The sequence below is a fragment of the Lipophrys pholis genome (assembly GCF_963383615.2).
Source record: "Lipophrys pholis genome assembly, chromosome: 2".
Lineage (NCBI taxonomy): Eukaryota > Metazoa > Chordata > Actinopteri > Blenniiformes > Blenniidae > Lipophrys > Lipophrys pholis.
In genome coordinates, this window is record NC_137636.1 from 35,653,640 (window position 1) to 36,230,355 (window position 576,716).

General features: G+C 41.0%; 2 protein-coding genes across 2 annotated transcripts; one reads left to right on the plus strand and one right to left on the minus strand.

Annotated features, from left to right (window-relative positions):
- Positions 1-19,860: 19,860 nt before the first annotated feature.
- On the minus strand, positions 19,861-450,489 carry LOC308125541 (protein kinase C-binding protein NELL1-like). Its single transcript, XM_080489392.1, has 20 exons — positions 450,357-450,489; positions 449,686-449,814; positions 386,309-386,459; positions 358,459-358,629; positions 319,445-319,541; positions 302,465-302,537; positions 301,866-301,948; positions 284,990-285,124; positions 281,374-281,476; positions 278,978-279,051; positions 274,819-274,918; positions 265,750-265,878; positions 160,291-160,416; positions 125,714-125,836; positions 84,819-84,914; positions 60,291-60,431; positions 35,551-35,744; positions 23,198-23,374; positions 22,770-22,994; positions 19,861-21,136 (listed from the first exon to the last, which is right to left on the minus strand). The coding sequence occupies exons 1-20, from the start codon at positions 450,403-450,405 to the stop codon at positions 21,086-21,088; spliced, it is 2,427 nt and encodes an 808-aa protein (XP_080345518.1). The 5' UTR covers positions 450,406-450,489; the 3' UTR covers positions 19,861-21,085.
- LOC308125535 (piggyBac transposable element-derived protein 4-like) lies at positions 231,636-237,979 on the plus strand. Its single transcript, XM_080489380.1, has 2 exons — positions 231,636-231,858; positions 234,024-237,979. The coding sequence occupies exons 1-2, from the start codon at positions 231,731-231,733 to the stop codon at positions 236,050-236,052; spliced, it is 2,157 nt and encodes a 718-aa protein (XP_080345506.1). The 5' UTR covers positions 231,636-231,730; the 3' UTR covers positions 236,053-237,979.
- Positions 450,490-576,716: the final 126,227 nt, after the last annotated feature.

The window sequence follows — 576,716 nt, forward strand, 5'->3', positions numbered from 1 at the left end:
GTTTCTTTTTCTCTTGGCTCAGATTAGGGATTTCACACTGATGCAAAATTAAGAACAAACAACAAAAACAAAAACAGGTTAGAGGTTGGGATGCATCATTAGATGTTTTTATTCTGTGTTATGCAAGCAGATATTTTTTTTTCCAGTTATTTCAAGGAGCTGTGTGTCATACTCGAGTAACATATAAGTTTAATGTTTAAATGAAAGACAGCAGCCATTTAGGTCTGCATTTACATAATGCTGAATATTGTAAATGTATGCTCAAAGTCACTGGCTTCGACCTTCACATATCTTAGTGGTGAATTTTGAGATAAAGTTGGAAACAAACCAATTTTTATTTTTTGTTAACGTCATAATCTTCCTGTGAGTGGATTAATGGAGCCTTGAGCCTCTGATTGTGAATGCATGTATCTTTAACAAAGGCCAACTGCCTTCTCAATTTATAATCTGCCTTCTCAAAGCACAGTGATAAACAGGCGTATTATAGATGAGCACATCTGCTGACACCTCCTGATACACAAGGTCTTTTCAAGAATTCACTTATGTGCAGTTAGGGGTTATTTTTCTCGATGGGCCTTGCGCTTGTGGAAAGCTGTGCTTCTCTATGCTTCTGGAATATGTGCCCTCTCCAATTTAAATTTGCTTGCCTAATTGATGAATGTTATCACTTACTAAATTGTGACAGTAAATTAATGCTGCTGGTCGGAACGGGTGTGTGAAGGTCGAGCTGGAGGCTGTCGGTTGATGGTTTAATTGGTTTTTTTTTTTAACTCAGTTTTCAAGTCATCTGGAGCCAGACGGAGCAACCTGCAAACCACCTTGATGACCAATTCTGGTATGTGTACTGGCACTTTATTATATAGTTCCAGTCCAACTGATTACCCAAAAGACTATTAGGCCACTCTAAGATTTTCTCAGTCAAAAATAAGTCTCTGCTTGACATGAGGGCCACTAAATTGATATGAAGGATACTGAGGTTCCCTCGCGTTTAACAGATTCAGGTATATTGGAGTAGGGAGACATTGGTATTATGCATGGCAGCAGCCTTAGAAGAGCATGTTTTAATATTTGCCTGTCAAATACGGGCTTTCTCATGAGCTTTACGATCAAATCTCCAACAACGAAATGAAGAGTAACCAATTCCTTGCAACAACTGCCACACCGGTCCCTTAAAGTCTTATGCCTACAAAGCAGAGTGGGATTATCTTAAATTGCTGATCAAGAAAAAAAAAAACATGAGCTATGGGACAGTAATACTGCATGTGGCTATTTGCAGTTGTTTATTTACCCCACTGGAAAAATTAAATTGATAGATAATAATAAATTGATGCTGACCTTCTCAACCTTGGGTGTTTGCATAAGAGTCTGTTGATGCTCACTTGGCTTTACACTTCTCTTTATCTTTTATGAGATCTGGCGCGGCCGCGTCTCATCTTTCTCCATCTTATACAACCTTTAACGGATTCCATGAAAAATCCACACTCGGGGATGTCGAACTGCCCACTTTTATTTTAAAGAAATGGTTTGTTTGCACATCTATTGACGTGCTCAGACTACCTATTTAGACGTGAATCTGCTCTTTACAAAGAGCAGAAAAGTGCTGTATTAGTGATGGAATGGAAGGCAATTATGCGTTTGATATGTATGCAGGTGAGGTCTTTTCCTACAGCAGACTGTAAATGTCAAACTGAACTGACTAGACTTTTTCAATGGAAAAATGTAATAGTTTGGTTTTTGTTCTCGTTACCTGTTTTCTAAATTCAACTCTTACATGAACATAAAATTAAAGTAACTTGTATCTAAAACCATAATTATCGATTTTGGTCCATTTTTCTGCCCAACGTCTGCTGCTTCACCAAAATGCTTACTACCAATCAAATGCAATGCAGAGAAACAGAAAGGGTCACAAGGCCAAGAAGAGACATAAACACACACATACAAATGCATGCACACATTCACACTGATGTGGAGACATGACACTGGGTTAAATAAACACTTAACTGCTCCATGGCTTCATCTGAGCCAGGAGTGGCAGTGTGGCTTGACTTGTCACTGGCTCATTTGCCCTCTTTAATCATGCACACATCGATCGGTCGTGTTGTCGATAAGGCATTTAAGCTGCTTAATCCTTCTTCTTGTTGTATTAACATGAGAAACGTGCATAGTGTATGTATTAATTCTCAGCCTGAGGTAGAGTACTTGTGTCTTTCTTGTTGTTTTTGCCTCTTGCATTTCAATTCAAAGGACCCGGGATTTCATGAAACGCCGATAAATTGAGGAGGAACTCATCGATTTGACTCCTGGTGGCAGGCATAGGAGGAGGAGGAGGATGAGGAGGAAGTGATGGCGGCTGCTGGAATTTCTTTCAGTTATGATAAACTGATGCCAAACTGCAGGCTTTGCTTCTCCGTATTTTGAAACCAGCAAAATCTATTACAAAATAACAAAAGATTAGAGGCAAGAAGTTTGACTAGAGCTGATTGAAAAAAGCTGAGACGGGAGTCCATTCATGCATAGATGCTTGCTGTATCACGCAGTCCCTCCCCGCCTCCCGCCCGCCCATGCGTCTATACAGTAGATGAGAGTTGTTGCTGAGGGAATCGCTCCATCACCTCTGTGGTTACATCCAAGGTACCAGCCCATGAATGGTAAGCACCTTTGGGTGGATCTGCCCCCGGCCAACTGGAGCAAGGAGCCGAGGCGGGCAGGGAGCGCGAGGCCACGGCCGCCACCATCCACCACGGCCGCCACCATCCACCACGGTCACATCAGACACAACGTAGAGAACGGAGCTCTCGCTTCGCAGATGACTGACAGTAGGTTAATTGAGTGAACCCTCCCCGGCGCTGCTGCGTACCAGAACACAACAGCAACTCAATTTACCATCTGCGATAAAGACATTCACACTGATCTGTGGCAAGCAGATGCACATAGAAACACAACGGGACTGAAGATATAACGGTTTGTGTATACTGTATAATTCCTTTGAGTTATTATTTCACGATTAACTGGAAGGATTCCATAATTCATCTCAGTGAGACCAAAGTTCCCTGTCTTCTCAAGTATTACTATGACTAAAAGTAAACTATATCTTCAAAAAAAATTTTTACACTATAGAAATGTTGGTCTGTTGGTCGCCTCACCAGTTGCTTCAAATCGAAACAGCACAAAAAACAAATAAAACATTTATGAAGACAAAAGAATAAAGTCAACCACCACATATTTGGGTTTGTCAACTTATAAATAAGTGCCAATCAGATTTCGTATAAGCAGTGGTAACACTAGCAACATTGTGAAAGTCTAATCAACGTTATGATTAGTCTTGTGCCGATACCGATACCAGTGTCGGGATGGGGGGCCGATACCACACTAAAAGCTGGTATCGGTATCGGCAGGTACGAACTATTAACTCGCCGATATGCAGCGCCGTGTGTTTTTCTCTCTCCCGACTCTCACTCACTGCTGCCCTGACTCCTGATCTATGTATGGTAACGTATTCAGTGCATGTCAAGGAAAGCCTCATATCTATATTATTTGTTATTTTAATTTAAATTTAACTGGGGTTGGACGACTGTTTTACATGTATTTACCGGTACATGGATATTGCACTATTTTTTGGCATTTGTGAGCTAAAACTGAGGTTTAAGAAAAGTTTATTCTTTTTTCAGTTTCACCCATACCATAAATAAAAAAAATTGTCCTACATCTACTGTGTTGGTGTTTTTTTCCTGTTTCACAAAGGTTCAAGCAGCCAGATGAAGCCATAATAGCAATGATTTATACAACCAAGTGAGTATGCAGTTCTTAAGAATTGGAAGAAAAACAGGCCATATCTTTTTTAAACACTGCGGTATCGCCAAGTATCGGTGTCGGCTGATACAATGTAACCGGGTATCGGTATCAGGACACAAAATTGGTATCGGAACAACACTAGTTATGATACACAATACTCAGTGTGCGAACTGTACTATGGTTTATGGGTGGGCTCACCTCGGGGTGGTTGGACTCATAATTGTCTTCCCCACTGAAATCAAATCCACATTAACATGCACAAAATAACTTCTGAAATACATTAACACACATCAACAAACCAATTATTGACACCAAACGTGCTTGACCATCAGAATGAATTAAAAAAAAAAAAGGTCCAGACAACCGGAGATCCAGTCCTCAGGACCATCATTGTGTAGCGGCTGCTGTGGAATGAAGGGGGGGGGGCGGCGCAAAGGATCGTGGGAAGTGCGCCTCGTAACTTTATGTATTGCCTTAGTTCCATGTTAGACGTCTGTGTTTGAGTTTTACTGTTATGGTCAGTGTATTTCTGTGTCTTTTCTTACATGGGATTTATGTGTATTGCTTGTAACACCCTGAGCTGAGGTGAGGTGGCAGATGAGCACACCCTTCGGAGCGGGGCATGTTATGTGTGATTCAAATAAAGACACTCCTGAGCATTCCCGAGTCTGTATGCGCACTGTCGGCGCTACATTGGTGCAGAAGTGGGATCAGGATGGACTCCCCTAAAGAGCACAACCATATTTTTCAAGATGCAGCTTGCCAGAGCAAAGACAGAGCAGCCTGGATAGCCAAGGAGTGGAGGATGCCGAGTCGCCTGGACGATTACAGCGACCGTTCCTGCCCCAGGCTGCTGCACCAAGAGCGGCGGTGAAGCTGCCGAAGCATGACGGCACAGGCCCGCCTGAACTGTACCTCAGGAGTGATTGAGCTGACTGACAGACCATGGGCGGCGCCGGCTGTGCTGGTCAATAATGAAAACGGTGACTGGTGGTTCTGTGTGGACTATTGACGCCTCAATAGCGTCACAAAGAAGGACTCGTATCCCCTCCTCCGCATGCCCTGGACTGGATCACTGGGTCCACCTGGTTCAGCTCCCTCGACCTGCGGAGTGGCTACTGGCAGGTGGAGCTGGCCCCGGATACTAAACCCAATACCGTGGCCAGGGCCAGGGACTGTGGCAGTTCCGACTGATCCCTTTTGGACTTTGTAACGCACTGGCGACATTTGTACATCTTAACCCGGCTACGTGCAGCCTCCTGACCAGAGAGACCAAAGATACATCTGAAATGTCCCTCCGAACTCCTTAACTATCAACTTTTCCTTAACCCCGAAAGTGTTTTGTGTGGCGGCCATGATAAGGACTGTCTGAATTCTCAATAAGCAAAGGAAAGGAGGCTCGTTGCTTCCTTTAGAGCCTCCATTAGCTTAGGAACCACTGATGCATCCTTTCGCAAAGGAGGCGAGCTCATACTGCCACACAATTCCTTGGGGCGACAACATTTAAAGGGAAAGTCGATAGTTAAAGAGTTAGGAGGGACAATTTGGACGTACCCGGAGTTTCTGGATCACGTGGTCAGCGAGAACGGGGTGGCCATGGACCCAGCCAAGGTGGCCACGGTTAAAGACCGGCCCTCTCCCACGAACGTCTGACAGCCTGACGGAAAAAGTGCAGCCTAATGGTGGGACGACGTGTATCACCCTGAGCTGAGGTGAGGTGGCGGATGAGCATACCCCTCGGAGCGGAGCATTTTATGTGTAATTCAAATAAAGACACTCCTGAGTCTCCTGGTCCCTGTATGTACACGGTCGGCCCTACAATATACAACACAGTGCTGAATATCAATAATACAGTTTATTGACATTACCTTCAGACAGAAACCTCCACATACCTGGATCAGCTTCAGCTGCTGCTCCTCAGAGTGCTCCAGCTTATTTTTCTTCAGAAATCTGAAAATTACAAAGTTTCCCTGTTTGAAATTGAGCGGCTGTCTGATGAAAGTGACGTTTAAGAGTAGCGCCCCAACACGTCAATGGTGAGGACAAGAACTGCATGCAGGCCGGCAACTTTATTAAAGTGAAAGAGTGATGATTAACTCTGATGCACAAATAGAAATAAATAAAAATAGCTTAATTTTACTCATGATCATGACAAAATTGAAAACAAACCAAAAACAAAAAGGAAATGAGTAGGAAAAAACAGCAAATTACCCATACCATTTTAGAGACCCCCCAAAATTTCACAAATCATGTTTTAAGGGGGGCTCCTGCCCCCCTTATTAATAAAAGACCATATAGAGGATGGGGAGAAATAACTCGTAGGGATGAAGGTGGAGCTGAATATGTAGGTTTGAAGTGATCTCTTGAGTTGGAGACAGCAGGTGGGTCACGGGGCTTTGGGGAGTCCGTTTCAAAAGGTGGGAGCAGCGATGGTGAAGGAGGTCGGCGAGCTCGGTTGTGCCGGTGAAGGAGGTCAGACAGGTTGGATAGGGCCACACAGGTTATTCAAGGCTGTGTAAGTCGTGAAGAGGATTCTGAAGTGGAATCTCTTGAGCCACTGGAGTTTATGTAGGATGAGATGAGTGGGTGAGAAATCGAGCAGTGGAGTTGTGGATGTACTGGCCTTATTCTGCCGTGGTTCAATTAAAGTCAGATTGAAATGTGAACGGGACATGGACCAAAAGCTGTAGAAAGCCAAACACAAGACGTGACGGATTTTAAAAGTGCTGCACCCATCATCCATCTTTGTTATCACTTTATCCAACGGAAGGTTGTATGGTGACGGGGGAAGATCGTAGCTGTTTATGGGCAATTGCAGGTCACAGATACACAGAAAAGGACATTTGCACATGCACATTTCAGGGTGAATTTGTTGTCATTAATTATATTTAATTGCATGTATTTAGACTGTCAGAGGAAATCAGAAAAAAAAAAGGAAAAAACCCTACACATGCACAGGGGGAACTTGCAAACAACAAAGGAAGACCCCGCTCTGAACTGAAACCGGGGACATTCTAGTTATGAACTAGAATGTCTCTGTGTATCTTTGAGCATTTTTCCCCCTTTTCTTTCAGGCAGCTTTTTTCATATTTTGGTGGTTTAAAAGAAAGAAATCTGCCCCCCCCTGCTGAGTTATGGAAGAAATTGAGGGATAGACACAAGAACAGACGTTTTATAATAGCGACTTATCTTAATGTTAAGAGTTAAGTGTATCTTGTTGGAGCTGTCTGTCCAGACAAAGTATCGTTACATAGCAGTGTCTTATATTTGTTATATTTGTTTCAAGAGACCGAGTCAAGACCAAGACCTTGAAAATGTGGTCTTGGAGATCCGTCTTGAGTACTACAACACTACTGAACTCAAACCAACAAGGCAGATGGCCAACACCTCTGAGTTTGGTTCTGTTGATAAGATAAGATAAACTTTATTGTCTGCCCCAAACGGTTTCTTTAACAATGGCTGCAAACAATTAAATACAACACATATTTAAAACACACTTAAAACACAAGTACAGACATAAAAGAAATGTTAAACGGAAACAGGAAACAGTAGTCGATAAAAAAAGAAAAATATAAATATATATGTGCAGTCCACTTTTCTTATTTCATTTTGTTCAGAGTGGCTATTGGGATGAAGGATGTTTTGTAGATGTTTGTGCAGCCAGAGGGATTTTGAAGCGTCTACCTAATAGGAGTAAATGGAAGGAGTGATGGAGGGGGTGAGAGGAGTCCTCTGTGATCAGGGTGGCTTTACCGAACACAGAGAGGTTGTACAGTTCAGGGATCTGAGTTTTTGGTGGTTTGGAGGTTCGTTTCTGTTTAAATGTGATGTTTTTTCCCTCCTCTCTGCTGTTTCCCAAGCAGGATTGTATTTTTCCCCCCTTCTATATCACACTTGAATGCTAAGTGCCATGACATGACTATGTTGCATTTGGCACTACGTAAACAAAAATATATCCCTGCTCCAGTCTACAGTTACAGGCGCTCTGAATAAGATGCTCTATAAATGACTATTAGTGTTTGGCTGCACTCATCCCTCCCTCAGTTCTGAGTAATCATCCCATTCACGCTGCTCCCCAATAACATGATACTCCAGCTGCTTTGTATGACCTCAAGGAGGATTTTTATGTTCACCAGACACAGTTCTTAGATTGTTGCCTGAAGAGTTGAGCTTTATCACACCAGACCACAAAAAACAAATCTTTTTGTCGAACACTCACAGTCCTTTAAATGACGTTTGGCAGAGTCAAAACGGGCTGAATGATATGATTCCGACTGTGTTGTTTCCCTCCAGCTGCTCCACAATAAAGGCCTGACTGATGGAGCCCTGCTGAGATGGTTGTTCTTCCAGCAAGTCTTACAGTGCTCCTCCGTCTCCTCCGTCTCCTCCGTCTCCTCCCTGAACTCGAGCAAGAATCCTGGTTGTTTTCAATTGCATTTGCCAGCGAGAGCTACACTCGGTAGAGTGCAGGCCTTCCCCAACGTCACATTCGCTTGTGGAACCGACTTACAGTAGCACCACTAGCATGATAGCTGTTAGCTTATATCGATGCTAACTAGCCTGTCAGGTAGCAACATCGCCGTGTGAAACACTGATGCAGGGAGCGTCTCCATGGCAACAGACGCTGATCTCTTTTGATCGCCTCCATGAAGTGCCGCTCTCATCCGCTTTTTAAGGAAAGTCTTTTCAGAATTTTGGGGGATTTATTCAGAAACGTTTAGCCATTAACATCCCAACATCGAATCGATGGTCGTTGGGTGATGACAAATCATCCTTGAAAATTTCATGCCATTGGGGAGAGTATTTTCTGCAAAAAGTTGGTAAAATTCATTCATACATACATACATACATACATACATACATACATACATACATACATACATACATACATACATACATACATACATACATACATACATACATACACACATACTAACCAATAAATAAATAAATACACGCAGATGAAAACATAACCTTCTCGCCCCAACTTTTGTTGCTGAAGGTAATTATTCAAAATAAGCAGCCACCAAAACTAATGAGCAAGGCGCAGGAATGAGTTTAACATTGGGGGGGACACATGTTGGAAACCTGACAGATCCGCAAATAGTTTAAGCAGAAATGTTAAAAAATTAACTACATCGCAAACCAGTCGGAAAAACTGCCTCTCCCTTTTTCTCCACAACAAAATGGCTTGAGTCCTAAAGCATAATGATTTTGTCATCACAGGACTGGACACTTACGAGCAAGCTAAATATTTCAGTAGAACAAATACTAATTTAATAGCACACACAGGTGCATGGTTTAATATGTTTATATTGGTGAAAATCCATTTGATTGTGGTAAAAAATGCATTTACTTCGGTTGCCTGGCAATTGAACTGGTTCTTTCAGTAACAACTTTCTGACATGTAAAAACAAGACGAATAATGTGACAAAAGTTATTCACTTTTAAATATCAGATGATTAAAATGCAAAAATCTTAAGTTTTAACATTATACAATTATACTTCTTAATGTTATGCCTAACCCTAACTAAAACCTTAAGTAAAACAATAGGTAGTAAAATAGACCTACTCAGTTTGAAACTCAAAACAGCAAATTTGGACAATGAAAATAAAGTCTAATAAATAAACAACATTTGTTCTTTTCCAATAACATATGGTTCAGTGCAAAAGTCTGGCCATCAAAAATGAATTAGAGTGGTACCTCTCACGTCTAATAGACAAGCTCAGTGCCTCACTGACACTCAAGGTAAGTCCGAATTGTCCCTCCTAACTCCTTAACTATGGACTTTACCTTCACCCCCTGGATGACATCACGAGGTTAAGGAAAGGTGTTAGGAGGCTTCTTAAAGGAGTTAGTGAAAGGCGATCACGTTAGTGTGGCAGTCGGACCGCACTTTCACTTAGTGACGTCATAATAATGCGACAGCGGCGCAAGTTAGTGACGTCCACCGTGGTGGGGAAAGAACTACAAGTTTCCGAGAATGGACTACAAAAAGCACATTTGGGTTTTATATGATTTAAAGTTGTTCTAGGCAGATTATTGCTTTGGTAACTTACATGATTTGCTCCTTTTTCCGACATGGTGAGTTTCCCTGAACGCTCGGATGAGTGGGTTCCTTTAAATGTTGTCGCCGCAAGGAATTGTGGGGGAATATGTGCTCGCCTCCTTTGCGAAAGGATGCATCAGGGGTTCCTAAGCTAAAGGAGGTTCTAAAGGAAACAACAAGCCTCCTTTCCTTTGCTTATTGAGAAAGTCCAATAAGGCTCCAGAATATGTTTGAACTTACTACGAGCAAGCAACTCAAGTTTGTAACTTTTTAATGAACTTTTATAAAATATCTGCTGTTATGTTCTTCTCTCTTACCTGTCGCTCTGCTCTTCTCCCTCCCTCACTATGATTCACTGCCTCCAGCCCCTGATGTCGCTGCATGGTATTCATGTATTTACAACAGACAACAGTACATATAGCAATGTAACAGCATTTGATTTACAAAAACTAAAAAAAACGTCAGTGTTAAGGTTTTGGTCATACAGATTAAAGACTTTTAACAACTGATATACAGATGTAGTATATAGGCTCATACAATGTTAACTGTTTACAGCATAGCTTCACCTTTACAGGGAAAGATTTCTCTACTTTATTTTAAGGCCTCCCCTCCAGCCCTGTGCTGTCCTCTCCTCCTCCTGTCTCCTTCCTGCTACTGAACATACAGAATGTCTTCAGAGATGCAGGTCGAATGTGCAGCAGAAATGTGAATCATTTTATAACTAAACTGGGGGAAAAGATCACTCATTGGTCATGATTGAGCATCTCAGCATATAGATATTCAGAACACTGGTGGGGTATTGCTGCTGATCAGCTGATCAAAACTCAACCTAAACCTTTATAGTACTATGAAATAATGAAATAATTATTGAGAAGGTATCTTTTAATAAAAATCTACTTGACATTAGTCCTCAGCTGTTCTCCTTTCTGTATCTATTATAATCAATAATATGGTTTTCAAACCTGACCTCACACCCTGAAGCTCCACCTCCTCTCCTGTCTCTTAACCAGATGGATTACAGTTCATCTCAACATAAAATAGTTTGTTTCAAAAGTATTAGGAGCTAATCCACATTTCAGTCCTCAATTTAAGAGCTGAACTGAGCTTCCTCAGTCTCTCCACCTTCCATTGTTTCACCTGCCTCACTGCTCTAAGTTCTATCGTTCTCCTGAGGAGACATTTTACACATATCTAATATAAAGTCGTACATGTTGATAAATGTTGGCGTGATTCGGTTGTTATCCTTGTTTATAACATTACTCACAATATTACTCTTATTTCAGTACAACCCCTCAGAAGAAAAGGCTGAAACTGTAGCAGGAGTTGTGTTTTTTTTTGAGATGACAAACTATTTAGTCCAGTGTTGCTGATCCTCAGGAACACTGACAAAGTTATCAGTTAAATAAAAGACCAATGACCGTCCCAGGATTAAGGCGACTTCATTCAACAGATTTTGTTCCTAAATATGAATGTAAACGAACAACATGATGTAATAAATGAGCCATATTCTTTGTAGCGTTTTACCTGGGTCAAACGAAGTCCTGTAATTTAAATCCCCGCTGTCCACTGCTGCTGTCTCCCCCGAAACACTCAGAGCCGCTGAGGGAGGGGGCGGGGCTTTGACAAGTCGCTGTGCTGCACCGTCAAATAAAAGAACGCAAGTTAAAAGTTTCAATGTCAAATATTTTTCTCCTCCGCGGTTTGATTATTGGGGAGGACAAATGCGCAAGTCTCCAATATTGGGGGGGGGGGGGCACGTCCCCCCCGTCCCCTACGCCTATGCTAATGAGAGTGGTCAAGTGGGATGGGCTAGTGTTTGTAAAGGTTCATATGTTTACTAACCTTGACCAAGCTTTTAAGCAATGTTACATGATAATGATAACATCATATGTCGTTCAGAGAAATTTGTGTATTTTGTAAATTATTTGCGTGGGTTTGTTTTCACTCAAAGCGTTGCTGCTGGTCGTGCGTTTTCCCACAAACTGCAGCTTGAAAAGCGCTCCTGTTGGTGGCACAGCCGCATCTCCATTTAAGCATAAAAAGGATGTACTTATCTTTACTGCCACGCCACCTTTTGAACATTTCCTGGAGGCAACAGAACACAGCAGTAACGATAAAAGTGAAAACATGAAAAGACCTTTTCTCAGGACTGAATCCCGATGCCGGGACTGGCTTTAATTTTTTTTTAAGCTTGGAAATGTTTCTTTCATTTAAGTTTGGCAGGAAGCAGAGTGATGGTGAGCCACTTGGCCATCTGTCATCATCGAGCCAAATAGAATTTATTTTTATTTTTTTTTCATTTCTGGAAGCATTTTGCAGTAAACCCGATTTTAACTGCCAGTCCCCGTCACAGTTTAAAAGCCAAGTATTCACAAGTAATAAAATAAACAACTAAAATATTTATTAACTGAAGAAGTTTTTACAGCAGATTCTGAACACAACACACAGTCTTCAAATGACACTTAACCCTTTGAGAGTACAATGTGGTGGGACTCATTTACTGGAGCAGTAATGAACGGACGCGACCCGCTATCAAAAACATGAACAAGCACATTGGGGGGAAGGAGGTCAAAACGTTTTCCTGTTTGTAAAAAAATAATATTAGATAAGACATTAAAGAAGAATCACAATGCCTCGCATTTTCTGTTTTTCTCCACCTTTTTCATTTTTCCCTTTTTTTTTTTTTTTTTTTTAGCAGAAAGTGAATCAAGAACAGTTTCATTTTCAGAAGTTGCTTTTCATTACATGTTTACACAGTTGTCTGATTCCCACGAAGAGAAATTTTGAGTTTACATCATACAAACTTGTTTGGGGGAGAAAAAAAAAGTGTTCTCGTGGATATAATGTCTAAACGCCTGGAACAGATGCTTGTCTATGTTTTTATTCAGATTTCAAAAATCATTTTCTTTACGTGAGGGACATTGATCCACGATATATATATATATATATATATATATATATATATATATATATATATATATATATATATATATATATATATATATATATATAAATAAATGTATTTATTTACAGAGGCACACACACAAAGGCTCGTCAAATCCATAATGTTGTCCTGAAATGGTGAAAAGACATGAAACTATGACAGATACTAAAGGGATTAAGGCCAGAATAGAAAAATAAAGAAATAGTAGAAACAATAGAAATGTTGCTTCTTTCTGGTCTTGAGCTTACGACACTCGGATCCTAAGAAGCTGTGGTAGTGAGAATTATTCAAATAGTCTTACTCTCTTTACAATGTCCTTCCCTTTACACAGTATTTACAGCGAAACAGACTTTGTCCCATGAAAAGAAAAGTAGTTCACTTAAATCAACACGTTATTCATGAACACAATGGCAATTAAAAAACTGTATAATTTCATCATATTGTCAGTATGTAAAAACATTTACACACAGACTTGCAAATAGTGTTTTCTTTTTTTTGTCTGTTTTTTTTTTTACAGTCGTCATATTTCATATCAAATCGGAGTAAAACCTTGAAAACCGTGTTTTCGGCCGTCTCTTTGTACAAATGTCTGCTCTTGATTGCTGTTAAACTTCGATGGATGGATTTCATTTACATCGCATGTTTGTTTTTTTTTCTACGTGTGTGTACGTTGTGCACAGCTGACACTTTCACTTTTTACAAGAGGCATAGTGAGATAAAACCAGAGTCCACTCAGAAATGTGTTGGTGAGACAAAGATGAGGACGAGGACGGCACGGCTGGGGAATCAGAAGGACGAATGAATCAGCACGCCTTGATTCGTGCCGCCGTCGCCTCCAGAGGATACGACAACAAGCATTTCAGAAGGTTGGAGAGGACTGCCATGTTTGAAAAACCCATTGATGTGCTCTGTCAACAAGGATGCCGAGGAATTCATTTCTTTACGGCTGATGACATTAAATAGAGTCTCGTCTGCAAGGAGGACGGTAGCAGTGATATTTACTTCCAGCGCCAATAAACCGGGGGCACACAATGCTGGATTCCTAATCTCATGACAATGTACAAAAGTCTTACCATGTAAGCTTGTGCAGAAAAATTCCAATACTTTTTTTTTTTTTTAAAGTTTGCAATTCGACAAAACGTTAGAGAGTAATGTGTAATGTAACTGTGATGCTGACACAATCACTTACTGTTTGTTTTCACTTCATTGAGGGAGTTTGACAGATGCAGAGCCGTTGTCTTTCTCCATCCTTCAACTAAAGAGGACATCTTAACAGTTGCCATTTCACTGAACTTCAGTTTATACAAGGAAGTGGAGCATCTCATCAATCCTGGACTAATTCAGTGGAGTTATGAGGATCTACTTTGAAATTTTTAACCAATGCATTACCTAAAAAAAACAAAAAAACAAACTCATGACTCCGAATTTATTGGATGAAATGTTGAGAAATGAGTTTGACAATTTTACCAACACACCTCCAGGGTGAACCTACAAATTCAAAACAGGGTCACAAGGCAACATGGTGGCCATATTTGACAATGTCAGGGTCCTGGTTACAAAACTCTCCAGTTTTGCTCCTTGCACGGCTATTGCAAGGATATTTTATACTATCTGGGTTTTAAATATACATGTTCCTTACAAGTAAATACTTATTTACATGCCTTGATTTTGCGATTCAATCCACATTTTCCACATTGCTGTAATCAAAGGGCCCTACATAAGTATCATTAACATTCACCCTTATCCACTGTATCCATAATGCATTAGCAGCTTTAAATAAACACCAGCTCCCCTCAACAAGACCGGTTTGCATGTTGTCAGCTTATCTCAGTTGTTTAGTTTTCACATTTCCATTAACCATAACATTTGAACTAGAGAGCATCTTCCCCCACATTGAGGAATGAAAACAAATATTGACAGACAACTGAACGTGTGCAAAAGTCACTGTTTCTGGTAACTTTAGATTTTTTCAGTCACAAGAAACTAACACCACCACCTCTTAACCCTTTTATAGCACTTATTGGAATATGAATTTAGAAAAGTTATCCACTTTTATATATCTCCCCCATTCTAGACATCCTGCACAAGCCAAACTCTATCTCAGTGTTCAGCACAATTTTAACCGATCATGTTTAGTTTTAGGTTCACAGAAAGAAATGTGGAAGTTGAATATGATCACTCGCCTTAAGGAAGTAATTAGTCATTGTAGACAAGTATTCATTTTCTGTAATATGCTCAACACTGGCTCTCATTGAGATTAATCAATTTTGAGAAACTTTTGAAGAATTGCCAAAGTATCATAAATCCCACTGGGAAATGCTTGAAATGCATATTACAGATTTTCTGTCTACTTAACAGGGAGCCCTACAAACAAATCTTGCCTTGAGTTTAATCTTTCCAGTATTGCTTTGGAGCATGAAGAGATGACGGGGACGTTTTAGGGCAGCAAATGATGAGAAAAAAGAAAACCACAAAAACAAGAACTTTGACAAAATCAAATGAAAGTTTCATTTTCACTGTGGAGGATTATCTCAATCACTGGGAGCTGCTTTTTTCTTTTTCTTTTTTTCATTTTGAGGCAGGAAAGGGATTCTTCTGAGGGCAGTTAGATTTTGTAACACAAAGTTTTCTTAACATCATCTCCGATTTGTTCTACGAAAAGTGAACGTGGCACTTTAGATTCCTGCGTTCATACTTTCTTTTTTTATGGAATCACAGGAGTGCCAAAATTAAAAGGAAATAAATGTGGAAATATAAAGAGAATCAACAATACAATAAAAATCTACAAAGGTAGTCATATTACTATCTTGCCTATTCCATTTGTTTTTTTGTCATTGCATTTATTGGATGAGTCAAGCCGTCTGGAAAAGACCAAAGCACTACAATGTAAATCAGCAAGGGCTGTGGGGGGTCTTTCTGTTCAGGGTGAGGAGTCCATACCTGATCACACCATTCCTGTTTGCAGTGGCTATGTCGTAGCAGGAAGTAGACACATATGCACGTTTATGTGAAGTAAAAGAGGGAAAGTTAAATATGACGGACGTGGATGAATTGAGAAGAGGCTACTACATAGCCACTCTATGCCGGCCTTAGTCAAACAGCAAATATATGTTTCCCCTCAAGTCCCAAATGCCGTCTCTCATTCATCGGTAAACCCGGAAATATAAATACGACGACGAGTAGACACGCCCACATTACACCAAAAACCAACATAACCAGCGGATTCTTAATCAAACAAAATACTTTTGTTACCAAATCAAAGAAATTACATTTGCAATATTTCACAAGAAATCAGAAATCTGTAAGAGGAAAAATAAATTAAATATTTCAAACTTATTATTAATGCAACAGTGCCATCTATTGGCATGAACAGACATTGCTCAACATGACATCCTTCAAGCAGGAATCTTGTGATCAGGTATGGACTCCTCACCCTGAACAGAAAGACCCCCCACAGCCCTTGCTGATTTACATTGTATTGCTTTTGTCTTTTCCAGATGTCTTGACTCATCGAGTAAATACAATGACAAAAAGGAAATGGAAAAGACAAAGACAAAACAGGAGAAGCATTGACAACATGGAATAAGCAAAGACAAGATAGAAAAAGAATATGACTTTGTATATTTTCTGTGTTATTGATTCTCTTTATATTTCCACATTTTGTCCCTTTTAATTTTGGCACTCCTGTGATTCCATACCATTTAAGGCCCGGCTTACACGCAATGTAAATCTGCTGGTTGCATCCTTTACTTTGTTTTGTGTTTGTTTATGTTTGTGACGTTTATGAGTCTGTGTGTGTGTGTGTGTGTGTGTGTGGGGGGGGGGGGGTACCCAGAATACAAAAACACGGTGACTGGAGGGGGGCGTTTTTAATAAGCTTATGCTTCTTCCTACTCCTTTTCGGGCAGGTTATAGTTTCATTGTCAGTGTATTAACTGTACTCATTATCTAGATTTCTTTTATTATGTTCAAAATAAAATGATTGAATGAATGTGTAAACGAACGAAATATTTCCAGGGGAAAAGCAGAAACCTTTTGTTGTGTTTTTAGTGTTTGTTTACACAATGCGCTGACTCTGTTACCATGGAAACAGGAAAATGCAATATTTTGAAAATTTAAAACTGAGCATACAACCCATAGCTGTAGTAATTTTTATCATGCACATGCTCGGTTGATGGACAATAACAACAATGGCGGCCTCCAGAGAGTCATGGCTCCCTGTCCATAGTCTCCTGGGACTTGGTAATTTTGTATCTGAGAGCCAGGCCCCGTTTACACGACGTTTCACCTGACAACACCTGATCCTTTAAAAAAAAGTGTTGCAGTCACACTGCAGCAGCAGACACACTGACAACAATGTAGTTATTATGCCGGGCCACGGGAGGGCACTGTTGTTGTTTTTGTAATGAAATCACACAGACGTGTGCAGAGAATAATATGCTATAAACGTGAACAAAATCGGGAGTACCCACATTCGTATGGGCTGATGACGAATCAGATGCTACCAGGGATGAGTCTCAACTATTAAACTACCGATACGGACTATAAAACTGGAATATGCACCGCGAGTCATACCACTATTGGGGCCGCCATGTTTGTTTACATGGGCATACGCAGAAGAAACTATTTACCACAGTGGAAGATGCGCATGCACAGGGACAGCTCTACGTCACCTCCGGCAGTTGCTGCAGGGGGGAATCGCAACCGTGAAAGAAAAGTTCCACCTTGGCACCTGGGATAAAAAAAGGTCATGGATCCAGTGGATCCGACAACTGTTGTCGTATAAATGGAGCCCCCAAAAATGAAGAAAATCTTGTGGATACACACCGTTGTCGTGTAAATAGGGCCCTTGCTGTAATCGAATTTCAACTTCATCGTCAAGTCCATACGAATGTCTGTGTACTCGCCATTTACAAAAACAAAAAACAGCATCATGAAAACTATATCATTTTCAGTGTTTCTGTTATATTTCCATATACAGTAAGACCTCTGATGTGGGGACACCTTAAAATCCAAGGGCAAGTGTCCCCTGAAGACAGGTGTCCTCTCTTCGGAGGGACAGGTCACGAGGACCAATTGTAGGACCAGTTGATATTGAAGGAACCAAATACTAAATATGTTATGGTTATTTAAAAGCACATAACTGAACCAATACAAAGATGTATACAATATATATATAAACATATGTATACATGTATAGAAGATTGATAGAAAATAATTATTGAATAAGATTTAATTTACTTCAGGGACCACATACAGTCCAGTTTCATCCTGCGTGGACCAGACTAGTAAAATATTGCTATTATAACCTTTAAATTTACACTTGAAAGTTTTTCTTTGTTGTGGTCACAGTGGATGTAATGAAACTGTCCATTTATTTTGCAAGATCAAACAGTTTGTACTGAAAATGATTACAATCTCAACATAAAGTCAATTTTAATGAAACATTCTGGTGGAAAATACAATGAAATGTCAAAAAAGAAACCCTGTATAAATCTTATACAACCACCTTGATTGGTTGGTTTGTTGGACCAGATTGGAGCCTCTTGCGGGTCTGTTTTGGCACACAGGCTTTGTGTTCTCTGTGTGTGCAGAGCACCCGTGACTTAAAAAATCTTCATCCGCCCCTGTGTGCACTAGGGTCCGCTCGGACCCTCTGCGGTCGACCACGCAGCCCAAATCTTGTGACCGCGCGACCTGTGCGCGCAGACTGCGCATGAGCCAGAGCCTACTGGACGCTTGTGTGAGGAGATCCTCAGTCTCCATGTCTGAACAATCACAATTTAAAAGCAAATAAAGAGCAAGAGGCCAGAACTCCTGAAGTGAAACATAAACTACTTTAGGAAAGGTGGAGAACGCCGGGCAGCAGAAGTGCAGATAGTTTCGGGATAGTTACGTTACGCTATGGAACGTTAAGGAAGTGAATCCAGAGTGGAGTATGGATGCAATCATGTGCGCACCCGCGACCTGCGCACAGTCTATGGACACGCAATGCGGAAAGCCTGGAGGGGCTGACGGAGAGGAGCTTCACAGCGCAGCACCGTACTGTGGGGAAGCGGCAATTATTCAGATCTCAAAACTAATCTCCTGACACCACCACAATGTCTGAATATCTGAATAATCAGGTCGAGCCCAAGTATTTTGGCCATTTTAGTGTCCGCTCAGCTTGAAATTTGCTGGAGAAACCTGTCCGTTGTTCACGTTAAGCAGGTTGTCCGCTCATTAAGGTGTGTTAACAGTTAAATATGTTGTCCGTGCACAGTGACGTGTCCGCCCAGTACAGGGTGTCCACTCTTAACGGGTCCACTTGTCAGAGGTTCTACTGTAAATGTAAATTGTTTTCAAAGTCTTGCCGTATGAATGTGAAACTTTTCTGATATGAAAACACAAAAACAATGTGTTTTTACTCGTCGTGTTAACGGGGCCTCGGTCACACATTGAATATTTCATTATTCTCTCATTGTATGTGCTAATTTTACAAACTTTAAGGACAGTGTACAAAATTGGTGTCACACATGGTGAAAGGAATGACTCTCACTGACAAGCCTGTAGTGGAGAGAACAGTGGAGAAGAGGCTGAAGCACCAGAGCGGTGAACGTGTAAACTGTAGGAGGAAAACAACCAGACTCTCTGGCCTTAATAAGCCTGGCTGTCGAGAAACACAGTCAACACTCGGTGACCTCCTGGCATACTCAAATTCAGACTTGCATGCCATCGCTTTAATCATCCCCAATCTCCCCTTCTTTCTTCTGTTTCTCTGCCATTCCTCGGTTGCCATATGGAGCCGGGCCGAGGAGCCCGGGGGAGGCCAGAGAAGGCCGACCCACCAGGAGCTCCACTGATTTAATCATCAGCTCTGGCTGGGCTGGCCTGCAGGGATTTGTGTGCACCGTCACACCACTTTCACAGGGTTTTTGATACCATGACCTTTGTTGTGACGAGTGAGCATCCAGCAGTCATCCTCATCAGAGAGGAAACAGTGAAGCTGAGGGGAAGGTGTTGGAAAATACAAGCGTTGATGTCTCAGAAGGGCGGGCAAAAACAAAGAAACAGCGATGTCCCACTTCAGAGTTTGGCTACGGTGGTTTATTCAAGGTCGTGTTTACACGAGAACAATTATTGGATCGCTCAGTGTCTGGCACATGCTAGAAATGTGTCTTCACATGTGATCCGGATGATGGTGTTGAATTTGTACACTTTGTTGTTATTGTAGTTGATCTACATGCCCATGTGCAGAAAAACTTTGACTGCACTCGTAGTGCACATCTACATCTTCTGAGAAATTGCCTTTTTCTGGTTTCAAAAATATAAAAATCTGGAAGCCCACTAAAGGAATAGCTTTAGTAGCAGGGACATGCAACGATGTTGTCATGTAAATAAACAACCAAAGGTCAATGAAAGTTTGCTATTTCTGCTTGAAAGCGTTTTGTAACCAGGACCTAAAGTTTGGCTTTATGATGAACTGAAGACTGAAAGAAGGGTTATTATTGTGGTGAACTACTTTGTGTAACGCTCCTTCTAACTACAACTGAAACCACTGATCTCAACGCCCCTAAGCTCCACTATTGGAATATTGAAATTTGAAATCAATAATGGATTGAGCATCAGCTATGAATGAAAATATGGATTAAATAATTTAGGATCAATGATTCAACACAATGTATCCAAACTAAGATATGCTCCATTAATCTGTTTGATACCTCTGCATGTGTCGACATTTCTATTCATTTATTTTACATTCATCCCAATCTTTCTCAACAACTTTATTTCTACATCGTCGTCCTCCTCAAGCCTGCGATGAGGCGAAACAGACAGATGGAGCGACTCAACATCGACTGTGCGTCTCTGGTTTTGGGGTTTGAGACACTCGAGAGGGGTTCCTTAAGACGTTTAGTTGGATGGGGTGACGTACAAAGACAGACACACAACACAGTGACAGCGGTGACAGCAAGCATGGCGCATGGCAAGCAGGAGTCCTCCTGAGCCACACACAGACACACACCCACTGGTTGTGGACAGAGTTACAGCGTGAAAACACGGAACACCCGAGTCTGTCCAGTGTGTGGGTCAGTGTGTTCTTCGGTGCACACACCGGCATGCACATATGCGTGTGTGTGTGTGTGTGTGTGTGTGTGTGTGTGTGTGTGTGTGTGTGTGTGTGTGTGTGTGTGTGTGTGAGAGCCTGTCTTATGAATCCAGGGGAAGAATCATCAGCAGGATTGTGGTTGTCCCATAGTGAAAGGACGGGAGGAGGAAGGTGGGAGGAGGAAGAGGAGGAGCAGGAGGAGGATGGAAGAGTTCAGTTGTTCTGAAGGCAGTCGAGATCTACTGAACAGCAAACATTTCCGTTCTGAACAAGGCAGCGTAACGAGACAGGAGAGAAGAGAAAGAAAGCATTAAATATAAAACAGTGAGTTGTAATTATATGAAACAGTAACTCAGATCAGAAATCACACGATTTTATACGGAGAGAGTTCTGGACAGCGACTTCTCAACAGTGTCATAAAAAGTGATAACTGGTCATTCAGTTGCATTATCTGCTATATTTTTGGGGATATCTGTCTTTGTGATTTATGTTGCCACTTTAACACTCTGGAGCTGGACAGCATTTTGGAAGTGTGGCTCTACGCAATGACAAATTCGAGAAACTGAAGAGCAATATCTCTCTCCCAAAACAGGGTCCAAGTTAGTCTGGCTACCGAACAGCTTTCGCTGTCACATTTTTCATTGGGACTATTTACCACTAAAATACAAGGGGTTTCAGAGGCTTATGTCTCAAAATCACAGCCGTAAACTGTCAAGACATGTTTTGTACAACCAACCAGATCTGAAAGAAGCTTTTCCAGCTTGTTGGAGCTGAAAAACTTTGACTAAAACACTAATGTTCCAAGACATGTTCTGATTTTATGAGTAATACATTCAGTGACCTTCTGCTCAAGTTTGTAAAGCAGTTTACAGCTTACCCAGAGGTTTGTATTTGTGATTAGAATCATATTTATCTGACAGACTCAAGTCAGTGCTGAATTTTCAATGCGTTACTTTGACATATGTGTTCCACAGGGTTCTGTATGGGGACCACTTAATTTCCCCCTCATACATAGTTCATGTAGGCTTATTAAGAGGGCTTGTGTTTATTTGTTCGTCTATGGAACTGGAAAAGTAACAGCCAGTTCATCTATCTTGAAACTGGTGTCAGATACATAAAGGCCTTATAGTTACAATGGATGGCATCACTTTCATTTACTGTGCCTCAACCAGGAACGTCAGAGCTATCTTTGACCATTATTACTCCATTGGCACCAGGACTCGCCATGAAAATACATGCACCTATGCATCTGCCACATAAGTTTGTTAATTCTAAACCCACTATCATATATTTTTTTCATTCTCGGGGGTTCCTAATAACTCTTTTCAAAGTCTGCCGAACATCCCTTCTTATTTGACGTCTTCGTAAAATCCAGAATTATCTCTGAAATGATCCTGGTGACGTACAAAAATCTTAACAGCCAAACTTAGTGGAAGTTTCGTGAGTTACGAAAAGTCCAATCCAAGGTTAGGGCTCTGAACATTCAAGCTTCTTTCTAGTTTAGTTTAGAATTTCAGTTCGGGGTGGTAACACTCTTTACAGATTGCCCTGAAGTATTTTCTCTGTTATGTGTCTGTGGGTTTACAATACCAAACCACCTTATTTAATGCTCTACTGTAGTCAGTGCTCTCTCCTTTTTATCCTATCTTTCTGTACTTTCCTGCACTTCTGTTCTGTGGAACCGAACGTTACTTATCTGGGATTTCTGACCTCATTTACCTGCACTATTATTACTGATTACTGTTATTTTCTGTCATGCTGTTTGGTCTCTTCACTATCATCTAAAGGCAACTGGAAAAACACCCAGCTCTTTAAAAGAAGTCATGTGAAAATCTTATTTTGTGAACAATAGTTATTGTTTGTCTGTTTGAAAAAATGGGCTGCAGCGTTGACCTACCTTACACTTGCAGGTGGTGCAGGGTGATTTGGGCATATGCCATGTGTCTCCACTGAGGCGGGCGATGCCTGCGGGGTCCTTACATGTCTGCCGGATGTCATATGACAGGTTTTCAGCCTGGCAGGGGTCTGTGACGCAGCGTGGGCAACACTCGCCCTTCGCCACTGCCGTGTACTCGCACATCAACACGGGGCAACCGAGAGGCCAGCAGTCGATATCCCCCTCCTGCAGGGACACGGTGTGTAACAGTGCATGTGTGTTTCTCTGTAAATGTTTGGTTCGAATGCCCCTACACACCCAGGGACAAACAGTAGTTTTGTCCTTCATACGGTGTCAACAAGGCTGTTTTGCCACAGTCTAAACTGTTATATACTTTCACTCCTTTATGTTTGCCTACATGGTTTTTTGGTATTTTGGTATGTACTGACCATGCAGCGGCACTGCTGGCAGCCGTCCAGCCAAGACGCGCCGCTGGGGTAGAGTTTGCGTCCACTTTTGTCCAGACATTGACTGTTGGGCCTATTGTCACAGCCAGGACAGCAGAATAGATCCTCATCTGGGTCTTGGCATTCGCAGGGTCTCCTCCTGCAATACGTCTGTCCGTCCTGCACGAGACAAGACACAGCGGTCAGAAATCATTGCAAGATTTAAGATTGTGGCAACGCCAGGCTGCAGATTGCAAGCTGCAAAAAAAAGAAAAAGTAAAATGGTTCTGTTTATGCAAAAAGAAAATATGGTGCAATATAAATATAAATAACTACATTTAGTAGAGGTAGTGCTTTTTTTTTCATTCTTTTTGACAAACAAAGTTCAGAATGTGATGACATTTTACCCAATATAATTCAAGAGGGCCATGATAGACCTTTTAAGATTATATCATCTGGAATGGTAAGTTTCGGCAGCTGTAGACCTTGCAACATGATCTAAACTGCACATTTAATATTAAACGTTGCTATTGAAGATACCAAAACCATTGCAGCCAACAGACAGCTGGCCACTGCTGTAAAGAAGACAGAAAATACTTAATAGCCTATTTAAATTCAGCAAAATACTACAGAGTTTGGAAGAAACTAATTCAACAATTTCTTTTGTAAATATAACAGGCATAAGAAGTGTGTTGGCTCGCACTGCAACCTCACAGCAGGTTTGATTTTAAATATTTTGAGGTAGAGTGTGCGTGTTCAGTCTGTTAAGTCCCCTGCCTTCAATTTACAATCCTAAAATGTACTTTTGAGGCTAATTGGTGACTGTAAATTATTCTTAATGTGAGGACATAGTGTGTCTCTTACATACTCCATGGATAAGTCAGTCAGTCAGTCAGTAATTAAGCAAGTAAATAAATAAATAAATAAGTAAGTAAGTAAATATACAGGTACATCATTCTTTTGAATGATGAGGTCTGCGGAGTCTTGGACATGACGAGACGGTCGTACCACTTGTCCAAGTAGGCTTGACGGTCTTCTGTTGTTTCTTCTTCCAGCGTTGTGGGTGAGCTTAATTTCCCTTTTGTTTCTTTGTTTGTTTTGTTTTTCTTCCCGTCAGACGGTAAAGTATGTATTACAAGCTGGATGCCGCCATGTTGGATTGCACTCGATGACGTCCCACTCGAATAACTCACTGTGCATGTCTCACCTCTGGAAGCATAGCCACATTTGTATCCCATGTCTAGGATTGGTCTGTGCCTGGTCGCTCTTGATGCGCTGACTCCAGCCTCAGTCCACCCCCTTGTGAAGCTCCCCCAAATTCTTCAAAGCATTTTGCTTGACAATCCTCTCCAGGCTGCGCTCATCCCTTTTGCTGCTGCACCTTTTCCTCCCACTCAACTTTCTCTGAACATGCTTGGATCCAGCACTCTGTGAACAACCAGCTTCTTGAGCAAGGACCTTTAGTGGAGGGTGTCAATGACTGTCTTCTGGACATCTGTTAAGTCAGCAGTCTTCCCCACAATTGTGTAGCCTACTGACCCACACTTAAGGCCTTGCATACTCCCTTTTTGAAGCCATAAGAACAAGAAGAAAATTTGGCAGTGACGTCAGTCAGCTGCTGAAAAAAAGCTGTTTTGACTGGACTGTTCATACCCGCAGGCCACGCCCCCTCACAGCAGGCCACGCCCCCTCGCAGCAGCCACACGTCTGTGATGCGGTGTTTAAACTTTTCAACTGCACAGTTTATTTCTCGCCTCCAGTGCTTTCAGAAATACATTTCTCTGAACTGTTTCTGTAATAAAAGAGAGTTTTTGTCCAAGCGCGATGTTGGTCCGGTTTTAACTACAGGAGCTGACAGCCGTTCGTGATGCGTTCAGGTGCATCACGTAAGCCTGCACGCCGACATTTTAACGAGCTGCGGCGCTCGTACAGTAGCGATGTTACAAGCTAAATATGATTAAAATATGACTGATAGTCATTAGCGAACTGGAACACGCATGTGCAGCACACGGCAGAGCAGAAGATTCGGCAGTGCGGCTGGTGTTGGTCTAACACTTCCCGAACATCTTTAGTGCCAAACTTGTGGAGATACGGGGTCGTTGATGCAACTTATTCGTGGCTAACAGTGAATGAAGCACGCGTGTGATGAGGCGTGACGTGTAAAAGAACGGGTTTGCACGCTCCCCCCGGTCACGGAGTCCCTGGCTCACCATCTTTACCTGGAGGAAACTTCTACGGTCCATTTTTACTCTGTCGTGGCCCCAGGATGATAATGTAATGGAGATGTAAAAATGTTACATAAAATGGCTGTTAAAAAATGTATGAGGCCTATAAAATCACTCTGCATACCATTAAAAGGGCAATCCACAGCCAATGTTTTATCGGCGCATATTGTCCCGCTACAGTAACTGCTCGGTCCCCGGGTGTCAGCACTGATGGCCTTGGTCTTTACAGTTACCGCCCTGGACTTGCTGGGAAATTACAGCCAATTGAACCACACTGGCAGGATGTGCGACGGCAGACTGTTCAGTTTAATGCCAAGAATAAGATCAGGCCGGCGTGCCAAGACGACGCCTTCGTACAAGTATTGAAACTCTTTTATTAGAGTTTTCTTGACAACAACTTTATGATGGCAGTTTTTAACTAACAGACATTTTGTTTGAGGAGACAAGGAGATAGTCACCGTTAAGTTGAAGTAACTTACTTCTAGAACCTTCAAATACAAGAAAACGTTGACAGGCAAATTATTTCCTTTAAGCTTTTCATTTATTTATTTTTTTAAATCCTAAGTGTGTTTTACATTCTTGTTCATACATTATTACCTATGTCTTTAAGTTATTAAAGTTACCTAAGTTATTTTCTAATCAAATCTTTATTAAATATTAATTACAATACAGCAACAAATTTTTCTCAATATTAGCACCACTATAGAGGGCTGAGAGATAAGCTGACATGTGTTTTGCATCACTTTTTCTTTTTTTTAATTCACTTTTTATTGTCGTTTTTTCAGAAAATGTAACAGAAATACAAACAATAACGGAACAAACAGCAGGGTAAGATCTATCTCTCAAATAATATCTCACAAATACATCAATATATGCTCATGCCATATTAATTCTGTCTTTTACGGTAGAGTTTGAGGTTGCCCTCTCCCCCCCCTCCCATGGAGGCATGTTGTTACTACACAAAATCAGGCCTGACAATTAAAACATAGATGAGCCATTTTGACCAAATTTCAAAAAGCTGTTTTTGAACATGACTTTTATGAGCATTTAAAAAAATAATAATAAAGTTTTTCACATTTTATTCATCTTCATTTTTCTTTTATTTGGCTTCAATTCATCACTTCACCATCTGTGCCGCAGCATCTCGTCCTTGTAAATGTACATATGCAACCGTCACACAGTTGGCAAATGAGTTCACACATTTTCCCATCAACTTTGTTTGTTAAAGCCGATCTTTGCGTAGAAAGTGGCGTACATTTTTCTGTTCACACGCAACATTTAGAATTCACAGACTCGATTCACTGCCTGTTAGTATCCAGCAGACCTCCCATATCTGACTCAACTCCTGGGCCCTGTACTACGGCGCTGGATTTTCTCATATCGAGATATCTTCAAGGATTAACCCTGGGTTTTCCGTACTGCGACGCTCATTCTCACCCCGGTAACTACCCAGTTACATTCTCGATAACCGTGCAGAGCTCCGACTCCCGACCAATCAGATCTCTTGTAAAATGACCTGCCCATTCATAAATGATGGTGATTGATGCACTGTTTCATTTCAATTCAGCTTCATTTATATAGCACCAAATACAACACAGTTTCAGTGCTGAGCTGCAGCGGAGAGATGAGAAAGTATTCAGAGCAATCTTTTTGACATAATAAAATAAATCCCTGTCACTGAGGCTTTGAAGGATGTTTTTGTTCTTGTACGTGACTTGTTCCAAGTCTGTTTAGCTTCAGGAAGGTTGATCTGGAATAATGAGCTTAATAATAATGCTCACATTGACAGAACTGGAGAAACATGAATGTATGCAGTGCAGAACTACTCCTGTCGTCATGGTGATGAATTAATATTCCAATACAAAACACACTGACACGGGGGGAACTGGATGGAAAATATAAACTAAAAAAAGAGCAATGAGGAAGTTTAGCCCAGCACGATTCTGCTTTAATAAAGTGAAACTGAGTGATCACAGTGCCGACAGCTTATATTGTCCGATGAATTAATCTGGTATAACCTCACCAAGTCAGCACTAACAAGTCAGGAATGTTCTGGCTTTGGCTGCAGCAGCAGTGTTGCTTTTAGCTGCTGGATGTGTTTTAATCCTTCATATTCTCAGAGAATAACTGCTCCTTCAGTAATCTGTAAACTGCGCTGCAGAGTTTCTGCGTGTGTGTGATTGGTCAGACGCTGCAGACTCCGCCCCTTTCATGTGAACGCGCACACGGAGGTTTGGATTGAACCAGCGAGTTCATAACCTGCTTGGTAGTAACAGTGATCAGGATCCAAAGTGTCTGGATAAGTCAACCCAGGAAATAGAGATCCTGGTTTGATGGCGAGGATGAAAACAAGTAGGACCACAGAGCCAGGAGTCTTCCTGAACACTGAACTCCAGTTTAAGCCTCTGTTCTCATATCTTTACAGATCAGGTGTATTTTTAACCCAACAACGCTCGCCCTTACCTCCGTTAGTAATTGACAAAATATGTTCCGGAGCTCGTAGCAAAGCTGCCACTTCAACGTCCTCAGTAAAACACGAGAAGCAAACTAAAGATTTAAGGTGTTTTGAATTAAAGTGTCATAACTCACGACAAGCACCGTACCGTTTGCTTTGGTTTACTCGCTGTTCTTAGTGGGCTAAAACCAAAAACGTCCTTGTGGCGGAATTGAAATTTTATGAGCCGATAACACATCATCAAAACCGCCGCTTTCAGCTGTCATTTGAGTCCATAACCCTCCCACGGCCTCCCAAATCTAATCTCAGTCACTCAGCTTTTCTTTCCCAAAGACAAACCTGATCAATATCTGTTTCCTGCCGCCGCTCTGCACGCCAACCGACTCAATTCGACTCCCGAGCACGGAAAAGACTCGTTAGGCTGCCACAAATATTTGTCAGATTGTAATGCGGGCTAATCACAAACAGATGGGAGCACAGAGGGTTTTTTTTCCCCCACTCACCTGAGGTCAATTTCTTTTTTTTACGTTTACCATTTTGTATGTTTGTTTTCCCCCACAGCCTTTCATAGAGATGATTGGAAAATCTGTTCTTGAGAGTCAATTATACAACGACAGATCTGCAGTCTTGATGTTCACTTGGGACTTATATCTTCAGAGAACTGCCGTGTCGCATCATGTAGAGTTCATTACACCCTTATGTGAAATCTCTAATATACTTTTGAAAGTAAACAAAAGTAAAAATGAATTAATAGCCAATTTCTTTCATATTAACATCAAATCCCCCGTGTTCTGCTGCACCGACAGCAAGCCTTACTGCTGTTGTGAGAGTATTTGCATTTGGCTTTACTCGCGCACCTGGAGTTTCATCCCTCAGACCCGCCCACTTTACCTCACGGCCTATTAAAATCATGTAATTATAATTTACAAAATGTGAAGTTCATGGGCTATTCCGTAAAGCCTTGTAATTCAGTGTATTTTTCAAAAATATTTCCATTTCATTGCAACTAAGGGTTGCTTCCTAATGAAAATTTAGTTCAACACAAGTTCACCATTATACAATACATCTTTTTTTGTTTTTTTAATAATTTCAGAATCTATATTTCAAATAAGTGTTAACAGATATCCAAACCTTAAAAATGAAACAAAAACATAAAATATTAGATTCATAATATAGAATTAAAAAATGAACTTTCTTATAACAATATCATATGTTTTTCAAAGAAACATGACCGACTCTGGAACATTAATAAACCCTGAGCAGTGCACTGGTCTCTGCCACTTTGTTTATGACAATATCATTTTCCACAGACATGAGGATTTCTTCCACAAGTTTTTAATGAAATGTACCATTGAGAAACTTCTCATATAATAGAAGTACTGCTTGATTGTTCACACACTGTTCCAACAGCTCAGCTGTTCCTTCCATAGTGACGAGAGAAATCCCCTCATCACCACTGGTTCTGCTTCTCACACTAAATCACTTTTTTAAAAATGTTCTAAATTCTCAGCACAAATCTCCCTTTTTACAAAGTTCAGCTCAGTTTCATTAATGTAGAGCTGAATCATCTAGAATCACAGGGCATTTCTCATATGAAGCAGGTCTCCATCCTACTCTTCATTATATTGAATATAATAATCTGATCTATCCTGAGATCAGTCCGACCTGCTTGGTGCTGCTGGATCTGCTTTCTGAGGAACCAAAAGACAAGGTTTCCCGTTGCATCATACTATTATTCAAATTCTATAATTTCATGTTATGTGACACAGCGCTACAGAATTCATTGACTTGATAATCAAATTGAACAGTGGTTTGGAGGCAAAGTTAAACATCTCACCCGTTCCATCGTCATTTGTTGTTTCTAACCGTGAAGCTGGTTTTAATAAAAAAAGTTGCCCATCTTCGCACATTTTATTGCATCTGTTTCCAGAGTTTCTTCTTTTTTAATTCTAGCCTTCTCTGCTGCACCTTCTTCTTTCTATCTATCATTCAAACCCACTGAACAAGTGCACGGACGTGTTACGTCATCAGGGTGCGTCTGCAAAAAAGAAGCTGAGAGTGGTAAACTTTAAATAAAGTTCAAGAAGCTGCCAGTGGAGGGAGGCGGGGGCGGCCCAGGAACAGCGGAAACAGCATGCGATCAACCCAGTGCTGTGAAAAAAAAAGTGAATGCCGGCCCGAGAGGCCCAAACATCAGACCGGCCCACTGGGAATTGTCCCGGTCCTCCCAATGAGCCACTCCGGGCCTGCCCCCGGTTCAAGTCCAGGTTTGGAAGCCTTTCTGAGTGGACTTTATCCTCTGTGTTTCCCTGGGTACTGCCTCCAGGACTTCTGTCAAAAATCCAAACTCAAATGTTTGGCGTTAACTGACGACTACAAAGACAGAAGTAGGTGTTCCTGATGATGGACTGGCAACCTGTCCAGGATGGATCCTGCCTTCGCCCAGAGAGAGCTGCTATTGGCTCCCTCCCACTGAGACCCCGTTTACGCGACAAGTCCTTTATTCAGTGAAAAGAGAAAATGTTTGTTGCATTTTCGGGGTTTGTTTACATGACAACAGGGTTCGCCACTGAAAACGTAACATTTTGAAAAAGCACTGACTCCATCTCCGTGGAAAGTATTACTGAAATGCTTCGCATGCGCATCACAACCTTCATAAATATTTCTTCTGCACATCCATGAGTAGATGGACAATAACAACAACATTAGAGTGTCATGACTCCCAGTTCATGTTCTCCTGGGACTTGGTAGTTTTATAGTTGACAGTCACCGTAACAACAATCCAACTTGGTCGTCTGTCCATACGAACGCCTGTCTACTCCCATTGTTAACGATTATAGTGATTTGTTCTCTGCGTGCATATGTGTGTGGTTTCATTCCAAAAACAAACAACAGAGCCCAACATGCCAACTTCATTATGTTCAGCTTCTGCTCTTTCACTGAAAACTGACATTGTTTTCAAAACATTGCTGTGCAAACGTGAAACTTTTCTGAAACAAAAACGCCAAAATGATGCGAATTTCACTTGAATTGTTGTGCAAATGGAACCTAAGATCCCAAGATACAAAACCTGGATAGATAAAATGGCTGCAACATCAGGGTATTTCAGATATGCAGTACTAATGTTGTGTTTCCAGATTTTAGCCATTGCTTTGGTGAGTCAAGTATAACCACAACTAATGTATGAATGAATGAATGAATGAATGAATGGTTTATTTCGGTTACAGTTTCAGTTCAGAAGTTGAATTTTGTGCATTCAGTTTATAGTGCTTGAAATTTCACGCACACTTCTTTTTTTTTTAAACAAAATCTGTAGCTGAAATGGGTCTCGGCTGAAGTCAAGGCTTATTTTTATTATTTCACAACAGAGATTTCCCCAATTTTAAGTTGTCACTCAGTCCATTCCATAAAATGACTCCCAGAAAGGAAACAAATCTATATTTAACATTGGTTCTCACACTACCTCTTTGGAATACACACAGTCCTCTGTAAGTATAATTATTTCCTCATAATAAAAAAAAAAAAAAGAATACCTTAGGGAAGACTTGTATTCTTCCCACCAAATGGAATTTCTAATGTTTTTAAGTCTGCAATATCTACAATATCTATGAACTATGAAACAGTGACACGGCTCTTTGAAAAAGCAGATGAACACAAGTCAAATACAATAAGATGCAGCTTTTGTAACACTAATATCCATCCAGTGTCTCATCATGTAGCTTTAAATAACAAAACAATGTTTTTAGAACTGGCTACAGCCAGTCTCTCTGGATTGTGAATGTTTCTACATGTCTGAGTCTGTGAGATGTGCTGATGAGCCCAGCACGTGTTCATTCAGCAAGTCAAAAGGTTTTTATTGGAATCCATACAAACTACTTAATTATTCCCATATACATTTTAACTGAATTGTGATGCATCGTTTATATTTCTCATTTCATTTTGTTCTATTCATTTTTATGATTAATCGGTCTGATAACTTATGATGCGATCTCAGTATGTATTAGTGATAAATGATTTTGTGCAACAAATTTGTATAGGTTGAACTTGTATATATATATTTATTCTAATAAATCGAATCTATTCTGTACTTTTGTACAATTTTGTAATTTTAATTGTTCACCATAATGTCACTATTTCACATTTTTTATGTTTTTTTTTTTTTTTGTGAAGATCACAACGGAAATATGTCTTATTTATGTTTTTTTGTGTCATCCTCTGGTCTTTTACGTCATCAAAATGATTAATATATATTTGGATGTTTTATTATGTGTGCACATGTAGAAAAATACAAATAAAGTCATTCATTCATTCATTCATTCATCTGTCAACATTAGTGTTACAACTGGAGCTGCTCCATTTAAAAGCCCCGGCGACCTCGGCTTTCCCTGCATGAACAGCCGGGATAAGGAAGCGCTACGAATGATGTGCAGAGAGTCAGAGGAGCAGCATGAGCAGACACACTCATGACTGGATAAAAGCTCGAATTGAAAATGGCTTTCTGTCAACATGGGCTCCAAAGAAGAAGTTTACAGCAACTTGGACAACACTGCCGGACAACTTTGCTTTTTGTACGATAAAAGGTGTGCGAAAGCAGTTTGAGGAGCGAAAAGCACGAAGTAAACCCTCCCGGACGAGCAACTACCATTAAAAGATTCCCTTTTTCTCAGCTTCACAGTCGAGGTGACAACAAGGGCAGCACTGACCAGTTTTGGTGCCCTAAGCTTTCCCTCGAACCACTTTCAGGGTAAATAAGCATTGTGAAAGGCCACAGGAGGCAAAAAAAAGATAAAAAGAAGTATCCATGCTGGACTCACAACTAACATTAAGTTGTCTGGTTCTGTCAACATGAGGATTACATTAAAAGACATTGCGACCTGGGCTACAATGCTGAGCAGGCTGGGAGATCTTAGGTTTCCTCGTAGCCACGGCTGAGGAAGTGGAAGGTTTTTCATGAAGCAGAGGAAAACGCTGCAAGCTAATATTATCTATTTCTGCCAACATGTGCTTCACAGCATGTTACAGCAATTTAGGCCGCAGCACCGAGCAGACCTGCAAAATGAAGTTTCCCGGCACTGAGGATGCTGTAACTAGGCCGGAGGATCAGCAAGCACTGATGGACTCAAGTTAGACCAGGAGCTAAGATAAAAAAATACAAGCAGACCATCTGCTTCCATCAAACAGGACCAAGTTGTGTATACACATGCACTGTAGTTTTGGTTTCGCTGTGGGAGTATCTGATGCACCTGCGATTACATTATGTTTATTATTTCTGCATTTTATTACTGCTTTCTATTCAGTCTCCCTGGTTGCACCTTGAGTTAAGTTTTAACCTGCATTGTGGGGGCGTTTGTAATTAAAATTAACTAAGCATATTGTGGAAGTTGCAATGACAGCTGGGGTGATAACCCTTGTAAATTGGAGCAACTAAAGAGGCTCCTATTAAAATGTTGTTTTGAATAAGATTTCAATGTACTTTCTTTTTTTTTTTTTGTGGAAAGAATGCCATTTTAATATTTCAATCAGTTTTGACTTAATTATGCACAATGATATTTATCTTCTACAGAAGTGTCATCATTCGTTATTTAAAAAGTAGTGAGTTTAGATTTACAAATTTTCTTTCATCCAGACGAGGTAATCAAATTTATGCTGCTTCACATACGGGCAGAGAGGTCCGTCACCGGTTGAACTTATATACAGCAAAATATCAAGTTTCAATCCCCCAGTTATTGCAACGCACATCAACAAGAATGAAAAGTTGAGCTTTTATGAACTCCGACAGCAGAAACGTGCAGCCATGAGATCTTCTCCTCACTGTGGCCGACTTCAGTAGCACAGTTACAATATGAGAAAAACAGAGGCGGCCATTTCAGCTCGCCGCACAGAAACATGTGCACGAAAATACAGCACTGAAACAAAACTGACTGCATCTTTTACAGCAGGACTCCGTTTGCTGAAATTAAAGTGGGAAAAGCAATCAGAAGAGAGAGTTAAAAAAAAAGATTCCTGTGTGATCTCTTTTTGTTTCATTTGCTCCTTTGTGCATTGCACTGTATTGGATCTCATCCTCTCTTCAATATTTGAGCCTTTTTCTATTTTAAATCTAGATACTAGTCCAGTTTCTGCTTCGGTTGTGATTGTCTTTTCCTGTTTGGACGTTATCAATCCTGTCTTTACGCTCCGACACTAAATGGACGGCAAAAGAACAGAAAGTTTTCTGTGACATCAGACATTTTACAAATAGTCTGATTTCCATGAAATTGCTCAATAGATTTGATCAATATCCTACAGAGGAGTTATTGCATGGTGCCATTTGTTTTTCCTTTCCTATTTGTTTTTTCACCCTCTATCATTAGATGATTGACAAACGCTATCCACCCCAAAAAGTAAAACTGATGCGTTGTTGATGGGGAAGTGACAGCTGAGGCCATTACAAGAGTAAGCTTGTCACATTTAAGTTAGTTATTATTGCAAATCAAGGGGTGCGTTCAAATTGTCCCTCCTATCTCCTTTTCTATCTACTTTTCCTTAACCCCAGGAAGTGTTTAAGTGGCGGCCATGATAAGGAGCGTTAGAATTCTCAATAAGCAAAGGAAAGGAGGCTCAATGCTTCAGTTAGAACCTCCTTTAGCCTAGGAAACATTGATGCTTCCTTTAGAACGTCCTTTAGCCTAGGAAACACTGATGCTTCCTTTAGAACCTCCTTTAGCCTAGGAACCACTGATGCTTCCTTTAGAACCTCCTTTAGCCTAGGAAACACTGATGCTTCCTTTAGAACCTCCTTTAGCCTAGGAAACACTGATGCTTCCTTTAGAACTTCCTTTAGCCTAGGAAACACTGATGCTTCCTTTACCAAAGGAGACCAGCTCATGTTCCCCCACAATTCCTTGTGGCGACAACATTTAAAGGAACCCGTTCATCCGAGCGTTCAGGGAAACTCGGGATGACGGAAATAGGGGCAAATCATGTGAGGTAAAGCAATAATCTGCCTTGAACAACTTTAAATCATGTAAAGCTATATCCCAACTAGCCTGTTCTCAGTTTGATTGGTTATTAATTCACCTGGCAGCTGTTTACCTTTAGTTCCTGGTCGCCTCTTTTCCTTTGACTTCCATTCAAACCTTGTGATATTTGAGATTATTTCAGCAGAGACACAGGGGAAAGTGGTAGAAATGCACTTTTTGTAGTCCATTTTGGGAAATATTTTGTTTTTTCACCGTCATTAACCTTCGCTGCAGTCGGATTATTATTACGTCACCGAGTGGAAGAACAGAATAGAAGTTCTTTATTGTCACTCTAAAGATGTTAAAACACAGAGTTGACAGTGAAATGTCGGGACAGCTACCTCAGTGACAGCATTGAAAAACACACACAAGGGTAGAAAATATAATACAGTGCGGTCGATTTGTCTCAACAACGTGATCGCCTTTCCCTAATCTCCTAACTCCTTTCCTTGGTTTCCATGGACGACATCACAGGGTTAAGGAAAGAAGATAGGAGGGATTCAGACGGACCCATTGTGTTTCATTTAGTTTGTACAATAATGTAGGTGCAAGAAATCAGAAGAAAAACATGAGAACTTGTTTTGATTAATGTGTGTGTGTGTGTGTGTGTGTGTGTGTGTGTGTGTGTGTGTGTGTGTGTGTGTGTGTGTGTGTGTGTGTGTGTGTGGCCTTCACCTTGCAGGAGCATATAGCGCAGCGGTCAAAGCCGGGTTTCCAGTCCTCTCCGTTGCGCCTGATTCCTTCCTCCTGCTGACAGTCGCCGCTGCAGCCTGGACCCGTCGTGCACACACAGTCGTAGCCCCCCGGGAGGTTCACACACACACTGTCGTTCCAGCAGGTGTGTGTCTGCAAACTGCATTCATCGATGTCTGGAGGACAGAGTAAACAGCAGTTAAGAAATGCTGACACATCAGGAGGAATATTTTCACGTCTTTTTTTGGGTGTGAAAATCAGGACCAAGCAAACATGGACCTGTATTTATTTATTTATTTATTTTTTCCATGTTAGGAAGTCATTAGGGCTAAAGGCACAATATGGTTGGGGTCAGGATTGAAACAATCAGTTTGGAAGGGAAATGCTGAGGTTTAATCCTTAGTATTTCCCATCAATTGGACGTGAAACATTGACAGTCAATGCCTATTGACCAAATCTCATCTTAAGTTTGAGGACCACAGAAAGGAGTTTGAGCTATTGGTGGGACGAAGGCTGCGTTTACACAATGTTTTCAAGTGAAAACTGAATCTTTTCTTTGCGTTTCGCCTGTCAGCTTACACAACAACGTTGTTCAGAACTTTTCAAACTCTCTGTGGTAATGGGGCCAAAGGCCATACCATAAGGACAGCCATAGTGAATAGTTGTTCTGCACATGCTCAGTCGATGGACAATAACAACAATGTCTGCCTCCAGAGTGCAATGATTCCCAGTCCATATTCTCCTGGAAGTTGGTAGTTTTAGAATTGACAATCACCTGTAACAGCAATTTTTTATAGTGTACTCTTTTCTTTTTGAGTGGTTTCATGACAAAAGAAAACAATAGCACCCACTAGTGGCCCTACATGAAAACAACATCATTTTCGGCATTCCTGTCATTACCTCCGCCAAGGAGGTTATAAAATCACCTGCATTTATTTGTCTGTTTTTGTTTTGAATTACCTTGTCCTTGTACAACATACGCACTTGTTAGTGCGGCATATATTATTTACAGTTATCACATTGATCCAAACACTTTCCAACTGTTGTTAGATTAAACCAGTCTGAGCAGCTCTATCCAGACAGTAACATGATAACATGAGGAACCCCGGGTTTCTCTAACCGCTGGCTTCCAGCCGGGCTCGTACTGGGCCCTGCGGTTCTTAGACTCTGCTGTCCGGCCGTTGGGTGAGGTGGTATTTGTCTGTCTGTTAACGAGATTTGTCAAAAATAAATGTGTGGATCTTCATGAAAATTAGTACACAGATTCATTTTGATCAAAGGTAGAACCCATTCCATTTTGGTGGGAAATAATGGCTAGAATGAACATTTTTCGCAATATATGTTCTTTCAAATTCTGAAATAAAATCACGTGATCACCAACCTAAATAAATGAATGAAGGCAGTTGATCTGGATGTGGAATGTGTATAATTTCCCTGTGTACATGTCTACACAGTCTCTGATTGCTCTTGTTTTAAATGTTTTAGCTTAAATGCTAAACTTTTCTGGAACGAAAAGGCAAAAACAATGCATTTTCACTTGAAACCTCGTGTAAACCGGGATTAAGTAAAGGATGAAGAAAATGTTGATTTAGACAAATACTATGGTAAAGTTTAGCGTAAGTCTGCAGTAAATGTATGTAAAATCCCGTGAAAATAACCGTATCTGTCTGTTGGTGAAGTGAAAATATATTTTTCTCAAAAAAAAAATCAACCACAAACCACATGACTACATATTTTGTTTTTGTTCTTTTGTGCCTGTAGACTCAACAAAGCCTAAAAACACAATCACATAGTGAAATGTGAACCTTTCATAACTCTGTGGCAGATATGAGACACATTCACTTTAAATAATTTTTCCCATTTCCTCACATTACTCAGCGAGCACCATTTCTAATCGCTCATGCTGTGCACAAATTAATATTTCAGGCCTGAAGACCTTGGAGTCATTCCTTTAAAATTAACAGCGCTGACTTATCGTGGTTTAAGATGCAGAATACACAAGTTGTTGTGGTCAGCTGGAGGGGAGAGTCACGTTTACAGCCATGCTTTTGTGTGATTCATTTTCATTTATGAGACTCATTCCCACAAATTGAGTAGCATCCTTTATGGCCACTATACACAGACAATTTGTAAAGGAAAGCAGATGGATTGAATTATTCATCCATCTTCTGAAGCAGTGGTTTCTCAAACCTTTCACAGTGTGTACCACCTGAGAAAATATCAAGCACTCCAAGTACCTCTGTATGTCTGAGCTGAACATGCAGTATTGAAGGCTTACCCTATTGGCTATGGACAGTTCACAATTCATTCAAGGTTCTGTATTATTTCAATAATTATCTTCCCCATCAAAAGTTTGGCTGAGAAGGTTATGTTTTCGTTGAGTGTGTTCATTTATTGTATGTATGTATGTATGTATGTATGTATGTATGTATGTATGTATGTATGTATTTTACCAACTTTTCGCAATAACTCCTAACCCAAATTGCATGACATTTTCTGGGATGATTTGTCATCATCCAAGGATCAATCGATTAGATTTTGGTACGTTAACGACTAACCGTTTCCGAATAAATCCCTTAAAACTGCAAAAAAGATTCCATACAAAGCGGATGAGAGAGGCACCTCATGGAGGAGATCAAAGGAGATAACCGTCTGTTGCCACGGAGACGCTCCCTGCTCAATGTTTCACTCAGTGATGTTGCTTCCTGATCTACCTAGTTAGCATCCATATGAGCCAACGGCTATCAGGCCGGCAACGCAAATAAATGTGGAGTTGGCGAAGGTCTGCCGAGTGTAATTCTAGTTTTATATTTTTTCAAATACATTTTCATTTGAAAAATATCGATGACTGTCTCCCACGTACCACTAGAAGGACCTTGTGTATTGAGAATCACCATTCTATAGTACTTTAACAATATTTATACTCTCATAGACAGTTATGGACTATTTCAGTGTCACTGATTAGCCTAAAATACATTTTGCAATATGTAAAACCTTGATGTGGGAAATGGAGTTTTATTATTTTAGCGAGGCGGTAGTTCGCTGATATCTGGACTTAATCAGCAAGCAGCTTGTATTTAAACATTAAGGAATTTTCAAATGGCCTTTTCTCTTTGTGCACTTTATACTACAGGCCAAGGTGTTTTTTTTAAAAAATCCATCTGCTGGAGTGTTCCAAGGACTTACCCATGGAAAAAGGACAGAACATTAAACCCACGGTTTGCTGCAACAAGTGGATGAATTCCAAGAACTTAGATTAGATCAGATATGCCATAATTCATCTCACAGTGGAGAAATGCAGTGTTGTCAACAGCAACAGTACGCACAGAGACACGTACATCCTAAACAGAGAAATTGCCTGTAAAAGAAAGCTGTGCAAACAGAGTTTTAATATATCCACCTTAAAAGAAACGCTGTGAACTGTCACAAAGACTGATTATTTTGTAAATTAAAAATTGAGAGTGAAGTGACCTGCAGACAAGTATTTTGTATTTCTGTTGCTTTACGTGTTCATTTTTTAATCACAATGTAAAGTAAAAAATAAAACGAGGCATTGATTATTCACTAAATGAGTTCTGAGAAGAAGCTTTGAAACCCAAGATTGTAAATAACAATAATAAATAAATAAAAAAATAAAAAAAACATTTATTGCGACTTTATGGAATCTGTGTTTCAAATAAGCAAATCCAAATAGGACTAAAACATTATACTAAATCTAAAAGAGGGACTTGCTTATCTGGGTGTTGTGTTATAATTTAATTTCTGGTTAAGGAGAACTCTGCACACAATATAATGTGAGTCAAATAAATTGTTACCATTGGTGACTTGGTGCCTATCCACTTTTCAATATATACGTATATATGTTATTTTTTGTTATTGCTTTGTGCTGCTCCTTACAAACCCAGTCACTGGTCCTAAGTAGCTGTATTCATCTAAAGTGATACATATGGGAGGAAAAGAGCGTATCCGGAGAAATCCAGAAAACATGCAAGGTACGTCCGAATTGTCCCTCCGAACTCCTTAACTATCGACTTCTCCTCAACCCCAAGTGTTTTGTGTGGCGGCCATGATAAGGACGGTCCGAATTCTCAATATGCAAAGGAAAGGAGGCTCGTTGTTTCCTTTAGAACCTCCTTTAGCTTAGGAACCACTGATGCGTCCTTTCGTAAAGGAGACCAGCGCATGTTCCCCCACAATTCCTTGCGCCGACAACATTTAAAGGGACCCACTCATCCAAGCGTTCAGGGAAACTCATGATGTCGGAAAAAGGAGGAGATCATGTAAGTTACCAAAGCAATAATCTGCCTTGAACAACTTTAAATCATATAAAACCCAAATGAACTTTTTCTGGTCCATTTTCGGAAACTTGTAGTTCTTTCCCCACCATGGCTGACGTCTAACTTGCGCCGCCGTCACATTATTATGACGCCACTAAAGCCCCGTTTCCACAGTGCCCCTTGGTACCGGTGCCGGTCAGGTGGGGGTTGACTATCCGTAACCAGACCCGTATCAGTGCTGCGTTTCCATTACACGGGGAACGGTTTGAAATGTAGACGGGATTATGAACGGTTGCGTAATCATGCAGGATGTGACGCCATAACAGGAGGACATTTTCAAAAAAGTTTCCTGATTGCTGCAGAAGAACTGATTGGAAATGGCTGCTTGCTGGGAGAACAGCGGTTGTCACGGACCAATGAGCAGACGGAAGTGTTGAAGCTCCTCCCCCTCATATCTGGCACATTGTGCCTGGTACCCCAAGTGGAGGGGTAGCGAGAAATGGTTACCAATGGTACCGGTTGGAAACGGTTCTGAGTCAGTGGAAACGCACAACAACCGGTTCCGACCTGACCTGTACCAGCACCGAGGGGCACTGTGGAAACGAGGCTTAAGTGAAAGTGCGGCCCGAATGATCGCCTTTCACTAACTCCTTTAGGAAGCCTCCTAACACCTTTCCTTAACCCCGTGATGTCATCCATGGGGCTAAGGTAAAGTCCATAGATAAGGAGATAGGAGGGACAATTCGGACGTACCCGCAATCTCCACTCAGACTCAAACCCATGACATGTTGCCATGAAGCAAGACTGCTAACAACTACACCACCATCCCAAGTTTGATAATAGCAGACAAAATATATGCAGCATTTTTTGCCCTATTTTTCACCTCATTCCTCTACATCAGGAGTCTCAAACTCAAGGCCTAGGGGACAATTGCGCAAGATGATATTTTGTGGACCCCACCTTGATATGAAAGTACAATATTAGTGGACCAGCGAGGGGAGTTGACCTTGGCCATCGTCGGAGCTAGGCTAGGCTAGGCTACACCAGCTTCATGCACTCCATGCTTGAAACAACAGCACAGCCACACTGGTGTGAAATGCATCAACCACATCAACTTCAAGCACAGGAGATTCTGTGGTGTTTAAGAGGAAAAGGATTGAATCAAACTATCACCAACTTTCAATTATTAGCAAGCCACATAAAAGAAAAAATAAGCTTAGCTTTCATGCATGCTGTAAGCAGCATAAGCTTTTATTTTGACACTGAAACCAACAGGAACACCATGGCAGGAGGACACTATACACAAAACCCTCTGCACTCCCGGGTTGGCAACTTACAACTAATAAACTAAACTAAACTAGATGAACTAACTAACTACATGAACCAAGCAACAGAAACACAACACAACACAACACAATCATTACCAACATTCCAAGCCTAAAATAAGCCCCAATAATTATATAATAATGCATTACAGCGATCAGCTCCGTGACGCTACATATTATTAAAACGGCGGATATATGTAGGAATTCTAGGTTTTTAGAACCATGAGTGTGAGTGGCGTGGCTTTCAGTGTCATTTAGTTGTTGTGTGATACATAATTATTTTCAGTTAAAAGAGCATTTGTCGCTCTCGGTTGCTGTGAGCATCAGCAGGAAGCATCGTTTCTCCACACGTACTGGAGTGCGCCACTATTGTTGACGTTACATTCCTGCGTCGTCCACAACCCCGCCTATATTTTACAGTGGTGACCACGCAACACAGCTGGTCTGGGTTCACTTTGCCTTACCAGACCAGCAGAGGGACCAACGAGCTCCAGAGCCACCGGTTGCCGACCCCCGTTCAAGACATTCTGAGGGTCTCAACTGCTTCTTCTCTCAAGACAAATGTGGCTCAGATATGTGAGAAGAAGAGCTGCCAAGTCTCTGGCAACAAGGAGGAGGCAAGAGAAACCATGTTCAGAAGAACCATTCATGATCTTCATTCAGTGTTCCATTCATGTTCAGGACACTTCATGTGCCAAAGGAATCATTAAAACTCTTAATAATGACGTTTGAGGATTTTCTTTGTGGAATCGCTGATGCGGCCCAGCCTCACCCAGACTCTGCCTCCAGCGGCCCCCAGGTAAATTGAGTTTGAGAGCCCTGCTCTACATAAAGATGATCATTTGCATACATGCAAGCATAACCGAACTCAGTCATCCCTTATTTACATCCTCACAGATTCAGCTGAATCATCAAAGGATCTGCTCAGTCAGCTTATTTCTCACCCCTGCACCGCCCATTAAAAAAAAAAAAAAAAGCTTGAGGAACATAGAGAGTAAAGGCATTTAAAAATAAAATAAAAATCTAATTCTCTTCATCGGCATCGCCCAGAAATCAGGGTGTCCAGAGTCTGTCCCTACCTCTTTTCAACCCATGAAATTTAAGTCTCTTTATCCTCACTGACTGTTCGGAGGGAAAAAGACCAAAGTGTCTCTCCTGCCAGCACCTGCTACCTACAGACATCGATCACACCCACACCACACTGACAGTGGGCTACTGGTGTCGCATGAGCAAAGGCTCGAAGCAGCAAAACAGAAAACGTATTATTAAACACGGCTGCGTGTCAAACATCAGGGTTTTTTTTCCTTCTCAGAAACAACAGTTAACTAGTATCCGAATTTGTGTGGCTGTGACGGTGTTAAAATATTCCATCTTTAACTTACTGATGGAAGACAACTCTATTAGCAATTGGGAGGTGCAGGACTGATCACTCCGAGCTGTCTGCGACATCTTATTAAGAAATACTTTATCACTTTTGGCTGTACTCAAGCTGATATGCAGGATTTTATTGCTGCCATGTACGTGCAATCAGTGTCAGTGCTGACTCATTGTAGCGTCTACTTTCTCCTCAAAATTCCTCTGAGAGTTTTAGCTGCTTGTTTTTTGTTGTTGTTTTTGTTTATTTCCCTCCATATTGTGCTGCTACGGGATGTCAGGCCAATATATTCAAGCCTATCACTATGGCTATGAGTTGTCAACAAAAGCTGTAGGCCAATGAACTTAAGCCGACGATACTGATTGCCTCTGTCAGATTAACTTAGACGTTTTTTGAAAGATTTAATTCCACATACAAAACCTTGAATATTCATCTTTTGTTCTATATATGTCAGAACCTTTGGCACCCCCTTGAGGCAACAAAGTGACTGAATGGCGTCTGGCTGACGACGTAACTTCATCAAGGTTATTGTTATTCCTCGTTTTGTTTGTTCTTTGACATTGTCCCATCTATTCTTCTTGTTTCCCTCTAGAGCCACATAGAAGTATGGAGAACAAACAAACTCAGGTGTGTGTGTTCTCTTCAACCTAACATCCAGAGTCTTTTAGAGTTTTTCTCTGTTGTGGTGCGGAGTATACATGATTAAATGTCGACATTTTCACAAAACCAAACATCTACCACCAAAATATACGACAATCAAGCTCATTTTAATGATACTTTCTGGTGCAAAATACAGGGAAATGTCCAGAAAACTTCTACAATAACATTATGTGTGTTTTTACAAACGGCATGGGTTTGATGCTGACGCTCCTTTGCTATCTTCCATGGCAGCATCACAGTAGCTCGGCTCGGGTCTCAGTGTTGTGTTGTGTCCGCTACTCTACAGAAATTTGATAATAAAAATAAATTTCAAAAATCTATATTTTTGTTGAAATTTTCACAAATTGCTTGTCAGTTTGTTGGGCTGGACTGGGCCGGTTTTAACAGAGTGTTCTGGGCTGACCTTGGGGCCTTCTTCCCAGATTGACCTCTAATGGAAAAGGTCACCAGGAGGCTTATATGATGCCTCAACTGTGTAAACTCAGATTGAAGGAGTAGAGGCTTGACCGTGAGGGTTTCCAGGTTGGTCGAGGGCTGCTGCCCGGCTGCCTCCCCACACAGAATCAATCACGTCTGGATCATGAACATATTAGAAGTTGAAGATAAACCAACTGGTAAATAGAGAGCTTTGCTTTACAGCTCTTTCTTTGCCAATCTGGTATATGAGTCAAATTATGAATGACTCAAGATACTTGAACTGAGGGAAGTTTTCTATGTGAACGTCATATCATGATGCCCAATTCTCGCTTCATGTATTTTAGCTTCTTCTGTTTGTTCAGCACATCCAGTGTACGTTCCTGCTGGCAGATTGCATGAACTTTCAGACCGAAATGAAGAAATATTCCATCGGGGTGACATTTGTAATAACACATTCATAAAAAAAAAAAAACAAGGATTGACTCAGTCTTCTGTAAACAGTTTTTCAAGTGAATGGCTTCTCATGCTCATATAGCACCTTTAATAATAAATATTATTTCCCACGAGCCGCTCATTCATCTTCTATCCTGGTTTGTCTTGACAACATTGGTCGGGCCGATCTCAACTGACAGGTAATCAGTCCATCACAGGGCTAACACCAGGAGACACACAATCACCCACATGCACATGCACGCACGCACACACCCACCCATGCACGCACACTTACACCAACCATCAATTTGGAATAATCAACTAACCAAACATGCACATGTTAGATTGTAGGAAAAAGCAGGTGTGAGCTGAGAAAATCTACGAGGACACATTGAACAAGATGCACAAGAAGGGTCTGGACCTGGAATTGAACCTGGGTATTCAGTCATCAGATGACAAGGCAAACCACTGCAGCACTGTGCCACCCTGTGCTATAACATGTCTGTGATAATAGCTGTTAAATTGCAGGGATTATGATTAGGACGCTGGCTGCTGTGCAGGTACATTTGTAACTATACACAGTCATTGCTTGCTATTCCACTTTAAAAAAAAAAGAAGAAAAAAAGGGCACCTGTTCCTATTAGGAAGCCAGTCGGCGCCCGTGTTTGCCTCAAATAATGCCTGGTGTTCAGCAAAAACCATGGTAATTTTTATTGGGCCTTGTCATCTGCCAATAAAACAGCAGAAACGGTTGCCTAATCAGTTTTAACAAGGTAATAATTCATGCAAAAAAAACATCAACAAAATACGTGACATCCAGCCCTCTGGGATTACTTTGAAGATTTTTAGCACCTCTGCCACAAGTTGCTGGATTCACAAACACCGTGCAGCATAAATTCAGATTTCCTCCTGTGCTAAATGATGAGTAGACAGACCTTCTCCGGGGGAATGTTGAAGCTTGGCCAATACCGCTGCCACACCAGCCACAGCAATGCGAGATGACAATGCTGAATATACACTCAATTGGTTATAGACACAATTGGTTATAGTATCGAGTCTGCTGGATTCAGAGGAAGGAAAACAGCCCAGCCGAGGATTTATTGTGCCAGCGACAGACTATTTGCATCCGCTAAATGGAATCCCCATCAGCCAGTCAGACATACTGTACCTCTGCTGGTGAAGGATTAATGCTCTTCATGCTACGTTCACCAAATCCTGCTACAAGCTGCTGCAGACAGACCTAGCGTTCCTTGACATGCATGCCGTGAAGGACAACGTTGCAATCACAAACACACAAAAAAAAAGCCCTTCAAGGAAAAGCAGCTGAGCATGGCCAGCCATATGTGAGGACTTCAGACACACCCACATGTGCTGTCACACATGAACGCACTAATCCTGAGTACGTACACGACATAAGACATTCACACTAAAGCGCTAAATCCCGCTGACAGATGTTGGTAATTAGAAAGCATCAGAAAGCTTGGTATTAGAGTATATAAATTATATTTCTTTCTATGTCTCCTAGCAACCCATATGGAAAAGTCATGTGGCGAGAGAAAATATCCACCAACCTTGTCTTGTACGAGAGAGACAGTGGGAGTGATGTATTATCCTCATCTTTATTCACAATCTGTTTATCAAAGCCACCTGTCTCCCCCTAAAGCGTTTGACATAATAAACACATTTAGAGATGCAGCTTTCAGTCAAAGCAATACTGGAAAAAGGGAGCGCTGCTCGCAGCCGCTCGGCTACCGAACACAACAATGTGCAGTGCAGCACAATGCAACATAACAGAAGGTAATGAAATGTATTGCACTGAGGCAGACAGTATGCAGCAGGAAAAGAAAGGCTTCGCACACAATGAAGCTAAACATACTGACAGAATAGTGAGAACCAATATGTCTGAGTTACATTTACTGTACACATGGATACACAGTGTGTACATATACTATGTGTTAAAGAGGAAGATGAATTAATAGTCAATTGGCCACCAATAAGAAAGAATCATTTTACAATATTTACCTTATAATATCCAGCCAGAACAATACGACCAACTGCCTATTGTGAAAATCCTCTATCATAACTTTGGCCTTACACCGGCTGACCACTTTGAGGCCACGTCTACACACACTCGGGTATTTACAAAAACAGACATTTCCCCCTTGACGTTTTCAAAATTAGCATTGTTCACACCAGATCGTCTTTAAAACATTTTCATTTGGACAAACCTGCATTAAAATCCTCGTTAAGAGGTATTATGAGCCAAACCTATCAGTGGCAGCGTAACAAGATGCATCAAGCCACGCCAGCCAATCAGAATCCTGGAAATAAACAACAACAAAAGAAGAACAAGAACAACAAATTGCATGAATTGTTCTTTCTGTGTGAGTGTTATTAGGAGTGGAGCTCCTAATAAATGTGACGTTATTGTACAAAATAAGTAAAATAGAAGGAAATAGTGGCTGGGAATCTTGTCGATCAAAGTACAGGGACATATTGAACTTTTTTCAGAACAGTGTTGATGACACTTCTGTTGAATACTGTGACCCCCCCCCCCCAACAGAGTGTCTACATGCAAACACGTTTTTCCAAACCTCCAAAGTTTTCGGATATATGAGTTTCCGGTGACTTGTAGCTTCATATACATGTAAACCAAAGGCCCAAACGCATTGGAAAATCACCGTTTTCACTTGTTTTCATTGTTGTGTAAACGGGGTCAATCTTGCTTGGAGCAGTTCTGATATAAAGCGACGACTGCAGACGACTTAAAACTGAAGAAAGCAGCAGTTTTCAAAATGCTCTGACCTACCATTTGCACAAATCCTTATGCTTTCCCATTTTTCCAGCTTGTAAAATATCAACTTTTATCCTAATGTTCATTGGCTGCTGAATAAGCCGAATATCACAATAAGTAATATTGTTCAGTTATTTGTTTCACTTGTTAGCGTCTTAGCCGTTTGGAGTATAAATGAAACTAAATCTTTGATTTAGATTAAAATGATCATGAATATTCTAGTTTCATAACCAAAAATAAAATTTAATACTGTTTTAGCACTTTCTTCTAAATTGAGTGTTTCATCCAGTTTGACTATACCCTTAACTGTAAATTGTTTTAAGATTTTAGGGTAAGACATTTAAAGTTAATTAAGTGTAATATCAGTCCCTAAGAGAGCAGACCAAATTCTACAGTAAGTCTCCAATGTCCTTGTGGTATTTCCTATTCTGTATATTTCATATCTTCAAGAAAAGCCTCGGTATGGAATGAGCATTTGACCGACAGGGCTTTGTTCAATATCAACCGTATGCAGAACCGCTCAGCTGTACATCTTTTCTCTGTGCCTCTCCATGACACTTGATGAACAGTCCTCTCATGGCCAAACTCGCAGAGTGCACTTTAGTCGCTTCACAGAAAAAAGACAAGAAAAAAGACTTTTTATAGATTCATGTGTCACGCCGGCAGGATTCACAGCCAGTTGCTCGATGTCTGAAATACACATTAGAACGAGCACTACAACAAACCCGCCACATTCTTTTATTTAAAGTTTCACACGCCAAACTTCATTCAAAATTCATTTCAAAGTGACATCATTCTGTTCAAAATGTTATTTTAGATCAGATTTGTGTCTTTTTACACAGGGAGATATGTGAAACTGTAAACTAACATGCCTGGAAAAGCAATTGTATACACACTTTTTCCTACTTTAGTGTGGCTTTTGCTGGATTTTCTCATAAGGTCTTTAGATATTCTCACTAAAAGGTAGCTGATGGGGAAGTTTACGGAACGCTTCAACTTTAAGCCGGCTTTCTTATTACAAAAAGTGAGTATACAGTATGTTGGGATGACTCATGAGGAGCTGTGTGGTGGGAGGAAAAATCCTGTTAAACTTTCAACTGTGTTAAATTCCCCTGCTAATACTGCGACACGGGGGGAAAGGCGGTGGCAGATAGACTGTCACAGCAACACACACACACACACACACACACACACACACACACACACACACACACACACACACACACACACACACACACACACACACACACACACACACACACACACACACACAACTGTGTTTATAGTTTGAAGTCTGAAATCCCATTGCATGACTCCATCTGGGGAAATTCGTTTGCACAGATGTAAACATTTTATTTTGTCCATTAAAGTATTTGTTTTTTGCCATTATCTACAAGTGAGTTATGTATGAATGGCTTCGCTCAGCATCTTCTCTATAATTACATATAGTACGTATAGTATCAAAGTTGGCGTACAGATCAAAGAATATGTTCAATTCTGCATTCAGATTCAGTTAATAATCAAGGATGTAAATACTAAAAGTGGTGGAAGCAAAAATCTAGTAGCACACTGTAAATGCTAACATACAAATTCATGAAGAAGATAATCTAACCAAACTCAGTTTTTACCAACCTCTTGAGAACACTACTTTTAGATAATTAAGTAGTAATTTGGGGTTGGAAAACATGCTTAACTTGACGTATCCTAGTTACATTAACTCAGGAAAAAAGATTTTTTTCCCCAGTGTCCTTTGCGCATTCTTTCAGACATGCGTAGATACTTTTATCCCACACTGTGGGATTTCTACCGTCATGGCTCGGTTGGTAAAGCGGTCATCCCCCAATCGCAAGGTTGCAGGTTCAATTCCCATCTCTGCCTGCCTACAAGCTGAAGTGTCCTTGGGCAAGACACTGAACCCTGAAGCGTCTGGGTGAGTGAGTGTGGTTGGTGGTGGTTGTCGGAGGGGCTGATGGCGTAGATTGGCAGCCTCGCTTCCGTCAGTCTGCCCCAGAGCAGCTGTGGCTACTTTACCACCATCCAGTATGGAGGGAATGAGTCCCACTTTGAGTGTCAAGAAAAGCGCTAGATAAAGCCAATGCATTACTATTATTATGTTGACTTTAATATGATGAATGACTAAAACTTCAGATAAGCTTTCCATTGATTTGAGTACTGCAAACTAAAAATACACAAGTTACTATAATCTAAATTGTTTAATGTACTTTGAGTAAATTAACTCAAAATACGTTACCATAATCTAAATTCTTAAATTTACTCACAAGTAAAGAAGAAGTAATTTAAGTTAACATTAATTAGTTTTGGCAAAACAATGAGTTAGTATTTATTTTTAAAATTAATGTCAACATGTTATTTTTTACAGTGCAGAATAAAAATCTTTGATGGGAAGAAAAATGAACCAAAATATATACATGCCTTCTTCAAACTAATGAAACGCGATGGTAGTTTTAACATATTGTACCATTATTACATAATGGGGCTCTGCACACCCTCATTTTGTAATAACTGTTGCAATATGTAACAAGTTATTACGAAATGTGAAAAGTTTATTACATAATGCGTTCAAGAATTTTATTACAAAATGCAGCGTTATTACAGATTGAGTTAAAATATATTACATTATTCCATATTGCACCGTTATTACATAATGCTGTGCTACAGGGCCCAACAGTCTACTGCTGCTGATCCACCAGCTCTCTGGATTTCTTCTGGTTTTATTGGACCACTGTCCGTGAACCCTGGAGATGGTCTCCATGCGATTGGCAGATGAGCCATTTACCTCAAACAGTATATCAGGCGCATGTCACAGATGTTAAGAGAGTTACCTTCGAGTGGTTTTATTGGATGATAGGAATCAAGATTAAATCATCTCAATAAACAAATCAACGCAAACTGCTGACGCTGCAGTTTGTGTTAAGCGAAGGCCAAACACATTTCACTCATTCTGACGAACGCAGGCAAACATATAAAAGCCCTTGGATTTAAGCATGATACTCTTGATCTCAGGTGAAATGTCATTGAAGGCGTGAGGCTCGCACATTGTCAGGCCCAGAAGCCTGTAAGCAGCTTTGCTTACAGGCTAAAAGATGGTAAGATTTTACAATTTAAACAGAGGAGCCGAAGCAGAAATGCCCCGTGCTTCCTTCACAGCTTTATAATATCGAGGTTAATTCAGCAGCATGTGCAGCAATGATCCACTATTACAAGAAAGCAGGTCATATGTACACTTTGAAGTACAGTATAGTCATCAGACGTTGTTATTGGCGACATGTAAGAGTAAACGTGCTCAGTTCACAGCTAAATGTCAGGGCAGCCTCTGATATGCAAGTCATTACATACAAGCTGTAATAGTGATTGTACTTTCAAAGTGTTGTGAAAGAGTCCCTTTGTCTTCCGCTCAGTTTCCTCTGCACGCCTCCATAGTATATTTGGCAAACACTTTGAAACAGAGCTGCCTCAGCCTTTCTCACTGTGGTCGACTGCAGCTGAGAAAGAAAAGCACCTTTCCTCTGTGAGATATTCAACAGAGCGTCGCCTGCAACATCAATGACTTCTCACTTCACAGAAACTAAAAGATCAAGATCTTACCGATATTTCATTGCCAGTTGTCTAATAAACAAAATGTCTGCAAGTTTAATAATGGTGACTTTTATTCTTGCTGCACCTCATATGAAAACCCAGAATGTGTACTTTTTGAAAATCAAATCATATTTGATGTTTCTCAAATTGTATTTGCATTAAAAACAAATTGGCGACCGAAAACATGCAAAAAAAAAAAATAAAACTCACCGTTTCTCTGTGACAAATCATTTCCATGTGTGGACTTGCACTGTAAAGTTTATTTTAGCATACTGGGTGTTGATATAGTTGACCACATGTCTTAGTAAACATTATATTATGTAATCTGCTCCCTGACACCCAGAAAGAAGAAACAATGTTCACTCAATGAGCTGAAACACGCATGTGTCTTACATCATTTTAATCAGAATTCTATTGTGAATAAAACACATCAAAACTGTGTAAGCACAGTTAAGACATAAGTAATGTGGGGCAGGAAATTCCTAGCAGTGTTACAAAATAAGCGTTGTTGTAAAAAAAAAAAAAAAAGGAATTTCCACAAAAAAAGCCATGAAAATATTACTTTGATATACCTTTTATTGTTGGCTGCAGCAAAGTAACCTTAATTCAATCATATTTCAGTTTGAAAATGCAGTTGTTTTTGTTTATAGCGAGAGTCACACTCACCGTTTTTTGGCCCCCTTAAAAGAAACGTGGACGTGTTTACATATTTAATTGGAATCAACTTGTGGCCAGTCAAACGTTGGAAGTCAATGGTTTTGTTTTGTCTGGGAGTTTATTGGAAAATGTAAAAATGAACTGAAACAACTGATTCCAGTCAGTTTTTGCTAATCACTGACCTATATGCATTTAAAATATTTACTCTTTGGATGAACTTAAAAAAAATCATGGAAAGAATTTCCACATGATTATATGTCTTTCATTCAACGTGAAACATTTCATTTGATCCAACTTAAGATACTTAAGTTGGTTTAACATATTTTACTTCGGGCCACTGAACTTGTTCACAAGGGTTGGATCCAAGTTCATTTACTCAGGTAAGGTTACTTACAACTAACGGCGTAGTTACGGTGTATGGTAGTTGTTTCATAACGTTCAATCGTGGCTTGTCCCAGCGTGTGACGGTTTGTGGACCCGACGTTGCGTTCTACTCCGGTCTGCCACAGCGCACACGGTCTGGGAGGAAGCCGGGCCTGGAGGGGAGTTTCATTCGAGTCTGAGCAATTAGCGACAGAACACCTTCTCCAAGCTATGCCACCAAAAAAGAAATCAAGAGGTATGTATGCACCCAGCAAAAGTCTCAGGATACAATGATTGTCTTTTGGTGGCCCTTTGGGGCATAAACGTGCTTCAAAATGGTCCAGCGTCCACATTTCATTCGTAGAAAGCCTTGACAGAACGTGAAAAACGTGCCACGCCTTCCTTGGAATTCCCCCAAGTCCCATGGCGCACTATATTTCGAGCAAACGGGGCTGCTATGGCTGCCGGGAACATAGTTTAAATGTACCCTAAGACTTTTTCTCTGTATGCAAAAGTCCTATTTCTCTCAAATATTATTGACAGATGTGTCTAAATCTGTGTTAGTGAGCACTTCTCCTTTGCCAAGAGAATCCATCCCACCTCACAGGTGTGGCATATCAAGATACTGATGAGACAGCATGTATATTGCACAGGTGTGCCTTAAGGTGGTCACAATAAAAGGCCATTTTGAAATGTGCAGTTTTTCTTTATTTGGGGGGGGGGGGGGGGGGGGGGCAATCATAATTAAACTTTCTGGTGCAAAACAAAGTGAAATGTCAAAAAAAAAAATAATAATAATAATTCTCCTATAGCTATTACATTATTCAGGTTTTTTTTTTTACAAACCCACGCTGACAGCACAGCTTTGAGGCTAATGCTAATTTGCATTTTTGTAACAAGGTAGTTAGCTTTCATGGCAGCATCAGGTCTCGGTGTTGTGTTGTGTGCTCTTACGAAAACATTTACTTTGAAATAATTTTTTGGGGCGTTTTGGCAGCCGGGTTGGAGCTTCTTGTGGGCCGATTTTGGCCCATGAGCCTTCTGTTTGACCACCCTGCTCTACCTGATGGTGTGGATCTTGGTTTGAAGCAATATTATTCAAATGATGTTAAATATAAAATGGAAATTGATTTTCCTCAGTGGAGGTTAGAGAAATGAGGCCACATTTAAAGTCTATTAACTCTGAGTGTTTTTTTGAGTGAGAAGGGGAAGATTTGTCAAAGTTGGCACCAATTTGTTTTTGTTCATTTTGCATGACTATTTCCACATATAGTGACATAAACTGGACTATTTCCCCCAAAATACATTGTCTTTTCTTTGGGAAATACATTTTTCATTCCATTAATAAAGAGACTCTTCTTTTTATATAAAAGAATCAGAATCATTCTGGTTTGGAGTGGCTGAAACATTCATGCACCTGCAGATTAGACTTTTATATTTCCTTATAAGCGGCATGTCTTTTTTGGAAGTACTGACAGGAAATAGAAAAAGATAAGACATTTCGCCCAATGAAACTTAAAATGTAATTTACATTTCTATCCCTCAAGTACAACTCTTTTTTTTTTAATCCTAAAGCTATGGTTAGTACTTTATGAAACAAGCAGTTTCTCAAAGTTCTGGTTTATTAAAAGTTCAAAGAGTTCATAAAAGTAATGTAAGAAGCAGACACCCTCTTTGCACTGAGATCAAGGGAGTTTTCACTCCAGGAAACCCCTGGATTCGGTTCGGAGTGCATATGTGGTACCCTATGTTGAAGCTAGTGGCCAAACCTGAAAACTACATTTGCTTTTTCCTGTTTAAGTGTGAAATGACATCGTTTGCAAAACTGCAAACAAGTACCTTTTCTGAAACAAAAAAGCCAAAACGATGCGTTTTCACTTGAATCGAAACACAGTCTAAATGTTCTTGTTTCAAATAGTAATTAGGTTGATCTTCCTATAAACTCTGTTGGTACATTCACAGTTTTACACTGAAATATATTTCATAGCTTTAGTTTGCTTTCACATTCCTAAAGCTCAACAGACTTATATAAATGCAGCTCTGTGGCACCCCCCAGTGGCGGTCTGTCCCACACTGGGGGGGCTTTTCCACCGGAAAGAACCAGGTACTAGTTCGGAGCCAGGGCCAGATTTAGCACCAGTTCTTTGTCTCTGCACTGCCAAAGCTTCGGCCTATCAGGGGTTAAACCGGTGCTACGCTGGCCCCACTTTGTTGCTGGGCCAGAGGGGGGCCAGAGCGGGGCCCGACACGTCATCAGCTGGGGGCGGAGTTATCGCTGGAGGTATCGCTACCAACAAGGCGGAAGCGAAGTTGAACCGGCATTCTGAAAACTACAGCGAACACGGAGCCCCGGCGTGGTTATAGAGAAAAAAAATGTAAATAACGCGTCGGAATGATATAATAAGTCGCTCCCTGAAGTTAATAATATGAGGGAACTAGATCATTTAATCCGTGTTCGCAGAGCCGTGGCACTCGAGAGCGCTGCAGAGCTCCTGCGTTGTCAGTCAGCTGCGTCGGACATATAATTTAGAAGCAGTTTTCCATTGTCGTTTTTTTCCACTCTTGTCATGGTAACATCATTGTGAACTAACTTCCCTTTCATGTCTTGTATCACGTTATGACCGCAGGCTGAGGTCTGCGTGCGGCTGCGTTGTGCTCCGCTACGAGACGCATCATTATTATTTTCTAACCCACATACAATTTATAATGAAGCCAGACTTTTGGTTCATCAGCAACTACAAAACAAACTACATGCTACTGTAGCTTGGATTTTCTTGCCAAAAAATGAGCCTTTTAGTGGCTTCATGTGAAAGAGAACTTTAATCAGTGTGTTTAGGTAGGTTGTCATTTTAAACGGCTGTAGAGCTGCGTTCTATCATTCTACACCTCCATTCTTCATTTGATTCAGACACATCCAGAAATAAAGTGAAAGGAGCAGAAATTCACAATGGAATGCCGAAATGTTGGAAAAAAAAGCCCCAAACTCATTCTCGCTTTTTTGTTTCTCTATGGCCACTCTGGAGCTCCGGACTAAAGCAAGACGGATGTGAAAAAACAAATATAGAGTGACGAGGAGACTCAATGTTTTCTGGCTCTTTAGTCTGCATCCGAAGTTCAGGCCAGACGAGATGGAGCGACCCGGTCCAAACCACTAAATATGGACCGTCTCTCTGTTCCTGGATGAGCGCTGTCAGCGCTAAATTGGTGAAATCAGTGACGTATCACGTTTTGAAGTGACGTATTGACGTGGCTCTCACTTGGCTCCGTTAGCGGTGGAAAAAGAACTGGTTCTTTGGCGGTGCTCATTTAAGAACTGGACCTGAACTAGAAGCTGGTTCTTTTTGATGGAAAAGCCCTCTGGGAGAACCAGTGACCTAATTCCCTGTTAAACTGTTCTATGTTTAGGCTGCTGTCTCCATGTATCTCCCTGCAGATATCTCTATTCTGGCTCAATCACATGTTATGTTGAATGTTTGTTGTTCTCTATAAAGCTTTTGGTTTCTTTGCTCTCTCGAGACCTTAACTAATGGAAGCAGACGGCCACCACCTCTGAGTTGATTTTATCCCCACAATTGACAGACATGTATGTTTGTTTGGGTTAAATATGGACCTCACAGTAGACAGTCACTGTCTTTTATTTGGATGGCTTATCAATTATGAACCTTGCCAATCACCTCAAAGTGCCACTTTTCTACGACCCTACCTTTAAAATATAGTCATTTTGATTCAAATGAATTAAAATAAATTGCATCTTTCAGTCGGCTATATAAATACTTTTTAGACAAGAAGCAGTTAATCTCTTAACTGACTATATTCCATTTGACCAAATATGCGAGGCTAATTGTAAAGCCAACCTGCACACTCTATAACATCATGCGTATTCTCAAGGTTGAAATTTCCAAATTTCAAGTAAATATCAGAAAGATAAAATTCATGTTTGAGTGTTTTGGACACGCTCCCATTTACACTAAGATATTTACCACAAGGTGAGTATGACATGCACATGAAGGCAAAGCCAGCTCGTTGCAGTTTCCACACATTTCTCTCAAAATAAATAATTAAATAAATACCTGAGTGTATTATGTAGTAGTAAAAGTAACTAACCTGTGCTGGACTAAACCCACCTTTTTTTGCATATAACATGTGCTTGCTTGTGAGCTACTTCAGGGCAAGCCATAAAATTGATGGTGTGGAACAAGAGGAACATTAAAGCAGGTGGAGATAGATGGCCTGCAAAAAATACTGTTGCTGCATTAGACAATTAATGGGCAATATTAATGTTAAATGCCTCTTATAAAAAAAAAAAAAGCACATTTTAATGAGGTAATGCACATTAGGAATAGGTACAAAACTACACAGGTGACAGGGTTGGGAAAAAAAAGTAGGACATTACTGTCCGTGATAGACGTATTTTCTCTCCTTAAATTCACCTCTATTGTGTCTATTTGTGCTAATGCAGGGGAAACATCTAAACAGCAGTGCGAAGCTGACATGTGTATCTCATGAATAAATTATTAAAGGTCGTGTGTGGTTACATTTCCAGCGTTGAAGGTGAGAAGATCCATGATTGAGCCTACTTTGTAAGTGTGATGGAGGGCATGTTAAGCACAGATGGCAGTGTAACGTATGGATTCTGTATTTGCTCAATGTCTTTGTGCAAGATATTCAGAGAAAATAAATGAAACAACCAGGCAATCATAAGGTGGACCACACATGAAGAGGGAGACTGTGCAGTAGTGATATATAGTATCTGTTTATGTAATTGTGTAGTTTTTCTATGATCGGGGGCCATGTAGTAGGTCAAACCTACCTAACAAAATATCTAAACCAATCAAATTGTTAACGATGATATACATACACATTCAAAGTAAGATGACTTCTGCCCTGTCACTATGTGGGCCTAGTGGAATGATTATTATTACTTATATAACAACTCATTATTATTACTAAACAATTTGATGACTATTTTGTTTGTGTGTATTTGGAGCATGTGATCACTACAGTGTGCAGCTACTAAAAATTCCTTTTCTCTGAAATGCAGTAGTTTCTGTTGTGGAATTTCAGATCAGCCTCTAGAGTGCTCTCTGCTGCTCTACTCCATTGACGTCTAGTCAGTGGTCAGTTGCTGTAACTGCAATAATTTTTTCTCTGAATGCAAGGTGGTTGAGAAACAGCGCCCCCAACCGACCACTGCTGGCATTTCATTTCAATCCTTCTATGACAGAAGTACGGTGGCCCAGAAGGGCCAATAGCACAACAGACCAGCAAAAGCTACAACACAACAACAAAAGTCCCAACAACAACACGCCACAATGGAAGGGCACAGCGGGTGGAGAGCAGGCACTGTTTCCGGTGGACCATATTTTCTGACGGACGACGCTGGATTTTCCCTTATCGAGATAACTTCAAGGACTAACCCTGGGTTTTCCAAACTATGCCGCTCGCTCACTTCTCACCGGGATAAATCCCCCCGGTAACTTACGCTGAATGTCGAACCTGCTCCTGAGAAGGATATGTTCTTGATAAGAGGTCAAAGCCCCGCCTCCTGACCAATCAGATCTCTTGGAAAATGCCCTGCCCATTCTTAAATGACAGTGATTGATGCGCAGATTCAGCGTTGAGCTGCAGCGGAGGGGAGATGAGGAATTCATATGGAGCGATCTTTTGACATAACAAAATAAATCCTGGTCACTGAGGCTCTGAAGGATGTTTTTGTTCTTGACTTGTTCCAGGTCTGTTTTTCTCCACGAGAATTGATCTGTAATAATGAGGTTAATGATCACACCTGACAGAACTGCAGAAACATGAGTTTATGGAACGCAGAACTACTCGTGCCGTTGCGGTGATGAATTAATATTCCAATACAAAACACTCTCACAAGAGAAACTCAGCCTCAAAACAACTAAATGGAAAATCTAAACTAAAAGAAGATCAGTGAGGAAGTTCAGCCCGACACGTTTCTGCTGTAATAAAGTGAAAGTGAGTGATCACAGTGCTGTCCGTTTCCATCGCTGATAAATTAATCTGGTATAATCTATATCAAAGTCAGCATTAACAAGTCAGGAATGTTCTGGCTTTGGCTGCAGCAGCAGTGTTGCTTTTAGCTGCTGGATGTGTTTTAATTCTTCATAATCTCAGAGAATAACTGCTCCTTCAATAATCTGTAAACTGCTCCGCAGAGTTCCTCCGTGTGTGTGATTGGTCAGAAGTTGAAAACTTCGCCCCTTTCATGTGAACGCGCACACGGAGGTCTGGGATGAACCAGCGAGTTGATAACCTGCTTGGTAGTAACGGTGATCAGGATCCAAAGTGTCTGGATCAGTCAACAGAGAGATGCTGGATATGTTGAACACGGTTCATAGTACAGGCCTCTGGTTTTGTTTCTGGGGACAACATTTTCTGACATTATGGAGAGTTTAATGAAAAGTAAGTAAAGTGCTGCTACATGATGATTTTGATTAATGTTATGTGTTTTCAGATATCAGCAATGTTGATCACTGTGTTGAAATTGTCATATTGTTATATATTTGCTCTGCCGTCCACAGTAATTAGCATTAACTGCTGCATTACTTTGGTAATGTTCGCAAATCAGATGAACATAAGCATATTATAGCAGGCACTCACAATGGTGGACCTTCCTAGATGTCTAATTACCAGATCATAGCCTCTTAGGCAAACATGGATGGTAAGGGGCGGGGAAAAAATACACCTTTGCTGACCCAACATAATTGGAAATGTATATTGATAAAAAGTATAGTATGCTATTTATCTTTTATTACGTTGCGGTCAATGGAAGTAATGTAGTTGAATTAACTTGCTTATAATGTAAAGTGAGAGAGCATTGTATTATTGGGGAATCAAAGATTTTCAATATGAACTGAACTGTTTTTGTAACAGTGACAATTAAATATTTCAATTCAAGTCCATTTACTTATGCTTCATTAAATCTTGCCAATAGTCTGTCGGGAAGAACAGGCCTTGTTTCTGGGAGACAATATTTTCTGACGGAACCAAAGTGGAACCAAATGATAGACGGACGAGCACACACACAACGTTATGTGTTTTCAGATATCAGCAATGTTGATCACCCTGTTGAAATTGTCATAACGACATTAATAACAATCATCATGGAGCAGTACTTTACTTAAGTCTCATTAAACTCTCCGTAATGTCAGAAAACGTTGTCCCACGGAAACAAAAAACCTGTTCTCCAAACCCCAAGTCCATCAGAAAATATGGTCCCCCGGAAACAGCACCTGCTCTCAGACCGCTGTCCCCTTCCATTGTGGCGTTTTGTTGTTGTCATGGCTCTTTGCTGTTGTGTTGTGACTTTTGTTGTTGTGTTGTGACTTTTATTGTTGTGATGTGATTTTTGTTGTGTCATTGTTTTTGTTGTGCTGTGGCTTTTGTTGTTGTGTTGTGGCTTTTGTTGTGTTGTGTTGCTGGTGTGTTGTGCTGTTGGCCCTTCTGGGCCACCGTACAGAAGGAGCCAAGACGTAAAAAAAATAAATAAATAATATTAATAAATGATGATATACACTAACATCTAAGGAAGCACATTATTCATTCGGAGTATGATTTCTTTTTTAGGTCTAAAATATATAAAATTACAATTCATTGTTTGTTTGTTGTTTTTACTGTTTTGGTTATAAGTCAGTATATAACTGTTATTTTTATTCATTTAAAATACATAGTTGGTGCTTTGCACACTTTCACACAGCCTTGGTATGATGAACATAGTAGCAGCAAGTGCATTGCAATGCCAGTGCTTCATCTATGGAGACACACAATGTCTCTTCAGTTGGAGATGGTTTGACCCATTTAGGTGTAAGATTCAAGGAATGAATGTAATTTTTTTGTTGTTTGTTTGCAGGCCTTAACATTGTAGCTCTATCCATGTATAAATTGTTTAAATGTCTAAAAAAATACAATGTTGAAATCTTTTTCAAAGCATAAAAAGAATACGTGTGTTTATTAAAAATAAACACACGTAAAATTCATTTTTACAGTAAGTTTACAATGTTTTATGTTGAGTAAGTCCACAGTTAGTCCTATTTGATTTGATCAAAATTAATGTTCAGGTTAAGTGTTGTTAGGATTTTTTTTTCTCACTCAGAGCACTGCTTGTGTTTTAAAAGCTATTTTTGCACGGAAAGGCAATTTCTGAAATGTATCTTAAAACCACTTAAATGTTGAAAATGAATTGTTGTCAAACACATGGTACATGGGTAATACTTTCACTGGTAATGTGATTGTTCAAACTTCATTTGATCTGTTTAATATTTGATTTGCTAATTGTATTGAACGTTAAGTATGTCAGCAAGATTAAATAAAAATGCAAGTTGGCAAATCTTACTGCAAAAGGGGATTTTAACCACTGACCCCCCCTTAATCTCACTGTTTGACCTTTGTCACCGACGCCGATCCAGGGCAGGTACAAATATTCTGTGTCTGCGCAGTTCTGCGCACCCTCATACAGACAATTCTGTTCTCTGTGTGACTCGTGTCTCGAAGCTTCGAATAAAAATCTTATAAAATTAACAGTTGACAAGAAACCTTTATTCTGTGACAACAATTTCTGACACTACAACTCCCAACCATGAAACTACCAAACTACTGATCGACAGCGCCCCCTTTGTCTCCAGGGTGGGAACCACTGCCTTGAACGCAACAACAAATCCAATTGTTTGTCACAGCTGTGTATATCCGACCATGTGCACCTTTAATGGAACCAGTCTGTGTGTTGCTGTTTGTCAAAAATAAAAGATGTGATGGTGACCATTTCCAGCAGCGTTAAGAGAGTTTTTATTCAATTGTCTACTCACCGATGCAGGAGCTCCCATCCAGCAGGTAGGAGCCATTATCATGGAAACCACTCCTGCACTCACAGTGGTACCAGCCGGGCAGGTTGATGCAGCGGGAGTGGTTGTGGCACTCAATCAGGCCCTCGGTGCACTCATCGATATCTGTGGGCAAATGCAGACAGTAACGTGACAAATCTTTTTTAACATGAGCCCAGAATTCGGATGTTTTGTTTGTGGCATCTTGTGTTCTTCGATAATTTCTAGCTGTAGACACAATAGCAATCCAATGAGGGAGTGTACGGCCGGAGCAGATCGGACAAATACTGTGGGCCGATACCATGAAGACATTTAAAAACAAATAAAAGAATTTTAAAATCAATCCTACAACGAACAGGGAGCCAGTGAACTGATGCTAAAACTGGTATGATGTGCTCATGTTTTTTCGCTCCTGTTAGGAGTCGAGCAGCGGCATTTTGGATCAGCTGAAGACCTGAGAGTGACGACTGGCTGAGCCCAACATAAAGTGCATTGCAATAGTCTAAACGAGTGGTGATAAAAGCAGGGATTAAAATCTCGAAATGATGCAAGGACAGAAAAGGTTTCACTTTGATCACTTTCACCGACAGCCATCCATGTCTCCGTTATGTATAAGAAATCCAAACCCTGGGAGGTAAAGAAATCCTTCAGAATAAAGGTCTTGTTGGCGAGAGATCGAGCATTAACCAGAGCCGTCCGAACTGGGACTGGATCTGGCGCATTAGCCGATGGTGGAGCCCGAGCAAGTTGCCGCAGGTTTTGCAGGTTCGCCCCGTGCTCTCGATGGACGGGATGAAGCCATCTTCATCTTGTCAGTGAAAAACGTTGGCTGTGAAGATTCTGGAGGAGGGATGGTGAGGGACCGCCCGTGGAAGACCTGGTAGGTGAGGAGGAAGGAAGACAGTGACAAGCGTGGGGCGCTGGGGGCGGGGCCAGGAAGGTAATCAGTCACGCCCGAGGAGCCGTCTGGACAGCGTGCTGGATGCTAGTGGCGAGCATCCGGTTGCCAAGCCGATCGAGGTGGACCCCATTTCTCCCAAAAAGAGATGACCGGTTCCAAAACAAATTAAAATTGTTGATAAAAACGAAGTCATGGAGTCTGCAGGCGGACTAAAGCCAGGTGTTGAGGCCGAAGATTCTGCTGAATCCCCGGCACCATGGCGCGGCGCTGAGAATGGACCACTGATAAAAAACAGACTCACATGATTTGAGAATGTTAAAAAGGCTTTTGAGGTCCTCTTTGGTCACTTCGGACTGTTGGCAAGCAGTATCCTTCGATCCAACGTGGATGAAGACCCGGGTGGTAGTGGCTGGGAGGGAGCGCAGCAGTCCGGGTAGTTTTTCTAGGATCACTGGGACAGTGGCACCAGGGAAACAGTGAGTAGTGGCGTTTGCAAAGCGGATTCCACGAGTGTAAGAGTCTCCTACGATTAAGGAGGTGGATGGAAAGAGTGGACGTGGACAGTGGAAGCAGGGGCCGGCGCTCGCTATGGCGGTGAAGCAATTCCTGGTGTGGCGGCGTGGAGCTCCATGAGCTCTGGGTCAGTCCTGCCACTAAGGCCGGTGGCGGTCCTATCTCCGGGACGTGGATCCTGGGTCCGACCAGGGCAACAGAGATTCCCAGAATGCCTCCGCACAGCCTCCCTGAGCAGCCGCGGGCAGTAGATGTCGACGTCGTGGTTGAAGCCTGATGATATGGAACCGCGTCGGGGCGATCCTGGGTCGCGCCGGAACTTAGCGGGAGGGACGCCGCATCAGCAGACTGGGAAGCCGTCAAGGGGTTAACGGGTGGGGAGGGAGCCGTGGAGCCGATTGACACCGGGCCGACCGAGCAAGGAGACATAGACGCACCATCGGTTGCTGAAGAGGAAGGAACCACCACAGCAAGTCGAGGACCTGAGCTCAGGCCGACACCACCAGCCGGATTTTTCGATTAGAGAGCGGGAGTGGAGACGTGACCCCTCTGACTGGGGATCTTTGCCTTCGCTGGATTACGACCTCGGCCCCGGTTTTTAATCATTTCTTGCTTGAAAAAACATGTCTTTTCCACACATTGTCTGACATGATTATAAATTTCAAACAATATGCAAATAAAAAAAAAGATATTTACATGGCAGCGAGACATGAAGAAGTCTGCACAGATGCTACAGACATATATAAAACAAACATTTGTTTGTAGGAAATTGGTACTGTACAGACATATTCTCATTTTCTGGACAAAAGTTTAGCAACCCAAAGAGGACTCGAGTTGAGCTACTTAGCGCTGAGTGTTGTAGTGGAGCTGTTGACCCACCACGCTGAAGGTAATAGGACGAGACAGCCGCCACAAGGGCTGCCCTCTGTCAGCCTCTCAGGTCAAACATCTGGTCTGAGCTACAGCGAAAGATCCCCTCTCTGACATCCCGCTGAAAGATACCCAGATTAAAGGTGACTGGTGGCTGGCAACTAACCCTTCAACAAAAGAGCAATGCAGGGTCAAGTCCACCAGCGAGGGCAGGTGTGTGTGTGTGTGTGTGTGTGTGTGTGTGTGTGTGTGTGTGTGTGTGTGCACGAGGCCGGCACGCGTACAAGATTCTCATGATTCAATGTCGCAGGCATCAGACTCCTACAGTGAGGCAGCACATGAACACCATTAAAGTGCCGACTCTCGCTTGATTTAATAGGATTTTACAGCAGGTCCAAAAAGTGTTGCACAAGGAAACGCACCATTAAACCTGCATTTGGTTAAAGGCATAACAACAACTCAGGTGATATTCACTGGAGGTTCTCATACCAGTGACAAATAGCTCATGATCTAAAAATGACTATAGTGTTAGCTGTGCTCATGGCCACACGTGGCTAAATTAGGCTTTGGTAAAATTCTTGTTGTTTTAGTTTTGGGCCAAATTTCACACTTGTGCCAATGAATGTGTCTGAATTTGCTTTTGATATTTACCTTTGGATATATTCTTCACAAAATCTTGTGATATTTAATGGGGCTGTACTTCCATCTATCAGTCCTTTATATTTGATTTATTCTAACTTAGACAGATGATTTAGGTTTTGACTACATGTCAACGTTTTGACTTATTTTTGTGTTTTCGTTTCAGAGAAGTTTCGCGGTTACACAACAACATTTTTTAAATGATCCTCTTACACAGAAAAGGCAGAAAACATTGTGATTAGCGTCTTTGGTCACTAGTTGTTGCTGTTTGTTTTTTATCATAAAACTACACACTTGTGTGCAGAAAACAATTGGCATTATGCATGGTAGTACACTGACATTCTAGCGGACAGATGACAAAGTTGGACTGTTATTATGGTGACTGTCAAAATAAAACTACCGAGTCCCCGGACAATATGGACTGGGAGTCATGACACTCTGGAAAAAACAATGTTGTTATTGTCCATCAGCACGTGCACAACAACTATGGTTGTGGTGCGCATGATCGGTAGCAGCGTTTCATCAGTAGCAGCGTTTCAGAGAAGTTGCATTTTGCCCCGTTTCCGTGGAAACTGACTCAAAGTGTTTTCTAAAAGTTGGGTCTTCAGTGGCTCTGATCACCGTTGTCGTCTAAGCGGACACCCGAGGCCCAAGGAATGTTTTCGATTTTCATTTGAAAATCTTGTTGTGTAAACGCAGCCGTAATCACCTGAAGGCATGTTTGAGATATTTTTTTAATCAGAAATGAAATAAGTGTCGGCTTTTAGGTAGGCAGGTGCACTTTCATTGTCCACGTGTCATGAGGGCAAGTCCGTAAAGTAGAAGTGAAAAAGACAAATCGAAGCAGCAGCTGCTGTTGTTTTACACATGCACTGAGTGGGAGATAGTTCAACTGCTCCAAATAAAGAAAGAGTGCAAGGTAGATACCGACTGATTCTGTCTGCGTGGCACGGAAGAGCAAAGAAAGGCATCTCTGCTGCTACGTATGTATTTATGTGCTGCCCCATTTTACAGACACACATTGAGATTCTGTTGCAGGCATTTGCTCGAGGAAAAACTGGATAAACAGCCATAGATGTGTAACTCATGCAAGGCAAAATCATCGTCATCCCAAATTGGGGATTACCTGTCTCAGCGTGTAGAACAATATGGACCTATGACAACCAATAACAATGACTTTAACTTGGTTTTAGCTGGTCAATGGATTTGAAACAAACCGGAGAAATTCAGTTTGAAGGGACGTCAGTATAGAAATGAATTCTGTCCTTCTGAAATTTGGTGTGAACCGTCCTTTTTTTTTTTTTTTTATCTATTTTTTATCCTTTTTTTTTTTACTACTTAATCCACCTTATAGTCACATAGAGCTGGAGATGATTCAGGGCAAACACAGAGCGACAAACAATACTAAAATGTCCTCAAACACATGTCGGAATGTGGGAAGAAACCAAAATCCCCAGAGAAAAACGTTTCCACAGGGAACACATGCACACTCTATAAAGAGAGATATATTCTCTCTGTGCTAACCACTTTCCAACAATGCAACCCACCCAATCAAAACCATTGATTCACAAGTTAAAAAGTCTTTTTGATCAAAAGAAAATACTGTGGTTCTATTGTTTCATGCTTTAGAGTTGCAGTGAAAGAGAGGCAGAAAAAAAAGATGTGTAACACTAATTAAAAAATAAATTGGAGTCAACAAGAATAAACAGAACAGGCAGGTGGTGGTGTTTCAGTCAGGGCCAGCAGTAGCAAAATACCCCCCACCACCAAAAATAGTATTGTTGCCTATGCTGATACAGCATACAGGGGGCGATAGTGTCTGACGGGGGGTTCGGACCGTGCGAGTCTTGCGCACTACTGTCATGCATGTCCGCTCGTCTGTCTGTGTGAATAACAATAACGGAGAAAGAGGCTATGCGGAGATGAATGAACGGCGGGATACTGCGTTGGTCGAACCAAAACTTGACGTAATTTAATCGTGGCGGGCGCCACGATTGTATGTGAAACACTACTTTACCGTCAAAAACAGCACCAAATCAAATGCCAACAGCAGCACCAATGTAATCCAGAGAAAGTAAAAAAACAAAACAAAACTAGCACTGACCCATCACTTGCAGATGAAATCCATCCTGCGATTCTTTTTGATGAATCGCTCTATGAGGCTGTTAAAACCACTGCTATTCCATGTTCCGGAGCTGTACTGAAGAGTAAACATGGCCAGCAGAGCAGCTTGTTGTGCTCCCAGCTCGCTATCACCCAGTCGTAGTGTTGGTAGTTTCCCGCTATAAAATGCTGCACAAAGCCTTTGGTCTTCCTCTACTCACAATTTCCAAACAGGCACCTCGAAAAATTCCCCCGAAGCAGGTCCACGATGGTATCACCCGATCTTGCTGTTAAATTAGCCGCCATCACCTCCAGAATAGCAGATAATAACAGTGCGTAATCACGCACCTGCCCCTGGGGCAATCAGTCAAGCTCATTTCAATGACACACCAAGACCAGTACGAGAAACTCTGCTTGCCCGAGGGCGTTCTGTCAATAACACATCAAAATTTGATTGGCTGATGATACTGTCACTCAACATTTGAACCCAATAGCAGCGTCCAGCTTCGATCAGAGGTTAGCAATGCACTTCCTGCTGGCCCCAGCAGAGGAAAGGAGCTGTGATGCGTTTATGGGACATAGGAGATTTGAGCTCCACAAAATATAACCAGCCGTTGTCTGGATAAAGTTGCATCCTAAACAGGTAGCCTAATTGATTCCAGACACAGATTTCAGAATCACTATTTAATTATAAAAAAAAAAAAGAAAACTCATTTTTGACAGGGCCAGCAGTGCGAGCCCTGCTGCCCCTGACTGCACACCACTGAGAACAGGGTATTAATAAAGTTACTTTACATGATATATCTATTTCTGTTCCTAACGATTACAGATTTATTGCACCGTGCACTGGAATAGTTGATTGTCTTAATTAACTCTGGGAAGAAGCAAGGCAATCATTAGTCACGATGACAGCAGTGAGAAAGCTGATAGTAGCTCTGATATACAACGTGTGCAGAGAACATATCACTTCATATAGCAGCAAAGTGAGTGAACCCACACAACATGGCATGGCTTCAGCAAGTCGTGATGCTAAAATGGCAAATAATGTACAATGTTTAGTAAGAATTAGTTTAAATGATTGTGTATTTATACATCCATTGTTTACAATTTGCACACATACCTGCTTACGCGCTTCGAGAGTTCACAATTTTAGGTCGTGGAGGACCTTCGCTTCGCGTAAACAAGAAAAGATGTTCATGTTTACAGATGAAGCAAAGCGGCCACTCTGAAGATCTACGGCACACAAACAGCAGGGAACCGTGGCGCTTGCCTCCATAATAAGAAAAATGCTGCATTTCTTCCCACTGCACTGCGTCACAATTTACGGAAAGTGACAATTTATACAGTGTTCTCCGCAGCTTCAACAAAATGCTGCTATGTAACTTGGAACAAATGTGACATTAAGCAAATCCTCTCCATCTTGTTAGAGAAACGTTCATAACTCCTACATTTTCATTTTACATTTAGATTTAAAATATATGAAAATATATGCCATGTCTTGAAGTGTTTTCAGATGACTGTGTTGCTTTAGGTGCTGTATAAATAAAACAGATTTAAAATGAAATAAATTGATTATCAGTCAACCTGTTGATCTTTATTTATTTGGCACTTTTCACTGCACATTGGTACAATTCAAAGTGCTTTGGGATACTGTGATAACAAGATCAAGCAAAAAAGAAAAGAAAACTGTACATACAAGACAAGAATAGAAAAAAAATATATAAACTAAGTGACAATCAAAATCCAGAGACGACTGAACACAATGCAAGACAAAATGAAAAAAAAGCAAATGACGTTAAACTACACTGAACAAAAATAGAAATTAAACACTTTTGTTTTTGCTCCCAGTTTCTCAGAAAACCAGTCAGTATGACCCCCAGACCCCCCAATAAAGCAAAACTGTACATTTCAGAGTGGCCTTTTATTGTGGCCACCCTAAGGCACACCTGTACAATATTCATGCTTTCTAATCAGCATCTTGATCTGCCACACCTGTGAGGTGGGAGGGATTATCTCGGCAAAGGAGAAGTGCTCACTAACACAGATTTAGACAAATCTGTCAACAATATTTGAGAGAAATAGGCTTTTTACATATATAGAAAAAGTCTTAGATCTTTGAGTTTAGCTCATGTAAAATAGGAGCAAAAACAAAAGTGTTTAGTATAAAAAAATCCCCCAACATTTACAAAACATAAAATAAGGGAAACCATTCATATATTATGACATAACATAATAGCTAAAGTATTAAAAATGGTTCTGTGTATATTTCACCCTTTTATATCACGTTCCTTCTCCTTTCATACAAAATACCCTCCTAAAAACAAAATTAAAACTGGATAATTTAATCTCCAGGTGATAATTTGATAATTCTTGTTAAACCTGTAACTTCCGTACCCACTGCAATCAAAGCACTGGATTTGTTTTAATGTGTTTTGCTTTGCATATTGTCTCATTTCACAATTAGTTCTATAAGGTAAATAATCCTTTCAAAATGTTCTCCTTTAACCTCTTCCCTGTCACCTTTAATTATTCATGCCTTTGTGACTTCAAGATTAGATTATTGTTAGATTATTGTAACTCCCTAATGTCAGGATGTCCAAACTCCTCTGTTAGGACCTTACAGCTAGAGCAGAACGCTGCTGCAGGTTTACTAACCAGAACTGGAAGAAGAGAGCACATCTCCCCAGTCTTAGCATCCTTACACTGGCTTCCAATTAAATCTAGAATAGAATTCAAGATCCTTCTGATCACATATAAAACTCTTCATCAGAAGGCTCCGTCCTATATCGAGAAACTTCTAGAAGTGTCTCACCCTCCACGAGCCCTTCGCTCTGAGGATGCAGGACTGATGGTAATCCCTAAAGTCCATAAAAGTAAAACAGGAGGCAGGAGTTTCAGCCATATGGCTCCTTTACTCTGGAATCAACTACCAGCCTCGGTCCGAAAGGCCGACACCATTAGTTTATTTAAGAGGAGACTAAAAACCTTTCTCTTTGATAAAGCTTATCCTTAGGAATAAAATAGGAATAAAATAGGACCACTAAGTTGAGCTGCTATAGGCCTAGACTGCTGAGGGGATTTTATTCTCTCCCGTTAAAGGGAGGAACTCTACATTTGGAGGTTCTGTTTCTTGTCTTTCTTTCTTTCTCTCTGTGTAACAACATTACTGTAGACACCAGACACTGCCGCCGTCTTTTTTCTCCCTGACAGGAGGAGAGCAGGATCCAGGGGATCAGACCCAAGACTCCCAGAGTGGACTTACCACGGTCCTACTACCCGACCCCCCCACAGCACCGGGACCCCACCGCAACGGCACGGCCCTTAAACTCCAGACTGAGATTGGCTCATCATCAGACCAACGCTCATCATAGACTTTTCTTAGTATTTGTACTTATCTGGCCTGTCTGCCACTCTCTCTCTCCCTCTTCTTTTCCTCTCTCTCCCTGTCCTATCCCATGTACTTCTCCCCCCAACCGGTCAAGGCGGATGGCCGTCCTTCCAGAGTCTAGGGTCCGCCCCACGCTTTCTTCCTGAAGAGGGAGTTCTTGAACTTCTCTCCATGCGAGGGAGTTTTTCCTGGCCACTGTTGCTTGTTACACCTGCTTGCTTTGGAAGGGTTTAGTTGGGTCCTGTTGTACTCTATCATTGTAAGAGCGCTTTGAGATGTTTGTTGATGTGATTTAGCGCTTTACAAATAAAATTGAATTGAATTTAAAGGGCCTAAATTGTTCGCCAGGTCGCCATTGTAACTTTATTCTTAATGACAAACAAAACAAAAACAAGTACAAAATTTGACCCACTTCACGTTGCAGGGCTGTTGGATAGAAATAAAAAACAAAACTGAGTAGTGTAGAAAGCGTGCAGTACAGTACAGCGCAACATTGATATAACCTATAAGTGCGTCGTACCTACAGTAATCAGTCTATATTCTTTGAGAGTGATTTATCACTTTCCTAAGTACAGACAGAAAAAGATTTTATATATAGCATACAAAAACACGCCTCTATAATGTACTTCCGGGTCACATGTCACACAGTGTTGATGGAGCTCGGCCAGTGTTTTTCAGAAATTGTCAATGGATTCATGATGTATTGTTCTAAAGTGTGTGTATGGTAGTATCTGCAGCTTGACGAGGATACTGTAATGTACGAGAAAAATGTAATTAGTACTTATTGTACTGTATCACCTTAAAATTTACCAAAAGTATTTGACCATGCGGACCAAAATGGATTTTAGGAGATGGCCTTCAGTTATTTAGCACATTTCACTGTTTCATCAATCTTAATGGGCTTTACGTGATCGATTTATTCAATCACAATCACCAACACACACACACACACACACACACACACACACACACACACACACACACACACACACACACACACACACACACACACACACACACACACACACACACACACACACACACACGTCAGTGTTAATGACTGCTGTGAGACTCAGGGTTCGGGGGTTTGGACCAAGGACACTTTAACGTTCGATCAGAGTGAGCTGCAGCATTGTGATGCCAACTTTTGGTTTAAAATACATTGTGCTGTAGATGTGTCGACACCATGTACAATGAATGATGTCTGATCGCTGTACGACGTGCGAAAACCAAATACTGCATGTGTTTATTGGAATAGCAATGCAGTCACTAGATACCTATTCACAACAGACACAGTAAAATTATAGCCGAAAAAGATGACACTACAAAAAAAAGCTGGGATCACTTGACAAATGATATTTCTCCTCTCTGGGCCATGACTTCAGTCCCTTTCATAAATATGCAGCTGAAGTTGTCAGAAGCTATAATATCAGCTTTTCTTTTCCCAGCCTTGGGGCTTGTTTATAATTACATCATCCTGTATTACTCCAGGCGTCTTAAGATATTTTTGTAAGTATTTAACTAAAATCCAGCGTGATTCACAGGCAGCAAGTGTAAACACAGAAATACCTCATTCTAGCAGGACTGTGAATCTCTTTTCACAGACAGCATATGCTATTTAATGCCCAATCCATCATCTGCTTTGTACAACAGTTTTGTTGTTGTTTTTCTTTAATGCGACGTAATAAGAACTCATTTAATTTCCACACAACCAATAATTCTTGATGCTTGATAGTTTCACAAAGCTATTTGTTAGCTGTTACGTCTGGTTCGTGAGAGTGAAGAGTTTTCATCGTCTTTGTCTCTGGAAACGGAGTGGACAGATGACCTTGTATGAGCTATAATATGCGAGACTATACACACAAATATACTCCATCAATCTTTGTTACAGCCACGACACAGAGCGGAAGCCAGACAGCATTTTACATTTCCTTCTGTTTCCTTCCATTACCATGCAAACGAGAGCACTTAGTACTTTTTCGGAAGACTTCACTTGAGCCCCGTCTGTGGGTTTTTTTTTTTTTTCCTTTTCCCCGATAGGAAATGAAGACTTTGTGACAGCTCAAATTGTGAAGAGCTGTGAGTTTCAGCTTGCTGAGGGAATTGAGAATTAATCCACACGTAGTTAAAATAATCCTAAAGCTCTACGGAGAATCCTTTCACTTGCTGAGCTTTACATAATTACACTCATCCAAACCAGACTTGCCCACTGAAACAACATCATGGAAAATGTCACATGGGGCATTTTAAAGTGATACGACCGGAATGACAACCACAGCTTGTTTGTAGCCGCCTGACAGCCCGAATACATTTGGCTGAAATATACAGTGTGGTGGATTAAAGGAACAGGTTTTTTTAGTGGCTGGAAATGACAAACAATCACAGATCAAGGAACACAGTGTAGTTCTTCACTGATACTAACAACTCTTGAAAATGACAAAAGATCCTTTCCTTGGGCATGGGCAAGGATCCAAGACAAAAAGGGCCTCATGGAAGAAGAACAAGGGATTTTGGAGAAATCGGTCTGCGTTTCGAAGGCCACGAGTCGGTGCTGTTTGTTACTGTAGTAATGAAATCACACTCACATGCATACAGAGAACAATAAGCTGAAAACATTAACAATATTCATACACAGACATTCTAGTGGACAGACGACCAAGGTGGATTATTATCACGCTGACTGTCAAAAGAAAGTCCCAGGAGAATATGGACTGGGAGTCATGACTCTCTAGAGGCAAGCGTACCTAACGTCTATCTACTGAGCATGTGCAGTTGCAGCTTTTCAGAAAAGTGCCGCGTAAACGAGGCCTAAATCAGGTCAGCTGGACTTGGTCATATGTCTTGGAAGACATTTCGACCTTTATTCAAGTCTGGGTAGTCGAGGGAAGAGCATGAACTGATGAATCCAAAGAAAGAAAAGCAATTCCTTCTCTGTGTTCAACTCCTCGTTTTTATAGTTAACCTTAACTCAATGTGCTCTGAGCAGTGGGATTCAAACCTGCAAATGTCCAATCCCAAGTGTGCTTCTCCAACCTCTAAGGCATTTTCTCGGTCAATTTTTTTGAGATGTGGATGAATCGATGGATGAATGGAAGGAATGATGGCATATTCACCAATTTTCTTGTACTTTCAAGCTTCTCTCTCTCAAAAGCAACATTTACAAATGTCTTTTCAGACTATTATGCAACAGTTTTTCAATAAAAATCAAATTTTTTTATTTATATTTTTACTTTGAAGCAATTTTTAATTTCAGAATCCGATATGAAATATTCATCATTATCATATCCCTTTTTTTAACTCTGCAATTCAAATTATGAGATCGTCAGAGGCCATTTCTGAAGCGAGTGCTGCTGGTGGTGTAGAAGAAAACAACCTGCCAAGATGAATATCAATTTTTACTGGATGAAGAACGAGTAAAGATATTTATTCCGGTTTACATTAAAAAAAAAAAGTGTGTGTGTGTGTGGGGGGGGGGGGGGGCTTTGCACATGAGATAAGTAAAAAAATAAAGTCAAGGACAAAACACAAATTGGTTAACATTTTTCTTTTATTTATTGCATTTTTTGAAATGTGCTGCAGGTTGTGCTTTTATACGAGACTCTTGTGGAATCAGCATTTAAATGACTCTCAATCATGGGCGACAATAGCACACTGCCATAAGAGGAAGAATTCCTATTTAAATTTTTGTGGTTTATGAGTGAACGTTAAAATGCATTTTGATATAAGCCTGTTGAACGCCAAGAGATGTATATCACTATATTGGGAGAAGAGCCATGGACCTGCTGTGGATCAGTGGAGGCAACAGATGTTGTCAAACCTCCCACTGGAGAAGATCGCCTATGTGTTGAAGGGCAGACAAAACGGTTTTGAGACGGTCTGGGGGCCTTTCATGTTGTATGTTAAAGGCCGTTGAGCATGGGAAATAGTGTGATGGTTTGCGTTCACTTTGTTTTTTTCTAAATGGGCAATGTGCTGTTTTGTAATGTATGTTATGTGTGTTATGTTCTTCTGTTTTGGAAAAAATATGTAACTGGATGAAAACTTATGAAACACCCAGTTATTCACCATCATGTTTCCAAAAACAAGCAATTTGACGAGAAAATACCCCCAAAAAGATGTATTTTGTGAGAATTATTTGAAACAAATCACGATATAAATCAACAATAACTTCACAGATATGAAATAATAATTTGTAAAATCTTTTTTTAGTTCTTTTAATTCAATGGTGGTCCTTAAAATGTAGTGCAGAGTGTTATTGATCTTATACCCTCTGCCTGTGAAATCAGCAATTATATTCAATTACATGAGAAACTGTAGATCAGTAGGTAGAGCGGGTCGTTTTCTCGCTCCAATAACAGCAAGTTGATCCCCCATCTCACCATGTTCATGTGTCCTTTGAGAAGAACTTGTACCTCAAGCTGCTCCTAACCTTGGTTAGCCATTACCATTTGTGTGTGAGTGGTGGAATGACTTTATGAGCTGATGGCTGGACATGAGTCCCCCGGCGAGCTCAATTGGTTGAGCATGAGACTCACAACCTCAAGGTAGAGGGTTCATGTCCCACGCCGGGTGCCACCTTCCCGTGGGCTCACTACCCGCAGGAAAATGGATCAAAATGGATTCTATGTTGAGATTGTCAGCCTTTTTAGGAGTAATTGTTTGGTTTTTGCAACAGTATAGACATTTTCATTATGCATACTCTTTGCAACAACAAAGAAACATTTTTAAGTTTAAATTTTACCACTTCCCGTGGGCTCACCACCCACAGGAAAGGTTCCTAATCGGTGCAATGTGATCTGGGTGACGGTGCTCAGAATACCACCCCCGCGACCCGGAAACGGATAAGCGGGAGAAGATGGACGGATGGATGACTGGAGGTGACGGATCATGCACATTGATGCTGCTCATGAGGTAAAAGGCAATCTTAAAAAATGATTGCTGAACAAAGTTATGCTTCTGAGCTTGGATGTCTAACTTAGACCCCCATGCAAATGTCATTTTTAAAATCATCAAAAGGTCATATTTAATTGCTTCATGTTGTCTCATTGCCCTGCAGCTACTGTCCAGACACTGCAAATAAAGCCACGTCATTGATGCACAACAAGAACCCTAATTTGAATGAGCAGCTTGATAAAAAAAAAAAAAAAAAAGCTTTAAAGAAACTTAATGCGAGTACATTCATCCACCTCACTGTGCGTATATATCAGTGCACAGCAGAAAGCTGATAGTTTTTCTTCAACCGACCTTGGAGCACAGCAAAACAATGATTTATGGATGAAAACATGCATTGTCCATAATGAAAATCCAGGCATTCTCCTGACTAATGGTATGTCACAATAGACTGTTTAGGCGTTGAAGGATAGATTAAGAACTGTTGAAAGACGTCCTCATTCAACACATGTACTATACTTACACTGGCAGTCTTTGGAAAGTTCTGTAATGGATGTGCATCCTGTGTATCTGATTTAGATTCAAGTTTAACTGATGCTTCAGGGGCTAAATATAAATGAAAGTGAATATGTTGTAGAGTTACACCGCAGCCTAACAGGAACTAGTGTTAGTCTTGTTGTACATGTCCAATACGAGAAACCCTGCAGCTTCAGCACGAGCACACCCTCAATGCCACATTATCAGTATTTAGAACTGTTATAAAAAACAAAAAACAAAACATATTTCTTGGAAGATTACATTTGCTGTCATGTGTGGCCAATTAAAAGTCAGAAAGTCTGAGTGTGGCAGACTAGGTTGGTTGAATGTGGGAAAATAAATGACCTTCAGGTTGCATAGAGGCGGATGGGCTTGTTTTAAAATAAGTAAAGTGATAGGATAAAACTCGATGATCAGTTAAGGCTATACAATATTAATGAGACAAATAGACGTGAAGCTCCACTAAAGTCATTATTCCAGGGGCGTCAACACAAGCAGCCCAATTTTTTCGTGAATGGGAGGGACCAGTAAAATGGTGCCATTATGACTTAAAATTTCCATCCATCCATCCATCCATCCATTTTCTCCCGCTTATCCGTTTCCGGGTTGCGGGGGTGGCAGTCTGAGCACCGTCACCCAGATCACATTGCACCGATTAGGAACCTTTCCTGTGGGTGGTGAGCCCACGGGAAGTGGTAAAATTTAAACTTTAAAATGTTTCTTTGTTGTTGCAAAAGTATGCAGAATGAAAATGTCTATACTGTTGCAAAAACCAAACAATTACTCCTAAAAAGGCTGACAATCTCAACATAGAATCCATTTTGATGAAACCTTCTAGTGCAAAATACAGTGAAACGCCCAAAAAACTTCTTCTGTAACGGTTGGATTATGCAGAATTTTACAAATTCACCCTGGCAGCATGGCTTTCAGGCTAATGCTAATTCCCTAGGTTTACTGGCAGCGTCATTGATGACAGAAATATTTATGTTTGCTTTGAAATTCTCACAATTTGCTTTGTGGTTTAGTGGGCTGGTTATGGCCCACAAACCTTATGCACCCCTGTTTTCTCCTACCATGAAGATTAAAGGAGATTACATTTTTTTGAAGAAAATTTTTATCATGTTCAGATTTACACTTTTGCTTCAATGCAAATTGGCATTATCTCAAATTTTACATTATATTGAACGCTGCAAAAATGAATGAGTCACACGTCATAATCATTGCTTTTATCCCAATACAATCGTTCAATATGTCAAAATGGAACTGTGCTTCACAAACGTGCGAGTGCAAAAGTGAAAGATTGGAGTAAATCATCAGTAAAACTAGACTTTCGCTAGACCAGGGATGGTTAACCAGTCGGAGACCAAGAGCCACAAAAATTAAAAAAGGGCCGCATCATACACATGTGGGGTTACAAACAAACTCTATCCCTCACACAGACACAAAATGACATAAAGTGAAATACATAGACAATGTATGATACATTTCCATGAGGAATTACAAAAGTTAGATAACAATCGGCAGGGCGTGGATTCACTGCATTAACAGGAACAATTTCATCCCCTCAGCCTACACAAATGGGCAGGGACTGTCTCCAAATTGCAAAACCGCTCCAAAAGACATATACTACAAATCAAATATCAAACCAAATAGCTCTCGTACAGGAATAATATCGGTATCTGCAGATATGCAAATTCCAGTATCGGGATCGAATCGGAAGTGAAAAAACGTGGATTGGTCCATCCCTAATTTGAATCATGTGTAGCATGTAGCCTCGCTACTGTATGACTTCCGCAGATCGTTAACATGTCGGAGGTCTGACTTACGTGATGCCCTTGAACGCATCACTCAGGGCTGTCAGCTCCTGCAGTTAAAACCAGACCAACATGGTGGCTCAGACACAAACTTTCTCTTTATTACTGAAACAGTTCAGTGAAATGAATTTCTGAAAACATTTGAAGCGAGAAATAAGCTGTGTAGTTAAAAAGTCACAGCCAAACTTTTCTTCTTGTACTAATGGATTCTTATGGGAGTATGCAGTATGCAGTATGCAGGGGCCTTTACTCTCAACTTCTTCACATACCGACTCCGTGTGGCGTATCTGAATTGTCTATGTATTTGTTCACCTGCCATTGTACGCTCTAAGAAGCCCAACCTGCCAAAGAATGTGTAGTAATAGTGTAGCACCATCTGTGGAGCGTGTTCACGCAGTCCGAGGGCAGAGGATCATGGATGTTACTTTATTTCTGCGTTTAGCTTAGTTATACCTAATAGTTATGTATTTCTGTTAATTTATCATCTTCTGTTATCGTTCCTTTATTGTTCTCCCGTCGTTACTATCTCGTCAGGCAGGTTTTATGTTAAACTGTGTGACAACAACAGTGAGGGAAATGTTGCAGTCCATGGTGCTGTGCGCTAAGTGATGCGTTTGAGTATGTCTTAAAAGAATCTGAATTATGAGTTTCACACAAGACCTCTTTATGACCGAGAGAGCTGGACTCCGCTGCTGTCAGTAAATGGATCAAAGAGCCACACATTGACAGGCAAAGAGGCTGCAAGCGGCTCATGAGTCACGGGTTTTGCAAGACATCCTGACCAGTCAAACTAAAGAGACCTGTCCGTTCTAACCGATGGAGATACTGTACAGTGCATTATGTTCTTAACAGCAGCTGATCTGACAAACAAGGGCGATCTATTTGATGTGGAGGTTCATTCCTGGGGCAGCTGTGGCTTTTCCTGAGTCCTTTTGAGTAAAGTCTTTTATAAAGTAAATCACAAAAAAAAATCCAATAGTGTATCTCTGGTGGCTATGCAAACTCACTGGAGAGAGAAAAAGCAACCCTGAGGAACGGATCAACATTGGAAAAGATGAAAAGATCAGAGATAAGATCGGCTGCTCAGTTCGACTTTGTATTTCAATGATTTCAACCTCTCACTGAAATACTGTATACACTACAGAGGAGGAAAGTCAAAGGTGCTGAGATTTATATATATATATATATATATATATATATATATATATATATACACACACACACACACACACACACACAGGGAGGGAGAGGAGAAGAGCAACAGAAACGGCGATTGAAGTGAAATCAGAAGATGGAGACAGATGTACATGAGAGACAGACACAGATAGGGAGGGACCTCAACAGAAGGAAATACAGATTGAGGGTGAAATACAGTGACAGACACAGAGAACATGTCACACAGTGCAGAGCAAAAAATAAATGAATTAAATAAAACCTTCTGCACAGCTCATGCGAGTCGCCGATGGCAAATTTCAAGGAAAACTGCACAAACCCTGGCAGTGGTTCAGCAATATGGAATTCTTTAATCTAAAAGTTTAACAGATGTACCGTCTTCTAAACACATAAGCTCAAACTGCACATCGTTGGGATGTGTTTCAAAAGCCAGGAAGATAAACAACTGCAGGTAAGAAAGCAACGGGATTCAAAATAAAACAAAAGAAAGAAAAAAGGCAACTACCAAGAATTGGTTCCTATTTTTTTAAGGATACAGTAAGTACCTTAGTGAGAACGATATCCACAAGGTCAAACAACACAAAGCTGTTAATGATTCATAAAACTGAAAACAACAAAGACAGCAAATCAACAGCTAAAATCCTGTCATTTGACATTTCAACGTGTACTATTGTTAATGAGTACACCCCTTACTGTTGAACTGAACTGTCACAACTAAGAGTTTATATTTAGATTGAACATGAACCATTTCACCCCTAAACACACAATTCAAAAATACCCAGATGTAAATTTCTTATTGGAAATGTTGTGCATATCGTAACATCATTACTTTTGGCAGTAAATAGCTATAAACGGGTTACCTTTAATGAATAAAGAAACAACAACATTAATTCAAGGTCACTTTACAATTAAAAAAAAGATGCACATACAGCAGAACCTCTGGCGAGGGGGCCCTTTAAGAGTGGACACCCTGTACTGAGTGGACGAATCAATCTGCATGGACAGATTTAGAACTGTTCACACACCAAATGGAGCGGACACTGCAGACAGTAGACAGGCTTTCCTGGCAAAATTCAAGCCAAGTGGACACTGAAATACTACAAGGTTCAATGTCGGTCCACCATCTTGGATTTCTCTGCCCGGGCACCAACTGCGTACAGGGAGCGATCGGAAATTGATTTTGCGCCGGATGCATGCAGAAAGCGCAGCAAAATACAGTAACGAGGGTGCTACCGTTGATTATCCGGCTGCAACTCCCAATGTAACTATCAACCCTTATTTAATCACGCAAACTGGGGCTAATATGACTTGATACCATAATCATTTTGTTTGGTTCTGTCCAGGTGCATCATAAATGGGGTGACGGGGTGTTTTACTGCATTCAAGATCACTTAACTTACAATAGCAAATGATTTGCTACATCATTTTCTATGCATGATCAATGCTGTGTCGGCTTGGTAACTTTCCATATGGTAGCTATGTTCAGTTAGGGGTTTAGGCATGCTTTATTAGTTACTGCTGCATTCATGATTTCTGGCCTTTAGCTTTGAAAAGGAAACGATTTGTGATTACCTTCGCCAACACAGGTCGGGGCAAAGGTTATGTTTTTGTCTGTGTGTATTTGAATGGTATGTTTTTAACATTATGTACACGCAACACAGACCTGTTGAGGCCGAGGAAGCAACAAACAAACACCCCTGTGATATTTTATTCCCCTCATATGTAAAGGCGCTATCAACTCTGACAGATCTGAAACGATTTTTCTGTCAACATTTATCTGGAAAAGTGGTATCCAGAGGAAAACCATGGCAACGTGCCGTAAATAGCTGACCTATCAATGTCGTACGCTATAAGAAGTGGTTGTTCACTTCATACAGAACAGAGCGGAAACACACTGAGATGATAGAAGAAGAAAAAAGACGGAGGCAAGAAAGGAACACTGAGCGTGGAATTGATGAAAAGAAACAAAAAACATGAGGGCAACCGGTCAGAGGAGGGAAATTGGGAAGGAAAGAAGAAAAAAAAAGAAAAAAGATGAGCAGCAGGCAGGGGAATGATGTGGAGGAAACAGACAGACAGTGGAAGAGATGAAGGAAAATAAGATCATTGTAAGATAATAATAATATTGGCTTGGATTTATATAGCGCTTTTTTCGAGCTGACTCAAAGCGTGTACAGAGACCATTATTCATTCATACCAGTCCCACCAGTGATGCTAAGCTACGTTGTAGCCACAGCTGCCCTGGGGAGCTGACAGAGGCGTGGCTGCGATTGTAAAGGAGGATTAAGACTAAAGAATCTATTAGGAAAGATTGGACGAGATAAGAAAAAAGGTAAAATGTCAGAGAGGAAGAAAGTCAAATAACAGACCAAGAGAGGACATGAAGGGATTGGGAGCAGAAGAAATGAGTTTTACTGGACTTTTTATGCCAAAAAAATTTATGAAATGATGCTTTATTAAAATAAATCAAACTTAAAGTAACATGAGTAGAGAAGAGGACGATAGAAACTGAGAGGTGAAAGGACAAGGACAGGAGAAGAGTAAAGGGTGACCATACATGAAAATGTGTAGATATTGCGACCTTTTAAATGTATGGATTTTTTTAGTCGCCATGGTGGTCAGAGCTTTAGAACTGCAGCAAGAAGTTTGCATGTTTTCCCTGTGTGTGCCCGGGTTTCCTCCAACACTTGAAAAACAGGCACGTCCGATTATTCAAAGTACCTGTAGCTGTGAATGTGAGTGTTTGATGATCTGTTTTTTTCTATTTTCCCAGTGATGATTCATTGTTCTGACCAGCCGGTGATTAGCTCAAATAACTCGCAAACCTGAACTGAATTAAGCTTTACAGAAAGAAATGGATGGATGTTTGTTTTCTGATAGACAGTGCCAGATGTAGTGCAAAATACCTTGAAAGCAGACTTTACCAAAGACGTTTGGACTCTGCATAAGTACATCTGACCACAGAGGACAGGATGTTTTCTCAGAACCATGTTTAGGGTTAATTGCTCAAGTAAGTCCAATAACACTCCAAAGAGATGTTAAATTTGTAGCGCATGGCAATGATTTTAGTGCGAGAGCGACCTGACACGTCAGTAGCAATAATACTAATCAACACTTATCTCCATATTCAGCATGTGAGTTCATCTACTACGTTGGTCAACGGTTGGTTGGTCCATCTTGAAGTTCGTTTGGGTAAATAAAGTGAGCTGTTTTAAAAATAGGTCTATGGTTCGATTAACTAAAACCCCATTTACACAATGTTTTAAGTAAAATAGTTTTTATGTTTTTGTCAGCGTTTTGAAAATGATGTCTGATTACATGGGAATAGCAAAGATGATGAGGTTTTCATGCTGGGCCACTAGTGGGTGCTGTTTTATGTTTTTGTAATGAAACCATATGCACGCAGAGAACAATACACTATAAACATTAACAAGTGGAGTACACAGACGACCAAAACTAGACTGGGAGACACGACACTGGCAGTAAACCTTGCTGTTATTGTCCATCTACTTGTGCATGTGTAGAAGAACTATTTACTATCATCGTAGTGTGCAGTTTCAAAAAAGCTATGTTTTTTCTCGTTTCTACGGAAATGGGAGCATTTTTTTTTTTTTTTCTTTCTTTTTTTTGCCCTTGTCCTGTTCGGCAGCTTGGGCCAACAATATGATGTGATTGAGAGCCTTCGGAGTCAGAACAGATTTTGGTCTTGCAACAGGGAGAGACCTGGAGTCTCCTCCTGTTGCCTTCTCCGTCAGAAGATGGCATGGCTGCCGTACACGACCGGGGGGGAACGCTCAAAGAGAGAGAGAAGAGAAAAGAGAGAAAAAGGTTGAGGGAGGAGGGAGGAGGGGGAAGGGGGTAGGGGGATAACATACAATATCATATCCTTGTTGTGCTACATATATTATTTGCAGTTATCACACTGATCCAAATATTTTCCAACTGTTTTTGGATTAAACCAGCCTGAGCAGCTCTATCTAGACAGTAAAATGATTTCTTAGATTAACCAGCCTGAGCAGCTCTATCTAGACAGTAACATGAAGCAGGAACATGAATTAACAAAGAGGTGACAACAAAAGAGGAACATGATTTTTAAAGTTTGAGCAAATGATGATAGAGAACAAGCAACTTCAGAAGCACCTTTCGTGAGGAGTGGAAGTGTGTGTGTGTGTGTGTGTGTGTGTGTGTGTGCGCGTGTGTGTGTGTGGTTTGTCCACTGGGTGGGACCGGAACTGCTGTGGGGGGAGGGAGCATTTTCAAAAAGTTCCACCTTGGGAGCCACTAACAAAAATATTTTAACTTTTCTTTTTTTTTTCAAAAAAGTGCCAAATTTATAGAGGAGAAAAAGTGTGACTGAGCCACCGTTTTTAAATTATGGGTTTAAATGATGGACCACCCGCCAATATTACAGTTTGTGTTCCAACAGAATTTAAAACAAAATAAAAATGTGTAATAGCACAGTTACCATCCAAAAAAAAAGATTTAGTGGCATGTTGTAATTGAATTTTTGAAGTTTATGAAACATTTTAAATCAACTTAAAAGTATTCCGAAATAAGGATCTTTGGCGAAATAAAAACTAAACAGAAATTGACTAATAAAAGGGATTTCATGAGTCTTGAGAGAAGACGAAGATGATTCGAGTGGCAACAGACAAGTCATTATAAAGGAAGAGAGAAAAAGCAAATATGGTAAAAAAAAAAATAATTGAGGGATTGAATAGAAGACAAAGAAAGAAGGTACATAAGAAAGCAAAATCAAGGGAGAGAAAGAAATCCGTCTCTGCTATGCTCACTTTAAAACACAACACTTTAGAAACAGGAAGTTAACTTGAGAGAGATAAAGAAAGAAGCATTCACACCAATCTAATGACTATTTAGCTGATGTTTCCTCTGTTCATCTTCTGTCCTCTTTCACTTATGCGGGTGTTTTATCAGAAATGAGTAGCATCAAGTGCAAACAGAAGTATTGAAATGAGAGTTTTGTGTGCTTTAGGTTCTGTTTAGACAAACACAATCTGCCACAAACGGTATTGTTTCTGTTTGTTTCTGCTCTCAAAGCAAACAAAGAGATTGACTGGAGCACTGAGCCCTCACAAGCACAGAAGTGTGGACATGTTGGTGGAGGAATTCTAACATGTTGGAGCATTACAGCGGATTAAACCGGCGGAACAACGAAACAGTCGAGGAGCTGATCATTCACAAAGTCAAACTTTAGGCTACAACACAGGAAATGTGTTCCAGAGACAGTGAATGAAAGTTGTGGCGTGCCAGCTGAGTCTTTCACTGCAATAACAGCAGCTTCACCGTTGAAAACCCAGTCGATCCACACATGCTTCTCAAATACAGTAAAAACACATGCAACAATAAACCACGCAAACATTTCCAGACATAGTAAATTACTTTGTTTTACTTTAATCTACTAGCATCAACCCCTCCCGTTATTTAGCTCCAAACATGCAGGATATTCCATATATATGATGGCAAACATGCTGAATGTAAAGTACGTGTTATTTTGTGTATCCTATTATTAGATTGGCTTCCACATGAGTGTGTGGCCATTTCTTCCTTCACCAGCAAACGTTGAGGCGAAGGTTATGTTTTTGTCTGCGTGTATTTTATTGGTTTGCGTGTATGTATTTCACCCACTTTTTTGCAAAAACTATTGACCCAAATTGCATGAAATCATCAGGGATGATTTGTCATCAGCCAAGGACCAATCAATACGATTTTACAGTGTGAGAGCTCCTGGAGAGGGAAGATAATTCCCCCGTTGCAGACACACTGGAGCTGGTGAGTCGTCAGTCAGGGCTGCAGCAAGGAAGCCGCCGTTAGCCGCCTGCGAGCGCGCTGCTAACTCCGCTCTGGAGCTCATAACCAATATCTCAGTTCGGCAAGTATCCAGAAACACAGATGTGAAGGTATTGACTCGGGTAGTGGTTTATCTGAGTCCCTCTGTTACCCGGCTCTGCTCAGAGAAGGATGTAGATGTAGGAAATAACATTCACCTGGTGAGTTTGGGTGAAGTGAGGGTTTTATTGGTAGTTCTCAGGCTTACAATAATCAAATAGAAACCCAAAGACACATACAACAATACCATGAAGGATGGCCAAACAGGTACTGCTCAACAAAAAGGGAAAACAGGAGGGCATCACTATACAACGACATATTAAATCCATCAAAAAGGCAGCTTCTCCCCCAGAAGGCAGTTAACTAAAGGTTCAAACAACACAAACTGGCTAAACACAAGTGGCAAATGGAAATAAACAAAACCACCTAATTAACTCAAAACAAAACAGCTGGTACCTTCACCAAACTGCAGGGCGACAATTCAAGATGACTAAAGTTTAACTAAAGACTGCTCACTCAAAGATCGGAGTGGAGCAGAGTTTAAAAGATCACAAACTAGTTTAAACACACACCAAGGTTCTGGAGGCAGACTGAGCAGACACCTCCCACATCAACCGCCATGAGGAGTCTGCTGGAGCTGTTTAAATGGCCTCAGCTGGTGGGTGGAGCTGATCCAATCAGCCCTCATCCTCCAATAAGAGTGCTCCACATCAGGACAGGAGGAAGTCTGTGAGGCTGCGTCCTGTCAAACAGCACATGCTAACAGACACACACAGAGGCGGAGGCGAGGCCGTGCAGCCTGTGGGCTGTAACACCCTCGCTCAGTGTGTCACAGTGATGTTGCTGCCTGACAGGCTACTGAGCATCAATATGAGCTAATATGCGAGCAACGCTGACTCAGTTCCGCAAAACACATGTGGCATTGGCGAAGGTATGCGCTCTACCGTAAAAACAATCCATCTATCCATACAAGTGTCCATGTACTTGTCATTGCTAACATTTCAAGCGTATTATTCTCTGTCTGCATGTGTGTGTGGTTTCATTTAAAAAAAAAAAACAACCAACAGCACCAACTCGTGGTCTGAGATGCTAACTACATAATTTTCAGCGATTCTGCTGTTTATTTATTTTTTTTTTTTACTTTTTATTTATCAAAATGTTCTTCCCAAAGGAACATTAACAAATCAAGTAACAGTGTATCATGTATTTCCAAAAGAAAGGGAAATTAAAACTGAAAAAACAAAACAAAGAAAACCCCACAAAACAAAACATTAGCACAATAAAGGATGGGGGTGTATCTCGGACTGAATTTTAAGTCTATGCATCTAAATGTTTCTGTGTAAAATGTTGAATGAATTTCACTTATGTGGCATTTTTCAATTGCTTGAGCAGTCCCAAAGCACTATACACTGTAAATCCCATTCATTCATTCACACACCAATGGAGCCAGGTGCCATGCAGGACATTCAATCATCCATCGGGACCGATTTGAGGTTCAGTGTCTTGCTCAAGGACACTGCGACAGGTGGAGAATCAAACCAGCAACCTTCCAATTAAGAGACGACCGCTCTAACAAGTGAGCCACAGCCATTTATACGGACATCGTTTTCAAGGGTTGACAAGTGAACAACAACCTTTTATGAAGAGAAAATGCTAAAATGCTTGTCAGTGCCAAGTTATTCAAATATTCTTGAATGCATGTTTTCTGTAGAGCGAACTCACACGTTAAGAGAGAACACTCACAAAAGAAGCCCCGACTTGAACTGGACTCTGTGAGATGACTCCTATAACCAATATGTTGCCTTAACCTGACAGGCCAGCGGTGCTCTGGTTCTTACCTGTCTCACAACGGCGTCCCGTGAATCCCGAGGGACAGACGCAGGTGTTGGGCGACACACAGGTCCCTCCACTCCGACATCCCTCCTCACAGAAGGCTGGAAAAGAAGAAGAAAAAAAGAGCAGAAAAAGGGAAGAGGAACGTATTAGTTGGGTTTGTTCTTTATGTCTTGGATATCTCGCCCCGGCAGCAGCAGCAGCTGAAAAGCTTTGAATCTATCTCGTCGATCACGAAGTGATTCCCCCGAGGATTTTTCTTTAAAAAGAATCCCAGTTCTGGAGCAAACACTGGTGTTTTGTTACCATTCACACAGGGTTGTAAATGGCGTTTTTAGGTTGTTACATGTTAGATGATATATGATAAGAGAAGAAAGAGGAGAAGCGAGATGATTGAAGTGACAGCTGAGAAGTCTGCATTATAACAGGCCGGGGCTGATGTGGGTATGCATATGTGTGTGTGTGTGTGTGTGTGTGTGTGTGTGTGTGTGTGTGTGTGTGTGTGTGTGTGTGTGTGTGTATGAGTCTGCTCAAAAATCTCTTTAAAGAATTTTTAGATCACTGTAACGCCGGAGTAAAAATCCTTCTTTCAAGTGGTTATTCTTGAGAATAAAACGTATTCATGGAAGTGGCTTTTAATATCTTTTATTAATTTTTCTTCTAGGAAATAAAAAAGTATGTTTTTAATGCTTTGATGCCAGGAGATATTCACTGTACACTTCAGATTTCACATCAGTGTTGCTTCCAGCAGCCGCTTCCATTTTCCTCAAAGCTGAATGCTCTGAAAAACAAGAATCGCTCTACTCGTCTTTCACATAAAAAACAAACCAGGTCAGTGATTATCTGGTAAAGGGAGGGGAACTACGCACAGCTAAAGAGACGTGTGTTTCCCTTGGGAGCGGCTGGAAACTCAGTGAAGACTAAAGCTAAACTACCAAATGCAAACGCCATTTTTCATGATTAGAGTTATACAACCTTTTCAAAATATAAACCTAAAAAGTAATAATCCGTCAGTGTTGAGTAAATGGCCTGTCAGCTAATGGCTTTGAAACGGTAATATATATAACATAGGAAAAGAAAATCACATCATATAATAAGCCAGTGGCATCAATGAAATATTTCAATACATGTATTAATATGTTAATACAAGTTATAATCTCAGAGCAAGAACATCCCACGTTGATTACTAGATATGAGACTTTCTGAGTGGAGTTTGCATGTTTTTCCAGTGCGTAACTTCTCGACATGCTTGTTAGGCTAATTAGTGACTTGAAAGTCAAACCAGACAACAAGGAACTATTAAGTGTAATTTTTCCAATACAAGTAGCCACAATTCCTAATACATACAGGCACTGTATACACAAAGAAAGTCTGTCCTCTCTCTCACTTGTTTCAGGTTTTAAAAAGTGTGTTGCTCCAATGAGCCAATCAGTAATCAAACCCTATATTGTGTCATCAGGGGTTTAGCCAATCCCAGGCAAGGTAGGCCCTCCCTTTGACCCTCCCACAATTCGGCAGCTCTGGTCTGGCACATGGCACCACGAGAGGAAGTACTTCCTCCTCTTCCCAAGATGGGCATGTGTGGGATCTCACAAGACCACAGAAAAAGTGGTTCATTTCTAAGGTTCATTAGTCCCTGAGCATCTCACCTCAAGGGGGTCCTGTTGCCACTGCAGCCCCATGCATGCAAATCCTCCCCTGACCCATGCTCAGCCAGTCACCCATTGGTTGAGGCTCTCAGGATTTAACGCCTTGGAATGCCCCCACCTTACCAAAAGCTTTTGGAGAGATTCTCTCTTCAAGCTTCTGCTCCTGCTGTTTGAGGAGGTAAGAGCTACTGATAGCAGCTCACCCAGCGTTAGCATCCTGCTAACACCAGAGGCCTGCAACAGAAGGCCTCAACTCCTCTTCTGACCGACCACGAGGGTCAGACCTTTCCCCGGATAGAGAGACCAGCACCCAGCATCTGATCTCCCATCAACCAGGGAAGACCAACCAGTTTCTCCAGGACGAGACCGGGGAAACGACACCTCACAGAACCTCTTTGTGCTTTTTCCTCAACAAGCAGGAGAAGCACCACAGACCTGAGTGACCAGATCCTCTGGTCTGGACAAGGGACCAACCAGGAGGCTGCAAAGAAAGACTCTCCTGAATCATCAACTTCGTCTTCTTCTCCTCCTGCTGAACACAGCCAACCACAGTTAGCAGGAGATGCTAACTGCTACAGGAGCAGCAGCTTCTCTCAGCCTGGACAAGAACCAAACTCCTTCTTCAGAGACCTCAAGGAAGTGGTAACAACCAACTGGGCAAATACCTGAGATTAGTTAAACCTGATGCTCTGCATAGAACTGGTTAACTTTGATGAAGATGTGTTGATTCTATTACAGTGATTGAGTTCTATTGATCATGATATTAGATTCTATTACAGTGACTGAGTTCTATTGATCATGATATTAGTAGTTATCAACCTGTAAACCAACGTTAGCTCTGCCACACACACACACACACACACAGGGTCTGCATGCTAATCTTTGCTTTACTAACTTGTTAACTCACAATCCTCCACATTTCACATCAAAGACAACATCACACAGTAACTGAACACCGTCTGACGACTCCAGATGTTTTACAAAGAAAATCACATTCACAGAAACTCATTCTAGAAATGTTCCTTTAACAGAGACACTCAGGAAGCAACGCTAAAGACGAGCTTCATGTTATATTGTTCTCCAGCACCTGGTGGAGACCGAGGACGGCCTTCCTACTCTCTAATAACCGCCATTCTGGATGTAGTTTATTGTGATCCGCCATCTTGTTTTGTAGTTCTGTCCCAGGTCACAAACACTCCCTCCACTTCTCTCTCTCTCTATATATACTTAGATAGTTAGAATCTGTGTCTTATTAATGAGCACAAAGGTGAATGAAATGTCGACCTCTTCTGTGTCAAGAACTCCAAAATCCTTTAAGCTTTACTTTTAATTCTGGTAATTGTAATTAATTTAACTATTAATTCAAATTCCAGGTTAATTGTTTATCATATCTCATGAGACTGATATAACTGAATTGGCTATCATTTCCTGTTAAACAGGTGGTGCTCCCGAGGTATCTGATACAGATCAGATTACATTTTCAATAACATAATTAATAACCATCTTTGATAATTATCAATCATTATCGATAGCCAAACTGCCAAACTGCACCACATAAATGGTACCCCGTGAGATAAGAAATCCCTACATAAATGATACCCCGTGCATGGATGCAACAGCATGCGTGGGCGGAGCCACTCCAGCTCACACAGACACAGCAGATTCTGAATGCAGCTCATATGATCCAATATTCAAATTGATGAATATCAAGGAAAAGCTGGATTTGGGGCAACTAACTTTAAATATAATATTTTGGGACCCATGTGAAAGTGTTGAAAAGCTGTATAATATGACCCGTTAAAAATACAAAAAAAACAATTGAAAGAATTCAGGTTGTTCAAGTCGTTTGCAATGCATGTCTGTATGCTATTTGCACTAAGGGGCCGTCCACACCAGGAAACCGGTTAACTTAAACGAGCTGTTTTTGGCCTATCATCCACATGAGGTGGTGTTTTAGGAGCCCGAAAAAGAGATTTTTTGAACACGGATCCCAGAGTCCCAAATTCTAAAATCCCGGCTCGTGCCGTCCAACCCCCCGGGGTGTGGACTGCAAAGTCAGAAAAGACGATCATCCGTGGAAATAAGATGACGTAATCGCCGTCCCTCTTCCCCCCACCGCAGTCCGCAACGTCACCTAATAACTACAACAATCACGGACTAGAAGCTCCGGTGAAGCTACTGACGCTGGAAGCAGAAGGAGCGGAGCCATATACCTGTAAAACTAGTGTTATATAGTGGTTTATATGCAGGAGTCTGCTTCTAAATTTCTATGAGGTCTGTCTTCCTCTGCATTTTTGTTGTGTTTGGTGAGTCACAGCGCCCCTAAAGGCCTGGCATGTGTACTACATGCCCTGAAGCCTCGTGTTGAGCCGTGTTCATAGTGAGATGTGGATAGACGTTTTTTGGGAGAAGGCCGGGGAGAAAAAAAAATAGTTTCTTCGTCGTGTGGATATACCCGAAAACTGGGGAAAAACGTTCGAGTTGACATATTAATTTGTCACCATGTGTTAGTGTGCAGGGGATTATCTTTCACTGTGTGTGACCTGTCCATGGTGTCCACTGACTTTCATTCATTTTCAGCTGGGATCTTCCCACTCTACCATATAAATGATTTGTCAATGACCATGTGTTGCTTAAATAATAAATAAAATAAAATAAGATAAACTGCTTTTTAAAGCACTTTTCTAGAATAGCAGTGAGATGATTAAACTATTTCAAAAGAAAAAACTGGAGGTGTCGTGAAAAATGCAGCGGTGTTACGACTGCCTAACAAAAAGTGAAACTTGTGTTTATTATTATGTGCTCAGATGAGGGTCTCCCAGTGCAAACCGGTTTGATGTACATCTATCATGATAATCACGAGCACTCTACAAACGCTCCTGCTCGCCCACTCAGACACTCGGTGATTGTGCAAGAAGCCAACCTGTGTATCAGGAGCAGATTTGAAGTGCCGTGTCAAGGACACCCTGCTGAGCTCCTTTTTGCTCTGTACTTGAAAGAACCAAGATAAAAACCCGAGCATGCATTGGTTTGCTTCACATTTTCGCTTGCTTCATCTTGGCTAGTGTTACAGGTAAGTATGCTGCGTCAATGTGCAGACAGAAAGAAAAAAAAGAATATAAGTTCTTACACTGATATAACAACATGAGTACCTTCCAATCAACCCACATTATGTGAACATTTACTATGAGGAATGTTGAAGACCATTTAACAATTTGTTTGTTTTGGTGGAAAAATATATAGCTTTTTTATTCAATGTATGCACATTTTAATGTTATAGAACAATGCAGTTACAATAATTATAACCACTAACAGTTTAAGTGAAATCTGCTGATCATGTCTTCATTATGGCACCTGCTACTGAAAGGGAAATATACTGTATATATATGTAAAGACACAAATTAAACATTTTGTCCTCAAAGTTGAGGTTTAAGGATTTGAACACGTCAGATGAATAATAATAATAATGCATAGGTTTTATATAGCGCTTTTCTGGAAACTCAAAGATGCTTTACATTCCATTATTCATTCATTCCGTACTTGATGGTGGTAAACTACGTATATAGCCACAGCTGCCCTGGGGCAGACTGACGGAAGCGAGGCTGCCAATCTGCGCCATCGGCCCCTCCAACCACTCGAGCTCTCACACAGGCAGTTTGGGGTTCAGTGTCTTGCCCAAGGAAACTTCGGCATGAAGGTAGGCAGAGATGGGAATCAAACCTGCAACCATGTGATTGGGAGACAACCACTCTACCAACCGAGCCGTGCCGCCCCAATGAGATGAGGGCTGAATTGTGATGGGTGATCTCCTGAGTGAGAGCATTTCCCACAATGCAGCTCGGGTGGGCTGTTCTCAGTCAGCAGCGGTCAGCATGTTATGGCTTATCGGTGTGGTTAACATGCTGATGATAATGCGTCTAAATCAAAATTGTCATAAACGTTTTGTTTATGTTTTTTTTGTAATGGGGGTAACATACAGCAAACACGCTACTTTGTTGATGTTGCCATGGCAACACCAGATGCTAATTGCTAATTTTAGTTTTGCTTTTGTTCCAAACCAGAGTTGTTACACATGTATTTTGTTTTCCCCTGTTCAGACGAGCAGGTTTTTAAACATCTCTTTGATATGTTTTGACGGCGTGCCTCTGCCTTCATCAGAAACGTCATCCGGCGGTGTTGCATGTCGGATGTGACAGGTCACTCACACCTCTGTAACGCCGTTCTGATTAAAAGGTACGCTGCCACCAGACCACGTTTCTGATGGAGATGGAAGCAGGCTGTTGAAACATGTTAAAGAACTAATTGGAAATATTGTAAAAAGCATGACTGTAAATTGAAAACATGCTGGAAGTCACATCCATATATCAAATGTTTACCTACTGTTTATATGAAAATAAAAAGTTTGAAATACTACATTGTGACATGTAGATTTTGCTTCTTAACAGTAATATATTTCCTTTTCTCCTTGACATTTTTGCTGATGCATCCTATATCCTTTCTTGTTTGTAAAAAAGTTGTCTTTTTCCTTAACAGCTTCTTTTCATTGGTGATGGTTTCCACAAGTACCTGACTCACCTCACTCCAAACTTCACTACATGTACAGTACTTGTTTATGCCCCCTGCAGTTGACACATTGCTTCTACCTGCACCCCTAAACTGAGCACCTGTAGATTCTGAACTCTGAAATAGTTTCTATTATCCTCTTGTTCGTTTTTAATTGAATATTAGATCTTATTCGTTCTCTGCAGGCCTCCTATAGCTCAGTCCCAAGGTCTTAGAATGCCACAGTCACACATAAATCGGTGATAGAACAAGCATGATTGTCCATATTTATATCAAAATTTGCATTTTCACATCAAAGAAATGTTTATTCTTCACTGAAGAGCATGAATGATGTGCAGTTATTCAAACGTGTGTCAACATTTGGGAAATGAAAAATTCGTAAAACAAACCAGAAGTCAGTTGCAAGTTGTGTACTCGAGCCAATAATTTGCAAAATTTTGGTGAAAAAATATGAATTTAGGCAAAATTAGATGGTGTCAAGTAGTGATGGCCAACAGCGGTTTGGCTGGTTTTCTGCCCTGGGCGAACTGGAACTGGTTTTAACTGTAGCAGCTGACGGGGGCGGACTCACAAGAGCGTATCTGAGCCGGTGCAGGGTGCGCCCCTGTAGAGTTTGCACCCTGGGCGGCTGCCCACTTTGCCCATAGCAAAATCCGCCACTGGTGATGGCCATGACACAAAAATTTTAGAGGGAATTTCCGAATATTGACTGTCCAAATGACGGCTGGATGGCTCGCTACCTAAAACCATGGCGTAAGACCATTTCACTACCTTTTGGTAAAAGGCGGCGCAAACAAAGAGCTGTGACAAAGCAGGCAAAAAGAGAAAAGGCAGGTTGAGCAGAGCAGGTTACGAAATGTACAGAAGGAAGAGGAACTGCCAGGGCGAGACAGTGAGAGAGAGTCGTTCGTCAGTGCTTAAAGCAAGGGTGGGATTAAACCACAAAAAAAGAGGGCAGACTTAATTGAGCAAGTTCATTAAAGAGAAATTACTTTCGTATTTCTAAGCTTAATTAATGACATGATTTAAAAGATGAGCCTTAATGGGTTGAAAGATCTATTCATAGTCACGTACGCAGGGAGGGCGAGCATAATATCTCTGTGTGAAATCCACACGCAGCAGCTTGTCCCCGTTTAGTTTATGAACCCAAAGAAAGAACATTTGTCCACATAAATTATCACAAAGAAAGAAAGAAAAAAAAAAGGGCAAAATATACAAACAAATGCAGTCTAATAAATATAAGCAGAGTCCTTTGCCAGAAGCTACTAGAGCAATTAATCTGACTGCTTCTACTATTGAAGAAGTTCTATCAGGCCCTCATTAGGAGCCTGATTGCCTCTGTAATAATAAACCTCACACTTAAAAATTAATTACACCTATATTGGCTCAATCCATCTCCAGCTCTAATTATCATTTCACCACTATCAGCATTATTATCGTCTCTCTGTCCAACTGAAGATGGGGGGGGGGGGGGGGGGGGGGGCTGCAGTGTGGTCGAGGGCAGTGGATTTCTTGCATAAACACAAGGCATTAAATGCAAACCTTAGGCAAATATCTAATTTTAAAAATCAGACATTTTTATTAATACAGCTGCTAATTAATAAGCACAAATACACATTCATCGATTTGAATCCAAGCATATTGTTTTAACCTTCTGCTTGAAAAAAATGCATGTTTTTACATTATCATAATTTATTTATTATTATTTTTAATATTATGAAATGTGATTTGAGTGGGTTGACTTAGGTCCACGCTTACACAACATTTTAAGAGAAAACACATAATTTTTGCATTTCAGATTCGGAAATCTTCATGTTTACATGGCAACATTTTGAAAACGATGTACATTTGCAGGGAAACAGCAGAAACACTGAAAACCATGTAGTTAGCACGGCAGGCTTCGAGTTGTGGAGGTGTTGGAGATTTTTGTAATGAAACCACACACACACACACGTGCACAGAGGACAATATGCTCTCACCACGCTTATAAACATTTTCCCAGGTTTCCATGGAGATCGTCTGAGAACTTTCAAAAAGTTGCACTATCAGTGACTCAGTGCACCGTTGTCATGTAAACAAAAACAAAAAAACGCGACAAATATTTTCAGTTTTCACTTGAAAAATCACGATAAATTGCTCGGTTTTGTTATTTGGCTTTTGATTCAGTTGCTGTTGGACTTGTCTTTCGAACATCTAATTTGATGTGTCAATATTTTTATGGAAGTGAATTGTGCCACACCAAAAGGTTTTTTTGTATTTTAAATGCCATAACAACGTAGAAAAATATTGTTTAGTGGCTGAAGTGATACTTGGTGTCTTGGCACATGTTTTGGTCCAAGATTTGGCTGAAAATCCAATTCAAGAAAACTCCTTAAAATACTTGTTTGTCCTCAACACGTCTAAAGTTTGGCTGAAAAAACAACCGCAATGCTCGTCGGGCTGTGGATATATTTGGTTTGCACATTTGTAAAAAAGTTGTACAAATACATAACAACACTACAACTGCAGAAAAAAATACACATTTTACAAAAGTAGAAAAATAAAATCAGTTTTCCTTTAAAAACTTCACCACCTTTCACCCGTTATTGGAACTAACCAGTTATGGTGCAACGCGCAGCAAAATCAGACTTCAAAGTTCAAGTGAGATTCAAGGATATCTGAAAATGTATTTGCTTTTCATTTTCAGGGTCACAGATGTTTGCTGCAGTCGTGTTTAGTTCCACTTAACCAATTATGACCCGTTTTCTACCTTCAAACCCAGAGTGAAGCACCTTCTCACATTTCCCCGCACACATTTCAGCAGATAATGCATTTCATAGGTCACAGATCTTGAAATGGATGGCATCATATAAAATTCATCCATCTTGCATGGGGCTCTACAGAGAGAAGAAGGCATGTGGTACAGACGGACTAATATCAAAAAGGAGATTTGTCCTTGAAATTGCTCCACTTGATCTCCGATGCTGTAATACGAGAGGTTGATAAGTGGATTTTGTTTTCCCTACACAGGCTATAAATTCATGCACGGTACAATTTGTGGAAACATTGAACTATTTTAAGAATAAATCATGATAAAAAGGAGAAAACAGAATAAAAAATAATATCTGTATATTTCTATATATCTATATATGCTTTCAGGACAAAATGTGATGTAAGTGTAATAATGACAAACCATAATTTAAATAGATAATGATGGGTTCAGTGGCTATATACAAAAAGTTACCATACATTTGAAGTAAAAACATCTTGCTAGAACATGCTTGCAGATTCCACTTGATATCTCTGGACACTGATGGGTGTTCTAAATATATTTCACCATAAGAAGATGAGAAAATTTCCCGTGGGCTCACCACCCGCAGGAAAGGTTCTTAATCGGTGCAATGTGATCTGGGTGACGGTGCTCAGACTGCCACCCCCGCGACCCGGAATCGGATAAGCGGGAGAAAATGGATGGATGGAAGATGAGAAAATCAAATCAATTATTTGGTGTGTTTACACAACATTTCCATTGAAAACATTTTTGTTTCAGAAAGAAATGTGCGTTTACAAGGCAACATTCAGAAAATAATGTTTGTTTACACAGATATGGCAGAAACACTTGAGACGGTGTACTAAAGCATGTTGGGCCACAGGTTGGCACTGTGTGTGGATGCACACACAAGCACAGAGAAAAAAAAGGCTGTAAACATTAACAATGGCGACTACACCGACATTTGTCTGGACAGACGGTGAAGCAGCATTTCAGAAAAGTTGCATTTTTCTTTGTTTCCACGGATACGGAGGCGGAGCGTTTTCAAAAACTTCCACCTTAGAAGTCATTCTCAAAACCTTGCAATTTTCAGTGGCTGCGAGCACCATTGCTGTGTAAACAAACACCCAAAAGGCAACAAAAGTTTTCCGTTTTCACTTGAAGTGTGAGCCGTGGGAGTGACTTCATAGTTCATTTTGAGTTTTTCTCTCATTACATCAGGTGGAAGCTTGGGATGGGAATCGTAAACTGGCTCTTGTTGAGAACCAGTGTTTCAATCACTTTGAATTTTTGGCCAATTCTGGAAATGATTCCCTTATCGATTCCAGCGGCTGTGAATGACATCATTCACCAGTGCAGTCAGCAGTAAACGTGGCACCCAAGCGTGGTCAAACGCTCAAAACTTTGGTTTCATTTCTTGAGAAAAGGATGACAACAGGGCAAATTGCAATACTTGCAAGGTGTATATCTCATCAAAGGGACAAAATACTACCATTATGCAGAAACATTTGCACACACAGCGTGCAATAACTTTTTCATTTGACATTTTGGATTCACTCCAGAGTGGATCTCAACCCAGCAGCAGTGGCAAAGTGAGCACGTCCTGTGCTGTTAATACTGCAGGTAACTGCGGATCCTCTTTTCACCATGATAATCGATAAGAGAATCGATAAAGAACTGAATCGTTAAACAGATTAGAAAATGAAATTCCCATCCCTAGTGGTAGCCCTGAGTCGCTTGGAAATATGTTTACTTGACAGGATTTCCTTCGGCCTGCTGGTGAAGTCCTTTTAAACACAATGCAACAGAAGACAAACAAATTCTGCAGAAAGAGGGTGAATACATAGACCAGAAGAGGGGGGTACATCACACCCACCACCTGAGGAAAGATTGCGTGCTGCATATACGGAAGTGAGGTTTTTCATTTCCAGGTAAATGCAAGTGGAAGATAAATGGTGCTGTAGATGTCGAGCAATCACAGCAGGGGAAATCCTATTCTATACAGCAGGAAGAAAAAACCAAACAGAATGGAGTACGATTGGATTCCTACTTTCAGCTTCCTTTCCCTCTATCAATCCCTATTAAAATTGTATTTTTTCACATCTCCCTTTCCTGCTCTCCATTCAGTGCCCCGTCTACATCCCATTACCGGGACCCCCGCCTCAGCAACAAATAGCCTGTGCTGGCCGCTGCGAAGAGACGACCGCCCTCCTCCATTGTAGTCTCCTTGACCTCCAGCTAAACTATCTCACTGCTTAACCGAGCCTGTTGCTGACTCGTGACTTCTCAAGGCATGCTTATACCCACAGATTTGCTATTTGAGTTTCCCATTACAGGTCTAGATTGCTTTCCAGTTGCTGGTGAGAATGAAATCATTCCACTCTGTGCCGTGGCTAACAGCCACATTCACGGTCGTTGGGTGTCCAAGGATCCATCTCAGAATTAAGAGCAGAAATATCACATGGTGAAGGCAGTCAATGTTCCACGAATTCAAGTAGGTATGGAAGGAGGGGGGGGGGGGGTAAAAAAAAAGAAGCTTTATAATTCTGGAGTGGAATAGAAGTGAACCTATAATTACCATCTCATATAGAATTCCACAGCTCACTGATGGGTTGCGTTAAAACACTGTTAGCCACCAGATAATTAGCCCTGAAGTATTAAATACTCAGGAGCTTAAAGTGGAATTTTTAAATACGTTTAGCATATTTCTCATCAATGGCTGAAATCAGAATGTAATGTGAAAGGGGCACTTATACAGAGGCACAAACCATATACTGGCAGCCGGGTTGAAGCTCTATAGCGTGTTACAGCTCATAGCTCTTATAGGAAAGCTCCTGTATGTTTAAACATGGGGGGGGGGAGGAAATGGGAAATCTAATAATGGTTTTCATTTCATTATCTGACATATATGACTTGTGCATCAGTATTTTGGTCCATTTTCTCGGCACATCACCAATCCATCATAAGAAACATAGTGAGACAGACGGGCATACAGGCAGCTTCAGAGGCAAGAATCAAGCTCAAGTGCATGTTTTTGGACTGATGGAGAAAACTGTAGAACCCATGCATGCATAGGAAGAACCTGCGCTTTGCACATACTAAAACCTGGGCTATCAAACCACAACACAAGTGTTCTTGTGTTGTTTACAATAAATGACATGAATCATGAAAATGAGGTTGATTGAGCAGAAATATAATCCGGCCTGAATCTCTGTCTTGTGCGTCTCATAAAGTGTCGCCATGATCCAACTGTTTCTCCAAAAAGCTGATACGTTGTGGCTTCACCGACTTAAACGTTCAATTCACCAGATAAGCAAACCACTGGTTTCAGCGGTATTTCTGATAATAGTGAGCCTGCAGACGGTCTGCTGAGTCACTGCTTCTGCATTCAACAAGACATATGGTGTCCCCAAGAAAGACAACAGCGATAGAGGTCTGTTGGTTTAAAATGATTCACATTTCAGTGCCGTTTAAGGACAGTAATCTGACACCGCAAAGCCCGCAGCGAGAATGAACTCAGAGAAAAGTCGCTCTGCACTCGCAACACACCACCAAACGGCGGGCAAACTTTTATTTTCCTCAATAAATTCAAACATTTCACGGCTCAAGAAAGGAGCCTTTTGGTCTGGAGATATTATCCAGAGAAAAGAGAACTTTGGAGTTGTTGTTTCAGCCTCGCCGGGGTGTATTTTCCAGCAGATGCAAAGGGGAAACGAGAAGGAACAATAAAAGAAATGGCCACTAATTAGTTTTGACAGAAGAATTAGGAGTCTCTTCTTAATGGATTTGAAACTTCCTCTAAACTTTTACTTCTACCAAACTCACATGAGGAGGGAAACCTGGAGCTAAAACCCAAAGGGCAGTAAATCCCTAATGTCTTTTAATGCCACCCGAAATGTCCTGGACATGTAACAGGAGCTAAAAATAGTCAGCGTGAGTCATATTTATAGCTGTGGAGATTTTAATCAACTTGCAGCTTCAAACTGCCGTATACCCCCCCCCCCCCCCCCCCCCACACACACACACAAAAAAAACAAAAACCCCAAACAAACAACAAAACACAGCAAAGAAAGGATTAATGCCAACCTATTGACTCACATGAATGCCTCACTTTGTTACTTATCAGAGTAAAGGTGGCTCACCCTTGGCTGTACTCTCTGCTGGGCATTTCCTGAACATCACAGATAATGACTGCACTTACAAGACAATAAGGACTCGAGCCAGGCGGTTGGCATGGATTAAGGACGCATTAAGGGAGATTTTTTACGGCCATAATGTATCTGCAGAGGGTTGAAAGGGTGGTTGATCAATACTGCTGACATGACGATTAATTCCACCAGGTGCTTCCGGAGATTTCTCGCCGTGGGACGCCGCGCCGCACATTTCAGTCTGCGCCAGGATGGTAAATGCTGCAAGCGAGGGATCCGCTCCGAGACCTTTTTCGGATTTCAAACAAAAAACTGCAAATTACAAAGCGATTTGAGGAGGTGATAACATTTATCTCTTTGACTTTCTCAGATCAAAAAGCAGTCCTTGGACTCCTGCAGACTGTGTGATTTAAGCAGTCTGATAGTTTTAGTAGCTGCTATACCTCGCAACACGAATTCCATAAAATTGAGTCTGATGGTCAATTTGGCTGCATTATGACTGAAATGGAGTTTACAACTGCCTTGACATACTTGAAAGGTCGCCTTCACAACTTGAACTTTTTGGTTAAATGCTTAAATGCCACACCTCTTCATGGAGCACAGCTGCCAGTGCTTGGATGGCCACTTGGGATTCTTGGTTTTAATTTTAATAGCATTCAGAGCTTTGTCTTTTTATTTACGAGTCATTAAACTTTAGGTATAAAAACACAGCTACACATTCTTGTGTACACAGTTATTCGGTACTTTACAGCTGTGCTGAGTGCCACTTTAAAAATGAACGGATCCCTCTCCCAAGAGTTGTTTTTATCTCTTAAAAGCACGTTTTATAATCCTAATCACTAAACTGTATTTTCGTAAACAGAGAAGGAATAGCATAAAAAAAAAAAAACATACATTGCTGCTTGACTTTATACAATGGTAGTGATGACAGATTACATTATCTGACCAATGGAGGGAAGCTGGCATGATGTGTGTGATCTGAATGTTAATCCTAAAATCATTTGGTAATAGAAGAGAAAATGGCAGGGCAGGATGGATAGAGGTCTTTTATAGGGTTTGTCAGGTCAAACAGGGCTCGTAATGAATTTTAAACGTATTATTGATCAAGATCTGCCAATAAGTTATCTTGTATTATTGGATTAAAGTGCCGATTTTTGTGTAAAAACATGAAGGTGTAAGGAAGCTGTAAATACATTGATGTTTTTGACTTATTTCATTTTTATCTGATGTTCTTTGACACCACTCCCAATCTCCTTATAGCAAATCCTGCTGTATTTGAACGGATCTATAGAGAATGTTTGTCAGTGCACATGATACCAATCCATCAGAAAACAAACCTCTGAAGTGGAAGGCGACTAAGAATAGTAGCAGACTGATGGTTGTGATGCATGAAATAGCTTGATGGATGGAAAAACTTCCAGTGCGATGGAAGTGTGTGTAAAAACAGGACTGCACCGCAGCTCTGCACGCGTTTGGAAGGACAGCAGAAATGAAAGTGACGTAGTCACGACGACTGCTGCATGATTTTAAAAACCATCAACTCTTTCTCAGAATAAATCATTGTGTGGCAAACATTAACTGGCAGTTCACGCCGTGTCTGAATGATTTTTTATCTTTTTTCATCTGTGGAGGAGTCGAGGGGGCATGAACCTATTAGAGCAGCGGGTGGGGGTGGGGGGTCAGACATGCCCTTGGCAGCTGGATGTGAGGAGCCTTCATAGCAGTGGGCGACAGCACGAGTGACTCCCTCCAACACACACACACACACACACACACACACACACACACACACACACACCACACACACACACAGGCAGCTGACACCACTGTTTTTCCACACCGATAAGATGAAGTTTGCTGCTGAGAGGCGAAATGTAGTGACAGAATTACCCATGACCCTGGCTGCTGGAGCTCGGAGGAGGGATATTCATCACGGAGAGTCAAATTAGATTTTAAGAGGAAGACAATGTTTAAGCCAGTTGCATACAGTGTGGTTTGATTTTCTATGTTGGTCTCCCACTCCAGTGAAACATGGTGCTTTTAGCTACGAGAGAAGAATCTTTTATTTCTGCTCCTTCGACGATATAACCAAAGCTCGCTCGCCAAAAATCACACCAACAACGGTCTTATCCTTTTGAGACATGTAAAGTCGCCTCCACTGCAATATAATGGAGATAAATGGAAGTTAGATGGTGGAGCATTGAGAGATTAAAGAGCAAACTATCTCTCGAGAGTCAGCAGTGGATTAAAGATTCAATTACTGCAGAAGATGTTGAAACTGTAAGAAGAAAAGCTCACAACCTGAAGAGATCAGAGATTTTCCTTTTCTTTTCTTGATTTAAAAAAATAAATAAATAAAAAATTGTCTGACATGAAAGTGATAGTTACCACAGGTTATCAGCCCCAAACAGCTTTGGATCCGCTTCCAGCTGGTCTTCAGCAATATTCTTAAGCACCACTGTCAGTTGCCCTTTCACACCGTTTCTTTTACCGAGTGCTTCTAGAAAGATTAAAGCAAATGTAGCTGACCAACATTGTCGCACAATCAGCATTAGTATAAATCTCACAACTTCATTTAACACACACTCCAGTTTCAAATATGCTTGATTAATAACCGAGTTTCTACAAATAGCAATGAAAAAAAAAAGCCTTCAATATGATGCTGAGTAGTCAATCTGTCTCCCTGACAGACAGCACATGGAATAGATGGCGGATGGATGAGCAGAGGGAAATAGATGATAAGAGAAGAAAGAGGGGAAGCGAGATGATTGAAGTGACAGCTGAGAAGTCTGCATTAAAACAGGCCGGGTCTGCAGCGTTGGTGTGTGTGTGTGTGTGTGTGTGTGTGTGTGTGTGTGTGTGTGTGTGTGTGTGTGTGTGTGTGCATCTGAGGCCAGTCGATGCGCCTTTCAGGGACAAAGCATAAAGGCCTATGATGAGGATAGTGACCACGGTAATATCCCCCCAGGAGGAGGTTGATGCTCGTCAGTTTGGAAACATTCTAATGTCTTATTTTACTGACCCATGTTGCCAAACAGTATCTGAGAGATAGAAACACAGGCAAGCCATGCTATTGCCAAGGCTCTTGCAATGATATTTGTGATATGGCGACGGTTGTTTTCCAGATTGAAATCCATCTATCTGTCCACACAAGTTTATTTTCTCTCCCACTCAATCCTTGGAGGTTATGGCAGCGCGAGAGCAGAGAGAGCCAGATGTTCACGGTTCAAAACTTCAAGTCAAGTCCTGGGGGAACCTAAATCATTCCCAGCCCAAACGGAGACACAGTTTCTCCAGCGGATCTCGGACCGACCCACCAGAGTACATTTATCTCAACTGGACCTTTAATTTAGAAGAGTATTGTGACTCTGTAGCTCAACTTCTCACCCTATCGTGAGGAATGAAGTTCATGACCACCAGGGAGATTGTTTTAATTAAAAAGACTCTGGTACTTCTAAAACTTTACAAAATGTAATATACAATTAGAGGATGTACAGAAAGGTTTTACCAAAGATGGCAATGTTTTTTTTATCTTCTTTTTAAGATCTCAAAATGCTGCCCAGCTAAATGTGCCTGGCAGTGCATGGTGTCTATTTTATTTTCATTAATAATTTTTTTGTTTTGTATATGCAGTAGGTATTCATTAATGTCTACCTGTGTAAATATGTTTAATATACATTGTTAGATTGGAACTACGGAGTTAAAAGTGTGCTTTAAGGATGTATCATGTGATATAAAGGTATGTGTTCTTCATTGTAATGTTTATTTTTGGACTTAATAAAAAAAAGTAATAAAAAAAAAAGACTGGCACAGCAACCACATGCAGCTAACTGTTGTTCAAGTATGATCCCTTCAACCACCACTACCTTATAACACCTGCGATACATGAACTCATCTTTCTCTCATGCTACCAAGGCATGTCATGACATTTATATTTTGAAAGAAACACAATGTCAGAGTTTTCTGCTTATACAACAACGTTTCATGCAAAGAGGCATCATTTTTGTTTCTGTTGAAAAAAGTATTATGTGATGTTGTTACTTGTTAAAGATTATGTTTCTTCTGCTCTGTTTTGCAAAATGTTCTGACCTTTATCCAAGGACACTCAGCTGAGGCAGAGGTAGAGAGGAAATTAAGGGAGAATGAGGGATTTTTCCCGTTGACAACTGTCCTGCATTGGCACCCGGATGGATTGTGTATTCAGACTGGCCGAAAACCAGACTGCACACAAAACTCTTTGGACAACTCGAGTGCAGCTAAGCTCTAAGATGAGGCTGTGTTTGCGAGCTGTCCCCTTCTTTTCTTATCAAATGATGTTTAATCTTTTTCAATTGCTCTGAATTTCTCTGAACTTTGTCTCCTCCTGAGGCTTCACTAGGAATTCTCCTGACAGTTTCAGAAAACCTTCATGTTTAGATGGAAAGGGCAGCATTTTTTTAAACAATGTAGTTTTCACAAAGGGCCACTAGTTGGCGCTGTTGTTTCTTTTTGTATGAAACCACACTCAGAGAACAATACGCTACAAACATTAATATGGACAGACAATGACGTTAGTTTGCCACTGTGGAGGCGGCCATTGCTGTTACTATACATTTACTTGCACATGTGCAGAAGAACTATTTACTTCAGTCGTGGTGTCTGGAAGCAGTTGGAGCATTTTCAGAAAGTTGCACTTTAAGAAAGACAGAGAATTTTCAAAAAGCTCCACTTTGTGAGCAGTTTTCATAAAGTTGCATCTTCAGTGGCTCGGAGCAATGTTGCCAACCATCAAATCAGAACAAAACGTTTTGTGTTTTCAATGAAAATGTAGCGTAAACAGGGTGTTAGAGGTGCTTCTCCAAACAGCTTAGTTTTATTCATGGCTGCTGAATGTTTCAGTTGGTGTGTAAAGGGCAGTGTCACCCCAACATAGTCCAGCTTTAAGGCACCAGATTAAAAGATCTTCTCTAAAGTTGAATTGCCTTCAATGTAATTAATATTATAAAGCTCCCGGAAAAATCCCCAACACTCATTCTTCTTACATCTTTTTTGGCCAACTAGTAAACTCTTTTCAACATTCACGATGGACTGGCGCAAAATATTTATTGTGGGTTGCTTCTGCTATTAAAACAATCGGTATCAAATCACTTTTTGTTATGCGCTTATTGTTTTCCATCACTTCATGTGACTTATCTCTCCTGTACTTTGTGCATTTTTCTCTATTTTCTCTTCTTCTGCGCCGGTCTGCAGGTATCGCCCAGCTCCAGACTGCAACGTTTTGATCTGCAGTTTTCCCGCCCCACCAACATGTCCAGCGTTTGTGTTTGTTGGGTTTTTGATGCAGGCAGCCCGTCCTTTGGTCTGCTCCTGTCAAAGGTTTGTTCCTGCTAAAAGGGAGTTTTTCTTACTCACATGGGAAAGGCTGAATTATTGAGCTTCCCTCTATAATGCTGTTAGGTCTTGACTTTAAAGTAAAGTGAGATTACTCAGGCTATTATTTAAGCTACGTAAATACAAATTAACTCAACCAAATCTGATTACAGCTGCCAAATAGATGTGGGAGTACAAAAGTACAATATTTCCCTTTGGCATACAACCAAGCAAAAGCACAAAGTGGAATCAAATTAAAACACTTAAGGTAAATCAGAAGTGTGTTCAAGTGCAATAATAGAGATAATGTAATTTCTTTTTCAGAAAAAGTAGCTGTGAGAAGCTGTAACCTTTTGAAAACATAATACATTTTGGTTTTGAGAATCTCAGTCCAAAAGATTTGTGAAAGCAGAATTCAAATGTTTTGATTTCTGATTTTATTTTGTTCGTCAGTTTTTCCCCCCACATTTTCACAATTAATATCAGGTAAATATACATTTTCCTCGCTTGCTTTTCTTTGAAATAGCCAAGTGTGAACCTAAATTCTGAACACAACAATATCGTATCTAAATATTTTAAGTAAAATTATCCACTTTTAGGGCTAAAATCATAACTTGGGAGAAATTCAGGGGTTTGGATAAGACACTTCATTGTAAGTTGAGAGCTTGTGATGGCTTGGGTTCATTAATATGCAACAAGTTTTTTTCTATTAATATATCAGATACAAGGCCCCCGACGAGCTCAGTTGGTAGAGCATAACACTTGCAATCTCAAGGTAGTGGGTTCATGTCCCACGCCGGACGCCACCTTCCCGTGGGTTCACCAACCGCAGGAAAGGTTCTTAATAGGTGCAATGTGATCCTGGGTGACGGTGCTCAGACTGCCACCCCCACCACAAACAAATAAGTGGGAGAAAATGTATGGATGGATGGATATCAGATACACTCACCTAAACACATCAGGTCTGATCATCTCTTCTAAAGGCGAACTGTCTATCCTTCATACTGTTTCTTTCTTTAAATAAAGGGGGTATAAATCAATGACTATCATAAGGCAGTTTCATTGTAATGTCACATGACCCATACCTAAGTCTCCTACCATCAGTTAATTAAGAAAAGGCATACATCTAGGATTAATCAGTAATATTCCTCACAAGTCTTGATTCAGTAATTATGCTTCAGTCTTTGTACGGATGGAAATGGTGCACCGAGAGAGGATTTTATCTTAACAGGATTTCTTAATCTTGAGAACGCTCCAGTACAACATGAAGAGTGTGAGGAATTAACTACTCGAAACCACGCAAACAATCTACAGACGTGCCGGCTGTATTACACTGATAATAAAAAAAACAATTCTTCATTGACTTTACAAAAAAGGTGCATGATTTGTGATTTGAACTATAAAAAGGATTACTTTTTAAAAGTTAAATCATCAACATAGTTTGATGGTATTTTCGCAGTTGCTCAAGGGCACTTTGACATATGGGCAGGGAGACGCCGACGAGATGCACTTAATGCCCCGTTATCATGACATTCTAAATGAAATTTCAGAAAAGTTTTGCGTTTGCACGGCAACGTTTTGAAAATGATGTCCGTTCATACGAAAAGGGAAGAAATGCTGAAAATGGTGTAGTGAGCATGCCAGGCCACTAGTAGGTGCTGTTGGTTGTTTTTGCTCTGAAACCTCACACACATGCGAACAACACGCTGTGAACTTTCAGATCAGTTGTGTTTTCTCCACCCACAGAGTCAGAGCAGTTTTCGAAAAGTTCCATCGTGGGAGCCATTTTCGAGAACTGGCTGCGAATACTGTCACCATGTGAATGGACATACAAATCAAGAAAAAAGCTTAGCATTTTCACTTGAAAACGCTGCACAAACCAGGCATATTTTATGGCGCTGTGGGAGATGGCTGCCTCTCCATTAGCTCTCCAGTCTCGTTAGCTCTCTTAACTTTTTATCGCCTTTTGCTTCTCTCTACTCTTCTTGCGAAGAGGTTGTGAGACTCTTTATATATCCGATGGATAATTTTGCCTCTTACATGAAACTAGGAGCCAGTTTTCTCACTTATTCGAGAGAGGAACTGCTGGCTCTACGAACAATGGGACGAGCCGGGACACGTCACATCATCCCCGCGGAGCTGAGGAGGAAACCCAGGGGCTGCAAGGCTGGGGCTAAGCGAAAGGCTAACCGAGCGGACAACCGGAGGTGCTTCAAACCATCGATTCCCTCCGTCATCATGGGGAACGTGAACTCGCTGCCAAACAAGATCGATGAGCTGTCCGCATTGAACAACCAGCGGACCTTCAGGGAGAGCAGCTTGTTCATCTTTATGGAGACATGGCTAAACAACCTCGTAGCGGATGCTAACATGGACCTGCCGGGCATGACCGCTGTGAGAGCCGACAGAGACACGGAAGCGAGTGGTAAAAGAAAAGGTTGGGGAGATCATCATGTACGTAAACAACCGCTGGTGTAACCCAGGACATATCTCTGTAAAGAATGTGTGGTGTTGCCGGGATCTTGAACTGCTAGCCGTTAGCCTGCGGCCATATTATCTGCCGAGGGAGTTCAGTCACGTTCAGTCCGTCGGTGTTTACATCCCACCGAGAGCGGACGCAGCCAACGCATGTGAGAGGATCCACTCTGTCACAGCGAGACTGCAGACACAACACCCTGAGGCATTCATAATCATCTCAGGGGACTTCAACCATGCAACTCTGGACTCTCCCATGGCTGTTTTTCACCAGGTTGTAGACTGTCCTACAAGGAACAACAGGACAATAGATCTGCTGTATGCTAATGTCAGGGATGCATACAGAGCCACACCTCTCCCCCCACTAGGGAAGTCAGATCACAACCTGGTTCACCTACAGCCACAATACACCCCCCTGGTCCAAAAGCATCCCCTGAGATGGAAAGTGCCCTGAGTGACTGCTACAACACCACGGACTGGGATGTGCTGATCAACCCACACGGCGAGGACATAGAGGGGATGACACACTGTCTGACAGACTACCTGAACTTCCGCGCAGATGTGGTTTCCCCTGTTAAGACGGTCCGCTGTTACCCGAACAACAAGCCATGGGAAACGCGGGAAGTCAAAGCTGTCCTCAACAAGAAGAAGGCGGCCTTCAGGAGCAAAGACAGGGAGGCCATGAAGGCAGCACAAAGGGAGGTGAAACACTGTGTGAGGGAAGTTAAGGACAGCTATAGGAGAAAGGTGGAGCAGAAGCTGAGGGAGATCAACATGAGAGAGGTCTGGGAAGGTGTGAGGACCATCACAGGCCACAACAGCAAGACCAGAGTTGACGGAGGGACAATGGAGAGGGGGAATTAACTGAATGACTTCTTCAACAGGTTCAAGCAGTCCATTCCCCCCACTGACCCCCACAGTCACTGCTGCCACCTCCCCTTCTTCCAGCAACCCCCCCCCCACAGACCAGGTCAGAAAACAGCTGAGGAAGCTCAAGCCCAGGAAAGCAGCAGGCCCAGACAAGGTGTGTCCAAGAATACTGAAGACCTGCGCTACAGAACTGGGGGAACCGCTTCAACGGGTCTTCAACCTTAGCCTGCAGCAAGGGAGAGTGCCCACCCTCTGGAAGACATCCTGCATCGTTCCGGTGCCTAAAAATAAGTGGCCCAGCAAGCTGAACGACGACCGACCGGTGGCACTCACATCACACCTAATGAACACAGCCTCCTCAGACCCCAGGTGCAACATGCCCAGGACTGCCTGCAGTTTGCCTACCAGCCAGATGTTGGTGTGGAGGATGCCATCCTCTACCTTCTACATCGGGCCCACTCCCACCTGGACAAGGGAAATGGCACGGTTAGGATCCTCTTCCTGGACTTCTCTAGTGCCTTCAACACGATCCAGCCCCTCATGCTCCAGGATAAACTAAACACCATGGGAGTGGACCCCTACCCGGTGGCCTGGATCTCCTGCTACCTCACTGACAGGCCACAGTATGTCAGACTGAAAGACACCACGTCTGACACTGTGATCAGCAGCACTGGAGCCCCCCAGGGCACAGTGCTGGTCCCTCTTCTCTTCACCCTGTACACCTCGGACTTCTGTTACAACTCAGAGCTGTGTCACATACAGAGGTACGCTGACGACTCAGCCATCGTTGGATGCATCAGGGAGGACAGAGAGGAGGAGGATCGGAGTCTGGTGGGGGATTTTGCTGTCTGGTGCTGCAGTAATCACCTGGAGTTCAACACCTCCAAGACGAAGGAGCTGGTCATAGACTTTGGGAGGTCCAGACCAAAGCCCAGACCAGTCCTACTGGAGGGAGAGGAGGTGGAGGCTGTTGACTCCCACAAATACCTCGGACTGTGGCTGGACAACAAACTGGACTGGTCAACACACACCAGCCACCTGTACAGGAAGACACAGAGCAGGCTGTGCTTCCTGAGGACACTGCCGTCCTTCAACATCTGCAGCAAACTACTGTGGATGTTTTATCAGTCTGTTGTGACCAGTGTCCTCTTTTACACCGTGGTGTGCTGGGGACACGTCCAGACTGGACAAACTGCTCTGTAGTCGGCATGAAGCTGGACTCTCTGGTGACGGTAGCAGAGGCAAGAACGCTGAAGACACTGCTGGACATTATGGACAATACCAGAGACCCTCTGCACACCGTCATCAACAACCAGAGGAGCATGTTCAGTGAGAGACTGCTTCTTCACAAATGTTGGACTAACAGATGTAAGAAGTCCTTTGTCCCTAAGGCCATCAGGCTGTACAAGTCCTCACTGGGGGGTAGGAGGTGACAGAGGACAGAAGGGAAGTAGCAGTAGCCGCTATCCACATCACCATCCTACATCTCACATACCATAATGCAAAACTGTGCAATACTTACTTGTCTATTCACTGCAAATGATCATACTTGTGCAATAATTCTTTCTGTAACCACAGTGCAATTTAACCTTCGGCCACTTTCACTCCTATATTTTGAAAGGAGTCTTATTCTTTTTGCCATCTCTTTATTTAGTTAAGGTTAGTTAAGAGTTTATATTATTTTCTGTACTAAATTTTGGCCAGAGTTTTATTTACTCTTTTTGCCATTTCTATATCTAGCTAAGTTAAGGTTAGATAAGAGTTTATATTATTCTACATTTTTTTTACAAAATCTCGGTAGGAGTTTTACTTACTCTTTTTGCCATTCTATATCTAGCTAAGTTAAGGTTGGTTAAGAGTTTATTTTATTTTATATTTTTTGTACTATATTTTGGTAGGAGTCTAATTAAGAGTTAAGAGTTTCTATTATCTTATATTTTGTGTACTATATTTTGTACTATATTTTGCTAGGAGTCCAATTTTTTATTTTTTTTGCCACTTCTATATTTAGTTAAATTAAGGTGAATTACCTTTTTCTGTAACTCCTCTAATATTAAGCTGCTGGAACTGAAATTTCCCTGACGGAGTCATCCCAAGGGATTAATAGAGCAAAGTCTAAAGTCTAAAAGCCAAAAAGGCCAAGGCCTTAAGCAATGAGACAGTGAGACAGAAACTGTTTCAGGAGCTAAAAACAAATATTTTAACTTGCAGCATTTACATGTGAACCGATTTTCTCTCGGAACAGACGTTAAAAACAGTCCAAGAGATTTACCCTTGTTTCGATTCGCATCACTGACAAATATCTGTGTGAGACGAAGAGTATTCTTTTCACAAATTTGGTGCTGCAGGGTATCGCTGGCAAAAGACTGGTTGAGATAAAAACAAAAAAAACACCACATAGTTGATAGAATGAGGACATCATGTTAGATTTTCAATTTTTTATTTTTTTTTTGCTTGGTGCATTAAATTACATTACGAGAGTGAATGTGAGCCGAAAGCAATAGAGGATTTTTTTTTTCCCTTTGCTGCACAGCGGCTACCACTAACAGTGGCAGTGTGGACTAAAAATAATTGCCTCAAATGATAATTGCTACAAAGCTTCAAAAACAAGTAGGTTTTTTTTTTTCCTTCCTTTTTTTGATAATTTTTACTCCCCTTCCTCACATTTGCAATTAATCATAGCTTCAGATGCTGTGGTTTTCACCCAATTAAATGCTGTAAAACACTATGCCTGCAAGCACCGAACTACACAGACAAAAGCCCACTAAATGTGTTGTTCCTATCTAAAAGAGATGAAGGGGAGCAATAATTATGTAAACAGAAAATTAAATGCTTCTTGTAGAGGAAATGAAGGCTGATCACCCCCTCTCCCTGTGTCAGTGTTCCTCTCCCTACAGAAAACAGCCCCTCCCCGTATCTTTGTGAATACATTAGTGCCGGTTTCGCTGTCAGCTGGTTGCAACATGGTTCCACTGTGATTAGCTCCGATAGCAAAATGAGAAAAACATGAGTCAATGCCTTTGTCCTCTGTGCCACTGTTTAGAGTCACTACTCAAATCCTCTATTTAAAGCCCCTTTTGTCTATGCAAACCAGTCCTGGGGAATGAAACGAACCATTAACAAGATTAGCTCACTCATTTTGCTACCAACAAAGCCTCGGCAATAGGCTAGTGATCATTAGGCTGGCAGCAGGAACAATGCTGATCTATAATCTAATGCTGCGCTCCGATTGAACTATTGTGGCCATTTATTGTGCTGTGAGGGAGATGACATAATGGTAGCCCTTTTCTTCCCCAAGAGAAGTGCAATACAAAAGAAAGAGAAAGGAGGGGGGGTACGGTAAGGCACAGGGAGTCTTAACCCCCTCATTTCTTCTCACTTCAAGTCAGCCCGATCGATCAAATGCAGTAAAATAGGCTCTTGAGATGGAGGCCGTGCTTTATGTGGCCCCACGATTAACCCAGTTACAGCAGAGAGGAGGGGAGGAAGCTTCAGGCCTGCTCGGAGCTGTGTGCTGCTCAGGCATTGCTGGAAATTTAAATCTTTACTGCATATGTGATTAGCAAGTGCACTGAGATGTGGTTTCCAGTGGAGTCGTATTGTAATTCACCACTGATGAAGAAAAAAAAAAAACTCTAAAGCACAGCCATTCAGGATCATCATCAAAAAACCTCGTTCTTAAATTGTGCCTTTGAGCCACGGCTGAAGTACGATGGTTCCACAATAGCAGCGCTTCTCCATCTATTGTCTGTTTGCATAAAAACCAGCAGTGGGCGAATCCATTGTGTTGTTAACAGTCAATAAAAGGAGGCATAGCGCCGCTGTAGCAACAATATTAACTGTAATTACTCTCCTGTAATAGAAAAGGATGTGAGGTATAATCACCACTCAGTCGATGAGGGAGGAGAAGTAGGTCGGCCGCATTGGACTGAATGATTGTGGCGAATGTGTCTGGCCTCACCGGGCTCCCCTGAGACCGCCGAGGCAGAGATCCAGACGGGGATGATAGAAGTCGGCCCACAGTGAATCATGCTGAAGCAACATCCCACATCTGTTATAGGATACTATCTAGGAAAATCTAATAGTTCTCGCCTGGTTGTAATCTGCTGGTTTCTAACAAATCAAGCATTACAATGGGCAAACATTATGAAAGAGGTAAGACCCCCCCCCCCCCCCAAAAAAAAAAAAAACTGACAACGGTGCTCAATCAATATTATGAACTCAAAAAAAATATGCATCATGCAAAATATGCATTTACCTGCACAGTAAAACCTGGTATTAATATGAGTGTTATGAAGGCTGGTAAGTGCAGTGGGAGGAAGCTGCATTTCTGCAGAAAAGGTCACACACACACACACACACACACACACACACACACACACACACACACACACACACACACACACACACACACACACACACACACACACACACAGGGAAAGAGGCAAACCACACAGGACAAACCAGGACCCCGTTGCTGTGAAGAGGACAGCGCAAACCACTGCATCACCCAGGAATCCTATCATACTGTGTTTATCTTCAGCACGACAAGAAAGATCTGGCGCTCCCTTTGTCCAAACGCCATGCTCAATGCCAGTGGGATGAGGAAGGTCAACATGCTTTTTCCTGTTGCTGTGGTCTTCCATCTTCATCCATGTCATCGATAAGGGACCACTGGGAGAAATAACACTCATAACAGCTATTTAATTGTTCTGGTTTAAAGCAAGAGTCCTCATTCAATAATGGAGGAATTAAACACCGGATGTAAAGTTAAGAGGGTTTTTTTCATGTGAGTGCTTCAGCAGGATTCTGCTGCCCTGGTCCTGGAAATCCCCCTGACCTGCAATGAGAGGCTTTTGATTGGGCGATTTGAGGCCCAGTTTGCACCACAAAGGGAAACAAAACTTCTTGAAAATGTTCGGACTCTGTTTCTGTGCAGTCGAGGGGAACGCTGCTACTGTGCATGCGCACAACGGCCGTAGGAAATAGTTCTTCTGCACATGCTCAGTCAGTGGACAATAACAACAATCAATAAATCCACATTTTATTATAAAGCCCTTTACAACACTCAAGATGACCAAAGTGCTTTCCAATAAAACCAGACAGTAAAAAGAGAAAGAAAGGAATTAAAAGAGAACAAGAGTAAAAACATACACTATAATAACAATGGAGTCAAATAAAATCTGACAAGACAAGACAAGACAAGACAAGACAAGACAAGACAAGACATGAGAAAGGCCAATCTCCCCAGTGTTTCTACCTAGCTCTAGAGACTTCCAGTAGCAGCTGGTTTGTGGACCTTAACACTCTTTCAATGTATCGGATAGTCACAAGTTCTGATAAAAAAGGAGGGGTTTGTTAAGTTACTTTGAAAACGAAGAGTAAAATCTTAAAATCAATCCTAAAAAAAACGGGGAGCCAGTGGAGGGAGAAGAGGACTGGGGTGACATCTGGATGTGTTTGTTAAAAAACTGGCTGCAGCATTTTGCACCTATTGGAGTCGACTGAGGGCCGACAGGGAGACGCCGACATAAAGTGCATTGCAATAGTCAATTCGTGAGTCAATAAAAGCAGGAATTGTCCTTGAGTGTCAAGACTCCCAGTCCATATTCTCCTGGGACTTGGTAGTTTTATAGTTGACAGTCACCTGTAATAACGATCTAACTTGGTCGTCTGTCAAATGTCCGTGTTGTCACCATGGTTAATGTTTAAAAAAAAACAAAAAAACAATTCACCCACTACTAGTCGCCCACCTTGAGAACCCATCATTTATAGCATTTTAGATATTTCCAGGTAAACGGATATCGTTTTCAAAATTTTGCCGCATAAAAATGAAGCCTTTCTGAAACTAAAACGCGATGCGATAACAGTTAATACGTTGGCGTGTAAACAGGGTCTTTACTTGGTGATGACACGATTAACAGATTCAGGTGTTTTGAAGCTGGAAGACTGCCAAAACACGCCGGAGTAGGACACACTGTCATCACTAAACAATATTCATATTCAACACGATTTTCACACAATCTTCAGCACTCAGTCCAGAAAAACATTGAAATCTAGTGGCGGGTCTTTCTCTCTGTCATTGGCAAGGTCAACCTGTGCCAGTGAGGATTTTCACTTTCTCCCATATGCAGTGCAAGCAAATGATTGCATATGCACTGGTATGCATGCTAACCTTACAAGCATGTTGTTGAAAGTGAATGCTCAGAGAATAGATGCAAAATCTACGTAGAAAAACTTCCCTGTGATTGACTCAGTCTCTTATCAGTGTAGTGTGAGAGTGCTATCATTATATACTGAATCATGGTTTTTTTTTTTTTTTGTTTAGGTTGTGTTAATTGTATGCTTTGTTTGATTCAAATGCATCTTACACCTAGCACGGCGGTAGACTTAACATGGATCAATGCAGCAGATCTGCAGGCACTATTTCTCCTCACGTGGCTACAGCACCTATGTACATTGAGTATTCAGGTGATTCAGACTCGTCCTGGCTAATGTTGCCTTGAGCTGGTGTTGCCTGAAGCTGGAATAAAGACTGAACCTCAGTGGTCTGATTAGCTCACTTCTGAGGAGCACCAAATGGATTGCTTTTTCCTTATTTCTTTTTTTTCTTTGCGGTTCGATCGAATTTGTAGTCCTCAGCTCCAGCCATCGCCGACTGGAGTGACATCACCCGAGGCCATTTCTCAGACTTCACCCAGATCCCCATGGAGCAGCAATGTGCATCAGTAGTATCCCAAGCCGTGAACAGACTTTGATAGAAAAAGAATCAAAGCTTCCCTTTAACATTCATGTCAACACCCAAACAGACTAGGTCTTGATGGTGACTGAAGCCGTGTGATGAACTAGTTTGTGCTTGTGCCCGCGCTCTCAAGCTCCAGTCCAAGACACCGACTGCATTCTATGTGCAGATGAGCCCATGCTCGAACAAAACCGTTTCCAATACATGGGTCATTCACAGAGCGGAGTGGTTGAGTAGTGGCTAGCACTGCCGCCTCACAGAGAAGACCGCATTTTGATTCAGGGCTGTGGATAATTTGCAGAGTTTGTTTTATTTTTTATTTGCCCAGGTTCATCCCAAGTCAATGGTGCTCGTATGTGTGTGGGTGGAAAGTCGAGGTCTGTGGATTTCACTGGACATTTGTATATGTGTTTCTTGTGATTAATTAAGATAAAAATGAGTACCTTTATGCCAACATTTATTTTGGTTGCCATGGAAACAAGCTACTATATGGCCATATTTTGGCTCTTGTGCAACTCGGAATAGTCGGAATATTTACCTAACTTCTCAGGAACAGATTTTCAAAGTAAAAACAAACTATACATTTCATCGGAAACTACAACTCTTGTGATCTCTAGACATATGTTAATTTTATATCAGGCTATATAATTTTTTACCCTGAAAAAGTTTGTTTTGTTTCATGAAGTTTTGCTCTATTCTGTAAAAATAAATCAAGGTCATTTTCATTGAGCTGCTGGTGCTACGGTGCTACGGCGCTCACTACTCGGCAAAACCCATATATTGTGCTTAGAGAAGGACACTTGAACTACATATACAATTAATACAATATGACTTCATCCTGCATTAAGAGGAATGCCCAGTCAACAGATCTTAATTACCGTTTGGCTTAAGCTTTCAACTGGTTGGATACAGTGATTATGGTAGATGGGCGGAGGTGGATGAATGAGTTGTTTGCAGGTTTTTGAAGAGTTTGATGACACATTCTCTTCAATCAGGTGGAGTGGTTATCCAGGGCCAGGTTGGGAGACCACTGGTGCACACGGCATGTCTAACAATTTATTGTTGGGCCAGGCATCCATTGTTCACCCCCGCCGGACAAAAGGGGGGGAGTGAGACCATGTTTTTCTTAGTCAAAGAAAAATCTGGTGACCACATGGTGGAAAATGCCATTGGTCACGTGACCCCCACCAGGATAGCCGCAAGGAAAAACAGCACCACCCGGTGCTGAACAACATAGTACAAACAGTAAGACAGTTTTTGTCTGGGCAGCGTTGTTAATTTAGCCTGAAGCTAAAGCGGTGTCGTCACCGTTATCTAATCGAGATTAGATAAACGCTCACACACACAGTCACAAGTAGCAACCAAACTGCTACCTTGTGCCACCGGACATGTCTGTACGGTCGAGTTCTAACTGCATGTTCCCACATCCAGTTAAAACTCCAACGTTCAGAACCAGGCCGACAAAGCCGTCCGGTCGGTATGGTAACAGTTCTGCGTCGGTGAAACCGTGAAGCCATTTTGGCTCTGTGAGAACCTCACCAGAGCTGCTAGCATGGATGAGTATACCAACTCATCCATCACCAAGTGGACACCTTCACGGCCAATACACTGCCCCCCCCCCCCCCCCCCCCCCCGAAGTCTGCCTCCACCTGGTGGACGTTCAAGGTCATTACACCCATTCACACTCACACACACACACACACACACACATACACACACACACACACACACACACACACACACACACACACACACACACACACACACACACACACACACACACACGCACACACTCTTTGTACGTAGTGTTTGCTGTTTAGTAGATTAGATCTCCATGTTAGATGACGTTTGATACTTAGATGCATTGATTTATGAGATGATTTCAGAATTATTTGCGAATTAATACACTTTTGTTAATAAACGCCTGTTAGCTGAATTGAATGATTCCTAGTAATTGTTTTGTATCTATTGTTGACATTCACTGGTTTGTAACAGTCTGTGCTCGAAGCTCACAACTTCCCTTTTACTTAACATTGTTATATTTTACACAGAAATATTAACTAACTTAAATAAACCTTTTTCCAAACGAGACTGATATTTTGGTAATTAGCTATTTCCAGACTCTCTGGTGGTGCCCCATCTATCATTAATAAATAAACAACAAATTAATTCAAATGAATAATTTTTCATTCATAAATTAGTTTAGATAATTTATTAAGTAATTAATCAATTACTTTAGGAGTTGTTAATGAGTAATTGACAGTTTACTTCGATTAATAAGGACAGGACAGTTGACCTATTAAAGAAAAGCTTCATTGCAAGCACACCAAATAGAAGTTAGACTCTCAAAATGAACTCAGCCAGAAAAAGAGTTCATACAATACCAAGAGACAACTAATTTTTCCAACAGACAAAAAACACACAACTTGTACATCAGTGATATTGTTGTTAAGACAGATGACTAGACCTATCATTTTATCATAAAGTCTTGAAATCAATCACTCAAAATCAACATGGGAGTCAAACACTGGGATATTAATCGACTTGAAGTGAAGAAGCAGTTACAACGATGTTATGCAAATAAATCTGAAGTATCCTCAGCAACAATAATTAACCTCTTGAGATGCTATCTTCCTTTATTTAGATGACAAAACAGATAACGTAGTGATTCACAAAGTGAAATTAACATCATAATGAGCAAGGGACCTCAGTCTAGCTTTGTCACATTCCAGAAAAAAAACCACATCAGCTCACAAAGGTCAAGATTGAAAGTCATATAAAGAGAGAAATCACAGGTTTTAAACTAAATCATTCAAAGCACGCACACCAATAGTTGCTTGTATAATTCCTCAACAAACCAAAAGTAAAGGTCACACATTTCAACTTTGCAAATGAAGGATTCTCTTCCTGAAAACTAAAGTGCGCTTGAGCAGCTTGAACATGTTAGGTGTGAAAGGAGGCAAGGCTTTGTCAGTAAAAGGGCACTCACCACCTGCTCAGCTATTACCACATCAGTTAATCATACACTTTTATTTTTTGCCTCAGAAAACCAATCTTGCCTTGTCTGCTATGGACTCATTTCTCAACATAAGCTAAACACACTCCTACTTTTTTTTTTTTTTTACCTTATTAACATTAGGCTGAGAAGCTGCAGTCACACTCACACTAATTCCCTTATTCCTAAGAGGGCAGTGGTGATGTATGAGGGGAATGAGATGGGAGACACAGGTCGATTGGCCAACACTGTCGCCATCACACAGTAATGAGATCTCAAGGGGAGGGAAAAATAGAGACAGATTCCTCCAGCTCCCTGCTCACATAATACTAATTGGCCTGCATAGGATAGGTGGGTTGCACAAAGTTTTAATGACATTATTAAAAACCATTTCCTTTCCTATCTATGACAAATCTCATCAGTGTGTAGTGTAACACTGCCAAGTCGTCTCTGTAAATTGGCTGATCATACAATACCTCTATATGTGGGCCCTGGGTTTAATTTAACAGGATAAGACTCTGTCCGCCTAATATTGTCCAATAGAGCTGCTAATACATGTGGTATTCCTCGACTTGAATCCCCATTTTGGTAAGTAATAAGTAGACTGCCGCGGTTCAGAGCCCTGCTGTTGAAGTCATTCAACAAGCTTAGCATGAGCTACAACATTTCAGTGCTACACCTCAGATTTCTACAGCTTTGGGAAGTAAATTCATACAACCAGGCACTCAAATCTTAAGAAAAATGTCAATTGAAGTTTTGAAAAAATCAAATGGATAAAGGTCAAGTAGATTTATACCATTAGGTTAGCGGGAGAGACTAGAGACAGTAGTTTTACTTCCAAATCCCCAAAACAACTTCATAACACCTGATCCACTGTGAAAATGTTCAACTTGGGTATATTCCACAATCATTTTAGAACAGAGAAATCTCAATGTTGAGGTGCTTCGTAGTTAACTTTCTCAAATGTTGAATACTGATGCTGTTGCTTTCTGTTAGATAAGTTAGTTCATTGTGACATGAGTCTGGGTTATTTGTTAAAAAAAATGTGGGATTAGCTAGCAACTAGCATACCTTCAGTAGCTTTAATGCTTTAACACTCACGTGTCAAAGAACCCGTTCAAAGGAACGTTTTCGAGTGAAAGTGGAAAACTTTTATTATGTTTTTGGTGTCCTTTTACATGACAGTGCTGTTGGGAACCACTGAAAATGGAACTTTCGAAAATGCTCCAACTCTGTCTTTTCTGAAATGCTGCTAGTACGCATGCGCACCACAGTCGCAGTAAGTAGTTGTTCTGCACATGCTCAGTAGATGGACAATAACAACGTTTCCTCCGTGGCATCATGACTCCCCGTCCATATTCTCCTGGAACGTGGTCGTTTTATAGTTGACAGTCACTGTAATAACAATCCAACTTCATCGTCTGTCCATACGAATGTCCATGTACTCCCATTGTTAATGCTTATGGTGTATTGTTCTCTGCTACATGTGTGGTTTTAATACAAAACAAAAACAGCACGCACTGGTGGCCCCACATGAAAAAAAAGAAAAAATCCCCCATGGGAAATTAATACAGTCCAAATAATGAATAAAAATTAAGAAATAAAATAAAATTACATTGTTTTCAGCATTTCTGCTGTTTCCATGTATACGTACATTGATTTCAAAACGCTGTGTAAACACTCAAAAAAGGTTTGTGCACATGCAGGCTTGGTATTACAAAGTACAAAATGTACAGCTTCTTACGAGTTCAGTAGAAAGCAGCTTTTGTCAAGATTTGACAAATTTCTCATTTGAAAATGATTCGGCTGACTTGTGACCTGTGACCATGACTGTGCTGAAGACTGAACCTGGGATTTTCTGACAACAGCTCTGCCATTTAAAACCACACATTGATGCCTGAGAACAAGACAGGAATTTTCCAGTAAAAAGGTCTTAAGTATTGAAAGAATTCTAATAAAATAAACGGTCCCTTGTCTTCCCTACATTTAACTCCAGCATGAGCGAAAAAAGTAAAAGATTATTTTTCACCACATGAAGTGATTCCTATCTATTAACATCCCACAATCTGTATTCTGAGCATTGTTTTACACATCCACCTCGCTGTGCTATCATTTGCACCGTGACAGTCTCTTCTGGAGTGGAAAAAGTGTAGGTTACACTGCAGTTTTCATTTGGATATTTTCAAAAAGTGCCTCTGCATGTGTGTGTGTTGCATGGCGCTGTCAGGCAATCTGGAGGCTGAACGTGTGTGGAAGGCACTTTGCAAATTACATTGATCTCTCCCTAGACCTGCCTCCTACCTACTGCCCATCCTAATGTCTATTTTACACATCGGTGCAGAGAGTTGACACCTACTTCTACCTCTTTTATTCCTCTCAACGTTTTCGTCTCTGTAGATGTATTCACGTTCTATGGTATTTTCACGTTCTACGGTATATTTTATTGCAGTCCTTTTACATCTTGATTTTCATGGGTCTTTGAGTATCTGAGAGATTAAGAGGAAAAATGAATCTCAACAACACACACAGACGTCCACCTACAGCAGCACATGACACATTTGTCCTTCATTAGTATGACGGACATGCTTCCCTCGGTCCTGTTCTACTAATTACAACATTATTAGTTTTCAGGGTGATGAGCAGCAGTGCAGACGTAGAACACGACCTAATGAGGGCAAAAACATTGGTGGAACATGGTGAGGGGGTCAATGTCAAAAGAAGAACAAAATATCTTAACCAGACTACACACTCGACCGCGCAAACAGTGGACATGTATGTGAAGTTTCCGGAACATTCCGAGGAATTGTATTCAAACTACATTTGGTTTATCAAATTGCAACGTGAAGATGGTGAGAGGCAGTGGTGGCTGGTTTCTCTCAAAGCATTCTCAAATGCTTTGAGAGATTGATTTATGTGTTGTTTGAAAATATATCTGATATACATTCAGTTTTTCCTAAATGCAGACAAACAGGCTTTCAAAATTAGATAAAAATCAATATATTCATTCCCCTTAACAATAAGTGGTGATAACGCCTTGTAATATGAGTTTACAACATGATTTCACATTGTGGAAAAAGGCAAAGAAAGCTCATTTATAGATGCTAAATGAGTGTGGAGAAACAGGTGCGATGAAGAATATCACATTTAAATGTCATTATATTAGGGTGTTACAGCCCACATGCTGCACGGCCTCGCCTCCGCCTGTGTGTGTGTGTGTGTGTGTGTGTGCGTGCGTGCATGCGTGTGTGTGTGTGTGTGTGACTTCCTCCTCCTCCTGTCCTGATGTGGAGCACTCTGATTGGAGGATAACTGCTGATTGGCTGAGCTCCGCCCACCAGCTGAGGCCATTTAACCAGCGCCAGCAGACTCCTCAGGATGGCTGCTGCAGGAGGAGTCTGCTCAGTCTGCCCAGTCTGCCCAGAGAACCCTGGTGTGTGTTTGGACGAGTTAAAGTGATCTTTTGAACTCGGCTCCACTCCGATCGATATTTGACTGTGTGAATTCAGTTAAGCTTTAGTCCTGCTGAACCTTTGTCCAGCAGTTTGGCGAACGTACCAGCTGTATGTTTTGTTTTGTGTTAAGTAGTTATTTTGTTTTCCATTTTGCCTCTCTTGTTTAGTGAATGTGTGTTATTTGAAACCTTAGTTCACGGCCTTCTAGTGAAGAAGCTGCCTTTTTGTTAAATTAAGTCAAATATTGTAGTTAATGGGCATTACCTGTTTGGCCCTCCGTTTTTGTATTATTGTGCCTTTGGGGTTCTGTTTGATTATTGTAAACCTGAACACTACCAATAAAACCCTCACTTCACCCAAACTCACCCGGTTATTGTTACTTCTACGCCTACATCCTTCTCTTAGCAGAGCCAGGTCGTCACAGGGACAAAAGCGTGAACACATCAAAAGTAATAGAGTATTCAAATCCACATCTCAGTAGCGATCAATTTTATGTCCCATTTGTGCATGAAGCCATGATTGCATCCGTTAAGTAAAGTTAAGTATTTCTCTCTACATCCCCATTTACAGGAAACGTCATTTTTCACAATTTAGATTTGCTGGATGTTTTAATAGCGAGCAAAACAACAGCTGAGGAGCAATCAGTGTAAAAACCTTTAACTGTCATGTCTCAGTCTTTAGAGATCAGTATATCATTTTAATGCTAATAATGAAAGTAAAAATGTTTTTTAATGCGAAAATTCAAAGACTGGCAAATCTTTCTCAAGCTGCTGTCACGTGGAACCTGCTCCCAGTTTTACTTGGAGAAGCTGACAGTCTCTACTTTGAGGATTACACTTAGGAATTTAATACTTATTAAATATTTCAGTGACAGCTGGTACAGGTTACCATGGCCTGTTTTCTAGTTAAGGTGCAACAAGTTTAGATTGCTGGGAGACCTTGGGTACGTCCGAATCGTCCCTCCTATCTCCTCATCTATCGACTTCTCCACAACCCCGAAGTGTTTTGTGTGGCGGCCATGATAAGAACTGTCTGAATTCTCAATAAGCTAAGGAAACGAGGCTTGTTGCTTCCTTTAGAACCTCCTTTAGCCTAGGAACCACTGATGCTTCCTTTCGTAAAGGAGACCAGCTCATGCTGACCCACAATTCCTTGCGGCGACAACATTTAAATGGACCCGCTCATCTGAGCGTTCAGGGAAACTCACGATGTCGGAAAAAGGAGCAGATCATGTAAGTTACCAAAGCAATAATCTGCCTAGAACAACTTTAAATCATATAAAACCCAAATTCACTTTTTGTAGTCCATTTTCGTAAACTTGTAGTTCTTTCCCCACCATGGCGGACGTCACTAACTTGTGCCACCGTCGCATTATTATGACACCACTAAGTGAAAGTGCTGTCCGACTGCCACACTAACGTGATCGCCTTTCACTAACTCCTTTAGGAAGCCTCCTAACACCTTTCTTTAACCCCGTGACGTCATCCAGGGGGTTAAGGTAAAGTCCATAGATAAGGAGATAGGAGGGACAATTCGGAAGTACCCCTTCTTTCCCAGATTGAGCTTCTCTTCTCTCCTCCTCGCTCTCTGTATGTTCATTTGACACAATTACTTGTCAAGGACACTGTTTTCCTGCTGTATCTTCCTGAATGATCTCTGAACTGGAAGTTCCTGCCCCCATCAGGTCTGCAGCGAGTGGAATTGCTTGCTAGCTGATGTCAGTCTGATTGTTTCTTGCTCTCCGTCTCTGTCCCATCTCTCTTTCTCTCTCCGACCTCTGAGCCTGGTTCTGCAAAGCTTTCTTCCTGGGATGCCTATGCTTGCTCATGTGGAAAACTTGGGTTTTTCTTGGTAAAAGTATCAAAAAGTGCCACGTTATCAAGAGTATTTGGAAGAAAATCAAGCTGAGATTCTCATGATCTTTTTTTAATTTGACCTTTATTTTACCAGAAAAGCCTTGTTGAGATTAAGAATCTCCTTTTCAAGCATGTCCTGGCCAACACAGGCAACAGTACATTAAAGTTTCAGACAAAACAGGCACATAAAATGCATAAAACATTTAAGAAACATGTAAATACATTTTTTTTAAAAACTCCTGCAGATTAAAAAATAAAATTACCTATAAATTGAAATTTAGTCTATTATTCAAAACATGTCCAAGCCACGAAGCAACTTTTTTAAACCACACTAAAAAAACAAAATAGTTGTAAATAGTTTGACCAACTTAATTGAATTCCTTCAATTGGTAACACCTAAATTAATTAAGTTCTTCAAACCCAAGTAAATTAATTATTTTAGGTTCAAGGAACTTGATTCATTCATGTTACCAATTGAAGCAATTCAATTAAGTTGGTCCAACTTTTTCTAACTATTTTCTTTTTTCAGTGCAGGTTTTTGAGTTTCAGGGTTTCTTTTTCTAGTTTGTTGCAGATGGAGCCGCAAACCTGAACAACTTTTTTTCCTAGTTCAGTCCTAACTTTATGAACAGACAGTTAAAAGAAGATCCTGCGAGAGAAGATTAGAAGAGGGCGTGTTTCGTGTTTCTTCTAGATGCACGCAAGCTTACAATGAAATTTCTTAACAAATGGCTGAAGTAGCTGCATGCATTTAAATAATGTGTAAAACACCCTGTAGCGCCGCATTATGTCATAATGGTGCAATATGTAATAATATAATACATTTTCAACTCATTATGTAATAACGCCACATTTTGTGATAAAGTTCTTAAATGCATTTTCTAATGAACTTAATAACTTGTTACATATTACAACAGGTATTACAAAGTGTGGGTGTTCCACCTTTTTTATCTTTAAGAAAATTTTATCATTTAGTGCATTATGTAATACATGTGCCTTTTATCCGTGTAAATGGTTCTATGTTTAATAACGAGAAAAGTTTAAGATTATGCCCATGTCCTGCCAACATAGTTCATGGTATAATCCAGGGCTCGAAATCAGCCTTAACTTTTTAGATCAGCTGCCTTTGTGGCTGGCAGGTTTTTAAAGTTACAGCCATTTCTTTTTTCTTGAACAAATGAAACCAGTTTGTAAATGCCACTGAGTGCATTTAATCATTTAACCAGTGACGGCTGGTGATAAATTTCTTAGGTGGGACTCTTCATTATTATCACCCCAGCCCAAAGCATTTTAGGATGCTTTGAAAGAAACCTCAAAGAAATTCATTGACTGGAGAAAGTTGAACCTGACCTGCAGCTTTTCAGCCACATTTCTTCTTTCAAACCGGTAAATTAGAAGAGATGTGACAGAGTTAATAATTAAACAGTAAATTAGAAGAGATGTAAGAGTTAATAATCAGAGACTCACTGCTTGTTGTCTTCATCTCAACATCTCGCAGAAACAAGCGAGAACAAACCAGAGCTGACTTTAAGCCAATCACCGAGCCAGGGGCGATTTAAAAAGCGCCCCAAGTCTCGGACATGAAATGATGCTGATTAGTTTAATTTCATGTCAGTCACTCTGGTGTTGATCAGTAATTGGTGAGATCGCTACTAAGCCCCGCCTCCTCAGGGCGGCTTTCCTCAGCGCTCCAGGCTGCTCACACACACACAGGCTAGAGAGATAAATCAAAGAATCCTCTCTTTTGTTGAAGATTATCTGTATAAAATTAGGCGAATACAGTTCAGGGTCCATTGTTAGTTTGTTGGCATAAACACATTTCGACAATATTACAGTTTATTCATATATCTTATGTGGAAAAAAACAACAACATTCCTCTTGCTTCCATCAGGGGAGGCGGTGCCCCGGCGCCCTCTATTGGCCAGCCGCCACTACATTTAACCCGCGTTTTGTAATAACTGTTGCAATGTGTGAAACGTTTCTACAAAATGCTGCAAAGTTTATTACAAAATGCGTTCAAGAATTTGATTACAAAATGTGGCGTCATTACATAATGAGTTGAAAATGTATTACATTATTACATAATGTGGCACTACACACCCACCAAATGTAAATGCTTTCCTGTGTGACTTTCACTAAAGACGCTGTATTTCTAAAACCTCCTGACGGGCCATATTTGGAGTTGTTTCTGCTGTTTGGCCTGATGATCCTCAGGTGGATCGGAGAGTCCAGCTCCCTGGATAATTCTTCCGCTGCTGCAGTTCTAATCATGGGCCCTGGTGATGTTTGCAGAGCTCCGGGGACCTTAAGCTGTGATGCCCCTATGACTTGTAGAAACTGCCAACCCTCTAATGAGTCTCCTCAGACCCTACGAGAGCCATATACGGCCTGTTATTGACGGTCCTCTTTTGTTTGTCTTGAACCTGCGGGAACTGTCTCAATGGAGCAGAATCCTGTGCAAATCCGTGGTGAAATATATATACCTTACGGAGCAGGGCTGAGTGCATCTACAAGTGGAGATCACAGGCCCCCTGAGTGCAGACACATACTTAATGTCAGTGTACATGTAAGCAGCTGCGGGCCTCCGTAAATATTCACCCACATTAAAATGACCAAAGGGTCACAAAACTACAGTGGGAAAAGAAATGGTGCTCTTATAAGCAAGCAATTTGCTGTTCATGTACACACATAAAAAAAAAAAATTGAGGTTTGTTTTCCATTTTATCGGTTGATACAGCATCCACTGAATAAAATATGTTTTCTCCTGTAAAAGAGGAGAAATAAGTCCAAACTGTAGTGTAACTGAAGCACAGTTGGGTTATTATTTAAGAACTTGTGCTCCAAGAGATTATTAAAGAATAAATCTATGCATTTACCAGTCGGGGGAAAGTGGATTAAAAAAAACTAAAATGTTTATTGGCAAGGCAGTCAAGGATTTAATGAGTTACCAAGTAACATGTGAATGTTGTTTTTGAATAACATGAACAGGCCTTGTTTTTTTGTTTTTTTAAATAACAGTACATACTGTACACTGGGTTTTGACAGTATTCAGTTGGGCATTTACTTCACAGTTTGCGCTGGATTTGTTCCGGGTGATTTATGTAGCAGCTGAATGAACTGCACATTGGATTCCAATTGCTTTCAGTTAACTTGGATTCAAGAGACATTTCAGTCCTTCTGGATGTTTGCTGTTCAAGAACATGATGACGGGTCTGTGTGTAGGGTTTGGCTCATGGTATTTTTATCAATTTTAATAAGAATCGTCAGGGAATAACATAAGTCAATAAATATCTCCTAAAAATCACATAAACATAACGTGTGTATGTATGGGTGTGTGTTTACATTTATTAATGGGAACCTAAATCTGTTCATGAAGTCAAATCATTGTCTTAGATGATGAAAATAAAGTCTGCATTAGGTCAATCATTAGACGTTAAGGTTTTTTTTTGTTCTTTTCTTTTCTTTTCCATTTGTTTTTATTGTTTTGTTATGTTCTGTGTTTGTTCACTTTGTGGTGTTGTGTTATGAAATAATAAAAAAATGATTGATCTAAAAAATAGGTGAAGATATGCTTTTATGGTCAGACTAATGTCATGTTTAGGTTCGAGCAGACACGAAGGCAGTAGCAATAGCTTATTGTGTGCGTGTGCGTGTGCGTGTGTGTGTGTGTGTGTGTGTGTGTGTGTGTGTGTGTGTGTGTGTGTCATCGCTATCTGGAAGCACGGAGACAAAGCGTCGCTTCTGCCCTCCATCTGTATGATACAATAGAGCCAACAGGACAGTGGCGCCGGTTGGGTTGTACGTCAACAGGGAGCTGGGTGAGGAGTCAGGGAAAAGGTACCACATGTGCAAAAAACCAGGCTGAAGCTGGTTCAGAATCAATTTTCCTCGTCTCTGCGGCAGCTGCTGCCTGGTTAGGTGGTGTGAAGGGAGTGAACCAGATGAACCATGCTGCTATGAAGCCGAGGATGAGCTATCATTGGAGGGATGCGGAGGAAGGATCGGGTCTGTATTTGTGTGTCTGGAGGGCTGTTCCAAGGGCAGCAGCTTACCTCTGCAGATGGTGCCGTTGCCCACGTAGCCTGGCTTGCAGGTACACAGGTGTCCTCTGATGGTGTTGGTGCAGATGGCGTTCTCATCACACAAATTTTGGCCACTGGCGCACTCGTCATGTTCTGCGGAGGGGAGCGAGAGGAAGAATCACGATACAGTGAGACTCGCTGTGCATATTTCTTTTATCCTTGCGGCATGAAAGGTCATTCACATTTTCAACTGTGAGGACACGGAAGCTCCACGACACCAAAAGAAGAACAGAATCTGAGTCTGTGGCTGAAAACGCCAGGGAATTCAAGTGGTTTCATAAGCACTTTTTTCCTCTTTCCAGTTTTTCTTTTCCCGATCGCTGGTGGAAGCAGCAGTAGCAACAGCTGATACATGCCAGGTGTGCAGCCTGATTGCTCAGTATCAGCATCAATTAGCCTAATGATCCTGGCTTACTGGGGACCAGTGGACTGTCAGAAGATATTACCTCATCATGTAATAAAAACATTTAGGAGCTTTCATGTGTTGAAATGATTGGAGTGTGTGTCAAATAATGGGAAATAATTGCTACATATTACATATTATTTTCAAAAATATAGTGCGTGTCACAAAAACCAGTGGATTATTCCATCCGCCCACTCTCAGTGGTATGATCCAGCACAGCTGCATCCCATATAAAGCCTTTCTTTCTCCTCTCTCTTCCAAAAAACTAATTCATTGTTGATTGAGTGGCTTTGTTTTTTGAATGAATTACCACCACTTAAAGGTTCAAAGCTTCATATGTTTTTTGAGCTTTCTTGCTGTAGTTTATTGTAGTATATTCTTATAAGTTCCTTCTTCATATGAGTTGCGTGAACAGCCAAACTCAGAGTCACAGAATATCAAAAACATCCAGTGTGACGTGATCGACCAGCCAACCAACCAACCAACCAACCAGCCAACCAACCAACCAACCAACCAACCAACCAACCAGCCAACCAACCAAACAGTCAACCGACAAACCAGCCAGCCAACCAACCAGCCAACCAGCCAACCAGCCAGCCAACCAACCAACCAAACAGTCAACCGACCAACCAGTCAACCAGCTAATCAACCAACCAACCAATGTGGGTTATATAACAAACAGTCAAAAGGCAAAGGCAAATGTATTTATAGAGCACCATTCAAACACAAGGCAATTCACAGAGCTTTACAAAGAAATTAAAGAAATACAGAACAAGAGAAATACATTAAAGCTTTTGAAGAAATGAAAGAAATACATTATAGCAAATAATGAATAAAAGTATAATCAATAATGTGAGAGATTTATTAAGATAACATTAAAGTAACATTTTCTATGACTCTTAAATCCAAAGTGACATGACGATCAAAACAGTTAATATTTGAGATTTTGCTTGCTCGAAGGTTTACAGCTGCAGACTTCCACCGAGAAGCGAAGCAATGCCATGTCACCAAAAAAAATAAATTACATCAGATTTTTATGGAACCAAATGATGGACACACTACAGTGGCTGTCTTGTCAAAACCTTGTAAGAATATTTTAGTCATCACTCCACTTCTTGGTGAATGGAAGTAATAAAGTTTTTATACAATACAATGCAAGGTCAGCAGTATGAAAACAAGGCTGGTTTTGTTAAATTGGGAAAGGCTGACCTATTAATAATATGGCGGTACTCCACACAATGCTGAATCTGCGCTACAGTCTCAGGGTCAGTGTTTCAGATTCTAAAAATTGCTCCCTTGATTTGATATGTTTGCTGGGAGAAAAAGAGAAGTACCGCAGGCGGTGCATGATTAACCACCACTCAGGGACCTTCCATTTCTATTTCACTGCAATGGATGACAAAAGTCACAAATGTCTCTATTACAAAAGTTAACCTTTGACTTCCAGGTGTTTGCTGCATCTGCTAAAACCTTTGGTGGGCGTTTCAGAAATATTCAAACCGTACGGTTTTACGCATAAAATATTCAACACCTGTAGCTTGAGAAGTGACATGGAAATGTTTAAGATGTAGTTTAATGTTGCTACAAATTATATCCACACCGAATGTTTTTTTAGTGGAGCCAAATGGTCCTTCAGTGGTTGACACACCAAGAATACCAGTTCAATTGGGAGGTTTTCTGTGACAATTTTTTTAAACTTTTTCCCAGTGGATGTGTTTCCCAGTCTTAATGAGACAATGTCCATGTTCGAAGACGCTTCTAAATCTACATCTGCATCAAAATCCACTTCTCCATTGCTCAATATGTTCCAATAGAGCGTTTAGCTCTGTGAAAATCATATTGCCCAATGGTGACTTACTGTCCACAACTAACATATTAAACTTCCATTTTCGTTAATTATTAAAAGATGCTGATTATTTAGCTTTATTGATACAAAACTCATGGTCTCCACCATGTCTCACTGTGCCAGTAAAATTTAATTTAACCAAGTTTACATTTTAGTTGTTCCTCTCCTCAAAATCGGCCATTTGCATGTATGCAGCTTTCAATTTCTCATTTCTTTTAAAATCGAAGTGCGGCTTAATCTTGGCCAGATAATACCCATAACCACAAAAGGGGAAAAAACAACTTTGAACTGAGTGCTGCTACTGTATCGCAAATAAACTGGGTCTGTGGGATACTCACTTCAAGAAGAATACACAATAATGCCTGCGGATAGATTCTGATTTATTTATTTTTGACAGACAGGTATAATTCGTAGGGCAATTATGAAGCTACTTTTGCCGAGGCTGTAAATACACACATACTGAGTGCATAGATATGTCCGAGTGAAACTACTGTTCAAACAGTGTGACCACTGAATGGGTTCAAGACGACTGCATTAGTCTAAAATTGGCTCGGTGCTGCTGCTCACTGAATGTAAGATTGATGTCTAGAGCTTCGTCTTTTCACCTGGCTAATGAAAAGGTGCGTTAGAATAGGAAAGCTCCTGTGATTAGCACCGTCCCTCTTTGAGCGCTTTAGACACACCAGCCAACAAAAATAGCTAGGGATGTCCCGATCACACTCTTTTGCCCCCGATACCGATCTGATTTTTCAGAATTGAGTATCGGCCGATACCGATACTTTCCAGATCCGATACTTACATTGTTATTGCAAATATACTCAATAGTCTATTTTTGGTGCAACTAAGATGTCTGAAGCTAAAAGCACTATTGGCAGAAGCTTTGTTTAGCTAGAAATTATTGTAAAACTCACTTATTGAATCAAAATTCTTCTCTTTCTCTTTAGTTGTTGTTGTAAACTGAGGGAACATCCACACGACAAAAAAACGATCTTTCTTCTCCCTGGCCTGCTTCCAACAAACCGTCCACACCTCACTATGAGCACGGCTCAACACGAGGCTTCAGGGCATGTAGTACACATGCCAGGCCTTTAGGGGCGCTGTGACTCACCAAACACAATAAAAACACAGAAGAAAACAGACCACATAGAAATTTAGAAGTAGACTCCTGCACATAAACACATAAACCACTATATATAGCTCTAGTTTTATAGGTCTATGGCCCCGCTCCGCCTGCTTCTAGCTTCTGCAGCTCGACCGGAGCTTGTAGTCCCTGATTGTTGTGGTTATTAGGTGACGTTGCGGACCGCATTTCTTTTTTTTTTTTTTTTTCGATCGGCGGGGTGATCGGCTGGATTTGCCGATCCCTGATCACTCACAAATCATTAATATCGGCCCCGATCCGATATCTACCGATCGGATCGGGACATCCCCAAAAATAGCAGTACCAAGTGCATGAACCCTCACTGACCAGACACCTGCGACTAGAGGCACAAGTTTCCCTGTGGTACTGCCGTAGTAAGGAAGACAAAAATACATCCCACTGCTTCAGTTCCCACATACAGCAACACTGAGAAATGTTTCATTGGTTTGAGTTTCCAAAAAAGGTATCCAACATTTGTAGGATGGAGGCTACCTTTTTTCCATTGAGATATTATTGTTTCCAAGGCTCCGTCCTCTCACTAAGACATCACTGTAATAGTATGCCAGTGTGCATCATGGAGCATGAATCAGTAATCAGAGGCAGTCAGATTCAATGGGATTCAGGCATCATTCATGCTATTTCCTTTAGACGTGTGCTCCGACCCAGTGCACTTTTTTTTCTTTTCTTTTTTTTTTTACAAAGGAATACCACAGAACCACAAGCAAGGCTTATATACTTTGATTGTTTCCCCTGACTGACCTGTTAAATACATTTCAGCAATATCAAAATCAAGGTGATTCATCAATTTTCCTTTGACAGTTTTACAAATCATCAGCAGCGAGTGTGCCAGCTTGTCTCGGCTCCAGCTCACCTTGTGCAAAACCACCTTTCAGAACAGTATAAGATTTATTTGGCCAGGAACTGATATGAACCATCTTCATACAGAAAGAGTCGATTCAATTCAGTAGTGTGTTTCCCTCCATTCAAAGGTGAAATTCATTATGTCTTTGTATAGATCACCATTGGCCACAAATCTTATAAATCAAGAAATGCTTGAAGTGAGTATGACTTAAATGCTTGTCAAAATCTTTGCAGCCTAAATCCTTTCCTGTTTGGCAGTGATTTGCTGCAACATAGCTGCTCGCACTCTCACTTTACAGCAAGATTAACCTTGGTGCGAGTTGAAGATGCTGGTTTTTCTCAGAGTACAAAATTATACAACTGAGGTTAATTGGTGTCTCTCAATCACCCTGTGTGTGTGTGTGTGTGTGTGTGTGTGTGTGTGTGTGTGTGTGTGTGTGTGTGTGTGTGTGTGTGTGTGTGTGTGTGTGTGTGTGTGTGTGTGTGTGTGTGTGAGAAACCCATTTTAATTCAGGGGGTCACATACAGCCTTGTTAGATCTGAACTTGTAACGTGGCACGGCACTGATTTATAAACAACCTTGTTATTTGCATTTGTTCCAATGCAAAAAAATATCAGTACAATTCTAAAAATGTCCATGCTTATTGAACCCCGCCCCCATAGAGTTCATAAGAGTCTGCAGTAAAACTCTATGAACTTAAAAGAGAAATCAAATTGAGATGTTCTTAAACAATTATGTTGACATTAAAATATTATGTCTCACAGTTGTTTATAATAAATATGCAATGGACAGATTTTGGGGGAAATCATAATCTTCCTGCTGCGCTTTCAAAAGTGATTAAGCTTCAGTAATGCATCTTCAAATGGAATCTAATACAATTTTAGTTCATTATGAAGAATACATTAACGAGCAGCCTTTGATGATGCTGATTTACAACACAACGGCATTGCTGGAGAATCTCCTCACATCAAAACTGTGAACTATGTCTTTAAGAGCCAGGCAGGGCCTCGCCCGAAGGCCATTTCATACTCCATAAGAACAAGAAGAAAGTTCGGCAGTGCGGGGTCCTCCCGAACAAAAGGATGTCATTTCCTTCTTCCAGCTCCTTCTGGCCGAAGAAATTAGTTTGGGCTGTGCCAACCGTCCTGGCCGAACTGTGTGGGAGCCGCACTGCCGAAACATCTGCTCTGCCGTGTGCTGCACGTGCGAGTTCCAGCTCGTTAATAACTATCAGTCATATTTTAATCATATTTAGCTTGTGACATTGCCACTGTATGAGCGCCACAGTTCGTTAAAATGTTGGAGGGCAGGCTTACGTGATGCACCTGAACGCATCACGAACAGCTGTCAGCTCCTGTAGTTATAACGGGACCAACATCGCACTCGGACAAAACTTTCTTTTCTTACTGAAACAGTTCAGAGAAATGTATTTCTGAAAGCACTGGAGGCGAGAAATAAACTGTGTTGTTGAAAAGTTAAAATGCCTCTTCAAAGATGTGTGGCTGCTGTGAGGGGGGCGTGGCCTGCGAGTTGGACAGCTTCTCCTCAGAGTATGAACAGTCCTGCCGAAAAAGCATTTTTTTCGGCAGCTGGCTGACGTCACTGCCGACATTTCTTCTTGTTCTTATGGCTTCAAAATGGGAGTATGCAGGGGCCTCCAGGCTGCCAGCACTCACAAAACACACACTCCCTCCAACACACCCTTCGTTAATATGCAAGATCTTCGTGGGAGTCATGACTAATACATTCCCCTTAATTAATGAGTGGTGCTGTGAAGGCCCGGAGCAAATAGGAGAAATTATTTAGTTTTTCTCATCCCAAGGATTTCCTCCCCACGTCGAACTATAAAGTGGAGGTGAATGTTAACAATGTGTAAGACCCTATGTAAAGGGATATGAAAAGCAGGCTACATTAATGCTACGGTATTAAAAAAAAGTGTTACACGATTCAATATTCAGAGCGCTAACAGCTTTAAGCTGATGGTGGGGAGAGCAACACAATGAAAACACCATTGGACACAGCTGCTTACTAATGATGTTTAATGTCCGCTGGCCAGAGTGAAATTATGGAGTTGTATAAACTGACAGCGGCTGCATTGATTAATAGCCTGGGAGGTGAAAAACTGCCCTGCCAAACAAGCTGAATAAGCAATAAATAAACAGACACATGGCCTAAGCATTGAAAGCACAAAAAGAAAAAGACCCAACTGAAACAATGTGAGCGTGATATTTTATTGCAAACATGAACACATTCCCTGCAAAGTCACTTGAAAGTGGTGGAAGCAGATTCACGGGGTGAACGGACATCTCATCCACAGGACAACTCGTCCACAAAACTGCAACCCCGGACAACTCATCCACGTGATTCCGGACAACTTGTCCACGACTAGAAATGATATGTAAAACTACATTGTACAGGATTTATTTTCTCAAAAAAATTCTGAATTCTCTTCTGTGGACGAATTGTCTGGGGTTGCAGTTTTGTGGATGAGTTGTCTGTGGACGAGTTGTCCGTGGACGAGTTGTCCGTGGACAAGTTGTCCGTGGACGAGTTGTCCGTGGACGAGTTGTCCTACAATCATTTACACTGCGTGGGTTTCTTAGTCACTAACAACCAGAACAAACTCATCAAATCCAGAATTTATCTCCTTCAATCCAATTATCAGGCTTATTTGGAAACTCTTCGTCAGTCAACGCAGTTTGTCTCTGTGGTTCAAATCACTTGAGGTCAATTAATGACCCTAAATTGCCCCTAAATGTGAACGTGAGTGTGTGTGGTTGTCTGCCTCTGTGTGTTTGTCCTGTGATAGACCAGTGACATATCAAGGGTTTATCCTACCGTCGCCCATAGTTAGCTGGAATTTTAGAAGATTGATAAAAAAATGGGCAGAGACATGACAACTTTAAAGGCCCGTTTACAGGACGAGTACGAGTGTATCCACAAAACTTTCTTCACTTTTGGAGGGTCCGTTTACACGACACCGGTGTGCAGATCCACTGTATCTGCAAAGTTTTCATACCGTCTCCCAACTTGGAAAGATTCTTTCACGGTCACGATTCCCTCCTGCAGAGACTGCCGGAGGCTAAGAGCGCTCTTACTCCACCTCTCCCCCCTTCGTGTGGAAAAAGTTCCTTCTGCTCATCCGCCTGTAAACAAACATGGTGGACCCGTAGTGGTTTGGCTTGCGCACCGTATTCTAGTTTTATCATCCATATGAGGAGTTCTATAGTTGAGACTCTCCCCTGATAGCATCCGATTTGTCATCAGTCCATATGGATGTCGGGAGCTCTCGATTTTGTTCATGTTGATAGCGTATTGTTCTCTGCACACAAGTCTGTGTAGTTTCATCAAAACTACAGCACCCTCCTGTGGCCCGGCATACTAACTACATCGTTGTCAGGGTGCCTGCTGCTGTAGTGTAAACACAACACTTTTTTTAAACGGATTAGGTGCTGTCACGTGAAACGGCCTAAGTATCTCGGTCCCGCACAACAAAAGAAAGAAAGAAAGAAAAAAACACACAGCTATTGTCATTCATCCTGACAGTCCTCAGATGCTATCGGTAATTTAATTGTGACATTATTATTTCAGCAGGCACATTTCACATTTATACTCAACAGTACCTTGTGAATATTCCAACTCTGTGTTAACTACCTCATGTGGCGCCAACTGCATTGAAATGAACTCATATGAGAGATGCAGGTCGCAGAGACTTGTCAGAAAGCAGCGTGGGTGTAACGTGAGTGGGATCACATTTCAAAATTGATCTCACGTTCTGCTTTACACTTTTGATCGTCTGGATAAACTTCCAACCCTGCCAGTGTTCCCGTCCGCTTTGTGTGTCTGTGAACTCATCATTGACCAGGTAAACATCCACGAAATGTGAACATGGACTTTGAATGGTCTCCTCAATGTAGAAGGAGTGGAAGGATAATATAGAAGGGAATGAGTTGTGCCTGAGTGCAGAAAGGTGTGTGTATATTTCAAAGTGGGAATTCATAATCAGACTTGTTGGCTCCAGAAATGCTAGTCGGTGAGTGTTTGATTAATGCACAGCGGATATATTGAGGTGCGAATAAAACTCTCGGTAATCATGAATTTATATCATACTTATAAGGGTTGTATATGTATGTCTTCATATGGGCAATGTAGGGACCATGTTTAAAGTGCTAGCTTGCTAGATAGATAGATTGATAGATAGATAGATATAGATAGATAGATATGCAAGAAGCTATAAAACAATTTATAACAAAGGGAATATTTGAAGACAGAAACTACAGACCTTAAAATTCATCTTCCGGAATCCACATGGGATTTAAAAAAATTATAAAAATAAATAGATAAAAAGATAAACAGAAATATTTAGGAGCCAGTTTTAGTTTTTGATGTACATCTCTAATACATTGTCAATACCTTTCTGAAGTAAATTGGTCATTACACTCAGACGAACATGTATCTCCAGCATTTATATTTTGCGAAAGATACATGGTTTGTTGACATTTTAGTGTCACGGAAACGCCTGAAGATTCTCGAAGCAGGATCCAGTTTGTACACTTGATCTCAGGTTGCACTGGAAATATGATCTATAATCCGTTTTACAACATTTAAGACTATTCTCATGGTTTAAATACTCTTTCTTTGAGAAAGTCTGGCTCTTTTTTCAGTCCGAATCGGTCAAATGTTGATATTTTCGCTTGAGCTGACGCAACGCCATCTTAGATATCCCAGAAACCCTTGCAATTTCCAATTTGTTTGTAAACATATCGACTTTGGTGTTGATTCAGGCAACCGCGGGTTGAAAATAAAGGAAATCAGTGGTGGTGGTCTTGTTTTCCTGATTTGGTTTATCCTCTGTGCAGAAGTGATACCTTCCATGTTCCAAGAGCCAGTTTCTATTTCAGGGTCCCACGGTGCCACACCACTGTCTTGCACTGCGTGAACAATGCACCACTTCCCCATGTTGGACTTCACGGGTGGTGAGTCCACGTCGCCTTCCCACATCTGTTGTTCAGGCTGTGCCCGACCGGGACACGTATGCTCCCCGGTCACAAGGCGACACAACACCTCCAGGCCTGGCTCCAGAGGTGTGTCCTGGTGACCCTCGCCAGGGCAGGGTATACGATCTTATGTGTTCCGTTTGCATGGGTGAGTTTTTGACCGAAAGAATGAGACTGCGGACACAAGTGGCCGAAATGAGTTTTCTCCGCAGGGTGACGAGCATCCCTCTTCGTGACAAAGTGACAGAGCTGAGCCATCCGGGAGGAACTCAAAGTCGAACGGCTGCTCCTCCGCATTGAGAAGGGCCAGCTGAGGTGGTTCGGGCATCTGACTAGGATGCCCCCTGTTTGCCTCCCTTTAGAGGTCTACCAGGCACGTCCAACTGGGAGGAGGCCCCGAGGTCGGCCTCGGACCCGCTGGAGAGATTATATCTCTGGCTTGGCCTGGGAGCGCCTCGGGGTCCCCCCAGAAGAGCTGGAAGAAGTTGCGAGGGACAGGGATGCATGGGCTTGTCTGCTCTCTATACTGCCACCGCAACCTGAAAAATGGATCAGGCAGGAAAGATGGATGGATGGAGAATTGATACCTTTTATGGAAAGTATATTTTGAAGATTGTTTCTGCTAAGACTAACTTTATATACATGCATATAAAACCATGGAAAATAAGCCAAAATAGTTTAAATTGCTGAGCTCTCCAACAAATGTACTCCTCTACATTCAGACAACGTTGTAAAAAGGTTCGTCTTTCACAGCCTCATACAACAACACCAAACGTAAAATCAGTGGGGATTACATTTTAAGATATTACTGTGTTTAATTTTGGCCAAATCTTTGCTCCTTTTTCTCATTGAATGACAGTTAAAGGCTGCTTAATCAAAGGATTAAAGGCTGAACATTAAACCAATCAGAGTTGTGACAAAACCTGAGGGCTCCTGTGGGAATGGCCTTTCATTACATTAAATGCATTCAAGTGGACGCTCAAGCACGTAGACGCAAAACCGTGTTGTATTTTATCATCGGTACAAATACTAACATCAATCAGTGAATGTATTCATATACTTGAAGGTTATGTGATTTTATATTCTGAACAAGACTACAAAACGTTTTTTTTCTTTAATTAAATAGTTTTAAAGACTTACATAGTTATTTGAATGGCTTGAATTTGAAGTGAGTCTGTCATGAGGTGAAGGACTGCTATTCTGAATAAATTTAAAAACTACTTTCACTAAAGTCAACACACAATAGCGAGTAGACAATCTACGATTTAAAGCCATTTTAAATTGTGTTCAAAAACAAAGTATAATAACTGCCCCTCAGTTGGTGGAGACATATTAAAACTCCAACGGTGTAATATGAGATGAGTTTACTATTAATAACAATACAAACCTGTTAAATTGGAGATGATTTCATATCTCTGTAAAACAATTACCTGTTCCGATAATAAATCATTGTGTCACTGTAAAGTTATTACACGGCCAGTCGTTATACCTCGGTGATTATCCCGGAGATAATAACAAGTCGATATGAGCCGGCTGCCCGTTTCTGTCAGATTTGGTCTGATTAGTGACAAGAAAATTATAAATAGATGAGGTGTCAGATCTGGACAAGCTGCAGTGACCCTCCCTTCCATAGCGCTAATGATGTATAATGACTGATCATCAGAAGCACAGACAGTGGCCATTATGCTCACTGTGGCTCCTGCACTGTGACACTGTGAAGGGAGGAGACGAGCGATCACACAGGTTTCTTCACATTTCTAACATTATAACATTCCTGCTAATTAGGGCAAATTGAAAGAAATGCCATCCCCCGGCTAGCTCACCGTGTAGAGCATGAGACTCACAATCTCAAGGTAGAGGGTTTGTGTCCCACGCCGGGCGCCACCTTCCCGTGGGCTCACCACCCACAGGAAAGGATCTTAATCGGTGCAAAGTGATCTGGGTGACGGTGCTCAGACTGCCACCCCCACGACCCGGAAACGGATAAGTGGGACAAAATGGATGGATGAAAGAAATGCCACATCTGACATCGCTTCGTAGATAATTAGTCCCTTTTCTCTCTAGGTTGAGGTTGTTGACAACAATCAAATGGAGATTTTTTATATTTACAGGTTGTTGGACTCAAGATTCCATTGAACAGGAGTTTCTCCCCCAGAAGAGAAACATCAGGGACAGTGAACAGGCAATAAAACAGCAGCGAGGAAAGCAACGACCCCAGGAGGAGGTTGGGAACCAATAGAAAATGCGGAGCTCGTAGCTGCCAGCCAGTCACTGGTCCAACCTGACCCGGACACCACAGGGGTCCGAAATTCAAACTTGGTGAAACTCCCTTCCAACAAACTGCTCCTGGCTTCTCATCTCAGCCACCGAAAGGGACACACGTCTCTGCTGCCTCGGGACTGAAAAGAGAGCAACAAGTGGATCCATGGAACCGAACCAACGTCAGCCCACTGGACGAGCAGGACACAGTTTGGACTACTTCTTCTCTTTACCTTTTTCTCGGGGGGATTGTGGAGACGCGAGCCAGCCCCCCCCCCCCCCCCCCCCCCCCCCTCAGCTGCTTCGCTGTCCACTCCTGCAGCTGAAACCAGGCCTCTGAATTCGGGACGCTGAATTCAGACCCGGTAACAAGAAGTTAGCACAGCCATCTGTCTCTCCTTCGCTGTCTCTCCCTCTTTCATTAACCCCGTTCGTTCGCGCGCCCGCTAGCGTTCGTCTTATCTGATCGAGATAAGCTCACACACATAGCCACATTTAGCACCCGAACCGCTAACTTGTGCAGCTAAACCCACATCTGCACAATCACCAGAGTTCTGGCTGCATGTCCTGACATCCAGTTAGAACTCCAGCGCTCAGAACCGGGCCAACGAAACCGCCCGTTCGTTACGAGAGTAGGTGAAAGTGCTTCGCTCCGAGACCCCCTCGCACATGCACGCGTGATGGGCGTCTTGTTTATCTGGTCGCTAAGCAACCGCCGCATCCCCAGAAAGAGTGAGTCAAACACCTCTCGTGGTCAAGTGGGTCATCGCAATCCCTCTCGACTCAAGTCATTGCACTCTCCCTCTGTGCACCACCGCACGTCCCTAGTGGTTGTCACGGTCACCACACTGAAGCCGATGCCTGTCTCCACCTGGTGGACGTTCGAGGTCATTAAACACACCCCCATTAAACATACTCATACTCCTCTTTTTGCTAAAGAGAACATTTTGTTGTGAGAGCTAAAACAAGATCAGTGGCTTCTGTAGCACGAACACAAGACTGTCGTCCACTATTGTTGGTTTCAGGGTAAGCAGGTTGACAACCAAGTGAGGCTGCAGCAGCTCGTCAATGTTTTCCTCAGAGAACGAGACACAGAGCGAGCAGATTTATCAAACCTGGGAACTGATTGAAAAACGACGACTTTGTACGGACGGAATCAAAAATCTGATGAGTATACGCCAAAACCTAAAGGCCCAAATATGCTTCTTTGTTCCCCCGGGGAAATTCTTGCAATAGCAAAAACACCGAACAAATAGCAGAGAAGTTAAAATGTCAATATGACATGGATACCCAGACGGAGCCTTCTGTTGCTTCCTCTTTCTTCTGCAGGTGAAGTGGAGGTGAAGCCTGTAAGTGTTGCTTTGGGCCAAATGCAAATGTTCAACTTCAGTTGTAACCTGTTTCAGTGTGTGAAAAACAAGCTGTACTGTCCTCGAGTCACAGATTTTTATAAAGGTTGTGTCAGGTCGCATATTCCCATCAACTTTGTACGCAGTCACATACCTGCTTAAAATGTCATGGACGATGACTATAACTCTTCCAGATAAGTCCGGCAGCTATTTGCCACAAATACGTGAATATAATAAGAGTGTTGCTCAACTCGCTCTTACGCAGTGGAAAATCATCTGTTTTGAAGCAGCCTGGATATTCCTCTGAATGCCTCTAAATATTCTTAATTATGTGTGTCAAAGAAGCTACCTAAAAACAGAACCAAATGGGGATTGAAATTATTATTAAAAACAACAAAATTCCCAACTATTTACAATTCGAAAGCCATTAGTGAGACCTATTATTAGACACAGCAGGGATTTTGCTCTTTCTTTAGAAAAACCTCACCTACACAAAATATTGCAAGATGACTGGGGGGTTTGCTGCGAGTCAGAATGAGAGACCCCGCTGTCGCTCACTTTACTATGACACACTAAAAAGATTTATTCACAACCGGTCTGTCTTAAAGTGAGCAAACCAGAAGAAAAAAAACAATATTGTAAAGTATGTATCATGAAATATATACCAAAAACCTTCTGCTGCATTACATCAGGTAGACATGTTGTTTGAGTATTGTAATGACAGTATGATTCATGATAAATAAAAATACTTCAGTAGATGATGTTAATGTCTATGTGCTTTTGGGCTTGAGCTAACACATACCAGTGCCCATTGGTCACACCAGCAATGAAGAGACTACATTTCTATGTATCATTTTTGCTATTTTATTCAGAAACCATTTGTTGACTTTGTTCCACATTTAAAATAAAAACGATGGATGTTTTTTTCAAACGCTAAACGAGGGGTGTGAAACGTGAGGCCCACAAGAGGCTTCAATCTGTCCCAACAAACCACCAAGCAGATTGTGAAATATTTGAAAGAAAACAGATTAACAAAATAAAATACTTAGCGATTTGTAGCAGTAGTACCAAACAAAATATTACACTGAGATCCGAGTTGAGATATCAGAAACGCTGCCATGAAAACTATCAAACTAGCTTCAAAGCCATGCTGTCATAGGAAATGTTTTTTCATATTTCTTTATTTTGTACCAAAAGGTTTCATTAAAATTTACCCACGAAAGGTGAAATTGGGCAGCATGTGGCCCCCAAGCTACACCTCTACTCTAAACCTTTAAATTATCTTCAGATTTGATAACTTTACAGTATGCCATGGGTCATCTGACAAGAGCAGAGGACCCCCCCCCCCCCCCCTTCAGGATGTATAAATAGTTTATTTTAGCACAAATAAATGGACGATGACTCTTTCAGAATTTTCCATATCTCTCCTACATACATGAACAAACTGTAGAGATTTCTTTAAAGATCACGTCGTACCATTTATGTAGTGTTTCCATGCATGGGGTACCATTTATGTTGCGTTTTGGTAGTTTGGCTATTGATAATGATTAATGATTATCAAAGATAGTTATTAATTATGTTATTGAAAATGTAATCTGATCTGTGTCAGATACCTGTTTAACAGGAAATTATAGCCAATTCAGTTATATCAGTCTAATAAAATATACTGAACAATTAATTAGGAATTTGAATTAATAGTGAAAATTAGTTACAATTTCTAGAATTAACAGTAAAGCTTAAAGGATTTTGGAGTTCTTGACACAGAAGAGGTCGACATTTCATTCACCTTTGTGCTCATTAATAAGACAGCAAGTATGATTCCAAAAATTATATTCATTTACAAAGAGAACAAATAAAACACAGATTCTAACTACCTATATACAGCTTAGTGTGCTTAGTGTGTGTGGAGAGAGAGAGAGAGAGAGAGAGAGAGAGAGAGAGAGAGAGAGAGAGAGAGAGAGAGAGAGAGAGAGAGAGAGAGAGAGAGAGAGAGAGAGAGTGTGTGTGATGGAACTACAAAACAAGATGGTGGATCACAAGAAACTGCATTCGAAAATGTATTTTTCCCTCCATTTTGTACCATGTAGTTTCACTGATACTCAAGAACAGTAGCCTGTTGATGTGTAAACAAGTAAGTGATTGCAAACTGGAGCCCGCCTCAGAGAACAGAGTCCTTTGTGATTGGCGCAGAGTGTAAAACAGGAAGTGGTCACAGGAGGCGGTTCACAGAGACGGAAGGAGGACCGCCTCTCTGATTCAAAAGTCAATGTGCAGCTGACCATATGGTGAGAATGTCTTTGTTTAGTAAATAACTCTGTTAATTCTTAACTCTCTCGGATCTGTTGTTTCCATAGTCAGCCACAGTTGTGGAACATGCAGAATCTAGAGAAGTTAAATATAAAAATGATACTAACAGAGGTTATTAGAGAGCAGGAAGGCCGTCCTCGGTCTCCACCAGGTGCTGGAGAACAATAGAACATGAAGCTCGTCTTTAGCGTTGCTTCCTGAGTGTCTCTGTTAAAGGAACATTTCTAAAATGAGTTTCTCTGAATGTGATTTTCTTTGTAAAACATCTGGAGTCGTCAGACGGTGTTCAGTTACTGTGTGATGTTGTCTTTGATGTGAAATTTGGAGGATTGTGAGTTAACAAGTTAGTAAAGTAAAGATTAACATGCAGACCCTGTGTGTGTGTGTGTGTGTGGCAGAGCTAACGTTGGTTTACAGGTTGATAACTACTAATATCATGATCAATAGAACTCAGTCAATGTAATAGAATCAACACATCTTCATCAAAGTTAACCAGTTCTGTGCAGAGCAACAGGTTTAACTAATCCTCTCATGTTGATTGTTACCACTTCCTTGATGTCTTGAAGAAGGAAGAAGTTTGGTTGCTATCCAGGCTGGAAAGAAGCTGGTTCCTCCTGTGGCAGTTAGCACCTCCATGTTAACTCGGTTGTAGGGCAACTCGTCCACAAAACTGCCACCCGGACAACTTGTCCACGGACAGCGCCCTCAGCGGACAACTCGTCCATGGATTAGATTTCAGAATTTTTTTGAGAAAACAAAATCCTGTACAATGTGGTTTTACATAGTATTTCTAATTTATATTTTATATATTTTTTATATTTCTAGCTTTGTTTCTCACGAAGAATGGTCTTCTTTGTGCACATGATGCCCCCCCACCCGAAACTTCGGCACTGCCACCTACGTTCCACCTCGCTAATGACTGTATCAATCATATTTTAATAATGTTTATCAAGTAACGTCGCTACTGAATGAGCCCCGCAGCTTCTTAACATGTCGGAAGGCGCACTTACGTGATGCACCTGAACGCATCACTCAAAGCGGTCAGCTACGAAGCGGCATTATCCCGTTCCAACGTCGGGGCACTACAATGTCTTTAGACCGTTATAAAGATACTTTGAAATCCAATCCTTCAAATCAATGATGCTGAAAAAGCATGTAAAGTCATTACTGTATGAGCAACATGTTGGAAGGCGGGCTTCCGACACGTTAAGGAGCACCTGAATGCATCACTCAAAGCCGTCATCTATGAAGCAGCGTTTTAACTTTGGCTTATTTGTTTTCAGAAATACATTTCTGAAAACCATATTTCTGAAGACCGTATCTGAGCCGGTGCACGGTGCGCCCCTGTTGACTTAACGCTCTGGGCAGCTGCCAATGTTTATGTTTTTGTGTCAAATATACTTAATATCCTATGTTAATTGTGTCAAATACAATTAATAATCCTTCCAAATGTGTCAAATACTTTGAAATCAAATCCTTCAAATCAATAATGCTGAAAAAAAATTGTGTACGAGTTGTCTGGAATCACATGGACGAGTTGTCCGGGGTTGCAGTTTTGTGGATGAGTAGTCCATGGATAAGTTGTCTGTTCACCGTTAACTTGGGATAGCTGCGTTCTGCAGGCCAAGGAGAAGAAAACCAAGTTGATGATTCAGGAGAGTCTTTCTTTGCAGCCTCCTGGTTGGTCCCTTGTCCAGACTGGAGGATCTGGTCGCTCAGGTCTGTGGTGCTTTTCCTGCTGGTTGAGGAAAAAGCACAAAGAGGTTCTGTGAGGTGTCGTTTCCCCGGTCTCGTCCTGGAGAAACTGGTTGGTTTTCCCTGGTTGATGGCAGATCAGATGCTGGGTGCTGGTCTCTGGATCCGGGAGAAGATCCGACCCTTGTGGTCGGTCAGAAGAGGAGTTGAGGAATTGAGGTCTTTGGTTGCAGGTGTTGGCTGTTAGCAGGCTGGGCTTCAGCTGAGCTGCTGGGATGCAGCTCCTTTCTCTCCGGTGTTCTCAGAGCAGGAAGACTGGAAGAGAACCTCTCCAAGGGCTTTTGGTAAGGTGGGGGCATTGCAAGGTGTTGAATCCTGGGGGCCCTGACCAATATATGACTGGCTCAGTACGGGGCTTCACGTGACAACACCTAATCCGTTAAAAAAAAGGAGTGCGTTTACACTGCAGCTGCAGACACACTGACAACGATGCAGTTAGTATGCCGGGCCACGGGAGGGTGCTGTTGCTTGATTTTGTAATAAAACCACACATACATGTGTGCAGAGAACAATAGGCTATAAAGGTGAAGAAAATGGAGAGAACCCGACATCCACATGGACTGATGACGCATCGGATGCTATCAGGGGTGAGTCTCAACTATAAAACTACTGATAAGGATGATAAAACTAGAATACGGACCGCGAGTTAAACCACTATGGGTCTGCCATGTTTGTTTACAAGTGGATGAGCAGAAGGAAGGAGAGGGAGGGGGAGAGATATACACATGCGCAGTAACAGGCTCCGGAGCCTCCAGCAGTCTGCAGGAGGGAAGAGCGACCGTGAAAGAATCTTTCTACTTTGGGAGCAGGTATAAAAACTTTGCGGACCCAGTTGATCCGCACACCGGTGTCATGTAAACGGACCTCCCAAAAGTGAAGGAAGTTTTGCGGATACACTCGTATTCGTTGTCGTGTCAACGGGGCCTGAGTCAGACTCCACATTTCATGACCTTATGTCATGACAAACGAAGATTGTCTTTCCTTAGAAATTAACCACTTTTCTGTGGTCTTGTGAGATCCCAACAAAACCATCTCAATGTATACTCTCTAGTTGTTGATAAATGTTTCAGAGAGCTAATAGTCTGCATTCTTTAGGTTTTAAAACTGCAATTCATGGTTAAAAACACATTTTATAACATATTACATGCAACACTTCACATGAAGCAATAACAGCCAATTCTCAAATTTGAGCATCACTGAACCGCTCCACTATCCACACAATCTGAATGTAAATTCGTAGCACTGGCATAAAACTATGACCATTTTTGGATCTTTTGAGATAGTGTAGGGAAATTCCAGAGTATCCGACTATTATTTGTTTTTTTTATAGTGTTTTCAAACCGTGTCACTGTGGCTCAAACAGTATGCAAGATTCAAAATTATGAATGGTGCTATCGAGACATCTTTTATTTCATTCAAGGACTATTTAAATGTGACTTTTAAGATTAATTTCACTTCCTGTGACTACACACATTTTACTCCGGACCATAAGTGTATTTGAGGGTCTAAAATCAACACCTCGTGATTCACTTTTACTTTGCGTAGTAAATTTCTGAAACGTGCCCTCGTCTCCGAAGCTCCTTTCAATGACTTGTTTGATAATGTCAAGTCCAACACTTCAGTAATGTGAAATTTAATGACCTATGACAGGCACATAAAAAAGAACAGAGCATAGCAGAAATTTCAGGGATCTTTTTCCTCTTCTCCTTTTTTTTGCGAGGCAATGCAGAGTCGTCATGCTCACTTTGTGCCTCAGCCTTGTCACTCACCTTGATGTGATGTGAACCGAGCAGAGATCCGTCCGGTGCCACAGGGGGAAAAATATTGAACGCCCATCATAGCATTTAGCCTGAAGGACACGGATTTCCAATGAAATTAGTCAAGGCGGGTGGGGGTGGGGTGGGGTGGGGGGTTTGATTCCCCTGTAGTAATATACCCGGAGTTCAAAAGGTAGTTTTCCTCTGACCTGCTCATTAATTAATCCCACTTTTTACACCTGCTTCTCTACGCTTACACCTGTGTTTGACAAATAAGAATTCATCAGACACGAAAAGGCTTAAATGTGTCCGTTAATAGCACAGAAGCATGGGGTTAATCTATCCGAGTGGCCTTGTTCAGCTGCCCAGATAATATTTCTTCTCACCACTTCAACATATATACACAATAAACTTTTGTCTTTGTTACATTAGAAACTCCATAAGTAACGAAAAAAAGAACAATCTGAACTCAAATAATGCCTTTTTTTATGGGATTTGCCAAAGCGGTTCATCACAACTGGATAGGTAGATTATTGGATTACTGGAGGCCCTTGCTCCTGCTTTTTGGGGTTGGAACTTGGTTCTCCCACACTGAAGGTCAAGACTTTGCTCAGGGAAAAATGTTATCAAGCTGTTGCTTTCCATTACTTGTAACTACAATGATTAAAAACACGTTCTGCATTCACCCAAATCTTCAGTAAGATCAATACAAAAATATAAATATTTCCATATCACATGTCCGTTTTAGATTGATTCCCATGTATATGTACACTGTAGTTAATACTCATATATGTGTTTTTCCATCAATTTTAAAAGTTATTATCATATGTAGGTCATATTTTGTGCTAGTTTGGATAACCACATCGTCTCCCACATGCTGGGATAAAGATTAAGAAAGAATATTATGTGTTTGTGTCTTTTTAATGGCGATAACTTGACAGATTATATCTTGAATTTATTTTGTTACCACATAAACTCAGGCATTAGTACAGAGTATTGGTATTGTACCCGTGATACCCGCAGTGGGTTTACTTGGTATCAGAGGTATTGAAACATTGGTGCACCACAGCACCGTGGTCTTCCCATTGGAATCGTACACCTTAAATTAGTTTGATTCTTCTTAACGATTCATTTCCAGCACGACGTCAAGTCGCGTTGCGGTACGTTGCATTACGTCACACACTCTGCGACGCAGACCTCCTTCAACCACGAGAAAACATGGAGAGGAAGAAGTGGTCTAAAGTAGGAGACGATAAACGATTGAATAATACGATACGTTAATACATGTTCCACCAGTGGCGGGCCGTCAGGGCCTGCAAGGTTTCTCTGCAGGCCTAAGAAAAAATATCAGAATCACAGACAGATGTTGATCATATTTTGTCCATGAATACCTATTAAATAATTCCAAATGGTCTGTCCGCTTTCTCTCATAGCTTCTGCCCCGGCCGGCTGCGCTGCTTCCAGACGTGTACTTCCATATTAAAGCTTTTAACCAATCACATCTCAGCCACCACCTGTTGCCGGGTAAAGAAATCTGCCTGAGGCCTTCAGATTCAATTCTGCAATCGTCTGCAGTGTAAAACAAGCGTCGGTCACGCTGCTGCTTCAACCAATCAGATTTTGATATTGGGTGACGTCAGTGTATTCAAGCCCTCTGATTGGATCGTCACAGAGTTCACTCTCCAGCTAGCCGACTGCATCTGTAGCGAGCTGCATGAACAAAAATATAGTTGTGTTGATTTAATAGTGGTTTTGTCAACCTGTAATGACTAAAGGGGAAGATAAAGACATTTGGTTTGCAGATGTTTCGTCAAAACAATTTTCAAGACAGACTTTTCCAAGAGGTCATTGAACGCACCGCAGCACTCGAGAGCGGAGGTCCGGTGCAATTTATCTGTGGTCACTACAAACTCAATGGCAGGATTCAGGATTATATTATTTGCCATTCTATTATTTTCAAGAACACGAAAAGCTGAGGTTTGTCACCGTCCTCGACCCCCAGAAGTTTTGGTAATAGCAGCCGCTTTTTTATGCAGCTGCAGCAGAAGGAGAGACTGAACTTGGATTTTTTTCATTCATATAGGTATTTATTCTGGCTACACGAGTATTTATCTGGAATGCAAAGGCTTTCTATACTGCATTTCTGCATGGTAACATGGTTTTTGTAGCCAGTAAAAAAGTCATCGACGGGTGGATTGAGTCAGACCAGCACTAGTGTCTACAAGCACTAGGTCTGAAATGCACGGCCCGCCACTGTGTTCCACTCACCACGTCCTGAATCCAGAGTCCACAGCTTCTCTCCTCACAGCCAGAAGGTCCCAGTTAAAAAAACAAAAAAAAGGTCTCGGTGCATGAGCCTTTCTGTGTGGAGTTTTCATGTTCTCTCCGTGTGTGCTGGTTTTCCTCCGGTACTCCGATAGTCAAAACAAGCTGCACCGGGACTGCCTGAGCTACACCCCCGGCCTCCATCACCTCACCAGAGCACCACGCTGTGTGGCTGCTGAAGACGGTCCATTTGGTTAAGAAATGTCCTGTCTGAGGACTAATGAGGGACTTTTAATAAATTAACTCAGCTGTCAATCTCTCCCATGTAGTGAATGTCTGCTCCAACGAGCCGACAGCATAGACATATGCTAGTAGATCCTTCGATATATATAGAGGCTCGAGTTTTCACACCATATAGTAAAGGATCTACTAGAGTATGTCTACTATGTAGACAAACACAATCTAGTAGAGGTCTACTACTGTATGTCTATGTATTAGATCATTCTGTGTTGAAAATCCCCTAAAAAAAAGCACCAACACAATATGAAAACACAGCATTCCCTGCAGACCGAGAGAACGTGTTCCTCCTCCTTGGTCACTTCCACATTCCTCTCCAGTCTCCGACCTCCCAGAGAGGGTTAGCTTGTCAACAGCGCAAAATTTGAAAAAAGTGTAAATTCCAGGGGGCATCCGATGAAGGCACATTACGACACATTTGACTGTTCTTTTTTAAGGGAAAAATTATAATTCAAATTTCATGTTTGGAAAAAAGAAAATTGTTCCTTTTGGTGCAGAAGATTGTGTAAAACTACTTTTTTCCCCTCAAAAAAATACTCTGGAATCGTTAGGAGAATCGATAAGGAATTGGATTGAAAAGCAGAATTGACAATGGCATTGATATTGCTAAAAGCTGATCAATTCCCACCCCTACTCTGGTGTGCTTTGCCTTACCGTACCGCCACGCTCAGGGATGTACTGCAGTGGGACCGAGGCTCAAGGAGCAGCAGCAGAGGGACGAAAGAGCCGCATGCGGCTCCGGAGCCACGGGTTGCCGCCCCCTGCACTAGACAGACAGTGCTCTTGTGCTCATGTCAATCCTGATGATAAATTTGTAAGCATGTCACTTATATATGACAAGATCAAAAAAGTATTGTGACTAAACGTGTGCCCGAGATGACATCGATTCATCATACTTTTTTGAGTCCGCCATATATAAGTGACATGCTTACAAGTTTATTGTCAGGATTGACATTGGTCTGGTGGTTAGGAATCATACCTGCTCAAAAGAGGTTTGGTTTTGAACCCCAGGTGGTGTCCCATTTTTTATTTTTTCATTGCGTGTCATCTTCCACAGGATTTGTTTGGGCATTTATATGACATCCAATGCAATGTCCAGGAAAGACGTACAAGAAACTTCAATTCTGGCCTCCCTAAAGACCAGTAGTCCAGATGACGTTTTAAAGACGTCATCTGGACTACTGTTGCTCAGTGGGTATTTGACCATAACATACATACGTACCTGCAAATATCTAAGGAGTATAGTCTCTTCAATAGAACATTATTAAAGCAAAACAAGGTTTTTTTTCTGTGGTATTAGTGCATTAGTCACGCATTTCAAGATTGTAAATTAACACGTTTTCTGATTAAGAAAATGAGGAAAGCAGACGAAGAGCTGCCACAACCGAGCTATGAAAGTAGCGCGAGTGCCACTGGAGTACGTAATAGTTCACATAAAGCATTAAAGACCCGAAAAGCAGTAATGGTGCTCATTACGTTGCAAATACGTTCTTTTGCATTATAATGTCAAGCCACTTTTTTCAGTGGCGTCAGTGTTGGGTTTGCGGCATGGAATTAATTTAATTCCCACTGTAAGATACGGCTCAAGGCAATAAAAACGTCGCGGCAGCGATTCGCATTAATGAAAGCATGTTCTAATAATGTATCCTGTCAGTAAACATCCAAACAGTGAATAGCCACCCAGATTTATCATTCCGTACGGCTCCTTCTGTGTTCGGCTGAAAGGAGCAGGCAAATGATGTATCAAAGAAGAAAAGACTCAAATTCGATGGGAAAGCAGCGTAATTGTGGATGGCTGCACAGTCTGGATTTATGTAAAGTTTTATAGGGAAAATTAAATAAAAATGCCAGCTTCCCAGATACACACATGCTTGTAGATGAGTCGTTGACACTTCTCAATCCGATGCTGATGAGCTTATTTGACTATTGGGGCCGAGACAGTTTGAACAACATGACCTCGGTTTCGAGCAGATAATATACACAGGGCGGCTCGCCAAGGTTATAACGATCGTCACACCTGAGCTCCACGAATCATTACATGTATAATTGGAATTGGATTAGATTACATTTTCATTAAATATGTAATGCATCTTGCAGGGAAGCAGCTCCTTCTCAAGCTGGAATTCACAAGAAAACAGGCAGTCGAGTGATCCGTGAAATTCATGGCGACTTATTTTAGTCAACTGGTGCTGTGGCACGTGCATATGAACAAACAGGCTCGTAACAATTTTAATAAGAGAATGATTTATTACGAGATTGCAGAAATGGAATAAAATATATACTTATGATTAAACGATCAAAGGAAACAGCATATAACGTGATTGCAACTTGAATTAAGGATTACTCAAACTTAAATTACTTTAATGAGTTCCACTTAAATCAATACAGTTAGAAAACCACCATTTCTTTGTATCAGCTTAAAGAACAATAAAATTGTCACAGGTTAACGATATTGATTAGACCTGCAGCGCTGTGATTTCATAGGTGACTGATGAAGGATTATTGTGGGATAAAACAATCTTTGGTGGATTGAATTGACTTGGAAACTATTTGAATTTCACTAGTTTTCACAGTATATATATATATATATTAGGGATGTCCCGATCACACTTTTTGGCCCACGATACGGATCCGATTTTTCAGAATTGAGTATCGGCCGATACCGATACTTTTCCGATCCGATACTCACATTGCTATTGCAAATATACTCAATAGTCTATTTTTGGAGCAACTAAGATGTCTGAAGCTAAAAGCACTATTGGCAGAAGCTTTGTTTAGCTAGAAATTATTGTAAAACTCACTTATTAAATCAAAATTCTTCTCAGAACGACTTAAACATAAATGCTCTTAGGCAATGTAACTTCTTTGTGTATTAAATTTCAGTTTAACTTACAGCAGTATGAGAGGTTTGACCTGAATTATCACAAAACATTTACATTTCAATGTAAATTCTAAACACTTAATTCCACATCAAAGTGGTAAAACCTGTTTGACAAAAGTAGTCTGAACATAGTTCTCTCAAAAACTTATTCAGAATATCTCAGTCTCCCTTCAAACTAGTGTAACCTTCTGGGTTACTTTTTTCGCCATATCGCTCCCCTGGGGGTACACCCACACGACGAAAAAAACAATCTGTTTCCTCCCTGGCCTTCTCCCAACAAACCGTCCACATCTCACTATGAACACGGCTCAACACGAGGCTTCAGGGCATGTAGTACACATGCCAGACCTTTAGGGGGCGCTGTGACTCACCAAACACAAAAAAACGCAGAAGAAGACAGACCACATAGAAATTTAGAAGTAGACTTCTGCACACAAACACATAAACCACAATATATAACTCTAGTTTTATAGGTCTATGGCCCCACTCCGCCTGCTTCTAGCTTCTGCAGCTCGACCGGAGCTTCTAGTCCCTGATTGTTGTGGTTATTGGGTGATGTTGTAGACCGCGTTTTCTTTTTTTTTTAGATCGGCGGGGTGACCGGCTGGATTTGCCGATTCCCGATCACTCACAAATCACCAATATCGGTCCCAATCCGATATCTACTGATCTGATCGGGACATCCCTAATATATATATATATATAGTGCTGTCAATCAATTACAATTTTTTTCTAATTAATTGCACAATTTTCTGTAATTAATTGCGACATTGTTTTTCTACTGAAGACTGATGCTTTAGACTTCTTTTATTCAGTGAGGTTTCTGTACTTCTTTGAAAACTATCAGATGTGAAATGTTGAGAAATTCTTCGTTGTGGAGCAGTTTTTTGAGCAATCTGGTCTCGTGGACAGAAAATTGAAGTACCAGAACAAGGCCCAGCAGTGAAGTAAATACCTGCGTTCACCCTTCAAACTCTTTAAAGTTGTTTGTGCACTAAACCTGTTGCCCGTCATCCCGTTTCCTAAGAGAACATTGCGTCCGCTGTCAGCGGCGGTGTATCTTGTTAACAAGAGCAAATTCAGCAGCTGCTCGCCCTGCATGGGTCTTCAGTGCCCCCGCCGCCACGGAGCCAGGCTGGAGACGCAGCTGGAGCTCTGCTGGATCAGAGCACACAGGAAATCCAAAAGTCACCTGTCAAATAGGGAAACTGCTCTGTTAGTTCGCAGCCCTGCTATAGATCCGTTTCAACTAGATATATAAGTTTTTCATTTTAAAGTTTCACATTTTGTTGGTAACTATTTGGGTTCTCAATTGTAATTCAACTTCGAGAGTTTCTAAATCAGGTTTTACATAGAAGGGATTTTTTTACTGGTTGAGTTCAATTCCTACCGACTAATCTTTGACTTTATTCAAGAATCCATGTAGGAGCCATTTACACGACAATGTTCTCTAAACGATGTTTTCGTTTACACAGAAATGGAGGAAACGCTGAAAATTATGTCGTTTTCACGTACGGCAACTAGTGGGTGCTGTTTGTTTTTCTAATGAAAGCCCCCGCACGCACACACGCACACACACACACACACACAGAGCTGAATGTTCTTTTTTTTTAATGCAATATGGACAACAAACAGTGAGATGCACTCACGTGATTTTGAGCAGACTCCAAAGTGAGAAGGTCCCCGGTTCGAGTCCAGGTTGGTTGCTTGTGGAGTTTGTGTGATCTCCCTGTGCATAGATATGTATTCTCCAGACATTCCCTCGGTCTAAGAACATGCGTTTGAGGTTGATTATTGCCAGTAGGTGTGAATAGGAGCGTGTTTGTCCATCTCTCTGTTTCACCCGATGCACAACAAAAGTATTTTAGGTTTGTTTGATTGTAATCATCTTTGTTTTGTGAATTTAGATAAAATCACTGTCAGGAAGTCATTTAGAAAATACATTTTAAGGTGACGGATTACTTTTCATTTGGTTTGTTTGAATGAACACTGATAACGGGAGAGAAACATATGACATAAACACATCGACTCACCAGAAGGTGAAGCAGCGGAGTGCTTCTGAGATGAGCTGTTGACAGCTGGCTTTTGTAATTTGAAGTAATTTTAACAAGATGAAGATTTACTTTTAAATAGCTTAATTTTCATTTTTAAAACTGCCCCATCTCTATCACAAACTAGTGTGATCAAAATGGCATGCGGCATCCTGACTGAGCTGATATCAAAACTCTGAAAAATTGAAGTTCTTCATAGGGGTCGAGCATTTTTTATTCATTTTTTGTCAAGTGCCCAGGGTGGTTAATCAAGCCTGAGGAAAGACGTGAGAAAAAAAACTAATATAGTCCTGAACACACACTTTGATTGAAGATTTACTACATTAAAAACACATGTCTCACAGTGGGAACATGATGCCATAAAGGTCCTCACACTGTTCATTACTGAGATTTAAATCTTTGATCTTATATACAAAACTTCTTATCTTACTTTTGACAGCCGACTCAGTTCTTTGTTTGAGGATCGCAGTGTAATAAATAAATGGACTAACTCTATATAGCGCCTTTTCACTGACAACAGCCCCAAAAGCGCTTTACATAGCTCATCACGTTCACCCATTCACACACCATTGGAGGCTGCAGCCATGCAAGGCACTGTCACTCTAACGGGGGCAGTTTGGGGTTCAGTGTCTTGCCCAAGGACACTTTGGCATGTAGGCAGGCAGAGATGGGAATCGAACCTGCATCCTTCAGATTGGGAGACGACCGCTCGACCAGCCGAGTTTAGTTCCCTTCTCCACCTTATATATGTTTGGGGTTTGTCATTTTTCTCTTTCTAATATAGTTCAATATAATATACTGTTTCCTGTGGGCTCACCACCTGCAGGAAAGGTTCTTAATCGGTGCAATGTGATCTGGGTGACAGAGCTCAGACTGCCACCCCCGCCACCCATAAACGGATAAGCGGGAGAAAATGGATGGATGGATGGATGGATAATATACTGTGAGATATCTCTGTTGGCGTTTTCTAATATATACTAAAAGATTGTGCAAAATTGTTTGAAAGTGTTCACATTCATTTTATGTTTCAAGCTGTTTGATTGTAATTTGTAGCTATTTTTGTTTTCGTACTTTCTTGAGAGTCCGAGATTACAAGTGTGTTCACCTTCGATTCACTGTTATCAACATAAGGAATCTGCATTCCGTCCACAAGAGGGATAATTCCAATGTGAGAAATTATTAATAATTGTTTGACATTTGGGGAATGTTGCACAGAGGTGTGCTCACTTCTGTGTAAAACGTCACACTTCCCATCTTCTCTCCTCTTCCCACTGTTTGTCCCTTGTTTCCCCCGAGCTGCTCGCCTGCCTCCATAGAGGTGAAATCAAGTGGAACGACAATTACCGCAGCCTCCTATTGTTTACAGGGCGCTGCCTTCACAAAGGACAGGACACTCCACCGGGCGCGATAGGGAGAGACGGAGAGGGCAGGCGAAGCTGAGATTGTCCAGAGGAGAAAAAAAAAGGAAAAAAGAAGTGATCCATGTTGAGTAAAAAAGCACTCTAGCTATGCCGAGCAGGGTGCTGCTGTGATAACACTGAGAGCACACAACAGCGCTGTGAGCTAAGTTTGTGGGTGGATGAAGTTAAGAGGTACACAGCGTCCACAGAGAGAGACAAATACAGTACACGAACAGATACCCGCCCGAAGCGGAAAGACGGGAACAAACACGTTACTGCCAACAGCGACGAGAGAACACATTTTCCTGCTTCCTCTTTTTGTTTCACTCCAGTTCTGCTTGATCGTCATGATTAACTTTCATAAAGATTACATCAATCTGCACGGATGCCATACTTTTCTCAATGGAAAACAAAAAACAAATAGCGATGCAATGATACCGCTTTTTTGAAGGACGGATACCAGTACAGGGACTAACTTTAAGCTACTTGCCAATACTGAGTACCGATACAAGTACTTATTGAATGCTTTAAAGCCTAATTTATACTCCATATTTAAATGATGAGCGAAGGATGTATTACCACGAACCGCCTCCAGATAGCTTCTGTGTCGACGCGATGCGCACTATGTCACAATTAAATCATGCGTAGCGTCTAACGCTTTAGCATGTAGCATGTAGCATGTAGCACAGCTCGAAGGAAATCCTCCTGCATTTCTGAGAGACATTGGACTAACTCTGCTGGTCCAAATGTCTCTTGATTAAGTTGCCAGTGTTGTACGAACCATCCTTCGCCTCCTCTTGACATTTTAGCAGAACATAATTAACAGTCTGCCTTACTTTTGTCATTGTCGTCAATATTAAAGAATTTCCAAACGGAAATTGCCCGTGCTCTCTTGCTGATGCACGATGAAATGAGCACATGTACAAGTGCTCAGTGTAGTATCTGACCCAATACTGGTATTGGTGCATCCCCAGCAAACTGAAATGAGGTATAGTGAGGGGATTATTATCTGTTTCTCTGAAGAAATGAGGGTCCACACTCTCTATACTCCGTGTTAACCTGACGTCTGATAACACAGAAAGCAAAAACTGGCTCTCTTTCAGTAATTCCATGTTTCCTCTTTAACTGATTGCCTGTAATGCATTAAAAAACAACAACAACAACAACAACAACAACCTTACATGATCCAGACAATAAGGAATAACAACATGGACTTCGGCACAAGCAACCAATTACAGCAGCTAATATGCAATCGGGTTAGCCTTGTGAAATATGAGCAGTCGTTTGCCTGCGCTGTGAACACTAACTCTGTTTTACACTCACACAGAGGATCGGACACCCTCGAGGAAATGCTTATGGAGAAGCAGGAAGGGGGAAAGGGAGACAGCGAGAGGATTTATCTCTCCCAGCAGATGTAGAAAGTGCTCCTTGGGCTCCCAGTCAGCAGCCAGGACAGTTTACAAGCTGCAGAATGGATTGATTGTCTATGGATCCTTGTCCCTGCGTGACTGCCAACTGTGAGCTAATTAAAGAACACTTCTCTGGAGGAACACAGAACAGAAACCCAGCACATTCTATTTACTCTCCAGAAAACATGCTGCGTTAAAGCGCCTCGGAGGAGAAACATGTCACACCCGCCACGGCACAGCAGCAGCAGCACTGTAGATTAAAAAAAAGTCCTCAGTCAAACTTCGGCAGAGCTGTTTTTATTGTGTTGTTTAAAGTTGGACATATTTGGCTAAATCTCCTCTGACATCGAATGCAGAATGAAAGTCTGGAAACGACAGCCTGCCAATGTCTTCAGTCAGAATATTTATGGCGCACCGGCCTTTAAAAGAATGAATGGCTGCAATCACCGGATGTGGTTCGATTGCATGCCGATTCTCTCGAACCTTCAAAAGAAACGTGCAGAGGCATTGATTTTGGAATATAGTGAAATAAAACTGCGTCAAAGCAGATTCACAGAGCTATTTGGCCACTGGCTGAATGAAGCCAGCATTTTCAAACTTCATGAAGAATAACTAGGACAAGTCTCTGATGGGTATTATTAAATAGTGTATACTCTGAATTCAGCTCATCCATCAATCTTCTGGACACACATAGAACACTGATTTCCAGGAATGTGGTTTCTTTGGAGTCTCAGGAAGGCTGTGGACCTTTTCTATCTCTGGTTTTGCTGAGATGCTCACTCCCAGAACTTCAAATGAGAAGTTCCAGGAAGTTTACCTGGATTCTAGAAAGTCTTTTATGATTAGTTTTCTTCAGCATGTGATCCACACAAGCCAAGCGTGACAGTGAGAGTTGGAGATGAACAGATTACATCCCGAGTGATTTATTCATGTGAGGGCGTGTAAATGTATATATGCCACTTCAAACAAATAATCACATGTTTACATCGTGTTTACGTCATTTTAAATGATCATCACAGCTACACAAATATTCTGGTGAATATTCGGGTGAAAGTCGCTTCAGAGTGTTCACCTGACTTCTGACTTTGCTCTTATCACACACGCCAAAGGGCGCCTCAGGCATATTTCAAGAGATGCTGTCTGTCGTTCTCTTTTCTTTGTCTTAAGTTTCAAAGGTTCTGAATCATAGTAAGGCTGCCAAACTTTATGTAAGAACTTTTCAATGGTGTCTTTTTACCAAGATTGATCAGGAAGGTGATATTTAGTTATGCTAATGTAACTAAATATAAACTCAAAATTCACTTTCTAAAGGTTTTCCAACAGTAATAATCCATGTACCTGGCGCCCGAGAAGTGAAGAAAATCTGTCCTCTCTGTCCCTGGCTTGTTTCAGTTTTTAAAAAGTGTGTTGCTCCAACCAGCCAATCAGAAATCAAACCCTATAGAGTGTCATCGGGGGTTTAGCCAATTCCAGTCAAGGCAGGCCCTCCCCTTTGACTCCTCCCACAGTTAGGCAGCTCTACTCTGGCACATGGCACCACAAGAGGACGTACTTCCTCCTCTTCCCAAGATGGGCATGTGTGGGCGGAGCCAGTCCAGCTCACACAGACACAGCAGATTCTGAATGCAGCTCCTATGATCCAATATTCAAATAGAGGAAAATTAAGGAAAAGTCGGATTTCGGGCAATAAACTTTGAGTACAATGTTTTTGGACCAACTAGACACATGTGAACGCTGGATAATATGACCCCTTTAAATGAGTGTCAACAGAGGATTAAAGATTGTAGTACTAGAGAACGTTATTGGTCTCAGGACCACATTATCAATATATTGAAATGGCCCATTAAAATCTTAGGCTCCGTTCAAACCACAGGTCTTGATGCTCAATTCCGATTTTTTGCGTGATCATTTCAAACACGACCTGCCGTGTGAACGTGATTAGACCAGATGTTTTGGGGTCCCAGAGCGCAGAAGACGACGTTGAAGTCATGCCGAGCACGCTATTCATGCATGGCACGCCGGTCAACACCAGGGTTGCCAGATGTGACTCATTGTTTCCAGCCCAAAACAACAGAAAACCCACAAAACGGAAACGAAGAAAAAAGTGAGCACAGCTTCTAACAGCTTTTATTTTGGCAGAGCCGCTTCCTCCAGTGCTTATCTGTGACATCAGTAGCACGTCGTCAATGACGAAGCAGTTTCGTGTAGAATAATATCAGGCCTGGGTCTGGTGTGAAAAAATCGTAATGGAGCTTTCACATGGCCACAAAACAGGTAGGCGATGAGTCACGAGTGAGTAAAATATCGGAATTCGGTCCCATTTCCGTGCAGTGTGAACCAGGCCTTAGTCTTGTCTTGCAATGTTCTGGGGCCTCATTTATAAAACCTTGCATAGGATTCCTACTAGAAATGTACATGTGCCCAAAAGCTGAAAATGGCATGTGCCCCAAATAATCTGAACCGTGCGTACGCACATTTGCACACATTTTCCTTTTATAGATCCCAGTCCACCTGGAAGGTTGCGCACTTCATTTCCCGCCTCGGCCTGTCACGATAACAAATTTTGTTGGACGATAAATTGTCCTAGAAATGATTGTGATCAACGATAATATTGCCGTTTTGATACAATTTTTCCACTAATATATTAATAATGGTATAATAATGCAAGTATACCCTTTTAAAGATAAATACACTTTTATTTGTTAAGAATATTTCAAATTGGAAATGCATTATGAAAAAAGACATTGTAGATATCCAAAGTAAATAATCAAAACAACCTCTCTCTTTCTCTCTCTCTCTCTCTCTCTCTCTCTCTCTCTCTCTCCCCTCATCTCTCTCTCTCCTCCTCGCGGTGTCTCATGCTGCTCTCAGGTGTGTCTCACGTGTTAAGGCCCCTTTGCAGTGTGCATTACCCGGGTTTTCCACTGGAAGGCTCAGAAATCTGGCAAATCTCTAAAACAACATTAAACTGTGAGAGCGCCGCTCACCAACACCAGAATGAGCGCCACTCACAGTGACGTCTTTGGTAAATGAAAAATTATCGAGCCTGGCAAACTTATCAAGCTCATTTTTAATTATCGTGCAACTAATTTATTGATTATCGCGACAGGCCTCAGCCCGTCCTCAACACGCCCACTTTCTACCATAAATGGTCGATGCAAAGTGCCTCGTTAATATTTTTGCATCTCAATCAGCCCATTGATCGCCGGCATTTGACGCTAAATCCCGACAGAAAAGACGAAGAAAAGGAATTTTACGGAGAGAGAAATAGTTTGTGAATCTGTGAAGGTGGAGGCCAGAGGAGAGTGGCATCATGGGGGCAGCAGCAGAGCTCACAGCTGGACGCAAAAATAACCTCATGGTTGTGACGGCCAGCGTGTGTCAGAGTGTCGGAGAGGAAAGGAGACATTTTGGTGGAGACACAGCAGACCGATGAAGTTCAGTTTTACCTGTTTATTTAATGTGTAAATTAAATATTTGAACAGAGACTTGTGAAAAGGCTCAGTGGACTTTGTGTTTTATCTTCAGGCACTGGAGAGTTGGAGGCGGAGGGTGACGAGGAGGTCGTCTGTCTCCAGCAGCAGTGCTTCCCGAGCGCATGACTGTTGTGCCAAAAAGTGATTCCCTTCCACGCGAGCGGCTTTTATCAGGATTTACAGCCATAATGTAAATGTTTTTTTAAGTGTATCACGTATCACATATGTATGATAATAAAATAAGCAATACAGAATCTATAATTTCTTTATTTTACATGTAACCAATCCAATCCAATCCAATCCAATGTATTTATAAAGCACTATTAAAAACAACTCAGTTGACCAAAGTGCTGTACAACAATATAAAAATACAATTATAAATACAACAATACAGTGGCAGCACAGAATACACTTTGAGCAGTAAAAGTCAACTTCAACACTGGTTAAAAGCCAAAGAGAACATGCGTGTTTTAAGATGTGATTTAAAAACATGAAGGGAATTGCAGTTTTTTTTTTTTTTTTGGATGAGCTTTTCCCACAGACTCACTTTAGTTGTTACCGTGTACCTCCAGTTTAGTATATTTGTACGTTTATAGCTGTAAGTCCTGATAAAATCAGCTGGAACAAAACAGACGTCCCCAGCGACGGGTGACAGCCAGCCAGTGTGCGCTCCTGTGGACGGCAATCAGTTTTGAGCACAACACCGGCGCATTCACACTGCAGCTTTACGCACGGCTGTCACCGCGCTATTTATGTGTTTACTCTGAAATTAGACTGATTGTTATACACTTTGTCACAATTGATAATCAATCAGTTCTATCTTCCGCTCTGTAGCATTTGAAGATGAAACTATGACATATGAACATCTTCCTGCTGATTCAGCACTAATGTTCCACTAAAGAAACACTACTATACCACTGCAGCTTGGCTGTTTATGATTACGTGGATCTGTAAGTCTGATATTTGAAGATAATAAATGTATGAGATAAAACTGGCTTTAACTCTCCACCTCACAATCAGCGCTGCCAGCTTCCCCATCTCCGAAACGTGCATGTGCAAGGTTAAAAGTTTGTGTACCAGTACGCACATTCTCCCGCAAAGTTTATTTTTTTAGATCAAACTTTGTATTGGAAGTGGCGTACAGGACCCGTTTTGTGCATAAGCAAGCTTTATAAATGAGGCCCCTGGTCTTTACTCTATTGAACTGACTGAAATGAGTCAATCACCCCTTTTCCATTCTTTACATCATCTTCAGTCTTAAATGAAGCGTTCAGGGGCTTGAGTCTGCTTGAGCAAAGGCAGAATACACTTGGACACGTCTCCAAGTAATCAACGAGGGAGACACAATGACTCACACACAGACAACACACCAAAGGGAAATGTAAAGTCACTAAAATTGCCAAAACATACTTGTATTATAATTGTGGACAAAGTAAGAGTATTCTAAGTAATACACAGGGGGAAAAAAAGCAAAGTCCACACTTGTCGATGTGAGTGGATGCCATCCACCGCTCCACATTGCTGTTCCCAATATTATTATTCACAATGACCACTACGGTCAGTGACTTTAATCATCACTTGTTGAAACATTCTATTTCAAATCAAATAAGTGAAGGTGATGGTGCGGAGTGAAAAATGAAATTGTAAATTTTTTCCCCTCAATCTCACTTCTAAAATTCTGGGCTCAAAATGTGACATTACTACCTGAACTGAAGAGGTGGCACTGCTGCTGTTGTTGTTTTTAAATGGCCCGCAGAACAACACTGTAATCAGCAGAAGAAGTGGAGCCATAACCACCTATAAACACAGTCATTACAGGTCAAGAGACATTTTCCAGCTCACTACCCATTGGGAAAACTACCGCAAAGCTCCAGCGCATCCCACATTACACCTAATTCCTTCTCACATTACATCTAATTCTCTCTAACTCACAATTCAACAGATCCACAGATTACAAAAATCTGCTTGAAGCAATGCTGAATTCCCTAACCACCCAAGGTCAACAAACCTGTTCATGGATACATCTGACAGCTCCTCAAAGAACACTTTGCAGTTTTCCTTGAAGGTCATCTGAGGTTGCATGCAGACTTACCGGTGCAGGAGTATTCATCCACTCTGATGAAGCCTGGCAGACAGTCACAACGATGGCTACCCGGCAGGTTGATGCACACCGTGTTGGACTGGCAGTAATGCATCTGTGTTGCACACTCGTCGATGTCTACATAGGAAACACGAAGAAGAGACAGTGGATTATTAACTCCTGGAGACTTCTTTAAGGACGATGTGACTCCCGAGGCGACTGACGATCCCGGTGGTCGGAGTTGAGTCCATTGGGCTGCTGCATCAGTGTTGCTTTAATTGCTTTACGAAAGCAGAGTCTCTGGGCTTCACCTCAGACAGTCACACAACAAGAGCTGGTTTCAACAAGAGCTGTTGGATTGATCAGTTTAAAAAACAATTGTTTTTTTTTTTAAACAAGGTACATTCAAGTTAAGTAGATAAAGTAGGCAACAGCGTGTTGGTTAATGAGAGCAGCAGAAAATGGTGCCTGGCAAGTTAAGAGAAGAAAAGAAATGGGGAGACAGGACTTTAGTGACACAAAGAAAGAGGAGGCGGACAGGTTGTGAGGAAAAAACAGAACAGAATGAAAGTAAATGAAGGAAAGCTGCTGAGAAGAGAAGGCAAGGAAAAGAAAGAGAGGAAAGGAAAAGAAAGTAAAGAGCAAAAAGGAAAGACGAGTAGAACAGAAAAGGACATGAGAAAAGAGCAGGAACTGAAAGGAAGGAAAGACAGCAAGGGGAGGAAAAGGAAGGGAAAGGAAAGGAAAGCACAGTAAAATGCAATGAAAGGAACTGGGAAGGAAATGAAAAGGAAAAAGAAAAACGGGAAAGAAAAGCAAAAGAAAGAATGTGGTAGGGAAAGAACAGAAAATAACAGGAAAGGAGAGCAAAAGGCAAATAAAGGAAATAATGAGAAAGTCAAAGAAAGAACAGAAAAAGAAGGGGATAGAACAGGAAATGAAAGATAAGATCAGTAAAATGCAATGGAATGAAATGATTGAAAGGATGGGGAAGGAACAGAAAAGGAAAGAAAGCAAAAAGCAGAAGAGGAAATTGAAGGAAGGGAAGAAAATGAAAGAACAATAAAAGACAATGGAGTAATATAAAAAAAGGAAAGAAAGAAGGAAAGGAAAAGGGAAGTAAAGGACAGGGAAAAATAGGAAAGGGAAGAAAGGTAAAGGACAGGAAATTAAAGGACAGAACAGTCAAATGTAATGAAAGGGAAGGATGGAAAGAATGGGGAAGGAAAGAAAGCAAAATAAAGAACTTGAAAAGAAAGTGCAAGAAACCAATGAGAAAGCACAAACAGAAAAGAACATCAATTGAAAGGAAAGAACAGAAAATGAAATGATAAAAACGCAAAAGGCAATCAAAGTAAAGGAAAGAAAGGGAACAAGAAAGAAAGAACAGGAATCAAGAATGGAAAAAAATGGGAACTGAAAGGAATGAAACAAAAGGAAAGTGAAGGAAAAGAGGAAAGAAAAGGAAAGACAAGGAAAGGAAAGGAAGCAAGGTGAAGGAAAGGAAAAGGAAATGAATTGCTTCTGAGTTAAGAACGTCCTGAGTGAGAAGAAAACAATCAGCCTCCCGGCTGAACGTCTTTCCTGACACGTATCATGAAAAGCTAATATCACGATAAATTACATCATCTGTGAAAACATGCGGCGTCTCTATTTTCAATGCAGCTTGAAAGACGATGCATGAGCATTAATACAGCGCGCTCGGGGAAGCATTAGCAAGGCTACACGACTGCTGGTGAAATGGGATAGGAAACCCGGGAAGTGAAACGCAGCAAGGCCTTAAGTTTGTATGTGTGTACGTGTACATCATTGTACAACGTATTTAGGCAGAGGCGAGCGTCGGTTTATTGAGACGAGCAGGCTTTTCCCACCACTTAAGGGACTCGGCATGCAGCGGCAGAGGGAAGGTGAGAAAAGCATTTCCATATCGTCTCCATGGATGAGCACATTCCAGCTTTGAGCTTTTTACCTCAGTATCCGCTCTCACAGGGAAACTAATTTGTACAAAGTCTATAAAACACTTACACAATTTTTTTTCTTTTTTTAACCCAGTCGATTACATCCTTTGGAAGCTATACAGTAGGCGAGCTGAATTATACGATCAAAGAGAAACGGATCGTGTACTCAGGCGCACAAAGCACCGCTGGCCTTCAGTGTGAAAAAAAAGAAAAAGAAAAAGCATTGATCTGCTACATCAGAAACACGGGACTTATTTGAGTGCTTTCAGGCTGCAGAAATCCACCTGAATCCAATTTTCATCTTGTCCTGAAGCTCTGCGCTGCAATGAAAGTCACTCATTTGATTATCCTCGGCATTATTGGCGAAAGGCGCCAGAGTGTTGTTCAAGGGTGATGGCGGCCTGCTTGTGATGTTGCCGACATGCAGCCCTCAATAATTCAGAGTGGAGAGCTCGCCGCCTCCGTACACTTTCATTTAAAGCGAGAAAAGCATCTTGCACCGGGTCTGATGCGCGATGAGGTTTTTCTGATCTCTTGATGTTTCAAGGTCTCCGATCCCCGGTGTTTCCGGGGCCGCATGCGTCTCCACACTCTGCAGCCTCCTCTGGGAGCTCTGCTGCAGGTGAGGCCTGCTGACAGAACTGGAACTGTCAGTTCACACTGGGGGGAATTCATTTCTCTCGATGGCAGTGTGCCTCTCCCTCTCTCCCTCTCTCTCTCTCTCTCTGTCCCTTCGACCCTCTCCTCCTCCATCCCAGACCCCAGACACCCCCCCCCCTTCCTCCCGAGCTCACTTACTTCATCTCTCTGCTCCTTTGTTCATGCTGTGATGTAGGTCAAGGCTGGGTAGGGGAACAGCTAAAAATAAGACAGAATAGAAGTCTCTCTGTGCATGTGTGTGTTTATTTTTGATTGTGTGTGTGTGTGTGTGTGTGTGTGTGTGTGTGTGTGTGTGTGTGTGTGTGTGTGTGTGTGTGTGTGTGTGTGTGTGTGTGTGTGTGTGTGTGTGTGTGTGCAAGCTCATTTCTTTGTGTACCCGTGTGTCTGAGAGAGACAGGGCGTCGGCATGTTGAGTGTTTGGATGCTGTGAGGCACAAAGAAAAAAAAAACCGACTTTAAATTATTCGTTTTATGGGCGCGCCTGTGTATGTGTGTGTGTGTGTGTGTGTGTGTGTGTGTGTGTGCAATATTAGCAACATAACTTATTACAATAAAGGTTAATGGAAACCGCTTTCAATGCAACAATTATAACCACTGACTGCCATGCAAGCCATTTCCTTCCCTTGCCTCGACTGTGCCCATATTGTATTAAATTGTGTCCTTATAGACGTGTTCCAGTTTTCAGCCGATGCAGCTGATCAGTCACTGTGAGCCGCTCATTGTTGGTCTGTTTGACGCCTGCTGGATGAAGCCGGTGCGTCACAAGAAGACAGCGATGGAAAGTAATTAGGAGATAAATCCCAGTTCCACTTCAAAAGTGTGAACCAGGTTTCTTTTCTAAATATGAAACTTTCAGGATACATGGAGACGAAGACACGAGCGCGCGTGTGTGTGTGTGTGTGTGTGTGTGTGTGTGTGTGTGTGTGTGTGTGTGTGTGTGTGTGTGTGTGTGTGTGTGTGTGTGTGTGTGTGTGTGTGTGTGTGTGTGTGTGTGTGTGTGTGTGTGTGTTTTTCACACCTATCAAAACTGAGACTCGTTTATCATATTTCTTATTTTGAGGTTTGCGGCTCAACTGTCACTCAGCAACATGTTTTCAAAAACTTTTCAGTGAAAATTAGCTTGAGAGACTGAACAGTACTCGACAATCCAAACTGCTTTGGTGGCCACTCACATTTGAGATGTTCTTCATTTGAATGAAATCACTGTTTAGAGTGAAAAAGCAAGCCTTCATACTGAAGCTGGATGTCTTCAACTGTTCAGTGTTGCACATAGAGCATTGATAGTCACAAAACGAACAGAGCGGTATCCTGTTGTACTGAATTATTTAAGACGTTATACTATTTGGGGATGTTATGGCTCAGATTCAGTCTTTTCAAAGTTTGGCAGTTGAAGCCCCACCATGTCTTTGGGAAAGACACTGAACCCCAGGTTGCGCAGACACCTTGCATGGCAGCTGTCAGCGCTGGTGTGTGAGCGAAACGCTGAATGTGACAGATGAGAGCGGGTTGAGATTGACGCATATCTTCAGTGTCCAATCTTGTTTCCTGCTCCACTGCAATCTGTGAATCAAGAGTGGCCCCCGAGTTGGCTTTCTATAAGTGTCATTTTGAATTTATTTTAAATTAGCAATCCACATACTGCAGTTATTGAATGTCGGAAAAGTTTGATTTTAAACCCCCCCCAAAGTGTTTTAACACTACACTAACCGAATGCTACAGAGGGACAAACGATGAAGAAACTTTAGTGGAACAGCGAGTGGAAAAACACTACTGTCTGTAAGGATCCTTTTATTCTGCCTAGTTCAACCTGGGATCAATGAACATTTATATCTACATCAGTAAGAAGACAAGACCCCTTTTCTTCAACGATATTTTAAAGTGAAGACGAAGAACTTTCATTGAGCTTTGGGTGTTCGTTTCATGACAACTGTGCTCAGAGCCACTGAAATGTTTAGAAATGTGTGAATGTTCACCATGTCAACACGTAGATGATCTAAAGCCGTGTCTGATACCGATTTAAAACATATGAACGACCAAAATAGACACAGAAATCGGTAATGTTTATAGCATATTGTTCTCGACGTGCATTTTTCTGTGTGGTTGCGTTACAAAAACAAATGACCTTTTCTACCGTTTTTTCATATAAACAGACATTTTCACAATGTTGTGTAAACGCGAGCACTTTCGGAAAAGAAATCACAAAAGGATCCATTTGCACTTGAAGCGTCAGTGTCACCAGTTGACCTCAAATGCAATTTTTGGACTGTGGGAGGAAACGCGAGCATGCACAGGGAGAAAACACAAAGTCCACATGGGAAAAAAACCAATTTCGAACTGAAACGGGAGATTATCTCACTGGAAAGTGAGATCACTAACCACTACACCACCTGGCCCCCTTTCTTTCACTTTATTCCTCTTAAGAGCAACATTTTATCACTTTAACAGCAAACGTGTGGACATCTTCACACCCATGGGAGCATTTATTGGTCTTGCTACCCTCAGGCAAAGACAAATGCTTATAATATTGAACAAACAAAGCTCAGACTTATATCCCAGTTTTATTCTGCTTATTTTAAGACCATTCTAAAAAGAGTTTGGTCCACAAATCTGTGTGCTCTCCACACACAAGTATTCCACAAATACAGAAACTAAATTGTGTTTGTTGTCTGCATTGGGAGTTGTACAGGAACAATCTTGGAGTTTGTTAAAGCAGCAGCAGGATCTCCGTTTGCTTCTTCAAAGCAGGACAGTGTGTATTTATGCATGAAGCAGCAGTGACGTCATTATCTATTTAGTGCTGTCATGAGGACCGGATGGCTCAGGACCCGACATCGGATGATATCGTCTACTTTTCCTTCATTCCAGACACGAGAGCAGTCACACAGGCAGAGTTAGAACTCATCAACTTAGCAATTCTGCTCCCATAATGGCAGTTTCCAGCTCTATTTCTAAAGCGTCAATTACAGTTATAAAAGTAATCTTACATGAGCCAGCGTGATTGAAATTGGAGAGCGAAGGCGTGACTTCCAGTGGTGCAGGAAGTGGTAAGCAGTGCATGCGGTGTTAAAAGACACGTTACGCTTTAAACCAATTTCCTGTACACAAACTAAATGTCGTCAAAAAAAAGAAAAAGTGTATTTGGACAAACTGAAATTCACTAAACCCCAACGTTTGGACGAATAGAAAAGAAATCCCGGCACAACGGTTCTCACTGAGGCGCCGTTTACACGACATGCATTTTCATTTCAGAAAAGTTTTGCGTTTACACAGCAACGTTTTGAAAACAATGTAGTTAGCATGTTGGGCCACCAGTGGGCGCTGTTGGTGGTTTTTGTGATGAAACCACACACACAGAGAACAATACAGTTTCCCTCCGTTTCCACGTAGACCGAGTCGGAGCGCTTTAAAAAACTTGGGAGGAGTTGTTAACGTTTGAACGTTGTTGTGTAAACAGGACCTAACTTTACTCAGTCAAGAACTTTAAAACAAAGAACAAGCCAGTAGTAATTTGTAGGATGAGTACAGCCTGTTTGAACCATCCTCTGGACTTTACACATATTGAGTATTATTAAGCACACTTAAATGTGTGTGTGTGTGTGTGTGTGTGTGTGTTCGCCCAGGTTTAGAGTTTTAACCACACTGTCGATCATCTTTTCATATGATAAAATAATAATATACAACTGGCAGTTGAGATCCATAGGCAGTAAAACATGTGGTCTTGTCACTCTGTACAGAGGTTTTTAATCCAAAATATCTGGTGAGTTTTATAAAATGTGATTTCTTGTACTGTGTGTTTTCAATGAACTTCTGTTTTATTCATTTGGCACCACAACAACAGTCATCTCAATTCACTTCATCATAGAAAAAACAACAATTCAAACCTTTTTTATTATTGTATTTAATCTCCATTACACGTTTAAAAAATTTATGTCATAGAAATGTGTTTTATTAGGATTTCTACTCAGAAAACACTGCTTCAGACGATTAAATCACGGTTATAAATTTCTTGGTTACTTTATATGGATTATATAGATTGTATAATTTTGGAAATCCAGCTTTGGCGAATCAAAAGTGAAAACACAGCAAAACCAATGAAGACCAATAAATAAGGGCCCAAAATTATGGCAGCGAATACAGCTCAAAAATCAATTTGAAATGTATTAACAGAAAAGCCTTTTCATTTTCACATTAAATTGCATTTTTTGACTCATAAATAAAAATGAATAATCAATCATCCAAACTGCATTTTAATTTTCTTTGACAAGGCTGATTATTCTGTGACTTAATGAAATGAAAAAGAAAATGATGATTAAGATTTAATTTTTGAGCTCTATTCGCTTCCATACAAAACTGACCTGGAAACATTTTTTTGACTTTTTTTTTTTAATGGCAAGAACAACCTGTTTGAACGATCCTCTCTCTTCATGTGGATTTGGACACATGCTAATAAACAAGTGTGTTTGACTTTAGGCTTTGTGTTTTGAGCAGTTTAAAAAGAGACTCTTACTCAGAAATAGCTTTTTTCTTTCCTGGTGATTTTTGCCAATTTGAAGGTCAAGCTTTTTTTTTTTTTGGACTGAGAAGAGAGATTCTATAAGTAATGCGACTTCTGCTGCGACTGTTTTTTTGTTGTTGTTTTGGGTTTTTTAAAACACCTTAACCATAACTGATTCTGTCCTTCCACCAAATGTCATCCTCCTTCCTGATACAAATCTTTTCACCATCTCAGTGAATCTCCTTCACACAACACCACCTACACACACAATCAGTATTCCCCTCTCCTTTGACCTCTCCCCCTCCCTCTGTTCCCACTGGAGCTCATCTCACCCAGCAATTACACACCGTCATAATTTTGGTTTGCACATTGTTTCGCAAACAGATCCGATGTTTCAGCAGTCTTCTTTAATGCACTGGGTGTAAACATCTAATCAGCTTTTTCAACATTTTCCAATAATAGGCATTTTCACACAGATTACTGGGCGTCTATGTGGTTCTCAATTACTGCACAGAACTGTTGCAGTAAACTGAATGTATGGAAAATGCAAAATTAAGCAACAGTTTTCCAACCTGAGCTTTCACAGCTGCATAAACCAGGGTTGCAAATTTAAATTCTCAAATTATGCAAGCGATGTGAAGGCCAGTTTTCAAACTGGGAATATATTATTCAAGGTCAAAGTGAAAATATACTAATTGTCCACCGGAGTCTATTTGTCATGGGCTTGCATTTCACTTTGAAGCAGAGTGTGGCTCCAGATGTATTAACTCAGCAGAGGGAGCTCAAAGAAGTACAATTTAAATGACAATGTTATCTTAAGATGTGTTTTTTTTTTTTTCTTTTTCTGACTTATAAAAATATTGTGAGCGAGGTAATGATTGGCTCGCTGCGCTTTCTGCAGATATAAAAAGAGAGAGGAAGAAAATCTTAACTATAACCACAGATGATGTGTATCTGTGGCATCTTTTAGAGTATAACAAGCAGTGATGTGCAGTCAGGGGAGGCAGGGCCTACTAACGGCTAAATTGAAATGAATGAAATATTCATTTTGATCATTTGTTTTAATTATAATATGACTTTAATCTAGTTTTCATTTTCAGCCTACAGTTCCTACAGGTTTGAAAGTGTCAGCATTTTGTACTTTTCATAGCACAAATGACTCCTGGTATGGCAGAGAGGCTGCACAAGTCACTTACTCCTGCACTGTTTTACTGTGAAGGCCACACCCCCTCCCAAAGGCCACACCCTCTCCTGAAGGCACACTGCTGTGGTCTGTACTATGAACTGTGATCAACATATCCAGGATCTCTCTGTTTCCTGGGTTGACTTATCCAGACGTGCGCCGTCCTGATCACCGTTACTACGAAGCAGGTTATCAACTCTCTGGTTCAACCCAGACCTACGTGTGCGCGTTCACATGAAAGGGGCGGAGTTTGTAGCGTCTGACCAATCACACACAGAGAAATCCTGCAGCACAGTTTACAGATTACTGAAGGATCAGTTATTCTCTGAGATTATGAAGAATTAAAATGCATCCACCAGGCTGCAGCCAAAGCCAGAACATTCCTGACTTGTTAATGCTGACTTTGTGAGATTATACCAGATTAATCTATCAGCGATATAAACGGACAGCACCTCCACTGATCAATCAATTTCACTATATTCCAGCAGAAACGTGTCGGACTGAACTTCCTCACTGATCTTCTTTTAGTTTAGATTTTCCATCCCGTTGGTTTGACGCTGAGTTTCTCTTGTGTTTTGTGTTGGAATATTAATTCATCACCGCGACGGCACGAGCAGTTCTGCGCTCTGTAAAGTCATGTTTCTGCAGTTCTGAACAAAAACATCCTTCAAAGTCTCAGTGACCAGGATTTATTTTATTATGTCAAAAATATCACTTTAAATTATTCTCATCTCCACTCAGCTGCACCTCAGCGCTGAACCTGCCCACCGATCACCATCATTTAAGAATGGGCGGGGCATTTTCCAAGAGATCTGATTGGTCAGGAGGCAGAGCTTTGACCGCTTATCGAGAACATAACCTGCTCCGGAGCAGGTTAGACTTTCAGTGTCAGTTACCGAGGTGATTTATCCTGGTGAGAAGTGAGCGAGTGGCGTAGTACATAAAACCCAGGGTTAGTCCTTGAAGTTATCTCGATAAGAGAAAATTCAGCTTCGTAGTACAGGCCACAGCTCTGCCTTTGCCGGTCATATCCAGTGTATGGATGTTTGCGTATGCACAGTCAATCCCCCAATATGAAAATCATTTACGTAAAAAGGCAGATCGCTACACTGCCTTTGGACGTAACCGTGCTATGCTAAATGCTATACGTACGTTCACAGTGCATTAGTGAATTGAGACGGCGCTGCTACGCTCTCTAGCTACTTGGTGGGTTAACAGGCAGGATGACAGTGCCAGAGACAATAAAGACATTTTCACAACTTTGTTTTGATGAAAAACAGCAGCTTTTAAAAGATGTGAGACCAACACCTGAACTACCAGACCTCCAGCAAAGTAAAGGTCAGACAAAAGGAAGAATTGGCTTCGTGGATGAGCTGTTCTGTTTTCCATGTTTGCTGTTTGGCGGCACCACCGACAAGGCCTGGACAAATAATACTAATAATGCATTGGTTTTATATAACACTTTTCTGTACACTCAAAGATGCTTTACATTGCATTATTCATTCACTCCATACTGGATGGTGGTAAACTACGTATGTAACCACAGCTGGCCTGGGGAAGGCTGATGGAAGCGAGGCGGCCATTTTGTGCCATCGGCCGCACCGACCACCACCACTCACTCTCACACTGCATACACACAGGCAGTTTGGGGTTCAGTGTCTTGCCCAAGGACACTTCAGCATGCAGGCAGGCAGAGATGGGAATTGAACCTGCAACCTTCCAATTGGAAGACGACTGCTCTACCAACCGAGCCACGCCGCCCCAAATGCAGGATACTGTTAGTTGAACAACTTGCCCTGTGCCATAGCCAAACGTGAAAAATCAGTGGTCCACATACGGCGCCAGATTGCTCTGAAAACATTTGGCCACAGCAGAATTGACCCGGCTTTGGACGAGCAACGACGGCTGGGTGTTAGCATGCACAATGAGAGAGTGAAAAAAAACTGAGAAATCCTTAATTGTCTCATTGATGTTGTGCGTTTCCTCGGTCAACAAGAGCTTGCTTTCCGTGGAAACAATGAAATTGAAAGTTCCTCAAACCTTGTGAAAATGATATTGAGCTGCTGCACCTGCGAGCTAGCAAGGACGCAGATCGAGCCTCCCACGTGACGGTGTTTCCCTGCACCTCAAACAGAATTCAGAAAGACTTGATTGAGGCCATTGCAGATGTTCTGAGGGATGCCATTAAAGACGAAGTGAGTGCTGCTCGGTTTGTTGCCGTGGAGGTAGATGAAGCTACAGACATCACAAACAGGGCTCAACTATCAGTCATTTAAAGGTTCGTCTCTGGCAGTGAGGTGAAGGAGGCTTTTTTGGGCTTCGATGATGTTAGTGATGACAGGAGAGCGACAGCAATCACTAACTACGTGGTCGGTGTACTGGGCAAGTTTAACTGTGCACACAAGTTGGTAGCGCAAACGTATGATTGCGCGTCAGTTATGGAATCACAGCTCAGTGGAACGCAGGCAAAGGTCAGAGAAAAGGTCCCGGAAGCAATGTTTACTCACTGCTCTGGTCATAAACTGAAGCCTGTCCTTTCACAGTCTGCACAGATGATCTCTGAGTGTAACGTGTTTTTTAAGACTGTGGAGGGCCTTGCTGCTTATTTTAGCAACTCTACAAAACGCAGCGAGCTGCTTGATGAAGTGGTGAAACGGTGCATTCCACGTGCAGCAGCTACCAGATGGAACTCAAACTCCAGGCTTGTTCAGACCATCATGTTCCACCATGCAGAGCTTCGTGAGGTGTTCAACATTATTCATAAAAAACCCTGATGAATGGGATGGACACGCTCTAGCTCTGGCCTCTGGAGTCAGTCTCTGGCTATCTAAGGCTCCCCCCTGCTTTCTTCTCATGGTGTACAGCGCGATGTTCACACAGACAGACGCATTGTTCCGTGTTCTCCTGGCCAAGGTGATGGAAATATGATTCTGCTCTCTTCGTGTCTGCGACACCAAGAACACCTTGAACAACCAGCGAGAGTCGTTTGACTCATTTCATGATGGTTTTCTGGAGCGGTGTGAAGCTACGAACTTGATTGACAGCAACACGCGCAGCAAGCTGCCGGCCCCAGAGGAGAGGCAAAAGTTGTTTTACAGCATCCTGGACAACATCAGCTTGCAAATGGAGGCACAATTCCAGAACCTGGGAGAACTTGATATTCTGGCTTTAGTTGACAGTAAAAAGTTTGATGATCTGTCATCCCACTTTGATGATGCAAAACCCAGAAAAACCTACAGCCGCAACAGGACAGAGTGAGGAAGACTTTCATCACTGGCTCTCATATCCACTGAGAAAGAGAGGCTCATGAAGCTGAAGGCCAAGACAGCCAGATACCTCTGTGATCGACATCTTTGTCAAGAAGGACAGGAGCATGGACTTTGTGTTGTGTGAGTACAGCGGCGGCCATCGTGTAAGCTATATAGTGTGTATATGGTAAAATATGGCGTTTTATGGAGCTGAAATTTCTAGGATAACCGTGTTGAATGGCATGTATTAAGAGGAAGAGCTGCTGCCCAGTTTGAATATGTGTATAAGCCTATTGTTCTAAAGGTCTTGGCTGTCACTTTCAAGTGAGTGGGGGCTGCTCACGAGCAGCAGGAGTGGTTTCAGCACCGCAGACAGCTCCGCCGTCCCAGTTTCTGTGTTTCCAACATAAACAACAGAAGCGCTGACATGGCATGAGATTTACCTTGTTGGGAGAGTATGGAGAATGATATTGAGTAATTGTTTGAGATTGTTTAATGTTATTTTACGATCTTGATTACTTTAAATGAACACATACCAGCCAGCTGCAGTTGACAGAGGCTTTTATTTTGATACACACAAATAGGAACGAGCACAATTATGTACCGATCACAGAGCTGATCGCTGCAATGCAATATGGGAGTTTGGGTTTGTCGTGTTTTAGATCTCTTCATTGGGGGTTATATTAAGTTTGTAATGTTGGTAATGATTGTGTTGTGTTGTGTTTTTGTTTCTTAGTTTGTGTAGATCTAGTTTAGTTTAATATCTGTAGGTCGGCAACCAGGAGTGAAGAGGGTTTTGTGTGTCACCTCATCCTGCCATGGTGTTCCTGTTTGGTGTGTCAAAATTAAAGCCTCTGCTGTTTCATCTACAAATCATCTGCATTGCACACCTCAATATATATTATATGATAATCAACATCAATGCAACGCCCTGCCTACCCAGCTCTGGTGGTCACGGCATGTCACTGATGTATGACAAATAATTCTTCAAAAGTAATGACCATAATATATTAGTGCTCCACATGGGCCGAGGTTGGTTGGGATATTTCTGCATGCATAAACTGCCACTGACGTCATTGTGAGTTGATGCGCACCACAAAATCAGAAATGATGCTTCACATTTCTACATTTCTTTTTCTGTAAAACACCATGCAAGTCATCAGGTGTCACTGACACCTATTTGAAATGACAATGCCTCTTTAGGGATTTTTTCTGAAGTTCAGGAGAAGGTTACAGTGAATCATAGAGCAGATTGCTGAGTGTGAGCACACGTTGTTGAAAAGTGTAAACTGCTGCAAGAAAGAGTGAGAGCTCCTTGACCAGATCTCAACAGTGGTAAATTTCACCCTCTCTCATTCTCATCCAAACGTACACTCGAATGAGTTTTGCAGAGTTGTCATTTTATCTCACATTCGTATTCCTGTGCAGGAATCCTGTCACCTTAGTGCAACTACAGCAAAAACAAAAAAGAAAGAAAAGCATATCACTATTTTGGTAACTATGCATTTTGCTTTTTGTCACAAACAATCTGGAGTATCATTGCTCTAAACATCAGGGGTGGCCAAAACTCAATTATGTTCAATAGTTAATAAAAAGCAGTATTCTATGGTTTTGGTGCTTCTCCTGCTCTTCGTCATCTTGCAATTTTCTGCAAGTCTAAATCTAAAATTGGTCATTAAAATTGGACTACTTGAATAAAGCAATCCTGTCGTTATAAACTAACCCTTTGGCTTGAATAATTAAGCATGTTAATGCCCCCATAAAGTAAAAAAAACAAACAAACTCACCATTCTGTGTCAGTCTTTCTATAATTAACACACATTTTAGCTCAATAAGTATTGTCAACTTTGCTGCACATTAAAGGCATCTAAAGCTGCATCTACAAGCAGTAGGAATTACAGTTTTAAATAATAATAATCCGTTTTCATAATCCACAGTTGTAGTGTTAGATTTATTCCTTTAATTATTCTGAATGCAAAATATGTAAATCACAGTCACAGAAGAAAATGAAGAAAGTACAAACTCATATAGTCCTTACTCTAAACTCACTGATTACTCATATTAACAAATGTATAATATTAGATACTTATATTGTTATATCATACATATGTAATTGAACTTAGACATTTCTACAATGACCATGGCATGAATGAATATAAGCTGAACGCACACACACACACACACACACACACACACACACACACACACACACACACACACACACACACACACACACACACACACACACACACACACACACACACACACACACACACACACACACACACACACACACACACACACACACACACACACACACACACACACACCACAGGGTGCATCCTAATAGTCCCTCCTATCTCCTTTCCTAGCCACTTTTCCTTAACCCTCGGAGGTGTTTAAGTGGCGGCCATGATAAGGAACGTTAGAATTCTCTATCTGCTAAGGAAAGGAGGCTCAATGCTTCCTTTAGAACCTCCTTTAGCCTAGGAAACACTGATGCTTCCTTTACCAACAGAGACCAGATCATCCTGTCCCACAATTCCTTGTGGCGACAACATTTAAAGGGACCCGCTCATCCGAGGGTTCAGGGAAACTCAGGATGACAGAAAAGGGAGCAGATCATGTAAGTTACCAAAGTAATATTCTGCCTTAAACAACATTAAACTCCTTAAGAAAGTCTCCTAACAACCGTGGATGACGTCACGGGTTTAATGATAAGTGGATAGGAAAGGAGATAGGAGGGACTATTCGAAAGCACCCACACACACACACAATAAAGAAAAAACAATATACTACCTACTTTTCTATATGTAAAGAATGACCTCATAGACTTTTATGTACACACGTATAGACACTTTTTAATGACAGGTAAATGCAGGACACTCCACTGCATTGTAGAGAACATTTGCACTAATCTATATTGGATTCATAAATTCTCACTGGTCCCATTTTTTTTGGTTCTTCAGTCAGCTGAGTACAAGTTAATGCAGCTCCAATATTACATTACACAGTGAAATGATGATTCAAAGAAAATTCCTCTCATTCCAGTGACGGACTTTCATCCTTCTGTGCACAGTTTTCTTCATACTGTCTAAGTAATAAAGGCAGGGACATGGCCTCTTCTTAAGGGAAAAAAATAAATAAATAAATAAATAATAATAATGTTATCAGGAAAGTACACACCATGATTATTGAGTCTTATCCACAGTGCCGGGCTTAAGTTGTGAAAGAGGAAAGTGAGACTGGATATCTCCCACTAGGCATAATTCTTTCTGCAGCAGTGGGACTCCACACAGCAAGTGCAAACTTTAAAAGAGCCGTATTATTATCCCGATGCACATGCTGGAACAATTTTCATTACAGGGGTTTTCAGTGCCGTGATGAGGAGACGCAGAGTCCTCCGGTGGCGGGGCTCAGCGACTAAACCTCCTCGTTCCCGCGCGCCAAACAAAGCAAACACAAAGAGAGACAACAATCGTGGCGTGGGGCCGTGTATGTCTGATGCCGCGTGTCGCCCCCCCACGGTGTCGGAGGAGAAAACGGACTAGTGATGCATTTAATTAAAAAGCCTTTAGAGAACAGCGGTCCTTATCGGCATCCTTGTCCTTCTTGAAGGTACAGAGAGTGGAGAGAGCGCTCTGGCTGGGTTTGGCAGATTAGGGCCCCGGTAAGGAAGACGCCGTTTGCATTGTCTGGGCTGTAGCAGGACTGAGCGTGTATCAGAGGATGGAAATGGTGCGAGCAAGGAGGTTTAATCTATCTGTCATTCTTCTACTCCAACGAGGAGCTGCCATTCACCGAGCCGCACACTGACAGACTTTCACAGAGGCACTCCGAAAGGCTGAAATTGTGACAGAGTCCTTCTGTCAGATGCAGCAGAACAGTTTACCAAGATGACAGCTGCTCAGTGCGAGCATGTGTGTGTGTGTGTGTATGTGTGTTTGTGTGTGTGTGTGTGTGTGTGTGCAGGATGTTCTCACAGGTACACTTACTGCAAAGCTTTAGAAAAGTACACCTGGGTGCCCACTAGCAGCAATAAATCCATATATCAGGCAGTGGGAGGTGGCGTAGTGTGTGCCTCTCCTCGCAGTTTAACAGATTATCTCACAGCTGAAGTCTTATTGTTGTGAAGTGAAATTCGAGAAGAAGAAGAAGAAAAAAAAAAACCCACACAATTTGCTTTGTCAAAGCAGACAAACATCATCCATTGTAGGAGACTCGCTGACAAAATGAGTTTGTCCAGCAATCAAACCCACCTCATTCAGACGTTCTCACAAAGCAGCGTGCAGCAACATGATGCCTGTGATGCAATTTATCCAAGGTGTGAGTTCCTCCGTCCCCAAAACAAATGACATGAAAAAAGAAAATGGCTATTTTCACCTCAGCGAGATGCACGCTCTGAAACGACTTTAAAAAAAAAAATTAAAAATAAAGAAATTCTCCTATACTGTGACCTGAATGCTGTTGTTTCTGCAAAGCGGCAAATAAAAACACCGAGTAGTTTTCAACCAACATCAGAGGTTTCTACACTAAACCATTGAAGCCCCGGTTGCATCGACCAGCTCCAGACTTTCTTGGAGCCTTCATGCACAGGCTGTGATGCACATATGGGGATCCTCAATCAGGTGTTCGCCCGTATACACACACACACACACACACACACACACACACACACACACACACACACACACACACACACACACACACACACACACACACACACACACACACACACACACACACACACACACACACACACACACACACACACACACACACACACACACACACACACACACACGACACAGTTGCAGTGGCAGGCTGACAATCAAGAAGTGGTGCAGATGCTGTCATGTATGGAGACAGGTTAGAAAGCTGAGAGGGAAACACAGATGCTGACAAGAGGAAAACAGTCAGAAGCTGCCAGCAGCCGGGTGGATCCGGGAACTCCTGATCTAACTTTGTCTTCAGCAGACACTGCTCGTTTGCAGACAAGTACTCGGACGAATAAAGCATGCCTGATTAACTTGAAGATACAAATACTTTATTGAGCCATGTTCACGTACTGAAAGTGAATCTGCCTGAAATCGGCACATATTTGGCAGTTTTTGGTAACTGTGATTTTCCAAACTAAGAAAGATATCAAATCCTTCTATAATTCTAGAAAAAAAGTATCCCTGACGTGTGAACTTTTTGGACTAAAAGCTTTGCAAATGACCAACAAATTAGAAAACCTCATTCGGCCACACAACAATTTCATCACTACACAAGACTGGATAGTCAAACCTGCATTTATCTAAAGTCTATGACGACACTACAAAACCACTTACAATGCTTGTTTTCAAGTTTCAATTATAAAAAAAAATAAACATAAACCTCATTGTCCATGTAGCGCCGCGTTATGTAATAATGGTGCAATATGTAATACAGTTCCAACTCATTATGTAATAACATTTTGTAATAACATTTTGTAATAGCGTGTTACATATTGCAACAAAATGCGGGTTAAATGATTAAATGCACTCAGTGGCACTTCAATTTGGTTTCATTTCTTCAAGAAATAAGAAATGGCTGGTGGAAATACTGATTGGATTGTGACTTTAAAAATCTACCAGCCACAATGGCAGGTGATCGAAAAAATTAAACCTGATTTAGATCCTTCATTCTACCATTGCTGTGTTGGCAGGACGTGAGCAAAAGCAAAGACTGACATACAACAACTACTACTACTACTACTACTACTATTATTATTATTATTATTATTATTATTATTATTATTATTATTATTATTATTATTATTATTATTATTATCATCATTTAATTCTAGTCCAACCGAATCTTAATTTTTTTTTTCATTATTAAACAAATAACCATGTATATTAACATAAATCGCAACATGTATTACATAATGTACCAAATTATTACATTGAAAAAAGTGTTGTTGTTACATATTGCAACAGTTATTACAAAAATGCAGCAACGTTTATTACAAAATGTGGCATTGTTACATAATGAGTTGAAAATGAATTACATTATTACATATTGTACCATCATTACATAATGCAGCATTACAAGGAATAGAAAAAGATTAATAAGTTGTCCCTGAAACAGATTTTGTCCACAGTATAATCCAACTTTGGAGGAGGATCACATTTTGTCATGATGGTGAATTCCCTGGACCCAGTGTTAGAGAGCAAAGAGATGACAACCTTTTTAAAAACTCTACAAAAGCCCAGAGTGTTCAACAATTACAGACCACCACCGGATGACTCCAAAGTGAACAGAAAAAGAATTGACACACTTCAGGTCAAAGATCTCGCTGCTTTCAAACTGTGGCTGATGCTTCATTCAGGCTCAATGGGCAGCGTTTTGCTTGTTACTGAACAAAGTGGATTTCAGCCGGTGCCTCGATTTAAGAACATGTGGCCGTTAAAAGCTTCAAGGCTGAGAGCGGTGGGGAACCATGTAGACAGATAGAACCAGCAGATGGAACTTTAAGGATGCAAACTAACATTAAACCCAAAAGAAGCTTCAACGTTGGTTTTCTTCTCCTTTGTGTATCCGTTGGGTCCAGTAGTTCAATTTTCCTTTGTCAAGGTTTTAGTTGGTTTATGTGGCGGCTCCCTTTCTTTTGTTCTTGTTGGCTGGCACAACCAGTATTTCACTGATTTGAGAGGGAGGTTAAGTCTAGCTAGGTTCTCTGCATACTTTTTTTCAATAAAAAAAAAATATTTTGTTCTTGCAACTCTTGGCTTGTTTAAATATGTTCGGTCTCACTGGTACGAGCTAATCGTGGGGATTTTGACACTGACAAGGGTCTCGTTCTCACTGCAGGGAAATGTGACCCGATTGAAATTTTTTGCTCACGTGACTCATATGTGACCAGTTTTGTTTCCGTGTGAAAGCTCCAATTCTGATTTTTTTCACACCAGACCCAGGCCTCGATCTAAATATGGTACCAATTTGGATATTTTTAGCAACCGAGGAGAAAGGCAGAGACCTCCAGAGGAGGCCTGGGCCTGGAGGCCAGGACCCTATTGTCTTTGTAATGTTTATTATTATTATTATTATTATTATTATTAGTTTTTGCAAAAAAACTGTATAAAAACCCCCTAAACATGCTCAAAAACTCACCAAATTTGGCATGCTCATTAACACTAGATACCATTATAAGAAAATGTAAAAATTAACCTCCAGAATGCTAAAATGTCTCTCTAGCGCCACCTAGAAAAACCAGCAGCACCTAGAAAAACCAAAACGGCCACCACAGCCCGTAGGAATGTCGTAGAGAGCTCAAACCAAAACTCAATTGTTCGTCTCACCGAGACCTAAAAATCCCTTAAACCTTGGACCTAAATCCAACAGGAAGTCCGCAATTTGCCTTTCAAAGTACAATTTTCTCCCAAAAACGTCCCACAACCTCTGAAGGAGAATACATTTGACCCCCTCAACAGGCTCAAAGGACTCACCAAATTAGGCACGCTCATTAACACTGGATAAGATTATAAGAAAATGTACAAACTAAACCCCTGAGTACCAAAATGTACTCTCTAGCGCCACCTACAAACACTACAACGGTCACCAAAAACACTTAAACGGCGACCACGGCCCGTAGGAATGTCGTAGCGAGATCAAATCAAAACTCAATTATTCATCTCATGGAGCCCTACAAATCACATGCTGGGACCCCTGACCTAAATCAGACAGGAAGACCACAATTTGCCTTTCAAAATAAGATTTGCAAACGCAAGCTACTCTGAGCACAAATTTTATCGACTTCAAAAACCTACTAAATGACAGAGGAGACTCTCCTCCTCAATAATCCCGAATATCATGTTCAGTCGTGGAGCGGTTTTGTTTTTATTCCCCGTCAAAGTTTTGAACACCAAATCCGCCTCCTCGTCCAGTTTAAAGCTCCTCTGAGGGCGAATATCATATCGCCTTCAAAAAAACTATGAAATGATAGAGGAGAATCTCCTGCTCAATAATTCTGTTCAACTTTTCGACTAATCCAGCGTTTATTTTTAAATCAGCCATCAAAGTTTCGAACACCGGAAGCCACCATCTCGTCCACGTGGCTTTCAACAGACATTTCACCAACTGAACACGTTCACAGGTTGATGAAACGACACCAATACGTAGGTAAAGGTCTTGTGCTTTGAATGACGGGATACTTTTGTCTTTATTTTAAACGGTTCTCGATTAACAATCATTTTTTTGAGATTTCCACATCGGCAGGACTCATTCTCTCTCACGGCTGCTGGCTGCAGACGGAACACACACACACACACACACACACACACACACACACACACACACACACACACACACACACACACACACACACACACACACACACACACACACACACACACACACACACACACACACACACACACACACACACACACACACACACACACACACTCTTGTGTCTCTGTCCTCTTGTGACGAGTTGGAAAGCATGCGACTGTGACGAAGGAGAGAGGTGCGTTCATGGAAGAATCTATTCTGTGTAGCTCTATGAAGTTGTCCTGTGTCTATAGCTCTATGTCTAAAGTTCCATCTGTTAGCGACCCGGTTGTTAACTTTGGAAGATACTGCCTTGTACTGCCACCCATAGACATATACACTAGACCAGTGGTTCTCAAACGTTTTACACCAAGTACCACCCAGAAAATACTTGGCTCTCCAAGTACCACCATAATGACCAACACTATACAGTAGCCTAGTAAGCCTAAGCATTCATCATAAAAAAGGCAGAGGTTTTACTCCTAAAGAAGTATATTTAATATTGTCAGCCATTGTAACATTTTACACATTCGTAACACTACGCTTAAATATAGGAAAATAAAAGACTGTACTTAAATAATGATTCAATTAAAATATATTGCACAGAAAAGTTAAATAAACATTGTACTTAAATAAATGAAAAACAAACAAACAAAAAACAGTTCTTAAAGATTAAATAAAACTGTACTGCACTTAAATGTTAAGTAAAGCATGTACTGTACTTGATTTAAAAAAAAAAATCAAAACAGGCTGCCTGAACTTCACACACTGCTGTATGGCTGCTTTCTGAAACACACACACACACACACACACACACACACACACACACACACACACACACACACACACACACACACACACACACACACACACACACACACACACACACACACAGAGGAAGAACAATAAGATTAAGAATAAAACTATGATAAAAAAAGATGGTCAATGGATTCTAGCGAATGCCTCTCTATCGTTCTACTATAGATTTGGGATCCCCCCTCCCTTCTCGTGTCACATGGCCCCGCTTGAGCCAATCGAAAATGAAACATGGCTGTCATTTCAGGAAATTATGTTTTATTCATGTACTGAGTATTTCAGACGATAAACATTATGAAGTAGATAACGGCTTTTGAAGCGATCGAAGTAACTCCTCTTCCACCGTCCAATTCATCCATATTTGTAATCAGCGGGCAGCGTTACGGCAGTTGTGGCACTTCGTGTCACGATCGCCCGTAATGCTACGCTTAGCAAAACGCTAACCTCCGGGACTCGACGTGAAAAGTCATTTTACACACAAAATACTTCACTTTTTTCACAAGAATCAGCTTCGATAGGCCTTTTCTCACAGAGCTGCTAAATCCCGTGTTTTCAGTTGCAGTACAGACTAAGTTACGGGTATAAACGCTCTACCGTGAGTTGCCGTGATGCGAACCCAGAAATGAGGTCCCTTTGTCGGGGACAGTCCACAGAAAGCACTGCTGAATAACCGTTTTCACATAAAAACAATTTTTTATAAGAACTCGATTGTATATATATATATGTTGTTATTCATGGCACAGTGGAGGAACTCTTTGAAATTCATGTTCAGAAACGTTGTCCGGAGCTGTATAGGCGGAGATTCCCACCTGTGCCCACCATCAGTTGGGCATGACAATGCCGACTGGCACAGCTGGTCACCCCGCAACTGATTAGTTCACGCGTCGGTACTAAATTTTCAAGAAAAACACTTTATATAGTGAGATATGAACGTAAAAGCAACAGCAGTGAAAACAGTCAAAATGAGCTTTAGGGCCCAAAGGGTTAAAAACCTCCACCTCTTGCCATCAATTCTTGCCTGCTACCGTGAATAACTGTTGATGTCAGCGTGTTTATATTTATTTCAGTGATCCTTTGGCGTACCACTAGAGAGAGCCCCGAGTACCACTAGTGGTACACGTACCACACTTTGAGAATGACTGCACTAGACGCCTCACCAACTGGCAGGAACATACGTCAGTGTGTCCGCCATCTTGTGAGTGACATTTGTCAGGACTTCAGCAACGATACCACATCACTGTTCTGCTTTTGGTTGTACAAACAGGCAAAATAAGGACAACGGACTGTGTGGGATTACCTTCCACAGGTAGGAACAACATTTTATTGTCGTTGTCATTGTGCTTTGCTCATATAACATTAAAGGAGACATATCATGCTTTTAAATCCTTCCTTTTTACATATAAATCATACAGTTGTGGTCTATATAAAGCGGAACTGCAATGCTTGGGTCTGAATTCCTCATTATTAGAGCTCCACAGGCCCCTTTTCTACCCCTTTTCTGATGTGCTTCTGAGAGCAACTCGTTTTGGGGCGGTCTCTTCAAATGCAAATGAGACACTTCATACCCCGCCTCCTCTCCAGGTTGCAGAGGTCACACTCGGTTCAACTCCACCCTGTTCGGCCATCTTTGTAGTTTGATAGAACAGATACAATTATCTAGCAGAAACTTTATATTCACACATTATTTACAAAATGTCAACAACGGAAGATTTGTCCATCCAGCCATACATGTTGGAGCCAGAGTTGGACCCGGCGGAGCGAGATGAAAATGACGATGATGCACCTGAAGAACAACGTCTTCATATGGATGTAACGCAATGGTGTGTTTCTATATTTACACTAACTTCTCCATCCATGCCCACTACTACAATACTGCCTGTATTACAACGACTATTTAACACAGAAGTTACATTATAATCTAAAACGAGCACACAGCGCTAACATATGAAGACGGTGCAACTGCTAATGCTAACAAAACAATGACAGGGACGTCTTATCATCACACTTTTTAGCGTTATATACAGCTTACCGAAGTGCTCTGTTCGTCGTCTCCATAGATAGAAGGAACTGACCGCTCAATCAGACCAAGTCTTTCGGCAAATCCTTCTTTATACTGGTGGAGGTTGCTGAAGCGGTCGTCCTTAAAGTGCTTCGCGCACACAAAAATGACCTTACCCACAGATGTGGGTACATTTCTGTGAAAAATAAAACTCAACCAGGCACTTCGAAAAGGTTCTGATGCTGGGAGACGGTGTAACGAAGCTTGTGGGTTACTACATCCAACAACCGAACATTTCGACTTATCCTCTCGTCACTTCGGTTGGACTACAAAATCGCAGCGAGAAACAAAAATGGCGGATTGCTCGAAATGTCGATGTCCTAATTTGGCAGTTCCGCTGAGAATACTGTGACGTCATTGTTCAAAAAACGTAATAGAGAATAGAAAAATCGAAACCGATCGCAAAATATGACCAAAACAGAATATAAAGATATCAACGGAGCACCTGAAGAGACTACTTTGAACTTTTCTGTACTTCTAAACACTCTAAATATACAACAAAATGCATTTAAGGGCTAAAAAAGTGGATTTAGCATGATATGTCCCCTTTAACTTGGGACATAGATGAGATGGAACCGTGGGAAATGCTCTCTATTCCCTGGCTTAAGCTCGCCCTCAAACAACAACAACAACAATATCAACGTCTATTCAGTTCATCTAACGGAGACTATTTTAGTTGCAGTGTGTAGAATATTACATTTCAAAAGAAATGAGTTGCTCAGAACCAGTCAGTGTTCTGTTCCCTGCCTGTTACAGCAGGAGAACCTCAGCCTGATCCCAGTAGGAAGTTCTGTCTGGCTGTGCTCAAACAGCTGAGCAACATGTCACACCTCACTCCTTTTAGACATACTGACATGTACACAAACATTATTATTATTATATATATATTGATTAGGATAGCAGATCAATTGATTGCACGTTGCACAAGCAATGAATTAATGTGATAACACAGGACTCTGAACATGTAAATCTGTTTTTCCCACTAGAACCTCTCCTATGCACTGCCCACATGTCCTGATGCTCTGACAGCCAGACTCAGTGAAGCCATGGCCGAGGTGGAGAGTCTGAGGAGAGAGAAGAGGAATGAAAAGATGGAGAACGGAGGGCAAAGAGCACAGTGGGGGGTCTTCTGGAGGAACTGAGAGCGAAAAATCTAATAAATGAATAGCTGAAAGAGAATATGTCATATAATATGTAATAATAGATAAATGTGTAACAATAAATAAATATGTAATAGGTAAATATTTAACAATTATTTTCTATGTAACATTAAAGGTAAATATGTACAAATAAATGAAAGTATAATAGGTAAATATGTTAAAAAAAATCTAAATTTGTTACACAAAAAAGTTATAACTTGTGCCCTAATGTACATGTTCATTGTACATAAATGTCACATTGCATGTAAATAAACACTTTTGCATATTTTTGTCATGGGCGACATCATGTTGCTACTCTAAAAGGAGAGAACAGCGTCCCAATGTCCCATTTGCAAACTTCTTCCATTTCCTCTCAATACTTTCTATAAGTATGCTACATTAAATACAGAAACAATTTTTCACACCTTCAAAAGAATTGTACGCACGGTGAGTACAGGATTCCAGCTGGTGGCGCCACTGATCCTTAAAGCCTGTTTTATTCTTGACGCGTCCGCGAGCTCGGTACGGCTCCGTGCGGCCGAATTCCGTCATTTTAGCCGCCATGCTCCTCCGAGCGGCCCTGTTCACGTGGACGTCACCGCTCCATACGCCTCCAACTTTTTCTGACTCCAGTAGAACCTCTGAGGTGCGGACCGGTAAGAGCGACACCCTGTACTGAGCAGACACATCACTGTGCACGGACACATATTTAACTGTTAACACACCGTGATGAGGGGACAAAGACAACCTACGGAAACACGCTGATTAAAGTTTTCTTTCACATGAAGCCGTTAAAAGGCTCATTTTATGGCAAAAAATCCAAGCTTTCATTTACAGTAGTATGTAGTTTGTTTAGTAGTTACTGATGAACTAAAAGTCTGGCTTCATTAAAAGAACTTCTGTGGGTAGGAAATATTAATGATGCGTCTCGTAGTGGAGCGCCCCCTGCAGCCTCATGCAGACCTCAGCCTGCGGTCATAACGCCATACAAGACCTGGAAGTGAAGTTAGTTACAATCATGTTACATGATTGCCCCCCTAATACACTCTGGCTTCACTTCCATGTCAGTAACATAAAGATCCCGAAAATCGTCAATTGACGTCACGAGTACTTAAGTTTCTCTTTCACATAACAGCAGAGGACATAAGGCCCGTGGACCTAAACCCACCAAGAGGCTCCAATCTGGTCCCACCAAGCAAGGAGGTTCTAAAAGATTTATACTAGTTTGTTTTGACATTTCATTGTATTTTGCACCAGAATGTTTCATTAAAATTGACTTCATTTTCAGGAACTGTTTGATCTTGTAAAAATATAGAGAATTTCATTACAGACACTGAACACAACAAAGAAAAACTTTAAAGTGTCAATTTCAAGGTTATTATAGCAATGGAGGAGGAGAACAGAGCAAGAGGAGGAGTGGGAGGAGGAACAGGAGGAGGGGGTGGGGAAGGAGGAGGGAGGAGCAGGAGCAGGCGGAGGAGGAGGCATGCTTTTTAATGCTAATGCTAATGCTAAGCTAGTTTGCTTAGCAGATTAGCATGTGAGATAAGACCAGATTCCAGGTCAGGGACACCTGGGGAGGAACCTGTGTGATTTTCAGGTGAAGAACATTTAATTGGTCTGGAGGCCGCGATTGGGCCGACCCCGACGGGCTGGGGGGCGAGGTCCCGTCCAACGCTGCTTGCAGCTTTAATGCATTTGTGTGTTTATGGCGTGTTCTTTATTACACATATAATAGTTTTAGGGTTTTAACATGATTCCTACACAGGCTGAGATTTGGGCTGGTTTTTATTGAGGTGTTTGGGTTTCACCTTGTTTGGGCTGGAAATAGTGAGTCACATCTGGCAACCCTGGTCCTGACCGGCATGCCATGTGTAAATAGTGTACTCGGCGTGACTTCAGGTCGTCTTCTGCACTCTGGGGCCCGAAACAGTTGGATCCAAAATGTTTGAAATGCATTATGAATGATCAACCAAAAAAACGGATACCAGCAAAAAATCTGAATTGAGGAACAAGACCTGCCGTGTGAACGGAGCCGAAATGTCTCATCAACAACCAGGAAAGTCTTTGTGAACACATTACTTGTTGTAGAGCTGCTGTCTCATTCTTTCATCCTCACTGAGCCAGCTGTTAGCACTACTGCTCCCGAAAGCTGTCGTCTCGATGATTATCATTTCACTAATTTCTTGTTTACGTCAGGAGGAGGGCCTCATTTAACTGGATTTGGAAAAAAAACCTAAAAAAACCCAACTTGTACGCAGCTTTTTCAGTGCCTTATTTCAATGTCATTAAATCTTTCCCAAATATAGAGCAAATCGCTGAAGCTAATGAGTGAATCAGTCATTAGGCCGACTCAGCAAAACTGCATCGACCCAGCTATGTGCACATTATTTAAACAGGCCCAAACAAGGCAGGTGATTAAGAGCAATGTAAAAGTTACTTTACCAAGCCGCAAGTTGGTTTTTATTTCAAAGAAACTCTTAACGGCGTATGGATTATGAGTAGCTTGCACAGTACAGAGGTCGGCTGGTACAGCAGGAACAGAAAAGGCTGTTTTCGTTTAGTGAGGCTGCATGCATGAAGAGCTGCACTCCCGTAATGAGCTGAGAAAAACTTATTAGGACGGTCATGCGAGTTGAAAAAATATGTATTTTTAGATTAAAGCTGCAGCAAACAATTGACAAGTGCAAGGTAACAGTAATGCCTCATGGCAGGACGATGAGACGTCGGTTTCCATTTAGAAGCATGTAGCAGCAGAAAGCTCAACATAGAGGTCCAACCGGCTGCATTAACCACATTTGTGGTTCCTACGGTAAACGAAAGAAGGTGAATCCCATCACCAAATGTGACTGAAGATGCAGAGATGGACCAGCACATCCAACCAGGCACAGGAAGAGGAATGTGAGAGGGAAGAGAAGTAAAGATAGAATCAGATACCAAGAGTAAAAAAAAAAACCTGAGACAGAAAAAGATGCAGAAACAAAAGAAAGGCTGTGAGACGCAGAAGAAACAACGCTGCACTTCCCTTGACTCCCCCTGTGACAGGCAGTAATCATCTGACAGCAGAGCTGATATTGGGGGTATAAATATTTGACAACATGGTGTGGGAGGGTTTAATTAGCTTCATTCTTCTGCAATCCAGAGACGACGCCAGTGTAAATGAGAATATTAAATTAAGCTTATTTTAAAAATTCTTTTTAAATTATGGTCCATGGTGAAGGTTTCTTATGGAAAACTGGTTGAAGTTCGTCACAAGTCCCAATGTGGCAGGAAAGCAGTTCACGTTTGAAACGTGAATGCAGTGGTAATGCAAAACAAGTGGAGTTGTGAGCCTCCACACTCAGATGTAATCATTTCTGTGTAAAAGACAGAGAATCGGTCCAACGGTGCTGTAATGAGTGCTGAGAAGCACTCTGCAAATTTATTCCTCTGCAGACATAGCAAAAGTAATCTACTTGCAAGGGAATTACAAACACTTGTGAAAAAGAAAGTATGAAATTAAACTAAAAGTACAGATTGAATTTCTTTACTTACTGCATGTTTTGAAATGTACTCAGGTAAATTTGAACTATAAAACCAACAAGTCCTAGGAGAATATGGACTGGGGGTCATGCCATGACGGAGGTCAACGTTGTTATTGTCCGTCTACTGAGCATGTGCAGAACCACTCGCCGTGGTGCACATGTGCAGTAGCAGCGTTTCAGAAAAATTGCGTTTTCCTTCGTCTATATGGAGACGGATTCAAAGCGTTTTCAAAAAGTTTAATTTTTAGTAGCTCCGCCTATTGTAGTTATGTAACGGACCCAAAACACAACAGTTTTTATTTTCCATTTGAACACGTGTAAATGGGGCCTTAAATTCACGAACTTCTGCAGCATTATTGTTGATAATGTGCAAAAATAAAAATGTAAGGCGGATAGAGTACTGACATTTACATTGGACATCATTCACGACGACATTCACTTCTTACAGCAGCGAAAACAGCAGAAAAAGAAGCAGAAAATGCAAAATACTCTTCACAGAAAAGACAAACACTCTACTATAAAACATTTTAATAATATACAACTAACTTATGACTGAGTTTTGTACAAATGTGTGCAAATCAGCAGGTTTGGAGGTAAAGGCACTGGAGGTATTAATATGAAGGGAACAATTCTCAATGAAAATATTCTATACAATTTAAAAACAAACTCACACAAAAATGACACAAAATAAAATGTAAAGAAAGACAGGCAGTGGACACTATAAGTAGCTTTTGGTTGGAGAACCAACTATTTATTTATTTTTTAACCATTATGAAGTTTTGTGCTTCTGTCTGCTGCTACGCTTGTTTGAAGGTCTTTTATATGTCCAAGTGATTCCTCTGCTGTGGCGGGTTTGATCTCTCTCTAAAGGTTTACGGGTCAATTCAGGTCGGGAATCATTACCAGTGGATTTGTAAAAAGAAACCCCCCCAAAAAAAACACATCTTTTCTTTTTTTCTCAACCATTCCTTTGCCGCCACATGTTTGCTTGGTCTCACTGTGCGACCAAAGACCTTGACCTCACATCTCGTTTTCAGATTCTTGGTAATCTTCAGATTTCATCTCGCCTTTGATGGAATCAATGTATTCAGGAAGCAAAACAACCCCCACAATTCTGGGCTTCTGTCAAGTATGGACAGACTGAATCCATCCTCCATAGTTGATTCATTAAACTGAGTATTGATCACAGCTCACACCGGAGAGGAGAGGCCATCCTGGACAGGGCGCCAGCCCGTCACAGGCCGAACACAGAGACAATCTCACTGCATCTACAGGCAATTTAAAGACATGGTTGCTGACCTTTTTTTTCTTTTTTTTCCCTTTCCTTCCCCCTCGACGAACCCACAAATTGCCTATAAGAGGGGCTACACACACACACACACACACACACACACACACACACACACACACACACACACACACACACACACACACACACACACACACACACACACACACACACACACACACACACACACACACACACACCTGGTTCACCAAAACATCACAGTGAAGCCAAATAGACGCTTTCAAAATACAAACATATATTAGAAGACTTTTGGGGGATTTATTCAAATCTGATTTAGACAAATTCAGAGCAGCAGCCTCTATGTGGCCCACGGTTTGGATCCTGTTTTCACGACAACGTTTTCAAGTGGAAGCAGAAAAAAGTTTTGTTGCATTTTGGGTGTCTGACAATGGTGCTCAGAGACACTGAAAACACATTTTTTTGAAAATAGCTCCCTCATTGGGACTTTTCGAAAATGCTTAGACTTCGTGGAAATGGAGGAAAATGCTGCTACTGTGGATGCACACCACGGACGTAGTAAATAGTTGCTGTGCACATGATAACCAGATGGACAATAACAAAAACGTCTGCCTCTAGAGTGTCATGACTTCCAGTTCAAATTCTCCAGGGATTTGGTAGTTTTATTTTGACAGTCACCGTAATAACAATCCATTTTGGTCATCCATACGACTGTCTTTATACTCTCCATTGTTAATGCTTATAGCATATTGTTCCCTGCGCATGCGTGTGCTAAAACAAACAACAGCACCCACTATTGGCCATACATGAATACATCATTGTTTTCAGCGTTTCTGCCATTTTCTTTGTATACAGACAGCGTTTGTTAAACTGTGTCAACATAAGATTTTCATGAAACAAAAACACATAACTGATGTGTTTTCACTTGAAATATTGTCGTGTAAAAGAAGCCTCAGAGAGAACAAATAACTACTATACTTCTGTTTGGACTTTCGGAGGAAACTGCGGAAACAGTGACGTGACAGTAGTGAGGCTGCGGAAGATGCCTGGAAACACACACACACACACACACACACACACACACACACACACACACACACACACACACACACACACACACACACACACACACACACACACGCACACGCACGCACACACAGATTTATTTGTCCCTGTGCCCAGAGCCTTTGTGGGAGGGCAGCGGCAGCAGATGGTTGGCAATAGCTCTCATTGTCTCAGGATGCGGCTACAGGGAGTGAGGCACACCCCATTCGGCCCCGGCCTCCGAGACACCATCACTGCGTCCTGCATCAGTGTCACAGTCAACCTCTTCCCCATAATTAAGGCCAGCCCCTCTGGTTCCACCTGACAGCAGAGAGCAGCTGGAGGACAGAGAAAGAGGAGGAGAGGTCGAACCCTCCAGGTGACCAGCGGCTGAGCAGCTCTCATGTTTCCAGCATGTATAGATCTGTCCACAGGACTAAAAAACAAAGACAAAACACAAAAAAAAAACACATGTTCCCATCACTGTGGGAGACTTCACAACCTTAGCTCTGACACAACACAACATGGAGCACATGTTTTCGGCCAAAACTCCAAACAGGAGCTCCATTTCAAACACTTATAAACAATACTCCATGCTTGGCTTGATTACAGTTTATACTGCAGGGGGGTCTGCTAACAGCAGAGGCCTGCAACCAAAGGCCATGACTCCTCAACTCCTCTTCTGACCGACCACGAAGGTCGGAACTTCCCCGGATCCAGAGATCAGCACCCAGTGTCTGATCTCCCATCAACCAGGGAAAGCACCACAGACCCGAGTGACCAGATCATCCGATCTAGACGGGTCTGGACCAGGACACTGCAAAGAAAGACTCTCTGAATCATCAACTTCGTCTTCTTCTCCTCCTGCTGAACACAGCCAACCACAGTTAGCAGGAGATGCTAACTGCTACAGGAGCAGCAGCTTCTCTCAGCCTGGACAAAAACCAAACTCCTTCTTCAGAGACCTCAAGGAAGTGGTAACAACCAACTGGGCAAATACCTGAGATTAGTTAAACCTGATACTCTGCATAGAACTGGTTAACTTTGATGAAGATGTGTTGATTCTATTACAGTCATTGAGTTCTATTGATCATGATATTAGGAGTATTTTTCAACCTGTAAACCAACGTTAGCTCTGCCACACACACACACACACACACAGGTTCTGCATGATAATCTTTACTTTACTAACTTGTTAACTCACAATCCTCCACATTTCACATCAAAGACAACATCACACAGTAACTGAACACCGTCTGACGACTCCAGATGTTTTATAAAGAAAATCACATTCACAGAAACTCATTCTAGAAATGTTCCTTTAACAGAGACACTCAGGAAGCAACGCTAAAGACGAGCTTCATGTTCTATTGTTCTCCAGCACCTGGTGGAGACCGAGGACGGCCTTCCTGCTCTCTGATAACCTCCATTCTGAATGTAGTTTATTGTGATCCGCCATCTTGTCTTGTAGTTCTCTCTCTCCCCCTCTCTCCCTCTCTCTCTCTCTCTCTCTCTCTCTCTCTCTCTCTCTCTCTCTCTCTCTCTCTCTCTCTCTCTCTCTCTCTCTCTCCACACACACCAAGCTGTATATAAGTACGATAGTTAGAATCTGTTTTATTTGTTTTCATTGTAAATAAATATAATTTTTGGAATCATACTTGCTGTCTTATTAATGAGCACAAAGGTGAATGAAATGTCGACCTCTTCTGTGTCAAGAACTCCAAAATCTTCAAGCTTTACTGTTAATTCTGGTAATTGTAATTAATTTAATTATTAATTCAAATTCCTAATTAACTGTTTTGTATATCTTATGAGACTGATATAACTGAATTGGCTATCATTTCCAGTTAAACAGGTGCTGCTCCCGAGGTATCTGATACAGGTCAGATTAAAGTTTCAATAACATAATTAATAACTATCTTTGATAATTATTAATCATTATCGATAGCCAAACTGCCAAAACGCAATGTAAATGGTACTCCGTTTCCTAACTGCACTACATAAATGGTACCTAGTGATTATTATGAGGAAAGAAATCCCTACAGAATAGGACAGACTATATGCTATAAAGACGTAGCACTGACCACAAGTTATTTAATACATAGTACAGTCATATCCTAGTTTATCATCTTGTGTTGTTAATGTCCGTTGAAAGATGTACATGCATTTGACATATGTGATCAAATACGATTTAGCATATATCAAACCATCCATATATTTTTTGTATTCATCCAACTTAGGGTTATGTGGAAGCTGGCACACTGTAGATGAGCATCATTTAATAATTCAAATATTTAAAAAAAAAAATTCTCCCATGAAAACATATTTCTCCTTGTAATTCTCAATAGTTGTGATTCTGTCAGTTTGCAAACAAATAGATAAAATATGCAAAGTACAATTATGATATAAATATATGTAACATTAACAGACACCGTCCTTCCAATTATTATATCTTGGTATCTAAGTGGGATTTGATGGTATGTGTTGTCGCCTTTGACAGTTTGTATGTTCTGTATTTTAAAATATAATAATATTATAATATAATATAACTATCACTGTCTGTTTAACTCATCCTATTCATAAATAACCTTTACTCAACACTCTTATCTCAGTTCTGTAAAGTCCAGGCCTCAACTGCCTGGATTATCTATATAATTGTGTCTTACTGAGCTGGTCCAACCACCTTTATCCTAATAGTAAATACTCAATGGATCGCGTGAGGAGAATTTCATGTCTGGAAACTTCGACTTATAGCAGATCCCATCATCTGCCAATCATTATTTACTGGGCAGCACATTTACCAATGTAGTGAAGGAATTATCCTGATTATTACCAACTGCATGGTGGATAGTGTGTGTGTGTGTGTGTGTGTGGGGGGGGGGGTTATCTTGCAGCCTTCATTCCAAGTTGCTCGAAAATCTGATCCTAATCCTAATCCTGAAACCTATCCCTTAAGAAAATGATGACAAAATGAGAAGTTTGGGAGATTTTCAGTCATCAGCAAACTTTTCTACACAAATTCTTGCAGAAATCTAAGCTGGCGAGCAACATACTGTTTCTTGTTACTCTATTTTGGGTTTCTGTATTTCATCTTTTATTAATGACTCTACATTCAGGCCTTACTTAAAACACAAATATCTGAATTTTCTCCTTCTGTGACCATTTTCGCTTTCAAATTCCACAAAGTATTAATCAGAATTACTGTGAAAAAAGGTTAAGATGATGAATCATTATTGACATAATTTGATCGATGTTGATTTCGAAACCCAAAAAGTTTTAAACGTAACATTTGGTGTTTTATATCTCTATATGGATGTTGGCAATAAATATACAATTCAAAAGCTTTTTGTTTTCACTTTAAAGGATACTTCATTTGCAGTAGTGGTGCGGTGGTGTTTCAGTCAGGGGCAGCAGTAACAAAATACAACCCCCCACCCAAAAAAAAAAAAGTATTGTTGCCCATGCCGATACAGCCAATGCAACAGCAGCACATTATGTCCGACAGTAAAAACACAATCCGAATCCAATGTAAGGCCAATATTATGCATCAGTACTTAATCCACACCAACATGACATCTGATCAACAAGCACAACACATCAAGACACCACTGTGCAGCGTCGCCATCAGATCATCTTCCGGTGGTTCCCACAGGTTTTTTGAGTTGCTCAATTAAAGGAATTAGACAAATGTTTGTAAATGAAAACCAGATTTTCTTTGCTACTTACACTTGTTTATTGTTGTGCTCGGAACTGAGTGATTGAAGAAAAGATGATGATTTAACTATTTATTAAATCAGTCAGCTAACAGGAGCCTCAGATCTCCACACAACAACCAGGTAAAGGTTTAAGACGGTTTTGACCCGGGGGTGTCAAACATGAGGTATGTGGGTCAAAACTAGACCCGCAAGAGGCTCCAATCTGGCCGTCAAACTGTGACGGAGCAACTCCGTCGGTAACGGGGCAGCGAGACACACACGTCACACACAGTTCCTCACTCCCCTCCGTATTGTGCATCAAGTCATTTATTTACTTCATCTCTCTCATCCCCAACTGTTAGCATCGGCGGCCAGAGGTGCACCCCTGACTGCTCTGTGTTTCACCTGCACATACATCCACACATCCACACATCCACATGTCGCCTCGGAGCAGTAGACAGGCAACACAGGGCGGGGTTAACACAGTGACCATGTAGCACACAAGCGCGGGGATTACAGATCATGTGACCAGGAGTTATTTTGATTAATTATTAATTTACTTTTCTGAGTGGGATTATTTTCAGATTTGCTTTGAAAAATGCTTTTGTTTTAGTAGAAAAATGGAGTATCCTTTTAAAGAGGATGTGACTATTTATTTAAATGTCTTGATGATTGGTTGATGTAAGTTTACCACACCCATGGGAGGAGTCCATCTGTATAAAGCAGGGTGGGAAGCTGCATGACGAGAGACTGTCTCTGGAGTTGCAGGTGAAAGCAACAGGCCTTGAAAAGGAAATTTCAGCTGAACGCTGAGCTGAGATCAGGTTGTGTTTTTCACTCTTTCTGTAAATAGATATTTTTTGCCACTGTAAATATTGAGTACCGGCACTGGTTTTGGACAAATAAAGAAAAAGACGACTTGCCCTATGGATAGTGGTGGTTATTCTTTTGAACTGGAGTAGAACCCCGCCACACAAACCACCAAGGAAATTGTGAAAATGTCATAAAAAAAAAAAAAAAAACATAGATTTTTCTGAAACAAATGTCTTAAAAAACACTGAGTCCTGAGTGGAATTATTGGAGATTATGCCATGAAAGCTTCTATCTAATTTCTCTTTGCAAGTTCTTTGGACATTTTACTGTATTTTGCACTGGAAAGTTTCATTAAAACAGGGTTGAGATAGATAGATAGATAGATAGATAGATAGATAGATAGATAGATAGATAGATAGATAGATAGATAGATACTTTATTTATTTCTATTAAGATTCTAGTATTTTTCAGGAGTAATTATTCGGTTTTGTGAAAATATTGACATTTTTGTGATGTATACCCTGCACCAAAACAAAGGACCACTTATACTTTATTATGGCACCAGTTGTAAGTGCCCTCTGAACTAAAATGTGTTTGACACCCCTGCCTTAGGCATTCATTATTTCTATTCATTATTTTAGTATTTGACAACTTGAATGGAGTGTCGGCTAGCTCAGTTGGTAGAGCATGAGTCTCACAATCTCAGGGTAGAGGGTTCGTGTCCCACGCAGGGCACCACCTTCCCATGGGCTCACCAGCTGCGGCAAGGTTCTTAATCAGGTGCTATGCGGTCTGGGTGACAGTGGTCAGACTGTCACCCCCGCGACCCGGAAACGGATAAGTGGAAGAAAATGGATGGATGGATGGACAACTTGAATGGTTATGTACTTTAACTTTTGGTATTCCTTTTTTTTCCTAAATAAGTATTTGTATTTCTACTTCACACTTTAAAAAATGGCTGCTTCCTGAATGAGAGTAAAATGGAAAGCTGTTGCACAAATAGTAACAATACAGTGTTTCACGTCAATTTATAAAGAAACATCTCTGCTAATATAATCCACAAAGACGTTTTCACAAGTTTCATACCAACAGCAACCAAATACCAAAATCCAAGGTAGCGTCATTTTAACCAGATCACAGCAATTTGACAAATCATACATGTCCTCCTTCTATTTTGAGTTTTTGGGTATATGAGTTTTGAGCTCAAGCCAAAAAAAAACAATTTTTTTTTTCAAAAGAATATGAGAATTTTTGGCAACTTTTTGGGCTTCAACTGAAGCACTTTAAAAAGCCTAAACACTCGACTGAAAAACCAAACTGGGAGACACTTCGGTCCTTCTGAAAGCTAGATCAAACACATCTCTTCTTTACATGGCTGTTTTTCTATTTTTATTTTAGGACAGGATGTTGACAACTGAGTTTGCTGATACTTCATCCAAGGATTTGACAGTGCATCTGTTTCATCTATGCTTGTCATCTGCTCTGCCAGCTGTAAGAAAATACCCCACTTCCACATTTACACAGCGAAAGACGCAGGATAATTAGTCCTGGGAAGTCGGTGCTTCTGAATCTACTGGTGACCATGTTTGGGAGCACGATGTCATTTAGCAGATGTAAGATAGTCAAATCAAAGAACAGCGGCATAGCTGCTAATTAGTTCCGAGCTGTGTACAGTTTCACCATTAAAACACATTGATTTCATTATTTTTACACCAGCTACGTGTGTCCTTCTGTACAGGATGGTAAAGATTTCTTCTTACTCCATGATATTTTCAATACACTTTTTAAATAAAAAGATCTGCGAATCAGAAATGCATCATTTCATTTTCCAATGTGCTCAAACTGTTGCAGCTCAACCGTGTCACCTGCAAAAATTACCTCAACATTTCCCCCCCTCTTGCATTATAGAGGAACCATAATTACTACCTGGATTTCCTGCGGCTATGAAGTTATACACCCGAGTGGAAAGGAAGGAATTAAATTAGCTGGTAGGTTTTAAAATACATAACTTGGATGTTTACACTGGGAGGGATGATGTATTATTTATGTAGGGAAAGCTCAAGGTAAATGTAAAGTTTTATTGAATCCATCTTCAGAGTAAACAAATATGTTAATGTAAACTTTTCACCCAAGTGGGTATTGAGTTCAGTTATATTTTGCATTTAATTCTTGAATTACTCGTTGTTTCCCCCATTATATGTGCCATTTTAAACTTTGACTTTCACTATTAAAAAAAAAATATATATTTATAGTGTCTGTGTTTACCAGATTTTGTTATAAAATTTTGTTCAGTAAGATTTCTCAAAAGGCTTTTAAAGAGCTCATATTATAGTTTTTCAATAATTTCACATCAGTGTCAGAGGTCCAACAACATTGTATGCAAAGTGTATTTCCCCAAATCCAGCCTTGATCCTGAACTTCATTCATTCTAACAGTTCCTCTCGTGGTACTACTGAGAACAGGCTGTTTCTGTGCCTGTACCTTTAAATGCTAATTAGCTGTGTCTGTCCACACCTACTTCATGTTTGTTTTCCGGTAGCATTTGAAGGTAGAAAAAATGGTGCCCACTCCTAAGTTTAGAGGGCAGAGCTTATCGACCCGGCGGAGGGTCAAAGTGAGTATCCGCTACCAGAGGGAAGGGTTATTTCCCCGTGTGATGTCATGAAGGGAAACTCTAATTTGCCTGTATGAGCTCACATTCGCTTAAAAGTGGAGCAAGCAAGTGAGAAAGATGACAGACTTTCTTCACTTCTGGGGCCTTGTACACAACTACAGGGACACATTTTACTGTTAAAAAAAACAAACTTTATTACATGAATTTTGCATAATATGGCACTTTTAAAGATAAATCTTATCAAGGCCAATCACAACACCAACATAACAGAACATCTCAGGCCCCATTTACACGACAACATTTCAAGTGAAAATGCATGGGGCTTTCATTTCAGAAAAGTTTTGTATTTACGCAGCAACATTCCCAAAACGATGTCCATTTACATTGAACTATTGAAAATGATGTTGTTTTCATGTTGGGCTACTAGTGGGTGCTATTGGTTATTTTTGTAATGAAACCACACAGTCTTGACCGAATGACCCATCAGCAGCAGCCATGGAGAGTAGAGCTCAGGGACCCACACTGCATGCTTTTTGGGGGGACTGTGGGAGGAAACCCATGCACACATGGGAGAACATGCAAACTCCACACAGAAAGGCACCTGCCTGGATTTGAACCTTATGTTCCATTTGTCTTCACCAATTTGTTCTTGATGTTACTTTGCCATTGGTGTTTAAAACACGTCTCTTTATTTGTGGGGGACGATCAAATAATATCCTCTGGTATAAATGTAGTAATGAAGGTCAAGTGCTGTAAAAAACAAACAAACTCCCCAACATTTAAAGAATGACACCACTCCTTGAGTAAATTGTAAAAAACGTCCCAACTTCAGAGGTCACAACACACAAGCATTGATTTCCAATCACTTCAGCAGTGTACTTGCTGACATAGATAATCCATCACAGTTTAAGAAAACTCAACCTTCACAGTGTGCAGGCTGACAGGTCTTTCACTCAAAGCAAAGCTTGACATTGCACAGAGCCATTTTGTTTTTTAAAGGACAGAGACTCTGGTGCACATTCTGCATTCATTTCAATATGGCTGTCAACATTAACACCTAATGCACATACCTGAGGTTTATGCTTATAATTGTATTTGTGTGGGAATCTGCTGAAAGTTTTTTTTAACTTGGATCTGAGGCTGAAAAGCCCCACCACAGGCAGAAAATATTTGTCTGGCCGAGGAAATAAAACGAGTGTCAAACATAAAGCCCACGGGCCTGAACCGACTGGCAGCAGGGCTCAAACCTGCCGGCGGGATGACCTTCAAAAGTGTAAAAATGACAAATAATACATTTTAGGTGTAGTATAATTTAAGTAATGCCTTGGGTGTTAAAAGTGAGTCACTTGGTTTGTCTTCAGTGCAGCTTTTTCAAATTCCTGTCAGAGTTTCATCAGTTTGTGGGACTGAACTGAGGACAGGATAGACACTGCATTTAGAATACTGATCATGTTGGGACTAGCTGCTTAAAAGCTGCAGTAACTGAGTTCTTACTTATTGGTAAAGAATGCAAATGTTTATTGCTACTTTAGATCCTGAACTGAAACGACAGCTCAGAAACTAAAATCAGACGGGATAAACATCACCGAACTGGACTGAGATCACCTTGAAATATAGATAAATGGAACATGGAGGTAAGATGATAAGATGACAACGGCAGGTAGTCTTTTCAAATTAAGATATGATCTCAACAGAACTGTTCTTCAATGGCCTTATTGATTTCATGTTTTCATACCATTGCACCTCAATCCTTTATCGCTTCTTTTCCCTCCATAAAGATGAATAATTATACATTCATGACATCATGTAACACAATATTAAACCGTCATGCTGATTGATTAAGTAGCTGCTGTTGTTGAATCTGTTCATGACCTTATTGATGATGTGGGTTTTTTCTTGTATTATATCTAAACTGTAAGAGCTGTGTATTTTACTACGGAAGAGTATTAGGGCCACTGATGAAAAATAATATTTCGAAGGCTAAAAAAAAAAAGTGGAAAATCAAAGTTGAGATTTTTTCTTGTATGGAGAGACATCTATCTATCCATCCCTCAACATTTGCCCGCGGATGTGAAATCACATTAAATCACTATATAGTGTTGCTTACTGCTTATGAACATGGGGTTTTACACAGGATTTCCCTGTTTAATAGGAACACATTTTGTAAGCACCCCGGATCTGTGCCTTTGTCCTTCGTACTCGACGAACGTCCACGACGGAACAACGCTGCAGGCTGCTACTGTCTCTTATGGTCCTCATACTGATGATAACTGACTGTGTTAATTGAGCTAAATTCTGTTCTGAAGCATCTTTTCACCAATTCATTAAACCGCCTGCAATGACTTTTGTAGAAGCATTCACACGCGCTGACATGTGGATGGACGGACTTTGTAAAAAAAAAGTTTTTTTCTCTGTGAAAACAAATTATCTCGACTTTGATTTTTGACTTTTTCTGTAGTGCATGATTCTTTTGTTTTGTTTTGGCCTCCACATTTCTTTTTTCTTCAGTGGCCCTAATACTCTTCCGTAATTTTACACATAAAACTAGTCCATGTTATATATATATTTTTTTTTTAGATTTTTTTTTTTTATTAAGAGCAATTCTGGCAAATCATGCTCAGTAGCATACTGCTAATCATTTGAATAGATCCGGCAAGAAACGTACCTAATTTATGGAAATTTGAGTTGGAAAACATGAGCTAATAAGTATTTGAAATTTTTTATTTTAACATGTATATTTCACCGAGGAGTGTTTTACACCGACTTTAAATTATTGGCGGCTTGGGTCGGGGCCTGGGGCCCTGTGCCCTTTGTCCTTCTCTTGTGGGCCCCTCTTGCCTGGGGGGGATTCCTCTCTGCATTCTCCGTCGGGTGCTTTTTGGCGGGGGCGGGGCTCTCTGGGGTGGTTCGCTGGGGTCTCCCCGGGCCTGGGGGGCTTCTGTCTGCCGGGGTGGCGGTGTCCGGGCGCGGTGGCCTCGGACCCCGGGGTGTCGCCACGGGTCCCCCCACAACAGTTCCGGCCACACCCAGTGGACAAGCCACACACACTCACATACACGCACACACACACACACACACTTTCACTCCTCACGAAAGGTGCTTCTGAAGTTGCTTGTTGTCTGTCATCATTTGCTCAAACTTTAAAAATCATGTTCCTCTTTTGTTGTTGCCTCTTTGTTATTTCATGTTCCTGCTTCACGTTACTGTCTAGATAGAGCTGCTCAGGCTGGTTAAATCTAGGAAATCATCTTACTGTCTAGATAGAGCTGCTCAGGCTGGTTCAATCTAATAACAGTTGGAAAGTATTTGGATGAGTGTGATTATTGCAAATAATATATGTAGCACAACAAGGACATTGTATGTTATCCCCTTCCCCCCACCCCCCTCCCCCCTCGACTTTCTTCTCTCTCTTCTCTTCTCTCTCTCTTTGTGCGTTCCCCCCCGGTCGTGTACGGCAGCCATGCCAGCTTCTGACGGAGAAGGCAACAGGAGGAGACTCCAGGTCTCTCCCTGTTGCAAGACCAAAAACTGTTCTGACTCCGAAGGCTCTCAATCACATCATATTGTTGGCCCAAGCTGCCGAACAGGACAAGGGCAAAAAAAAGAAGAAAAAAAAAGGAAAAAAAAAAAAAAAAAAAAAAAAAAAATTATTAAAATGTCCTCAAGTCAAAAATCAGAGTTTAGCATTTCGATGAGTGTCCATTAAAGGCAGCGTGTCAAACATAAGGCCCGTGGGCCAAAACCGGCCCAGAGGAGGCTCCAATCTGGCCAAACCTCCAAGCAAACTGTAAACATTTTGAAGAAAACCTTGATTTTTTTTTTTTTTTGGGGGGGGGGGGGGGGGGGGGGGGTTCAAACTAATTTCTTAAAAGCGGACACCTTGCTTGGTGGTCTCTGGGGCTGATTGGAGCTTTTTGAGGCCGGGTTTGGTCCACGGGCCTCATGTTTGACTGGAGTAAACCTCACAGCAGCTGCAGGAGGCTGTCCCTCATTAAGGTACGTTAACAGATAAAACCGCTCTGTGCTCCACTATTTATCTGTTCTTACCGGGTTCCTAGTAAGAGGTTCTACTGTACACATAAGTTAGACGGCTTTCAGCAAGGTGTGCGCTGTTTTCTCAGCCGTCTTTTTTCGAAGATTGACCGTCCCAATGACGTCTGGCTGCCTTACACTGTCCAGTGAAATGGAGCTGCTGCGACTTAAACTGGGTTTAGCAGCAAAAATAATAGTGCCTTTCAGTCGGTTCCACCAAGCCAAGGTTTTGTGTGTCATGTGGTCCTGCCAGGGTGTTCCTGTTTGGTGTGTTAAAATAAAAGCGTCCCTTGGTTGCAGGTGTAATGAATGGAACAGCACACTCTCATTTGTTAATATCCATCTGTACTAGCCACAACATACAACTGTCATTGGTGTCGACACCGCACGTCACCATATCTTACCCACTTAAGAAGAAATCGAACTGTGAGTTGCCGCTGAACTGAAATTGGGTTTGACGCCCCTGGAATGAGGACTTTACTTCTTTATGCTAAAGCAATAAATTCAATTAAAGTCCATCGTAGTACCGTCAGCTACACATTGCAGGTTGCTGTTTGGATAAATCCCCCTCAATGCTTTTTGAATGGGTCGCTGAAAATAACTGCCGTGAATCCGTAACAGCCAATCAACTTTTAAGCATATTTTTCTCATCAACATTCCTTTATATAACCCCCGATGCCTTTTAACCTGAGGTGACTGTCTCATCTGCCTGTGTCCTTCCTCTGGCCACAGCTCTGTCCGTCGGCACTGAGGATGCCCTCCTTTCCTTTGCCAGTCCACACCGATCGTATCAGCGCCTGATTCCCTGTAGCCACCTCAAAACTTATAATTGATACAGAATCCCGACGCCCCGAGCAGCTGACATTCAACACAATCTGAAGGACGGCTAGGGAAATGAGGAGCGCATAATGGAATACGCCGCCAGCACAAACAGGAGGAAGAGCCACTTGTAATGTGATCTGCTCCAGTGCTTAAATATCAAGTGCAATTAAATGCCAGTGACAACGGCGGCGCGGAAACGGGGTGCATGTGTGTCTGGAAACAAATTTGCTCTCAATCGGCAGTGACATCCTTTATATAGTCGGCTCTCATCTAGTGTGAGCGGGAGAAACAGCAGGACTGCCACGCAAGCGCCTTGGCAGGGACGCATCTTCATCTCACTGGAGATTCTGAAACGAGGACAAACCGTGCAGATTGAGAGGTGACATTAAAGTACATTAGGTGCAATTCAACGGGGTGACCTTGAGTTGTCTTCAAATATGGCTATAAGATGAACTTTTCTTTCCGTTTAAACTTCCCCAGTCAATCACTGTCACATTAAATCCTTGTCGCCGTCAATTACAAGCTCCCCGTCTACATATGGGATTGACGACTTGCTTTACACCAGCTGAGTTCTCCAGGTCAGGGTTCACTAAATTCTCTCTGCTGGGTGAACCCTTATGGGATTGTAGACCCCGAGTGGTGCGATTTGATTCAAAATAAATCAATTAATGAGCTTTGTGATGAATTAATTACAACAGGATCTAAAGACATGAAGCAACATCTTTCAATTCAAACTGGTTTTGGTCAATTACTGATTCACTAAACTTAAAAAGACACACACACACACACACCCACACACCCACACACCCACACACACACACACACACACACACACCCACACACACACACACACACACACACACACACACACACACACACACGAGACAAAGTTAGCTCTGGAAACTGATGAAATTAAATCATTTCACATATAGAATGCATTTCCATTGATTTATCAGCCCATACGTGCTTCACAATGTAAGTAATATTCACTCATTCACACATGCAAATGTGTACGCCATGCAAAGTGTTCAGTCCGTCCACTGGGGGCAAACTGAGGTTCAGTGTCTTGCTTGAGGACACTGACAGATGGGGAATTGAACCTGCAACTGTTTGATAGCGAGACAAGCAACTCATGCAAATATACATTAACGATGGAAGATTAAGAGCCACTTCTTGTAGAAACACAATTTTTGTAAGAACTATGTTAAATTGTGTGTTCATTTCAGCTGTGTGTAACTTACTCAGTAGGGACTCATTACAACAGTGAATAAACTATCAAGGTTGAGAATGTCCGTGCCATTAAACTGAATTCGATGAAGGATTTTGAGCTTTTACATGCAGCATTAGCCCTGATTTTGATTTGCTTGTGTTTTATCGAGTCTTCCAGCAAACTTCTCCCGACCCCGGAGGGGAGTAGGTTGTCTCTGGGCAGGGCAGGAAGACACGTCGGAGGGCAAAGTCAGCCATTTCACAGTCATCTTTTTTTTTTTTTTTCCATGTTCCACAAGTCGCATACAGTCGGATTTTCCCTGGGAGCGTGGAGAGCGCTCAGGAGTTGCAAACATGTGTGTCTACTAATGCGCAAGACCTTTCCGCAAGGGCATAGAGCTCAGGGGGGGGCAGACAGAGATTAATGATAGGAGGTGACAACTCTCTTTCAATATTAAGCGAAGGAAGTGCTGTCATTGTGTGAGCAGAAGGGGGGGGGGGGGGGGGGGGGGGGGGGGGGGCAGAGAGGAACTGGGCACGCTGCTGAAAACGAGTTCACTCTTTCCACTTTTACTTCCAGAGATGCAATGATTAACTACACTACCATTCCACTGTAATTAAAATCACATTTTTTTACCATTCGGAATTCCTGGACTTTCAGCTTTAAATCTCACGGGGAGGATTAACGCTACCTCGATAACAGAGGGAAATACATCTTAATGTCACCTCTGGTGAAGCCACCTTGAACTCAACCTAATGTGAGGACAAATGAATGCAACGATGAAAACATATTTACTGCAGTAGTTGATATTATAACGCGTTGCGTAATGAAACAATGGGTCATTTGATATTGACGGATTCAGTTCAAATTAATGATGTTCAAACATGATAAAAGTGTAAGAGTGTGTAGAAATTGACATTATGATGACGTGGCATTTCTCCCTTATGACGCTATATTCTCTTTAAAATAATGATTACATATGCAAGTATGGAGACTAATTATCACAGCAAGCAGGTTTTTGGACTGGGAGAGAAAACGAATGAATGCAGAGGTGGAACATGCAAACTCCACAGAAAACACCTCAAGCCTGGAATTAAACCGGCGCAATTCTTATTGTCAGGTCGCATAACTAACCACAACATCACTGATTAGAAACGTCATTGACGTGGATGTGTTTGTATTGTGGTGCCGTTTCCTTATTTAATACAGCATAAATAAACATCTGTTGGTGTCATAGTAATGCTTTCTATTTCATTTATCTGACTTGTATTCACCCAGTTTTGATTCTTTCTTACTTTTGCTGAAAAATATAGTAATAACAAAAATAGCACAAAGCGTTCCTTAAAAAAAAAAAAAAAGAAGAAAGAAAGAAAGTGCACCCCCTGCCTTAATAGACTGAATGTGCTCCGACTTCTGTCACCAAACTGCCTTGTTTCAGTTGAGTGTGAGTTAATGTCTTAAGCCATATTCTTCAGGAAGATGAATGACACTGCGAGTTAAATGTGACGCTCCCGAGCACAGCGGGAGACAGAGGAAATCGCATCACTCATCTGTTTAAAAAAAAGAGCATCAGATAAATGATTACTTTGGGGCAAATAACCTGCAGGTATAACAACAAACTCTTAAATTGAAAACTTCCACATGACTCAAGTGCGTCTTCACCGAGTTTTTGTTTGATCCGAGGAAGAGTGGGACGGCATCTCGACATCCGTCAACACAAACCCGCCAACCGCCTCTCATCATAGTTGTCGCGAAAGAATTTCATACTAAAGTCTGCAACACACCCTTAAGCAGCGCTACATTCGTCATAATATAAATGGTTTCTTTATGATGGTATATGACTATGAACACTCACAAAGTAAAATGACAAATAAAGGCTGAACAGTCATCTTTTTCAACACATAGAGAGACTCCAGACTAATGCTGATTGTAAATGATTTCCAGTTGTAAAGTCTATGCAAATTAGGTGTTTTGTGAATGGCTGCTAAATCCAGTGTAGTCACAGGACAATCAGTGTCACTGCAGGAAGTCCCCATCATTACAGTTACTTTTTCATTATTACCAGGCCATCAGGGGGTCAAATTAGAAACAGTTAATAGAAAGAGGACGTTGTAAGGCCCACTCCTGTTTCAGTTATTTATGGCGGACGTCGGTGGTTCTACTCACTCCAGTTGTAATCACGATGGAGCTTCATTCAAACTCGAACAAACCCACATGGGGTGTAAATATTTTGTGTACAATGTTGACAAAAAATATATATATTAAAGCCCAGTAAATTGCTTCAATGTCTACAATTTGTAGTTTTAAAGTATAGGGCAGAATAAACTTCTCAAAATAAGACTGTCACTGTTAAACTGCATTGTTTTTTTAGTGGTTCAGCACAATCACCCCACGGGGGGAACGTTGCTGGTGCGATTCCTGGCAAATGAATGAGTTTTCTGGAGGGGTAATCCACCTTCTCTCAACAGTCCAAGGTAATTCATGTTCAGGGATTGATGACTTTAAATTGACAATAGATGTGATAGTGTGCCAATTGATTATTCAGTAGCCCGTTCACAGCGTTTCATTGGCCAGCCGCCCTTAGGCAGATTCAGTGGGTCTGGAATATAAATGTGATGGCGAAAGTCCCAAATCATTTCTTGAAAGCACACACTTTTTTCTGACTAACAGAACAACACCCACAGCCGCACAGCTTTCAATCAAACATAAGTGAAAAGGGTAAATCCTAAAACCAAAACCTGCTATCAAACATAGGCAATTATCAAATTGCCTCACACCTTTATTTAACTGTAAGCTATTAAAAGGGCAAGATGTCTTTAAGCGCTACATTTCTTTTTTTGCCATAACCTCAGTTCCAAGTTTTGCTGTCATGCAGCCTCCAGCCACTAGTTGGAGCTACAGAGCAGTCACACAAAAGTTCCACTTAGCACAGCAGCATTTGAGTAGACTGTACGTTTAAAACAGCAAGGTGGGGACTTGAGAAGACGTCCACTTATAAAGCCGACATACTTTCTCAGAACTTTCATGTAGACAATGCTTGCATGTAGGCTCAGTTCGAGCAAACAAATACAAACAAATTCGACTCAAGAACCTGAACCTGATATGGTTCGTTCCAACTAGCTTAGCTGAAGGAAAAGTCTTGAGGAAGTTATGGCGGCATATTGAACCTGAATAAATGGTGCTAGAATGCACAGTACTGTAATTTTGGCATCACAGTCACATGAAAGATGATGTCCCAACTCAAAAAAGCATTTCTCAAAATTGTGCAATCTAGTTTTGTTAGAAAGATTCAAGTCATCCCCCTAAAAAAATTAATCTATAATTCATCCCTAAAAAAAATTATCTATAATTCATTCCTAAAAGAAATACTGCCAACAGCTTTGTGTTTTATTTGGCCCCTTTACTTCAAGATATCGGGTTTGCTTACTTACTGATGGACCATTTAACAGTGAAGTCCTTCATCCTCTCACCCAGGAGGGCAGCACATACTTTTATACAGGTACTGTAAATTTACATTAGTACTTCTTGGCTTTGCCCTTGCGCCTGCCATTGCCCACTAAATAATTCCTTGCTGACTTCTTCCAGACCTCGGGAGCTTGGAGCTCTTATCCATGCACACCGACACTGAGTTTCTGCTCAAACACTCTGGAGTGACGTCCCCCTTCACTTCAAGGTCACCTGCAGGAGGGACACAGTATCAGGCAGATTTCAGACGGGACGTCAACCTGCTTTTCTTTGGATGAATTTAGTCAGATTTTGCCTCAATTCCACACGTGTGTGTGTGTGTATGTGTGTTCTCCATCACTATGATTTCATGATGAATAGGTGGCAGAACGAGCAGAGTAGAGGCAGCGAGAGGGAGAAAGGGAGAAGGGGGGAGGAAAAAGCGATCTCTCCTCTGCCTTTTTATCGCTCTATTTCATCATGGAAATCACCTCATTTACTCTGAGCACTTCTCCATTCATCTCTTATTGTCACTGGCAAAACCCATTTTCTATCTGCACCAGCAGTGTGTGTGTGTGTGTGTGTGTGTGTGTGTGTGTGTGTGTGTGTGCATCTGGGAGGATTAAGGGAAAAGGGGTAAAAAAAAAAGCAGAAAACTTGGTGCATGGCGGCATTTTTGCACAAGAGCAGTTGCAGGAATGAACTCTGAACACTGTACACTCAAGTACTTACGTTCGCCAATTAAACAGATAACGTTGGATCCACTCTTCATAGAGTTTAAGTTCATGTGTCATTTGCAATCTGGAAACACAATAATGATGTACTGAATGTGGGGAGCTTTAAATACCATGGTGCCTGTCAGGTCTCTGTATCTGCCCCTGTGTGTCTCACCTCGTGTTTCCAATCAACTTGATCATGATCTCCCTCTGTCTGCTCCCTTCATTACGAGTTCCACCTGTGTCCACCCCTCTCCCTCCTTTGTCTTTGTCAGTTTGTCTTGTCTACATGTCGCTCTTGTGTCCCCTGCGTTTCCTCGTGTTCCCTGGACTTCTGTGCAATAAAACTGATTTTATGGAACTCGTGAGTCTGCGTTTGGGTCCCTCCTGCAATTCCCCGACAGAACGAGCCGACCATCATGGATCCAGCAGACTCACCCAGATTAACTTCACACCACTGCTTCAGGAGTCCGTGTGACCTGCTCCTGCCCCGCCGACTTCCCGGTGACCTGTTCCAGTTCGGCCGGCTTCCCGGTGACGTGTTCCAGTTCAGCCTGTGCGCCTCTCTGAGGGGTCCAGGCACGACGATGATGGCCCGCCTCTCTCAGGGGGCCCAGGACCACGACGAAGGCGCGCCTCTCTGCTTCTCTGAGGGGGCCCAGGACGACAACGGGCTGTTTCCCCCGTGACATGTTCCCGTCTGGCCTTTCCCCGGTCCTCTTGAGCAGTAGGTTCTCTAGGGTTTCTTGTTCCCCGAGTCTATAGGTTCCTGTGTTCCCCCCAGCCTCCAATCCCTTGGCACGGGTTGCCTTCTGTCCCAAGCTCTCCGTGGCCCCCGTTGCCTTATGTTTCTGTTCCCCGAGTCCCCCCCCACCTGTCTTTGGGCCGTCAGCTGCCGGCCCTTGAAGGGGGGGTTACTGTTAGGTCTCTGTATCTGCTCCTGTGTGTCTCGCCTCATGTTTCCAATCAACCTATGATCTTCTCCCTCTGTGCTCCCTTCGTCACTAGTTCCACCTGTGTCCACCCTTTCCCTGTGTATTTAAACTCCTCTCCCTCTGTTGTCTTTGTGTACATGTCGCTCTTGTGTCCCCTGCATTTCCTCGTGTTCCCTGGACTTCTGTGCAATAGACCTGATTTTATGGAACTCGTGAGTCTGAGTTTGGGTCCCTCCTACAATTCCCCGACAGTGTCCACCTTATCTAGGCTCGAAACATGTCCGATCAGGTGTGGAGGACCCAACAGAGACTTGGCCAGGAGACAGAAACGAGAACGGGGGAGAATCTTCTCATGTTGACAGTCTGTGGGTCTCAGCTCTACACTGGAGAAATAAAAGAAGGCTTGCTGTATTTCAAAAGGACACCACCCACTGTGGTAAACCAGAGAAAATGGTAAAAGTAAAATTTTTGCTTGCCACAGAAATACAACACAACGAGAGAACGCGTGAAACGCGCACATGTAACAAGAGGATGATGGGAATTATGAATGAATGTGAAAGCAAAAAAAGACTATTCCAATGATGAGTAGCACACAACCCTCTAATCCACCATTGTGTTGTTGGTTGGCAGGGTAAGTACAAGTGAGTTAAGAGAGAGGTCCTACTATGTTGTCAGTCTTGTTTTCGACAATGAAGCTGAGCAAGCATTATCAGATTTATCCAGTCTGGGCGCCAGGTTCAAGAATTATTGGCTTCGGTCTTTGAAAACATCAGATTCATGTGGACAGATCGCCGATCCAATTCAAAAGTTATGTGGATACATCTAAGCCTCTGTGTGGACTCTTCAAAATATAATCAAACAACCTACATAACAGCTATGAGCCACAAACAAATGACCCCAGGCTTGAAGAAAGTCATTTGCAAAATCACACACACACACACACACATATATATATATATATGCTGTTAATCTGACATAATGTGTGTAAAAAAGAAAAACCATCAGGTTGATTAAAGCTGTGCTCTAAAGGATCATTTTCTGTTTTTGTGTGTGGATCAAATCTAAATTAATCAGCTTTATTTAGCGGAGGATTTCAGTTACACGTGTGCAAAATCTATTCAGTGCCCTCCTGTTTCTAGTCCATGTCAAACTAGGGGTCCAGGCCCTGGGAACTATCTGGTTAATGACATGAATACAATTAATAATTCAGAACAAAACCTCAGTGGGACTAAACAGAAAAGCACCAGCGAGGCGGAGCCTTCCACGAATAGCAGGAGAGCAACAGCATGGTTTATGGAGTAATCTGACATGACAGCATTCACCTCGGATGATAGAGAGTGGAAGAAAACTATCAAAATGCTTATAAATATCTTATACCGCCACCGAGGAGCAGAGGGGGGGCAGAATGGGTGAGGGAGCTTTAACATGTGCTCCAGCTTCTACTTCAGGGACAGATCGCACACTACCGACATGGAAGACTGTGTGCATGCCTATCGCTGTATATACATGATGAATAAAAACGCACATTTGTGATATTATTGGTTGAAGTGAATAAACAATAACACCATTTGTAGGTCAGTATAAACTAAAAATGTTTGTTTGTGTTTCCAGGCATGTGTGTGAGTGTGTAAATGACTGCCGCAGAGTACAGGCAGTAGATAAAAAGAAAACAATGGAAAACAAAAAAGTAAGGATACAGCTCCTGTGTTAAATTCCTTTACCTCATTGCAAGCAAAAAAAAAATTATCAAATAAAATATTAACTCTGAGTTGTGACGTGGTCTTCCACAAAGAAATTAGGTATCAGATATTATGAGAAGACACAGGACTGCTCAGGTATGAACACTTCACCCTGGAGCGTTGTACAACAAAAACCTGGAGCAAAACAACCACTGCTGATAGGAGGTGTGAAGGATCAGAGGGTAAGAGTAAAAGTCTTTTGAGACCCACTTGGCCTCCCTTTACTTTTTTTTTCTTTTTCTTTCTCTTTCTCGGTTTCAGAGTGTTGTGAAGAGGTAATGTAAATGCTGTATAGACCGTAGCTACAGATTCAGCAAAAGCAAAAAGCTTAGTTTGGTTCCATGTCACAATGCCTTGTTTTGTATGTATGGATGAAAACACAACTTTTCTTATGCAATGCTACTGCGCATGCGCACCAAGGCAGTAGGAAATAACAATGTTGAAATAACTAGTTTCAGTGCAACTTTGAGCACTTGTTCCACATTCTGAGAGGTTACCAGCATCACCAACACAAAAAAGTGAATGTATATGCAAAAGTCAAATGATTGATCTGTGAAGTCCTGTAATTGGCCATTTTCAAGTGAAAACAGAAAACTTCTGTTGCATTTCAGGTGTTTGTTTATATGATAACAGTGGTGGAAAATGGTGGAAAATGGTGGAAAATGCTCTGACTTTGTGGAAACGTGGAAAAATGCAACTTTTTTGAAACACTGCTATTTTGCATGTACACACACAGTAAACAGTTGTTCTGCACATGCTCAGTAGATGGACGATAACAACTAAGTTTGCCTCCGTCCGGTCATGACTCCCAGTACATATTCTCCTGGGACTCGTTAGTTTTATTTTGACAGTCTCCGTAATAACAATTCAACTTGGCCGTCTGTTCACTAGAATGTCAATGTAACGTCTCCTGCTGATCATCTGCACCTCTTAAACGGGTGCCTGACTCCACCCGGAGCTGGATCTTAGCACTCTGAACATGCAGTATCGTTTCGTGTGTTAATCTCAGCGCTCTGTGTCGCAAGCTAACTCCGCTCATTTCTTCCTCCTGTTTGAAGACTCTTCTGTCTCGGCTCTTGCTTCATCCGGGACCGGCGCGTCCGTACTCCACAGATTGAACCCCGATCGGACCCGACTCCACCCCACCAGCGTCTCCCGCTGCCCCTGCAACTCAGTCTCGGCCGTCTGCCACCGGAGCCCGGTGAATACTCGGGTTTGGAAACCCGCTTCTAGGAACTTTCTCGGATAAGAAACCTCGCCCTTGGATGACCAACTCAGATCCCTCGGAACTCAGTTCTAAGTTAAGACTTTCATTTTCAGTTCAGTTCCTGTACCACTCTTACTTTTATAATAAACTCCCTGCAAGAGTTCCTGACTGTCTCCTACTGGTTTAATCTGCACCAGAGCCTAAGAAATCACATCATAACAGCACCTTCTTATGTTTCAGATTTGATTTGATCTTATGAACACTTGAGTTTCCCCAAGAACCACGCCTAGTTATTCCAAAGGTTAAGACAAAATACACTGAAGCAACACGATATGGGTGTCTCTTGCACTGTAAACAGGGTTATATATGGGTGATTGTTGTGATGTTTTTATCTAGGTTTTAGAAGGGGAGCAGTGTCTACATGAACGTACAGTGGGGCAAAAAAGTATTTAGTCAGCCACCGATTGTGCAAGTTCTCCCACTTAAAATGATGACAGAGGTCTGTAATTTTCATCATAGGTACACTTCAACTGTGAGAGACAGAATGTGAAAAAAAAATCCAGGAATTCACATTGTAGGAATTTTAAAGAATTTATTTGTAAATTATGGTGGAAAATAAGTATTTGGTCACTTCAAACAAGAAAGCTCTCTGGCTCTCACAGACCTGTAACTTCTTCTTTAAGAAGCTCTTCTGTCCTCCACTCGTTACCTGTATTAATGGCTCCTGTTTGAACTGGTTATCTGTATAAAAGACACCTGTCCACAACCTCAAACAGTCAGACTCCAAACTCCACTATGGCCAAGACCAAAGAGCTGTCGAAAGACACCAGGAAAAGAATTGTAGACCTGCACCAGACTGGGAAGAGTGAATCTACAATAGGCAAGCAGCTTGGTGTGAAAAAATCAACTGTGGGAGCAATTATCAGAAAATGGAAGACATACAAGACCACTGATAATCTCCCTCGATCTGGGGCTCCACGCAAGATCTCATCCCGTGGGGTCAAAATGATCATGAGAACGGTGAGCAAAAATCCCAGAACCACACGGGGGGACCTGGTGAATGACCTGCAGAGAGCTGGGACCAAAGTAACAAAGGTTACCATCAGTAACACACTACGCCGACAGGGAATCAAATCCTGCAGTGCCAGACGTGTCCCCCTGCTTAAGCCAGTGCATGTCCAGGCCCGTCTGAAGTTTGCCAGAGAGCACATGGATGATACAGCAGAGGATTGGGAGAATGTCATGTGGTCAGATGAAACCAAAATAGAACTTTTTGGTATAAACACAACTCGTCGTGTTTGGAGGAAGAAGAATACTGAGTTGCATCCCAAGAACACCATACCTACTGTGAAGCATGGGGGTGGAAACATCATGCTTTGGGGCTGTTTTTCTGCTAAGGGGACAGGACGACTGATCCGTGTTAAGGAAAGAATGAAAGGGGCCATGTATCGTGAGATTTTGAGCCAAAACCTCCTTCCATCAGTGAGAGCTTTGAAGATGAAACGTGGCTGGGTCTTCCAGCATGACAATGATCCCAAACACACCGCCCGGGCAACGAAGGAGTGGCTCCGTAAGAAGCATCTGGAAGTCCTGGAGTGGCCTAGCCAGTCTCCAGACCTCAACCCCATAGCAAATCTGTGGAGGGAGTTGAAAGTCCGTGTTGCTCGGCGACAGCCCCAAAACATCACTGCTCTCGAGAAGATCTGCCTGGAGGAATGGGCCAAAATACCAGCTACTGTGTGCAAACCTGGTAAAGACCTATAGTAATCGTTTGACCTCTGTTATTGCCAACAAAGGTTATATTACAAAGTATTGAGTTGAATTTTTGTTATTGACCAAATACTTATTTTCCACCATAATTTACGAATAAATTCCTTAAAAATCCTACAATGTGAATTCCTGGATTTTTTTTTCACATTCTGTCTCTCACAGTTGAAGTGTACCTATGATGAAAATTACAGACCTCTGTCATCATTTTAAGTGGGAGAACTTGCACAATCGGTGGCTGACTAAATACTTTTTTGCCCCACTGTATATAAATGCAAACTTGAAATTTTGTGTTTATAATAATGCTGTCAATCGATTAAAAAACAACAACAAATTAATCGCATAATGTTCGGTAATATTATTCCACTCGGTACTATGCTGCTCTGTTGTCTGTTGCTGCGAACCCCGCACATGCTGCTGCTCCAGTAAGGGAGGAAAAAAAAAAGGAAAAAAAGGAAGTAAACAAAACTGTGTTAATTCCGTACATTTTTTTTAACAAGTTAAACGTGTCAAATCAATTAATTAAAATAATGCATTATTTTTGACAGCAGTAGTTTATATATGTGTGCGTATGTATGTGGTAAATAGGTGTGTGTGTGTGTGTGTGTGTGTGTGTGTGTGTGTGTGTGTGTGTGTGTGTGTGTGTGTGTGTGTGTGTGTGTGTGTGTGTGTGTGTGTGTGTGTGTGTGTGTGTGTGTGTGTGTGTGTGTGTGTGTGTGTGTAGGGTTATTAATTAGGTATGTGACTGCACAAAATGTTTGACATCTCACATGCCTGAAATGAATGAATAAAAAAAAATTATAATAAAAAATCCAATTAAAAACACACTAAACATTCAGGCTATGTTTAAGCTGAGGCATGCAGAAAGTATTGACATATCAAAAATAAGAAGCTCAAAACTCACTTTTTTTCTTCTGGATTTTACTTACTGTCTCCTTTATATTCTTAATATAACTAATATTAGTGTCACTATCATTGCCAAGGATAACCTAAACATTATTTATTATGGAGAATCTGCAAGTTCTCCCTGAGCGCCTGAACGTTTTCTCCAGGTACTCTGGGATCCTCCATTAACCAGTCATCAAATTATAATCAGCCATTCTTGACTCCATGTGAGGTAGGCAGTGATACAAGAGAAACAGACCTAGTTTGTAGTAGAGTTCATGAGTATGGGTCATTTAGTTTGATGTGCATGAAAGTTTTTTTGATCAGAAAGTATGTTGAAGAACGCCGGATGGCAAAATGAAAGCAACTTGCAGGAAGATAAGGATATCGGGTCCGATGTGTCTCCCCCTCAGCTCTAATCCTGGGGTCTCTCCGGCCATTTCCTGCACAAGGTCCGGACCCCACCTTCTGTGTGTGTTTTGCAGTTTAATTGAATGTTCTTTCAGACTTTGATGCTTCATCTCAGAGGATTAAACACCTCCCAGTGGACAGGGAGTGTGCCTTTCTCTTTAATTCCCTCCCCCACCAGGCCAAGACCAACCAGACAAATTATTGATCACAGGAGCACCCCCCGCCTAACACACACACACACACACACACAGCTTGCGGCCTCATTGTTTCCAGATGAAACACCTAACAACAATCACCCGCTGAGTGAATTTAATGCATGCCGCTGCCTTCAAAGCCCACTACTCTTGCCTCTATCAATCCTTAGCACTTAAAATTTTTTGTCTCACCACAGAGTCCTGCAAAGAAAGTATTCAGATTTGTTCTTCTCCCCAATGCATGACAAATCCCCCCCCAAAAAAACAAAAAACAAAACTACTGAGGGAATCACATAAAAATAGCCGGCACACATCCAATGCATTTTACACCAATAATTATACTCTCTCCGTCTCTGCACTTCAGACCAAAAAGCCCAAATGACGTAAACATAGCAATTTAAGACCGACCAACAGTATAGCATAGACTCAGACTGTTGAATGACTTGTGTTTGCACAGTTACAATGCAAATAGGGGCTGAACACATTCTGCATTGATTTTTTTATTTTTTTATGGTGAAGATTAACACTTTAGATTAAATACAGTAACTCAATAGCTTTACTCTTTGTGTTTGTTGTGCCCAAAGATAGCGTCAGTATGAATCCTGGAGACAGCCCTGTTGAAAAATAGACCAACATGCTTTATTTACTGTTGTGACGCAGGTTTGGTTGGTGCACCTGCATCATCTTGCTCATCTATCGACAGTTTGTCAATTCTGGTCTCTCCCAGCATACCTGCACTGGGGTACTGTTGGTACGGTGGTACCATTAGTCTTACTGCTTATACCAGCATCTGCTGTGTTTTGTTGCTTGTATGTTGGCTCTTAGGGCTATTATGATTAAGCACATGCTGCATTTCTGGTATAAACCACCAAAAAGCAGCACCAACAGGGTTTATGCAAGTTTATTTTTTCAATAGGTCTACTTACGGGAAGAAAACCCCCCCAAAAAATCAAAATGACTGAACTAAAACACATCAGACAGCTCCAGGAAACAATGTGAGACTGTGCTTAATGTATTTAAATTCCAGAATCTCTCAGATACAAAGTCAAACAAAGCAAACAAAAGGCACTTTACAATACAAGATGTAAAGCAATAAAACATTTTTTCTCCAAGTTGCAGCATATCTGAGTTGATTTCATCTTAAATACCAACATTTCTTATTCAATAATTGCTTCTGTGAACAGAGTAGCTTAATGTTATAGAATGATTGTGAATGAGGGGAATGCATTGTGATCAAATAATAACATATATTGGTCATTTTGCAAAGAAAGATTTTGATTAGAGTGAGAAAATAAAACAGGAACATGTTAATTGCTGGTTTGAAACAGGATGCATCATCCAAGACAAGTTCACTACATAAATACAAATGTAAATAATGTGTTGTCAGCGTTGGAACAAAATCATTAGGTACTAAATCAGAGGTGGGAAATTCATTTGTCTGATGAACTAGGATTACTGTGGAGGGCCAAGCCATTTCACTCAACATAAATACATGTCTTATTAAAAAGTATGTCACATGGTATCGATAAGCTGTTTTAGCTTTGCATCAGTGCAGTTTTGGTGATTGCTCTAGTAGTGTGATTGGCAATAGAGATTCAAATTGTAATTTTTCAGCAAAATGTACAAAGCAATCACGAAGCACATGTGTTATACAGCGTACATTAAGTAAACTAACCTTCAGTTGATTTTTTATTTCTCATTGACCCTTTGTGAGCCAGTCAGATTAAGACAAAGTGCTGCATGTGGCTCACAGACCATTTAATACAGATGTAAAAATAGTATGGTAAGGTAAAATATGTCACGGCAGTCGCCAGCATGGTATCATAAATCCAAGCATCAAATGTCTTTGCATTGCAAAGAGTAATCATTCTTTCAGTTATTTGATGATTTAGCTCCTGATGTTCCTTCATAGAACGGTTGCACATGCAGACTTCATGCAATGATTGACATTTGTCATTTCACAGTTGTAAGTGGGTTACCACCTAAAATAGTGCCATTACTCGTTACCCGACTGCTAAAACGAGACGGCTCCCCTTTTTTTTCGGACCATTCAGATTCTTAGAACATGTCATTACTGGGCCATGAAACTGTCATCTGTCCCCTGTCGACCTCCAAGTGAAGCCCAGCAGCAGAACATCACCAGATCAAAGAGGACCTGGTTTCAAATACTTTCTCATGTTTCCTCTTTTTTTTTTTCCCCCCATCAAGGCCTTAACTTGAAACAATAAACATGTTGACATCTCACGTCCTCATTACTAGGCAATGAACACAACAGAGGTAACTCTGCAGCGGGAGACAACTAAACAACAAAGAAAGAAAGAAAGAAACAGACAAACCCAGCAGTATATGATGTACAAATAACAAGTAGAGTCTGCTCAAATGTGTTTTTTTTCTTTTTCTAAAAGAACACAATGCTAGTGAGCTAATGAGCATTATGACGATGACTGTGTCTCAATATGAATATATGCAAAATGGAAGTTGTCATTTGAAAGGAAAATACAGGAACCATTTCAGTGTCTTGTACGCCCGAGGCAACGTGGATTATACCCCGCAATGTCCCATTCACATTACTCCAATTGTACATCTCACTTTATATTCCTGCACCGGGTGATTGTTAAGGCAACTATTTTCATTTAGCCTTTATTTAGTGAGGAGAACCACATTGAGATTAATAATCTCTTTTACAAGTGTGTCCTACTATAGTGACTCCATTCAGCATCTCTGTATAATTAAGACCAAGTGGAGCGATTATCTCGGTGGTCCAGATGAAAGAGCAGAATATCCGCACCAGCACAGAAAGATTCTAAGGCTGGTGGACTCCATCACTTTAGTCTGTAGCTGTCTTCTTCTTGTGTCGCTTAAAAGTCAAAGGAGGTGCATCAGTTCCTAAAAAAACTGAGAAACTGCCTCTGCCATTCATCGACAATCTGTAAGGATTAATGTGAGTGATGCCACTACAGCCAGTAGAAATACCGCATGAAATGACATGACAACCGAGGGGAAACCAGTGCAGCACCCAATATACCCAGCTATCAGAGTCCCAGAAAGGTCAAACTTTCCCCTTCTAATTCAATTACAAGCTTTTTCTTTGTACATGCATGCTACTAGAACAATGGCTTTATTCTGGGTTTGCTTGAATTATTTCTGACGTACACGACAAGCAAGGCCTGACAGAAGTGCAGCACCCATCCTATTCAATGGAAAGTGAGATCAGAAAGTCAAACCAAGTTTATGAAATCCACGTCACACAGTCACACAGTATGTGTATATATACATATATATATACATATAGACAAATCACTGTATGAGCTGTTGACTTATGGGACTTTGTGTTCTTAATTGATCTAGTGTGTGTGACCTACTTTCAGGTGTGGGCGTGGCTACACACAGGTTGGTGTGCAATTCAATAAATGGCTGCTGCTCCTCACAAGGTGGTTCGCATGCAGGCCAAAGGTAATGAGGGCTGTATTGAGTTTTTCCTTCGTTTACCGGCACCTAAATAGCTCTTAAGCTGAGTAAGCATGGCTGCGCCAACATGAGCTTTTAGAGGTGGAGGAACACGGTGGCCAAAATTGGTCAACTGGGCCCTATTTACACGATGTTTCAAGTGAAAACGCATACTATTTGTGTTTTATTTTCAGAAAAAGTTTTGCTTTTACTCATTGAAATCAATGTTCGTTCACAGAAATGGTAGAAACACTGAAAATGATGTAGTGTATCTTGTTGGGCCACAAAATTGTAATGTTGGTTATTTTTGAAATGAAACAACCCCACACACATGCACTCAGAGAACAATATGCTAGAAACAATTACAATGGGAGTACACGGACATTTGTACGGACAGATGTCTAAGTTGAATTGTTATTACGGCGACTGTTAACTATGAAACTACAAAGTCCCAGGAGAATATGTACTGGGTGTCATGACCGGATGGAGGCAAACTTAGTTGTTATCGTCCATCTACTGAGCATGTGCAGAACAACTGTTTACTGTGTGTGTGCATGCAAAATAGCAGTGTTTCAAAAAAGTTGCATTTTCCCACGTTTCCACAAAGTCAGAGCATTTTCCACCAGTTTTCCACCATTTTCAACCACTCTTGTCATATAAACAAACACCTAAAATGCAACAGAAGTTTTCTGTTTTCACTTAAAAATGAGTTGTGTAAAACTGGCGAATTACAGAACTTCACAGATCAATCATTCGACTTTTGCATATACATTCACTTTTTTGTGTTGGGTGAGCTGGTAACCACTCCGAATGTGGAACAAGTGCTCAAAGTTGCACTGGACATAGTTATTTCAACATTTTAATGCAATGAATGTGTTCTGTCACATGTTAAAGACGAAAACTTCTTGAAAAAGGTGGTAAAACCTTGTATTGTTGTGATTATTATCATTAGTAGTAGTAGACAGTGTGTTAGAATGAATAGTTATGTTCATGTTCTACAACAAACCACAACAAAAAATTTTTTTTTTGAGATTTCATCATTGATAATCTCAGATTACTTACCAGGAACATGGTAATACAAGTCTACTTCATGAATTTGTACAACCAATTGCCACATCTGTAATTTTTTTTAATTTGCGAACTGTCTCACTGGAATAACCGTCTCTTCATCTTGTCCGGGGTACTATGACAACCTTGAGCTAAAAGCCAACCTATGAAAAAACATACATTATATGTTCTTCCCCTTCATATATCTGCACTTTCAGTTGAAGATCCATTAGTCACTATGTGCAGACAATTTGAAGGATAAAGGCTTAGATATTGCACAGAGACGTGTGCATTGATTAGATGTGAAAGAAATGACCAGGGGTACTGCATGTACAGAAACTCAGAAGATTCTGATAACGCTTGATGCGACTGAAAATCTACATACAACATAAAAACGGGCTGGTACCTTACATTTTTGTCAAATATGTCTCGATATTTGGTCACATTAAACAACACGCTGGTATGGTAATACTCAAATATTTAACTAAAGCACTAAGTGGCATCAGCAACAAGCAAAATAAAGTAAATTTTTCATTGTGTAAAAGAAAAACATGGAGACCAGAAATGTCTACTGGAAAAGTATCTCCAGGTCTTTTTTATAAGACATTTGGTTGAAAAGGGTTGTGAGGTTGGCCAAAGACTTACACAGCAGGAAGCAGTGATGTGGTCACTGAAAAAGACTATCATAATGAGGAGGGAGCTAAGCCCCAAGGTAAAGCTCTTTTATTTTCCGGTCAGTTCCGATGCCAACCCTCACATCTCCGGCTGCACCGACGGTCAGGAACTTCGTGTACGGTGGAGTGACTTAGATTGCTGATACAAGCAGTTGAAATGAATTTTGTGGACAGGGTGGTGGGCAGATTTGGCCACAGGGGAGAGACTCTGTACACATTTGCATTGAGTGAAGGCACAAGGCCTCGGCAACATGAAAACAACGTCAGCCCAGGACCGACTGGAAAGATTACACTGGTTACAAAAACAATATTTTTGTAAATTGTCTATGTTTTTTCAACTGATTTAGGACAATTTTGCACCGCTGAATCCAAAAATGATGCCTGTTTCTCTCGATCAGGTCAGGTTTTTACACAAAGATGTTTTGAAGAAAGTCCAATCTTCTGATTGCATCGATTCCATTTTCATGTCATTATCGGATGATTTTTGTTAAAATCTCTCACCAGAAATAGGTGTTTGAGAAAAAATCTTTTTCCAACACAATGTATTAATTATATGTTAAAAACTTTGCAAATTGTGTAAATTGAGTAATAGACATTGATAAAGCTAGATCATTAGGTCTTTTTGGGAGAAAGCGTCATCGTTGAGAATCACTTCTTCTTCCTCAATTACTTGTTCCTCCCTAATGTCAGGAAGTTCTCCAAAGACAGGAACTGGATACTTGAGGCTACTACTCCGGTAGCAGTCAGTGACATGATTTGTCTATCCAAACCAGACAACTCTTGTTGTCTTGGTGCAAACACTCGGTGCATGCTTTGTTTTGATCACCAAGCTTAATACCAAATAGACTAACTTATTTAGTGATTGTTTGCTGACAGCAGACCCAAAGCGCTTTAATTGTTGCTGCCGTGCAAGGTGTTGTCACTATAATGGGGGCAGTTTGGGTAGGCAGAGATCAGAATCGACCACGCTACCAACTGAGCTATGCTGGATACCACAACAAGCATGAAACTTGTGACTGGATTTCTGTTACGAAAAACAGTGTATTCGCCACAGATGCAGCAGAAAATGTCTGGCTTATTTTTGCAAGATCTTCTATTCAAAGCCATTCTATTCACCTGTAACATAAAAAGTATCACTAAATCATCAATTGATGCGCGCAAACTCTTCAGAAATAAGAAAGATTTTTAAAAACATGTAACTGGCTTAGTTAAAAAAGTTGACCTGATACCTTGAAAACCAATGACAGAATGAAAGACAGAATGAAAAGACAATTTTTTTGGCTGTTGACCAGTGTTTATTTGCCTCGGTTGGCCTGTTTGGGGTCTCCTGGGACGACTAGGATGAAGGTATGGGGGATGCCTGGGTTGGTAAGAAGATGTAGGGATAAAACAAGCCAGGAATGGTGAATAATCTTTAACTGTATAATGCATTGTTACTGCCTCAGCAGTTGCCTTTTGTCATTAAAGATGTACAACACAAAAACTCTTATATGGTTTTGTTAAATAAATGTAAAGTAGAGATGCATGAGGCTGGTTGGGTTTGGCTGCAGCAGCCTGCTCCCCTGAACAGGATGGAGATGCATGGCCACATCACTGTGTTGGCACTCGTAGTGAGAATGTGTTCGGTTTGACCTCGGCCGAAGTCCGAGACCCCGTTTGCACGACAACATTTGATGTGAAAACACTTTTTTTTTTTTCCTTTTTTCATTTCATTTTCATTTTGAACACGTCAGTTGACATGGAGATGACAAAAATGCTGAAAACAATGTAGTTCTCATGTTGGGCCACTAGTGGGCGCAGTACTGTGTTTTTGTTATGAAACCACACACGCATGCTGTATAGTCTCTAGATATTAACATTGGGAGTACACGGACATTCGTATGAACAGGCGATGAATTTGGACTGTTACCACGGTGACTGTCAACTCTAAACCCCAGTGACGGACAGGTGATCTCTCCAGGGTTTCCCATGCATTCACCCATTCTTAGGATTGACTCTCGCAACCATGAACATGACTTAAATAAATTAGTGTACTAGATGGTGGAAACTCTGTGGTTAAACATTTCACCACTCTCATGTTTTTCATTGATATTTTCCGCTGCTGGCCTGGTTTCCATCCATCCTGGTGACCCTCGCTTGGTTCTCTTCACCGAAAGCGGCTCTCGTTTTTGTGGGTAATTTGACATTAGCTTCAGGCAGCCTGAAGGAGAGAGCGTTTAAGAGTCTGACTGTACTTCTACAGTATGTGTATGTGGTCAGTTTTTAGCTCCGGCTGGAACTTCATTCGGGGCCTGGGGGTTTTGCTCCGGCCTGAACATTTAATGGGCTTCGTGGCGGTGAGATGTCAGGGGAGGCAGTTACCTGTGGAAATGCCTTCCTCTTCTATCTCTCTCACACACACTTCAATGTGACATTTTCCCTCCAAAAATGCTCCATTCAAAAAGATCCAAATGCTGCTTGATTTTCCCAGTGAGACCGGAGGGGGGGAAAAGATTACCGTAAGAAATTAGGTCAGTCAAGAACCTGAATAGCGTGTGTGCAATTTGTTGGTTTGCTATGAATCTTTATATATCCCCCTGTTGGCTAATTGTCAATGAATTAGTGTTGCCAGATTGTTGTTTCATACACTGTTGATCTAATTTGGGGTGAAGTGACATTATGACATAGAATACACAAATCTGATTCAACATGTTTTTTCTACATATTCCATTAAGGTTTACTGGATTTGCCAGATCAAACTGTCATGAATAAACTATTTCATGTAGTCGGGAATAGATCAGAGGTGATACAAAATCTGTCTGGACGGGAACATTTCAAGAAGAGCATCTTGTAAGATTTAAGGTATGAGCAGAATGTGAGCTGGAAATGCTTTTTGGATGAATTGGATGGAAAAAAAAAGATATCAGCTTTATTCTGTATGTGAATGTAAAACAAAAACAAAAAAAAGTGAAACCAATATTAACAACATGTTTTCATTAACATCAGTGTCAGACATAATGTGAACATGGCGTGCAGAGCGAGTGTGGGTTACTTTAAGGTGACAACTCTGCTTTATTTAGATTTTTTAAATGGATGTATTTAATCTGTTTTCTCCAACTGGCTCATGAAGGTGCTTTAATCGCCGTGCAGTGCAGACGGTTATGTGAATGACGTAGGGGTGTTTAATATACAGCATTTTACCTGCAAATCTAAGTAAAAACTACAATGAACATTCGAAAATAACAGCTTTATATTTTAGCGTTTATGAATGATTATATGTTACTGCTTTGTTGAAATATTTGACGTTTTCCGCACAATACTATAGAGAAAAAAGAGTTCATGACTTTTGTTTTGCAGATCCTTTAAAATTTATAGTTAAAACCTCAATAATTAATTTATTTTTTCTCTTTGGTGGGATGTAATTCCTATTTATAGGCACAAAACACACGGATGGCTGAAAACAAAACCTTATCCAGTTTAATGTTCTGCAAATAGATTGGTAGTGAAAATAAGAAAAACAAATAATTTCTATGGGGCAAACAAATGATCCAAATAAACGTGTCACAGTAGGATTCAGACAATCCAGATCTGTTGGAAAAACTAAATCCTCGTGTGAAAAGCTTATGGGGAGGTTGGTTAGTGAGCGCCAGAAGAGGACAGGGGTGTGCTGCGTAAAAGCAGAATATGCTGAGAGTGGGAGGGATAGGAATTAGCCTGGGTGGAGAGCAAATGGAAAAATAAGAGTTGGATGAAATAAAGATGGAGGTGGAGATGAGCATGACGCGTGGCGGCAGTGGGAGCAGAAATCCTTGGGAGTCCGGAGAGCCATGCACATTGCCGACTTGGCCACAGCGGTCTGAATCATTCATTCTCCTTTAGTTTTTATGGCAATCTCAGTAAACATCGGCCTTGTGCTGCGTCAAAGGACTTGTTTTCTCCAACAGCATGAGTGCTGCTGAGAGACGATGGAGGGTGAAGTATAACACTCTCCACCTCTTCTGTTCTCAATTTTCGGGCTTTCTTTTAACCCTTTCTTTTGTCACGCATGCACCTCCCAACTGCGGTCATGAAAGTTTCAGAGCCTTGGCATGAAGTGCTCACAATGGAAGGGAACTTATCCGAGGTTGAACGTTTCCTGTCTGCATCTAAACACAGCGAGGCAGCGCTTCCAAACTGATGCAATATGCACTATGTCCTAAATATACATTTCATCTGGGGAAAACTGTTATCAAAGCTGTTCATACATTGTAGTTTTGAAGTGGATGGACAAAGCTCACAGTCACAGACCCCCCCCCTACTAATCTTCACCATTGCACAAAGCTACAACGGTGTGATGCGCCACCAAAAAACGGCTTTAAACAAGTCATGAACTACACCCAGTGGCCAGAAAAAAACACAAACCCAGTACAAGAGATGTAAATCATAAAAACCAAACTCCATATAACCATGAAAAGGCTGAAAATATCCAAAAACAGACAATAAAAAAAAACCCCACACAATTGCTCAAAGCAACTACATAATAATTCAAACCAACTAATACACTCACCAAGCATCAAAGTACCATTAAAAAGACACTAAATGATCACAAAAACAGACAATACAACACAAAGCAACCACAAAAAAAAGAAAAAAACTAGAAAATAGGATAGAAAACAGTAAAATACTCATAACGACCACAAAGAAAAACACTATTACCACAAAAAGATGCACAAATGACAGAAAGTAACTAAAAAGAGACACAAAACAATAAACAAAATGCAGAAGCAAACAAATAAAGATCAGACAATCCCCAAAATTAATAAATAACCACACAGACATAGAATGACTGTAAAAAGCATAAAGATACCCCATAAAATGTAAAACCATGAGAACCAATCCCAAAATTAAAGCTCAGAGCTCAAAGTCACAGTAAATCAGATAAATCGTTTTTACTAGTACATTGAGGAAGAACAGGGTGATGTAAAAACGCTGCCATCCAAAGAGCATTTTCAACAACAGAAAATTTACTGAAAACACAAAAACGTAACATAAAAAGACATAAACTAACCCCCCAAAAAACACACTAAACAACAAAACTATGCAAAATAACTAGAAACAAACAAAACTACGCAAAGTGAGGCATAAACGCAGTATAGTGACATACAATGATGAACAAATACAAAACAACTTAAAAAAGTGTGCAATGCACCATAAAAACACACATCACCACAAAGTGGCACAGAACAATCACAGTTATAAAGTAATCAAAAAGACACATCGAGCATATAAACGGAGACACTGTACAAATAAAAAGTCAAAACAATTACAAATAAACAATCATAAATAATCATAAATAATGACAAACATAAAACAACCGCAAAAGGCATGAGGACGCTGACAGAATCACACTGAAAGACACAAATGAACAGAAACATAAATAAAGCACAGACAAAAAACTAACTACAAAATGAGAAATGCAAAAAAATAGAAAATAAAAAGATTTGTCCACAAAGCCATTTTTAGTCTTCCAAGCTTTAGTTTTCCAAGTTTCCTCCTGTACAAATTATTGCTTTCCAATGATCCCAGTGAGTTTTTGCTGATCAGACGTGTTTTCTGAACACCATCATGACTTCAAATGTATTGAAAAGTGACCTTTAAAAAAACCCATAAAAACACTTGTTTATGTTAGGGATGGTCTGATGCTCATTCTGCTCATTATTACTCCAGCTGTGGTTCAGAACCCTCACTCAAAATCAATACATAGATATGTTGTTATTTAACTTTTGTATTTAATTTAATTTTTTTAGCTTGGTGACTGTATTTTACAGACAACAGTAAAAGGTGACTTTTCAGTCAGTCCTCCTCAACTGAGCACGTACAGGATTACACCAGGAGCCTTGCTCCTCCCTCTTTAGTACGCTATTAAACATGAGTGGAGATTCCATCTTCAGCTTGGAGCAGCAGCAGCCCTGCTGACGCCCTCAGAGGACTGCTGACATGTGTCAGCCCTATCATCAACTCCTCCCACACACACACACACACACACACACACACACACACACACACACACACACACACACACACACACACACACACACACACACACACACACACACACACACACACACACACACACACACACACACACACACACACACACAGGCCAACCATGTCAACAGCAGCACACAGAAGAGTCGTTCATAACACGCATCATTCCAATGACTGGCTGCTGACTTTCCATTTTTTCACTCTGCAGATGCGCCCTTTCACATGTTGATTAACCGTATCAGTTTAAGCAAAAATGAATACGACTAAAACACATTTAGATTCAGATATTATCCAATAAAGATTTAGTTTTGGGTTCAACGCATTTGTAATTGTTTGCATTTTCGCAAGTCATATCTCATTGCATCAACTTCAACTAATAATTTCAGTTAGAGCTTTTTACACACTATAATAACATATCTGGAAACACAGAGGTTATAAAAAGAATTCCTCTTGTTTTCCGACGTCAAATAACTACAGATTTTCTCGAAACTCAATTGCCTGTTTTGGTGATTAATCATTTTTACAGAGTCTGGTCTGTTTTTCTGAATACTACGCTCTAATTAAAGCCTAATGAGTAGCGCAAATTGGAAAAGTAATTTTCCTGCCTTACTGAATATATATTTTTTTTTATGAGTGTCTAGTTTGTGTTTTGGTTAATTATTTTAAATTATGATGCAGTGTTTAATAGTCTGATGATGCTAATGACTCATCAGTGATCACTGGTGTGCAAACAAAACAATGCTTGATTTTCAAACTACAGTCAGGGTGTTGGGTTTTTTTCTGTTTTGGGTTGGGTTTGTTTTACAAGTGCTTATGGGAATTACACATCCTGGAATTTCTGTGCACGACAGAATCTGAAGTAAAGTTTTATGAGACATGAGGAAACAGGAAGACAACTTCACCAAAGAAAAACAAATGTGAGTAAAATGTGACTTTTACATGAGCTAGAGTCTAAAAACACAGTTGTAACTGGCTGAATGGTTCGTGGCCTGTGCACGACACTGTCTGTAAACAGACACTCGCTGTTCTTCTAAAGCATCTGGTGGGGAAATGAGAAGAGGAACCAAAGAGGAACATAATCTTTCAGTAAATAATTATTAATTCTCATAAAATAACATTCACTGCAATGATCACATGCAACAAGAAGTCTTATTATTACCCCTTAACAGACATGTAAAAAATAAATAAAATAAATAAATAAATTTAAATAAACTTTGACTTCGTTATTGTTCCTGTGCAGTGTAACCTTTTCAATATGAAATCCCTTAATCCAATTAACCCCCCCCCCCCCCCCCAATGATAAGGTTTATATTGTTCTGTTGACTGAGCTCAAGGTTTTGATCTCATATTGTTCTTTTTATTCCATCCCTCCCTGAGATAAAATTCAATTAACTTCAAAACCACCAGCACAAATCTTAAAAAAAAACTCCTGGTGAATTGAATCATTACCCGCTTTAGCTTTTTTTTGTGCAAACAAATCCCTCTGACTTTGACCTCTTGTACCAAACCTTTCGCGATGAACAAGTCAGACTTGTTTTTCTCTCTCTCCTTCATTCATCCCCTCAGCACTGGTGTTGAGGTTGTAAAAGTGAGTGGGAGTCAATTCAGCCTCTTCACCGACACCAGCACCACTCGCTCTGACTCCTAATGTGGCGGGTGAAGCAAGGTCATGCTGTAGTCGCCTGGTCAGAGAGCCGGTGAATAATGCAGATGATTATGAAATCCCTGCACCTTCAAACACATATTAGTGTAAGACGTCTCGGCCACACAGCTGACAAATACGCTGCCTCAGATAATAACGTGGCTGCTGCGCTCACACATCCAAGACTCACCCGCCGCACTCTGCCCTCCATAAGGTAAGAAAAACAACAAGCGCTCATCAGTACGGGGAAGAAATCAAAGCTGATGGATGATGATGGTATCGCAGCATGATTAGAGCAACGTGGGGGCATCAGAATGCCGATGTGATGCCCACGCTCCACGGTCATCATATCAAGTCACGGAGAAGTGTCCGCGGCGTCTCGGGCGCACTTCACTCTGAATCACAATCGAGTCAGCGGCCACAATTGATGCACTTTCGATTCTCTGTGAAAACGCGACAACCAAAAAGAGAAGACTTGACCTGTTTCTTTCTTACAGTAGAAATGAGCTTCGTTTGTGGTCCAGGAGGGGAAAACAAAATACAGATTTGCGTAAAACCTGTACAACTTGAATGATGACTAAGACGAGAGGCTCCCAACCTGTGGCCGTGGACCCCTTCAGGGGGCGGAGACTCTGCATGCTCCAAGGTTATCATTATTAGATTTGCACAAAGGAAACATTATCAACTCTGAGGCTGACCTGGAACAAGGTGCATTGCTTTCTGCTTCAAGGTTTCTGAGAGTGTTTTTGAAAAACCATCGTTTGGCTTCACTGTAATCCATCCATCCATCCATCCATCCATCCATCCATCCATCCATCCATCCATCCATCCATCCATCCATCCGTCCATCCATCCATTGTCCTCCGCTTATCCGGGGCCGGGTTATGGAGGCAGCAGTCTAAGCAGGGATGCCCAGACTTCCCTCGTCCCAGACTCTTCCTCCAGCTCATCCGGTGGGACCCCAAGGAGTCCCCAGGCCAGTCGAAAGACATCGTCCCTCCAGCGTGTCCTAGGTCTGCCCCGAGGCCTCCTACGGAGGGACATGCCCGGAACACCTCCCTTGAGAGGCGTCCGGGGGGCATCCAAAACAGATGCCCGAGCCTCAGCTGGCTCCTCTGGATGTGGAGGAGCAGCGGCTCTACTCCGAGCTCCTCCCTTTTGGCTTAGCTCCTTCTTCACCACGACAGACCGATACAGCGACCGCATAACTGCAGACGCTGCACCGATCCGCCTGTCGATCTCACGCTCCATCTTCCCCCCATTCATGAACAAGACCCCAAGATACTTGCACTCCTCTACTTGGGACAAGGGCTCTCCACCGACCTGAAGGAGGCAACCCACCTTTTTTAGGTCCTCCTGTGAGCCCACCACCCACAGAGGCCAACGTAGGAGTCGGGTGCCGTGTGGATTGGGTGGCAGTCGACGGCAGGGGCCTCGACGACCCCATCCCTGGACACAGAATCTGGCTTCACTGTAATATTTTGGCCAATCAGAAAAAAGTGGGCACAGATTCTTTCTTAGAATGGTGGATACTGAGGGGGAAAATGTTTCACCATATCACATTTGTGATTTGTTTAATAAGATCAGTCAGAATGCAAATTGTTGTTTACGAGTCCAGGAAGATAGTTGCCACCATTATTTCTGGTTCAGCTGGAGGTTTCCTCCTCATGTGCTCACTCCTGTGGGGTTATTATTTTGAAATATACATATCATTTGAATATTGTGTGCAATGAGTTTTCTATGTTGTTGTTGGAGCTGTGGATATGTCTTCTCCAGAAGGTCAGAGGGCAACGGAGATGATCCCAGATGACTATCAGTGAAGGCAGGGTACATTTTAGACATTGCACACACACACACACACACACACACACACACACACACACACACACACACACACACACACACACACACACACACTAAAGAGCAACATCCAGTGTTGCCAATTAATCTCAAATGCATGTTTTCAGATGATGGGAGGAAGCTGGAGTGCTGTACTAGCCCTACACTTCTTCCGGCACTCAACAAAGGTGGTCGCTTCTTTCCTCTCCTCCCTCGTCTTCCATGCTTGCTGCGCCTTGTCTTGTACTGTCCCGTGTCAGAATCCAGCAAGAGCCTCTTTTTACATCCTTTTCTGAACCGAACCCAAACCATGGAATTGATCAGCTGGTCTCTCAATGCAATCGACCAAATTTTTACAACAAGACGATCGGGCAAGGGACAGCCCACATGTCCAGATGGGACGTTTGCTACGGATACACGCTCGACTCCTGGGACAGCTGGAGGTCCATGTGTCTGTCAATTCTTTCTATTGAGGACGTGGAAGACCTCTACATAATTGGATTCACGATAACATGTATGCTGCTGATTGGAGCTGGCGGCTCTCTGATCTTTTGCAAACTTGGGAAGACGCAGCCAGCTGCATTGGGAAGGCTGCCAATAGTCAATGAGGGATTGGGCAGGGCTTTGAACGCTCAGACTCATGTGATAAACGAACTCAAGAGTGCGCAAGACGCGACTTTTGAATGTTTACTCCGAATGGAAATCATCTTGAAGAAATGCAGGCCTCGGCTGGAAAGCTAAAAAATGACCACCGATTTTAGAGCAGCATGAAGACCAGAGACTGAAGGACGAGAGAAAGCTGAAGTCGTCCTGACCAAAAACAAATCTTATCTACATTTGGATTCCCTCAGACGTCCAGACGGCAAAGGCTGGATTGTTTTTTCTATTTCTCCTGGATGTGACTGTTAAAACAGAGGCTCTGCCCTTCCCCTGATATCTCCTCACACCCGCTCCACTGGGAACTTGTCTCTGATCAGAACTATCAAGGCCGTCTCATGACAACAGATGTCGGACTGACACTGCAGAGATAAGCAACAGTACTTTCACCGCCTCCGTTGGCCTGCCCCCCCCCCTCCACGCAGGGGCACCTGGGGGAGGTTAGCTGCACACCTATGAGTGGCTGTGCGCTCCACCCCCCTCCTCCCAGCGGCGGGCTGCAACACTTCCTCTCCTATGCCCACACGTGCATATGTTGTAGTCTGTGTTGATGCTTTAAATGTGCTTGAGGTGTTTTTTTTTTTTTTTCTAATTACAAACTGTACTCCCTTAGAGCACAGTCTGAAGTCGGCCTTTTTTTTCTCCTCTCTTCACCTCTTGTCGTCTCTCTTTTCCCCAAGCTTAACATGAAATTGTGTTGTACTTGTACAATGACAATAAAGTTTGATTGGTTGATTGATACTGTGACTGACCAATGGCCTGATGTAAATTACATGAAATCAATGTAATCAATGTTATTTAATGTAATGAAAAAATTAGTTGGGAGCAATTTTGTAAAGAGTCATTTAAATCCAGGTTGTATTAATGACACATATGTCGCTGTCCTTTGATTTGATAATTTTCATTTATGGGCTAACTCAAAGTCTGTTCAATGTTATGTGACGTGATTATTGTGATACTAACTGTATGAGCAGCCGGTGTTTTGGATCTACTGGTTTCCATAGGGACTGTGACCACCTTCTGATAGCTTCGGCTGTTTTGTTGTTGCTAGGTAAAGAAGACGTTAATAACAAAGTGAGGTAGAACCCATATATGATTTTGGGGAGTTCAGTTTGAGGGGACGTGCCTGGTGGGAAAAAGCCTAAAATAACTTAGTCTGTTGTAAACAAGCAGCTAAAGAGTAACATCAATTTATTGTCATTGGGACTTTTTTCCCCACTCAGCACTCTATCAGGGATTTAATGTTATATAAAGATATTCTAAGCCTTATATAACATAGTAATAAACCCTTTTCTTACTTTATATTTACATATTTGTGTTATTTGCAGTTAATTGCTCAAATTTAAGATAGATAGATAGATAGATAGATAGATAGATAGATAGATAGACAGATAATCTCTCAATAAACTATATGTTAACAATGTTTATTTTATAGGTTACTTTCCTTGTTGCTTTTATGAGAAATATGTTTTGTGTGGCTGTTTATATATGTTTATATATGTAATAAGCATTTTTTTGCTACTTGATGAAGGTTTTGACATTTCTACAAATTTTAGCAATTTATATAATCTGTTTTACCCCCCCCCCCCCCCCCCCCCCCCAAAGAAAAAATCCTAATGCCATTGGCCAATCAAAATGATCTATAAATCTTGGTGGGAGGGGCTACACTTGATTTCATTTTCTCAGCCAATGAGAGGAGAGGGTTTCTAGCCGAGGAACAGCTGGTTGTTTGTGAGCAGATGGCTCAGTGGAGTGGAAAACCAGCACCCTATTGTACTCAACAGAAAAGGCTCTCTGCCCATATATGGTCAGATGAGATGTGAGAATCCGGTCGGACCGGAGCTCGGCATGAAGGAGGATCGTTTCATTCATCTGCTCCTGAGGGGCTTTATGTGCAGAGTGGGAGGAGGACACACGGAACACATGACCAGGACTGTGTTCCCACTGTGAATTTGACAAACTTCAGACATGTTGCTCTCAGAATCTGGGGATGACCTAGATGAGCTGCCATCAGATTTAGACTCTGAAAGCGAGGAGAGCAACTGTAGTCTGGACGAGGATTACACTCCAAGGGGCGTGGCCAGGGGGACCGACAAGTGAGTACAGGCGCCTGAAGGTCGGCTCAAATCCAACCTCATGAATCCTTCCTTGATTATTCTTTTTCCCCTCACATAAGTTACATCTGGCAATACATATAGAAATAAATCTTTTGTTTGCACTATAAGGGTTTGTAGTCCTGTTTTGCGCGTTTGAACGTGCATGCGCTCTGGAGAGCACCTGCTGAGTGCCTCGCGCTGCCCTCTTGTCCTTGCTGAAGCTGACAAAGGCTGACGAGCACACATAATCTGCAGCAAGTGAATGGAAAGGCCCCGTACACATAACAAAAATAAATAAATATGAGCTTTTCTTTTCGCGCGCTGCCCGCTGCCAATGCATAGTTTTACTGTGCGCACACATACCTGCTCTTTGCAAGCCGGGACCTGTAGTTGAAACCTGTTTTTCATCCATCTGCCATTATTCATTGGCAGTATTCTCACGCAGCAGCCATTTAGGACTCCACTCAGATGAGATATTACACAATATATTCCACTACAAAGTAAGTTACACAAAAACCCACACAAATCGCCTCTGCAAGGGAAAGGCCTCTCTACACCACACAGCACACATTTCTAATTCCCCTAATTGTTAAAAATATGTATAGTTGAAACACTTTATGCATAGAAGTCCTGAATTAATTATATATTATTATATTGGAGCTTAGCTTTATTCTATGTTTTACTACAGTGTCATAATGGGCCTTGCAACGTTTTGATAAAATAAGATAATATGTGTAATATGTGTGATTCTGCCTGCTTTCATAGTAATCCCTAATGACTGAGGGAGGAACAAAAACATGGTCATGTAATTAAGTTTATCCCAGTTTGGGGTTAGGCAATGCACATTTCTATATATTTTGTTTTAATTTTAAGTCATATCATCCTTCACCCTAACCTGGAGATGAATGATGCTGCTATTATCAGGCTGCAAGACCATAAGGGCAGATCATTTTGCACTTTTAAATATTGTTTAATGATTTAAGGAACATATCTAATTATAATTTTTCTGGCAGATATTGGGATTTTAATTTGATTTGCTAAATTTCTTCGAATCCACCTTCAGTGCAATTAATCACGATGTACAGTAATAGGCCTGACAGCACCTCAACCTCTATTACTTTGACAAGTGGTTTTAACTGGTTAAATTGAAGTTAAACTTCTTCCTAACCCCTTTTCGAACATGTAATGCTCGCATTTAAACATTTCAGTGTGTGCCATCTGAACTCTCTATGACTCATTTGGATGATTGTCTCTTTTTAAAAAATGTTTCTCTTGTTTCTTTATTTTCGTTTTTTTTTTTTTTACATGTTTGGATAAATACAATTATTATTATTATTAATGGTTATTAATTTTAAGAGGCAAACATGCTACATCCTGAGGCTACTTTAGGAATATTCAATATATTCAAAGATATTTGGTTGATCCTAAAGTAAATTCAAATTTTCCGCCACTTTTACAAAAACATCAGTAAATAAATACAATTTGTTATTCACAGACATTAACCATTAATATAAAAAAAAAAAAAAAATCAATAATTATAGTGTACATCATATTTGGAAATATATACAAAATAATTACATACACCACTAGAGATCCATCCATCATGCTTATATCCTGTTTATACACTAAGAAATAATCCAAACAAATGCATATACTTCATCTATTTTGTCAGGCCATTATTTATTTAGCTATGTATTACATATTATTTGCTTGCTTTGCTCTGTTATGTTTTTCTTTTGTTGTCCAAAATGAACTTAAAAAAAGAAAATATTACTAACACACAGACATCTGAACAAGTATAAAAAATATGTGTGTCTACTAGAGTGAGGTATGTTTATTGTTATGATTCAGCAACCTTTCAGTAAAATCACTCAAACGATTTCTGAAAAAACACACCAATGACGATGTTTAGATCAGGTTGATCTGGAAAAGTGAATGCACAACAAATGAAATGTGTACTTAGCAGACGGATGAATTGTATTGGAGTCTCCAGGCCGTCTTTCCTGGTGCTCTCATTTTCACTTGCATTGACAATTTGTAGAAAGTGCTCTTTAGTTCATTCCAATATTTTCTGTCTTGCAGGCTGCTCTGCTACATTACAGTTGACAAAGGGAAAGCATTGCCCTGTATTTTATGTAACTTTACGTCTATATTTTCATGTACAGGGACGACTTAAGTGACGACGGCAGCTCGGATGGGGAATGGAATAGCAGGAGGACGAAGAGAAGAGCTTCCACTCGCCAATGCCGCTCCGTCTTCGCCTCCCCAATGTCCCCCCAAAGATCTCCTTTAAAAACTTGGGAACAGAGCCCTCTCAGAAAGAGGATTCTCCGTGAACGTACTCCCAAGAAAGGCACCCGCCCCCCTAACACTGGCGAGAGGATCTATAACTCTCACAGGAAAAGTCAAAGTGGAAAGCGACAACCAGACGAGGATGGAGATGCCGAGGAGCGATGGCGTGATGTCGATGAGGAAGACGTTGAGCCTCCTCAGCCCAGGTTCAGACCAGAGAGAGATGCTGGGCCACAGTTGAACAGAACAGCGAATTACACACCGCTGGAGCTCTTTCAGCTTTTCTTTTCTACCACAGTCATTGATACATTGGTGAAAAACACCAACGTCTACGGCGAGAGGAAGTACCAAGGCCAGAGGGAAAGCTGGGTGCCTGTCACAGCAGCAGATATGTACTCCTTCATCTGCCTTGTCCTCTACATGGGAATTGTGCCCTTAAAAACCCTGAAGGAGTTCTGGAGAGGATCTAAACTGTTCTGCCTGCCTTTCCCCGCCTCGGTGATGCCTTGCAGACGCTTCTTAGCCATTTCTCGCAGTCTGCACATGAATGATCCTGAAGTTGAAACGGCCAATGACCAAAAAAGAGGGACACCCGGATATGACAGACTTTCCAAGATAAAGCCACTGTATGGGCAGATCTTGGAGGCTTGTCACACCTTTTTCCACCCCCACCAGCACATCTCCATAGATGAGCGAATGGTGGCGAGCAAAGCTCGAATCGGGTTCAAGCAGTACATCAAGAACAAGCCCACAAAATGGGGATTCAAGCTCTTCGTTTTGGCAGACTCGTCGTGTGGCTACACCTTGAATTTCTTTGTTTACGGAGGAAGAGAAAGCGAAGTCACGGGAAAGGGGCAAAGCTATGATGCAGTCATGAGACTGCTTGACATCCCCTTCCTGGGCAAGGGTTACAAGCTCTATGTGGATAACTTCTACACCAGTCCGACTCTCTTCCTTGACCTCCTGAAGAGAAAAATCTGGGCCTGTGGCACCGTCCGGTCCAACGTGTCCGGTTACCCCAAAACAAAAAAGAATCCCATGCCGGAGAAAACGCCAAGAGGAACCATTCGATGGATCAGGAAGGAAAAGTTGCTGTTTGTGAAATGGTTTGACACGCGGGAGGTAACAATGTGCTCCACGATACACAAGGCCTTCAGCAACGACACGGCAAAGCGCAAAGTGAAAAGCGCTGACGGACAGTGGACAGTGAAGCAGGTTCCCGTCCCAGGCTGCATCAAGGATTACAACAAGCACATGGGCGGCGTTGATCTGTCAGACGCACTGATAGGTTACTACAACGTCCTTCACAAAACACAACGATGGTACAAAACTCTGTTTTATCATTTCGTGGACATAGCCACGGTGAATGCCTTCATACTCCATAAAGATATGTGCAAACTGCAGAATCGCCCCATAGTCACGCAGAAAAACTTCAGGGAACAGCTGATTTTGTCCCTGGCTGACATCGGATCGACTCCACGCCGGTCGGGTCCACAAAACTTTATGGTGCCTGTCTCACCTTTCAAAGTGCCTCCTCTCTCTCCGTTCAAAGGCTTACCTGCCTCCGCATCCAAAGTGGGCCTGTCCTCTCAGATTAATGCCCCCCTCGCCTCACCTCCTCAGCCTGAATCAGCCCCCGGCTCTCCTTCTGCAGCACCACCCGCTTCTCAGTCCACCGCCGCGGCCCCCGATCCTCCGGGTTCAGGCCACCTGCCTTCTTATTTTGTGGAAAACATGAGCAACGTAGCCTCCAGAGACCGAGCCACTGCGGGCAGGAGGGCTTGTGTGGTCTGTAAAAGAAAGTCGCCGGTCTATTGCAGCACTTGTCAAAAAACACTTTGTTTCACCACTTTGAGGAACTGCTACAGCGAGTGGCACAGAAGCAACAACATCTGTGTTTAGGCGGCTGTATATAGTGTGTAAAAAAGGAAGGTGAAGTGGACTCCAGCTTTCAGTAAATTGCTCAGGACCTTCATGAAATGTGCCTTTCAGCAACCGAACAGATGTGAAGTGCCTCACGGTTACGTCGGTGAACTCTCCACTATAGCCATACCATTAGCTCATAATGTCGTTATTTTATGATCATAAGAAGTGTTTGAGAAGCTCTTTCAAGTCGTCTCCGAGCTGTTTAAGAGTCAGTCCTTTAACTTCATAGACATATACGTGGTAGGAACCTTTGGTTAGTTAATAAGAAGGAAAACGGAGGCCTTGTTTACGTGACAACGTTGCTCGGAGTCACTGAAAATGCAACCTTTTGAAAACGGCTCTCATTTGTCTGTTTACGTGAACGTTTGCATGTTTGCCGTTGTCGATGTTTATAACGTGATGTTTTCTGTGTGCGTCGGTGTGTGGGTTCATTACAAAAAAGAAAACAGCACCGACTTGTGGCCCAACATGAAAAATGACATTTCCGTGTAAACAGATGTCACTTTGAGAACGTTTCTGAAATGAAAACACAAAAAAAAATGATGCGTTCTCACTTTAAACGTCATGTAAACATTGTTGATGTGTAATATTTGAAAATAATAGACAGTACATTTGCTTATTTGGTATATTCTTGCACTGGTTGAGTAAAAAGGAAAAAAAAATACTCCGATAATGATAATTTTGATAATTATGTTTGCAGGGATCAAGGGACATGAACACCAGATAAAAACTGATGACTCTAAAGAGGACATACAGTATATTAGACATTGTCAGGTCTTTCTGTTCGGTTGGGGCTTGTGAAGGTGTTTCTACTCAGACTGATTATAATGCCTTAATAATCCCGATCCAAAAAGGAACAAATATGCAGAAACTTTGAAAAGGAAACCGGAATTTCACCTACACCACCTCAGAGCAGTGATCTCTCTCTCAGTTATTGAGCATCGTATGTGAAACAGACGTCTAGCGAGCTTAACCAGGGACGTCTGTGAAGGTGGAAACCTCGTGTCATCCTCGTCTTTTCACCTGCATCTGAGAGCCTTTCTCACCACACTGGAGCTTGAAATACCTTTGCCTCGGCTCACCACTGTGATGATATTGCTTCTTGTGGGAAGTGCACATGATTTCATTTCAAGGGTGTATTCTTTGTACAATGCAGGGAGCTCTGCATCGGAGTATGAAGCAGACAGGGACATGACACTTGAATGTAAGAACTTGGTGCAGAAGAGTTTATTTACACAGCGATTGACTGTTTACATGGCAAAGCCTCTCCAGATGTCTTTTTTTTTTTTTTTTTCATAACATGAGAATGTGTGGATATGAAACATGGCTGATTATTCAGCTGTAATTTCACATTTTGTGTGGCGCAGACATGTTTTTTACTCAATTCAGGATTTAAGGATAAAGCCACTTTGGGTTTCAGGTTGCATTTATCACACACAATGATTTAGCTTCTTCAAATTGGATTGACGCATGGAGGAGGCATTAATATATGGGATTGTGCTAAAATTTCAGAAAGGTACTTACTATTTATTTTTTCATCACATTGTAAAATAATTCTACAGAAGTTGAGATCACTGTTCGATGTCAACGCCATTTGCCTTCAAAGCGCCATCAATTCTTCTCGGTACACTCGCACACAGCTTTTGAAAACTCTCCACAGGGACATCATTGTGAACATCTTCTGGAGATCTAACCACAGATTCTGTGTGGAAATAGGCACGTTTACATATTATTCTCTCCTCATGTAATCCCGAACAGACTGAAATGAAGCGGCTGCTTGCAGAATTTCTCACCAATCAGACTCCCGATGAGACTGCATGGTGGATAAATATCATTTGCTCTGCCTCAAGCTTTTGCTTTCTATTGTATAAAACACACTGTAATAAATAAAATACACATTTACTAGCTTTTATGCGTCTGTTTCCCCAGAATGTGCTTTTTCAACCTCTCCCAGAAACATGAAATTAAACCAATGCACACCGGACATGCATTTCAGGACGTCAGCATGGTTACAGAAAACCTACCATAACGTTTCTGCTCAATAACTAGTGACTTCAGGCTACGTTTCACGGTAATTCAGCCAAAAGACTGTAATGTGAATGTAGTATTGTGTGAGTAAATAAGTATTAGAATTGAAAGTGTCAGGAACCTTGAAACCTCTGATTAAGTCCATTGTTTTCCAATTTAAAATGTGCTTTCAGTGAAGTTACATGTTTTTTTTTGTATTGCAAGTCTTTTTGATGTGAATCGGTAGTGTTCTGTGCTTATTATGTAAATATTTAGTTCAAAAAAAAAAAAAGCTGCACGGATTGTCGTCTTTTTACAACGGCGGAGAGTTATAAAATGAAAGAATAATCATTAATCAGTATAAATGAATGTGAACAAATGAGTAGTAAACTTATATTAAGAGTTATTTATAGTTATTTGTAGTTTTGGATTTCATTACACTATGTGAAGAGTTTAAGATGAATTAACTGAGATCATGTATGTATATGAAGATGGAAAATGATTAAGTCGCACATTTATCACCATAAAGAAAATGTGGGAGTTAAAAACACGACAACATGTTTAGTGTAGCTTTCATTTGAACAACGACGACCTAAAGTTAAAGTAAAAACATAGAAAATAAAAATATAAACAAACTGATCAGTACTTTTTTCATGATATAACACTTTATGATATTTTTTTAAATTAAAAAGGAATATATCTTTTGAATTGCATATACTTTCAAGTAGGATTATAGCAGTGGTTTGATAAAGTGCTGAGGAACAGGTATTTTATGAAACTACCATCTAAATTTGTGAAACTAAAAATAGCTCTCAGTATGTTTTTGAACCTGAGCATACGGTATGTAAAAAAAAAAAATTACAACAATTTAATTTGAAGGTATTTTATTGTTTTCAGAAATTTCATAGTATTTTACATCAGAAGTTATTACAATTATCTTTAAGTTGAGATTGTCATCATTTTTGTTAGTAATTGTTTGTTTTTTGCAAAAATATTAACATTTTAATCTTGTATATTCAGCACCACAACAATTATCAATTTAAAAGTTATTATACCACTATTTGACAGGTCCCGCCCACTCAAGATGACAATTTTGCTGAATATGGCCACTGAACTAAAATGACTCCTGACAGAGTCATGGTGTGTTGTTGAAAGTTCATTTACTTAGTTAAACCTACAAAAATGTGATTCCAAAGGGAGTCCAAAACAATCAGATATGAACCAGTGGAAGGTTGAGATGGCAGCTATCAATACAATGACTGAGACAAAGAACATTTAAAAAGTCAATTCAGACACCCTGGCGGTTCTCATGTATCAGGACGATTATCTTCAGTATGAGTTCTTTACCAAGACTGAGCATTTAAAAAAACCCAAAACCCATCAATTCATCATTTATGTCTGATTTATCCAAGTTACTGTAAGCGCACAAAAGTAAAAGCCTTTGACAGCTCACAATGGTTAAATTGGAGACACACACAGGTCATTTTTAGTCAACGGTTGACCTTTGAACTGTGGGAGGAAGCTGGAGTATTCAGAGTAAAATCACACATGTACAAGAAGGACATGCAAACTCCACCTCGAGGAAAGCTTCCAGGACTTCCAGGAGTGCGAACCACAATAAAACTGAAAGAATCATTTAATGCTGCTGATAAATTATTAAATTAAAAGGAAGTATATGTGACTCTTGTGTTTTATTTAGGACTAATGGGAGGAGCGGCAGCATGGTTAAATAGCGGTCAAATAAACATGCTAATGAATCACATCTGATGATCGGGATTCTCGTCAGACCCAGAGCAACTCTGCATATTTTAATGAGCCTTATCTTAATACAATGGCTTTAAAGCAAATTAGTGTCAGGCTGGTTTATGTATATAAATGCTGCCCCTGACATTTGAACAAGATCAAATATGCATGTTGGATTTAAAAACTCCTGCGTCGAGGAAAATATTGAGAGAGGGGATAAAAGCTGGATTAAGCACAAGTGAGTGACTCTTGACTGATCCGGCCGCATGTGAACACGTGCGTTAGCAGCCAGGAGTCGCCACCGGAGCTTTTCCTGTCTGCGATTAATAACCCGATAGCCGCCATCGCAGAGCTGCTCAGGCGGGGCGGCGTGGCCTGAGCATCCTTCTGTGATTATATATCCTCTGTCCGGGGATAACCGGCTGTTTAACCTCCCACCAATCACTCCAAAATTGGGAGCAATTGTGCAGCTTGCCCGGTTGAATCTTATATCTCAGTCCATAAAGCAAAGACCTGCGGAAGACAAAAGTTTTCTTTCCATTTGACAGGAGATTATTAATCTCCAGGCAGGTACAGCGAGCTCCATCTCCGACAACATTTACAGACAAAACCGACCCTGTTTGAGTGATTACATCACATTCAGTATTCAATCGTCTTACAAGCTTTCAGGAAACATAAGCCTACTTGTACTGAGAATCGTATGCCTGGTAGTTGGTGGCTCACGTTTTTTTTGAATGCGGGAATGATCTTTGAATTCTGCCACATACCTGTGCCTCCAGAGTAAAAGGAAGAACAGGAAAAAACAAAACAAACAGATGGATGCACATCAAGGGTTTAACAAGCTGCATCGGTTTACCTGAGCTCATTTGACCCACCTGGGCAATGTGATAATTATCCCTCATTAAAATAAATAGAGGTCCTTTTTGATCAATTAATCCCCTAAAAAACGAAGCAGCCCCTGAACAAAATGTGTAATTAAAACTGTTTGTTTGTGTTTCCACCTCTCCTGAACACTCCAGGGCGGTGCACGGAAAACAGGTGAAAAACAAAAAGAGGTTTTGTTTGAGACGTTGATTTAGGGTGCAACAAGAAATAAAAAAACACACAACAGAAAAAAGGTCATGTCTTCTGCTCAGAGCTTTAGATAAATGGAGTACAAAAAAACCCAACAAATCTCTACAAAGCTGCTATACAAAATACAACAACCAGCCATGAAAAGAGCATGATTAATACTGTGTTGGTCCACATTTTTTTCAACATATTCAACAAACTACACGCACTGTGTAATCTGATAGCTTATATCTTAGCGCCAGCATTATCTTCTGCAGCATTTCCTGTTCGGGAGAGAAATCTGAGAATGTGATTTGGGAGATGCAACGCAGAATTTAAAATAAATGTTTATCATAACGTCTTTAAATTTAAGCAAGACAGCATTGATGATGTTTAATAAGTGTGGGGTTGATTGACAGAGGCTGCTTCAGGTAGATGAAGTTATCATTGACAAGAGATTAAAGGATTAACAGGAAATCACACATAAAATATCTAAATAAACATTTTGTAGATTATAGATCACACACGCTCTTTACTATGCCCTCATGATACAATATCTAAATGATTATGTTGAGTTCTGGAGAAACACAAGTTGCAACTGAACAGGGAAGAGGAATAATGATCATTCATGAGGTTGGATAATTGGTCAATGTTTTCTTTATAAAGTCCAAATTAATCGGATTCATGGACGCAATGCAATTACAAACAGTACAAATCAAGTTTAAGGCCCAAAACAACTCATTACAAATAATTTGAAGTTTGTTTTTTGTTTTTTTCTATAACTAAGATTGGGGTTATAACCTTACTTCAAAACCCAGAAAAGATTTGTGTCTCAGTTTGTGACGATCAACCATTGAAAATAGTGTTGATTTATAACAAAAAGGTACAGAGACATTTTACACAGATGATGCAGGTGATTTTGCAGGAATTATTGGACGGAGATCGGGGCTGATATTGGTGATTTGTGACTGATCGGGAATCGGAAAATCCAGCCGATCACCCCGCCGATCAATGAAAACAAACAAAAAAAAAACTTCTTCACGTCAGCTGCCGTAAAGTGAGCCCCGTTTGCGACCTGCCGTAAACTGAGGTTAGCAGCCTAAAGCCATTGAGTGGATAAAATGTCAGCAGTCTGGAGGTATTTTAAGGTTCACAACCAGACCAGTCCAGGGGCCAGTTGTACTATTTGTTTCTCCACAGTCCCGAGAGGTGGAGCACCAGAGCTTCGTTTAACACAACTAATTTGATAAGACATCTAAAAAGTAAACACATGTGGCGGAGTACGCTCAACAAAGACGATCATCCGTGGAAAAAACGATGACGTAATCACCCCCCTCCCCCCCCACCGCGGTCCACAACGTCCCCTAATAACCAGAAGAATCAGGGACTAGAAGCTCCGGTGGAGCTGCAGAAGCTAGAAGCAGGCGGAGCGGGGCCATAGACCTATAAAACTAGAGTTATATATAGTGGTTTATGTGTTTATGTGCAGGAGTCTACTTCTAAATTTCTATATGGTCTGTCTTCTTCTGCATTTTTGTTGTGTTTGGTGAGTCACAGCGCCCCTAAAGGCCTGGCATGTGTACTACATGCCCTGAAGCCTCGCGTTGCGCAGAGTTCTTAGTTGCTCCAAAAATAGACTGTTGAGTATATTTGCAATAGCAATGTAAGTATCGGATCGGGAAAGTATCGGTATCGGCCGATACTCAATTCTGAAAAATCGGATCGGTATCAGGGGCAAAAAGGTGTGATCGGGACGTCCCTAGTGGAAAATGTTTCACATCGAGGGCAAATAAAGCTTTACGTTGTATTCAAAAGATGAATTTTCTCTTTATATATCACTATAGGTGAGTTGTGTGTCCTTTATCAAATGTGTTTGAATGTCATGATAACAACGCTATAGAAGGTAGATTGTGTTTCATTATCAAAATAAATAAAGTTAATTAATTCCTTTAAAATGAAATGCGGTCAACTTTGATCATTGTGAGAGTTGCGATAATTTAAGTCCTATTCACAACTTTGTCTTGGATCACATTTCAGTGAAAATGACCACTGCAGAAAGGTAAAACCCCACAACAGCTGCAGTTTTGGAGATATTCTCATGAAGATAAATCATAACAATCTAGTCCTCATCAAACCTTCTGAAATCCGCCTGCTCGCCTATTTTCCAGCTTCCAGTGCATCGACTCTGAGGATTAATAATTTACCTACTAATAAACGACACGATGAGATAATCGGTGTTTTTTTACTTCACTTGCGTTATAACTGATCAATGTCTTAATGATAGTTGTTCAGTTTGTGAAATTCAACTTGTGTTTGTCCAATTAGCAGCACCAGCTAACTAGAAATCAGTGGCGATCATTTCTGAGCTGCATTACTTTTTCCCATAAATAATTTGTGGGACGTTTGCTGTCACAAGTAAATTAAACCTCTCAATAATTCCCACGTTGACGTGATAAAGTAGATGCTTGCTCAAGGTGCAGCTAACATCTCGCCCAGCGGACGTTGAGATATGTACTATATTCCTCTCCGACCTTGGAAGATGGAAAGTTATTACAGCCCAAGGGTGGATGGATGAAGTCATTTCCAAACCAAACAATTTACAGTGTTGAACTTTCTGCAACACCTAACAAATGAGTTAATGGATTCTTTACTCCACGAGCAGAGAAGTACATCACCAGCTCTCTTTGGCTCTCTTTCTCAGTTCGCAACAGATCGTTGATTGTGTCGGCCAGTCCGCTGGCCCCGGGCTCAGGCAATCAGGTGGATAGCATATGCTTCCACAACACCACCCTGTCATTTTATTAATGGTGCTGCTGAGCGTCAACACCCTGTTGCTGTATTCTGACAGGATCAGGTCCCAACACATCATTACACGCCATTACTAGTCTTAAAGGAGTCAACAGCTCTGAGCACTCCGTCCACCGAGTCATTAAGAGATCTCACATGTGAACGACCCGCGGATCTGTCAAGTCATTCAGCGGTCCTCCTGTGTGTTCACCTCCTCCTCCTCACAGAGACGCAGCTTTGGGCTGCCGATGTGTATTTGTGCATGCTGCTAACATGTTGTTCGGGCACGATTAACATTAGATGTAGTGCAAATCCTCCCGATTAGATTCAATACGACAATTTCATGATGAACCAGGATAAAACTAGACAGGCCAGTCTACAACTGTTTATTGGTAAAATGTGCACGATATTTTCAGTTTGTATAAGTGAAACTTTGCAGCTGAGCTGTTGCTGGCAGTAACACTGTTGGACATCTGGAGGATGCAGATCAAGGACAGACGTCTCTGAAAGAATGAAAAATGTTAAAAGTTTGAGATCTCAATATTTGTAGGCCGATATGTTGCCACATATGTGTCAATTCCAATGATCAGGAATGGCATAACTTGATCATTTCGGATAAATAGAGAAGAAACATACAAATTGAGACAGATTTTGGACTGATTGTCGCCATTTTAAAATTTGTAGACACTGATTATATGTGCTCACTTGTCAAAGGAAAGATTATGGATTAAATACAGATCAATAGGATCTAGTCTGTATGAGTTCACATGGAACTGAAGCCCCTTTTACATGTTTAAAGGTTTCAAACTGAAAACTTTAATTTAACCTGCTTTGGGGTCTATTTACCCAACAAATGTTTTGAAAAGGGCTTATAAGGTCATCTCCATGGAAACGAGCAAAACCACAACTTTTTGAAAATGCTTGGGCATTCTGTGTAGATAGAGGAAATGCTGTAGTAAATAGTTCTGCATGTGCACAAGTCGATCGACTATAACAAAAATGGCGGCATCCAGAGTGGTGTCACTCCCAGTCAATATTCTCCTGGGAATTGGTGGTTTTATAGTTGACAATCACTGTAATAACAATCCAACGTTGTCATTCATACGAATGTCTGTGTACATTGTTAATGTTTAAAGTGTATTGTTCTCTGTGTGTGTGGTTTCATCATAAAAACAACCCACAGCACCCACTACTGGCCCAACATGATACATAGTTTTCAAGCGTTTCTGCTGTTTCCATGTAACCAGTGGCGAATTTCGCTATGGGTGAAGTGGGCAACTGCCCATGGTGCAAACTCAACAGGCTCAGATATGATCTTGTGACTCCGCCCCCTGTCTGCGCAGACAGCTGTCAGCTCCTGCAGTTAAAACCAGATCAACATCACAGCTCAGACACAAACTTTCTATTTTATTGCTGAAACAGTTCAGAGAAATGTATTTCTGAAATGAAATAAGCTGTGCAGTAGAAAAGTTGAAATGCTGACAGCTTTGAGTGATGCGTTCAGGTGCATCACGTAAGCCCACCCTCCGACATTAATGAGCTGCGGGTCTCAAACAGCAGCGACGTTACATGAGAAACATGATAGAAAATATGACTGATACAGTCATTAGCGAGCTGGAACATGCATGCGCAGTACACGGCAGTGCTTAAGTATTTTGGGGGGGGGGGGGGGGGGTTTATGTGCGCATAGAAGACCATTCTCCGTGAGTGGCGGGGGCACAGGGGGGGAATCCACCCAGGGCAGAAAACCAGCCACGTCCGCTACTGCATTTAACAGACATAATTTTCTAAATGTTGCAGCGTAAATGCAATTTTTTTTCAAAACAAAAAAGTGTTTTCACTTGAAACTTTATTGTGTAAACGGGGCTTAATACACAAGAGCAGGTGAGGCAATCATTATATCCGTCTAACAATAGGGGGCAATGCTGAGTACACTGGGCTTTCTACATTTACCACACTACTACATTCTGACAAAACCATGTAATAAGTAATAAAAATCAGAGCAGATAGATACTTGTGAAACCCTATCATTGACTCTTTCAGGTATCTTTACAGTATATCACTGATTTATTAGATAGCATGCAGGTAAATTTGTGCATATTTTTTCATTAAAAGACAAATCTATACTGATAGACAAGCAGGCAATGATGTGACAATCCATCACTAATGCGAGTATAACATCTCAAGAAGTATGACTTTCTTTCCACAATCGTGTTGCGTGAGCGAGACATTAATAAAAAAAGAGGGTCAAGATAAAAACTTTGTGTTGGGTTGGGTGAACGATTGATGGATGTCAGGCCAGTGTCTATTTATGTTCTTCTATTCATTTCCTGGCGAGAAATAGACTCCACAGCGACATTGCCTTTGTCTATTAAACACCTAAGACAGGATGCATATATGTAGTTAATAATACGATTAATTTTCCAGAGAACTGCTTCATCACCAAATTACTTGACATAAAAATGCAGTATATTAATGTGCGTACATGGTTTGAGTTAAAGAATGTTTCACATTTGGGCCACAATGTTAGAGAAATGTGTCTGTTGCTGAGTTCATGCCATCCATCAGACGACGCACACGCGTCATCGGGGAGTTCCTCTCTGTTCACCGCGGGATGAAGGTCAAACCTGAAATCCACCAGCTGCTCTTTATTAACACTCAACCTTTCCACGCAGCCATCTGCCGGGTGGAGGACCCGGCGGCTCAAAGGCTTCCGGGAGAACGTGTGTGTGTGTGTGTGTGTGTGTGTGTGTGTGTGTGTGTGTGTGTGTGTGTGTGTGTGTGTGTGTGTGTGTGTGTGTGTGTGTGTGTGTGTGTGTGTGTGTGTGTGTGTGTGTGTGTGTGTGTGTGTGTGTGTAGATTAACCGAACACACGGGATGGTGTCTCTTCACCAGGGATGACCTTCCAGTGATGACATCCAAAACTCAAAGCTTCACACCTGCCCTGACATGTTCAACATCTCTCCGAGCACCGTGTTCTGTCAATTTGGATTTACCACAGAAAAACGAGCCAATGACGGAGGAAAATTTAACAGTTTATTAAATGAGCCCTCTGGTGGCAAATGCTGTGCGAGGAGACGGGCTGGGTGGGACTTTGTGGTGCTTTGGCAATGGCATGCCCCGGTGGGTAACAGAAGCTTTTGAAAAGCATAATCACAGATAAAGAACATGAAATATTTACATTTTAGGGATTTTACTCATGTTTAATCTCTACCAGTAAAATATTTCAACGTGGAGAACAAAAAAAGAGGTAGTCCTTCAATAATACTACTGATATAATTGCAGTTTAGGCAACATTTTAATGACTTTAACAATAACTGCAGAGGTGATAGATCCTTTTAAGTCGGAGCATAAACAGTCAAATGTGTTTTGGTTTTTTTTCATTTCATTTTCAAAATGTTGAAAGAAAATCTTTGGAGTTCAAGGTTATAAAAAGGAGCTTTATTGGTCATTAGTGGGTCAGAACATTTAAAAAAAAAAATAAAAGAGCTTAAAAAGCTTAACAACGCTGGAATAGCTCAGATGGCTTCAACCGCTGAAAATGGTTGAAAAGCAGAAAACAAACTCTAAATCAGTAAAAGACTGAGGCAGCTGAAATGACTTAGAACGCTGTAACACATTAAACAACCAAAACAAATCGTTCAAATGATCTTGGTTTAAGTTATTAATACAACATGCACAACCAAATGCATATACAGCTTTCTAATCTATTATTTTCATTTTGAAGGTTAAATGTATGTGTTGTGGCTCCAGATTAATTTTATTGGATGAAATTTGGTCAGAACTCTTTTTGTTAAAAAGTATTTTTTCAAAACTAAACTAGTTCTGAATCAATATGGTATAAATATATTATTCTTAATGAATCACTTGTACTTTTTGTTAATGTTTTTATTTTTAAATGATCATAATCTTAACAGTAAAATGAAGCATTCTAAATTAGTTAGTGTGGTATAGTCCAGGGTATACACGGATATGCGTGCATATTATTTAGTCAGCGTTGCAAACACCTTCCAAATCCCCCATGATGCACCACTCAGCAGTATATACAACCCAGACTGCCTTTTATTTTTCTTCCTCAAGATGATGAAGCCAAGGATAGACCTACTCTGTGTTGAGTTCGCTGCTTTCACAGATCTGACTGGTTCATGTCTGTTTACCGTGAGGCAGAGTATGGCGGGTCATGACGAAGCAAATATCGCTAACCAGTGAATTACACTGAAATGATGTGACAATGAGCAAACATTATGGATGGATTTTCACTAAATAAGGTAGTCATTTCTAAAAAAGAAACAAAAGTGTTTCTGGGTTGCTGGTCCAAACCCCAGCGTCAGTGGGTCACCACTGTGGGTGCAAAATCAAACATGTGGCCCAAGAAGCGATCAGTGAAAATGCACTCCCTTTGATTTGTAGTACAACACAAACCATCCAAATCCAATCGGTTGTTCTATTTTAAACTTACAACAAAAAGAAGTCATGGCCCGCTGAATGACTGTCAACGTCCTGTAGAACCAGCAAACAGCAGATCTCTACTTCCCAATACTTGCTTCTTGCGGACTTCATCACAAGGTGAAACTCGTACTGTGCAGTGAGGGAAACCAAGATTTCCCTGAATTATAAATGATAACACTGCTGAGCCGAGGCTCTTTGTACTCTGAGCATCTGTATTATAGCTGGGAGCACTTGGCAGATATTTTTGGGAAAGCACTAGATGAGGCTCCCGCTGTTGCTATGAGACTATTGAAAACCCCTTTGAAGCTCGGCACAGTTGAGTGCCACACAGTTTTCATGCACTTGGTGCTGTTGACACCAAAAAGAATGCCGGGGCTTTCAGAGCCGCAGACATATAGCTATACTGATACAGTGTCAACTGTGAGGAGAGGACGAACACGCTGAGGAGAGAGTGAGAATAAAGATGTGAGGCAGTCAACATCTCATCGTGTACAGTTGATGAGAGCTGGTCGAAGTGATACCAACAGCCATCCTCCTTCAATACTGCTAAAATCTGGCTAATGGCTGCAGCGGGAGTCAAGCAATCCCGGCTGAAAGAGAGAAAATGGCAAATGTGGAGAGACAGAGCAGACACAGAGTCACGATTGACCCTAATAAGTACATTTTCAGACAGTACAGGCCCCTGCTCTATCTAGTGACTTTGTACTTTTCAATCAATGTTTTCATGACTGCCTAAATACTTCTATACTTCTTTTATATTTAATGTTATGCTATACTTCTCGAGGATGTAGCAGAAGCAGTGTCAACACTGCGTTGGACATTGAGGAAGTTAAATATATTGTGTTTCAAGGATAGATCATTTTTATTTGTTTTGGTTTTACCAATGAGGAAGACTGATGATGACGTTCAATATTTTCCTCAATGTTTCTTGCTACAGGAATCCTCTACTTTCAAATCAGACTTGGTTGGTTGGTTGGTTGGCTGGTTGGATCTGTTGGTTGGTTGGTTGGTTGTTGGTTGGTTGGTTGGATCTGTTGGTTGGTTGGTTGGTTGGGTGGTTGGTTGGATTTGTTGGTTGGTTGGCTGATTGGCTGGCTGGTTGGTTAGTTAGTTGGCTGGCTGGTTAGTTAGTTGGTTGGCTGATTGGTTAGTTAGTTGGCTGGCTGGTTGGTTGGTTGGTTGGTTGGCTGGCTGGCTGGCTGGTTGGTTAGTTAGTTGGTTGGCTGATTGGTTAGTTGGCTGGCTGATTGGTTGAAGAAGTGAGTGTTGGAGAAAACAATGAATGAGAAATTACATTTCTTTAGATCAGCCCTGTTACTTTCTTTTTAAAAAGATCACAGAAATGCATGGCGGGCTCTGCAGTGGTTTGAATTGCTGTGAGGTGAGAGAATCGCCGGTTCGAGTCGAGGCAAAGCAGCTTTTGTGTGTTGAGTTTGCAATGTTTGCAATTTTCCTTCTCATGGATTGGTTTCCCCTATCCCCTATCCCCTATTTCCCTATCCCAAAAGCATGGTTGTGATGTCTATCTTATGTGTTTGCCCTGTGATAAACTTCCGAGATGGCAGCAAGCTGGTAGCCCGGACCAAATAGCAAAAAATAAAAAAGTAAAAAAATGCAAATAAAACAAAATGCAGGTGAAAGGCCAAACGTTTTTTCCTATCTGTGCTAAGAATCTGTGATATTCATTACAGTTTGGGCTATTTTTTCCAGCAGTCTTCTTTTCAAAGGAAAACACGTAATTATCAGTGAAACAACAATGGGTTTGATGAACTGACCTTCACGGCCGTGTATGCATTAGACGGTAGAAATGATGGGTGTGACGCATCATCTCCACTTCCTTATAATGTCACAGCTCATCTTAGTTTCACTGGAGCATTAAATTAATGCTATGACAGTTACAACGAAAAGGTTGTTGGCGGGTTTAATTGTCAGCAGTTAAATACGGTGTGAATGTAAGGCAGCCTGGCAGAACATTTGGGTCATAAACCATCCTGAGTTGTCGCGCTTTGTGGAGCCGAGCAGAAAATCACTACTCCGAGGAAAAATTCTTGACATGTATTCTGGCAGCTAAAATCAATTCCTGAACAAAGCTAAACTTCAAGATAAATTTAGAGCCTTGGCATACAGAGTATCTCATCATTTCCTCGGAAAAGGGATGACTGAGCCCGAAATATTCATCATTCATTCGGGGCTTGATATACTGTCCCGGTTCACTGTATATTTTATTTTTTGATTTACAGTGCATGCTGTTGACACGTCGATTTTTATCACTGCTTGTGCATTCACCTGGTGAAGTATGGGGTACTAAACTCCCTTTTTTTCCCCACTGCTTTTAAAAAACTTGTCAAGCTCAGGAACTTGGTGTGAGACAGTTCAATGACGCTCATCTGCAATTTTGTCTTATTCACTCGTCCAAATGTGTGTGTCTAAAAGGCCAAGGACATGGAATGAGCTAATTGGAGATGACTGATGTCCTCGCAGTTATAATTGTGTCATTACCACCCTGTGGAACATGATCATTAGTCCCTTCGGTCTCGGCTGTAATTAACGGATTGGCAATGACTGAGAAGAAGACTAAGGAGGAGTGTCTGTCCGTGTCCAGGCTAGACTGAAAAGACGTCTTCACCTCTGACCAATATGCACAGATTATGTCTTCTTTTTATCGTCTTTGCTTGGATAGCAGATGTGTCTCCTGGGGCTGATTATCATTTTATGATTAATTGTTTTGTTATTCTGTGCACACTTATTTAAAATGGTCATATTTTAGATGGGTTCTTTTCATTGGCTATTCAAGCAAGGCAGACATGTGCTCTGCCATTGGTTCCGGTCATTTTAAGGACAGACTGTGGGTTGGGAAGAAAGTGCAGCATCAGTCATTCAGGCCACACACCAGGCACAAATGTGACTTTCAAATAGGTACGAAAAAAAACACAGAAAGAGTAGCGTAGAAAGTGTGCTCATACAACAACTTTGCATACATGAGGCAGTGACTGTGGGTTTTAACCTGAAGTGCATATTACTAAAAATGAGCAGCGTTGTCACCGTTACATTGAACAAGTAATCTGATTACTAGTTACTCCTTTAAAAGTAACTTAGTTATTTTATTGATTTCTTGTTTTTAAAAGTAATTAAGTTGAATTACAAGTGACTTTTCAGTTCCTTTCAGCAGCTGCCGACAACAGGCCCCTCCAATCTCAGTTCTGATCACTGCCTGGCCTCCCACTGATACATATTTAACCTTTGACCTTCATTCTTTGTTGTATTGATATCTGACTCATGGTTTAATTATCAGATTTTTACTATTACTGGTATTTACCCTGAGATGTATTTGTAGTTTTTTGTTGCACTATTTATCTATTTATTTATTTGCACTACCTGCTCTATGCGACCTTTTTAATACGCTGCATGTGTCTGTGTCCGTTTGGAGGAGAATGGAGGAGAGGCCGGTTCTGTTTAATAATAAAACGGCTTTGCAGACAAGAAACTCGTCCTGCTGGAGGTTACAACAGTAACAAACCAGTAATCAGATTAAAGTTACTTATCCAATAGTAACATGTTAGATTACTGTTTATTGAAAAAAGTGGTCATAAGCGAGTAACACATTACTAATTAGCGCGTTACAGGCATCACTGTAAATGAGTAATCAATAGGTGAGGTCTGTTGTTTTACCGAGACACAACTAATGCCGTCCCTTCAGTTTGGCGAATCTGAATAATGTGCGCACAGCTGCAATGTGGTGACACATTAGCTAAGCTGTCAGAATGGCTTACAAGCCTCTATCTACACAGAGTCAGAGCATTTTCAAAAAGTTGTGGTTTTAGTGACTCCAAGCACCCAAAATGGAACAAAAGTTTTGTGCTTTCACTTGGAAATGTTTCTGTGAAGACCGTGCTTTAACTAATCAATACCAGGAAATCCTACATTCGACTATGTAAATGCATACTTGCATTTTGAGAACGAGTGAGCCCATGAATAAACACATCGATGCTTCACCAGAACAAACAGTTTTTTTTTTCCTGACACATGAGGAGGAAGTGATGGACTTCACCAGAAGGAGCCATGTGAACCTTTTTCACTCTGACAATCTCCTGCATGATGTTGGTACATTCCTTTGACAGACCAGTTTCTATTGATGAAATCGCCACCTTTTCTGGTGGTTGATGCGTGGTAGCTTCCACTATGCCCAAGGCAGACATTTTATTCTCACAGAGGTCCATTAAATCTGTTATGAAAGGCTCGAATCATAAATTGAACCCAATCTTCTAGTAAAGTGGATTATGGCTTGACTTTTAACTTCAGTAAATACTCACTTTAGTCCACCATAAGCTCTAATTGATGATTAATTAATGTCCTCATTCATTGTGAGCCGACATTTGCATCAGATAATAATTGTTAGCTCAGCTAACTAGTGCAAGGTGAAAGGTGTGTTCACAAATACTAAAGCAATGGCACTGAATGCATCAAGTCCAGTCATTTTCATTTCATAATTTAATATTCATTGATCTCCCAGTCAAGGATAACCAAAAAGCCACAAGAGACCTGCATGTCTAACAAAGCCCGGTCTGCCCTCCACTCCACACTGGTAAACAATAGTGCTTTGTTCTGTTTATCTGTCTTCTGTTATCTGTGTCACCTTATCTGCATTTATGTAGGTATTGTTCAGGCACCCGCCACTGTTCGGTCCCGTCATTCTGCCAATTTTCTCCCCCATTGTTGTTGTCACTTTCGCATAAAAATAGACAAGTGAGGAGCCATTCCTGCACTCAGATACAATTTGGCCAAAATGTGAAATAGGACAAGAAATGTAAAAAAAAATCCTGAAAAACAAGCTTGCACGCTAAAGCGATAAAACATTTTGGACAATCTGTATTCCCTCCCATTAGGCTACTTAGAGCAAATAAGTATTTCAAGCCTGCATGGGAGTTTCCAGGCTAAACATCAGTGGAAATGTGAGCACTTTAGCCAATAGACTATATAGAGCAGCAAGCCAGCAAAACTTCTGGCTTGGTGGATTACCGCCCCAATCCCCCCCACCACAGCTCAGAAATGGTCAGAAAATTGAACGGATATAAGCAGGGATAAATAAACATATGAGGGATGAAGCATTGGGAGTGTAGCGATGCCAAGGACGGCGTTGGCTGTGCTGGAACACATGCAGTCAGTGAAGTGCAGATGGCAGAGATGGATACCACCCAGAAGAGAGGTGGAGAAGCGGGACGGGGATGGAGGAGGATGCAGACAGAGACGTGCTGCACACCACCATTCAGTGAAATTACTTTTAATTCATTGCAGGTCTTTTACTGACCTTTTACCAGAGTGCTCACCCACTGTGACTCCTGCAGAATTCTGCCAGTGCCGCACGGCGGACTGAGGCAACCCAAGCGATGCACACCGAAACGCTCCTCCAGCGTTTAGGCTTCGAGCACTATGGAGAGAGCTTGGCAAGAAGCACTGCCTGTACTTTCCAACACTGTCCTCACTTTCATTATCTCTGTCTGAGCAGTAAAAATGGGTTTATTGCTATTTTTATCCTCGCCTGTCTGTCTGCTTGTTTGTTAGCAGGTGAGATGATGGTTTTTTTTTTTGTTTTGTTTTGAACCTTTATCTCGGAGTAGAATTTCAGCTCTTTTTCAAAAGGGGCTTTTTATTTCTTGTAACATGATTTCAATCAGCGTTTGATAACATTGCACTCACTGAATTGATGACCAAGAAGTGTCAGTGCTGTGCTAATGAGTAAACTGTGAACTGTGTCTGACATTTGAAGCAGTGTTCCTTTCACTTTCTTTGAGATAAGAGTGTTTAAAATGCATCATGCTTCTGGCTTAATCTTTAATATCTTGTTGTGTTAATACAATCCTTGGGAGACCTTTGATGAACAGTGTTCTTTTGTCACACACTGGCATAAATGTTGACCTGAAAGTCAATAAATACAGGTCACTGCTGAGACTCTGGAGCATTCGAGGTCAAGTCCACTCCAGCGGTGCCAATGAGGGCGGTGCAGACTCTCTGAGCTTGACCTCTTGAGGCTCCTTTGTGAGATTGGAGATAGAAATATCACCCTATTGTCTAGATTCAGAAGACAAAATACATTTTCTACTGAGCTTTAGTTTGGTGAAATATTCAGTGTGATCTAAATTGGCATGGTGTAATGGTGAACAATGTCAGCTCACAACTAAAACACCCAGCGATTATGTGAAAAAAGAAACCGACTGACCATGCCACAAATGCTTGTTATGTTGCCATTACTGTAAAAGACAAATTCTTCCTCTTTTTGTAATATTTTCCAATCAGCAAAGTCAGAAATAAGATATATTGAGGGTGCCAACAAATAACAAAACTCTATGAGATACTCATTTAAATCCTTTGTGATCTAAAGTTTTAACGTCAGGCTGTAATTAAATGCTATTTTGGTCATTTTAGACTGAGCGTTGATAAACCTGCTCATGTGCCATGTATATGAGATTAGGTCTGTTGGGAAGATTTAAATTGACCTAAACAGACGAGAAAGTCTCTAATTTGGAAACATTGATGGAGAAGATTGACTGCATACTTTTAATTAACACTACCCTACATACTGTACGTACTATAACTCTGCGGTGCACGGTGCATACATTCATCAACAGGGTGTGTGTGTGTGTGTGTGTGTGTGTGTGTGTGTGTGTGTGTGTGTGTGTGCATGCAGGTAATTAGTTAATATGGTCATACACTCAATAAAGCAGTAATTTGATGTTATACACATGAAGTCCAATAAAATGAGAACCTCAACATTGATAACGTCTACATCATCCTGGAGAGATTAGAATTATCTTCACGAAAAACAATATAATAATCCGCTTACCTTCACACAAATAGTAAAAACAACTGTCCCACATTCATTGTGAAGGGATTATCTGTCATCATTCTTCCTGACCTCTGATCTGCTGATACATTGTGGTGGAGCCAACTACCAGTGAACATACTGTCACAAAACACACAAAAAGCAGGAGCCTCACAATTTAAGCAAATTATACTTTAAGTTTTTTTTTTCCTCAGAAAAGTGCAATTTGGGTTTTGATAGTCTTTCAGCCGGCAGAGCTTCAGGCCCCCTGCGATCTCTGACATGGACCCCTGGTTTGGTGCCATTACTTCAGAAGACTTTCTACACATCTCTGTGGACAGACTGCTTGTCTGCAAGACTTGGAAACATTAGATATTTTATTTATTCCTCCCTTATTTAAATGCAGGTATCATCCTGGCTGCTAGAAGAAATGTCGAATGCTTTTAGGCTGATTGCTTAACCTGTTGTTTTTTTGTTTCGTTTTTTTTCTTCCGGGAGGGAGAACAAACAACAAACTTTTTTACGAAGGGCACAGTTAACAACAGGTTCTTCATGGAAACTTGCACTGCTGCCTTTTAGCACGTCCTTGTCTTTATCTACCTCACTGTCTGTGTTCTTCTTGTACATTCTCGAGTCACCCCGGCACAAACCCCATCATTCTGCTATGTACAGAACAAAGGAGGAGCAGATGCTGTTGCTCATTCGTTCCCTGCCATTACATCTTTGTTTTAACACGATACAGGCAGAGTTCCCACAGAGAGTCTGATTGATTCGCAGAAGTACAAACATAGCCAATTACTCTTTAATGCCACTGACTGAGAGCCAATTCAGCCAGCGGCACTCACCAGTGCCACAAGAGACGGAGCCACTTCCATCATCGAAAGCTGAATCTGGGCATATGAGAATCATCTAAACTGCCCTCAATCAATAAGTCACTTTTTTTTTTTGCATCATGTTTCTCATTGCACATCATCATCAGATCCCTTAGTGGCACAACACAGAGAAAACTATCGACTCGGCGCTGAGGGGTATATGATGAAAGACGGGTAAAATGCTCATGTGTGTTATTATATTTTCCATGCGTCGTTTTGTGTGACCAAACTCAGCGGGCAAAAAGTAAACAGAAACTGTCAGTTTCAGCGGATTAGCAAGCAGCATAGGGGCAGATGCTGCACTCCGGGTGAGGCGTGCCATGTTTCTATGAGCTTATCTGAAAAACCAGGACAGCTTCACACCCACACACATGCATGCATGCACAGACACACACCTTCGACCCGACTGTGGAGGCTCTGCAGGCAGCTGCTGCCTTTGATTGGCTCATTTCCAACCTCTGAAGATATGATTCCCACAGGTTTGCAATCCCAGTGATCTTTCTGTAATTCCTGTCTGTTTGTAGCAGCGACCTCCAACTACCTCACGCGTCTCAGTCCGTATATCTGTGTGTGTGTGTGTGTGTGTGTGTGTGTGTGTGTGTGTGTGTGTGTGTGTGTGTGTGTGTGTGTGAGAGAGAGAGAGAACATCAGTCAGTGTGCAGGTGGGTCTCACCCAGACGCCAAATGACCAGCTGATCTCAGCTCATCTGAAAATACACCACAACCGCATCTCTATCGCCCTCAGCAACACGGGGGGACATGACAGGTAAAATCCTGCACAAATGACTTCATAAGAGTGTGGGCTACAGTTACAACTTTATCACATTTCTGCACGCAGGGTTCAGAGGTGCTGTCAATGTCATGAAGCGTTTCCCGAGCAAACAAGCAAAGCCCGTAGAGTGTGAAGAACCACAGAACCAATGCCATTGAATAGGTACAATCTACAAGTTTCTTTTAACTTTGTTGCACCATGCCAATCCAACAAAAACAAAAATGAAGAAAAAAAGAGACATAATAAAAAAAAAAAAAAGTGCACTATAGTCTTGAGTTCTAAAACTGGATGCATTTCCTACCATGAACCACGTTTCTTACCAGCTACTCAGGATTCTGCGCAGAACTAAACTTGATGAGACTATGATTTTAAAATGCATCTTTTTATATATATATATATATATATATATATATATATATATATATCTACGTATATAGATAGATAGATAGATAGATAGATAGATAGATAGATAGATAGATAGATAGATAGATAGATAGATAGATAGATAGGCACATGAAATATGGTTTCACAGTTTATTCACAGTTTATTTCAAAATCAGAACATTTCACTTATATGTCATGAAACTATTTGCTTTTAATCTGCTGTAAGATTCCACATGGTGCATTAAGCACGTATTTACTGGCTTTTGCACCACCCAGAAACCCAGAAATATATGGCAACACATCAACAAAGATGTTTAAGGCAGGAATTGTGGCAATATTACCACCAAAGGCACAGCATATCAAGGGAGAGAGAGAGAGAGAGAGAGAGAGAGAGAGAGAGAGAGAGAGAGAGAGAGAGAGAGAGAGAGAGAGAGAGAAATTGAGCAAAGACGAGGGGAAATCTGCTGTGGAGTCAGTGGAGATTGACTGGCGATCAGGGGCATCATAAAATGCCTCCCCAGAGCCTGTTAGCTCAGGGGACACATCAGAGAGTCGGTCCCTGAACTCGGGGAGCGTGGCTGCTGTGGAGCTAAATGAAAGCAAGCTGAACAAACAGAAATAGCCCTGTTAGTTTTGATGTGTCGGCCTCACACTGGGCTCTAATCTTATTACCCGCAGCAGAGAGAGAGAGAGAGAGAGAGAGAGAGAGAGAGAGAGAGAGAGAGAGAGAGAGATTTTTTTTTGTGCCGGCCAAATAAAACTGCAGAAGAATGCAACTCTAACCATTGATTGACAGAATTCTTAAGCAGAGAGGGAACCATAATATACACTTGATCAAATACATAGCAATTAGGCTCAATTCAACCTAGCAAGAGCACTCCGGGCCAAATACACATTGTTGTAACAAATCCATCGTCACGTGAAAAATAAATTTGAGTTCCAGGAGTTCCAGGGCACAGCGAGGGCTGATGTTACTGTTAATGTGGGCCGAGTGACCCACAAGAGATTTTAACAGTGGGAGAATTTCCCACAACACCCTCCTGAGATCATTTCTATGGAAATAGGCTTGAGCTCCGGAGACTGAACACTTGACTTAACTCGGGCGTCTTATGAGCTTTCTCTGGATCCCCCCCGCAATGCAATGTGCCCACCGATAAACATTTTCAAGGTTGCGTCGTGGTGTCGGTGAATTTATTTTGAAACATGAAAGAAGAAGGACTTGCGGAAAAGGGACACTGGAGAGGCTGTGGAAAAGCGTCCCATGGAGTTGAAGATCATTTGGGTACACCGAGGGAGAAAGGGTCTCTATAAAACTCGGAATGTACTCAATGAAAGAATGATATTCCCCCATCTAGGTGCACTTCTGTTCAACATTACACCCACGCTGGGATTTTACCCACCTCAGAAAACGATATATTGAGGAGCCTCTGGGATAATAACAACAATAGGCCATTTTGGGAGGACGGCCCTGGCAAAACTGTGGAAAGAAATAAGGAATCATGTTGTTTCCTCTACACTGACTCCACAAAACATCAGGAACTCTGGCACATTTTTTTTATTTATTTATTTGGGACTTCATTTTCAGTGGATTCAAGCCAATGTGTGCAATGATGGTGATGACAGGATTTTTTTTTTTTTTTTTAAGACTACAATTAACAAGCCGTCAGCAAAACAACAACTGTGTCCTCTGGAGCCGAACCAATACAGTAGAGCTGCCGGGACTCTAAGGAGATCACTGACAGACAGAATAAACAAGAGCTGATAAGGATAATAAGCCAATGATAAGCCCAAATGTCTGTAAAGAAGAAAAAAAAGAAAAAATCAATATGACAAATGAAGCAGCATCAAGTGAAGTGGCACACAGTGAAAAGAAAAGGTGAAAAAAAACAAAACATTATTTGAAGGTGGTGGAAATGTCTGTGGTTATTAAAGCTTAAACAAAAGTGTCTGATTTATACGGATCCTGACCTTAAGCTGTTGCCGGTTCTGTGTCAGTGCACATTAATAGATTTAGAAACATGGCAACCGTACATAGGAAGTGAAAAGTCTTGATAGGTTATAAAGAGACAAGGCCTTCTAATGAAGATGGGAGATTGTTTAAAATAAAATAACAGAAACAAGATGCCAAGTTTTGTCATTTATATGATCAATTCCAAAGTTTTCAAATGAATCGCATTCCCATTTTGATTATCTCTAATTAAAAGGTTGCAAAGATCAGGCAGTGCAAATAAATAAATAGATAAATAGTGCAATACCAGACTACAACTACATCTCCGGGTAACTAAATACCGGTAATAGTAAAAATGTGATAATAAAACCATGAGTCAGATATAAATACAACAAAGAATAAAGGTCAAAGGTTAAACATGTATCAGCAGGAGGCCAGGGTCCGGTTGTTCAAAACGGGGTTATTTTAACCACTGGTTAAGCCCTAACCGCCGGTTAAATTCTTAACCTGCCGTTAGCTAACCAACCGTTAAATATGCGTTGTTCAACACATGGTTAGTCATGCCGTTAGCTAACGTCGTCGTCAAAGCGAACAGTGAGGTTAATGTCACTGTTTGGCGTTCCTGATGCCGCTCGCCCACTTTCAAGTTTCCGTGCTTCCTCGTTTTGTCTTGAGCATGACCGGTTATCGAAAATTATATTGTGTTGGACGGCAGCGCAGTGTTTTCATCTCTTCGATGAAATGACCATGAAACATGACAAACAACGCTGCTACCAGGATATTAAAGTGGGAACACACAAAAGCTGAGCTGGGACGATCGGACGAGGCATCATGTTGCCTCATCTTGTTTTCATTTTGACCTGAGAGGATGACATAGAAAGTGGACAGTACATAGCCAAGGAGTGGCCATAGAGGGGAAAAAAAAAAAAGAATATATATATATATATAAAAATTATTATTATAATTTTTTGGGGGAACTGGCATCATGAACATGAACGCCATAGTGAGAGTTAACCACTGTTAAAAAGTTAGCGGCGGTCCAGAGGTGCGTTAACTTTAACGTCAAGATAACACCTGGTTAAAGTTAACCTAGTGTTGAACAACAGTGCCCTTAAAGTTAATGGTCGGTTCAATGTATTTCACGGCTCGTTCAACAATAACCGAGTTAGGAACAACCGGGCCCAGGCAGTGATCTGAACTGACTTTTTGGCAAAACCAGTTGTCATTTTCATGTTGAGACGATGGGGCGGTGTTATCGGCAGGTGCTGAGAGTAACTAAAAGGTTAGCTGTAATCTAACTTAGTTACTTTTAAAAACAAGTAATCAGTGAAGGAACGAAGTTATTTTTTAAATGAGTAACTAGTAATCAGTAATCAGATTTTTTTTTTTAAGGTAACTGTGGCAACACTGTCCTGGACAAGACCTGAAATTTTTTATTGCTATGGCCAGGGTCACTCCAGACCTGCTCCTGGACCAATAAATTCTATCCACCAACATCGCAAACCGAGCGGATCAGGAGAGAAATCCAAGATGAAAAAAGTCCGTCCCGATCCGCTCGGTTTGCTTAAAGGGACAAATTTCCTGCCATTTCCATTATTGGACGCTTGTGATCGCCGAGCTCTCAGGTGGCACCACATTGAGAAACACAGATATCAGCAAACTTTCACTTTGTAAAATAGCAATAATAATAACTGTATGCAAATATAAAAAGTGTACTAATTCAACACCGACGACAAGAGCAGGACATCGGCTACTTTTGACTGATATGCAGTCTTTGTTTTTTGGCTTGAGAAACACTTGCATGGATGCTCCTTCAAGGTCAGGCTTGAATACTTGTTGATGCTGGATCCAGTATTATGAGCCTCTGAAAATATCCCTTCATGTCACTTCACGTCTATTTTCAAGATATCTTGAAGTGAATTGCATACTGCTCCCTCTAAATTATGATTAATAATTGCCAAGTGAATTACCGGTATAAAAGTACCTCTTCATGAGTGATATCATTCAAATCCAGCTTTCCAGGAGGAGACAGAAGAGTAAATTCATTGAAAGATAGCAATACGAGATGCTTCACCTCAAGAACACTGCAGCAACAAGCTTGTTATATCATTTATTTCACATATTTGTCCCGTATGATGCGTTTATGCAGTTTCAGACCGTGTGATGTTAAAGGGGTTTGGAACAGAGTGGAAATCACTCTGAAACAGAAGTGAAGCCTCACCCATCACTCTTCACATGTGCATCACTAAGCCCTGAAGTTGCCGAATGATGCAGTTGCCGAGTGTTGACAACACCCATCAACATCAACCGCTGCACTCGTCCCAGATTAGAAATCATTTCCCAAGCTGGAGATGGGAGGAGCCGATGTCTCACCGTTCCCAGAGCGGCGCCGTCAACGCCACTCTCGTCTCCGATCTAGAAAGATGGCGGCCAATATGCAGTGATTCATCTTTAATGGAATAAACAAACACACAGGCCTAAGCAGACGAGCGAGTGGGGAACACACGCCATCATTAGTGTCCGTCTATGTTTGTATTTCTACATGCAAGCAGATTCTGCATATCCTGTCCGTCTCGGAGATTTGGCAGATGGTTTTGAATATCCACATGTTCACCATACTCTCTTTCTGGCTGAAGAAGTCATGCTTGCCCCATGCATGCTGCAGACAAATGCAATACCCTGTAGTTTCATTAAATGCTGTTGTCAGAAGGAAAAAAGCTTTTATTTTAACTTTTTACTCCAAACGCCATGAGTGAGTCTAAATAAATGCTGAAGTCAAACTATGCAAATGTAAATGATCTTTAGTAATAAACTCTTTGCCAATAGTTTGTTTTCAGTAATTACGGGTCAATTGTATCATTTGCTAATGTGATTAAAGCTGCACTACGCTGAGCCGTTTCAGCAACACTTCCAGGCGTGTGGATTTGTCACATTTGCTCCAGTGAAGCCTGCGCTCAGTTTAACCTCAAACATCACACCACCATCAATCAGTGAGGGGAAGGAAATACGTTGGTCCACTCAAAACCTCCTCGACACAACATGACATGTACAAAGTAGGAGAAGTGGCAGGCAACAAGGTTTGTTATTGTATTTATTTATTTATTTATTGTTGCTATATGAACATGAGTATTTACTTTTGACAACGTTTACTCTGGAGCAACATGTGGATCCATGAAGCTTTCCCAAACTTATACGTAAATAAACATGCGCGCAAGGACTCTTAACTTTTGCCGTTTCAGAGGCTTCAAGCACTGTGGTCGTGTAAACGGACACCCGAATTTCAATGACATTTTTTGCATTTTCACTTTTAAATGGGGCCTACAATATCTAAAATGGGAAAAATAACTAAAATCACAAGAACGTGGGAAAAACAGCTTGAACAAACTGAAATAGTAGAATTTATAGAAGAAAAGAAAATCTTTAAAATAGAAAATAAACATGCAAAACGGCAGTAAAAAAGTGCCAAAATGGTTGAAACAGCTAAGATGTCAAAGTTGTCTAAAATATGCTGAAAAAGAAGGGTGAAATGTGTAATGAAGTTACATGAGTTATAGTTGAATAGTTACACTTCCTGATTCTGTTCATGTTTCTGTCATAACCTGAAAGACAGAGGCACATGTCATTTCGACATACATTTTTTTTTTTTAAATTGAACTCAGCGTGTTTTATGTGGAAGCCAGGCAGGTTACATAATACATGTAGCCGACATGATCTTAATCATTGCTGCATCCACTCTCAGAAAGGGTATCATAGCTAAAATGTGTATATGCTCATGTGCATCCATCTCTCTGAAGAAAACCGCACAGCGCCTTAACAAAATGTACATCAATAGTTTTTACTGTTTAAATTTGTACTAAAATTGAACATTTCAAATCCTGTAATTATTAGCTTTATTAAAATAAAGAAGTTGATTCTATACTTGGTATCTGTACCACTCCTTACATAATGGGTGCTTTTGGAGCCCTGTGGAAACTTCTTTATCAGAGGCTTACCTTAGTAAGATGAATCATGAAATAATGCTTCTATTCATTTAGAAACAAATTCTATGCTAAAGAGATTTGACTTACTCGCAAGCTCTATTATTTACATACTTAATGTTCGTAAATGACCTTTTAATATTGTGCCTGCATGTGTAAAAAAGAGTCATTTCCCTGCGCTCTTTGATTAAGAAATCTTTAAACTGAAATATCTTTGTCCACAAATTGAATAGAAGCTGAACAAACTGGGCTTGCAATTGAAAAACCACATTTAATAATGTTCAATTGCAATTTTTGCCCAGTTGGAAACAGTAAGGACAAGCTGTAAGCCAAGTATCAAATAGATTTAAGTACCGAGAGAGAAGGCGACTGAATACAAGATTTAAAGCTCAAATTGAGCTCTGTTGAAATCCACTCTTCCTTTTGTAAACAGCACTCCGATTACAAGTAAATAATCTCGTCTTCAAGCATCCGGCTGCATATTAAAAGATTCATTAGACTATAATGGTCACATTTGATGACAACTTAGAAGCACAGCCAGACACAATCTCTGTTTATGAGATAGAAGAGGGGAATTTAATTTGCACAGTAAAACGTCTCGGATATCAGCAACGCGCCATCTGATCGCTGAGCTCTGTGTGGAATTCAAATAAATTAACAAAGGAAAATATGTGATTACTAGAGTCTGTGCTGTAAAACATCCTGATCCAAAATAAGTCAAAGGTGTGAATGAAACCGTGCCAAAACCCACCATAGTGTACATTTGGATCCTGCTAATCCGGTTACAATAGAGGTTTGAGCTGCCTTTTGGGTGCAAACCCCCCCAGAAGATGGATGATGCAGCTAAAGCCAATACAGCCCTGGTGCCACGATTTACATAGCTGATCTAACAATCGGCATTTCCCAGCCCTGCCTCTTATGGTGTGGGACTGTTGAGGATTGTGAGAGGAGCTCTGGGTAAACCTCTTTACCATGCAGATCAAACAGACGCAGACAGACTGAAGGGCTCGTGGCTATAACGGCTCCCAGCGTGTCTGCTGTGGCTCCGACCCAAAGACAACTGCACCAAGCATCGAGCAAATCCTTCAATCCACAGATTGACGCTCCCAAGCCCCTTAATCAAATAAGGCCATTAGCTCCATCCCAAGTAATCTGGGCCTCCAGCACCCACAGATTGGGGCTTTTACTCAGTCAACAATCCCCCCATCATGGTGTCCCCATCAAAATTACTTTTCCAGTGAGGCTGGAAATCCATGAAAATGACCAAACTGGATCAAAACTCTGATCCCTTTTAAAAGGGATGCCAAGCATGCACAGTAAGGGCCCAATTTGCAAAGATTGCCCCAAAAAATACACAATTTAAAGCTCACGAAAACTGACTTTGGGTTTGCATTTTGCTGGTGGAAGTGAGAGAAAACAACAATCAAACAGGAGAATGTCATTGAGGGTTTTGTGTGTGTTGCTGCCATAGAAGATGATCTGACAAAAACTAAACACTGTGGGCAAAAAACAAGAACAGAAGAAATCAAGAGAATACAGCAAGAGCTCCAAAAGTGAACACATCATAATAAGACTTATACATTAACTTCATCAGCAGGTAAAGAAACACTTTTCAACACAATAAGAGCAACATTTCTGCTAAAGGCTGACTGGATTCCGTCCTCCTCATCAAACATGTGAATCTTTCATCAGGTGAGTGATTTTGGTTAAATCTGCATTTGTTTTGCGTCAGTTTCAAAACACCTGATATCCAGGCTCCTTCGCTGCAGATAAAACAATATGCTGCAGGTTTGTAGGACTTTCTAGGATGGAGAAAATAAATTCAAATGACAATATTCATCATATTTGTTTTTCACGAGAAATGGGGAAATGTGAGTGACTTTAGTTCATTTTTATATGTTCCAACAGATTTATTTACATATAGTTCACACAGATAGATGGTATGTTCGATACCAAGCTTGGAAAAGAAGCAAAAATCATTGACAAATACTATTTTCCCTATAAAAATCTAAACTTACAAGATTCCAGCCTTTGTAAACCACATTGTGTATGGTGAATTAATCTAAAACCAGACCTTAAGCTGACAAATAGCCAAAGTGTCCTTTAGAAAAAACAACAGGTTCATCACTAAAATATATGATACCAAAGGAAAAAAACTAATCCCCAAAATATGAGAATATGCAAAACTTTCAAATTATCCTGAGATGTCCATGCGTCTGCCAGCCGGCTGAATACAAACGATGTTTGGAGGACTTAACTTCTTTGCTCGCAGGCAGCCCGATGGGCTCTGCCGTTTCCGAGACGTCTCTGTGCAAGAACTCGGCAAAAACCTTTAACTTGCTATAACTAGGTAATCCAACATTACGGCATGGTGACACATATTTTACGCCATCCATTTTTTTTTATTTGTGTTTGTTGTTGTCACTGTCAAGATTCTGCAGCTGTAAACATGAAGAAAGAAGAAACAAAAACCATGCAGTTCATTTCAGATGACTCAGCATGAGAGATGAGGCCAAAGAGCAAACAGAAGGATTATTTGAAGAACTGAACCCATAGATCGTGACAGAATCAGTTCAAATGAGACTGAGAAGGGATCTTATGATCGTACTGAACCTGCAGATTTCATCTAACAATAAATTCCACCACAACCTTTCCCGTCTGTACTTAACTGAAATCAATGCACACATGTTCTTCCAAGCAGGAAGTCCTCATCATCCCATCGAAGCTGCGACCAACAGCCTTCAGAAACTCTCAAAACCACTGCCATCCACACTGGCTTTAGCATCCGGCGCTCACAGGCGATGCGAGTGCAGCGCGGCGGCGACAGCTCGCCCCGAGCCGGGGTGAAAACGCAGTAGTAGTCCTTACCTTCACAGTAAGTAGAATCCCCATGGATGGAGGCATAGCCGCTCTTGCATTCACACTCTGCTTTAGTATTCCTGTTTTTACACTCAGAGTTTTCTCCACAAATGAGTCCCTCCGCACAGAAGTCGTAACCTGAAAGAGAGAAGCAAAGGGAAGCCTTAAAATGTGCCCGCTCAAGATGGTGGAGAAAGTTGCACAGGCAGAGTTCGCGCACCGATAAAAGTACAGGCGAGCACAAAAGAGTAATCTTGTGGCTCCTGCTGTACTGTGGACGGCAGGGAGCCTGATATATACATTTACAACTGCAGTAAATCTGACGCAGGACCAACCACTGAAAACTGCACAAAAATCGACAATCTGTCAGAGTTTAACAGTTTGTGTTGCAGGTTCCTCTTCTGCACAATTCATTAAAAAAAAAGCATCTTGAGCAGATAGAAACTGATGGTTGGAGAGTTAGCGAGGCAACCAGAAGGTCGCTGGTTCAAATCCAGCTGCCGACGCGATGCAGCTGTAGGTCGCTGGGCAAGACCCTCCACATCCAGCCAAACATCCAGCAGTCGAAACCAACCTTGTTTTTAAGATAGAGATAGCGATAGCGATAGCAGCAGTCCAGTCAGAAGGTCAGAATTTGTCAATGTAGCATCGGTTGATATGAGTATTGATCTGTTGTGTTTGTGTTCAATATTTAACTGCTACCAAACATGTTCTTGAACCCCGTTTCAACATAGTGCCAAACATCTTTTTTTTTCTAAACTGCCGGCCAGTAGCCCACACACAACAACACGCCAGTATCATACACCTGCAATACTTTGGCATCTAAAGTACGCTTCACATTCTACCATGTTTCACCGTGTAACATTCATTTCATTTTAATTATTTACTTAAAAGGGACAATGTACAATTTAAACTTAAATATTGCCATTTGATGCATCGTACCAAATTTAGCTGGAGGCTAATTCGCATCTGCAGTCCCACATCATATTTCGGACATCAGAGTGTGTGAGCAACCATCACTACCAGTGTGTGAGTGTGCGTGTATAACTGAAGTGGTAAAACATACCATAAATGTTATACAAGTCTATTTACCATTACTGTCATGTCACAGATGCCGTTTTAGACCTCGGTACACTTTCCTAATTTCTCCTTTACATGGAGACAGAGAATTTTTTGAAAAGTTGAGTTTTCAGTTGCTTCAAACAATAATGTCACTTAAACTGAACCCCAAAACACAAGACACGTTTTTGCATTTTCACTTGAAAATCTTGTTGTGTAAACAGGGCATTCCTTTCACTCTAAGCTTCCTTTTAGCAGTCTTTAAGAATAAAACACATACTTTGAGAATTCAGGAATTCAGGTAAGTCTTTTTATTTAAAAGCTTTGATTGTCCTACCATTTAACTTATATGTTGAGGCCACTGCACAGCCACAGTGCTTACTATTCTTACTTTTGCTGTATAATGTTTGACTGACAGTCACAGGTGAAGTTCTGTGCCAAAAGTTTAATGATCTGACAAATACAAAATATAAAAGTGTTGATTTGTCATCACGACTTCAACCATAGATTTGGTTTGTTTTCATCCCCGACGCGCTTCCTGCTGCAATGATTTGAACCTGGGCTGCCCACACTCAGGGTCAAGATTAAACCTGATAAATCCAAGAACAAGTAACACATTAATACCACTTTGTACAGTTCAGAGTCATGGAGAACTGGAGCAGATCCCAGCTGTTCATTTTTTCTTTCACCACTGACTGATCAGTATGATTTGATTATTGATGATAAAATGAGCAAATGATATTAAAAAAAAACTAAAATGTTAGCGATTATTGAAATTAAGTTTTTAATGCTTCATAGCCTACAGTTGATTTAGATAGCAGCGTGTATTCCAGTCTTTTGGCCGTGATATTTTCAATATGAAGGTTAGATGCTGGAAACTATTTTATTACATTGATTTTAGTTCATTTTATTCAAAAATAATGAGCCTACTTCCAAAACTATTTTACAATATAGCAGATATTCAGATAATATTTCAAGGAAACACAATTTCATCTGATTTGATTTATTTTTATTTTTTTATTTTTCACTTTGATGAAGGCATCATCAACTACATTTCTAGTATTTTTCTGAAGGTTTAATATTTTTTTGAGGCTCGAAGGAGGAAACAATGTTTATTTTAAATTTTTTTCAGACCATTAGCTCTAAACCAAACAAGACCGAGAACATGCTGAAAAATGTATGTGCAGATACACTGGATTGCCTGAGAATTACTGTGACACTTCAGGGTGGTGACAGACAGACAAACAGACAATGAGAAGTGATTGTGTGTGTGTGTGTGTGTGTGTGTGTGTGTGTGTGTGTGTGTGTGTGTGTGTGTGTGTGTGTGTGTGTGTGTGTGTGTGTGTGTGTGTGTGTGTGTGTGTGTGTGTGTGTGTGTGTGTGTGTGTGTGTGTGTGTGTGTGTGTGTGTGTGACAAAGAAGCAGAAGGAAAGAAGCACTGAGACTCTAATCTTTAATTGCCTCTTCTTACTGCATAAACTCCTCTTTGCCAAAAACGTTCCCTCTTCTTTCACTCTCTTTTCTCCTAAACGGTATACATTTCCTCTCCTCCTCTCTCTTCTCCACACGTGTTTTATTCTTTCTTTACAACCCGTACAGGGGAGCACTGACATACAAGTGTTGCAGCTAAATTCACACACAAACTCGTCGTTTTCTCACTTTTCAAAATACACCTGCAGTCGCCTGTGTTCGAAAAATCAGGTGTGATCAGACACATTTGTCCCACTGAAAAACAGAAATCAAGCTGAGGCATTAACTAAACACAAGTGAGCAATTACTCTTATTATCCTGAAATTGTATTTCTTAAGAGTATTTTTTTGCAAAGAATGTCATTTAAAGAACAATTTATAGCAGTTGTACACATTTTGGTTCAGAGACCACGTATAGCCCAATTTCATGTTTAGTGTGCTGGGCTGGTAAAATAGTGCCACAATAACCTTTAAATTTAAACTTAAAAAGTTTGTCGTTGTTGTGGAGCAGAGTATACGGTATGAAAATGTCTGTTTTTACAAAATAAAATCTATTACTACCCAAAATTAATACAATATGAACATGAAGCCAATTTAAATGAGTCCTTCTGTTGCAAAATACAGTGAAATGTCCAGAAAACTTCTCCTACAGCTGTTGCATTATGCATGTTTCTACAAAGTCACCCTCACAGCGTGACTTTGAGGCTTTCATGGCAGCATCACCAATATCTCAGCTCGGGGTTTCAGTGTTGTGTTGTGTCCGCAACTCTGTAGAAATTTGAGTTGAAACATTTTCTTTGACATTTTTACCCTTTGCTTGGCGGTTTGGCTGAATTGGAGGAATCATGCGGGCCGGTTGTGGCCCACGGGCCTTATATTTGAGACCCCTGATTTATACCATATCATCTGAATACAACCACAGTTCAAACTTAACACTTTATATTTATTTTAAATGTGATTAACAAGTAAACAAGTAATAAGAAACTATATAATTTACAGAGATATAACTGGTTGAAAACTACTAGAAAATGCTTTTGAGTGTGGTGAAAATCCAAATGATACATAGAGTGGGTACTTGAAGTACTTTTATTTGAGTATTTGTTTCATAACAGTACATTTGTACTTGATCCAGAGCTTTCTGTTAAACAACATATTGCAATATTTCTGAGAGGCACCAAGCCGAACCCGCCACCATTTCTCCCTCTACACTGGAAGTGGCCACAATACAGGAAGTTCGTCCACAGACAAGAAGCGCGTTGCCATTTCTCGACACTATTCCGGAAACTTTATATCACAACCTCTATACAGCGCGAAGTAGCCGGCGCATTTGAAACCTAATCGAGTATTTATAATGTGTGAAGTAGCAAGCAGATTTTAAAACATAGTTTTTTATAGTTACATCAACAGTTGATTGACAAACCTTTAGCGATTTTATAAAGTCTGTAAAACTGAATCTTTGTCGTGTCCAGCAACTCCACACAGGAAGTTACGTGACTCGAGTACAAGTTAGTCTTTATGTTGTTGTTTTAGGTTTTTTTACGCGTGACAAGAGCGAGGTGCGCAATATTTTCTGTGTCTATAAAGAAGCTCGTGTCTACTGAAAGTAAGAATATGCTTTTCTACTAACTGACCCCCATAGCAGATTCTTTTCTTCTATATGTGTTCATTTCTAACTCTCCAAAATGCAAGAATGTTCTTTTCTACTAACCACTTTTCAGAATTCAAAAACAGGTTAAAGGTGGGTTAGAGGGGCATATTAAAAACAGTAAGAGGAAGAACAAAAACAAAGGGAAAAAAGGTGGGTGGACAAAAGCAGCAGATTATGTACATAATATATACGGTGGCAGGCCTGCTGCAATTAACAGTATGAGTAGTGAGTTTAAACATTGTTAGATGACACCTCCCCCTGTTTTGTCCTATGATCAACTGCAAGACGCATTAGCAGGGGGACATTTAGGCCCACCACAGTCACATTCTCAGAGGGGTTACTGATCCTGACTACATCATTAAAATCCTCAATAACTGATATTTGTCAGTTTGTATCACCTATCCTTGTTCCATAATACGTTATCTGTAAAGTTTCCTGACGTCAATATTGGTTGACTTTTCTTTCAGATGCATCCCTCTATGATTGTTGAAGGATCCAGCCTGGGGCACACAACCCTGCCTTCGACAGAATGTGCGTATCCTCTGTCCCAAATTCAGATTCAACCCTCAGGAGAGGGTGTGATGCAGAGACATCTGTGAAATCAGTGCAGATGCAGTGCCCTTCCAGGGTACATTGATGAGATACATCTGTTTAAAATCATATGCTTTCACATCTAACAATAATGTTGGATGACATTTGTCTGTTTTCATGTATAAAGTGTGTATTAAGTATGTTAGTCAGGGTTATATTGACTTGGACTGCTTTCTTGGGGGTCTGTCCATCTGCTTGGCAATAAAGCAAGTTGCTTTCAATGGAACCTCACTTGTAGCAATTTGTGGAATTTCTTTCACCAAATGAAATGGTCATAACTGTTTGAATTAATGAAAAAAAGTATATATTGTTTATTGGATGTAAAGTAAATGTTTGTTTCTCAGTTATGACATTTGTCAGAAAGAAATGTCTCTTCTTTTACAGATAATCTGTAGATGCCTCAATCAATGCAGAGACAGAAGCCATTATCACTGTCCCTTCTGTCTCAACACAATACTTGTCAGAGAAGATGTAACATGATGCAGCCCACATCAATGCCAGCCTCGGTCAACACGGACCCTTCCTCAACACAATTACACTCGGAGACCCACATGGTGCAGCCCACATCAGTGCCACTCTCGGTGAGGGCAGGATACACTCGAGAGAGGTCACCAGTCTGTCGTAGGACAAACACATTCACGTCTAGAGGCAATTTAGCATCACTAATTAACCTCACATGCATGACTTTGGACTGTGGGAGGAAATCAGAGTACCCAGAGGAAACCCATGCACACACTGGAAGAGCATGCAAACTCCACACAAACCACTGCGTCACTGTCTGGCTCCGCACACCCACTCTGAAATGCAAATAACATGGCATGATTGTTATTCAATCATGATTTAGACTTTTCTTTTTCAATTTATAATCAGATGAAAAAGTAAAAGCCCCCGGCTAGCTCAGTTGGTAGAGCAGGAGACTCACAATCTCAAGGTAGTGGGTTCATGTCTCAAGCTGGGCGCCACCTTCCCGTGGGCTCGCCACCTGCAGGAAGGTTCTTAATCAGTGCAATGCGCTCAGTCCTCAGACTGACACCCCCGTGACCCGGAAATGGATAAGCGGGAGAAAATGGATGGATGAAAAAGTAAAAAGACAAGATGATTTATGATTCACTTTAATGGGTCAAAGGTCACAGCCATTCAGTGTTGTTATTTTCAGCCATGACCCCTACTTTCTGAGATTTCTCTGAATCCTTTAAAATACCTGGTTCTAGATGCTGAAAGTCCAAAATAGCTGAAATAATTGTAATTCTAGCAGATGATGACCAAGTGTTTAAATTTCTTTATTTCATTAGTTGTTTACAGGTTCTTCAAGCTAGATATCGTATTTATATTGTTTAATAACATGTTGATTGTAAAAAGATTTAAAAAAATACATTTAAGGGAACTGGCAACTTTCAAAAGACAATGACTTAACTTAGTAAATACATTTTGTCTCCCAAACGCTAACTTCTCGGTTTTACATACATACTAACCCTAACCCTTGTATAAAGTCATTAAAACAGTCAATTAACCGACTACGTAACTATAGAATTACTGTAGCACCGGCAGGGCGCAAACACACAGGAGGAGACGGACAGATGCGCAGCTCACTCAAATTCATTATTTGTGAAAACTTAAGCCAAATATCCATCCATCCATCCATCCATCCATCCATCCATCCATCCATCCATCCATCCATTTTCTCCCGCTTATCCGTTTCTGGGTCGCAGGGGTGGCAGTCTGAGCACTGTCACCCAGATCACAATGCACCGATTAAGAACCTTTCCAGCAGGTGGTGAGCCCACGGGAAAAGCCAAATATCTTTTCAATAATTGTAGTCTAGAAAACATTTTTTTTTAAAAATGGAGTTTAAATTTATCTCAACAGCCAAGGAAAATGCATTTAAACAAAACAATACAATAAACTTCTGTACATTTGTCTTATCATAATTCTAAATATCCAAATTGTGGACTCTAATATGGCTCAATATATTGAGCCAGCTAACTATATAAATACAGTACATGTGGTTTGTGGATCTGTGTCAGTCTGCACAGCAGCAGAGTTAACGTTCACTCACATGACAGCTGGTAACTTCATTATTTACTGGTGAAAGATCTTCACATGGAGGGCAGACTGAGTCAGGACCTGACAGCACATAATGTCGTGTGTGTTGCTGCACCTCAGACAGATGGGCTGCCACACGTTCACACTATATTCTCGAGAGAGCAAAGTCAGAATTACAGTCGTTATCTCAGCTGTTATCTCCAACATCAAGCATCAAGCTTTACAATAATCAACCGATCTGAGATGATATAGTAGGAACCATAATACTATGTCAATTTCTAATGTGTAAGACAGCTCAGTTTCACATCAGAACAATCAATAATCTCTGAGCAATAAGCAACTATAATTTATGTCTTTTTTAAATGCAAAATATTAAAATGTGTGACTTTACCTATTTTGCATATATTTATTACAGTGTAGGGCAAATACTGGAGGACATAATCACACTCAGCGCAAAAAGCAAGTGGTCCTGAATCCCAGGTGAGGAATCACTGATTTGAGCACCGTTTCAAGTGAAAATGCATTAGTTTTGCATTTTTGTTTCAGAAAAGAAATTTTTTTTACACGAAAATGGACGAACTTCAGATGTAGTTAGCATGCCAAGCCAGGAAGGAGTAAGTCCTATTAGTTAATGCGCCCAGAGAACAATATGCGTTGTTATAGACAGATGACAATGGATTGTTATTACGGTAAAACTACCAAGTCCCAGGAGAATGTGGACTGGGAGTCATGACACTCTGGAGACAAACATTGTAGATATTGTTCATCTCCTCGCACTATGACTATAATGCCCGTGCACAGTGGCAGAGCTTTCCCTCGTTTCCACGGGGACTGAGTTGGAGTGTTTTCGAAAAGTTCCACCTTGGAAGCTGCTTTCAAAAACGCTCCCTTTCAGTGGCTCCGAGCACCGTTGTCATGTTAACGGACACCCAAAGCGCTATGAAAGTTCTCTGTAGTCACTTGGAAATGTTGTTGTGTAAACAGGGCATGGATGTACATGTCTTCTACAAAAAGCATAAAACAAAACAAAACTCATGTAAACAGAGAAATCAAAATGATTCAAATACTCCTCACCTTTGCAGTGACATACAGTTGTTGTGTATATTATATTCAGGCAGAAGCCTGAACAATTTGATTCCACGGGTTGCTATAGGAGAATTAACCTTTAATTCCACTTTACAAGATAGCGTGCACCTTTTATTATCTTAAGTGTCCCCGGTCAGTTGTCATCCGATAGCACAGTAGAACCTCCTCCTCTCTTTAGCGGACAGATGGATGACCATCAGTGCAACACGCTACCCGCTCCTGAAGGGAATGGCTCCTTTCAAACAACGTTAACGACGAAACCTGCCTGGGATTAATTACCAGATTAAGTTTAAGACCTTTCCACCAAGCAGGGGCCTGAATATGCTGATCATTTCTCCAACACGAGCGAAGGTGGCCTCACACATTTACACCATAATCTTTAGGGATGTGGGTCCCCTCGCTGAAGACCTCAGGTTGCCAGAACTCTATCATGAAAGCAGAACTCTTACTCAGCCGTCCTTAAAGCCAATACAGAAGGAAGAGTGGGGACACCGTACATACATCTCCTTACCCTTCTTTTCATCTATCCATTATCCTGTGTACCGTTTACCTTCCGTCTCCTCTCTTCCTCTTTCAGCACACAGCTCTGTAGCATTACATTTCCCCCTGACGCTGCTTGCCGCTTTCAGCTAAACTTCCTTCGTCTCCCATCCATTTCCTCCCTCTACCCTTTCCTGTCTCATAAACATGCATTTTCCCTGCCATCTTTTTTACATACTTTTCATCTCCCTCTCTTCTGAACATGGCGAGGAGGCACTCTGTCTATCTTAGCTAAACTAGAGCGCAATTTCCTCCACTCCGAAACCGTCCCCGGGATCCTTTCATTACCACTCTATAGCTGGCAGCCTCCAACAGTTTGTTTATTCAATGTATTTACTGAATTACCCGTGGCTATTTACCCTCTAGCACCTCCCTGCCAAAGCAGCAGGGTTCACGCAAATTGGCATAGCAGGTGCTCTAAAGCAGACAGACCAATCAGATATGATCGGTAACCCAGCCAAAAAAAAAAAAGAAAAAGCATTGACACCGGGTGGGAAAACATAATTATAGCAGAGGTACAAACCTGAAGCAGCCACGAGCAACCGAGGCTGTGTTTACGCCGATGGTGCGCGCACAATGGAAGAAGAAGAAGAAGTGATTCACGTAATTGGAAAGTGCGCAAAGTGAGAAAGAAAGACGCACCTCGGCAGACGTTGCAGCATCTGCCATCAGGTAGGATCTGCTCGACGAGGGTGCAGTTCATCTCCGGGCAGGTTTCGGTGACTTTCACCATCAGGCCGCTCTGGGACAGAAGAGAAGAGAAACACTCATTTTAGAGGTGGTCGCAAACGTGTGCAAGTCTTTGTTGTTAGGTTGTTTTTTTCCCCCAACTAGAAAAAAACTATATAATTAGATCAGTTACATGTTTGAGAGATGATGGTGATATTTGGATTCAGAGCAGATATGCATTTCTTTTCGGGATGCACTGACACCACTTTTTTTAAAGGACGAGTAAAAATACTGACCATTAGCTACTTGCCGATATCGAGTATCAATACAAGTACTTATTAAATACAATTAAGTTTAATCCGTACTCCATAAGCAAACGATATATGAGGGCCATGCATTGATGCTACGAAGGCTCCAGTATACCACTGCAGCTACAGTAGTAGTGTAGACAATGTTTTACCATGTAGCATCGCTGGTGTTTGAACACCGAAATACTTTAGCATATAGCATGTAGCACGTAGCGCTGACTCGGGGTAAAATCCTCCTGATCCACTGAGCAGTTAAGTTGAGTGACATCGGGCTGCTGGTCCAAATGTCTCTGGTCAGTCAGTTGCTGGTGTTGTACCAACTATCTTTCACCTCCTCTTGATATTTCGACAGAACTTCAGTTCTGCCTTACTTTTGTCATTCGCATTATTATTAAAGAATCCCCAAACCGTCATGCTCCCATTGTACCTGCCGACGACAGAGAGCATCACGCAATACTCGCTGGGTTGTATCGGGACTCTTTTACGGGTGCAAGTACGCGTACGAGTACACCATGCAGTAAACCCAATGCTGGTATTGGTGCATCCCTCATTCCTATAATGGTTCAACAGAAGGGATAATCCAGATGTTGAGCAAAAGGGATTAAAACCCAAAACAGCACAAAGAGAAAGAAAAACACACACAATATAAAGTCATAAATACATGATACTGAATGATGTATATGCTGCATAGCAGTCCAATATAATTTAAACACTGCATGTGACAATATATGAACAATTTAAGAGCACAGTGTGAAATAATAAGTACTTTTAAAGTAGCATGACGCTCTACTTCCTCCAAACGTCCTCAATACCGTAATTTTCGAACTATAAGGTGTTATTTTTTTTTTCACACACTTTGAACCCTGTGGCTTAAATGACGTGGCTAATTAGTGGATTTTTTACGGGTTAACGAGTTTTATGCCACCAATACATATGTGATGCATTCAAATTCTACTCCAATTTTTTTTTTTTTTGGGGGTGTGTGGGTGTGGCTTATATTCAGGTGTGCTTAATAGTCTGGAAATGATGGTATTTGCAATATAGTGCTGCAATCAGGAGAATCATCCATAATTGTGAAGGTCTCAGATAGTTATTACTACAACTTATAAGTGCCACATTCAAACATGCAACACTATTTCTGTTCATCTCTATCTTAAAGAGCATCTGAAATCTAGTTAACATGAATTATTTTGTAAATATATTCCTCGATTGTTTTGCATGAACCTGCATGTTTGTAGATTTTGATTCTGAATCACACTTTTCAAACCATTTAGTTTAAATCATCGGATCTTTGGTGGCATTTCCGTGGCAAGTCAAATAACACGTTCAATTCATTTTTTTTTTTATTGACTGGTATTTTTGGAAAAAATGCCCCTCGGGTTAGCAGATTGTAATTAGCGAGATTAACTAATTACAACTAGTTAGCTACGTTTATGTATGCTTTAGGCAGAATGCATCATTTTTTAGGTATCTGTGGTGAGAGAGGGATTTAACACTGAAGTGAGTGTTATTTGCAATCATTACTGTCATGTTGAGAGAAAAAGAAAACAAATGAAAGCGAAATAAGCTTCCGACACCCAGCCCTAAATATGCAAAAGAAACCAAAGTATCACATCATGCAACTTCATGCAAAATCTAAACATTTATAGAAAAAAACATAAAGCTATAGTGTTAGTAAAAGCAGCTCTTTATGGTAGATTACGGCAGTAATGTTTGACTTTTATGTCCTCAAAAGCATGTAATTTTAGAAAAATGTCACAAATAGTCTTGAGAACGATCTACTCTGATAACCTTTCTTATATCAGTCTGTCTGTAGTGACATAACTGAGCAGAATTAATTGTAAAACAACTGTCACAAAAAGCTGAATTTTATTACCAAGTATAAATAAACAACACATTTGAAATGTATTAAATCTTACTGACATAAAAGGATGTATTTAGGTGGGTATTTTAAGATAAAAAAAACTAAACAAAAAACAAGGTTTCCATGACAACACACAGAAGTGGAGATACGGCATAAAGGCTGCCCACACTCATAAGGACAGCATGAATGCAGATAACAGTTACGGTGCTGATATGCTCCACCACAGGAGGGAAACAAAGGTAGATAACACCGTGCGTCGTCTCCCTTTGGGCTTTCAAAACAGATACCGGACAAATACGTACCTGTCGTCTTATTGGTGTATTGGGGCTTCTGGTAATACCCATAATGCCTTTCAAGGTCTCAAGTATTGAATCAAATCCCGAAGACGCCTTTCTCCTTCACAACTTTCTTCAATGCCGCACTCTTGGAACCATATTAACTCGTGTCACTTCGAACGGCGCGGTCACTTTGTGGCCATTTTATCATTCATACCAATATGGGATTAATCAAGAGTTAATATATTGTTATATCACTCTGTATTGAAGTTATTTGATGAAAGCAAAATTTAATTCTTGTGTTCTTTTGTTTTTTGACATTAACAATAGTTGACTATTATTCACAGAAATACATCATTACTGTCACGCTGCCGACTATACTATATCTTACTTGCATAAGCATGCCACCCATCCATCCATCCATCCATCCACCCATCCATCCATCCATCCATCCATCCATCCATCCAGCCACCCTGGGGTTGCGAGGTATGCTGAGCAAGGTTGAAGCTTGCACTTTTGATCACCAAAATTAAAACAGGTAATTGAAAGCATAACACACCTTTTATTTTATGTCTCATTCAATCTGAAACTTGTTTTTTTCTCGCCTATTTATAATTTTCAAGCTTTACTTTTATTATTTCATGAGTCTCTATTTCATGAGTTCCCTGGCGATATCAGCGGTTGCTGTTAATCAAATTAAAATCCGACAACGTCATTCAGTACAATGAATGATGCAGAAGTACTGACACCTTTTTTTTATCAAATTAACTCTAGTAGTTTTTAGTATGAACCACAACAATATATGTACTGTGACTATATGTCTCCCTATCTAATTTGACTTTTTTCGCTCCCTGTACCTGTGACCCATTCACAGGTAATGTCTTTACTCCGAGCCGTGAGGGCGAGAGGCCAGGGACACAGTCTGGAGCAGGAAGGTGACACATCACATCAGTGCTCACCAGAGACCCAGCGCGCCATCTGACAGTCTCTCCAAAATTAGCTGCACAAGCTCAGAAACAACTGCAAAATTTATGGGGTTGTTGTGATCCCAAGCTGCCGCAGCCTTAAAATAAAGCCCACTTTGACCCCTTCTCAGAATAATTTGCCCACAAATTGGTCATTTACTGGCGTTTATATCCAGGAGCGGAGATAGCTGTAATTACTTGAAACAAAAGCTTACAAACAGTATAATGATGTCTCGGGGTCTCTGGGGGCTAATAAGGAGTCCAGGAATCCCTCTGTGGTTCTTTGTAAGCAATTATATGCACAGAACACTCATTTTCCTCTTAAAATAGAGTCTTTAAAGATAAATGGCTGCTCAGTAAAGAAGGCTCACCTCTGTTTTATACTGAAAGGGAATAATGACTTCAATTATAATACATGCAGTGATGATGCTCTAATTCAGATCAGGCCTTTGTGTTGCCATATTCATAAGTTATTCTAATAACCTGGCTATCTCACCATTAGGGCGAAGGAGAAAAAAAAAAAGAGGCAGATTGAACAGATTGCAGGAGGGTGGGAAAACTAATAAGGCCTGATGGCTAATTGAATAACACACCAAGTAGACCACCGCACACAATCACAGCACGTTTCTCTACTGAAAAGAGAAAGCGCTGCCTGGTGATCTGATTGCAGAGTAGAGGCTAAATGCCCGAGAGAGGGCCGCACAATGTAAGACGTGTTACCTTGCATTCCCTGCAGCTCCTGGATAAAAAGCGCTGGCCTTCAGAAAACGTCTGTCCCATGTAGGTACATTTAGCTGCAGGCAAGACAACAGAACATTACTTTTTTTTCTAAGGCTGTACAGTGTGTATAAGACAAAAAAGATGTTTTCAACAACAGTGAGAAATACTGTGCAGGGGGAAAAAAAAGTTTCAAGCTTGAATTTCTGCATAGTTAATTCTGTAAGAAACAAAGTTGTTCCTGGCTAGTGTGCACAAAAGGAGAGGAAATGTAACAGCACATTAAGAATACAACAGAGGAAAGCCCTTCTGCATATTCCTCTGGTGATCAAGCATAAATAGAAAGTGAAGCATATGATATGAAGTCCTGCTTTCCTCCTCTCCAGGGTGCAGGACCGCGCACTGCTCAGTCACAACTCTGGAGTGCTGCTCCCCTTGTTCATCTGTGCCAGGGCTCTGATGTTCATAGGGGAGGAAGAGGAGGGAGAGGGAGTGAGCTGAGGGATGGTGGGAGGCGGTGAGGAGCTGGAATTATTTAAAAGAGGCCTATACTTCGGGGATTGTGTGTTCTTGCAGTGCAGTAAGGGAGTCGCGGATGTCCAAGGGGCCGTGAGCAGTTACCAAACCCTGGTGTGTTTCATATTTTAAATAGTGCTCGCATTTCAGCTTCCATGGAAATCACACGACTGTGATCTCTGCTCTTACAGAGTCTAATACGGCTTCATTTTGAAAGAAAACAAAGGACAAACAACCCTGTTGTTTCTCGGTAGCTTTTAGTGTCTTCTTCCAGGGAGTCCTTTAAAAACGGAAAGGTTATTGAATAAATAAGTAAACATACGCTCATATATGGTCAGGATGCAATTTGTTGGAATTTAATTAAAACTTGCACCTGAAACCTGTATAATGGCTCTGTGTAATGTTTTTGTCTGGAACGAATTATTACCTTTATTCTCTTGATTTTTTTAATGAAACATCAAGTTGTAAAGAGGTTATAAAGCACTGTGCTCCAATTGTTAAACCCAGCTACTTACATTCATTTGTTATTGCTGTCATTTCACCCCCTTTCATTTTTATTCTAATCATCTCATCATCACTGTCACAATCAAAAATATTCACAGTTCTGCTTTTATTAAAAATGGCACTCTCTACATCAGGGGTGTCAAACATAAGGCCTGTGGACCAAACTGGCTTGCAAGAGGCTCCAGTCCAGGATGCCAAACCACCAAACAAATGGTAAAAGGTTCAACATGGATTTTTCTTAAAAAATGACTTGCCATGCTGTCAGGGTGAGTTTGTAAAAACATGCATAATGCAACAGCTACAGAAGGTGTTTTTTGAACATTTCACTGTATTTTGCACCAACATGTTTATTTAAAATTTGCTTTATGTTGAGATCGAAGGAGTTTTTGGTAGTAATTGCTTGGGTTTGCAAAAAATATCAAAATGTACATCACAAATACATACTCTGCACTACAACAACAACAAAAAAACAAAAAAAGTTTAAATTCAAAGGTTATTATGGCACTATTTTACAGGTCCAGCCCACTCAAGAAGAAATTGGGCCGTAATTGTTCCCTACACTACAATGTGTTTCACCCCCCGGGTATGCACAGTATTACACACATAACCTTACAGAACACAAAGTGGCATTGCTCGTGCTTCTGAATAAAAATATTGATGTGTCAACGAGAAAGGACAAAAAAAATGGGCTACAACAGTTCACACACAGAAGACTAAAAACAGCAATTTACAAACCAACAGGTTGAAAAGTGAACATGAATCCAATCACTTTCACATTTCCCACTGTTACATGGTGCTTTTAAAAAAAAGGGATGACTTACTACAATAAAAGCAGACAAAAAAAAGACTGTATACTGTTGCTTGCTTTTGTGTTGGGCACCACAACAAGTCATTGAAACGTCTGATGTCCTTTCTACTGCAACAAACTGAGGTCCTTTCAATAAAACATGATTTTTACCTGATTTACCACCAAGGGGGACCCAGTCATAGCAGATATAAAAATACAAGCCTTCCTAATTCCCATTTGAACAATTTTCCTAAAATAACGGCACGATATATTAATAGAAGGCAGTTAGAATAACCTGGGGGAAATATCCAAAAACATTTCTGTGCACTCGTTTTTAATAATCTAATGGGTTAGTACTGCAAGTAAATTGAGCCATGCACTGCAAGTATTTTCAACCCAGAAATCATTTCTTTGAAAAAAACCTTCGAACACGGCACCACCATCCAACTCTTGACCGCAGAGAGTGAAAACATCTGCACATAAAGGATGAGTGACAACATAAAGCACTGAGGAAAGAGGGGGAGCATGTGGTGTAAAAAAAGGTTGTGAATATCAGTTTCATGCAGACTGAACGTTTACAGCTGCTACTTACGTCTGCACATCTTGCAACAGGTCCCTTCGATGTGCACCGGCAGCAAGTCTTCAGAGCAGTTAGCTGGAGGACAGAAAATCCTGCGACACTCCACCACACCGTTCTGTGAGAAAATGCACATTTCTTTATTTATTAAAAAACATAAACATATAAACATTTAGCAAAAATCCATCCAAAGTTCAGTGTGCAGACAGCTTTTGCAAAATAAATGATTCTTTCACATCCATCTGTATATGAATTTAGATTAATTTGAGCTCTCAAGTATCAACACTTGGCAGACCAACGCTAAACCAGTCGTACCCTCAGAACTACCGTCTAAAACTGAAAGCTATCATATTCACAAATAAAAGACAATTCATGATATCATCCAATCAGAGAACAGGGTCATCATGGAGCTCATACTGAAGCCCAGCAGCGTTTCGATAGCAGGTCGTTATTCATGCCCTGAAGGACAGGCTTCGCTTTTTTTTTTTTTTTTGAGGTGGATATCTCTCTCTGCGAGCGCCTCTTCATTTCATGAGTCATCGGAAGCGATTCCCCTGGGACGCCGCGGTTATCAGTTAATGGCATGTCCACAGGAGGAAATCAGACTGACTAAACTCCACCATGTGCTTCATGTGCAACGATGCAGCAAGTCTAATTCCCCAGGGCCCAGGATGGCCTGATTCAACACATTTCAAAGTTGGGCTCCTGCATATGAGTGCAGGCAAGGCTCCTTTGTTAGTGGGGCAGTGACTTGAAGGTGGGCAGGAGGCAGAGAAGGATGATGCACAGGCTGGATAAGAGGGAGGTCTGATGGGAAGGCAAGTTAAAGAAGTTAAGTGTGGGAGAAATTGGGGACATTTAGTGATTTCCATCATTACAGAAAAAAGACCTGTTTTCAGAACTTAGATTCATTATGCATCACCAGAGTGTCATTATAAGTCTTCCAGATACTATTGTTTAATAAATGTTGTCACTGGACTCTACTACTACTATTACAAATAATTAAAAAAAAAAAAAAAACCATTGACTATCTAACTCAAAGAATTTTGCAGTTTTTCTCAACCCTGATTCCAGATCGAAGACAACAAAGAACTTTCTCGATATAGACACAGACCTAATAAAACTATTGCTTTCATTTTGAAGGCCCTGGCTTTTATACACCGATTTATGTCACTGCCAACAATTTGCTTTTAATGTTCAGGGATCAGAGGACCTGGGATTCAAGCATCTAAATGGAGGGATTTAAAACAACCATGTTTTGGGTCATTGTCAAGGTCTTCCATTCATCTATCCAGGGAAGTGGTGGCGGAGAGCTTAGCGAACACCCTGAACAGCTTGCCAGTCACAAGGCAAACAAAGACACACTCTTACATTCACAATTATGGGTAATTTATAGTCAAGAATTGACCCCGAACACATGGATTGTAGGAGGAAACTGAAGACAATCTGCTCCCAGACAGATAAAACAAACTGGAAGCCAAAAGAGACACAACTTGTACTGGATATGTCGGTGCTGTGAAGCAAGAGAACGAACTACTACACCCCCACGAAGCTCCATTAAAACCCAAATCAGTTTGTTATGGAGCATTGCATTACTGTGAAACCTTCGTTTTTCTTGGTAGTTTACAAATCATGTCTTGCAAAGTGACCTAATTCACAACAGTGAACTTTTAATTTCCTCTCTCACCTCATTCCATGGCTTCTCTTTCCTTTTAACTGTTAAGGTAAATGCACTAAATAGAACCAGAACAGTTTGGACTGAGACTTTTGATTCTGTATTTTAAAGTCAAACGATGTTGGAGCTTCGCATTACATCCAGTGCAACACAGTGCCAAGCATCTTTGCCATGAACTGATGACATATGTAGCTGTCAATCTCCCACTCCATGAACAAAATCTGCTTGAGCCCATCTGTCAGTCTCCAAAGTGAGAAAAGTTGTGCTTGTTTATGCACTTAGCACTCCTTTATTGACTTCACTTCCAACTTCTAAATCATCCCTGGTAGGATGGCGGGATCCAGCAGGATCTAACAGCAGGTGGTGGTGTGTATTTTTCTTCACTTCAGACAGGTGAGCTGTGACACAGTCACGGCGTATTTATGCAGCTGTCCATCGTCCTGAGATGCATCATAGCTGTTGCTTTCACTTTGTGTGTAGGTCGATCTCTTCCCTGCGCACAAAACCTCTTGCAGCCTCACACGTCGACCCTTAAAATAGCAGAGCACAAAGGTGCAGGTGCATCGGGCTCCTAAATGGAGTTAATATTTTATCATAATATTTGAACCATGTGTCATACTTTGCATGCACATACATCCAGTTATCTTCTGGTCCTCCGTTACTCAACTCCGGGTCGAGGTGTGCTGGAGCTTGCCATTGAAAGGAGGGGCATGTTAAACCTCACAGGGCAAACACAGATAATCAGGAACATTCACCCCTACAGGCAAATATCATGAATTATTATGAATGTTTCGGGAATGTGGGATTACCCGGAGAAAGCATATGGAATACACAGCGAGAAAAATGCAAAGTCCACCAGAACAGAGTTATCCTCGTTGTGACGCAAGAGGGTTAACTAGTTCACCTCTGACCCACCAATGACTGATTGGCAACAGAGTGACTGACATAGAATTAAACCAATCAGCGTCATTTCATGTCGAGACTGGGGGTGTTTAAATCGCCCCTGGCTCTGTGATTGGCATGAAGACAACAAGCGGTGATTCTCTGATTATTAACTCTGTCACAGCTCTTCTAATTCGCCCTTTGAAAGGAGAAATGTGGCTGAAAAGCTGCAGGTCAGGTTCAACTTCGTCCATCATAGTTATTTTTTAAATGCGCACAAAAACAAATGTGTTGAGAATTTTGCAAATGTGTTCAGGTTTGTTAATATTTCTAAATGTTTAGATATGATCATAGTCACTAATGACTAAGACCTTAAAAAGCACAGTTTATTTTGCAATTCTTTTTGAGATTCATTTTAAAATGCTTTGACAGATGAATTGATGTGTTGTTTGAAAATATACCTGATATACCATTTGTTTTTACTAAACTCAGACTAACTGTCATTTCAAGTAAACCAGTCCCAAAACGCATTCATTTTCTAAAAGGGACTAATGAAGCTTCTGCTTGTATTTGTTTACAAGTATTTTGATAAGAGAGTCTTAATAAGTGCTCTCTAATCACTAGCCGTTTAAAAGCACACTCATTTTCATCACTGGGCGCCTCAATCTAAAAAAGGCACAATTGTTGTAATGTGGTTTATAAACGCAACACACTGTAATTTAATTAAGTTAACATGGGCTGAAATTGAATAATAATGAAGAACCAATCTAAGAAATGTATCACCAGCTGCCACTGCCTTAAGCCAATAGTTTGCATTAAGCCAATTTTCCCAGAAGATCATTTTACTTCCAAAAATGGCTGTAGACTCGGACCGAACTCCCATTCTGATGGTCGAAGGCCAAAATATTACAGTAAAGGCAATCAATGGCAGGAACACTCACTCTTGCGGCCATACCTTCAAAACTAAAGCATTGGGCAGTTTTCTAGGTTTGCTGAAGATTGAAGAAAGTTGTTATTTGGTGGAGGCTTATTCAATTTGCGAAGTTAGCAGAAAAACCCCTCTGGTACGCTCACCTTGCACACACAGTTTCTACAGTTCTCCGGCTCGGCCCACAGCTCTTTGTCGCGGTACACCAGGCCGTTGGCGCTGCAGGTCCTCTCGCAGTGACAGCCTTCCAGCTGGGTCAGTCTGGACTCGGCGTAGTTCAGCTGTACACAGAAAACATATCAGAAGTCAGAGTATGTATGCAGGTTCCCCCCCCACCTCGCCCTCTGGCATGCCCTGCTCTCGGTTTTCACAGAGAGCTGCTCTGCTGGGAGTCACTCATTAGAAGGCACACACAGAATAATAAAGGATCGTCATTCAGCTCATGCTGCAGACCTCAGGCTATAGTCTACTGAGAAATGACAGACAGGACTGACAGCGCCGATGTTGCCTCACCCGTCAGTGCCGTAGCTGGGGCGAAAGGGGGGCTTCAGACCCCCCGCCCCCGAGCAAATTAAGTCAAGTTTGTTTAAGTGTCTTTTTTTAAGGAAAAGTGTCCTCTAAGCCCTTGCTCTGCACCCCCCCCCCCCCCCCCCCCCCCCCTTGCTCAATCAGAACCCCTCTCCCTCTTCCTCTCTACTGTGTGGAAGTTGCAGCAATGATCCAATGATCCTTATCCAAGATCTTGCAGGCATGTTGAGGTGTAAAGATGACATGTGCCCAGCCCACCCTTGCCCAATCAGAACCCCCCCTCTGCTGTGACTACCTGACTAGACCTGAACCCTATCCTACAATAAGGTAACACAAAGCGTACCCAGACCGAACTCTGGTGCATGGTCCCACTAAAAGAGAGTACTGTTGTAATATAAGCAGTGTTGTGAACGCCGTGTAACGACGCAGTTATATGACATCATTATGCAACAGTGATCTCAGGACCAACGCGGAAGGTGCGACCGCAACTCAGGCGGCCGTAAGAATAAAGCTGTGAACCTCCTTTCTCTGTGACACAGCTTGCAGAACTTTCTCCTCCTCACCTGTTATGTAGAGGGCCGTGTTGGGGCTGAAGATTCCATTGAACTCTTCCAAGAAGTTTCTCCCCCGAAGGAAAAACACCAGCAACAATGGATAGGCCATAAAACAGCAGGGGAGCGAGCCAGACCCCGGAAGTGGCCAATGAGGATGTTCGAATCCGACCCGAACACCACAGCGGTCCGAAATTCTAGCCTGGGTGAAACTTCTCCTACCAAATCTCTCTGCTTTTCAATCTGACCATCGAGGGAGAGACATGTCTCGCCCTCCTCAGGATGGTATTAGAGAGCACCAAGCAGAAACAAAGAGACAGAACCAACACCAGCCCGCTGGACGAGAAGGACCCAGTTCGGACTACATCTTCTGATTCCTCTATTATTGCCTTTTTGGGGGATTCTGGAGACCAGAGCCATCGTCTCCTCTTCTCCAAAATCATCCTCTCAGCTGTCCACTCCTGCAGCTGAAGCCAGGCCTCTGAATTCAGACCCGGTAACAACCAGTTACCGCTGCCACACAGAACCAGCACCAAAGAACTATGGTGAGAAAGCTTTTGTCTGGTCAGAGAATAGTTAGAATGATGTTCTGTTGAAAATGCAGTGTGTCATATGTTTGTGTACGCGTGTTCACACGCACCAACCAAGTCCAGGACTCTGGTTTTCCACCTCAGAACCAGAGGTCCAAGTGAGCTCCAGGCCCACTGGGAGCTCTGTGTGGAGGAGCCAGGGTTCAGAACCAAGCGTCGTCAGAATTCTCTGTCTTTCTCTTGTATTCATCCTCTCTCATTCTCCCCCCTTCTTCACTAACCCAGATCTCCTCGCAGCCCTGCTCTCCTCTTATCTAATCAAGATAAGGTCACACACACAACTGCATGTTATCTGCTGCAGAGCAGATCTGCCTTGATCACAAGAGTTCTAACTTCAGGTCCCGACCTCCACTTAGGACACCGGTGCTCAGAACCGGGCCAACGGAACCGCCCGTTCGTTACGCCCTCGGTAGACTGCCTCGCTCCGAGACGTCTTGTTTATCTGGCCGCTGAGCAACCGCCGTGTCCCCAGAAAGAGCGAGTCAAACGCCTCTAGTGGTCGCGTGGGTCATCACAATCCCTCTTGACATCCACCTGGTGGACACATCAAGTCATTGCGCTCTCCCTCTGCGCGCCGCCGCATGCCCCTTGTGGTCGTTACAGTCACCGCATTGACCAGCCGACGTCTGCCTCCACCTGGTGGACGTTCGAGGTCATTACACCCACTCACTCCAGACCACACACACACACACACAGACACACAGACACACACACACTCTTTGTATATAGTGTTTGCTGTTTAATAGATTAGATCTCCGTGTTAGATGTCGTTTGCTATTTGAATGTGTTGATTTATGAGATGATTTCCGAATTATTTATGAATTAATACATTTTTATGAATAAACGCCTGTTAGCTGAATTAAACGCTTTTTGGTGATTATTGTGTATTTATTGTTGACAATTCACTGATTTGTAACAGGCTCGGATCTCACACCTTCCATTCTATTTAATATTGTTATATTTTATGCAGAAATATTAACTAACTTAAATAAACTTTTTACAAACGAGACTGATATTTTGGTATTAGCTATTTCCAGTTTATCTGGTGGTGCCCCGATTTATTATTAATACATAAATAACAAATTTATGCGAATTAATAAAACATTTTTTATTAATAAATTATTTTTGATAATTTATTCATTTTCCCCCCTTTATTAAGTAATTACTCAATTAGGAGTTAATGAGTAAATGATCATTTAATTCCATTAATAATTAAAATTTTTCATAAATTACTTCCAGTGATTTATTACTTTCAGTAATCTATTACTTACAGTAATTTAATGCTAATAACCAACCATAAATCCCAACAGCCGTCTGCACCTCGTTGGAACACTAAGGGTCAGTGTCGCGCGCAGACATTTCAATACACTAGTTAACAAAACCACCAGGTACCTTCAATCTGATTACTGGTTTGGAAATAGTAACGCCTTAGATTACTCGTTACTGAAAAAAGTGGTCATTTGAGAGAACAAACTTACTAATTAACACGTTACCGGCATCACAGGTGGGGACGCATGAAAAGCTGCCCCGTCCAGGCACATACTGAACAGTGGAACCGTGGCTAAAGAGATGAGGTGTGAGGTGGGGCTGGGGCTCAAGTGTAAAGAGGCTAAGGCCTTGTTAACATGACAATGATAACGAGTGTATCCGCAAAACCTTTTTCACTTTTGGCAGGTCTGTTTACACAACATCAGTGCTCAGATCCACTGCAACCGTGACTTTTTCAAGCCAGCTTTCCAAATTGGAACTTTTAGCTGTGGTCTAACCGCTGAACGGGACGGGACGGGGCGGGACGGATTTTCATGCGTCCCCACTGATATTAGTTGTGGATGGTATTGAAAGAACTGTACACAACGGTTACAATTATTTGTAACCCCTCTGTTGGAGTACCTAGCACAGGGGCGTCCAACCTCGGTCCTTGAGAGCCCCTGTCCTGCATGTTTTAGTTCTGTCCCCACTTCAGCATACCTGAATCTAATGATGATGTCATCACCAAGGTTTTGAAAAAGCTCAATCACGAGCCCCTGATTGCAATCCAGTGTGTTGCAACTGGGAGAGAGCTAAAGCATGCAGGACAGGGGCTCTCGAGGACCGAGGTTGGGCACCCCTGACCTAGCACATCGGTACGGTTCTATAAGGAGGAGCTACAACACATCCATCTGCTGGAGGTCAGTGGTGATGGTCATGCTGGACAAGCAGTAATATCTCTTCATCTGTCATAACCTCTCCCATTGTTGTTTACATATGCTACTTTGTGCTCACTGGTTGTTTAGTTAACTGGTTTATTGAAATGTTGGCGATACACTGCCCCCTGGTGTGCCGATGAGGTGCAGACACTCCTCTTCATAACACTCCTTTGTGCAGGGTCCGCTGTAGCCCCACTGCGGTTGAGCGCACGCAGCCCAAAGTTTATGACCGCACGACCTGCGCGCGCCAACACAGCTCTCGGACCACACATGTGCCAGTCTCTACACATTGCGCCACATGCGTAGTCAGAGCACACAACAATGGATAGCAACTTTGAAGAGCGTCTGTGCGAGGAGGTCCGCTGTTATCCGCATACTGTATATTTAATCCTAAACTGAGGGATTATAAAGACAGCCAGATGGCTGTAAATTCTTGGAGAGAGATATCTTCCACTCTGGGCAGAGAGGAGCAGGTATGTCGCCAGAAATGAAAGTACCTCCAAGACAGGTACGTTAAAGCCAAGAGGAAGATGAAAGGGAGGAGCGGTGATGCTGGCGGTCAAATTGTCGTCCCACCAATAATCCAGGGGCTGCAGTGGTTGTCTGTCTGCCGATGCTTGACAAATCCAGAGTCCAACTTTCCTGGAGAAGTAATGTGAACTAGAAATCCTAAAACTATGAAAAACAAGAGGTCAGTCCTGGCAAGGCTGTTGTGTGTTCACGTGATGGTATGTGTTTTGTAGACATGCAAAGAACTATATTTCCATTGCTAGTATTGTAAATTCTGACGACAGATAGATAGATAGATAGATAGATAGATAGATAGATAGATAGATAGATAGATAGATAGATAGATAGATAGATAGATAGATAGATAGATAGACAGACAGACAGACAGACAGATAGATAGATAGACAGACAGATAGAATGAAATCAAATTATATGTTACTACTATGTGTTTCAGTGTGTAGCTAAGTATTAGGCCTGGTGAGGCTTGTAGTTTCAGTCTATTCTGTGTGTGGCTGGCGTGTGTTCAGGTGATGGCATATAAACTGTACATGTGCAAAGAAGTGCATGTGCTTTGCCAATATTATCAATTATGTCTAATTTATGTACATGTAAAATTATAGAAAAAACACAAAGGACCAAACACAAAGGACCAAAACACAGCTAACCAGCATGGGGAAGAACATTTCTCGAACATGATCGGGGAGATGCTTTTGAAGCTCCCTGAACCGCAGAGGATGGCTGTGAAATTTGAGGTTCATCGGATCGTTTTGGAGAGAACAGAGGAGTACCTGTAATATAGTGTTTAATATAATTTATAGTTCATGTGTGTTTTATAGTGTATAGTGTTATACATGTTCTTATAGTTCTATTTCATCTGTTTAATCAGATAATCAGAAAAAACCTTATTTATCCCTGGGGGGCAATTTAAGTGGGCAAAGAGCGGTACATAAAAGGCAGGAGAGAGAATAAATAAATAATTTAGTTAAATAAAATAAGAAGGCTAGTTACTTAACAGCAAGCAGATTGTAATATTGCACAGGTCAAGAGGTTAATTGCACGCAAACAATATTGCACTAAAAAAAATTGCACTAAGAAAATTCCATATTATTGTAACCCCTTTGAGTTCAGGAGGAGAACAGCATTGGGGACAAAAGTTGCTCTCCTACTCTGGGTCTTGCAGGCCGGACAGCGGAGCCTGTGACCTGATGGGAGCAGCTCAAATGCAGAGGACAGCGCATGTGTAGGGTCACTGAGGATGTGACGTGACCGGCCGCATGTCTTCTGCTGTTCGTGCACACAGCGCTCAGGTGGCGAGCAGGAAGTCCAATAATATTTGAACACACCTATACAATGTTGTGCAGGTGGTTCCTGTCCTGTAGGGTGATGGAGTGGTACCAGCAGCACACGGAGAAAGACAAGATGCTTTCGATGAATGTGTAGTAGAATGTCAGTAAGATGTTCTTGCTGACAAAAAAAGAGTTCAGTTTTCTGAGTAGGTACATCCTTTGGTGGCACCTTCTCAGGATCCCTTCAGAGTTGGAGGAGAACCTCAGTTGGTTGTCAAAGATGGTACCCAGGTATCTGTATTCCTCAACAGTCTCAACCGGTGAACTATGGATCATGGTGGTCACAGCCGCTGCCAGGTGCCTGCGGCTGCTGGAGAAGGTCACCATCATCTCCTTGGTTTTGCTGACATTCAGCTCCGGATGGGAAGAGTCACACCGCTCTACAAACTGCTGCAGAGTGGGTCCGTGATGCAGGGAGGAGCCGGATAGGAGGGACAGGAGAACTATGTCGTCAGCAAACTTCACCAGGTGACCATTGGGTTGTGTGGATCTGCACTCGTTAGTGTACAATATGAAGAGCAGAAGAGAAAGCACTCAGCCCTGAGGGGAGCCTGTGGAGGGAGTGAGGACGTTAGAGAGGTTATCGTTAATCCGGACTTGTCCGGATTCGTGACAAAGTCCAAAATCCATAGTATTAGCTGACTGCACATGTTGAAGTTCTGGAGTCTCTCTGCAAGGATGTGGGGTTGCAGAGTGTTAAAGGCGGAAGAGAAGTCTGCAAACAGGAGTCCGGCAGATGTGTGGGGAAGCTCCAAGTGTTTATGGATGGTATCGATGATCATCAACACCTCTGTGTCTTCGATAAGCAAATTGGAGCGGGCCGAGCTGTGAGTCGGTCAGGGTGAGGATGTGTTGTTTGACGAGCCTCTCCATGGCTTTAATCACCTGGGAGGAGAGCGCCACCAGGCGGAGGTCATTCAGGGTCATGGGGTGGCTCTTCTTAGGAATTGGGGTCATGGTGGAGTGTTTCCAGCACTTGGGGACAATTCCAGTGCTGATGGAGGTCTGGAACATGTTCTGGAAAACACTCCCTAAGTGGTCAGCACAGTGTCTGAGGACACGACCACTGATGTGATCAGCTCCAGGTGTGCTGTTGGCCTTAGACCTCTTCAGGGCTCTTACAACGTCCATGGTGGGGAGGGTGATGGGGGGTCGCCAGGTGTGAGGTTCGATCTGATGTTCGCTACCTGGGTGGAGTTGTTGGTCTCGAATCTGGAGTAGAAGGAATTGAGGTCGTTGGGGACAGATGTTGGGGTGCTGCTAGGGATGTGAACACAGTTGCTGTTGGTGGTTGTGTTCACCGCAACCATTCTCCTGAGACCCTGCCATGCTGAGCGGAGGTTTCCCTGAGAAAACTTCTCCTCCACTTTGTTCTTCTAACTGAGCTTGGCAATCTTTATGGCCCTCTTGACCTCTTTGTTGACCCCCTTCTTCTCCAACTCTGTCCCTGAGAAGAAGACCCCTTTCTTCTTATTAAAGATGAACTTCAGTTCTTTGGTGACCCAGGGTTTATTATTTCGGAAAATGGTGACAGTCTTGGCGGGGATGACATTTTCCTCGCACAAGTTGATACATGAAGAGACCACCTCCACTTGTTCGTTGAGGTCATCAGAGCAGGATAGGAGAGTGCTCCAGTTGGTGGACTCAAAACATCCCTGGAGAGTGGCTATGCTCTCACTGGTCCACTGTCTCATGGTCTAGGTCACCTTCTTGATTTTCCTGATGACTGGGGTGTAAGCAGGGACAAGCAAGATGGTGAGGTGGTTAGCTGAGCCTATGGTTCGAAGGGTGACAGCTCTGTAGGCGTCAGAAACAGATCCGAAGCATGTGTCCAGTGTCTTCCCCAGGCGGGTGGAGCATGTGATGTACTGTACAACGCCTTTCAGGGATTTATTGGGATTACAGTGATTAAAATCTCCAAGAATGAATTTGGGGGATTCACGGATAATTGCTCAAGTTTGTCCAGGGAACTCCTGATGTGGTCTGTTGCTAAAGTGGGGTGGATGTTCACGAGGACAAAGAAGAGTCGGGGGGATTCTCTGGGAAGGTAAACGGGACGGAGAGACAAAGCCAGGAGCCCAATGTCCGGAGTACACAGCTTCTCTCTGATGTGGGCTGTGGAGCACCAGCAGGGGTTAATGTAGGAACACACCCCTCTGTGTTGTTTCCCAGTGACGTCACAGTCGCGGTCGAGCCTGATGCGGGAGCCGAATCCATCGATGTGCAGTGTGTAGTTGTCAACATCATGATTCAGCCAGGTCTCTGTAAACGCCAGGGTAGAAGCGTTCCTGTACTCGTGCAGATGGTTTACATTAGCCTGGAGCTCATCTGTTTTTTCCGAAGTGAGCGGACATTAGCGAGGATGACTGCCGGCAGCGTCCGTTGTTTACAAGTTTTGCACCGTAATCGCGCTCTAATACCTTCCTACTTTTTCTTGCCCCGCCTGGTCGCCTTGTGGTACCTTTGAGTGGACAAATGCGCATGTGTAGAACACCTGCTGCCGCGAGCCCAGAAGCACACAATCTTGTGCGCACCCGCGGCCTGCATACGGTCTGCAGACGTACAATGTGCAAAGCATGAATGGGCCTTAACATGAGAGGAGGATATTCAGCAGGAGCTGGACGCTGCTGTTTGCAATGAGAATGTTCTGCAAGCTGTGTCCCATCGAACGGAGGCTCACGGCTTTATTTGGATGTCCACGGTTTTTTCCTGCACTCGCCTTTGCGTAATGACGTTATATACCTGCGCTGTTACGAGGCGTTCACGACCCCACCTACATTGTAACTGTACTCTCTGTGGTGGGATGCGGAACAAAGCTGGGTCTGGGTGCGCTTTGCCTTACCATACTGTCCCGCTCCGCCACGTACTGCAGTGGAACCGAGGCTATTCTTTCCCACTCGCGCTCACCCCCTGAGAGACCGGCGGAGGCTACAGAGCACTGATACTGTTCACACTCACCTTCGCCACCCCAAATAGTTTGTTCTGCTCATGTATGAGTAACAAGCAGAGTGGCTTCCATAGTGGCCTAACTCCCAGTCTATATTCTAGTTTTATCCTCCATATTGGTAGTTTTATAGTTGAGATTAACCTCTAATAGCATCCAATCTGTCCATACGGATGTTGGGTTCTCTCGGTTTTGTTAAGGTTTATAGCGTATTGTTCTCTCTCTCTCCCTATTGCATGTCTGTGTGGTTTCATTACAAAAACGAGCAACAGCACGAACCCCCCCAAATGTGAAGGAAGCTTTGCGGTTACACTCGTTTTCGCTGTCGTGTAAATAAAGTTCTATGTGAGGTCATGCCCAGCCTCAAGTGGGAAGCTTTGTCTAGGTAGAAGGTGATGAAACAATTTCAAATTGTGAGCATTTATGCAAGAAACCAATACGTAATGTATATGACTTGTGAAAAACAGTGTGTACCTTTCATAAAGAAAGCTGTGTATAATGTGCACCTGGCGTGACACACACCGCATGTAAAATGCACATCACACGCTGTGTGGTATTCTACCAAACAATCCTCAGCAGCAGTTTGGCAGCTGGATTATACCCTGGTGCTCTGTAACATTATGATCACTGATGGGGCAAGGGAAGAGAATAACACTGATATTTTTCATAGCTAGCGCCAGTGTGTGCGTGGGATATATCAGGTCGGAATTGAACATTTCATCTTCAAACGTGATGCGTTGAGGAAAAGTTTAAGGATATGAGTGAGTTTGACCACAGCAACATTGTCAAGGCTTGACGACTCAATCAGAGGTTCTCCACAACAATTTGTGTGTGTGTGTGTGTGTGTGTGTGTGTGTGTGTGTGTGTGTGTGTGTGTGTGTGTGTGTGTGTGTGTGTGTGTGTCTGTCTGTCTGTCTGTCTGTCTGTCTGTCTGTCTGTCTGTCTGTCTGTGTGTGTGTGTGTGGTAAATATGTACTTGTGTGAATATTGGATGTGTGTGTGTATAAGTGTGTGTATATAAGTCATCTATATTAGATAACAAATGCATACATTTGCATATATAATACTAACTATTCTTAATACAGAAACAGAATTTTAAAATACAATTATTACATATTGGAGAAGGGGTAGGATTTGATAAGTTAACTTCTTCATACCCCTTCTCAAGCATGTTTATTAAATATATGAGGTGTGTGTGTGTGTGTGTGTGTGTGTGTGTGTGTGTGTGTGTGTGTGTGTGTGTGTGTGTGTGTGTGTGTGTGTGTGTGTGTGTGTGTGTGTGTGTGTGTGTATGTTGATAAATATGTGAGGGTATGCTTAAACATAGACTATATATATTGCATAATTATATTTTCTTCTTGCTCAAGGGATTTCTTCCTTTCCACCTTTCCACAGTCTCTTATGCTTGCTCATGTGGATCTGTTGGGTTTCTCTCTGTAAAAAGCCCCTAGAAATGACTGTGTTGTATTTGTTGCCGTATAAATAAAGTTCAATTGAATTGAAATTAATTGTTCTTGGTGTGCAGTGATGAGTGTTTATCAAAAGAGGCTCACGGCAGGAAAAGCAGAAAAACATCTCCTGTTTACATGCAAACAGAGTCAGAGTGCTTTTGAAAAGTTACACATTGAGAGGTGTTTTCAAAAGGTTGCATTTTCAGTGGCTCCAGGTACCGTTTCTGTGCCAACGGACATCCAAAACGCATCGAAAGTTTTGCGTTTTCACTTGAAAACAGGCCTGAGTTTCACTTTCAGTGTGTGAGGTAGTGAGAGCTGTGCTTTACTTTGATTTGAAGATGCATCTATTCAGAAACATGCTGGCTCACGTCTTTGGTCGAGTCTGAAGGTGAAATAGTTTTAAACACACTCTGCAGGCAAGATTATGTAAGCAAAAGGTAAGGATACAAACACCAGAGGGGGTCTATCCTTCTTATCCCTTCCAGGATCTGCACCCTGAGCTTAACTAAATCTTCAAAAAAAAATGTTTATTTTTATTTTTAAAGGGAACTCCATATGTGAGCCCAGCCTGCGAATACACCTGGAAGAAAGTACTCACTGACATCAACTTTTAGGCATTTCTGTCTTTTTATGGTTCTGTCAAGTGCGTCAGCATTTAAAAAAAAAAAAAGGTGAACATACACACAAACATCGAAGAAAACACAGCAGCAGGCATGAAATTAAAGACAATAAATATTTCTTTGATTTTGAAAATGAGCTTTATTGTGGCCTTTTTTTCCCTGTCCATCCAGAAGCTACACTCAACTGTCACAAAGACAATAAGCCCACGATATTCATAAAAAGGCTTTGAGTAGGAGTGAGCTGCCAGAAAGTGCCGTCTGATTTACGTACAAATAATCAGAGTTGTGTTTCAAAGGTTGGGAGGTGGGAGGATTCAAAGAGGTCCAACCGATCCCAGCAACCGAGGTCAACTCAGAAATGGTAGGCCCACTTAAAACTCTTAAAATGGGTCTGCCGATCTGCCTCCTGCCTCCATCCTGCTCCTCTGAGAGCCGCCCAGCTTCAGTGTCAAAACCAGAGGAGTGATTAGAGGATTGCCGGATGTCACTGAGGCTTTTATTTATTTTTTTTCTTACTTCATTTAAAGAAGTCTTGGCTGGTCCTTTGAGAGCTATGAGCGCTGTGCATAGTGGAGATGTGTCCTGTCAAAGCCCTAAACAAAATGTTTGAAATGCATTTTCAAAGGCTGGAGGCTGCCTCGGGGCACCGCGGAGGAATACCTTCGCTGTACAACGCCAGCATCAAATGGCACCTTGATGCTGCACAAAGGAGTCAGAGCCTTAATAGGCATGTATCGCCTAGAGTTGAGACATGAGGCTGAGAGATGTGAAATAATAAAGTAACAGCTGAAGACAAAGTCCAAACAGAGGAAGTCAAGGGAAAAGATGCACTTATCCTTTTTTGTTGTTGTTTATATTTGTCTTGATCTGGAGGATATGTTACAGAGATTTTAATAAGTCTATTGTTTTGAACCAAGGAGAATTGAATTACATGTCTTCTCTAATCTAGAAGTGTGCTGTTCCTAATTTAGTAATTATTATATTTGTTGACAAACACAAACTGGGACTTAGTTTGATAGCTCAGAGAGCAAAACAAAAAAAGCAATAGATTTTTCCTTTTTCTTTTTATAGCCTTGTGTAAGTTTGAGCTTGTTTCATGTTCATGTTATCATCTATTGATTTTATTTCAACTTCCTTATCCTGGGCTCTGTGATTACCGTTTTTTTAATATTTATGAAACCCCCATTATGCAACAACTTTTTTTGAGTGAAAACAGAAAACTATTCCGATTAAATGACAACGACGCCCAACGGCACTGAAAACACCACTCATCCATCTGCTACACCGCTTATCCTGTTCAGAGTTGCGGAGCGCTGAAAACAAAACTTTTTGAAAATGGCTTCCAAAGCGGAACTTTTTGAAAACGATCCGACTCCGACTCCGTGGAAGCAGGAGAAAATGTGACCTTTTTGAAATGCTGCTCGCGCATGCGCATACATCCATTTTTCCCGGGGACTTGATAGTTTTACAATTGAGAGTCACCCGTAACAATGCAACTTGTTTGTCTATCCATACGAATATATGTGTACTCCCATTGTTAATGTTTATAGCGTAATGTTGTCTGCACTCGTGTGTGTATGGGTTCATCAACGAAACAAAGAACAGCACCCACTCGTGTCACATCATGAAAATAACATCATTTTCAATGTTCCTGCCGTTTCTGTTTAAAAGGACTTTGTTTTGAAAATGTTATGATGTAAACAAAATTTTCAATATTATTCTTGAATGTTCATGACAAAAACACAAAAACAATATATTTTCACTTGAAATGTTTGTTTCTAGTTTCCCCCTTCTTGCCCGGTCTATACACAAGTGCTCTTCAGAAAGACCCCGAGTCCAACGTTGCTAACAACACCAAGTAGGACTCCATCTGATTGCATGTCACCATATTTAAGTAAGTATAAATCCACACTGAATGGAAAACACAGCTGAAGCTTTCCAGATATTTCTATTAATTAGGTTGACAAATGTGTGATACATTGTGCAGCCCTAATGTGAAAGTGCCAGTGGACCCACATATACACCTGGTTCAGAGCTACTGTGAGCAACCAAACCAGTAGGGAGCAGTGTAACGAGAAGCATGAAGCCATTATGGTAAATGATCTTCTTATGTTTCCTTATATTTTCTCTGTGTGTTACTCTTTGCTTAGTATTATATCATGCCGTCTCCTTGGAATGCTGGTTGGTGCCTATAGGTCAGACCAGGTCATATGTGAGGTCACAGCCCATCTTGTGAGGGGGACTGAAGGATAGAGGAATCCTCTCAAACTAAGTCAGATGTTATGAGATCATTATGGTATATTAGAATATGCGAATATGCAAATTGTGTGTGGTCTCTCTGGTTACTATATAACTGACCAAAGCCTTTGTGCTGGCAGAGTAGCAGATTGGAAGCCAGCTTCTCTCACCCCGACTCATGTCATCTGTCTGGGAGTTTTTTGATGCCACCTGATTCGATATTAAACATTTTTAACCAAAACAAAGAAGCATCGTCGAAGCAAGTTCTTTTTCTCACTCTTTTCAAGTCAGCTGAAGTTTCCCTTCACCATGATAACCATTCAGAATCCTGGAAAAACAAACCCATGATGTCATGAATTGTGACATAAACATCCGCCTACCCCTATTTAGATTCAAACGAAGACACTGAGTTTTTCAAAATCTGCACTGTGGCCGGAGATTTCAGGAATCATCATTTGTGAAGACTCGTTGCTGCGTTTATGTGTAAAAGCAAGGCCCAAACGCAGAGAATTATCACAGTTTTTAAATACGTGGGTACGTGTAAACATGGCCTCAGTTTTGAACTACTCTTGTGCCTGTGTTGCTCTCTGCATGTATTTCTACTCATTAGTTCACATCACAGTGAAGAGATTCCTAAAGCTTGTTCCGCTGTGAAGACAAAGCTTTTTTTTTTGACTTGCCAACTTTCAATCAACTTAATCAGTCTTAGAAATGCTTCTTGAGGTAATGCGAAAAAGGGATTTGTTAGTCTAATTTGTTGGATGAGTAAGGCCCCGTTTACACGACAACCAATACGAGTGTATCCGCAAAATTCTCTTCACTTTTGGGGGGTCCGTTTACACGACACCAAGTGTGCAGATCCAGTTTATCCGCAAATGTTTTATACCGGCTCCCAAGGTGGAAAGATTCTTTCACGGTTGTCATTCCCTCCTGCAGAGACTGATGGAGGCTACAGAGCCTGTTACTGCGCATGTGTATCTCTCACCTCTCTCTCCTTCCTTCTGCTCATCCAGTTGTAAACAAACATGGCGGACCCGTAGTGGTATGAATCGCGGTCCGTATTCTAGTTTTATCGTCCAGATCAGTAGTTTAATAGTTGAGACTCTCCCTGATAGCATCGGATGCGTCATCAGTCCATACGGATGTCGGGTTCTCTCCATTTTCTACATGTTTATAGCGTATGATTCATTGCACACATCTGTGTGGTTTCATGACAAAATCAAGCAACAGCACCCTCCTGTGGTCCAGCATGGTAAGTACATTGTTGACTCCTTTATTTTAACGGATAAGGTGTTGTCACTTGAAACGTTGTCGTGTAAATGGGGCCTAAAAGAAGAAATCTGGAGGATGCTATTCTACTGTTTTGATGGTGTTCATTATGTAAAGGATGGACTTCTCGCATAATCAAAAATCATGAAAATGCAGATACTTGAATGCTGAATTAAAAGAAGAGGAACGGAAAATAGAAACACTTCTACAAGGGGAGCTACAATAACAAACACGAGTTGCTATATCTTGGATTTAAGTCAGATTTTAAACTAGAAGTAAACAGTGTTTGATTCATCGTATTAGCAGCTTGTTACCGTAAAGCCACTTGCAGTGACGTAGAAGTAACTGATTACTTTTATCATATTAGTAGTGCAGTCATAATTCCTTTCAGGGTTGTTGTTTTTCACTTTTGTCATAAATGAATACAATTGCATTGCTGCAGACTCTACAGCCTGCTGCATGATGCTAATACTGTCACTCCTCTTCTCACCTCTTGTTGTCTCAAGCTTTATATGTCATTTCATTGTACTTGTACTTGTACTTCTACAATGACAATAAAAATGATTCTGATTCTGATTCAACCTGTTTCTTTTCGTACTATTTCACGAAACTCTTGTTTGCGGCATGAGAAACAACTTAATGGTGTTTAACGTAATCCTCTTGACAGCAATCTGAAAGATGTTTGTCTCTAAATGCCATTAATGATTACGCTCTATCATATTTTTAGGCAGCGAGCCGTCCAGCCATCATTTGGATGGTAAATTTTCGGAAAATACAACCGAAGAAATAGCGGACGTGTTGCTTAAAGTTGTCTAGAATATGTGTATAATGGCCAACACTATTTGTCACCGTCTAATTTTGCCTGAATTCATATTTCTTCTGCAAATTCTCGGCTTGTGTACATAACCACAGCTGACTTCCGGTTTGTATTACACCCAGTAACGAGTGACGTGATTGGTCAATTGATACCATGTGGGAGATACGTTTTGAAAAGCGGCACCTGATTGGTTCATAATTCTCTGACTCATCCTGGTGCGTTCAAATGCTAAAGCAGAGAGGAGGCTTTTCCTTTACAAGATGCGGAGGAATTAAATCAGCAGAATTAATTATATGGACCCATTATCTAATTTTTTACTTCCAAAATTAAATAAGAAAAAAAACAAAACAAGTATTTAGACCCTTTTTATTTTTGTTGACAAGTAAAATATGAGATGAAAGATGCAACTAGTAACTGTCTTCCACTATGCAGGTCTGACGATATCACAAGTCATTCATTGCAGATTCCTGCCATTGAAGTATGCTTTCGTTTTTGTTAACAGAGACGCAGGTGTGATACAAGAAAACAATGCTAATCTACACACAAAGGAGCAAAGTGTGCCATCACATCGCCTTGACATCCTGCATCACGCAATCAGATCCCAGCAAATATACGCTTCGTGCAGAATTGCTCTATTTCCTGCAGCACGGAGGCAAAGAAGCCATTTAGTGTTGTAGATGAGTGCATCCTCCCCGCTGGGCCCTGTGCGTCGAGTGAGGTCAGGTGACAACAGGTCGAGCCGCGCTCGTGTGACGGAGGAGCCGCTGACGCAGCGGTGGGCTAACGGTCTTCATCTCCTCCTTATTTACACCAAAAATGATCCCATTGCTCAAGTCGCCCACTGAGACGTCCTTGCTCCATCCACTCCCGCCTGATAGTGTTCGCTCATGGGCATACTCCATCATATATACACACAGAGGTCATCACACACGGTACATAGTTAATGCAGATGTTAAGTCGGGGAGAAGGTCAGTGCTATTTCCTATTGGTCCAGGTGGCCTCCTTCCAATGCAGTCACTCTTTCTGATACCTTCTGACCTCTGTATGTACTCAGTGTGCGTCAGTCATATTACTGTGGTTTGTCAAGCTTATGGGGATGAAAAAAAGAAGAAGACATTATTAGACTATCATGCATTCAACCATAAAAATACTCTATGGTTGAATGCATATGAATGCCCATTAAGTCTAAACTTAGTTTGAGGGACAATCAAAGTTCCGATCAAGGGTTGGAGGGATAAATGAGAAAGGTCCACAAAGATAGTATTTCAATTGTTTGTGTGTGTGTGTGTGTGTGTGTGTGCACACGTATAATCCTCTTTGATTAAACCTTTGGCATCAAATTTCTTCAAAAACTGAAGAAGCAACGTCATAAAATATTTTTCTATCAATTCTTGCACACATGCTTGTTTTTTTTTATTTTTTATATCTTGTTGTTATACTATTAAAAAAAAGTCCTCGCAATCAGGAATTGTTTGATTCCCTTTGACAATACTTTTTGTCTTTAAGACACTTGTGAAGGGCTGACTTAAAACTACCAAAACAAACAAAACCATTTGTTTGTCTCATAATCCAATTTGAACAGGCAGTGCCTGTCATGAAGTGTCAGCTGATGACTCCAATGTCTGTGACGTATTCAAACCAAACACTGTTCGCTCATAAACCTTCATCCTTCTGCTACTTTCCCGCCTTCTGTCTTCACCTGATCTGACAGCTTGGCGTTGTCACCCAAAGAGAACTGACACGGCGTCTGTTCTCGGTCACTCAGACCAGCGTCAAAGTATTACACAAATACTGTGGGCGCTGCAGCTGGACATCTTATCCGGACCGTCGGACCCATTGTGGGTTTCATGCATGATTTTATGCAATCATCTTTTCAATCTGCACAATGTTTCTGTGTATTCCGGAGCCGTCGTACATTTTCCTCGGTTGTTAGAACATTAAATCCAACCCGTCACTCTAATGCTCTTACCTTTAAGGTCATCTTTGCGAGCAGGTCTTGGAGGTCCATGATGCCTTGGACCAGACTCAGGAAATCGCTGCAGGTCGGACAGGCTCAATGGAGGAACAGGAAGCACCGAAAGAAGGAAGGAGGGAAGAGCGTGGGGAAAATAATTTAGATGAACAGGAAAAAAGAAGGGACACAAAGAAATCAGGCCACGTGTCTATGTGCACTGTGGGATAGGTTTTGATTCCTGCTCCAGTATCAATGACAAAGCCCCAAGGTGTGATTGCCTTATTGATCACTGACAGCAGCAAAGTGGAAACCCCCTGTCTTCTGTTTGACAGCGAGGGAAAATTGGCTAGACTCAATCTGAAATGCAGCATAATGAAGACAGCACTGGAGGAAACACTGGACAAAATACGTTTTGTGTGTGAAGACAAAGCCTTTCACAGATCCCCTCGCCCCCCCAAAAAAAAGCTTTTCTATAGCCCATTGAAATCCTGTTTAACAATGGCAAACACACACAGTTGGATACATTCTTTAATTTAATTTAATTTCCTTTATCTTTTCCACTTTGTTGTTTGAGTTTAAAACATTGTGTGAGGCGGATTTGTTAGGACACTTACTGCGGTTGAGGTTGGGACACTGAGTGATGTAGCCGTTGGGTGCGAAAATCAGCTTCACATCCTGAATAACACCCTGGGAAAGGAAGAACACAGGGTATGTGTTATCACTATCAGTCAAATAGTATGACTCTTTAAACACTGAGCAAAACAAAATGCTCAGCCTGCTAAAGATCTGCAAACAAACATGACGATGCTCAGGTGGTGTGTCGGCATGCTGACTAGTGCTCATTAGCAATAACCAGGCTTCTACTAGGTTGATAGAAGCTCCCTGCTAAAAGCTCATTCAAATGAATAGATTCATCACAACTGGTTGATCCTGACAAAGCAGCAAATGTATTTTTGGTTTGAATTTGATGGATTCTTTCGGTGTAATGCTTGCAAGTCCTCAATTTCTTACATTGTTTCCAAATTCTTAAAATACCCAAATGTTTACGATTGTAAACTGAGGCAAACCCGTCCACCATCAAACCTTGTACTATTACAAGGAACTGCATACCACACTACACGTGAAAGCCATCCATCCATCCATCCATCCATCCATCCATCCATCCATCCCAGTTATCCGTTTTGCAGGGGTGGCAGTCTGAGCACTGTGACCCAGATCACATTGCACCTATTAAGAACCTTCCTGCAGGTGGTGAGCCCACGGGAAGGTGGCGCTTGGCATGGGACATGAACCGTCTACCTTGAGATCATGAGTCTCATGCTCTACCAACTGAGCTAGTAGGGGGACTACATGTGAAATACAGTGTGTTATTGTCCTTAGTTAGTTTTCTCTTAGGGCTTTTCCACCAAAAAGAACCAAGTTCTAGTTCAGAGCCGGTGCCAGAGCCAGTTCTTATATGAGCCAAAGAACCGGTTCTTTTTCCACCGTTAGCGGAGCCAAGTGAGAGCTACGTCACTGCGTCACTCCAAAACGTGAAACGTCACTGATTTCAACAATTTGGCGGTGACAGCGCTCATACAGGAACCAGGAGACGGACTGTATTCATTGGTTTAGTCCGGGTCGCTCGATCTAGTTTGTCCTGAATCTCAGATGCACCAAAGAGCCAGAAGACATTACGTCTCTTCTCGTCTCTATTGGTGTTTTTTCCACGTCCGTCTTGTTTTAGTCCGGAGCCCCGGAGTGGCCATAGAGGGAAAAGAGGGTCTTATTTTTCAACATTTCGGCATTAAATTTAGAATTTCTGTTTGTTTCACTTTATTTCTGGGTGTGTCTGAATCAAATTCTTCAACATGGAGAAGAATGGAGGTGTAGAATGATAGAACGCAGCTCTGAAAGCTGTTTTCAATGGCAACCTACGTAAACACACTGATTAAAGTTCTCTTTCACATGAAGCCGTTAAAAGTCTCATTTTATGCCTATAAAATCCAAGCTTTCATTTACAGAAGTGTGTAGTTTGTTTTTAGTTGCTGATGAACCAAAAGTATTCATTATTAAGAAGTTCTGTGGTTATAAAATAATATTGGAGCGTCTCAGAGAGGAGCACAATGCAGCCGCACACTGCCTTGCTCAGCGGCTGCAGCTCCTCAGCCGGCGGTCAGACTGTGAAACAAGACCTGGATGTGACGTTAGTTATAATAATGTTAGTATGAAAAGTGTGGAAAAAAAAAAAACGACAATGGAATACTGCTTCTAAATTTTAAAAAAATCTGACGCAGCTGACTGACAGGAGGAGCTCTGCAGCATCTTGAGAGCCGCGGCTCCGTGAACGCGGATTAAATAATCCTGTTCCCTCGTATTATTAACTTCAAGGAGCGACTTATTATATCGTTCCCACACGTTATTTTTTGTATTTTTTTCTTCTCTATAACCACTCTGGGGCTCCATGTTCGCTTTTCAGGAGCTCAACAATATCAAATCACTGCCAGTGACTAATTTTTGTAACCAATTAAATGAAATTGGACAATTTTCCACGGCACACCTGACGATTTCTCACGGCACACTGGTGTGGTTGAAAAGCACTGGTCTATCTAACTCTCTTGGTTTACGCTTTTTCTTTTTGACCTGGTCTTTTTCCTCTTTACCTGATGCTCCACCAGTTTTTCTCCCACTGCTGACTGCTTAAATATAATCATTTGGTGACATGAATGAATCAAATACAAACTCATCTCTTTTTAAGACATAAAGAACTGATAAACCTCTTCAAATCAAGAGGGCTCCGTGACCCCCCCATGAATCTTTGCTGCCCAGCCGTATACTGTAGGGGTTGGGAATCACTGGCTTTGATGAGTTTTCTCCAGTGACTGCAGCTTTCTGCCACTACCAACAAAACATGCATTTTAAGGAATACAGCCGACTCATGGCATTGAATGAAATCCATCCATTTTCTCCCTCTTGTCCATTTCCAGGTCACGGGGGTGGCAGTCTGAGCACCGTCACCCAGATCACATTGCACCAATTAAGAACCTTTCCTGCAGGTGGTGAGCCCACGGGAAGGTGGCGCCCGGCGTGGGACATGAACCCTCTATCTTGAGATTGTGAGTCTCATGCTCTACCAACTGAGCTGGCCAGGGCATTGAATGAAATAAACAATAAATTTGTTTTGGATTGGTCAAGCCCACCAATTCCACACCAAGCATGCAGCATCCACTCCCAGCTAAAATGACTTCACACGGACCCCAAGTAAAAGGCACATAACTGAGTTTTCTCTTTTAACAGGCTGCGTGTCAATCACTCTGAATGACAGGATATCTCTAGTTGCACGGCTGGCAAACAGAGGTTCATGATGACCACGAGAAACCATTTTCAGGGGGGGGGGGACTTGTAAAACACCAGGACACCAACACACATGCACGCACGCACACATGCACGCACACACGCACACACGCACACACACACACAGTCAAGGGGGTAATAAAACTTCCGCATTGGTGCCAAGTGGTTACTGAAAACATGCTGGAAGGACATTAGAATTCACCACCTCCAGCACAATCTGCATCATCACTGCTGCTTTATGTGGATGTGAAATCCATTTACGGTGCATTCGGCTGGGCTGGATGCAGCAAGCAACACCTGCCTTTCTTCCCTCACAGAGACACGGAGCGGGGGCCTTGGGGCGAACAGGCTCGCAGCACAGATTGAGAACAAACACACCGCCTCGCTTTCTCTCGCCTGTGAGCGTGCGCGCGCGCGCGCACACACACACACACACACACACACACACACACACACACACACACACACACACACACACACACACACACACACACACACACACACACACACACACACACACACACACACACACACAGGCCGTTGTGAGCAGTGGATGGTGAAGAAGAGATTGTCAGTGTCAGTCAGAATGGAAATGAAGGTGTAGATCACAGATGTCTGTCCCAGTGGTGTAATATAGGAGCCCTGACCACACATCACTGTCAATGATCAGTAGGTAATATGAACTAAAGTCATAAAATATATCTTCCCTCTTCCTCCTCACTTTCTTAAACACACTCGCACACAGGCAAAGACATGCTCACATATACAGTACTATACTATATATGCTGCATTACATTGCCAAAGACTGTCAGAATAACACTATTTGGGAGTAATGCACATCCCCTCACAGTCAGAATATGTTGCCAATCTGCTCTGTTTTAGGTTTTAGATAGAACACTAAGTGTTGGGACAGTGAAACATCTCCATCGTGTTGTCTCCGTGTGATTGACTCCTTTCTTTAAACTGAATCAAAAGAGTATATTTGATATTTCTCACAGTGATGAGACGAATGAATCAAGTATTTTCTCCAGCTCTGCACAGTGGGTCCACAAAGATTTCAGCTCATTATTATGGTTTTACAGCATTTGCTTTATAGTTCAGTGTCAATGGTGTCATACATTTCAAGCAGCTACAGGGGGTGGGATTTTCTGAGTAAAAAAATGAAATAAAAAAATGACCAAATAATTTCAGTTCATTCACTGCCCTGCAATAAATACAAAGTAAAGTTGGCAACTAGCTCAATTAACATGCAGCTGCTATGTACGCTTACCTAAAACAAACACAGTCCTGCACAAAAAAATTGCGATCATAAAGAAAATAAATGCCAAAGCAAAGTTTGAAAGATGGAAAGTCGACTTCATGATCATTGATCCTATCGTGTGCCTCAATTAGTTACACTAACCGTCTTAATGGCCTCCTTCTCCTTCCAACCTGGCAATTTCATATCTAACACGCTTTGTTCAAATACAATAAAATAATATTAAATATTAAAACAAACAAACAAACAAATAAACAATCTCTTCTCAGTATGCCTCCAAACATCTCAATCTGGCTTATCCAGATTTATATATGAACTGCTGTTCATTTCAAGAGTTCATGTTTAATCTTTTCCATGAACAACCAGTTGTTTTTTAACAAAGTGCCACTCTCTCCACAGCCACATCATTGCATGTCTCACTACTGTCTTGAAAACCTTCCCTTTCACACGTGCACCTATCCTTCTGTCACACATCAGCCATGACACCAGCACCCACCCAGTCTATTACTCCTGCATTCTCTCCTTCACCTCGTCTCTGGATTGACCCTGGCTACTTGAACTCATCCACTTTGACTAGCAACGCTACTCCTCGCATCTTCACCTATCATCCTGACTCCCTCTATAATTCACACACACACACACACACACACGTCTTCAATCTCCTTGCAACTTCCAATCTTTTATTTTTTCTTATATCGCAGACCTTTATCTCTCCATGAGCTGCTCCACTTCTTTCTCTCCCCACAGATTACAATGTCGTCTGCAGAGCTAAATGCCTGAAATGATCTCCCATGCTGTCCTTCACCACAGCAAACAAGGAGTCCAGACCTGATTCCTACTCATATCCATCAGTCAGTCCGACAGAAAACATTCCCACTGCCTCATTGTTTTAACACCTTTCCTGCATCGCCTTCATACAGTTGCAGTGTGACGTTAAAGTACAAAGCTGTGGCACTGCTGCTGAACTGAGACTGGCCTCAACCCCCAACCTGGAAGACCAGAGGATCACCCTTTGTCTGGTCTCTATTCTTCAAACTGTTCGGCATTGGGTGACCCTGCCACGAGCACTAGACTCCAGCCGACATAACGTCGCTCTCGGGATCACAAAGACACGCAAACCATTACACCACGGTGAGGTGTTATTCCCCTCGGGACAGCAGAAGATATAAAGCAGATGTTCTCAACCTTTTTGACTTTGGGGCTTAATTTTCCCAGGACAAAGTGGCCGGAAGTCCAGTTAAATATTAACACTCTTTCATTTCAATTGATCAAAATACTGACTTGATTTGTATTCCATAACTAAATCAAGTCCACTTAGATTAACACGGTAAAACCTTGTAATTGATACGATACACTGTGATGATCTCAAAAACATTTCTTTATCTCATGTATGTAAATCTGCACATACGACACTGAACAGGAGAGCAATTATAAGAAAAGTTGCTACAAAAACAAATATAAAGGCTCCAGTCAATATTAAAAAGGGTCAGAAATCCCGAAATATTTTGATATAAATATTCAAAAAACTGAAGAGAAATTCTGATAAATTGGGGCGTGTTCAACAACTGAATGACGTGTCACTGCCCCACATGGTGGGAAGCGGTATTGCGGTCCACAGGAGTAGAACAAAAAGTTTTTTGCGGCCCATCCTGAGAATCACTGATAAAGAGGATGTGTGGATGGCATTAATTGCGCGGCTTGATACCACTTGATAAGATAAACAATCCAATAACCTCACAAAATAAACTCAGACAGGTTCAATAGTTTTTGTTTTAATTTACAGCTCTTTCTTTTCGTATTTTAATTAAACTAAATGAGGACAGCAATCACTGTATAACACTGCTCTGTGTGCTTCCTGAAAGCAAATAACATGCAAAGATACAATATGTGTTTAAAACAATTCAATTTAAATTGAAAATGTACTTTAGTTATTGATTAATTCTTGACAGCAGAATGTTAATCTGTTATCACAACAGAGCACAAGCATGTATGCATTAACAAATGGTTAAAACTACAAAAAAGTGGAACGTGATACAGATATAATAGTTGTTTGACTACATGTTGTAAATAATAAAAACGTTAAAGAAATGTTTTTTTTTATTATTAACTTACGTAAACTGTTAGTATATATCTAGAATCAGTGTGTATAATCTGCTGTGAATATGTGCAGACAAGCCCGGTCCGTGATCTTATATTCCAGGCACGAATTAGCATTTCAATGTGGCCCTGAATATACTTTAAATTTCCAGCTCGATTCATGTGACGTGAATGTAAATATCCTCAAAGTAACGCCAAAAAAGTGTCAGTTCATGATCATTGTTTCATGTGAAAGCCAGTGTGCTGACGTGCCCAGTCAAAACCAATCAGGAGAGCATCACTGATCAAACACCCAGAATCATCAACACTGCAGAACCAAAAATAAATGTGTGTCTGCTGCGAGCAATGTTGTGCATATGAGACTTAGATTATTTTCCATGCATCCATCCATTTTTTCCCGCTTATCCATTTCCGGGTCACGGGGGTGTCAGTCTGAGCACCGTCACCCAGATCACATTGCACCCATTAAGAACCTTCCTGTGGTTGGTGAGCCGACGTGAAGGTGGCGCCCGGCGTGGGACATGAACCCACTACCTACAGATTGAGAGTCTCATGCTTTACCAACTGAGCGAGCCGGGGACTTTAGATCATGTTATGTTAAAAATTATTTTTCGAGTCCCTCAACATGATGGAACTTTTGCTTCTTTGGGTTAGGCTTGTTTTTTGTTTAGTTTTTTGGGGGGGTGGATTTTAATGAGAAATGAAGTTATTAGAAGGTTTGATCATGACTGCAGGTGGAAGAAAATGGAATGAAGACAGCTTCCTAATGTCCTTAGTTGAAATGTGCATGTCTGCAGGGCACCGGCTTTGTTTGTGCATCATTTATACCTTTGTGTCCCCAAACGATCATGAGTTCACTCACTGTTATTGCTGGTAAAATTACCTTCACTCTGTGTGTGTGTGTGTGTGTGTGTGTGTGTGTGTGCTCACGTTAAACGTTCACCTTGTTTATTATATCAATAATAGGCCAGGCAGGTTTGGCCAGAGCTTTGCCTGTGGGCAACACTGACGAGACTTTATTATCCTGGGTGATGCTCGAGCCTTTGATTCTTCCCTCTTCTCAGTTTTTGATCATGCAGAACATGACCTTTCTATAGTCTAGCAGGATCTGAAGACTTAACCACTGACCTGCAGTCTATCTCGTCAGACTAAAGCAAGATCAACAATTAACAGCATGACCGGGGGAGACAAAAGCCAGATAGAGAACAGTGAGAGGGGAAAGAAGAGGTGTGTAGTGACGCTTGTGATATTTCTGCTCTTCTGATATGACCAAGTTGCAAAATGTGTGATGACATACGCAAAATATGTCATTTTAATCTGATATGGGTACAAATACATTCAAATTTGCAAAACAAATTTGATGTGCATCTTTCTGATGGGCACTCTTAGGGCCCATTTACAAGACAACGTTTCACGTGACAACACCTAATCCGCAAAAAAAAAAAGGAGTGCGTTTACACTACAGCAGCGGACAGAGAGACAACGATGTAGATAGTATGCCGGGCCACTGGAGGGCGCTGTTGCTTGATTTTGTAATTAAACTAGACAGACGTGTGCAGAGAACAACACACTATAAACGTGAAGAAAATGGAGAGAACCTGACATCCGTATGGACTGATGACACATCGGATGATATCAGGGGAGAGTCTCAACTATTAAACTACTGATCTGGAGGATAAAACTAGAATATGGACCACGGGTCGTACCACTACGGGTCGTACCACTACGCGTTTGTTTACAAGTGAATGAGCAGGAGGGAGGGGGTGAGATGTGCATGCGCAGTACCAGGCTCTGTAGCCTCCATCAGTCTCTGCAGGAGGGATTAGCGACCGTGAAAGAATCTTTCCACCTTGGGAGCCGGATTAAAAACTGGTGCCGTGTAAACGGACCCCCCAAAAGTGAAGAAAGTTTTGCGGATACACTCGTATCCGTTGTCGTGTAAATGGGGCCTAACATGAAGGAACATTTCCTGAACAAAGTAACTAACCCTCGAGGAGGTATGAAAAGCAAGCATGCCAGATCAGGGGTAAATTCAGTGCATATGCTACAACTAAACATGAAAACGCAGTTACTTTTCAGAAAGTAACTGATTTTGTAGTTCATCCCATAAGTTCCCAAGAAGGAGAACATTGTGCTGTCTGTAGTGCAACATAATCTACTGTGGGGGGAAAAAAATGTCGACAAATCAGACATACACAAAAAATGGAGGTAAAGCAGAAGAATGTGTAACTAATCATCGCACTGAAACTTCACTGTTCCTTATGTATCACGTTGAAGCTTTATCTCATTGTCCATGTTAGATTCATTACCGTCCCGCGGTGCGTGAAACACAGAGCCCTTCGCAGGAACACCGGCTCCAAACGAGCTCGTGGCGTCCCTGAGGAGTCAGCATCCTTGGTACAATGGATTCTAGATAAAGATAATTTATTACAGTTGCAACCTCAGATGAAAGGCTCCCAGGAGAAGGTGGCGGGAGGACGAGCTGCGTCTCGAGCTGGGCTCAATGTGCTTTATTTAAAGGCCTAGTTACCCCAGTCCTGTGTCCTGAATGGTTCAGATTACAGCTGCTGCTTTATTTCACTTACTATCTCTATCTGCAGTGTTGCCTCTATAGCTCATGGCTCTCTCTCTCTCTCTCTCTCTCTCTCTCTCTCTCTCTGTTTTTCCAATAAGCTCTTCAGTTTTGGACAAGAGACGATAGAAGATGGCTTTCCTTATCCTCTCCTCTTTAGCAGGTTAATAGTGATTAGTAGGGATGTCCCGATACGATCGGTAGATATCGGATCAGGGCCGATATTGGTGATTTGTGAGTGATCGGGAATCGGCAAATCCAGCCGATCACCCCTCCGATCTAAAAAAAACCAAAAAACTTCTTCACGTCAGCTGCCATAAAGCGAGCCCCGATTGCGACCTACCGTAAACTGAGGTTAGCAGCCTAAAGCCATTGCGTGGATAAAATGTCAGCAGTCTGGAGGTATTTTAAGGTTCACAACCAAATCAGTCCAGCGGCCAGTTGTACTATTTGCTTCTCCACAGTCCCGAGAGGTGGAGCAACAGAGCTTCGTTTAACACAACTAATTTGATAAGACATCTAAAAAGTAAACATGCGGCGGAGTACGCTCAGCAAAGGCGATCATTCGTGGAAAAAAAGATGACATAATCGCCCCCCTCCTCCCCCCACCGCGGTCCACAACGTCCCCTAATAACCACAACAATCAGGGACTAGAAGCTCCGGTCGAGCTGCAGAAGCTAGAAGCAGGCGGAGCGGGGCCATAGACCTATAAAACTAGAGTTATATATAGTGGTTTATGTGTTTTTTGCAGGAGTCTACTTCTAAATTTCTATGTGGTCTGTCTTCTCCTGCGGTTTTGTTGTGTTTGGTGACTCACAGCGCCCCTAAAGGCCTGGCATGTGTACTACACGCCCTGAAGCCTCGTGTTGAGCCGTGTTCATAGTGAGGTGTGGACGGAAGGTTTTTGGGAGAAGGCCAGGGAGGAAAAAAATTGTATTCTGAATAAGTTTTTGAGAGTACTATGTTCAGACTACTTTTGTCAAACAGGTTTTACCACTTTGAAGTGGAATTAAGTGTTTATAATTCACATTGAAATGTAAATGTTTTGTGACAGTTCAGGTCAAACCTCTCATACTGCTTTAAGTTAAACTGAAATTTAATACACAAAAAAGTTACATTGGAGCCTAAGAGCATTAATGTTTAAGATTTATTTATTTATTTTTATTATTGTAATTGCACTTTTTTAAGGACTTATTTTTCAACCCAACCAGCCAAAGACACTTTGAAGTGGAATTGGGTTCTTCTGATTGGTTTTACTGAATACTGTTTATGTTGTAGTTTTTTTATTATTTATAAGTTAGTCAAACTGATTCACTGGGTTTCATTTAAAAAAAATATTATTTGCCACAAAATCCAGGTGAAGTTGTTTAAGTTAACATAAATAAGAGATACAAGACTGCAGAGTGTAATTGGGTTTTTGTTGTTATGACTGAATAAAGTTTAAATAATTTCTTAAGTCATTCTGAGAAGTATTTTGATTCAATAAGTGAGTTTTACAATAATTTCTAGCTAAACAAAGCTTCTGCCAATAGTGCTTTTAGCTTCAGACGTCTTAGTTGCTCCAAAAATAGACTATTGAGTATCTTTGCAATAGCAATGTAAGTATCGGATCGGCAAAGTATCGGTATCGGCCGATACTCAATTCAGAAAAATCGGATCGGTATCGGAGACCAAAAAGTGTGATCGGGACATCCCTAGTGATTATCATTGGAGTATTTGTGACATGGAACGTATAAGATTACACTACAAGTTTTGTCTTTGTCAATCTGTTTTTTATTTTTGTACTTATGAATGTGCTTTTAACATGCTTCTTGAAAATGCTGCACAATTAGTTTGGTCACAGTTCTCCATTAGCATAAAGTTAAAGAAATGATTACTTTCCACGAAGGGGCCGTCCACATGAGAACACAGGTTCACGTATTCGAGCAGTTTTTGACCTATCATCCACACGAGCCGGGGTTTTAGGAGCCCAAAAACGGGTCCCAGACTGGGGAATTTGTAAAACCCCGGCGTGTGCTTTTGATACTTTTTGATTCGTCAAGCAGTTTTGTTTTTATCAGCCGTCAAAGTTCCGAATGCCGAATCCCGCCTCCTCGCCGCAGGTTTGAGCCAAAGTATCACCCACGAAACACGCTCAAATGTTGATAAAATTTTGCAGACTGACTGACAAAAGAATTAAGGAAATATAAAAAAATTAACCCCCAGAGTGCCAAAATGTGCTCTCTAGCGCCACCTACAAACACTACAATGGCCATCTAAAAACACTAAAACGGCCACCTCGCCCCGTAGGAATGTCGTAGAGATATCAAACCCAAACTCAATTGTTTGTCTCGTCGAGACCTTGCTCGAGATAGCAAACGCTATCTCCTCTGACGGTGAATATCGTATCGGCTTCAAAACACTATTAAATGGTAGAGGAGACTCTCCTGCTCAATAATCTAGATCCCTTTTTTGGTTAGTCGAGTGGTTTCTTTTTTATTTTCCGTCAAAGTTCTGAATGCCGAATCCCGCCTCCTCGATGTGGCTTTGAGCCCAAATTTCATCCACTAAACACACTCAAGCCGGGCTAGGGTTATGGATCACTAGCTAATTAGCCGGTCCTGTCCACTTTTGACCCCACCATAGGGTTAAGGTTACAGGACCAACCCTAGCTGAAAGTGGATTAATAGATTCTTTTCTATCGAAAAAAGGAAAAATTAGGTTTCGGGTTGGGGTAAGGTGGTGGCCTCTATGCCAGTAGGTCCCCCCCCCCCCCCCCCCCCCCCCCCCCCAAAAAAAAGCCCCCCTACATTCTTCAAAATAAAAGTCCTTTCTTGTTAAAACCTTCAAAATTTATATTTGATCAATATTTAAAAGGAGCCAGAGGGTATGATTGGGCCAGAGGCCATAATTGGGCCCACCCTGACGGGCCAGAGTACGAGGTCCCGACCAACGCTGCTTGCAGCTTTAATTAATTAATTATTATTATTATTATTATTATTATTATTATTATTATTATACTTTTTACCACTGTGCAAACTGCTGAACTAAACCTTTCCTTAAGCTTTCATGAAAATAAACGCTCCTCTCTTCTCACAATCTGCGCACCATTCAGGATCTTTCAAGCAGGTCATTTTCCAAGAGATTTGATTGGTCAGGAGGCGGTGCTGTTAGCCTCGTTGATCCCTTATCCAGAGCTCAAGTTGCTCCGGAGCAGGTTAGACATTCAGAGAAAGTTGCCGGGGTGATTTATCCCGATAAGAAGTGAACCAAGCGGAAAACCCAAGGTTAACCCTTGGAGTTACCTCTATCAGAGTAAATGATGCTTCATAGTATAGGCCTCAGAAGTGCCAAACATCACACCAATGGGCCACATCAAGACTTCAACGGTATCAATAAATCAAGCTTCCTCCAACTGACAGACAGAAAGGAAACTTCCTCCCAGAGAGAGAAGTTTAGAAGAATACATAACTCCAATCAGTTAAAGTGCTTTCTTAAGAGGCTGTGTCAGAGTGGACTCAGGATGACTCAAACATCTGTAAACAACTTCCAAATTGTTTGTGTTGAGCTTGGACACACTCGTACTTTGGTATGGATGATTCCGAGTTTGAGATTTGCAACAGTAATAGAAGGTTGTGCACAAGGTGACAGAGAAACTGACAGCAATATCCAAGTCAATGCATGTTTTTTTGTTTTTGTTGCCAGAAGCTTTCTTGCATCTTTGTGTTGAAGGATCCATTTTACAGCTTGGTAACAATCCCCGAACACGCTGCCAAGCTTTGCAAGAACTACTTGAAAACACAAGAAGATCATGGAGTACTGGCTGGTGCAGACTCGCCTCTACAATCACCTGAAATTACTAACCGCTGAACATTTGTGGGGTCACTTGAAACTGAGAAAGTATTTCTTACTTGGCGAGGACCTCTCTGGGACATTGTTAAATCGTACCGGAATAACATGTGTTATCAGGTTGGAGCAAAGTTGTAGAAACTGTGCAGCTGGAGTGCTGCTGTTTTCAGAGAGAGGGAGAGAGAGGGAGAGAGAGAGAAGTGAACAAGCACTGAGAGATTCTGAAATACACCGCTCAGCTATAACTTCATGACCGGGTCAGGTGGAAGGAGTATCACTGATTTGTCTTTTATCACAGCACACATTAGAGCAGGGGTGTCAAACACATTTTCGTTCACGGACCACATATGGCTCACTATCATCTTGAGTGGGTCAGACTGGTAAAACAGTGCCATAATAACCTGCAAAATTGACTTTTGAAGTGTTTTTTTGGTTTTGTGAAAATGTAGACTTTTTTCAAAAATGTTTACTCTGCGCCACAACAAACGTTGTCTCCTGAGAATGAAAACAATCTCGACATAAAGCCAATTGTAATGAAACTTTCTGGTGCAAAATACAGTGAAATGTCCAAAAGCCTTCTCCTGTAACAGTTACATTGCACATGTTTTTACAAACTCACCCTGGCAGCATGAATTTGAGACTAATGCTAGTTTCTCCACTTGGTTCTCAGTGTTGTGTTCACTACTTGAGAGAAATCTGTTAAAAAATCAATGGTTTCTTCGAATTATTTTTACAATTTGCTTGGTTTGGCGGGCTGGATTGGGACCTCTCGCGGGCCGGTTTTGGCCCACGGGCCTTATATTTGAAAACCCCTGTTATAAAAAGTGTGATAAATTAGGCAGGATGCAAACAGGAAGTGACAAAATCTGAAGCTTATGGATTGGGGTGAATGCGACAAGTGTCAAATCAAGAAATCACTAGAATTACAGATCTTGTTGTTGTTGTTTTTGGTCTGCAGTGGTCAATAACTGTCCAAATTGGTCCAATCAAGAACAGTCAAGATTCATAGATGCACACACGGAGTTAAGTCTGGCCTATTTGGTTCCTGTAGCTCAAATTGCTACAAAAGTGAATGCTGATTCTGTTTTAAAGATGTCAATGCATCACAGTTTGTTACAACTCGGAAGCGAAGAATTCATTGTGAGACAGGTATAAAATATGCAGTATAAAGCTGAATAGTGAACAAGCTTGTGTTATCTTTATTAAAAAAGAACTGAGTTATGAATTTAATAAATATGTAAATTGAAGACCTCAATGCATCTGAATGTACAACTAACACTATGTAAGTTTGTCAATAGGTACAGTCCAACGTGAAACTTTTGTGACTTTCTACATTTTTTTTAGATAAATTGGTCTTAAAATTTGATGCGTTCCACAGACAGTGAAAGGAATGGGTAGACACAAAATGCTTATCCTAGTACTACAAGAACAACTAAAATATTACATGTGTAACATGAACAAATCCACACACTTCTGGAAGAAAGAGAGAGTGAACTACTCAAGCAATAACCTTAGAACATATACAACCTGGAGTGAAATCAACCGAGGCCAAGGTGTAGAGCTGCTTTGATTTATAAAAACACTCCGCTACCTCGAGGCCTGGACAGCTTGCCATCACCAAGGGAAATATGAATTCCCAAGTTCATTGGGGGCATCCTTCAGGACACCGTCACCATCTGCCAGCCTGAGCTCAGTAGAAGCTGGGTGATGCGGCAGGACAATGACCCTCAACAAATAACGCCACAGTAGAATGACTTCAAAAACAGAAAATCCACATTTTGGAAGGACTTGGTCAGGGCTAGACCTTAATCTAATAAGGGGCCTTTCAGATAGCCTGTGACTCGGTTTAATTGGGAGGTGAGAATTTTCACACCTTCATTTGGCTCGGTGGTGTTCACATTCCCTTTTGAAGCCCGATCAAAACGCCTGGAAAATGTCACGCAATTACAACAGCTGCTCAGTTGGCGGAGCTGTTGGGCAAAACAAAAACTGCCCAGAGAGGAAGTGAAGAAGAAACACGGCTCATTGATTGGTCCGGATAGAAACCAGAAGTCCCGCCGCTTTAGCCTCTGGTAGTGGCTAGGCTGGTTAGCTCGTGCCTAATGGGTAGCCACAAACAACTTCCACATATAGTCTTCAGACCAGATATCAATGAGCGCCTTTTATCACTACTTCTTCCTCTCTACTCCACGTCCGCCCACGAGATAGTTTCCAACGTTTTCTGTCTACATCTGTTTCTTCTGATTCACGTGGAACTTAGCTTTGTTTTTCACTACCCAGCACACTACGTCAAGTCCTCTCCCTCCGCCGGCTAGAGCAGGTTGATGTTGTTGTGGTTATTGAACCCAATTACTGCATGTTTTTTAATTAATTCAAAAAAGCTCATTTACAATAATATATCGCTAAAAAGACGTAGTTCGATAAGGCAGAGCAACAAGTCCTTCATTCAAGTGTCACAAGTGTATCTGTCAGCAAGGATGCCAACTGATCCCAGTGTAAACCTGAAGGGAGAATCTCCTCTCACTCACTTCACACAAGCCTCCGCTCCTCCAAAACATCTGCTTCCATTGCTGACAAACACTTTTGAGGTCTTCCTGCACATGGATTTTTCACAGCAGGTAGGGAATGAGATGATGGAGCTGTGCCTTTCAAGACCTGAGTCTTGCACTAGAAGAAGGAGCTCCTTGAAGTCTTGAGAGGACGGAGGAAGAGGCAGATTAAGGAGGAACAGTGTGCGGCAGCGATAGCGTTAAAGCACAAGGCGGGATGGAGGAGAAATAATTTACTCTTCACTGGGCGAATCATCAGATAAAAACTAAAAAGGCCCACTAACTGCAGGAGAGGTGGAGGAAAAAATGGTGGGATTATCAGAATATGTACATGTCTGGATGCTGCTTGACCACATGCTGCGAGGATAAGCAGGAGCCCGACAAAATGAGCAATAATCGCAAATCCACAATATTGAGATGAGCTTGGGAATAAGAGTTTCAAGGAACATGCAGAGCTTTTTTGTAGCTCCACTGAGATTTTCAGTACTTTGTTCTTGTATGTCAGACTCTTCTACCTCACAGCCAACTGGAAATCTGTCCAATTTTACCAGACAATCTTTGATGTGAAGCACATTCAGGAACACCAAGTCCATGCATTGTGTTTATTTTGTGTGTACATGTATTTGTTACCTTGTTTGAGGGAGTTAGATATGTTTTCATAATCAAAACAAAGAGTATGGAGACAAAAATGGTGTGTCCAAGAAAAAGAGAAATCATCTCTGAGACATATAAAGCTATGGCAAGTTTAGGTTAACATGATGGGTAAGGGTTGACCAAGTGGTAGTTATAATTAGTTCTGTAGGAAATAAATAGAAGTGAATGCAATATCAACAAAACAAAGCTGCATTTTGTAATAAAGTTCTTTAACGCATTTTCTAATAAGTTGTTACATATTACAACAGTTATTACAAAATATGGGTGTTCCACTTCTTTTTTAAGAAAATTTAATAATTTGGTGCATTATGTAGTAAATTGTGTCCTTTATACATGGTGCTATGTTTAATAATGACAAAAAATTAAGATTCAGTTGGACTAGAATTATATGTCACTTTTTGCTTCTGCTCACATCCTGCCAACACAGCGATGGTCGAATGAAGGACCTAAATCAGGTTTAACTTTTTAGATAAGCTGCCATTGTGGCAGGTACATTTTTAAAGTTACAAGCCAATCAGTATTTCCACCAGCCTTTTCTTTTTTCTTGAAGAAATGAAACCAAATTTTAACGTGCCAGTGAGTGCATTAAATCATTTAACCCACATTCTGTAATTACTGTTGCAATATGTGTCAAATTATTGCAAAATGTGTCAAAGTTTATTAGAAAATGAGTTCAAGAATTGTATTACAAAATGCGGCAGATTATTCCAAAATGTGGCGTTATTACACAATGACTTGAACATGTTTTACATATTGCACCATTATTACATAATGCGGTGCTACACACCTTAATGTTTTTGGTTTTAAAAATAAAATGAGGGTTAGGTTAAGGTAATTATTAAAGTTGTCAAAGTAGTAGTCACAGCTTACTTCAGAGTGAGTATGGAGAACGGAATGCAAGTCAATGCAAACTAAAAAAAATTTCAAAATACAGAGCCTGATATTCCCATGTGATCCAGCTGTTAAAATCACTACAATAATAATGACAATAATATAATAATGATTTAAGGTAGAGTAATGTTTCCTCAAGTCATAGACATGGCTGAATTTAACATGAACAGAGCTCCTTTGCAGGAAAAGTGATGAAGTCTAAAGTATGAAGACATGCTGTAGGATCAGGTTGAGGTTACTGGTGGATTGAGCAACTCAAGGCTGAGTTCAGATCTAGTCGTTGCAATGTTCTTTAAGAAAACAAACAAAACAACAACAACAAATTACATTGAGGATAGTGTCACAACAATCACATTATTCAGTTAATTTGGATTCCCCCTCATAAGACAGAAATACCATGGTGTTGTCTTACCTTGAACAGCCCGTGCTTGTGGCTGTGCTGGCCCAGCCACACTCCACTGCCCGGGGTGAGCGCCATCTGAGGGGGGTCTATCACTCGCTCATAAATCCTGCCCGAAACAAACCAGAGGAAAACATTTGGTCACGATTACCACATAAATACAAAGAGGTTTCCCTTCCCCCCCCCCCCCAGGACAGCTGAAAACCAAAGTGAGTCCAACAGACTTGGTGCGTGTCTCCCTCATGCCGCTCTCCCCGTCACTTCCTTCATAAAAAAGCAGAGGCTGCTCCCCTCAAGCATGACAGCCAGTCTCGCCTCACGGCTCTCAAACAGGGTATTGATATCTGGACCAGCATGGAGGCTGGATTAACCGCCCGACTCCTGACACAGACACAAACAAGCTTTGGCATTATCAAGGCAAACATCCTCAGCATCATTCAGTGCTGTTTTTCTCCTTCACTGTGATGGGCTCAGGAATGCCGGTGAGCTTCAATGGGCCTCTGTGACGGTGTCAGAAAACAATCTGTCAGGATTCCTCCACCTACCTCTTACAATATGAGCCAGACCCAATCTGAGTAGCAAGCTGATTTTCTGCTTGTTTTTTCGCTTACCTTCACTGCAATGGTAAATACATGCAGTCGTTTGCACACCAAGAATTAACAATACCACTTTTACAAAACAGCTTGTTCCGCCGGTGACAGTTAATATGTTGAGGTCTCATCAGCGCAGAGCAGATAAGGCAATGGAAATTACACTTTTTTTTATTAATGGGAAAAGTTGTTGTCAAAACTGTGCAGAGGACATAAAGTGAGATTTGTGAGGCAGAAAAGTGAGCAGCTGGGCAGGTGATTGGCCTTGATATACGGCCGAGCTGATCCCATGCACATAAATCATGGTCACCTTTTCTTTCTTTTTTTTTTTCTTTGGCTTACACTTGAAGCTACATTAAGCAGTATTTCTGTTATTAACATTGAGGGAAATGACTCCTGGTAATGTCAAAAGATCAAGAGTACTGCTGATCCGTGCAGCTTTGCCATTTTCAACGTGGACCTGGAGAAAACCACCGGCAAGTCGAAAAGCTGCACTTCCTGAACAAAGAGCAGGGAATTTACACAGAAGTTATAAAAAGATTTTAGGCTGCAGCAATTTCTAGAATATGATTAACATGATTATAATTAGCATTTTTATTATATTGTACTTTTATCTGCTTTTTTTGTGCAATACATCCACCCCTATACTCTGTACATGTCCACACTTATAGGCACTGTGTGCATATTTTTTTATTATATTGTATTTTATCTGCTTTTTTAGTTTCTGCTATGTGTGCTTCTTTCTCTTTACTATCCTGTTGTACCACTGCAAATTTCTCCACATGAGAGATAAATAAAGGGATATCTTATCTTATGTGACCCTGGTTGAAAGAAACTGGACTTCATTAGGATGTGTGTGATCCTCATTAAGGGTACTACGTTAAATGTAAGCTCAAGGATAAATTGATCTGAAGTGTGATTCTAGTGGTAAACAAACATTACTTAATACAGAATGAATCAACAGTTGACTTGTTTGTGTGGTTTCAGTTAAAGCAAATAAGGAACTGTGTGTCCGAAAAATGATTTCAAATCAGAAATCTTTGATTCCATATCTCCACTTGAGATTTAGAAAGTGCCTTTGATTCACTTTTCAAAAACTCTGTTTTTTATGTGTTGGTAAGATACCTGCCAGAGTTTGACTTCACTGTAATGTTTTAGCAAATCAGCCTTTACCTATTTATTCCAGCAGCTACGATTTTATGATAGACAGTGTTTGGTATCAAATGGCTGCATGCCCTCATGCACCCAGAAAAGGTGCCCATCCATCTCGATAAGTGTTGCTGTGCCTGATAATGCTGTAGCTGTCTGATATCCTACCTGCTGAGCAAGCTGTTGCCGTGGTAGAGATTGTGGAGGTCACAAGAATATACCTTATTTCGTCTCCCACCCCGGCCTCCCATGTCTACATCTCTCTCTTGTCAACAACTGAGCAGCGGCGACAACTGCGTGCCGCACAGAAATGAACGAAATCAAAATGCAGCAATGCCCATTAAAATAGTTATGGGCTCACGGATGCATTTTCATGGTCTGACACACAAGCGAGCTCTAAACTGCTAATTATACGGTACATACAGCAGTCAACATACTGTACTGTGTGATTAACAGTGCTATTTTATGGGAAAGGAACAGAATTCAGTGAAAAAATAAAAACAAATTTCCAACCCTGAGCACCAGAGAACAGAAGAAATGTGATAAAATATAGTTTCATATAATAAAAATGACAAACATGTAGAATACATTGTGATATCATACAATTGTTTGATATTAATGCTGTCTTCACAATATAATCTGTTTGTCTGACATCATTGTCGGAGCGTTATTGTTTTAACTGCATTTCTGAGTATAATACACTCATATAAAGCTAAACTTATTAAATTATACTTATAAAGAAATTCCAACTCCATTACAAGAGGGAGAAAACATTAGAAACAATTCAGTGACGATTTGCCAAAATTAAAGTGAACATAACCTTCCAAAAGCCAGATTAATGTCGAACCTATCTTACTGTGTCATTTGTACCAAGTGGCTATTGAAAAGGCCGGTTTGTGAATTCGCTTTAAAACATTTCTCACTCACGGAGGACTGTAGACAGTTGTAACACGAGTAAGTTGTGAAACACTTTGGGTTTCTAATCCGGACCAAGCTACAATTCACTAGATCCATTCTGAGCATGCTCAGCATTGAGTACCATTAGTTTTAGGAAGAAAAACCTAATTTCGGGGTCAAAGTTCTTAAAGTCAATGTCATAACACATGTTCCTTGTGTGTTTTTGTGGTTATATTGAGAATTATGCAATTTCAGTCAAAGCGTTGTAGTGTAAACGCAGCCTAAGAGTGTGATGTCTGTTACAACTAGTTAACATGACAGGTTTACAGAAAAACACAGACGATCACTTTATAATAAACCTGTCAGCATTTTTCTTTTTTCTCACACCGCCCCCGATGCCTCCTCACCGGGCCAGGTAGCAGGCTAAGCTCACCTAGCCTGCGGAGCACGTCTGGCTGCAGTGCTTCGCAGCTCCATTTTCTGCCACGGATGTTAAATAAGCACTGCCGATTATACACCTGTCTTGTTCATAACACTTGCGCTCACTCAATCACACGTACACACTGCTAGAGCCCAAGGAGAGCTCTGGCCGCGCCGCCATATTGACTTAAACAGAACGATCTGGGCACAACCCGAGCCCCGCGGGAGCGGCAGACGGAGACTCCCCTCAACGTAGGATCATGGCAGCCCAGGGCGCCCTCCTGGATCAGCACAGCCAAGCTCTTATCACGCTGCTGGAGGAGAGTCGCCAACTTCGTGAACAAGTCCCCATCTTGACCAAGCGGTCCGAGAGTTCCTCGGCTGTCCCAGCGTCGGCGGGTTCTTCACCTCTCCAGCCTGCCATCACCATGCCCATCACGCTTGGGGCTCACGACAAGTGCTCATTACAATGCATGAGCACTTGTCAAGGATTCCTACTGCAGTGTAGCATGGTCTTCGCTCTGCAGCCACTAGCCTACCACACAGACTGCCATAAGATTCGGTATGTAATAAGCCTACTTCGAGGACGAGCTCTGCATTGGGATCAGGCATGCTACTCTCGCACGCCACTTGGCTCTTTGTCCCATGCTCAGTTTCTCGCCAAGTTCAAAGCAGTTTTTGACCATCCATCTCACTCCACCAACGCAACCCAAGGACTGCTGTCTATCCACCAGGGACCCCGTTCGATGGCCGACTACGCCATTGAGTTCTGGATATTCGCCGCCGATGCCGGATGGGGGGAGGTGGTTTTAAAGGGAGTATTTTTGTCTGGTCTCCGTGATGATGTCAAGAGGGAGTTGGTGTCGCGCGACTTGCCCGAAGAACTTCCTGATGTGGTAAAGTTAGCTGTAAGATTGGATAACCAGCTTCATGCCCAACAGACTCTCCAGCAGCCTCCCAGGTTTACGGGGCCTCCTCGCCAGGCCTCACCCCCGGCGCAGCTCTTCACGTCCTCCAGACTCACACCGCCCTCTACCGCCGCGGAGGAGCCAATGCAGCACGGCTGCACCCGCCTCGCAGCAGAGAGGGAGAGCTGTCTGCGGGAGAGAGGCTGCTTTTACTGCGAGAACCCTGGTCATCGCGTCGCCTCATGCCCGGTTAACCCAAACACCCAGGCTCATCAGTAGAAGTGGGATTACTGGTGAGCAACATACAGAATCCCAATAGTTCTGAGGCTAAGCATTTTTCTCTCCTCATCACTATCAACCTCCCTCATTCTACTATTAAGACTCACACTCTTGTCGACTCTGTTCCTGAGGATAGCTTCACTGATCATGACTTTGCCACTCAATCCTCCATTCCACTCCATGTCTTAGACAGTCCAGTTACTGCCACGGCCCTTAACAGTCAACCCTTGTTTCGTGTTACTCACTCCACAAATCCTCTCTCGGTCAGTTCGTCTGGCAACCACAATGAAGTAATAAGTTTTATGGTGATCAATTCACCTAGTAGCAGTAGTAGTTCTTGGGTACTACTGGCTAATCCAGCACAACCCTCACATTGACTGGTCCAATAATCGCATCACGTCCTGAAACCCGTCATGTCACACCACCTGCCTCGGCGCTGCGCACAATTTGGTAACAACGCACCCCACTCACCTTCTCCACCTGATCTCTTTAACGTCCCTCTAGTTTACCACAACCTCGGCACAGTATTCAGTAGGTATAGCATGAGACTCGCAATCGCAAGGTAGTGGGTTCATGTCCCACGCCACCTTCCCGTGGGCTCACCACCTGCAGGAAAGGTTCTTAATCGGTGCAGACTGCCACCCCCGCGACCCGGAAACGGATAAGTAGGAGAAAATGGATGGATGGATGGATGGATGGATGGATGGATGGATGGATGGATGGATGGATGGATGGATGGATGAATGGGTTCACTTAGCCTTGCAACATGACATAAACAGCACATCTATGTACAGTAACTGACATATTTTAACTTGTACTATTTATAAGCTCTCATATTTGAAAGTCCAAGTTATTGTAGGTCTCTGCAGTTGATGTACCTGAATAACAGTTTTGTATTTATTGTTCAATCAATCAAATTTGTGTTTTTCTTCTATATTTCTTACTTTTCCGATTTATACATTGCTCTTTTATTTAGTATCTTTTCACCTCCACACCCCAGTAGCACCTAAAAACAAACCTTTTATCATAATCGGCACTGGATTATGTTTAACCCAGATGGTTTACTAGTAACATTTCACCCTAGGCTATGCATTTTCTATTTGTTTTGCAGGGATAGCATCCAGCACTGTGATGACTCACCTTCTTTGATAGTGCACAATAACACAATGTAAGCAAGACAAAGGTTAGACAATCCTGTCGTCCTAAACTAAATACTGGTGGATCAAGCTGAAATTGACAATGAAAACTAAGCTGGAAATAAATGGCCTTGTCTGTAGAAGAAGATTCCAACAGAATTAGCGTTAGTATTAAAGAAGGCTAAGACTGACATGCATATTGGAGAGGAAATACTGACCAATTAAAGCCTGCAGGAGTTGGACAGCAGGGAGTACATAACACTTTAGAGAGCAATGGGCCAGACCCGTCATGTCATCCATAACCAGTATTATGAGGCTGCACTGCTCCACTTTCACACTTCTCCTAACCATCATCATCAGCATCATCATCATCATCATCATCAGTGTGAATGTGAGTGTGTAAGCGAGAGGACGGCATTTCGACACCGAGAAGTCGGGTTTGCACGGAGCCGACGGTCATCATTCATGTGAATGGAGAGCGTGGAGCAAAGAGAAAACCTCGACACGTTAAAAGTGCTGCCTTATGGCCAGCTAAGACTGCAGAGGCACCGTAGGACTGTATAAATCCCCATCTTAATACATCGCACATATTTTGTTGACAGTCCATTTCAATGAACTGCCAGGCCGCCTCGTTTTCACCGATTTACCGACTGAATTGGATAAACTACATTTAATCACGGCCAGGCAGGACTTGAGCTATGCTGTCTGGCTGCTTCCCAACTTTTGTATTCAAGCCACTGATAAGTGCAAATCAAAGGACAAAATAAACAGTAAATAAAGCCACAGACATCATCAAAAGCCATGCCTGTCTAACTTAATCGATTATATGTCAGATAATTTCAAGAAAACTCACTGCTTTCATTTTCTAACATTAAGACGCCATTCATTCAGGTCTGTGGCAGACTTCAAGAACAATCCCAATCACAGCCTTCTTTATTTGCTCTGCCAAATGTCTGTCATACTAAATTCCAGACCACTTTCAACACTTTAAATTTTCCACGAGTTGACCTCAAGACATTTAGTCCTTTGTGTCTCGCACCAAAGAGAGCAAGTTAGAAATTGTGAGTCATCCTTTGCCTGACAACAAGGACAAAATTGTCAAAGCCCCTCGTTCATCTGCTGCCAAAAGCGCAAGCTTGAATTTTGCCAAGTTACTCCAGGCAGGTGGAATGCGACTGGTTTCCCACTAAACTGTGGTAGTTTAGGATTCCAGTTAAAAAAAGAAAAAAAAAAAAAAAAAAGAAAAGTATTCTCTACTCTGGTGTGTATGAGACGCAAGCTGGGATTCAGGACGCTTTAACATCTGGATCCAGTGTAAAATCTACTCATGAAACTCAAAGCGTTTCAGAACTGAAACTCAAAAGACTGCTGTCATTTTCTTCCAAAACTGTAATGCATTTGCTCCATTTATTTTGGACTTGTCACTTGAGTTTGTGCAAAAAAATAAAAAATAAAACGTTTGTTATGGTTTAATGACATTTCTGTTTTGTCACTTGCATATCCTGCAAAGGCCTTGAAATATCTCATCATTGAACAATTTCACCACTTTCAGTTAAAAAAAAAAAAAAAAAGTGTTTTACATTGTCAGTTACTTGGCCCCACAGCCATGCACCACCTTTGAAAGCTGTCATGCAAGAGGCTGGACCACCGTTGACAGAAACTGTGAGTTCAATGACTTGCTCGAGTACACTCGAAAAGGCAAAGCCTAGGATCAAACTACCATTCATCCATCATTTTTCTCTTGTGTTTACGGGGCTGGAGAAGATCCCAGCTGACAGTGAGCAAAAATACAGGGTACATTCTGGACAGGAACCTGTCCATCAAAGAAGAAACAGAGACAGACAAACACATGCGTCCTTGAATAAAACAAAAACAAAAACATGTGCAGGCATTAATATATAAAAAATGTGATGTGAATTCAACCACCACACCACTGTGTTACAACCACACTACAATAATTGTGGTTAGCATTATGGGCTTACGTCTGGGAACTTTGTGAAGAGTTTGCATAGCAGTTAATATGTATGTGTTCTCCATGTACTGTGGTTTCTTCTCAAAGCTCAAAAGCATGCATTTGTGGTTAATGGATGACTCTAAATTGCCCACAAGTGTGTTTGCCCTGTGATGGACTGGTGACCCGACCCAGCCTGAGGCCACGTTTGTACGTACACGTTACACTGCCCCCTACAGGTTTGGCTGCTCATAGTTGCGATGAACCAGGTGTATATTTGGTCCGTGTCAATGATATTTTTTTTTAAACCTGGGTACGTGTAAACGTAGACACACTTGTTGAGGGATTATCTCTGCAAAGGAGAAGTACTCACTCACACAGATTTAGAAACATTTGTGAAAAATATAAGAAATGGGTCTTTTATATAAGTACATAGAAAAAGTGTTAGATTAGCCCACGATAAATGAGAGCAAAAACAAGATTGTTACGTTTGTGTTTTTTTGTTCAGGGTAGTTTGTTATGATTGGCCTCTAAATGAATTAAGTTGTATCAAAAATTCAAAGCGATGTGAGGGTTAGGCCCCTTTTACATGCAAACACAATTTTTGCATTATCATTTCAGCAAAGTTTTGCGTTCACACGAAAACTGCATAAATACTGAAAACAATGTAGTTTTATGTTAGGCCACTCGAGGGTGCTGGTTGGATTAATAGTAATAATGCTTTGGCTTTATATAGTACTTTTCTTGACACTCAAAGATGCTTTGCATTGCATTATTCATTCACTTCATACTCAGTGGTGGTAAACTATGTATACAGCCACAGCTGCCCTGCGGCAGAAGCGAGGCTGCCAATCTGATCACCACCAACCACTCACTCTCACATTGCATTCACCCAGGCAGTTCGGGGTTCAGTGTCTTGCCCAAGAAAACTTTGGCATGTCGGCAGAGAGCAATGGGAACTGAACCTGCAACCTTCAGATTGGGAGACAACTGCTCAGCCAACCGAGCCATCCCGCCCCTTGCCGCCGGATTGGTGTTACGGGTGACTCTCAACTATAAAACGACCAAGTCCCAGGAGATATTGGAGGTTCTAGAAGCCGCCATTGTTATTGTCTATCTACTTGCCCATGTGCAGAAGAAATATTTACTATGGCTGTGTTGTGCATGTGAAGTAGCAGCGTTCCTGCTGTCCACACAGTTCACATTTTCAAAAAGCTCCTCCTTTCTTTCTTTCTTTCTTTGCTATTTCTAAATCATAGAGACCATAAACATTTGCTGTGTTGCAAGATATTATCCTATTAATTAAAAAAAAGTATTACTGTATTGGTTTTTTTTACCCTGCATATTCCTCAAGACACCTCAGTCAAAGCACACCACCTTACAGAGAAAACAAATTTAGACAGGAATAGAATACATTAAGAACAAAACGCAGAAGAATAACCATGTGAAAGCCTCTCCTTTGTGAATGCAAATTATGGCCTATTAATTCTAATGAGCTCATAATAATCGGGATGATTCTCAGTTACAGACCATTTGCTGTGATTGGATATGAATTCCAGCTCATTTGCGTGAGACTTTCTGCTCTGCTGTACAGTAACAGCAGCTGACCAGCACTTTTTTATGCTAATGCAATGTATGTTTTGTTGCTGTACTAACTGAGCCTCTCTTCATATAAGTTAAAGCAACTGTAGCGGAACATAATCTGTATTAAAGTGGACATCGGCGCTCAGTGGAATACGTTAACACCGTTGGTGTTTAATCTACAAACAGAAAATTTCCATCTATCCACAAGTGCAGAGAACTTTTTTTTTTTCTCTTCCATTGCACAATGAGAGCAAGATGGATTGGTGAGAAGAAAGAAAAAAAGAAAATGTGTTAAATATGCTGGAGAACGATTTGTGCAAGTGTGGCATTGCAGGGGGATGTCAGTGAAAAGGATTGAAATATAAGCTCATAGAAACAGACAGTGATTTTATCAACATATCCATCATTCATGGTAAAAATAACTACAACCTTGATTTAATTTACAAATGCAGTTAAAGCATGTCTGCGGGGCTGATTTTGCATAAATAGGTGCAATCACTTATATTATCTTTAAATGCAACATTGTGCCCCTTGGATGGGTTGTCAGTCCTATAAACCAAAATGTCAGCCCGTTTCTTCATTCCCTTGGGGAAAAGAAATGCTGAAATAGCAGGTTTATGAACAGAAAATACAAGCAAGAACTGAAGTCCAACAGTCTTGTCAACTTCTTCAGTGTGAATGCTTTATTTTCACTGCCTTCAGAACCTCTGTTTATCATGCATTCCTGTGTAGACTTTGAAAACCAAGAAGAAAAAGGTTTTATTCACATCTAATCTGCTGAAGCCAACACTAGAGTGTCTGTTTCAGTAACTGTTATTCGGATGCACAAGCCTTTGTGACGCTTCCATGCAATGGATATTATGATACAGATGTTGCTCTCATGTATGCATCAGACCAGGAACATGAAGAAGAATTGAGGTAGAATAATGGAATGCATGCATGATGCTTTCTTCTTTTACCTTCCAGTATGTTAGATGGAGGAGGGATGTTCTGGTCTTGCTTGGATACATTGGGCTTGTCCGAAATTTGAATTGTATTTGTGTTGTTACCAGTAGCAATTTCTATGTCAGTAAAATTTGTAGACGTACAGCGGCTTGCATACCTCAATTTCTCCCACTACATGTTTCGATCCCATTTGCACAATATCCTGTTTACGTCACAATAACTAAAGTCATCCAAACCTTTTAAATACATGGGAATAAGAAATAAATAAGGATGTTATTACATAAAATTTCAAGACTTTTTTTTTTTTTATAGTGTGGAATAGAAAATAATTAAGGGTTACATTTCAGACTGATCAGACAAAAGGAATATCATTAAATATGTTATTCTTATGTTATGTTCTGTTCCGTAGATGTTTCTTCAGTTTCTTTCCCTGTTTTGTTGTTGTTTTGGGATTTTGTTTGTAAGTTTTACAAACTCTAGGTTAATTATAAAATTTATATAATAGTTATAAATAAGCCAGTGGCTTTAGCCTCTTCTTTTCCTCGGTCAGTTAATGTGAACAGTACTTGTTGGTGATTGTATTTTTCATGTGTTGAATCATTCATTCATTCATTCATTCATTCATTCATTCATTCATTCGTTCATTCATAATGTTTCGATTGGGTAAAAATGACTTCAAAATCTTGTTAAAGGATATAAATTCCATTTCCACTTGCAGTGTTGGGAAAGTTCAGTTTCTACACGAAGTAGTTCAAAGTTCAGTTCACAAATTTTAAAATGAACTAGTTCAGTTCATAGTTCTAAATTCACAGTTCCAAAAATGAACTAGTTCATACTTATTTTTCTTTAATATGTTGCTTCGAGCCATTACCCTCAGAATACTGGTATTTCCCCATTGTTGCCACCCACTCAGTCCACACTAGTAGCAGCTGCAGCTCCCCACTCCGACAGTGTATTCTCAAAAACATGAGGGAAAACTTGCTGCTTGAATGGTTTGCTTCAATGAGGAATTATTAAAACAAAAACAAAACAAACAGTAGTCCTTAAGGTGCAAAGGGAAATATACCAGGCAGGTTATACAAACAAATTACAACTTAAAATAGTAAAACTCTCAAGGATTTTTTTTAGTTACCTTCACATACCTTGAAAGTCCAGCTGGGTTCAATGTGCTCTCTCAGGTTTGATGTTGAAGTTGTATAGTTACAAAATAGGAAGATTTTTCCCTCCTGGATCATCACTGACTTTTTCTTAAAATTATTTTAAGTACTGTGATTTCCGGACTATTGAGTGCACCGGAATATAAGCGGCACCCACTAAATTTAAAAAGGAAAAAAAGAAAAAAAACATTTCGGAGGTACGTGATGAATCGACTCTGTGTTGGCTGCTGTTGCCAGATTGGCTGTTTTCCCCCTACACGATAAGACTCGTTTACGGTGAGCTTGAGCCGGGTTTTCGACTGGAAGGCTCAGAAATCTGGCATCCTCTTAAACAAGGTTGACCTGTGAGAGCGCTGCTCACAGTGACGTTCATCAGGCAGAAATACGATACGTTCAGTTCACGTTCGCCTAAAATATGAACGAGTTCATGAACGAGCGTTCACTGAACTCGTTCAGGCACAACACTGTCCGCCTGTAGTCCATCAGTAAGTGCTGGTGTTCTACAACACAACAGAAAAAAAAAGGTAAATAAGCCTTTTTGTATGCACATGTTTACATTACTTTACTGTGCACAACACATGATGTAGAAAAGTATTCAAATATGGTGTTAAAGGAGTTAAAAAGGTATTAAGTCGAAGCACTGTCCATTTTTAAATTTCTAACCAAATTCTTGCACAAGCTATATAAGCCGTGTCTGAGGGCGCTGAGAACTAAGAACCTAAGAAAAACGAATAAGTGCAGGTGGAGGCAGCAAAAATATTCAAAACACTCATTTCCTCTTGTCTAAATACAAAGAAAGGATTGGTTAGAAATCATTTCAAAATGTGTATATGTTTTTAGAAATGTAAATAAAGAATGTGGTGTAGTGGAAAGAGCCTGCGCTGCTGTCGTCTCACTCCAGCCTTTTCTTGACTGGAGTGAAAGCGTTACTGTAAATTCAGGCAGCTGTCACCGCGACTCGGCTGCATCTTCCTCTCAAAGGGCATCTGTCAGTATCTCAAGCTTCTTAAGAGCTGCGACTGAATCAAACTGTTCCAGCTCCTCTCAGACTGGCGCTCTGCCACCCACTGTGGTTGAAGGAATCTGGCATTATGTTCTGAGGTGGCAGGCATTGCCATTTGAGTCAATGCAACCATTCGCTGGTAAATCCAGTCTAAGTCATCTTTCTGTAGAAACGAAAGACCAAGAAATCCCCGATGTGAGGAATGCGGCCAAGGCGGTATTTTCTTCCTTCTTTTATACATCACGTGTTTCCGCGCAGCGTTTGCCGCGACAGAACGAAAAGCGGGAGAAAGCGAAAAGTGGAGCATCGTGGATGAGAGAAGATAGAAAACCATCGCAAACTGGAGCAGATCCTAATAGGGTGGCAGATGTATCATGTTTAATGGATGAAACGACCCAAATTCCTTCATCCCCAGGTTGATGCGGTGAAGAGGAAGGGCTTTACCTACAGTATGTAGATGAAGATAAAAGTCTGAACCGGCTTTGTCACCCAATTCCCAAAGAAAGTGGTACACCTGCTTCCTCACACTGTCAGATATCTGTAATTACTTCACCTCCGTGACGACCTTATCTGTTGATGGAAGCTGCTGTCCTCTCCTGATAAGACAGGCCTACTGTAGCACAGATATATTCTTATAAAAAAAAAAGAAAAAAAAAAGGAGGACGGTAAGTTATGAATGTATGTGAACGTCCCCTGGGTCTCCTTGGTAAAGAGGGCTCTTCCTCCTCCTCCTCCTCCTCCTCCTCCCCTGCCACCAGGGGCCTGAGCTGGACCGCCCACCTGCAGGAGGAGGGGTGGGCCCCCGCTGAGCACGGCGAAGGAAGGCTCCAGTAATGACACAGTCCATCACACCTGCCACCATGATGTCGAAGCTCAGACATGAAAACTACTGGGAGAACTAACCGACTTAAATCTGCTCCAGAAAACAAAGTCAAACACCTGCACAGTGAGATGTTCGAGGCTCGGAGACTATTGACTCCGATCTTTGCCTCGTGCATCATGGCCTACGTCATACAGCTTATTGAAATGATTTCCATGGAGTCAAAGTCAAAGCTTTCTTATTCAATTATAGTCAACAGGGTGTTCCTGAGCGTGTGTGTCTACTTAAAGCATGTATAGAAACAATATGAATCGGTGCCCAGAAGCCTCAGTGATCCCATGACAGACTACAGGTTAATACCCTGAGATTTTTCTTTTTGCTGTGGTTTAACCATCAACTTATCAAAATCTTATCCACACCATTTGTAAATATGTTGTGGTGTAGGCTTTTTTTTTATAGAATTACTTTTACATAATACTATATAAAGTGCTACGAAGAAGGAAGAAAGAAAGAATACTTCATTGATCCCGTTGGGGAAATTACTTATCTGCATTTGACATCTGTGGGTAATCTATCGTGAGCTGCCACAGGGTCTGGTGGGGTCAAAGGTCAGGCTCGGAGCCCTACAGTGGCAACCTTGTCACCAGTGGAGTTTCAACCGGCAAACATCCAGTCCCACATTATAATCAGTATTATTATAATCAAAACTAAAATCAGAAGAGCAGCCATAGTGAAATGGGAAAAGAAACACTCTCACCAGTGAGGAAACACAAAATGGCTTTTCTAGCAAAAGTCATTGAAAAGAACCATTTCAATGTGTTCAGTGATTGTGTTTAATTTTTAGTAACAACATAAAGAGTGGAAGACCATCCAGGCTGACAATGTATAAAAAGGTAGAAGAGCCTAAATACACTCAGTCTATCTCAGAAAACACGCACACGCACACGCACACGCACGCACGCACGCACGCACGCACGCACGCACGCACGCACGCACGCACGCACACACACACACACACACACACACACACACACACACACACACACACACACACACACACACACACACACAATTTACTGTGATGAATCAACCTTATCTGACCCACAGTTTCTTTCATTTTGGGAGTAACCTGAAAAAGGCGCTCATCTTGGAATCAAACAGGGGTGTTTGTACTGTGAGAGGGAAGCACTGCCCCTCTCTCCCCTTAAATCACTAAATCACTTAACACACACTAACCCTGAAACATGCACCCAAAAGCAAATGTATTTTTTTTGAAAAAGAAAGAAAATGAAGTTAAATATTATTGATGTCGTGGAATAAGGACAAACAAACAATCTTAGTGGCAGACTCACATTGGGATTAGCACATTAGAATTGAATGCCTTAAAATCTATTTGATGTGAAGAGGGCGCCCTGAGGGGACACGAAGGGTCTCAACAGTTGTTGAGTGGCAAGTTTGCAGCAGTAATTGACGATTCAGACAGTCAGACAGGCGAAAGGTAAGTCTGTGCAGCCCGACTCACCTGAGGAGCACATTATAGAAAATCAAATGACAGGAAAAAAGCCTCTACGGCCGCCTCCACTACATTGACATTTAGAATATTCCTTCATTAGGCTTGCCCAGCACAGGAGGGGTAATTACTTAGACGCCTCTACGAGCAGCTGCACTGAAAACACAGCCACCCATTGATCTGAATGTGGGCTGTTCTGCTGGAGTCGCCCCGCTGATTAGCGGCCCAAAAGGCCACGTATAATTTCCTCTGCACCTTCATTGTGTGTCCAGGGAAAACTGTGCCAATATGCTCGTCCGCTCAAACAACACGCCTCTGATGTCAGAGATACAAATTGCATCGCGAGTCCGAACCCTCGCCGAGGACGAGGTGGAGCGTGTCAAGGTGACCAACGGCATCGTGTCGCGTTATTACGCCAACTTCAAGTCATTGTTATGCTGCGAGCAGCACCCTGCTCTTGGCCGGGGCATCAACGATGAGGTAATGAGGTAATGAAAGGTTTGCTGCTCCACTGAGTTACACTGGCACTGCCGTTCGCAGGATATTAAAATATTATACCTGGATCCCTCATACGGGGGAACATTACAGGCTGTCCACGAGAGGTTTAGCTCGGGGTAGAACCTGTATGTCACGGTATAGTCAGACATTCAGGAACATCACATGATAGCGGGAGAAAAAAAGAAACTACACAGGGAGGACACACAAATGAGCAATGTACAGAAACTAGCGCATTACGAGATTAAGTTTGGCTCCTTTGCAGCGCCATCATTAATCTAATGTCCCATTCCTTTCTAACGGCACTTTTTCTTATCCTAATGATAGTTTTGGCCAGGCTGCAGCTTAGCAGGTGCAGAAAAAAAAAAAAAAAAAAGAATATACCTTACAGCTCACTGGCTTCGTTAATGAGCACAGCAGAATGTCATTTTCTGGCTGCTGGACACAAAAGCAGTGCGAGTCGTATCGTTATGAGATCTTTAAGGTGGAGAGCACCCAGTGTCTTTCTTCCTTCATTAGCTGAATGAAACAGGCAATATTTCCACACACCTACACCCGACCCTACACTGCATCACAGAGATGAATGGATGTGGAACAGGCCTACTGTCGTCATTAAGTGGAGCTAATATTGGTTTTCTTTTATGACATACAAGCATTAGAAGGACTGAAAATGAGACGAAATATATTTTGGATTGCTGTAAGAATCGCAGGAGAGCGAGTTCACAACTCTGCCTTGAGGTAGAGCAACATAAATGTAAACATCATAGTGTATAATATGGGGGGGAAAGCAATGTGAAAAGCAAGGTGGGGGTGGTTTCGATGAGGGAGAGGATTCTCCTTGGCTTGACTTTCATTCTTGTCAGGGCTGCACACAATGTTAATCAAACATGTATAATGTGACAATGTCGACTAGTGACATTTGACGTATCATAAATCAAGACTTTCACTACTTACAGAAACAGTGCTGTTGGACACAAGTTTAATTGTGGCATGATTGTTATTCTTTTTTTTTTTTGCTAAAATCCAACTTTCAGAAGCAGAGCAGTTTCAAAGTGAAAGCTTCCAATGATGTATCAGAAAATGTTTTCTATTGTCTCAAGATCTCAAAAGACAGACATTCACTGTTTATTTTTGGAAAATACTAGATAAGTCGTGAAAGTGAGAATGAAGGGTTAATTGTGAGCGCTTCTTTCTCTAGGCGTACAGATCAGTTTCCCTGCATGACAGACTGCAAAATACACCGACTTGATGTGTTTTATCTGATGTGTTTGTTTAATCACTATTTGCTTGGGGTTGGTTGTTGTCTCTCCAGCAAAGAGCCACAATTAAAGTTTTGTGTATGAATTTCGTGGACATTGCATGGATGTCTTGTCTGGAAGTCATATGAACGTCACTGAAAAAAAGAAAAAAAGTGCAACTCAACTTGGAATCAAATCCACATTAACATGCACAAAATAACCTCTTAAATACATTAACACGCATCAACAAACCTGTAATTGACACACACGACCATCAGAATTATAAAAAAAAATGGGAGAGACCACAAGAGATCCAGTCCTCAGCGCCATCATATACAACACAGTGTTGAATATTAATAATACAGTTTATTGACATTACCTTCAGACAGAAGCCACCACAGACCTGGATCAGCTTCATGTTCCTGTTTTTGTTCAATTAAGACAATGTGGGAGTCTGCGTGACGTCTTCATCTCATATTAAATGTGTTATATCTTTAAAACCTCAGGATCACTGTATTGATTCCTGGGGAAATTATTTAGCAAAGCAGCACAAACAGCAGCGTTTCCAGCACTAACGCAGCACAAATGATTGGGACTACTTTTACTGAGTATTGCGTGGAGTAGGACGCAGCTTCACAGAGGTCTGAATCGCCTGTTACAGTGTGGAGGAGCGAGCTGTTCATTGTTTTGATGCCGCCGTCAGCGCCGTTGTCCTCGTCAAGCTGGCTGTGGCAGAGGTGATTAAGCCCCTGATAGGAATCAGGTGTGCTGCCTCACCTCTCTGCCCATAAAGGAGGAGCCGCCGACAGGCGGAAGAGACACATTGCAGATTCTGTATGTGAGAGTTTTGTGTTTGTGGTTTTTCAGTTATTTAGATAAAAGTAGTGGGTTTGGAAACGCCTGACTCTGCGTCTCTGTGGTGTGCACAACTGCCACACTGCCGTTTTAAAGCGGTGACGTCTGGCTGCAGAGCGGCAGCAGAGCGGCTGCCTCGCTGTACAACGGCTTTGCAAACGTTGCGCGTTGCTATGTTGCTTTGCGGTGTTTTGAGCATAAAATACATACGAACAGTGACATGTTGTCATGAAAATTTGGATAGCGCAGTGCTACTACGTTATAGTGATGTGCGAGTTTGAACGAATCGCTCAAAACCCACGAGTCACTTTACCGAACGGTGTCTCCCGAGTCATCACGTTCATTAACTGGTTCACTGAGTCATTCTTGCTCCAGCCGTCCAGCTGCAGAGAGGAAAAGGCAAATGTCACTGTTGTGCTGCTGCTACTCCAACTGCACCTGATAAATATATCACATTACTACTTTAGTCACCCTGTGGTAAAAGCTGCCGTGCTGCTACTGCTAACAGCTGCTGAAAGCAGCTCCTAGCACTAGTGGCTGTGCCGCTAGTGCTAATAGCTGCTACCAGCTCCTTAAGCTCATATCAGTCATTCAGTGCGCTCGCTCGAGTCAGCTCGTAGGTGTAGTTCAGCAGGATGCCCGACTCAGCTTGAAACTGGAAGGAGTCGTTCACCTCCTCTGAGTTGTCGGTACGTAGAGTCGCTCAGTGAGCTGCTCCACTCACCTGGTGGAGCTCCGCCCCTCCCTTACCTGAAAGGCTGCAGCGGCAAAGCTTGTAGAAATAAATACATGAATTAATAGAAAATAAATAATTAAAAAATACGACTGTAGCGTGTATTATGTTGCGTTTAATGCTGTCCCCTATAGTTAGTTCCACCCTTTGAACGTCACGTTATTTATTAATACTAGTAAAACTATTTTGGAAATTTGTAAGAGGAAAATCTGAATTTTGGAGGGAATGATGAAACTTTAAAATCATATATATACGTATATATATATATATATATATATATATATATATATATACACACAGTAGATTTGCCATTCTGGAAACCTTGTATTTATTTTATGTTTAATGATTTCTTTAAATTAGTTCCTGGTTCAAATAAATCCCCAAAACAATGGAAAAAATGTAGAATAAACAGACCAGTGCCACTAAAAACTACTGTGTACTTATTGTTTATTTCCCTCACAAGTCTTTCAGCATCTCTTTATTGATACGTGATGTAACCCTAACCCTTTGCAGTTGGATCAGAAATTTCCGATCAGTAGGTATATCTAATTTCTTCACTGAAGCCTGTTCGATATAATGAGAAAATTCAAGAAAACTGAATATTTGTGCACAAAAATCCCCAAAATATTCCACTGAAAATGGACATTTTATAATCACTATTTGAAAACGCTGATTATCTTTGGCAAGAAGAAAAAGGACATGTTATCTGTCAATGTAAATGTTCTCATCCATCCTGGTGATTAGATAATCCTGCAGAGAAAACCCAAAACAAATTCCTTGTATGCTGAACACAACTGGCAATAAAAATCTTCCTAATTCTCCTTCTGACAGTTTAATTCAAGGAGACTCAACGTGTCTAACAATGAGCCCCACGTGAGCTTAAACCACAAGCCTATTTTTACACTTCTAATCAATCCAGTTTTGGAAATACATGTTTGAAATGAATGACTGTTAGAATTCATTGATTTCTTGTCAAAATGTTTTCTCAAAATTTAAAAAGGAAAGAAAAATAAAGCTTTAACTGTAGAATATTTTGCATTTTGAATGATAAATAGCTTCTAAAGTTTACAAGTTATGAAAAAACCCATCAGTAAACAAGCTCATTAGTCCAGCCGTTCCAGCTTCAGCTGACCTCAAATGTCGTTTTCAACCATTCACAACACGTTATCAGGCGTTATGCTGCTGCAGTCATGAACACTGACGGTCAGCTGGTTTGAAGACTTAATTAGGACTTGATTCAACACAACTACAACTACTGAAAGAGAAAGAAGGCTCGGGATGTCACAGGCAGCGGGGAGGGATTAAACATTTAAAGCAGATTTCTAAAAGTAGCCGTCACACTAGAGCTGAAACACTGGTGCCGTGTGATTTGTGAAATGTGTTCAGTGTGGCCAATGAGCGGTGACCAATGGGCGTTCATTTCTAATGAAACAAATACCAGCCACTCTTTCAGCCACCAAAGGAGCCCGTTTAGGCCATAACTACATCTTAAACATTAATGACTCTAGATGATTTATAAGTCAAACAAGATGAATAATGTACATCCGAGCGCACTGATAGCCAAGCACCGGCTTGATTCAGGCCACCAAAGTGCCTCGTTACGACTGTTTTCATGCTGTTCGTGATTCTGCTGTCATTCTAGAGAACCCATCAGCCTCCACCAGTTATTATACACAAGGTAGCCTCAAACATGGAGACATAATTAAATATGTGCTAATGAGTCTAAAAGCAAACAGTTAGTGGAAAACATGGCACTCTGCATAGCTTCTGCAATAACCTGTTCACTTATGTGTTACAATTCAACTAGATCAGTGGTTCTCAAACTTTTTACACCAAGTACCACCCAGAAAATACTCGGCTCTCCAAGTACCACCATAATGACCAACACTATACAGTAGCCTAGTAAGCCTAAGCATTCATCAGAAACAAGGCAGAGGTTTTACTCCTAAAGAAGTATATTTAATATTGTCTTAAATATAGGAAAATAAAAGACTGTACTTAATGATTCAATTAAAATATATTGCACAGAAAAGTTAAATAAACATTGTACTTAAATAAATGAAAAACAAACAAAAAACTGTTCTTAAAGATTAAATAAAACTGTACTGTATTTAAATGTTAAGTAAAGAATGTATTGTACTTGATTTAAAAAAAAAATTATCAAAACAGGCTGCCTGAACTTCACACACTGCTGTATGGCTGCTTTCTGAAACGCACAAACTGTGTGTGTGTGTGTGTGTGTGTGTGTGTGTGTGTGTGTGTGTGTGTGTGTGTAGGGCTTTTCCACCAAAAAGAACCAAGTTCTAGTTCAGGGCCGGTGCCAGAGCCAGTTCTTAAATGAGCACCACCAAAGAACCGGTTCTTTTTCCACCGTTAGCGGAGCCAAGTGAGAGCTACGTCATTACGTCACTCCAAAACGTGAAACGTCACTGATTTCAACAATTTGGCTCTGACAGCGCTCATCCAGGAACCAGGAGACGGACTGTATTCATCGGTTTAGTCCCTGTCGCTCCATCTAGTTTGTCCTGAACCTCAGATGCACCAAAGAGCCAGAAAACATTACGTCTCTTTTTGTCTCTATTGGTGTTTTTTCACGTCGGTCTTGCTTTAGTCCGGAGCCCCGGAGTGGACATAGAGGGGGAAAAAAATAACGCGTGTTTGAGTTTGGGGCTTATTTTTCAACATCTGTGAATTTCTGTTCCTTTCACTTTATTTCTGGACGTGTCTGAATGAAATGCTTCAACATGGAGAAGAATGGAGGTGTAGAATGATAGAACGAAGCTCTAAAAGCTGTTTCCAATGGCAACCTACGTAAACACACTGATTAAAGCTCTCTTTCACGTGAAGCGCCGTTAAAAGGCTCATTTCATGCCTATAAAATCCAAGCTTTCATTTACAGTAGTGTGTAGTTTGTTTTATAGTTGCTGATGAACCAAAAGTATTCATTATAAAGAAGTTATGTGGTTATAAAATAATATCAGAACGTCTCGGTGCTGAGCGGAGCACAATGCAGCCTCACACTGCATTGCTCAGCGGCTGCAGCTCCTCAGCCTGCGGTCAGAACGTGAAACAAGACCTGGACGTGACGTTAGTTATAATAATGTTACCATGAAAAGTGTGAAAAATAAATGACAATGGCAAACTGCTTCTAAATTATATCTAACGTAGCTGACTGACAGGAGGAGCACGGCTGCGCTCTCGAGAGCCGCGGCTCCGCGAACACGAATTAAATAAATCCCGTTCCCTCATATTATTAACTTCAGGAAGCGACTTATTATATCGTTCCCACGCGTATTTTATTATTTTTTTTTCTCTATAACCACTCTGGGGCTCCGTGTTCGCTGTAGTTTACAGAAAGCCGGTACAGCCCCGCTTCCGCCTTTTAGGCAGTGATAACTCCAGAGATAACTCCGCCCCCAGCTGATGACGCGTCGGGTCCCAGTCTGGCTCCTCTCTGGCCCAGCAACGAAGTGGGGCCAGCGTAGCACCAGTTTAGCCCCTGTTTGGCCGGGGCTTTGGCAGTGGAAAGACAAAGAACTGGTGCTAAGTCTGGCCCTGGCTCCGAACTAGCACCTGGTTCTTTCCGGTGGAAATTTATATTTATTTCAGTGATTCTTTGGCGTACCACTAGAGGGAGCCCCGAGTACCACTACTGGCCCGTGTACCACACTTTGAGAATGACTGAACTAGATAAAGTAACTCAGCCTCCATTTTCATGACAATGTTTTCAAGTGAAAACTCTTTAAAGCGTTTTGGGTGTCGGAGCTTTTTGAAAACGGCTCCGACTCTGTCTCGATGCAAATGAGGGATACGTACGAATTTGCGTGTACTCTGAATTGTTAATGTTAATAGCATATTGTTCTCTGTTCACAAGTGTGTGTGTTGTTTGTTTCAAAACAAAAACAAACAGCAGCACCCACATGTGGCAGGGCAGGATAGCTTCGTCATTTTCATTGTTTCAGATGTTTCTGTGTAAATAGACATCGTTTTCAAATCATTGTTGTTCAAACGCGAATTTTTTTTGAAATGAAAGCACAAAAACGATGCATTTAAATATGAAACGTTGGCGTGTAAATGGGGCCTGAGAGACTGCTTTTTCCCAGTATTGAAACAAAGAAATAATTCAAACTGAAAAAAACAACACACTTGCTGTATTTTAACACTTCTAAATTTAAATTTCAGTGATTGAAAATTTTTCTTTTGATAAGAATTCAATAGAAAATACTTTATTAACTGTAGGGAGGAAGATATGTTTGCGTGGATAATCTGGAAACTGCAAGAAAATGTTAAGGGGTAAATAAAGTTTGTTTCAGAACTTAACTGAACTAATGTACATTTAGCTGTCAAAGCACTTCTTTACTGTAAATCAAGGAACATGCATTTGTTGGGCAGCAGAGCTCAGCTTGTATGTTTCACCCATGTAAAAATGGCCAAATACATATTCCAAACATCTTTCATTACTTTTTGTACTCTGGGATCTGTTTTTGATTTCCTACAAATTCATCAATATTTAATGAAAAAAACAAACTGAAAATCAGCAAAGTTGCCACCCAATTAAATTACGGAATATAATTGCAGTTTGTTTTATTTCCACAAAAGCAACTCGGCCATGCCTTTGGTAATCTCTCCATCACTGCATCCCTCTGCATCAGTCACATCAATGTGTGCGTTGTCATGTTTTACATGTCTGCTCAGTGGCTCCGCAGGAATGCAGAATACAACTAAAGCGAGCTTTCCAAAAAATAGTTGAATGGTAATCTCTCAGGAAACTCGTTTAACGTCATCCTTCAGTTCCATCACTGCAGTTTCAACGAAGGCTTTTCATAACCATCAATACAGTCATCCAGACACGTCTCGGCAGATAATAGCTCTTCACATCCTTGACCTTGAATAACAAGGAAATCAAGGATCCTTTGAGGGATCAAACCACCAGAATATAGTCAAGTAGGACGAACAAAAACCATAGCCGAGCCTCTGACTTGACCTTAATTTATTTATTTGTTTTTTTAAATAAGTTCCAATTGTGAGTGAGTAAACTTCTCAATGATAACTGCACATAGTCTGTTGCTGTGACACCTACGTTCTCTCTAACAAAAAAATAAAAACACCAGTAGAAAGAAAACAAAGACATAAAATATTGTAGCCAGAAAATAACGCCTTCCAAACAAATGAGATGTTGCCTCAGACAAGCAAGCAAAAAAAAAAACCCCAAAGGTTTTTCTTGTTTGTACTTCGCAACACTGATCACTGTAAAGCTGACAACTTCTAATCAAGTCAGAGCTCAGAACTGACCCACACAATACTTAAAACTATTTACATAGTAATTCAGTATATTGAGATTATTTGCAAATCAACGAGTGTGATTATTTAGAATTTTGTGGTATAGACTCACACTTGACTTCTGATATTCAGAGACTCTGAAAATGATGTTGTTAGTACGCCAGGCCACAGGGGGCATTGTTGTTTGTTTGTAATGAAACAAGACAAACGTGTGCAGAGAAGAATGTGCTATTAAAACAATCAAGATTATCTGACATTCGTACGGGCAGATGAGGATGCTATTCGGGGTGAATCTCAACTATAAAACTACAAATAATGACTTCAAAACTAGAATGGGGAACTGGGAGTCTGTCCAGTTCGGACTCCGCCATGTATGTTACATAGTACAGACATCACTATGAGCATTATGAACGAGGCCATATAGAACATGCACCAGGCCTTTAGGTGGCGCTTTAAACGCCACAGAAAACACACCAGAAACGGAGAAGACACGCTGCATGCAAAAACCACAAAAGAAGACAGGAGAACACTAAATGTACAAGAAGACATGGAGAATACTCCTGTTCATCCTCATATTCATGAAATCCAACATATGGCCTTATTAAACTGACGAGCATGAGTAGCGTGTGTTATTGGGGTTGGACGTCATCGGAAAATACTGATTGCAAATGGCCCATCCACACCTCAAAGCCAAGGCAGCGTTTTAAAATTTCCCCACTCCGGAATCCGTTTTCAAAAAGACACATTTTCGAGCTCCTAAAACGCCATGCTGCGTGGATGATCGGCCAAAAACAATGCAGTTACATGGAACGGCGTTCTTGTCTGAACAGGCCCTCATTCGGATCGTTTTCACCTTGGGGGGGCTTTTTCAAAAAGTTGCGTTTTTAGCGGCTCTGAGCTTCGAAATGTAAACCAACGGAACCAAAGGAACAAAAGGTTTCCGGTTTCACTTGAAAAAATGATGCAGTGAAAACGGGGCCAATGACTTTGGCTAAATGTTTGCTATGTCGTTGTTCAATCTGAACCCTTTCTACACCCGGTTGTCAAATAAGCAGGAGTACCAGAGAGGCGACAGAGCCAGCAGCCGGAGCTGAGAGGAGAAGCGACCCCCGTGGGAAACACAAGTCAGCCTGCACAGGGAATGACCTTCTGCAAGTAGGGGACAGCGACTGACACACACAGCCAATGTCACCACTTCAATTAGCTATTCAGGTCGAAAACAAAGAGCCAACTGGGTCCCTGCCACTAATTCCATTAGTAGAATTTTCAGTCTACTATTACACACTGCAGTTTACCAGGCAAAACAAGTCATTCAAACAAACAAACAATGGCGAGTTAATGAGAGTAAATATTTGCAATACACACTGGGATAGGTGCTGCTTGTGTAGGATTTGAAAAAAAGGTGAAAATGATGACCCTTTTCAATGTTTCTTTTTTATTTCTTTTTTTTCCTCTACCTTCCCTTGGCAAAGCATGTGTACAGTATATTCTCGGAATATATACCAGTCTGGCATTTAACTAGAAATTAAATAATTAAAGACGAGGCTGTGTTTGATCTCATGCACTGAGCACATTGCAAATGAATGCAAGTGACATCATTTCCGTTTTTAAAATAATATATGTTTAGTAAGTTAAATTTAGGTTGTTGGTTGTTCTTTCTTGAAATGCACACATCCGTTTATTGAATCTGGTAACAGGCCTATATACGCTTTTATAAGAAAATCCTCCGGAAACCAGTCTAATGGGAGATTTTAAAGCTGTAAATCCTAAAAGCTCTGCGTCAGTTTTAAGTATTCCATCAGATATGATTAGCCAGTTACATACCGTCACGATGTTTACTTTTCACTGGCTTTAGAATATTTGAAAATATCTTAAAATCTCCTCCAATAACACTCCAACTTTGAAATTTCCATGTATGTCAATGAGTGTTCAATCAAGCGTAGAGAATGTGACCTTGTCAAACGTCTGCTGTGACACTAATGCAGGCAACCATCACATGCGTAGGAGAGAAATGACCAAAAATAACACAGTATATGCCAGTGACTTGCATTTGAAAATGAGGTGGAAGAGGTGGAGGACTAAAAAGTCACCGATTCTGTATGAGGGAACACACTGGCTGCAGCCGTCTTCTCATTCCGTACGCCTGAGCAGAGGGCATTAAATATATATCATTATTTATGAATGTCTGAGCATTTCATTAAAATGTTCCCACAATGCAACTGAAGCAAAGTTCATTTTTCATATTCCGGAACAGGTGAGCTACACATTTCCCAAAGAAAACAAAAAAGTTTCTATCATGGATGTCAGTGACTTTGACTTTTGAACAACTTTTTTGTGCACAAGCGAGAAAAGAAAAGTCGAGGGTATTGTTGTGTAAGAACTTGTGTCCAGTTTACAACAGCAAATCCTCACATTGGTGCTTTGCTTTTGCGCTAAGTGCATTTTCTAGTAAAATCTGACACCCGAGTTTAAGCCAATGACTAATAGTAAATAGCGACGCCGACCGGTGGGGGAAATGTGGAGTCAAGAAATACAGAACAGTAAAGGAGGAATACATCACATTAACTGTGCTGCACCATCCAATTTTACATTACCCTGCGCTGTCGGAGCACAAACTGCCTCACTTAAAGACACATGGCATGGTTTGAAGTCAGCGGTTAAACAACAGCGGCTTGTATAAATACATTCCCTGAGGGAACTTATTATTCTGTTGGCGACAGAGACCTAGAAAGCTTCCAGCTTTACCTACCGCCATTAGCAAGGATGCAAAATAAAATAAAAATGATTGTTGCATGGTCAACTGAAACCTGAAGATAAATCGAGCTCCCCGTGAGAAATGCACCCAAGGCTGAAATACGTGGGCTTTAACATTTCCACAGGCTTGGAGGTAGCTCTGGGTTTACTCAAAGAAGAAAAATAAAGTTTAGAGGCAGTTCTACCTGAAGTTGTTTCTGTTGCTGTGAAGGTGTTGAGAGTTAGATCCCGTATACTGGACAACTTTTCAAGTGAAAATGCGAAACTTTCAATGCAAACGGACATCGTTTTCAAAACGCTTTCACATGAAATGTCGTGTAAGTGGGGCCTAACCTAAGCTACACTGTACGAATGGAATCTAATAACTTTGGGCACCACATGAAGTTTGCTGTGTGTAGATTGCACGATGAAAACAAGCTGAATCGCAGCCTGTGATGTACCAGTGAAGCAAGAACCTTGTCACAATTCTGTGTTCCGAGAGAAAAAGAGGCTTCTGCTGCCACATCCCTTCCAGGCCGTCTTCTTTGTTTACATCCGAGAAAATTGTTTTGAAATGTTTTGCCGTTGTAGCCGCAAAGCATCTATTTGAGTTTAAGCGTCAGTGTTGCGCTGATCAGTACGTCATTTCATACTGCATTTCTATTGGTTAGTCAGTTGATGCAGGCCGCAGGAGCGTCACCATCCCCCCAAATGTCTGACAGCCAAAATTTTATGACAGGTTGTTTTTGGTCGCAAGGCCATGAGGACGGCCGTCCTTGAACTGGTCTCACAGTGCGATGCAGGACAACCGATTTAAAGCCAAGATCAACGACATCGACACGATTCTCTCACAATTGTTAACCTTAGTGGAGGATTGCCGAAAATCACCCAGTGTGTACTGGCCTTAACATCTTAAATCATTACTGCAGCACCAGCACTTTTAGCAGTAACATGTTGGTAACTGATTCATATAAACTTGGATTCTTTCTGTAAAGCTTCTGTTTATTTAACAAGTTCACAATCTAATTGTTGGCTTTAAGCCAGAGTTGTTGCAGAGTTGGTAAATTTTATATATATATATTTTTTTTTTTAAACAGTCCAGTTTATCAGAGTCGGAGTGATATTCAACTGGCTCAAGCCACATTTACATGTTCCCAGCTTTTTACGAAAACTGATATTTTCCCCTCTACGTATAAAAAAAAAAAAATCCATTGACACAGACCCGCATATCCACCTGGTTCAGAGCGACTATGAGCAGCCAAACCTGTAGGGGGCAGTGTAGCGAGAAGCATGAAGCCATGGTAGCCAATCAGAATCCTGGAAAAAAACATATCACTAATTGTAATGTAAATATCCGCCTGCCCCTCTTTAGATGCAACCGGAGACACGGAGTTGATCCAGATCCCCACTGTGGTTTGTGGCGAGTCGTAGCTGTGTTTATGGTAAATGTGTGGCCCAAACACAGAGAACTATCACTGTTCTTCCAAATACCGTGTAAACGTGCCCTCAGTTCTCATTGAGAAGTGGAAATACAAACCACTACACACCCGTGCACTCCTCCAACAAACCTTAAATTTAAATGACAACTCAACATCTTTCACCTAATTGTTTGCAAAGTATTGGGTGTAGAGAAACTCAACACTGGTCATTGGTGTACTTGTCAAAAAGAATAAATGAAAACAAAATACAAAAATAGAATGAATTGCATCATTCAGCATAACAAGATGTGGTTTGATACTCTGTAGTGGATATTTTCCAAAATGCACTTCCAGGAAATTTTCTTTACATTTATTTTAACTTTCTCATAAAGACCAGTGACACCCGTCGCTATGATGTGAAAATAAACTTCATTCAAAGTTTCCCCCATTCATTTCCATTAACATTACATGATTCTATCTTTTGCAGATGTAAGAAAAGTTCAATTTTAAGTTATTTTAACAAAAAAATTACTTTTCTATCGAAGAACCATTTAATAAATCTAAGTTACAAGACATGAGTGAATGCTTTAATGTCTTTAAAGAGCACAGGTGGGACAATAACTGGGATCTCAGTTTTGCTACATACAAGAATGGAAATTGTAAGTTGGACAAATGTTAATTAAAGCCTTAACTGAGCTGTGGCAAACTGATTCTTTTCTCCATAGACCACAGTAATCAATGAACATAATCATTTGTGTCATATAAGATGGGAATGACTCCAAACAATGAGTCAGCAGTCGTCACAGGCGTCACAGGCGTCACAGGCGTCACAGGCGTTTATTCGCATCTAAGCAGGTCAAGCAGCGCTGAGTCGTCCCCTGAGCGACTTGATTCATTAGTGTAATATTCACTTTCAGGTCTCCGCCAAACAACGACAAGGAGGCGATCAGAGCGAGAAATAGAAAAAGTTAGTTCCACACTTAAACATTCTTTGACGTGTCTCCGGAGTCCGGTGTCTTTTGGTAATTAGGATGTCGTATCATTTGTTGACCAGTTCTTTCTGTAACAACTCCAACTGCTGAAAAAACTTAAAATAAAAAATCCATCAGGCTGAACTCAAACTAACACGGCTTTATGGGCTATTTTCATTTAGGGTTTGCAGCAGATTTCCCAAAGCCACCCTTGAACAAGCCAGAACACCAAGTGGGAAATCGTGCGCACGCCCGTATGAACGGAACCCACCGCTGATTTATATGGTTGTTGAAAGGTCAGTGTGGATGCTTCGCTTGCATAACTCAATAGAAACACCAGCAAGATGACTATCAGAGACTTTATCTCCACGCGTTCGACAGTGAAGAGGGGAATCAACAATCTACATGGTGTGCAATACGACCAAGAACAAAATACAAATCCTTTAATACCACCTCAAGTTACAACTCCAGTCTGCAGAAACACTGTACAGACTGATTTTTACCGCAAGGCATCATTGCAATATTAACAAAAACAGGAACTTTTCTATTTCAATTTGTGGAATAAAACTGTGGAACAAGTAAAGTATGAAACGTAATAAATATAAGTCAGTTTAAAAACAAAAACAAGTGGGAATCTGGAAGAGCCTCATTAAGTAACGAACTTGTAAATGTGTGGAATTGATTGTATATAAGTGTTTGTCAATGAGTATATGTGTATATATTCTGCTTGTATTTTCTAAATGCTTAATGTACAAATAGCTTATCCATAAAGTAATATAATACTGCTCATCAAAACTCATGGTAAAATGTAGACACTATTAAATTTGTTATAATTATTTCTTTTTTTGTCATTTTAATTATGATTGTTTTTGTTGGTTTTATCTAATCCAATCATAATACAATTAGGAATTGTGTTATATATATAATTGTTAATATTAGTAAGCATTCTGAGGTAAACTTGGACGAATAAAGTTTTTAATTTGGTTTAATTAGTTGGAGTTTTTTTTTTTAATCTTCTGTGGACATGCTTCTAGTTTGGTCTTCACTGTTTATATGTCCAAAATTAATGCATTTAAATACATGTAAGTATAAAATCTGAATGAAATTAAATTGAGCCTTAACTTTCTGATTTATGTCTACAGCTGAAAACTGAATTTCCTTTGGGCTGAGCTAAAGAATATATTCTAATCTTTACAAAAGTACCTGTTTTGTTTCAATAGATCTATGTTTTATTTAATTACTTGTATTTCGATTTTTTTCACCGATTGATTGAGTCATCCATACATTATCTATTCTGCTTTAACTAAATCCAGGTCACGTGATGCAGCAGCAGATTGCAGCTAACAAAGTGCTTCAACCCCAAATACGTAAAAAAAAAAGACATCACATTCACAAAATACAGGTTAATGAGAGATATCAATTAACTTTAAATGCATGTTTTTAGACTGTGGGAAGAAATCCAATCCAGAGATGCGGACGGAAAGCAACAGAGCAGCCCCTGCCTCTGAATAATATATAAAATAAAGTAGAATCAAAGGTATTATTTCCATGATGAAGTAATGTTTTAACAATATGTAATTCATGAATTATATTAATCAATAGGTAGCGAAAGAACCTTTAAACATAGCCAACATCTACATTCTTATGAGGATAAAAATGGTCAATACACGAGTGTTTCGTCATCTTCAAAACCTTTAAATTGGTTATATTTTTATAGCAGTGTTCTTATCAACTGATCTATAGTTTTACAGTTTTCTTGGAAGATAATTTTACTTTTTTAATATTTTTTAATTTCAACTTTTGTTCTCATTACAGTTAAATTATGGCAAATTGATTATTCAATTTTGTCTCCATCACATTATTTTTTTTTAGAAAACGTGGTTCTAAAATAGTAAGTCGAGCAAAACTCTGAATATTAGATTAATCTGTTTGATTTTAAACTCAAATTTTCAATATCTATCATTACCTGTTTTTCCAATACATTACTGCCTTATGACAGACTGAAGGCCCTGTTTACACGACGTCGTTTCACGTGACAACACCTAATCCGTTAAAAAAAAGGAGTGCGTTTACACTGCAGCAGCGGACACTGAGAAAACGATGTAGTTAGTATACCGGGCCACTGGAGGGCGCTGTTGCTTGATTTTGTTATGAAACTACACAGACGTGTGCAGAGAACAAAACACTATAAACGTGAAGAAAATGGAGAGAACCTGACATCCGTATGGACTGATGACACATCGGATGATATCAGGGAGAGTCTCAACTATTAAACTACTGATCTGGACGATAAAACTAGAATATGGACCGCGGGTCGTACCACTACGGGTCGTACCACTCCGGGTCGTACCACTACGCGGCCGCCATGTTTGTTTACAACTGGATGAGCAGGAGGGAGGGGGAGAGATGTCCATGCGCAGTAACAGGCTCTGTCGCCTCCATCAGTCTCTGCAGGAGGGATTAGCAGCCGTGAAAGAATCTTTCCACCTTGGGAGCCGCTATGCGGATACAGTGCATCCAGACACTGGTGTCGTGTAAACGGACCCCCCAAAAGTGAAGAAAGTTTTGCGGATACACTCCAATTAATTGTCGTGTAAACGGGGCCGAAGACTGTTCCATTCCTGCATTATAAATTGCTCCATCTAATCTATATGTACAGTTGTGATGTGACTGTCAGAATCCTCCTTGCCAAAGGCGTCACTGTGCACTGTGGGCGTGTTAGACAGGTGTCCTTATCTCAGTCATGCTCTCTTTGGCTCGATCTCACACAAGGACGCGTCGGAGGAAGCGGAGTGGGAAAATTTCCATGAAGTCTCCACATTTTGATCCACCTTCAGATTAAATCCAAATCCTCACCCAAGGTAAGAGTGTTTCATTTGGACAAAGACCGGTGCAGCCGCCGTCGTCGAACAGAATGACAATTACAAATCGAAGCAGCTGCCCTGCAGAAAAGCTCCTGGATTTGCTTCTAGTGAGAAACACTCTCAAATCGAGCGAAAGGACGGCCGAACGGATCGAATCAGTGAAATAGACTCTAATGATGTGAGAAATCTCAAATCCTCTGTGACTTTGGCAGTGTCAAATTATGTTCTTAAGAATTAGTGACTAGACTTCCACAGACTTTAGAGATTAAAAAAGGAATTATGACTCTTAACACAAAGAATGGAAACGCCTGGGAAACGCCTGGGAATCATATAGATAAACTAACGCTCCACAATATATTGCAAATTAATCATAATCACGTGTTTGTAAGATTTTTTTCTTGAACACAAAAGTTGTGGAAATCAGTGTGTTTGTTATTCTCCCTCTACGCGGAGGCAATGTCTCGGTTAACTTGGGCTTGATTTGTGTGACTGATTGTGATGATTTGTGTTGCAGATGAATTTCATGAACAATAATAACCTGCATTTCTGGGGGAACGTTAATCAGCTTAGAATGATAGTCCGCAATATCGACATGTGCACATTGCAGAAGACCGACTGAACTGTGATGAATTATGTTTTCATTCCTACTGTTCTGCAGCTCAGCAACAAACCAACATTACTTTGAAAGTCGGTCCATGCTAAGCTCAGACAAGGAAAAGGAAATCTATGAATTACTTATTACTATGAAGTACTACATATAGAACTATTTTCTAATTATTCATTTAGGAATATCTAATAAAAATGCGTGTAAAATTCTAAATATTACAATAAATTCACCAAAAAACATGTGAAATTTCAAAATACAAAGAAAATTCAATCAATTAGTCATTCTGACTACGTCACACATTGAGACAGCGAAGGTCAGAAGCACAAAAATCAGCACAAAAACATCAAAACAAAGAAAGTCACTTCAGGAATGCTGGTGGTGGAAAATGCAGATGTGATGGAACAAATGAAGAATAAAAAAAAAAAACAAGCTCTATTGCAGCTGGTGTAAATTTGGGGCAAGAGAAAAAGCACTGTTATTTGGAAGAAAAAAGTCCCACTACATCAAATTCATTAACATCGACAGTCGACTGCAATATTGGTATATCCATTATTGCAGTACGACAAAATGAAGTTGCATGTTTAATGAATTAATGAATGTCCTGCAGCTCCAATTCATACCGTAGAAGAAGAAAAAAAGGAAAACACAGAAGGATACAGATAGCAGTCAGTAAAGACTGAAGCACGGTTCTCTTCCTGTTCACTGTTTAAAATACATGAATAGAGGGAATGTTTGATTCTTTTAATTATGATTATGGTGATGAGCAGTGTGGGTCAAAGAAATTGTCTCAAGTTATTATTTCAAATCTATTCACGGAAGCAGAAGCAGGAGAATGAAATGTGCCGCTGGGAAGTGTTGTATTAATTTCCCAGAATGCCCTCTGGCAGCCACCCAGGAAGGGGAAGGGGTCTTACTATTCCAGTCCGTATGTTCCCATGTAACTTGTTTCCCAGGTTTCCTTTGGAAAGACATATTCACTGAATCTCACACATTTTTATCCTATAAAACCATTTCCTCTCAATGTATGAGCTTAAAAATGTTGAAATTAACAGACATATTTGAAACACCTTGCCCATATTCATACTTTTAATTTTGCTAACTTGCTAAAAAATGCACAGACTTTAATTTAACAGCATTTACTTTCTGAAAGCTGCACTCTTTAAATAGCAGTATAAGCCCAGCCTTTAAATCTGATCAATAAAATGAGATTGTAGGAGCTCAACGTGTTTGCATACAGTTAAGAATGTGTTGAGGTGGCAAAGCGGGTCCAACTATAACAAAAACACTTTTTATTTGGTATTCAAACGCCACACCTGCTTTTTATCACCTGTAAACGAGAAGGAAAGAAGATTTGCAGGCTCTTATTGTGATGTAGGGGTTTGTTCTCTCACCTCACAGGGAGGTAATCTCCGGATCAAGTTTGGGCTTGAGGGCCCGTTTTCTGTGGGGAACCAGGGCTTCATATATATTAACATGTACAATATTGAAACTGACTGACAGAAGTGTAATTGTTTATGTTTTCATGCACTGTGCATTCAGGCACAAAAATTACAAAATAAAAGAAAAGTGCAAATAACACTTAAAGAGAAGTGACAACTTAAATGTGGTTTATGTCTCTAACAATTTCATTCATGGTTGAAACGGGACAGAAGTCAGATAAAAATCAAGGAAAAATGACTCAAAACAATGCGAATGTGACGGGAAAACAACTAAAAACAAACATGGCCCAGTCAGACTTGATGTAAATTAGGAGCACGAGAAAGAGAACTCTTACTGAGGACAGTGATTTCAAACGTTTTCCCCCCTCATAACACATTATATGTGAAATATAGTTTATCTGTTAAATTGTGTGTGTTCTCTGTGGAGAAACTCTTCGGGTTCACACACCGTCTCTGTGTTTCTGGTGGACTCGTGCCACTTTAGCTTGCGGATTCAAATGTTCATTCCACCATTTTTCACCACAAACGATGCATTCAGCTTTACTTTTGTCCATTGCTTCAATCAAAACATTTTTATATGACTCTCTCGGGACACTCTTTTAATTCATCTTTGACAGATTAATCTTACTGACAATCAGTCTTTTTTTTTCTCTTTAATGTCCCCCCCCCCCCCCCCCCAACCCATGAATCTTTTGGAGGTTGAGACACCGTGGTTGGAAATCACTGATCTAGAAGAACAAATCTCAAAATTTACTTAAGTTTGATTTTATTCCATATTTTATCGTAATATGAATAATCAACAACATTATCACATATTGCATGTTTACATGATCTGATGCAGCCTCAGTGGGAAGGCCTGGCTTTCTTCAGTCCAAACATTTGTCCATATGTGTGAATGTGTCTATCCTTCTGTGATTTTCCCAGAGTGCCCTTGAGGTCAACTGTAGCCCCCGGTGACTCTGACTTAGATAGAGCAGTATAGAAGACGGATGGATGACTTTTGCAGTATCTTCAAGTTTGATTAATGTAACTACAAGTCTCATTCACTTGGTCATTAATTATGAACCCCAAGGGAACAACAGCATTCAGAACATTTTCACACTTTGGATTGTGAAACAGGTATCAATAAACCGAGACCCAAAGAAGCTATAGTCAGTAAAAGTCCACCTGAAGATGTGACAGTAAACTGCCCCCTCTCACATTTATGGATGCTTAAAACCCATTTAATGAGCCTTGAAATCAATAAAGTGTGTTTTAGTGCTGAAATTAAACCACTTAAAAACTTCAAGGCTAATGGGTCTGACAATCTGCATTCAATAAAGAAACATTGCAAACACTGAATGGAAATGAGAGTATCTGGTTCCAGGGATATTAATACTGCTATTGACTTTCTGTCTGTGCACCAAGTTTTGCATGGGTAGATTTCCTCTGTGTGTTCTACAGAGATAGAGCTGATGATTTACTTCAAAACTGCATTAGAATTCTTCATTCGCAACTATTCTGAACTGAACTGAAAGGAAAACTCTCTTTTGAAACAGGACAAAGCATTAATCTATAAAGTCAAAAAGGACATATTGCAGTATTGATGTTTTGAATGTGTGGCAGATTAATTATACTCATTGCAGATCAACTCTACTCAAGACTAGTTAGTTCTTCAAGAAGCAGTATGATTATTTTCCTAGTTACCAGACAAACAGGTATTTAGTCAGTTGGGTAAGTAAACCGTGGATTATTTCTATCATGTCTACTATGTTGTTGCTGTGACACATTAGGAGATGTAGCGACTGCTTCACCCTTAAAATACAGATAAAGTGGCATGATAAAGGTGCGTTTACACAAAATGACAAGTCACGAAAAGCATGAATCTTACTTCCTGACTGCGGATCAAGATTCTGACCTAAAGGATATGATTCAGGACAGAGGCGTCACGCACCGTCACGCACCGTCACGCACCACTGGTGAGCCGCGGCCTGTTATCATACGTTAATATTAATAGCATGAAACGGTGGCAGATCATCATGAGTCATTATGCATGATCACCAAGGCAAGGCAAGGCAAATTTATTTGTAGAGCACCAATCAAACACAGGGTAATTCACAGTGCTTTACAAAGAAATAAAATAAATTAAAGAAATACAGAAAAGCTCCACAAAGAAATAAGAGAAATACATTAAAACTAATGAAGAATCTCCAGATCTTTGTTTTTCCCACAACCACCGAAACAGATGATCACTTTTCGAACAAAACTCAGACCTCCCTCAGCAAACGGCTCACAAGTTAAGTCTTTACTATTAGATTTCGGCTAACAGGAATAAGTGTTTCACAACCGATCTCAGGGTTTCTCTTCGAATGTTAATCTCACATGTTTGCGATCTCTCAACAGAGACCGTGAACCCCAGAAAGTCACTGTGCACTTGTCCAAAACGTTCAATTTAACATAATAACAGCCACAACTCCCTGGTTGGTAACCAAATGGTTATGGTCGAACCCGACCCGGACACCATAGGGGTCTCCTTTCCTACCAACTGTCCTCTGCTTCTCATCCCAGCCACCGAGAGGGACACACTCTCTGCTGCCTCAGGACGGTAAAGAGAGCACCAAGTAGGTCCAAGGCACAGAACCAACGCCAGCCCGCTGGACGAGCAGGACACAGTTTGGACTACTTCTTCTCTTTTCCTTTTTCCCTTTTTTGGGGATTCTGGAGACCCGGGCCAGCGTCTCCTCTCCCCCTTTCAGCTGCCTCGCTGTCCACTCCTGCCACTGAAGCCAGGCCTCTGAATTTAGGACGCTGAATTCAGACCCGGTAACAACCAGTTACTTCAGCCTCACAGAGCTTTTGTCTGGACAGAAATTGTTAGATTAGCATGAAACTAACATGCAATGTGTTTCAATGTGCCGCTGAAAAAGCCGCAGCGGCTCATATGTTTGTGTACGTGCTTTTACGCACACCAACCAAGTCCGGGACTCGGGTTTTCAACCTCAAAACCAGAGGTTCCAGTGAGCTCCAGGCCCACTGGGATCTCTGTGTGGAGAACCGGGTTGCAGAATCGAACCTCGCCAGAATTCTCTGTCTTTCTCTTCTCTCCCCCCTCTCTCATCTCCCCCTCTTTCACTAACCTGAGTCTGCGCAGCCCCTGCACTCGTGTTATCTGATCAAGCTAAGCTCACACATACACACAGCCACAGTTAACAACCAAATGGCTATCTGGTGCTGCAAACACCACATCTGCATCGATCACCAGAGTACTAACTACATGTCCCGACTTCCACTTAGAACTCCAGCGCTCAGAACCGGGCCAACGGAACCGCCCGTTCGTTTACAGTAGGTGAGACCGCTTTGCTCCAAGACAACCCTCGTGCATGCGCGTACGACGGACGTCTTGTTTATCTGGCCGCTAAGCAACCGCCATGTCCCCAGAAAGAGTCAAACGCCCCTAGTGGTCGTCACGATCACCACACTGACCCGCCAACGTCTGCCTCCACATGGTGGACGTTCGAGGTAATTACGCCCATCACCCTCGTCACTCCAGACCATACACACACACACACACACACACTCTTTGTACATAGTGTTTGCTGTTTAGTAGATTAGATCTCCGTGTTAGATGACATTTGATACTTAAGTGTGTTGATTTATGAGACGATTTATGAGTTATTTATGAATTAATACATTTTTGTTAATAAATGCCTGTTAGCTGAATTGAACGATTCTTGGTGATTATTGTGTATTTATTGTTGACAATTCACTGGTTTGTAACAGTCTGTGCTCAGATCTCACACCTTCCCTTTTATTTAAGATTGTTATATTTTTACACAGAAATATTAACTAACTTAAATAAACCTTTTAAAAACGAGACGGGTATTTTGGTATTAGCTATTTCCAGTTTATCTGGTGGTGCCCCAATTTATTATTAATACATAAATAACAAATTTATGCAAATTAATACATTTTCATTAATACAATTTATTAACTTTTAAGTAATTACTCAATTACTTTAGAAGTTGTTAATGAGTAAATGACTGTTTACTTCCATTAATAATTAAAATTTTTCAGAAATTACTTCCAGTAATTTATTGCTTTCAGTGATCTATTACTTTCAGTAATTTAACGCTAATAACCAACCATAAATCCCAACAGGTCTGACAGTGCAACTACGGGGTGTCAAGGTGGATTTTCAGATCATGGTGAGAGATCAGCTTAAGCCGACGGCCAGCGGATAAAAAAAAACCCCAAACGTGGCCACATTGTAGCTTCACATCAGGCCGTAGTTGCTGTGTTGCTGCTCAAATGAAAGGTATGATGCGCTGAAATTGCCACCTTAACGACAGTTTGGAAGCCAATATGGCAGCGGGTCGTCTCAGCTGGTGAAGCTGCGGATCACGGAGAGTGCAGATGGGCAAACATAATCAAAGCTGAGCACAAGTGCGAAGAGGTGTGGGACGCCACAGCTCGCCAAGCACGCTGGTTTTCACACTCTCACCTTCGTCTTCACGGAAATGTCTGATGTGTCAATTCTGCATTAAGAATTTATGAGACAATTCACCTGTTGTGCTTATCAAACACATTTTGCAGCTTGAGCAGTCTCGGCTCACTACATGATCCATCGCATTCAACCATTTGCTCACAGAACAAAATTCCAATTTCTTTCAAATCTGACCCAGGCCACTTTCATATATTGCCCAAAATTGGATACATCCGTCTGAACAATCAAGTCACAATTCATCCGTCACAATTCTGCATCAGAGGAAGTAGAGTTCAACAAGTAAATGATACGTAAGTAGATGCCTGATTGATTGTTGCTTATTTGGAGTTGATCAATCAGTGTGGCTGCCATATTGGATGAGGACCTGCATTGCCTCTTGGGCATTCATTTCAAATGAAAGAGGCTATGCAATCAAAATAATCACAACACAAAAGGCTGACATGTAGTTGTGATCCAGGATACTTTTGTTCATTACAATGCTGGGTATGTTAGCAATTCTTGGCACAAGGACAAATGAACCAATATATATTGTACTGTGTGCAAAGTCGTGTCTTCTGTGTATGTAAGTCCCTTCCGGAACATTGACTGTCCACAGAGGAATCTGATGGCGGTTGTATTAAACATGAACGTTTTGCAATGGAAAGTTTAAGCCGAAAAATCTCAACTGTGGCAGATTCAACTGAAATGCATTCGACTGATATCAATTTCTTACCCCTTAACTAAAAGAAGACAAAAAGCAGCATTAACCTGATGCATTAAGTCTTTCTTTTCTATTAATTACATCTCCTCTGCGCCGCACAACTGCCCAAGCAAAAGGTTTTCATTTCAATCTCATCCAATTAGGTTTTGATCTTTTCTCCCTAATAACACACTGATGGCCTCTTTTATCTTCACCACAGTCTCATCTGACCGACAGCAGTGATAATTAATTGACAAACCACTGGCCTGATGGGTATAATGGGGCGTCTGGAAAGAATCAATACGACGGCGCAATCCTCCCGTGCATCATACAGCTTTTCATCCAAGAGAGGTGACAGAGCATCACCTCCGCTCGCATTTACACTGCTTGTTCCCAGGCGTGTCTGTCGAGCCTCCGAATTAAGAAAAGGACAAGTGATGTCTTCCTGGCTGTGGGAAGGAAATGCGAGTACGGCGAGAGACTGTCACAGCTGAAGTGCATGTTTATAGATCAGCTTTGAGTGAGTGCTCCTTAAGAAAAGCGGTCTTCGCAGGGCAATCAATGGAGTGGTTATATCACTGCCAGCGTACACTTCATTAGGAAACAAAGTGAACACATCCCATATAGAAGCAACAGGACGTTTTATGAAGATGCAGCCTATTTGTCGACGCGCAGAGCGTGTATTAATTTGTCCTCGGATGTTTCATTTCCCCGCACTGTCAACAGCCCGCCATCCACAGCCGTGACGGAACCGAACAAATATTTACCTTGATAAACATGGGCAGCTCATTAGATGAGTCCCTTCAAAGGAGCACACTAAAAATAACATCCGCACAGCCACTTGTGACGGAGACATCAAGCAGCTTTCCAAGTGTGCGTTACCTGTTACAGTCCACGTGCAGCAGTAGGTGGGAGGCGCTGATGGTGAGGGCGATCTTGTGCCACTGGCCGTCGGCGAGGCGGTAGGGGAAGGACTCGGAGCGTGGCTTGCCTTTGAAGCGGTAGTGGTAGCGGATCTCCTCTCTCACCCCGCTGCTCTCCAGCTCAAAGTAACTGGAGTGGAAGAGAAGAAGAGGTTGGAGGTCTGAGATGCTCTGTTTTTGTCAACAAGACTTCTGTAATGGTGAAGATGTATCTCGCCCCAAAACACATTATATGTACAAGCTCGGGTCAAAGCGAGTTATGAATTATGGTTTTTATTTTTTGTTTGGGAGAGAAAGAGAGAAACTTCATATATATATATGTATATATATATATATATATATATATATATACACACTTATTTCACTGTACAGAAGAGAGGCAAAAACAGTGAGACTTAAAATATCAGCAACCAAGCAGGAAAAGACACGAATCAGCTATCTCTTTAATGTATGTTTAAAGTTTTTGTATTTGAAGTAAAAAGTAATTTGGTTTTCACACAGGAGCTCAACAGTATCAACAATGACACTACCGATAACTAATTACATACTTTTCAAAGTGCCTCACTTCAAAGAAGAAGTATTTCCACACACTATTGAAAAAAAGCTGGAAAAACATTATTTAATTGATTTCATGAAGTCAATTTAAAAAAGAAAAAAGTTTTTTTTATTTACTAATTCATTTCAGACATATTAAGTCAGACATATAGATAGATGCAACCATATATATTCTATCGACCCACATACATATGCATATACATACAAATGTCCCTGAACTCGCCATTGGTTGAAGTTTCAAGAATACTGTATTCTTCGTTGCACAGCTGTGTGTGTGGTTTCATGATAAAAACAACCAACAGTGCCAGCTTGAGGCCTGGCATGCTAACTAACATTGTTTTCACTGGTTCTGACGTTTCTGTGTAAACAGACATCGTTTTTCAAAATGCTGCCATGTAAACGCAAAACATTTCTGAAAGGAAATCACAAAAATGATTCATTTTTTAGGACTAAAGATGGTGTAAATAAAATAGGAACGTGTCAAATAAAGAGTGTAACAATAGAATTTCAGACCACTGTCCCAGGAAAAGTGTTCAGGAGGTCACCAAAGTCAGCCAGAGCTGGTTGAGCGTGAAACTGTGACCCGACTGAACAAAACGAGAGAATCATTGTAAAAAAGAAAAATAAGAAAAGAAAAGGAAGTTGGTCCAAACTTTAGAAACAATATTGATGATTTTCAGAGATTAATTTCACTGCTATATCCTGCTGGAAAACCGTATTTACACAGTGAGAATGAGTTATTAGACGGTGAAAATGAAATGGCAGTGTTGTGCACGATCTCCTTAACGGTAGTCTGGGATGAACCACCGACCACAGTGATTTGTTGATCCAATATTTTATTGAAAAGGTCATTACTGTCCGCATTGTTGAGCATTCACTCTGGCATTCCATTACCCGACTGACAAACAATATTGAGTGTACATATGAATGACAGTGGCCTCACGGCTTCACAAGCAGCAGAGAGGTTTCCCAGGCCCACTAAGTAGAAGATTATTTGTGCGGAAACGGGAAACGGGAGGATATTTCTGTCTCACTTTCACCTGCTACCTTCGCCTGGTGGTGTGACTGCAGGCCTTCGACTTGTAGCTGCTCTCGGCGCCGTGCGCACTCCACCCTAATCAGCCACGCTAAATTAAGAGCCAGCCAGCCAGCAGACAGCGGCAGCTCGGGAGCCGTAGGCAACCAGTCATGACATTTCAGCTTCCCCGCGGCGGCAAATGACCCCAGCATTAAAAACCTCTGGCCCAATAAATCGGACACACATCCACACACAAGATACAGTACTGTATCTAACAAATGCAGCTCTCTGATGCATAACCCAAATCTAGCCCTCAACACCTACATCTATATATTCTGGCAGTGGAAAGCACGCACGCACGCACGCACGCACGCACGCACGCACGCACGCACGCACGCACGCACGCACGCACGCACATACACACACACACAAAGGGATGAAGACCATTCAACACTGAAGCTCAACAAATCTCATGCATATTTATGAGAAGAAGAAAAAAAAAAAAAGAGCAGATCTACTCTGCAGAATACCAATAAAGGCTACGGGGCAGCAGATTTATCCGTCTTCCCGTTTGTCAGAGGAATAAAACTGAGAAGAAATCATAAGAACCCAAACAGAACGTCACAAGGAAACAGTGCACATATCATAACCAAGTTAAAGCAGGAGTTTACACTGGTGGTAAATACTGTATGTTGTGTTTATGTTATGAATCAATGTAAACCAAATCAAATTTTCAGTCAACGTATTCAATAAAAATGAGTAGATTCCTATTCTATTCTGATCTCTAATCATCTGAAACAGAATAAGAGATGGGTCTGCATTTTATTTTACTGTTCTTATTATTGACTGATTGATTTGTTTGTCCATTTTTTCCTTTTCCTTTTCTTTTTATTGTTTTGTTTTGTTATGTTCTGTATGTGTTCACTTTGTGGTGTTGTGTTATGCAATAGTAAAAAATTATGGATCTAAAGCAGGAGTTTTGTCTATAAAGTGAGAAAGATGTTTTGATTGTATTCCCTGTTAAGTGGAATAAATATCTACAACAACACCCTAATCAGAAAAGCATGACTGATATTATTTTAGTTACTGTGAAATAGACCAATAAAGCCCCTTATTCTTACTTAAAAACTTCAAGAAATGCCACATCATTAAATTCATTGAAATACATTTAATCTTAGTGTCTGAAAAAGTTGGTAAATGACAGTATGATAAACTAAATTAAAACACTTTCAAACGTGCAGCCTAAGTTTGATTGGAGAAGCAAATGGTCTCAGTTTTATTAAAATTGAAAATCAAGTGTGTTTATATCTAACGTTTAGAGTGTTTTTGTCTTCTGGAGTGTTCAACCTGAAAATGTATTATGATGTTCTATGCAGCTTGCATTTTTAAAATATCTGTATAGTTTATGTCAAATGGTAGAGCTCTACAGCCAATCAGCAGCTGTCTTTGTGAGGCTGAAACTTCCATTAAGTGCTCAAATACATGACACATAAAATCTTATTTATTTTCTAGTTTTATATGAAGAATTAATTATTTGTGGTTTTGGACAACAGACGGTTAGATAGATACTTTATCAATCTCAAGGGTAATCTCAAGTTTTCAGCAGAATATAGAAAAAAAAGGGACAAAAGAAACAGTCAAGTGAGTCGACGTTATTAACCGTACACAAAACACATCTAATTTTAAAACCTATAGAATGAATTCATCGAATAGTATTAATTAGTTCAACAATGATCAGCAAAAATCACACCCACCAATCCTTAAAGCATCAAGTACATCTGTGAAAATGTACTAAAAAAGTGGTTTTAATTCAGCTGTAGAGAAATTAATCCAATGTTACAACATTTCTTTTAGTGACAAGGACTGATTGATCAACTTTCTGTTATTTGTGACATTACTTATTGTTATGCACTTGCATGGATGAAATAAAACTACATTTTGTTTCCTGCTCAACCTACCTGAGCCTACTGCTGCAGGTCATACTAACAGATGTGACAAAAAGATGTGAGAATTAAATCAAATATACTCTCACGGGCATTTGGTCCCGGTATTTTTCCCCGTTATATTTGTTAGTCAATTATCTATTAATAGTTTGGAACTATGTGCGATGGTGAGCGCACCCGGGTCCTGGGGGTTTGTGTTCGCGTAATTAATTACTTCCGCTCCGCCTATAAATAGGCTGGGCTTCGCGCTCCCCATGGCTTGGGCTCTCGCTCGCACATTCTCTCGCTCCGTCATGCATTTTCTTGCCGTTTCCTGGGAGACGCCATGTTTCGCGCACGCTCCTGATGTCTGCAGGTGCAATTCCAGCTCCAAGCTTCCCAGTAGCCGGCTGGCTGGCCGAGGTTAGGTCTGTTTGGCGTGGCTGTACCGGCCGTACTGTTTTCGCTTTTTATTTTTCCCACTGGGTCTAGTCTGGGTTTGTGCTTTCTTTCTCAGCCCGGGGTCGGTACTGGTTCGACTGCCCTGTACGGGGTCGATCCATTGCCGCACCTGTTTGTTTCGTTTGGCCGGGCAGTCACGCCCATCTTTCAGTTAAACTTTTTCCTGTTGCCTGTTTGTTTTGTCTTTTTTGGGCAGGTGGACGAGGCTCTCGTAAAAATAAATGAAAGAAAATAAACGAAATGTTTAAAAACTCATGCCCTTGTCTCCCGTGTCCTAAAATATGTTTCCCCCCTCTTTGGGGTCGTAACACAGGTACACATCTGACATGAAAACATTGCACATGAGAAAGATGTGTATAAATACTATTTGTCTGTGGACATTTAGCTGCTTGTGTGAATCCTAATTTCTAATATGTGTAAGTAAATATATACATATTTAATGAGGATACAAGGTTGAGGCAGTCTTGGTAGCGAATGGTAGGATAGGTGTACTCGTGCCACTTGGGCACATTCTGAAATAACTGCACCTGAAGAGACAGTGATGCCAACTCCTCGATACTAAAAGTCACAAGAAGTTTCTAGATGACATGTGGACCTAATTTGCATATTGGGTCTTGTGCTTTTAGTGGTAATGGATGCTATAGGAAAGAGGAATGACATTTAAAGAGAGACAGAAGGTGTAAAAGAAAAAAAAAACAATATGTATATGGTCAATCTGTAAGCCAGGCTGGTTTTAGCTTGGGGCTGCTTTAAATACTGTGTTGAAACAAATATCAAAACTGAAAAGAGCTGTGATCAACGACAAGTTGCAAAGTTGCACAAAGTTGTTGGGGAAACGCCACTCAGTAGCCAAATAAAAATGCCCGGACAATGACACGTCTTCACTTTATCTCAGTATAGGAAGTGTTGGATGTGGTTTGCTTTTTAACATACTCAGAAAAAGGGACACGGAGTTTAACGTCTGTATCTAAAAAAAAAGCACATGAGAAAGGAAGTGAGAGCAGTGATCGCCTGTCGATTTCGGCTGAGTTCAAACGTTTCCACAGAGCTAATGACGGCTCATCAACCCCCCACAAGGTAGATTGTGTTCATACTAAAACAATTATCACACGGTAAATTAACAGACATCATAGGGAATAGAACGTTAAATTCCTTTTAAAGTTACTCTACTAGAAGAAATCTTTAAAATGTACTTCCCATGAAATGCATCACTTCTGCACAGAGAATAAACCAATACATGAAAACAAGACCATCATCACTCATTTCCAACCGAAGTTGATATATTTAGAGATAAACTGGAATTTGTAGCCAATCAAACTGTGTTTTGGTATTGCTGACTGACATCATCTTGGGAAACATGCCGCAAGGGTTTCTGGGATATCCAAGATCCAAGGCATCACGGCAGCTTAAGCATACAATCAATTCAGCCTGAAAAAGAGCCAGACTTTCTCAAAGAAGTCTGAAATGTTGTGAAATTGATCGTTTTTACAGTGTGAATCGAGATCTCATAAGCTCAGGTGTACAAACAGGATCTTGCTTCGGGAATCGTCGGGCGTCAACAAACCCAGTTATCTTTCGCGAAATATAAATGCTGGAAATTTGTGCTTTGTCTGAGTGTAATGACGGATTTCCTTCAGAAAGGTAATGACAACACATTAGAGATGTACAGCAACAACTAAAACTGCCTCATTTTCCCCGTGTGGATTCTGGTGGAGGGACTTCAACAGCTTCCTTACATCTGTGAGAAACAAAGACATAAAGAGGGGCAGTGGCATGCAACTGGCCGGCTCGGCTGTCTACGTACAGCGTGGCATCGCTCTGAAATTAAACAAATACATCACTGTGTGCCTACGCTGGGCAGCAACCTGACAGCCCACCTCCATCACGCAGCCTGAGACGTCGCCTCTGACACTTGTCAGCCGGAGAGGAGTCATTTACATGGTACGGAGCGCACAATGACAACAAGAGCCTCTCCCACCGATAGAAGCCTCCTCGGGGCTTCCAGAAGCCCAAATTCACCGAGCGAGCAGAAACAGTTTTACCCTGATTTGACTCATGAAATAATCATCAAAGGCAATGAACTCCACTTCACAGTGAGCAGTTATTTATTTCTTTTTCATGAAGTATTTAGCAGTGGCTATTGTATCTCCACATTGCAGCACATTTTAAGAGTCGGGGTAATCTATTGGCAGGCAGTCCACTTGTTACGAATAGCAACAATAGTGAAAGTGAAAATGAAAGTCTGTTTGGTCTGTGTTAAAAAAAAGAATAAAAAGTATATATATATTAAAAAACAATGGAGTCTTAGCATCATTTAGAGGCATTCTTTTCATTGCTGATACTTTTAAAACTGCCAGTCTGCAAAGCCGCTTTTCACTAATGGCAACTGTGAAGATCTGACGGACTCCTAATGTGAGCATCTGCAGATTTCAAGGAGGATGAAATGTGTTTGCATATCAAAAGGAACTGAAGAACTGGCAAGCAGTAGAAGAAGGCTTGTCTCGATGGGAATGCGCATAGATTTTATGAGATAGCAAATGTTTGTCGGTGCTTGTGGGTAAAAACGCCACATCTCAAGATATACGTACATGATTCAACTAAACAGTTGCATTAAAAGGTGAAACCTTGAGTGCAACCAAACTTTGTTTAATAGATAAATAGGTGAATAAGTGTTGATCAGGATTACCCAAACACTCGAACAGAGTGAGCATATAATGAAAGATGAGTCATGGAGAATGGCACAGAATTCACAGCATTTGTCCTCCAGATTTTTACTAAAAAGGCTAAACCTTTAAACGGCACTCAGTGCATCTTTTCAAAGGTAAGAGGCTTTGTTGTCCCATTGTGATACTAACAGAGGCTCCAGAGGACAAAGCGCCTAAACACAGACAATTTAAAAATACTGAGCTTCCGTCGCCTTACAAAAGAAAATAAAAAGAGCTTGTTACTGTAAACACTTAACATTCACAGAGCAATTTACAATTTAAGGAGTAAAATAAGCTTTTAGGTGTTTCAAGCTGTCTCAACCGTTTTACTATAATTATTTTCTTTTTAACTTTTTAGTTTCGTCACCCCACCAACATCGCTATCACACTGCAAAGCCCATACTCCAGTCAATCAAGGTTAGTACAATTCAAAGTGGAGAAAGTAGGTCTCACTGTGGCTTCAGTTGAATTCTGGTGCAGTGTGAATGGAGCGTGAATGACGGGTGCAAACAGACTGTACTGGGTTCACTACAACTCTGTGCAAAAAAGGACATTGAGCAATGGATTGTGCAGCTGAGTGAAAATGAAAACATTTTGTTGCGTTCATCGGTGTCCATTTACACGACAACGGTACTCGGACGCATTGAAAAATGCAACCCAAGGTGGACATTTTGAAAAGTGCTCCAACTCCCGTGTCCGTAGAACCGAGGGGAAATGCAATTTTTCGGAAACTTTGATACTGCACATGCCTACCACAGCTGGAGTGAATAATTATTCTGCACATGCGTGAGAGGATGGACAATAACGACAGTGACAAGTCCAGAGTGTCACGTCAGTGAGGAGGTTCACGGAAGCACCACAAATGAAGAAGTGCTCGGTTGTCATGGAGACGGTTGGTGAAAATCACACAGACTATGATGTATCGTGAACAAATAATATTCACCACAAATACATACCCTGGTCCACATTACTAGGTATGCAAGCATCATAAACAAAAGGATCCGAGGGTGGGAACACTTACAGTAAAAGGTAATAATATAAAAGATGATATACATTTGTTTAGTTATTAGTCCAAAGGTCCCATTACCCTAAAAAAGAGACACTATCAGTGAAACAGCTAATTCAGTGTGATGATAATCCATTTCTGCAGTTACAATATCATCACTGTTTGGATTTTTCGATTGCCAGATTCTCCAAACATGTGAAAATAATAATAATTTTCTAATATTGTTTTGTTGATGCTTTTATGACTTAATTATAGCAGAGTAGTACAACTGACAGCAACACTGCTGGGAACGTTAAGACCGACAGATTCAGGTATTAAAGCTTTGGGAGCAAACACCAAAAATATAAAGTGAAACATGCCTGAATGATGAATAGAGCCGAGGGACAAGGCAAAGCAGGGCAATCATTCTCCGTGGCTTGGTAATCAAGCAGTTCATTGTCACTGTGAGTATGGTGAACCAAAGTGAACACCACAGTCGTCCTCATTCACACTCGTTTACAGTCAGAAAAATGTGGCTGGGACCCCAAATGAAGTGAGAAGCAGGTAGGAGTTCTGCTGTCTGCAGTGAAAAGCTGCCATACTAGTGTCAACTAAGAAAGTCTGGTAAAGACGAGAGCATAATGACATTCAGCTTTTGTTTTTTGATTTGTTTTTTTTGTTTTATGCAGAGATTTATCTTGAGAGGAGTGTGAAGGTACACTGACAGCTCAAAGCAGGTATCCTGCACACTGAAACATGATGCATGGATACGGTGATCTGACATATTGTACACTACAGTACATACAGCAGTACAGAGACATTGTGCACTCTCCTGTGAATAAATCATCTGCATGGATTCATGTCCCTTATGGCAGTGTGGCCAGCGTTGTGACCGAATCCTAAATTTAAAAGAGCACCTTTTTTTTTCCCCCTAAATAATTTGGGGGTAATGTTTCAAGCAACCACATAGATTTTCGCAATATTTGCTTTCCTTTTCGGGGTGGATTTGTGTTTCCACCAACAGCTGAACCAGCAAAAAGTGTCAGTGCCGCCACGGAAGCATTAGAGTGACGTGCAAGTACCAACTAACTGCCTTGTACGCTCTCCAATCTGAGTGAAACCGTCTCCGTAGTCTAATGAGCTGAAGATTGCACAGCAGCTGGCTTTTTTTTCCGCCGTCTACAAAGACAAGCTGCCACACCAGTGTCAGCGAAAAATCTCCAGTGAAGACGGCAGTCATCTTTAGGTTTTGTGTAGAGATTTGTCTTGGGAGGAATATGGAGGGACACAGAGAGCCTGAAGGAAGTATTCTGCAAAGTGACACATGATGCAAGGATAAAGTGACCTGACATACTGCACAGGATGTACGGAGCAGCATGCAGACTGTGAGAACTCCACTAAAAATATATATATACATCGCCCATGAATATATCATGTACCTACAGGCAGCACAGCCTGCTGCGGGACTGTAAGCTGAGCAAAACTTCATCATTTTTATTGCATCTTAAATCTAGCGCAGCACTTGATTGTCTGTCTTAAAGCATTCATAAGTTGTGTGCTTCTTACTTATGGTACACTAAGATCTAATTACTTCCCGAGCTGTATGCAGTTTTTTTTTTTTTACATAGCATTTTTTTGTGGGAAAGAATAGTCTGTATTATGTATAATGTGTAATGAGAGGATTATCACTGGGTTGGGTGTCCATTTGAATTTTCTAAGTTATAAATATCAACTCACTCTACTGTGGTGACAGAAATCGTAAAGATGTGCAGCAAAACCTCTGATGAACGGACACCAATTGCGCTTTTCCCCTAGTATCTACTTGAATCAAATCAACCAGCCTCGGCTTTAAGGCTTTTTCATTACGTGTTAGTACCTGATACCAGGTATTTTCTCCTCCTCGACTGTGGTTCCAAGCGAGCTGAGATGAGGAGACAATGTGACGTCGGCAGACGGCAGGCCGCTGATTGGCTGCTGCGTGACGACACAGATGAGTCACCATTTTTAAAATCTGATCATAACAAGAATGCTCACGAACAGAGATAGATGCACAGAAATAGACCCCGTGGAACAGCGATGATCTGCAGGCATTGCAGACCAGAGGATTCAGAAGCTTGACGGACTGAACCACTACGAGTATCGGGAGGTCTTTGAGCCACAGATACCACCGGTGTTTCGGATCTCCATTTTAACTGCATTTCCATTAAAGTTTAATGTATTAAAGCTTTTGTTTGTCTTATTTTAACATCAGCTGCTGCTCACGGCTGGTGGCAGAGTTCGGTCACCAGTTAAACTGAAACACCGGACAACCGAAGCACATTCATTCATTCATTTTCTTCCGCTTATCCGTTTCCGGGTCGCGGGGGTGACAGTCTGATAACTGTCACCCAGATCGCATCGCACCATTTAAGAACCTTCCTGCAGGTGGTGAGCCCACGGGAAGGTGGCGCCCAGCGTGGGACACGAACCCACTACCTAGAGATTGTTAGTCTCATGCTCTACCAACTGAGCTAACCGGGGGGTACAGCGAAGCACATCTTTACAATAAAGCATGATCGTAACGTTGGATTATTCTATATTGAAAAATGACTCTGTTGTGTGGATGTAAAAGTTTTGTGAAATGATGCAGTTGTTTAGATTAGTAGTTGCGTCAGGTAATACACAAGATGCTTACCCGGGTTTATCGTGAATTGATTGCCCGTAAGAATTGAGGCATCCGGGACACTGAGCCCACAGGTTGAGAAATCTGGGATGTAATTCCAAGAATTGCATAAACGTGGTTTTAACGTCCGTGCCTTGGGCAGTGGAGTTGGAAGGTTTGTGAGACTCATTGATAAATAATAATACTGGTAATAAATAGAGATGCACACGTGGTTTTGGAGTCAGATTGGAGGTTAACGATGTTGATTTGTTGCACGTTTGATTGTTTTATGTGGATGCGTTGCAAAGTTATTGTGCCGAGTGATTTAAAAATCAGTCTGTTGTGTGAGTGTGAAAGTTTTGTGTTGGTTAGCTGCGTGGCTGCAGCTTGGTGAGAAAAGGACTATAGTCACACAATGGTGACTGGTTCTTGGAGACAATACCATGAAGAAACTTGTGAATATTTGTTGTTTTGCTGAATTCCCCAGTCGGAGAACAAAGGGTTGGGTGTTTTGGAGGAGAAATCTTTTGTCTGAGGCCCTGTTTCCACGTGACAACACCTAATCCGCTAAATAAAAGGAGTGCGTTTAGACTGCAGCAGCGGACACAGAGACAACAATGTAGTTAGTATGCCAGGCCACTGGAGGGCGCCGTTGCTTGATTTTGTTATGAAACTACACAGACGTGTGCAGAGAGCAATACACTATAAATGTGAAAAAAATGGAGAGAACCTGACATCCGTATGGACTGATGACACATCGGATGATATCAGGGAGAGTCTCAACTATTAAAATACTGATCTGGACCATAAAACTAGAATATGGACCGCGGGTCGTACCACTACGGGTTGTTCCACTACGGGGTTGTACCACTACGGGTCGTACCACTACGGGTCGTACCACTACGGGTCGTACCACTACGGGTCGTACCACTACGGGTCGTACCACTACGCGGCCGCCATGTTTGTTTACAACTGGATGAGCAGGAGGGAGGGGGAGAGATGAGCAGTATCAGTCTCTGCAGGAGGGATTTGCGCCGTGAAAGAATCTTTCCACTTTGGGAGCCGGATTAAAAACTTTGCAGATACAGTGCATCCGCAAACTGGTGCCGTGTAAACGGACCCCCCAAAAGTGAAGAAAGTTTTGCGGATACACTCAAATTCGTTGTCATGTAAACGGGGCCTGAGTGAAACTCCTGTGTGAATGAGATGCAAGTTGATTAGAGCCTCATTTTGGATGTAAACCTTCTGAATGAATACTGAGAGGACTGAGATTTTCTAACTGTTAATGTTTTTTTAATGTGTGAGGTAGACTCAGTGGTAACTCTGTGCAAAAGTAAAACTCTTTGCACTGAGTACCATGCTGACTGGAATTAATTGTGTCTTTTAATCCCAGATAGCAGCTGATGGGGAGAAAAAATAAGAAAAAAGGAATGAATGGAATGAGTAAATCCTCAAAGGGGAGGCATTTTGGTATGATGAATGATCTAACTGTGATGTAAAGAAATGACAATTTAAATTTTTTTTGCCTTTCTTACATAATGGTAAAAGTTAATTACGTTAATTTAAGATGTTTTGCAGATATGGGACACAGATGGGCCCATCCGGTGTGAAGGGGAACGCCTTGGCAACACTGGATGGGCTTGGTCAGAGAAAGAGAGAAGCTTGAAACTGTTTTTGTGTAAATTAAGTGTTTTTAGGGTAATTATAAAAGAGTGCCATTTTTCAGTGATTGGGAGTTCTTTACTACATAGAATGATAATTAGATTGAAAAGTACAGCCTACAAAGGCCTGTTAAAAATTTAAAAACTAAGTAATCGATAAAAATTAATCTGCGAAAATTGTGTTAGAATTTGGGAAACTGAGTGGTTAATTTATTTAGTGCTAATCAAAGTAGTGGTACACTCAGCAAATTATTGGATTTTTAATCTGGATAATATAACATGGTTAAATTAAGAATTGGATGATGTAAATACAGTAAAAAGAGATTTTTTTTGTTTAGTTTAGGTTTTTTTTGTTTGTGAGTTTGAATGATTGTGTATGAGATCACTTTGCAGCTCTCCTTGTTGAGCTGCTGAGATGATAATGATGCTGAATGGTAACAACTGTTGTGATGTGCAATCTAAGGAGGGACTGAGTAGTTCAACAATCACGTTGTTAATAGAGTGGTGAAAAATAGATGATATTAATGTTTGTGTTCTTTGAGTTTTGTTTGTTATACATAATTGTGAATAGGCAATCGCCACTCTGATCTGCAGTGCTTCACTCTGCTCCATCATCAGCAGTGACTCAGGATGTGGACTTCACTGGAACGTGAAGTATAGACTTGAATATAAACAGTAAAGGTGACTGCATCCAGATTTTTAGTCATGTTTGGTGACGACTGCCTGTTGTGTTTTTTCTGCCCTGTTGAGATTCTGTGCGGAACAGGAGGTGCGGCTTTGAGAGCAGAGAACACACAATGGAACAGAGAGAGAACGGGTTCTAGTGAAGCCCAGAGGAGCTGGAGGAGTGATGATGGACCAGAGTGAGGAGGCTTGTGGAAGTGGTGGGTTGGCCTAAGAACTTGGACAATTCTGATGTGGTGTGGTGTAGTGTAATGTAGTGTAGTGCGGCGTGGCGTGGCGTGGCGTAGCGTGGTGTGAACTGGATGAAGGTTGGAACATGAACACTCACAGAAGGGAAGTAGACACACATACAGTACATGAGGTGATGGTGACCAACATAGTAAACATAAACATCCAGATTGATTTGTAAATTGAATTTAAACTAGATGAGTTTTTGAGGATCAAATTAGATTTCTAAATGTACAATTAAACTGAATTGACTAAAAGTTGTTAATCACATAAAAATAGAGTAATTTAAGATATTGTGTTTTGTTAATCTCTGAGGGAGATAAGCTTTAATTGAATTAATATTGGAATAAAACCCAGACAGTAAAAACTAGCTGCAGTAAAATTATGGGAAAATAATTCCTATTTGATGAAATTAGCATTAGATACTTCTAAGTAAATGTATGATATGTTGTTGTATTGAGCCATAGATTCTCTCATGTCTCAACAAGAGGGAAGGTTCAAATCATAAATGAGATATTTGTAACATGAAATTTAAAAATTGTATTAAAGTTTTTAGAAAGACCAGATTAGATAAAGAAAAACAATAATAATAATGATAATAATTTAATTAGAGAACAGATTTTAACACAAAGTTATAGATTTGATTGAAGCAAACAAATGCAGTGATAAATTAGTTGAAATTCTGTTACAGTTGTAACTCTGTCAGTAGGTTTAATAAAAGGAACAAATACAACATTTAAATAAAACTTAAAAAGTATGTAAAAATAGGGACAATTAGAAAGAAGAGCCTTTAATTATTTTCTCATGAACCTGAATTAAAAGTGCAGTGAAAAATGAATCACATTATTAGTAAAATGTTTTAAATCCTAAAAATGAGGGATCATCTGTAATATTCTATTGGGAAAAAATAGTTGCGGGAATAATGTTATATAAAGTTAAAATAAATGAATAAAAAAAATCTGTTTAACTGTCTTATGTAATATTAAGATCAATGCTGGGGACCACTGTTAATTTGAATATTAGTAATTAAAATAATAGGAGCACCCTAAAAGTGTTGGCCCCCCTCCTCCTGCTGGTTGAAATCCTCACAGTCCCTCAAAAGAATCAACTGTGGTTTGTGGCATTAAAGAGAATCACACCTGCCTGAGAAGGAAGTTCCAGGACAGAATGTGGTTCTCTGAGGAGGTTGATGAGAAGAATCCCCAGAAGCACCACAGACGGAGTGAGAGGAAGAGAAGAACACCACCTCATGAGAGATGATGGTTGTGGAGGAAAGGTCTCATGGGAGACACATGGACACAGGAAAGGAGAAGGAGGTGCACAGAGTTAAACCAGTGATGCTTTTATGTGGTAGCATAAAGTAAAAGGTAAAGTGAAAAATATTTGAATAAAATTCTGAGAAAAAGTATTAATTCTTTCGTATCAGAGGGGAATGGGGATAGTTAAACAGATAAAATAGTAATTAGGGACATGACTAAAGGTAAAGATAATCTGTACAACATTTGATAGTAGGACATTTGATAATAGGGATAAATAAAGAAAATGTGATAATCTCAGGGAGATTTAAATAACTTTAAGGCTAAAAACTTAAAAATAGGACGAGTTAAGTATTGGTAATTGGTCGATCATAAATGAAGATGTGTTGGACTGTCTCATGATCTGATGTGAGATGTTGAAGATGGACCAGAAGAGGGACGGATGTTGATGACGCCACCAACCAACATCAACTGAAGTACAGTAGCTCAGGAGGAAATGATCTGGGACTTGGCTGTGGATCCTGAAGTGAAAGAACGACGACTCTCAGCAAGATCTTTGTGAAGCTCTGGAAGAAGACGTCTTTGCAGAACACAGAAACTGGGAAACAAAAGTGACATTCTCAAGCCTCTTGTGAACAGCGCCCCCTAGGATTTACAGGATGAATTTCATAATAAAGATGGATGTATTTGACAAAAACAATGATAACAAATGTGATGATGATGATGAAAAAGGAGGTGGTAATGTTAAGGGGGGGTGCTGTTTGCTTGTTACTTTCTGTGTTATTTGTTTTAGTTGTTTGTGTTTGTTCATTTTAGGTTCATTGTTATAGAGACAATGGGTTTGCTTTCTGCCATGAGTTTCCCTCCATTTTCTAGCATGTTGGTTTCACTGATACTGAAGAACAATGGACGTTGATGTGTAAACAAGGAAGCGACTGCAAACTGGAGCCCGCCTCAAGGACAGGAGTCCACTATGATTGGCCGAAGTGGTCAAGGGTGACAGGGAGGACCCTTGAAGGGAAGTCCGCCTCTCTGATTCAAAAGTCAATGTTTGTGTGAAATCGAGCGCTTTTCCTTCACCTTAAGTGTTTGGAAGGCCACGGCCATCCTGTGCAGCTGACCATGTGGTGAGAATGTCTTTGTTTTAATAAATAACTGTGTTAATTCTCAACTATCTCAGATCTGTTGTTTCCCCCAGTCAGCCACAGTTGTGGAACATGCAGAATCTAGAGAATATAGACATAAAATTAGATCTAACAGTAACAATCCACATTTTGTAATATTAATCACTTGAGCTCGTATCCAACGCGGAGTTGTAACTCATCTCTTCCAAATGCATGTTCGTTCCGCGTCAGGACATACGGATTCTATCGGTTGTGATTTCTTGTGCACGACGGGGAAAAGCTCTGGCGACTCCGCCCACGTTGCGGTGGTACTACATCATCATGGAAAATGAACAAAACTGAGCTGAGTCGAGTTGGGCCAAGTAGGTACTAGTGGAAAAGCGCCACAAGTGTCCCCTGAAGACAGGCGTCCACTCTTCAGAGGGACAGGTCATGAGGACAGATTGTAGAACCAATTGATATTTAATGAACCATTTGGCAAGTTACCAAACCTTCACAGCATTGCTCATACACAGCAAATAATGGTTTCCCATTGTAAGTTAATGCCAGTGATCTTGAATGAAGCAAAACATCCTGTCACTCCATTTATGATGCATTTGGAGAGAATCAAAGTTCTCATGGTATTAAGTCATATTAGCCCCAGAACGCATCTTTTAATAAGAGTCGAAAGTTGTATTTTGGACATTTTATTGTCTGTTCAGCTTGACATTTGCCAGGATAGCCTGTCAATTTTCCGCATTCGGCATGTTGTCTGCTCATTTAGGTGTGTTAACAGTTAATAACCTGTCCATGCACGCTGATTGATATATATATATATATATATATATATATATATATATATATATATATATATATATATATATATATATATATATATATATATATATATATATATATATATATATATATTGGAAGTTTATCATTTTATTTGATGTGAAATACTTTTTATCTGGACCAAGGTCAACAGTTCATTAGAAAGATCATTGAGCATTTTGTCACTCACGCTATTTGTATTAGTTGATCACCTGCAAGACGCAGGCAAAGAAATCAAATGTGCGTCTTCTTCAATTGCATGCTCAAGCAAAAAGATTCACATGTGGTCCCATGTGTGTTGGAGTTCAACACTGACGGAACCAGAATGGCCGTCTTCATAAATAATGTTATGTGTGCTTTTCCCTATTGTAACCTTCAGGGAGATTTAGTAGTTTAGCTTATCAATGTTCTCATGAATAACTTTACAAAACTGCCCAGATAATTCAAAAGCAATATTCAAGGTGACCAGTAATGGGGCAGTAGTGACCATAACGTGGGGTATAATACACCAATTTCCTTTAACCAATTTTTATCCCAGCCACCATCAGTGCGCTGGGACTAAATGAGATGGTGACTCAACCTGCTGAGTGATAAACAGGGTTGCAGGCTTTGTCTCCTGGGACTGTGGGCCGTACAGAAGGTAGATCTGTGGCAGTTCTGAGAGGAAGCTGTTGGGGGTGACAAGCGATCTTCATCAAAATGCAGTCGCATCATCTGTAAGAGAAAAGTTTTGGAAATGAATTGCCGCCTGCAAGTGCTGGGTTGGCGGTATATCACTTTGTCCTTTTTCTTCACCTCAAGTGTCACGCCGCTATTTTATAGAGGGCACCTGACAGCCAATTATCTGCTCAATAGGGAGGTCAGAACTGCGGAACCTGTCCGGGGAACAGGAGGAGGCAGCAAACCAGATCCAAGCAGGAAAGACCGACCAAATGCCTTCACTTACTGACCTGGAAAAATATAACTGGTACTGGTGGCCAGGCGGCGTGCTTCAGCTGTCACAGCAGGTTTATCCCCGTCCAAAGTTTCTGAAGAAGATGATGGCAAACTTTTACTGCCGAGCACAGCTGGGGCTTGCCGATGTAAATCAAAAACATGCGATATTCTGGAGGAAATAAATTTTCCATTTTCACAGTTTGGAGTTTGCTCAGCTTCACATTATTTAGCAGACAGGCAAAGCAGGAAACACACCACCTCGAGTTGTTGGTGATCATGGTGATCATCACTTCAAGTGTATGTATTTATTAACAGAGCCGAGGAAGTAGGATGGGTGGTGTGCAGAGGTGTAAATGAAGCTTTCCTCACACGGTGGCATCAATCATAAACACAAGGACACGACACTTTAAAACCTTTGCATGCATATATAACATTGCAACAACAGATTTTTGTAGACATGAATATATTTCCAATGGTCCATTTACTGATGATGTTTGAGAATTCTTAAACCTTCCTCTAACTCAACATCCATCATGGACATTGGTTTATCCAATGGATAGTAATAGATGGAGTGAAAGATAAAAAATTTCTATCAAAATCTCAGAGATTAAAGAGCTGTAGTTAAGGTCTATCCACTAAAGTTTGGTGCTGTAAATCCAGCCATCAATCCATCTCCTATATTATTTTATCCAACTCAGAGTTGTGGGATGCCTGGACTACCTGGAGGAATCTTGGACTGGAAGTCATGACAGTCTGGAAGAAAACGTTGTTCTTGTCCATCTACTGAGAATGTGCACAACAACTATTTAATACGGCTGTGGGGCTCATGAGCAGTAACAGTGTTTCTGCTGTCTACACAGAGACAGAGCCTTTTCAAAATGTTGTTGTGTAAATGGAAACATAACCAGAGTTTTCCGTTTTCACTTGGAAAGCGTTGTCATGGGAACTGGGCCTTATACTTACACAAGGAGAATATGCAAACTCAAAAACACCCTCAATCCCAGACTTTAACTACAGATATAAGACTGCTTACAATTACAATTATACCACTGTGCAACTCTACTGAAAAGTAAAAAAAATATACACTACCGTTCAAAAGTTTGGGGTCACCCAGACAATTTTGTGTTTTCCATGGAAAGTCACACTTTTATTTACCACAGCAGTTGTAAAATGAATAGAAAATATAGTCAAGACATTGACAAGGTTAGAAATAATGACATTTATTTGAAATAATACGTTTTTCCTTCAAACTTTGCTGTCGTCAAAGAATCCTCCATTTGCAGTAATTCCAGCATTGCAGACCTTTTGGCATTCTAGCTGTTAATTTGTTGAGGTAATGAGAAATTTCACCCCACAATTCTAGAAGCTCCTCCCACAAGTTGGACTGGCTGGATGGACACTTCTTGCATCCCATACGGTCTAGCTGCTCACACAACACCTCAATGGGGTTTAGATCTGGTGACGGCGCTGGCCACTCCATTACAGAGAGAATACCAGCTGCCTGCTTCTTCTCTAAATACTTCTCCACCCTCTGGAGGTGCTTTGGGTCATTGTCCTGTTGGAGGATGAAACTGGCTCCAATCAAGCGCTGTCCACAGGGGACGGCATGGCGCTGCAAAATGGAGTGATAGCCTTGATTATTCAAAATCCCTTTTACCCTGAACAAATGTCCCACCTTACCAGCACCAAAGCAACCCCAGACCATCACCTTACCCCACCTTGATTGACAGACGGCGTCAGGCACTCCTCCAGCATCTTTTCAGTTGTTCTGCGTCTCACAAATGTTCTTCTGTGTGATCCAAACACCTCAAACTTCCATTCGTCCGTCCATAACACTTTTTTCCAATCTTCCTCTGTCCAATGTCTGTGTTCTTTACTCATATTAATCTTTTTCTTTCATTGGTCAGTCTCAGATTTGGCTTTTTCTTTGCCACTCTGCCCTGAAGGCCAGCATCCCGGAGTGGCCTCTTCACTGGAGATGTTGACACTGGCGTGTTGCGGGTACTATTTAATGAAGCTGCCAGTTGAAGCCTCTAATTCTCAAACTAGAGACTAATGTACTTATCTTTTTGCTCAGTTCTGCAGTGGGGCCTCCCACTTCTCTTTCTACTCTAGTGAGAGCCTGTTTGTGCTGTTCTCTGAAGGGAGTAGGACACACCGTTGAAGGAAATCTTCAGTTTCTTGGCAATTTTTCGCATGGAATAGCCTTCATTTCTAAGAACAAGAATAGACTGTTGAGTTTCACATGAAAGTTCTTTTTCTGGCCATTTTGAGCGTTGAATCCACCCCACAAATGTGATGCTCCAGATACTCAAGCTGCTCAAAGGAAGGTCAGTTTTATAGCTTCTCTAACCAGCTAAACTGTTTTCAGCTGTGCTAACATGATTGCACAAGGGTTTTCTAATCATCCATTAATCTTCTGACACAATGAGCAAACACATTGGACCATTAGAACACTGGAGTGGTAGTTGCTGGAAATGGGCCTCTATACACCTATGGAGATATTGCACCAAAACCCAGACATTTGCAGCTAGAACAGTCATTTACCACGTTAACAATGTATAGAGTGTATTTCTGATTAAAGTTATCTTCATTGAAAAAAACAGTGCTTTTCTTTCAAAAATAAGGACATTTCTAAGTGACCTCAAACTTTTGAATGGTAGTGTAAATACCAAAACGTTAAAATAATCTGTCTAATTTCTCCCTAATGCTCATGTACAAATGGTACTTTTTACACATGCAAAGAAACATCCTCTGTGGCCAACTCAACATGTCATTCATTACTTAGAATAGTTTTTACCGTATAATTAATACACTTTTTGGTTTTTCTACTTCTAAGAGATAACTTGATAGACTGTACAGTGCTGTATTGTTTTTTTGTTTTTTTACACTATTGCTATAAAAAATCCATCAACCAGTGGCTTGAGCCTTCCCACTTAAAGGCTATTTATGGGTACGTCAGATGTTTTTACTCTGGAAATCTTTCTTTTTAAGAAGCAGGCAGCCCAAACAGAACCATACGTCTCTGGAGTCTGAAGGCTGTTGGGCAGGAGGAGGAGGAGGGGTGGCTCTCTCGGGCATCGGAAGTGGGGGGGCGGGGGTTCCTGTCATTCAAACTAATAACAACCACACTGAGACTCTTTCTGTCAAGTGTGGGCCAGTGTGAGTCTGAGACTGCCTTTTTGTTGAAGAGGCTGGAGCCACCGCTGTGCTGTGCGAGTAATTTGTTCTCCTGTAGGCTCGATGCTCGTCGGGGTTGCTTCCCTGCAGGCAAGGAAACGTGGAGCTGCACCGCACAATGTCATGCTTTGTTTTCAAAGGCAATCGCACAGATATGGAGACAGTAGCAGACGGGCTGAATGTCGATGTTGGAACTATCTTGAGCATTATAGATCCTCCGATACGCTGCCTCGTTTCGGTGTTTCAATGGCCTGTCGGCAAATAGCCTCGTATCAGTGATCCAGGTTGGCCTGTCAATACTCATCTTCCTTTTTCTCGGAGCCTCCTGTGGATCAGAACTGACCTTCAGCTGCCTTTTCTTAAAGTTATTTTTGTTCAACTGCATATCAACAACGATTGATTGAGCAAGATGTTAAAATCCTATCTTGTTTAAGCTGATTTCACCTTATTATTACGAATTGATATACTAAGTATTGTTTAGGGTGACTACTATCACCAGCAAGAGTTTTTTTGTTTTTTCAATACAAGGACAGCAAACCAGCATTGTATTCCTGGCTATACGTCATTAGCCTTGCATACACTTATCCAAATCTCCCATGATGCACCACTCAGCAGTATCTACGAGCAATATTTCCTATTTTTTCCCAAAGATGATGTAGCCCTTCTCTGTATCTAATAGGCTAGTACTCACTGCATTCACTGATCTGATTGGTTAATGTCTGTGTCTACCATGCTAGATGAGAGCTGGCGAGCCAATCAGAGGCAGAGTAGGGCAGGTCATAACCAATTATACCAAGAATATCAGTAATAAGCAATTACTATGAACAGATTTTCACTAAATAGTCATCTTACATCCCACTATTTCTAAAAATAAAATGGCATTCAAAAGAAGGTAAAAATTAACAAGATACCCACTTTTTGAGGTATCACTACACCACTGCAGCCAACTAGTTGAAACATAAAGCATTTAATGGCACAAGTGTATTTTTCTTACTTTGAGGAGTTTATGAAAATCAAAGCTCAGATTTTTTTTTTCTTAAATATATATATATTATCGAAAATATGTTAACTAAGTTCTGATGTTTCTCTGTTTGCACAGTTAACTACTTTCATGTTGAGTTATGCAGCACCGGAAAGCCAAAAATAAGTTTTTATACCTGTACTTTTTTGGAGAATATGTGCTATTTCCAAGGACTATTGCTGGTCTTGCTATACAAAAGTAGCTAAGCAAGTTTTTCCACATATAAAAAGTAGTGGAAGTCTTGGCTGAACATGAATCAAAGAAGAAAGAATAGGAAAAATGTGTATTTTGGTGAGTCTCCAGAAGGAGTCAATAGTAGCCAGCATTTATACTGTGCTACATTAATTTTTTATTTTTTAAAGACTGCCAGGAAGAAGACTCCCTGGAATAAACCATAGAGAGCAGCGTGGAAACTGGTATCTGTCAGGGGTGAGAGTGTGCAGCTCCTCCCTCAGCTCTGCTCCACGGGGGAGACGCGGATCGAAACTACCAAGTTTCCAACTTTGCTGAAGTTCGAACTCAAACACGGATATAATGGAAATTTCTAAAATAAAATCAGCACATTGACGTTCAGCATGAATTAAACATATCAGTAGATCTTCAGATTCTGTTTATCAGTTCGGTTCATCACTGTTTCAGGGCGTTGCATCAGCATTTAAACACAGAAGCAATGCAAATGTGCTGGAAAAATATCATCACGTAACAGTGCAAAAGATTCAGGAACCCAATGCTGTTGTAAAACAGAAATGCAAAACTACTGGCTGCCCTATTTCTACTGCTAACAGACATTGTTTTTATCAAGCCTGTACCAACTTTATGGCTTCAGAGCCTCAATCTGATTGTTCAGTACAAACAGAGCTTCTTATAAAGGCTGCAGATCAGGCTATTTTTATATTCATTCACTTGGTAGAGTGACTCAGGCAAGGCTCGATTTTTAGGATCGTTGAGTTAAATCAATGGTCATTTGGCATATACGTACAGTAGTTGGAGCTGGACCTCACAGCATGAAGATCCTGTTTTGATTGAAGCTTCCGAATGTGGGTTTTCATGTTTTTACTTGGTATGCATGATTTTCCTTTGGGCAATGCTGTTATCCCCCACTACCTGAAGACTACCTGGAGACATATTGTGATGGAGCATTGGCCGGTTGCTTTCATATTCAAAAACTGAAAATAATTCCAACACATATTTGCTGCACCTGCAGATTACAGTCCACAAAACCTTTATTACAAGTATGTACTTAAGTAACATCTCTTCCTCAGCATGCTTCTTTAAAAGAGAAACCCCTGCTGGTACGTCTAAGCAGGTGGGAGAAGCAGGTCTGTAGAATGACAAAGGGCAGGTGGATGAACAGAGCAGCTGGAAGAGCTGGCTGAGGATCTTTGGTGTTTGAGTGCTCAGGTGGGAAGTGCGGTGGAGAGGCCTGCCTTTGAGTCAGTTTATCACAGTGCTACTGCCACTTCCTGACAATGAGAGCATTCCTGGGACCCAGAAAAATGCTGTCTTGGCAAAAATTGGCTTCTTTTGTTCTATTCAGCCTACTGGAGCAGCAATAAACCTTCTCCCTCCCAATTCCCCTAGTGCTGGCCACATGAAGAAGAAAAATAAATAAATAAATAAACAAATGCTGCTTTTCTGCTTCTGCAGAGGGTACCGAGAAAATGCTCACATTCAAAAGATGTCTCCACTTTGAGGGTGAGCAAAGCCACGAATGAGAGGAAGGAGGAGAGAAGTACATTATCGTACTGAGCAAGCAGACTTGGCAGAGGAGGTGGGAGGGAAGAAAAGGTGGTTTGATTGTGCTGAAAAGAAAGATGAAGAAGTGAGGAACAGACAGAGAAGGAATGTGTGATTGGATTTGGTAGAGCCACAGGAGCTGTCTTTTCGCTGAATGGGAGGCCTGTGTTATAATGGGGGAGAATGGGCATCAGCAGAGGCCTCTAATAGGGCCTTCAGAGAGGATTCAAGGGTTCAGAACAAATCCTCAGTCACAATGGAGCACAGGTCTGCACCAAGCCGGTCCAGCCTCAGCCCATCTCACTAAATTTAATTACACTGGCAGTGAGGCATTTGACTCACACAACAGCTCGTCTCAAAATAACTTCAGGCCGCTGCAGCCTGGCAGGACAAGATTTCCATGCAGAAAAAAATGTAATTTACAATACCTGGCAAATATTATTTAAAGAAGGATGGCAGGTCTTTTACACCTTGAAGCTTGAAAACCCTGATTAGACTCGAGGCCTGGGTCTGTCAGTGGGTGCATATTGTCCATTTCTTTAGGCACTCGAGCTTTCTCAGAAATGGCAAAAACTCAAGTTATGTTGGGTAATTGGTAATTATCTCTCTGTGTCTATGGACTAGTAACTTGTGCTTTTTTTTGCCCAGTCGGTGAAGATTCGCCAACGCTCACAGATGTAAGAGATGGACAAAGAGGTACATTACAGGTCTTAAAAGTCAATTATTCAACTGAACTTTTAATCGGATAAAAATGCAAAAAAAAATAAAAAATCATATCTCTAAATGTCAACTCAATCCAAATTCAAGTGAAAAAGGTAAAAATGCATTGCATTAGTTTCACACATCACCATACTTTAATGAAATTAACCGATTTCGTCAATAACAACAACCAAACATCTGATTTACAGTGGTTCTGAAGAAAGTACACTAAGCTGCATGTTCATGCAAAAAGATCATTGCTGAATATGAACTAAGATTAATACATTGAGTGGCAGAATCTACAAAAATTTGTATTGAAATGATAGTCCTGTATGCATTAGGTTTTTTTTCTATTCACACAGGACACAGTATCTTTTCGTCTTTGTTTGCTTGAGTTCATCATAGAGTGATTGGATGGAGTACTCAGCCTTCACAAGCACACAATTAAATATCAGACATTGAGTTGATTGTGTTGGGGTAGGTTATCAAAGATGTCAAAGCATTACAGCAAATAAATCTAAATTGGGGGAGAAAAAACAGAAAACCACAATCTGGAAGGTGATTTGTTGCAGCCTAAGATGAGCAATAAGAGATAAGATGTAAGGATGTAAGGAGGAGTACGGTGCTAAAAATATATTATAATAAAGTCTGAAAATAAATCTTGTGGTGGCTGAGGAGATGCACCTCCACACAATAACAGCAGCAAAGTCAGCAAAGCAATGTTGTAAATCCAATTAATTATGCATTATACAATAATAAACTACAGAAATCTGCAGCTTTGCAGCCACATGTGGCTCTTCAGCCCTTCTGTAGCGGCTCACGGAAGCTTTCACAAAATTCTACGTCAATACACATTTTATCTTTTTATCATTCTATTTACACAATAGTCATTTTTAAAAGGACTCTTAACTCGTGGCTAAAAATTACTTTTTAAAAGAGCACAATTATTTCAAGAGGTGATATTTTGCAAAATTAACTTTCTAGTGGTTTTCCAGCAGTACTAATCGTCCCCATACCTGGACTGGCGCCCCAGAAGTGAAGACAGTCTGTCCTCTCTCTCCCTGGCTTGTTTCAGTTTTTAAAAAGTGTGTTGCTCCAAGCAGCCAATCAGAAATCAAACCCTATATAGTGTCATCGGGGGTTTAGCCAATCCCAATCAAGGTAGGCCCTCCCTTTGACTCATCCCAAAATTAGACAGCTCTGCTCTGGCACATGGCACCACGAGAGGAAGTTGTTCCTCCTCTTCCCAAGATGGGCATGTGTGGGCGGTGCCAGTCCAGCTCACACAGACACAGCAGATTCTGAATGTAGCTCCTATGATCCAACATTCAAATGGAGGAAAATCAAGATAAAGCTGGATTTTGGCCAATAAACTTTGAATACAATGTTTTTGGACCAACAAGACTCGCGTGAAAATGTTCAAAAACTGTATAATATGACCCCATTTTAAAAGGTTGCTCAGACCACAGGAAATGCTAAATCCTGCTAAAACAGCTTTAAGCAAAATCCTAATGCCTACAATTTCTGAAAGAAGAAAAGCTTAAAAATGGGGGAAAAAAACTAAAAATTGTCTCAAAAATACTGAAAAAAATGGTGAAACCACTGAAGTTCAGTACAAAACCACTGAAAATGTACTGTACATTAAATCTTAAGTGTAGTTGTGTTTCAAGGTCTCTGCTTACATCATTACTTCCAAAACAGCACCCTGATAAAAAAATGTACATTCCCCCCAAAAACACTATCTAATATAACTTAGGCCTCAGAAACATCATCAGAATCAGGAGATGTGAACCCTGGGTGTGATTTATTATGGCTGAGTGGCTTTAATGTAATATTTGCTTAGTCCGGTCTCTCCTCAGAGCTTCATATGTTGCATTGCGTGTGCCTGAAGGAGGAGAATGGTCCATTTAACTGGCCCCATTTAGCCTCGCCTCACTGTTGTTTGGCCAACCCATTGTGTGAAAATTATACCTGCAGGTAGCATGAGGGAGAGAGAGAGACTGACAGAGAGCCATAAAAAAGAGGTGGACAGCGACTTTCAGGGTCACCTTGAAAGCACAATGACATAGAGATTTATTCTAGAGAGTAGCATTGCTGACACAAATTTAAATCCTGCAGGGAAAAATCTATTTCATCTTTAATTCACAATTCTGCTTTTTAAAAATCAGAAAAAACACATATAACCAGTGAAATACATCTTAAAGTGTCAAATATGTCACTGAAAGGTAATCTTCTAAACCAAGCACAAAATGCTTCATGCACCACCAACATGCTCAAATATGCTGCTCATCCCACAAATGCATCATTACAAACGAAACAGATATGAACAGGCTTCCCATGATTTATTATTCAGGAGCATTGCGACATTACAAAAATATTCCAAACATAATTTGCCTTTCCTTTGTGCTTCATTTGCCAATGCTGTTGTGAGCAGCTTGTTAAGATTTTAACCAATACTAGTAGAATACAGTAATTTGTCGATATATTTTGGGGTTTTGTTTACAAGAACTTTATAATCTCATAAAGGGTAAGTTGCTTTTCTTAGAAATTGTTCTTATGGATTGTCACTGTCATCATGTGGGGAAATACAACACTGTGATAGGATAGCCTACCAATACACTGATAAACATATTCTACTAGATCTACTTAAAACAAATAAGGCAACTTTTTGCATAATTTATCTATATTGATCAAACAAGATTGTTCTTTGTTTGAAGCTACTTACCTAAAATCAAGGTAGAGTGAACATAGTGTTTTTCCTGTCTCAGGATCCTTAGATCATCTGTATAAACTGTGTGTGTATGTTTGATAGATTATTTGAAGTCTATATTCCACTATTAAAACAATATCCTCTGCCTTTATGTTTATCTCCATTCCATCCGTCTGTGGTGTTTGTCAATGCTGACGGCTTATGGGTATTGTAGTATTCGGTGTTTTGAAATACAGAATTAAACACATTAAAGATAAAAAACATGTTTGTTTTTTTGTTTTGTGGAGGAATTTCAAAAGATTGGCTTATATTACTCAAACTAATCATGTTCTAAATAAAATTTACAGTTTTGTGTTTTACAATAGATATATTTGTGTAAAGACACTAACTTGAATTTCTATTGTTATGTTCACAGATTCAATTCAGTTAAATTTACTTCTGCTCAGATTCATTTCTGTCAGAGTGGTACTGCTACTGGGTTTTCGCACATACTTCCATCATCAATCAGAAGGTAACTGTGTGCAACAAAACTCATTTTCCAGATGTAACACACAAGTTGCAATCCAAATACAAGGACACAGAGTCACTGACAAGTCGGATGCGTGATAGTACGCAATCAACACCATTTCCATGACAGGTTTGTAAACACATCTAATAAAAAGACCTTTCTTTTTTTTTTTTTTAGCATGGAGGAACTGAAAGGTTTGTCAGAGTTGTCAGATTGAGGAGCTCTATTGTACGGTACGAGAGCGTGATTTCATCTTTGTCTTGACCCTCGGCGAACACATTTCCACACACCCTCACATGCTCACTTTGACTGCATGTTTTACAGAGCTGAAGGCTTTTACCTTCAGAGGACCGGAGGAAAATCAATGTTGCCTGCTCTTTAAAAAACAATTCACAGTAGTGGAGTTTCTCAGGGGGGCCGGGGGCGAGCTCACTGCTGCCACTCACCGATGTCTTACAGCCATCACTTTCCATGCACTGCCACAAATTCAATACCGCTCCTCAAGTAACCAAAGAAAGATTACCGATAATCCTATTCTTTTTGTGTTTCTTTCACTCTGAGAGTTCATGGCAGATCCTCGAGTGTAATTTACTGTAAGTCTGTTTGTGCGGCGTTCTCTATGAAGGAGCTGAAATTACAAGCACGTCTGGTATTGCTCAGTGCGTCGCGCTCTTCTTACACACACAAAACATGGAAGGTTATCTTTTTACCCTGGGCATACAGGTGGAAACGCATTATTTCACCCAACGACTAGCCCTCCCATTATCCTCTGACTCACACTGGCAGAAGAGTAATCACACTCTGCTTTGTACTTCACCACACTTCATCAGCAGCCATCTGAGAGTCTGAGGAGAGTTCAGTATCTGGGTATAATTTAAAACGAGAGTGCTCAGTAATCCGTGGAAGAAAAGTTATGCAGGAAAAGAGCCGCAGGCCAAAATGAAGAGGATTACAGACGGATTACCTGTGTTCTGACTCGTGGATGGAGAATATGACTCCCGACGTGGAGGACTTCTGCTGGATGGAAGCCAGGAAGGTAAACTCACTTTTACTCCTGAACAGCTGTACCACTTTTTCTGTGATGTGTGCCGGGGCGTGAACTGCTCTCCCGACATCTGAAGGAGTAAAAAAAATCAAATGGAAAGAAAATGAGCTTGTGTAAACTCTTGATAGAGGGTGATGCGCTTGACTCCCCCCCACACACACACACCCACCACACACACACACACACGATTTGGCAAAAGCATAAGGAACATATTAGAAGAGCTAATCACACACGGCGAAACACAATGCAACACCTTTACGCTTTGAAAATATATCTCATCAAACAGTTCTGCATTAATAATCAGTTGATGCAAACGGGCTTCATTCACCAACTTAGCACTGAAATCGTGTGGAAACATGAGCTTTTTTTATACAAATCACAATTTTGGCAGAGAAAATACTTGCTTTTGATTAAAGGTTTGTAGTTTATAAAGCCTCAGTCGCGCGTCCAGGATGTTCATCAAGTGGTTACTATTAAGTAACATCAAGTAGGAAGTTTTTTCTGACTTGAGCTTGTGCTGATTCGGATCCAACAAACAATATTTGTTTATGGAATATGCTAGTGAAAAGCTTGTTAGAGCCCGATATGTAACACCGATCCGAATTGTTATAAATTATTATGTAATAAAACCCAAAATATAATAACTGGTCGATAATGTACCAAAAGTGCTTAGCCCGAAACCAATTACCAAAATGTAATAAAACCCAAAAATGTAATAATTGGTGAATAATGCAAACAGATTTAACAAGAATTTAAATGTGATCTTAACATGTTTAATGTTATACATTATTTTGAACTGATGAGTGGACAAATAGATTATAGATTATAGAAAACAGAAGACTATAAATGACTTGGGCAACAGCAATCTTACATCAGTACTATAAACTGTATATAGATATACGTATAAACAAATAGTCCAAACTTTTCAAACTCATTCTTTCAGTGTTATTCAAATTGAAGAAGTTCAAGTTCAACTCATAAATCATTGACTTACTTCATGAAGTAATAAAGTTATTACACTATCAGGGGAAACATACTTTGCCAGTCCCAGTTTGTAATATTGTTACATGATTATTAAATGTTGGGCTTATTATATCTATTTGTTTATAAAAAAAATAAAAATAAATTTTTTTTATTTATTTTTTTATTACATTTCGGGCTCACCACTTTTGTTACATTATCAACCAGTACATTTCATCAACATTTCAGGTTTTATTACATTATATTTTATAACATTTTGGGTCGTTGTTACATATCGGGCTCGAACAAAACTTTTAGTGAATCTCTGCACCGGTAACATTCGTTACTTATTTTCATCACGCAGATATTCACTACTATGTGACGTTTAAATCAACTGTGTGGCTTTGTGTTGTAATTAGGGATGTCCCGATCACACTTTTTGGCCCCCGATACCGATCCGATTTGTCAGAATTGAGTATTGGCTGATACCGATACTTTCCCGATCCGATATTTACATTGCTATTGCAAATATACTCAGTCTATTTTTGGAGCAACTAAGATGTCTGGAGCTAAAAGCACTATTGTACTAAAACCAATGTGGGGGTATTATTGTAGCAAAACAATTTGTCAATGCGTATGGAGAGTTGTCTGTCTGTACCTCAATCTGTCCGTCTGAAGTCAGAGTTGTCAATGTGAACCTGAATCTGAAAAGTCTACGCATTCGAATACAAATCCTGAAAATACAGACAACTCACCAGTTACCAGTCGCGCAGTTCCACACTTGGCTGTTTTTTTTACACGTGACTTTTTCTACACTTCTGCCATCTGAAGGATTCGAAAGACTGGATTTTGCTGCCCTGAGCTCAGACTCACAGGCTCCTTCATTCCTCCTAATTTTGCACTTTTTTATAATTAGTGAGGCGATTGCTGGGCTTTCTCTAAATATCATATTCCAGGTGTAGGCCCAGGTGTTGTCAGCAAGGTTGCTATCCGTCAGTTTACGGCAGGTCGCAAACGGGGCTCGCTTTATGGCAGCTGACGTGAAAAAGTTTTTTATTTTATTTTTTATTTTATTTTTTATTTTTTTAAGATCGGCGGGGTGATTGGCTGGATTTGCCGATGCCCGATCACTCACAAATCACCAATATCGGCCCCCATCCGATGTCTGATCGGGACATCCCTAGTTGTAATCATTTTTAAATGATCCCATCTCTCTGCTGGCGGCACTTTTCTTAAATCTTTATACCCACTCAACCCACAAGTCGTTGAAAATAACGTCCCTTCTGCTTTTATCACAAATCATATACTAATCATACTCCGTGTTCACCAGAAGAGGCTTCTGCAGGTGGGTAGGTGGTTTGATGGATGAATGAATGGACGTAGATAATTGGGTTGTTTTTCAGTCATCTCTACAAGCTGAACAAATAGCTCAACTCCAAATGAAAAAAACAAAGTCCTCTTTTAGAACTGCGATAGTCTTATTTCCCATTGTATGAACACCGCTGAAAGCAAATTGCTGCAAAAATCACACATCATATGAAGGAGATGAACAAAATGAAGAGGGTGCAAACTGTGAGGTGTAGTAATCCGAGGAATCAGTGTGTCAGCAGTTTAAGAGAAAGGTAGAAGCTGCAACATCCAAGTCCAAGTATCCCAAAAAGTATAGCAAACAAATGTATTTCACTTATATTCTTCCCAGTAAAATTCCACAAATTTCATGTCAGGGTTGTGCAGGGTGGACCCAAACGCAGACTAAGCCAGTTCCGTAAAAAAACAGGTTTATTGCAATAAAAAGTCCATGGAACATGAGGGAACACAGCTGACACAAGGACAACGACGAGCAGCGAGACACGTTGACGACGAGCGGCAAGACAAGTTGACGAGGAGATGAGACACGTTGACGAGACAATCCGACATGCACACCAGCAGGAGAGGAGTTTAAATACACAAGGAAGGGGCGGACACAAGTGGAACATTGGTTAATTGAAAACACGAGGTGAGACACACAGAGGCAGACACAGAGACCTGACATTTTCGATTTAATAAACAAACACTGAAATGTCTGAAGGTTTTGTCTTACAATATCTTTCATTTCTAGGATTTTTCTTTTTTCCCCACATTTTCTTTTACACACGTACATACATCTACAAGTAACATACAAAAGCTACAAATAAGAGCTCGGCAAGGGTGTCAAACATAAGGCACGTGGGTCAAAACCAGCCTGCAAGAGGCTCCGATCCACCCAAACCACCCAGCAAATTGTAAAGATGTCGAAGCAAACATGGATTTTTAAAAAAAAATAAACAACGAATATGTAGTGAACACAACACAACACAACGCTGAGACCTAAGCAGGGATATCAGTGATGCTGCCACGTGAATTTGTCAAAACATGCAAAATGCAATGCTTAAAGGAGTCAAGTTTTTTTGACATTTCACTGTATTTTACACCAGAAAGTTTCATTAAAATCGACTTTATGTCGAGATTGTACTCATTTTTGAATGTTATTGTTTGGTTTCGCGGAAATATAGAGGTTTTCATCACGTGTACTCTGCACCACAACAAAGAAAGCTATAAAGTTTTAATTCAAAGGTTAGCAACTATTTTACCAGTCCGGCCCACTCAAGGTGAAACTGTGCTGTATCTGGCCTAGAATCAAACTCGGGTCATCTTGACCACTACATTGATGTATATCTCCCAGGAACAATATTATCATGGTGAAAACTTTCACCCTGTCCAGTTTTCACGAGGCTTGCGCTGCAGAAAAGTTATTGAATATAGCAATAAACTAATAAAACTGACACATAACTGACACTTCACAGTAATGAAATCAGATAAATAAAGAGAAACCTTATTATATTATCACAAAAATAACTTGAACTAAAATGAGTAGCAGCAAACATACACAGAATGTCTGAATCAAACCGCAACTCCAGAGTTTAGTGGGTATTTTTTAAAAAGGAAGACATGTTTGTGTTTCGTGGCTCATGACTGGTTCATGTGAGTCTTCAATCTGTCAACTACTGTTTGTTGGCGTTTACAATTTTGTACATCATTTGTTCTAAAGTTATTTCATCAAGTGCTGTTTCATTTGATTAATGGGTCATTGTTCATTAGTTTAGTGTTTTTAATGCTAGCATAGCTGTTTTGATTTTCCAAATCTGTTTTGAAAATGAATTAAAGCTAACTGAATCAAAATAAAATAGAACTACAGTGTTATAACTTTTGTCTGTGTTGACTTCGGTACACCTCAGAGCACAAAAATTAATCATCTGCTCTTCACGCACTGGTTCAGTGAGATGAAAGGAATCAATAAAACATCGGGTAAAGATACACATAATGTTCCGCTCATCTCAGAGAATGGAGCACAACAGCAGTGAAGTTCCCATTGTGGAGCAGTCCCAGTAGCACACGACAGACGATCCAGTGGGAAGTCGCCCGCCGTCGTTGCGGCACAAGGCTTTTACACGTCCCCTGGGTAACGGTGGCCGGCCTGCGCTTGCAGTCCCGGCTTATGTAGAGCCTCTTCCTCCATCCCGCCCAGCTCTCCCTCCCTCTCTTCTCTCTGACCAGTCAAAACATCGAATCTGTAGAGACGCCCGCCCTGCCCTGACAAGATAGAGATACCGTTTCGTCTCAAGTATTTTTCGCACATCTGACAACCTGAGAGAAGAAGTGGTGCATTCAGCGATTCTTCCAGTTCCTACGGTGTTTCAATCACGCAGCAAATGCAGCCGTCACTCACCGCGCAAGTGTTTAATACAGTGGCGCTCGCTCTCCTCACGGCCATGATCGATGCCGGCAGATTGTAGTAATGATTCTCACTCAATACAAGGAACAAACAAACCACAGCAGACTCATATGGCGGTGCAAATGAGATTGACTGCAAACGAAGATGGGCGCTGAACTGCATTTCATCTGCGGTGATTAGCACGTTTCTCTCTCAAAGTAATGCCGGCATGGGCCGGCTCACAGTTCAGCTGGAGTGTGTAGCGACCTGCATCTGTGTGGGAATTACCATTAATTAGACACCGCCAGTTTAAACTCTCACATTTCTGATATTGGTCACTCTAAGCAGCAAAAGCAAAGGTCAGCATGCAGCTTTTCATGAGACGCCCGCTCACATTTTTTTCTGAAAAATAATGAGGAGGATTTTAAAGGTTTCCTGTGAGATCGTTTTGCATCTGAATTTAATGAATACAGGTTTAAAACAGGTGAACGGGCCTCACATAGAAACCAACATAGTGAATGTGGGGAAACTGACTCATGAAAGACCAAATGGGATAGAAAAAAAACACCAAGCACCTGCAAAAGAGATTTCTTTCTATGGCTCCCAATACTGCAATATCAATGGAAGTCTAAAAGGGATAAAAGATGCAAGTCAGTGAGAACAGTGTCTTTGACTCCCAAAAACGTTTCACGATTACATGGCAACGTTATGAAACTGTTGTCCATTTACATGTAAACCTCAGAAACTCTGAAAAGGATGTAATTAGCACATTAGGCAGCGAGCCATCCGGCCATCATTCAGACGGTCAATTTTCGGAAAATACGGCAGAAAAAAATAGTGGACGTCTTGCTCGAAGCCTCAGAGAACGTTATGCTGAACGTTCTGCTGCAGCAACATCCTCCAGCATGAGCGGTATGGAGGTGGGTCAGTAGTGGTGTGGGGAGGCATTTCTTTGGATGGCCCACAGCCCTCCATTTGCCAGCCAGAGGTACCCTGACTGCCATTAGGTCCCGGGATGAGATCCTCAGACCCATTGTGAGACCAGATGCTGGTGCAGTGGTTCCTGGGTTCCTTCTGATGCAGGACACTGCCAGGCCTCATGTGGCTGAAGTGTGTCAACAGTTCTTCCATGATGAAGATATTGATGCTATGGACCCGCCTGCCCGTCCTCCAGATCTGAATCCAACTGAGCACATCTGGGACATCATGTCTGGTTCCATCCACCAACCACACGTTGACCACAGACTGTCCAGGAGTTCACTGATGCTTTGATCCAAGTCTGGGAGGTCATCTCTCTGGAGAACATCCACCACCTCATCAGAAGCATGCCCAGGCATTGTAGGGAGGCTATACAGGCACGTGGAGGCCACACACACTACTGAGCCTCATTTTGATTTGTCTGGAGGAATTTTCACTGGATCAGCCTGCAATGTGATTGTCCACTCTTATTGTGAGTAGGATTCCAAATTCAGACCTCCATGGGATAGTCATTTGATTTACATTGACCATTTTCAGTGTTGTGCCTGAACAGTACAACGTTGTATAGAGAGTGCCAGATATCCATAGAGCCTTCCAGTCGAAAACCGGGCTAAAGCTCACCGTAAACGGGCCTTAACATGTCGGGGGAAAACAGCCAATCTGGCAACAAGCAGCCAACACAGAGTCGCACCGCCGCATACAAAAATGCGAAGCATCGCGGCAAAAACAAATAGAAGATAGCAGCACTACCTCAGACTCTGTCTCCATGATTAATCTTCGTATGATTACCGTACTTTCCGGAATCCGCTTTTGTTTTTTCTTTACATGCTTTGAACCTTGCGGCCGACGACTCAGCTTTTTAAGGGTTAACGAGCTTCATGCCTCTGATACGTGGGTTATGCATTCAGGTGCGTCATGTAACTCCGACATTTATTTTTCTTTTTCAAATTTGGTGGGTGCGGCTTATATATTCAATAGTCCGGAAAGCACGGTACTGGTGGGTGGGAAGCTGCAGCTGGCTAATAGTGTGGACTGAATGGGTGGCAACAATGGGGAAATGCCAGTATTCTGAGGGCGATAGCTCGCAGCAAAAAAAAAAGAAAAAAAAAAGAACTATGAACTAGTTCATTTTTGGAACTGTGAATTTAGTTCAAAATGTTGAATTATGAACTATGAACTGAACTAGTTCATTTTAAAATGTGTGAACTGAACTTTGAACTAGTTCATGTAGAAACTGAACTTTCCCAACTCTGATCATTTTTATGTTATTTTGTTCTCAAGGTACTCTACTATATATTGAATAAAGACTTTCAACTGCAATATTTCATTAATTGAGATCTAGGATGTGTTATTTTAGTGTTTCAGTCATTTGTTTGAGCAGTGTACAGTATATTAGATGCAACAGCGAAAATGTCAAGGATAAAAGGAAATATATTACTGTTAAGAAGCAAAATCTACATGTCACAATATAGTATTTAGCAGTCCTGAATGCATTATAATGCACCATTTAAGGTCTATGTCTATCTCTTTTTTTTAAGAGCTACCCTTTTTGTAGTAATGTTCTTGTTTGCTTCTTTGTATGAATGCAACTGAACTAAAGCAAACTAATTAGCCAACCAACCAACTAACTAACAGAGCCAGAGCATTTTCAAAAAGTTGCACTTTCAGTGTCTCCGAGCAGCATTGCTGTGTAAACAGGCACCAAAAACGCAACCATTTTTTTTCTGTTTTCACTTGAAAATGTTGCATGTGAACAGGGAGAAGATCCTGGTTCAAATACCAGGCGGGGCCTTTCAGTGTGGAGTTTGCATGTTGTCGCCATGCCTGCGAGGGTTTACTTCAGATACTCTGGTTTTCCTTCCACAGTACAAAAACCTGCACAGTGGGTCCCCGAGCAAGACCCTCGGCCCCCACCGGCTCCCCCCGAGTGCTGCGCTGTGTGGTCGCCTACCGATGGGTCATTCAGAAAGGATGAATACAGTATGATAAAATACAAATACGTTATAGTTACTCTATGTAGGAAGACATGCTGATGCATTCAGGGGTCACCACAGCACATCTGCCTCCATCCCCTTATGTCTTCTGCCTCTTCCTCTGTCCTCAGGATATGTATGATGAAATCCCCTGAACTTCGGGGTTAGACGAGGGGTTTGTCACCATTAAAACCAAAGAAGCCAAAACATTTAAGCCACTTTAGCAATTTCATATTTTTGAAGCCTATCTGGCAATTTCAGATTGTTTTGGTTGTTTCACCCTTTTAGGCAATTTTTGCTTTGTTTTTTAGCCATTTGACCGATTTGAGTTTTTAACTTTTTCAGGGACTTTCGTACTTTGAACTGTTATACTTTCCTGTAGTGTTTTATAGAGGTTTTTGGCTCTGCTCTACCTTTCAACTTCACATGTTTCAATGTTTTTGTACCCATCAAACACACAAGTAAAGCAGCATCATTTGCAGAGGAAAAACTATGAGTAAAATAAAACTGGCTGTTTTGTTTTGTTAGTTTTATTTATGTGGATTTAGTCATGGTTACCAAGAGGAGCATTTGAACATTAAGTACCTGCAGTGACATAACTGGATCAGCACAATATCGAACCAATAAGTAACTTGAATGTCACGTTTGTTACCTTGAGCTGAAGTCAAGAACTCCTTTGAAAGGTAATAAATGACAAGTCCAACAGCTCCAATATGAATTCTGCATTTCTGATTGTAAAAACATTCAAATTAGCTCGGGTTTGACAATTATTTATTGATTTGTTTGTATGAATGTGGAGCTCCTTTACTTTAACTTCAATGACAAGTGATCCTCAATAACCAGGTTCAACACAAATCAAAACTGTGAATATGACCATAAAATATCAACTGCCCTGATGATATAAAGGAAAATTAAACATTATTACCCCTGTAAAGGCAGGCCTTACCTGAGATCTGCAGTAATGAATCACATTAGATGGTACATGTGGAGCTAATGAAGTGGTAAGTGAGTGTATAATCTTTACTTTGCAAATCATGATCTACTTTTTAGCCTACATTGGGATCCATCAAATCTGTAGGCATTGGGATATCTGTAAGGACAGCTGCAGTGCTAACATGCTAAAAACAGAATCTATGTTATTTTTTAAACAGAACAAAAATATAAATGCAACACTTTTGTTTTTGCTCCCATTTTTCATGAGCTGAACTCAAAGATGTGAAACATTTTCGATATACACAAAAGACCTATTTCTCTCAAATATTGTTCACAAATCTGTCTAAATCTGTGTTAGTGAGCACTTCTCCTTTGTCGAGATAATCCATCCCACCTCAGAGGTGTGGCAGATCATGATGATAAGTTTTGTCCTCACAAAGGCAACAAGTCAATAGGTGAGTGTGTAAACAGATCTTACAGCAGCTCTAAACAGGTATTTATACACACTATTCCCCAAAACCCAGCAAAAGTCACTTTGTTTTCTTTCTCAATCACCACAGATAATTGGACAATGAACGGCAACTGTACCAAGACTGCTCAAACATGAGAAACTGTCACTGCACCACAAACAAACCACTTATAATGATGGATCGATCGTATGACGGGAGCAGAAGTAAAGCGGTGCAACCTGACAGTTTGTACCGTACAGCAGTCGTGGGCTTGTAGACATAAACAAACCCATTTAGGGTGACAGGGGGAACAGGTAGAGCGGGAAAGGGTCGTCTCCCAGCAGACAAGACAAAGCTCAGTATAGCAGGCAGCAGCCAGCTGTCGCCCCTCCCCTCCCTCTCAATTTTACAGCTCATCGCTTTAATCAGGAGCCTGCCGGGTCCTCCCCCAGCTCGACGGAGTCCTACAGATGGGCTCCTTAAGTGGCAGTGAGGAAGAGGAGTTCGACTGCAGTCTGGAGAAACTTCAGCCACTGGAGACGAAGCCAGTCAGGTCTGTGTGGACTTCTATCCAGCCTGATGTGGAGAACTTAGCTGCAGTGTCACAACCAGATAAGTACAGTACAAGCACTCAATTCTGGATGAAGTGGTGGATGACACCAGAGTTTCCAAAGAGGCCTACGGACTCAGCAAGAGTCCAATGAATGCATTTAACTAGGGATAACCCGATACTGATATTAGTATAACCGGGTACAATCATTCTTGTAAAACCTCCTCGAATAAGTATTACGTGGCGTCGTATGTCAGCAACATCAGTTTGGAGATTCTTTGATATTAATGAGATTATTAATGACAGAAGTAAGGCTGACTGTAAATCAGGCTCTGCCAAAACACCAAGAGGAGGAGAAAGCCAGTTCGTACAACACCAGCAACTTAAGGCGTGTTCCCGTTGTTTGGTCTGGACCAGAGTCTCTTCGGGGAAAAACCGTTTCATTTGGGCGACATGAACATTTCAACGAACTCTGAACCGGAGCAAACAAGAGATCTCCGGTCCCCGTGAAATGCTCGGTCTCGGTTCGTTTGTAAACGATCTTTCTACCGGGTGGGGTGAGGGGAAGGGGCTGCGCAATGCATTCTGGGTAGTAAACAAACAAAAAAGAAAAAGTTGGAAAATATCTTACAGGGAGACATGGCGTAGAGAGGAAGAAGTAGTGAGGAAGACTCTCATTGATATCTGGTCTGAACAATAATAATAAATAATAATGGATGGGTTTTATATAGCATAGTGTATTCTAAATGCAGTTGTTTCATTATGAGATGTGTTGCAATGCCAAACCCCAAAAAACCATACAGTGAATGTTTCAGTGTGCGTTAATGTTAGCTAAATTTTAAAGCATTCTGAAAACAATTCTAATTTCAATGGCATTTATAAGGTACTCCTATCGGTACGCCATATCAAGTAGCTAAAGGTTAGTAGTCGTAAAAAAGAGGTAGCGGTACATCTCTACTGTTTAATCATCTCTTGTGAGTTTCTCTGTTTGTGTTTACAATATTTAATTTGTAGTAAGTGCTGTAATAGCTGTCTGTAAATTAAGGTGGAATAATATTGCAGCATATTACATTTAAATTTACAAGAATCAAATCAAAAGTTTACACATCGTGACTTTAAATCATTTAAACGGCATCATCCTTATAGCTTATATTGCAATGACATGCATAAATCTGAATTTAAAAGCCTTCTAAAACAACCTGGAGAACATGGCACCATGGCGTGTGTTAATTTGAAAGGATGTAAGAGATTTATAGGTCAGAGTTGGCACACCACAGACTTGCACTTATCCCAGGATTTGGCTGGGTTATGTGTAGAATACAAACTGAAATAAACAACCTTTTTTTTAACATTTAACCTTCATCTGGTAGAAGTGGACGGGGCATGCATTCATGCGGATGCACAGACGCAGCATCTACACCTGGGCATCAGATCAAACAGCATTTTCAGCGCTGAACTGCCAATCTGGCTCCCTCTCTCTCTGTAGTCGCATGTTTACGGCCCCAAAAGCAACATATCGGCCATCGCTGACAGCTGCTCTGAGTCTGCCAGGCTCTGGTTACGACAAGGAACAACATTAAAGGCACAGGGAGAAAAGAATAACACATCCAAGTTATTTTGCAGCCAATTAACTAAAACTCCCCAAAGGCTGGAGAGATGACTGGTTGGCAGGTGATGTTAATGGATGAACGCTGCTTCGCACTGACCGTCACTGATTCTTCATTCCTTCATCAGGAAATGCGCTGCTGACAAAACTAAACTAAAATTTTCTTCAAGCTTTCATCTGACCACCCACCCACAAAGCAGGTCTTGCCCAAGGACACTTCAGCATGTGGGCAGTTAGAGATGGGAATCGAAGCTGCAACCTTCCGATTGGGAGACGACTCCTCTACCAACCGAGCCATCGCTACAAAGTGATGGTGAAATGAGGAAATTACTTCAAAAAAGAAAAAAAAAAGAAACTGCATGATGAGAAGCCTTGCTCTTGCCTCACAGTGAGAATGTCACTGATTCCATTGGGGGATTTTCTATGTTTCTGTGGATTAAAACTGGTTTAAATTACATAGACATATAAAACAGATTTTAGTCAAGGGGCCCCCATACAGCCCAATCTCATCTTGAGATCGTTCTGAAACAATTCTTCTGTCCGTCCGCAGGTAGATGGACAATAACAACAGTGTTTTTCTCCAGTGTTTCATGATTCCCAGCCCATATTCTCCTGGGACTTGGTACCTTTATTGTATTGTTAGTTGTTTCTGCTGCATGTGTGTGTGTGTGGTTTCATTACGAAAACAAACAACAGCACTCACTGTGGCCCAACATGAAAACTACATTGACTTCAGCGTTTCTGCTGTTTCCTCGTAAAGGAGCCAGAACAATAGTAGATGTAATAGTTGTGTCTGGTGCTGATTTTTTTACGCATTAGAATTAGGGTAGCTCGGTATGCCGGTACTGCGTTGGTATTGCGGTACTGACACCTTTAAAACGATACTATACTGGGCCCGGCCGGTATCTATTTCAATTTTTTTTTTATGTCGCCGTGTAGCGTCACTGTGTTGTAATTTGCACCGAGGAGAGTTGCCAGTCTCTCTGTGGGGGAAGCGTCGGCGGGCTGCTCCGCTTTCTGACTTTCATTCACTTAGGATTCTGTAGACGTGGGAACGTGGCGAAAGACCGGGGGATCCCTTGAGGAGAGCCATCGTTGACGAAGGGTGCGGGCGAGATATTGACAGCTCTTTATGCGATCGTGGGAGGACTTACGGGATGTTTTGGACAATCGAAAGTGCAGAAAACAGCACTCCGGTTTCTTTCTCTCTTTTTTTTTTCAATCCGGTTTTCGAGAGGTGTGAAAAAAACGGCCGAGACGGGGTGTGCACGTGCTCCAGCGCTCCGACCCGAGATCCGCAACTGAATAAGCGCTTCATACTCGACCTTATTTACCAACAACATTCCTGGATACAACTTCAAAATAAAAGTCAAAACAACATATTTTCAAAACAATCTTCTCCCAAACGAGGTTGTACTTTGAAAAGAATACGAGAGAGAGAGAGAGAGAGAGAGAGAGAGAGAGAGAGAGAGAGAGAGAGAGAGAGAGAGAGAGAGAGAGAGAGAGAGAGAGAGAGAGAGAGAGAGAGAGAGAGAGCACATTAGGGAAGCAATGGCTGCTGCTACATCCACAACTGTGTTCTCTTTTTATTTGGAAAAGTATCAAAAGTATCAAAATATATGGTATCGGTATCGAAACCAAGATGTTGGTACCATGACAACACTAACGAGTATTGATCTATGGAGGTTGGGTCTGTGTGGCTGAGGGTTGGTTCACTTGACGCCCAAATATGAGCTGGTTTTAGATGACGAGCACCAAATGCGTCCTGTCTCTGTTGGATCTTGATCAGAGTGCCTAACTAACTAACTAAAAGTTGGGAATCACTTCAGATTAGCAAACTTCAAACCCCTTGTCGGTTTTGAATTAACCAGTGGCGGCTGGTCAATAGAGGCCGCCGGGGCACTGCCCCCCCTGGTGGAAGCAAGAGGAATGTTTTGGTTTTTTTTAAATATAAAATATATGGATAAACTGTAATACTGTCAACATTTGTTTATGCCAACAAACTAACAATGGGCCCTGAACTGTATTGGCTTAATTTTCTACAGATAATCTTCAATAAAAGAGAGGATTTATTTATTTCTCTCTCTTTAGTAATATGTGTGTGTGTGTGTGTGTGTGTGTGTGTGTGTGTGTGTGTGTGTGTGTGTGTGTGTGTGTGTGCGTGCGGGCTTGTGAGCAGCCAGGGGCTCTGAGGAAATCCGCCCTGAGGAGGCGGGACTTAGTAGCGATGTCACCAATTACTGATTGATACCAGAGTGACTGACCGATCAGCGTCATTTCATGTCAGAGACTTGGGGCGCTTTTTAAATCGGCCATTGCCAAACCTGCTTGGTGATTGGCTTAAAGTCAGTTCTGGTTTGTTCTCGCGTGTTTCTACAAGATGTCGAGATGAGAACAAGTGGTGAGTCTCTGATTTTTAACTGTAACAATTCACGTGTTTGAAATAAGAAATTTGGCTGAAAAGCTGCAGGTCAGGTTCAACTTTCTCCATCATAGTTTTTTTTTTAAATGCACACAAACAGAAATGTGTCCAGGTTTGTTAATGATTATACAAGTTTAGATATGCTCATATTTATTAATGACTGAAAATCTAAGAGCTTAAAGAAAGCAGTTTATTTTGCACTTCTTTTTTTTTAAGGTTTATTTGAAAGCATTTTAAAATGCTTTGAAAGATGAATTGATGTTGTTGTCTGAAAATATACCTGATATACCTTTTGTTTTCCCAAAACTCAGACTAACTATCATTTCAAGTAAAGCAGCCCCAAAACACATTCATAAATGAAGCTTCGGCTTGTGTTTGTTTACGAGTATGTTAATAAAACAGTCTTAATAAGTGCTCTCTCACTTGCTGTTTCAAAGAACTATTATGTTTTATCACTGGGGGCTCTCTCAATCTAAAAAAGGCATGCTTGTTGTAATGTGGTTTATAAACGCACTTACTTCAATGAAGTTGGCTGAAATCGAATAATAATGAAAAACCCCACCTAAGAAATGTATCACCAGCCGCCACTGGAATTAACTTATTACTCATTTGAATCTATTATCACGACACTGTAAAACTATCTTGAAAATGTTTTGGTGTTTTTAGACATGGAGTAAAAGATCTAGAAAGACTTACAGTAAAAGAGAATATTCAAATTCCCAACTGTCTACAACACACATTGAACCTGAAGCATCAAGTCAGTCCACTTAATCAGTCGCTCAATTTGTTTCCCTTCTACATTCACTTACAGGACATATATTTTCTGCTGCTTTATAATATATTATAATGTATGTTTTTATAATATATAGCAATATATTCTGATGGCTTATCTGGATGAGGCCAGCACTTCCAAAGCATCGCCGTAATTATAATTGCAGAAGGCATTTCTTGTTATACGTGACAATTTCTTCCGGTTGTCTGCAAATTCGTAAATGAGAAATCAATACAACCTCGAAAGAAACATTCCTCTTTTTTTGTGAGTAATATCTACAGGGTCCATTGAGGACGCACAATAATAAAGATTTATATGAACTGTCTGCTTTTAAAACACCATGTCATGAACTTGACTGGTCAGTTTTCTCTATTTTTTGATCCTTCAAGAAGCCAGTCACCTCTGTTCCTGCACCTCCAGCCCTCCAGTCATCTGTACATCCACACATGCAGCTCGTCAGCCAGTCATCCATCCAGTACACAGCAGACTGTCCCTGAGGAGCTCGCCTGCTTTCAGCTGCTTGAGGCGGGTCTGCAGTACAGATTCAGAAGCAGGGAGAGTGGACTGCAGAGGAGGGGCTGGGCCACAATAAAAGATGAAGAACGAAGACATGACTGGAAATGGAAAACACAAAAGTCTCAAATAAGCAAAGTAACCAACAGAATTGTAGCTAAAAGCAACCACTGCTAGCACTCTTCCTTGCCTACATTGGAAGTAGAGATGATTTATTTTTTCATCAAAAACAACATGCAAAGACTGACAAAGTAGGAGAAGCAGGAGCAGAGATGCTTACAGAAGTCAGCAAAATAAATAACTCAGCAAGGTTGTTTGAGGCAAGTAGCAAAGTTACCACGAAGTGGTACCACACGCTGAAAATGAATAGCGTTTGCGCGCACACACACACACACACACACATGGATGCACGCACGCACGCACGCACTCACACACGCACACACACAAACAATAAAAATAAATAAAAACAAAGGAAGGGGAACACTTTGATGCACGTGGAAGAGACTGGGAGCACATGTCAAGCAGTTTACAAACGCAGCCAAGCCCTCAGCCAGATTCTCCTAAGCTGACTTGCATTTGAAGAACTCCTGAGCTGCTGAAAAATTCATAAATCTGAATCGATGAAACATTGATGATTCAGTTCAACCCTTCCTTCCTTTTGCCAGAAGGTAACCCAACTGTAAACCTTAAAAAAAACAACCCTGCAAGTGCTATCTGGTAGGAGTCTGATGTTGATGTGACATGTCATGTAACTAATGAGACAGACCACAGAAAGCAGTCTGAGGAGGCCATTCAGCTCATGCGTCTCCCGACCGAGCCCAAAGTCCTTAATCACAGGCCTTGAGACTGAGTACAGCTTGATTATTGTAAATAAGGATGACAGGCAGCTATCTAAAGCCCCTACGCCTGTGCAAGACTCATCGGCTGTCACTTTAAAAACAATAATGTAGAACACTGACACAAAATGCAGCCGGAGGAATATTTGGTATCGGAGTAACGGCCTGCCTTCTTCAGTTCCTCCAGGAGCATCAACATTTGCATGTTGTGTCACACATGCCCACTGATGACGGGGAACCTTGTGGTGGATATACTGTATGTGGAGCTGTGTGTGTGAGTCTTGGAACAAGATTAGTCCAAGAAGATATGCTGCTTGGACTGAATCAGGATTTGACAAGCTCATACGGAGCCGCTGAATCAAAGACGGACGTGTTTTATGGGATGTATGAAATTAAAGTAAGCAACTGATTAATGCAGCGTCCTTGAAGTCTGTGCAGTGGTTGTGCCCGGGTGTCCTTAATACCTGAAATCCTGCTATTTATTTCCAATATAACTAAGAATTTAGAGAAAGTTTTCCATCTCAACTCTTCCGTCCTCCACTTTATCTGACAATGCAAGCTTCCAAAGACTCCTGCAAAGTATGTAATGCGTCCAGAAGGCTGTTTGAACTTTTATGAGTAGAGTTTCTATGTTCTTCGGGACCTGACCTGGGTTTTATCAGAATACTGCTTCCACCTAACAGTGACTTTGAAGGAATGAATGAATGAAGGAAGGAAGGAAGGAAGGAAGGAAGGAAGGAAGGAAGGAAGGAAGGAAGGAAGGAAGGAAGGAAGGAAGGAAGGAAGTTGCCTCTTTATGCTTCTCAGTCAGTAAACTAGCGCCATCTTCTTCACATGCTTCAATGCAGTGCAGTGTTTTGAAACAGCCCTAACTTGTAAGCCTTAGTAAATAGAAAAGTCTTGAGTGGAACCTTAAAAGTAGAGCCTGTTTCAGCCTAACTGAAACTGGGATCTGGTTCCACATCAGAGGAACCTGATAGCTGAAAGCTCTGCCTCCATTCTACTTTAGAAAAGCTAGGAACTTCCAGTAAGCCAGCACTGTGAGAACCAAGAGTTCTTCTGGGGAGATCTGGGACGAGCAGTTCTTTAAGATCTGATGGAGCCTGGTTGTTCAGAGCTTTAGAAGTTAAAAGGAGATTGAACAGGGAGCCAATGAAGCGAGATTAGTATTGGAGTGAGGTGATCTCTGATGCTGGTTTTTGTCACGACTCTGGCTGCAGCATTTTGAATCAGTTGAAGACTTTCCAAGCAGTTATTGTTTCACCCTGATAATAGGGAGTTACAATAGTTACTCTGAAAGGAACTAATGATGGATTCGTTTTTCAGCATCACTCTGAGTCAGCATGTTTCTAATGTTGGAAATATCATGGAGGTGAAAAAAGGCAGTCCTGCAGATTTGTTTAATGTGGGAGTTGAAGGATAAATCCTCATCTAAAAGAACTCCCAGGTTCCTCACAGTGGTACTGGAGGTCAAAGTAATACCACCAGTACCATTGTGAGGAACCTGGGAGTTCATTTTCACATCCTTTATCTCTCAGATGTTCTGTCTCCGTGGCAACAACAAGGTTCAAGGGGATAAAACTGTAACTTGGTTCTATGAGATTGTAAAAACCTCCCCTTTTATTTTTTAAAACCCGAAGTTTTATCCTCAATTTCCTGGTTTCCCACTGACTGTCTTCACTTTAGCCTTCCTGTGTGTTGTCTTTTTACTTTAGCTGTCACTATTAATGACCTTATAGATGTTTGATCTAATGAAAAAAAAAAATGTTGATACACTTGTTTGAATTTAGCCATTTTTAAATTCAAAGACCTAATAAAAGCTCAAGCTTATTCTAATTTATTCTGCTCAACTGGAGTCCCCGTGGGCAATAATCTTTTTTCTATAGCGTAAGCATTTGTGTGTGTGTGTGTGTGTGTGTGTGTGTGTGTGTGTGTGTGTGTGTGTGTGTGTGTGTGTGTGTGTGTGTGTGTGTGTGTGTGTGTGTGTGTGTGTGTGTGTGTGTGTGTGTGTGTGTGTGTGTGTGTGTGTACATGTATTTGTTAACAACTCTCTAGGCTAAGATCCTATCCATAATCTGCTCCACCCCCAACAGCTCTACACAATCCTCCTCTGCTGTGGGCTGGTTTTAACACCAGAGCCTGCACTCTGCGCCGTGTGTGGCTCAAACTGCACAAAGACAGCACAAATCCAGACACACACACATTGTGCACACACATATACATAAATATATATTTAAAAGAACACAACTTTACACGGGGGACATCGGTGGAATTGAGATGTGAGCTAATTTAGCTGAGCGCCAAGTGCTTTGAGGCACTGTATCAGTATCTGTCAGGCCTCTGGTCGGCCCACTGCTGGGAGTGTGGCGCAATCGGAGGGTGTGCACAGCTGTATAGCCCCGGCCCCTGTAGAGATTCAGGGGAGCTTGAACGGAAAGCTCCACACATCACAACTCAGCCAAGCTTAATTACTCCTTCACTCTTCTTGTACTCCTCAGCCTGACAAACAGCCGATCACTGGATCCGAGAGTGGGGCTGACACCAGCCAGCGCACTCACCCGCCAGCCAGCCGGTCTCGGTCCTGTCATCAGCACTGCTTACACAGCTATTTATCTCAATTAGCCATGCTCTGCATACTTGAAAAATATGATGTCGGGATAATACTGGGATAATAGCGTCTGCGAGAAGTGTCCCCTTACATTTTGTGATGAATCATCCCTTCAAAGCTCTCAACTACCGTGTCATTAAATGTCGAATAAGGCAACAAATCGGCAAATACCCTCATCATCACACAGTCATGTCCGTGCCAGGCTCCTTAATCATTGCCTCACAACAACACAGCGGAGCAGACTGCCACACAGTTATGTTGTTTACCTCTGCATGAGCTCCGCTGCATTTCTTTATCCTTCAGAAAGAGGGCAGGGGGCGGGGGGGGGGGGGGGGGGGGGGGGGGGGGGGGGCAAGTGGTGCAGTGTGGGCAGCATGCAGAGCAGAGGTGGGAGATACGATCAAGACGGGACATACAGGGAGGAGACACAGAGAGATAATGCAGGCAAAGGTCAACCAAGGGCGCCTGGTTTCTCCCCCAGAAAACGTCTGTCACAGCCCGGTGGCACCACAGCAAACACCGACACATATACACGCATGTTTACACACCTGACACAATGTCACTGCACTCTATCTGACATGTGATCAATGCCATTTGTTCTTTGCTGTGCTTAAATAATGAAGAATCAATGCGATGGGAAATCCCAAAGTTTAAAATAAAACATTAAGGAAGGAACTGGTGCCTTGAAGCTGTCAAGGTGAATGAGCTGCAGTCACAGGATGTACGGACACCCGACGTGATGCAAAGTGACTGCATTCAAACTCTTCATGTGGCTTTTTTTATGCAGGACAAAAATATTACATCAAGTGCATTTCTCCAAGCAGGACAAAAGAAGAAAAAAGGGTTGACATCATCCAAATTATGGAAACTGCAAAGTGAAACTTAAAACAAATTAGTCCCAAAAGGGAATAAGAAAAAGAAAAGTTGCATAAAAGTATTTTCGAGAAAGGTCTATTAAAGCATAAATAATGGCTTCCCCAAGTAGGCTAGCTTATTTTAACTGCTCCATGGAGGTACTGAGGGAGCAAAAAGCTCCAGCCAAGGATTCACCAGGGAAAATTAATGGCTAGTGACTGTAACTAACAATTACCAACAGAAAGCCGCAAAATATCTAAAAATGCTCCTCAGACAGCGACCGTGGCTCACTGAGTTTAAGACCAGGAGTCAGAGAAGTTAAAGCACAGATTACAAGCATGGGCAATAATTGTGTCTTTCGGGTCTCTGTGTAATGAGATGAATGAAATACTTGCAGGGAGAAATATATTTGTCATTCTTCATACTGCCTAGAATCACAGGATATCCAGTTTTGTAGAGTAATAAATAGGAAAAGTGGACATTTGCAGTAGATGAGGAGCTGAAAATTTCGAAACTGATCAATCGTAACAGAAGTTGCAGACTTAAATCCTGTTAATCAATTGATTAAGTGAGATAATCACAGTTTTACCTCTCACGGTTGACTATTGAAGCAAATTAAAGTACTATGGAGCAAAACCAACTAACATTACTTTTGATTACAATATGTGAAATGCCATCTGTTAAACAGAGCGCTGTCATGCGAGACATTTTGATTTCAGAAGAGAAATAAATGTTATAAAGTCTATTTGGGTTTATTTAGAATATTTGTGCTCTTCAGCTGTTTTATATGATTAAATGATTGTGATTATTCTGCTGAAAATATTTATACTGACTGAATTTCATTAAGATCCTTTACGAGGAAAATCTACATTCGACAGAGGTGCAGTGTTTCGCACGATTGTCTCATCGGGCAGTTCATCTTGGTGAAGTTTACATGTTCTCCCTGAACGTGTCTGGCTTCTCTTCCACAATCCTGAAACTCAAAAAACCCTCTGACCCTGATTTGGATGATACTGCACAGAAGACGAATTGTCATCAGTTTCTCATGTGCATTATTACCCACATACTGTGATTAGTTTTGAGAAATATTAGGTTTTTTTTTTTATTTGTTTATGTTTTCTTAATTGTAAAGCTTTACTTGTTTATGTGCAGGGTTGGATCAAATAAGTTTAACTTCATCCTAAACTCTTCAGTCACATATAATGAGTTTGGATGTTGTCTCATTGACAAAAGGAGTTGACAGAAATTGTTTGTTTTTCAGTTATTTTTTTGTTGCATTGTGTATCTGGTTGATTGAATAAACTATTACTACTTACTACTTACATACTACTATTCCTATATAGAGTGGAGCAGCCGTGGACTTTACTACCTCTCTATTTTGTCATAATACTTTAGAGTAATACAGGGGAAATACAGCTTACATTTTATTACTCTACGTTTTACAGTACTCAGCAACAAGGTAAACAGCAATAAGTGTGTACTTTTAAGTGATATATTATGGCCTCATTTACATGCATCACATTTGCGTCTTCATTTCACAAAAGAGCTAGCATGTGGGGCCACTAGTGGGTGCTGTTGGTTGTTTTTTGTAATGAAATCTCATGTGTACGCAGAGAACATTACGCCTTAAACATTAAAAGTGGTGAGTACATGGACATTTGTATGGACAAGCCTCCGGAACATGCTAGTGGGCAGACGACCACCCTTGTTTCGCTTGTGTACACGGAGTCGAAGCGTTTTCAAAAACGTCCAAAGTTGCATTTTCAGCGGCTCCAAGCCCCGTTGTCATGGAAACAAACACCCAAAACAGAACAGAAGGTTTCAATATTCACATGAAAACAGAGTCTCATAGAGACTTGCTCACTTGGGGACACATTCACACCAATATGTCCTTTTTCAAATCTGTTGCCCTGAGATTCTCAGAATAATGCATCACACATTTTTCTTTCTATTATCCTCCGACTCTGCATGCAGCCGTGCAAGTATCTGAAAACATTACACCCTTGCTAGTGAACCAACAGGCAGATGCTGCTCAAAGAAAGGGAAAGACGCGGCGAGACAAACAACACGGACCGTTCCTCCTCTTACTTATCTCAGCAAATGGGGCAACAACTCACACGGAGGCAAAGTAGAAAGAAAGTAAGTCATCAAACATGAGCGGCTGAAAATGTAAACGAGCCGCTGCGTGAGGAGCAATATGTCGATGTGTACTCTCAACATGTGTCAGCAACAGATTATTCACACTGGACTCCATTCCAAGAGGAAGCTACCCAGTTCAGCGAGTCCCAACTGCGTCGGAGTTGATTATGGAGTCAGAAACGGTGAATTATTAAAACAAATGGCACTCCAGATGTTTCCCCTGTCTTCATGACAAACACTACCCTCTCTAAAGCGCAGAGATGTGAGCTGAGCATAACACGAGCTTGAGAAATCTCCCATGCCTTCCTCCCTCTTGTGTATGTGTGAGCGAGGCGGCATTTGGTGCCGTTTCCATTCTCAAGAGGTATTGTCACCATGATACACGAACAGTGCTCAGTCATCTGGCATCATCACGGAGTTTAAGCGTCTCTGTGTATAAGCTGCGGGTGAATGGTTCGCACGTTGTTCACATCCTCTGCATATTTAGTGGTGAATATTTTGTACAAAAGTAAATAATTTAAGCCAACCACTGTGCAAAAAACAGTAAATTCCAACTTCCCAAAGGTCACAATTTGCAGCTTTTCATTGGCTGGCTGGATTTCAATCAGTAGCTTGCTGTATTTAACATTTCACCCATATTGAGCATTAAAGGCCAAGAAATGCTTCAAAGGAAAAGGTCCATCCATTCAAACCATCTTTTATAGGAAGCTAAATCCTCGCTGAGGCAAACCTGAGCAGGTCATCAGTCCATCACAGGCATAACACAGTGAGACAGACAATCGCGCACACCTGGAGTCAGTATTTAACCACCAAGTATGTTTTTGAAAAGAAAAGTAAAAAAGTAGTCAAGAGATCATCCATCATCTGTCGGTCGATCTATCTATCTATCTATCTATCTATCTATCTATCTATCTATCTATCTATCTATCTATCTATCTATCTATCTATCTATCTATCTATCTATCTATCTATCTATCTATCTATCTATCTATCTATCTATCTATCTATCTATCTATCTATCTATCTATCTATCTAGCCATCTTCTACACCTCCTATACAAATTATACATAATTTTGCTTCATCAACATGTGGGTTACGAAGATGTTAGGCTGTAATGGATTTTGTATTCATGCTTTTCAAGTCAACAAACTATAGGAAACTGCAAATAAACATGAGATGGAAAAAGCAAGTCATAGCTAGAATAAAGCACAGTAGAGAAAAGAAAAATCTCAATTCACAAAGATATCATCTACTTGTTCGTATGTACAACGAATCATACCATTGGACCTGACAGATCCGGGAGCTCTCTTGCTGTTGTTGTAGCAAAACACACCTTTGAAGCATTTCTAGTCATCAGAATGTGATTATGACAGATTAACGATCAGATTCTTTTTATCTACAATCAAAAAATATCCAGCACAACCAGCTAAAAATGTCCTAACAACTAATTTTATGCCCCCCCCCCCCCCCCCCCAACAACAAAAAAGAAAATAGACTGTTGCCTGTTGGGCGACAGTGTTAATCATATAACAAAAGAGGTATTTTTGCCTTTTCATTCACCAGTTTAAGGAAATGGGTTTCTGGCTTTTTCCTCCAGAGAACTTGGAGTACACACTGAGCTGCTGACACCGAGAGCAAGTCTCGCTCAAACACATCATCAAGTGCATGGAAAAACGAGAAGCTATTTTAGACGGTAATTAATGCTTGCATGGTCAGAGGATAATCATTCACATACACTCTCTCAAGAGGAGTACAATCACTGACCACGGCATGACGCAATATTAAAATAGCATGACCTCTAAGGATAGAAAATGACTCACATCGGGGGGAAAAAGGACCAGGAATGAAGCCAGCACTGCATCAGATAGCATACATAACTACATATGTGGCACCCAGTCTGGTTGGATGAAAATATATGATTCAACAGTACAATCAACTGGCGCCATTATAGAATGCAAAAGTGATCGGAACTTGAAGTCAAAGCAACTACTGAACCCAACCCATATACTTTTCGTTATGCTCAAATGAAAGTAAATGTGTGTGCTAAATGACACCAAATTCCCTGCAGGCACTTGTGAAAATTTACGTGAGATCAGAGAAACCACAACTTTTTTCTTTTCATGGGAATCAGACGAGCTCGTCCAGGAATCCACATGAACACGTTTGGGAAATATGAAAACATTCCCTGGAGGCGATTCTGGGGTATTACCATTACCTAGAATGCAGCAGATCAAAGTGACCTTCATATATGAAGATGGTGTAGAAGAAGATGGATGTCCAGATATGAGGAATGGAAATGTTGGTATTTCTAAAAAGGAGTACCCGGTAGATGGGGAATTAAAAAACAGATCCACAGGCTTGGCATGATTTCACTTACAATGTTTTTCTGAAACTGATGAGTAGCAGTGGGCAAAGATCCAAATAAAGATAACAGGGAGTTTGTATTGATATCAATCGATACCAGTCCAATAGGTTTGGTTCTTCAGTTTCAGTTTCTCTTCACGAATTCTTTCCTGATTCTTACCATCTGATAATTAACAGATCACAAAAACTCAGAAAGGTCAAGATAATAACTTCAAATTTTGCAATTTGATGACAGATCCATCACAGAGAAAGGCTCAGCATTAGTATCACAATCAGATCACTTTATTAATCCCTGGGGGAAATTCTTTGTCAATGTCAGCATCAACCATTTTTACAATTTACCTGCTATGACGTCGATAACAAATGTTTAAGTAACACACACCCCTACTGATGAGTCACTGTCACTGCAGTTAAGTAATTAAAATCAAGTCGCCTTTTATTTAACATTCAAAAGCCAATTCCCATTTTGACAACAGGGTGTCGCTTATCTGCTAATATCACTGAAAAAGTAGAACAACTCACGCATAAAGTGCATAACAACGACCCATAAAATATACATAAAAGCACAAGACAAATGGATAAAATAAAAATAAAAACCTAAAACACGACAGATAAAACAGAAGCATCTGTGGGGGAATTGGCAGCAACTTCAAACACCCCACTTCTCATCAAAGTGCCATGAACAGTTTTGTGGGACTATGAGAGAATGTGAAATTCTTTTTAAAAAAAAAAGCAATGAGGCCAAGTGTATGCCTCATATAGAGGAAGTTCAATATGAGGCGTGAGGGAGATGTGGTCACAACGAGTTCACAGAGAAAACTGTGAAAAGAATGAACACAAAACATGCGTAACATTGGACGATTGTTGGAATGATGAGGGCAAAAACAATGTATCTGCCACAGCTAAAGTCATTTTCTCAAAGGACTCCATGTAATCATCATGATGGAGAAGACTCTTTGCTCTATGATGAAATAATCTGTGTGCATTGCTAACCTTGGCCATGGCTTTGGTATCAAAAGAAAAGAAAACACAAGTACTCATAGAAGTGATATATCCTTAGCAGTGTTGCACAAGTTAATAGAAAATGTGTGGATTATAGCAACTCACTAAAAACCTCGCTAAATATGTGTAAGAACACATTTTAGCCTTTTTAAAGTCTGGAAGTGTTTCTATACTTCAAGACAAGGGAGAATAAATTTGACATGATTATTATCGTAATTATTATAACATGTCTTTACACTCAGATCTCTTGAAAAGTGGTGTAAGACTGTAAAACACTTATTTTTCCATTTCTAGTTTAAATTAAAAACATTCTCCCACTCCAGTCCTACAAAACAATGTGCTATTTATATCAAAAATACAGAAAATATGATATATATATTAATGATTTTTTTTTTAAATGTGTTCATATTTTTAAGATGATTATAATGATCTGGTGCACAAATTCCTGAAGCAAATTGGCCTAAATACTAAAAAAGTAGCACCTATGACAATGACCTTAATTGCGATAACCTAAATTCCAAACTCTGGTTTTAGCAAATAAAGGGATGAAAATATGTTGTTACGTTCTCTTGATGCTCCTTGCGACTGCGTTTGTGAAAAGTACCTGACATAAAAATTGTCGGGGTCCGCTGCGGCCCCACCGCGGTCGACTGTGCAACCCAAATTTTGTGACCGCGTTGCCTGTGCACCGCCGACTGTGCGCGCGTCAGAGCCGACTGCGCATGCGTCAGAGCCGACTGCGCATGCGTCAGAGCCGACTGCGCATTCGTCAGAGCCGACTGCGCGCCCGTCAGAGCCGACTGCGCGCGCGTCCGAGCCGACTGCGCGCGCGTCCGAGCCGACTGCGCGCGCGTCAGAGCCGACTGGCCGCTTGTGTGAGGAGATCCTCCGTCTCCCCGTCTGAACAGTCACAAATTAAAAGCAAATAAAGATCCAGAGGCTCAGAACTCCTGAAGTGAAACATAAACTACTTTAGGAAAGGTGGAGAACGCCGGGCAGCAGAAGTGGAGATATTTTCTGGATCATTACGGTACGTTATGGAACGTTAAGAAGTGAACCCAGAGTGTCGTATGGATATAATCATGTGCACCTGCGACCAGCAGACGAGCTTTGCGGGGAGCATGAAGGGGCCTTTACGTGGAGTACTAATGAGTACATAATTATGTCCTTACTAGTGTTGTCACCTCTCGTGACAATGTACACATACAGTAGCTGTGCTATTGTAGTATTGCTGTAACACATTAGCTGAGCTGTTCGCACTGTGCTGGCAAGTGTGAGTCACTCATTAAGTTTAATTAAAAGGAGGAATCTCTGACACAAACTGACCAATGAAGTGAAAACAACAAGAAAGAAAAGCAACAACAGCTGAAATCAACTAGTAGTGTGCAGGCAGCAGCACACAGGTCTTGTAAAAGGAAGCTAATGTTTATTTAATGCTGCTTATGTATCCCAGGAACTGTGAATACGAGCTTAAGTTAATGTTGGATGAAGTCAGATATATTTTATGCTGCTGTCACGTTGGTTCAGGCTGAGTCAGGCTCTGCTTCTAAAATAAACAGGAGTTTAGGGAAACAAGCAGCACATAGAAGTAGGGTAATTTATGTTTCATGGATGATTTCTGTATTGCCACATTTAGAAATCTAGTTAAATGTCTCTTCAATTTGCAAAACATCTTCAAGGGAATGCATTTGTGTGACGAGCAGCAGGACTCAGTGTGTGCGTTGTGCACATGAGAAACTTTCTATTGTCGCCATAGAGATGAGTCACACTACAGGCCTGTTACACAGAAATGTGGCACCATTTGAAATGGAAATAAAAACAGTTTGACATTAATTTACAATGTTCATTGTTACAAGAAAGAAAACAATGACCAAACACAACTTCCCCTCTCCTTTCATGAGATGTTTAGTAGAGCAGATGCTTCTGAACTGCGAATGCGAAAGTCCAGATGTTTGAGAGAGACAGCAGCTCCACAACTTTTTAACAGTTTCAAGCTATTGCAAAAACAAACTAACTAAAACATCTGTTACCACTTTCATAATTTCTCCAAAGAAATCGCATTAAAGCAAAACATCCTGCGATGTTACGCGTAAATCATAACACAAGAGAAGCATATGTTACGACAGGCCATCCAGGAAACCAGGTGCTGTATTGATGTCATCTTAAAAGATGTATACATCTCCATTACACATTGAAGCGACACGCACTGAAGAGGAACCTAACAAGCTGGATTTATTTAGAGATTGGACGTGCTTCTTCTGTTTCCAATAATGCAACTCTTGCTTCTCGGCTTTCCGCTGTGCCTCAGAGACACGGACTGTAAGACGAGAAATGTTTGCAGTCGGGAAGAGCAGCAGTGTTTTTGGAGTGTCTCTTCCCACTTTAACCCGAACTAAAACAAAATGACGGCTTGTTGTGAAATCCAGTCAGTGCTCACACTTGTTTTAATTTTAATTCCAGCGTCCTTTGATCTTCGGCTGGGGAGTTTTGTGTTTGCTCTTTCCAAGCACTAAGCTTAAATCGTCGTGGCAGGTACAGTACGGGTTTCACGCCTTTAATAACGTCCGTACTATTCTGCGTCTGACCTGTTCGAGGAAGCTCAGACCTTATTTTATTAAACAGGCTAGAACTTCTTCTTGTCTTCTCTAAATGTGACAGCGGGATGTAAAAACAAACTCCTCTAAAAAAGGAACCATCAAAGTCACAGTTGATTTAACCTCCATCAAAGTTATCAATGTGCCACTTGTGATGAAAGCAGAATGGTGGATGTTTTCAACCCTTCTGCCTGATGTAATGCAGACAAAGTAAAAGGCAGTAAAAGGTGCATTATTATCATTATTATTATTATTATTATTATTATTATTATTATTATTATTATTATTATGATTATTATGATTATGATTATTATGATTATGATCATTGTTGTTGTTGTTATTATTATTACTACGACTAAAACATCCTAACAAAATTTCCAACTTGGTGTGAGGCTAAAAGTGGGTGAATTTAATATTAATAAGTGAAGTAGATTTAATGACAATGTTGAGGAGATACATTTATTAACTAAAGCCGCAAACAGAGTTGATCGAGAAATAGGTTTGTCCAGAAAAAGAAATCAGTCACGACCTGCTCTCTTTGCAATGTCAGCAGAAAGGATCCATCAGTCCCTGGCCATATCAAAAAATGTTGACATTTCTGGACCGCCTGTTTGCGGTGGTCCAGGACTGCTCGGGACCAATTTATAGCCTAATGACCAATCCGAGCAATGTACAAAGTCACATGAGATATCAGATGACAAGGAAGAAATCATGCGCAGTATGCTGAAAAAAGTCGGCTTACTTATGTAGAATGTGTATGAACAGAAGAGGTGTACTCCCTCCATATTAGTCAAATCATGAAATGACACCATTCTCACTTGGATTTATGGCTTGAAAATGATTAAAAGACATATCCATTCAATGACAGAGAGCATGTACAACATGCCCAGGGTGTGTTTGGTGTTTGTCTTAATGAACCTGACACATTTTGTGCCAAGCACCAGCACCAGGCGGCCCAAATGTGTATTATCAACACATTTTAAAATAAACCAAAAAAACTTTAAAACTAGAGCTGCACCCGGTAGAGCGCAGACCTTCACTAACACTACATTTGTTTGTGGAACCGAGTTAGCATCGCGAGCATGATAGCTATTAGCTCATATCGATGCTAACTAGGTAGGTCAGGTAGCTACATCACTGTGTGAAACACTGAGCAGGGAGCGTCTCCTTGGCAACAGATGCTGATATCCTTTGATCTCCTCCATGAGGCGCCTCTCTCATCTGCTTTGTTTGGAGAATTTTGTTGCAGTTTTTGGGGATTTCTTTGGAGACGGTTCCAATCGAATGGTCCTTGGATGAGGACAAATCATTCCTGAACATGTCATGCAATACAGTTGAGTAGTTTTTGCAAAACGTTACATACGTACATATGTACCTACATACATACACACACACATACATACTTACAAACCAATAAATAAATACACGCAGATCAAAACATAACTTTCTCGGCCAACTCCGTTGGTCATCAAACTTTAATTAGCTAAAGTAAAAAGCCTAGCACCATATGGCTCGGTTGGTAGAGCGGTTGTCTCCCAATCGGAAGGTTGCAGGTTCAATTCCCATCTCTACCTGCCCACGCGCCGAGGTGTCCTTGGGCAAGACACTGAACCCCAACCTGCCTGGGTGAATGCAGTGTGGGCAGCTGTGGCTACCTATGTAGTTTACTACCATCCAGTATGGAATGAATGAATAATGCAATGTAAAGCATCTTTGAGTGTCCAGAAGAGTGCTATATGAAATTATTATTATTATAACGACAAGCCCACTTCTGCAGAACATGACATCCAACCTTAAAGCAGACTTGACTATAATTGCAGTGTATTCCATTAAACTAATGTCTCCTGGCATGTATGGAGAAGGGATGCTCCGATCCATGTTTTTTCACTTCCGATCTGATTCCGATACCCTAATTTAGATATCTGTGATGTGATACCAGAGCTGTTTGGTTTATTATTATCATTATCATTATTGTTGATTTTATATGAGGCTGTAATAAACTCCTCTCCACAGGAAAGTATGAAATGTATGAATGTTTGCATGTATTCTCCCAAAATGCAACTTGAGGTTAGTATCAGGTCAGAAAAGGAAGCAGTACAAACTATTTTGGTTCAATTTTCACGATGTGGGGGTCTGCATGACGTCATCATCTCATAATAAACTTGTTATATCTTTAAAACCTCACAATCACTTTATTCCCCAGGGATTACCCTTGAGAAATTATTTAGCAACACAGCACTAATGCAGCACAAACAATTGCCACTATTTTCACAAAGTTTCACTTTGAGTAGGACGCAGCTCCACGGAGGTGTGAATCGACTGCTTGGAGGAGCGAGCGGTTCATTGTTTTGATGCCGTGGTCAGTGTTGTTCTGGCATTTTAAAACGGTGACGTCTGGCTGCAGAGCGGCGCCTCGCTGTACAACGGCTTTGCAAACATTGCACGTTTCAGTTGCTTTGCGGTGTTTTGAGCGTAAAATCCATCCAAACAGCGACATGTTGACATGAAAAGTTGGATAGCACAGTGCTACTACGTTAGCCTGCCAGCTGGCTGCAAACTGTGGAATGGATTTCCTGACTTATTACTCCATGTCTCATTGAGACCCGCCTCCCTTCAGGAAATCCAGTCCACAGCCAGCGAGCAGGGCAGCGAGCAGGGAAACACTTGTCGAGTCATTTTGGCAAAAGTAAAGCCCAGACGAGGCTTCATAGATCAGAAATCTCAGCAGGTTGGATCGGAAATTTCTGATCCGTGAATTACGTTGATATCGGAACCCGATACTGGATCGGATCGGCTTCATCCTTATGGAGAATCTAGCCCAGTTCTTTCAACTGGAGCCCCTGCTGTTTCAAACGAACTTGACATAAAACAAAAAAACATTAAAGGATAGAAACAATAAAAGTGTTTTAAGAGCACAAGTCTTCGGTGCTTAAGTGAGCCTCTATTGCAGAAAGAACAAACAGAAGCCGAATGAAACGCACTGAAATTATGACAACTCTTACTGCCATTAGTGGGAGAAAAAAAACCAATATGAAGAAGACAGAAGGAGCTCTCACACGCAGGAGAACACTGCTGCTGAGGAGCTGGCCCTCTGCAATAATGAGGGTCGGGTAAAATCTGTGCGACTCTAAGCACGCGGCTCTAACCTGTCACAGTGGTAACATGCAGCTCAAGAAGCTGACACGGATAAGTCATTCATATCTTCCTCTTCAGAGACCTCCTTACAATCTGCGCAACACTAAATCTTCTACGAGTGGCGACGCCATTTTCCAAAAGTCATCAAGTTTGCTGCAGAGCAGGTTGGCTGTGCCATTTAAAAGCAACCAAAAAAACAGTTCCTACTTTAAACAAAGCAGGGGAGTCTAACACAGTATACGTGATGAAACATAAAATGACTAATGTAAATGACTACAATCTCAACCTGAAGGCAAGGAACTGGAAGGAATTTTAAGGAGTGATGCAATAAACAGTGAAATGTTGAAAAATTCCTTTAGCTGTTGCATCATTAGTGGTTTGGCTGGATTAGAGTCTGTCACAGGCCGGTGTGTGCCCACGGGCTTTAAGTTTGACACCTATGTTTCAAACAAATCTTTATCTGCAAGTGATTATCCACCCATTTTCTACAGTCACTTGTTTTCCCAGAGGCAAGGAACCAAGCAGAGTAGTCATCACAAGATGGAAATTAATGGAAGTCCATTAAAACCCACGCTCACCCAGTGAGAACATGCAAACTCCACAAAGAAAGGTCCAGTGCACCTTGAAAATCCAAAATGTCATATTAGGAGTGAATTAAATCTATTTCCTCCCACAGTTTTCAGAATTTCTTCCACCGTGACAAACTAAAAAGCAGTTTTATTCTTAGAAATTTGAATCTTTTTGTCATCAACTGTTGACTTTGGAAAACACTAATGTTCTCATACATCACAGCTGCACATCCGTGTTCATATTTAGCCACATTGAGCATCAAAAATATCATCTGTTCAGCTTTTTTTCTGACTGGGACAAAACATATGGCTGCAAGGCTTTTTCACAACTGTGCTACAAACCCCACATGAACTGCTGATTCGGTTTATTTGTTGTTTTCTTTCAAAGCAATGGTCGAGAAGGAAGCTGGAGTCGATCCTTAGTATCATTAGACCAAAAGTCAATCACATTGACAAAGAGACACAGATTTGCGTCCACTGACAATTTACAGCCGTCATTGAGCCGGACACAGAAAGAACAGCAAGCTCAGATTTGAACCAGAGTCCTGTTGCTGTGAGGCGCACATCAATAACCCGCTGACCTCTGTTATTATTGTATTCATTTTCTTATTTATTTATTTACTCCCAAGCTCATATTAACTGTTTGATCTTCAATTGTGCATGAGATTTTAGCTTTTTAATCCAAATTACACTGTGAAGAATTTCCTCCTGGGATTGAGAGAGTATTTCTATTCTATTCTGTTCTGTTCTATTCTATTCTTCCAATATGTACTGTTTTAATGAGAGTACTGTTTAATGAGAGTAACGCGTTACTCTCATATGACCACTTTTTTCAGTAACGTGTAATCTAACGCGTTAATATTTCCGAACCAGTAATCAGATTAAAGTTACGTCTCCAAGTCACTGTGAGTTACGGTTGTAACGTCCAACAGGACGAATTTCTTGTCTGCAAAGTCGTTATATTATTAAACAGAACCGGCCTCTCCTCCATTCTCCTCCAAACTGACACACACAGTGTGTCTGCCTGCTCACCTGACCCGCCCCCTTCTCCACTCTCAGCCAATCACAGACCAGCTCGCTCTAATGGTGCGTTCAGGTGACACAAAAGAATAGGAACTAACAAACATAATCACAAAACCATATCATTGCAACAAGGACACAACTGCAGAGGTGTTACACTATTTTTGTAATTTTCCTGAGTAAAAAGATAGATTGGCAGGAAGCCCCGCCCCTTTTTTCAGACTTTTTTATGTTGAGACGGTGGGGGGTGTTGTCGGCAGCTGCTGAAAGTAACTAAAAAGTTACTCGTATTCTAACATAGTTACTTTTAAAAACAAGTAATCTGTTTACTTTTTAAAGGGGTAACTAGTAATCAGATTACTTTTTCAAAGTAAATGTGGCAACACTGCTCAAGATGAAATTGGGCTGTATATGGCTGCAAAATTCAAAATACCAAAAGCTGACCAAACCTACTGAAAAGACGTGAACCTGTTGAGTGAAACCATTCCAATGGTTGTTCTGTCTCAAAAATTCTCATAAATAAGGATGAGAAAAGAACGGCAAACCTTCAGAGAAAATACACGAAAAGATTATCCTGTAAACGGCCCTGATCTAAAAATCCACCTGAGAATATAAAACAAAAGTGTTTTGTTTGCTAAGATGAAATCATCAATGATAGTTGTTTTAACATGGAATAAACTAACCAAACGAAAGATTTAGATTTGCTGTAAGAAAAAAGAAAAAGAAAAGCCTTGAGCAAGGAAACTGAAAGAATCTGTTTGTATTTTAGCGAATAATTTCCATTCGGAACAAGACAAGTGGATCAGGCAGCAGGGTTGTTTGAAAATTTCCTATGACTATATTTTCTCTTTATACTTTGAGAACCGATCGCAATTGAAATCCTTTGTTTGTCGCCATGAATCCGAGCAGAACACAGCCTTTGCAAGTTGTGAAGAAAGAGAAATTCAAAGAAACCTCATGAAACTGAGAGTTTAGCTTCTTGGAAATAAAAAATAAAAATGCGCCAGACAAACCATTGCAACACAGAAGTAATTCTCACTTTTGTTGGGGGTCCTAAATGTCTGTCCTTCTTTGGCAGGATCATGCTTGACATTATGAAAATAGTGACACTGTTTTGTAATTTATAGGTCCTTCAATGACAGCTTTGAAGCCTACAGGGTGTGTGCGCCTGATAATTAAAATTGATTTTGGGTGGAGAATATCTTGAAGTACAGAATCCTCTTGAGGATAAAAGGAATTAAATTAAACATTAAACCAATTTTTGGAAAGACAAATGTCCTGAGAGTGAGGTTCAAAACTTTCATTATCATCTTCCTGCTTCAGCACCAGCGCGGTAATGAATCAACATTGCGGCCCGATTGCACGGTTTCTCCAAGCCTGGTTGAGATTAAACGTAGAGACATGCGTATGTGTCGGCTTTCAATGTTGTATTACGGCTCACGACAAACTGAATGCACAAGCGTCTCCCAAATTTCCCCCCTGCTGGTCCCTTAGGCAGCGGTATCAATAAGTTACAATGGATTCTGAGTTTCAACAGAAACAACAACCAAACATTCATCTTTAATGCAGAAATAAGCCGTTGACAAATGCATGCCATGTACATCATGCATCAGAGATCACAGTGGAGTCCAGAGGTCTGGAAACTTCATGACCAAAACAGCCGTTTTGGCAAACGCATCTATGTAATTAAAAAAACTACAATTTGGGAATGCTGACACTTCAGTCTCACATTTAAGTTCAGGCCTAAGTACAGCTTTTTTAGCCATTTATCAATTAAAATTGAAAAACCTCCGTTGGTTGTACGTTTACACAACAGCTGTGCTTGGAGCCACAGAAGAACTTTTTTAAAACGTCTCTCGAGGTGAAACTTTTTTAAAACGCAGGGGGAAATGTAATGCTGCTGCACATGTGCAACATGTTGGTTGCACACCATGTTTATCTCCAGAGTGTCACGACTCCCAGTCCATATTATTCGTGTGAAAGGGGCCTTATGCATTTTAGCAGTTTTAACAGCTCTGATTGTTTTACGCCATTTAAGTTGTTTAGGCGCCCATTTTAGCAGTTTCAGGCTATTTACCTGTTTAACCCAACATTACCATTTTCGCTATTTTCACCACCACCTCTTGTTTGCTTACATATAAAGATGAGATGCATTTGTTATTTTACAAACTGAAGACAAATAGTACCATGTGAAGTATGTTGTTATTGTCACTACTACTTCATGCAGGAAAGTCGAGAATATTTCACTCGCTGTACATTTGTGAAACCCTCTTGGGAGGCACACTCTTTTGAGAAATATATCCATTCTTTAAAATGTTCCAGTGAGCAATAAAAGGTGAACTGATAATGGTCACAAGTATGGACAAACTTGATGTTTCACCTGATAGCACAAACACTATCTTTCATGCCTCTAATTAAAACACCCAATAAACATCCACACAGCAGCTATAAAAGATAACCAAACAATGTTTTCACCAAGAAAACTCAATCAAGCCCTTTGTGTAGCTATTAATTAGACCTGCACAGCATTCAGGAGGAAATATGAACCGTCCTTCCTCAGAGAACTCCTTCAGCTCAGCCATATTCAGCAATTAATGAACAGCATTAAACAGTGAACTGGCATTTTCCCAAACATTTTCTGCAGCAATGTTTCTTGAATCGCAGTAAAAATTTAGCACATAAATGCCAAAGAAATATTTAGGAGAATGTATGAAGTGCATTATTACTATTTTAGTTATCCTCCATCAAATGTACAAGTTCCAAACCAAATTATCAAAGGGGGGGGGTGTTCAAGTGAAAGTCAGTGGAATACACTTTAGTGAAAAACTATGATGAGTGCAGATCACATATAAAATCACCAAAGCATCTTCTTCCACAAACTACCACATGCCAGCGGTTGGTTTCGGTACCAATATATATTAAAACTGTTATCAGTACCAATCTGATGTGTTTATTTCAATCGGGGTTAAACCCATACCACCTGGCAAATCCCACCCCGGTTAAACTGAAACCAAGCAGAATTTTAAACATCCATTTTCATCACAAACACAAGGATGCATCAAAAGATGCCACATGAGCGTGACAACCTGCAAATATTTGCCTCCATTCTGTTTCACAAACCCACACACGTTATTGTGGCAGTATTAGCTCAAGCCGCACCTGATTATCACCACCATGCTCCGTTTTCTAACCCCCACATGTGAAACAGTTTTATAAGATGTCTTGAAGAAGTTTCCCGTCGCCCAAAGGCATGTGAATTTTCATCTGTTACTTTGAACATAAAATCCACTGGTCTGGCGAAGTGTTCCCATGGCAACGGTGATACGCTCTGCCTCCGATTCGCCTCGTTATGGGTTTCATCTCCAGTTGAGAGGTCGTCAGTGACACTTTTTTACCTTGAAGTTGCTGCATCCTCTTGAGTTACTAACACTGTATGAAGTACACTGACCACATGATGACCATCGCGCTGTTAAATCCGATTATATTTTTCACCTGTACCTTGATTAGAGAGCATCTGTAGTTAGTTTTTATCCCACCAAGATGTGTTACAGCAAAACAATCTGAATTCAATAGAAAAGGAAAACACAACACGGGAGATGATCTGTTATACAGACAAAGACAAACAACAGAAGGAGCTATAAGACTTAGGAAGTTCAACTAAATCACATTGCATGTTGTACATTGATACACGAGCATCGGGAATGTTCAATATTCATGAAGGTAAATGGGCTAGATCAGTAGTGAATTTTATTTCGTGCCTCTGTCAGACAGACAACTCTGATCGACCGCAGCCATTCAGCGCCCAAAGACTTTCACTTGTTACCATCAGGTCATTGATTCAGTCATGAAGATCAAACAGATGCATGAACCACAACTGCCACTGGTCTGCTCAATTACTTGTAAATATCTTACTGCTGGCTGTACGCTTAATTGCCTAGTGGGGATGATCAAGTTTACCCTGACCTCAGTCTTAAGTGTGTCCCCTGAGAAGCTCAGTATCCACATGTGTGTGTGACCAACAACAAGTTTGCAGCCATTTTCTACAAGTACATTATCATTAGATCGAGCCCTTATTAGTTTAACGTTCAATGTGCGTGGTGCTGACTGGCGAGGGGACGGGAATTCAAACTTTAGCTGACAAATAACTCATATCTCTACTGTTCAGTATAATAATCATTCCACAAGCAGATGCATGAATCTCTATGGTCGGGTTACTGAAGCAGTTCTAGATTAAACCCAAAACACAAGCCAGCATATCCACCACCTCTCCAGTGTTTCCTTTTTTTAGGTAATGGTTTTGGCGGTTTGGTGCATCTCGTACAACATCCCTAAATGTCATCAGCTGAAATTAGTCGTAACAGAACAAATTCCAGTTCCAATCTATGATGGGTTATAAAGCCACTGGAGTGAATGTGAATGCAATTACAGTGTGATTGTGATACCATCAAAACAAAGACAATGGCTGCGGGCAGGACAAAACAGGGCTAATTATATCTGCCTTCTGATGGAGATAGGAAGGTGCTGAAGGCTCATTCTTGCACCTTCTACAAACAGTTTGAGACAGCGATAAATAGACAGAGTTTAATTGCGCCACGCTGGGGTTACTGCGCCGATTTCCAGTCATGCAGCTGCATGTGCGACATGAAAACGGTTTATTCTGTATGACATTTCTCTGTGTGTGATAATGAGCCGCACTTTTAACACAGCTTTGAAAGTAGCATAATGGCACCATTGAAACTATTTTCTAGATAGTTGCGTGTAAACTGGCATAGTTCATAAGAAAAATCCAAGAGGTTGGCACAATATAAACAAAACAACACAGTTTGCGTCTGGCTAAATCGTAAAAATAGAAAAGATGAATTGTTAAAGGAGAAAGCAATCCAGCCTCCTTCTGTGCACCCAGCTCTGAGGGGAGCTGCAGCGTGAGCTGTTATTATTAAAGCTGTAAGTATTTCCCATGAATGTATGTATGTGTGAGTGCGCTGCACACGACAATCAGCTGCTTCTAACTTCTGTGATCTTCCACTGACTGGAGTCCAAATATCCATTCAACCATCTGCAGTGTCTCGACAGTGATGCCGGTAGCGCGTTACTTGGTAACTCTCATATGACCACTTTTTTCAGTAACGAGTAATCTAACGCATTACTATTTCCAAACCAGTAATCAGATTAAAGTTACTTCTTCAAGTCACTGTGCGTTTCTGTTCTAGCTCCCCGCAGGACGAGTACCTTGTCTGCAAAGCCGCTTTATTATTAAACTAAACCGGGCCGCTCGTTCTCTCTCCTCCAAACGGACACAGACACACACACAGTGCATTCAGTCTGACCAGACCCGCCCCCTTCTCCACTCAGCCAATCGCAGGCCAACTCGCTCTAACACGCATTCATGTGGCACAAAAGTATAGGAACCAAGAAATGTCAACACTAAACCATATCATTGCAACAAGAACACAACAGCAGCGATGTTGAACTCTTTTTGTCATTTTTTCTTTTTCAATCAATCAATCAATCAATCAAATACTTTATTTGTCCCAGAGGGGGGTAATTAAAAGGTCGCATAGAGCAGATAGTGCAAATATATAAACAGATAAATAGTACAACAGACTACAACTACATCCAGGTAAATAAATAGCAATCGAATAATAAAACCATGAGTCAGATATCAATACAACAAAGAATGAAGGTCAAAGGTTCAATATGTATCAGGAGGAGGCCAGGCAGTGATCAGAACTGAATTTGAGGCAAAACTGGTTGTCATTTTTATTTTGAGATGGTGGGGGGTGTCCGCAGCTGTTGAAAGAAACGAAAAAGTTACTTGTAATCTAAGTTAGTTACTTTTAAAAACAAGTAATTAGTAAAGTTACTAAATTACTTTTTAAAGGATGAACTAGTAATCAGTAATCGGATTACTTTTGCAAGTAAGTCAACCATCTCACATATCAAGCATGGTCTAAAAATAAACAGGAGGCGACTCAAAAATTCGAGATGTGCTTTTTATGACAAAGAACACATTTAAAAAAAAATTTATGTAACTTAATAAATTTCAATGCTCGTCTCCAGATAATGAGATTATCGATCCATGCAGAAAAATATATGTGGAAATTAACAAAATATTATATATAATAATGATAATAATAATAATAATAATAATAATAATAATAATAATACTAATAATAATAATAATAATAATAATAATAATAATAATAATAATAATAATAATAATAAACCATATTACAAAATGCTTTATATTTAAAATTAAAAGCCAGCAATAATAATTATAAAGAAAACAGTGCAGGTTTGCAATGGGGTCAACATTTTCCTACCTATTTTCTACCTATAAAGAATATTAATCATTGTGAGTCTGCCAGAGTTTGCCATGTGATGAACCACCATGATGGTGGTATACCACTGAGCTGGTAAAAAAGATGGATGAACATTTATTCTCCAAGCAGGAAGAAAAGGAGGGAGCTCCTGATTAAACAGGGGGAAGCTGGAGGAGGTGTGGTCTAAAGTCATGCGGTCACACCTTTAAGTTGTTGAATCATTGCTTTATTATTCCAACTGAACTTTTCTTTTTGTAACTGATGTTGCAGAAATGGCCAACTGTTAAAACTAGTATATATATATATATATATATATATATGCAGAGCCAATCAATTGCTTGCTTCAGTCTTGTAAGATGTTTTATCCCTCTCTTGGGACAGTCACACTGTGCCCATTCAGATGACTGAGGCGGCCTTGCATGAAATCATCGTGCAGCAATGCCGACATCCCACATTCTCCCCTCTCTGTGCACATTAGTGGCATCTTGCTCAGTAAAAATTCCCCTTTCTAGGTGGCCTTTTGTTGCCTTCAGCTTAGGAAATGTCTGCGTAATGGTCACTCATCAGTAGCACTGTCTCTTGGTGCTTGGCGTCACACCTGTCTGGTTTGGGGATTAACTTCATTGTAGGGAATTGGCACTTGTTGCACAGTACTTTGTTCATACATCTCGCCTCTCGTTCCCTTTAAAACTGGGGTATCAAACATTTGGCCAAAACTGTGGGTTCATTCCAGCCCAAAGGAATCCCAAGAAAACATAAATCTTGAACAATCAATTAAATTCAGTCATGTTTCTGATATAGGTAGTACTCAGCATTAAATATTAACTAACACAGTGTTATGCAGCTAGCAAAGTATGTAGGTTTAAAGCAGTGAAATGCATCATCAGAAGAAACAGTTTAGTGCATTTTGTATCATTGAAAATGTATTTTTGCTGAGATTGAACTTGTTTTTCCATAAAGGGGTCATATTGTGCTAAATTTACTTGTTGATGGTTTTCTCACAGTAACATATTTCCCCATACCTGGGGATGAAGCCCCCAAAGTAAAAAAATCATTTATTCCACTTCTTGGTGGACGGGTGCTTCAACGAGCGAATCATAAATGGGGCTTTTGCTATGTCATTGAGGGCGTTGACCAATCACAGTCAGGGTAGGCTCTCCCTTTGACCCTCCCACGGGCTCGGCTGTGCAAAACATCACAGTTTTTCTATTGTTCACTGTATCAAGGAGTAGAAAAGTCTATTTTTACACTCTTCATCTGACGGGATAAAGCTTTGACCTGTGTCAACTGTCTGTGACTCAACAATAAACATGGGAGCTGTAAGATATTTTTTTGATTTTGTTTTGCTTTACTGTGCAGGTCTACTTACACTGATAGCATGTTAAAATGTCCCTGTAGCATTAGCACTGCTGCTAACGCAGCTCAATTACCATTTTTAAGTTTGTCTCCTTGAATAATATGCGAGAGTAATTAATATCAGGAGACACTCAGCATAAGATGTGTGATGTGCTGCTTAAAATATGCTTTGAGTTATATACAGAGAAACAGGCTGATTAAATCCAGTATTTACATTTAGCAGGAGCTAGCATTAGCTGCTTGGTAATACCTTCAATACAACATATAACCAAACTAAGTACATATTGGTAGGTTGCTATTTAAAAAAAAAGATAGAGATATTTCATAAATGGTGGAATCTTATGCATTCTAGACTACTAAATACTATATTGTGATATGTGGATTTTGCTTCTTAACAGTAATATATTTCCTTTGCTTCTGGACATTTTTGCTTATGCATCTGATATAATTTCTTGCTTTGTTATAAAGCTGTCTTTTTTCTTCTAAGGTTATAGTGTGAAAACTGTAAAAGAGGAGACGGACAGAGTTGTCGAGTCGTTTTCTTTATTGCTTCACACAGCCGGACAGTAGACCTGTCAAACATTTCACCCATGACATCAGCGCACTTCCTCCTTTAACACCTACCGCATCACCAACCACACACCCCACACGTCACCGACACACCGCTTCCACTCTGAATGAGAGAACCTCCCTCAAGGTGCACCACAAAGCCCCCCCCCCCCCCCGAACATTCAGAATGGTACCACAGAGTCATAAAAAATTTCTTTAAAAAAAAAAGGTTAGATAAATACTGTTCGGAGGTCTTAGCACTCGGCCATAATGGCTGCGTTGCATCCCCACTGGAGAAGGTGCAAATAACGGTACCGGGGTTAAGAAATTGCGGCCGTTGATAACTTGGGGGGGGGGGCGCCCACGTCTCGGGGGTTGCGCCACCTTCACTGGCTCCTCTGCCATGACATGGGCAGGTTTCAGCTGGTCCACTGAATCCCGGACATGCCTACCCCCCATGTCCACCACAAAGTTCTTTCGGCCCCGCTTCCAGGATGTAAAACGGGCCATCATACGGCAGCTGAAGTGGGGAACGGTGGGCATCATGGCGAATGAACACATATTCAGCTGCCATCAAGTTCTTTGGGACATAGGACCGGTAAAGACAGTGATGAGCTGGAACCAGGTTGAACCTATGGGCCGGCTCCTTGAAAACCGTCTTTCTGGCTGTAACCATCCAAGGTTCTGATGGCTGTGGGAGGAACTCTCCGGGGACCCGCAGAGGCTGACCAAACACCAGCTCAGCTGACCATGCCTGCAGATCTTCCTTTAGGGCCGAACGCAGGCCCAACATGGCCCACAGCAGCCGATCGATCCAGTTGCTGTCCATTAGAGTGGCTTGTAGATCGGCCTTCATTGTGCGATGAAAACGCTCGCACAGTCCATTCGCTTGCAGGTTGAAAGCTATCGTCCGGTGTCGCAGCACCCCCAGGCTCTTCGCCACCTCTGTCCACAGCTCCAAGGTGAACTGGAAGCCTCTGTCCGATGTGACATCCAATGGCGTGCCGAACTGGGCCACCCATGTGGAAATAAAGGTGCGTACCACCTCAGCTGACGTTTATGATGAGAGGGACAACCTCTGGCCACCTAGTTGTCCTGTCCACCATAGTGAGGAGGTGAGTAAAGCCTTGGGAGGAAGGGAGCACACCCACCAAGTCCAGATGCACGAAGTCGAACCGTCTCTCAGGAATCAAAAATGGCGATGTACTTTGGCCCGCTGACATGCCACACAGGAGGCTGCCCAGCTCCTGACGTCCTTTCTAAGCCCTGGCCAGACGAACTTTGCCCCCACTAGTTTGACTGATGCCCTCACACCTGGATGTGAAAGAGTGTGTATTGCCTCAAAAACCTGGCGTCACCAGCCGGCAGGTACCATGGGCCGGGGCTGTCCAGTAGAGACGTCACAGAGGAGCGTGGTCCTGCTGTCATGGAAGATCACATCCTCGAGCCGATCGCAGCTGTCCTGCATGACTGGATTTCGGCATCTGCCTGCTGGTCAGTGGCCAAGGCAGGGTAGTCCACACTCAGCTGAGTTTACTCGTGCCCGGGAGAGGCAGTCAGCCACTGCGTTGTTTTTCCCAGCCACATGCCGAATGTCAGTGGTAAACTCTTAAATGGCAGAGAGGTGGCGCTGCTGCCTTGCAGACCATGGCTCTGAGGTTTTGGCCATAGCAAAGGTGAAGGGTTTGTGGTCCACGAAAATGGTGAACCCCCGGCCCTCCAGCAAAAACCTAAAGTGACGTGTGGCGAAGAAAAGAGCCGAGAGTCCTCTGTCAAACGTGCGGTATTTCCTCTCACTGTCACGCAGCTGCCTGCTGAAGAATGCCAGAGGGTGCCAGGCTCCCGCCACCCACTGTTCACATACTGCCCCCACTGCGTAGTCCGAGGCATCAGTGGTGAGTGCCACCGGAGCCGTTGGAGATGGGTGAGCCACCATGGCAGTGTTGGAGAGCGCAACCTTGGCCTTCTCAAATGCGAGGAGTCTTTCTGCGAACCAGTCCACATCCTGCTTGGGTTTTCTGCCCCTCAGTGCTTCATAGAGGGGGTGCATCAAGTGAGCTGCGTGGGCGATGAAGCGGTTGTAAAAGTTCACCATTCCGAGAAATTCCTTCAGCGCCTTGACGGTTTGAGGACGTGGAGAGGCAGCAATTGCTTCCACCTTAACTGGTGAGGGGACCACTCCACCTGAAGAGACAAGGTGGCCCAGAAATTCAATCTCTGACAGTCCAAACCGACATTTACCCGGTTCACGATCAACCCATGCTCATGAAATCTCTCGAACAGGAAAGGCAGTCCCCTTAACACAGAGTGCATCAACGGCTGAAACGTTTGTGCTGCACCTTTAAGCCCGAATGGCATCCTGAGGAACTCAAAAAGTCCAAATGGTGTGATGACAGCAGTCTTGGGCACGTGCTGAGGATGGACAGGTACCTGGTGGTATCCTCTCACAAAATCCACCTTGGAAAAAATTACTTTCCCTGCCAGGTGGACAGAAAAGTCTTGGATGTGTGGGATTGGATACCGGTCATGCGTTGTGATATTGTTGAGGCGCTGAAAGTCCCCACAAGGCCTCCAACTACCATCCGCTTTAGGGACCATAAAAGGTGAAGCCCACGGGCTGTCAGAGCGCCGCACAATCCCAAGCCGTTGAATAGTGGCAAACTCCTCCTTAGCAATAGCCAGCTTAGCAGCATCCAGCCGGCGAGTACGTGCAAAAACCGGCGGGCCAGTCGTGGAAATATAATGTTCCACACCGTGTTTAACGGTGGAGGCTGAGAAGGTAGGGACTGTCAGTTCAGGAAACTCAGTCAGAAGCCACTGGTACACATCTCCCGTGGCCAAGATATTGGCAAGGGATAACATCCCCCCCACCTTCAACGTGCAGGAGTAAGAGGAGAATGAGACCGTGTCCACAAGTCGGTGGTTTGCCATGTCCACTAATAGTCCGTGAGCGCACAGAAAATCAGCTCCCAGGATGGGCACGGACACAGCAGCCATCACAAAATCCTATCCAAACTGACGGCCATCAAAACACACAGACAGGAACCTGGTGCCAAAGGTACAGATGGGAGTCCCGTTAGCTGCATCCAGAGGCGGCCCCTTTCCGCCGCTCGCGATGTCGGTAGAGGAGGCGGGGATTATGCTATCAAAATCAGCATTTTCACAGCAAAGAATATTTTACTCTTCAATGAAAAGCATGAATGATGTGCAGTTATCCAAACATGTGTCAACATTTTGGTAAATGAAACATTAGATTGATCATACGTCCATAGAATTAGTCAAACCTGTGTGGATTCTGCAGATAGAATTCTTCAGCATCTTGGAAAGAAAAGTTGTCCAAACTCTTCCTCTCTGACTCAGCATTTGAACGCATCAGAATGAGTCAGAGAATTACGAACGAATCAGATGTCGCCTTTCAAAAGGTATAGACCACTCAATTGACCAATGACGTTGCTCATTACTGGGCGTAATACAAACCGGAAATCAGTTGCAAGTTCTGTACTCAGGCCAATAATTTGCTATATTTTGGCAAAAAATGATGAATTTAAGCAAAATTCGACGATGACAAGTAGTGATGGCCATTTAAGCAACCTGTCCGCTATTTTTTTGTCCAAAAATTGACCATCCAAATGATGGCTGGACGGCTCACTGCCTAAAACGATGGTGTGGAGACTGACGGCATTTTTTCAAAACAGCTCATAGGCTCGACTATTCAAATGGCTGAAAATCTAAGAAATGCTGGATTTGGGGAAAATAAGCTTTGAATACAACGTTTTTGGACATGAAATACCTATGTGAAATTGTTGAAAAGCTGTATAATATAAGACCTTTAAAGGATTATAGGACTGTTCAACTTCTTTGGGTTTTGTGAAATCGTAGACTTTTTTGAAATGTTCAAAATGCACTTATACAAAAGGAAAACTTGGGAGTTGTCCAAAGATCTTGATATTGAAAGGCTATTATGCTTTTATAGGCCAAAAGGTGAACCATGAAAAAGTGCCTAGAAAATCAGTTTCGTTCCCATGTCTGGGCACTACTTTTTAAATGCATTTTTGTGTCGACTATGCCCTTATGGACTTTGGGTTAAAAGTTCTCCACTGCAGTTTTTTGTCACAATCCATAAATCTTTATGAGTATAAATTTAAAAGACAAAAATTCTGTGATACTTTATTCAGTTGTTTTATTTATCAACGTTCACTTTAGCAACACAAAACCTCTCACAAATTAACAGTTACATATTTATGATAACATTTGAGAAAAATCTTGATGAATTATTACGATGAAATGTGAATTCATACCATGAAATCTTGTTGAAAACTTTGTGGAAAAACGCTTCTCCGACTAATGTCATATATGAACCAATGGAGAACTTTGCCACAAAAACACACAGACATCATTGTAACAGCATTGCTTGTATTTTACAGTGTTCACAGGTGCAGGGTTTTATTTCTTCTTTTAACAATAGATGCTTTTTTTTCAATTTACAGTACATGTTTTTTTAATCTTTTATTTCTGTTCAATGGACACTTTTCTCCATCACTGTCAGAAACATCATCTCGTGTCACTATATCTTCTGTTTCCTTCAGAACATTCACACACTGCTGGCGCCCTACAAATCAGTGCAAATCAGTCTTGCTGACATCCATGAACATCTGTCTGGATCACATTTGACTTGCTTGCAGGAGCAGTGGACAAACTGCAACACACTTTGAGGAACAGGATTTGTGGTCATCCAGGTCACTGTGAACTCCCCATCCTCAATGTGCCATCCACTACGAATGGGTGAGGGTGAACACATGATACTTTTCAGACAACGTTTCATTATGGCTGCTTGGTAGGTAATAAATTGAGTCCAGCCCTTCTGCATTAAAACCATTTAAACATGCACTAAAGGGTCATAAATAATAATAGTATAATCCCCCACATAACCATTGCTTTCTGTAAACTAGCACAGTTCTTTAAAAAAAAATTTCACAGTAACTTAGAGATTTTTTTTTCTGCAAAAAAGAAATGGATCTGCCAAAAAGCATTGCTGAAGATGAAGACTGATTTTCAAAGTTGAAACTGATGAGAAATGAACATATGAGACAAACAAAATACGTGGTGCAATAAAACTTATGTTTCAGAGGCTGAAATATCTCCAATTTGAAAGACTCTCATAGCAGGAGGCAAACACACTCTGGAGACACTGGCATAAGAAGGATGAAAGTTAAAACTCACTGGGATTAAATCAGTGTTCAACAAACAAAACCTTGTGCCATCTCGCTCGTTTCAAATATGCTATAATTGCACTGAAATGTTGCAGATGGTTTGAAAGGAGGAATGAATCCTACGGTTTGTTTCCCAAAAAAACCCTGCACCAGGCTGTCTCACTACAGGGCCTAAATGCTAGAAATGAATTGTTTAAAGTAAAGCATTGCTATTGATTCTGGTCCCGGAGGACCATGACACTGTGTACGAATTATATAGATTCCAGCACCGAGTGTGCCAGATGAGATCATGTTGCCTACAGTCGACTGAAGGCACTTGAATGTAGCCAGCATTCCTCTGTGCTGCTTTTAATTTGACATCGGGGGGGGGGGGGGGGGGGGGGGGGGGGGCTATAGAGACACGTCTGTCCCTTTAAAAGATATCACCCTCATGTACAATGAATAATTCATTCTGAATAATTCCACTGAGGTTCCCGTGAGGTGGGACCAGTGTCTCGCCTCTTCCAGCAGTAGGACAGCCAGGAAGCTCATACATAAAAGATGAAAGGTTTGATAGCTTCCATTGGATTCAGCAGGCTGGGACTGCGAGCCGCAGAGTTTCCAGTCGTAGCCTGGCTTAGCTCGCAGCCCGTGAACTGCCCACGGCCCCTCGGGCCAGGCTGCATGGGGCTCTCTGTATATATAACTGTGTCATATGCAACGTGGCTCCGCTCTGCAGTCAGAAGGTGGGGGGGGGGGGGGGGGGGGGGTATAAATAGCAACAACACTGATGGAGGAAAAAATGAGACCACACCGAAGTCTCTCAGTTCAAAGATGGTTTACTGAAGATCTGCTGGAATGGTGCTGAAGCCACCTGCTATTAGAGAACAAATTATTTTTCTTCTCCTGCTTGGCTTTTGATGCGTTTGTGTTTATCAATTCATCAAGATTTCGAGCATGTGTCATCACAAATTCTCTGGTCTTCAAACCACCTGCCATCTAATTTCAGCGCGCTATTCACAACTGCAAGCTAAAATTGGCAAAAAATAAATAAAAATCTGTTATTTGTGCGACACGCAGCTTAGTCTGATCTTCACGGCGTCAGAAGAGACAGATTCGTTCGAGTGGAGCCAAACCCTCTGCCTGCCCAATCGCCTGTCGCAGGCATGATAACATTTCACTGGAGCACATCAAAGATTGGCACTCTGACTTTCTAAAACAGGGTTAACATGCAGAGCACTGATCTGCTCAGAAGAAAGAAAAACCTTGCAGTTGAGGCTTGGATTAATCGGCCTGCCTGCCTTGTTAACCTTCTCCCCACCTCAGTTACCCCAGGGTGAGCGTGCAACACCAAACAAAAAGCACCAAAGCACTGAAACATGTGCGGCTCGAGACCTTTATGTTTTGATTATGTGTCAAGAAACTATCTGTGAAGAGACATAAATTTCCATCAATTGGATGATGAACTCCGTCACCACTGCAGACTTGATGGATTAAATCCTTGTTGGAAGCACATGTTCATATTGATTTATACCCAGTGACTCCCAACTGTCAAGGACACCTGTCAACAGGAGATTTGATGCGGGTTAAAACACCACTTAATCTATTAAGAGGAAATTTGGAGTGAAACATTGCTTTGGGGGAACGTTGGCAGCGAAATCCTTCAGAGACAGAAAGCTGCAGCTTCTCTCGCTCACGGTCTACATGTGAGCTTATCAGTTGGCTTCCAGGTTTGATTTGCAGTGAGGCAAACTGTTGCACATCCAATCTAAGTCTTTTAGGGGACAAAATCCATTTATGTGATTTATCTCAGCGACAGCAGACTGCTTAAAATACATTTTATCTTCATTTTGCAGAGCATACCTTGACACCTGGAGTGTAAATAATTGTCATCAGATAAGATAAATCACTATGGATAAACCTAAATCAGAGAATGCCAACTATGATTATTATGAGAGCCACAAAAGGTTTATTCTGAGGCCCCATTTAAAGAACAACGTTTCAAGTGAAAACGCATAATGTTTTGCGTTTTCCTTTTATGAAAGTTTTGCGTTTGTACCGCAAGGTTTTGAAAATGATGTCCATCCACACAGAAATGGCAGAAATGCTGAAAATGATGTAGTTCTCATGTTGGCCCACTAATGGGTGCTGTTGCTTGTTTTTTCTTTAATGAAACCACACACACACAAATGCTGCAGAAAAACAATACGCTATAAACATTAATAATGGCAATTACACAGACATTCTTACGGACAGATGGCAAAGTGGAGTGTTTTTGAAAAGCTCTATCTTAGAGGTCGGTTTCAAAAGTTTTCAGTGGCTTTGAGCAGCGTTGTCGTGTAAATGGACATCCGATATACAACAAACGTTTTCCGTTTTCCTTTCAAAACATTGTGATCTACCACCTCGCTGAACAATATATTGCAAATGTGTTATTATTGTGGTACTAATATATCAAATGATTGGTTGGTTTCCATGCAGTGTGCAGAAAAGTGTGATTAACTGTGAATAATTGTTGTGTATTGCATGTACACTTAATATTGCACAGAAGCTACTACAAGCTCAAAACTGATCCTTGACCTTGAATGTGGGGGACTTGGGTTTGAATCCCAATTGTGGCAGAAAGTTCATCCAATGTAAAGACTAGACCAGGGACCAATCACAGCCCTATTTCATCTTGAAAATAGCGCCATAATAACCATTAAATTTAAACTTTAATGTTTTTCATTGTTGTGGTGCAGAGTGTGCGTCATGAAAAATTTCCCAAAACAAACATTTACTAACAAAGATGACGACAATCTCAACATGAAACCAATTTTAATGAAACCGGCTGGTACAAATACAGTGAAATAATCCAAAACCTCTCCTATAGCTGTTGCATTATGGGTGCTATTTGTTGTGCGGGTACTGTTGTGTCTTCTACTCTTCAAAATAATTTTTTTTTTATGTTATGTTTTCTTTGAAATCTTTACCATTTGTCTGATGTTTGTCAGGCCATATTGGAGCTTCTCACAGGTCCATGGGGCTTATGTTCAACACCATTTTACTAGACCAGGGGTTGGCAACCCGTGGCTCAAGAGCCGCAAGCGGCTCTTTGGTCCCTCTGCTGTGGCTCCTTGAGCCTCAGTCCCACTGCAGTGCATCCCTGAGCGCGGAGGTACGGTAACTACAGAGAGTGCGGTAAAATGTAGGCGGGGTTGTGAACGAGGCAAGGATGTGACGTAATTACACAACAATAGTGGCACAAAACATGGAATTGCAGCCACAGGTCAAGGCAGCTGCAGCCGCAGCTCCACGGTCGTCCGAAGCCGTGAGCTTCCTTTATCTGTGACACAGCGAAAAATCTGAACTGCAGCGTCCAACTCCCACTGGATCTCCTCCTCTCCTGTTACTGAGAGGAGCGTCTGAACCTCGTCAGAAGACCGCGGTGCTGTGGAGTGCCAATGTTTCAATAAACCCAGTCAACAACCAGTGTGTGCAAAGCGAAGTGTGTGAACAATAACGGGAATGTTTTCAACAGATGAGATATTTCAAAATTGCCGACTTGTTGGGAGTGACAATTGTCACTACTAGTCAGCAGACGTGTGGAGGAACAATGCTTCATGCTGATGCTCAGGATTGTAGGAAACTCGTCCACAAAACTGCAACCCCGGACAACTCATCCATGGACAACACCCTCAGCGGACAACTCGTCCACGGATGAGATTTCAGGATTTCTGGGAGAAAATAAATCCTGTACAATGTAGTTTGACATATTTCTATGTTTCATATATCTAATACAGTATCATACGGCTTTGTTTCTCGTGAAGAATGGTCTTCTTTGCGCACATGACTCCCCCCCCCCCCCCAGAAACTTTGGCACTGCAGTGCATGTCGGAAGGCACACTAACATGATACACCTGAACGCATCACTCAATGCTCTCAGCTACAAAAATCAGTCCGTTGTCTATGTTTGGCAGGTTGTCCGCTCATTAAGGTATGTTAACAGCTAAATACCTCTCCATGCACAGTGACTGTATTTTGAAATTCAATCCTTCAAATCAATAATGCTCAAAAAGCATGTAACGTCATTACTGTATGAGCCCTGCGCCGACACGTTAAAGAGAACCTGAACGCATCACTCAAAGCCGTCATCTATAAAGCGACGTCTTAACTTTACGGCTCATTTGTTTTCAGAAATACATTTCGGAAAACCGTATTTCTGAAGACCGTATCTGAGCCGGTGCACGGTGCACCCCTGTTGAGTTTGCACTCTGAGCAGCTGCCAATGTTTATGTTATTGTGTCAAATATACTTAATATCCTATGTTTTGGTGTCAAATACACTTAATAATCCTTCCAAATGTGTCAAATACTTTGAAATCAAATCCTTCAAATCAATAATGCTGAAAAAAATTGTCGGAATCCGAATCACGTGGACGAGTTGTCTGTTCACCGATGCTCACAGTCACAGAGAGCGGCAATTATTCACTCAACGCTAAATAATAGTGAATCACACATCTAAATGAATTTGAAAGCCACACCACTCACGGTTCTAAAAACCCAGATCTCATGCATATCCGCCGTTTTAATAATATTATAGCAACAATGTGGGGGACGATGTGCGTGTGTGTGTGTGTGTGTGTGTGTGTGTGTGTGTGTGTGTGTGTGTGTGTGTGTGTGTGTGTGTGTGTGTGTGTGTGTGTGTGTGTGTGTGTGTGTGTGTGTGTGTTCGGGGGGGTGCGGCTCCCACTGTGTTGTGGGAAACAGGTCCAAATGGCTCTGAGTGTTGAAGGTTGCCGACCCCTGTACTAGACAGTCGACACTGCAATGCAAAATGACTTGCTGTATCAATGCCTCTGAAAATGTTGCTTTCAAATTGAAAATTCAATGACAATAACTATGTTCCTGTAAATCTAGTCAATAACATAGCCTTGCATAAGTAAAATCAATTAAGTGACACCCTGAAGGAGCATTTAATTATCTATTGCTGTTTTACTATTGTTGAAGCGCTTTGTAAACTTGTTATGTTATGCATATGGACATGATGGACATTTACACCTCCCGCTGCCTCAGCAGAGCTACGAATATATTCAAGGACAGCTCCCACCCTGGCTCTGACCTGTTTGACCTGCTGCCCTTGGGAAGGCTCTTCAGGGTCATGAGATCAAAAACAAACAGATTCAAAAACTGTTTTTTTCCCCAAAGCCATAACCACTGTGAACTCTCGTATGCACTGACTTTACAGATTACCCCATAATGTGCAATATAATTTTTTTAGTTTTTTATTTATTTCCTGTAAATACATTGTGTACTGTTCACAGGTCTGGACCGTGCACCTTACCCCCTACACCCCCCACCCTCCTTCTCGCACTATATTCTGCTCTTTTTAACTGCTGCACTGTCACTGGAGTTGTTTTTAATCTCACTGTACCTGGTACAAGTGACAATAAAAGTCATTATTCTTCTATATGCATTAGTTCGGTTATTATAATAGTTGCTAATGGTTGCCGTGGCTCAGGTGGTAGTTTTCCACACTAAAGGTTGATGGTTAAATTCCCAATCTCGACCAAGGAGAACAAACAAAACCCACAATTACTCATGACTGGTGTCGGTTAGGTGGCCCATGGAGGTTATCTCTAATACCAACACACCACAAAAAAACATTAACATTTTAACAACTTTTTATCTGAAAACAAGTGTGCCTCAACAGTTCAGAACAAGCTGTTACTCGTTCTGTAACTTTGTATTTCACCCGACAATTAAAACAAAAAAAAGAGGTGGCTGGGCACTCCAGATTACAGAAGTTCTACTCTGCAGCAATATCTCCAAACATGAAAAACTTGTATAATTCTGTTATTTTAACAAGTTGCAGCACTTGAACTTTGGCTTCAGATAAGAAGCTTTAATTCTAGTTCTTCCTATTATATTTGGCTCTGCTTAAATGTCCTCCTGGTCTGGGAGTGTGAAGTGGAGCTGTTCAATCCATGGTGGTGCTGATTATCATTTCACAACCAGGCCGCTTCGGTTCAGTTTGCTTTCTGATACCGAGCTGAGTAACGCTGTTATTTAAAGTAGGAAATAACGGTTTTGTGGGGATAAATTGTAGCTCCAATATGTTTGAAGTTAGGAAAAAACATTGGTTATACCAATTCATATGCCACAATTGACCAAAAAGCTGGGACAGTATGTAAAAAAGTATATAAAATATTTAGGCGTTATGTACATAGATGTATGAATATCAGAAGAATTTTTGATTGGACTTAAGTAATGAACAGTCAATTTGTGTTTTGCTTTAGTGAGTGATTGTGTTTTACACTTGTTCTTAAAGGAAATGAAACCCTGGAGGCTTTTTCCTCTTGAACACTCTTGAAATGTTCATACCTTTTGACAACTATACATAATCCATCAATCTGACATTTCCTTCAACTTACTCTGCCACCACCAGAGTATCTACTCAGAAAAATGTGTTTGGATTTATAATTCTCACATGGATGAAAATGCAGTTTATGCAAGTTTAATTATGTTTTCCATCAAACTCTGAAACAATATTATCCACAGATTTTTCTTCATACAGAACTGTTGCTATGTCTATTATTTGCATCTAAAGTTGGTAATATATCCATTCATCCATTCATTTTCAATACTACTTTATGTAAATCGGGGCAAAAGCAGGCGTTGGGGATAACCTCAACTGAAAGCAGAACACACGCTGGACAAGTCAACCATCCACAACACAGCAAACACACATCACAGTCACTAACTAAACTCGTGTATTACACAAGAGAAAACAGGTAAACTGCACAAAAAGGTCCCCGAAAAGCCAGATTCAAACCTGGGATGTTATCACTGTAAGACAAGAAGTGCAAACCACAGTTCAGCTGATTAATCATGAATTGAATATCAATTAATTCTAAGATATAAGATCACTTAAAGGAGACATATCATGCTTTTAAATCCTTCCTTTTTACATATAAATCATACAGTTGTGGTCTATACAACGCGAAACTGCAATGCTTGGGTCTGAATTCCTCATTATTATAGCTCCACAGGCCCCTTTTCAACCCCTTTTCTGATGCGCTTCTGAGAGCAACTCGTTTTGGGGCGGTCTCTTCAAATGCAAATGAGACACTTCATACCCCGCCTCCTCTCCAGGTTGCAGAGGTGACACTCGGTTCAACGTCACCCTGTTCGGCCATCTTTGTAGTTTGATAGAACAGATACAATTATCTAGCGGCGCAGAAACTTTATATTCACACATTATTTACAAAATGTCAACAACGGAAGATTTGTCCATCCAGCCATACATGTTGGAGCCAGAGTCGGACCCGGCGGAGCGAGATGAAAATGACGATGATGCACCTGAAGAACAACGTCTTCATATGGATGTAACGCAATGGTGTGTTACTATATTTACACTAACTTCTCCATCCATGCCCACTACTACAATACTGCCTGTATTACAACGACTATTTAACACAGAAGTTACATTCTAATCTAAAACGAGCACACAGCGCTAACATATGAAGACGGTGCAACTGCTAATGCTAACAAAACAATGACAGGGACGTCTTATCATCACACTTTTTAGCGTTATATACAGCTTACCGAAGTGCTCTGTTCGTCGTCTCCATAGATAGAAGGAACTGACCGCTCAATCAGACCAAGTCTTTCGGCAAATCCTTCTTTATACTGGCGGAGGTTGCTGAAGCAGTCGTCCTTAAAGTGATTCGCGCACACAAAAATGACCTTACCCACAGATGTGGGTACATTTCTGTGAAAAATAAAACTCAACCAGGCACTTGGAAAAGGTTCTGATGCTGGGAGACGGTGTAACGAAGCTTGTGGGTTACTACATCCAACAACCGAACATTTCCACTTATCCTCTCGTAACTTCGGTTGGACTACAAAATCGCAGCGAGAAACAAAAATGGCGGATTGCTCGAAACGTCGATGTCCTAATTTGGCAGTTCCGCTGAGAATACTGTGACGTCATTGTTCAAAAAACGTAATAGAGAATAGAAAAATCGAAACCGATCGCAAAATATGACCAAAACAGAATATAAAGATATCAACGGAGCACCTGAAGAGACTACTTTGAACTTTTCTGTACTTCTAAACACTCTAAATATACAACAACATGCATTTAAGGGCTAAAAAAGTGGATTTAGCATGATATGTCCCCTTTAAACTTCTTAATTAAATTCTGAAGAGTAAAGATTGTTCAAAAATATGTTATGCAACCACAGACTGCAGTCAATAAAAAAATGAACCCAACTCGCCGGAGACCTTCCACAGATGAGAGCTATTAATAACAGTTCCTGTATTGGATCATTGACAAAATCTTCAACATGAAATATATCGAAGATGAAGTTGCAGTCACACTGTGTTTCAGCTTCTCTCTCTCTTTTTTTCCCCCATAATATTGCATCAGTGCAGATTTATTTACTTTTTAATATTCTGTGGTGACTTTGTCTTTGGGTAGTGAAGTGGTGAGAACCAGAGTGAGGGGATGATTTATTCTAAGCTCGGGGGTGTTTTCTGTGTGGTGATTGTGTGTTCTCCATGTGCCACAGCCCTCCTCTAATGTAGTCTGGACTAAGCAGGTGTCAAGAGTGGATCATAATGTCCGAAAATCCCTCAGTTTTACCTGGTTTTATTTATTTCCAAATGACTCTGATATCGTTAAGGCATGATTAGAGCAAGGTTACCAAATATAACCACTTCCATATTCCGGACAAGTGCACAGTGAACTCTTTATTGTGAAATACTCATAACGTGTTCATTTATTGAGATTTGGTGTAATGAAAGTTTTATCATGTGGGCAGTGTGCCAAAAGCAGGCTGCATGAGTCAGCTGTTTCACGCACTCAGCATCTGGCGAGGCGTCAAATCAAAGTTGTATCCATACAGTCCCTGGTGGTATTGAGACAACAGCAAGAAAAACATACACCATTACAGATAATTAGGAAAGCTTGTATTTTGAGGCAGTAATTGTTGTAATCAGCAGTAATCACTGTGCCCCGACTCAATTTTAGCTCGAAAATGTCATGAAGACATTTTAGCAGTGAGAAAACATCATTAGAATACCACCGTCAAGACTTTCAAAAAGGATCTAAGAGTTGTTTGTTTTATCTATCTGTCTGTCTGTCTGTCTGTCTGTCTGTCTGTCTGTCTGTCTGTCTGCTTGTCTGCCTGTCTGCCTGTCTGTGTTTGTTCAACAGTCAGAGATGAGTCAAGGTCATTTGGGAATCTGGCAAATATTGCACGGAGTGATAGTGATCTTAATGCAGAAAGATGAGAGTTCATTCTTGTGGAAACGCAGCGAGGTCTATTTACTGACCCTGACTGTACAGGAATGGGTGTTGATGTTTGCTTTTGCGTTTGTTTTCTTGCAAATGATGAAACCCAGATGTTGACTGACGATGCTTTAAGCTTTATTTGTTGAGTTAGCTGCCAAGACAGCGACAATAGGAAATGATTCACTGGAATAAAAAGTGACGGTTTATTGTTTTGCTATTTGTTTGTTGTTGTTTTTTTATTTATTTCAGGCGAAAAGACATTAACATTTAACATAAAATGTTCCCCCATAAATTAAGAAAATGATGCTCAAAAAAAAGATTTTTTAGATGATCCTGATCCAAGGTAAACACACTAAATTTTATCCAATACAAATTAAGCAAGGGAGCTAACAATATACACAAAAATATAAATTTGTAAAGGACGAAACTGTAAAGACAAACAGCGCTGCTTTTAAATGTTTTATGTGTCCATTCTGATACAATAAATCTATATACAGTACAAGTTTTCTATATTAGATAACATTCTCACTGTTATATTTATACATAAAATATTAACTATTCTTAATACAGAAAGATCATTATAAAATCTAACTATTAAATACTGGAGAAGGGGTAGGATTTGATAACTTTCACAAAATGTATGAAATGTCACATACCTGAAATGAAGGAATCAAAAAAATCAATATACATAGAAAATAGCAATAATAATTAGTAAACTAATAAACTAATAAAATACTTTTTTTAGAGAGTTGAAAGAGAATCAATGGTAAATAGAATGGTGAGTGCAGAGGAAGTAGCAGAAATGATGACAGGAAGACGGAGGCACAATCAGCCACACAACCACAGGGAGGCTCATGGAGAGCTTCCCTCTGAGTCTCAACACTGCCCCCGCAGCGACCCAGTGGTACTGCTACATTTAGTCTGTGTCCAGAAGCTTCCAGCATCAGACATAAATACGGACATTATTTTCTACATTATTTAAAAAACATGCTGCGTAAACATAAAACTTTATTCAAATAAAAAATCCAAAACGATGTGTTTTCACTTGAAACGTTGTGTAAACGGGGCCCGAGTTTCCAGTGTGTTGCAGCTCCGCCCTCCGTTGACTCACCTGTATTGCTCCTGAGTGATGCCAGCGGTGTCTAATTTACTCTGCACTCCCACTCCACTAAACGTCTTCCTCAGTGTTTCTTCCTCATGACTACATCTGCTTCAAACCAGTTCCTGACTTTCTACCTTTGGGTTATTCCCATGTCCTTTTACCAGATGAACTGATGTCCCGTACAGTTTTTTGTATGCTTTGGGAATTTGAAAACACTGTTTGATTTGTGCTTGTGTGTGTCGTACATCAGAGCCTTGATACTGATAGTAAAGGCCTGAAGTGTAAAAAAAGAATCCTGATTATGACATTGAACTCACACATATGTTGGTGTTTTATAAAAGGTTAACCTAAAATCGTGCTCTCCATTGTTCAGCAGCCATGCAGTTCTGGCTCTTTGTATTCATTTTAGTTGAATAAAATACAGTAAATCAAGAGATTTTCTTTCTATACAACAGATGGAAGACACCTTTGCTTTTTAACGTGTACAAAATTGGTGTTTGTAACTAAAATCTGGGTCATTTAAATAATGTCTGTTTACTTGTTGCAGCTTCAAGTGAGACTACCAACCTTTTTGAAGAAGCATTTCATTTCTGGGCTGAAATTGAGTGATTTCAGAATCGGCGTGCTTTTCATAACATCACTCTTTCAGCTGGCACAATATATATTTTTCGTCACAAAAAATCGGAGCAACAACTCGACAAAAGAAGCAGCAGCAGTTTTCTTGTAACCTGGGTTTTAAAGGATTGTGTATGGGAGACCTGTGATGAGCTCCGTATTACTCGTCTACTCTGTTGTGTTGTGGAAAATCTAAAGTACCCCGGCAGAAGTTCTGCTCTCTCATTTTTAACTGAATTTGTGCCAAAAAGACACAGTATTAGAATAAACTGTTCATTCACCCTTTCATCTTCTAGAATTTCTTTTTTCCAAACGGGAACCCTCGCCACCCGGAGCCTACCAAGCCAATCCAGTTGAACTGTAACGTCTCATTAAAGTGAGGCAGAACATGTTTGTATGTGCTTTGGTAGACAGAATTTTGTAGGTTCAGCTATTTTGTCTTAATATACCATTTTCTTACCTTGGAAGTTATTCTCTTATCTTATTCAAATTTGGTCATTACAATCAAATTTATATGAAATTTCTTGAAACTCATTCTGTATCCCTGTCAGGTCTTACAGTGCTGTGAGATTATAGAAGGTACTGTAATTTAGAAAGTCCAACTTTAAAAATGTGTTGTTTTGTATTATAAAAAATGTATACAGTATATGGACCTAACTAAATAACTAACGTAGTCTTAACTTAGTCTTCCTTTATATGTGCCTCATCCTTATTTATTTTAGTTCAAACTTATTTAGTAACCTTTTTAATCTGTTCATACTTGTTCATTCCTCTTTTTTTATCTTTTAGTCAATTACAGGTGGAGGGTACCAGCAAATCAAGCTTTTCATTATACAGTGGAGCCAAGCTTTATCTGCACACATGACAAGAAATATCTTGAACTTACTAATGACCCCGTTTACATGACGTTTCCCATAAAAAGGCCTCATTTTTGCGTTTTCATTGCAGGAAAGTTTTGCATTCATACGACAACATTTTTAAAATGATGCCTGTTTATACGGAAAGGCTGAAAAAGACGTAGTTAGCACGCCAGGCCATGAGTTGGAGCTGTTGGTTGCGCCCAGACAACAATACACTATGAACATTAACAATGGGCATTTGTATGGACAGACGACCAATTTGGATTACTAATCTGACTCTGAGTGTCTGTCAACTATAAAACTACTGGAATATGCAGTAGGAGTCATGGCCACTCTGGAGGCAGATATTGTTGTTATTGTTAATCTACTGAGCATGAGCAGGATTACAATTTACTGCAGCCATGGTGCGCATGCATAGTAGCAGCGCCTCACAGAAGTAACATTTTCCCCCGTTCACATGACGACTGAGTCAGAGCATTTTTAGAAAAGTTCCACCAGTCGTTTTCAAAAAGTTGCATTATCAGTGGCTCCGGGCAACGTTTTCATGTAAACTGACAGCCAAATGCAATGAAAGTTTTGCGTTTTCGATCGAAAACGTTGTTGTGTCAACGGGCTGTAACTATTTCTGGAATCACTTTTGAATACTACAGTTTCCAGGTGATTTTTTATTTTTTTTTTTAAGTAAAGGCAACTGCTGCAAAGGCGCTGGATAAACCAGTGCTCCTGGCAAAGAAAAAGTTTCACTCAATGTTTTTGACCTTTTTGGTCATGTTGGCTGTCATCACTGTTTGTGCATTTCCTCTGGCCAATTTGGCATGTGTAGCCTGTTTAAAAAAAACTAAAAAAAAACTTTTTGCAGTTTGGACTTTATGCTTCTACTCAAGGACTGTGTAAAGGGTGTTATCAGAGCTGCATTTGGCCAGTCATCTAGAAAGAGAACAGTGGTTTATTTTAAAGAAAGGCAGGTGTTTAATTACGATGTGTATACGATAAAGCTTTGTACTAACAGAACAATGTCTAGGCGTTTCAGTGTGGGGTTTTTGCAATAAATGAGGCTGGGGGGTGGGGGGGGGGGGGGGGGGTTGACTAGTATTGACGGGGGGTGGTCGATTAAACGTTAATTACAGACCATTCAATCTTTAACACCAGACTGCAGAGTAGTTATATGTTAGGGATAATTGGCCTAAAAGGCTGATAGGAGGTGAGTTTATAGATCTCTGGGATATCAGGATAAAAGCTGCATTTGCTGTAACCATTTAACTATCTTAACATTAACGATTCTCAGCAAGAGACTCAATGAGGAACAAAGGAATCTATACTGACCGGACAGATCCACACGTGTATGTTTAGAACATGGTTGGTGGGTTATTTTAATTCATTAAATTTAAATAACTTTACTGAATTCATGCATTAATCAATGCCTTAATATTTGAATAGTCTATCTTTAACCTTTATATTGATGATTTAAGGATGCTAAACTAGATTACTCTTTGGAGATTACTTAAAAAAAAAAAAAAAAAAAGAAATTACTCACATCCACACGACTAACAGGGTACAAGTGTTAAAATGTGTCCTTGGTATAAATAAAGTCGTGAAAGGAGTTTATGTACAGTATGGTGGCAGCATCGGCTTCTCGAGTGCTTTTGCTTAAATATAATCAGCAAAGAGTTTGGTGTGAAAACCCACTCCAAGATATTTTTTAATGTTAAAAAAAAAAAAGCCACATCCAAAATACACTGAGGACATCAGCGCATGTTCAGGTAGATGACAAAGCTTGCTGTTGTGTCAGCGAATACAAACCTATGTTTTAAAGGACGAGCAATACATATGATTGTGCACAACAAAGTTTTCTGCTTTGATTCATATATTTGCAAAAAGCTGCTTTTCAGCACAGATATTCAATGTCCAATGTAATCCTAACTAACTTAACTGGATCTGGACAAATATTAGTTTGGGGCAGCTCTCACACCCCAGCAATCATGTGAACTTTTGACGATTACGTTGAAGTTTGAGCTCAGAAGTCGGTCTTGACTGTGCGATTCCAGCTCGTCTCAGACAGCAGCAGTGAAAATATCTGTTGTCGTGGTTTTATAATCTCTGGTCTTATTCTAACCTATAGAAGAACGGCAGAAAGCGACATGACAATCAGAGCTATATGTGAGAGCTGCTGCAAAATCGTATGCATCCAAAATGGAGAATTTTATTTTAAGTCATGAAACCTGATGCAATTGATGTAAAATAAATGTATTTGACATGTATGATCTAAAGCAAATCTTGCGAGAATTTGATTTCATTGTGAGGGACACGCACCATGACGCTGGTTCACTTTTTTTCTATTGAAAGCTGCTGCAAATTAAGTCAATTTGACATTTTTAAGTTCACTTTTGCAGGTCGTCTAAAGTAAGATGTAGACATAACTTATCTTCTATTTATTCAGAGAAAAATAAATGTGCGTTTCCTGTTTGTCCATTTATTTTATTGTCATTATATCCTGAAAGTGCCTTCATTCACTGACAGCAGGAGATTGTCATGTAACCAAAGGAATTATGACTAATTCTTAAGAACCTCAATTCACAACAAGCGGTAAACAAGGTATCTTGTTTGTGTTTTATGTCTATTTCAATTGCAGAGCACTAACTTGTATTGTTCTGTTTCTGCAGGATTATGTACATTTCAGAACTTTTTTCATAACAGTTCTCATGTTGTAAAATGGTACGAAGGCTGATTGATGGCTTAAGGAAAAAAGAAGGAGCCAAGCAATAAACCCTCATTTGAGTGAGCCGAACTGTTTCAGTGTTGTTGTGGAGAGAGCATCACAATATGAGCACCGAACAAGAACAATCATTTACAGCTTCCTATGAAGGTAAAACACTGATTACTGACCACTTCTATAACCAGGTTTATTTATTCTTACACATAAATGATTCTGCAACTGTTTAAATAGACACATTAAATAATTTCCTGAATTTGTAAAGCTAGAAGATGAAGTTTGAATTGGTGTGCAATTCTTCTGTCATTTTTGCCGTCGTCGTCCAGCCTGACTTACTAATAGATACGAGCTCGTGAACTGCAAGTCTTGCAGGTATTATACTTGTAGGATTGCAAAAAATGAAAATGCCATTTACTTTGTGATATACAACAGGGAGGGATGGAAGCAATGCTTAACAGAGACGAGCAGCAACACATGACCTATTGTTCTGTTTTGCTAAAAATAACGCAAGCGTTCTGTTTGGTGGTCAGCCTACATCCCTACCCTCACCTACGGTCTTGAACTTTGGGTCATGACCGGAAGAATGGAAAGACACAAGTGGCAAAATTGTACTTTCTTCTCTGGGTGGCTGGAGTCATTCTCATGATAAGAGTGAAGGAGAAACCCAAAATGCAGCTGCTACTCCAACCAAGAGACGCAAGCTGGGGTGGTTGGGAGGCCACCTGGTCGCCTCCCCTAAGAGATTTAGATTCGCACCAGACTTGAAAAGGAGGATACCAAAACATGCGCTAATAATCACTCTCCTTTTAAATCTAAGTCAACATTGGGACAGGATGTGGTCTGAGTAATGAGGTTGACAATCCGGGCTCCCGTGTAGAAACTGGGTCACAGCCCTCGTCTGGGCAAACTGACTTCACCCAATAGATCTCAGACGTTCCAGCAATGTAAGCAATCCCATTCATTAATTTAAAAAAAAAAAAAAAGGCAATTATCACAAATATGCAAATTTCTTAGCAATTAGCTGAGCTTTGTTCCTTGTTATCACTGAGGGATTATTAACATTTTTTGTCTCCTTTCATCACAAGGTCGTATCACAGAATCTGATAAAGACCTTCAGCTGAAACAGCGTTCATGTGTCTTTCGTGCGAAACCTTCATTTGTGTTGCTGGTGCCTTGTGCCGAGAGAGAGGAGCCACTGAAATCTATTTTCTCACACAAACCATCTGTTGTTTGCGAATCAATGGCTAAGTGGGAGACTGGTGAAACTGGTTCAAGTGTCCTGGCGATGCTGCTGCCAGAGTCCTCTCTTTATCCGCCGCTTCTCAAAACACGGCTCTGCCCGGTTTTCCAGCCATTTCGCAAGCATTACAATATGTTCCCCCACATTTTATGCAATCCAACAAATGAAAGACGATATTAAGATCAGTGCACAGCATGATTGGACACAGTATACATAAATCATCTTGAATAATCACTGACCCAATCAGCCACAGTGGTTCCAGCACAGCTTCCGCTCCGACAGTTAATCATGAACTGTTTGCTGCCTCAACCCACTGGAATATCAACTTCTCCATTTTTCACAAAGAAGAAACCCTTTAATTGCTGCAACTTTGGCATATAACTTACTCTGTGCAGCCATCTGGGTTATGCGGCCATGAAAGCAACACTAGGGCATGCAAAGTGTTAAATAGGTCACCAGGCGAGCATCCTCTCCAACCTCGCAGAGGTCCACTTTTTTTTTTCATCCACATTGGATTAGCCTCCGTTTCCCAGACTATCTGTCCACTGAACCCTGGCCCTGGGAGCCTGGAAACTGCATGGAGAGCAGCTTGGTGTGGGAGTGTGTGTGTGTGTGGGCATGTGTGTGTGCGTATCATTTAAAAAGTAAGGCTGTGCACGCCGTATGGCCTCCAGCCCTGAATCTTGGATGGCTTCACCTCAGCAAAGTTGGCCAAGCTGCCCTGCCTTCATTCATACACAGCCAGTGGCACACCAGGCCAAGCACTCTCAAAAATAAAACCAAACACACACACAAAACCACACACACACACACAAACACAAACACAAACACAAACACACACACACACACACACACACACACACACACACACACACACACACACACACACACACACACACACACACACACACACACACACATACACACACACACACACACACACACACAGTATCACTCTGATTTACATGAGCCTCAACACCCAGAGGTGCTCTTTTAGGATTTCAGCTTCTGGTGTTCGTGCCAGAATCTTTGAATTTGAATAGTGAAGCTGGAAAAAGTGAAACATGTATTCCTGAGGCTAGAAAAGACAACGGACCATGAGTAGTGGAGAAAACTTTAACTGCTGTTGAAAGTCAAACCATCAAAATGAATGGGACTCTGATTCAAAATGTGTTTATAATAAGGATTCTGTCAAGCCTCATCAAAAAACGGTTTTGTGGGACGTAATATAAAGTCACGGGCAACGAAGCTGCATCCAAGCTCTAACTAAAAACAACAGAACAAAAACTATCCCGTAGACTCTGATTAAGTCATCTCTCTGGGATGTACAGTATATCGCATCCTGTCTCCTTTGTACGGTTACTCTTCTAAAAGTCTGAATCTGAAGCACTCCAGGTAGAAGGAACAAGTTGTGCCAATCATTTCGACAGTTCACAGAAGAAACCGACCATAGAAATCTCTAATCACCAGTGCGACATCTTGAGCAACAAACCCTCAACAGCATTTCACTAGTTTCTCACATTGGTGGTTTTTTTTTCAGCATGTCTTTCTTGAACAGCTTTTTAAGGTTCCTCACATTGAAAATCACTAGATCGCTAATAACCACTGAGAGCACACAGAGGACAGCACTGGGAACCATGTTAATACTGTCAAAATCCAATGTGAGACAGCGCAGTCACGTGTGTCCAGGAAGATCCTGGGCATCTGCTGCCTGGGACAAATTAAATGTGGAGTAATTATGAGAGAAGGCTCCCTGGGGTGCTCCATCTCAGCATCTCTGTTAATGCTATGACACCAAAAGGTGTGGCGCTGCATGGCTCTGCTCACACCAACTAATGAAACAAAGACTGCCCGCGCGTGCGTGCGGGTGTGTGTGTGTGTGTGTGTGTGTGTGTGTGTGTGTGTGTGTGTGTGTGTGTGTGTGTGTGTGTGTGTGTGCGTGTGTGTGTGTACGGATATTGGCTATGTATGTGTGCGCGCATCCATGGCGCGTACAGACAAAGACGTTTCTTGAACTTGAGTAGCGCAACTAATGAAGAAATCGTTAGAAGCGCGAGAGCCTCACCTCGGAAGAGAAAGGCTTTGCTGCTGTTGTGGAGACCTGCCACTTGGGTAATTCCATAGGTGGCATTTGCCAGGTCAAGTTCATTGATGATGTCTATCTGGTAGTCTTGATCTGATCCGAAAGCCAAAACTAGAGAGGAGAGGAGAAAGATGAGAACCTTGTGGGCTTTAAACTCAAATTGCTCAATCACGAAAAACAGGAGAGATGCAGTGTGCACGAGTTAAACATTTCTATTCTGCACAAAGTCTGTTGGTCTTTAAAATGAACTGTTTAGGTGTGTGTGTGTGTGTGTGTGTGTGTGTGTGTGTGTGTGTGTGTGTGTGTGTGTGTGTGTGTGTGTGTGTGTGTGTGTGTGTGTGTGTGAGTGAGTGTGTGTGAAAATACGTCGTATACAGTATGCCCGCAGCCATCACCTGTAATTCTCCAAAGACTGAATAGGTGCACTGCACATTAAGGTAAAATTTGTAAAATCTATTTTATCTAAGGTCTCCTCGTATTTTCAAGTACTGACTTATAGTAACAATGTAAAGAATAAGACAATTTGCAGCAATTCAAAGACATTACCAACAAATTTTAAGATGCTTGCGCACTAACAGCAAACCCCTTAAAGAAAAGCTCATGTCAAAGAAATACTTATTGCAGTGAGCGGGTGGCTCTCGGCTTACACTTACATGGTTTGGTAAAAAAGAAAAGGGATAACAGGGCCACGTAAAAATCCATTTGTGTCGAAGTTGCGCTGTAGAGTCCGTTAAGTGGCTGCGCTCCGCCGTGTATCCACACTGACTCGCTCCGGTCCGTCTGGCGTCTGTGCGCCTCTCTCACCTCGCCTGGATGTGGAGGAACGGAGGAATGGTCCACAGCGCGGGAGCAGGGGTTCCCTCTCTGCCAAAAGACATCGTTTTAAACCTTTTGGTTTGTATCCGCTTAGTCGTTGCGCGGCGCAAAAAAGCTGCGCGGGTTTGCGTTTATTCCGGGAAGATATTAAACCGGACTTCGATGGGGAGATTTGCGATATCCGCAGCAATCAGTTCCGCCAATATCCCCCTGTTCAGAGCACAGAAAGTTCCAGCTTTAGAGGTGAGAAAGATGCTTTGAAAAAAAAAAAAGGAAAAGAAACTCAGTGAGTGGAGGATTTGGGGTTTCTTTGACTGTTTTTACTTGTCACACAACGGGATGAATCCAAGGAAATTTCAGTCTGATTAACTGTATTCAGACGCTGTGGCGCGCAGAGAACGAGGTTATTCTAAAGATCCACGCAGCACTCAAGAAGAGACCCTCGCTCTTTTACTCTCCCTGCAGGTTTTTCCCATTTGGAAGATCCCTGGGATTTAAGAGCGCTGCTCTACAAAGACCCCTCTCCTCTGGGGCCAGTCCTTATTGAGAACCATTAATCACACACTTCCCTTGCCTGCCTCTAATTTGTGCACATTGTCAGGTTGTCTGGGTTACCTGCACCAACACAATCTGATGGGGGCCAGGGACACAGCGTGTGTGTGTGTGTGTGTGTGTGTGTGTGTGTGTGTGTGTGTGTGTGTGTGTGTGTGTGTGTGTGTGTGTGTGTGTGTGTGTGTGTGTGTGTGTGTGTGTGTGTGTGTGTGTGTGTGTGTAGCCAGCGCTGCCTACGCCACCTGTGCCTCAGTGCTGCACCAGGAATGGTGTAATGTCTGCTTTGGGATGCAGGTCACTGTTCCACCCTCACAAATTAGACTGTAAACAACAGAAGCTTCCAGCAAGCAGACATAACCACTGATCCGGAGCCAAAACACGTTTAAGGGTTAAGACATTTTAAATACCATATTTGTTGCACAGTGGTGAAGTGGTGAGGAAGGTTGCCTTAAAGTGGTGATATTTGTTGGTTTGAGTCCAGGTTTGTGGAGTCTCTGATCGAGGCTTCATGTCTGCAACCTGTATGGCCAAAAGAGCTGTTTCTGGGACTTTCCATCGACTCACATTAGCTGGAGCTGCAAAACATGTTTAAAATTTAGGTTGACAGAACTTATGAAGTTTCATACATTGTTCAGATTTTTTTTTTTTAAAGTATCTTCTGTTGCATTTCTAAAGTTTCATTACTAATTGAGAAGTTTTAACTTTATATATATATATATATATATATATATATATATATATATTCTGCAGTTTCTGGAGCTGATTTTAGAGGTTTCAACCTTCTTTTTCAGCAGTTTTCAACAATTTTGATGTTTCACTTTTTTAAGCAATTTATATTTTCTTTGTAATTTTAATCTTTTTCTTAAAGAATTTCTAGTAATTTTTTTTTATCTGTTTTAAATATTTTTCCCCCATTTCTTGTGGTTTTAGCAAATGTTCCATTGTTGTGCTTTCTATTACAGTCAGTTTAGCAAAGAGATCCTTTTAAAAATGACTGACGTGCAAATTAAATAAAAGTGACATACAATGTTAATTTCCATCTATCTGTGTGAACGCTTCAGGGAGCCACTACACAAGGACTAAAGGGCCTCATGTGGCTCCACAACCCAGATGCAGACCTCTGATCGAGGCCTAAAACATATAGGTGGTGACTAATTTGGATAAAGCAGTATAGAAAATGAATGGATAATGTAACAGGTTGCAGAGCAGCTTGGAGGAAAAAACAACAACAAAGGAAAAAAGTGAAATAGTTTCCGGACTGGCATTAGAGTTGACAGGCTACAATTTATGCCTTTCAGAGTTCCAATGCATAAAAAAGAAGCAAGGGAACTGCTTAGTGTTGTTGAGTTCATTTAGCTTTTTTTATCGATTTTTTTTCAGCTCCATCATAAACATCAAGATCATGAGTGAAATGATCTAATAAAGCACAGCAGACGTACATTAAAGCTCCCACAGCCAGCCAAGGAGGAGAAGACGGAGGAAGTGAGAAACTGATTGAAATGAACACAGATTTTGACGAATCTTATTTCAGTGCCAGTTCTTTTCCTTCGGTGCTTCATCTCTACAAAAATAATACAATGCTGGCAATTTACCAAACATACCCAGCAAGACCAAATCATTGTCTTCGCACATGAAACTGAAATTTTCAAATAATTGTATGTATTTTGTTTCAGTAAGAGATGCAGACACACACACACACAAAAAATCTACACTTCTTAAGATTCACTTCACAAAACGCTTTTGACAACCTCTGTTTGTGGATTTTCTTAATTATTCCATTCAAGTAGCTGAGGGTGTTTTCCCGACTCACTTCAACCCATCTGGTGATCATGTTGTCGCTGCCCCCAACCTGATGCTTGACAAACCATCTGCTTTGTTCAGCTCTGATGACTTATTGTCCCATTGAGCAAGGCCAGCGCTCGAGTGTGTCGCAGCTGAAGGCTGCAACAGTTTATTGTTCCAGCTTCTGAATATAATAAAACCACTTCCCACAAGACAATCAAATTCAATGGAATTCTTTTTTTTTTTTAAGTATAAGTTCAGGGGGATTAGTGGTTAGTTAGTTAGTTAGTTAGTTAGTTAGTTAGTTAGTTAGTTAGTTAGTTAGTTAGTAGTGGTCCAAAACATGCAACACTAAACTGTCCATAGGCGTGAACGTAAGTGTTTGTTACTTTCGCCAACTTATGTTATGTTTTCGTCTGTGTGTATTTATTTATTACCTTCACCAAAGAAGTTGGGTAACCAATGAAAGTTGGCAAATATTTTTGTCTGCATGTATTTAATGAATCCCAAAAAACTGTGAAAAAATGTCCCAGACAAAACAGGTGAGAGAGGCACCTCATGGAGGAGATCAAAGGAGATCAGCGTCTGTTGCCACGGAGACGCTCCCTGCTCAGTGGAGCTACCTGAGCTACATAGTTAGCAGCGATATGAGCTAACGGCTGTCATGCTAACTCGGTTCCACAAACAAATGTGGCATTGGCGAAAGTCTACGCTCTACCGAGTGTAGCTCTAGTGTATTTATTGCTTTGTATGTATGTATGTCTGTATTTTACCAACTTTTTGCAGAAACTATTCGCCCTTCACGCATGAAATCTTCAGGGATGATTTGTCTTCATCCAAAGACCAATCAATTAGATTTTGGGACTTTAACAGCTTACCGTTTCCAATTAAATCCCACAAAACTGTGAAAAAAAAGTCCCATACAAAGCGGATAGGAGAGGCAGCTCACCGAGGAGATCAAAGGAGATCGGCGTCTGTTGCCATGGATGCGGCTTTCGCAAAAACTACAGGTATTCACCCAATTATGTGAAATCTTTAGGGATGATTTGTCTTTATCCACGGATGGTACCATAAAATATTGAGAGTGATGAGGTCAAAGGTAAAGGTCTATGTCGCAAAATGGTAAAAAAAACGCATTTTCCATCAAAACACGGACAGTTTTAGTCTGATTGATGTCAAACTAACACCAAAATGTTCAGTTGTATTTCGCTATCCTCTGACATGAAACATGATGCAGTGACGTGAGTACCCTGGTTAGCGGTTAGGGGTCAAAGGTCAGGGTGGGGCTCGCACAAAATTGAAAAATGTAAATGAAATGTAATGTAATGTAATGAAATTGTAAAATGTGTGCACATCAGTATCAAACAGTGATAACATGAAGCAGTTCAAACGGCCATGACAAATAGCCAAGGTATGAGAGGAAGCGAACAGACCATTTGGAATTATTTAAGACGTATTCATGGACAAAATATAATCAACATCAGTCTTGTGATTCAAATATTTTTTCTTAGGCCTGCAGAGAAGGCCTTGCAGGCCGTGATGGCCCACTACTGAGTAATTTCCATAGAGTCAAAGTTACAGTTCAGGGTTATGGGGTGCCGGAGCTGATCCCAGGTAACAACAGCCAAAAGTAGTGTGCACATGAAACGTCACATGGAGACAGAAAAAACATCAAATGCATGTTTTTGAGCAGCGGGCCGACACCTTACAGGACCCCAGGAAAAAACCCACCCAATGTACAAAGAGGGAGAATTCCACTCAGAAAGGCTTGGACTTAACTCCAAATACATTCTCGCTATGGGGAAAGAGTGCTAACAACTACATCACCGTGCAGCAAACCTTGATGCTCAAGCCACTTCAGCACATCGGTGAGCCTTGGTGACCTTTACCCAATCCCTGCTTAAAATTGTTTTCTTTATTTTTTGGACCACAACAAAATCCAGATTACGAGAGAAAGGTGACACACAAAGACTCCGCCAGACGATCAAGGAGAAAATAAATAAAAGCCTGAGGCCTGGACTGGTACAATGTGCAATGTGACAAGGCAGTGAAGAGGAGAACCAACACTCCTTCAGACTGATGTCAGGTGGAGGTGAGGTGCGTGTGGCAGGCAGGTTAAGGAGATTAAATACCTGAGTTTCAGAGGTTGGAGTAATGCGTATAAAAATGAATGCAGTTTCAGTAGCTTATTACTATTTGCTGTTATGCAGTAATATAAAGCATTCCTTTTGAAAACTTTGGTAATATAATACTCATTACAATCTCAGTAATGTGCATTACTATGCATTTTAATACTATTATGTGTTTTTGTTTTAGAATTATGGCGACGCCATCTTGAGCCACAGATGACACACAAAACTTATTCAGGAAACCAAACATAGTCAGTACAAAATCGACCTAACATCTTGTTTACATGTATAGCAACAAGTGTAGGTGATAATAAACGTTTTAGAACTCCACCAACCCGTAAAACAGGAGCTATGATGAGACAGGTGGCCTTGGCTTCTGTAACGTTTAACTTTAACTTCCCTCAGCCAAATTGAGGAAGTCAAGAAGAATCCGCTCCTGGGTAGAGTCCCAGTGGAAAAGCAAGAGGCCACACTGCCTCCTGCTGGTAACACTGGATAGCTCTCAGTGCATCAAATCAAGAAGGCTTTTGCTCTTATTGAGACCCAATAATTGACCATTTTGGAACATATTAATACATTTCTTCGATAGAAATAATATTTTCAAATTAAAGCAACCAAAATTACATAAAATGTGATAATACATTTAATGGGCGTCACACATGCAGTCTTTGTGCTTCGGACTTCAATTATAAGTGAAACTTTAAATATCTGCCGAATTTCGATCATAACTTACCAGATTCTGATCCTTTGACTGCTTTTGTGATTCTGACAGTTGTTGTTAGTTATTGAATTGCACCATGAGCCTTTACTGTGTCTATTATATGAAGTTGTTAGTCACTTTAACAGCCTAAGTCATTATCCTACATCACATCCACTGAATGTAGAGTCAGCTGCTATATTTCTGTAATTTAGAATACTTAGTCATATGTCTGCGATCATTTTGGTGAAAGTAATACAAAAGCAGTGTGATTTATTACAATTCAGAGTTAGTAATATTGTACTGAAACAAATGACAGTAACTGATAATATATGATATATTACATTTGGGAAGTAACTTGCCCATCACTGCCGAGGACACCTGATGGATGAAAGAGGTCATTCATGCAAAACCAATGAGCTCAAGTGTGATCAATGACTCCAAGTTACAGCCAAAATGGGACACTGCTGCCTCTGTGATATAAACGGCAGACCACAGACAAATTACCATCAATTTCCCAAATACGTTTGCTAATTCAGGTATAGAGGGAGCTTAAGTGTTTGTTTGCAACTTTACAGCCATGATCTATACAGTTCCTACAGAAAAGTTATTTTGCTGCAGTAATTGGAAATTTTTTTGGTATTTTCTTTGCATCTTACATCGTTAACTTCAAAATTGCAGCACGTCTGGAGTAAAACAAAAATCAGAGAGAGACATTGCAATTTGAGAGAAAACCATAACTGGCAGCAACATGAGCGTAAACACCATAAGCTCTATAATTTAGTCCCGTTCTTTCGATTGTAAGATTGCTGCACAGCAAAACTGTTTACAATCTGCGCTTGTCAATGAATTACAATGGCCGTCATTCTCTCACAGTCACTATGAGGCCAACCAGCAAACGGCGTCTTATCTGGAAACAAGACAAGTGAGACACCAACTGCACACAGACACAGCCCTGAAAAAAATCGACCCATAGAACTCATTCACGGCGGTTTGTTGCTGGACGGTGGAGATAGAGGCCAAGGTTTAGCATTTCTCTGGGCAGATTAAATCCACACTGGGTGAGCCGGTGCATAGGAGGAGTGATAATATTCAGCTTTACATTCAGTGGTGTCTCCTAACACGACGGTCCTCTTTCTCTCCCACCACATTCATTACAACAGCGGACATGCCAGATACCTAAAAGTCATCTAAAGTAATAATACAGTTCTTTGAATGATATATTTGAGATACAAAGGGAACCATGAAAATAAAGAAAAATATGGCATCAAATAACATACAATACCTCATCAATAAATACATTATATCACATCGGGATTTATAATCATACATTTGTCACAATTATATAGTCTTGAACATGGGATATGTATTGCTGGTATGTTTTTCTTATTGGTTTGGTAAAACATCTCTTCTTTCCCGTGAAAAAACCTGATTGATGTTTTTACTTAGAAATCAGTTTAGAGAAGAAAGGATTCCTATGAAAACCGATCCATGTCCTCCACGGGACTTTGAGTGATTTTATGAACATATTTAAAGATGTAGGTCCAAGATTAAGTCACAATTAAAGATTTTTCTCATATGATACATCATATGTTATGACATTGGTGCTCAATGTGTTTATAATCGTATACAAATATCCAGGGAGTAAAGTACTTAAGAGTATTTTTAAGACTGAAGTAGTAACATTATATAATCATGTAATTTTGGTATTATAATGACTTTAAATACATTTTATTCAATATGAATGGCACATAATTTCACATGTGCCCATACCATATCTATACCACCTTTGCACTGTGCGCTGAAAAGGGTTAATAATGTACATAAATAATCCCCAAAAAACACATGTGGTGTATTATTGTAGTGTTGCTGCATCTTTCATGTTGCTTTCAGGATGAATTGGACGCTTTTCCTGTCGTATCACCAGAGTTTATTGAATTACTAACTGTTGAGGCAAGAAAGTTGACGAAAACGTAAAGCTAACCGCGGCCACATGAGCAGGAAAGAGAGACAGTTTGCAAAAGTATTGTCTGAAATTGTAACTGTGTTAATTATTCCTGAATAAAAGTTAATTGCTTTTTCAATCCATTTATGGCGTGCTACTAACTACTCTTTTTTTTTTTTGGTTTGAGAATATTTATATTTTAACATTTGTTTTGCTTTAAACTAGTAAAAGCAATAAAACTTGCTGAACAATCGAGCATTATTCCTAATGCAGCTCTTAAGTAGTTGCAGTGTGCAACATTGATTAAACATTATACCAAATACTACTAATTCCTGAAGGATGACACTGTGTCAATCAATTCAGTAGATGTTTTTAAAATTCTACATTTACCAATCTAGAAAGTTTCCCGCTCTCTACCTTCAGGCTACAACGGTCCCAGCAGGCGGCAGCACTTCTACCCGCCTCGCAGTAACAGTTTCTAATTTTATATGATCACTTTTTAAAATCACTACAACCACAAATAACAGAAGTACTATAATATGATCATTTATAAAGTGGTATTCAGAGTTAATATCCACAAGAGTGCCATCTAAATAGAATTAGACTGACAAAGACATCAACACTATTCGATGAAAGACAACCGACAGATAATTATTAACAACAAGCCATGATTCTGAGAATAGGAGAATCTTTTTCATTGCCAACCATTAGCAGATAGTATATTTGCCTTTGCATTTTTATAATCATGTACATTCAAGGTGAATCATAATATTTATTTTTTATTTTTTTTCCACCAAGAAGAAAATATAATATAATACAAAACAATTAAATTTATAGTTATTCTCTTGGCACGACCCAGGTGATGTGAATTTCTACCATAGGAGGCTAGTATTGTGACACCTATTCATATCACAGGCTCCCACACAATCACATTAACACGAGGAAGATCTGGAATTAGAAAACTAATTTACAGCTGCTTACACCAGAACCGAAGTGACAAGGGAGTACACTCGCTGTGGCGCACGTGATCTAAAACCTCCCGCGTCTACTGTCCACACCGTGTCGCCTTTATGTTGAAATCTTTATAGAGTAACCTGTGCAGACATGACAGAAATGCACTGTGCATGCTGCATAATGAAGGATTAATCTTCCGATGAGCAGCATTTGTTGAACGAGTGCCTGAATATTTCAGCGGGGGGGAATAGTGCCATGCAGCAGAGTCCCACTGTGCCTGCTGAAAGCCCATCATTACCCATTAATCACAGTGTTAAAATATTCTCCCTGTAAAGCCTAAATTGGTCATTTTCCAGCAATCTTGTGGATGTGATCCTCCACACTGTGCGCCAGGCTTAGCGGTCCTACTTCAATGGATGAACCAGCCCTGTCCTTGACCTCTCAATAAACTCACTGTTTTATTGCAGAGAAAACTAAATATATTGTGCAGAATCGTCACCTGTACTGACAAATATCAAGAGGTGACTGGAAATTGCCTGAAGGAGACACAGGGCATTGTAGGAGGAGATGTCCTTGACGATTTTCTTTTTTTTTTTGTGGTTTGTTTTGTTTTTTTCTGCAGGAACCAGATCATGCAGGACGGAGTGGTGTAGTGGTGGGAGAAGCACAAAAAATGACCGTCAATTCAAAAGAGAGAGGAAAGAAAGCCTCAGACAGCCTTAGTGGGGTCCTGATTGGGACCTTCTCGATTTGAGCAGCGGCAGCAGGTGCACTGCGGAATGGAAATTTATTTTAGCTTTTAAAAAGCTGATTTTTCAACAGAGCTATTCAAATTAGCGCCGACCTGACCTACGCTTCATCCCAGTTGCGTTTCATGACGAGCACAAAAGTTATTCACAAACTGACTCATACAGCAGGAGTTTCACACTCAACGTGATCTCAGTTGGGTCAGACAGGTAAAATTACAGAATTAATAATCTTTTAACCACACCTCCGAATCGCATTGCTTTGTTTGAGTCTCTATTTCCTTGCTTCAAGTGAAAACACATCTTTCTGTGCATTTTTGTACTCAACATTTTGTAAACGATGTCCATTTACATGGCAATGGCAGAAATGCTGAAAAGGATTAGTTTTCACATTGGGACACTAGTGGGTGCTGTTGTTTTTATTGTAATGAAACCAGACTAACTTGCATGCAGAGAACAATACGCTATAAACGTTCACCAACGACAACCAAGTTGGATTGTTAATACAGTGACTGCCAACTATAAAACTACCAAGACCCAGGAGAATCTTGACTGGGAGTCGTGACATGACCAAGGAAACATTGTTCTTATTGTCCTTCTACTGAGCATGTGCAGAAGAACTATTTACTATGACGGTTGTCCGCATGTTTCAGGAAAAAGTTCCACCTTGAGAGATCTTGTATTGTTATGATTTTAAGGTGGCCCAGAAGGCCCAACAGCACACTGCAACAGCACATACCACAACACAACAGAAAGTCGCAACACAACAGCAAAAAGCCACAACACAAGAACAGAAAGTCACAACACAACAACAAAAAGCCACAACACAACAGAAAGTCACAACACAACAGCAAAAAGCCACAACACAAGAACAGAAAGTCACAACAAAACAACAGAAAGTCACCACCCAACAAAAAGCCCCAACACAACAGAAAGTCACAACACAACAGCAAAAAGCCACAACACAAGAACAGAAAGTCACAACAAAACAACAGAAAGTCACAACACAACAACAAAAAGCCACAACGCAACAGAAAGTCACAACACAACAGCAAAAAGCGACAACAGAAAAGCAAAAGGTCATGACACAACAAAAAGCAACAACACAACAGCAAAAAGCCACAACGCAACAAAAAGCAACAGCAAAAAGCCATAACACAACAAAAAGCAACAACACAACAACAAAAATCCACAACTGCAAAATTCTACAACAGAAGTGCACAGCAGAGGGACTAATTTGATTAAGAACAGCTTAAGACGTAAGTAAAACGCCACTGCATGATGACTGTGATTAATTTAATTATGCATCTTTAGAAATCATTATGGTGGTTCACGGTGTTGAAATTGTCAAAATGTTATGTATGTACTCTGCCGTCCATTGTTACCTCGGAAACAATGCTGGTTGGTTCCATGGAGGTTGGTTCTCAGACTGCAAGTCCATCTAAAAAATATTGTCCCCCCAGAAACATAGCCTATTCTTCAACCGCTGCACACTTTCATGGCTTTTTGCTGTTGCGTTGTGGCTTTTTGTTGTGTTGTTGCTTTTTGTTGTGTTATGGCTTTTTGTTGTTGCTTTTTGTTGCGTTGTGGCTTTTTGCTGTTGTGTTATGGCTTTTTGTTGTTGTTTTTTGTTGTGGCTTTTTGTTGTGGCTTTTTGCTGTTGTGTTATGGCTTTTTGTTGTGTTGGGGCTTTTTGTTGTTGCTTTTTGTTGCGTTGTGGCTTTTTGTTGTTGCTTTTTGTAGTTGCTTTTTGTTGTGGCTTTTTGCTGTTGTGTTATGGCTTTTTGTTGTGTTGGGGCTTTTTGTTGTTGCTTTTTGTTGTGGCTTTTTGTTGTGGCTTTTTGCTGTTGTGTTATGGCTTTTTGTTGTGTTGGGGCTTTTTGTTGTTGTGTTGTGCTGTTGGCCCTTCTGGGCCACCGAATGATGTGAACGATATCGCAGGGCAGTTTTGGACCATGTGGCCATTTGTTTGACCCTCTTGTTCTTCAGTAAAGCCTGGACGTTGCTCCCCTACAGAGTGTTTTTAACCGTAGCTTAGCTTTGTGTGAAGGCAGGTTGAAACAGTGAGAATGTTTATGGTTCCGCACCACCAGAGACTCACAATGCCAGGGGCATCTTCAGAGGGACACTTTAATGACACTCACGGGAATCAATGCCTTAACTTTATTTTTGTCAGCCACGGTCGGACTCTCGTCCACTGTCACTTCTACAACAACGTGATTAATGTGTTCCATGGAAGTACCTGCAAAGAAAAAAAAAAGCCTTAACAATGTGAAACTTGATGCCACAAACAACAAAGTGGGACATGCTATTCAATATGACAACAGTTGAGCTGCAGCCGATGCAGAAGGAATCATTTTCTTTTGACCTGTGTGTGGGTTTTGCCACCACAATTTTAAAAATGGTTCCTTCAACAAGAGGCAAAATGGTGAGATGGGACTACTTTTCTTTTTTTCTTTAACCCGCTGTGAGAGCAGAATAAGTTATGGATTAAATGGTTGACCCCACAGTACAAGATGCATTGTTCACAAAAAAACTCTGTAGCTGGGAGGCAATTATCAGTTCACTGAAATTCTCAGCTGTGGACATGATGGGAAATTGTCCCTGCAAGTTTGTTGGTTTGATTTCTTTCACAAATATAGCAACACTTATCCCAATCATGACCCACTTTTGCTTTTTGCTCTCAGCCTCTGTGTCATAGGCGGTGCCGTGTGGTCCGGGGGGGGGGGGGGGGGGGGGGGGGGGGGATCAGGGGTTCTCTAGGGCCCTGGAATACCTATTGCAGCCCATAGCACCCACAAGAAATATGATTTTTAGTTTTTTCAAGGGGTTTATTTAGATTTGTTTTTGATGTATGAATATTATAATTTGTTGTCTGGTTAATTGATAAATACACCAATAAAACATTTATTTCTTTATTATTATTTTTTAACTAAAAAAGCAGTGTGGTCTGATTCAGCCTAGTGGTGTCAACGCACCTACCTTTGAACTTACCACTTCCTGTTAATGAGAACGCATTTTGTCCTGTTGACTGCATAACTTACTTATATAAAAACATGGAGTGCTTTTTGCAAAAAAAATGTGACAAAATCATTGATGCCTTCGCTCTCAACCACAACAACCGACGTATCATTTTATTATGACACCTAATGGTGAGTGACGATTATTGCCTTTTTGGTGGTTGAGATCCGAATTCTGACTCCTTCTGGTTATCTCTTTGCTATTTGTTTATTAATATATCCATTGAAAAAAATATTTTTCTTTCAGTGGAGGTTATGGCAGCGATTGTAAGATAACTCATCTATGGGTGAGAGTTCTTAATTTGTTTGAGAAAAGAAATCCTGTACAATGTTCTTTTACATATTGTTATTTCATACTTATATTTTGTATATTTTTCATTTATCTAGTATATGTCCATATATACTGTATTTAGTATACTGAAAAAAGACAATACTTAGACACACACACACACACATATAGTATCATATGGCTTTGTTTCTCTTTGTTTACCATTCTCTTAATTGTAAACAAAATGAACAAGTGCATATAAATAGATTTTTAGGAATTTCTTTGGATGAAAAGCTCAGTTGGAAGTAATAATAATAATAATTTATTTGGAAATAAATATCCTGAAGTCAAAATTTGCAAGAACTATTGGCATCATCTGTAAAATAAGATCAGTATTAGATCAAAATTCACTCAACTTATTATATAACGCCCTCATTCTTCCATATCTGAGTTATGATGTGGAAATATGGGGAAATTATTATAAAACAAACATGGATCCTATTTGGTTTTGGGGGGGGGGGGGTTTCAGAAGAAGGCCATTGGACTCATAAATCAAGCTGATTTCCTTCCAAATGTGTCAAATATACTTTGAAATCTTTCAAATCAATAATGCTGAAAGAATTAGTCGTGGACGATAATGAAATATGTATCTTATGTTTTTGGGTCAAATATACTTAATAATAATAATAATAATAATAATAATAATAATAATAATAATAATAATAATAATAATAATAATAATAATAATAATAATAATAATAAAAGGGGAGGCATAAATAGGTTGGTTAGAGCGGTTGTCTCCCAATCGGAAAGTTGCAGGTTCGATTCCCATCTCTGCCATCTCTGCCTGCCTACATGCCGAAGTGTCCTTGGGCGAGACACTGAACCCCAAACTGCCCCCATTGGAGTGACAGCGGTTTGCACAGCCTCCAATGGTGTGTGAATGTGTGTGAATGGGTGAATGTGATGAGCTATGTAAAGCACTTTGGGGCTGCTGTCAGCTAAAAAGCGCTATATAAGTTAGTCCATTTAATCCTTCAAACTGTGTCAAATATACTTTGTAATCCAATCCTCATAATCAATAATACTGAAAAAAGGAGTCGTGGATGAGATGTCCGGAATCACATGGAAGAGTTGTCCCAAGCTGCAGTTTTGTGGACAAGTTGTCCGTGTACCTTTGGCAGCAGGAGTTAGTGGTCTTTGTGCTTGAGGCCGAAATGCAAATCTGCTGTTGTGGCTCCCTGTCAGTGACATACTTGTGTTAAAGTTTACATCCGATGGTGTTTTTAAGTGGCAGGTTTGTAAACCTTTCATCTTTACATTTACTTCACATTGTGGAGCTTTTACTGAATGTGCGCGACTGTTACAGTGCAGTACGTGCATATTGTCGTTGCCACAGTACAAAATAAACTAAAGATCCTTAAATTCCCGGCACCGTTACTGAAAGATCGAGCTCCTCCATAGAACCAGCAAAAAAAATCTCTGGCGCTGCCACTGCTCTGTTTGCCCTGTGATGGACTGGCAACCCGTCCCGGGCGTACCTTACCCTCACCCATACGAGGCTGATCGGCTCCAGTGCCTCACTACCATGAACGGGATTAAGCAGTATTGAAGGATGGATGGACTTCATTATCAACTCAATAGATCCACATTAAGTTTTGGAACTTCGTGTTTTTGTTGGGAATTGCCCGAAAAAGGAATAAACAGGCACTTCAAATGCTGTCCGAGTGCAGACTGTGAATGTGAAAAAATTAATAAAGCTACAAATCACCCGGTTTCATTTGTAAAAATATCTTCCAGTGTGATTGCAGACTAATCTGTGCTGTAATCACAATGTTTGAGGTATAAAGTTTATCTTCTAACAGTGTCGATCAAATGGATGCTTTCCACAAATATCTGCTACAAACTAAATTTGAGTATGCTGCTCAAACTAAGATCAACAGACCTTTGATTTTAATACATATCTGAAGTGGAATGTGATTGTGTGCACCTGCGGAAAAAAATGAAAGGCTTTTTTAGTTGTTTCCTTTAACAAAAGATGAAATATGATTCAAAACAAGAAATATTTGATGAGACAAACACCTTCTTCTCACAAAATAAGTTTTTTAGAACTAAATGTAATAAATGTGATACAATAGAATTATACGAAACAAGTTTTACCCACGATTCCTTTCCTCATGAAGCCCTCAGTGGGATTCAAACACTTATTTTCCATTACGAGTTGGTAGCCCCACTTTCTGAAACACTTTCTTTAAATATATAATGAAATGCTTCTAGCTTGAGGTAATTTTAATTATTGTGTCTGGATCCCAACAGCTGTTAGCTGTTGCTATGTTTTACTGAGAAACGCATTAGGGAATCAAGCATTCACCCAAAAAGAAATACTTGATATGAGACGAATCGTACCTGGAGTGTGAGTTTTTAAGTAAATAGCATGAGTGGAATGAGATTTGGCAGCAAGACTCGAATCAGACTTTAAAATTCATCCAATGTGTTTTGTTTGGTTTGCTGGTAAAGTAGTTTTAATAACCATGAGGAATTCACAAATATATCTCTACATCTCACTCGTAAACATTTCTTCTAATATAAGCCGCCGACATTGTTTTAATTTTGTCTTTCTTTTTCTCTCTAGATTCTCTCTGATCACTGTCTCGCCTTGTGGATATCTATTTTTAGAGGTAAAAATATTGCATGAGAAACATTGTGTTGTGTGTTTTGTGATGTCAGGAGAGGCAGAGACTTAACTCAGTCCTCAGACTACCGCTTTTGATTGCTGCCTTCTTGTTGCTGCTCATTTAATTAGTGGGTGAGATGCTTTCAAGAAAATGCAAAGTGTTTGGTTGGACTCGTGAAGGTTTTGTCTGTTTTCAAACTGAGAATGAATTAAAAGCTTCTGATTTTCTCCAAGAGCAACATGTCAACATATTTATATATACTTTTCGATTGCAGCATGCCGTCTCTCTGTTTTTTAGTCTTTTTATTATTCTTTTTTTTCAAATAAGGTACAGGGACGGTGTATATTATTGCACATTTCTGCTCCTTTAATCATTTTGACAACTTTTTAGCAGCACTCTGCAGTCTCTGAGAGGTCCTGCAACAAAAGTCACATAAAACACATTAAATCATTAGGCCCAAGAGGAAGAGAAATACAAGTTTTATCTTGAGCTGGGTGCAACAAATATAATATGATGTCCTTCCTTCTTTCCATCATGACTGAAAGGCGTTGTGAAGTGCCAATTCACACGAGGGAAAAGTCTTGAATGCAGCATAGTCATAAACGATTAGATGCATTTCTTCACTCAGGTTTCTAAAGTTTGAAACAATGGCAATAGCAGAGCAAGCTTAATGATATACCCAGTACACAACAAACAAACTTTACACAAACTACAGAGACAATATACTGTATACTAAACTGCCATTTTGATATTCAAAGAATATCAGACAATCGATCAGAGTCTGTTATAGGTGTTGGCAGGCTGTTCAATGTGCGTGCTGCTCTCTTTCTGAAGTAAATGATAGCACAAGGGCAGTTCTCCTCAAAGGTAGAAATTCCCATCTCGCTTCAGGCCAATCGTATCTATCATCAGTGGTTTATAAAGGTTTTTAAAGTACAGAGGATAGGAGGAGACAAGCAATGTAGACTTTTATAGATAAGGTATGTTACAGACAAGATAACTAAATTCAATAAAATTGGCCCACCGCTATATATCTTAACCCTTGTATTATGTTAAGGGTCAATTTGACCCATTTCAGTTTTTGAGTTGACTAAAACATTGGTTCCCTTTTTTTTTTCTTCATGAAATTTTGTGACTTTTCCTCATCTAGGGTCATCAACAGGTGTGTAAAATTTGGAGTCTTTGACATGTAGTGGAATGTCTGTGCAGAGTTTACATACAAAGATGATGTTGCGGGTCATTTTGACCCGGACACTTTAATGTGGGTAAGTAGCTGTTCACATCCAATATACACCTGTCTCTTTGATGTACTTTGTTTTGACTGCCTCTGAACAGCCATTTAGAGACCAGAGATTCAGGTTTCTGTAGGGGAGGAACTTTCTCTCCCTTCTCCTCGTCACTTTTCTCATGTCATTTCTTTGACGAACACACCAACAATGAGCTCCAGGAGATTTACCGCTGAAGAAGCTTCATCACAGATGTTGAACTGGGATCGTGATGCAGAGGAAGAGATTTCAGAGACAGAGGATCTTTCAGAGACTGAGGACCATGTTATTGATGATCCTGATTGTCAATTTTCCTACGATGATGAGGATTCCGAAGATGAGTCTCCCGCCATCTCTCCATCAGATGAAAACCAGGACTGCAGCAATCCTCATCTACAGACAGGACATGGACATCTAAAGACGGTAATATAAACTGGTCAACATCACCACACCAAAGCCGAGGCAGACTGTCTTCGTCGAATGTTATCAAAATGACTCACGGTCCAACAAGATTTGCTATCACACGAGCTAATGATATTCAATCAGCATTTCAGCTCTTCATGTCCCCACCAATAGAGAAGATCATACTGGACATGACAAACTTGGAGGGGAGGCGTGTATTTCAAGAGAAATGGAAGCCACTGGATCAGACTGACTTGCATGCTTACATTGGGATTCTGGTATTAGCTGGAGTGTACAGGTCAAAGGGAGAAGCAACTGCAAGTCTATGGAATGAAGAGAGTGGAAGGCCAATCTTTCGAGCAACAATGTCTTTGGAGACATTTCACATGATATCTCGTGTGATCCGATTTCACAACCGTGACACCAGACCTGGTCCACGTAAAAAAGACAAACTCGCTGCAATCAGAGATGTATGGGATAAGTGGGTGGAAATTCTACCTTTGTTGTACAATCCTGGTCCCCATGTGACTGTAGATGAGCGCCTTGTTCCCTTCAGGGGGCGCTGTCCTTTCCGACAGTACATGGCCAACAAGCCTGCCAAGTATGGCATCAAGATATGGGCAGCCTGTGACGCAAAATCAAGCTATGCCAGGAATATTGCAGGTGTACCCTGGAAAGTTGCCTGGAGAAGCATCTGAAAAGAATCAGGGGAGGCGTGTGGTGCTGGAGATGAGTGAAGGGCTGCAAGGTCATAACATGACATGTGACAATGTCTTTACATCCTACCGCCTTGGAGATGAACTTCAGAAGAGAAAGCTGACTATGTTGGGAACAATGAGAAGAAATAAGCCAGAACTTCCCAGGTCATTTAACAAACCTGCTGTGGATCCAGGTGTAAAGAAACCGAAAAGATGCCAGGTCTGTCCCGCTCGAGAGGACAGCAAAACATGTACCTCCTTTGTGAAATGCAAGAATATCATCTGCAGAAAGCACAGTTACATTCTGTCCATCATGTGGAAAACGTTGGATATGTTGGACAGAAAAAATCTGATCAAGCGGGGAAAGTTACATAAAAAAAGAGAAATGTGTTTGCGAAAAGAGAAAAACTTTAAATAGTTCCTAAATATAGAGTTGAAATTGAAAATGTATTGTATGTCACTTTTCTAAATGTTTATATAATCTTAAATAAAGTTAGTTTTAGTTGAACCTTGTTTTTTGACTGTTTTAGTGGATTTACACGGTCCGGGTCAAAATGACCCGCAACATAACCAATGTAATTTTTTTTCAACATAATACAAGGGTTAATGTCTTAATTTCTATAAACTGTGGCCTGCTGTTTCTTGAGGGAATTCAAAAAGATTTATAGCAGGAGGTCTTTAAGGATTCTCCTTAACCAGTTCGACTGTCTGGGTTTGCTGTGAATGAGCCAATAACCAAGTTGTGCAAGTTCCCAAAGAGCCATTTCTAAGTATTCATAAAGGTCAGCCTGCAGGCTTCATCAACTTCACAAATGCTTTGACTCATTTACGAATAACGCCTTGCAGAGGATTCTTGTTCTTGGCATGAGGTCTGATTTGTTCAAAGTGAGAGTCGGACACTGTCAAAGCTGTTCTCGGCTCCGGTTCGTGATTTCCATTGGCTTGATCCTGAAGCCCTGCCAAGATCAGGAAGCCATTGTGAATTCACTTTTTGTTGATACTTTTCATGTTGAATTTCTGGCACCATTAAAGTGCCTTCAGTGCGTACTGGAACATTTTGCTGCAGTTTGAAATGATTTGCATGCATATCAGCCACTCCTAGTCCATGTTTCTCCCACACAAAAAAGATGGCATGTCCTCGTCGAGAGGGCAAGTGAACCTTTCTCAGTACCTTTGATTCTCTTTCAGGATTAACTCGCAGCCAGTTGTGGTGGTTTAGGGTTCTAATTAGGATGTCCTCTGTTTACTTTCTGTTGGATGTATTTCTGGCGAAGTCAACAGTGAGAAGGCCTTGATAGACCCAGGATCAGCTGTTGAGAAAGTCTCTTGTTTTGCCTTGTAATGGCTTCTGTTCCCCAAATGTCGGTTGTATGTATGCCGTGGAATCCAGGAATGTGTAGGGTACCTCTTATGTATTGAATGGCAAAAGGGACTGATGGTCAATCTCGTTTTTTGGACCGTCAAACTGAAGGCATAGTGAATTTTGTTGGCACTATTTCAAACTCCGAAGTTGTTGCAGTGATGATTTAAGCAAATGGTCTTTCATTTTTCAGTAGCTTCGCCAACTGGAATGTGGAGTTTGTGGTGGGAGGGTTGTGACATGTGGTCTGTGGTTAGTGCCTGCTTTTACCTTTGAATGTGCACGCCATTCGCCAAAGAAACCAGCAAGTTCTAATGATTACAATCACTAAACATCAAGTTTCTTCAAATTGTTGTTTGAAAGATGACAAAAACTTATCTTGCTCTATCGTCCATCACAAAATTCCACATTGACTGTTTTCCCTAAAATGTAATATATAAATGAGTAAAATGAATAAATAGTGAATTAACATGTGTTTGGAAAACCGCTGACTAAAGCCTTTTAAATGTTAAATACTCCAAAATAGGGCACAGTGCATTAATAAACCATTAACTGCTTAACACCGCTTTAAACCATCACACACTTTCAATTTGATTGATTAATCAACCGCTAATCACCAAATCTGTAATGTGTTGTTTATTCTTCCCACATGCAAGCTAATGCGAGTGTTGACAAATAATGTGTGAGATGTGTCATCTATGGGATTATAGAAAATTGACTCAGAGCGTTATATTTGTCTCCTTTAGTCTCATATTTTGGTTTTGAAAATTGAAGATGTGTTCTTGCAGGAAATTGTCTAATACCAATTAATTATTATTTTTTTTTATTGTATTCTTATCATGTTAATAATATGTAACAGTGAAATCAGCGAAATGTATCTAATTATTAGCTGCTGGGAACAGTATCATTAAATGTGATTGAGCACTGATATTGTTCGTCTAAATGGATTTATCAGTACGAATGAAGTAGTGCCTTACAGTAAATACAGAGTGCAGACATTTCATTTCCATGGACTCAAATTAGCTGTTTAGAGGCAGCAGGGTGCCGTATGCTAAAATAACGCTCAGCAGATCAACTGAGCAGCGCTGAGGGCCATATGGACTCCCCAGCCCCACAAATTAGAGGGTTCACACCCTGCAGAGGGTGCCGAGGTGGGAAAGAAGCAAAACACATCCCGATAATGAACCCTCTTACATTTGTTGGCCTTTATACCTCCAAATGGAGTGGGGAGGGTCTGTCCTTATCCCTTTAATTATTCAAATCATGATATATAAGGAATTTAACTGATCATGATGTATATTGGTGACACAGATGTCATTGTTTCTGTTCCATTAATAACACATTATGGAATTTTAGAAAAATAGGGTGTGTGCTGTTTTCATAGAGTGACTGATATTTTATCTAAAGGGAAGATGTATTACACAAAAATATTATTTCACAATAAGGAAAGATGAGAATTATAGCCAGCTATTTGTGAATCTTGAGCTAGTGCTTTCACATCAGTGAAATCAAAAGAATTAATCTTAATAGAAAAAGTTAGAGATAATGGTGACTTTCACTTATATAGTACTTTCCACCACGTGAGCAGTCCCCAAGGCCCTTTACATTGTTACTCACATTCACCATAAAGCCTCATATGGCCTGAATCAAGGTGTCCCTCAGGGGTCAATGCTGGATCTCATTCTCTCTGGGTTTTTTTAATTCCCTTGTCCTGTTCGGCAGCTTGGCCAAACAATATTATGTGATTGAGAGCCTTCTGGTGTCAGAACAGATTTTGCTCTTGCAACAGGAAGTGACCTGGAGTCTCCTCCTGTTGCTGCCTTTATTAGAAGTTGGCATGGCTGCCGTACACGACCGGGGGGGAACGCTCAAAGAGAGAGAGAACAGAGAAGATTGGGGGGAGTGGGAAACAACAGACAGTATCCTTGTTAGTGCTACATATATTATTTACAATTATCACACTGATCCAAATACTTCCAACTGTTATTAGATTAAACCAGCCTGAGCACATCTAGACAGTAACAGGATTTTCAAACAGGAACATGAATTAACAAAGAAGCAACAACAAAAGAAGAACATGATTTTGAAAGTTGAACGAATGAAGGCAGAAAACAAGCAACTTCCACTGGGAGTGGTTGGAACTGTCGTGGGGAGGTCTGTAGTGGCACCCCAGAGCCTGAGGCCATCGGGCCGGGACACCAGCACCCCGACACTCGGCAGCCCCCCAGACCCGGGAAGGCCCCAGTGAACCTCCCCAGAGAGCCACACCCCAACCCCGGAAGCACCAGACGGAGAATGCAGAGAGGACTCCCCCCAGCCAGGAGGAGCCCGAAAGAGAAGGATAAGGGGCGCAGGGCCCCAGGCCCCGACCCAAGTCGCCAAGCCGAGACCGGCCGGAGCAGGGTGCCCCCTGGAAGCCCCCACAATCCCAGCGGCTGGATCCCATTCTCTTCACCATCAATGACCATGGTCTCAGTTACACCAAAGAAACCAAGCTGTACTTCTTCACCAGTCATCTATCTAGTTCTCTGTACATACCCTTCCCAATAAGCTCCCTGAAGTAAAACCCAGGATGTCCTTTCACTTTTTCAACCTCAAGAATAATGAAACCATTTTCAAAGTTATGGCCTTCAACGTCCTGCGTGTTGAGGTTGGAGATTTTTCTTTGGATGGCGATTGGTGCTCTATCTGCCTTTCCCCAAATGTTGGAAACCTGAACCCCATCCTGGTCTCTACCTTTATCTACAACCTCAAAAATATCTCCAGACTCAAGCCATCAGTCTCCAACTTCATCACCTCCCTTCTGGACAACTGCAATGGAGTCCTGTCAGCGAACCCTGGTGAAGCCTTGCACAGGGTTCAATATGTGCTGAATTCTTCTGTCAGTTTTTACGAACGCCAAAGCATGGCATCACGTCTACCTTCAAAATCTTAACAACTGTGACGAGAATTCCTGCAAGAAAAACAGTTTATTCCGTTAATTCAGTACTTTAATATGTAACAAACCGAATTCCATTGGTACAACTGAGTAACGATTCATGTAAAATCAAAACTGTACCATTGTTCGGTACCTAAGCACATCCTTGTTACTGAGGGAGCGGAAGAGTAGGAGATTTTCCGAGCCAGACATGGACGCAACATTGCACGCACAAGTTTAATGACACCAGTCGCTGCAGCAGTGAACGAGGATCATGGCACTCAAAAGTACTTTTCAAAATGTGATGCAGATTATGCTAGCTGCATTTATGACGTGAAGTGCAAGGCCAGCAGCGGGAATACTTCTAATATGAAGAAGCTCTTGGTTAAGCGCAAGATAATTCACAAGGCTGAAGATAGTGTTCATTTGTTTTAAACTTATTTGCCCTCCATGCACAGCCGTCACACAATGTTTCCAGAGGGGAAAGGACGCTGAGTTTCAATTTGTGCATTATAAAGCAAGGCAAGGCAAGGCAAGGCAAGGCAAGGCAAGGCAAGGCAAGGCAAGGCAAGGCAAGGCAAGGCAAATTTATTTATAGAGCACCATTCAAACACAAGGCAATTCACAGTGCTTTACAAAGAAATACAATAAATTAAAGAAATACAGAATAAAAGAAATACATTAAAGCTTTAGAAGAAATTAAAGAAATAAATATACAAACAAATAATGAAGAAAAGTATTATAAAAAGGTAAGAGATGTATTAAGATTAGTTTGCTAAGTAAGTAGAGTCTATTTTTTATTCAAAAGCCTGTGCATACAGGAATGTTTTAAGTCCTGATTTAAAAGAAGTGAGTGTGTCAGCAGTCTTCAGGTGTTCAGGAAGTTTGTTCCACAGGTGAGGAGGTAGGAACTAAAAGCTGCTTCACCTTGTTTGTTTCTGACTGGAGGAACACTGAGTAAACCTCTTCCTGAGGACCTCAGAGGTCTGGAGGTTTTATATTCTACAAATAAATCTGAGATGTATTTAGGCCCGAGACCATTCAAAGCTTTATAGAGCAGAAGTAAGATTTTGAAATCAATCCTTTGGCGCACAGGCAGCCAGTGCAGGGATTAGAGCATGGGTGTAATGCGCTCCACCCTCTTTCTGTTGGTTGGTGTAATGTGCTCCACCCTCTTTGTGTTGGTGAGGACTCTGGCTGCAGCATCCTGGATGAGTTGTAGTTGTCTGACAGAGGCCTGTAAACACACCGTTACAATAATCCAACCTGCTGAAAATAAATGCATGAAGAAGTTTCTCAGAATCTTGTTGGTCAGAAATCCTTTGATTCTTCAATATTTTTCAGATGGTAGGAAGCTGATTTTGTTATTGTCTTAATGCGGCTGTTGAATTTCAGGTCTGAGTCCAGAACTCCACCCCGATTTCTGCCTGATTTGATGTCCTGAGTGACATGGAGTCAAGATGAGCACTGACCTTTAACCTTTCTTCTTTGGGGCCAAAAACAATGACCTCAGTTTTCTCTGGGTTGAGTTTTAAAAAGTTCTGACACGTCCACTCATTAATTTCATTTATGCATTTACTCAGCCAGTATAAGGGGGCGTGGTCATTCACTGACACTGATATACAGTATAGAGCTGTGTGTCATCTGGTAATTATGATAAGAGATGTTGTAATGTTCCATGATCTGAGCCAGTGGGAGCAGGTAGATGTTGAATAAAAGGGGCCCAAGGATGGAGCCTTGAGGAACCCCACAAGTAATTTTAATTTACTCAGATTCATAATCAGCTATTGACACAGAATAGTCACGATCTTGCAAATAGGATTTAAACCAACTTAGTACAGTGCCAGAAGTTCCAACCATTGTTCAAGTTGGTCCAGCAGGATGTTGTGGTCAACTGGGTCGAAAGCAGCACTAAGATCCAGTAACACTAAAACTGAGACTCTGGAAGTGTCACTGCTCATGTAGACAGTGGCATTTCTAGATGTAAATACTTGGTGGGGCAAGATTTTATTTAGGTCGAGTGACACTATTGAATTCCAAAGTAAAGTGTGTGCACAACCTTTAAGACACAACAATAGAACAACCATACAGGAGTTGATCCCATAAAAATGTTGAGCCTTGGAAATAAGCGATCAAAAAAAAGAAATTCAATTTAAAAAAAGAAAAATCAATGATGGGGTTAGAACCAGGTCATAATGGTTCGCAGACGCAGCTCAACCACTCAACCACCAGTAAAGCTCCAAATTAATGAGATTCTTAAAAACCGTGTCACATAGTTTACAACTACTTACTTTAATTTTCCCTGCTAAAGTAAGCGTTTCAAACTCGTCCTCGTAAATAATCAAGCTAATTAATTTTCATTCTTAAGTGTTTGTTAGCTTTAGCTGCTAAGAAGCTGGTATTTATGACAACTCGCTCCGGTTCTGTGAAGCTCCGCCTCGATCAGCACCAGCCAATCAGCTCTGAGCATCTAATAACTTGTTAGTGGGACTTTGGGCTTCAAGCCCCACTTGGCATCAAAATCATGTGATCTCAATCAATGGAGCCACAGCCTGAGCATGAACACTTACAGTTAACTGCATGCAATACACACTGCATGGTGAAAGAGGGGTGGATCAGGAGGAAACACAACCTGGAACCGCAAGAGGAGACCAATAACCACGGAGTACAGTCCTCACACAGTAATTATGTGCTATATAAGAGGAAGTTGTATTCACAGACAAGAAAATACTGTAGATAATCTTAAAGAATTATTAGCATACTTTACATGCAGTCCTTTCTGATGACACCAGGTGGGGCTCAGCCCCACCAAATTCATTCAAACCTTTCTAGAATTCATTGAAAATGTACCACTCACTTAACAACACCATTAACACAATAACATCAAATGGAAGACCAGCTGGATTTGGTTGGCGGATTGTGAGGGTTACACCTTTCGCTTTGTAGAAAACCATAATTTTGTCTTTGTCTTTTACATTCTGATGTGTAATGCCTCAATGAGCCTGTATTTGAGTGCCTCCAAACAGTATGACCTTGAACATACAGATGTACAAACTTGATTTGAGTGCAAGTTACCTATTTAAAAAAAAAAAAAAAACCTCTGGCCTTGGGGTGGGAGTGGGTGGGTTTCTCTTTGTTAACTTGTTCTGTGTTTTAAATAAAAAACAATAAATAAAGTTTAAAAAATAAATAAATAAAAAAAATGTACCCAAAATTGGAACCGTTGAGTACCGGTATCGATTCCCAAGTACTTGGTATCGGTACCGTATCGTTTCAAATGTGAAAGGTACCCATCCCGAATCGTTTGTGGTAGCTAGGTTCAAAAACTATTCTACTAATTCACATTTTATGCTGGCCTCATTAAAATAAATTGTCCATCCTGGATTCCTCCGCCCTGTTTTGTTAATGCAGTCTAAAAAAAACCTTATTTGTGAATTGTCAAAATTAACTTTAAAAAATTTTAAATCAGAAGAAAAACGTTTTTTGAGCCAACAGACTGGCAAAAAATGCCTGTTTTGCCCATTTCTACACCTATTTTTGTTAGCTAGTGAGATTATCACCCCACACTGTATCGTGTGACCGCGTTTTTTGACACAGCGACAAAACATCCAAAAACTGTGAACTTCTGAGAGCTGGAAAACTAAGCAGGGTTGTGTTAAGTTCTCATTGTGACAATCACAAGATCATGGTGTTCTAAAAGTAAGTAAGAGGCACATTCTTAGTTGAACCAACAATTGAGGCAAAATATAAATGCAACAGGCTTCACCACAGTCCGCTTGCTGTGACTAATTTAACTTGTAGATTTTGTTCCTTTGTCCTCACGACTTTTATGTTCGTCATCTCCTGCTTCAATTGAAGCATTTCCCTTTACAGAAACCGTGGGAAAGAAAGGGGAGCGAGCAGAAATGGGACTGTGAAAACTTGCCACTTTGGTTAAAATAAGAGCTTAAGAGCGTATCTTTCACATTATGAAGTCATGGAAACAGTAAAGACCAGTGTATATGCAGTGTTGCCATGTGAATGATTTTTAAAAAAGCCTATTTTTAACCCCTCTTTCAGCACTAATTGTTAAGATGTGTGGTGTTTATTACTCATTGTATTCTGTCCACAACTACATCTATAAATCCTTTTTCTCCTTTTTCAATTGCAAAATGTATATTGTAATCTGCTCCCGGCTAGCTCAGTTGGTAGAACATGAAACTTGCAATCTCAAGGTAGTGTGTTCATGTCCCACGCCGGGCGCCACCTTGCCGTGGGCTCACCACCTGCAGGAAAGGTTCTTAATCGGTGCAATGTGATCTGGGTGACAGTGCTCAGACTGCCACCCCTGCAAACCAGAAACAGATAAGCGGGAGAAAATGGACGGATATTGTAATCTCATCCAATCTTTTTTTTAATACACTTTCTTTTATTACTTGGTCTTGAAAAAAGCTAGAACAACCCCGCAAAGTTAGATCTATTCAGAATATTTCTTTGTAATAGCAATAGTAATTAGTACGTATATCTATTCAGAATATTACTATTTAATAGCAATAGTAATTAGCACACATTGGGGTATGAAGTGTGACATTTCTGCAGGTTTTGTATAAAATGCCATGTTCTTTTTCAGCCCCTAAGTCAGCTTCTGGCGATGGTGGCTCGGCGGTAGAGTTGGTCGTCTAATAACTGGAGGGTTGGCGGTTCGAATCCCACTCTATCAAACAGTCATTGTCGTTATGTCCTTAGGCAGGGCACTTTACCCACATTGCCTCGTATGAATGGGTGTGAATGGTGCATGAATGTTTGTGGTGGTAGGTTGGTGCAAAATGGCAACGTAGCTTACCATCACTGGTGGGACTGGTGTGAATGAATAATGGTCTCTGTACGTGCTTTGAGTCAGTGTGAAGAAAGCGCTATATAAATCCAAGCCATTATTATTCTCCATTATCTACAACAGAGTCAGATTGATTAGTGGACCTTTAGGTTTGTAATTTGATCAGCTCAACCAGTTAGTGACACAGTCAAATTAAAATAATTTATTTTATTAAACATTTAACTATTTGCTTTGAGAAGTCATTTTTGACTGGCTTTCAATTATGTGCATCTTAACTGAATAGTTGGTGTAACCCAGTGAAAAAGATCAATGAATATATTCCCATGATAAATAGTTTAAAGCGTATTAAAAAGTAATTAAAATACCTATTATTTTGCTTTGTTAAAAATGTATTGTGTAAAAATGGATTTTATTTCATTTATTTTTTTAAACAAATGTAAACTCTGAGAGTTGTCTGTCTGGAGAGATGTCTGTGATCCTGCCTGCTATAGAATCACAGGAGTGCCAAAATTAAAAGGAAATAAATGTGGAAAATATAAAGAGAATCGATAATACAAAAAATATACAAAGATAGTCATATCTTTTTCTATCTTGTCTTTGCTTGTTCCATTTTGTCAATGCTTCTCCTGTTTTGCCTTTGTCTTTTCCATTTCCTTTTTGTCATTGTATTTACTCGATGAATCAAGCCGTCTGGAAAAGACAAAAGCAATACAATGTAAATCAGCAAGGGCTGTGAGTGGGTCTTTCTGTTCATTGTGTCCATACCTGATCACGCACAGACCAATCCTAGACATTGCATCCTAATGTGGCATTCCTGGTGTCAAGACACTCCTGAACAAGAGACCAGGTCCGAAGAGTCTTACCTGGGCTGTGGAGAAAAAGAACTGGACTGTTGCTCAGTGGTCCAAAGTCCTTTTTTCACATGAAAGTCCATTTTGCATCTCATTTGGAAATCAAGGTCCCAGAGTCTGGAGGAAGAGTGGAGAGGCTCAGAATCCACCTTGCTTGAAGTCCAGTGTGAAGTTTCCTCAGTCTGTGATGATTTGAGCTGCTATGTCCTCTGCTGCTGTCGCTCCACTGGGTTTTCTGAAGTCCACAGTCAATGCAGCATCCAGCAGGAAACTTTAGAGCACTTCATGCTTCCTTCTGCTAACAAGCTTTATGGAGACGCTGATTTCATTTTCCACCAGGACTTGGCACCTGCCCACACTGCCAAAGGTACCAGAAGGTGCTTCAATGACCCTGGTGTTACTGTGCTGGATTGGCCAGCAGACTGGCCTGAGCTGAACCCCAGAGAGAATCGCTGGCTATTGTCAAGAGGACGGTGAGAGACACCAGGACCCAGTTGTTCTAAACTCGGTTATTTGAATCACTGGTTAAGAACTAACCGCCGGTTAAATCCTTAACCCGTCGCTAGCTAATCGACCATTAAATATACGTTGTTTAAAACATGGTTAGTCATCCTGTTAGTTAACGTCGCCGTCAAAGTTAACTGTGAGGTTAACAACAGTGGTTAGCGTCTCTGACGCTGCTCCGCCCAAGGCTCCGCCCACTTTCAAATCTCTGTGCTTCCGCGTTTTGTCTTAAACATTGTGGTGGAGGCAGCACAGTGTTTTTTTCTGCTCTATAAAACTACCATAAAACATGACAAACTACGCTGTGTTGGGGTTTATGGTTGGTTATTAGCATATAATTACTGTAAGTAATAGATTACTAAAAGTAATAAATCACTGGAAGTAATTTATGAAAAATTGAAATTATTAATGGAAGTAAACGGTCATTTACTCATTAACAACTCTTAAAGTAATTGAATAATTACTTTAAAAACAAAAAAAATGAAATATTATCAAAAATAATTTTTAATAAAAAAATATAATTAATTTGCATAAATTTGTTATTTATGTAGTAATAATAAATCGGGGCACCACCAGATAAACTGGAAATAGCTAATACCAAAATATCAGTCTCGTTTGTAAAAAGTTTATTTAAGTTAGTTAATATTTCTGCATAAAATATAACAATCTTAAATAGATTGGAAGGTGTGAGATCCGAGCACAGACTGTTACAAACCAGTGAATTGTCAACAATAAATACACAATAATCACCAAGAAGCGTACAATTCAGCTAACAGGCGTTTATTAATAAAAATGTATTAATTCATAAATAATTTGGAAATCATATCATAAATCAACACATTCAAATAGCAAACGACATCTAACACGGAGATCTAATCCATTAAACAGCAAACACTATGTACAGAGAGTGTGTGTGTGTGTGTGTGTGTGTGTGTGTGTGTGTGTGTGTGTGTGTGTGTGTGTGTGTGTGTGTGTGTGTGCGTGCGTGCGTGCGTGCGTGCGTGCGTGCGTGCGTGCGTGACGAGGGGGTGTGATGACTCGCTCTTTCTGGGGACGCGGCGGTTGCTTAGCGGCCAGATAAACAAGACGTCCGTCGAGCGCGCGTGCGCGAGGGCGGTCTCGGAGCGAGTTAGTCTACCGAGGGCGTAACGAACGGGCGGTTCCGTTGGCCCGGTTCTGAGCACCTAAGTGGAGGTCGGGACCGGCAGTCAGGGCTCTTGTGATCACGGCAGATCTGCTCTTGCAGCAGCTAACAGATAGGTGTTACATGCAGTGGTGTGTGTGAGACCTTATCTTGATCAGGTAAGGGGGGGCGCATTGCTGCGAGGAGATCCGGGTTAATGGAGAGGGAGAGATGAGAGAGGATGAAGACAAGAGAAAGACAGAGAATTCTGCGCGGCTCGGTTCTGAACCCTGGTTCCTCCACACAGAGTTCCCAGTGGGCCTGGAGCTCACTCGGATCTCTGGTTCTGAGGTGGAAAACCAGCGTTCTGGACTTAGTTGGTGCGCGTGAACGCGCCTACACAAACATATGAGATACTGCGGCCTTCTGAGCGGCACAGGGAAACCTATTGCATTTTCAACAGAACATCATTCTAACTATTCTCTGCCCAGACAAAAGCGCTCACCCTCCGGTTCTGGACAGCACCGTCCGTGGTGCTGTTGGTTCTGGGAGGCGGTGGTAACTGGTTGTTACCGGGTCTTAATTTCAGCGTCCTGAAATTCAGAGGCCTGGCTCCAGCTGCAGGAGTGCAACTGAGAGGATGATCTTGGGAGGAGACGATGGCTCTGGTCTCCAGAATCTCCCAAAAACAGGAAAAATAGCGGAAAACAGAAGATGTAGTCCAAACTGGGTTCTGCTCGTCCAGCTGGCTGGCGTTGGTGGTTCTTCTGTTCTTTTGCTCTCTTTACCATCCTGAGGCAAGCAGAGACATGTGTCTCCGCGGATGGTCAGTTGAGAATAGCTGAGAGTTTTGATAGAACGTGAGTCCCACCAACTTGGGTTTGGACCCCTGTGGTGTGTTCGGGTCGGATTCAAGCGTCCTCATTGGCCACTTCCGGGGTCTGGCTCGCTCCCCTGCTGTTTTATGGCCTATCCATTGTTGTGGTGTTTTCCTTCGGGGGAGCAAGTTGGAGAAACAGCTCACTGAAGCTCTGGAGGAGTTCATGGATGTACGGCCCCAACAGCTGCTACCAGGATATTAAAGTGGAACATGAAAACTGAGCTGGATGATTGACGGCATCATGTTGCCTCATCTTTTTTTAATTTTGACCCGAGAGAACGATATTGAAATTGGACTGAGTGGCCATAGAGAAAAATAATAATAACACGTGGGAACAAGATAATAAGTCGTTATCTCATAAAGGAAGAAACCAGTGTTATGAGTGATCAACACATTAGTTTGCATAGCAGTATAATCCGTTTGTATCTCTTCTGCTCAGAACTGTTAATAACATGACCATATATGTAAGAATAAATCCGGTGTGTGAGGCAGAACAATTGAACTATTGAGTCTTAGGAACAGCAGACCATTGACCTTGGTTCCCAGGCAGATAACGCCATGCTGGAGAAGGGAGTGAGGGAATCTTATCTAGTGGAAAGCCAGCTGGAGAAGGAAGTAAATCAAGAAGTCGCTAGTTTAAAGCCGGGAAGATGTAAAGCCTTGTACTATTGTGAGATCACAAATCTTCCCGGGACAGAACAATAGAGATGTGTTCAGTTTCGGTAAAAACAACTTGTGGCATCCACACTATATGTGGAGGGAGGGGTGAAAGAAATGCTTATAAGCCAATGTTTTTGGGCACTCGGGGCTCTTCCACTCTGATGCCTGGTCCTCCCGGACAGTCTGATGGTTGAGCCCGAGATCTCGCTGTATCCCATGTATTCTGCCTGAAGGTCATTATCAATAAACCCATTGTGATCAATATCATTTCTGTTCCTTCATCAATTTAAAGAACACATTAATGACTGCATTTCCTTCACTCATAATAATAAAGTGAGGGAACGAGATCATTTGATCTCCGGCTGCGAGATTCTTGTGGCCGCTATGAGACGCTCCTCAGAACTTCTTTATAATGAAGCAATACTTTTATTTCATCAGCAACTACTAACTACATACTACTGTAAATGAAAGCTTGGATTTATTTGCCATAAAATGAGCCTATTAATGGCGCTTTATGTGAAAGAGAACTCTTATTGTCGATCAGCATGTGTTTACATAGGTTTCTATTGGAAACGGCTGTCGAGCAGCGTTCTATCATTCTACACCTCCATTCATCCATGTTGAAGCATTTGATTCAGACACATCCAGAAATAAAGTGAATGAAGCAGAAATTCACCATGTGATGCTCAAATGTTAAAAATAAGCCCAAAGCTCATCTATTTATGGTGAAGAGGGAATACGTGATCCAGAGCTGCTGAGAATTAGATCCTCTCTTTTTGGACCAAGGTGAGTTTAACACGTCTGTATTTCACATGCTTTAGTTAGAAAACACCAACATCTAATGTGGTCCACATTATTTGATCTCAAAGCTCCATAACAGCAAATATTATGGGATGGAGGCGACATTAGTGAAAAAATATAATACGAGGGAACGAAATAGTAACTCGGTGTCTCCAGTTATTAATTTGAGATTACTAATTATTATATAATTTCCAGGCATTTTATATGTATATATATATATATATATATATATATACATACATACAAGTGTGTGTGTGTGTGTGTATATATGTATAATTTATTATTATTATTTATTTATTTTTATATGGCCACTCCGGGGCTCCATAAAGGTGTAACTCTTCATTACATTAATTACTTATATCAAAGTTAAGTCCCTGGTCCACCCTATTTTTCCTTTGTTGAACTGGTATCATGAACGCACCGCTGCCAGTGAACGCCATGGTTAACCACCCTGTTAAAAAAGTTAGCGGAAGTCCAGAGGTGTGTTAACTTTAATGTCAAGATAACGCCTGGTTAAAGTTAATCGAGTTTTGAACAACAAGATAACAACAGTCGGTTAAATGTATTTAACGGCTGGTTAAACAATAACTGAGTTTTGAACAACCGGGCCCAGACCAACAATGCAGATGACCTGAAGGCTGCAATCAAAGCAACCTGGTCTTCCATTATACCTGAACAGTGTCACAGGTTGATGGCCTCCAGGCCACGCCGCTAAGACGCACTCAGTCATGCAAAAGGACCAACCAAGTATTGAGTGCAGAGAAATGAACAGACTTTTCAGAAGCCTTACATTTTTGTTTAAAATATCCTTTTTTTCTTGATCTTATGTGATATTCCAATTTTCTGAGACACTGAATTTTGGGTTTTCATTATCTGTAAGCCATAATCATCATCATTTCAAGAAATAAAGGCTTGAAATATTTCACTCTGTGTCATGAGCCTTTATCATATCTGGGTTTGACTTTATGAAATGAGTGACAACAAATATTGATCATTTTCATGATATTCAACTTTTTTTGAGATGTACCTGTATATAGCGCTTTTCTTTCTTTCACTCAAGGACGCTTTACATTGCATTAGGGATGTCCCGATCACACTATTTTGCCCCCAATTCCGAGCCGATTTATCAGAATTTAGTATCAGCCGATACCGATACTTTCCTGATCCGATACTTACATTGCTAAAGCAAAGATACTCAATAGTCTATTTTTGGAGCAACTAAGATGTCTGAAGCTAAAAGCACTATTGGCAGAAGCTTTGTTTAGCTAGAAATTATTGTAAAACTCACTTATTGAATCAAAATTCTTCTCAGAATGACTTAAGAACTTATTTAAACTTGTTACTTATTTATGTTAACTTAAACAACTTCACCTGGATTTTGTGGCAAATGAAATTTTTTTTAAATGAAACCCAGTGAATCGGTTTGACTTACATATAAATAATAAAAAACTACAACATAAACAGTATTCAGTAAAACCAATCAGAAGAACCCAATTCCACTTCAAAGTGTCTTTGGCTGCTTGGGTTGAAAAATAAGTCCTTAAAAAAAGTGTAAATATAATAATAAAAATAAATAAATAAATCTTAAACATAAATGTTCTTAGGTTCCAATGTAACTTCTTTGTGTATTAAATTTCAGTTTCACTTAAAGCAGTATTAGAGGTTTGACCTGAACTGTCACAAAACATTTACATTTCAATGTGAATTATAAACACTTAATTCCACTTCAAAGTGGTAAAACCTGTTTTACAAAAGTAGTCTGAACATAGTACTCTCAAAAACTTATTCAGAATATCCCAGCCTCCCTTCAAATTAGCGTAACCTTCTGGGTTATTTTTTTCACCATATCGCTCCCCTGTGGGTATTTATTCTTTTTTTTTAAATCCTTTATTTTAAAGCTGCATCGAGTTTGCTGCTTCGGTTGCGGCTTTTTCTTTAGTTGTTGTAAACTGAGGGTACATCCACACAACGAAAAAACTATTTTTTTTTCCTCCCTGGCCTTCTCCCAAAAAACCGTCCACACCTCACTATGAACACGGCTCAACACGAGGCTTCAGGGCGTGTAGTACACATGCCAGGCATTTTAGGGGCGCTGTGACTCACCAAACACAACAAAAACACAGGGGAAGACAGACCACATAGAAATTTAGAAGTAGACTTCTGCACACAAACACATAAACCACTATATATAACTCTAGTTTTATAGGTCTATGGCCCCGCTCCGCCTGCTTCTAGCTTCTGCAGCTCGACTGGAGCTTCTAGTCCCTGATTGTTGTGGTTATTAGGTGACGTTGCGGACCGCGGTGGGGGGGTGGGCGATTACGAAATCTTTTTTTCCACGAATGATCGCCTTTGCTGAGCGTACTCTGCCGCATGTGTTTACTTTTTAGATGTCTTATCAAATTAGTTGTGTTGAACGAAGCTCTGGTGCTCCACCTCTCGGGACTGTGGTGAAGCAAATAGTACAACTGGCCGCTGGACTGGTTTGGTTGTGAACCTTAAAATACCTCCAGACTGCTGACATTTTATCCTCTCAATGGCTTTAGGCTGCTAATATCAGTTTACGGCAGGTCGCACACGGGGCTCGCCTTACTACAGCTGACGTGTAAAAGTTTTTTTTTTATTAAATCGGTGGGGTGATCGGCTGGATTTGCCGATTCCCGATCACTCACAAATCACCAATATCGGCCCCGATCCGATATCTACCGATCACATCGGGACACATTGCATTATACATTCACTCTATACTTGATGGTGGTAAACTACATAACATACACCAGCATGCCAATTGCACGCTCCTTCAAATCTTGCGGCCCATGGTGGCGGTGGGGTTATGATCTGAGCAAGCGTATGTTATGGACAACGAACACAGGTGCATTTTATTGATGGCATTTTGAATGCACAGAGATACAGTGACGAGATCCTGAGGACCATTGTTGTGCCATTCATCCATGACCATCACCTCATGTTGCAGCATGATAATGCACGGCCCCATGTTGCAAGGATCTGTACACAATTCCTGGAAGCTGAAAACATCCCAGTTCTTGCCTGGCCAGCATACTCACCGGACATGTCGCCCATTGAGCTTGTTTGGGATGCTCTGGATTGCCGTATACGACAGTGTGTTCCAGTTCCTGCCAATATCCAGCAACTTCGCACAGCCATTGAAGAGGAGTGGACAAACATTCCACAGGCCACAATCAACAAACTGATCAACTATGTGAAGGAGATGTGTTGCACTGCGTGAGGCAAGTGGTGGTCACACCAGATACTGACCCCCCCCCCAGACCCCCCCAATAAAGCAAAACTGCACATTTCAGAGTGGCCTTTTATTGTGGCCACCCTAAGGCACACCTGTGCAATATTCATGCTGTCTAATCAGCATCTTGATATGCCGCACCTGTGAGGTGGGATGGATTATCTCGGCAAAGGAGAAGTGCTCACTAACACAGATTTAGACCAATGTGTCAAGAATATTTGAGAGAAATAGGCCTTTTCCATACATAGAAAAAGTCTTAGATCTATGAGTTTAGCTCATGAAAGAAAGGAGCAAAAACAAAAGTGTTGCATTTATGTTTAGTGTATGTAGCCACAGCTGCTCTGGGGCAGACTGATAGAAGTGAAGCTGCCAATCTGCACCATCAGCACCTCTGAGCACCACCAAGCACTCACTGCATACACATAGGAAGTTTGGGGTTCAGTGTCTTGCCCAAGGATACGTCGGCATGACTTGCAACCTTCCAATTGGGAGATGACCACTCTACCAACTGCCCATAATGACAAGAGTTTGACACAAGCATAAGGCTGGAAGTCTTTTTTTCGAGTATCTCATGAAAATATCACCTACTGTACATAACCACACTGACATCTTTTCAGGTCTTCTGTGTCTGTTGACACATCTTGAATTATTTAGTCTTGACGAAATGACACTGACACAACTTCCTGTTTTGAATCGACTTTTCTCATGAGTGAAGTTTTAAAAAAAAAAGCCTCATGAGTGACAGTGAACACAGATGTTGTCACAGTTTTGGAGATTGGCGTGTTTGTATGAACAGCAAGTAGTGGGAACCATCTGTTAGAGTGCAAGATTAATGATGATTTGGGTAGATAGTCCCGTGAGCCGGACGGACGCTGTGGAACAAAATGACCAGTCTTTCCTACAAGGTAACTATATGAGGATAAATTGCTCTTTCCTCTAACCCCCCTCATTTCATCTCATTGGAAGCTCTCCTGGAATAAGTGCAGGCTTTTGAATTGCAAACATAAAACCAGAGACTTGTATGAGTTACGGTTCAAGGTTGCATAGAGTCCTTTCTGTAGAGTTGATGTCACCACCATCGTTTTAAAAAGAGGAGAACAGATTTCTCTTAATCTTCAATTTTAAAATGGGATTTCCTTTGCTGGCCTGCTCTTTTGAAACAGCCTCAACTCAGCAGTTTTTGGGATGATAGAAAAATGGAATGTGAATCACAACTAATTTATGTATACGTTCTTCATCTTCACGTCTGAACTTTCAATAACACACACTTCCAGCCCCAACTAACCCCACAGCAATGCTAGTTACTCCAGCAAAAATATTACACTTGAAAATCTTGTTTAATGTCAGAATAATGAATGTCCCCCACCCACAACTTTATAATTATTTCACCTGAGGGAGGCTTGATTTTTTTTTCTTTTCTTTTAAAGTCAATTAGTCTGTACTGGCGATGCTAATTATAAGAGAAAGTGCTCAGTGTGGTCTGACTGCACTTGCTATTACTGGTCATTGCATTGATTGTATTTCAGACTAATTGAAGTTAGGCTCTGGCTTTCACAACTTGATAGAAACTTGTTTCTAATAACTGTTTTTTCCAGTTCACCCATTTTATAAGCCGCATCAGTGTTCCCCATGTACTTAGCATGTTGGTCTGTCACCTTTTTTCCACAAATATACCAATAGTCTCATAGCACTATTATTTGTGTTTCATTACATGGCTAAATATAGTTTGTAATTTGACTTCCAACAGTGTTGTACCATGTACCTTATTATTTTACTATTTAAAATGACTAATCATATCTCTTCTTTCACTAAATTACGTAACTCTATTAAAGTTTGGCTGGGATGTAATTTTTCCAGCCCCAGTTTGAAAATGGTTTATATGGATGACTGGTTGCGCGGATGGACATTTACATAACATTTTAAATGTCAAAATTCAAACTATATCAAAGTTCCTTTGTTAATATGCAATCCCTCCTAAGATGCATTTTCCTGCTGAGTCCAGCAGAGCAGCACATTTGAGAAACTATGATTGTGCACATGGCCAATAAAATGCAATGATGCAACGTGTCTGTAGACGGAAATGACACAACTCTTGTGTAGTCACCTTCGGAAAAGAATCACACTTTTGTCCTTCAGACTGCAGCGTCAGCTTTACCGTCTATTTACGGTTTATGACATTTCTGCACATCAGACCCGTGACATCCCGTTAATTTGAAGTTTGCGTATATATATGTATATATATATATATATATATATATATATATATATATATATATATATATATATATATATATATATATATATATACATATCCCCTCCTCTGTGATCCCTCTTTTGCTGTGGTGACATGCATCATTGAACACTGAGTCCAGATGAAATTTTATCTGGTCTGTGGTGAGATAGTCTACTTTACTCCAGAGTTGATTCTTTCTATTGAGCTTTATATTCCCACCTGGAAGAGTTTCATATCACTCTTTGAAATAGACCCCAGATGTTTCAGTTTTGAAGACATTAATGAGTTTGTATTGATAGCCTATTGCGCAAGATCTCATTGTGGTTTGGAGTCGTCGTTTTATTTGCTTTTAGACATGTACCTGAATCCTAAATCTTTTGCACTCATGAAGCTCTGAATCGACAGATGGACGTCACTGTGGTAGTCCTGGCCAGGTCTGGGCCAATCACGCTGGGTTCCATCGGACTCTATTCATTTTGGTGTAGCAAGATTAAAATTTTTACTGGGCTTATTTTTGAATTCTCGAGCAAATTTCAGCAAATCTGTGTACCGTAATTTCCGAACTATAAGCGGCTACTTTTTCACATGCTTTGAACCCTGCCGCTTATAAAATGACGCAGCTAATTTCTGGATTTTTACGGGTTAACGGGCTTCAGGCCGCCAGATTCTACTTCCGCATGGAGATACATGCTGTTTAAGCCTCTGCTTCTTTAAAACTCGTCCTACAAGGGATGATTCTGCTCTTTGAGACCTCGTCTTGTGCTGCTTTCCATTGTCCGTAACTCCAGCAACTGACGGCCATGAGTGATGCATTCAGGTGCTTCACGTAAAGTCGCCTGCTGGACTCCATGGCTGAGAAATCTTCCTCCTCAGATACACAATCAGCAAATAACCGATAAAATACGTTATCAACATAGATAAAAACCCTTGGTGATTGCGTATTTCTCTCTCTCTCTCTCTCTATCTCTCTGTGTCTGTCAGTCTGTCTACGGGCTTGTCTGCAGCAGGCGGACGACGCGCGCACACGCACACGCACACACACACACACACACACACACACACACACACACACACACTGCTGTGTGCAGGAATTTCCAGCACTACAAAAGACAGATTTGCGGGAATTGACGAAAATATAAGCAATCCCTGTAATCCCTGTATTCCTGCAGTGAAATTCCTGCCCTGTTACAATGTGGACACCTGCGGCTTATAGTCAAGTGCGGCCTATATATGGATTATATTATATTAATAATTTTTATTCTTTTTTAAAAAAAAATCTTACAGGTGCGGCTTATATCCAGGTGCATTCAATAGTCCGGATAGTCCTGTGTGTGAGTGTGAGTGTGAGTGTGTGTGTGCGTGTGCGTGTGCGTGTGCGTGTGCGTGTGCGTGTGCGTGTGCGTGCGTGTGTGTGTGTCTCCTAAATGTATTTGCACACTGACAATCTGAAGACTTGGAAATGGTAAAGGTTAAAGTAGGGCAACCAGCAGGTGCTGCTGTGTTTTGAATAAGTCTGCAGAAAGTGAGCCAGTCTGTGTGTAAAATTACATTTTGAGTTTCTGTTCATAGTTTGAGTAATTTGGCTCCTCCTCACCACCGTTACAAATATTTACTGGCTGCTTTTGGAAACTGCTGTCATAATCAAGTCGTTAGCTCTCCAGCGTCACGGTAACGGTGTTCCTGGTTTGAATCTGGGATTAAAGCCTCTTCTGGGTGGTGCTTGCGTGTCAAACACAAAGCCCGGGAGCCAAAACCGGCCCGCAAGAGGCTCCAATCCAGCCAAAACAACAAACAACTTGTAAAAATTGCAAAGAAAGCATTACATTACAACACCGAAACTCAAGCTGAGAATCGGTGATGCTGCCATGAAAGCTGCCAACTTTATCGTGAGCAAACTCGTCTTAAAGCCATGTTGTAAGGGTGAGTTTGTAAAAAATATGCATGCAAGAAGCTGCAAAATGCAACGGTTACAGATGTTTTTGGACATTTATCTGAATTTTGCATAACTGAAATAGATTTTATATTGAGATCATTTTTAGAATTAATTGTTCAGATTCAGGCAAAAAAAAATCCTAGGCCACAGCAAAGAGAAACTTTAAAGTTTCAATAAAAATATCTGTTATGGCACTATTTTACCTGTCCGGCCCTTTCAGGATGAAATTGGGCCAAATGTGGCCCCTGGTTTAAAATGAGTTTGATACCCCTGTCTCGACCTCCAAGCAATACAGAGTTCAGTGTCTCGGTTTTAAGAGGCGGCTGTGGCTCAAAATGTCTCCATCAAAATGCTGCAGGTTCAATTCCCCAACTCCTAACGTCCACATGCTGAAGTATCCTTGAGCAAGACCCACATAACTAACTGCTCCCAGTGCTTGGCAGCCACATCCATTGAACAAATTTTCCCAAAAGAATTAATAACATACGATTAGTTTAGTTCATGTTAGTCTTGCTCACTTTACCACATGAGCAGGGTGAGATCTGTGATCGGAGGGGATTCCAAAGCTGACACAACAAATTTATATAACCATTATTAGGCACGAATATTTATAGCACAACTTTACAAAATGGAGGGAAATAAAAGCTATCAGAACAAAATATAAAGGTCTGGAAAAAGTGTAATTTGTTTTAAAATTATTCAACATTCAATTTGACTTTCTTATTTTAGAGATGAGTTGTTCCTTTAGATGAATATCTGACTATTCATATGATTATTACTTGTATATGGTCTCTTTTATTCATTTGTACTCAGGTAAAAAGTCACACTGGTCGAAATGTTACAAGGTTATTGGATTGATATTAAGGTTAGGGTTAAGAGAAAAATGCAGATTACATCAATATACAGAAACATCTTAGGATATCACTTGTCTAAAAAGACATCCTCTTCACCAAGATCAGGCTAGATTGTTAATTTTCTTCAAGCACACTCAAATGAATCATGAACGTTGTCAGTTTTACCATACAAGTACTATAATCATTATTTAACAACAACCTAAGAGAGAATGTGTTCCCGCTGCTCTTCTCTGTACAAATTTAATCATCTTTCAATTCTGTAAACTGAAAATTAACATTTGTGAGCCTGTCTGTTGCTTTGCTGAGGATCAAATGCCTTTGCTAACAGTTTACATCTGCCATAATGGGAGTCAGGTTATGCACCCCGATTACTAAATATGAAGCCAGATCTTCCAGCGAGCAACCAGAGAAGTCATGTGCAGAGTTGCAGAGTCCTCACATCACCCAGGGAACTTGTGGGATTAAAAATTCATTATTTGCATTCATTTGTTTTTCCACAAATCCTCAGAAATGAATAAATTCCCAATGAGCCGCCGATTTAATTCACTGCAGCTCTGCAGAAACACAAACAGTCGAGGCAAAACACGAGCCTTCCTTTTCTAGATATCAACGCTTTTATGTACTTGAATGACTTCTTGTATTTGTTCTTTCTGATTTAGTGAACAAACAGATGGAAGAAACTTTAGGCTGCTTCCACTTGTTAAGTATTTGGGAAAAAAAACATTGCTAAGAACCACTGCATATTAGAGATCATTGCCTCCGTCCTAGTCTGTCTCTCTTAATTTACATAATATCTGAGTTTTACAAAGGTCTGGCCTTGATCAGCCCATTTTCCCCAGTCTCTGCAAAACAAACAGAGCCCTGACGGTAAGTTTTTGTTCCGTGACTCTAATGTGGTTTTCCATTAAATCGACAAGACTAGTGCCTCTGTTGGTTAGTGGTGATCAGTACGTGAAACAAAACACTGAACTCTTGCATGGCAGCCCAGAGCATTATCCGATATTTTACAGCCAGCAGCTCAGTAGTCTCATGTTCTAAGTTGGAAATTAAAACCCACCGGTTTCACAGCTCCGCTCAGAAATGGAAACATTGCATGATCACTTTAGCAATTGGAGCCGTTTCAGTTGAACATCAACGTGGTCTCATCAGCACCCTGAGGGCTGGCGCTTGGAGCTTTATCCAATTATTCATCTTCATCTCACAGCATCATCGGAGTGTGAGTGAGACATTTGTGACTCCCTCTGAATGCCAAGTCACACACACTTCAAAACATCTATAACTTGCAGCAATTTCTGCAGTGTTTTCATATGATGCTTTGCATTCCAGGTGAAAATTTTAGGGTCTGTCTTAACGCTCCGTCAGCAGAGTGATCAGTCTGACCGTTACGACGCTTTTTAAATTTCTTTTCCTGCATTCCACATGGCTACATAATACATTAAAAATATATTTGATTTAAATTTTATTTATAAAGCGCCAATTACAACAATAAGTCATGTCACAACACTCATCACAAAATAATAAATTGTCCACAGAAAATCCAACAAACCCACCTGAACATTGACAACGCTCTGCATCCGACTGTAAATAAATGTTTTTCTCTTGATATCTTCTCTGGTGAAAATCAGTTTGTCCTACCTTTGACGCAGCTCTGCCAGCTGAATCAATGAACTATCAAAGCCCTCCTCCAGGCCACTGATGCTGGTGTCAGACCTTCCCAACACACTAAACACAGTGTCTGCCAGCTGGGACAGCTGTTGCGCTGGTGATCCATCCCCTAAAGAGTTCAGTAAATGAGCATATCAAATTCACATTCGTACAAATTAATATCAAAGAAGGTGATGTCGGCAATCATAGCTTTAATGGTATATACTACTACGTTCACCTGTTTGAGAAGAACTTCATTTGAATGCTGCAATCTCTGCTCTGGCTTTCGACTGCAGCAGTACCAGCGCTTCTCACACTCGTCACATGTGCGTACAAGGAGAGAGAATGAAGCATTGAGGTTTTGGGAAATGCACTCCCTGGTTTGCCTCTTCCCTTGAGCAGTGATCCCGGGACCCAGTTTACCACGTAATACGGTTGTATTTTCCTCCACGAGCTGTGCAGGCACTGCTCTTCTGTCCATTTGGGCTTTCTAGTTCTTTTTTTGGTTTCCATTCCGTTTGTTGTTTACATCATTCTGCCAAATCAAATGTCTTTTCATAAGAGCTTCACCAATCACAGGAATTGGTGACAGCTGCGCCTGCATCCACCAATAATATCAAATGCATTAAGTGGTGAAAATAGCCAGTGTGGACAGAAATTATAACAGTAACCAAGTCAATGTAATAATCTGCATGTGAACGAGGCAAGTACAATCCTTTTTAAGCTGTATACAAATTAATAAAAATTTTCTGAGTTTCCTCATCATGATATAAAATAATTTTTAGGATTAATCATTTTTAATACAGTCCAAGATATTTTGGATATTTAAAAAAAAAGAAAAAATAGGACCACTAAGTCAAGCTGTTATAGGCCTAGACTGCTGAGGGGATTTTCTCTCTCCCGTTAAAGGGAGTAACTCTACATATGGAGCTTCTGTTTCTTGTCTTTCTTTCTTTCTGTCTGTGTAACAACATTACTGGAGCCACCAGATACTGCCACCGTCTGTTTTTCTCCCTGACAGTAGGGGAGCAGGATCCAGGGGATCAGACCCAAGACTCCCAGGGTGGAGTTACCACGGTCCTACTACCCGACCCCACCACAGCACCGGGACCCCACCGCAACGGCACGGCCCTTAAACTCCAGACTGAGATTGGTTCATCATCAGACCAACGCTCATCATAGACTTTTCTTAGTATTTGTACTTATCTGGCCTGTCTGCCACTCTCTCTCTCCGTCTTCTATTCCTCTCTCTCTCCCTCTTCTATTCCTCTCTCTCCCTGTCCTATTCCATGTACTTCTCCCCCCAACCGGTCAAGACGGATGGCCGCCCTTCCAGAGTCTAGGGTCCGCCCCACGGTTTCTTCCTTAAGAGGGAGTTTTTATGAACTTTTCTTCCTGCGAGGGAGTTTTTCCTGGCCACTGTTGCTTGTTTACATCTGCTTGCTTTGGAAGGGTTTAGTTGGGTTCTGTTGTCCTCTATCATTGTAAAAGCGCTTTGAGATGTCTGTTGATGTGACTTAGCGCTTTACAAATAAAATTGAATTGAAAAAAATGTAATTGAATGGGTTAATTTTACTCTCCATTCATTACGAGGAGCAAAGAGCGCTTTTTTTTTTCTTCCTTTCTCTAACAACCAATCACAGCTTTCATACATGTCAATGGGGTCAACCACACCTCCTCACTAAGATAAAAGTTCCTGTCAACTCCTTAGAAGTTGCCTGAATCACTTTTTTGCTAAGATTCCTTGCGAGGAATTTTTAGGCTAAGTAATGAGCTTTCTGAGAGGACTCTGAGATGCTTGGTGAAAACGGGAACAGAATGCTCGCCGCTCCATTGTTAGAATTCATTTGTGATGGATGTCCATCCACTCCGATTGACAGGTCAGCTGATCCACCTGGTTCTCCGCATCCACTCTCTCCCGCCTCTGTGTCGGAAGTCAGATCTCTTTGGACCACCTTGGTCCAGAACCGCAGCAGCAGGATGAGGGCAGCCCACCCCACTACTTGCTTGGTTCCTTCACGTCCGTCTCCTGACCGTGGTAGTCCGAACAGGCCTGGGGTGATCGACGGCACCTTGTTGCATTGACCCATTCTGCTTTTCCTTCCACGAGCAAGGCTGTTCTCGTCATGAACAGCACCTTGTATGGACCCCTCTGTCGAGGAAACAAAGACTCAGAGACTTGATTTATACATAATCATCCAATGGATGAATTGGTTAATCTCCAGGCTTCGGCAGTCTCCTGGACACCTTTAGATGAAAATCTCTCAAGGTTTCTGTTGGTTTCAACACATACGTAGTCATGTAGTCATCAGTCCATAGCAGAGTCGTCTGTATTTTCTTAATTATTTATCATTTATCAAAATAGCCACATAGTTCACTGTGAAGGCTATGAGCTCACGCAAGAGTCCAGTCACATCTATAGTGGCTCTGACCTTCCCTTAAAATGTTGATTGCATTTGTCTGGCTATTGGGTAATTTCATACGTTGGTCTTCTCACCACAAAATGGTTCAGACAATCAGGATTGTGATAACCAACAGGGTGATCAGGCCTGCTCGGTTACCCCAACCCAGACGCTGAAATGGTTTCTCATAGCATCTATATTGTTGGTTTGACATAAAAAAACAAGAAACAAACGAATAATGGAAATTTGCTGATCAATATACAAAATTATCCAGGGAGAGATTTGCAAAATTATCAGACCCTTTTGTGTTTGTGACTTTTTGGACACCAATTTATCTCATTTATCCTTCCTTTTCCTATATGTGTAGGCCCATGAGCCAACAGAACAGACGATGAACAAATAGGACGTCTACCAGGCTGAAGCCAAAAGCCAGCACTCGGGTCTTGTGGACACCCCTTTAAGTATCACCACGGACCTTTCTCAATCATCAGTGCTGCTTTGCATTTCCACAACATTATTATGGGAAGAACCTTCTTTCTAATTCACAGGTGATGTCGAAAGAAATTGGGGAGCTGAGTAGCAGAGGTGTTTAATATGTGCATGTGGCACGTGAACTACACAATCGTGTGCAAGTACAATAGGTGACGATTTTTCAATCATAGTGGTAATTGTGGCCACTGATCTCAAACAGCTTGGCATTCCAAGGACTACTGGGGAGAGACGCGAGGAGTAGTAAGCAACAGGACAGCAATGTGCTCCATGTTTCTGCACCAGTATCCCCGATGCAATACTGTCCTTTTCATGCACATGAAGATGAAACAGCTGATGATAGTCCAGCAATCCGGCAGTCCAGTAGACATCTTTAGAAGCAGCATCCAGAGTAGCAGCTCTCAGGACAGAATCCATCACTGCATACTCAAAAATCCAGGAAACTATGGACACTAAGAAACGCAGGAAACTTAGGGCACATTTACACTATGTTCCTGGCAGCCACAGCAGCCCTGTTTCAGGCCAGAGTGAACAAAACGGGATTGATGTGAGACAACGCAGGGGGACGGGATGGGCAAACTGACAGGTCGTGACTGCCATGGGTGCTGTGACAGATTTTTGAACTGTCAAGATATTTGCCACGCCGGCCACGGCGCGGATGATAAACTTAGTAGTCCATAGCAAAACGGGATGAACGTCACAAAACGTGGCAGCACGTAATTGGCCGTAATAGAACTTGGAGGCGGTCCGTAGCGGGACGGGAGGCTTACAGGAAGTGACATTTGGTGCGCATTCTATCGCGGTTGTTTCACGGTTGCTTCGCATTTCATCACGTCGCGCCACGCTTCGTCATGGTTCTCACGGCGTAGTTATGGTGTATGGTCACCACTTCATCACATTCAATCGCGGCTTGTCCCGGCGTGTGACGGTTTGTGGACCCGACGCGTTGCGTTCTACTCCAGTGTGCCACAGCGCACACGGTCTGGGAGGAAGCCGGGCCTGGAGGGGAGTTTCATTTGAGTCTGAGCAATTAGCGACAGAACACCTTCTCCAAGCTATGCCACCAAAAAAGAAATCAAGAGGTATGTATGCACCCAGCAAAAGTCTCAGGATACAATGATTGTCTTCACTTTTGGTGGCCCTTTGGGGCATAAACGTGCTTCAAAGTGGTCCGGCGTCCACATTTCATTCGTAGAAAGCCTTGACAGAACGTGAAAAACGTGCCACGCCTTCCTCAGAATTCCCCAAAATCCCACAGCGCACTACGTTTTGGGCAAACAGGGCTGGCGTGGCTGCCGGGAACATAGCGTAAACGTACCCTAAGGAACTCGGGGAAACCACTGCTTAGAGGACGAAGGACAGCCGGAGAGACATTGGTCCCTCTCTTCCAGCAACGGGCGCGCTAGCCGTCCAGTCCACTGGGGCATCTCGACTGCCCCCACTGCACGGCTGTTTGAGTACACTGCCAGGGCCAGGAAGCCTCCTGGAGCGCCCCAGAGAAACAAAGAGGCAGCTGACTTGACGGGAACTGGCTGAACAGGGCCCAGCCACACAGGAGCCAGCCGGACAGGAACAGGTCACAGGGAAGCCGGCCGGACAGGAACAAGTCACAGGGAAGCCGGCTGGACAGGAACAAGCCGGGCAAGGCCCATCCACAGAGGATCCTTGAAGCAGTGAGGTGCAGAGTCCGTTTGGTCCTTAACTGGTCGGCTCGTTCTGTCAAGGCGTGTGTGGATGGACCCAATCGCAGACTCCAAAGTCACCATAAAAACTGAGTTTATTCATGAAAAAGTCCAGGGAACCCAAAAAACCACAGGGAATCAAGAACGACAGATGACAAGATAACAAGACGAGCCGGCAAAGACAACCGAGGCAGAGGGGTTTAAATACACTGGGAAAGGGAGGCACAGGTGGAACTCACAATGAAGGGAGCACACAGAGGGAGAAGGCCATTGGTCAGTAAGAAACATGAGGTGAGACACACAGGGGAAGACAGGCACAGAGACCTGACACTCCGCTCTCACTGTCCCTTCTGACTTTAATCTGAGCATTTCACCCATTCACACCAGTTCTCACTCAGTCTGCAACTCACACATTTTCATACTTTCAGACACGCAGCTGATATTACATACAGCTGGACATGAAGCAATAAAATACTCTGATAGCTCTAACTTATTAAGTGAACCTTTGGTGTGTTCGCACAACAGGCTAAAAAAATTAAGCACACAACTTTTCATTCTACCAACTGCACCAGCAGGAGTTAAAACCCCAAAATATCATCATATCTCTCTGTTATGGAGTGAGTGGACTGTTGATCTTCCTACCTACAGACTAACATGAAATTAATACATTAGACACAAACACTTAAACACACATAACCACTCCATCCACACAAAAGGAAATTTTGTGTTGATGTGAATATTAACATACATTAGAAACCGAGAGTTCTTTCAGCAGCTCTCATCAAATGGCTGAGTGGGGGAACGTGGGTGGTGGGATACAGGGCTCCTGGGGGGTGGGAGGTTGGCTGTCCTCTGACCGGGCCCGGCCGAGCCTTCGCTCTTCCTGATCTGGGGTGGGGGCTGGTCCGGGGCGCGGTGGCTGGGGCCTTCTCTGTCTTGCCGGGCAGACACGGACGGACTAACCCACTGAAGGACCCCTTTGCTCCTTAAGACCCTTTCCCCGTGCCATCCCCTCTGCCCCTCTGGTAACTTCAGATTTTCCACGACAGAGGCTACTCTGCAAAGAAAAAAATAATCACAATCTGTGTCTTTTTTTGTAGTATTATCAATTAGTTTAGAGGGTCTGCTCACTTTTTTTTAGCAGCACTTTTAAAGTTTAATCAATAAAACATGACTACTCTTCAGGCCTTCTATTAGATTGAACAAACTGAGAAGAAGGAGGAAAGGAAGCAGACCACCTGGCTCTATTTACTTAAAAAAAATGTTTTTTAATTATTATTAATTATTCTTATGAGTCTATCATCTGATTCTCAGTTGATTTAACATGTGAAAATCTGAATAATGATAATAAAAGTCAACCAAAACACAATGACAACTTCATCTTCTTCTTCAAAAAAAAGTTGTGCACTTTAACTTAAAAAACCTGTGCTGCCTCCTCATAATTAAAGTAACACAATCATGTTATTTTCTCATCTGGCTTGCCCACAAAGATGTGTAATGATTACAATCAATAAAGCTCTGTGTACCTCTTAAACCACACAAAACCTCATTAATACTCAATTACAAGAGATTAACTCCTACCTGTGTTGTTTACTCGCTTTATTGCATTAAAGATGTTCTCTGCTACCCTCTTTGTTCTTTGGATCATAGTAGGAAATGGAAGATGGCCTACATTTTACAGCTAATCCTAATGACATTTTCATGGCTGCCAGTCATGCACCTCTTTCTCTGTTTTTCTTATCCTCTATTATTGATTGTGCCCCTCGGCCACCTCAGCCAATGCAGAGGGAGTCACATGCCTTCATGCTTCCATGACTTACATACTGTACGGCGGGAACTGTTCAACAAGGAAGATGTTTTTTTGGGGGGGGGTTTTCTCAATAGCGGATTCTACTTTCCAATTAATGTTTGTGATTCTGAATGTCTTGGTTTGCACAAACATCCAAGGTCATCATATGGCTTCCATGACAAGTCTCATACACAGTCCTGTCAACGTCACTGTTCTGCAAACAATGTCAGAAGAGTCCAATCAACAGCATGTATGCCAACTGCAGCCCATCCATCCCATCTTCAACACCATTTTTTTTTTTAGCAGGGGAGCACACTGACTCCAGTAAGAATTTACTAAAGACTTTTTCAGTTTTTATTATGTGACTGTGAAAATATTTAGCTGTAAGCTCAGCATTACTTTGCAGGGTGCACCCCGTACAGAATGCCAGTCCATCGTAGGTGAAAGCTTTGCGTTTACATGGCGATGTTTTAAAAACAATGTCCATTTACACGGAAATGGCAGAAACGCTGAAAACAATGCAGTTTTCAAGTCGGGCCACAAGTGGGTGCTATTCCGGTGCCTGTCAACTATAAAACTATCAACTTCCAGGAGAATATGGACTGGGAGTCATGACGTTGTTGTCATTGTCCATCTACTGAGCATTTGCAGAAGTACTATTTACTATAGCTGTGATGCGCATGTACAGTCGTGGCGTGTTTTCCGTCTACACGTAGTTTGGGAAAACGTCCCTCTTAGGAGCCGTTTTCATAAAGTCCCGTTTTCAGTGACTCCAAGCACCGTTGTTGTGTAAACGGACACAAAAAATGCAACAAAAGTTTTCCATTTTCATATGAAAACGTTGTGTAAACGGTTCCATAGTCACTATTTAATCCTCAAGACATATCTTTTGGACTGTTGGGAGGAAACCCTTGCATATACAAAGTAGAACAAGCAAAGTCCAAACAGATGAGGATTTCGAGCAGAGACTGGAATTGGGGATTTTCTTACTTTACAAGTAGTCTTTGAACTCCACAAAATCAAGTTTGTAATCTTTGCACACAAAGCCATTTCTTATTTTTGATTGGCCCCGAGCAATTGAATAGCATAATCTCATTCCATTTGATTGATGTTGCAAACTATAATTCACGAGAAGTGAAGCAATTCTCCGACTCATATGCTCAATTTCTTTTACAGATGTAGCCCTCAGTAAGAAAAAAAAAGTGTGTACTTCCCTGATGGCCACAGCACTTCTTTTGTTTCCTTTCCACTGGATTTTTATCATCATTGTTATTTCCTATCATTGATTCAGATGTTTCACCCGAGAAAAGTTCAGACTAAAGGTTAAATGTTAATTCGTTACTCTATTAAAGTAGCAACCGAACAAAAACAACCAGTTATTCCCACCTGATACACAGTTTCACCTTTCGTCATCTCTGCTCAGTCTCAACCATGATTCAAAAGCAAGAAAGTTCTTTTTCTTTCCTGCTGGAAGTGGATTGCTGTATTAGAGTGGATATCAGGGTCTTCAAACCTTTTCTCTGCAGGACAATAAGAGGCACGGGAGATTGGTATCATCTCCCATGAAATAACCCAGCAAATAAAAACTGAGAATTATATCATCTGTGAGAAGTGTAGCATACTCAAGATGTGATGTTATTGCTGTATTGAGACTCCTTGGCACATTTCAAGTGTTTTACATATCAATCTAATCCAAAACAAACAGTGCTCCTGCCTCTCAGTATCACTTAAGTGAAAATATTTCACAGTCAACCTCTGAGCTCCCATTCATCAAACTCTTGAGTCAATGAATTGATTCTGGATGAAATATAGCATCAAGTACACAGAGAGGGTGATCTGTGCTGAGAGCAGGAGGAGGGGAGTCTCAGGCGGTGACAAACACGGTAATGTTTTAGCAAGAATTAAATTATGTCATGTTGGTTCCTGTGGGCTCACCACCTGCAGGAAGGTTCTTAATCGGTGCATTGTGATCTGGGTGACAGTGCTCATACTGTCACCCCCGCGACCTGGAAACGGATAAGCGGAAGAAAATGAATGAATGAATGAATGAATGAATGGTTGCAGAACCTTAGAACAGCAAGTGTCATTTAATGCTTGTGAATCTCCTATTGACAACAATGGCATTTAAAAATAGAGGAAACTTGTAATTTGAACCACATTTGTTTCAGGCATTCTTACCTGACAGCTTTGCTTTACTTTGATTAAAAAGTATATTGATTTGATGTGTTTTGTTCTGTTTGCAGGTTAATCACCATGGAATCTTATCCCCAGCTCACACGTAAAAATGGCACCTTGAATATAAGTGCATATATAAAAATTCATGATGTCGTCAGATCTGATACTTTCCAGTAATTACAAGGATTGAAATGTGATTGATGTGCTTTGCAGTGAAATAAAATATATATTTTTTGGTTTGAAGCCTGAATTCCTGATATAAATCTGCAAACATTACAGAATTCGCAATTTCTGTTTCTTCACATTCACTTATACATACAGTATATATACAGAAGAAAATTTGTTTAAGAATAGTTTCAATTTAGTAACATTTTCTTCTACCTTTAGACAAATATACTTCAGTCTTTTGGCCTCTTAACTATTGTGGTTGATAGAGGCTGCCTGTCTCCTCCAGCACAATGTGAAGCACAAAGGAAACCAAAGAAGTTTTTCAATCAAGAGTTCTACTCGTCTTTCGCTGCTGAAAGTCTCCACCCCACCCCCCCAAAAAAAAAAAAAAACACATCACACCCTCTCAGGAAACCCCCCCAATTTCACAATTTCTCAGCCTTCGAATCTCAATCTTTCCCAGCTCTATTACTTACAGCTTTCTTCAGCTGCAGACGGTCGGGCTAAGAAAATGGCTCTGAGTTCAATCTTACCTGAGACGCCGGTGGAGATGGTGGAGGGGATTTCTTGGTTTCACTGGTCCGACAAAACGAAATCATTCTTCGGCGCTGCTGGACTGAACTGTAAAGTGAAAGTTGTGTTCACTCAGACAAGTTAATTTATTCAACACTTTCTCTTTTCTAGCGTGTCTTGATATTTGTAGGTATTGTTCTTTCTTTCCATGCTGCTGTAAATAAGCATTTTAGTGCCTGGATGTCGAAAATATACGATAATACCTCCTGTGTTTTTAGATAGTTTGTATTATCAGTTGTTGTTTCACTCCTCAGTAGTGTAGTGGTTGGTGCTCTCACCCTGAGAAATCATACAGAAACTACATTTCTGTATGAAGTTTGTGTGTTCTGCCGCTGTGCATCAAAGTCCAAAAACATGAGCTTGAGGTTCAATGTTCGAGGTTCAATTTCTCCCACATACACACTTCAGCCTCTTGTGCAACCCACATTTTATTGTATGAGTAGTTGAAACAGTATCACTTTGAATACTCACCAACATTTATTCCAGGTACAGCAGCAGTTTGCAACCTTTATTCAGCTGGTTTCAATAGAAACAAACTTGGTTTATAACGCTTATATAATGCAAGAGTGGCAAACTCCTTTTACTTCAGGTGTCACTCACAGTACAATTTAAGTGTGTCGGACTAGTAAATAATAGCATTATAATCTTTGAATAACCAGAGCTCTAAATCTATGTCTTTGTTTTATTCCAACTGAGCATTATTATATCATTAACAAGTTCCTATTTAATGAACTATACTTTTACAACACGACTGAAATTTTAATAAAATAACTACAATCTCCCCAATATTATGCATTACATCATTCACTGTGTAGCTTTGAAGACATAAAACATCAGTCCACATGTAGCTGTAACTAATATCTAGTAGGCTAGGTCATATTATGATAAGAATAACTCGGCAAATTCTAAAAATAATCATTAATGAAGACACATTTCTACATCTGTGTATTTATTCTGACCCAAACTAATTATCCACATAAGACCGGCCAAAGTGTGCCCCTGGTGGTCACATACATATATTGCAGTTAATGTCATAATTTGTCCCAGTTGGAAAATTTTATCTTGCATGCCACTTCTGACCCGCAGGCAGCATGTTTAACATTACTAGAAAATGATATTTAACCCATCTTCATAAATTAGATAATAGAAAGATGGTAATGTGGCGGTAACATAAAATAACAATTTAAATGTAATTCTGAATTAAATGTATTATAAATATAAATATGCTGAAATGTGATAATCATTTACATCTCACACATTCATTGCTGCGAATTTTCTGTAATCCTAACGGCCACAACTGGACTGGTGCAGTTTGTAAGTGTCAAAAACATAAATAGTCTCCATTAAAAGTGCAACTACAGACCAGATGGAGACTGCTTTTCTTTTAAAATTAGCTGCAGCAGTCCAATCCAAACTTTATGATGATCACACTCTAAAAAATGTGATGTTATGGTGTTTCCAAAATGCCTTTGCATAATATAGATGACACATTTATACTCATCACCCTCCAACTTCAACACATTGAGTTTTAAATACAAATCACACCTGATCCATCACTTTTCTTAGGATTATTATTGATCAACAACAACTATAGAAAACCTACCAACAAACAAATGGGGAAAGAAATGCATAAACATTGGAAATAGGGATGTTATTTCAGTTGCCTGAAAGAAAGGAAGAAAAAACTTGAAAGAATTACTTAGGAAGCTTATTACTGCGTTTGCAGGTTAAACTCAAATCCTTGTTTACTTGTCCTTTAATCCTAATAGCCCCTCTCTCAGACCATGAAATAGTACAAGTGAAATTGGTCTTCCCTCCAAACTGTTTGGGGGGGAACACAAAACAGTCCGCCTTTTGTTTGTATTTGGGGGAAATTAACTTCTGGTCACCAAATCCAGATTGTCTGTGGGTCTGCGTGTCGGAGGAAGCGGGGCTTTGTATTCTCCTTGCTGTTGCTGCTTGCAACTGAGTTGTTCGACGTGTTGAAAAGCTGCAGATGTCAGCTCGTCTCTTGTGGCCGTGGGGCAAAAGCAACAGTCCCTTTTCTTTTGAAGTCAAGCTCAAAGTTTGCAGGAGGAGATCACACGAGGGTTGGAAACACACCGAATCGCACACAACCATCTGAGCCTACAGAGACTCCTTTAGGTGTGTTTCGATGCAAGCGGTCAGATACAAAAATGGAGTGTTGCTGCAGTTTGCTTTAGGAAATTTGATTCAGTAAGATCTTCTGCCTCTCGTAGTTTGCACAACTCACACAAAAGGAAATGTTATTTTTCATTTTGTTGCACACCAAACAATCTTTCAGGAGTACTTGTATCTCTTGATGTGGAAAAAATGTAAAACTTGACTGAAAAAGTCTTTTAAATTTTCTTTTTCATCTGTGTGGCGCCTTCCTCGCACTGAAGGGGATTCACGTTAAGTTTTCACCACTTCTATGAACCACAGTTTCTGTGAGTTAGATAAGCATAACCTCAAAAGCCTGCTAGCACGGACAGGATAGCGTTGCGTAATGTAAAATGTAAAACGGTGAACAGTGCATCCATACTTCCATTTTAAAACCTCTGTCTTCATCCATCTTCCACACTACTTTCTTCAACTCTAAGTGCACCGGATGAGGTCTGAGCTGACGGAGGATTTAATAATGCTTCTAGATATTGTAGATCTTATGAAAGAAGCCATTATGAAAAGACATCAACCTTTCTTATATCTCCTTTCATGACTGTCCGCCACTCAGAGCCACACAAAAGAGCAGCCCTCACACTGCTGTTGTAAAGCCTGATCTGAGCATCGAGGCTGCATTGTTTGGACCTCCAGATGTTATGGCGTCAACTGAAGGCGCCTCTGGCTCTGTTAAGACGGGCCTTGATGTCTTTATGGACGCAGCCATTGTCAGTACTCATAAGGCTTCAGAGGTATGTGAAATCTTCATTGCACTCATGTTCCTCGCCATCGCTGGGGATTGGGGATCTTCCATTCATTCATCTTTATTTGTATAGCGCCAAATACAACACGGACATTTGTAGTCATTTTTGAAAAGAAAACCCAACAATTCCACATAAGCGACATTTAAAATTGCCATTAGAAGGAAGGCACCTGCAGAACCAGACTCTGAGGTGGCGGCTTTTTGGTGCTCCGGTTGGGGACGGAGGATAAAAGGAGAGGACAGGCAGACAGGGGGGTTATGGGTAGGGACTCAGTCTCTGGTTTTGGGTAGGTGGGACGACATTGATGCTGTTGGGGCATTGACACACATCACCTGGGTCTATTCCTGGTTGATGTGCTTGAAATTAAAAATCTCAGGCTGCAATGGCTTGATTATGTCCTGAGGATACCCAGTGACACAATACCCTGTTGCGCCGCATTATATAACAATGCTGCAATATGTAAGAATGAAATAAATGTTCAACTCATTACGTAATTACGTCACATTTTGTAATAATCTGCCGCATTTTGTAGTAACTTGTCACATATTGCAACTGTTATCACAAAATGTGAGTTAAATGATTAAATGCACTCAGTGCACTTACAATCTGGTTTGATTTACAATCTGGTTTAATTTCTTCAAGAAAATAGAAATGGCTGGTGGAAATACTGATTGGCTTGTAACTTTAAAAATCTACCAGCCACAATGGCAGGTGGTCTCAAAAGTTAAACCTGATTTAGAGCCCTGCATTCTAAGTAAAGGATCACGCAGCGCTTAAAACATGATGTTTTTCATGAGCGAACAAGCAAAAATGATCTTTGGTGAAACGTGACACTGTCTATAAATTAGATATGCAAGTCCACAGCGGTTGGGGCCTCGATTTTGAAAACTAATGAGGTAGTTTTGTGTTTTTTAAGCTTAATATGAAGGAAAATGTGACAACTCATAGCTGAAAACTAATAAATTTCTTATTTTTTTTCCATTTGTAAACTGCTCTTGGTTCACAGGGAGAATTTCAGTGTCTTATTGGCACCTGCATGTTATCCCTGTGCTTGTGTAGGTTTTTCATTTTTCCTGTGTGGTTAACTGGTGACTGTGAAAATAGATGGAAAGATTATGTCGTATAGAAACACTTTAAAAGAGACAGTGTTAGACTTAGATTACTATCCCTGCAGGACAAACAATAAATAAACCTGATGGAAGAGTATATGTCTGCTTTCTCTCAGGAAAAAAAAAGGTTTATTTCGCCACTGGCACAAGCCAAGTAGGACTCAAGAAAATTCACTGTGGAAAAAGAATCATTCAAAATCAGACAAGTAGTACAATCAATATCCACTTGTGGTTGGAGATGAGGCCATCATAGGGCCATTCAATAACCTTTGATTTTTTTTTTCCCAGATGCCAATTTAAGGCAAAGGTTCACAACTATTGAAGCACACATATTTTCTAGAGTAATAATGATTATTAACTTTTTAATGATTTGGATTCCTTTATTTATCTTAAATGTATGGTGGTAGAACTCAGAAAAAGGTGCAATAAATAAGTGTATATTTGTGTAAAATCTGGCTGTTTGACATGGTTAATATTATCTGTGATGGGACTGCAGAAGTCATTGGGTCACTCCTATTTGTTTGGTTTCTCTCTGGAACAAGCAACTAGAAATGACTGTGTTGTCTTTGGTGATAAATAAATAAAGTTGAATTGAATTGTGAATAAAAAAGCTTTATCTATATTCTATTCAGTTTTGCATTTTCTAGATATCATAGATAGTGTCAGAGGTATGGCTATAAGAAGTATGAATGCCAAATCCAGTGAGTGGTGACAGAATTGAAAATGACTGTTGCATATATTGCCTTTCACATCCAGGAGGACCTGCCGGCCTAGCCTTTTAATTCATTTTAATTCAACTTTATTTTCTTATTTATTTTTATATAGCACCAAATGGCCTTTTAACAGTCACAACTTAATATTCAATCGAGCTCCAGAAAAGGTTGCGATCATCCATTGTGTCCTACAGCTGAAGAAGAGGACAGTTGGAGTTAAAAGAAAAAAGAAAAAAGAATCAAGATTTGCAGCAGCGAAGCAATAATTCATAGTGTGAAGCAAAATTGGACAAGTGTGATAGTATCACTTGTGTTGTAGCAGATTGTTCTGATAGGAAGCCTCTTTCACTCCCACAAGAGAGATGTGTTTGCTGCTGCTGCCGCCGCTGCTTGCCACCCAAGCAGTAGCGTTTCTAGATGTAAATACTAAATACTTTTATTTCAGGTGTAGTGACACTACTGAATTCCAAAGTAAAGTGGGTGCACAACCCTTTTGCCAAAACATTCTAACAACCATATAGGCATTGATCCAGTAAACATGTTGAGCCTTGGCGATAGCAGATCAAAAAATAAAAATCATAATAGGAATCAAACCACGTCATACAGTTTCAAAAAGAGGAATGTTCTAACACTCCACCACCGGTAAAGCTACAAAGTGAGAGATTCTTAGAAACTTTTGGTGACTGCGTCACTCAATTGACCACTGGTTATCGTCAGTTTCTCAGCTAAAGTAAGAGTTTCAAACTCGTAGTCGTAAATAATTGACTTAATTAATTTTGATTGTTGACTGTTTGTTAGCTTTAGCTGCTAACAAGTTGGTATTTGTGACGACTTTCTCCAGTTCTGTGAAGCAGAGCCTCAATCAGCACCAGCCAATCAGCTCTGAGCAGATAAAGCTAAAGCTTCAGGCTTCAAGCCCCACGAGACATCAAATTCACATGATCTGAATGAACGGAGCCACAGTTTGAGCATGCGCACTGACAGTTTACTGCATGCAATACACACTGCATGGTGAGAGAGGGGCGAGCCCCACTAATGCAATATACACTGCATGGTGAGAGAGGGGCGAGCTACACTAATGCAATATACACTGCATGGTGAGAGAGGGGCAAGCTACACTAATGCAATAAACACTGCATGGTGAGAGAGGGGCGAGCTACACTAATGTAATACATACTGCATGGTGAGAGAGGGGCGAGCTACACTAATGTAATACATACTGCATGGTGAGAGAGGGGAGAGCTACACTAATGCACCATCGGTGTGGATGAGGAGAAAACACAACCTGAAACAGCAAGAGGAGACCAATAACCAGGGACTACAGTCCTCACACAGTAATTATGTGCTGTATAAGAGGAAGTTTTATTCACAGACAAGAAAATATTGTACATAATCTTAAAGAATTAATATCATACTTTGCATGCAGTCCTTTCAGATGACACCAGGTGGCGCTCAGCCCCACCTGCCCCTAATGACCAGTCACCACTGCACACAAGATGTTGATTGCGAAGCTCGTGCTTGTTTTGTGTTCGCCGGCGACATCACCCACCGTGAGGATTAAAAGGCAGAGAGTTTGGCAAAGTTAAGTTGAGTCATGACTTTTATCCTGTGCTATGTATCTCCCAGACTCCCAGCTGGAAACAATCCAATGCTGAAATTGTGTGGAAGGCACTTTGCAAATTGCATTGATCCTTCGCTGGACCTGCCTCCCACCTGCCACCCATCCTAATGCATGGCTTGTTTTCCAACAGCGTGCGCTGGGAAAGGCAACGACAGCTCGAGACGGCGCCACTCCGATTTAGAAGGCCCCCGGGTCAGACATGCACAGGAATGCAAAACATGTGCACAAGCATATGTGTAGGGTGTTGCTGTATCTAATTATGAATAATGAGTTTTTTAGTAAATAATCATATTCTGCAATGTGTTTTAGCATAATTTAAAAAAACAGGTCAAGGAAAATGACTTTTCTCTAAAAAAAAAAATTTAAACAGTTGTTCTGCATGTTTTAATGAGTCTGTTCTGCCCAAATGTTTCTCTTCATAAAGGCATTATTTATTGATGTGTAACTTAAAAAATGACCCAGTTTCAAACACTACTGTGACAATAATGGACATTAAAGGTTATACATGGCGATTACACCCTGATAACCAAGGACAATTTCAATATCTCTTAAAAACTGTTCTTGGGCAAGAAAAAATATACCTGCTTTGTTATGCAATAATTCCCTGCAGTGTTTATTCTACTTCTTGGGCTTTTATTCATCTTCTTTGCCCCCCACAACAATAGCTGCAATACACAGCTAGTAACATTTCAGGAGTACTTATGATTGGAAGAGAGTGGACAGATAGACAATAAACTGTGAGGTTGACACTGTATCTTGGTTTATCCCATCAACGTGCAGCATCAGGATAGTTTAGCCACAAACAGCATGATAATGGTCCTATGTGAATGAAACACAAAATAGTGAGAAGTGAATTTGCAACACTGTGATAAAAAGGGCGAAGTCAAATGCATCTGCAGGTATTTACTTCACAAGGTTGTAGAGCACATTTCAAGTATTGATTCTTATTGGAATGTTGGACTGTATAATACATGAATTTGCAATCGGTTTAGTGTATTTGGCTTCTCCCATCTTGAGGGCGTCTCCACATCAAGTCATTGATTTTTACACAATAGACTGCTAGTTGTTATGCCAGCTGCCACCAGAGTTTAAACCTGAGTACCCCATACTTTATTTAAGAAAAAAGTAGTATTTATCTGCGTTTGGGAAACATTGGCATGTAAAATTTAGAAGCTTTTACAGCAAGGATGTATGTATTTTCTTCTATTTAGCCTTCAACTCCTGTACCTGCTGCTAAATGAATTTTCACATCTGTTCTAATTTATGTTTGGAAAAAAGGGTGAAAGGAGCAGTGGGTGCTTTCATATGGTAACATGTATCACGTAGATCAGCAAATATGACTCATTCCCCATTGATCTGATGTACCGCTATGCTTAAAGTCGAGTGTAATGATATTGAAATGGCATTCAAGCATTTTGGGAGGGATTTCCAAGCAAATACATATAATTGCACATGGACAGCTAGACACTTAAAAGTTACACACATCCACACGTCTGCAGCCCTGACAGCGACTTAATTGTTCCCGATTACAGCAATTAAGACCTGAAACGTTGAGTTGTTGATTTTCCTGCAGGGTGCTGGCGAGCAGGGTAGGACACAGTGGACAGGTTGTTTTCCCATCGAACCGTGTGAGTTCAGCAAGATTCAGCGTGTCGTCTTGCTTACTGTTATTTACCAAATAATCACGGCTGTTGGAGCAAGCAGAGGGTGTTTTACTGCGCTTTAACAAAGTCCCAATAAAGTGGAGTCAGCTTTGTGGAGTTAATTGGCAGGAGAGTCACACTATCACTCAGTGTACCTGGCTCCTAATGAGTCTCCTCAGGCACCGTGAGGACCCGAACATGGAGCCCCCGTCGCAGTCATTGAGTGGTATTGACCGCTCAGATTTGTTCAGCTTGAACCAGCAATGGACGTCCCACTGCAGCTGCACTCAGCACTGTCACTCCTCTCCACCCCCTCTACCCTTCTTTCCGTCGGATATGCACAGCCGCAAGCCTGAATGCACAATCGCACACTGCCATTACCTCACGCCACACTGCACGTGCAGGATAATCAACGTTCATATTAGGTGTATTCTCTCTGCAACCCATCATTTTCAATAATAGCAGCCCATCTTCTTGACACCTAAAGACAAGAAGAAAACAAAAAAGCTCTGGCAGGTGCCAAGTCTTCTGGCTCAGAGATGCTGCTGTGTGGAGAGACAGAGGAGTTTGCAAGGGAGAACAAAAAACTGGAAAAGAAAAAAACAAGGGGTTGTGAAGTGTCGAGGGGTAGGGGAGGCCTAAATAAAATCAATTACCATCATCACCATGTGCCAAGCGGTGATAAATAAGCAGGGCATGGTGTGGACAGCCGCCAGGGTGGATCTCATGGTGTGAGTACAGATGGCATTCTCACACGTGCCCACAGGCATTCTGGAGTGTGTGTGTGTGTGTGTGTGTGTGTGTGTGTGTGTGTGTGTGTGTGTGTGTGTGTGTGTGTGTGTGTGTGTGTGTGTGTGTGTGTGTGTGTGTGTGTGTGTGTGTGTGTGTGTGTGTGTGTGTGTGTGTGTGTGTGTGTGTGTGTGTGTGTGTGTGAGACAAAAAGAGTACACAGATGGACCAGGCAGCTGAGATAGATGCTAACATGCTTCCTGGTGTTCCTCGCAGGCTCAGGATGCATCGTCTCTTTCTTCCAGATATGAAAAGTTGCAGGATTTTGCAGGAGAGGATAAAAAACCCTCTGCACTCTCCTGCATGACGCATCATCGGTATTCAAGCCTCATATTAATCAGCACTAATGCATTTCCCTCCTAATGAGATGAGTTTATTGAGTCCTAAAGCAATCTTTGCACTAATAAGCTGTTTACAAGCAAATCAATTATGGAGGAGAAGGACATGCATAGTCAATGGGCAAAAGACTCTATCAAATCAAAGCAGATGAGTATGAAAATTCGAATAAACACTGGACTCTGTGAGTTTTCAAGGGCACAACTGTTGCAATGATTATCTCAGTTCAAGCTTCGTGATCAGAAGGTTAAAAGCTTAATAAACACATTTAAAAATATATTTATTTTAGTATTGTTTCCACTGTGTAAAATGGTGCTTCCTCTGAGAAAACGGCAATGAAAATCCACGTTGAAGGAGCTGCAGGAGGAGGATTTCTCCTCTGTGGTTTACACTGAAGGCATCCTCCCTGACAACGCGATAATATAAAAAAGTTTGGCATTCCTCCCAATAAACTTCCTCCTCCAGTGGCAGTTATAGACTAAACAATCTAAAAGGGCTGGTGAGTCTTTGCTGCTCTTTCCCTGCTGCAGACCTCCCACCGTCAGGCTCATTATGTTAAACTCTGATGCAGATCCAGCCTCGCTGATCAATTGTGGCTCTGCAGAGATCCACTTGCATCGCGAGGAAAAACTGTTGCTGACTGATATTGACTGAATGTCACTGCTCTTAGCTCAGAGATAATAGATTTGCATCAGATCTGAGGAGGAATATTCTCAGTTGCTCCAGAGTTCAAGGGGCAGGTTTCTCCTCTCGGACACATAGGTTCATTGATTTTTGAGGGTTTGTGTTTGGGTGTGTGTATTTGTTTCTCTTAATATACCAGGGAGGGCTGGATCAAATCACACATGAGATGACCCAGTGGTCAAATAAATCCATGGAGGGAACATCATTTATCAAACTGAGGCAAAAGTAGCTTAGTCATATGTATGTGAGGGAGAAAAAGCATCAGGTCAGGATGCATTTAAATGTCAAGAGGTATGATTTTGCCCACAAAATAGGTGAATAATAACACATTTTATCAGAACAGCATTTGAGATAAACACTAAGTCATGATTCTTCTTGAACCATACATTGTTATAGTGGTTAGCATTCTTTTCTCACAGCAACAATATCCCTAGATTGAGTTCGGCTTGGAGGCCTTTTGGTCCAATTTGCATGTTCTCCCTCTGTGTGTGACAAGTTAAAAAGCAATGCACTAATAATTTAGATTGGAACACTGAGTTCATGAGTTTAGAAACTTGAATATCAGTTAAATGTTAAAAGACAGTTAAAAGTGTTGAATGATGTTTATCTGTGATCCACTGAATGCGCTGAGTTGGACTATCTGGGATCGATTGGTTTTGTCTCCGCCCACATCAGGAGGACCCCTGCTGTTTCCTCATTCGACTAAATGCTCTTCATGACGAAACAGACATGAATCACTTGTGTGATTATTTCCCTTCATTTCAGGTATGTCTATAGTCTAAAACACAGCTGACATGTCCCAAATAAGTCACTAATCAGTCAATAGTTTCATGACTTTGTAGATTTGATAGTTTGATAGTTAAGAGTCCAGTTTTATGAACAGTAGGTGCAGACGAGCCCGTGCTCCGTGCAATCGGACACCCCATAGCTGCGTCCTGTGCAGCGTGTTGTGTTGTTAGTTTGAGTTACATGAGCAAAGACGTGTTTGAGGCAGAGGTCTTCATAGCCAGTGGGAGAAACTTCGAACAATGGAGCTGAAGGTGGTTTGAAGCCTCCTGTCCCGATCAGTCTTCACAGAGTGGATCTCTCTCTTATCTATCTGTCTGTCCTCTCCTCGGTCCTCTCACCCCAACCGGCCAGCAGGAAGCCTCCACCTCTGAGTCTGGTTTCTGCAGGTCTCTTCCTGTTAGAGGAGTTTTTACTTTCCACCGTCGCTCACGCATGCTCATGTGGATTTGTTGGGTTTTCTCTATTAAAGTACCCTGTGCTTGTTTATAAAATAAAGAACAATGATTTATGGAAGGTTTTATTCTTTAAAAGTTGTCATAGGTATTTGTTGAAGGTTTGTCATGGACATTTACTCCTTCCTGCTGAAGAAAATACAGTTATTCTCCATTTTTGTTGTTTGTTTCGCTTAATGCAGCCACACATTGTCACTGGATGAATGAAGGAGGCAGATGAGTTTGGTAGCTGACCTCTGAGCTTCACTGTGGTTACAGCTGCAGTCTCTTGCTGAAATAGGCTCACAGAGAGTAAGACAACTTTGTCAATCATGTACGCAGCAAGTGTATACAGAATAAACTTTTGTTACATGGCCCACCAACAATTTGGGATATAAAATGACACAGGTGCAGGGAAGTGAAATGTAAATGTAATGCAGAATTTAGAATAGAGCAGAGTGGAGTTAGATGAGACACTTTTCTTATTTTGTCCTGAAGGTAAGGAAACATGACAAATTAAATAAAAGCATACACCATTATTTCAGGATGTCTGAAATAATTCTGCCTCATTTCATTGTCAATAATTCCTTTCCAGTCATACATTATTGCCTCAAATAGCAACGTTTTAATTTCTTTTCGGAAATATTTGTAGTTATTCCATCTGAGCCTGGAGATCAGTCAAAGGCTGTTTTTATAATGATACTTCAATTTTCAAATCCTCCTCAGAAACATTTCTAAAGTTTTCATAATTTACAGGAATCAGATCGTTAAACTAATTGAAAAGTAATTCAGCGTTTTGTTCAGAATAAGAAGATACATACAGGTATCTAAAGAAATTCAAGATCTCCTTCGCTATACTTTTTGGTTTTAAGTATTGACCGTGAGCAATTATGGCAGCGCCCGCAAACAAGTATGTCAGCGCCCGTAAGCCACCATCTTGATACCGCACTGGCGGGGTTTCAATTCTGGAGAAGTATGGTCCCGCTGCGGATCATGTACTCCTGCCTCCCACCGACAGTGGCGCTGTGATTGTGCTTCTAAACAAAATGGTGTCGACCTGCAGGAAGCAGCCATATTTCATATACTACCGCCTCCCACCGACAGTGGCGCTGTGGTGGTGATTCGGAACAAAATGGCGGAACAATGTGGCGGCGATCACAAGGAAGCAGCCATATTGTCGGCCATCTTGGATTCCCCACCGGCAGCCTCTCATTTTTCATGACAACATGTTGCTGTTTGAACGTATTTTACGCTCAAAGCATCGACGTGGATGTTTGCAGTCACTCTGCCACCAGACGTCACAGCCAGCTCCCCGAGGAGAACGGCACTGACCGCGGCATCAAAACAACGAACAGCAGCTCCTCCGCCGTAGCAGGCGTTTCACACCTCCGTGAAGCTGTGTCCTACTCCGCGCAAAACTCCCTGAAAATAGTCCCAATCATTTGTGTTGCGTTCGAGCTGGAAACATTGTGTTTGTGCTGCGTTGCTAAAGAATTTCTCCAGAGATTAATAAAGTGATTCTGAGGTTTTAAAGATAGAACTAGTTTATTATGAGACGATGACGTCAGGCAGACCCCCACATTGTCCACATGGAACAAAAATACTTTGTACTGCTTCCTTTTCTGACCTGATACTAACCTGTAATTGTCTTTTGAGAGAATACATGCATACATTTGTACATTTCATACTTTACTGTAGAGAGGAGTTTATTCATATAAAATAAACAATAATTATAATAATAATATTAAAGCAAACAGAGCTCTGGTATCAGAATCGTATCAGCAGATATACAAATTTGGGTATCCGAAGTGAAAAAACGTGGATCGGTGCTTCCCTACTGCTGTGTAGCTGAGCAAGTTCCTGAAGCTGTCCCTTGATCAGACACCTGAAATAAGAACATTTTAATGTTCATGAATTGTGCCTCAATACTTGTTTTCAAAATATTTCAGTGACAAACTGGATCCACATTTTGTCAGTTTGTGTGCAAGTAAGAGTTTGTCTGAGCAAGTAAAAAGTTGAAAGCACTTGCCCGAAGTCCCATATGCAAGGTACTAGCCACAAGACTGCTGTTGGCAGCATCTGTCTGTGGTCCACCAGCAACACCACCACCTGGTAACGTGACAGGTGAGCTAGCCAACACAGCTACGACCGCGACCTCTGCTTCATCGTCTGCTGACATCAGGGTGACTATGGGCGGCACACCAACGTTGCGTGCAGAGGTTATCTGGTGTCTCAACACAGCAGCAAATCACCATTCATTGAACTCAAACGAAGGTATTGCGGATATTTTTAAGTCGATGTTTCTGGATTGGGACATTGCTAAGACGTTCACCTGTGGCAAGGACAAAACTGGATACGTCATAAGATTGGGGTTGGAACTGTACTTTAAGCAGCAGCTTGTTGACAGCATCAACAAAGCTGGCCCCTTTGTGTTGATGTTGGACGAGTCTTGTAATAAGTTCTTGTTTTCCGCCAGTTGGCGTTGAATAACTGTTATTACGTGTTGTGACTGAGGGGAACGTCAATTCAATTCAATTCAATTCAATTCAATTCAATTCAATTCAATTCAATTCAATTCAATTCAATTTTATTTGTAAAGCGCTAAATCACATCAACAGACATCTCAAAGCGCTTTTACAATGATAGTGGACAACAGAACCCAACTAAACCCTTCCAAAGCAAGCAGATGTAACAAGCACCAGTGGCCAGGAAAAACTCCCTCGCAGGAAGAAAAGTTCATAAAAACTCCTTCTTCAGGAAGAAACCGTGGGGCGGACCCTCGACTCTGGAAGGGCGGCCATCCATCTTGACCGGTTGATAAACCTGCCTTTAGTTTAATTCATTCTTTTGAGTTTTATTCTTCTCAGCTTACCTCATTTCTGTTCAATTGTAAACTACAACTACTTAAAGTGGCGATGAGGTCTTCATTTCTTTGGAAAGGTTTTTAAAAAAGTCTTAAAAAGGTAATGAAATTAACCTCAGGATTCCTGCATTTACCCTGTTGTAGTACTGAAAAAAAGTTGTGTTTTCCAACTGAGAGTGAAGCGATTGAAATCACTGTACTCTGAAAGCTGGAAAATTTAGTTTTCAGTGACTCAGAGGGTTGTTGTTGCATAAAGAGCAGTGACAATGCTACAAAACTTGTCCGTTTACGCTTGAAAATCTTATTTGAATGGGACCTCATCAGGACAGGCAACCACGCGCACTCACATTCACACCTACAGGCATTCTTGGATTGTAGGAATAATGGAAAATAACCAAAGATAACCCAAGTGGGTACAGGGAGAACATGTAACCTTGAAACAGAAATGTAAAGCACAGATTATAACCCAACATATTGTGGGGGAAAGTCTTAATTACTGCATCACCGTACTTTAAAGTTAGACAGCTGTGGTAAAAAAAACAACAAACAAACTCCTAATTTAAAAAAAAGTATACCTGCAATTATTCTGTCCAAATCATATTGTGACCGGATCTGAGAGCAAGCGTAGGCTCGGAGTTGAACATGTACAGTATAAATAAAAGTGTGGGGCGCCATGGTAATGTGCCTTCTCAAACCACTAGAGGAGCTAAATAAATTAGAGAAATGATATCAATAAACCATAACACAGTGATTGCAGAGGCGGAAAAGCCCTCCATATCACAGCTGCATTTACATTAATTAGACTTTAAAGATGCAAACGATGCTTTACAATACAGAGGAGGAGCAGAGCAACAGTGGTTAAATTCTTCAAATTGCCTTTATGTGCTGTTTGTGTGTGCACTGGAACATAAGTGCATTGTTTAGACTGTGAACGTGGAGATTCATGGTGGGTATTTCTATTTCTTCTTCTAAGGCAAATCAGTTTAGTTTTGATAGTTTAACCAAAGTCATCTTCACATATAGAAAACAAATCTCTTTGATTAAACATGCTTTATCAGAAAATGTTAAATATGAAAATATTGTTTGCCTGATTTCCAGTCAAAACATATGCCGATAAAAACTTTTTGTTTACTGAAAAAGCACAATGATAAGTAGTCTATTCATGCTTAAAAGTACCTCTGAAGTGAATAGAAAGGTCTCACTGTGGTGGATTTATTTTACACAATATAATACATTAATTAAACTGAAAGACAATTAAACCCACAGAGGAATGGACGGATGGTGAGATTAGATTTCAGTTCGTCAAGGCCACAAACCTCATGACTTCAGTGGAGGTAACAGTGGGCAAGACTGATCTCATTTGTCCTGACTGAAGTAGACAATGCGACCTGGTGGCTCGAGTTTCAACAGAGCCACCGGGAAACTTTACAAGAAGGAAAATGGTTCAATTGTCCGCAGGCAGGCCTGTTCGACTGCCAACTCTGAGCTAATTGAATAATTCTACTCCGGAGCAACAGAAGACAGACACTTTCGCACTCACCGCTCGGTTGCAGGAATGCTGTTCGGCTCAGGGGGGAGAGAGAGAGACCATGAAGTGCCAACCAGAGATGCTTTCAGCGGTGGCTAATTGTCTGCCTCCCCTCAGTGGCTCCGAAAAGCGGCGTTGATATTTCCTTGGCTGAGCCGAGAGGCCGGGCCTCACAATTACCTCCTGCCTCGTAAACAAATTGTCCTCCAAGACTGTCTCCTGCCAGGCGCTGCGGAGCAGAGAAGAATTAACTGTTCCAATGCTCATTAGATAAAACAGACCTGTCTTCAGCACCAACACCACTTCTGAATAGAAACGGGCAAGATCTGCATTTTAAATTCACTCGATTGCTCTTTTTCAGGGAGTGAGCCACTTGAGGAAAGTGTCACGCTTATTTTGCTCACTAATGACGTGCTATAGTACATCTCTAGTAATTAGAAGACAGACCTTTTATCAAATAGTTCACTGAAGGTTAGAGGGAGAAGCAGCAGCAAGAATGATGCACAGATAATTGTTATTGTTATTGAAATTCCTATATATCAGTACATTTAAACAGCTTTTAACTTCATGTAAAACATTAGTTCAGTGGATTCCTAATGATCACAAGGCTTTGGTCATTAAGTTGCTGTGCCTGAAACCACTTTATGTTGTCGTTCGATTAAGGAAAATAACCCTTCTTAAGCTTTGTGTTAAAGTTTTTCCAACACTAGCCAAGACGGCAAGAACCTAAATGTGTGGGAATTCAAGATTTTATCTCTCTGAACTACATTTTTCTCGATGATAAAGCTCAGAGAACTGAAGGAAAAAAGGAAAAAAAATAGCAAGAAGATAAAAGTATTTTGTATTGTAATATTTAAGACGCAACTGACCCCGAATCAACGCTGGTACCAAGGTCAATGCAAAAGAAACCTGTGATGGATCAAACTTTTTATGAATCAGACACAATGATGGTTTAGAGGGCAGCGCTTTTGGCTGACGGCAAGAGGATCGGGGTTTAAATGCCGGTCGGTGACATCCTTTGGTAAGGTGTCAAAAGTATTCACATTCATTACTCAGTAAAAGTATAGAAACTGGGGTTTAAAAATACTTTTGTAGAAGTTCAAGTTTCAACTGAAGCTTTTTACTCAAAAATGTGAAAGTACTGGCTTCAAAGCTACTTAAAGTATAAAAGTAAAAGTAATATAAAGGGAAAAAACATACAATAAAGGACAAAAGCAGCTTAAGGGCATGCCAGAGGGTAATATAGAGCGCTGCTCTCCCTTTCAACAGAACAAACATAGTTTGGGTGAGCAGAGCTTGCAGCGCAGTTGAAAAGAGTTGTTTTATGGTCCGGCCATTTTGTCAAATTCCTCCGGAGATGTACGAGGGTTCGCTGGTCTTCCTGGCTACCAAACTACTCGCTGGTTCCTGCTTGGGACATTTGGCTGGAGTTCTCTCGAGTCTCTGTCACGGACGTCTTTGTACCGCATGAAGTCTGTCAACCATTTGCCTCTATGTGTTCGACGTGATTTGTATTTGTATTCATGTGCAGGGCAATAGATTGCATATAAACCAACAGGGTGTCAGAATGGTATATGTTTATACTTCTCATCCAATCACAATCAAATTGTTATTTGGATGTTTTTGGGGGGAAAATCCCCCCAAAAAACAGGCTTAATCGAAATAAGAGTAAAGAGGCTGTTTTTAAAATTCTGAAGCATAGAAATAAAAAGTATGTTGAAAAAGATTTACTCCAGTAAAATATATACTGTAGATGCCTAAAACTTCTACTTAAGTAAGGTAACTACGTTTTTGTACTTCAGTTGGGAAAACGCTGATCCAGCAAACTTATTTTGGATATGGCAAGTAAAACATGGATTTTATCTGATGGATGGATAGATGTTTTTTGAACCATTTGTGCCCATCTTAAATTTACCATCATTCCAAACTATGAGCAACTAAATTAATATTGTCCATCCACCCATCTTTAATACCACTTCATGTACTTCCACTTTCACCAAGCTTAGGTTCTTAGTTTTACAGATTGGCAGTTTAAAGTCACAGATTAATCTCAAATACATGTTTTGAGACTGTGGGAGGAAACCAATGTACTGACAGGGAGAACGTGAAGATTGCATGCTTCTAAAACTCACAACTTTGATAACAGACTCATCAATTACACAGATATGAGCTTGAGGAGGAGGCAGCAAATATTGGTTGGACTGATCAAACAACTATCAGGATGAAGAGCTGATGAATATATTTTAACAATGTGTGATACTGTATCCATGATCTCTTCCCAGTCAGGAATAAGGCGAGTAAAGATAATTTGATGAATGAATGGATGATTATGGCTGGTTGGATGGCTGAATTGAATACTCTACCGATGGATTATAGTTGCTATGCAACTTTTTGGCCTGTGCAAGTCTTGTGTCGTAGTTTTTACTGTCATTAATTAATTTACAATGTGACCACGCAGGAGACTTGTGGTGTTAAAAATCCTCTCAATGTATTCATCACTGCCGTCGTAGCAACCTACTGAATGGGAATCACTATCACACTCATCTATTCCTCAGATGTGAGCTCAAAGAGGTGGAAACCATTATTGTTTGGATTGGCCAAAATGGAGGATTGTGAATTATTTTAAAATGCAAATGTTTTATATTCTAGCTTTTCTTCATATATCCAGGTACTTCTGGTTCCCTAAAACTTAACAAACCTCAAACATATAGTAATAATTACTGTGTGCCCATTGTAGAGCGATAAAAGTTACTTTACCAGCAGGACACCATTCAAACAATATAAAACAATTGAACAATCTGGATAACACAACTGTTATGCTTCACGAGAAAAACTGGTGTATTTGACCTAAACTCGCACTTTCACAATACAAACTTTGCCCTTTGCAGAGTACTCATTCTTGGTTTAATGTCAGGCCAAAACATTGTTGACAGCTGTTTGGGTCAGTATTCAATAACTGTTATGTGTGTGTAAATTCAAGGCTTTTATAAAGTGTCACAGAAGTCTACATACATGAAGCCTGGTGGGTTAGGGTGTTGACGCACGATGGACCCAATGCTGACTTAATGAGCCAATTACTGCAAGAACATTGTTTATTTTTTAACATAACTCTAAATTCTAGAAAGATTAAGTATTAATATTAGAATAATGTCTTCTAAAAAAGGACCAGGATTAAGGGCCTGTGTTTTCTTTACAAACTACATTGAACACTGTGATCGTATGCATTGACAAAGCCCTAATAATTATATTTGGAACAGATGTGATATTTAAGTACCTATGTAGTTCTCTGCAGATTGTCAAGTGAGATGCATAAGTTGTGAGGAAATATTTTCTTAAATAGGCACAGTTTCCACACGCTTGAGTTTATAGTCAAACTATATATTTCATGTTGTGCATGTTGCAAGAATTTAGACAAGGTGTGCTCAGAATCAAAATGGCTTTGGAGTAAAAGGCCTTTAGAGTGATAATTTCTCCAAAGGTGAACAAGTTAAGAGTTCACCCTCGACACCCTGCACACAGATGAAACTACTGTGATCTGAATATTTAGATATGAACCTGTGGTAAGTTGTGCAATGAGTTCTGGATGGATTTCATTTTGCTCCTGAAAGGAAGACAGATTTCAAAATTGCTGTGACATTTCACAGCGTTGACTTTTATTGCTCATCTCCCTTCTCCTCCATCAAGCATCAGTAAATCCAGTAATGTGTTCAAATTAAATACAGGGAAGATTTAACACACCAAGATACCCAATAAATAGTGAAACCAATCTACCAAACTGCAGCAGTGGCTTTCTGATCTCTCTAGGCAGGCTGAAATAGTATTTACATGTCGAAGAGAAACTGAGTCAGGTTCTTTCACAAACTTAGTTTTTTTTAGATTTAAGGTTATAAAGTTTCCATGCCAATCACAGGAGCCAAGTAGGCAATAGAAAAGTGAGAGCTTTTGTCGCTTGTGAAATGGGAAAAAACCTAGTTTCAAATCCCAAAGCAGGAGCAGAGCCTCATATCAGAGTGTATAAAAAGAAAAAAGAAAATCCCTGAAAGGAATTGATAAGTTTCTTTTGTCAGCACAAATCATTGATATCCACAAAAGAGCTCTGCTGCTGTTGGAGTAGTGCCGACCCGCGGTAGCTTCCAGCCACTAACAGTGTGCCGCTGATAAGCAGTTGTGAATGCATTAAGGAGAAATTGATAACATATTCAAAGATATCACCTGTTTCAACCTGTGTCCTGCTCTATGGCTAATACCTCGAAAACACCCTCCATGTTTTCATGAGCTGGGTAACTTTCATGTCCCTGACACCAATAACAATGTGTTAGAGGTAGCTCTGGATGGGAACCGACATTTCTTAAAGGGGTCATCCATCCATCCATTTCTCCCACTTATCCGTTTCCAGGTCACGGGGGTGGCAGTCTGAGCACCGTCACCCAGATCACATTGCACCGATTAAGAACCTGCCTGCAGGTGGTGAGCCCACAGGAAGGTGGCGCCCAGCGTGGGACATGAACCCACTACCTTGAGATTGCGAGGGGGTAAAGGGGTCATATTTTGCAAAATTCACTTTCTAACATTTTTCCAACAGAAATAATCATCTCCAGGTATGTCTCCAGAAGTGAAGAAAGTCTGTCCTCTCTCCCCATGGCTTGTTTCAGTTTTTAAAAAATGTGTTGCTCCAACGAGCCAAACAGAAATCAAACCCGATATTGTGTCATTGGGCGTTTAGCCAATCCCGATCAAGGTAGGCCCTCCCTTTGACTTCTCCCACAATTAGGCAATCTGCTCTGGCACATGGCACCACTAGAGGAAGTACTTCTTCCTCTTCCCAAGATGGGCATGTGTGGGCGGAGCCAGTCCAGCTCACACAGACACAGCAGATTCTGAATGCAGCTCATATGATCCGATAATCAAATTGATGTTGGGATTTATGGTTTGTTATTAGCATTAAATTACTGTAAGTAATAGATTACGGAAAATGACAAATCACTGTAAGTGATTTTATAATAAATTTTAATTATCAATGGAAGCAAACAGTCATTTACTCATCAACAACTCCTAAAGTAATTGATTCATTACTTAAAGTTAATAAATTATCAAAAGTAATTTATTAATGAAAAATTATTAATTGAATAAATTTGTTATTTATTCATTAATCATAAAAGGGGCACCACCAGAGAATCTGCAAATAGCTAATTACCAAAATATCAAGGTTTATTTAAGTTCGGTAATATTTCTGTGTAAAATATAATGATCTTAAATAAACGGGAAGGTGTGAGATCCAAGCACAGACTGTTACAAACCAGTGAATGTCAACAATAAATACACAATAATAACCAGGAATGGTTCAATTTAGCTTACAGGCGTTTATTAACAAAAATGTATTAACCCATTAATAATTCCGAAATCATTCCATAAAGCAACACATCTAAGTATCAAACAGCATCTAACATGTAGATCTAATCTACTAAACGGCAAACACTATGTACAAAGGGAGTGTCTGTGTGCGTGTGGGTGTGTGTGTGTGTGTTGAAGGGAACAAATGTGTGCGCGACTGAGTGGGGAATGTGAGTAATGACCTCAAACATCCACCAGAGGGAGGCAGACGTCAGAGGTCCTGTGCACGCGACCACCAGAGGGTGTCAGATGGCACAGTGAATCGGAGTGGGAATGGGTGTAATTACCCACACGGTCACTAGAGGCGTTTGGCGCGCTCCTTTTGGGATAGTGGGACGTCAATGGGCTCTGTGCATGGCTCGTTAGGCCTGCCGGGAGCGAGCCGGGAGCGAGCCGAGCCGGGAGCGAGCCGGGAGCGAGCCGGGAGCGAGCCGGGAGCGAGCCGGGAGCGAGCCGGGAGCGAGCCGGGTACCTCGTGGCTGAGAAATCTGAGCTGCAGTGAACTACACGCGTTCCCAGAAGCAGAGTGAAGCACGGGAACATCTGTAGCTGCGCCGTGTGCAGAGTTAGTGGGAAAAAAGAGAGAGAGAAAGAGAGAGATTGGTTGCAGAGTGCACTCTCAGTTTACACACGGAGGCTAGATCAGCTGTCCAGGCTGATTCAGTCTCGAGGAGCAGAGGTGTAAGCCGAGGGGGCAGACACAAATCGCTTGAAAACAGGGGCTTGGCCTCCCGGGGTTATTTAAGCTCAACAATAAACACACAGCAATATCAATAGCACGTTATTCTAACTTTCCTGCCCAGACAAAGCTTCTTACTTGGTTGGACCGGGGTGAAACGTGCTTCCGTGGCCTGGGAAAATCAGTTGATTTGCGGCCGCAGGCAGGTCTCTGCAGTCCCAGAGAAAGAAAACCTGAGTTGCGTTTTGCAGCATGCAAACACGGGGGAGTCCACAAACATTCCATCTTGCGGGGTTGTGCAGAAGCAAGGTTCAGGTTGGCATGCAAGAGGGAGCTGCACGGCTGGATCGGAGAGAAAGAAAGAAAAGAGAAAAAGAAAAAGTAAGTTTCCACGGCTTTTTCACTTGGCCGGCAAGTTAAAAAGCCGGGCCTGGTCCTTGTGCGTTAACACATGGCTCCTTGTGTCCCCTTTCAAAGTTGTGCGTCCTCATCGAAGCAAATCTATCCTGGAGATGAGGGGGATTTCGCTGGGCCGGATTTATACTTGCGCATTGTGTTCAGGTTCCCTGCTGTTTTGGCCAGTGTGTTGACCAATCCGTGTGGAGTTGGCTTCAGTGTTCCGGGGCGTTCCGCTCCTTCTGGTGGACTGAGTCGGTGGATCCCCCTGCTGTTGGAGTGCAGTGGTGCAGCTTACGGGAGGGGGGTTACAGGGTCCCCCTGGTTGGGGTCACGTGACCAATGGTGATTTTTTTCCAAGGGTGAGCACATGTGTTTTTTGTTCTCAAAGAAAACGTGGTTCCCCTCCCCCTTTGTCCGGAGGGGGTGAACAATGGATGCCAGGCCCAACATGGATGAAAATCAAGGGAAAGTTGAATTTGTGGCAATAAACTATCCAACTAACAATAAAATGTTTTTGAACCCGCAAGATCCATGTGAAAGTGTTGAAAAGTTGGATAATATGATCCCTTTAAGGAAAAATGTCTCTGCATATTCTCATTTGTTCCAAGTTCAAAGCAACTCAATTAAACTGAATCAGGTCAACTGGACTTGGTCCTACGTCTTGGAAGATTTTTCACCACTCATCCAAGTGACTTGAAATGAAATAAATGAAATGAAATGACCTCATCAGTTCAGGCTGTTGGCTAGTCTGACTAAATGCCGGCACTCGAGTATTAAGACTCCACTTTCCAGTGAAAACGGAAAACTTTTGTTGAATTTTGGGTGTTTTTTTTTTTTTTTTTGCCCTTGTCCTGTTCGGCAGCTTGGGCCAACAATATGATGTGATTGAGAGCCTTCGGAGTCAGAACAGATTTTGGTCTTGCAACAGGGAGAGACCTGGAGTCTCCTCCTGTTGCCTTCTCCGTCAGAAGTTCGCATGGCTGCCGTACACGACCGGGAGGGAACGCTCAAAGAGAGAGAGAAGAGAAGAGAAGAGAGAGAAGAAAGTTTGAGGGGGGAGGGGGGAGGGGGAGGGGGGATAACATACAATATCCTTGTTGTGCTACATATATTATTTGCAGTTATCACACAGATCCAAATACTTTCCAACTGTTTTTTGATTAAACCAGCCTGAGCAGCTCTATCTAGACAGTAAAATGATTTCTTAGATTAACCAGCCTGAGCAGCTCTATCTAGACAGTAACGTGAAGCAGGAACATGAATTAACAAAGAGGTGACAACAAAAGAGGAACATGATTTGTAAAGTTTGAGCAAATGATGACAGAGAACAAGCAACTTCAGAAGCACCTTTCGTGAGGAGTGAAAGTGTGTGTGTGTGTGTGTGTGTGTGTGTGTGTGTGTGGCTTGTCCACTGGGTGTGACCGGAACTGTTGTGGAGGGACCCATGACGACACCCCGGGGTACGAGGCCATCGGGCCCGGACACCGCCACCCCGGCAGACGGAAGCCCCCCGGGCCCGGGGAGACCACAGCGAACCACCCCAGAGAGCCATGACCCCCCCCAATAAGCACCAGGCGGAGAATGCAGAGAGGAATCCCCCCCAGGCAAGAGGGGCCCACAAGAGAAGGATAAAGGGCACAGGGCCCCAGGCCCCGACCCAAGCCGCCAAGCCGAGAAAAGGCCGGAGCAGGGCCCCCGGGCCGAGAGGGCCGAGAGCCCCCCCAACCCCGGCGGCGAGTCCCGCCGCACCCCCGGGAAGAGGCCCACCCACCGCCCCCCCCCAACCCGGCAAGGCAGAGACGATCCACAGCCGCCGCGCCTCGGACCAGCCCCGCCCCCAGACCCAGGAAAGCGAAGGCCGGTGCAGGCCCCGGTCGGAGGACAGTCAACTCTACACCCCCAGGAGCCTCATATCCCACCCGCCCCATGATCCTCCCCCCCGATCTTCCTGGAAGAACCCAACCCCTGACCCACCCCCCACCGACACACACACACACACACACACACACACACACACACACACACACACACACGACGGGGAGGGGAGTAATGACTCTCGCCCACCCCGGCCGCCGGCCAGGCCCCCACCCGGCCACCGCGGTATCCCAACCTCCACCAATCCAACAGCAAATGGAGAAGGAGCACCGCACCCCAGCCCCCCCATGAGCGCCATGCCCGAGGGAGCGCGCCCCCCGCATTCTAGCCGCACTCACCCCGGGCCGGGGCGGGACCCCAGCGGGAGGTGCTGGGAGGAGCCACGTCTCCCGCCCTTCCCCTGCCCTATATGTGTATTGGATGTATGTAAGGGTGTGTCTTTGTGTTTTGAAAAGGTGGATGCAATGTGTGTGTCTATGGTGCGGTTTAAAATTGGGGGGGTAGCGGGGCCCGGGCGTTCTACCGCTGACAAGCGGCAGAACCCCGAAAGCGGCTTACCCCCTCAAGACCCTGCGTGACTAAGTGTGGTTAAAATTGTGGGTGGTGCAAAGTCGGGGGAGGACCCAGACCGCAGTTAAGTAGCCCGGACCCCCCACCTAGGCACCGCCCCACTGTTCCCTATTGTGGAGTAATATAAGGTGAGGTAAGGCAGGGAGGGTTCTGAGGGAGGGGGTCCCCCCGTCGCTAGGACCTTGGCCCAGCTGGACTCCCCGCGTTGCCCCACCCCACCCCCGAGTGGCCGGCCTAGGACCCGGGGAGCCACCCCCCCCCCCAACAAGGCGCCGTAAGGGGACCCGGGCAGGGAGCCCCCACTGAATTTTGGGTGTTAACGTACACAACCATGATGCCCAGGACCACTGGAAACGCAACTTTTTGAAAACTGCTCCCAAAATGGAACTTTTTGTAATTGCTCCAACTCCGTCTCCATGGAAATGCTGCTATAGTGCACATGCACTTCATGGCCATAGTAAACAGTTCACTACTCATAACTTCCAGTCTAATTTCTCCTGCAACTTGGTAGTTTTATAGTTGACAGTCACTGTAATAGCAATCCAACAGCACCAGTTAGTGGCCTGGCATGGTAACTACATTTGTAAACGGACATCGTTTTCAAAGCTTTTCTGAAATTGAAACACAGAAATATTGCATTCTCACTTGAAACATCGTGTAAATGGGGTCTTGTAATTTTCGGGTGAGTCGCACAAGCTTTCATATGCTATGTGTTTTGATGTTGACACCATTTTCAACTTACAATTGCGGTCAATATAGTCAAACAAGATCATCTCTGTCACCGTGATTCAGCACGACCATTTGAAGATGGATAACAATTCCCATGAAATTATAACACAAGACTAGATTTGTATCCTTGACTTCCTGCTCATATTTACATTTTCTTTGCATAACCGCCCCCCACTAAACAATGTCTAGTGCATCTTGTTGGATGATGTTCTTGAGTATTAAAATACATGATATCTCTCTCTGGTTCACTGTTGATTAATGCTATTGCCTGTACGTAGTCACCCATTGTTGTAACTAGGAGATCAATTTTATTCAATGTAACATACTTTTTAGGAAAGATTGCATAGTCTGTAGGATGGGTAAGGCTTTTTGGGCACAGCTATCAAATCTACACATACTTTTTTTTTTTTTGCTTTCATCCTTCTTTCATATGTGAAAGAAAACCAAGTGGCAAAAAGCGTGTTTTTAAATGGTGTACAAACTAACTATAATCATAAAATCAACAGTATTGTAAACCAAAGAGTAAGAATTGTGCCTGTTGCCTGATAAAATATCAACATGAATATGACTCATTGTCCATTGATGCCAACAAACATCAACAACAATAGGTTATGATGAAATAATTAGTAAGCATTAAAGCAAATCAATTTAAAAAAAAGACCAGTTTATTCAACGTGTTTTGTTCTGCAGGTGAAGTAGCACTGATCACTGTGGTGCTTTTCAAATTATTTTGTTCAATTGGGAATACATGGACCACCTGCTTGACAAATTACAGTCTCAATTTACATCTCTTTAAATGGTTTGTCAGTGTTTGGGAAAGAAACCTGAAATACATATTCATTAAAGGATACACATTTTTATATGCTATCCAATCCTGAGGACTAAAAATACTCACTTATACCCCAGCCAGAGATCTCAGTCCATCTTAAAATACATCAAACTGCATGATTTTGGACACTGCCCGAGAAAAGTGGTAAATTTGGAGTACCAGGCCAACGTCGAGTGGCGGGCAGCACCGGAGCAGCAAAGTTGAATGTGTGAGCGCTTGCTGGTTGGTCGCACACTGCTCTGTCTGCGTTGCCATGGCATCTGCAGCCAGAGGAGCCCCTCGTGTTTCACTCAGCGAAGAAGGCATTCATCACTACAGTGACATCTGTCACAGCACTGATTTACCGCCATCCAATTGCAGACATCAGCAGATGTTGTAATTTGAGGATGAAAAGAATATTTCAAGAACCCCCCCCCCCCCCCCCCCCCCCCGTCAAAAAAAAGGATCCACATGAAACACAACTTTTTTTTGCTTCAGGCTGGAACAATTGAAATTGTCAGAGTTTCAAGGTTTAAATCAGACTTTATTTTTGTGGCTTAAAGGGAAGTGAAGACATAGAGCCTTGAAAAGTGTTGTGCATAATTTATTTTTTACTGGAAGGCGTCGAGTTTTGCAAATACAGCCTTCCCATGAGTTTTCTTTTATTTCACTGGAAATTAAACATTACTAACAGGTGTATTGGCAGGACCTTAAAATGCCCACAAAATGGTTGTTTTATAATTTAATCATCTCAACTGTGAGATGTCACGACGAGAATCATTTTATAGTGTTCCAGGGGTATTGATTACTGTACCTCAAAAATAATTTTGCCCTTTTCGTCATTATTTCCATAACGCCTGCTTTCATCCGTGCAAATGTGCATTCATTTCATTAAGGTATAAACTTGCCTCGTCTTCCTTCATCCTGCGAGGATGTCTTTGGAAATGTGTTTTCCTTCTCTCCTTTCACCCGGCGTCACTCTGTGGTAAACAGGCTGACAGTTGAAAGGAAACACACCCTTGGATTTCATCATGTGATTTCTGACAACCACATTTGATTGCCCAGTGTGACATGTGTGATCCATTTTCCCCGGATTACTGGTAATTAAAATTAGCCGCGCTTTCTCTGTGTAAATGGGAGCTGACTGATGAGACCTTGCCAGACAATCCGCCGGCTCTCACGTCAGGCATGTCACACTGTGTTAACTGAAGCGACGAGGACTTCTTCACTGAGAAATGATTACATTGTTTATGGAGTGAAATAATAGAGCGAAATTTGGGAATTGAAAAATTTGCACCGCCATCTTGTAAGCAGATCTGGAGCAACAGTAATAAATCTTGAAAAAAAAAAGTAAACTGTTACTCTTGTGTTGTATTAATGTTTTCTAAGAGGAGTTTCTTAATAATAGGCAATATGGTGGTCGGAACCCCTGAAAACGCAACTTTTTAAAAACATGTAGGCGGCAGAAACACTCCTCCTGCTGGGCAGGAGCAAAATGGAAATAATGGTTGGAAGAAAAGGTTTACTGCAAAAACGAACAACAGCACCCACTAGTGGCCCAACATGAAACTACACAGTTTCCCAAATTTCTGCCATTTTCGTGTAAATGGAAACGGTTTTCAAAATTGTTGCTGGGTAAACGCAAAACCTTTATCAAACAAAAAGGCAAAAAAAAAGTGCTTTAACTGCATGTAAAGGGGGCCTTAGTTGAAAGACTAATAGTTACACAGAAAAGTACTTGGTGGGTTATTTTTAATTCAAATTGAGTATATCTTAATATGTATTATTGAAGAGTTGCATTTACACATAAGCTGAGTGGTCAGCAGTGCACGGGTCCATATAAGGAATGATTCACTAAGTTGAAGTTAGTTGTAGGAAAGTGTTTAAAGAAACAGAGCAGATATTGTAGATCTTTTACAGATGCAGTGAAGCTTCAGTTTGGATGCTCCAAACAGCCTGTGATGGCACAAATACTCCAGACTCAACAGCATAACTTGAAAAACAAGAACAAACAAACAAGGTAACAACAATGATCCAAAAACGTGAAACCCAGAGTAATCTGCTCGAATCCATTATTTTACAAGTGGTGGTTACATACACAAGGAAAGTAAAAGTGGGGCTGTTGCAATGTAAAAATGTTCTGACAACCCTGAATGTTTGGCATGCAGAAAACAAAAACAAAGTAGCTTGATGTATACACACTGCTGCTTTCGTGGCCCAAATAAACAAAAGTCCTATTGCACTGCCAAATAACTAAGAAAAGTATTCCTTCTTCTGTCACATAAGCCTGCAGAAAGCAGTGTTTCCATAGAAAAAAATCAAAAACTAAACAAAACAAAAAAAAGCATCCTGGATACTGGCAGAATGTTCTCAAAAAATATAATATCTAAACAATCACAACAAAGAGTCATAGCCGCAAAATGGAGAAAAGGAGAACTTTGAATGACAAGGAGTAACAGTGATAAAGGAGTAATCGCGGTCAACGCAAAACTTCTGTTGTGTTTAGGTAGTCTGTTTACACAACAACGGTGCTCAGAGCCACTGAAAACAACTTTGGGAAAATAGCTTCCAAGGAGGAACCTTTCAAAAACGCTCTGTCTCCTTGTAAATGGGGGAAAACACACTTCGGCTCTGTCTTTGTGTAGATGAGGGGAACACTGCTACTGAGCATGTGCACCACGGCCATAATATTTAATTCTACTGCACATGCTCAGTAGATGGACAACAACAATGGCGGCATCCAGAGTGTCATGACTCCCAGACTCTTTGTGGTCTAGCCATACAAATGTTTGTGTACACGCATTTGTTAATGTTTACGCCGTATTGATTTCTTCACGCATGTGTATATGTGGTTTCGGTAACAAACCAGGACAGGGCCCAAATGCAGAATCAAACACCAGAGATGAGTTCAAAAGAGTTTATTAAGAAGTCTCAACAAGGCAGTAAACAAAGGTTTCCAAGCCGAGGTCCAAGCCGAGGTCAGGAAAAGAGCAGAAGTCCAAAAAACAGGAACACAAGGAGGATACGGAGATGCTGGATGTCCGACACGAAGAGCAAAGACGATCTGGCACAGACACACTGAGGCCACGTTTACACGTACCTGGGAATCTGAAAAAACTGTGATATTTCTCGCGGTTGGGCGCATTTACACAAAAACGCAGCTACGACTCACCACAAACGATGATTCCTGAAAACTCCGGCCACACTGGAGATCTGGATAAAATCCGTGTCTCTGTTGGCAACGAAAGGCGGGTAGGCGGATATTTACGTCACAATTCGTGACGTTCTGTTTTTTTTCCAAGATTCTGATTGCCTAAGGCCACGTTTACACATACCCAGTTTTAAAAAAAACAACAAATAACGGATATTTCCCTGTCTACGTTTAACAAAAAAAAACTTAATTTACACTGACCCACGTATACAGCTGGTTCAGAGCTGCTATGAACATGCCAAACCTGTAGGGGGCAGTTTAACGAGAAGCATGAAGCCATGATAGCCAATCAGAATCCTGGAAAATAACAATACGTCACGAATTGTGACATAAATCTCCACCTACCACACTTTGGATGCAACTGGAGACAAACAGTTTAATCCAGATCTTCACTGTGGCCAGAGTTTTCAGGAATCATCGTTTAAGCTGTGTTTATGTGTAAATGCGTGGCCCAAATGCAGAGAACTATGACTGTTTTTTCAAATACCCAGGTATGTGTAAACGTGAGACACACCGGGAGTCCTGACAGTTTCATTACAAAAAAACAAACAACATCACCAAGCTACATGCAGTCCTACATGAAAACGACATGGTTTTCAACATTACATGGCAACATTTTGAAGACAAAAATGAAAAAAAACATTAGTTTTGACTTAAACAAAGTCTTATTCTGAACTTCATTTTGTCTTTATGCTGTCCTGTGACAGGAATCAGTGGCTGAGCGGGGAATGAACCAGGTGGAACTTTTATGTCGTTTCTCCAGAATTCTAATTTTGCTTAAACTTTAAATTCAGTCATATGCGCAACTCCTGAAACTCGATGTATTTATGCTGAGTTTTATCAATCTAACTTTTTCAATGCATTGGGTGAGGTCTTGCCTTCAAATGAGGGGAACTGGGTTCAACTGCAAGATGGGCATCCAAATCTACGATGCAACTTTCAATGACTCTCCCTCTCGCTCATATCATACTCAGCCAAATTACTAAGACTGAGAGAAAAAAAAAAGGGATATATACTGCAGGCCACTTTCAGAGAGCTAATGGAATGTCAGCTCCTACATTGAACCCGTCACTCAAGGTCCAGAAAGGCGACTGTCAGAAATAAAGCCAGTCACTCACTGGTGGTGATCCTGTCACATCACTGACACTCGGTCAGTGCACATGGTGTGAATGCCTACAATACTGTAAGTAGAATGATTAATGTCATGGTGCAGTGCAACATGAGCTGCAACAGCAGAGTGATCAGTTCCGTCCCTGAGCAGCAGGTATTTATCCTTCATTCAGCAGCGTTAGCTTTGTTTTGACACTCGGCCAGTTTTGGATGAATGAATGAATGAATTTTTTTATTTAAGTGTCATGTACACGTGCGCTCAGCCCACATGGGCTTATATGACGCTATAAACATTAATAGGAAGATGACAATCATGGTATATGTTCAGTATAACATAAACATTTCATCAGCGTCAGGAGTCTGGATACAAAGGTTTCATTCTCATTGTCCATGCTTTTCTACATATCTTGCCAAGCAAAACATTTCTAAATCAATTTTTTCAAACAAAGCAATTCTTAAATCATTACTCAGTGGACAGTAGAACATGAAATGAAATTCATCCTCCACCAAACATAAGTCACAAACATTACATAGCCTGTTCTTTACAGAGACCCTTTTGTAATGACCCCCCTCCACTTCTAGGGGGAGCACTCTCGCTCTGAGCTGAGCACACAGAGACCTCTGTCCTCTTTTCAAATTACAATTAACATAAAGCTCTGTGAAAAAAACTGAATGTAACTTCTCAATTTAGGTTTATTTAACAGTTCCAGCTTCCACTGCTCTTTGTAATTATCAAATAATATCTGCCTGTGGTTTGTTATTTGACACATTAAATGAATGAAAAGCAATGATTGTAAATTTATTTTTGTAAATATTTGAAGGACTTCATGAAACCAAAGGTATTCATGGGCTGTATCCCAGTTTAAGAATTTCCTGGTCTATCCTCAGGTAAGGAAGATGTTTTGTCTTCACCCCAGTCCGGCCCTGCCGACCTGCAACAGTGTAGGAAGTGTAAAAAAAATAGTTTTCCTCTTTCGTCTATTGAGAGAACAGGCAAGCTGTTAATTGCTTCTTTATTTTGGTAGAGGTGAAGTTATTGATTTGTGTTTTATTGTGGCCACTTTGGTTTTTCACACCCTGAGTTTTTTTTGTCGCTTAAAACAAGATATGAGATATATTGCCAGTGTAACGTAGTTAAGAAGGTCTGGATTAAATCCAGCTTAATGGCGCAACACTGGCATCTACTGTTGTATAGGTGCAACTACAGTTCTATCGTGGGGTTGATGTGGCAAAGCATTGTGGGTAATTCCTTCACTGCAACGAGGGATTACTGCCGGTAACGTGGATGGTCCGTGTCCCTTCCGGCCATTTGATTTTCGTTTTGATGTCGGAGAACGAAAAACCGGAAACCATCCGATTTTCGTTTCTCGATTTGATATTGGGAAACGAAAAACGTTTTTATTCCCCGATTTTTGTTTAAGAAACACATATCGGGAAACAGGAAACCATCCAATTTCCGTTTTTCGATTTCCAATTTTAAAACGAAAAACCAAAATCGGTTTTTTGTTCTCCGACATCAAAATGAAAATCGAATGGCCGGAAGGTACATGGACCGTGGATGAAAGGCCTGTAAAAATATATTTAAAAATGCACATACAGATTTAAATTATAGAAAGTACAAGTGGCAGCTGGCCAATAGAGGGCGCTAGGGTGCCGCCCCACCACATTACCTTCAATAAGACATTAAAAATAAATAAATTAATAAATAATAAAATAATATTTTGAGCTGTATGTATGTATGTATATATTTAGATGAGCAAGATAATAATTATATAGTTAATGGTGAATAATGTTGCGTTCATCTGTGTTGTCTGACTGGTGTTGTGTTTCCGCCAGGGGCACAAAAATCTTTGGCCAATCTTTGACTGGTTGAAAGTTGAACATGCGCAGTAGCTCGTCTACAATGCAAGTGATCGGGGGATGTTGAATGCAGACGTCACAGCCGTCTGTCATAAAGTGCTGATTGATGGTCGAGTCGCGGGAGTTGGACAAGATAGGACAGAGACGCAAAGTGGAGAGAGAGAGATTAATTCAGTAAAGTCACTTAAGACAACACCTTTTGAGAGGAGGACATATCAGGAGAAGATCGACCTGATTAGCTGGACATCGCAATGCAGCAGCAGTCAACAGACAGAGGGAGACAGTCCAGCCGGTCTTTTTCCAGGACCTGGTTTAGCAACCCTGCATGTAGTGAAGCTGCTTTCCTACCTCCTTTGTCAAACGTCAGGATCCCACCCAGCATGGATTAATACAGGTATTATTGATATATCATTATCATTATTATCCATCCGCGTCGCAGGGGTGACAGTCTGAGCACTGCCACCCAGATCACTAATTAACACCAGGGCTCACCTGGGCTCAACTATGGGCTCACCACCTGCCCAGAGGAAGGTGGTGGCGTGGGACACGAACCCACTACCCTGAGATTGTGAGTCCCATGCTCTACCAACTGAGCTAGGACATCATTATCATTATAATATAAAATGTATGTACCAAAAATAAAAGAGTACATGACATTTTAATGTTGCTTTTGTTGTTTTAATTTATGTAAATTCACTGGTGTGATTCCTTAAGACGTGTTTGCTTGCTTTTTGGTAAATGTCTATTTTGGAGTTAAAGCCCCCCCTGGAGAAAACTCCACCAGCCGCCACTGGAAACTACTGTACCTAAGTTATTGTTTGTACTTTAAACTTTATTTTCACCATGTTTTTGTGAAGTTTAGCCTTTGTTTTTGTTCAGTTTTATCACTTTAAAATGGAGTAGCTGACTGTTAGTATTGTGCTGTCTACAGGCTGCTGCATGTGTCGTTACCACAAGAAGCCATTATTCCCTTTCAATTGTATTTGTGCAGGACGACGCAATTAACGACTGCTTGAACCAACCCGAGCGACTCCAAAAGTTCTTCGAGAGAAGACAACCTATATCACACTGGTCACACCAGCTCTTCCTTAGAAGAGCTTAATTTTTATTTAGCACCACTCCGATCATTTAATTTCAGCCTAATTTAGTCATTCAGATTTTTTGGGGGGGTTTATCGTTGACATTGCTATGATGGCTGGTTTCATTAAACAACTTCTGCAGTTACTACTACAAATACCTTAGAACTGTAACCACATGCTGGTCTTTCGGCTGTTGTTTTGTATTAACAATCAGTTCCTAAAACCAGCTCGTTGGAGAAATCATGCGTTGGGTAGTCCTTGTATGTTTTAATGTGGTTGCACTGAGGTCTGCCAGATGTCAGATGTTGGATGTTAAACTCGGTTCAGGAGAAATGTGTTGATTGTGGAGAAGTAACAGCTCTGTGAAGCCCGATCGAGTTCTCTCACATCAGACTCTTGGAATCTTGTTAATTAGGGACCGAGCAGAAAGGCTGAGGAGGCCTCCAAAGGAGGCCTGGGCCTGGAGGCCAGGACCCTATTGTATTTGTCATGTTTCTTATTATTATTATTATTATTACTCTCTGTCTCTGTCTCTGTCTCTGTCTCTGTCTCTCTGTTTGACAATAATTAAATAGTTGGTTTTGCGAGTCCTTTTTTGGTTTTACACACTCACTTTTTTCAAGAGTGCTTTTTTATGTGACCTTCAACACAAACTTTGTAAATCCCAGGCTTAAATTATTACCACAACCACCTTGACTACTATTACTCATAATAATAATGATGATAACAACAATAAGAATAGTAATAATGCAGCTAACATTTGCAATTTAACTGACATCATGCAAAAAATCTTTCTCACCCAGACACATCCATACCTGTCGCATTAGAGCTAATCACTACATTTGGGGAAATTTCCAGCTACAAAATAAACTTCTCAAAAAGTCACATTTTTCCTATAGGCAAAACTACAAAGCAGAGGCTTCTTGACGTGTTCCCCTTCATGGTTACACACGACTCTGTTAAGTACCTAGGTGTACATGTCACTGAGAGATTCAAGGATCTATTTAAAAAAAACTTTAAGGCGACACAGGAAAGAGCTAAACAGGACTTGAAAAGATGGTCGTCCCTTCCATTATCGTGAGCAGGAAGAATTAACTCCATTAAAATGGTTATAATGCCACGATTCTTATTTCTTTTTCAGATGATCCCCATATTTATTCCAAAATCATTCTTCACTGAACTGAATACACACATAGCCACCTTTATATGGAACAGAACTGTGCCACGAATTCAGAGGGCATTTCTGGAGAGGCCGAAGGAAAATGGAGGTTTAGCATTACTAAATTGAATGCATTACTACTGGGCAGTAAACCTTCACGCCCTCTCATATTGGACATCTGACATCTCTGAACATGAGGCTCTAGTATGGTTACTTATGGAACAGCACTCTCGCTCACCCAACTCATTGGCTGCCTTGGCGTGTGCACTGATGCCCATCAGTTAGCGCTACCATACAAATAATCCAGTAATGGGGGTTCTCTCTGAATTTGGTCACAATTTAGAGTACATTTTGAACATAAGAAACTGCTTGTGTCAAGTCTCTTTCTCGCCAACTCCTTCTGTCCTCCATCCCTCACAGATCCAGCATTTAAGCTGTGGAAAAGTAGAGGTCTTTTATGTGTAAAGGATTTCTTTAAAGATGGTCTTTTTTATCTCATTTGATTATCTAAAGGTACATTTCGGCATTCCAAATACTCATTTCTTCAGATATATGCAGGTTCGAAATTAAATTAAGACATGCTTTTCGCCCTCCTTAGTAGCAATAAAGGAAGATTAAATTCATGATTGTGTTTACAGGGATCCACAAACAAAAGGCTTTGTCTCATTTGTATATGGTGAAATCCAAACGCTAGCTTCTCCTTCCCTCTACCATATAAAGACCAGATGGGAGGAGGACCTCAGCCTACAGATATCAGATGTGACCTGGCAACTGGCAGTGAGTAGAGTGAACGCATCATCCGTTTGTATCAGACATGGTCTGATTCAATTCAAAATATTTCACAGGCTTCATTTCTCCGGGAGCAGACTAGCTAAACTATATCCAAATATTGATCCAAGATGTGAAAGATGTCACCAGACCGAGGCCACGCTCGGTCACATGGGGTTGGGCTCTTTCCGGCTGTCTATCTTTGATTCCATCTCTGCTGTTTGTAAGAAAAGGATCAGTCATAATCCAATTATGGCAATATTTGGGACCTCACCTGAGGAAATTACACTTACAACAAATCAAGCAAGTGTGGTTGCCTTCGTTACACTCTTTGCCAGGAAATTAATTCTTGTTAAGTGGAGGAACCCTCAAGGCTCCAACACATAAACGCTGGCTTGAGGAAGTACTGGCCCATTTAAAGCTAGAGAAACTGAGATACTCCTTACAAGGCTGTACTAAGAATTTTTATAACATGTGGCAGCCATTTATGCATTATTTCAACAAGGAACTCTCCATGCCTGGACAAAACAACCTTGACCCTTAACCGCCCCGACACCCCTGTCCCATTCTATTAGTAATATGTTTTTGTTATTTTCTGTTTGTTTTTGTTTTTTGTTCTGTTTTGTTCTGTTTTGGGGTTGTTTGTTGTCTTTGTGTGTGTGTGGTTATACATGCAATGTAAAGTTTGCATTTGTGATGCTTGAACTTCACAATCCATAAAACTGAAAATTCAATAAAAATATTTGAAATACAAAATGACATGGTCCTACTGGAAATACTTATGACTTATAAAATATATTTAACAACAACTTACATTCAAAATCTGGAGCACGTCATAGAGGATTTGACCCTCGTCGGTGTTCATTTCCGGAAGTAACATTAGGGTTTCCATTTCATCACTGTAATCTGCAGCAACTATTTTTAATAATATATTGTCAATTGGTAGAGCGGTCGTCTCCCAATCGATAGATTGCAGGTTCAAATCCCATCTCCACCTGCCCGTGTGCTGAAGTGTCCTTGGGCAAGTCACTGAATCCCAAACCACTCCCATTGGAGTGGCAGCGCCCTGCAGCCTCCATTAGTGTGTGTGGCTGGGTGAATGTGATGGACAATTCACACACACCTATAACATGAGGCCATGATTAGGCCAACCCCGACAGGCCAGAGGCCAGAGTACGAAGTCCTGATCAAGGCTGCTTGCAGCTATTATTAGGGACCGAGCCCGAGAGGCCAGGACCCTATTGTATTTCATGCTTTTTTTTATTATTTTTTCTTTTACTCCTGAAAATTCGGCTACTAGCCCACATGTGACCCACTAAACACGCTCAAAAACTCACCAAATTTGGCCTGCTCATCAAGACTGGCAATGGAATTAAGGACATGTAATAATGATGTCCTTAATTCTATTTTCAGGTAGATAACATTTAAAGGGGCCAGAGGCCGTGATTGGGCTGACCCCGACCGGCCAGGGGGCGGAGTCCCGGCCAACGCTGCTTGCAGCTTTAATTTGCTTTGTGTCTGTTAAAAAGAGAAAGCTCTTTCTGAATCTAAACCCACACATCAATCCGACCAGCATTCCTATAAACTGGATAGTTTGATCACTCAGTCTGAAAGAATTTAATCAGATTAACTAAAAAGCCACCACGTAAATGCAGAAACTTTCACACTCAGTAAAGCAGTTGAATGCCAATGAAAGAAAACAAAATACATAAACACAACTTATTGTGGTAATTGAAATTAAAAATAAATGGATTGTTTTTGACTGAACTTTGTTCTTTCACCAACACATTTTGTCATATTGTTCTCTTCCTTTCAATTTTGGAACGTTGCAAACAGTCCTGGCCTCATTCATTTAGTCAATAAAGTTTATTTATAAAGCGCTTTTCACAGATAAAAATCACAATCACAAAGTGCTGTACATAAAATGGGTGCAGTAAAAACAGAACATACAAATTTCATAAAATACAGTAAAAGTGAGAAAAATATTTAGTCAAAAGCATTCTTAAATAAAAACGTCTTCTAGTGCATTTTAAATGAACTTGTGGAATCGAGCGTGCAGAGGGACAGGGGCAAGTCGTTCCAGAGACCCCCCCAGTAAAGCAAAACTGCACATTGTAGAGTAACCTTTTATTGTGGCCACCCCAAGGCACACTTGTGCAATATTAATGCTGTCTGATCAGCATCTTGATATGCCACACCTGTGAGGAGAGATGGATTATCTTAGAATGCATACATAGAAAAAGTCTTAGATCTTTGAGTTCAGCTCATGAAAAATGGGAGCAAAAACAAAAGTGTTGTGTTTATATTTTTGTTCAGTGTAGAATATGCTTTTCTTTCACACATGTAACAACCAATAATGTAATAATTTCCCATAATGTAATAACTGATTTTTTTACAACCAAAATTGAGTGTTACAGAGTTAGATAGCTTTCATGAGCAAACTGAACAAAACCTAATAATAATGATAATAAAAAAAGTAGTTCTATTTCCAATAAGTGCCATTTTATTTATGTATTATTACATTAATGGCTGTAGTTATTATATTTTGAGAGGATTTTTTTAATGCTATTTTAATCATGTCATGACTAATTACATTATAGGAAAAATGTTACTATGAAAATGGATCTAAGACCTTATTGCAATATTGGCAAGTTGGCAAAATTACTGCAATATTGGTCATTATTTGTGGGTTGTTGATTGAGTGTGTAAAATAGTTTAAGTGGACGAAAAAGTGAAAATACATAAAATGGATGAAGTCCAATTCGACAGAATTAGCACCATAATTAACCAAAGTCTGATAAGCCAGTTACACTGTACATAAACACTTGAAAGTCTGACAGTGTTAATTACTGAACTTTGATTGTACAGATGAGAGGATTAAACACTTTTGCCAAGAGGCAGAATGCCCCTGTTCCTCTATAAATCTCCTGAAACATCATCAAATAAGACATTATTGATCTCAGCAGGTTCCTCTCAGCTCTCTCAACCTCGTGGCCTCATTTGGACCTGCTTCATCATTACATCAATCGAGAAAGAAAAGCAAATATGCTACAATCTGATGTTGTGGAAGGTTTTTATGTGGCATGATACTCTCCAGTAAAAACACAAGCATCAACAAAACCCACATAAGAAAATGACAAAAACATAAGAAGTTGTCACTTTAAATGAGACTTCATTCTTTTTTAAACTCTTATTTATATTACTACAACTGAAAAAAAAAATCTATCTTTTACCAGCATGATCGCTTAAATTGTATAATGATTTATTGCCTCTCACTTATAACTACCCTGCTTTTGAGTGTCGTGCTCATATGTATGGACTAAGTAAGCTGCAAATAAATCGCTCTTCTTGGGATCGATAGAGTTGTCTGAATCTGAACATTTGTCTTCATAGAGCTGGGATGACCTCTTTTTTTTTTTTTTTTAGTAGTAATAGTTTATTCGGTCAACCAAATACAAAATGCAGCAACAGAAAATGCAACAATAAAAAGAAAGGGAAAACAAACCTTAAGGAAATAACATTTGTGTCAACATTTTTGAAGAGATGGACTTTATCTTATCAGATTGCTCCTACTGAAGACAATAAAAAGAAAAGATAAGGGGGGCAACGGACACAATCACAGCTATTATTGATGGCGCAGCCGTGGACGGTCGTGTCAGCACATTGGGGTAAGTATGTGTTTGGGATTCAGTTGTTTGTGGGGATAATAAAAAGGACAATGATCACAAAGGCACTTTCATCATGGGCGGAAAACCAAAGGCTTCAGTGTTTTTATCACCATATCTGACATATAGAGGGGAAACAGGTGATTTGAGCTTTAAAAAGCAGCTTTTGTCAAGATGGTTGCGTGATGTATTTGACTTTACTTATTATTACTTACTTACAAATAATTAAAAGACAGTGTTACTTTTAGTTTGTATCGTGTCATTTGTATTTTATAATATACTGTATTTTCACAAAGAATAAAACGCATAATTCCTATTTAAGCTTAATATTTACAAAAAATGTGCTTCGTTCTTCATTACTTAGGACTACAAAAGTAAAAGTTAAATGGATTTCACTCATATAGTGCTTTTCCACCACTTAGTGCTCATGCTGTTAATTAAAGAATTTCCTTCTGGGATTAATAATGGATTTCTATTCTATTTGATTCACATTTACCCATTCACACACACACACACACACACACACACACACACACACACACACACACACACACACACACACACACACACATTCACACACCAATGGAGGTGGCTGCCATACGAGGTCCTCCAACTGACCACTCTACCAACCAATCCACAGCCACCCACATTTGCGTAGTTTCCAGTCCAGGGATGGTCAGCTTTGATCATAACGAGGGCCAGCAAATTGTAATATTACCATAATATTTAACATGACAATTGTAGTGACAAATTTTATGTAAAGATAGACTAGAAGTTTAGAAAGAAATCTAACAAGCTTTGTGGACTCAAAAGGCTTGCATCTGATCACTTTGACCTCAAAATGCATTTAATTTGACACACACACACACACACACACACACACACACACACACACACACACACACACACACACACACACACACACACACACACACACACACACACACACACACTCATAATTATTATTATTCAATTAATATTGTGTTCAATTGGGAATTCTTGGCTTTCTTTCTTCCACCATTATTTTGGGAAATTGTCTAAAGGGCCACAGAGAAGGCGCCTGTTTCCAATAACAGATTTTGTTTAGACTTTTACCTCTTTGAATCCATCCTCCAAATTGATTCTACTTTTTTTCTGTCATCCACTCCATTCTTTTGTTCTACTTGTATCTATCCATTTGTTCATTATGTTATCTATTTATTTTGTGACGTGGCCGTAGTGGTGGATATGCAGGAACCCAAAATCAGATCACGCTTTGAGAGTCCAGAGAAATTATTGAACCCAGAATATAATACTTGGAGCATGTCTACATACATTACGCTGAGTATATGAGATTTTATTAATTGATCATTATTTTGTCGGAATAGCTCCAAATGCAGACCTCGTGATGCTTCCCAATGACTCCACAATGACTCCACAATGACTCCACAATGACTCCACAAAGCCACATATGAAAAGTCATTGTGTCTGTGGACTCTGGGCACACAGTGTGATGAATGGCAACGTTTCTGCAGATGATTTTGGTAACTAATTTTAGTGTGTGTCCTGTCTCTTTATTAAAGTTAGTGTGTCTACATGCTTTGTCTTTATTATGTGCTCTCGCTGCCTTGTAGCACTGTCTCTCAGCCGCTCATTGGAAGAATTTCTTTCCGAAAAGGAAAGCAAATAAGAAACCTTTGCCTTGGAGGAGGTAAGCTTTGATTCACTGGGATTGATCAAAAATCCTTTCAACTCCTGCTGATGTATCGAGGTAATTTTGTGGTATGGGGGCAATAAAAAATACTTCCTTATTGCCAAGGGTTATATTGGGTTAGTGATTTGGAGGTGCATGCCCTAATTCACAGAGGATGGCAGGCGCTGCAGAGGCAGCTGTGTTTATGGGTGAAAACTCAATACTTTTTCATATTAATACGCCACAAGCCAGCTGCTTTTCGAGTTTTCGTGATCTAATTTTGACTATAAGGGCTTTCTTTTTTTCAGGCTAAATATCTGTTTTCTGATCATTGTTTTAAATCTAGAGTTTAATGTCTGTGACTCTACATATTTGATAACAGTTGTGGAGTTGCAGTGCTGCTGTCTGCACTTTGCTGCTGGTTAAGCATTTAGCTGAAGCTTTCACAATTTCACAAACGTTACCGAACTAACGTAATTCTCCTAACAACCAGAATTATGGGTGAAAGACTGAGTATTATTAACATTAGACTCCTTCCTCAGTAGCTGTAATGTAGCCTATTAGCTGTCCATTATAAGAGCTGTCAGCTGGTATTTGCATGTAGTTAGGTTATTCACTCTCATGAATATATCCTTTTTTTATTTTTAAGAATCTGAATATTAAAGCCTCTTTCTCTAAATAACTTACCTAATATCCATTTATTTAAAACAACCGCATAAATAGCTCCAATGCTTACGAAGTAGTTAATCAGTAAGTCTAATTAATAACCAATTCTGTGTGTACAGATACATTTTAAAAGCAACTAAGTAGCAGATCTTTTCAGGAGGTTTGTGATGAGAGGAAGACTCCCCTACAATACAACACCACTGTATCTGACCAAGTACTTATTTTCATTCACAACGTTGATCTTTTTATGTTTGATGAAAATTGACACTTGGTGTAATTAGACCAGCTTCCTTCGATTAGGACATAATGCAGAATAGCTATATACATGTTATTCTTGGTGTACCATGTGCATGTGGACACCTAAAAACTACAAGTAAATTAGGCTTTAAATCGAAGCTGAACTCATCCAAGACAAGTTGGTTAATGCCCAAAGTAATCGCCTGCCTGCCTTCACTCGCATATGAACGTGAGTGACATCCCATTCTTAATTTAACATGCTGGTCCACCAAGCTTCACCTCTTCGAGGAAGGCTTTCCACAAGGTTTAGGATTGTGTTTAAAAGAATGTATGGCCATTTGTGAGGCCAGACTGTGTGGCATGAGAAACCCTTCCTCACAGTCTCTGCTCTAATTCATCCCAAAGGTATTCTGGTTGAGGTCATGACTCTGTGTAGGCAGTCAAGTTCTTCAACACCAAACTGGTTCGTGGATATTGCTTTGTGCTTGGATGCGCAGTGAAGTTGGAACAGCAAGGGGTCGTCTCCAAACTGTTCCCACAAAGTTGGGTGCATGAAATAGTCCAAAAGGCCTTGATATGCAGAAGCTTTTAGTTTCTTTCACTGGAACTAAGGGGCCGAGCTCCCTGGAAACCACCCCACACCATGATATCCCCTCCTCCAAACTTTACACTTAGCACAATGAAATCAGACAAGTACCGTTATCTCTTTTCTACCTCCAAACCCAGATGGTCTATCAGATTGCCAGGTGAACAATAGTTTACCCCAGAGAAAACATCTTCATTGTTCTAGAGTTCAGTGGCGGTGTGCTTTACACCGCTGCATCCGGCGCTGTGCAGTGCTTGGTGATGTGAGGCTTGGATGCAGCAGCTCGGCCATGGAAACCCTCCATGAAGCTCTCTGCACACTGTCATCGGAAGATTACTTGACGTTTGGTGGTCTGTAGCTGTTGATTCTGCAGAAAGTTGGTGACCTCTGCACTGTTCTCCTTCAGCATCTGCTGACCCGGCTCTATGGGAACAACAGCAACTCAGCCACCAAGTGGTAGGCTAAATAACTAAATAAATCATTGGTTTCCACATTGTTATAGTAGAACTAACAGTTGATTGTGAGGAAATTTTCACGGCTGGACTTTTCGCACAAGTGGCATCCTGTCAGTGTACCATGCTGGAATTCACTGAGCGCCTGACCCTTTTTTCACAAATGTTTGTAGAAATAGTCTGCATGTTGAGATACTTGATTTTATACACCTGTGGCCATCGAAATGATTGGAACACCTGAATTCAATGATTTTGACAGATGAGAAAATATTTTTGGCAAGTATTTACTAGGATCAGGCTGATTGAAATGCTGAACAGAGATTTGCGGGGGCGGTGTGTGATGATGTTTAAACTCTGTGTGTGCTGCTCCTGGTCCATGAAATCGTTGCTCAAGATAAGACATGACACTTCCAACACACAACAGGCTCAATGTTTACATTGTGAGGCTAAACATTGGCTCCCCGCTCTATTGCAGCCTGTTGTGTGATCGAGGCTCGGACCATGACAAACAGAGGGGATAATTATCCATAAAGAGAGAGATGATTGGCTTCAACCCGCTGACTCAAGGAGAGGGCGCTCAGCAAACATACAGACTCTCTGCAGTAATGATGAGCAAAACCAAAAGACTAAAAGCTGAACATCTCATGTTGAAACCAGGTCAGAGATCAGCTTTAGACTGATTGATCTCAGTTTGTCAGACTCACTGAGCATTTATAGGTTTTAACTAAATTGTAAAAGATAAAGGATTTGAATTCTAAACAAAGAAAACGTGAAACAATCTTGGTGTAGAACATTACACAACCAGCCAAAACAAAGTAACCTGCCACTCTACTCAAAAAAACAAGCAAAAGATCTATCTCAAAATAAAAGGACAAGACTTCCTTGTAAACCACTAAACCAGACATGGATAATTGGGTGCCAGTTTTAAAAAGACAGTCTTGATTTAACAGATCATGATAGGATGATGGTTATTTTAATAAAAAAAATTATTTCATCTGATGTCTGGTTCAAATACCAGGCAAGATTAAATTACTTGAAATAACTGGATGACTGTGTTTATTTATTTTTAAATGCAGGTAAATTGAATAAATTAGTGACATATCAGTTTCTCTCATTAGATGAGTTCCCATAATTGCCGTTAATTCTTGTAGCAGGTGTACTCATTCACAATTTGGCCATCTGAATTGAATCTGATGATACATTATTGTGGCTCTCACAGGGTTGAAAGTTTCCGACGGTGATGGCGGACACTCAGACTCTCAGAAACCATCAAAATGAAAGCAATGGGCAGTTTCCACAGTGTGACTCTTAAGTGTCTTATTATGATTCTGAGACAACCAACTAAAGGTTTTACAATCAAAGAAAGGCAGAAAAGAGCGTGGCTGACCTAGAAAAACAGAATTATGAGAAAAACCTCGACATAACAAAATATTAATAAAATCTGTCAATCTGTCCATCCACTATTTTATCAAATCTCGGGTTGCATCCGATTCCAGCTGAGTACATGAAGGCAGAGTACACAGAGAGACAGACACACTCACACCTACGTTGAATTTAGACTGATTCAAACCAGGTATGAGAGTATTAATCACTAATCCATTGTGCATAAAGGTATATAAAGGGCTAAAAAGAAAGCTGCATATAACAAGCACAGACACAAGCCTGATCTCTCCATACAGCACACGGCCTGGGGGATTGTGATGTTTTTTCAAGTGCACAACACACAAAGTCAACTCACCAGATTTCAGAACGAAAGCAAAACTGCATAGGAGTAAACACATTACAGCCACCATTCATCTTCTTCCTTCCAATGTATTTCTATCTGCATTGAAAAGAAACCAAGAAATGTTTCATGTAAAGATGCAGTTAGCACCGATGGTTTGTTTTTGTCATCCTCCTAAGGTGTGTTTGTGCTGAAAGAAGAGACACAAACGCTGGTTGAGTTAAAGGCTAAGAGCTGAGCTGTAAAATCAGAGAAGTCGCTCACGTCAATTGTCACTGCCTCCGACTCAATGTGCACAACAGCTGAATGACTGGCAATCAGCACCGTGACGACCCAATCCATTCTCCAGGAGAAAAATGTGAGCATTGTGCGTCTCTGCACAGCACAGACGTGTTGAATTTCCAGATTTATGTGTGAGCCTGAGTCGAAAGATGCAAACAGCTTCATAGTCATATTTGACAGTCAGGTGATTGTTCTTTGATTGCAATGGAATAAGGAACACTATTCACACCGTTGTCACTGATACATTGTTAATGTAAAAACACATTATCGAGGAAGCTTCATTGGATCCTGTTTAAATATGTTTGGTCCAGGAATTTTCCAAGTGCATAAATATAATCACCAAGATCACATTGTCTGATTAAGCCAGAGAAAGCCCAGAGCAGATATTCAAAGACGGAGAAACAAAAGGGGAACCTTTTGCATGACAGCACCAATAGGCAACCAAATCACCACTGACAAAACTATCAACACGATTTCCTCAAAATTTGTTGAACCGAACAATACATATTAATGCCTGGTTTACTCTGTGCAAGTAGGGGGGAAAAGAAAGACTTCAAATCACTTTCTTTTGAAAATGTTACCGGTAATGAGAGCAAGAGTTTATTACAGCTGCAAAAAGAGAAGCTGGCAGACTCTTGAGATACTGACATTTTACAGCCTGGGGCAGTGTATGGAGACTTTTGCTGAGCTGGAATCAATACAAGTCATTACCATTGCTCTAATGAGAGCCTGAAATGATGCAGTGAGCTGGTATTTTAAATACCCACACATAATGCGCAGTCATTTGGGGAAGGATGGATATTGGTAAATTGTTATAACGGTGTTTTTGTTTTTTTAAAGGCTAATAATAAAATATCTGAAATGATTTTGGTGGTTGAGTACATCACAGCACTCTTTGCTATCATATATAGATCATACATCTTTTACATCACAACTGGAGACTGGAGTCCGAGCTGAGAGTGGACAAACAAACGTGGTAAACATTGGGTAGTTTGCTAGCACATATTCACAAATAAAAGCAATGAAGAATTACCAAATAACACGAGTCTTGCATGCAAAGTCTTTCATGGAAGACCATGCAAACCCCACTCACAAAGGCTCTTAATTCAAGTGTATCAAGTGCAGTAATGAACTAATAATAATCATCCCAGATTACAAGCTCCGTTTCTGGCCATCCTCAGTGACAATAATTCAATCACAGCCTCTTAGCAAACTGTTTCTCAGCTGCGTGGGCAGTTATCTCAATCTAATAGAAGAAAATGAAACAAAACAAAGGATTCAACTCATCAGACTGTAATCTCAAACCTTTTTGTATGTGAGGCAAGACAATAAAACATGTCGGAAAACTCAATGACCTTGGACTCACCTTGGATTGTAAACTCACCTTCCTGTCCTTACACTGATTGTTCTCTCTGATCCTGCACAAGAATGCTTTTCCTAACAATTTTACTGCTGTTCCCCCCCAGCCTTTACACTATAAACTCATCAGGTGTACACATGTTGCATGCAAAAGAATTCATTACTCCACGCCCAACATCTCTAAACTGGATCAAAGAGCTATCACACACCTCGCATGCACAATAGTCAGTGACACTGAGCACCCCTCCCACCCCCACCCCCACCCCCACCCCACCCCAATATCGCCATCTGGTCGTCACTACAAATCTCAAAGATGGATGCAAAAGCTTTGTTCCTTCTGCCATTTCGGGCCCAAACACTAAACCTTGCTGGGCTTTATCTTTATGTGTAAAATGTTGTGTAACTCTGCACGTAAGCATAATGATATATTTAATATCTGTGCTGATATGTGTGGTAATTTGAATGCCAGACCATGAAAACAAGATTCCCTCAGGGTAATCAAGCTATGCTTTGAATGTTTTCTCGTACAACTAAACATCTGTGGCTGTTTCAATTTTAACTCTGTATTGTATTGTATCTCTGCACTGTTAAAATGAGATTATAAAATTAGGGGAGACACTGTTTGACAGGACTGCAGCTGTTTTGACCTAATGTGACAGTGGTGAATACTACATGTCAATCAAGACCTTTCACAGAGATCACTACTCTCTCATGAAGTCACTGCGGGATGTTGTACATATTCTCCTCCTTTTTTAAAACTAAAGCTTCTCCTGGCAAAAACAACAAGAATAGAATAGAATAGAATCTTAATTGTCATTGCCACCAGTACAACGAGAAAGTGCCAACCCATTTGTGCATCATAAAAACAATAAACATACAAATAAAAAACAAACAGATACTCATCAATCATACGCACACAAGACTACATTCCATTATATCCCTTTATTCCTTATACAATATATTGCACGTTAGTTGTTTTTAGTTATGTTAAAACTATGTTTTTGAGTCTGTTCTTGTTTAGTGTTTGTTTTAAGTGTTTTCTCAGACAGAAAGACATTAAGCATTTCCAAAACAGTCTTACAAAGAAAAATGTTATTTCATTTCAAGGGTGAAAAAGCAACAAAAGCATCCCAACCGTAAAGGTGAAACGCAGATGTTAGTTTAAAAGACTCTATCTAACACACATTCTTAAGAATCCTTTAAGACGGGTGTCAAAAACATTTTATTTCAGGGGCCACATACAGGCCCAATGTCATATTGAGTCAGCCGGATTGGTAAAATAGTGCCATAATAACAACCTTTAAATTTAAACTTTAAAACTTTTCTTTGTGATAAAACTATTACCATAATCTAAACATAAAAGCAATTCCAATAAAACTTTCTAGTGCGAAATACAGTGAAACGTCAAGAAAAACTTCTGTAGCTTTTGCATTATGCACATTATTCCTGACAGCATGGCTTTGAGGCTAGTTTACGAGCAATGAAGTAGCTAGCTTTCACAATATTTCAGCTTAGAAATTAGTTTACATTTTTAGATTATTTTTAAATCAATGTTTTCTATGAAATTTTTACAATTTTCTTGGTGGAATGGTGGGCCAGATTGGAATCTCTTGCGGGCTGGCTGTGGCCCACAGGCCTGATGTTTGACACCCATGATTTAGGATATCATAAAGCAATCATATTATGCAACGTTGACTTTCTAATGGTTTTCAAACAGTAATAGTCATCCTCATCCCTGGACTGACGCCCCAGAAGTGAAGACAGTCTGTCCTCTCTCTCCCTGGCTTGTTTCAGGTTTTAAAAAGTGTGTTGCTCCAACCAGCCAATCAGAAATCAAACCCTATATAGTGTCATCGGGGGTTTAGCCAATCGCAATTAAGGTAGGCCCTCCCTTTAGACCCTCCCACAATTAGGCAGCTCTGTTCTGGCACATGGCACCATGAGAGGAAGTACTTCCTCCTCTTCCCAAGATGGGTATGTGTGGGCGAAGCCAGTCCAACTCACACAGACACAGCAGATTCTTAATGCAGCTCCTATGATATGATCCAATATTCATTTGGAGGAATATCAAGGAAAAGCAATAAACTGGAGCAACAAGACCCATGTGAAAGTATTAGAAAGCTGTATATATAACCCATTTAAGAAAACTACAGTTTACTAGTTAAGACATCCCTTTTGGGTTACCTTGAATATGTCCAAAAGCCATAAAGAAATAGAGAGTTAAAAAAAAAAAAATAATTTCTCATTAGTAGTATCAAAAGCAGTATGCAGGTGTGAAGGAGGATGGTCACAAATGGCATGTAGGACCAACCCTCTCCTCCAATTGGGTGCAGAAGGACATGTTTATTCTTGAAAACCTCATGCTGAAAAAGGCCACAGTGATTACAATTCCCTCTTTAAGCCATCAACAAGTCTCCTACAGATAAGCAGCGGGGATCAGATTTGGCATGGTCACATCGTGAGGTGGGATTCAATCAAATCTCAGTAGCAAACATCTTGCGACAACTCTTCAGTTTGATATTACCATTTCTATTGTGTGGCTCCGTTGTTGACCAAAGCGCCCTCGCTTATCTGTCAGTGCAGGCTCCACAGGTCTGCATCTTGCTGGTGCTTCCCATTCAAGGCGGCCACGCTGGGAGCGCACACTGGCCTGGTTGGGAGCGCCAATCTCAGAGCAAAAAGGAGCAAAAACAACAGCAGCCATTCCGCTCTTTGTTCACACCCACACACACAATTCACCTTTTCACAATTCATGCCAGAAACACATGAAGAAACACATTTCCCTCCCAGATAGACATTCCCAGCATTAAATGCGCATTACAATTGCCTTCACTCATATATATATATATATATATATATATATATATATATATATATATATATGAAGGCCTTAATGGTACAGCACAATAGTTTGGAGGGGTTTTCTTTGTGGAGTTTCCATGTTGTCATTGTATCCATGGGTTTACTCCTTGTACTCTTCATATTTCAAATTGGGGCGTCGTGCACTCACTTAGTGTGCATGGGTTTATTATTGGTACTCAGCTTGCCTCCTGCAGCCAAAAATCCTCTTGATAGTTGACTATAACAGACTTGAAAGATATCGCAGCACAGTCATGACAGGACATCATGCAGGAAGTGACAGTCAATTCTGCTTTAAACACAAGCTCAGTGATGAAATTGATTAATGCTTTGACATTAAAGTCAATAGAAAGTGGCAGAAAAGGAATAGGTGGATGTGAAAGTGGTATACCACAGCTACTTTTTTTTAACTTGGCCTCAAAAATTGTCAAACTATGTTGCTGTAAAACAATAACCCCTAATGGCAGGTCTTCCTTCTACCACATCTAATTATTAGCAACAGTAACGTGAGACCCTATTGGTCACAAATTGTAAAAGCTCCCAGTCACTATTTGTGCTACTGACCACAATAGCATGTATATTACATACCATGAATAAGGACAAAATTAAACAATATCACTGAAAAATGTGCCATCTTCATAGTGCGTGCAAGCATTTACCTCCATCTGCTGGTAAGGTCTTCATTTTAGGTACTATCATCAGTAGTCATTCAAGTTTGAAATTTTATAATCCTGAACATAGATTTCTAATAAACAACATAATACAGAACAGATCATTCTTCCTCATGCATGAAATTGCTTTGCTTTGCACTTCAATGTAAATAACCGATTTACCCTGTAAGGGGAAGTTGCCGTTTAAGGAGTTTCCCCTTTGTTCGCTCGTGAATTCAACCCATCAGGATCTCCCTCGCTCTTTATGAGTCTTGCTTGCAGGCACGTTTAAATTGAGTCATTTAAATACGCATGTCTGTTTGGACACCTATTAGTGCTCCAGCTGCCCCAGTGGTGAAAGACATTGCAATAAATTTCCCAGGCGATGCATTTTCATCAGCAGTGTCTTTATGTCCCTCTCTCTCTCTTTAACTTAAAACAGCTTTGGGAGATTTATGTATTTTTTAATGATAAACTGTTGATTAAGACATCATGAAGCTGATTTTATTTGTTTTGCATTTATTTGATCTCTTTGAGTCGTAGGGCTTTGATGTGATATAATCTCAGTGTGTGAGAGAGATTGTTTACTGCTTTACAGTCCTTATGTATACCTACATTATGGAGGCAGTGTGTGCTATCAGGGAGGTAAAAGTGTAAGTTTCAATTGGGAAAAATATTATTCGATGCGTTTTGAGGAAAAGACATGTTTTAAATGAATGTGTGTCATTTAAATGTCCGAGGATGATGTGAGAATGTGTGTATGTGTGACCATAATGTGGTCAGCAGTCAGTAATTGGACTGGGAGGGACTCAAACAACCTGCCGGAAACTCGTGTATGGAAATGGAGAACATTCAAACTCAGCAGAATCAAACCTGTTGTAATCTTTCTGAGAAAAACATGTTGATGCACATACGCAGACTGTAACCATACTGAAAGGACTAAAGTTTTTGCATGCACACATGAAAATTGATACAGGTTTTTAAAACCTGGTCTACGTATTCCCTCAACTGCTGACTTATTTTCATAGCAGTGGGGGATCAAATGTATCCCCCTCCCCTTCACTTATCTCTTTCAGTGATGATTTCCTCTTAAAATTCAGGGAAGAAAGCATGCTGGGAAAAAGGCCTCCACCCGTTCGTCAGAAACATATCCCTCCGGTTTCCTCACAAATCACACCCTGCAGATACAGAGTCTCTTATCTTTTCTGAATCTATGTCTTCCTCATCTTCGAAATTTAATATATAATATTCAATAAAACAGAGCAGGGCCCAGTGGTTGGTACTCTAGCCTCATGGATAAAAGCTTGAGATGGATGGATGGATGGATGGATGGATGGATGGATGGATGGATGGATGGATGATGAATGGATGGATTACCTTGGATGGATGGATGGATGGATGGATGGATGGATGGATGGATGGACGGATGATGGATGGATGGATGGATGGATGGATGGATGGATGGATGGATGGATGGATGGATGGATGGATGGATGGATGCTGCTGTCACTTCATTGTCATGGTTTCTCCCTGAAGGGTTGCTGAGGATGGGAAAACAGTTTATCATTCAAATCAAATCCCAATATTGTATGGTGTGTAACTGAATGGATGTCAATATGAATAACTTGACACATGATGTCTAAAACATGTCACCATGTAGTACAACTCTGCAGGTGTTTTCTTTTTTTTTAAATGCATGTTGCCGCTCATCCTATAGAACTTGGGGTCCTCAATAGGCGGGCCGTGGACCAGATCTGGCCCGCAGGAGCCAAATGTCTGGCCGGCGCCGGCCCATTAGCTGCACATCAACGTGAAATAAAGTGGAATTTGTGGGGAAACAATGCGCTGCTCTACCTTGTTTGTATCTCATCCCACACCGCAGTCAGAGCCGAACTCTGAGCGCATCTGACGTAATTCCGTCAATGCTGCTCCGCTCGGACGTTCATGGATTCCAATTTCACGACCCGCGAAACCACCAGTCATTGAACAGAAAGTCAAAATTAAACAAAGAATCAACCTGAGCTGCAGCAGGAAAAAGCACAAAGTCGACCAGGAAAACTATCAATTCAACTCTGACTGGACTGAACATCCATCCACCTTCTCCCACTTACCCATTTCTGGCTTTTGGCTTCACTCCTTCTTCACCACGACGGACCGATACAATGACCGCATAACTGCAGATGCTGCACCGATCTGCCTGTCGATCTCACGCTCCATCTTCCCCCCCACTCATGAACAAGACCTCGAGATACTTGAACCCCTCTACTTGGGACAAGGGCTCTCCACCGACCTGAAGGTGGCAAGCCACCTTTTTCCAGTCGAGAACCATAGCCTCGGATTTAGAGGTGCTGATCCTCATCCCAGTTGTGTCACACTCGGCTGCGAACCAAAGTCAACAGGACCACATCATCTGCAAACAGCAGAGACGAGATCCTCTGGTCCCCAAACCGGACCCCCTCCGGTCCCTGGCTGTACCTAGAAATTCTGTCCATAAAAGTTATGAACAGAACCGGTGACAAAGGACAGCCCTGCCGGAGAACAACGTGCACTGGGAACAGGTCCAACTTACTGCCGGCAATGTGAACCAAATTCCTGATCCAGGCGTACAGGGACCGGACAGGGCCCCAGAGTCCATACTCCCAGAGCACCCCCCACAGGACGTCCCAAAGGGACGAACACCTTCTCCAGATCCACAAAATGCATGTGGACTGGTTGGGCAAATTCCCATGAACCCTCAAGCACCCGGTGGAGAGTATAGAGCTGGTCCAGTGTTCCACCATCAGGAAAAAAACCGCATTGTTCCTCTTGGACCCGAAGTTTTGCACTTCCTTTTTTGGTTTTACACTTACTTTTTTCAAGAGTGCTTTTCTATGTGACCCTCAGCACAAGCTTTAAAAAATACCAGGCTTAAATTATTACTACAACTACCTTGACTACTATTACTCATAATAATAATGACAATAACAACAATAATAGTAATAATGGTAACATCAGCTAAAACATCTGCAATTAAAATAATTCGACTGCTGACAGCTACTGACATAGTGCAAAAAATCTGCGGCTATTCCGGCCCTTGACTTGCTGGACATATCTTGGCCCTCGAGGGAACTAATTAAGGACCCCTGGTCTAAACATTTAAAATTGTAAACTATGGATGCACCGATTCCAATTTTTTAAAGGACAAGTACAAGAAGGAGCAATCTTTAGCTACTTGCTGATACAGAGTATTGATACAAGTATTTATTAAATGCCATTAAGCCTCATATGCAAACGGATGTGAAGGCTATGCATTGCTGTGAATCACCCTCTGCGTCAACGCTACGGAGGCTCTAGTATATGACTGCATCTACAGTACACATGGGGCAAAGCGTAGATAGACGCTACACACTGCCCTCTGTGTAATGTAGACCAAGGGACTGAACGTACTGTGAGACACACACACACACATGCTCCAGCTTGCTGTTAATAAGTGTATCAGCCATATTCATGTTTAGCTTGTAGCATCGCTGGTGTGTGAGCCTTGAAACTCTGTAGCATGTAGCATGGCTCAGAGTATAAAATACTCCACTAAGCAGTTAAACTAGTGAGCAGCATCAGGCTAACTCTGCTGGTCAAAATGTCTCTGGTGATTAAGTTGCTGGTGTTGAGCAAATTATCTTTTGCCTCCTCTTCATATTTTGACAGAACATAAATTACGGTCTGTCTTACATTTGTCATTCTCATTCATATTAAAGGATCTCAAAACTGCTGACAATGCTAGTGCTGTCTTGCAAACATTGTTATAACGTTGTTATTGCCAATCTACTGAGCATGTGCGGAAGAACTATTCACTACAGCCGTGGTGCGCATGCACAGTCGCAGCTACAATCTACACGGAGATGGAGCATGAATATTTTCAGAAAGGTGCATTTTCCTAGTTTCAGAGCATTTTTGAAAACTTTCCACTTTCGGAGACATTTTCAAAAAGTTGCATTTGCAGTAGCTCCGAGCACCGAGTTGTATAAATGGAAAACAAAAACACAACGAAGGTTTAAAATCTTCACTTGAAATCACCATGTAAATGGGGGCTAAAACACCATATTTAAAGACAAAATGCCCAGTTGCTGCCTGATATATTTCACCAAATGACAAAAAGAGATAATCACTTCAAATGTCTGTGGTCTTAATGTTATGGTTGATCAGTGTACATATATAAAAAAAAAAAAAAAAGACATCCATGATTTTCAACCAATAAACTCCTGAAATGACGAATGCACTTGGAAATGAGAAGGCGTTAATAAAATGACGGCAGCTTTGTGTTTCTTTCATGTATTTTGTATTTTAGTTTTGCACTTACTGAACAAAATGAAATGTACAACATTCAATTCATCATACGTTATTCAAGCTGCACAGTGGTGTAGGGGTTGGCAATATACCTTCATAGTAAAACTGATTTTTCCTCCCACAGTCGAAACAACATGTATTTCAAGCTAAGCATCTGTCTCGCTGTGTTTTCCCTGCCCTGTATATATACCTTATACCTTCACCCATAGTGGCCGCGGCAGCCCTCGAACCCTGAACGGGATAAAGCTGTACAGAAAACCGACGGAATATTTTATTAATCCATTAAAGAAAAATGCAACTTTTAAACAGCATCGCTTCGCTCTCCACACTGGATAAAAAGGAGAATGCTCTCAATAAAAGTAAACGAAGACACGATCGTATATTAGAGCTCTGGAATAAATCTCTGTTGAAGAGTTGAAAAGAAATAAGTGACAGAATTGCACATCGGGGGATGAGAACATATCATTGCACTCTGTTGATCATTAAAAAGCCTTAAAGCAGCAGGTAAAAACGACTTTCTATGTGTCTCTGTCCTGTATTTTGGTGGGATCAGCCCATCACGGTCTGTGCTTTTCCTAACAAGCAAATGCATGAAGCTGGTGTCTGTCATTGTTGAAGGTGGAATATATTTGTCTGAGCAGCCTCACTAAATTTAGTAACATTATAATTGTATAATGGTCTTTATTCTTTTACTCCTTTATAATATATCTGAGCTAATGCTTTACCTTCCCCCTTGTTCTTTGCCACAGCATAGTCGCACACTATAGTACATTCTTTTTTTGATGTATTAGTTCTGACACCTGGGTCATATTTTCATTAATTAAACATGGCTTTGTAATAATTTCTCACTGATAGAGACCCTTTTCAGTGCAGACTGTAGGCGCACAAGATATGCTTTTGCCACATAACTTAATTAAAAAATGGTAAATGCCTCAGTGGTGGTGCACATATATTTCCTGAAGGTCACGGCCACCTCTGGCTTTTCTCTGATTAATTCTTCACACACTCACCGAGAAGTTGTTGAGAGTGTGGAGATGTTGCGTCTGACTTATCTTTGTGTGCCTTTCAGGTCCACTGGATCCTAAACATAATGGGTCATCTTCAATGTTTTCTCTGCGCGTTTGTGTGTGTGTGTGTGTGTGTGTGTGTGTGTGTGTGTGTGTGTGTGTGTTTCTCCTTTAAAAAGACCTATGGCATCCTGTGAAGCTAAGTGTTGCTGCTCAGACTATCAATGTAAGAAAGCAACCTCAGGTCACCATTCATTCTCCACTACAAGTGCGACACGTGGCCAATACGAGGCACTTCTTTTTGTTGCAGCGACATGCCTGCAGACAGTACTTGTTTTGTGCAGATGAGGTTTACAGACTTTCAAGGGCTTGTGCTGTTTTGTTTTGTTTTTCTTTTATAATTTCCAGGAGAATGAGAGTCACAGCCCATTAGCCTCTCCACACGTTTTCTAATTTCCTGCTGATAACACACGTCACAGGCCAATTTTTTAGGGATATCCCGATCAGATCGGTAGATATCGAATCGGGGCCAATATTGGTGATTTGTGAGTGATCGGGAATCGGCAAATCCAGCCGATCACCGCGCCGATCAAAAAAAACAACAACGACAAAAAAAAAACTAAGTCAGCTGGCAGGGCTGTCCTCAGCTGCCGTAAAGTGAGCCCCGTTTGCGACCTGCCATAAACTGACATTAGCAGCCTAAAGTCTGTGAGTGGATAAAATGTCAGCAGTCTGGAGGTATTTTAATGTTGACCACGAAACCAGTCCAGGGGCCAGTTGTACTATTTGCTTCTTCACAGTCCCGAGAGGTGGAGTACCAGAGCTTCGTTTAACACGACTAATCTGATAACACATCTAAAAAGTAAACACATGCGGCGGAGTACGCTCAGGGGTCGTCCACACCAGGAAACCGGTTAACCTAAACCAGCTGTTTTTGGCCTATCATCACGAGGCGGTGTTTTAGGAGCACGAAGACGGGTTTTTTTTAACACAGGTCCTAGAGTGGATAAATTCTCAACCCCCTGCAAAGACGACCATCCGTGGAAAAAAGATGACGCTCCCATCCTCCCCCCACCTCGGTCCACAACGTCCCCTAATAACCACAACAATCAGGGACTACAAGCTCCGGTCAAGCTGGAGAAGCTAGAAGCAGGCGGAGCGGGGCCATAGACCTATAAAACTAGAGTTATATATAGTGGTTTATGTGTTTTTGTGCAGGAGTCCACTTCTAAATTTCTATGTGGTCTGTCTTCTTCTGCGTTTTTGTTGTGTTTGGTGAGTCATAGCGCCCCTAAAGGCCTGGCATGTGTACTACACACCCTGAAGCCTCGTGTTGAGCCGTGTTCATAGTGAGGTGTGGACGGAAGTTTTTTTGGGAGAAGGCCAGGGAGGAAAAAGATCGTATTCTGAATAAGTTTTTGAGAGTACTATGTTCAGACGACTTTTGTCAAACAGGTTTCACCACTTTGAAGTGGAATTAAGTTTTTATAATTCACATTGAAATGTAAATGTTTTGTGACAGTTCAGGTCAAACCTCTCATACTGCTTTAAGGTAAACTGAAATTTAATACACAAAAAAGTTACATTGGAGCCTAAGAGCATTAATGTTTAAGATTTATTTATTTATTTTTATTATTGTAATTGCACTTTTTTAGGACTTATTTTCAACCCAACCAGCCAAAGACACTTTGAAGTAGAATTGGGTTCTTCTGATTGGTTTTTACTGAATACTGTTTATGTTGTAGTTTTTTTTATTATTTATATGTTAGTCAAACTGATTCACTGGGTTTCATTTAAAAAAAAATATATATATATTTGCCACAAACTCCAGGTGAAGTTGTTTAAGTTAATATAAATAAGAGATACAAGACTGCAGAGTGTAACTGGGTTTTTGTTGTTATGACCGAATAAAGTTTAAATAATTTCTTAAGTCATTCTGAGAAGAATTTTGATTCAATAAGTGAGTTTTACAATAATTTCTAGCTAAACAAAGCTTCTGCCAATAGTGCTTTTAGCTTCAGACATCTTAGTTGCTCCAAAAATAGACTATTGAGTATCTTTGCAATAGCAATGTAAGTATCGGATCTGGAAAGTATCGGTATCGGCCGATACTCAATTCTGAAAAATCGGATCCGTATCGGGGGCCAAAAAGTGTGATCGGGACATCCCTACAATTTTTAAATCGTAGTCTTGTTGCAGTCGGTAGTTAGTTGCAGTCGGTAGTTAGTTGCATTCGTCAGCTACCATTGTGCACTTTGAGAGCCGTGGTCTTAACAAAATCACATTATTACATCCATCTGTCTAAAATACCACATTATCAGATTGCTGGATGCTGGAGCCGATCGCAGTTGACTATGCCTAAATGCGGTAAATCCGCTGGAGAGGTTGACAGTCCATCATAAGCCAAAAGCAAAGAGACAGAGCCGTACACACTCTCGCAACACTTGTGGATAATTTATGACGCCAGTTGAACTCATGTTTTCAGACTGTAAGAGAAAAAATCTGAGCATGGAGAGATTGTCCACGGACTTACATGGAGGAACTCCAAACACACCTTGACTCAAAGTGGAGGTCGTCGTGCTTCAAGTTCAGAGTGCTGAACACTACAGTGGAGAATTCCAAATGCATACTTACGAATTCAATCAGGTGTGTGATAAGGAATAGTTGACCACAGTCTCTTAAACATGTTCCCCATTCCACCTATTTCACCCAAAGGTTTTACTTGCAGGTCTTTGAACACACAGAAGACAGATTCATCCATACTGAGACTGTCGGTCTGACGATCGCCTTCTCCCACCTTGTAGTGGAGGGTTTTTTACACTCACAGTGTTTGAGAGCTTTGTCAGGTTGAATAACTGAAAAGTTACGGATAGAAATGTTAAAAATGCAAAAGCAGATTCAGACAAAGTTGAGGTAAGCATAAAATAGGCAAATACTGTATTATCTGGATTACCTGAAGGATCTAATGCAGCGTTAATGATCCCTTTTGTCGTGGAGATGCTCAGAGGAAATCTTTCTGGCACCACAAGCCCCCAAACCAGTTAGGTAGTGGGGAAATTCCCCATCTGCAGGTTGAAGCAATAAGTGCCAAAGTCAGCATTGCAGAAGAACAGATTCACACGGGGGAAAAACCAAAAACCAAAATACCCAGGCTTGACTGTGATTATGCACAGGCTATTGTAACCAGATGAAGGGAATCCTCAGAGGAGCACAAGATCATCAATGATGCTAACGGTGTGCCGTCAACTCAGGTCAGCATTTGCTCTTGTCATCCATTGAAAAATGCTTCTTTCTTTCTCTGGTTTACTCGTGGAGCTTTAACCACTATGTAGCAACTATAAATTTCACACACCGCTGTGGTGAACATAATTAAGCAGAAGGTGGGATGTGCAGACCAAAGGGGCGGTCTGTCCGTCTCATGGCTCCCTGCAAATTGCAGCCTTGTTACTTTCAAAAATTAGCACAAGCATGTCTTAGCATTGTTAGTCGAAGCTGGAGAACACTCGTGCAAGTCCACACAGAAAGGCCCTGATTTGAACATATTCAAATCTGTAATCTCCAATTATTCCAATTAGATAAATTTTGATTGTGACTATCTTTTTTTATAATATGAATCAAACAATAACTGTATCACTGCTCAGGAACAAGCTTTTGCCAGTATAGGAGGCTCAACTGGCAGATTGCACTGGAACACACAGGACCGGATAAAACAACAAGCCAAATATTGAATTCGGGACCCAGTTTGTTATTATTTGTTTTGCTTTTCCATCACTGCTTTGTAGACAGAGTGTAAAGTGTGTTTGACTGTGCCTGGTGACTGTGGAACATTAGTTTTCAATAGAGGACACGTTTGTTGACTGTGCACACTACTTCAGTAATGGGACTCACTGTGACTTACAGTCCTGTGCAGCCAGGAGTATTCCCCTCGCTCTCTCCTCTTGTCTGTATTTCCATAGCATTTATCAATAAACACATAAATGCTGAAGAAGAAATATTATTATCGACACACTGCAGTGTACTTCTAATTTAGTTTTCAGGCCTGCAAGCTTTTTTAAAATTCTTATTCTATTATGCTACCCCATTTCTTGGTCATTTCTCTATTGCATAAAAGTGCTTTCCCAGAAATAAAGTTATAGCATTTCTCTTTGCTTAATTGTTCAATTCTGACTTATATTCACAAAATATAAAGTTTTGACAAACTATAAACAATTGATAACCCCGTCTGCAGTTGCTCATGTTACACAAAAGCTTGTCTAATTCAGTGGAAGCAGTTTGATGGGATTTTTCTCAAGTCTTCCTTACAACTTTCTGTTTCAAAATCTAGAAAATAGGAGTTGTGCCTATTCAAAAAGAAAAAACAAAACACAGATTATGCTCATGTAAACAGCCTAATGCAAGAAAAACCATCATTTGTACTTGTACTTCTTGCAGTACACTAGAGTAGGTGCTAAGACCTGTCAGTGATGCCGGTAACGCCTTAATTAGTAACACGTTACTCTGTTATGACCAGTAACGAGTAATCTCACATGTTACTATTTCCAAACCAGTAATCAGATTAAACGTACTTCTCCAAGTCACTGTGCGTTACTATTGTAGTATCCTAGTTTCTTGTCTGTAATATTATGTAATATGTAATATAACAATATTCTGAATAAATTATGAGGACTTCTAGTACTACTTCTGTCCGACAGAAAACTGCAGCCAAAAGCAACTCAATGAAACACTGCCACCTCTCGGTACTTTCTTCACTATTTATTCGAAATTGAGCCAAGAAAGTAAAATCACTTACACTTAATAAAGTACTGATTTAAAGAAAAAAAAAACATTTAATGCATTTATAGCAGAATTAAGGCCATCTAATCCAGGTACCGTTGGTCGTGGGGCTTTTGATGAGGCTGTTGCTGTGAAGCTGCACCTTTACCTCTGTGCCATCTTTTAAACAATGAAATGACATCTGTTCATGAATCCTGTGTGTGACATTTACAAAGAAGTGTGAAATGTGTAGGTAGTTCAGGGCGGAGTTGATGCTTTGTGTTCTGAACGGAGCAGTTACTCTAACCCATCCATCACTGTAAGGAATTGTTGTGCGCGTTGACATTTTATATGCTGTGAAGGGAGCAAAGTGGGCTGCTGTTGCCCGTGATTCATTTGTTGTTGTTTTTCATTGGGATCCTGCAGAGGAGTGGAGGAGCCAGTGCTTTGTTTGAATGTCAGCAGCTGAGATAGAAAGAGACTGCTGTGCCCACTGAGCTATGTACAGTATGCACCCATGATTATGATGGATTGTCCACCGTGAGTGCACATTTATGAATGCTAAGAGCACCTTTTATTCTAAGTGCATGTTCCGAAAGTCGGGCTGTCACAAAAAATATTGAAATGCTGAAATACTTTTGGCTCATGGGTGAGAACAATGAGTTCACCATTTTAAAACCCTGCCCACGGGCTCAGGCGATAATCCTTCAAATGTAACTCATATATAAAAAGTTATTGGAAACTTGCAGACACATTTTATTCAAGTCATGTCCTTATTGAGACCAAACCTTGTGCTGCTTAACCTCAGGATAATTGCTTTTAATATTTTACCAACTGTGGCACCACCAAATACACTTTTTTTAAACTAAAAGAAATTGTTTCCTAAAAAAGTGTTAATTGTGGCTTGGCTTCTCAATCAGTGTCACTGACGATGCTTTGGTGGTTTCCTGCCGTTGTTTTATTTTAAGACCTTATTGAAATGTTCAGTTTTTAACAGTGGCCCATTGTTTGTTTGATCCCCACGTTTCCACATTTCAAGTCACTGTAAATCTTTTCATTGTCTTGGGTGGAGCAGCTCAACCAGCAAACTAAAAAATAAGCGTAGCTGAAATAAATAAAACTACTGAAGTGGAAAATAAATTGTGTATCCGAACCATCCACATGGGATAAACCAAGAAAAATCATTTTAAAACGTTCCAAGAAAATGCTCATTGTATCAGTGCCACTGTTGTCTTTTCATATACTGTCAGATTTCATCTAATAGTCTAATGATTTACCTGAAGCAGATTCATTTTTTTTGTCTTTTAGGACAATGATTTGATTTAGTTACCTACATCAATAATAAATACATACATGATTGATAGTCTGAACAGGTGTGACTGACACACTGATTATTGCTTTTTGTTATTAAGTGTCTGAGAAAACGGAAACCCAGTGTGACTATGGCTCATTTGTTTGACTAGATTTTCTTTCAGTCTTATGATTGGAGGCTTGATTCCAATCTCTACTCATACATGCGCCGTATAACCATAGGCAAGGCTGTCATTGACATGGCTCGGGATGGGAAATGATACGATTTTTTCGATACGATTCTTTATCGATTCTCTTATAGATTTTATTTTTTTTAAAGGAGAATAAACAGGTAGATTAGTAGGGGTGGGAATTGATAAGATTTTATCAATTCTCCTAACGATTCCTGAGTATTATTTTATTTATATTTTAGTTTTACACAGTCTTCTGCACCAAAATGAACCATTTAATTTTTTCCAAACATGAAACTTGAATTATAATATTTCCCTTAAAAAAGAACAGTCAAATGTGTGTTTGCCTTCATTGGATGCCCCCTGGAATTTACACTTTTTCGAATTTTGTGCTGTTGACAAGCTCACCCTCTCTGGGAGGCGGAGCCTGGAGAGGAATGAGGAAGTGACGTACGACAAGGAACGTGTTCTCTCGGTCTGCAGGGAATGCTGTTTTCATATCATGTTGGTGCTTTTCTTTAGGGGATTTTCAAAACAGAATGGTCTAATACATAGACATACAGTAGTTATCCTCAACCAGATTGTGTATGTCTACTGTGTAGACATACTTTAGTAGATCGTTAACGACTGTATACGGGCATAGACATATACACTAGACACCTCGGTGTGTCCGGCATCTTGTGAGTGGCATTTGTCAGGACTTCAGCAATGATACCACATCACTGTTCTGCTTTTGGTTGTACAAACAGGCAAAATAAGGACAATCAACTGCGTGGGATTACCTTCCACAGGTAGGAAAAACACAGTTTTTGTCGTTGTCATTGTGCTTTGCTCATATAAAATTAACTTGGGACATAGATGAGCTGGAACCATGGGAAATGCTCTCTATTCCCTTGCTTAAGCTCGCCCTCAAACAACAACAACAATAACAACGTCTATTCAGTTCATCTAATGGAGACTATTTTAGTTGCAGTGTGTAGAATATTACATTTAAAAAAAAATCAGTTGCTTTCAACTGAACTGTGGTCATGTATGACGGCTACTGACTAACTTTTTGCCCATTTCAAGGTTTCCCACCAACCAAACAGCGAGGAAGCAGTGGGACGTCGCCCTTCGAAGGGAGGCTTTTATTGCCACTGTGTACTCGAAGCTCTGCAGTGAACACTGCAACATCTCAGAACCAGTCAGTGTACTGTTCCCCGCCTGTTACAGCAGGAGAACCTCAGCCTGATCCCAGTAGGAAGTACTGTCTGGCTGTGCTCAAACAGCTGAGCAACATGTCACACCTCACTCCTTTTAGACATACTGACATGTACACAAACATTATTATTATTATTATTATATATATATTGATTAGGATAGCAGATCAATTGATTGCACGTTGCACAAGCAATGAATTAATGTGATAACACAGGACTCTGAACATGTAAATCCTTTTTCTTCACTAGGACCTCTCCTATGCACTGCCCACATGTCCTGATGCTTTGACAGCCAGACTCAGTGAAGCCATGGCCGAGGTGGAGAGTCTGAGAAGAGAGAAGAGGAATGAAAAGATGGAGAACGGAGGGCAAAGAGCACAGTGTGTGGTCTTCTGGAGGAACTGAGAGGGAAAAATCTAATAAATGAAGAGCTGCAAGAGAATATGTCATATAATATGTAATAATAGATAAATGTGTAACAATTAATAAATATGTAATAGGTGAATATCTAACAATTATTTTCTATGTAATATTAAAGGTAAATATGTAAAAATAAATGCAAGTATAATAGGTAAATATGTTATTGTGTGTAAATATGTTAAGAAAAAATCTACATTTGTTCCACAAATTTTTTTTATAACTTGTGCCCTAATGTACATGTTCATTGTACATAAATGTCTCATTGTGTGTAAATAAAAGCTTTTGCATATTTTTGTCATGGCTCCATCATGTTGCTGCTCTAAAAGGAGAGTGCAGCGTCCCAATGTTCAATTTGCAAACTTCTTCCATTTCCTCTCAATACTTTCTATAAGTATGCTACATTAAATAAATAAATGAAATTATTTTAAATTGAATAAATTAAAAATGAAAGCAATGATTCTTCACAGTCATGTAAATGTATATTTGCGTGTTTTTCTTCAGAAAACACATCGCTGGCACATAGACTTGTTGAGGCTGACGGGTCGGACTTGCCACTCACAATATGGCGGCTGCGGTGGGCGGACACAGGCTGCGCAGCGTCTAGTGTATATGTCTATGGTATATCGGGTGAAAACTAGAGGCTCACACATATATTGAAAATCTACTAGCGTATGTCTATGCTGTCGGCTCGTTGGAGCAGACATTCACATACGGGACAGGTTGACGGCAGAGTTAATTTATTAAAAGTCCCTCATTAGTCTTCCGACAGGCAATTTTTTCACCAAATGGACCGTCTCCAGCAGCCACACAGAGCAGCGCTCTGGGGAGGTGATGGAGGCCGGGGGTGTAGCTCAGGGAGTCACGGTGCAGGTTGTTTTGACTATCGGAGTACCGGAGTAAAACCAGCACATACAGAGAGAGAACATGAAAACTCCACACAGAAAGGCTCCTGGCTGTGAGGCGAGAGGATGTGGACTCTGTGGATTCAGGACGTGGTGAGTGGAACATGTACAGTATTAACGTATTGTTGTCAGGACCTCCACCTCTGGCTCTGCCTAGTGCCAGCATTTTCCCTTTCCCTCCCTCCTTTCCTTTTTCTCAGGTGGGCGTGTGCTGCATGCTGGTGAGGTGTGGAGTGCAGTCTGATTACCTGAGTGCACTCACCTGAGGCAGGGTGTGGCTACAACAATCAATTCACCTCGCTCCCCATAAAACTGGCTTCAGCTCAAGACTTGGCGCCGGACTGTAAACTAATGACATTTTGGACCAACCCTGCCGCACCAGGCCCCGGCTTGTGACTCCATTCACTGACACAGCTCAACGGAAGGCTCCTTGTTCCCCCCTCCATCGGACTGCAGCACCTGCCCTCCGTCCTGCTTCCTCACCGCCGACCACGCCCTCCTACAACTCCCCGCTTCGTACCAGGCAGTGTGCTCCCCGCATTTCCTAGCTGGGCCTGAATACGTACTTTTGAGCTTACCTTTAGTAGTAGTTTAATTCCTGTGTTGTTTATTTGGGTTGATTCCCTTGCACGTTTATTAATTAAATACTCTTGAGAATTCCTGGTTCCATGTCTCTGTCCGCGCCTGAGTCTCTGAGTGGGAACCGTGACAATTGTATATTTTGTTGTTTATCGACTCCCACTTTAGACCGCTTCTTCCTCTCAATGTTTTCTCCTGGCGTACGTCCGAATTGTCCCTTCTAACTCCTTAACTATTGACTTTACCTTCACCCCTGGATGACGTCACGGGGTTAAGGAAAGGTGTTAGGAGGCTTCCTAAAGGAGTTAGTGAAAGGTGTTAGGAGGCTTCCTAAAGGAGTTAGTGAAAGGCGATCACGTTAGTGTGGCAGTCGGACAGCACTTTCAATTAGCAACGTCATAATAATGCGACGGCGGTGCAAGTTAGTGACGTCCGCCATGGTGGGGAAAGAACTACAAGTTTCCGAAAATGGACCAGAAAGTGAATTTGGGTTTTATATGATTTAAAGTTGTTCAAGGCAGAGTATTGCTTAGGTAACTTAGATGATCGGCTCCCTTTTTCCGACATGGTGAGTTTCCCTGAACGCTCAGATGAGTGGGTCCCTTTAAATGTTGTCGCTGCAAGGAATTGTGGGGGAACATGAGCTGGTCTCCTTTGCGAAAGGACGCATCAGTGGTTCCTAGGCTAAAGGAGGTTCTAAAGGAAGCATCAGTGGTTCCTTGGCTAAAGGAGGTTCTAAAGGAAGCAACAGTGGTTCCTAGGCTAAAGGAGGTTCTAAAGGAAGCATCAGTGGTTCCTAGGCTAAAGGAGGTTCTAAAGGAAACGAGCCTCCTTTCCTTTGCTTATTGAGAATTCAGACAGTCCTTATCATGGCCGCCACACAAAACACTTCCGGGGTTAAGGAGAAGTCGATAGTTAAGGAGTCAGGAGGGACCATTCAGACGTACCCCTGGTTGAAGGAGGTCTGACGCAGAGTGTGACGTAATGCAACGTACCGCAACGCGACTTGACGTCGTGCTAGGAAATGAATCGTTAAGAAGAAACGATCACATTTAAGGTGTATGGATACGGTCAATTCTGATGGAATTGACCAATTGGAACCGGTTCTCAGTCAGAACCGGTTTTCCATTCCCATAGACATGGCCATACAGGTCAAATCACTACAAGTAATAAGATAATTGCAGTACTCAGATCTAATATATTTACATGCAGTTCAGAAATGCGATAATTGAGAAAAATTAAAGATTGACATGTTTCAGTCCATTACGCCATTTACTTTCAACATATGCATTTACGCAGTTATGTTACTTCCAGTTAATTACAAAGCATCTGGTTTTAGCTGCATTAATGCTGAAGCATATAGATGTAGAGGGTTTTCTTTATAGTTGGGATGAAATCAGTTTCCTCTTCACTCCTGGACAAACCACTCCTGGTCAACCTTCTGCCACTGGACCTCATGTTGGTCATGTTTTATTGACTGCTCTCATTGTGACTGTGTCACCGCAATTTAGTCTACAAATCAGTTTAAGAGTATACGCACAGAGACATGAGAGTATTTGGGAAAATCTAAGTCTGTTCATTCAACTTCTCATAATCATTTATAATCAAGAAACGTATATTATACTATTTACATGATCATTTGAAGGAACCGATGACTCCAGAATCTGGATAAGGATAGGATGTAAACAGTGGCGGCTGGTGATACATTTCTTTGGTGGGGCTCTTCATTATTCGAATTCAGCGAATGCTAACTTAATTTAAACAGTGTGTTTATAAACCACATTACAACAATCTTGCCTTTTTCAGGTTGAGAGAAACATTATACGTCTTTGAAATAGCTAGTAAATAGACAGCACTTATTAAGACTCTTTTATTAACATACCCGGAAACAAAAACCAGCAGATGCTTCCTTGTTTTGGGGCTGGTTTACTTGAAATGACTTAACACATCAATTCATTTTTCAATGCATTTGAGAATGCTTTGAACGAAACCTTAAAAAAAGAAGTGCAAAATAAACAGCTTTTTTTAAGCGCTTAGATTTTCAATCATTAATAAATATGAGCATGTCTAAACATTTATAAACATGAACAAACCCGGACACATTTTCAAAATGCTGAACACATTTCTGTTTGTGTACATTTAAAAATAACTATGATGGAGAAAGTTGAACCAGACCTGCAGCTTTTCAGCCAAATTTCTGCTTTCAAACAGTGAATTAGAAGAAGTAGCATCCGTCACTGGATGTAAACAAGCTCACTGGTCTGTGAATGTGGGACTGATCATGTGCAACATGCAGAGACCCTGAAGTCAATCCTGCAATTTAGATGAAATGATCACCACAAATAATTTAAAAGAGAAACTTGTGCTCCTTGCATTTCATCTCCTCACGTACTGAATACAGACTACAGGCGTATTTCTCTAAACAAAGTGTGAATGTGCATCTTAGTCATAAAGAGATGGAACAGTGTATATTTTACGATCATACGCAATAACCCTGGTGTGGATTTGTAAAGTTAAACAGCGTGCAGGCATCGGTGAACACACAGGCCATGAAAAACAGGCCGTTTACTGGGTTGTTGGAGAAATCCATTTGTTTTCAAGTTGGCTCGGTTTCTAGCTCCATAAGCATTCGACACTCATCTAGTCAGTTTTCCGCTGGCTTAGATATCCATCCCTGTTCAGGCTGATCACGTGCACTTTAACCACCTGTTCTGTTCACAGGTTTTTCCATTGAGGAATATCGATACACTGAGAAAAACAGACATAGCAGGTCTTTGAATTTATGAAAATAAATTTAATAGATGCAACGCAATTCATTCAAATTCCTGTTGTAAACATGATTTCATCACATAGACCGAAGTTGTTTATGAAGAATGTTGAATGTGGATGTTTTTCATGCATTATATCAAAATGATTTTTTTGAGAACACAAACGTAATGTAATAGCGTTTGGTCTCCACCAGAAATAGAAAGTCACTCCAATTCAGAGGGTGGCGGTAATGTGCCAAGGTCAACCACATCTTAAAGGAAGAAGTATTTGCCCGCGCAAAAGAGCCGTCATTTCTGCAGCCACATTTAATCTTCGACAGACACTGGACTGGGTAAGTTTATCAAATTAATGTATTTAGTGTTTCCTCGACATTCACTTAGTAGTGGTGGGCCGCCATTCAAATTAGTTAGCAGGACACTTGCCAGCCGTCACGGCCGAGCCTTGTAGCGAACCGGCCGGCAGGCTGGGGCCCATGAGCACCGCGAAAACCGGCCACCGTCAAGCCCCGCGGCGCTGAAATCCGGCCGCGGCCGAGCATAGCGATGCATCGAAAACCGCGGTTTGCCGCGTGGTTTGACCGTGGCGGGGTTTCGCGGGGTTTGACCACGGCCTGGTTTTGCGGGGTTTGACCACGGCCTGGTTTTGCGGGGTTTGACCGCGGCCTGGTTCCTGGGGTTTGACCGCGGCCTGGTTTCGCGGTGCCCTGCGGGGCCCAGCCGGCTGGCCGGGATCGCCACATCAATTAGCTCAGTGTTAAAAATGTATACATAAAATGCTGCAGTTAATTTGCTCCGTTGCTAGACACTCACACACACTCTAACTACTGTTATACTGTGTGTTATATCTACAATAGGGGGTGGAGTCGGCACTGACTGAAGGCTCATTGTACAGAAATGCCTGAAACTTCAGAACCATGGCCGACTTTGGAGAAATACACCAAATACAAAATGTGAAATTGTTGAAAAACTGTATAATAAGGGAAATTAGAAATTTTTGAAAATATATCATAAGAATCGTGGAAAGCCATGTTTTATTTTTCAGTTCTATTTACATTGTTTATACCTCTTTTTGTCTGAAAAAATGTTTTTTTTTTTCAAATAAGCATATGTGTATTGTACATGCAGTATTCTTATATTATACATACAATTTCAATACCTGTTTTGAAGGACATAAAAGCAAAAATAATCAAAAAAATAAATGACGACATCAACAAAAAGGAGACCCTCCCTTCTCTTCCACCTCCTTATCCTTTTCCTCCTATTAGCATCTTTTTGTCTGTTTTAACCTTTTTTCCATTTACTTGTTTAGCTTCATATATTTGTCTACCCCCTCTTTCTTTGTCTTTTCTCTCTCAATCTCCTTCATGATTTGGGGCTCACAGCAAGGCTTATAATATTCTATTAACCCTGGTGTTATATTGTCTTAATGTATTCATGTGACAGATAAAGCCAGTATTCAATTTTTAAATCAAGAGAATCAAGAATGAACTTAGACACTAATTAAAAAACTTTCTTCCAGTCTGATGTAGATGCTTTGCGAGAGTGCATCATAAAGGGAGTCTGTATCTACATGGGTGAAGATCCAGAACACTTTGTACGGGTATATGTGGTATGTACACAAGTCAATGCTTACTGTTTTCCTATCCTTCCACTCCTCTTATGTTCTCCTACTTGATATCTTGGGCCGAAGTGATTCAGTGACTTTGGTCATTGGTTTGGCTTATGACCAAATTTGATATTTATTTATTCTTTTTTTAATAGGTCTCATATACCTACTTATTTACCTACCTTTGTTTTGTATAGGGCATGGATGAAGGCACCATAAATGAGGCCATTGAAGGCACAACTATGAAAACTGTTTTCTCATTGTTCAGATGTGATATGTTCCTGTTGATACTGTAAAGACATTTTTCTCATTTATATCCTGTTGGTTTATATTTTCTCTTGCTGCATTGTTAAGACTATATGTTCCTACTGTCAGGTATTTCTCATAGAATGACATCATGCCCATTTTGAGGGAAAAATGATCTGTAAATATTTCAATACAACAACTTTCTGCTGATCTCGGACTCGTGTTTTTGTAAATGCAAATCAACATTTATGATTTTGTGTTTGAGCAGATTTCAAACACTGATTTACAATATATTTGGACAGTTAGCAAATCAAGTTACATTCTCTGGAATAATTAAATTAGTTTGTTCTCTGTAACAGTATATCAAGAATGTCTATGTAAATGAATATACTATGCATGCAGGTTAGATTAATGCTGGATTAAAACAATGTATGTACTCATGATGTTTTTTAAAAAATCATGAAACAGCCTCAACTGGATTTAACTGGGTCTGCAGGAGCTCAGGAGCACGGAATAGGCCCGTAATAGACCCAAGAAATTACACCATTGAAAACAGCTTGGATGGTGTAAAGTGATAGGAGGAGTCGCTCAGGCTGTGCCATAGAAGACTCGGTTATTTCCGGACAACAGCTGAGGGTTAAAACAAAAAATGGGATGCACCTGGAAAGCAAAGGTGGAGTCTCAGAATTGTGAACTGTGAAATAAGGTTTTGTGTCTGCTGAACGTTCGGGACTCCAGGTTCTAGCAATAAAACTCTACTCTGCATCCTAATTCCATCTCCCAGTCTGTTTTTTTTATTAGAGAGCTAGCTGAGTACCAGTATAGTTAGAACATTAGTAAATTATGCTCGTGCGGTCTTCTGGTTTCGCACCTGCCCCAGGATAGTATTCCGACAAAAGATCACGACAATTCTTAAATCTAAATAGTTTACAAGAGACATACATGCTTTAAAGCAACATAATTCTGTTGAATAATATTGGCATTAAGAAATCAATTTGGAGTTTCTTAAATCTGGTACCCTGGACATGATAAAATCACTTTGATGTTAAACAATACATTGGTATTACGTCAACTGTAAAATGTGCTGAATCAAAATGATTATTTTAATCAGTGTAATGTGAATTAAACATTATGGTTTGACAAGAAATAATCACATAAAGGGAAAGAGAAAAGGTTGTGTTGGATGGAAATGATATGATTGTGTGGGACCGATGTACACATTAACTTTGTTTTTCCAGTGTATGAGCTCCCTCTCTCTGAGTAAAATTTAATCTTTCAGACAAGTGACGATGATGACAGACGGATCACTCCTCTCTGGCTTGGAAGCTCTTCCTAATCTTCTTCAGGAAACCTGGGAGAAGTCAATAGTTGTTATTGATTGATCTTATTATCACTCGGTAACTCAGAAACCTCTGGAAAGCCAAACTGCTGACTCAACATCAGCTGCTAACGACCAAAGAGGTATGAAATAAAGTAAAGTTACCGTTTTCTTCACACTTCTTGCATAACAGCTTCATAGGGGCACGTACTATAGTAATTCAGTGTCTGTGACGTAAGTACCTGTCAACAAATAGAGAATAAATTTACAACAATAGGTTTTTGTGCATATACTGTACTTATATACCAGATTCAATCTAGATGCATCTTTTCCACAACTGAACATTTTCTTTTTAAGCAGGAAGGGTTAAAATTGATCTCCCACTCGAAGTAATTAAAAGTGCTTTAACAGCAGACCAGATGAAACATGTCAAATAGATGATTCTTTTATTTCGCACTAATGTCTCTGTTTTACGGTTTATTCTCTTTTTCACCGTAGAAACGCAACATTTCAAGTTACAACAGCTTGTCTATTAAAGAAAAGTGTTGCAGACACACGTGATGTAGTTAGTATTCCAGGCCAAAAGGGGGCGCTGTTGCTTGTTTTTGTAATGAAACCACACATAAACATGTGCAGGGAGCAATACACCATAAACATGATCAAACTCTGAGAGTACCTGACATTTGTATGGACAGATGACAAATGGGATGCTATGAGGTGTGAATCTCAACTAATAAACTACCAATATGGACGACAAAACCAAACGGATCCAAAAGTAAAGAAAGTTTTGCGGTTACTTTCAACGTATGCATTTATGTAGTTATGTTACTTGCAGTTAATTATAAAACATCTGGTTTTAGCCGCACTAATGCCTCTGTCTGTTTTAATTGCCATAAACTGACCTTCCAGGATCTGAACTCTGCTCACACAACGTTTTTAAGTGAAAACGCAAAACATTCATTGTGTTTTCAATGTCTGTTTACACAACAGCGGTGCTCGGAGCCACTGAAAATGTTACTTTTTGAAAGCGCCTCCCAAGGTGTACGTTTTCGAACCAAGGCCATAGTGAATGGTTTTTCTGCAAATAAATGGATAATAACAACGTTTGCCTCCAGAGTGGTCTGACTTCCTGTCCGTATTCTTTCCAGACTTGGTAGTTTTATAGTTGAGTATTCTGTAATAACAATCCAACTTGCTTGTCTGTCCGTGTACTTGCCATTGTTAATGTTTATAGCGTACTGTTTTCTATTTTTTGTAATGAAACCACACATTTGCACACAAACAGCACCCACTCGTGGCCCAATATGAAAATTACATAAAGTCAAGCATTTCTGCCATTTCTGTGTAAACGGACATCATTTCCATAAAGTTGCTGTGATAACGTAAAACTTTTCTGAAAAGAAAACACAAAATGCTGCATTTTCACTTGAAACATTTTCTTGTAAACGAGGCCTTGCAGGATGACACCTCACTAATGCATCGTATTCAAACATGTTATTACAAGTTACGAATCAAATTTAGTTTGATTTGTCATTCAAGACATAAAGTTATGTTGAACACGTTTCTTAATTTGGTCAAATCCAAAATGAGTATTGGAAACTTTGCAAATATGAGGATCACTTGATATATTTTTGTTTATACCCGTCAAATTGAAAAGTCTCTTGGATGGGGAAGGTGTACATTTTTCTAGAATATTACTACCATGATGGGATTTGAATGAAGCAACAGGGGTGACAAAGAAAATCCACTTGTGCACAAGGAGAACATGTGAATTAATGGAAGAAAATAAAAAGGCCAAACCAGGACTATTCTCACTGAGGCGGAACCACGCAGCCTTCCATCACATCACGGATTAAACTGTGTATTCATATATTCCAACTTTTCAAAGATTTCATCTCAAGTATTTTTTAAGGATTCTGATAAAAATCCTTTGCATCCTTTTTAATTTCTGAAATATTAGACAGGTTTCACTTTATAAACTTGATAAACATTGCAATGGAAATTGACATTGCGAACATCAATCTGAAGATTAAACACGATTGGATATTCTCCCACATAATTATGTAGCCTGCCTGTCTCATTTTGGTTGCTTGTAATTAGTATAAATGAATTATGGTAAGCTTGATAAACACTGTTTTGTTTTTAATCCTCGGGAGATGAATCGGTGGCATTTAGCCGGCTGCCTTTGTCCACTCCATTCGTTGTTAGTGTGACCATTTGGCTTCGCCCCGCAGAGCCAAGGTACATAAACACCATTATCAGAGGAGCAGTTGGAGGAAGCGCGCTGCTGTCAAGCAAACAATGGCCCCGTGGAATTACCTGCCATGACTCATACATGTCAGGTAGCTGCTCTCATCCTTGTACAACCTCGGTCGAGGAGCCCTCAAGTTTTCGTTGTGTTCATTCGGCTTCCAAGTGACTGAGCGGCGATTGACTGCTAATTATGAAAGCTGATTACTGTAATTTGTAATCATTCTTCCTATAATTTCTGCAGCGAGCAGAGGTGCACAGGGGGAGGTCCATGAGCTGTAACGACAAATTATTGTTATTTCATTTGTGTATACGTGTATTGTCTTGGCCCGACTTTGAATACTTTGATTTAATAATAGAGGTTAATAATTAGAGATATGCTGTTGGAGTTTTCATGAAACCCATTATATTAATTTTGAGATAATTGCAGAAAATGTTTGCACCAGTTTGCATACTGTTATTGACGCCTGTTTCTTCTCATATTCAGCCTTCAGACATTTTTTTATTATTTTACTTGCAGCTTTTATATAAAACCTTCAATGGAATAAAAAAGCAAATAAGTTCAAGGATGGTGATTTGCATCAGTATTGTAACCCGCAGCAGATCATCTGTGTATGTTGCTTTTAATCAGAAGCCCCAGCTGCCAGGTTGTATGAGGCTATTACCGTTTCAGCTGGACTTGCTCAATGGCTTGTGTTATACTACTATTATACTATCACTCAAGGTTACGCTGAACCCGGTTTGCTCTGCCATTGCACAGGTTGTGTTGACATTTCGAGTACTCTCGTGCTGAATTAGGGCCTTTAGCATGCTTTATGAGTTTGCCCTCCAGTGAACAACACTGAAACTTAGAATTAGACCCAGATACTTCTCTTTCTATAGCAGGGGTCCTTAATTAGTTTCCCCCGAGCTCCAAAATATGACAAGCATGCCAAACCAAGGGACGGGAACAGGCTTAATGGCATTTAATAAGTACTTGTATCGATACTCGGTATCAGCAAGTCGCTAAAGATTGGTACTCCTCTTTGTACTCGTTCTTTAAAAAAGTGGAATCAGTGCTTAGTGTGTAGTTTACAATCTTCAATGCTGGACATTTATGTTAACATTTAAATGTGTTCTCTTATGAAGTACACTGTACTGTCTTGATGCTTTTTTTATATTTACTGTTGTTAATTTACTAATTGTCTGCTATGTTCAGACCAAACTCAGGTTAATGATGTTTGTCATTTGCGGAATTACAAAGCCAGTTCATATTTACATTACTGCTTGTGTTTAGGAATGTGAAAAGTTAGCTATGAGCAGTTATCAACAAAATTGAGGATGCAACTCAAAGTTTTGCACCGCGATGCATTGTGGAATCGATAATATTCGTTTTCAAAAATCATGAGGCCTGTGAAGATCTACAGCCCTACCATCCGTACGAATCTAAGTGTATTCGCCATTGTTAATATTCATAGCGTATTGTTCTCTACATGCATGTGTGTGTGGTTACATTACAAACACCGTTTGAACGTAGTTTTCGCAATGTTGCTGTACAAACACAAAACGTTTCTCAAAGTAAAACCTAAAACCACGTGTTTTCACTTGAAATTGTCACGTGAGCAGGGCCTTAGAAGCAGATTAAATGGCCAAGTGAGAATTTGAATAAATTTGATTAGGACCAAATTGTGATGGCTCGACAACTCTTTCAGAGCATCTTGCAAATAAAACTTGTGGGGTCTGCATTGGTCAGTATTTATCAAACATGATCTATAGTGTAAAGCAGTGAACTGGAGAGAGGGGCATGGATGCACATTGGGAGTGACTGATGACCCGTGTGCTGCAAAGCACAAGACGAGTGAATATACTGTAGTTTGGAATGCTGCACAATGCAAACAGAGAATTGTCTCAATCAATAGTGCATCAGTGTATTGAACAAGGGCGGCAAAAGTTTCTGCCTACATAAAATTGTGCCATAATGTAATGGCTGATCAATATGTATTGAATATAATAAAACGTGAAAAACCTAGAGGCATCTACTGTTGGTCTAAGGATTGAGAGGAGTGTGAGATATTTGGATATATCACAATTTAATGATGAGATTTATTTAGCCTGTATGTTGTTATATATCTGATCGAGTGTTAATCTTGTTATTTCAAAACCCCCGAAGAAGCACCTGCATGTAAATAACACCTACATCCTGTTGTTGGGATTTATGGTTGGTTATTAGCATTAAATTACTGTAAGTAATAGATTACTGAAAGTAATAAATCACTGGAAGTAATTTATGAAAAACTTTAATTATTAATAGAAGTAAACTGTCATTTACTCATTAACAACTCCTAAAGTAATTGAGAAATTACTTAAAAGTTAATAAATTATCAAACATAATCTATTAATGAAAAATTATTAATTTGAATAAATGTGTTATTTCTTTAATGATAATAAAGGTGGGAGCACCACCAGATAAACTGAAAATAGCTAATACCAAAATATCAGTCTCGTTTGAAAAAGGCTTATTTAAGTTCGTTAATATTTCTGTGTAAAAATATAACAATCTTAAATAAAAGGGAAGGTGTGAGATCCGAGCACAGACTGTTACAAACCAGTGAATTGTCAACAATAAATACACAATAATCACCAAGAATAATTCAATTCCGATAACAGGCATTTATTAACAAAAATGTATTAATTCATAAATAATTCTGAAATCATCTCATAAATCAACACATTCAAGTAGCAAACGTCATCTAACATGGAGATCTAATCTATTAAACAGCAAGCACTATGTACAAAGAGTGTGTGTGTGTGTGTGTGTGTGTGTGTGTGTGTGTGTGTGTGTGTGTGTGTGTGTGTGTGTGTGTGTGTGTGCGTGTTTTTCTATCTTTCTGGGGACTTCAATCTGTTTACACAGTCACGTCGTGGGGATCAAAAACCGTGTGGGGACAAAAAATGAGGTCCCCACTCGGATAATTTGTATACTCAATGCAGAAGCTATCCTGAAGCTCCCTGCAAAATTTTAGGCAAGTCTGAAATGTCACCTTTTTCAGTTTGGACACACACACACACTTGAATACCTACCCCCCCTTCAGAAAGGACAATGCTACTGCACCCATTTCCTTTCACACACACAATGACCAAATATGGTCAGAACCACCCACACATCCAAGTTGGTACCGCCCCTTCTGGTCCCCATAATGAATGCTCAAAACTAACAAGCACATGTTGGTGTTAAATTGATAAAATACGAGCAGATACTAAGAAAAAAGTCAACTAAGGAGATATGAAGAGTCATACCGGTCATAAAAATACACAATATATGTATGAATATTACAAAACAAGTACTGAACTCCTTGATCCCAGCACAAATCTTAATGAAGGAAGAGATTAGTATAGTAGCATGTGCTTGTCAGTAAACAGGAAGTGATTCTGGTCCCCATAATTAATATTTGAAAGAGAATGGGTGTTAATGTTAAATCAAAAAAATATGAGCCAATACATCAGGAAAAGCCATCTAAGGTGATATGAAGAGTAACACAGACCACAAATAAACATAACAAAACTTTTAATATTACACAAAAATGGGTAAACTCCCTCACATCTTCATCATTCTGCATGAAAGAAGAGAATAGACAAATAAAGAATAAATAAGGTGTAAAAGTGCACAGTGCACAATTTACACATTATAAAATAGATACAGATACAGATAATACAAATAAAACATAACATGGTTAAGACAAATTAAAAGGATTAAACATGGGTAATATTAAAGGTATTAAAAGATAAGTAAAAAAGTGTAGAGTAAAAAGTTGACAGCTCAACTGGTGTCAAAGCCCAAAGAGAACAGGTGGGTTTAAGATGTGATTTAGAAACAGACAGGGAAGTGGCCTGTTTGACGGACAAAG

Excerpts from the sequence above, each read along its gene's own strand:
- LOC308125535 (XM_080489380.1), top strand. The coding sequence starts at position 231,731 with ATGTTGCTCTCAGAATCTGGGGATGACCTAGATGAGCTGCCATCAGAT. Across the intron at positions 231,859-234,023 it reads GTGGCCAGGGGGACCGACAA|GGACGACTTAAGTGACGACG; the intron begins GTGAGTACAGGC and ends TTTCATGTACAG.
- LOC308125541 (XM_080489392.1), bottom strand. The coding sequence starts at position 450,405 with ATGGATTTTTACGTGGCCCTGTTATCCCTTTTCTTTTTTACCAAACCA. Across the intron at positions 449,815-450,356 it reads TTTCTTTTTTACCAAACCAT|TTTTGGCTTTCGGATCAGAT; the intron begins GTAAGTGTAAGC and ends TCTCCTCTCTAG. Across the intron at positions 274,919-278,977 it reads GGAGCTGCAGGGAATGCAAG|AGCGGCCTGATGGTGAAAGT; the intron begins GTAACACGTCTT and ends CTTCTGTCCCAG.